Genomic DNA, 576,716 nt, shown 5'->3' with positions numbered 1-576,716 from the left:
GCCTTCCTCGAAATCAACAAATCACTCGACTCCTCACAGTCGGGCTTCCGAGCCAAACACAGCACCGAGACCGCCCTCATCGCAGCAACAGACGACATTCGAACACTACTGGACAACAGAGACACTGTCGCCCTCATCCTCCTTGACCTCTCTGCAGCCTTCGACACAGTATGCCATAGCACCCTGATACAACGCCTCAGAAACATCGGAATCCAAGGAAAAGCATTGGACTGGATCATCTCGTTCCTCGCTGGAAGAACTCAGAGAGTCCGCCTCCCCCCTTTTAAGTCAGAGGCCTCCGAAGTCATCTGCGGCGTCCCACAAGGATCATCACTCAGCCCCACCCTGTTCAACGTCTACATGAGCCCCCTCGCAACCATCGCACGTCAACACAACCTCAACATCATCTCCTACGCTGATGACACTCAGCTGATCCTCTCACTCACCAAAGACCCAATCACCGCCAAAACCAACGTACATGAAGGGATGAAAGAAGTAGCCGAGTGGATGAAGCACAGCCGTCTGAAACTGAACTCGGACAAAACGGAAGTCCTCATTTTAGGTGCATCCCCTTCCGCTTGGGACGACTCTTGGTGGCCAACGGCCCTAGGAAAAGCCCCCATACCGACGGACCACGCACGGAACCTGGGCATCATCCTGGACTCCTCACTCTCGATGACCAGACAAGTCAACGCCGTCTCATCATCATGCTTCAACATCCTACGCATGCTCAAAAAAACATTTCGCTGGATCCCCACCGAAACAAGAAAAACGGTCACCCACGCACTGATTACTAGCCGTCTGGACTACCGAAACACCCTTTACGCCGGTATCACCGCAAAACTACAGAAAAAACTCCAACGCATCCAAAATGCTTCAGCCAGACTCATACTAGACATCCCTCGCAAAGACCACATCTCCGGTCACCTGAAAGACCTGCACTGGCTCCCCATCAACAAAAGGATAACGTTCCGTCTCCTCACCCACGCACACAAAGCCCTCTACGAACTTGGTCCGGATTGTCTCAACACGCGCCTTTCCTTTTACACCCCCACCCGCCAGCTGCGTTCGTCCAACCAAGCCCTCGCCGCCATCCCGCACATCCACAAAGCCACCATGGGGGGAAGATCCTTCTCCTACTTAGCGGCCAAAACCTGGAATTCCCTTCCCATCCACCTCCGCCTCACTCAAAACCACCTAGCCTTCAGAAAACAGCTTAAAACCTGGATTTTCGATATGTAAACCTCCCCCTTCCTAAGCGCCTTGAGACCCTCTGGGTATGTAGTGCGCTATACAAATTCTGACTTGACTTGACTTGACTATGTCTTATCCTCTTTAGCAATTTTATTAAATTTCTTCGTTCGTGAGAAAAATTCAAGAACTGAGCCCTCACTAGTTAATTTATTTCCCTGTTTACCATTAATAATGGATTAAAATATGTTCTTCGTTTAACTGAAACTTGCGGAAATTTACAAGATTTGGCCACGGAACCTATATTGTGGGAGTATGCTTCACATAAATCCAATTGAAAAGAATCGCACTCGCTCATCATTAATTACCGCTGGTCACGTTATTAGAACCGTTAAGTCTGCTTTTAATGTAGTGGTCGCTTGAGTGTTTCAGTGAATTATACCATTAGACGCATTAAACCCTACTGTACTACCTTTGAGATTCCAGGGATCTACCTTAGCGCAAATAAATTCAAATTTAAAACAAATCAACATATGATCACTAAAAACATTTCCCATGATCTCCATATTTCTAAGTTGACAGAAAAAGTAAACTTAAGTAATTAGGGGCCAGAAGTAGGTAGCCAAATACCGGTCGGTAAAGGCCGAAAATACAGAATTTCGTCCGTTACCGACCGGTATTTGGATTTTGAGATGTAGGAGCCCAAAAAACTACCGATTCGGTAAATTTACCAAACTGGTAAATTTACCGAGTCAGTAAATTTACCAATTCGGTAAATTTACTGTTGTAACTTGTCCCTTGGTTCCTTCCATTTCTCCCTGTTTTCTCCCCTCCACTCTTTTCCCCCTTGGTATGGCCCGTGCTGTCACTTGAAGGCAGCTGTAGAACGTTGGCGAGTGACTATCCTGTCAAGCAGGGAGCACCCATGATGAATTGAACTTATTAAATGATATTTAATTCTACAGCGTGTGGACCTTGTTACTACATTTTATGGCGACGAAGGAAACGGAGCTGAGCCAGGGTCAGTGGGGTGCTCTCCCCTGGAATTGTATGAGCTTGGACAAGGAATTAGAAGATATGATGAAATAAATGGATGATTTACCTCGGGCGTTCGTGTGAGTTTGAGATTATAAAGAGAAGTAAGTCCCGAGTTTATGAGCTCAAGAAGAAGATAATATTCGGGAGTTGAGCAGCAGAAGCTTATGAGGAGAGCTGAGAGGAACGGGGGACGTGACATGAGGTGAAGAAATTAATTGATATTTCAGCTTGAGCGTTCCTGTGAAAATGAAATTCTGAGAGGAGTTGACCCAAGTTTATGGGCTTAAGAAAAGGCGGAAGTTCGTGAGGTGATCAGTTTCAGTTTGGTGAGGAGAGCTGACACCGTGATTTGAACTTTAAAAAATGGAGCCTTGGTGACTGAGTGGAAAAGTGAGCGAGGCAATGGTACGAAGTATTATGTGTTCCCGCAAGTGATTTTGAGGTGAATTGGCGCAATTTGAGTTCCAAATGTAACTCTCCCCAATACATCAGTTTGCTTATAAAGTTCTGTCATAATTTATAAAATTCTCCTCGAATCTACAGCGCAAACTCTATATCTATCGGGATAATGCACTGCCACCGTGTGGCCATTTGAGGAATTAAGGCGCGTGAAAATCTCCTGTAAGAACTGTTCAGCGCATGACAATTCAACGGTGTCACGGGAAAGTGAAGCACAATTTGATTGGAGGTTTCCCTCGTTGGTGTAATATGCCGGAAGGAAAGAAGTGTAACTCTCCTCAGCGCTATGAATAGGAGGTCACTACACCTTAGCAATAAAGCTGTATCAGAGAGTGTCGACTGAAGAGAATAAGAATACCCGGAGCTCATGCACACGAGTATCTACTAGAGGCTAACTGGTGAGTCATGGTGGCTGGGAGGAGGAGAAGCGATCTATTCTCTGAAACCGCATTTTGAATTCTTGTGAAGCACGGCTGAGCGCGAGGGGGAGCAACTCTATTGGAGAATTGAAAGACTCTGAGGCTGATTGGATTTAAATTTAAAAAAAAAAAATGAACTAAAGCAGCAGCAGCCAGGCGCCTAGGATAGCGTGTGGTGGCAAAGAGACTTTGAGTATTCGATATTTTAACACGCAGCTTGAGGTCAGTGTTCATGGTACAATTACATTAAAAGCGGTGCATTATTGGTATCTTAGCAGACGTTTTCCCTTTGAGATTTTTACTGAACCACAGCGAGAAGGTGCCTAATAAGAAAATAATAGAGGCTAATAACTAGATAACTAGTCTAAGTGGAGCAACAAAAGCAGAGACATTAAGGTTCAACATATGACACTAAGGGAAGGAAAGGTGGAAGGTGACACTTCAAGCGTTTCTATTGAGTTCCCCACTGATCTCCAGCGTTCAGTCAAGAGTAATACGTCATAACGTATTGGAGTCTAATGGCCATTTGGAGTGAGCTGAGTGAGGAAGACACCTAGAGGGTTTGCTAATTATACACGAGTACTATGTCCTTAAGGGAATCCCATCTCAAATTGCACCAATTGAGTGAATAAAGATTAAAAGGATATATAAGTTTGAGTAAAAGTGAACTGTAGTTTCTAGAGCAACTTAAGGTGTATGACAACTGTGCTCCAAAGCAATTACGCCATTGCGCTTGGTGGATTTATGAGAATTTAACTTCCTACACTTTTCAGTTCGTAGAGAAATTTACGGGTTGTGTAACATTATTCTGGGTTCATTGCAAAATTAACATGGATATGTACAAAAGGTATAACTCATCACCACTGGAAACATTTTTTGAAAGGGATGATATTGCTACAAATACTAAGGAAGAGTGGATGGAATATTTTCGCAATTTGGTAGCAAGAATAGAAAAGGAGGAATGTCCATTACATATAAATGAAAAGGTGGAAATATTGTTGATTAGATTAGATGCAGGTGGGAAAGAAGTCTACTTTAACATTGAAAAGAAGGACCAAGAAGGAGCTGAAAGGAATGTTTTTGAAGAAGTTTTGGAAAATACAGAGGATCATTACATGCAAAGGAGGTCTTGTGATGTACAAAGTTACGAATTTGTCAGGGATGACAAGAACCGAAAAGGGGGGATGAACATGAGTAAAGTTAACCCTTTTTGTACTATCAACTTTGGAGGAAGTGAGATTTATATAGTTGCTGATTCTGTGTTCCATTATTCTACGGTGAGCACGAGTTGGTGGAAAAGTGAGTTGGCTGAAGCTTTTGGATTTGAACTCAAAGAGACCAACATATCCCTTAAAAGGTACATAGGTGATGACAGTAACATAATAGGGGACAAAGAGTCGGTATTGAGATACAAGATAAGAAATACAAGAAAAAACTTTTACATCACAGATAATGAAACCCCTGATCTGGGAGGGGCGGAACTAAAGAAATTAAGAACGATGACATACCTAGAAAGCAATGTACACAGGTGTGATCTGATGAGAATCAACTGTACAAAAATATTTGGGTTTGAGCAGTTAAAAGAAACTAAACTACCAGATAAAGTTGAGATGGCATGGAAAGGATCTGCTTGGAGAAGGGAATGGAGGAAAAATGTGGTTAGGAACAAACTCAAAGTAATAAATGGTACATATAAAGGACTTGAAAGGAGAAAGAATATAAGCAAGGAATCTGTGAAGGGAAAATATGAAGAAGCTAGGGAAAAAGATAATGATTTTGTGAGAAAAGGAAAATGTAAGGTGACTCCAATGAAAGGAGCAAAGGAGGAAAAGTGTAATCCTATTCTACACAATTTTTGGAGAGAGTGGCATGAAATTATATGGAATGAACCCATGACCAATGGTTCAGGTACTGAGTATGGAAAGAGATCCGAAGTGAGAGGATGGTCCAGAACAGACAACGATGAAGAAAATTTGTATGAGGCCTGTGGCGTCACAAGGCGCAGACGCAGTGCGGTCTGGTCCAGGAAAATTCCCAAGGAAAAGATCTTAAAGTTATTAACACTCACCAGGATGGAGGTGATGATACGATGGAGAGAAGAATGGAGCACAATAGTAAAAGAGTTCCCAGGGTTCTGGAAAGTTTATGAGGAGACAGTGGAGGAGGGCAAAGAGGCTCACTATCAGGTGCAATGCCCACTCCTCGATGCAAACTCAGGTACTGATTGGTGGCTGACTGGCATAGTAGAAAAGCAGGCGATCTAGGAATCATTTACCCTGCAGCAACCGCCTGAGCAGTCCGTGTTTGAGTTCCCAGGGTTCTGGAAAGTTTATGAGGAGACAGTGGAGGAGGGCAAAGATGCTCACTATCAGGTGCAATGCCCACTCCACGATGCAAACTCAGGTACTGATTGGTGGCTGACTGGCATAGAAGAAAAGCAGGAGATCTAGGAATCAATTACCCTGCAGCAACCGCCTGGGCAGTCCGTGTTTCCTCGTTGGATTAATGCCAGGACTTTTGTTGGTCAACAATGCCCACTCCTCTATGCATTCTCAGGTTCTGACTGGTGGCTGACTGGCATAGTAGAACAGCAGGAGGTCTAGTAATGTTTTACCCTGCAGCAACTTCCTGGGCAGTCCGTGTTTCCTCGTTGGACTAAGTCCAGGACTTTTGTTGGTCATCTCAGAACCAATAACCTTTGTTGACTGTAATACCACATGTGAAATTTTAATGGATTACAACTATAAGCCTGAAGTGTTGGACCCTAGGGCTATTACTATGGGGCAGTGATTTTTACCAGTGTCTACTTTATTTCCTGAGGACAGACACTCGTATTACTAGTTGCATTATGTCTCACAGTCACTTGTTAAGAGTTTAGGGGCTTGGGGTGGACGGGTAATAGGGGTGTCCTTCTCACCTCCTATCCTTCCCTTTCAGTTAACCGGGTGATTAAGGGGATTCCCAGTCTCTGTACGGTTGATAGGAACGGAGGAGGGGTAAAAGTAGATGGAGTCTCTGCCTTCTCCTTCCGTTCTTGGATTTCTCCACCCCGTCCTCTCATAGGCTGTTTACCTTGTTTAGGTGGCCCTCTGCCAAAGCTTTGGTAGAGGCCATGGGATTATCCTTCTAGTTGTCCCAGGTTTTCACCGGGGCTAAGGTCCTTCTAGTAGGACCCCTTTCGAATGTTAGTGCATTGGTAGTTATCTCTCCCATCCTTGCTCCTGTGCCTCTCTCTCCCTTACTTTCTCTCTTTCTCTCTCTCTCTCTCCCTTTTCTCCCTAGGGAGGATGATGTGTTGTAACTTGTCCCTTGGTTCCTTCCATTTCTCCCTGTTTTCTCCCCTCCACTCTTTTCCCCCTTGGTATGGCCCGTGCTGTCACTTGAAGGCAGCTGTAGAACGTTGGCGAGTTACTATCCTGTCAAGCAGGGAGCACCAATGATGAATTGAACTTATTAAATGATATTTAATTCTACAGCGTGTGGACCTTGTTACTACATTTACCTAATTGGTAAATTTAATGAATCAGTGAAATTACCGAATGGGTAAATAAGAAATGGAAAAAAATGAATTTTGCGATGTAGATGACCTCTAAAATACCGAATTTGCATGAAATTCGGTATTTAAGAGTCGGTATTTACCATGGATTGAAATCAGGTGGTAACCAGGTGCAGGCCATAAAAAAGTGCCCAAAATGCAACAGTGTGACCAGAATGGCGGCATTCTATGTCATAGTGAGGCGGCTAAGGCTACAGGCAGCAGGAGAGAGGGTCTGGAGAAGGGAGGAGCAAGTGTACAGGCAGAGGATCACGCTATTTCAACTAACTGAGCCAGAGATCCTCCAAAGGTACAGGCTACACCCCAAACCATCCTGGACTTGATCAGGGACCTCCACCCACTTTTGGAGCACCCAACCCCAAGGGCGCACGCCATCCCACCTCATGTGTAGGTGCTGTATAGCCTACACCTGCTTGCCTCTGGGAGCTACCAGAGTGCGATTGTTGTGATAGGTGGGGTGTCACAGAACTGCCTGTCGCGTTTCTTTAGGAAGTTCCTAGAGGCCATGATGCTGAGAATGCATCATTACATCAGCTTCCCTGAAACTCACGCAGAACTGCTGAAGACCAAGACTGACTTTTATCAAATTGCACATTTCCCACATGTCATCGGCTGTATTGATGGCACCCACATCCCAATATGCCCACCTGCTGCCACAGAGAACATTTACAGGAATAGGAAGTCAACCCACACAATCAATGTACAGGTAATCTGTGATGCAAGGTACATAATCACAGACATAGTGGCCAAGTTCCCAGGAAGTACCCATAACTCCTAAATCTTTCAGAACAGTGGGATCTACACACGCCTGATAGCAGGGGAATTTGAAGAAGGATACCTGCTAGATAAAACACTGTGTGACACTCCTTTGATACATATTGCAGATGTATGTGTATGTGTGCATGTGAGTAATGTCATTTTCATTTTCAAATAGGGGATAGTGCATATGCCGTCCGCTTTTTCATCCTGACACCCTTCCTCAACCCTTCAACCCCCAGCCAGAGGAGATACAACAGGGCACACAAATCTACTAGGAACATTGTGGAGCGCACCTTTGGGCTGTTAAAAAGCAGGTTCCGCTGCCTACACAAAAGTGGAGGGGCAGGCCAGTATACACCAATCACCTGCTGTAAGATGATTGCAACTTGTGCAATGTTACACAACCTTGCCACTAAGAAGGGCACTGAGGTGGATTTGAGCGACTATGAGGACCATGATGATGAACATGCACTGCCTGTACCCAACACAGCAGGAGTTGCAACACCAACAGATGGCAGACACAGACGAGCAGAGATCACACACAACTATTTTTAAGTAAGTAAAGGAACACAGACAGGTGGAGTTTGCACCCAACGTAGTTTAATATTTGGCACTACGCAGTTATTCAAAAGCACAAATGTGCAACACAAATGTCATCCATTTAAAAATGGTAGTCCTGGGTCACTTCCCCATTAACTGAACAAGTCATTTCCGCCCATGCCTACCAGTGCCAGATGTAAGTGGCTGGCTCTCTTCACTGTGTGTTTGGCCTGTTGGCTCACCATGGCGCCTGCTGCTCCTACGTGTCTCCACAACAAGGGGGCTTGTCATGCTGCTCCTACTGGTGCTTTCCTCACTTTCTGGTACATCCAGAGCAGCTGTTCGTGCTGTTTGTGAATTTATCAGCACCACTACAGCACTGGTCATCCTAGCAATGCCCCTAGACACCTCATTGCTGTTGTGTGTGAGTCCCTCTTGCATGTTAATGCATCACCTGCATAGCAGGGAAGTGGCTGTGGCCAGGCAATTTATTGCTTTACTTTGCTGCTGCGCACGATGTCTCTCCTTGCGCCTTGCTAACAAGTCCTGGTCCAGTTTGCTGCACAGAAGCTGCACCGATTGTGTCATGACCCGCATCTTTGCAGCCATCTCCTTGTTGACATCTACCAGTTCTCTGATGCCCTTCCCTATATGTCCTATATTTGTGTTTAGGTTACCCATCTAGCGTTGCTCAGACTGGATGGCCTTCCCTTGCATCCTTTGAATTTTCACTATGCTACCCTGAAGCCTACGGAAGACACTGGGATCCTCCACATGTGCTGATACAATGCTTTCTCTGTGCCTGCGGCGTCTGGTACCTGTATGGCCAACCTCTGCACTGGACTGCAGTGTGCCAGGGGTACCTTCCCCAGCCAAGGTTTGTGTGTCATGTTATGTTATGTTATGTTATGAGTTTGTTGAAGCGCGACAGCTGCCCCAGCAACGGGGCGTCCCGGCGCTGAAAACCATAGCATAACCTAGTGGGTAGAGGGGGGGGGGGCGGCTGAAGGCTTAAGGCAGTGGGAACAGATGGGTTTTTATAGCCTTGCGGAAAGCAAACAGATTGTCAAGGCAGCGGATGTTCGGGGGAAGGGAGTTCCAGAGTTTTGCTCCCAAAACTCTGAAAGAGCGACCCCCGACACGGCAGAGTTTCGTGCGGGGAACCACAACCAGGTGATGACCTAGGGAGCGCAGATTGCGCTGGAGGGTGTAGGGTAGTAGAAGCGGACACAAAAGTGCAGGGCCATCTGTTTTGAGGATCTTGAAGGCCGTGGTGAGGGCCTTAAATTGGATTCTAGCTTCCACTGGGAGCCAGTGGAGCCTTTGTATGGTGGCTCTAACAGAGCATCTTCTTGGAAGGCCGACAATAGCCCTGGCCGAAGAATTCTGGATTCGTTAAAGCCTTGTTGTCTCAGCTTTGTTAGCGCCTAACAGTAGGACGCTTCAGAAAAGGGGGTGGTGATGAACAGAGTGCCTGAATTAAGCAGACCACTCTTACCCAGTCCAAAGATCAGGGCTTGATCCATCACCGTTTTTTAGCTCACTGCACCATCCCAGCTCAGAACTTGGCTATATGCAAATTAGTCTGTTCCTGTCCCAGTGCATGATGGGAACAGGGCAAACCAAACTACCAAGCCAATTCTTGTACTGGGAAGGAAACAAGCTTCCGGGGACCGGTTTCTGCCATTTCAGGCGTCTTCGGCCCGGCTTGCTTGAATCCTGATGGTGCAATGAGCAAGGGACTCACATCTGAGTATACCCTTCCACGCCTATGGTGGACAAAATGATTCAGAAAAGGGGGTGGTTATGAACAGAGTGCCTGAATTAAGCAGACCACTCTTACCCAGTCCAAAGATCAGGGCTTGATCCATCACCGTTTTTTAGCTCACTGCACCATCCCAGCTCAGAACTTGGCTATATGCAAATTAGTCTGTTCCTGTCCCAGTGCATGATGGGAACAGGGCAAACCAAACTACCAAGCCAATTCTTGTACTGGGAAGGAAACAAGCTTCCGGGGACCGGTTTCTGCCATTTCAGGCGTCTTCGGCACGGCTTGCTTGAATCCTGATGGTGCAATGAGCAAGGGACTCACATCTGAGTATACCCTTCCACGCTTATGATGAACAAAATGATTCAGAAAAGGGGGTGGTGATGAACAGAGTGCCTGAATTAAGCAGACCACTCTTACCCAGTCCAAAGATCAGGGCTTCATCCATCACCGTTTTTTAGCTCACTGCACCATCCCAGCTCAGAACTTGGCTATATGCAAATTAGTCTGTTCCTGTCCCAGTGCATGATGGGAACAGGGCAAACCAAACTACCAAGCCAATTCTTGTACTGGGAAGAGAACAAGCTTCCGGGGACCGGTTTCTGCCATTTCAGGCGTCTTCGGCCCGGCTTGCTTGAATCCTGATGGTGCAATGAGCAAGGGACTCACATCTGAGTATACCCTTCCACGCTTATGGTGGACAAAATGATTCAGAAAAGGGGGTGGTGATGAACAGAGTGCCTGAATTAAGCAGACCACTCTTACCCAGTCCAAAGATCAGGGCTTGATCCATCACCGTTTTTTAGCTCACTGCACCATCCCAGCTCAGAACTTGGCTATATGCAAATTAGTCTGTTCCTGTCCCAGTGCATGATGGGAACAGGGCAAACCAAACTACCAAGCCAATTCTTGTACTGGGAAGGAAACAAGCTTCCGGGGACCGGTTTCTGCCATTTCAGGCGTCTTCGGCCCGGCTTGCTTGAATCCTGATGGTGCAATGAGCAAGGGACTCACATCTGAGTATACCCTTCCACGCTTATGGTGGACAAAATGATTCAGAAAAGGGGGTGGTGATGAACAGAGTGCCTGAATTAAGCAGACCACTCTTACCCAGTCCAAAGATCAGGGCTTGATCCATCACCGTTTTTTAGCTCACTGCACCATCCCAGCTCAGAACTTGGCTATATGCAAATTAGTCTGTTCCTGTCCCAGTGCATGATGGGAACAGGGCAAACCAAACTACCAAGCCAATTCTTGTACTGGGAAGGAAACAAGCTTCCGGGGACCGGTTTCTGCCATTTCAGGCCTCTTCGGCCCGGCTTGCTTGAATCCTGATGGTGCAATGAGCAAGGGACTCACATCTGAGTATACCCTTCCACGCTTATGGTGGACAAAATGATTCAGAAAAGGGGGTGGTGATGAACAGAGTGCCTGAATTAAGCAGACCACTCTTACCCAGTCCAAAGATCAGGGCTTGATCCATCACCGTTTTTTAGCTCACTGCACCATCCCAGCTCAGTACTTGGCTATATGCAAATTAGTCTGTTCCTGTCCCAGTGCATGATGGGAACAGGGCAAACCAAACTACCAAGCCAATTCTTGTACTGGGAAGGAAACAAGCTTCCGGGGACCGGTTTCTGCCATTTCAGGCGTCTTCGGCCCGGCTTGCTTGAATCCTGATGGTGCAATGAGCAAGGGACGCTAGCATAGTCCAACCGGGAGAGAATGATAGCTTGGACTATGAGCTGACGCGTTTTGGGATCGAAAAAGCCGAGAATAGGATTGAGGCTTCTCAGCAGGCCCACACACGTAGCTGCCACTCTTTTGGTGTGGGTTTGGTAGCTCAATGAGGAGTCCAGCCAAACTCCCAGGTTTTTTACCAAGGCTTTGGTGGGTGGGATGGGGCCCAGCAAGGAAGGCCACCAATGGTCACTCCAACAGCTGGGGTTCTTACCAAGGAGCAGCACCTCGGTTTTTCCTGCGTTCAGTTGTAAACTGTTACCCATCATCCAGTGGGCGACTGCGGCCAGTCCATCCCTGAATCTCGCGGCAGAGGTTGGGGGGGCCTCAGTGAGGGTAATCACCAGCTGTGTGTCATCTGCGTACGACACCAGCGTGAGGTCCCATTCTCTGGCCACTGCCGCGAGAGGCTGTACATACAGGTTAAAAAGGGATGGACTGAGTGCCGAACCCTGCGGGACTCCTTGGCCACTAGAGTGGGACCGGGAGGTGAACGGGGGTGCTGAGACTCGGAAGGATCTGCCCGTCAGGAACGAGCGGAACCATTCGAGGGCCAGGTCACTAATACCTATATTTTCCAGGCATTTCAGCAGGATGTCATGGGAAACCGTGTCAAAGGCTGCGCTGAGATCGAGCAATATCAGCGCAGCACTTTGACCGGCATCTAATACCTTCCTAAGATGTTCGGTGGTGACTCCGTACTATGACCTGGCCTGAACCCGTGGTGGGAAGGGTCCAGGATGTTATTTTGGGCCATGTGGTCTGCTAGTACGGTGTTAGCATGGGCTTCAGCTAGTTTGGATACCCAGGGGAGCAGGGAGATGGGCCTATAGTTCTCCGGCTTTGTTGGGTCTAGCGTCGGCTTTTTGATAATAGGGGTTACCCATGCTTGTTTCCAGCAGGTAGGAACAATTGCCGAGGAGAATGAGATGTTGAGAAGTATGGCCAGGGATGGAAGAAAGAAGTCCAGTGTTTCTATGAATTGAGCCGGTCTCATGGGATCTGAAGGGGCGCAGGATTTAACCTTTCTGCAAAGTTTGACTAAATCCCCATGGGAGATTTCAGGTATGCATGAAAGTCTGGTGCCTTTAAAGGGAGAGTTGGAAGAACTAGAATATTCAGAAGGGTTCTGTGGGAAGGTGTTATAGATTTTCCTTACCTTTTCAATGAAAAAGGTGGCAAGGTCCTCACACTGCTGTGTGGAAGAGATACATGAGGCAGGATTGCCTCGGTTTTGCAACTTTTGAACCAGTTTGAAGATGATTTTAGTGGGGTTCGAACTGGAGTCGATTTCTCTGGCGTAAAAGGATGCGCGGGCCGTTCGTATAGCTTTATGGTATGATTTTAATTTGGACAGGTAGAGAGCCTTGTCCGTGTCCATATAATCCTTTCTCCAGTTACGTTCTGCTACTTTGCATTCCTTTTTTAAAAGTTTCAGATTTTCATTATACCATGGGTTAGAGGGGGTGCAGCGTCCTCTAGTCCATTTGGCTGGTATAAGGGTGTCGAGCCCTTTAATGATCCAGTCCTGAATGGAGGCATAGGACGTATTAATGTTGTTAGTGGTTACAAGGTTGAGTTCTCCTAGGGTAGCAACGAGATCCTTAGTTTGAAGTTTGTGCCAGGGCCGCTTAAGACAGGAGGGAGGTGGATCAATATTGGGTTGGGTGTTGGTCGGAAGTACAAATTTAATGAGAAAGTGGTCGGTCCAACCCATAGGTTTGGGTGGATCGGCTATGGCCTCCGGGATATTGGTAAAGACAGGGTCCAGTAGGTGACCAGCAGCATGTGTAGTGGACTGGATAAGAGGGCTCAGCTGTAAGGCTGTTAGGTCCGCCAGGAGGTTTCTGATGTTGGGATCCGAGGTGGAGTCAAAGTGGAGATTAAGGTCTCCCAGAATAGTAAAGTTGGCGTAGGTCACCACCAGGGCATGGGCTGCCTCTAAAAGTTCCTCTATGAATTTAGAGGTGGGGCCCGGGGGTCGGTAGATGAAGAGGCCAGAAAGGGAGAAGTGAGGGCTAGTGGTGATTTTGAAGCGAGCGCACTCACATCCCGTGATGTCTTCCTTCAGAAAGGAGCAGGAGTATAGCGTTCTATAGATAACGGCTATGCCACCTCCCCTAGCGTCTCTATTGATGGATGTCATAGAGAATCCATCCGGCAGCGTGAGATTTGGAATGCTAGTTAGCTCATCCTTAAGCCAAGTTTCGCACAGGAATAGTACGCCTGGGTTCTCGTCGGTCAATAGAGTGTTGACCTCAGGGTGGTGTTTTACCAGGGACCTGACATTAAGCTGAAGAATCGTGAGTGGGGTGTATTTTGTCATACTGGCTTTGTGTCTAGACAGACAGGGCCTAAGTGTGACAAAATTACAGGACTTACAGTGTAAGTAGGTCTATCCAATGCAGCCTGCTAGCTTATCACAGCGTTTGCCCGGGTTTAGTGCAAGGAGACAGTTTTTGTCATAGTAATATGCCGTCCGAGTGGTTTGAGCAGGGGGACCGGCGAGAGGCGATGTCTTGGCGATGACGGGCGGGATCCCCCTCCATGTCACCTGCTGAGGTCTCCATTTGCACTAGATGGGCAACTACATGCCTCCTGCTCTTTTGTGATGCGGGTGTTGTTACAGGCAGAGATGCTGGCAGTTCGGGTGAGGACAGCAGCAGAGGGGATCCTGAATGTTCAGGGGACGCCTGCAGATGTGGAGACATTTCTGGGTCTTGGGATGGTGGCTGTGTCGTGGGTGCACCTGTGTCCTCTGTGTCAATCTCTGCACTTGGGCCTGGCTCCTGGCTGACATCCCTCTCTGGTGCCGGGCCTTACGTCTCCCTGGTACGCCTGCGAGATGTCTCACCTGTGGACATATAAGCAAACATTAGCTTGGTGCTACTGCCTCATAGCCACTACAATTAAATATTTCTCACTTAAACACTGTACAAGTTGCCTGCGCTTGATTATGTCTGAAATAATTTGCCTAACTTATTGGTTAATGTTCAGTATGACATGGTCTTTCATTTACACACTACATGTCCCATGATGCATTGCTCCCGTATAGTGCTACCTCTACTGCACTGGGGTTACAATTGCCACATAGGGAAAAGGGAAGGCTGATGGGGGGGGATTGCTGTGCATGCGTCTTACCTTGTTTGGTGGCAGCTCTGGCTGAGCTGTCTGCATCTCCCAGTCCACAGACGCTCTCTGGTTCAATGGTGGACCCCACCAGCTCCTCCAGGTCAGTCAGGGAGGGTGCACGGTTCTTCCCTCCTCCAGTTTTGTTTGCCTGTTTGTGTTGCTCAGCAATTATTTTCTTTGGGCAGGCTCCTGAGGTCATACCACCTCTTTTTCAGGTCATCTATGTCCCTTGGAGTCACTCCAACAGCATTCACCTTTAATTGAATGTCCAGCCAAATCTTCCTTTTGGCAGATTCAGCCACAGTCAGGAACAGCTTGCCAAACAATTTCTGGTGTTCCTTCACCACCTCCTCCACAAGGACCCACAGCTCCATGGTGCTAAATGTTACTTTCCTCTTCCTCTCTGGCTGTTCCTTTTCACTGCTGCTTGCCATTTTTCCAGTTTAAAAGTGCAAAACTCTTTCTGTGGCTCAGGGACTCAGTTCAGCTCCAACTGCCTCTACAGAAGCTTCTAATTGCTTACAGCTGGCTGTGTAGCCACTTCCTGGTAGGAAGGGGGAGGGTGGTAGCACCTGATTGGCTGCCTGATTCAGTTTAACTTTTTTTTGCTTTCCGATTCGGTATTTACCGAATCGATATTTACCGAATCGGTATTTACCGAATCGGTATTTCCCATTCATTCCTATGAGCCAAAAGGCCAATTTTTTACCTACATTGCATTTACCGATTCTAAAATATCGAATCGGTAAAATTCGGTATTTTAGAATCTGTAAAAATGAATTACCTACATCTAGCCTCAAATCATCTATAACAGATCTCCCAGTTGGCACCTTATGAGTATAATTTGCTGGAATATCCTTTTCTAGCCTCCCTTTAAAAATTATGAGATCTAAACTTCTCAAACCTTTAAAAGGCCCATAGGAATGAATGGGAAATACCGATTCGGTAAATACCGATTCGGTATTTACCGATTCGGTAAATTCCGAAATACAGATTCCGAATTTTACCGAATCGGTAAAAAATACCAATTTTTTACCTACATTGCATTTACCGATTCTAAAATATCCAATCGGTAAAATTCGGTATTTTAGAATCTGTAAAAATGAATTACCTACATCTAGCCCCAAATCATCTATAACAGATCTCCCAGTTGGCACCTTATGAGTATAATTTGCTGGAATATCCTTTTCTAGCCTCCCTTTAAAAATTATGAGATCTAAACTTCTCAAACCTTCAAGTAATTGGGTTCCTCTTTTGTCCGTCCTACTCTGGTTTGGAAATTGAGCCTTGAGGATATTTAGGGCCTCATTTTTTTCAGAATTTGCGAATACCTTTATACTATAAGATGAGACTTTAGCATTCAAATCTCCCACTAATATTAAGAACCAAGGGCCAGATGTAGGTAGGGTTTTACCGGTCGGTAACGGCCGAATTCGGCCGTTACCGACCGGTAAAAGGAATTTGAGATGTAGGGGGCAGAATCGGTAATTTTACCGTTCTGTAATTTACCGATCTGTAATTTTACAGAATCTGTAAATATACCGGTCGGTAAATTTACAGAACGGTAAAATTACAGATTCTGTAAAATCGATATGTAGGTGGGACTCTGATGAGTCCCACAAGGCCTAAGAAATCGGTATTTTACCATCAAATTCAATTTGATGGTGAAATACCGATTCAGGTGAGCATGCAAATGTGTGCATGCACACCTGTGCCATATGACAGGCAGACATGCCCTTAGGGCAGGTCTGCCTGCCATATGGCCCCCGAACCTTTTTTGGGGGTGCTAGAGGGTGTCAAAGTGACACCCCCTGCACCCTTGCCAAAAATCTGTATTTACCGATCGGTAAATACCGACCTGTAATGCCCCATTCATTCCTATGGGCTTCAAAGCCCATAGGAATGAATGGAGCATTACAGGTCGGTATTTACCGAATCGGTAAATACCGACTTTTAAAGAATCGGTAAATCCACATCTGGATTTACCTACATCTCGGTACATCTATTTTACCGACTCTTAAATACCGAATCGGTAAAATTCGGTATTTAAGTGTCGGTAAAATAGATTTACCTACATCTGGCCCCTACAGTCTTCACTTTCCAAAGTAGAGGAGAAAAAAACAAATAAATCATTCAGTAGATAAGAGTAAGATACATCAGGAGGCAAATATGCATTTATGATCAGCAGGGGATCCAAATTGTCTTGGTCTTCCTTGTGGTTAAGCTTAATCGCCTGAATTAAGTTGGAGACGTGAAGAATGTTTTTATATGACCAACTAAGGCTTGTACTTAACAGAATAGCAATACCTCCTTTAGCGTGACCTCTGTTCACTGGGACCGCAGACCTGCTTAGCACTATATAAAAGCATGGGCGAATTTTGCGAATTCGCGATCCGCGAATTCGCGGATTTGCGAACTCGCGATCCGCAAAATTCGTGAATTTGTGCGAATTTGCGGATTTTTTTATTTTTGCGTGTTTGTGGGGCTCTTGGCGTGTTCGCGGGGTGCTTTGGTTGTTCGCGAGGGGGCTTTTGTGCGAGACCGCGATGCGCCCTCTGGTTCATCACTGCCACCCTCTCGGTTTTTTTGTGCCCTTCTGCCACTTGCCCCACTGGTTTTTGTGCCATTCTGCCCTCTGCCCCACTCGTTTTTGTGCCCTTGTGCCCCTTGCCCTACTCGTTTTTGTGCCATTCTGCCTTCTGCCCCAATTGCTGTTGTACCCTTGTGCCCCTTGCCCCACTCGTTGTTGTGCCCTTGTGCCCCTTGCCCTACTCGCTTTTGTGCCATTCTGCCCTTTGCCCCACTCATTGTTGTGCCCTTGTGCCCCTTGCCCCACTCGTTTTTGTGCCATTCTGCCCTCTGCCCTACTCGTTTTTGTGCCATTCTGCCCTCTGCCCCAATCGCTGTTGTGCCCTTGTGCCCCTTGCCCCACTCGTTGTTGTGCCCTTGTGCCCCTTGCCCCACTCGTTTTTGTGCCATTCTGCCCTTTGCCCCACTCGTTGTTGTGCCCTTGTGCCCCTTGCCCCACTCGTTTTTGTGCCATTCTGCCCTCTGCCCTACTCGTTTTTGTGCCATTCTGCCCTCTGCCCCACTCGTTTTTGTGCCCTTGTGCCCCTTGCCCTACTCGTTTTTGTGCCATTCTGCCCTCTGCCCCAATCGCTGTTGTGCCCTTGTGCCCCTTGCCCCACTCGTTGTTGTGCCCTTGTGCCCCTTGCCCCACTCGTTTTTGTGCCATTCTGCCCTCTACCCTACTCGTTTTTGTGCCATTCTGCCCTCTGCCCCACTCATTTTTGTGCCCTTGTGCCCCTTGCCCTACTCGTTTTTGTGCCATTCTGCCCTCTGCCCCAATCGCTGTAGTGCCCTTGTGCCCCTTGCCCCACTCGTTGTTGTGCCCTTGTGCCCCTTGCCCCACTCGTTTTTGTGCCATTCTGCCCTTTGCCCCACTCGTTGTGCCCTTGTGCCCCTTGCCCAACTCGTTTTTGTGCCATTCTTCCCTCTGCCCTACTTGTTTTTGTGCCATTCTGCCCTCTGCCCCAATCGTTGTTGTGCCCTTGTGCCCCTTGCCCCACTCGTTGTTGTGCCCTTGTGCCCCTTGCCCCACTCGTTTTTGTGCCATTCTGCCCTTTGCCCCACTCGTTGTTGTGCCCTTGTGCCCCTTGCCCCACTCGTTTTTGTGCCATTCTGCTCTTTGCCCCACTCGTTGTTGTGCCCTTGTGCCCCTTGTCCCACTCGTTGTTGTGCCATTCTGCCCTCTGCCCCAATCGTTGTTGTGCCCTTGTGCCCCTTGCCCCACTCGCTTTTGTGCCATTCTGCCCTTTGCCCCACTCGTTGTTGTGCCCTTGTGCCCCTTGCCCCACTCGTTTTTGTGCCATTCTGCCCTCTGCCCTACTCGTTTTTGTGCCATTCTGCCCTCTGCCCCACTCATTTTTGCGCCCTTGTGCCCCTTGCCCTACTCGTTTTTGTGCCATTCTGCCCTCTGCCCCAATCGCTGTTGTGCCCTTGTGCCCCTTGCCCCACTCGTTGTTGTGCCCTTGTGCCCCTTGCCCCACTCGTTTTTGTGCCATTCTGCCCTTTGCCCCACTCGTTGTTGTGCCCTTGTGCCCCTTGCCCCACTCTTTTTTTTGTGCCATTCTGCCCTCTGCCCTACTCGTTTTTGTGCCATTCTGCCCTCTGCCCCACTCGTTTTTGTGCCCTTGTGCCCCTTGCCCTACTCGTTTTTGTGCCATTCTGCCCTCTGCCCCAATCGCTGTTGTGCCCTTGTGCCCCTTGCCCCACTCGTTGTTGTGCCCTTGTGCCCCTTGCCCCACTCGTTTTTGTGCCATTCTGCCCTCTGCCCCACTCATTTTTGTGCCCTTGTGCCCCTTGCCCTACTCGTTTTTGTGTCATTCTGCCCTCTGCCCCAATCGCTGTAGTGCCCTTGTGCCCCTTGCCCCACTCGTTGTTGTGCCCTTGTGCCCCTTGCCCCACTCGTTTTTGTGCCATTCTGCCCTTTGCCCCACTCGTTGTTGTGCCCTTGTGCCCCTTGCCCAACTCGTTTTTGTGCCATTCTTCCCTCTGCCCTACTCGTTTTTGTGCCATTCTGCCCTCTGCCCCAATCGTTGTTGTGCCCTTGTGCCCCTTGCCCCACTCGTTGTTGTGCCCTTGTGCCCCTTGCCCCACTCGTTTTTGTGCCATTCTGCCCTTTACCCCACTCGTTGTTGTGCCCTTGTGCCCCTTGCCCCACTCGTTTTTGTGCCATTCTGCTCTTTGCCCCACTCGTTGTTGTGCCCTTGTGCCCCTTGTCCCACTCGTTGTTGTGCCATTCTGCCCTCTGCCCCAATCGTTGTTGTGCCCTTGTGCCCCTTGCCCCACTCGTTGTTGTGCCCTTGTGCCCCTTGCCCCACTCGTTGTTGTGCCCTTGTGCCCCTTGCCCCACTCGTTTTTGTGCCATTCTGCCCTCTGCCCTACTCGTTTTTGTGCCATTCTGCCCTCTGCCCCACTCGTTTTTGTGCCCTTTTGCCCCTTGCCCTACTCGTTTTTGTGCCATTCTGCTCTTTGCCCCAATCGCTGTTGTGCCCTTGTGCCCCTTGCCCCACTCGTTGTTGTGCCCTTGTGCCCCTTGCCCCACTAATTTTTGTGCCATTCTGCCCTTTGCCCCACTCGTTTTTGTGCCATTCTGCCCTCTGCCCCAATCGTTGTTGTGCCCTTGTGCCCCTTGCCCCACTCATTGTTGTGCCCTTGTGCCCCTTGCCCCACTCGTTTTTGTGCCATTCTGCCCTTTGCCCCACTCGTTGTTGTGCCTTGTGCCCCTTGCCCCACTCGTTGTTGTGCCATTCTGCCCTCTGCCCCACTCGTTTTTGTGCCCTTGTGCCTCTTGTCCTACTCGTTTTTGTGCCATTCTGCCCTTTGCCCCACTCGTTTTTGTGCCATTCTGCCCTCTGCCCCAATCGTTGTTGTGCCCTTGTGCCTCTTGCCCCACTCGTTTTTGTGCCATTCTGCCCTTTGCCCCACTCGTAGTTGTGCCCTTGTGCCTCTTGCCCGACTCGTTTTTGTGCCATTCTGCCCTCTGCCCCAATCGTTGTTGTGCCCTTGTGCCCCTTGCCCCACTTGTTGTTAAGCCCTTGTGCCCCTTGCCCCACTCGTTTTTGTGCCATTCTGCCCTTTGCCCCACTCGTTGTTGTGCCCTTGTGCCCCTTGCCCCACTCGTTGTTGTGCTCCTGTGCCCCTTGCCCCACTCGTTGTTGTGCCCTTGTGCCCCTTGCCCCACTCGTTGCTGTGCCCTTCTGCCCTCTGCCACACTCTGTGACCTTCTGCCCTCTGCCAAACTCCTGTTTTATTTTAGAATGGTGTCGGCAAGCTGCCAGCGCCATTCTAGAATAGTTACTAAGTTAGCTTCATCAGGAATCACTAATTGATAAAATAAAGCAGGTGCTCGAGTACCTGCATTTTATCTATTAGTGCTTCCTGTTGAAGCTAACTTAGTAACTATTTTAGAATGGTGCTGGCAGCTTGCCGGCGCCGTTCTAAAATAGTTACAAGCTTGAAGCTTGAACTTTTGCCCCCCGGATCCGTTCCGCTCGCGGGTTCGCGGATTTTCGGCAAATTCGCGGGAATTCGCGGATCGGGAATTTGCCGAAAATCCGCAAAATTCGCGAGCGGAACGGATTTTGCGCCCATGCTTAACTATATAGTCTTCGGTGGACCAGCTCTTTGTGATCCAAGTCTCTTGAATGCATATAATATTGGCATTCTGCTCCTTTAAAAACAAGAGTTTATTTGTATTAGTGCTTAAGCTGGCAGCGTTCCAAGATAACACACTAATGTCCTTGCTAGGAAGAATTCCTATCTTTAAGGCCTAGGGATCTATTTGTGTTAAGTGTACCTGCAAGCCAGCTCCATTTGTTATCTTTCTCCTCTATGGGGAGCACATGCTGAATATTTTTCTCTATGTGTAGAGAGACCCTGCTAGCTTCTTTACCAAGAAAGACCTGTAATGTGCTGTCTCTCTCAAACGAAGGTTTGACCTGCGTTGAGGTTTCTAAATCAAAATTAGACAGCTTATCTTGGGCCACTGTTTTTTAAAGCTTGCTCCACATCTGGAATTAAAATATCAATGCCACAGCAACGTAATTTATCACTATGTACCATAATCAAGTGTGAAATAGCTTTGGATATGAATGTTACTCTTGCACCCCTGAAATTATTATATTTATGAGCCTCAAACAAGGCGATGTCATTGCTTTCAATCAATTGAAGGCCGGGAATTTCGGCAAAGCAGCCCAACAGAAAGGACCTATTCATATACGGTTCAAGGTCAAAAATGAATGAAAAATCCAGAATGTTAGGGGCAAGTTGTGAAGTATCAACAAAACTAGTCACCTCGGAAATATTTTCATGCGGGTTATAAATAACATTATTACCTAAGGAAGAGACAAATAGGGAAGAATTGGGATTCAAAGTATTCTGGACAGAATAGGAAACACTTAAGTCTGTTATCACTGCTTTTTGTGGGGGTTCATTTGGTACCCTTAAGATTGAAAGAGAGGAATAGTGGCCCGATAGATTGCCTTCAAATTGTCCATCTTCCTTCTTCAAAACATTTGAATCCAGTTTTGTGGGCTTTTTTTTAATAGAGTTGGGGTCAAAGCGTAACTGTTTTGTGCTTTTTTTGCTAATCCTTCGGCGTATTCCCCTTTTTTCCTTCTTTTTCTTACAGACGGTATTACTTGTATTCATAATGGCCATTTCTCGAACAGAAGAACATCCAACTTTTAAATCTTACTCTGTAGGTTGCTTGGAAGATTTTATGTCTGTTTTGAGAAAAATGAGGAACACCTTTCGAGATATACTTGTATTTTTTTTTTTTTACTTAACTTGCGGACAGGACAAGGGTACAGCCGTTGTATCTAATGGCTTGTAATCAAAAAGCTGCTGTCAAAATGATAGGTTTAAATTATCTACTGGATCCATGTTTTCTTTCCATTTGGTTTTATTTTTCCCTGCTAAAGAACGGCTTCCCAGCCTGAATGCCAATGTCCCACTTTTTATTAATTGCGGTAGAGTCAATTAAGATTGAATTTAACTTGTCTAAGTTATCCTCCAAAAGTAGAGGAGTAGATGATCCCTTCCCTATATTGGGCGTACAGGAGGGAAGTATGCAAGCTTTGACAGGTGAAGATTTTTGTTCAGAGGCTATAAAATTTGTCAAGGTCAAAACAGAGTCCAGAATGAAGTCAGAGTTACCTACTGATTTCTCCAATAAGGCTAGGATAGAGGACAGGACTCTTTCCAAAGTAGTGAATCTGACACCGGTATTTTTGTCTCTGGATTGTTAATTGAGGGAAGAAACTTCGGGGAAAAATCAGAGGTTAAAGATGAATCTATTGAGCCTGATCCGCCGGATGTACTGCGGAACAGATGCATTTTGACTGGACAATTCTTGGAAGAAAGTGAAGTAGCAGGAATAATTATCCTAGACGATTCCAGGTTAAAGAAGTGGGACAACTTAGGAGACTGATCTAGCTTAATATCAGGTAGCGTGAAGTCTTCCAAAATATGTTCACCCACATCTGGAACTGGGTGAAGTGCCCCTTCAGATTCGGCAATTCCACTTGCTAGAGAATGTATAGATAAATTTGCCAGCAAGGTGTCAGCCTCCCCAAATCCCGAGGGTTGGAGATCTATAGGTCGTGGATCCCTGTTTTCAGACAATGAATAAGAAGGAACTACTGGCAGTAGTTTTCTGATGGAATCTTTAGCCTCTACATGATCTACATGATCCTGTTGGGAAGATTTCTGCAAATCTGCTGATTTAAAACGTATTTCTTTTTTTTTTTTTAAAAGATGGGACGGTATTAAAACTCTTCAGAATATTTATTTGCAATGAATTGTTCCTTAGAGGATTAGCTCAGGTTGTTTACATGCCCTGGTATACACCGATCTACCAGAGTGCAATTCTTTTGCAGTCATAACTTATTTCTTGTAAAAGTAGACCATTGGCCAAGCCGACCAGCTAGAGAGGAACAATTCCAATGCGCCAGTCCACAGATGCACCGCTCATGCAACACCAAGGACCGGATGCAGGATTTCCACTCTCCAACTCACAGGTACACTTGGTGGGAAGGCACCACGCTTAACTCCAATAGGCAGAACTCTTGTCTCCAATAAACATAGATCAGAACAGGAATATAGGACTGGCACCCTCTATCTCCTGGATACCACCAACAACCTCCGACAATTATTTTCTTCCAAAATAAATGCAACCCCCCTCCGCCTCTTCTCCTCACCACTTCGCTTCTGCTCGATCTCCACATCCCTCATCATAAGGTACGTATAAAGTTCATCTGTCACAACTACTCAGATCGGGCCAGTTGATTTATAGTTGATTTATAGTAATCAGAGTGACGACTTTTCTGGCTACACGAGACCGCTTTGGACTGTGAGGACTGGGGGCACTGTTGGGAGCTGAAATGCGCTGAAAGGTGCTGGCCTGCCTCTTCGCCTCTGCTCTTGCAGGTACCGTCTCCACACTCTTTCTCCCGCTCCAATACGCTCTGAACTCAGTGACCTCAGTACCCCAAACTGTGCCCACTCTCCTGTATCTGTTGAGACAAGGAAGAGGCGCAGGCACTGCTAAGTGGGGAGAAACGGTGCTATGCGAGTGGGCAGTGAAGGTAGATTGGAAATTTAGAAGTAGTGGGGGCACACCATTAGCAGCCTCTCCCACCTCCCGGTGTCCGGCACCCGGCGCCTTGAGTTCAAAGGTGTTCAAAAGGCTCCAATGCGCCAAACCTCATGGGCTGACCTGGAAATCTGTCTGGCTGGACACTGGAAAAGACAGGCCACTGGAAAATGGATTTATTAACCACCCCGGTACCAGCACCCAAACCAGTGCCCTGGATTCCTCCTCACCAGGTTTTTACTGATCCGGTAGGCCTGCCTGCTGCGGTCCTTGGACTCTGTCAAGCACAAGGTTTTCTTACAGGGAGAAATCAGAGGGCTGGAGTGGGGACAACCAGCAACACAGAGGCACAACCAGGGCACAAGTCCTAAAAAAAGAAGTGGGGGGACGCTGACGTCACGACAGGAAGTGACGTCATGAAATGTGGCTTGCCCCATCAGACTCATTGCCTCCCCTCGTTCACCCCTTAGATGCGATTGCATCAGAGAAGCCAGCTCGTGAGTAGCATTCTGAATGAGCTCCGATTTTGCCCCAGAGAGAGGCCAAAGAGTGAAGGTGTGGCTCTATTTGTTCCAGTTAACAAGCTCCCGGTAAAATAAGTGGGGGGACGCCGTGCAGCCGCATGGTACCCCGACTCGAGCCCTAGGTGCCCAACAGCTATCTTGGCGGCCTCAGCAGGTCCACTCTGCTCTGTCCTTACGCACTACTCCGCTCTACTCCGCTCCCACACTCCTCAAACAGCGGGGGGACTAGAACAGACGCCACCGAGGGCACCCGCAACTCTCACACTCCACAATCCACACTCGCGGCTCACTGAAAATACGGAATGGATCTGCTCCTGTTAGGCATGGGGGGGCAGCTCTCCTCCTGTATACGTCTGCACAGACTCTCTGCCTCAAATCACACAAATTCCCTCAACGTTACTTCTCACCTGTCAGGTGGTAACTCCCCTTGCTGCACTGGAAGGCAAGGGTTTAATAAGTAAGATGACAGGTGGCAAGGCGTGATGCGGGCGCTGTCAATATGAGGCATGGGGCACTGGCAGAGTGAGGCTAAGTGGGCAAACTGGATGCGGCCCACCCATAGTGACCCGCACGCTGCACCAGTCTGATGCCGTCTCCGCGGCCGTCGCCGCAGGGTCAGGGTGGTGCCGCGGCTGTAGTCTCTGGCACACTCGTCCGCCACTGCCCCGTCTCACCGTCACCCAGGCTGGCGGTAGTGCAGTCAGGGCCAGACTGGCCATAGCTGGCACCGGGCAATCCCCCGGTGCGCCGCACGGGTGGGGGCCAGTTGTGGGCCCCTGGGGGCCGTTTTTGTTACCGGGGCGTTTTTGCAGCCCTCTACCAAAATCGGTCGAAATCTGGCCATGGTAAAAATCTCGGCGGCACCTCCAACCCCCCCCCCTTGAACCCCACCCAACCTCCACCTCCCCCCCAAGGGGGGGAGCTGGCCAAGCACTTTGCCAGGGACGGTTGTGGTTCCCAGTCCGGCCCTGAGTGTGGTAGATGCAGGGCGGAATGCTTGCACTCGCACTATGTGGCAGCAGCAGGGGCGTAACACAGGCCCCTGCAGCCCCCGTGGTGCGGGGGGCTCTCACCCTCCAGGGGGACCTCTCAGCACCGCACTTCTGCTGGGTAGCTCTAGATTGAGTCTGGAGGGGGCCCCTTCACGTACCCTGCAGGGGGGGCCCCTCAAGGTTCGTTACGCCACTGGGCAGCAGCCGCAGCTGTGATTACGGCTTGCGGTTTTCGACTTCGGCAATTGGGGTAGGTCCATCCATTAAGGCAGAAACATATTTGGTTATGACTCCTATACGGTGCCAGTGACTCTCTGAACCCTTTTGCACACAATTCGGGAAAGAGCACGGGCAAGTTGGATGACAGCAGTCCTACTTTAAGTTAACATTTCTGATAAAGTGACACCAATTAGAAGGTAAAGAGGGAAGACGTTAAATGAAGAGCTTTTACTCAAAGAGGAAATGCAGGAAGGCTGATGAAAAAGGGAATTAAGTAGTATGATGATGAAGTGAACTGAGGGAGAGTTCAAAGGAACTTTGAGAGACGTATCTAGAGACAAAAATGCCTTGCCTCTCAGTGGAGAAGCTGAAAATAATTCAGACTGTCTTCGTTACAATAATCAAAGAGTTTGCTTCCCAAATTGCAATATAGACCACACCATCTGTGTCAATCTCTGTGCCAGAAAAGCTTAACTTTTTTTGGAAGGCGTTTCGAGATCTATAGGGGGTGTTAAGGCTGATCCTACACCTTGCTTCCTCACCAGTCCATTAATCGTTACAGCTGGCCTCAGGCCTCAAATGCTGAGCAAAGTAGGAAGCTCATACTTTCCTTTGGAACCTTTTTTGACTGATACTAAAGTTAGTACCTAAGGGTTGGTTGCTGCAGTCGCAAATCATCAATGACTGCTTTGGGAAGTGACTGGTAGGTCGGTCACTGAAAGTAACAGTAGAGATTCCACTCATGAAGAAGGCAAGTTTCCCCCTGGATGATGCACCCATCTGCAACCACCCCCTCCTAGCCAAAGCGATGAAAGCTGCAGTCTCTTTTTCAGCTCCAAGCCACTTAGATTCCTCAGACGTCTTCGACTCCCATCAATCTGGGACCAACTATGCTCTTAGGATGAAGTCAGCTCACAACTGCTAGGAAAGACATTCTTTGGGCATGACACATATGGCTGCTGGTTGTTCTGATCTCATGGAACCTGTCTGCTTGAGACCATCACCTGTTAATGGAATTGCAGGCTTGAATAAGAAGTGGGTACTGGCGACTCCTTCTTAGTAGTGCATTTGGAAATGATCACAGCAAGGCTTCAGTGACATCTCTCCTCTATTTAGAGCTGGTTAGGCTGGAGCTGACTCGCACTGAAAGAGTTAAACTGTAGATGTTACTCATGGGGATTGCTCTGATAGTCTGACCCTCTGGGCACTGTACTGTAACCTCCTAAACCATATTAACTCAATTTGTGGCTGGGCGAGGATTTGCCAATGGATAGGCAAAAGGAAGGGTTCTCCCATTTTGGATTTTAAGAGTAAGGTCCACTGTGGGGTTGTTTCCTCTAGGGCAAACAGGACCTACTGAACAAGTGGTTAGCAAAACCCCAGGAAACACTTGCCCCATTGGTCAGGGAAGGGCATAGAGTCACCCCCACCCACTGGCTAGTGCACCCCATGAATGCAGCACCTCCAGGAACTCTGCTCCGAAAAGCTACTGGACCTGTGAAAGATCAGAAGATGACTGGAACCTGCAGCGGCTCAAAAGTTCCCAGGCTTGCCCCACTGAAGATTATGATCTCCATAAAAAGACTAAACCAGAATGTAAAATCTTTTATTAGTGTATCCTATGTTGTAAATTGACAGCAATGGGGTAGCATTTAGATGAAGCCATCCTGTATTTAGAAGTTATCTTATCCGCTTTGTGAAAGCCATTTTGTATTTCTGGCAGCCATTTTGTTTGACATGTGCTCTGTCCTACCGTTCTGTTAACTACTCTTGTAGTCTGCCTAGAGACAAACTATGTTTAGCATATTCCACCTTCGCACATGCCTAGAAAGGCCTAGCTAGTAGAATGCACCTGCCTCTCTGGGCTGAAGACGGCTGGAATGCCAGAAACCGGTCCTCGGAAGCTTGTTTCCGGTCCAGGGAAGGCATGGCTTGGCAGTTCGGGCTGAACTGTTCCCATGAGCCACAGGGTTAGACTGATTTGCATATAGCCATGTCTGAACTGGGGTGGCAGAGTGGGCTAAAGAACGGTGATGGATCAAACCCAGATCTTTTGACTGGGTGTGAGTGTTTGATTGGTTCAGATGCTCCGTCCATCACCACCCCCTTTTGTACTACTATGTAACCCTAAGCATATAAAAATCCCCAGTTTCCTGTACTCCTCAGACTGCCTCATTCAGTTGCTAAGGCTTCTGCGTGACATAGTCTCACCTCATTTGAGGTTAATAAATATGATCTTTTATATTTCAGCTTATGTGCCAATTTCTTCTTTGTTTGTTGAAAAGGACTACGTATCAGTGAGACCCCGGAGAAGGAGTATTTGATTTCTTCAGTTGGCGCTCCAACATGGACCTCATCATAAGTCGCTATCTGAGGTAGTGATCTTGTCAGGAGACAGAAATCTACTGAGGAGAACAGGACAGGACTCTACTAAGGAGGTACTCTGTGCTGGGGATTCTCTGTCTCTGCAGCACGGTATTTTTCTGGTCTTCCTGATTTTGATCCTCCACATGATGTCACCCGTGACTGAGAACCTTTTTGGTGTGAGTATTAAAAAAAAAAGACTGTTAGGTCATTCAGAACTTGGCAGTTAGAATTTGGACAACCATTTGTTTGGTAAGAGTTGTTCTGCGGCTCTTACTGTTGGTTTTGAAGCCTTGGAGTGGTAAGGTAGTTTTAGAAACACTTACTGTGGCATTTTTGATATGTATTGGCCAAATATTGAGTTAGTCCTATGAATATGAAAATGATGTATGTGTTGCAATACGTATAGGCAGGTAATGAGGAGATTTTTCTCTACTTCTAAGAATATTTGAACGGCTCAACGTACGAAGAGTACTTTAAGAGCTACTTTGATTATAATACTGCATATTTTGCACTATTTTTGGCATGCCTGTTTCAAGCACATATCGAAGAATGTGTTGCTTTTTGAAGGTACCATAGAGAGATGTGAATTAAATTAGCCGGCTCCCTTGAGGAAATATCTAAATAGGTTTAGGTATAAAAACATATTTCTTCCTTGGTGATTCTGTATCCCCAGGGAATTCAAATTTGACAAAATACAAACAAGGATCATTTTTCTGTGACATTTTATGAATGGAGAAATGCAGAGCAATTTTGTTTTGGGTGTTCTGCCAGCCAAAGCTAGTGAATTGAGTGTATTTTGGCTTCTTTGAAATAAAATAGTTTGTTGGGCTGTTTTTGCAGTCTTTTGGAATACTATTGAGAAGCGTTTCTTGTAAATATGACTTACAACTAGTATTTACAAATGGTTTGGTTTAAGTACAGTCTGTGGGCTGTTCTTTGTTTCTGTCCTAAGTGTTGATCTGTGGGTTAAATGTGTGTTTAAATGTCGATGTGGTTTGTGGTTTTACATTGCAACTTCTGTAAGTAAATAGTGATTGCGCTATTTATGAAATAATGGCTATTAAGCGCGCTGAATTATGTGTCCTGAGTGTTTGCCCCTTCTTTATATGTCTAAAATAAGCTCAATGCGTGTTTGTGTTTTTTCTTGTTGTCATCAGTCTATTATGCAAAATGTCATTTAATTAATATTAAATAAGAATTAAATAAAAATCCAAACTTGAACCATATGATATGCTAATATAGCTATATGTTGCTATTCATTTTATAGAGTAAGCAATTATGCACATGTACAAACTGTTAAATGCTTAAAAGATAAAATTAAAATTCACATCCACTAGGAATAAAAGGCCTCAAAAACAAAATTGTGTGTTTTGTAATAAATAAACAATTATAAAGCATTTTCCCTAGATACATTGTATTAGATATTAACAGGCAAACACATCATCTGAATAAATTGGATTTTGCTGAACTACACACACATTTTCTAAAAACTAGAAATGTCTCAGTTTTAAATAGACTGCCACAGTGCTCACGTTGCAACACTGAGAAAAGCTTTTACTGCCGCTAAGCAAACAGTTGTCGTTTTTGTAGGCCACGAATAGACAGGAATGTTCACTCAGCCAGGACTTCGTCAGTTAAACAAGGGTGAAACTTTGCATTTCAGAATGCTGTTTTAAAAAAGTTACAAAAATCAGGTTCATTATTTTAAATATGAGGAAAACGTTTAAGGTAGGGATTTCCATTCTTAAAAGTTTTTTTTATAAGCATATTCTTGGTTCTGTTGCTAAAAAAAATAACTGTCCTTTTAAAAAAAAAGTGGGGCAAAAATGTTTCATGTTTCAAGTTAGGCTTCTGTGCTTAGGCTTGTAAATGAATGCGTCTAAAATAATGGGCAAGGGATGCAGCTTGCTTTTCCTATGTGGAATTATCAAAATGGTTGGTTTTATTAAAAATAATTATTAATTATGGAAAAAATTATTTACAAAAATAAGTGCTTTTAAGTTCGTTTTTAAATATTTATAAAGCCTAATACTCACACTATGACCTCCTAGCATTAAAATGTAATTTAAGTTGTATTGTACCCCATAATGAGGACATATGCATGGGGGCGTGGCTAAGCACGCAATGGCGGAGGACGCACTAGGGTAGAGCTCCGTGCTAAGCTCCCCTTCCCTGAGCCGTTTCTCCGCCACATTTAACCCTAGCCGCCCGAAACTGCTGGCGGACCCTCCCGGTGCTCTCCTCGGCAATCTGGCCGACTTTTGTTTCGGGGCTCCGACGAGGCTGACCCCGACCTATCCTGCGGACCTCTTGCGGGACCCACTGACGCCTGGCCGGCGGGGCAACTACGAGGGACCGAGGCTTGGGCCCAGCTCACAGGCCCCAACTGGTAGGCCGCACCACACTGTCCGCGGCCCCCTGGCCGGCTGCTGCCGCGCTGTGGGCAACCTCCGGTGGCCCGGTGGTCGCCTTGATTTGCAGCAGGACTCCAGCGGAGGGCCCGGGCCAAGCGGAAAACGGGACCCCAGCCCCCACATCGCGGCCGCCGCGCGACTGCTACCAAGCGAGCTGGCGGGCTCCCTAGATTACCTGAAGACACGCCTGGGGCACCGGAGAGGCGCCGGTGTAGTGGCGGCCCCGACCAGCGGGGGCCCCTCTCCGAGATACTGTGCAACCATCGGTGCCACCCGGTGAGTCCCTACTGCGCCCACCAACATAGAGGAGCCCACACGGAGCGACAGCCCGGACATTGCGGCCCCAGGGCCCGCAGTAAGACAGCCCGCCCCTCCCCTCGCCTGGTTGCCACACCACTGCCGGAGACGGGCTGGCCGCCCCCCCCTGGGACGGAGACACGCGACGGTGTGCTACACGCCGGGCCCGCCTGCGGGGCCCCCCCACGAGGATCATCACTGCCTGAGGGTCGGCGAGGCACATGAGAGGCTGTGACCCGGGCCGGAACTGGTGACCGGCCCCGTCTGCGGCGCCTGGACCCCTCGAACTCACGCACAGTGCTGGCCCCCCCGGCCCCCACTTCAACTGGGGGCGGAGTGACAGGGCCGCACATACCAGCGCTCCGGAGGGCAGCCGGCGCGGCCGCGGACCGCCAGGGACGAGCGCGGGCGAGGGAGAGGACAGGACCCCCCCGCCTGCGCCGAGGCCCCCACACAAGGCCACCCGCAGGAGGGCCTCCCTCACTGGGAGACAACAACGACGGCCTAACCTGAGGGACCAACCAGCACTAGCGGGGCCACGACCCAGGAGCACAGCACCTTAGGGGGCACCGTCACTGGAGTAACGCCAGGGGCCGACCCTACAGGACAGGCGCCACCCGCACATGTCCGGGGGAGTGCGGACCCGCACTGGGACTGGAGGGGCCCAGCCGAAGGGGAAGACGGACAGACAGGTGCACAAAATGGCCGCCGAGCAACTGGCTGCGAGGCTTGACAGCGTGCTGGCAGCGGTGGAGCGGATGGAGCAGTCCCTCCAGCAAACTAGAACCTCCCTGGAGTCCAAAATCGACGGGGTCGCAGTAGACCTGACCCTCTTGCGCGATGACCATAGAAAATTGTCCGACCGAACCAAGACCCTGGAAGGCGCAGTGAAGGAGATCGAGCCCAAGGTCACCCAGACGGACAGACGCGTGCAGGACCTCCTGAACAGAGTGGAGTTCCTGGAGGACAGGGCCGAGGACGCGGAAGGGAGGGCGAGACGCAACAACATTCGCCTTGTGGGGGTTCCGGAGAAATGGGAAGGGGCCCGCCCGGCCGAACACGTGGAAGACTGGCTGCGGACGCTTTTGCCCGAAGGCTCGTTGTCACCACACTTCGTCGTGGAGCGCGCACACCGGGTGCCAACGAGGCCCTACACCACCGGCACCAACCCAAGGCCGTTGCTCTTCAGGATACTGAACTATAGGGACAGAGACACGGTGCTGCGAGAGGCACGGCGATTGGGCGAGGTGCGCATAGACAACGCGTCAATCATGTTCTTCCCCGACTACACCATCCAGGTGCAGCGCCAGAGACACGACTTTATGGCAGTGAAGGGGAGACTACGCACCGCGGGCCTCAAGTACTCCCTACTATTCCCTGCCAGGCTGAGAGTGGTGGCGGGAGACAACACTTACTTCTTCAACACACCCGGGGAGGCCGACGAGTGGCTGGACGGAGGCACGGACACGGCACCGAAGAACTCTCGCGGAGGCGAGACGAGGACCAGGCCGCGAGCACCGCGACGACGCCGAAGGCACAGGACCCAACAGTCTCGGCCCGCGGAGGAGGGGGCGGGACTCTCCCCCACGCTGGACCAGATGCTCCGTGAACAGCGCGACGCGCTACGGAAGGTCTCCCAAATAAGCGACTCATCCCCCCGTGAGGCGGCCCAGGAGGACGGCCAACAGCCGGTACCTAGCGACGACGACGAGGCCATATACGGGATCCCGAACTCACAGATCTCGATGGAACTGCCCATCGTCACGCCGCAAACCTCAGACCTGATCCACTGATCCTATGGGGGATGTCTGCACTGGCCTAGCCATGACGAGGGGAGGGTTGGCAGTGGCCGCCTGGACGATGGTGTGCGATCGGCGCTCGCCACTGCTGGGGCCGCGTCCCACCCCCCCTGCCAGCTGATCGAACTGTGGACACCTGGAACAGTGAGTAATGCCCTTATGGCGCTAGTGGTAGGCTGGGAGGGCACTGAAGGGGTGGCCTTTTAGCACGCATCTGCGCCTGATCGCACACAGGCTGGACAACTTGGAGCACTGGACCGCAGAGGGCGGCCACTATTGTCCTGTATTGTATGGCTCAGGGAAGCGGCTTGCTACCCCTAAACTGACTACATATCCATCCTGCCGAACTTGTGCTTAGCGCACATTGCCCCTTAAACGAAGTTGGAATGTTCCTCTCTCTTGAGAGTATGGACGGTGGCCCGTTCCGCCACTGCCCTTTTGGTATTTTCGTGGGGTTAGCCCGCTGTTGGTTGTTGTTTTTTACAGTTTTTTTTCCCTGTCCTTATGTTTTCCCAAGCTTTGTTGAGTGTAATGTGGGGGGTGGGAACGGAAGAGCTGGGGGAGCCACTGCTGGGGCCTTTAGTGATGCTGCTGCTATTGGGAGGGTCAGGGGGGAATGTGTACTGCTGAAATGTCTGCCATAAAAATATGCACGTGGAACATTAGAGGTATGCACACACCCGCGCGCAGGTACCAAATCTACTCCTACCTGAAGAGGCAGAACGTGCAGGTCGCGCTATTGCAGGAAACACACCTGAGTGGGGCGGAGGTGACAGCGCTGAGGCGGAGATGGAGGGGACAGCTGTACGCCACTGAATACTCCTCGTACGCCCGCGGGGCACTGCTATGGGTAAAACCGGGAACCCCCTTCGTAATGTCGGAAATACACATAGATGCGGAGGGGAGGTATGTCCTGGTGAAGGGGCGCATAGACGGGCAACCAGTGGTCCTGGCGTCCATTTACGCTCCAAACACGGATCAGGGCACCTTCCTGGCGCGTATCTCAGGGAAATTAGCGCCCTGGCACGGCGTCCCATGGATCCTGGGGGGCGATTATAACGCGGTACTAGACCCAGTGCTGGACCGTTCGGTCCCGCCGAGGCCAGAGGCGGCATCCCAGGGGGCCACGAAGACACTCACACAGTGGGCGGCGCAGTGGGGTCTGAAAGACGCATGGCGTGCGCACAATCCGAACACTAGGGTGTACTCATACTTCTCGGGAGCACATGCATTACATGTTCGCCTCGACAGATACATGGTGTCGGCGGACATGTTGCCCCATATCACTGGCTCACAATACCTGGGTAGGACACACTCCGACCACAACCCCCATACACTGCACATGGCCTGGGAGCGCCCGCGCCCGCCTATCCCCACGTGGCGACTGCAACCTGCATTACTGCTAGATGCCCCCTTCAGAGATTCCCTGCAGGCCAGCGTAGCGCAATACTTCGAAGACAATTCAGATACAGCATCCTCCCCGAGAGTAGAGTGGGACGCATTCAAGGTGGTGGTACGGGGACATTGCTTGAGCACTCAGGGGGGCATACGGTGGAAGTTGGAGGAGGACTTGCGCAGGGTGGAGGCGGACCTACTAGGCGGGGAGCAGGAGGCGGTGGGGGGTGCAGGTGACCGGCTGCAGGCGGCCCGGGCGGAGCACGAAACGCTGCTGGAACGGCTGCGGCACGTTAACTTCGCGGCCCATTCGGCGCGAGTGCACCAGCACGGTGACAAGCCCGGTAGGCTATTGGCCTGGTTAGTCAGGCAAGAGGATCGCACGGAGCCGGTCTCCGCCATCCGCACGGCTGAGGGAGAACTAGTGCACACCCAAAATAGGATACACCAGGCGTTTGTGGGACACTACCGGGCCCTATACAAGTCGCAACTGAGAGTAACTGCGGCCTACATAGCGGAATACCTGTCGGATATCCCGCTGCCCTCCCTCGTAGGCACACAGCAGGACGCCCTGGGGGCGCCACTCTCTGCGGACGAAATACGCGAGGCCATTTTCGCACTGTCCAACGGCAAATCACCTGGCCCGGATGGACTGCCCGCCGAATTTTTTAAGGCGTGCTCAGACACTCTGGTTCCGGAATTGCTCAAGTTGTACAATACAGCAATGGAAGAATCAGCACTCCCAGACTCGCTTAACGAGGCAAACTTGGTCTCGCTGCTGAAGCCGGGCAGGGATGGCGCACTCATGGGGTCCTATAGGCCGTTGGCCATGCTAAATACAGATTATAAAATTTTCACCTCGCTACTGGCCCGCCGCCTAGCCCTGGAGGCACCAGCTCTGGTACACGCCGATCAGAATGGCTTCATGCCGGCGCGGAGCACGTCTCGTAATCTACGCCGCCTCTTCCGGATTCAGGAAGCGGCTCTGACGCATTGGCCTAGATCGGGGTGCCTGGTCCTGGACCTGGAGAAGGCCTTTGATTCGGTAGAGTGGCCATACCTGGGAGCCGTGCTGGACAGATTTGAGGTGGGAGATGCATTTGCTGACATGGTCGGTCTGATCTATCAGAGCCCCAGTGTCCGTGTGAGGACGGGAAGGCTGCTGTCGGAGAAGATCGGGGTGCGCAGAGGCACCAGGCAGGGCTGCCCCCTGTCCCCCCTCCTCTTCTCCTTAGCCATTGAGCCACTAGCAGCTCTGCTGCGGGACAGAGGAGCGGAATGGGGGATCCCATTGGCTGACGGAACGCACATAGTCTCACTCTACGCAGACGACCTGCTGCTTTATGTGCGGGACCTCACCGCGGTGCCAGCCGAGCTGTCGGACATCTTCCGGACCTTCGCAGAGGTCTCGGGCCTCAGGGTCAACTGGGCCAAGTCCGGGGCATACTCGTTTAGCCGTGATCAGGAAGAATGTGATGTGCATCTTGGAGGGGCCAGACTCGCTTGGTACCCGACCACGTTTAAATACCTCGGACTGCGCATCTATAGAGACCCACAGGACTTACTGGAGGGCAACCTGGTGCGCGCCATTTCTTCTCTGCGAGCTCAGATGTCCTTCTGGAAAACCCTTCCGCTGAACGTGCCCAGCCGCATAGCTCTTATTAAAATGATAGCGCTCCCTAGGCTGCTATACTACTTCGCGAATATCCCCACGTATGTCCCCACGCGGATATTCCGCGATCTGGAATCAATGCTTCGTGACTTGATCTGGAACACGGGGCGACCTCGAGTGGCGCTGGCTAAACTGTACTCCCCGACCGCAGAGGGGGGATTGGCTGTCCCCAACATGGAGCTGTATTACCTGGCCGCACAGCTCCAATGGGTGACGTACTGGCTCAGCGATGCACATCTGGACGATACGGCCACAGCGGCCTACCAGTGGACGCATCCTCAGACCTGCGCCCTGTTTCACCCATTGACCAAGGGACCCCGCCCCCTGCCCATGCACGTAGCCGTGGCCCGCAAATGTTTTCTCCGCAGCCTGAAGCTGACGCAAAGCACCAGACCATATGCCCCTGCCCTCCCCCTGCTGGGCACCCCCAGGAGGAGCGGGACGGTTACGCAGCGCAATCTGGACCACTGGGTCACGGCTGGAGTAGAGACCATGGGTGACCTGTATGTTGACGGGGCCCTGCTCTCATTTGCGGAGTTATCTGACACCACGGGGCTCCCGGCCGGGCAGTTCCTACTCCATGCGACGGTAATACGGGCATACACTGACTCCTGGGGCGACATCCAGGATGAACCGCCGATGCACCACCTGGTCCAATATCTACATGTAATGGGCAGAGGCTCACACATCACGCATTGGTTAGCGCAGGCGCTTCTCATTCACACGCAAAAACCCACGCAGCAGATTAGGGCTAAATGGGCGGCGCATCGTGGGAGGGACTGGACAGACAGGGAGTGGAACCTAGTACTGGCTAGCCCCGTGAACATCCCCCGCAATTCCCGCTTCCGTGTCATCCAACTGTACATATTGCACCAGGCATACCTAACGCCAGATAGAATAAACAGATACTTCGCGATCGACACTGCCGTCTGTCCCAGGTGCGACCTGCTAGGCGCGGATATCCTACACATGCTTTGGCACTGCCCGACCCTGACCACGTACTGGGGGGAGGTGACCTCACTCCTGAACCACAGCACGGGCCCGGGACTGCCGGACACGTGGGAGGCGTGCATTCTCGGCCTCTATAAAAGAACTAAGCTGAACAAAACGCAGGCGCGGTTCTGGGATCTGGGCCTCGTTACGGCCAAACGGCTGATTACGCGCCACTGGAAACGGCGGGAACCGCCTACCCCAAAACACTGGTTCGCATCCTTTACAAACTGGGCAGGGGCGGAAAGCACGGCGCTCCACCGGGAAGAAACGGCGGGCCTGCGACAGTTCCCGATAGCTCAGCACTGGGATGGTATCCTGGGGTCCCTGAGGGGGGAGGGCACTGTCAGGGGGCTCACGTAGACTGGGTGAAGCCAGAGGTGGGTCACAGAGGCTAATGCTGTATCGCAGGAATCACCGCAAGCGGCGCCCCCCCCCCACCCCCCACCCCCCCTGACACAGACAAGACACAGCCAACGCGTAAACCTCAGACGCGACCCGACGCTCACGCAGGCGCCCATCAGTGGCCATTGCCCAGCAGCGCGCCCCAAACACAAAGTCGCTGACATCGCCCCCGCAAGCACACTCCAACCCCCCCCCCCCCCCACCCATCAACACATATATGTTTACCTGTTTACAGTATCGGACCCCTGCTCACGGACGGTGGCCTCTTTGACCCCTAGTGTTGACGTGGGCAGAAGCCACTGACGGCACTACAGACGGTGACTGCTGGCGTAGACGCTGATGGCCACACCGGCGGCGAGGCTCCTCCACCTGAATGCCACATGCTCCAATAACAAGGCCGGCGACCAATGACACACCTTGGCCCGCAGAGGCCGCCCCACTCCGGGTTCAGGCACACTTGCGCACGCACACCTCTGGCCTCTGGCTGCACTGCAGCAGCATCGGCAAACGACACACCGTTCAGGGGTGGCACCTACTAACGCCGTGCCAGTGGGACGGACCTCGAGTGGGGAAACCGCGATAGGAACATTGGGACATACCGATACGAACTGTTTTGTTTAGTTTGCCGTTTTTATGGCTCAGTTCTAGGAAAAAAATGGAAAATAAGGCGTCATTTATGGACTTTTACTTTCTTAACTTCAGAAAATGTGATTATCTTCTGTATGTCCTAGCACACCGGGGACACAAGGGACGTAACGACATGCCCCCTTTTTATGATGGCCCACACCCTCAAGATTCACCGTTCATTTGCAGCCGGCCCGCAGGGTTGTAGGCTTCGCTATGTGTACTGTACCTTTGAACATTAATAAACGTCTTTTAAAAAAAAAAAAAAAAAAAAAAAAAAAAAAATGAGGACATATGCATATGGAATTTCACTCTGCGCAGACGTAAAAAAACCAACTCATTTTTATGAAGGTATGTCTAATTATTTTCGATTTCTTACTCCTGGTCTATGTCATGAACATTCGATAATGAATATTATGCAAAGAAATTACAGGATATTAATTTTTAAGTGCCCCAATTATCAAAGTCGAAATTGGGTAAAATTTCACTATTTAAACAGTATTCTTGTCATTTAAAGCAGCTTTTAAACTGCCTTAGGCTTCAGTAAATGCATACTTTTAGGTATAATACAAACAGCTGACTTCTATATTGTTAGACATGTATATTGTACACTGATTATAATTGAAAATATATATCAAAAATTAGCAGAAGTTATTTTCTTAACTCTAAAACTGACACACGGGAATGAGGTTGCATTCGCACACGCACAGAATAGCAGCTGGGAAGAGTTAAATATCAGCTCTATATTCAGAACCATAGCATGGCTCCAAGAAAGGGTTTGCGTTGACATTTTATTGTTGGCAAAGCAAGTTTTTATGCCCTCTTATGAATATACTACGATACAATTGCATATGTAAGCTTTGCCATATTTCTACAGCACTAATGCTTACTAGGGCTTAGCCAATTAAGAGGTCCATTAGGATGGCGGACGGACAAAGTTCGTCTGCCATCTTGTCTGAGGACCGGACCGTGCGCCACAGGTGCGGAGGTCCCGTCCGTGGAATTAGGATGCACCCGCCTCAGTGGCGGGTGCGTCCCGCATTTTTAACATTGCGGCGGGCGATACTGAAAGCACCACCCGCCGCAGTGTTAAAAATGCATGTTGTGCGTTTCAAAGCACAACATGACAGGCACCGCGCGGTGCCTGCCATGTTGTATTTCGAAATGAAGGGGGGTACCATAGGCGGTACCATAGGTACCCCCCATGTGCACCCCCCACACCCCCCCTACACCCTGGGAGCCCGCAGCAGGCCCCCAGAGCAAGGACCATATGCCTTTTCAAAAGCATAGCCCCCAGCACATCCTAATATGGCTGGCGGTGTCTGATAGACACTGCCACCATATTGGAGCTTTTCCGCCGCGGTCGCAAGGCAAAGCGGCGGACGGTCTTCCCGTCCGCCACGGTCCCCCCGCCATTGTAATATGGCGGGGGGGGAAATAGGTGGCGGGCGGGCAAGGATGGCGGACGGATTGCCACCGCTTGCATGGCCGCCATCCTAATTGACCCCTTAATTTGAATTCATTCGCCCTCATGTTTTATTTGTACATTTGCGAAAAGGATTGGGAATTGGGTATTCATGTGTTTTTCTAGCTCTCTCCCAAGTGCTATGTACCTCCTATAACCTTGTTTATGCCAAGTTGCTACAAATAGGGGTTGATAGTGTTGACAGAAGTGAAACCTGTTTCAGGTTTCCTCATGTCAAAATGGGGGAAGGAGGCTAGCTCCTCTGCAAATTAAGGCTAGGTAATATGTATGTTGCTCTCTCCTTTTCTCAATTTATTTTTAGCCTGTCTAAACTGTCTGTGAAATAGCAATGAGACATTTAATTGGCTATTCAGTAATACTGTTTTAAACATTGTTAGCATTAATAAAATGAATAAATATATAGGTTTTATTACTGCCATCCTGTTTGATGAATTATGACAGGATCAGTAGATTGTTGTTCCCTTATTTTGATCTTTAAAGGGAATTAGATGTGGGTTGTTTTGTTCTAAAAGTCTTAGGTGATACAACCATTATTATTATTGTAGGTTTGCAAGTGCATTGCTAGTTCTTTATTAGCTAGCCCGTGTAAATAAACTGACAGTCCTTATTAAAAGCTGATGTTGCATAGTTTGGATCATGAAAAGTAGAACGTAGGGAAGAAGCCCATGTAATCCTTAGCAAAATGTTTTGAAGAAAATGTTGTTTTATAGATAAGAGCCCCTGTGAAATTAGCAGTTTAGGGGGCATATTACCAACAACTAGCGATAATTATCGCTGTGTTGGCTTAGCGGGAATATTTATATCGCCACCCTTCACCTGTTTTTATCGCTGAGATACCTTGCTATTAGCAAGGTTTATCTCAGGAGCGATAAAAAACAGGTGAAATGCGTGAATATCGCTGTCAATACAGCGATATTCAGGCATTACAGTGACAATGCTCTAAGCCATGTTGTCCACCTCTCATTGGATAACATGGCTAAGAACTGGTCAGGGCAGGCGTTAGCTTTTGGAGATATTCGCGCTTAGTGCGAATATTTTCAACACTACGCCTGTGTTGATCATAGGCGTTAGCGATTGCAGCGACTGTTTTCAGTCGGTGACATTTTGGCACGCCCACTTTGCATGTCATTAGCGATAATTATCGCTGACATGCAAAGCGGGCCCCAAAATGCCAGCTATCGCCTACAAGCTGTCGCTAACTGGTGTTAGCGACAGCTTGGTAATATGGCGATAAAATTATCGCCGCATTAGCGGGAATAAGTCCCGCTAAAGCGGCGATAATGGCCCTTGGTAATATGCCCCTTAGATTTTCCTGCTGCTCCTATAACATGAGAGCATGGTCCTAAAACGTACAATGTAGGTGCTTTTTATTAAGAAGAATCATTTTAGAAGTGCCTGCAGTCCCATTGTTAAATACAATGAATTGTTTTTGTACTATATTGAAGGAAACTAACAGCTGTGTCAGGTTTTTATATCACCAGGTTCTGCAGGATCTTCCAGAATAAAAGGAAGAGTCATAATAACCTGCCAAACAATGATGAAGATGAGTCCTAACTCCCATCAGTGACAGCTACAGATGAAGGGCAGACGTCTTTGACCTACAGTCCCAGCACCCAGAAAGTACCAAGGCTGGACAACGATCGCCAGTGCGCCATCAATGGCATCTCCAAAGCATCATGCTTGCTCCATCAGATGGCATTGGACATCAGACAAGAAGGAGGAGCTGATTCCCTGTTTGCCACAGAACCAGAGTTTCAGTGCAAAAGAGTGAAAGAGAAGAATCCCTGTTGTTGATGGCAGGGCTGGTTTGAGGCTTTAGTTTTCTACCTGTCATGTGCTGGTAACCTCTGACAGTGCGTGGTCCCTTGAGCCCCTTGGCCTGAGTTTTGGCCACCCCCCCCTCTTTTCTTTGCTCCAACGGAAGGGCAGTGCACCGGAGGATCCAAGATTGGCAAAAGGCACTACATTGTGGTACCCATGTTGAAAGGAAAAATAAAATGAAAGAGCAGCCCGAGCGTCCTCTGACACTGAATAATGAGTGTTGGAGCCTGAGAATGTAGTTGAAGATGAAATTGTATTGCTTTTTCTGTTTAAGAAGTACCTGGGTCTGCACGAGATGATCTGTGCCCACAACCAACTAAGAGCACAATATCTGTAGTGCCTGCCGCAGAGGAGAGACACTGGTGCAGTGCATTGAGACATTTAGACTTTCGAGTGAGCTGTGAGTGTTTGCCAGGAGGGCACTCCAACAAATACTGAGAAGCACTATTTTCATGGAAGGCCTGAATCAAGAAGCCCAATGTAGAAGAAGACAACAGAAGCAGATTTGATGGACGATAGAAGCCTACCAAGGAGGCTTAGAACGGACTTTGGCATAGCTGCACAAGTGTTTCCAGTGCCACTGTATAAAGTGGGTGTTGGATATGTTCCCATTTGACTGAATTGTCATGGAAGAGGAATAGCCTCTAGTGGCTCCGCACCTAGCATTCAAAATGGTCCACCAGAAGTGAATTTGTGTGACTGTTCTTACTGTTCTGCTGGCATCATTTTAAAGTAGTGTTCTGTCTCTACTCTGATAAAGGGTATTCCCATTTCACCTCAGAGCATTGATAAGGATCACCACTGTCCAGCTGAGTATATAATAGTCACTGAAATGCATAAGAGCCCTGAAGGTGTTTACTAGATGATTTTAGGATTTGCTTTTGCTTAGAAAAATGATAATTCGATTTGTAATAGTGTTCATTACTTTCTAGTGCTATCTGAATATTAATGATGACTAAATGCGCTGTCCCCCTTGTATTCCTGCTCATGCCAGCTTAATGAAATGTTTAGAATGGAAAATGCCCACCTAGCAATGAATTAGAAAATTGATAACATTTATGAAAAAATGAATGTGTAAATATTTTCTATGTTCCTACTGGATCAGAGGAATGTCTTCAGCTAATGCTAAAACGGGCGTCTGTCGTAAATTGACAGCAATGGGTTAGCATTTAGCTGAAGCCATCCTGTATTTAGAAGTTATCTTATCCGCTTTGTGAAAGCCATTTTGTATTTCTGGCAGCCATTTTGTTTGCCATGTGCTCTGTCCTACCTTTCTGTTAACTGCTCTTGTAGTCTGCCTAGAGACAAACTATGTTTAGCATCTTGCACCTTCGCACATGCCCAGAAGCGCCTAGCTAGTAGAATGCACCTGCCTCTCTGGTATAACTGTCAGGCTATTTTTGCTGCTGTATGGAGAAGTAACTCTCCTCCCACTTTGTTGAGCAAACAGATTCTGCATGCCCATCTTAGTCATTTGAGCATGCTTACATGAGCAAGGACTGCCCCTTGGTTTTATGCTTACTATGTAACCCTAAGCATATAAAAAGCCCCAGTTTTCTGTACTCCTCAGAATGCCTCATTCAGGTGCTAAGGCTTCTGTGTGATGTAGACTCACCTCATTTGAGGTTAATAAATATGATCTTTCATATTTCAGCTTCTGTGCCAATTTCTTCTTTGTTGGTTTAAAAGGACTCAGTATCAGTGAGACCCCGGAGAAGGAGTATTTGATTTCTTCACCTACCCACACTCTGTCCTAGTCAAACTTAAGTCTCGCTGAGTTACTGGTCTACCTTTGACTAACATTAGCACTTGGTGCTATTTTCACTTTTACGTTTTGAAAATGTACATCTCTGGTTCCCATTACTGTATATTTGTAATTTTGGTATTTACATTTTTATTAAAATGTACTTTCTAATTTGGTTTGAGATTTAATGTTTCATGTTTTTACTTCATTGCTGCTTTGGCACTGCATAAATACTTTATGCATTCCCTTGGTTAAGCCCGTCTGCTCTGTGCAAGCTACCAGTTTAGTGAATTGTGGAGTTCACCTTCATAATTTAGTGTTATTATTCCTTCAGGTGCGTGACCTCCACCCAAATAATCAACTTTGAAAAAAGCCCCATTGGTTTGTAAGTGGAAATCCCTGCTTTTAAGATGGCTGAGATGTCAATAAAAGGCATACCAGTTATCTGAAGTAAGGCAAATGCCATCACAATCTGTGTTTGCCAGGTGGACCCCTGTACGCCATCTGCTCCCTCTTCCATGTTTCCTGTTTCTGTTAAACATATAAACACATTTCAGAATTTGCCTTTGCATTGGAAATAATTGTTCACAATCATGCTTCATTCAAGTTTGCACTAGCAAACATATTTCTTTAATTGTATAGTTTTGAAAGTCTAGTGCAATGAGGATTTTTGTCTGGAGCATTTTTTGTGGCCGGAATGAAAACTTTCACTCTCCTGGCTTGAGAGAAATAGACTTTTTAGAAATAACACTCATTTAAACATCAAATACTCCTCTTTGCATTCCACTTTTTATATTACAGATCTCATTGAAAATCAATGCAGCTGTGCTATTCTCATCTGATTCCTATAATTGTACCTACCTGCAATTTAGAAAGAGTAGGATCTCAGTGTTTGTACCTGTGACCATAATTCTATAAAATGGTCAGAATGCACATGTAAGCACCTTCTGGTGGATACATCTAACTACTGATTCTTCATTTTAGAATATCAGACTGGATCTTCTTTTTTTCCATGGCAGTGCTCCAGTGTGCACTGAGCTGGTGCTGTGTGGCTCTGCGTTTCTCCATACTGCCCGGAAAGTGATGGAGCCGAGCTGAATAGAGTGGCACACCTGTGTGACTACATCTATTCCTTTCTCCCTGTGCCCTTTTTGTTCCGGAGCCCCGCCTCCAAAATTGTGCATTTTTGGACAGCTTCCACATTTCATACAGTGCACTAGGGAATCATGTCACCACCCAAAATTTGAGGATTCACGATTAGCCATGAGTTCAGGAAGCATATGTCTGTCATGGATCCTCACGGAGTGTGTTCTTGGTGCTTGGGCTCATGACACAACTCTAGGTGTGGCATTGTGCATCCAAAGATGATTCAAGAGCAGGAGATGGAGCTGTACATCACCTTGCACAAGAAGAAGTTGCAGGCTTTGCTGAGATCCTGGTGGTGACGAGCGCATTACTGGTTGGGGTGGGCACTTGGGGGAATTGGGGATCAGAGCACTCTGATCTGCAGTGGAGGGCCGACTCCACATCAGTCTTATGGAGTTGGGGGCTATATGTCTTGCTCAGAAGATCTTCCTGCCATCCATCAAGAAAAGGCTGGTGTAGGTTCTCACGGATAACAATACAGCCAAATGGTACTGCAATAAGAAGAGTTTGGTAGGGGGCCCCGGGTGGTGATGAGAAGTCGAACAGCCTTCTTACCTAACGTTGTGGCTCCCATCCATGTTGGGCAACTATCACTCTACCTGCAGTCATTGCTTGCCCTCACCTCTCGAAAGAGCAGGAGAAGCTCCATTGGTTGGACTTCAAACGGGCTCTCAGGCTTTACATAAGTCATACTGAGGGTCATCGAGTGGACGATAAGCTGTTTGTGATATTCTCCAGAGTAAAGAATGGGAAGGCTGCGGAGAAGATCCTGTGGAGGTGGGTAGTACTCTGCATTAAGAACGGCTACACACTGGCCAAGAAGCAGCCCCAGAAAATCTGAGAACGCATTCCACAAGGGTCAAGGTTGTTACCACTGCATTGTGTGAGCAGTGCCAGTCCTTGATATCTGCTAAGGTGCAACATGAGTATCTGCACACATACATTCACAAAGCTCTACTGCCTTGACAGTCAGGTCCGGTGAGAAGGACACTTTGCCTCCTTGGTTTTGCAAGACATTCTTGTCTAAGTCCACTCCACAGACCTGCCCCCTTGGGGAGCTACTGCTTTGAAATTTAAACTATGGAGATGAATCTGCAGTTAGAAGTATTCATTGGAAGAACAAGTTCCTTACCTTTTGTTATGCTTTTTCTGATGGATACTCTGTCTAACTGCCGATTCTCACTGTCCTCCCATGTTCCTGTTCGGTGGAGTGTCCTCTTTGTGATATCTAAGAAGTTCCCAAGTTAGTACTAAGCAGACCCTCCAGGGTTTCGCGGTTTGCAGTGAAATTGGCACTTTTGTAAAAATGCCGCAATTTTTACAAAAGTGCCTGGAGGGTCTGACATTTAGTGACATGCGTGCCTGTATATTGTGCCAGGGCTATTTCTATGTCTGAAGAAATAACTTGGAACTGCAGAACCTCTGTATCGTCACACCTCCCCCACGTAGGTAAAGGGCATTGTACTACTTTGTGAAATAATCACCCTCTCTTCATACTAATTTACATTAGCCCAGGCTTCATAATCTTAAAACAGGATGTTTTGTGTTACACTGTTGTGGATTCTCTTCAAGGTCACACTTTGGGGGTGGCAGTTGTCATATTCTATATTTTAGCCAATAATTGCCTTCTTTGTGTCAACGCTGGGTCTAGTGGCTCCTGATAAACTACTGTAGGGCATGAAAGTTAAATGGAATTTCTTGGCAGAAAATATACATTTGAATACTTTTGAAGTGTCAGTGTTTGGAGTTAGATTTCCCTGATCACATATTCTTCAATTTTGCAGGAGAAACATTCACGTCTAATTTCTGCATTCACATGTCAGTAGTCCTTTATCTTGATTTGCGACCATAGTACTCATGGTAGGAGCATAATGTCTCTTTTGCTTGAATTACATTTCTTTATGCACCGTGTCTCATGAGAAAATCAAATAATTAATAGTGCATGAACATTTCCCGGCGATCCTCCTTTCCCCTTTGTGAATTAGGCCCATCTGGTGAACACCAAATGCAAAATCTTTTTTGCTTTAAAGTCAGGGAGACGACAGCCACGCCCACCTCTTGTTGGCCACGCCCCCTCCGCAGACATAAATAGAGCGCGCTGCACTCAAATGCTGCTCCATTGCTGCTACTCCTGAGGCGAAAAGCCGGGAGGTGTTTGTATTCGTTTTTAAACCTGCTTTATGTATTGTATTGATTTTAAAAATACTTGCCTGACTTGCACAATTCCTGACTCCCATAACAGCTGAATTCTAGCTGCTGGGACTCAGAATCCACTCGTTTCTTGGCGCCATTCACCGCCGAAGGGAGACGACAGCCACGCCCACCTCTTGTTGGCCACGCCCCCTCCGCAGACATAAATAGAGCGCGCTGCACTCAAACGCTGCTCCATTGCTGCTACTCCTGAGGCGAAAAGCCGGGAGGTGTTTGTATTCGTTTTTAAACCTGCTTTGTGTATTGTATTGATTTTAAAAATACTTGCCTGACTTGCACAATTCCTGACTCCCATAACAGCTGAATTCTAGCTGCTGGGACTCAGAATCCACTCGTTTCTTGGCGCCATTCACCGCCGAAGGGAGACGACAGCCACGCCCACCTCTTGTTGGCCACACCCCCTCCTACGCTACCCGTCACTACTATAAACTATGTGTCAATATCGGAGCGCAGCGGGCACGCCGACTGCGCGCCGAAGGCGCGCTTAAGGCGAGCTCGTCTGCGCTCGTCCGCGCCGAGGACGCGCCTAGCGCCACAAACCCTGCCCGGCACAGCCCATCATCCCGCGGCTATACACGGGCTGCCTTGATCGATCTTCGAGGGTATGCGCTTGAAGGTAAGCTCACCTTCGAGGAAACTGCCTTCCCACTAACTGACTTCACACACAAGGACCTAATTGTAGGAGGCCTTTTGAATGTAAGATCCTTACCAAAACACGCCACCGAAATCAATCTTCTTATTGAGTCACACCATCTAGATGTACTTTTTCTAACTGAGACCTGGACACATGCAAACTGTGAGACCGACCTCGCAGCCGCCTGTCCGCTAAACTTTAACATTCTCCATCTCCCTAGACCCAAAGGCTGCGGTGGCGGAGTTGGCGTCATCTTCAAAGCCTCGTGGCAAACAAACACTTTAGACATAGACCCGACACCCGGAATCGAGCTCTTTGGTTTGTCTATAAACTGCCACCAAGGAGATACCTTTACGGTAATTATTTGTTACCGCCCACCTGGGGCCTTCTCTCTCTCGCAACAGCAAGCCCTTCTCACGACTATTACCAACATGGCAACTTCTCACAGTAAACTGGTACTTCTAGGAGACTTTAACCTTTGGCCAAACGGCAGCCTAGACACAGGTCTAGACAACCTTCGGCTGTCCTGTGATAGTGTGGGCCTCCAACAACTGATAAAGGACCCCACTCACTCCGCAGGCAACCGACTCGACTTTATCTTCTCGAGCCCAGGTCTAACCCAAGTAGGCGACATCCTGCCTATGAGCTGGACTGACCACTCGCTCATTAAACTCTACATCAATAATGCCACAACAAGCAAAGCCAAATCTCACCCGTCCCCGCAATTCTCGTACCGAAACTGGAAAGCGTTAGAAAAACTCAGCACCTCCTCCAGAATCTTCGAGGTGGAGGACAGTTTCGCCATTACCAATTCGGTGGAAGATAACGACAGATCCTTTAGCTCGAAAATCACCTCCCTTGCGGACTCTGCTGCCCCTCTTAAACTCTGTAAACCGAAAGGTAGAGCTCCGGCTCCCTGGTATAACGACTCTTTGAAAACCCTCAAGTCAGCCTGCAAACAAGCTGAAAGAAAGTGGAGACACGGACACTGTAACAACAACAAAATCCTCTGGAGGAAGGCACTCCGTGACTACAAGTCCGCTATTACAGAGAGTAAAGCGAACTACTACTGCTCCACTATTACCAATGCGGCCAACAGTTCAAAAAGTATATTTCAGATTCTGGACAATATCCTACACCCTGACTGTGTTAAAAACCCCATCCTTCCTTCTCAGCCTCTTTGTGACAGCCTCGCTCAGTTTTTTACTGACAAAATCGAGACTATCATTAATAATCTGGCATCATCCCCGTCATCCACTCCTCCCACCCTCCCCGAAATCAACCCCACTATTCCTGAATCTTTGAGGTCTGCCTGTCCTCCCACGAATAAACTACTGGTTTTCCCTCGTATCTCTCAAACAGAATTTGAAATAGTTGCACAGGGCATCACTTCTGGCTCCCCCCTTGACCCTCTGCCGCCGAAAATATGGAAATCCTGTGGGCACGAACTGTTTCACACTCTCCGGATGATTTGTAATCAATCCCTGAGCTGCGGCGTTGTTCCCCGCTCCTGGAAGCAAGCGCTTATAACCCCGCTGCTAAAGAAACCCACGCTAAACCCAGATTGTTTGTCCAATTTCCGCCCCATATCACTCCTGCCTTTTCCGGTGAAGGTGCTTGAACGCTGGGTCAGTAAATGCCTCTCAACCCATCTCGAGCAGCACCATTTTCTGGACGAATTCCAATTTGGGTTTCGCCCAGCCCATGGCACTGAAACCGCGGTACTCACAGCCATGGAGGAGCTTCGATTGCGTGCAGATAGGGGCCAAGCTGTGGCCCTGATTTTACTTGACTTATCTGCCGCATTCGATACTGTCAACCACAGGATCCTGCTCGAGCGGTTGAGAGAGGCAGGGATCGACGGCACGGCCCTGATTTGGTTCCACTCCTACCTCAGTGACAGAAAACAGGCTGTTTCCCTCCCCCCTTTCCAATCGGTCTTCTCCCCGGTCCCTCACGGTGTTCCCCAGGGTTCCTCTATCAGTCCGATTCTTTTTAATGTCTACTTAAAACCTCTGGTCACGTTAATTAAGTCACATAACATGACCACTGTAAACTACGCGGACGATACCCAGCTCCTCCTCTCGTGGGAAGGCGAAGATTCCATCTCCTTGCTAGCCTTCCATGATTGTCTACGAGACACGGCAAGCTGGTTGCACCGGAACTCACTTCAGTTCAACTCCGCGAAAACCGAGGTGATGTACTGCCCTGCGAGTCGCATACCCCGCCCTCTGCCCGTTGAATTTTGGCCCCCGGAGAACTCCAACAACCCTCCACCAGTCACCACCGTTCGCAACCTGGGCGTCATGCTAAACCATCAATTGAGCATGGAAACACAGGTCTCAAGAACAGTCGCCACTTGCTCTGGCCTTATGCGCTCACTGCGCAAAGTCTTTCCCCTACTTCCACCCTCCGCCAGAGCACTAGTAGTCAGGTGTACTATCCTTAGTCGCCTTGACTACTGCAACGCCCTGCTGCTCGAATCTCCTGCGACACTACTGGACAGACTCCAACGAGTCCAGTCGGCAGCAGCCAAATTGGCTCTCGGATGGACCAGGAGATCCTCGGCCACGGCCGCACTGGCCGAGTTGCATTGGCTGCCTTTGAGGCAACGCATTGCCTTCAAGGCCCTCTGCTTGGTCTTCAAGGCACTACATGGAATAGGACCCAGACCTCTTCAACGTCTGTTCACCTGGTACACCCCCACCAGAACACTTAGGTCCACAACTGCCTGCCTTGTGAGAGTGCCCAGATGCAAGAAGGCCAGGATGGGAGATAGATCGTTCAGAGTAGCTGCAGCCAAGCTATGGAACAGCCTACCTGTCGACATTCGCCATATCCCTCATCTCCTCCCTTTCAGGAAATGTATCAAAACATGGCTCTTTCCTCCACCCCTATAAAAATCGGCCAGCCTTTGTCCACCCTCGTCAATAAACCACAAGAGTAGCTACCAGCGCCAGGATACCTGCCAGGTGACAGTTTGCGCTTTATAAATATTTGAAATAAATAAAAATAAATAAATAAAGTAGGTAAAAGATTTTGAAATTTAAATTACAGTTAGATCTGATGACATCCAAAATGAGCTATATTGTTTTTAAGAAATAAGCTTTTGTTCCTAGCATCCAAGCAGTTCATATCTTCAAACGTATTTCTAAATCCCATTTCTCCCACTAAAATATCAGAATCTATGATAGAATGTTTTAATAAAATGTAATGTCTTTATCTAAAATCAAGTCTTTGAGTTAGCAGAGCTTAAAGCAGGTTGAAAAGAACACAAACTTCTCATGAGAGGATCTAAAATAATTTAGGATACCTTTTTTCAATACAATATCATTTATTTGAGGCATCAACGGATGATGTGTTGGGCCTAAACATTATGTTGTATTTGTATCCATCCTGTAGATGATGAATGGCGAGAAAAGGGTTAAGGATGTGCCAAACACTGGTCCTGCAATGTGTCAAAAGGTGTGATAATTGCTACCAACCTATACTAAAGCAAATGGGGAATTGCATTTCCAAGGGATAACAGCCTTCACCTGTCGGCTGCTTCCTCTGTTTCATATTCCAGGTTGCCTATTCAAAGTGGAATACTCTGCTAAAACGGTTTCCATTGATTCAAGGCTGAAAATCAATGATTATGAGTAAAATAAAGTGCCGCAAAAATGCCGCTAAATTTCCATATTTGTGCCGCTAAATTAGAGAATCCATGCCGCTATATCCTGGGGGGTCTGCAACAATTGTTCACACTCTGTGCCTGATGGAGCGGAAAGGTGAGAGATAATTAATGGATGTCACAGCACAGGGGTGGTTCTTTTATGCACTGCGCGGGATCACTGGTATCACAAATCTACAGATCCAGTCTGGCCTCTGGGAGATAGTCAAAGCTGTTGAATCAGTGGTTAGGATTATCCAACAAAAACACCATTATGAAAAGTTTGTAACGTTGTTGGAGTCCAGAGTAAAAATTGGGGGTGAACGTAAACACAATAAGAGGTAAACGTCAAAGCCCATGTAGTTATTACAAAATGACTAATTGGACAGCTCAGGCAACAAAAGTTAAATGCCTCATCATAAAACATTAATAGGTGGTATTGCTACAATAGAGGGCATAATATAAGCTTTTTGTTGTTTCTTTGGGCTGTGACTATTTGGTGCAGCTAATTATCAAAGGCTAAACTAGCCCTGCAGGTATTTGAGCATTATATCTGCTGTTCACTATCAAATTACATCCTAAAATAGTCTTATTCATTTAATCAAACTCATTTCATCCACATTGAAATGATGAAAGTCTGACTTGCTTCTTATGCTATGAAGTTTCAGTCTTTAACCTGAAGACTACACTTTGATCTCTATAGCATTGACAGTACATTAGCTAACATTAGAACTGTACCAGAGACTTCCCTCGCTTTAACTATGAACATTAAATAACAGGGTTATAACGGATTTTGCAAAAAACCTTTGCATAATGTCAAGATATGTCTGTTTTCAAAAGCTAAACTCTTATGTGTATTGTCTTCCCCTTCCCCAGCCCAGTGCATGCAGACGAATCACGCCACACAGGAGCTGTAGTTAAGCATTACCTTATTTTTCAGCATTGCCTCACGCACTGAGCATTACATCATACTTCTCAATTAACCACACCCCAACTACTCCCCGCATACTACAAATTTCCTCTTCAGAGTCTGCCAAGAACCTTGAGAGTCCTAGTGCGCGTAACATCAATATGCTACATTATGCATCAGTCGAGAAAAGTCTCAAAGGACATAAATGACCTGCATGTTCCACTAGTATCAGCATAGAGCTTGTAACTTGCAAAGCAATTTTGTCTGTGTATGACAAAACGGGACAAGCACAGCAAGATGTGTTGTGTGCAAGTAGCTTAGGTGCAACGACAGATTGGCTGTACCGGGCATCAGGGGTTTCCCCGGGAGGCTGGAAGGGTGGTGGGCTGGTTTTGTTAGTGGGGACCGGTTTTGTAGCAGTGCAGCAGTTTCAAAAGCACTGCAAAGTTCCTTGTATATTCAGCAGTTTTCAGGCAACAACAAAAGTGTTGTGTTAGCTCTGGTGATTAATGTACTTGCTGGAGAGAGATATGGGAGTTTTGTCTAGTGGCAGTTTTGACTGATCTAAGGTAGTGCAGGGTTAATATGCCTACGGCAAAGAACGTGTAATATAAGAACCATATTTTATGTTCGTAGCTCAGTAGGTTACTGCTTTTGTCAGAGATTCTTTTGTTACTGTGCAGATCATAAGTTACAATCATAATCTAGCTCAGTGAGCTGTGAACTGTCATCAAAGCGCTGCATGCAAGCAGGTTAGGAAGGTATGTGTTTTCCCAGTCTTTCATTATCCTGAAGTTACTAAAAAAGGTTTGTTTGGGTAGAAATAAATTCTTATTAATAAAGTCAACCCTAACCACTGTGTTATGTTCCGAATCCTGAGTTTGTGCTTTTCCAGACCTAGCACCTTTAAAAAGTGGCTATCAGTATGGATGGCATATGAATCCTGAACTATGGATAACTGAAGCCTTAGACAAGATAGCTCCCTGGACAGTCAAACCTCCAGCAAGACAATCCAAAACCGCTCCATGGTTTACGGAGAATCTTAGATTAGCAAAGGCTCAATGTAAATCTATGGAGCGGAGATGGAGAAAAAGCTACGCACCTGATATTAAAGCTAGCTATAAAATTGAACTAAAAAAGTATCAAAAGTTGGTTAGAACGGAGAAAAGTACTCATTATAAAAATAGAATAGAGATAGCAGACAATCCCACGAAAGAGCTGTTTAGTATCTACAAAGAACTCACAATCCCTTCACGATTAGACGCTCAAGACACATACTCTATGGAGATATGTGAACAAATTGCTGATTTCTTTGTAGAGAAGGTGGATAAAATACATGCCACTTTTGTAAGCAACACAACTCCCTTAAATACCAACTTGAATACAAGCCTTATCCAAACTCACAAATCCCTATTTACTGGTTTTCAAACACCGGGCAAACATGATTTGCTGGAAATCATAACTGGCATACAATCCGGCTCCCCCACCGACGCATGTCCACCCGACCGGTGCAAGGGAATCATGAAAAATACATTAATCGATCACATCAGTCAAATGATCACACTATCCTTTGAGGATTGCTATGTTCCGGAAGCATGGAAAACTGCTCAAGTCATGCCACTAAAGAAAAAGCCCAACATTCACATATCTCAATTCCAAAATCTTCGACCAATTTCCCTTCTCCCTTTCTGTGCTAAAATCATAGAAAAAATCGCCAATAAACAGCTTATGGAGCATTTGGAGAAAGAAGCTCTTCTCCATCCTTCTCAGTCAGGATTTAGATCAGGCTACTCGACTGAGTCAGCAGTTCTATACTTGACTGAATACATCCGGCAGATAGTGGACGAGGGCGAGACGGCGGCGTTAGTCCTATTGGACCTGAGTGCAGCATTTGACACCGTGCTGCACTCAACGCTGCTGTCTCGTCTCTCGGACATGGGAGTAAGGGGCCCAGCGCTGGCCTGGCTACGCTCCTTCCTGACCGACAGAAGCTTCCAGCTACCCTGCCCACCCTTTATATCATCTCCTCGGAAGATAAGCCATGGGGTTCCACAGGGCTCAAGTTTAAGCCCCACTTTATTTAACATCTATATGGAACCCCTGGCACGCATTGTAGAGGTTTTCGGGGTGGGCATTGTAAGCTACGCTGACGACACCCAGCTGGTGTTCAAGTTAATGCCAGATAACAGAGAATATGCCACCAATTTCTCAGAATGTATTTCAGCAGTAGCGGCCTGGATGAACAACAACTGCCTTCGTCTGAATGGCGATAAGACCGAACTACTGGTGGTCGGAAGAGATACGTCTGCGTGGTCTCATGCATGGTGGCCCAGTGAACTGGGGAATTTGCCCACCCCAGTAGAGGCAGTCAGAAATCTAGGTGTTATACTGGACTCAGATCTCTCTGGTAAGACCCAAGTCAACAAAGTAACGGGAAGATGCTTTGGCATTTTAAAAGTTCTCCGAAAGGTGTTGGATCTTCTTCCTACTGAAGCCAGGAAGACCTTAGTCCATGCACTGGTGACACCCCATTTAGACTACGGGAATGCCCTCTTGATCGGGCTCAGTCAGAAGGGCCTACATCAACTTCAATGCGTGCAGAATGCTGCCGCACGACTGGTGCTAGGACTCCCAAGAAGAACTTCTGCTAGAGCGGCCCTATCCAGACTCCACTGGCTTCCAGTTAAGGAGAGAATTAAATTCAAGACCCTTTGCTATGCCCATCGCATTGCTCAGGACAAAGGTCCCGAGTACTTAAAAAATCTCCTGACGATACATCGTCCGATCAGGAATCTAAGGTCATCTGGCATGATGCTTTTCAAACTTCCGCGCATCATTAGAGCTAAAATGGGAGGAAAGTCCTTCAGGTACTTAGCCTCGAAACACTGGAATGCACTCCCGCTCCAACTGCGGATGGAGCCTTCCGAACGGAGATTTAAGACAAAATTGAAAACCTATCTGTTCCCAAATATATAACCCTCTCTAAACCTCTATTACCACAGCTCCTCCTCTGGAAATCTGTATTGCACTAGCAGTCAGCGCGGGGACACACAGTTTTGTGCAGCCAGGCGCTCTATAAATGTCTTATTATTTTTTTTTATTATTACACCTTGTAGTCCCCTTTGCCTTATGTTACATTTTCTATACACTGATTTACACATGTATGATTCATTGTTCCTGTATGTGTGTGTCATGTAAAGTGCTCCAACACCCACACTGGTATGGTACTATAAAATAAATAAAATACATGTGCGAGAGGGGCTATGGAGAGATGAGAGGCACTTTTGGAGGGTGATAATGACGGAATCATTGAAGAGCCCTACAAAGATTGTGTATCCTGCTGCACAGTAAGAGCATCATGTAGAATGCTTTAAAAGCAAATACAATTTAATATATAATGACAAACGTGTTGTAAAATGCACCATTTCCCCCCAGATCTTCTTGGGGGGGAGAACCCACCCTTTTGTAGTCGTCAGGCTCGCTTGCTGCACTCACTCTGCACCATAGGGTGGCTGGTCTGATAATATTTGCCAGGGCTACTTTGGGTTCCCTGTCTGGCCATGCCTAGGTACTATTCAGAATACAACAGTTTGGGTGTGCACAATGCAGCTTAATCTGAACCATCCCAGACCAGCCCATGTGTTAGTAAAGTTTTCCAGCTCTTGTGTCTGATGCTGGAAGCCTGTAGATTGATTCTGTAGCACAGACATGGGAGATACTTTTAACGTCACAACGAATAAAAGATAGTGTTGATATGCACTATGTTCTGCAATGGGTCCTAACCCTTGATTCTTGGATGTGCCTCCAGAAAATGGGCAGCTTTGAGAGCATCAGGCAGTACTTGAATACTAACATGCACCACAATGGCCGTAATGGGGACGCGCACTGGCAATTGAGTCAGACAAGCAAGGGGGGCTGGGGGTGGCGTATGGAAAACACTGCAGCTGATTGAGTTACAGGGGGCCGATATTAAAAACGCCCCCCAGTAACAAAAAAAACGGCATCCCGAGGGGTCCAAATCCAGCCCCCACCCTGGCGGCCCACAGGGGAAACGCCTGGTGCCCGATATGGCCAGTCCGGCCCTGCATACCACAAACACACCATACACACATAAGCTATAAGGTAAACCAGGACTGTTTATTTGGTTTTGAAACGGACTACACAAGACTCCAAAGAGCTGTATCTAGAAAGAATTCTGTTGTAGTTGTTTTCAGCACGTTTGATGGTATAGGTGACTGCAAGTCACAAGCAGCTCCAAGTGAAAGCTACAACCCTAGCTAGAGATTTAAAATGAAAACTCGTAAACCAGTCTTAACCAACCACGAATTCTGAGATGCACTTGCTGGTGGTCCAGATAGCACACCAGCAATCTTTGTGGTTAGTAAAGTAGAATCCAGGAGTAAAGTGCTTTTATTTGCAGCTGCAACCGTGACCTCAACTGGAAGGAGCCCCAAAGCCACAGATCCAGATGAATGGTACAATATGTTGAACTCCGTATTTAAAAACCAAAAAATGACTTCAGAACTTTGAATTTTATTGGGTCGGGCATTAACAAGCCATTTAACCCAGGATTTATCTTTGCATTTTGGGGCTTTCAGTCTTGTTTATTCCATTATGCATTTTGGACTTCTACTACAAGAATGCAAAGTATATATTGGACCGGAATAGCTATTGGGCCTTGAAAGCTTGTGGGCTCTCTTATTTTTTAGTTTAAGAATGTTAACCAAAGAGGGTGTCCGCAAGAAAGCACCTTTTTCCATATCTTGTGGTAATGCCCAAGGATAGCTAGTTACTGGAGGGAGGTTACAGAGGTCCTGTCCAACGTCTCAGGTGTGCTGGTCCCTATGGATGCAAAATTGCTCCTCCTGATGATTAAATGTGACTTCGATTGGCCCCGGTACACAGGAATTTGGCTAGCCCTAGCAGCTGAAAAAGCCAAAAGGAACATTGCAAGGAGGTGGGGGTCGCCCTTGCCACCAACACTGGGAGAGTGGGAACGAGATCTGGATTGGTGCCAAAGGGCAGAAGAGACAGTCTATAGAGCAGAGGTCTTCAAACTTTTTGATGCCGAGACCCCCTTGTAAAACCTTTTTAGGCGTAAGGACCCCCTTACGACAAAAGATTCTAGAAACTGGTACTTCTCATCATCAACAACTATCGACAACCATAAATGCGCCTGTTAGACCTCATCACATCCATCCATCCATCCATCATTCATCCACCCACACTTTCACACATCCATCCATCCTTCATCCATCCACCCTTTCATCCTTCCATCCATACGTCCATCCTTTACCTATCCACCCATCTATTCATCCACCAACCTTTTCACACATCCATCCATCATTCATCCATGCAACCTTTTACCCATCCATCCATACATCCTTCCATCCATACATCCATCCACCATTTCACCTATCCATCCTTCATCCATCCACCCTTTCATTATTCCATCCATACATCCATCCACCCTTTCATCCATACATCCATCCTTCATCCACCCACCCTTTCATCCATCCATCCACCCATCATTCATCCCCCACCTTTTCAAACATCCATCCATGCATCCATCATTCATCCATGCAACCTTTTATCCACCCATACATCCATCCTTCATCCATCTACCTTTTTGTCCTTCCATCCATACATCCATCCTTCATCCATCCACCCTTTCATCCATCCATCCTTCATCCATCCACCTACCCTTTCATCCATCCATCCATCCATCATTCATCCCCCACCTTTTCACACATCCATCCATACATCCATCCTTCATCCAGCCACCCTTTCATCCATCCATTCACCCATCATTCATCCACCCACCTTTTCACACATCCATCATTCATCCATGCAACCTTTTTATCCATCCATACATCCATCCTTCATCCATCTACCTTTTTGTCCTTCCATCCATACATACATCCTTCATCCATCCACCCTTTCATCCATCCATCCTTCATCCATCCACCCACCCTTTCATCCATCCATCCATCATTCCTCCATGCAACCTTGTATCCATCCATACATCCATCCTTCATCCATCTACCCTTTTGTCCATCCATCCATCCATCCTTCATCCATCCACCCTTTTATCCATCCATCCACCCACCTTTTCACACATCCATCCATCCTTCATCCATCCATCCACCCTTTCATCTTTACATCCATCCACGCATCATTCATCCACCCACCTTTTCACACATCCATCCATTCATCCTTACATCCACCCATCCATCCTTCATCCTTCCATCCATCCATCCATCCACCCACCCTTCATCCTTCCATCCACCCACCTTTTCTGTGCCTCTCTCATGGGGGTGGGGTCAGTATCTCTCTGCTTCTTCTTCCTTCTTTTTCCTCTCTCATGGGAGGGCATCTCTGTGCTTCCCTGCTTGGGGGGGGGAGGGGGGGGAGCAGACAGGCTGTATAAACACCTCACCGTGAAGAACAGTCTCAGGCACATTTCTCCTGCACAGGCGCCAGGTATGAGGACTCGTGGGACTTGAACCAATGACTGTAATGTCCTTCTGCTGTTTACTATGTGTGTTTGTAAAGCGCTCTGATACCTACGGGTTAAGCTAGCGCTATATAAAACGTTAAAAATAAAAATAAACCCCACAGCTAAGTCCATTGATTGAACTCAAAGGGCTACAGCCTCCTCCCCCAGACACCCCCCCCCCACTCCCCAGCACGTGTAAGTGAGCCCGGCTGAAGCAGCTTCAGGGACACACACTAAGGCACACCCGAGTACTTCACAGGTCTTCAGAAGACCTTTACTTGTTAATGAGGCGTGAATTAGGCCTCCGCCGTGATCACCCAGCCTCAATCAGCCTGACGCCAGGAACTGCTGCACGCTCCAACAGAATCTACGACCCCCTTCCAAGGACTCCACGACCCCCCTGGGGGTCGCGCCCCACAGATTGAAGACCTCTGCTATAGAGGATGAGGATGCGCTAAAAAGTTGGAGGGAATATGGTCATTATGGCGACAGTATAGACTGGGCTTCGGAGATGAGGACCATCACCCATAAAGACATGGAAGTGCAGCTCTGTTTTTGTCGAATGGGTGACCTTGCCAATTGTATGTTTATACTAGTAGGAGTTGTACCTCTTGAAATGTATACTGTTGATGTTTTTATGTCCACCCGGAAGCATATGGTGGTAAGACTGAATGGTCATCTTGGTACGAATTACTGTAACTACTATCATTTATGGTCAATTGAGCAAACAGTTAATAAAAAGATGTTGAAAAAAACAATGTTAACCAAGCTTTCAAATGGTTTGAAGAGATCATGTGGGATTTTAGAAACTAGTCCTATCTCTCATGAAGTAGCACAAACCAAAAGTGAACAAGGAACGCACCCTGCATTCAGACAACTTGCTCCTAATTCTCTATATCCCTAGATCACGTCTCCTATCTCCCCAGTCACCCCACACAATCGACTATTCTTGCTACCTAATGCTCTCCTCCGCGCAATACCCTCTTCGCCACCGGTCTGTTCATCCCTGCCTGGAACATTGATGTATGACAAAATGTTGTTCCTAACAAAGACTCTATTTTCTTTTTTAGTTTTTTAGTTTTGAGTGAATTTACATTGAATGTATTACTACTTTTTTTCTACTGATCCTCATGCTGGAACTCTGTAAAGAGCTCTGATACCCGTAAGGGTCATGTTCGCACTATAAAAAACTTAACAAAAATAAAAATAAAAAAAGGAACCTTAAATCTGCAGCCCAGGAAGTGAGTCCTTGGGTTGGACAAGTCTCCTTCCCTCAAGCATGGCTTACATTTGCTCTGAATCTAATGACTCCAGTCCCAAGCCCAAGTTCCGGCTCCACACTTCCTTCAGGGAAGAGCCAGGCACATTCTGCCTGCCTCTGTAAATGATGCCAGAACAAGGCAAGATATCAATCTGCAAAACTCCTTCTTGGTCCTGAGTCCTTTCCTAATCCTGCAAGTCAGAAAGGTTAAGGCAATCAAGCATTACTACTGACAGCTGCTGAACTCAATAGGTGAACATTTCAAATCCTAGCACTGTCAATATATTCAGTCATCCTTCAGAAATCAAGAAATTCGTTGGCATCAAATTAAGTAATATTATCTCCCGAGGATCTCCCTGAAGTGGACAGAGATACTTTAACTAACAGTGGATGTTAAAAAAAAAAGCATTCAGCGAATGCAGTGATGGAGGTCAACTGTGCCTCTGAGGATTCTATCCATGCATTCGTAGCCAGTGAAAAAGCCCTAAAGGATGCATGCCTTACCACCAAGATCATGGTCAAAAGCCAGAATAGTAGTCTTCCTGAAAAAAAATAAACCTCCAGGTCAGATGGGCTCCTATCGCCCCATCACCTTAATCAATGTGGACTCTAAAAATGTATTCCAAATTAATAGCGAACCGTATTGCACCACTAATCCACAAACTTGTTTCAAAATCCCAGCACAGGTTCGTGCCCGGTAGAGGAACCACAGATCACATCCATAGAGTGATCAGCTTATTTGACAATACAGAGGCGACAGGAGACCCAATGGCGCTTATACTCCTAGACGCCGAAAAGGCCTTCGACAGGGTCTCCTGGTCATTTCTGTGGCTGTCAATGGGTCGACTAGGATTTAAACAGGGATTTATCCAGGCGGTACAAAAACTATACATCGAACCTAAAGCTGTAGTGATGGTAAATGGCAATCTCTCCAAAGAACTAACAATATGAAGGGGAACTCGACAGGGATGCCCATGCTCCCCATTGCTGTTTGCAATCTACATTGATTCCCTTATTCTCAGCTTGGAACCCAATTCTGGTATTATTCCCATCTTGACCCAAGGCTATATGACCAAAGCTCTCGCCTATGCCGACGACACTGCCATAGTTACACCTGATCCCGCATCAGCGTTACCTATTATTGAAACTGAGGCCAAAAACTTTGGCAATGTGGCCGGCTACGCTCTCAACCAGAGTAAAACTCAAGTGGTCCTAAATGATAAATGCACTATGATAGATCCTCGTGTGACTTCAAAAGCGACCTACCTGGGGGTGTGTATCACTTCCAAGTTCGATAAACTGGTTGATCTAAATATGAGGCCCCTGCTAGATAAAATGCAGAAATATCTCAGCCGCATGGATAACCTGCATCTATCCTTGATAGGTCGGGCAAATGCATTAAAAAAAATTTATTTCCCTAAACTACTAACGCACTTTTTCTAGTTTTATTTGGTCCTATTCACAACCCCGAAGACCTTACAAATTTCTGACCCTTCTCAAAGAAAAAGGAGGTTTAGCCCTCCCTAACCTTAAAATGTATTATTGGGCATCTATGCTATTATACAATCACAAACTATTTCTATTAGACAGTACGGAGACCGCCTCAGGTGAAGACCAACCCTCAACTCATCAGCTAGTCTTGGGTAACAAGAGCAAGGGCTATTTATGGCGATTTCTCTATGATAGTTACCACAAAAAAGTCCACCTAAAGACTCTGCTGGGGGGGGTTTAAAGCATAGAAAGCTGTGTGGAAACTGTTGGGTATGGGACGACTTTCATTCTATTCCCCTCTAGGCAGCAATCCGATCCTTCCTGAAATCTTTAGAGGAGCCTGTATTGACAGATGGATTACAGCTGGAATCATGCATCTCGGATGTCTTTTTTCAAATGAAGGGTTATACTCTTTTGAAACCTTAAGAGAGATATATCATTTAGAGTGGAGGGATTTTTTTAAATTTCTGCAAATCAGAGATTTTCTTTACAACAGATCAGGGCAAATACTGCATTTGATAAAATAATGGTAGCAGAAACATTAAAAAAATCCAAGAAATTCACCATTGTGGGATGTATTCTCTCTTATTATCCCTCTTTCTGGATATCCTCGAGAAGACAGGCCAGAAGTGGCAGGGAAAAATAGCCATCACTAGTGAAGAGTTTAACTATGCGTATGGTTTGCCCCGAACCATCCTTATGTCAACAAAACTGCAAACATAATTCTATAAAACCTGCTTTTTTTATGTATTATACCCCTGACAGAATCGCTAAATGGGGGAGTGGGAGGGGTACTTGTTGTTTTAGATGTATGACACCTAACGCTAATTGCATACACATATTTTCTTCTTGTTTAAACGTATCCTCCCTAAAACTTAGCATTGAACAGTTCTTAACGAGCGTGTTAAAAACTGAATTAACCCTTACTAATGAAGTGATTATGCTTGGGGCAACTAGTCGCGCTGACCCCCGCCCGGGTCAAGAACAAGTATTTATCGCCATGGCGGTCTTAAGAATTTGTATTGCCTCCGCCTGGCTAGATTCTAATCCCCCATCTTTCCAACAATGGTTCTCTAGATTGTTAGCCATATTTAACCTAGAAATGGCTATATATAAAAGAAAAGGCAGAAGGCGGAGGGCCAGAGGGCTGAAAATCTGGAATCCTTAATTGAATGGTCCCAACTCCAAGGTAATTCCCTGTAACATGATGTATTAATCAGCTTGATTTAAAAACTGTAAAATATCAACTTGTAACATTTGTAAATTAATGGTCGCTTATAGCTTATCAGATTATGTTTGTATCTTTCCAAATAGAAGGGAAATACTCTGATTGTTTAATTAATCAAGCCATTATTGTATGAACTATTATTCCAATTTCCCTAATTCCTATATGTTTGTATCCGATTTATTCTCTGCTCATCTCTCTTTTTCTTTAGTCTTTGTAAATATAAAATCTAATAAAGATGTTAAAAAAAAAGGATGCATGCCTTGTGAATATTAATGAAGCAGGCATTTTTGTGTGTGCGCAAATTGGCTCTTTGCGCTGCGGCGAATAAGTACATCATTTGCGGCACAACATGAAGCTATTGTTGTAAATCATCTCCTCCCTTATCCACCTTTCATATTTCTTCCTTTCAAGTTTTATTAGTATCGCAGATATTGCATCTAGTGGTATCTGTATTATGTTTTATGTGTTTTGAAATCTGAGAAGTTAACATTTCATAATAATTTATTGTGTGACCATAATTTGATGTATTGTTTAATTCTCTTATTTGATGTATTATTTACAGAGTGACATGCACTTCTCTAAAAAATATACAAACTATAACCTGGAATCTGTTGTAACAGGCATCTGATTGGCTCTGATCTGTGTTCCATCTTAACCATGACCCGTCTCTGTATGGGTACCATTGTGACCATGGAATGGAAAGGACATTGCTCACCACTGAGGAGGTTGCTGTGGTGACTGGCTGAGAAAGGCTGTGTTTAATCGTTTGGTGGAATACATATGCTTGAAAATCACATCTGTCTTGACTTGACTGGAGTCCACATTGGTGACGAAATACCTGTCGAGGGGCAGGTCATCCACCAACATCCCTCAAGAACCAAGTGTATCTGTAATGACTCAACAGACCTTTTTGAAAAAAACTTTAATGCATCTGCGGTCAGTTTATATTCAACATACACAGCATCATCCGAATGTGAAGGATTCTGCCTCTTGACCGCAGAGTCCTGGAGTATCTCCAAGGTACCATGTGTGCAGGATTAAGGGCCATATGTATGAAGTTAATTCGCATTCGCAAACGCCGAAATTCGCAGAAATTTGGCATTTGCGAATGCAAATTTGCAAAATGGTATGTATAAAGGAAAATCTGGTGCAAAATAAGGAATCGCAAAATTTGCGATTTCTTATTTTGCAATTGCATTTAAGGAATCACAAATTTTGCGATTCCTTAAATGCAATGTATGAAGAAAAAAAATTTGCAAATTGTCCCTAAGGAATCGCAAATTACCACCAACTTCAAGTTGATGGTAATTTGCGAATTCCTTGAAAAATGCCAATTTTTGCATTTTTCAAAGTGCCATGTGACGCACATACATGCCCTTAGGGCATGTATGTGCACCACATGTGCACCCATGCCTATTTCAGGGGTGCAACAGGGTGTCCTTTGGACACCCCTGCACCCTTGAAATTATTCTCAATTTGCGATTTTCAAATTGCGAATCGCAAAATTGAGAATACCTTCCCATTCATTCCTATGGGCCTCCTGGCCCAAAGAAATGAATGTGAAAGTATTCCTTAATTGTGATTCACAATTTGCTAATCGCAATTAAGGAATACTAAGAATTCGCAAAATAAATGTGAATTTGTACATACATACCAATTTGCGATTCCGAAATAGCGATTTCTCAAAAATCGCTATTTCAGAATCGCAAATGGGTACCTTGATACATATGGCCCTTAGCCACTTGACTATTGCATACTGGCAGCATAGATGTTGTAGCAGCGGTCTGTGAGGTCACGCTCCACGTCTCAAGGTCATGTGATCCACCTTGTTCCTCAGCAAATAGACCACAACTGTGCGTAGTGATCACCTTTGTCTCTAGCCCTACATGGCCGCATTGGTCGTGGAGTTGCCACGTGACGCTTTGTAGTCTCATAAATAAGAAACCATTAAATCAATGGGGTGTCGCCCACAAAATCAAAGGACCTGGGTGTGAATGATATAGAAAACAATGGTCCTAGACTATTAATTGGATAGATGTTATCAAGAAAACATTTTGAATAAAGAAGATGCGATTAAATCTGCATACTTAGAATCAAGCTATGTGGGAGAGAAAAGTTTTTGAAATGGTTGTTATACTCTATGTATTGCTTACTGAAACAGTACCCAACGGTGGACAATTGTGCTCTCAGGAACAGATGTAAGATAAACACAATATCCACATTTCAAATTTTATGTTATCAAAAATCAATTACATTTATTTACAAAATCAAAAAATGACAATTCTATTTGTACACGGCGCAAAGACTATAAGAGTTATAGTCGAAGAAAGGAAAGGGGTGCTCAAGTGAAGAGAAGGAGTAAAAGAACAATCATAAAATGCAATTTCAATATTTACAAAACACAACAAAGCGGTAATGCTTCCGCTGGTTGAACAAGCCTGTCCAAATTTTTTTCAAGGGCGAAGAATGGGGGGGAAGAAAGGGGCAAACTAGGGTACAGGCACTTAAGGTAAAGGGCGTCTTATAGTCTTTGCGCCGTGTACAAATAGAATTGTCATTTTTTGATTTTGTAAATAAATGTAATTGATTTTTGATAACATAAAATTTGAAATGTGGATATTGTGTTTATCTTTTGTAAATGTAAATGTAGATTGTGCTTATATAGCGCACGGCTACCCGCAGTGGGTGTCCCAGCGCTTGCTTAGGGAACCCTTCCTGATATTCCCCTGTGAGATAGCAGGGTATCCACAAGGTGAAAGTCAGGGATCCCGCCGCGAGGGGCCGTTGTGGAGATTAAGCAAGCTATTGCCCAGAGTCGCAGAGTGTGAACCCGTGAGTCGAGGAGGCACCGGGACGAGAATTATCGAGCCCGTAGAATTTTTGGCCCAAGACCCGCCGGGGCGGGGAATTGAACCTGGTTCAGGACCGATCTCAGCTTCCGGGTCTGCCGCCTCTAACCCCTGAGCCACACTTCTCCACTCTTATATCTGTTCCTGAGAGCACAATTGTCCACCGTTGGGTACTGTTTCAGTAAGCAATACATAGAGTATAACAACCATTTCAAAAACTTTTCTCTCCCACATAGCTTGATTCTAAGTATGCAGATTTAATCGCATCTTCTTTATTCAAAATGTTCTCAAAAATAAGAAGCCACTTGAAACGGTGTCTGTGTGCATTATAAGGATTGCCTAGATTTGCCCTGTTTCAAGGTTTCTGCTTATGATTTTGATACCATTGTTAAGAATTTCTCTGTCAGAGGATGGTTTCATTGATTTCAGCTGCTTTTAGGATCCTTAAGCACAGCTGATTTGCATTTTAGCACTAACTTTCAGGTAGTTAGATATTATTCCACGACAACCAAAATTTTAAGCCAGTATTTCAGATCTATTATTTTACTGGTTTTTAGGTCGAGCGTAGAGCTGCGCATGCGCTGTCTAGCTCAGGACCTATAGTTGTTAGTTTCGGGGGAATCTGAGACAGCATTCGGCCACGCGCCTCTGCTGTCTCAGATTTGTCCGCGTAAGCGCGCCTCGCGCTTCTGTATGTGGATGCCCGTCCCCTGGCTCCGAATCCCCACAAACACGCAGGCACGCCCACAGACACACACACGCAGGCAGGCACGCGCACGCACACACACACACACACACACACAGGCAGGCACAGGCACGCACACACGCACACACACACACACACACACTGCATACACACACGCCCCCCCCCTTTCCTCACCGGGCTCTTTTGTTGTTCGAATCCCTCCTTCTGCCCGGCTCCCAATGGATGGATGGGCGGGCGGGCGGGGGTGATGCGGCCAGGGGCTCCAGTGCTGCTACGGCGGGCGGGGCTGACGCGGCCAGGGGCTCCAGTGTCGTCCATTGCCTCTTGTACGCCATCAGCAAGCGGAGAAGCGGGCGAGGCCAAGAACACTCTGTGCCTGCGCGGAAGTGCGTGCGGCCGCCTGTCGTCACTTAGAGGCAGAACCTTACGGTAGGCAGTATCTTGTTTTTTGTTATACAATCGTGGCATAATGGCGTGCGCAGCCGGGACAATGGTGTCTTATTAAGCACAACCAGATCCTCCGTTTGCAGTCCTTCGGTGTCCGCAGTTGCTCTGTCATCACTGAACTGCATAGCTCGAATTAGTAATGTATCAACTCCAGTGTTGGACTTTGGCCCTTAGGGCAGGTTCACCCCTAGACTTTTTGCTTGAAATGGTGACCTGGAGATGGTGATTTTTGGATACTGCGCACTTTCACTGTGTCCCAGTGGAAAGTGCGTGCGCACTCTGAGTGCATGTGCTGAGCTAGGCCTGCCCGCCCATAGGAATGCATGGGGAATGTATGTGTCCCTGGTAGTTCCTGATGCGTGGGGTGTACAGGCTTGAGTCTGGTATGTGTGAACTCGTGAGAGTGAATGCTGCGAGATGGTGTATGCAGCATGTATGTGTCTAGTAGCGAAGCGCCATTTCTAGACATGGCTGTACGTGTGCTGTGAGGGTGCTGGCGTGTGATTGGCTGGAGCTGGCTGGGATGCCAGGCTCCAGGAAGTCTGTGTGGGTCTGCCCCGGTGGTGAGTGGGAGATTAGCATGAGTGATGTGTGGGAGGAGTGTACCTGTGTCCTGGATGGGCTGGGTTTTCCCCACACAATGCTGGCTCCGCCCCCCTGTGGTGTGACTGATGACCCAAGCCCTGCCAGTGAATAGAATGGGTGGTTGGGCCATCAAGAGTGCTCCAGAACCAGCTGCGACTGGTTCTGCCCCCACCCTGCACCTAAAGACAAAGGGAAAAGGTGTATAAAAGAGGGGCTGTGACCCCATGAAAAGGTTCTTGTTTGCTGCTTGAATCTGCCAGGGGCGTGCTGCTGCTTGGGCTCAGGGATGGCTTGCCTCCCTGAGCCCTGCCCAGCCCCTGGCTTGCTGATGGGCCCCTGAAGGACTTGCTGTTGCCCTAGCACCTGGGAGCGCTTTGGATTTCCCCTGTAGCGCTTGAGAGCGCTTTGTTGCCCCTCTAGCGCTGGGAGCGCTGAGATTGCCTGCCTAGCGCTTGGGAGCGCTTTTTGCTGCTGTTTAGCGCTTACGAGCGCTTATTTTTGCCTGCAGCGCTTGGGAGCGCTGTGGTCTGCAGAGGCCGGTGCCCACCCGGCCTCCGATCGCCCCGTGTGGTGGTTGGACGGCGCGGGTGCCACCCCGCTCATTGCCGTATTATTTTGCCCAAGTGCAGATTTGTTGGATTCACGAGGGAGCCCACTCCTCGGATCCTGGGAAGCCGCCTGCCTGCCGAAAACGGGCCGCCGCGCTGCCCGCGACGACCCGGAAGCACTGGGCCGGCTGGCCAATCAGAGTGCGGCCCCAGAAAGGCCGACCGGAAGTCCCGCCTCCCCCGCCGAGCCGCGAGAGAGCCTGCCGAGGCTCCCCGAGAGGAGAGGAGAGCCCCGGGACCAGCGGGAGAGACCCGCCGCCGCTGGAAAGCCCAGCGCCAGACCGGTAGGTGCCTGCAGAGGAGGGGGGGAGCGTCGGGACACCTTGCCGGTGTCCGCCCCGCCCCCTCTCTGTAGCGCGACCTCGCGCCTATGTGTTGTTGGAGCCTGAGGGCTCCGGGGGCATTTCTTTACTTCACGAGCCCTGAGAGGCTCTGAGCGCCCCACAATCACGTCGAGTCCCCAGAGGGGGGACTCCCAAAGAGAGGCGCCCGTGTGTTTCGAGCCTGAGGGCTCAGGGGGCATCTCCACGTTTTGGAGCCACGAGGTGCCCCGGGGGCACCAGTTGATTTAGAGCCCAGCGTGGCTCTTGGCGAACATCACTGCTTTGGGTCCCCAGAGCGAGGGACCCCACAGCCCAGCGAGGCTGCACCTTTTGTTGCTGGAGCCCTGAGAGGCTCAGCAGCCCCCTTGCTTGTGTAAGAGAGCCTGAGAGAGGCTCACCAGTGCCACAGTGGTGGTTCTTTGAGCCCAGAGAGGCTCCAACTTTGCGCTAACTTTCCCTGCTCCAGTTGCCCAGCACTTTGTGGGCAACTGCCACGTTTAGGCCCTGACATTGGGACACCGGGACAGTCACAGGTGGTGACTGGTGAGTTTGGGGAAATTGGTATTTGTTCTGCACCTCTGAATGTATTGATTATGCGTCATGTGCCTTTACACCTCTGAATGTTACGGCATCATGTGTTTTGCTTACACCTCTGAATGGGTAGATTATTCATCATGTGTTCTCTTTGTCCTTTTACACCTCTGAATGTTACGGCATCATGTGTTTTGCTTACACCTCTGAATGGGTAGATTATTCATCATGTGTTCTCTTTGTCCTTTTACACCTCTGAATGTTACGACATCATGTGTGTTGCTTTTGCACCCCTACAGGTAGTGTGACGTGTAGGTGGTTGTTTTCTCCCTAGTACAGGTGGTGCTAGTGAGGCCCTGTTACCAGTAATGACTGGTTGTATGCTATTACTGAAAGTATTGCTTTCTTACTGAAGGTATTGCTAAAGTGCTATTACTGAAGGTATTGCTTTATTTCTGAAAGTATTATTTCTGAAAGTGCTACTTCTGATTCCTGACAGTGGTCCAGGTGGCCCTGTCTTGTACATATCCCCTGTAAATTCTGCCCGTGCCTCTGGCACATTGTAAAGTGTGTGTTTTATCTAATGTGTTTTGGTGTAATACAAAGGCTATTATTTTTATATAACCTTGTGTGGAGTTTCCTTTGTGGTGGGCCTTTGGTTGTTGTTGCTGGGGTGCGTGCGCAAATACTTAGCCTACATCGCCTCCAAGTTTAGCCTTGCTGCTCGCGCCACGTTACCTAGAGGGTGAGTAGGGGTTATCTTGGCGTGTAACTCCCTTGCCCTGACTTGGGTGTGGTGGTCTCTGACTGACTTTGGCGAAAGCCCTGGCCAGCCGGGGATCCCATTTCCAACATTGGCGGCAAGCGGTGGGATAAGGATTTGTGTTTGCGTTGTATCACAGTAGCGGCTGGCTGCACCACAAAACTCTGCATTTTAGATAAAAACATTTTGGGGATTATTGTATGGAGTTTGCTGAAAATGTCATTTCTGCGGAAATGTGTTTCTTGTGCACTTTGAGTTAGGTGTCCCTAGCTCGGGAGGGTAGATCATCCCCCTAAGTGCAGTGTGTTTTCTGGATTCACCAGAAGGGTGGGATCCAGTGGTGGCAGCATAAGTGTGTCCAGTGCATGTGTCCCCCGTCCCTGCCCTGGAGTAATGGTACCTGTGTCAAGTGTGGTCAGGTTGAGAAGTCAGGGGTGGTAGAAACTGCCTTACCAGTCTGGGGAGGGGTGTGTGTGGATGAATGGTGTGTGGCACTGGATGTGTTTGTGAGTTCTCTGGATGGGGAGCTTGCTGAATGCTAGTTTTGTTCAGATACCTAAGTCCTGTGTGTTGAACTTTTCCCAAGAACGTCTGCAGATAGTGGAGCCTGCTTTTTGATTTCTGTGGTCTGTTGAGAGACAGAATTTTGGAGTTGGTAATGTTCTGGGAGGAGAGAGGCATAGGGGATGGAGTGATTCCAAAAGGAGTGTCTGAGGTGTCTTCCAGCCCAGCGTGGTGGAAGAGGTTCAGTGTAGCCCAGCTAGGTCTCGGTGTAGGGGCTCACGTCCTGTCTCAAGAGGAGAAGGAGTGGGTGGGACTGCATGTCTCCAGGTGCCCGAAACCCAGTGTCAGGGCCTGGAGTGTTTCTGAAGGGAACATCAGGTCGGGGGCCTAGGCTGTACCAATAGGTCATTTGAGGAGGATCTTCCAGAGTGTCTGGAGAACGTGGAACCTCTGTAACCAGGGTTCCAGTAGTTCTGGTGTCTGGCAGTACCGCTCCAGTTGGGAGGGTGCAGAAGTCCAGATGGAGGGGTGCGAGGGGGATAGGTTCCCCAGTGGAAGAACCAGTGGGTCAGGGGCCAACCAGAAGGGTTGTGTCGCCAGTGAGTGACCATGGTGATGCCACTTCTGTCCTGAGTGTCAGGCAGACTTGTACACGACACATTAGTTGTGTCACCCTCAAGGAAGTCCTGGTGCGCCAGGCATCTGACCAAAGAGGTACGTCCCTTGGTTGGGGAGCCAGTAGCCGGTGTTTCCGGATCTGGACGTAAGGGCAACTGTATGTAGTGTCCTGAAGTTACAAGAGGGAACTCCTGCCTGATGAGAAGGAACCGGGTAAGCTGTATGGGGTATTGACCTGCAGTGGTTGCCTTGCTGCTGAAGGAGGAGAGAAAGTCTTAGAGTTTTGTTTCCAACTTGTCGAAGTCCTGGTGCGCCAGGCATCTAACCAAAGGGTAGCGTCCCTAGGTTGGGGAGCCAGGGTCAGGTGTTGCCTGTCCTGGACGGCAGGGCGACTGTAGCCAGTGTCCTGGCCGGTTTGTCTTCTAGGGGTACCCCTGTGAACACAGGTGGGGCTCATCTTAAGTGAAGAGACCCTGTGCTTCCCAGAAGGGGTGGTACAGGCCTAGCAGGGATCTTTAGGGTTCTTGGCTGAGTGTTGTGGTACTACCGTGAGAGCAGGTGGGGCCTACCTTAAGTGGAGGGACCCTGTTCTACAGTGGGAGGGTGCAGAACTCTGGAAGGGGGTCAGAGGAAGTCTGACCCCTGTGCATCCGGTGAATTTGAATCCCAGGTGGTAAACCAGTTAAGGGAGCTGTGACTCAGTCATGACCACCCTGGTGTCCTGTAGGCACCGCACTGAGCAACGTCCCCCTCGAGCAACGCCGCCTCTGCGCTCACCGACGTCGTCTCGACGCCGTCAACGAGCCATAGGATGCACCGCAACTGGGGGGCACCGCGGCGTGCAACGCCTCGCTACACCGTTCTGGTGGTGGTCTGACTGTGGTCACTGCTGCTGAGGAAGACAGGTCCTAAACTGGTGGGAGAGTTGTGTTCTGGAGGGTGCTTCAGAAATAGAGGTAGGGTGGGGCATTCCTGCCCGTGACCTCTGGTCAGCCTGAGGGTGCGGACCCTAGGTTGAAGGATCAGTGGTAGTTTGGAACTAGACTGAGAAAGGGAGTGGAGAATGGCTATTGTAGGCCAGGGGTTACTACCCCCCACTCTGTGGATGGGCATGGACCAGTGGTATCTGGGTGGCCTAGGGCCTGGTCCTGGCCGTGGACAGCTTGGGAGTACCAGTGGGGTAGCCCAGTTGGTCCAGACAGTGTGTTTAGAAGGAATCCCATGGGTTCACCGTGGCGTAGAACAGGAGGGTGTCCCTGCAGTTGCGGGCCTGCGTCCGTGTTCTATCGCCCCAAGCAGGGAAGTCCATCACGGTGGTGATTGGTCTCCCCTGCGTTTTGGCTGGAAGGGGGTTATGTTGGACTTTGGCCCTTAGGGCAGGTTCACCCCTAGACTTTTTGCTTGAAATGGTGACCTGGAGATGGTGATTTTTGGATACTGCGCACTTTCACTGTGTCCCAGTGGAAAGTGCGTGCGCACTCTGAGTGCATGTGCTGAGCTAGGCCTGCCCGCCCATAGGAATGCATGGGGAATGTATGTGTCCCTGGTAGTTCCTGATGCGTGGGGTGTACAGGCTTGAGTCTGGTATGTGTGAACTCGTGAGAGTGAATGCTGCGAGATGGTGTATGCAGCATGTATGTGTCTAGTAGCGAAGCGCCATTTCTAGACATGGCTGTACGTGTGCTGTGAGGGTGCTGGCGTGTGATTGGCTGGAGCTGGCTGGGATGCCAGGCTCCAGGAAGTCTGTGTGGGTCTGCCCCGGTGGTGAGTGGGAGATTAGCATGAGTGATGTGTGGGAGGAGTGTACCTGTGTCCTGGATGGGCTGGGTTTTCCCCACACAATGCTGGCTCCGCCCCCCTGTGGTGTGACTGATGACCCAAGCCCTGCCAGTGAATAGAATGGGTGGTTGGGCCATCAAGAGTGCTCCAGAACCAGCTGCGACTGGTTCTGCCCCCACCCTGCACCTAAAGACAAAGGGAAAAGGTGTATAAAAGAGGGGCTGTGACCCCATGAAAAGGTTCTTGTTTGCTGCTTGAATCTGCCAGGGGCGTGCTGCTGCTTGGGCTCAGGGATGGCTTGCCTCCCTGAGCCCTGCCCAGCCCCTGGCTTGCTGATGGGCCCCTGAAGGACTTGCTGTTGCCCTAGCACCTGGGAGCGCTTTGGATTTCCCCTGTAGCGCTTGAGAGCGCTTTGTTGCCCCTCTAGCGCTGGGAGCGCTGAGATTGCCTGCCTAGCGCTTGGGAGCGCTTTTTGCTGCTGTTTAGCGCTTACGAGCGCTTATTTTTGCCTGCAGCGCTTGGGAGCGCTGTGGTCTGCAGAGGCCGGTGCCCACCCGGCCTCCGATCGCCCCGTGTGGTGGTTGGACGGCGCGGGTGCCACCCCGCTCATTGCCGTATTATTTTGCCCAAGTGCAGATTTGTTGGATTCACGAGGGAGCCCACTCCTCGGATCCTGGGAAGCCGCCTGCCTGCCGAAAACGGGCCGCCGCGCTGCCCGCGACGACCCGGAAGCACTGGGCCGGCTGGCCAATCAGAGTGCGGCCCCAGAAAGGCCGACCGGAAGTCCCGCCTCCCCCGCCGAGCCGCGAGAGAGCCTGCCGAGGCTCCCCGAGAGGAGAGGAGAGCCCCGGGACCAGCGGGAGAGACCCGCCGCCGCTGGAAAGCCCAGCGCCAGACCGGTAGGTGCCTGCAGAGGAGGGGGGGAGCGTCGGGACACCTTGCCGGTGTCCGCCCCGCCCCCTCTCTGTAGCGCGACCTCGCGCCTATGTGTTGTTGGAGCCTGAGGGCTCCGGGGGCATTTCTTTACTTCACGAGCCCTGAGAGGCTCTGAGCGCCCCACAATCACGTCGAGTCCCCAGAGGGGGGACTCCCAAAGAGAGGCGCCCGTGTGTTTCGAGCCTGAGGGCTCAGGGGGCATCTCCACGTTTTGGAGCCACGAGGTGCCCCGGGGGCACCAGTTGATTTAGAGCCCAGCGTGGCTCTTGGCGAACATCACTGCTTTGGGTCCCCAGAGCGAGGGACCCCACAGCCCAGCGAGGCTGCACCTTTTGTTGCTGGAGCCCTGAGAGGCTCAGCAGCCCCCTTGCTTGTGTAAGAGAGCCTGAGAGAGGCTCACCAGTGCCACAGTGGTGGTTCTTTGAGCCCAGAGAGGCTCCAACTTTGCGCTAACTTTCCCTGCTCCAGTTGCCCAGCACTTTGTGGGCAACTGCCACGTTTAGGCCCTGACATTGGGACACCGGGACAGTCACAGGTGGTGACTGGTGAGTTTGGGGAAATTGGTATTTGTTCTGCACCTCTGAATGTATTGATTATGCGTCATGTGCCTTTACACCTCTGAATGTTACGGCATCATGTGTTTTGCTTACACCTCTGAATGGGTAGATTATTCATCATGTGTTCTCTTTGTCCTTTTACACCTCTGAATGTTACGGCATCATGTGTTTTGCTTACACCTCTGAATGGGTAGATTATTCATCATGTGTTCTCTTTGTCCTTTTACACCTCTGAATGTTACGGCATCATGTGTTTTGCTTACACCTCTGAATGGGTAGATTATTCATCATGTGTTCTCTTTGTCCTTTTACACCTCTGAATGTTACGACATCATGTGTGTTGCTTTTGCACCCCTACAGGTAGTGTGACGTGTAGGTGGTTGTTTTCTCCCTAGTACAGGTGGTGCTAGTGAGGCCCTGTTACCAGTAATGACTGGTTGTATGCTATTACTGAAAGTATTGCTTTCTTACTGAAGGTATTGCTAAAGTGCTATTACTGAAGGTATTGCTTTATTTCTGAAAGTATTATTTCTGAAAGTGCTACTTCTGATTCCTGACAGTGGTCCAGGTGGCCCTGTCTTGTACATATCCCCTGTAAATTCTGCCCGTGCCTCTGGCACATTGTAAAGTGTGTGTTTTATCTAATGTGTTTTGGTGTAATACAAAGGCTATTATTTTTATATAACCTTGTGTGGAGTTTCCTTTGTGGTGGGCCTTTGGTTGTTGTTGCTGGGGTGCGTGCGCAAATACTTAGCCTACATCGCCTCCAAGTTTAGCCTTGCTGCTCGCGCCACGTTACCTAGAGGGTGAGTAGGGGTTATCTTGGCGTGTAACTCCCTTGCCCTGACTTGGGTGTGGTGGTCTCTGACTGACTTTGGCGAAAGCCCTGGCCAGCCGGGGATCCCATTTCCAACATCCAGTGTTAAATTTTAACTGTTGTAGCGGAATGAACGGCTGAGACACCCATGGCGACATTCCTGCCCGTGCTCTGCAAGTTGCATGCATGTCATAACAGCAAGTGCTCAACCCACTGTACTGTTCCACTAGCTGTCTATGCAAGCACATCCCAAGCATGCCCTGCTCTAGGACTCTCAGGGACTGAACTCGGCAGATAAGGCTTTCCCTACCGTCAACAAATACCCACATTGTCAAATCACTCTTTTTTTGGCGCTGCTCGATAAAAGAGAAACTGATAGGTTTGAGGAGCGGTGAATATTTACTGTACTTCTCTGCACTCGGACCGCCGTTTGCTTTTCCTTTTCGCTTGGTGGTGGTGGACTTTCAAAGCTTTACTCGTGAAAGGGCCAGTGTCATTTAATGAAAAACTATAAACAGGTCTGCTGGAATTATGCGCAGGGATGGCTCAAATTATGCAGCAGAGTTGACCAAATAATGTGGTGGGAAAAAGTAAATCACGTGCTGTAATTACCACCTGATTCGTTGATGTTAAAGGTAAGTTACAGCTTATCTTCTGTAATCACCCTTTTCTCGCAGCTCCAGTGATGTATAGACTTCTTCACAGGTTACAGCAGCAGTTACCATCAAATTAAGACGCAAACCTTCAGCACAGCACATTAAACAGAGCATGCCACACACATCTCGCTTCAGACACGCTTACCATCATCACATTTGCAAATCAATGCTATTTTTAAACTTGTAAAGACCCGCAATATAGGTATTTTGTAAGGAATGGTCGACTGCATGCATTTGTGTTTGCTGCAGACATTGTTCATTGTAATATTGGAGAAATTAACCTTAAAATCCAGCTCAACTGGTAATAAAACAGACCCACAAACTGCTTAAACTAGCCCCCGACTGATCTGTCTGACCAGTCCATCGGGCACTGCCTGATTGCACACACTCTCTCTCATACACACTCTCTCTCTCTCACACACACACTCGCTCTCACATACACACACTCTCTCACACACACACACACTCTCTCTCACACACACACACTCTCTCTCACACTCACACACTCTCTCTCTTACACACACTCTCTCTCTCTCTCTCACATACACTCTCTCTCACACACACACTCTCTTTCTCTCACACTCCCTCTCTCTCTCTCACACACACTCTCTCTCTCTCTCACACACACTCTCTCTCTCTCTCTCACACACTCTCTCTCACACACACTCTCTCTCTCTCACACACACACTCTTTCTCACACACACACACTCTTTCTCACACACACACACTCTCTCTCTCTCACACACATACATACACACTCTCTCTCACACACAGACACTCTCTCTCTCACACACAGTACAGCCTTCTACCGCTACCACTCTACCACTCTCTCCATCAACACTCTACCACTCTATGCGCCACCACTCTATGTGCCACAACCCTATCCACCACTCTAGCGCCCACACTCTCACACTCTAGCACCACCACTCTACCCGCCCACCACTTTACCCTCCAACTCCACCCTCAAAATCCACCATCCGAATCCACCATCCAAGCACTACTACACACTCCAAATACACCCTCCGACTACAATCTCTAACTCCACCATCCAACTACACCCTCCAACTCAACACTCCAAATCCACACTCCAACTCCTTCCTCCAACTACAAATCCACCCTCCTAAAACATCATCCAACTCCACCCTCTAACTCCAACATCCAAATCCACCCGCAAACTACAACTACGGACTGCAACTCCACCCTCCAACTCCACTCTCCAACTCCACCCTCCAACACAACCCCTCAACGCCACAGCACCACTCAATGCCACAGCACCACTCAATGCCACATCACCACTCAATGCCACAGCACCACTCAGCGCACAGCATCCCTCAGCACCACTCAACGCCACAGCACCACTCAACGCCACAGCACCACTCAGCGCCACAGAATAACTCAGCGCCACAGAATTACTCAGCACCACTAAATGCCACAGCACCCCACAATGCCACAGCACCCCTCAATACCACAGCACCCCTCAATGCCACAGCACCACTCAATGCCACAACACCACTCAATGCCACAGCACCACTCAGCATCCCTCAACGCCACAGCATCACTCAAAGTCACAGCATTACTCAATGTCACAGCATTACTCAACGCAACAGCATCACACAATGCCACAGCATCACTCAATGCCACAGCATCACTCAATGCCACAGTATCACTCAACGCCACAGCATCACTCAGCACCACTGAAGGCCACAGCATCACTCAGCACCACTGAACGCCACAGCATCACTCTGTGCAACCATTCAACAACAACTGGTTCTAATATGTTCTCTCAATGTTTCACGATTTATTACAAATGTCACAAAAAAGATGTTAATATTTCACTTCTGTTCTTGGATTTTCATCACAATAAAATACACTGAACATAATCTTCCCAAAAGTTATTGACAAAAGTTTAAGCTATTGCCATTATAAATTACAATAACTTTTATTTAAGTATTAATTATTAAAAAAAATAAAAGCCATTGTTATTTGTAATATTAATACATCTAAGTCATGTAAATACAACACATATTGCATAAGAAATGCTATAGGTGTCACATTTGTGAAAGTTAAATCTATTGGTATTGTAAATGACAAAGCTATTAATTTCGCTATTTTCAAAACCAACACATAAATTAAATATTTGTCATTTACAATACCTCAAACTTTCCTAATGCGAGGCCTATTGCATTGCAAATGCTTGTTATTCATTTTGTTTCTTATTTTAGCTCATTTTATGAGTCAATTTCTTTCGTTTGTTATTTTAGATCTATTATTACAAGTACACAGAAGAATGGCTGCTGCCAGTATGTTGAAACCCCCACAGTTTTTGTTTGAATCAGGTGAACACTTATAGTCCTAGAAAAAGTGGAAACGCCTCTTTGATTTGTACTATATTGCAATTGGTGTTAAGAAACTTTCTTTGGCAAGGAGTGTCCATCCACAATTTAGGCATAGAGGGGAGCAATATTTATGGAAGTTTGGACAGAATTTCTATTGGCAGCAGTGATGGTGAGCCTACATGTTTATATGGGATGTCAGTTTTAATGTTAGACAAACATTTTGGTTCATACATAAATGTTGTTATGGAAAGACATATATTATTCCCTAGAACCCAAAATAAGGTGGAAAAAGTAGAAAACTATGTAGCCTCTCTAAAAGCTTGGCCTGAACCTGTGGATTTGGGGATTTAACTGATTCTCTCATCCGGAACCAGTTGGTGTGATGCATTAATAATACCAAAGTGCAAGAAAAGCTATTAGCTGAAAATCCCACTCTGAAGAAAGCAGTGGGTATAGTAGAACGTATGTAACACGGGGTGGGTCAGAGAAATGCTTGGCAATGTGACATACTCTGTAGAAAGAGTATGGATAAGGACGTAAGTGATGGCAACAAGGGATTCGTCCAAAAATGATGTGTGATGGCGTGGCTAAAGTTAGTCCAATTTTCAGTTGTTTTAAATGTGACAGTCCTACTCATTTGATGAACAACCCAAGTAGTAATGCTCGTAATTCTATCTGTCGTAATTGTGGCAAACCATGAAAGTTGTGGCCTCCCGACTCCTAATGCCAGTTCTGATGTTTATGCCTGCGGATCGCAGAACTGGGATATTAGATTCCATGAATGCTACGACACATGGTTGGCACCACCTCCTGAAGCTGCAGGCGGGTGCCGTACTATACGCCCCGCTCACACCACTTGATTGGTGTGCCTGGCTGCCCCCTTGCTGGGAAAGGGGGGTTACGCGAGCACTTATTTCAATAGTGGTGCGGACAATCAGGAACTTGTTCGAGGGTGGCACGGCAAACAGCTGGGAGGAGCTGGAGACCGATGATACATTAGCAACCCCCCTAAATTTCAGTTCCATAGAACACGGCAAGTATTGTTGCATATCCTGGGTGGTGATTTGGCAGAGCCGCCGGAGCTGTCCTCCTTATCCTATGTTATCAAAACAGAAACGCCGTCCCGGATAGTGTCTACGGTATACAGGCTGTCCATGGCCTACAGTGAAAACCACTACACTAAAGCTCGCGTGGCATGGCAGAGAGATCTGGGCAGGGTTTTAGACAGTGCAATGTGAGCATATTGCTGTGACAGCACAAAGCGAATCTTTTTAAACGGCAGACCAAGACTGATTCTGGTCTGGTTGTTTGGCGTCTCTAGGAAGTACTTACAAGGGAGTGCAGAGCCAGGAGGTTTGAAGAACAAGTTACTTACCTTCGGTAACGATATATCTGTAAGAAACAGTAGTTAGTATTAGATTCCTTACCTTAGAATATCCCCAGGCGTCAGTCTGGATCCGGAAACTTTTGCGTAGCAGTACCCCTGCGCGTCGGTAGGCGTCGTCTGCAGGCGTCCCCTGCGGCTCCGCGTCGTCGGCGTCGTGCGCCGTGATGACGTCGCTGGAGTATATAGACGCCGCCTCCGCGCGCTGACGTCAGTTCTTTGCACACAGCTTTTCCGCGCCAGAACACGCAGAGCCATGTGAGAACTAACACTGGTGCCATTTGAAACTAGGGCCCTGAAAGGGATGTCCTTAACCCTAGGTATCAGTTCGCAGAACGGGGAGGACGGGTGGGGCGGTAAGGAATCTAATACTAACTACTGTTTCTTACAGATATATCGTTACCGAAGGTAAGTAACTTGTTCATCTGAAAGAAACAGGTTAGTATTAGATTCCTTACCTTAGAATAGATACCCCAGCAATACCAACCCCGGTGGTGGGTCTGCGAACCAATACAACCCTACACCAGAAAATCCTGGAGGACCGAACGGCCAAAGAAGCCGTCCCTCCGGACTTGACTGTCCAGGCAGTAATGCCTCGCAAAGGTGTGCAGCGAGGCCCACGTAGCTGCCTGGCAAATGTCCCGCAAAGGGACTCCCCGGCCCAGGGCAGTAGTAGCCGCCGTGGCCCGAGTGGAATGGGCCCTCAGCCCAACAGGAGGCTCCTTCCGAGCCAAAGAGTAGCATGCTTTGATGCACAGGACGACCCACCGAGAGATGGTTTGTTTCTGTACCGCCCTTCCCTTCTTCTCACCCACGTAGCCAACAAACAGCTGGTCATCCATATAAAATGAAAGCGCACGTTTTGGGTCCAGACGATGGAGCCGCTCTTCATCTTTTGAAGGATGCGGAGGCGGGAAGAAGGAGGGTAAGGTGATGGACTGCCCGATGTGAAAAGCAGAAACTACTTTGGGCAGGAAAGAAGGCCTAGTCCTAAGAACCACCTTGTCAGGATGGACGGACAAGAAAGGAGGTTTAACAGAAAGAGCCTGGAGCTCACTCACTCTCCTGGCAGAGGTGATGGCAACCAGGAAGGCCGTCTTTAAAGTGAGAAGACGGAGAGGACAGGAATGAAGCGGCTCAAAGGGAGCACACATCAAGAACGTCAGAACCAGGTTCAAGTCCCACTGAGGCATCACGAAAGGAACAGGTGGATACATGTGCGTGATGCCTTTCAAGAATCTCAGTACAATAGGGGACTTGAATAAAGATGGCTGATCAGGTAGCCTTAAGAAGGCGGAAAGGGCAGAAAGGTAGCCCTTGATAGTGCCCAGAGCAGAGCCCTGCTGGGCAAGAGAAAGAAGGAAGAGGAGAACCTCGGAAAGAGGGGCAGAAAGGGGATCCACAGCCTTTGCTGTGCACCATGCCACAAATCTGTTCCACCGGCAGGCGTATACCGACTTTGTGGAGGGACGCCTGGCTGCCAGAATCACATCACAGACTTCAGGAGGCAAGTCGAATGGCCTCAACTGTCGCCGCTCAATCTCCACGCATGGAGGTGGAGGCTGGACAGGTTCGGGTGGAGGACCGTCCCCTGCTGCTGCGACAGAAGGTCCTCCTAAAGGGGCAGGCGGATCGAGGGACCGACTGACATGCTGAGTAGCTCGGGATACCAGTATCTTCGAGCCCAGTCCGGAGCCACAAGGATAACTTGGGCCCGGTCGCGCCTGATCTTCTTCAGCACTCTGGGCAGAAGTGGTATAGGCGGAAAGGCGTACAACAGACCGCAACTCCACTCGCGCCGAAAGGCGTCGCCGAGCGAGTGCCGTCTTGGAAACTCCAACGCGCAGAACTGATGACATTGCGCGTTCTCTTCTGTGGCGAATAGATCTAACCAAGGCTCTCCCCATTGCTGAAAGAGGCCTCTCGCCACGTCCGAGTTCAGACGCCATTGGTGATCCACCGAGCACCGACGGCTGAGTTCGTCCGCCCTGGCGTTCAGAGAACCTGCCAGGTGTTGAACCGTCAGAGTCACGCCCTGACGTTCCAGCCATTGCCAGAGGCGCAGAGCCTCCTGGCAAAGGGTCCACGACCCCACACCGCCCTGTTTGTTGCAGTACCACATGGCGGTGGTGTTGTCCGTGAACACCTGCACTACACTCCCGTTGACAAAGGGGAGGAATGCCTTCAGTGCTAGACGAATCGCCCGCAGCTCCAACATGTTGATATGGAGCCGGGACTCCGCCGGAGACCAGATGCCTCTGATCTCCGCCTCTCCCCCAAGTGGCCTCCCCAGCCCTGGAGGGACGCGTCCGTCACAACTACGTGCTCCGGTTGGGGAAGGGAGAGGGATCTGCCTCTGACCCAATCGCGGTCCGTAAGCCACCACTGCAACTGTCTCACAGTGCCCTCCGAGATCAGGACATGGTCGGACAGGTTGCCCTGATGCTGGGCCCACTGAAACTTCAGGTCCCACTGCAGAGCCCGCATCCGCCATCTGGCGTGATGCACCAGAAGGATGCAGGAGGCCATCAGCCCCAGAAGCCGCAGCGTCAACCTGACCGAAACCCGGGACAACGGCTGAAAGATGGGAATCAGAGCCTGAATATCCCGGACCCGCCGTTCCGGAGGATAAACCCGAAACTGCGCCGAGTCGAGAACCGCTCCGATGAAAAGGAGCTTTTGAGAGGGACACAGGTGTGATTTCGGCACATTGATGGAAAACCCCAGCTCGTGCAGGAGGTCTGCCGTCATCTGAAGGTGGTGGACGACTGTCTGGGGCGAGCCCGCCTTCAACAACCAGTCGTCGAGGTAGGGGAAGACTGAAACCCCTAACCGGCGCAGATGAGCTGCGACCACCGCCATCACTTTCGTGAACACCCGTGGGGCGCTGGTAAGGCCGAATGGGAGCACGATAAACTGAAAGTGCTCGTGGCCTACCGTGAACCGCAGGTAACGCCGGTGGGCCGGCAGGACGGGGATGTGAAAATACGCATCCTGCAAGTCCAACGCTACCATCCAGTCTCGTGGGTCTAGAGCAGCCAAGACCTGAGCCAAAGTCAACATCTTGAACTTCTCCTTCCGGAGGAAGCCGTTGACGTTCCGTAGGTCCAAGATAGGACGTAGGCCCCCTTTGTCCTTCTTGGGTACCAGAAAGTAGTGGGAGTAGCAACCACACCCTACTTCTGGCCCAGGAACGCGCTCGATGGCCCCCTTGGCCAAGAGGGCCGTAACTTCCTCCTGCAGAAGTGTCAAGTGGTCCCCCGACACACGGTGGTTCTGCGGTGGCATGGCTGGAGGAGTGGACTCGAAGGGGAGGGAGTAGCCCCTTCGGACGAGCTGCAGCACCCACCTGTCCGACGTAATCGTGCGCCAGCGGGAGTGGTGATGGCGAACCCTGCCACCCAATGGCGTCACATGGGCCCGAAAGCTCGGACTAGGAAGATTTGGAGGCTGCTGCGGGGGGAGGTGTGGACTGACCTCGCCGCTGCCCTCTACCGCCACCCCGGCGGAATCCACGGCCGCCACCGCGCTGAGGAGCGTTCTGCGGCGCGTGGCTGGCAGCACGCGTGGGACCGCCCCTTCCTTGGCCACGAAAGGGGCGAAACGAACCCGTTTGCTGGCGCTGGGTCGAAAGACCCAAGGACTTGGCCGTGACCCTAGAGTCCTTGAAGCGCTCAAGCGCGTTGTCCGCCTTGTCACCAAACAGGCGACTGCCATCGAAAGGCATGTCCATGAGGGCATTTTGGACATCCGGCGAGAAGTTGGCGGATCTCAGCCAAGCATGGCGACGAATCGCCACCGTCGTGGACATAGCCCGTCCCAGCGAGTCGGTCGTGTCAAGACCACACCTTATTGAATACCTCGCCGCGTCCCGGCCTTCAACCAAGGCCTGGTTGAGCTTGTCCCGCACCTCCTGCGGGCATTGCGGCAGACACTCCGCGACCGTATCCCACAGAGAGTGGGTGTAGCGGCCCAAGAGGCATGCGGTATTGCAAGACCGCAGTCCAGCACTCAAAGACGAAAAGACCTTCTTGCCAAATTGGTCATATCGCTTAGATTCCCGATCGGGCGGGGCCGACGGGAATGCGGACTGGGAAGTGGAGGCTTGGATCACCAGACTCTCCGGGGAGGGATGGGTGGAGAGGAAGGCAGGGTCGTCCGAACACGGACGGTGACGCCTGGCAACGTTTCGGTCAACCGGTGCACCGGAAGCGGGCCTGGACCAGGTGCCCAAAAGGACATCCGTCAGGGCCTCATTAAACGGCAGCAGAGGCTCCTGTGGGCATGACTGCGGTTTAAATACTTCGGTGAGGATGTTAGGCTTCACCTTAGCGACGGGGAGCTCAAGGCTCAAGGCCTTGGCAGCCCTCATCAGTACCACCGAATAGGCAGCCCCAGCCTCCGACGCCACAGGGGAAGGCGAGACAAACCCAGGGTTGGGCGACTCGTCCAGACCACTGGCATCACCTAAGTCACCTACCCAGTCCACGTCATACTGGCAGGCTCGTGACAAAGGGTCCTCAGACCCCTCCCAACCCTCTCCATAATCGTCCTCATCGCCATAGTTCGAGTCGACGATATAGACCGGCTCCTCGGAGCCAATGGGCCCCAACGGCGCCGGACTCGGCGTCGGACGATGCCGGTCCGACTCCGCGTCAGGAGTCAGAGAGGGAACGGGGGTGGCGCCGCGCGGCGCCGGCGCCGGGGCCCCGACGCCGGCCGGAACCGACGGCGGAGTCACGGCGCCGCGCGGTGGCGACACCACGGGTTGCCCCAATGGAATCGGCGCCGGAGAGGCCGGGGGACCAGCCGGCGACGACCCTGAAGGACCCAGTGGAGCCGGGGCCGGAGCACCCGGCGGCGCCGGGGCCGGAGCACCCGGCGGCGTCGGAGCAGGTGCACCCGAACCGCTCGGGCCCCCAGACGGGACCGACGGGCCCGCAGGCGCCGTAGGCCCCGCCGGAGGAGACATCGCCCTCATGGCCATGAGGAACTCCTCAATCTCCTCGCGCGACGCCCCTTCCCCAGGGACCGACGGGTATGGGGCAGACGGCGTCGGCGACCCACGCGGGGCCGCGGGGGTGGGGCCACCCGAACCCCCGGCCGCATCATGCGGGCGTCGGGGGGAATCGGGGGTACGATGACGACGCCCCGACTTCTTGTGTCGCTTACCTGATGAACCGGAGGAATGGTGGCGACTCCCGGAGCGCTCATGGCGGCGCCGCGATCGCTCTCTCGACCGCTCCCTCGACCTCCGACCGGACCGGGACCGCTCTCGACGCGGGGCCGACACTCGGAGTTCGAGCAGCTTGCGGGACCGCTCCCGCCTAGCTTTACTTGTCAAGGCCCGGCAGTCGACGCAGGACTCCACGTCGTGGTCCGCGCCCAGACACAGGAGGCAGAGTCGATGGTGGTCGGTGACCGACATCAGGCGGTCGCACCCGTCGCAACTCTTAAAACCGGGCATCCTACCGGCACCTGAAGAAAGAGTTAGAGTTAACAAAAACTTGGTCAAAAGACCGGAGTACTGCTCTTCGGATCTGCGCTAACTGGCGCGGAAAAAAGAAGAACTGACGTCAGCGCGCGGAGGCGGCGTCTATATACTCCAGCGACGTCATCACGGCGCACGACGCCGACGACGCGGAGCCGCAGGGGACGCCTGCAGACGACGCCTACCGACGCGCAGGGGTACTGCTACGCAAAAGTTTCCGGATCCAGACTGGCGCCTGGGGATATTCTAAGGTAAGGAATCTAATACTAACCTGTTTCTTTCAGATATGTGGTGTTGGGGGGTGCGATCTGATTACAGAATGATTCCAGATATGACCTGACTGTAATGTTCAGAATCTTACTGTATGCTATTTGATTGATATGTATCACTGTAATTGCTATACCAAAGGAATTGGTCTCATGTTTGTTCTAAAGAAAAACTAATAAAAATAAAATAAAAAATTAAAAAATTAAAAAATGTGGCAAAAAAGGGTGTTTTTCTGGCATGTGTAAGAATGTCAAGATACATGGTTTGGCTGAAATGCCACAATTGAGTCAAAAAGCCATTTTACAGGTTGTTACCTCATCTGTGAGTGTGGAACAGAAGGATGGAGTAACTGATATGAGACATATCAATATGCCTGAATGTGAAATTGAGATTGGCGGGAAAACTATCAAGGTTTTGTCTGATTCAGGTTTCCCTTTTACCCTAGTAGGAATAAGAATTGGCAAAAGACGTATAGGTGTGAGAATATTACATTGTTACCGCCAGACATAAATCTAGAGTAATGGACATTCATTTCAGGGGGAAAGAGATTGTGAAAAAGATTTTGTTGCCAAATGTGGTGATAATCTTCTGAAATGGAGGCACCGGAGAGAATTATGGAATACCCTCAATCCCAATTCCACCTACCAAGTGATTGCAAACATTGGAGATGATGTTGACATAGTCAACGAATTTCATGATGTATTTAGAGGTTGACTTGGCCTTCTGAAGGACTTCAAACACAGAATTAATATAAAGAAGACCCTGAAGCTTATAGTTCATATGGTGAGGAGGGTACTCAGTCTTAGGCAGAACTAGATAATTTGCTACAAATAGGAGTTATTGAGGGGATTGAATACTCAGAGCAGTTGGCTCCTTTAGTTTTGGCTTCTAAGGACAATGGTACAAAAGCTGAGAATGTGTGTCAGTCTCAGGGACCTAAACCAGTGCATTTGGGTTGATTGTCAGCCTTTACCCGATATGACGGAGGCTTTGGATATGCTTAAGGATACTTATGTTTTCAGTGTGAAGAATCTTTCAGCTGCTTCCAAACAAGTTCGGTCACGTGAATAGTCAAGTTCTCTCAGATCGTTTGTCACTCCCCTGGGTGCTCTCAGATTTATGAGGCTGTTATTTACCTTGCTTTCGCAATTGCTTGTTTCCAGAGAATCATGAAGGAGGTGTTGAAGGGGACCGATTGATTGATGTTTTTTCAGGATGGCACCTTAGTATATGGGAAGGACAGGCAGAGCCATAATGCTACACTGAGGCAAGTTTTGACCAGACTTAGGGATAAAGGTCTTTTGCTCAAAAAGGAAAAATGCAAGCTTGGGGGTTGGCTAGTTTCATATTTAGAGCATACAAAATCAGGTGATGGACTAAGTCCCAAAGTCAATTTGGAGGTCTCCATCATTGAAGGACCTTCCCCAACTGACAAAGAGCAGGATAGGTAATTCTTGGGTTTGGCGGAGTATTGCTTCAAATTAGTTCCAAATGTTGCCAACGTGGTACAACCTATCAAACTCCAGAATTCAGCACACTTAAAAGAGGAAGCAACAAGGAGAAATAAGAGATATTTCACCTTGTTGCGCCTCTGGTGTGAAAGTGTATAATTTTAATGCATTCCCAGTTCTACTAGTGTTGGTAAATCCGGGAATGCGTCAGAATACATGGGTGGATGCATGGGAATGCCCACACTCCACCCAAGATTCAACCATGTAACACCCCCACCACTTAGCGTAACGCAAGGCAGCAACTTGTGTTGCCTTGCATTATTTCAGATTTACCAACCAGGCAGGGCCAGGTAAGGTGACCTTGTATGGCTTGGTAAATCTCTTCTAGGTTTTGCATCACCCTTGCATTACCTTAGGTGGCGCAAGGGTGACCCAAAACTTTGATAAAACTGGCAGTGAGTTTGGAATGCTCATTACTAAAGTCTCATTGGTGCTAGAGGCCACTTCCCACTCTATTTTCTAATTTCATAACTTGTGTATGGGCATTTCATCAACAACTATATTCATAAAATGTTATGACATTAGGAGTACTGCTGTCTGAGGAATGAGCATGTAATATTAGTATAATCTGTCATCTAAACTGTGAGATTACCGTAAGCGAAGTGGAATCTTCAGTGGTGGCTGCTACCAAACGGGAGTGGTGGGGTGGGGGAGAGGGGATGACGGAAAAAGAAAAAAAAGCACTTACTTGGGTACGGCCGGACACTGCCTCTCCACCGTCTTCTTCTCTTCTGGCTCCTGGCAGCAGGAAGAACCTGGGATCCCAGACTCCTCTAGCCAATCACGAAGCTGCTGTCACCAGCATGACAGAAGTATTCTGATTGGTCTGAGCACCCTAGCTTGGCGCTCAGACAGGGACTGGGAGCCTGAGCATGTTCTCCACCCAGGCTATATACAGCCTGAGTGGAGAACATGCTAACTGTGCATGACTGTTAGGCCGGCTCAAGATGGCTGGCCAAACTGTCATGCGCACTTAGAGAGTACCCACCACTCCTCCCCCCTGCTCTGGCAGCACAGCCCGCCCCGAATTTAACAAACCAACTGAGTCACTGCATTAACTGTGCGTTATTATCATTTTATTTTTCCTTTTTAAACTGCACCGAGAGCAGTGGGGCGGCGCTCCTCCACCTTAGCGAAGGAGCCACCGCTGGGTACCTCTGTAGAAAGAACATTTAAATTCTGCCTTACTTTCCTGTCTATGGTCTCCGATTGTGAATTCTGTGTAATAGTTTATTTTTCCACCATGGCTTTTCCAAGTAGAGTCTGTTGTAAAAACTCCAGACTTAAATTCTACTCGTGATAGAGGTAAGCTGAATAGATGAAAGGAAAATGATTTGTAGAAATAAAGAAAAAAGCTACATGCATTTTTTAAATATTACGCCATGTGAAATTGCACACACAGATTTTTTAACTACATCAAATAGCTTTTTAGCACATGTAGGGCAAAAAGCGTTGAACAATTCTTCACTTTTTGCGATTAATGTTTTTCGAAGTTGTGTTCGAGAAGGAAGACCTAAAACATCCCTGGAAGAAGGAGGCTTCTTCGCCACAGCATAAAAGGATTGCAGTATTTTAAGAGTGCCACATTAAAACCTATGGCATTAGAGCCATTTTAATTCAAAAGAAGGCTCGTAAATACACTAATTTGCTTCATTTTTATTAAGTTTTCTTAAAGAAGAGCGGCCACAAACCGCCTTACAGGAACTCTAGCTTGTTGTCTTGCTTAATGTAATGCAGGGCACTATTTGCACCAAACACCTTTCCAATTTCATCGACAGCCACTTATGTTCCACCACATTGAATGCTCAATAGTCATCAGTAACTATGGTGCCCACTTTTAAGCCGGTCGCCCTCCCTTGCACCTATGCCTGCTTCCGCCGCTTGTGATATATATCAGTTCAACAGTGATTGAAGACTTCTCTAGGAGATATATTCCAGCACCCCCGCCTTCACTTTTACTAATTGTCACTATGTACTCGCAAGTATGGAACCCCTTATGGTCTACAGTCAGCAAATGACTTAAAAAGCATCCTATTTTTACCTAATGACATGAAACAGGAGATCGGGTCTCTTTATCTGTTACCTCAGGTCAAGTTGACCTAAACTATTGGAACCCATATGTTAACCAATAGAGGAAAGCAGGGAATATACATTTCAATAGTGAACTTGTGGTGATGTGTATTATGCAACTTAGAACTGCGTTATGTCACTGAGAATGTTTCTCTGTGAGTGTTCTCCTGTAGGCAGTTATTATCCTTGCCTTCGCCTGTCTGCTGGGACGGCTCTCCTTTTCTCTGAATAAACTTCCTACAAAGGCTATCTTCCCTGTGTCCAGCAATCATCATTTCATTGGCGACGAGGATGGGATATGAACCCACGCGTGCAAAGCACAATGGATTCACTGTGAGTACATTTTCAATATTTTTATCAGAAATTCATTTGGAGAGCCGTGCCCATTCAACAGCAGATGTTTACACAAATTATTTCTGCCTGCCATCACTTCTTATGCTTTAAAGAAGAAGAAAAACAGGGATAGTCCTAAGAAATTCGATAATTTTCTTCATAGAATTCCCTGGTGTTTACTAACACACAAAGGAAAAAAAAGACTTTTTGAGTTTTATCTGCTGGTTACGATCTGTCTCCCACCTTATCACTCGATATTGAGGAGACCCTCCGCTGGCGCTACGTCCATACTAATGATGACGTGGTCAAACCGCAAATAGATGACGTAACCATCAGCTACGCATCATCAACCTATCACAATTCTTCTTCACGTCTTGACGCATTGACGTGCCTCTGTTCTGACAAGCCATTTTCTAATCTCTTTGCTTTGTTGATGTCTCCATAGCAACCGACATCAACGAAGCTACAGGACATCAACCGAAGCTGCTGTTTCAACTTCCCTAAAGCAGTCATTTCAAGCTGCCACTTCGAGGAAAGTGATGCCGAGTCTTGCAGCCATCACCAGTTGCCTGTAGTAAGTGACAGTTTTCCCGACAGCATAATTTACCGCGCTAGAGGCATGAGCGCGTTATTTCTCACCGTTTTGTAAAGCATACACTTGGCAACAATCCATTCCTTTTTAATTAGCACTTCACTGATACGCACAGTTACATTGCGTGTCATATTTCCAATTTATTTCATTTATTTTCGACATTATCTTCTGCTCAGATCAACGAATTTTCCTTCGTTGGATTTACCTTTCATCCACATTTTACAGTATCCTTTGCTGCCATCTAGTGGTCATTTTAAGTATATTTTTCATTATAACCAGCACAATTCATTACTTTATAAGAGAAAACAGAGAACTACATTACATCTGTATTTCATGTGTTTTTCTTCAGACTTGAATTTTTCATGACATTTTCTCCACAATTTTTTACTGTGTGTTTCTACTGTGATACACACACAAGATCTTCAAGCAAGTTTAACCATCATATCACTATCACATAAGACGTTTCTTGTTACAACATGCAAAGTGTCACTCCACCTGCACCATTTTTACAAGTACCTGGTGATCCTCCATTAGAGTGGAAATTATGGATTAGGTCTTTCATGGCGTACTTAGGTGCAATTGATGGCCAAAGGTATAGACCAGAAAGAAAAAAGAACCTTATGTATTATCATTTGGGGGTTGAAGGTCAAAATGTTTTTGACCATTTACCTCCAAATGATCCCCCTGAAGGTCAAGATCCTGATGATTTTGAGATAGCTATAGCAAAATTAAAAAAATATTTTACTAAAACAAAGATTTTAGTGGTGCATAGGTATAAGTTTTTCACAAGAATGCAAAAGAGTGATGAAAACATTGATACTTTTATAACTGCTTTAAAGATGTTAGCCGCAAATTGTGAGTTTGACAGTTTCACGTCACAACTCATTAGAGATCAGCTTGTTGCATGATGTTATTGCAAAGAAATTCAAAAGAAATTACTTACGTGCAAAGATCCCACTTTGGACAAAGCAATTGATATTGCTAAAAGCATAGAAACTTCCATGGAAGATGTAAAGTAACTAGAAACAGCTATATCTAACACCACAGTCTCTGGTGCTGTTTCTAGTACTTCTGCAACTAAAACTCCTTTTGTTCCACACAGTAATTTCAGAAGGCCTAATATATCTAGGGGTGGTAGGTTCTCTGCACAGAGCAGACAATTTGATTCTAGGATGTTCTGTTATAGATGTGGTTCATCTTTTCATGTTTCTTCTTTTAAGAACTGTCCTGCCATTAATCAACAATGTGGTCAGTGTGGTAAAATGGGACATTTTGCCAAAATTTGCATGAGAGGTAGAAGAGGAAATGTAAGAGGAAATGTTAGATGTGTTATTAATGACGATGGTATTAATGACGATGGTAACAATTTTTCTAATGAAGGTGACCTTTCACATGAGGACATCATGCATCAGGAATACGTTGTTGTTGTCAAAAATTCTTATGATAGAGGAGATTCTCAACATATTTCTGATCCTGAAGTTGATTGAGAAAGATCATGTTCAACTGCTAGTAGACACAGGTGCACGCATCACCATTGCATCACAAAATAAGTACACCAACTTTTGGCCTAGTAAAAATGTATTGCCTCCGGATGTCCTTACTGTAGCTTTTGAAGGAAGTAGGATTGATTTACTCGGATATTTCTGGGCTAACATTAATGTTTTAGGAGTGACCATCAAAGGGAAAGTGTATGTAGCCAGACGAGGAATTAATGTTCTTGGTCTTATCCACCAAGCTGAAATTGGCTTGACTATTAAGCCTGGATTAGCTAATCCGGTCTTCATTGACAAACAGTTTAAACAAGATATTTCTGTTACTTCGGTGACTGATTCTACATCCAATTTTAGAAGACCGTCTTGGAAAGATCACCAACTTTCAACATTCTATCAGAGGTAAAGACAATGTTGTTCCTACCAAACACAAGTTACGCAATGTTCCTTTAAGCATCAGAAGTGATCTTTCTAAGCATTTACAATCTCTGTGTGATCAAGGTATTATTGAAAAAGTTGAGTCCACCCTCTGGCTTTCCCCCATTGTTTTAGCCAAGAAGAGGTCAGGCGATTTGAGAATGTGTGTTGACTTACGCACTCTCAATGAAGCCATTTGGGTTGATGGGTTTCCTCTGCCGCGAATTGAGGACCTTATTGCCAAGGTGGGGTCCTCTTCGTGGTTTACGAAACTTGATCTTAAAGCTGCCTATCACCAGCTAGAATTACACCCTCAATCCAGACATCTCACTGCCTTTGTCACTCCCGATGGTGTTTTTCAATTTTGTCGTCTTCCTTTTGGACTAGCATCGGCTGCAGCAGTCTTTCAAAGGCTCATGTCGGAAATGTTTGCTCACAATCCTAACGTAGTTGTCTTTCAAGATGACATTCTCATTTTTACAAAAACAGAGAATGAACATAACCGGGCAATTAGTGAAGTTTTTAAAGTGCTCGAGGATAGAGGTTTAACACTGCAGAAGAGTAAATGTATTTTCAAAGCTAAAGAGATTGAATATCTTGGACATATCATTTCAGAAAAAGGTATTAAACCTAGACCAGGTTTAGTTAAAAGCATTATTGAAGCACCTGCTCCCCAAAATAGAGAGCAACTCGTGTCCTTCCTCGGTTTATGTGAGTTTTATGCTAAATTTATGAAAGATTTTGCAAATACCACTGAGTGTTTCAGGTCTTTGTTAAAAAAAGTAGCTGTTTTTGTTTGGTCAGAAGAATGTAAGAAAGGTTTTCAAATTATCAAAGAACATACTTTCAGCTCCGGCCTTACAAGCGTTTGTTGAAGGTAGACAAACTTTTGTCACGGTTGATGCTTGTGAGTACGGACTGGGTGCAGTTCTTTCTCAATATTTTGGAGGGAAGGAATACACAGTAGGGTTCGCCTCTCGCACTCTCCGTCCTGTTGAACGGAAATATTCCGTCATTGAAAAAGAACTCTTAGCTTGTACATGGAGTGTAGAGAAGTTCAAGTCATATTTGTGTGGTAGGTCATTTGTTCTCAAAACGGATCATCGACCATTAGTCGATATCTTAAATGGAAAAAATGTTAAACGTACGACAGCTCGTTTGGCAAGGTTGTCCACAAAGTTACTGGAATACACTTTTAGCGTGGAATACATACCAGGGAGAAGAAACAGCAGGGCAGACTGCCTTTCTAGACTTCCTATTTCTGATAATGATGAACAAGATTGGGAGACGGAAGTAGAGGAGTGTTTTGTGGCTAATGTCTGTCAAGAATCCATATCCTTTCTGGAAGATGATTGGATTAAAGAACTAGATGATGATGTTGTGCTTAAAGAGGTTTCCTCTCTTATAAGAAGAGGATGGCCGAAAGAGAAATGTCTTTCTCCTGATCTTCAAATGTTTTGGAAGATTAGTACTGAACTCTCAATGGAAAATGGTATAATTGTCCGAGGTGATAAACTAGTCCCCCCATCATGCTACAGAGAAAAAATCATTTTAGCTGCGCATTTGGGTCATCTTGGTGCCACCATTACCAAAAGAAAAGTGAGATCTGATTTTTGGTGGCCCAAAATGGATTCTCAGGTAGATGAAATTGTCAAACAATGTCCACGTTGTAATGCCAGCGACAAGGTACTAGTTTTAGAAGGCCTTGTGGAGTCTAAGGCATTTATTCCTGGTAGAGCTTGGCAAAAGTTGGGAATGGACTTTCTGGGACAGTTTCATGTTCTCCCTAATAACTCAAAATATTTTTTAGTTCTTATTGATCATTTGTCAAGATGGTTAGAAGTTGAACCTATTAGTATACCGAATTCTAAAAGTGTTATTGATTGCTTGAACAAAATATTTCTGAGAGAAGGTTATCCAGAAGAGATTTTGACCGATAATGGAGTTCAATTCATTTCACATGAAATGAATTCTTTTTTTGAAATCATGTGGTATCAAACACACTAGAACTCCCTTATATCATCCACAAAGCAATGGCAAAACAGAAAGATTTAACAGAGTTGTTGTAGAGTGTGTTCAAGCAGCTTTCAAGTCTAGGAATTGTGTATTTGAAGCAGTCAAGGATCTTGTGTGGTCATATCGCACTTCTCCTCATTCTGCTACTAACTACACACCATTTGAGCTCATAAGAGGGAGAAAAGCTTGTTCGCAGGTATATCCTTTCTGGATGGTAAAAATGTTTCAGCAAGGTGGCGATATGAGCAATATGTGGGATGCTGCTTACAAAAAATCTTCTGATGTTTGTTCTAAATATGTTAAACCTGGAAATAAAGTTTCTCACAATATTCAAATAGGAGATTGGATCAAAGTTAAGAATCCTGTTTCAGTTAGAAAAGGTTATTCAAAGTTTTTAGATTCCCAACAAGTAGTGGATACTCGTAGAAATGCTGTTAGATTGTCTAATGGCAATTGGTGGTGCACTTCTCAAATTGCCAAAGATCCTTCTGGATCTCCAAGAAATGTAATTTTCAACAAGGTTTCAGAGGGGAATGAGGTTAGGAAAAGTACCAGAGTGTTCAAGTTCAAGTTCAGTAATTTGTATAGCGCACTACTCACCCAGAGGGTCTCAAGGCACTTGGGGGACGGGGGTTCTTCATTTATCAAATAACCAAGTTTTTAGTTGCTTTCTGAAGGATAGGTGGTTCTGTGTAAGGTGTAGGTGGGTGGGGAGAAAGTTCCAGGTTTTGGCCGCTAAGTCGGAGAAGGATCTTCCCCCCATGGTGGATCTATGGAAGCGCGGAATTGCGGCGAGGGCTTGGTTGGACGAACGTAGTTGGCGGGTGGGGGTGTAGAAGGACAGGCGCGTGTTGAGGCATTCGGGTCCTAGATCGTAGAGGGCTTTGTGTGCGTGGGTGAGGAGACGGAACATTATTCTCTTGTTGATGGGAAGCCAGTGGAGGTCTTTCAGGTGGTCGGGAATGTGAGCTTGGCGGGGGATGTCTAGCATGAGTCTGGCTGAGGCGTTTTGGATGCGTTGGAGTTTTTTCTGTAGTTTGGTTGTAGTTCCGGCGTACAGGGTGTTTCCGTAATCCAGTCGGCTTGTGACCAGTGCGTGGGTGACCGTCTTTCTTGTTTCGGTGGGGATCCAGCGGACATTTTTTTTGAGCATGCGTAGGATATTGAAGCATGATGATGAGACGGCATTGACTTGTCTGGTTATCGACAGGGAGGAGTGCAGGATGAAACCCAGGTTACGTGCGTGGTCCGTCGGTGTGGGTGCGGTTCCCAGGGCCGGTGGCCACCATGAGTCGTCCTATGCAGAGGGGGATGATCCTAAAATGAGGACTTCCGTTTTGTCCGAGTTCAGTTATAAACGGCTGTTATTCATCCACTCGGCTACTTCTTTCATCCCTTCGTGTAGATTGGTCTTGGCGGTATTTGGGTCTTTGGTGAGGGAGAGGATCAGCTGGGTGTCGTCTGCGTAGGAGATGATGTTGAGGTTGTGTTGGCGGGCGATGGATGCGAGGGGGCTCATGTTATACGTTGAAGAGGGTGGGACTGAGTGATGATCCTTGTGGTACGCCGCAGATGACTTCGGTGGCCTCTGATCTGAAAGGGGGGAGGTGGACTCTCTGGGTTCTTCTGGCGAGGAACGAGATGATCCAGTCCAGTGCTTTTTCTTGTATTCCGACGTTGCTGAGGCGTTGTATAAGGGTGCTATGACAGACTGTGTCGAAGGCTGCGGAGAGTGTCAGTCAAACCTAGCAAATTACGAGATTATGTTTAACTCTTATGTATTCATTATTTGTCTCTCCCTAGTTATCATTTCTATTTGTTTATTTTGTTATTTATTGTTCTTCTCATTAAAAGGGGGGAGGTGTGGTGATGTGTATTATGCAACTTAGAACTGCGTTATGTCACTGAGAATGTTTCTCTGTGAGTGTTCTCCTGTAGGCAGTTATTATCCTTGCCTTCGCCTGTCTGCTGGGACGGCTCTCCTTTTCTCTGAAAAAACTTCCTACAAAGGATATCTTCCCTGTGTCCAGCAATCATCATTTCAGAACTTATATGTTATATAATGGTTCTTCCACGTTGACTATACCTGAAAGCCTTTTATTCTATACAAATGGCAAATTACACATACATTCGGAGTATCATGCTTCACTTTAATAAAACACTGCCCACCCCTGGAGTGGGTGTAAAGCATTATTTAACTCATAAACAGGTGACTGCATAATTTAGAAAGAGAGATTTTGCCTAACCTCAAGTCTTTATCATCCTATGAGGGTAATGGATTCATGTTTCGCACTATTGGGGTTTATGAATCATTGAAAAGTTATTGAGCTCCAGGTAAAAAAAAAAAGATTGAGTATGTTTAACAAAGGGACACCATCTTTGAATGCAATTCCCTTGTAGTGCAGTGTAAAAATCCTATTGTCACGTACAGTATTTTATTTAATAAATCATGATGACATTCTCTCATTCCAATATTTCATTGGGTCAAATTCATTCGAGGTGCAGTGAATACTGTCCTTGGACTGGACCTCCTACAAGGCTGTACATTTTCTGTGGATACTGTGCACTTTTACTGCTCTCTGTGAAAGGAAATACACTTCTGTCTGTTCCACCACCCTCCCACTCGTTCAGTTACTCTTCTCTTTCTCTGTCCTCCCTTCGGCCACATCAAGCAAACAAAACGGGAAACTCATTTGCCTTTGTTCTGCCATTAAATGGACCCTGAGTAAGTCCACTCCTCAAACTGCAGCACCGAAACTGTGGAAGAGAGGGCGGCGACTGAAACACTGTTCATGTTCTCGTCTCAGGTGCGATTCTAAGGGTAATCCTGGGACAGGTCCCTGGTAGTGCTCTACCTAAGAGCTGCCCTGCTCGACCTCTATGGGGGAGTCCTCAAGGTCATGTCGGAAATGGGGTGGCAGAGTGGGCTAAAGAATGGTGATGGATTAAACCCAGATCAGTTGACTGGGGGTGAGGGTTTGATTTGCTCAAACGCTCCATCCATCATCCCCTTTTGTATCGCTGAGTCCTCAAGGTCACCATCTAAAAAAACTCAGCTCCTGGCTTTCACTCCTACTCTCTCCAACTCCTAACTCCAGACTGACAAAGCTTTCTCCCTCAGTTCTGCACAGCTCCACATTCCACAGGGCAAGAGGCTTCAGCTCTGCTGGTGGTGAAGCAGAACAGAAAACTCACCTACATTTCATGCAGATAAAACAATCACAGAAACTGGTGAAATGTGCTCACACTCAATAAAAAGACAGACAAGCATCACTTTTAGCTCTGTTCAGGCTAACACACACTACCATCAGATCTGCTAAAGGATTCAAATGCAAGCGTGTTTATTATTAACTTCATGTAACCACTGCACCTTCCTGAAGCAAAGTGATTTGTCTTAGATCATGAAAGGTCAGTTAGGAAGAGGAAGATGAGGATCTCAGTGTGTGTATGTTTTTGGGTTTCATTGGAGTTTCAGTGATAAGAAGAGATGCAAGGTCATTTGAGCACATGTACAATGAACTCGTATGCCTGGGCACAGGTGTATGCTGTAATCCAGCAGAATTTACTAATAAAATGATTGATAACTAAAAGTTCTTATACATTCCTTCTTTATTGGTAATCCATAGATTATCACGACATTTCAATGTTGCTCCACATCAACTGTCTCCAACGATATTGTTCTTTACATCTTATTCATTTTAATATCCAAAACATGGCCTCCAATGGCCTCCCAATGCATTTCGGCGCAAGCCAGCGCCTTTATCAAGGGATCTGCAAGTTATAGATAATGATAGTTACCACCAACTCGTAAGCTACAAACAAAACTGCATGCAGTAAAAATACTGCCAATATGCATTTCCAAAATAACAAGCATGTCAAGTTATATACACGGTAGGTAAAATGGTGACTGACACGGGGCTGTTTACAAACGCGCTGCGCTTGGCTAAAGAAATCGCTCGATCGTACCTGGTGTAAGAATCAACTTAAGAAATATACTGCACACGCTAGTTGGAATAATATCCTGCTGCTCTAGTTAGCTAATCTATGGCTCGTTCATGTATCTCAATGCGCATTACGCGGCAAGGGGTGATTATGTTAACATCCTGGCGACAACCGCAATATCTGCTCGAAGGCTTAACTAAATATTTAAGGGGGAACTGCCCTATGCTGTCACTTCTGAGGCCGTTAAATGTGCTCGCGCTTACCGCAATAAGGCAGGACGCCGCTCCCGAAGGTCTACTAGACTCAGGTTCTTGCTTCGCAAAGTGGCGGGAACAGTTTAAGAAATGATAGGGGAGGAGTTAAGGTTATAGCCTAGCGCTATGGATTATGGTACTTGTAGGCATATGCGTCCACTAAAACCATGTACTACTACGTGTAGGTGCGGAACGAAGGTAGGGGAGTCCGCTGCGCTATGCATTCTGGAATATATATTCAAACATAAAATCAAAGCACCATCATGCAAGAATTATGGGGTACATCATGCAGTCATGTTAATTACAGTCATCATATTTACAAATAACATTGAAACTCCACCCTTTCGTTAAGGCCAAACGGCTTCAAAGTCCTGAGGCGATACATCTAGAAAATTGATAGATTCATCTTGAATGTCCCAAGTAAACTTGATGCGTTGTTTGGGAAGGTACCAAGGAAACTTTGTCATCAGAAATCTCCAAATTGAATCAGATAGATGAACGCATCAAGTTTACTTGGGATATTCAAGATGAATCTATCAATTTTCCCCTACCTTCGTTCCGCACCTACACGTAGTAGTACATGGTTTTAGTGGACGCATATGCCTACAAGTACCATAATCCATAGCGCTAGGCTATAACCTTAACTCCTCCCCTATCATTTCTTAAACTGTTCCCGCCACTTTGCGTAGCAAGAACCTGAGTCTAGTAGACCTTCGGGAGCGGCGTCCTGCCTTATTGCGGTAAGCGCGAGCACATTTAACGGCCTCAGAAGTGACAGCATAGGGCAGTTCCCCCTTAAATATTTAGTTAAGCCTTCGAGCAGATATTGCGGTTGTCGCCAGGATGTTAACATAATCACCCCTTGCCGCGTAATGCGCATTGAGATACATGAACGAGCCATAGATTAGCTAACTAGAGCAGCAGGATATTATTCCAACTAGCGTGTGCAGTATATTTCTTAAGTTGATTCTTACACCAGGTACGATCGAGCGATTTCTTTAGCCAAGCACAGCGCGTGTGTAAACAGCCCCGTGTCAGTCACCATTTTACCTACCGTGTATATAACTTGACATGCTTGTTATTTTGGAAATGTATATTGGCAGTATTTTTACTGCATGCAGTTTTGTTTGTAGCTTACGAGTTGGTGGTAACTATCATTATCTATAACTTGCAGATCCCTTGATAAAGGCACTGGCTTGCGCCGAAATGCATTGGGAGGCCATTGGAGGCCATGTTTTGGATATTAAAATGAATAAGATGTAAAGAACAATATCGTTGGAGACAGTTGATGTGGAGCAACATTGAAATGTCGTGATAATCTATGGATTACCAATAAAGAAGGAATGTATAAGAACTTTTAGTTATCAATCATTTTATTAGTAAATTCTGCTGGATTACAGCATACACTTGTGCCCAGGCATACGAGTTGATTGTGAACTTGTGAGTCCCTTTGATTATACGCCACACCCCGGAGTAGAGGGTGTTCCTGGAGCACAGTAAACCTTTGAACACTACTAAACAATCACAGCAGTGCTCGAATCACTAAATTTGTTTAACACATGTACAATGAAGCCATCTTTCATGGACAGTTAGGAGTTAAGGTCAATTAATAGATACAGTTTTCATTTGTCAGAGTTAAGTTTATTTATCGGACTGTTCACAATTATATACTATAGAAGAGAATGCTTATTGCCTTATATGTAAGAACCAATATTTTAGCTAGATTTTATTGAGTGAAAAACCATTCACTTTTTACCAACAAGAAACTCTTTCTTGTTGAGATCCGATCTTAGTAAAATAATGTAGCACTTGGGAATAAATATACACCCCAACAGTCCTGCAGTGGAGGCCAGGATGGCAAAGACCTCCACGGCCACCATGTATTTGCCCTTGGTGCTCAGGTAGGCTGGGATGAAGGCCACCCACACACTGCAGAAGACCATCATACTGAAGGTAATGAGCTGAGCCTCGTTAAAGGAGTCCGGCAACCTCCTGGCGAAGAACGCCAAAAGAAAACTTAAGAGAGCCAAAACTCCAATGTAGCCAATAACAAGGTATAGTGCAATAGCAGAGCCATCGTTGCATTGCAGGATCATCTTCCCCATTTGAGAGGTGTCCCCATCTGGGAAAGGTGGGGCGAGGATGATCCACGCGATACATATGATAACTTCTCCCAGAGATAAGACGATGACTAAAGAGCTTCCAAGTCTTGGTCCAACCCACTTCCTAAGCTGGCTGCCAGGCTTTGTGGCATTGAAGGCCATCACCACTGTGATGGTTTTTGCTAGAACCGAAGAAACAGCGATGGTAAAAACAATGGAAAAGCTTGTTTGTCGCAGTAGGCATGTTACTTTCACCGGTCGGCCAATGAATATTAAACAACAGAGGAAAGAAAGTATTAGAGAAATAAGGAGGACGTAGCTCAGGTCTCGGTTGTTGGCTCTTACAAGAGCTGTGTGATGGTTTTTTATAAAGATCCACAGAACCCCAGCTCCTACTACTGAAAGCAGGACCGAGGAACAGGCTAATGCGACACCCAGTGGATCCTCAAAGGATAAAAGCTCCAGGGTCCTTGGAATACACGAGTCCTTCCTCTCATTGGGCCACTGTTCTTTGGGGCACCTTATGCAGTTTTCCATGTCTAGGAGGAATAGAAAAAGAATGAAGGAGAGAATGTTATGCACAGTCCACAAAAAACAGAGAAAGCTGAAAAACACCTGGGGGCTTAATATTCATATGGCTCTCTTCAAACTATATTTTCCAAAACCAAAAGTTTTATGCTGAAACAAAAAAGTATTTTAAAAGGATTCTTTAAGTTCTGCAGTATTTGTTAGCTCCTTTCCCACGTTCTGCTCCTGGTCAAGCTCTAACTCACATGTCCACCCTGGATCAGATCCACCATGACTTGGCTGTACCCCCCTTCTCCACCCCACACAACCCCTTTAACATCATTCTTCAGTCAGCCTTTGACTCCCACTTTTTCCATTTGCTCTTTCACTCCTGCTGCACCACATACCCACATTTCAGTTAAAAAGTAAATTCAGAAAGTTATATGTAAATTGGCGGTGATCAAGAGATTCCAGAAAAAAGCCTGAACAGGCACCCCTCCCCACCCGTGCCTAGGGGAGGGGCGCCCTTAGTAGCGTCATAGGCCTGAGCCTCCTCCTGGGCCAAGAAGGGGGTGGAACTGAGGTGTCAGGTGATGTCATCGGGTGCGCAGTAGGAACCTGGTCGGACATTTAAGGCTTTGCCCAAGGGTTTCCAGCCGCTCTGTTCCCTTGGATCTCAGGCAAGCTGCAGGGGCGTGTCGTCGCCATTTTGAATATCTAAATGCACCATGCGTTACACAATTCATTCACAGGCATGGCTCACACACTGTGGAACTCTTTACAGAAAGATTAAGGATGTGGAAAAGAGTTGGACATTTCAGAAAAAAATATAAGAACATTTCTCTTTTAACAATATTTTAATGTATAGCTTGATTGCCTGACCATTATTGTGACCTTAACTTGATTCCACCGTCCGCCCTGTTCTAATTTCCCTCCCTGTTCTGACCTATTTACCAATTACTCTTGATTCTTTTTTTTAACTAGCTTTTTAGGTCGAGACCTGCGTAGGCTGGGCTTGCGCAGTCTCGCAGGTAAGATCTTATGTTTAGAGTGTGGGAGCTTGAACCCGCCCCTCTTCTCCATTGTCTGGCTTCCTAAACGGAGGCCAGCCATTGGAGGAGAGGGACATCACTCCGTTCAAGCCCGGATTCGGGGTGGTGTTTTTTCATTTCTTTCTCTTTTCTTTCTCTCCGCTTCCCATTGGCTGGAATTTTACCTTCCAGCCAATGGGAAGAGGAGAGAACGAAAAACACGCCCCCGAATCCCAAAATGACCGTGCGTTTCTCCGAGGCATTTCTGCCTCGCCTCGGAGAAACATGGTAGTGTCATGGCGGAGCTCGCTTGTTTGACTCGCTGCAACCCGACCCCAGCGCCTCTCCCCGAGTTTTTAAAGTCATTCCACCCTGTGTCTGTGTTATTTAAAATACACGGGTGCCTACACCGTGCTTTGCTGAGTTTTGCAACACGCTGTTCATCTTTATCCTCAAGGGAGCCTACCCCTCATTCTCCGCTGTTTGAAAATCACCGCCGCGACCGGGAAGTGTCCCTGCCCGGGGGCGGAGCTATGCGCCCTCCAAGCCGGCCATCGCCGCGAGAAAGGAAGTTGCCGGCGAGAGGGAGTACGGGAGCCTACCCCACCTCCCAGGACGTTCCGGTGCCGAAGGAGAGGTGCAGCTGCCAGCGAGGCCCGGTGAAGGAGAGCACTGCCCGCGGCACCTGTGAAGCTGCCGAGGCTCCCGCAAGAAGCCGAGAGCTCCGGCAAACTGAGGAGACAGCCAGTGTCCCCCGCTGCCTTCACGAAGCAGTCCAGTATGAGTGGAGCTGCCAGGGAGGAGGGGGACGTGAGAGCGAGGCACAGCGTCAGAGTCCCTTTCCAGAGCGGGACTCCCACGTGCATTGGGGGCATTTGTTTCTAGCCCACAGGGCCCCACCAACGACAGGGGCATTTTTGCTATTTCGCGTGCCCCGAGCGGGATTCCAACGATGGGGGCATTTGTGTAGTTAGCGCCCCGTGTCTGCTCAGGTATGGGTTTAAAGGTCCTGGCTGGTGAGATTCTCGATGGTCGTCTCCCCTGCTCCCATCCAGTGTAAGGGGTCCTCATCCCATGAGCAACGACAGTAGTCACAGAACAGTGGCCGCCTCAGGCGCTGCCTCGCAGGGCATCCTCCAGCCACCGAGAACGGCTGCTGCCGGACGCAGGCTGGAGTAGGTCCCTTCCTCAGCGAGCAGAAGGGGATGTTGACTGGCCTCCCTGCACATGGGCTTCTGCTGGCAGACTTCCTGCACGCGGACCCTGCTGCACATGCAGTTCCTTCAGAAAGACTCCTGCACCCGTCCCCTGTATCCCGGCACAACAGTCCCTGCACACGGCTGCTCCTTACCTGTGGATCCCCGGCCCACACTCCCCTGAGCCCCAAGCCTCTGCGGGATACCTTGCCGGGTCTGGCACTCAAGTATGGTGTTACGGTGAGTACTAACCACTTGCTTGTTTCAGAAACTTAAATGTGTCTACCAGAGCTGTGTGCTGGTGGCATGTAGTATTACACGTATGAACGGACTATGAACGTGTATGATGAATGTGTATGTTCCCTAGTTGTGCTTGCTTTCCTGCCCCTGTTCACTCATTGTGCTTGCTTTCCTGCCCCGTTCCCTCGTTGTGCTTGCTTTTCTGTTCCCTCGTTGGGCTTGCTTTCCTGCCCCCTGTTCCCTCGTTGGGCTTGCTTTCCTGCCCCCTGTTCCCTTGGTGGGCTTGCCTTTCTGCCCCCTGTTCCCTCGTTGGGCTTGCTTTCCTGCCCCCGGTTCCCTTGTTGGGCTTGCTTTCCTGCCCCCTGTTTCCTCGTTGTGTTTGCTTTCCTGCCCCTTGTTCCCTCGTTGTGCTTGTGTGTGGCTCTGTCTGTGTGTGTGGCTCGGTCTGTGTGTGTGTGTGTGTGTGTGTGTGTGTGGCTCTGTGTGTGTGGGGGGGGGGCTCTGTGTGTGTGTGTGTGTGTGTGTGGCTCTGTGTGTGTGGCTCTGTCTGTGTGTGTGTGGCTCTGTGTGTGTGTGTGGCTCTGTGTGTGTGTGTGGCTCTGTGTGTGTGTGGCTCTGTGTGTGTTTGTGTGGCTCTGTGTGTGTGAGGCTCTGTGTGTGTGTGTGTGGCTCTGTGTGTGTGTGGCTCTGTGTGTGTGTGTGTGTGGCTCTGTGTGTGTGTGTGGCTCTGTGTGTGTGCTCTCTGTGTTTAACTCTTGCTTTCCCCATTTGCTCTTGTTTCTTTGTTTTAATCTTCCTCCTCCTATATAATCGGAATAGAGCCCAATGCGGTGCTCCTGGAAGCAGAGAGCAGGCGATATGAGAGGAAGAGGCAGGGTAGGGTGGGCAAGTACTCTCCAGCAGAGCTAGGGGCAGGAATGAAGCCCTGGGATCCGAATAGGCAGCACCTGATGTGTAGATAGCGCCCACCACCACTTCCACCACCACATCCACCACCACCACCACCACATCCACTACCACCACATCCACCACATCCGCATCCACCACCACCACATCCCCCACCACCACATCCACCACATCCAGCACATCCACCACATCCAGTACATCCACCACCACATCCACCACCACCACCACCACATCCACCACCACATCCACCACCACATACACCAACACATCCACCACCACCACCACATCCACCACCACATCACCACATCTACCACCACATCATCTACCACCACAACATCCACCACATCCACCACCACCACATCCACCACCACCACATCCATCACCGCCACATCCACATCCACCACCACCACATCCTCCACCACCACATCCACCACCACCACATCCACCACACATCCACCACATCCACCACCACCACATCCACCTCATCCACCACCACCACATCCATGTGTTTGTGTGTGGCTCTGTGTGTGTGTGGCTCTGTGTGTGTGTGTGTGTGGCTCTGTGTGTGTGTGGCTCTGTGTGTGTGTGTGTGTGTGTGTGCGTGGGTGTGTGTGCGTGTGTGTGTGCGCGTGTGTGTGTGTGTGTGTGAGTGCAAATGCAATAGGTCTCGCATTTGCGAGAAATTAAGCTATTGTCATTGTAAATGACAATGCCATTTATTTATCTGTTTTCAAAATCAACACGTAAATAAAAAAAATTGTCATTTACAATGCCAATAGCTCTAACTTTTGCAAAGGCGAGACCATTGCATTGTAAATGCTTGTTCAAATAGGGGATCATTTACAAACCCCCACACCATCTTATCTTGCAGATAGGCTCACCATTTTGGAGCCGCAGCCAGGACTCCTTCAGACTGCAGAGTAAAAAGTGTAAAAAAGAAAATAAGCACAGTGAAGTGTGTTTTTTCCATATATGCTCCCAGGATCTGAAAGAGCATCCCCCTATCCATCAGGACTGGCGAATGGAGCTCCAATTTAGGAAAGATTTAAAGACTGACTCTTTAAAGAACATTACGTCACATTGCATTAATAGTGTGACCAACTGCCTCTCCTATCACTTATGGACTTTATACTTGTCCATGACCCACTACAGCGCTCCTCTGCCTTTTGACTAGGTTTGAGCTATAGAAATACCATATATATACATATAAACTAATATTTAGGAAAGTATAATGCTCTTTATAGGAAAGGTTACTTATCAAATGTGTTAAACTGAACACCTGTTAGCTCAATCAAAATTTCACCTACACTGTAAAGCGCTTTTGCACCCGATACAGGTAGCGCAGCACTATAGTAGAACCATAAATAAATAGAAATAAAATCACTGGGGTAAAATCAAGTAAGTTGTGGAACACTAAACTAAGATGTCTAGTCAGTTTAAAGAGTATGCACCAATTCCTGAAATGGTGAATACCGAAGACACACAGTGCTTTTTTGATTATGCATAGTGTCTTGGTCTGTACCCTATCTTTCACCAGGCATCTGTTTCTGGGTTCCTAGGATTGTGTGATGTGGTCTGTTTGTTGTAATCCTAGATGGAATGGCCTGCATTGTTCTTTGTTCCTTGCAATGTATGGACTCTTTGTACTCCCAGGGCCTGGCACCAGTCACACTGGTCAGCTCTGGGTGTGGTTTTCCATTTGTATGCAGCTCCCTTCTACTAGTGGAGGAAGTGATTCTGCAGAAGTTGACTTTGCAAGTCTGTGTTCTAATAAATACTAGGTTCTTTTACACTATACTCTACTCTTCCTTTAAAGGGCAGCTGTAATGGGAGAAATGTGCAATATCTGGGAACGCATTCTACAGATGTTGATTAAGTCTATAATACTGCATAGGTAATGTTGCAATTCCCTAAGGCAATTCAGGCATTATCTCTTCAATGCACAGCCCAGACTTCCATATGTGCACAGTCTCACTCAGTCCACGTGTTTATTCCTGTATACTGTCTCTCCACTAACATACTAAGACTAGGCCCACCCTGCTGTTTTCAGGGCGAGCCTCTTTCATCATAAAGTCACAGTCAAACTTAATCTTGATCACTGTCCTCTCATTATCAAGTGTAGACCCGGGCGAGGATGCGGGGAAGTTAATGGGGGGCGTGGTTACGAGGAACTTGGCGGCAGGTTAGCGGCCGCGGCACTCCGAAGCTCCGTGTCCCGAGCCCCCAGCAGAGAGAGTACGGAGGGATGATTAAATCAACGCGGCAATGAGCTTTGCAAAACCCGCTTTCACGATTGCCCCGTAAACGCGGTAAAACTCTCACCCCAGCCACGCCGATCCCACTTCACCGCGTTTTTTTTTTTTTTCTTCAGCTTGTCCTGCGGCATGCTTACCCTGATGTGCTACGTTCCCGGGGGCGTGGTGCAGACTAATCTACAGGCAGGTTCAGCAGCTTTCTACACCAGGGTCCCGATAGCTTCACAGAGAGAGGCGCCTGGAGGCATGTGGCTGGTGCTTCGAGCCGCCCTGGAGCTCCGACTTGGTAGGCGCCTGCGGAGCTTACGGAGAGACTTTCACCCTGGGGAATCTACCGCTCATTGCAGCGATATTGTGCCATTGGCAGAGGCTGCCGTGGAGAGAACAGGCGCAGAAGAAGCAGCAGTGGTAACGCTGGAGAGTGAAGTGAAGGGGACTGAGGAGGGGGGGGCAATTACTCCAAGTCTAGGAATCAGTCTTGACCTCCTCTGCTGTAGTAATCTCCGCATCTAAAGGAGTGCAGAGTAAGGGAGTCAGCAGAGTTAGTAGACCAAAAAATAACCGTAAAAAGAAGGGAGGGAAAGTTCAGTCAGTAACCCAATCCATAAAGCCTTTCTGTGAGCAGGAACAGGAGCAGAGGGATTTTGCACAGCGTGCTTCTATAACATCAGGGGGCCTAGCACTCAGTAAACCATCCTCATATCTAGTAACTGAGGTTAAGGCTAAGTGCACATACAGGGGGAGCAGGGCAGTCAAAACAGCACCCATTCCTAGTTCTAAGATCACGCCCTCGCAACGCTCCTTTTTTAAAGTAGTCCCCCAGGTGTTGGACTTAGTCCAGGATAATTTTCCACCTGAACCCGTCTTTACCCCTTCCGGCCCTTTTGAAACACCAAACAGTCACATTTTCTGGAAACTCTTAGTGCTGTATCTCCGCTGGCTTCCGTGCCAGCTCTTCAACCTGTGGACCCTTTGGCTTTTGAGCCAGCTTCCTTTCTACCATTAAATATGGAGGGTGCCTCGCAATCCCCCCAGTTCGTACAGAACATTGTAGCATCAGGCCATAATGAACAAGACAACCATACTATATCCTCTGCAGTTTTGACTGTGCAAAATGGAGAAATCGAGGAGGTCAGATAGCACAATGAATCCTCAGGGGAGGGGGGGGGGGTAGGTTGGGGCACTGGGGGGGCTAGGGGGTGGACATTAAACACAATATTTCCTCATCTACGTTTAGAATTTTGGCTATTTTTTTTACTCTAATATGTGGGTAGTGATTCTAAAAATAGCAGGAGTAAGAGTTGACTCTTGTGGCACTAAACCTAGAAGCTACGGTTATGATAGGGGCCTTGAGTTATGAGTAATCTCAGGATCCTCTCCTGGAATGTTAATGGCCTGCGCACCAAGCCAAGAGCAAATAGGATCATGCAATACTTGCGCGATATAGATGCGCAGGTCATTATACTCCAGGAGACACATTTAATCGAGGCTGAGATGCTCGAAGTGGTTAAGAAAAATAGGTGGATTGACAACTCAATATCCTCTTCCCAAACCTCGAACACAAGGGGGGTGACCATTCTTTTAAAAAAAAAACTTAAATGCAAGAATTATTTCACAGGAGGTTGATTCTGGTGGGAGATGGGCTATCGCGTCTATAGATATAGGGGGATTTCGTTTGACGCTTGCAGGTTATCACTGGCCTAACCGTGATGATTCCTCAGCTCTTGATTCACTATTTTTTCATCTTTTAAATTTTCCAGAGCCTATTATTATAGCAGGGGACTTTAGCATTGTATTGGATCCCATGCTTGATAAATCCCCAACCAGTAGGCAGTTAACTTTTTCAAAAACTAGAGCCTTTCTTCTGAACTGCATGAGTCAATACGGTCTCACGGATATATGGAGGGTGAGAGCAGGATTGGAACCAGGTTTTTCTTTTAGAAATTTCAAATATCGGCATCAATCCAGAATCGACTTTTTCTTAATTAGTCGTAACTTGGCTGATTCGGTAAAAAATGTACGTTATCTGCCCTCACATCTGTCTGACCACTCCTTAGTATCATTGACCCTACACGGAATAGCTACATCACCTTCTAGATCTTGGTCTTTTGATCGTTCACTCCTTACATCATCGGATGATATCTTATCTATAAAAACTGATACCCGAGAGTTTATGCAACTAAACATTGGTTCAGCGGACCATTCTATAGTTTGGGACGCATATAAAGCTTTTCTTCGAGGGGTAATTAAAAATAAGGTGGTGTTTCGTAAAAAGCAGTATACTCAAGAAATCGCATCTATTGAATCCGACCTCTTTAGAGTGTAAGCAGAAATAGAAGCCATTCATAGTGCCTCTAATCAGGATGCTACACCCCTACAGAACAACCTGTGCACCCTGAAAGAGAAAATGGCCACGGTCCTGAATCAATGTATCCTCCAAAGATGGGAGAGTTGCAAACTATCCCATTTTGAATATGGAGAGGGAGCGGGCAAATTATTGGCCTGGAAGACCAAAACAGACCAGGCTCGAAACATCATAGCCTCGGTAATTACGAACAACGGCACCCTCTCTTCGGACACAGAAATCAGAAAAGCTTTCAAGGACTTCTTTAAAAAGATATATCAGGAGGACAGGAACATCACTTTAGATAATGTAGATTTGTGGCTAGACGGTGTCTCCCTTCCATCATTCTCGTTAGAAGAGTGCTTTTTTGGATGGGGAGATTACAGAGTAAGAGGTTACATCAGCTTTCCAGGGAAGCAAGAGTAACAAAGGCAGCTGGCCCTGATGGCCTTTCAGGCGAAATTTATAAAAATCTGGTGGCTGAAATATCACCTTTCCTTGTTATACTCTTTAATTACATACTGCAGGACGGGCCCTTACCACCCACATCCTGGAATAGCGCGTCTTTCACGCTTATCTTGAAACCAGGTAAACCTGCTAACAACTGTGGCTCGTATCGCCCTATATCAATCCTGAACGCGGATTACAAAATCTTCGCATCTCTGTTAGCAAACAGGTTAGCCCATGTGGCCCCTGACATCTTACATCTTAATCAGAAGGGCTTTGTGAGGGGTCGTCAGTTACACGAACTTACGTACGATCTCATAGGTGCCATATACATAGCAATTAAGGATTCTATGCCTTTGTCTATCCTCACGTTGGACGCTACCAAGGCCTTCGACAGGGTTAATTGGACTTTCCTGTCGGGGGCCTTGAGAAAATTCAACGTGGGAGAGGGTTTTCGCAGAGCGGTGACATTGCTGTATAACTGTCCATCAGCCTCCGTGTTGGTTAATGGGGCTTTGTCTGAACCCTTTGCAGTAACTAGAGGCACACGGCAGGGCTTCCCTCTATCCCCCCTCCTATTTGATCTCTATATAGAGCCCTTTGCGCAGAGATTAAGAGAGGATAATACCATCAAATCCTTCTTATATGGAGATTGGGAAAAGAGGGTGGCCCTCTATGCGGACGATGTCATGATAATGACCTCGGATATCAGCACCGCATTTCCTGCAGCAATTAAAATGGCACTGGAATTCGGGAAAGTGTCTGGTTACGAGGTAAATGCCTCCAAAACCGAGGTAATGACTTGGAACGATGATGCGAGTGGCTTTAATCAACATCTTAGTGAAAACTTGCGTTATTTAGGGTTGAATATCGTTAAAGACATCACCCAGATTGCCCCCTTAAACTTTGCAGCAATAGCAAAAGAGTGTTGTAAGCTAATGAGATCTTGGCAACTCGTTAACTGGCCCCCGCACCGCCGTTTGGGCGGGTCTGGTCCTGGGGTAGGTGCTCTGTTCTGGTCGCCATCTTGGAGTGGGGCGAGTGGGTTGAGGCGCTTCTATCTGACAGCGCTTTAGTGCGCATGAGCCTGCATGGGAACACCTTATTTAAGGCGAGTCCCCTGGATACCTCCCCCCTGACAAGGTAGCTGATTGCTGCGATAGCGCTTCGCGCGCTGTGCTGTAAATTGCATTTTTTAAAAGCCTGTTTAATATTTGTGTTAATTTTGGTTATTCAACCCTGATTTTAATCGCCCTCTTACTTGCACGTTAACTGGCCCCCGCACCGCCATTTGGGCGGGTCTGGTCCTGGGGTAGGTGCCCTGTTCTGGTCGCCATCTTGGAGTGGGGTGAGTGGGTTGAGGCGCTTCTATCTGACAGCGCTTTAGTGCGCATGAGCCTGCATGGGAACACCTTATTTAAAGCTCCTCTCCCAGCGCAGCGGGATCGCGCAGCGGGCGTGTCCTCGCGTGGCCGGAGTCGTGCCAGAGTCCTGCCCGTCTGCGCCCGTCCACGCTGAGGACGCGCTGGATGCGGCAGGATTCTATCGTGCCGCAGGTATGATCCATCAGTACTCTAGTCAGGCTCTTCGCTTGATTAGATGTAGTCTGCCTTCTTGTCTGCACACGGCCCAGCATCCGCTATGCGGTCCTCATACTTGCCCGTGTGGTTGGTGGGAACTATCGGCACCGACGATGGCTCCCAGCCAGACACTGCAATATCGTAAGAAGGAACCTTCTCCTCCTTGTGCCATTAAACTCTGGCACCATAACGTCAGATCCCTGTCGAAACATCATCGAGATATTTTTGAACTTATCTCGCTAGAAGGCCCTGATGTCTTCTTCATGACGGAGACCTGGCTTGGCGATGAGGACCTGGCCATTATTAATCTGGCCCTCCCCCCGGGCTACGCAATCCATACACTGAACCGCAAAGGGAGAGGTGGAGGCATAGCTGTGGCGTTTAAATCCTGCTTTACCTGTACCTGGAAGCCCATGGATTTGGCTGGTGCAGAGTGTGCCCATTTTTTCATCAGCATTAGCCAGCATCAAACACTGTCAGGTCTTTTGATATACCGCCCTCCGGGGAGTGACAGTGCTTTCAGGAAAGCTCTTCCCGAGCTGGTAAGCTCTCTTTCTCTGTTCTCCTCCAATATTACCATCATCGGCGATCTTAACATACACTTTGATGCCATGGAGATGCCAGTGGTTAGAGGTCTGTTGGACGACCTTAAAGCAGTACAACTACTCCAACTGGTCCGTCATCCGACCCATGAGGGTGGTCACATTCTTGATCCGGTCTTTACAAACCTTCAATTGGCCGAGGTCTCACCCCCTAGACCCATGGGATGGAGTGATCATTACCTTATAGAGCTTGTTATCACAATGGTGATACAATCCACCGGGAAGCCCGATAAAACATCTTTTAGGCGACCCTGGAAAAAGCTCAAATTGGAGGATTTCCATCGTCTCCTGATCACTACGCCTCTGGCTCTTACGGATGACGTTGTAACCGGGTATAACATCTTTTGTGCTTGGATTGTTCATGCCCTTGATGTATTAATCCCGGCCAGATGGAGTAGGAATCGATGCTCTCAGCCCAATCCCTGGTACTCGGAGGCACTCAGGTGTATTAAAGCTGCCTGCCGACAAGCTGAAAGAGCATGGAGGAAGAACTATGATAAAGACCTGAAAGTATGTTATCTGGCTACGGTAAAGGCATACCATAGAGCTGTCTGCTGGGTCCGTGCTGACTACTACGCACGGGAGTTTGAGGCGAGCTCCAACCCATCCAAACTGGTTTTTAAAGTCCTGAAGGAGCTCACAGTGAACAGACTTCCCACCATGGAGATTTGCTCCCTTGTCCACTGTGAGTCGTTAGCCAGCTTCTTTGTGGAAAAAGTAAATGCCATAAATTGCTCTTTTCCCAAAGTTGACCCTGACAGTACGACTTTAGTATTGCGCACTCTTCAGTGCTTGGCCTCTCTTCCCATACCATCGGAACAGGAGTTTATTCTCCTAGCGGCCAAGGTCAAGTCTGGCTCACCGGATGACCCTTTGAGACCTGCCCAGTTTTTGGATTCAGCGTCCATCTGCCTTCCTCCTATTCGCCACCTGGTGGAGCTATCCCTTACCACCGGTTCAGTTCCACCTAGTTGGAAGGCTGCCTGTGTCATGCCCATCATAAAAAAGCCTGGATTGGATCCGTTGAAGCCGGAGAGTTATCGACCCATCTCCCTTCTTCCCTGGGTGGCAAAGATCACAGAGGCCCATGTGAACAACATCTTAACAAAACATCTGGCTTCTGCACACCTACTTGATCCCACACAGAATGGTTTCAGATCGGGACATAGTACAGAGACGGCACTCCTATATATGGTTGAACATCTCCGCTCTGTACTAGATGCAGGTCAAACGGCGGCACTGGTCCTTTTGGACCTTAGTGCTGCCTTTGACACTGTTTCTCACACCATTCTTATACGCAGGCTTGGTGAGGCAGGTATTTCAGGCAGGGCGCTGGATTGGCTCCAATCGTTCCTTTCGGAACGATCTTTTCAGGTTGTAGTGCCACCATTCAGATCTAAGCCTCATGCCATCACCCAAGGAGTCCCGCAGGGCTCGGCGTTGAGCCCCACTCTCTTCAACCTCTACGTTCAACCTTTGGCGGAGGTTGCGAAGAGTTGGGGTCTCACTATGGTATCATACGCCGATGATACCCAGCTGGCGGTGGCTCTTAATGGGGGCTCTGACCAGCTGGCATCGAACTTCGCGGATGGTTTGAGGGCTGTTGCTAGTTGGCTTACTGCCAACTGCTTACAACTCAACGCCCTCAAAACTGAGGTGATGGTATTGGGGAAACATCCTGATCTGTGGGGTGCTAGTTGGTGGCCTAAAGAGCTGGGACCTCCTCCTAAACCTGTTTCAGAACTTAAAAATCTTGGCGTATGGTTGGACTCCAAACTGACTTTTTCGTTCCATACCAAGAAGGTGGCATCCATGTGCTTTGGCATTCTGCGCGGTTTGAGGCCTATCCTCAAATTTTTTGATGCCCCCACCCGCCAGATGGTGATACAAGCTAGCGTATTATCACGGCTCGATTACGCGAGCTCACTGTTTGTGGGCGCCAACCAGGCGGAAGTCCTGCGACTTCAATGGGTTCAGAATGCGGCAGCCAGGGCCTTAGTGGGCCTCCCGCGCTTCTGCTCAGCCCGTAGTACAATCTACAAATTGCATTGGCTGCCTGTAATTAGACGCATAGAGTTTAAAACCCTGTGCTTTGCTTTTAAAATTCTTAAAACTGACTCCCCCACCATCCTCCAGCACCTTTTGACTTCATACACCCCTTCGCGCAGCCTTCGTTCTGCCGGCCAACATTTGGCACTTGTCCCTCGTTTCCAAAAATGTAGACTGGGTGGCCGATCGTTCACGGTTCTGGCCTCTAAACTGTGGAATGCACTTCCTCTCTACATCCGCTCTTTAGAAGACCTTTTGTCCTTCAGGAAAGCTGTTAAAACCTATTTTTTTTCTCTGTCTTATTAATTTTCCCCCACTTTTCTGCGCTGTTAGTTATGTTACTTTTGTCAGATATAGCGCCGGGACGCCCCTTTGCTGGGGCAGCTGTGCGCTCAAAAATTCAATTAACATAACATAACATAACCTCCCCTTGTCCTTGTAGGGAAGAGCGAATCTTGTAAAGATGTCAATCCCACCCAAGGTTTCTTTTTTGTTTAATACAATCCCACTTTTTTTTTTACCCTTCTTTGCTGGCTAAGTTACAGGGAGAAATTTCTTCCTTCCTATAGAAAAACAAAATTCCTAGGATAGCCTGGAAAAAGATCAGGCGCCGTAGGGAGAAGGGTGGACTGGCGGGCCCCGATATACAGATATATGCGTGGGCGTTTCAACTCTCGCACTCACGCATGCTTCTCAAAACACCAACAGAAGAGGGAGTAGGCAACATGTTCTCGGCTCTCCTACTCTGTGAAGGAGTTGGCCAATCAGGTTACCTCTTCAAGTTCGGAGATCCCAAGTTTAAAAAAAAAGTAAAATTGAAGGTGCTTTATGGCCTGGCAAGAACTTGGGCAAAGATCAGATCTACAATTAATTTGGGGTACTATCCAGTAGATCTCCAATTTGGGATCTACCCCTGGCTCCAAGCTGGGCGAGTGATGTACTAGCACTCCCATTAAGAGAAGCCGGAATATCTACCTGGGGAGATTTGTTTGGCGAAGGGACCCTGCTTCCTTATGATTATCTAGTAAATAAGGTGGGGCCCAACATGTCTAGATTTAAATATCTACAAATATCGAGTTGGGCTCAAGCTGCTACCACTCAATCTGCACGACGAACAAGTTTGCCACTAGGAGGAGGCTGTGAACTCGAAACTCTTCTGGTAGATAAACCACCAGCAAAGAAAGAGATCTCTGTGTGGTACAATTTAATATTAGAAGAGATCGATGGTAACTTCCCTCTCCCAGAGTTGCTGTGGGGAGAATTAATGCCAGGAGTACATGTGAAAGATATCTGGTCATTCTCCTGTAGGGTCCTTTGGGAGTTAGTTAAACCAGCTTGGCTGCGTAGAAACCATCTTTTTACCCTACATAGGGCGTATTATTCCCCACAGAGGTTGTCAAAGTTTTCTGTTGAAAGCCCTGTGGCTTGTCCAAGGTGTGGTTTAAAAGAGGCCACGGATACTCATATGTTCTTCGACTGCCCCCAGTTGACGATCTTTTGGGACTCAATAAGCAGCAAACTTTCATCCTCCTTGGGCTCAAATGTAGGGATTAGTCTCTGTATGGTCATCTTTGGAGTTGTGGATCAGATTCGTAGTCCAGCAAAGAACTTATTATTTTATTCCATTCTGGCAGCTCGAAGAGAAATCTGTAAACATTGGAAAGATGCTTCCCCCCTACGTTTAATGATTGGTGTAACTCTATTGTACAGATCTCGAAATTAGATCTGGCCAGGGCTGGGAAGAAAGAGAGAAGAGCCTTTTGGCATTTGTTGGACTGGTCAAATTGAACCTGGCGTTTTTTTGTTTTTTTCCCAGGTCCGATGATTACACTGCCATGGTTCAATCACTCTGCTATGCCCAACTAACTGTTGGCATCAGCCATGATAGCATCTGGCTTATTGGTGCCATCTGCCACTTGTGCAACAAAGTTGGTTTGTTGGGAATGAGTCAGATGTTGCTGAAGGGACATGTAATCACCATCTGTTTACCGTCCCAGCCAGTTTCGACTGAGTCAGCACGACTGCACTCTATGTGCCCCACTATCTACTTTTGGAGCTTGGCAGCTGGAAACCATGAATGTGGATGAGGATAAAAAAAAAAAACTGTCCTCTCACTATCATATATGCAGTCATGTCACATGTACACATATATTTAACTTCCTGTAACTGTTCAGTCACTACATATTGTCATTGTTAATGCCGTGTTTTTATGTGAGGCCCCAGACAAATGGCACCTAATGGAAAACCAACATACCCCTTCAGAACATGACTGTCACGGTAGTAAGGGCACGGCAGTCCAAGGCTCCTTCAGGGAGATGATGTAGGTTGGAAACTCAGAACTCAGTAACTCACCAATTTACACTCTGGTAGTTCAGGTGCAGTGAGTGTTATTACTGCTAAATCATTTTCTAAGTATATAGATTGCTCTCTTAGGCCTAGATTTACTAAGGCTTTGCCTCGCTTGAACAACACAGGGCAACACAAAGGCTCGTTTGGAATTTACAAAGCCATGCAAGGCCTGATTTATAGCCTTGTGTGGCTTTGTAAAGGAATGTAACACAATGCAGCCGATTGAGCTGACTTATGTTACATTTTCACTTTGTTGGCATACCATGGGTGGAACTAGCGCATTACCATGCATCTATCCATTGATTATTTATTGCACAGTCTCAGATTTACTAAAGCTGGTAAATCTGAAAATGCGTAGAAAAGCGGAAATGCTTCCTATCTTTGTAAATAAGGTGTATTTCTGCTCTCACCTTTTCATGCAACGCAGCGTAGCAACTTTGCTGGCTGCCCTGGGTTGTGTGAAAGATTAGTCAATATGCCCCTCTGTTTGTGTGTACATGTGCATACCTGTTTGGTTTGAAATTTCCCCTTCTGGACATGGGCTGCATGAGTAACAGCATACTTGTTTCTCTCGTTCAGGGACTTTTCTGTATCCGGGCAAGCAGCTTGGATTGCAAACCGAGATAGGAGTCTGTGGAGTGAAGGGTGAAGAAACATTTAAATAAAATTCAAAATTAAGGTGGTTTCATAACACGTCCTAGTGTCTCATATTTTCACAGAGTAAAAAAACAGTCTGACTTCTTTATTTATTTACTTTATTGAAAAATTGCAAACACACACAAATAAAAGAGGTACACACCAAGTCAGGTAGAATACATTCATCATGAGAAACTTAAACTATATCAATGTCAAGCAAAGGAATAACCAGCTCATTGATCTATGACAGCCAATAAAATGGATTAGAAAAACAAGAAGGAATGAGATGAAAGAAACAAGCCAAAAAGCATATTGTACTTAAAATTACAGTTCGTTTGGAGAACATAGTTCTGAATAGTCCTAACAAATATTGTCACACTATCATTGGACTTCTGTAAAAAAAAATTCCTCCAAAGACATAAGATGTCAATCTCCTGGGTTGTATAATGTAAACAACAAGGACCCCCTGATCGGAATTATCAGTTCCTATAACAGGGACATAAGCTGTGTGTAAATAATAGCACAATTCTAGCAAGCAAGAGGGAAGGCTATTTGCATAAAGAATATATTGCCGTTAGGGATATTATCCCTAACGGCCGTGGGACGCCAGCAGCCATCCTTTGCAGCGCCGTGGACCTGCTTGCTTGCAGCTTCTATCTTCTTTTACACGAAACCTGCCGCAGACACGAAGGTGTATTAAACAGAGGCGACTCGTGTCCGTAATTAAGGGAAAGCGGTTCTCGGCGATTTTAACTCGGGAACAAGGGAATGCGGTTCTCCTCGATATGAACAATCCTGGTTCAGTGGTCCGCTGTGAAGAAATGAATATTTACATTTAAATTGCAAAGAACAAGACGTAATACAGAATATGTCACGTGTTTAAGTTTACAACTAACCTGTCACGGACTCCTTCACGTTAATAATAGTCATTATAAGGCACATTCTCTTCATCTTTAGAGTTTGTATTGTTGAGGAAACATGATCCTTTTTCTAGCCATTGTGCTGAGATTCCGAATAATATAATCTGTGGCTCCTGAAGAAGGCGTTTTCTGAAACGCCGAAACGCGCGTCGAGAAAGTATTGTTTGCCACTCGTTGTTTCTTTTAAATATTATGTGATTATATTTTTTATGAAAATTGTATAATTTAGGTTTTTTCTTTAGTCCCTGTCATTGTTTATGTGATATTAATGTATGTAATATATGTGTTTTATATCAATACTTATTAAATGGAACAGTGTTTTTATATCTGAATAAATTTGCTAAAAAAATTTATGCAAATAGCCTTCCCTCATGCTTGCTAGAATTGTGCTATTATTTACACACAATCTCCTGGGTTGAACAGAGGATATTCAATGTAGTCTTTCTTTCCCAGTTTCACTACACTAATGCTCTCCCAAACTCTCAAAGCTTGCACAACTCAAAGCTTCTAATCTAGCAGTAGTTCCTTATCATGAGTGATATAATTAAAAACAACTGCTTTGTTGAAGAGTTAATGAGGACTACAAGAAACAAGGATAATACTGACAAAAACATCCTCGTGAACAGTTTTAGAACTCCAAAAGACGTTAACAAATGAAGAAGGGCTCTCTGGTCTTCTTCACACCTATGAATCCCTAAGCAGGAAATCAATTTTTCGCCAAGTTCTTCATATTTTCTGTTTTGTGTAGTATTTAAATCTCTGGTAAATTGGGGCCTGTTCTAGACTAGGGGCCAGATGTAGGTAGCCCAATACCGGTCGGTAACGGCAGAAAATACAGATTTTTGGCCGTTTCCGACCGGTATTGAGCATTTGGGATGTAGGAGAGTGAAAATCGTCAGATTATGTAAATTTACCGAATTGGTAACTTTACCGAATCGGTAAAGTTACCGAATCGGAAAATATTCCGAATCGGTAAATTTACCGAATCGCAACGGTTTGCGAATCGGTAAATTTACCGAATCGGTAACTGTACCGAATCGGTAAAATACCGAATCGGAAATTAAGAAGTGGTAAAATTTGAATTTTGAGATGTAGGGAAGCTCAGAAATACCGAATTTGCTTGAAATTCGGTATTTAAGAGTCGCTATTTACCATGGATTGAAACCAGGTGGTAACAAGGTACAGCCTATAAAAAAGGACCCAAAATGCATTATTTTTTTCAAAACGGCGGCATTCTATGTCATTGCGAGACGGCTACAGCTACAGGAGGACGGAGAGAGGGAATGGCAGAGACAGGAGAAGGTCTACAGACAGAGGATCACCTTGTTCATGCTCACAGAGGCAGAGATACTCCAGAGGTACAGGTTGGACCCAGACACCATTTTGGACCTCATCAGGGACCTCCAACCACTGTTGGAGCACACTGCCCCAAGGGCACACGCCATTCCACCCCACGTGCAGGTGCTGTGCAGCCTACACCTGCTTGCGTCTGGGAGCTACCAGAGTGTGGTTGCTGCGGTAGGTGGGGTGACCCAGAGCAGCCTGTCACGCTTTTTCCACAAATTCTTAGATGCCATGTTACAGAGGATGGACCATTATATATCATTCCCTGCAACCCATGCTGAACTGCTCCAAACAAAATCAGACTTTTATCAGATGGCGCATTTCCCCAACATCATTGGCTGCATTGATAGCACACACATTCCCATTTGTCCCCCTGCAGCCACAGAATACATATATAGGAATAGAAAGTCCACCCACACCATCAATGTGCAGGTGATTTGCAATGCCAAGTGCACCATCACTGACCTTGTGGCAAAATTTCCTGGCAGTACCCACGACTCCTACATTTTTCAAAACAGCGGTATATATGCACGGCTGACAGCAGGAGAATTTGGTGAAGGATACCTGCTAGGTAAGACACAGTGTACAACCCCATTCACACCTATTGCTGAAAGATGTACATGTATGCATGTGAGTAATGTACTTCCATTTCCTTTTAGGTGACAGTGCATATGCCCTACCTCACCCCCTCAACACCCAGTCAAAGGAGATATAACAGGGCCTACAAGAGCACTAGAAATATTGTGGAGCGTACCTTTGGTATATGGAAGAGCAGGTTCAGGTGCCTACGTAAGAGCGGAGGTGCACGGCAGTATACCCCCATCACCTGCTGTAAAATCATTGCTGCCTATGCCATGTTGCATAACCTTGCTGTGAAGGAGGTGGAGTTGTCAGACTATGAGGATAATGATGACGAGGTTGCTGTGCCTGAAACACAACCTGCTGGAGTGTCAACACCAAGTGATGGCAGATACAGACGTGAGGATATCACACGCAACTATTTCTGAGTAAGTAATGAGACTGAGACCTATGTTGAATGCACGAACATATGTTTAATTTTGTATATATCTCGGTATGTTAAAGAACAAAAGTGCACCAGTAAGCATTTCAATGCAATGCTCACAGTGAGTAAACACACACAGACAGGTGTTGAATGCACCCACCGTAGTTGTATACTGTCACTACGCAGGTTTCAAAGGCACAAATGTGCAACACAAACTTTAAAATGTCTAAATTGTATGTCCAATGGCAGTAGCCCATACTATTAACTGATCATTTACGTCCACGCTTCGCACTGCCAGATGTATGTGGCTCACTCTGTTCACTGGGCGTTTGGTCTGTAGCCTCACCTTGTCGGCTGCTGCTCCTCCTTGTATTTACAACAAGGGGGCTTGCCATGCTGCTCCTACTGGTGCTACCTTCACTCTCAGGCACTTCAATAGCAGCAGTTTGTGCTGTTTGAGCATTAATTAGAGCCTCTAGTGCACCGGTCATTCCGGCTATGCCCCTTGTCAGCTGATTGCTGTTTTGAGTCAAGACCTCCTGACTGTTCATGCTACGCCTGCATAGCAGGGATGTGGCTGTGGCCGGCGGTGAATTGCTTTGTCTGTTCTCTGTGCACGCTGCTTCTCCCTGCGCCTTGATGATATTTCTGGGTCCAGTTTTGTGCACAGTTGCTGCATGGATTGTGTCATGTCATGTATCCCTGTAGCCATGCTCTTGTTTACTTCCACCAGTTCCCTGATGCCCTTACCAATTTCCTTCATGTTGATATTGAGGTTGCGCATTTGTCATTGACAGGACATGATGCCCTTACCCTGCATCCTCTGAATCGTGACCATGGATCCCTCCAGGCCTTGGAAGACACTGGACCCCTCCCCACGTGCACCTACACTCCTTCCTTGTACTGTGCGGCGTCTTGTGGTACTAGGGACAGGCTCTGCGCTGGGCTGCAGTGTGGCAGAGATGTCAGCTCCAGGCAAAGTGTGTGGGTCTTCACCCACCATTTCACCAGCAGCTGTCTCCATTTCCATCAGTGGGGGAACGACATGCCTGCTGCTAGGTTGGTCTGCAGGTATTTCAATATCCAGTGATGCTGGCATTTCTGGTGACGACAATAATAGAGGTGATTGTGAAGGTTTGGGGGATGCCTGCATTTCTTTAGTGATGTCAGGTTCTTGGGAAGGTGGTTGCCCACTCGGTACACCTGTGTCCTGTGATGCACTGGGACCTGGCTCATGACTTTCATCCCTCTCGGGTGCCATGCCTTCTGCCTCCTGTGACTGCCTTCTGGATGTGTGACCTGTGGACATATGAGCGTATATCAGCTAGGCGCAAATGTCTCACAGCCACTACAATTAAAACTTCGAAAATGCACTTATTACATGCTGCCTGCCCTTCATTATGTCTGCAATCATTTGTCTAACTTGGTGGTTACTGGGCTGTATGACATGGTCTTTCATTAACTGACTACATGTACCATGATGCTTTGCTACTGTTTGACGCAGACACACTGGGACTGGGGTAACTTAGATTCAAGGGGTGAGGGAAGGATGAGGGTGTGAGGGGGATTGCTGTGCATGCATCTTACCTTTTCTACTTGCAGCTTTGGCCGAGCTGTCCACTTCTCCCAGTCCGCAGACGTTTTCCGGCTCCAAGGTTGTGGCCACCATCTCCTCCAGGTCAGTGAGGGGGGGTGCTGTGTTCTTTCCTCCACCTGTTTGCGAGGCCTGTTTGTGGTGGTCTGCTAATTCTTTTTTTTGTGAGGCTCCTCAGGTCATAAAACCTCTTTTTTAAATCTTCTGTGACTCTGGTGGTCACTCCCACAGCATTGACTTTGTCAAGGATATCAAGCCAAATCTTCCTTTTTGCAGATTCAGGCACAAGGAGGGACTGCCTTCCAAAAAGTTTGTGGTGCACCTTTACCACCTCCTCCACAAGGACCTGGAGCTCCATGCTGCTGAATTTGAGCTTTCTTTTTCTTTCTGTCTGCTCTGTGTCCTTGCTGCTTGCTATGTTTAAAGTTTTGAACTGCACAAACTCTGTCTGCTGCTGCTCCCAGTCTCTCTGCTCCAACTGCCTCTCCAGAACCTTCTAATTAGTTGCAGCTGCCTGGGTAGCCACTTCCTGGTAGGGAGGGGAAGATTGGTAACACCTGATTGGCTGTTTTCTTAAGTTTCACTTTTGCTTGCTTTCCGATTCGGAATTTACGATTCGGTATTTACCGAATCGGTATTTACCGATTCGGTATTTCCCATTCATTCCTATGGGCCTTTTGACCCATAGGAATGAATGGGAAATACCGATTCGGTAAATACCGATTCGGTAAATACCAATTCGGTAAATTCCGAATGTCCGATACCGAATTTTACCGATTCGGTAAATAATACCGATTTTTTCCCTACATCTCATTTACCGATTCTTGAATACCGAATCGGTAAAATTCGCTATTTAAGAATCGGTAAATGACATTTACCTACATCTGGCCCTAGATCACATCCTACTTTCACAACAGAACAAATGTCATCCATACCCCCCTTTCTCTTCCAAAATGAACTTCACAATAACAGGGGTCCCTCAAGGTTCTATCATCTCACCCATGCTTTTTGATATCTACATTAAGTCATTACTGGCACTGGTCAATCAATTTCACCTCACATGCTATAAACTAGGCATATGACATGCTTATACTCCTTCAACTGGAATACCCCAAAGACATTGGAAGCTCACCAATTTTCAGTTGTCTCAGAGCCGTGGACCAATTGATGACATGGAGCCATCTCAAATTGAATGCTTCCAAAATGGAAATACTCATGTGTGGCTATTGGAAAAATTATGACCCACTCACCGTCTGATGATCTGGGAACAACGCCTAAAGTATCAAAGGAACTAAGAAACCTCTGAATTAACTTGGACTTCAAGCTATCAATGACTGCTCAAGTGGACAAACTAGCAAGTTCAAGCTTTGTTACTATAAAAACTCTGCAACGCATCTTCCCCCATCTGCGATTTCCACACAAGGTGCAGGCTACCATCTCTCTTGTTCTGTCCAAACTGGATTCCGCCAATAGCCTTTACCACGGATCACCTTTAACAACTATGAAAACTCTACAAAGGATTCAGAACTCTGCTGCCAGACTATTCTAACATATAAAGCCACAAGCCCACATCTACCCTGCCTTGAAAGACTTGCATTGGTTACCAGTTGCCAGAAGATCCACTCTCATGATGCTTTGTATCACACACAGACCGATACATGGAACGGGACCGCTCTTCATCAGGAATACAATCACCAAATACAGTCAACTAAGAAAACTCTGCTTTAGAGTGGCACCTTTCCTCAAAATCACACCGTATAAGACAAAAAACATTGGTTACCATTTGCCAGAAGATCCACAATCAAGCTGCTTTGTATCACACACAAAGCGATACATGGAACAGGACCACTCTTCATCAGGAAAAAAATCAGCAAATACATTTAACTAAGAAAACTCTGCTCTAGAGTGGCACCTCGAATCAAAATCCCACCGTACAAGCCAAAAACCATGGGTGGCACATCTTCTCTGTTCACACAGGCAAACTAAGGAACTCTTTACTCCAAAACATAAGATCCACATATAACAATCTTATCTTCAGAAGACTGCTCAAGCATTGGCTATTCCCTGCATACCCACCATACGCAAACAAATATACAGCACATCCCTGTATATATAAGCATTTATTTGAACTATATATGTGTACCTACATATGTGTATTGCTTTGTATGAATGTGAATAATAGTTATATTTTTAAAAATATAGATATTCATTAGTTATGCCTAAATAAATTTACATATTACTTATAGTTACATTATTCTATGCTTTAAAATATATATAAATGACTACATAAATAAGTAAATCGTTGATCATTACTATTTATCTACAATTGCTTCACTATTGAATTACAAAACATAAAAACAAATAAATTAATTTAAAGTCCAAAACCACTTGAAAGCTGGAGTTTATTAAATGTAACTTTATTCTACATATATTTCCTTCCTTATGCATATACATCTATCTATCTATCTATCTATCTATCTATCTATCTATATATATATATATATATATATATATATATATATATATATATATATATATATATATATATATATATATATTACCTACTGGCGGTCGCCAGTAGGTATATATAGTTAGGATTTTTTCTCTATGGGATTTTTGAAAATTCTATGTCTAATAACTTTGGCGTTTGTGGACGGAATTGGCTGACATTTTCAGGAAAATGGAACATTTTGTTTCTGAGCAGCCACTGAAAATTTGGGGGGGGTTTGTCAAGGGGGGGCTGAGAAAAAAGGGGGGTCCCAAAACGTGTTTTTAACATTGAGTTTTTCATAGGGCGGTTGGCCTCACTTTTAGCCCGAACGGCTGAATGGATTTGCACGAAACTTGGCAAAATTGTAGGGACTGGTAGCCCGATGTGCCTTTGCTAGGTCTCAATATATGTGCTGCAGTGGATTTTGAGAAATTAACGTTCAAAAAAAGATATATATCTGTAACAGCGGACCGGGCAGCGCTCCAGTTCGCGTACTTTTCGCGTTACGGAGCTTTGTGAAGCGAAGCTGATTGGTTCTCCGGCGTCTGTATACATTCCAAACAGTCCGTAGCGGCCGCCATCTTGTCTCTCGGTAGGATCGAGAGACAAGAGGAGGCCAAAGCGAAGGGGCAAATGACCATAAGGGGGCATAGTAGATCCTCCCTGACCCCCTAGGTTTGATGTGGAGGTTTTAAAAGGGCCCCGCGGGGCAAAAAAAATAATAATAATAATAATCCAACGGCTGAATGGATTTGCACGAAACTTGGCAAAATATTAGGGACTGGTAGCCCGATGTGCCTTTGCTAGGTCTCAATATATGTGCTCCAGTGGATTTTGAGAAATTAACGTTCAAAAAAAGATATATATCTGTAACAGCGCTCCGCTTCGCGTACTTTTCGCGTTACGGAGCTTTGCGAAGCTGATTGGTTCTCCGGCGTCTGTAAACATTCCAAACAGTCCGTAGCGGCCGCCATCTTGTCTCTCGGTAGGATCGAGAGACAAGAGGAGGCCAAAGCGAAGGGGCAAATGACCATAAGGGGGCATAGTAGATCCTCCCTGACCTCTTAGGTTTGATGTACCATTTTGCCAAGTTTGGTGTAATTCCGTTCAGCCATTCAGGCTGTAGACGTATCTATATATCCTATGGAAAATTGCATGGGGAAAACACATTTGAAAGTGTTGAAATTTAGAACCAATTAAAATGTTACTTTGGTTTTGTATTTGTGTGTGATGAAAGTTAATTGGTTATGTATATATCTAAAATGAGAGGAAACCACAGCCATTTTGTGATACTACTGTCTGAGGTATATTTGTGAGGAATTTTTGGTGCTTAATTTCTGGTGTTTGATTTACACAGTACTAACACTTCTCCTACTTTTAAAAAGGTGAGTTGTTAATTTGTAAGGGGAACTATGTTGTACACTTTAAGATAATTTGAAAAATGTTTTCTGTTATTTATTTACAGTCCTTCTGTTATACTAAATACTTGATAAAGTTAGTTTTATATTATGTATTACTAAAAACGATAAATGAAAGTGATTATTTTTTTCTGCAATTTACAGCAAGCAATTTCAAAATAAAATGGCTCAAAATGTAGAGACCGTGGCAATTTCTTTTGAATTATCCACTACATTTATTGAAATTGACAGCACCAATAATGAAATATTCTCACAAGGAGGAGATGACTTGAATGATTTTTTTGATCAATCTCTTGATGGCGAATTTATCGAATGTTTGGAGACCATAGAGTTACAAGAATCATCATTGCAGACTTTTCATGAGGAGATTCCTGATGAGATGATTGAAGAGGAAATTCCTGATGAGGACATGTTACTAGTTCTTTCAAATTATGAAAATTCAGAAGATCTTTCCTGGGTGCCGCACTGATTTGGGTATCCGGCGTGGGGCGTCCCGGGGGGTGGGTTGTCAGTAGCGGTCCGTTGTGCGAATAGTTCCAAGGCAGCAGAACGCGCAGAAATCTGGATGGCACGAAGGTGATGTCTAGTAAGTTGCCGCCCAGCAAATAACGGCGTGGGGCGCCGCAGGGGGGGGGGGGGAGGCAGTCCAAAGTTCCGTTAAAAGGGCAAAGGAAAGGATCGGTGGTTTGAACCATCAGTCAAAAAGGGGAGGGGGTGCAACAATTTTTCCTACCGGGTCACACTGTGCTTTCACCGGAACTGAGGTCTGCAGGTTTCTAGTCATTCAAACTGAGGCTGGCGCCAGCATGGGAGCACCGACGTCCCGCGGCTACAGTTTCGTCACTCCACGGGCGATCATGGCAGTCATTCCCCATCGGGGGTGTCTGCGGGGGTCGGGGACTCCCGCGGCTCCTCTAGAATCTTCAAGGTCGTGGAGGACTACGGTGGTGGAGTCAACCAGTGACCGGGCCATTTCTTCATGCTGGGCCCGCTCTTGCCAGGTCGACCGCCATTTTGAGAGTTCGGTAGCTACTGGCGATCGCGGGGCCAAATGAGCGGACGGGCTCCACCCTGCTGGGCGAGACGTTGCAGCATCGCCACAGTGGAAGAACCCTTTTCCGGGCGCCTGGAGCGCTGAGGGTGCAGCTGGGAAGCCTCCACCTGGGGAGGCGGGAGAGGCCTGTTCGCACCGTCTCTCCCACCCAGTGCACCCCACGGCGTCTCGCTTGACATTTGTTATGGCTGGACCAGGCGATGAGGACGAGGGGGGGGAGGGGTCGGAGGCATGTGCAAGACATCCCCCCCCAGTGTTGTCGCAGCCATTATAAAAGAAAGAAGAAATGTCCCGTCCGTCTTTGGGCCGGACCTCCGGTGGATGGCGGCCGGACGCCCTTTGCTCTGGCCCCATGAACGGGTTCCTTGGCTCATCCGGTGGGGCAGGCCTTGGCGTGTGGTGCCTCTCCTGGGCCTTTCGTGCAGTGGCCTCTCCACTCCCAGGCCCTCCATGGATGCTGGCCCAGACTGGGAGAGAGAGGGTCTAACCTGCAATTCTCCAGGGTTACCGCCACCGCGGCCGGATCCCGTCGGCCTCGGCCTCTGGTTGATGGTGGCCAGACTGGGAGAGAGAGGGGAGGGTCGAGGACACGGACATTCCCCCCCCTGCAACTCTCCAGGGTGGTCGTAGCAATCCCCCTGGCCGGGTCCCGCTGGCCTCGGCCTCGGCCTCTCCTCCGGCTACACCCTACGTGATGATCTCCTGGCCGACGGTTGGCAGCAGGACCCGCCTTATATGTGTTGCTTCCGGCTGGGCGTAGCCGCAAACCTGTTTCTCAAACAAAGGATATTGAGGCAAATGTGGCGCATACTCTCTTCTTAACCTATTGTATTCCTTAACACAATCTAGATCCGCACAAATGTTTGTGACATCACACTCAATCAAGTACAATCCCGATAAAGTTTCCAGAATGGGGCGGATGTCTGCTGACTTGTATCTTTCCCAGTTTGCCGTTATTTGGGCGTGGCAGGCGGTGGGACAGACACGTTTTGGGGCAGTGAGGGGCGATGAAGCCTCGTTGCCTTGTGGCCGTTGCAATGTCACACTTGGTTTCTCTTACTGTTTTCAGGTTTCTTATTACGGGCTTACTTCTAACGTTTCTTGTTTCTAGGACAATAATAGGTTTTATCATTACGTATTGTTATCGTTTCTTTGTTTGTTATTTAATAAAAAGTTCATCAGTGGCCTACTGATTTTCGTTTTCCTATTCCTTTCTTTCCAGGTTGTTTCATGCTAAAGTTTCTGTTAACAGGATACAGTGATCGGGGCGTGGCTTGGGCGCCGATGGTGGAGGTCGCCTAGAAGCTCGGCTCTGCGGTCGAGCCTCTATTAATCCTGTACCCGGGGGTTTATTGGGGGCCCCGACCCCGCACAGACATCCCCTACACCCTGCGGACCTCCCTGCCCTGGCCGCGGGAATGTGGCTGCCGCTGGGTCGAAGCGGAGACGGGGTGCGGGAACCGAGCGGCGCGAGCCAAGATGGCGCCTGCTCCACTCTGACTGCGGCGAGAAACGGTCGGAGACCCAGAGGAGTCGGCGATCCCTCTTAAGAGAAGGGACATAGCTGGATTTTTTCCCCTACACACTCCGGAGGCGGACGTCGGCACCTGGAGACCACTGGGGTGAGCCCTGCGGCTCTGCTGCGAGACGCTGCGGAGACGTGCCGGAGGGGGAGGGGCGGATCGACCTGCCCGCAGCCGGGAGAAGAGCGGAGACGGGGAGCCGCGAGGCGGATTCTGCACCCGCACCGTCCTGAAACGCGGACCACACGGCAGCGCCGAGGGGGATCCGGAGGTCGCCCGAGCCGCTCCCTGCTGTGAAGGTACTGGGAGGAGCGGTGTAGTGCCGGTGGATGGCGCTTTAGCTGGCGGGGCTGAGAAGCCGGCGAGCAAATAGTGACGGACGGGGGGGGGGCAGACGCCTCAGGTCCACGCTCTGGGGACGCTGAGACTTGCCAAGGGCAGAGGTGGAAGAGGGGCTTTTTCCACGACGGTGGACGCTGAGACAGCCCTTGGCCACCGCTATCGCCCCGAAACCCAGAGTTGAGCACTGGAGCGGAGTGGCTGCTGGGACCTGCGGGGGGACTCCTTGCTCACGCATAACGAGCCCAGGCCGGGCGGAGCTGGATCTTCCAAACGGGCGCCCAGATCACGCGCTGGTACCTGGCACGGAGGAGGAACGCGCAGCTGCCCGAGCACTGTCGCCACCTCGGCGGGACGTTTCCTACCCCCCCCATAGATATCGCATCCACAAGTGGACATCCATTGACCTAGGTGAGCAGGGTCCTCACGCACCGGACGTGCCTGCCTGCGAGCACCCACCCTGACTACCTTGACCACCGCCTGGTAGCCCGCTAGCCTGGTGGCCGGTTGTTGTCCGCGTGGAGGGCGCTTTAATGAATTTTGGAGGGCGCGCCGTGCGGCCTTCGCTACCCCCCGTTACCGAGGAGCCCTCCGGTGGCCCCCCACGCGTCATGGGAAAGCCAAAGGGCCCTAAAGGGGGCGCCCAGGCCACCTCTGATACAGTTCCACCTGAAACGGAAGAGGGCCGACACCTGGAAGGGCCGAATACTCCGCAGATTCAAGAGCAGCTGGACCAAATCCTGCGGGCAATCACCGAGACTAGATCGGCCCTCCGAGAGGATATAGCCCAAGTGGCGACGGGCTTGGGCCTACTTAGAGCGGACCACGGTAAGCTCTCGGACAGGGTGAAGGAGGTGGAGGGCTCGGTGCGCCACCTGGAACCGGCGCAGAAAGAACTGAACGCCACGATGAAAGACGCCCTGTACAGAATCGAAGCCCTAGAGAAACGTGCGGAGGATGCGGAAGGACGCAACAGGAGAAATAACATTCAGATAGTGGGCCTTCCGGAGAAAATTGAGGGTGAGGACATGGTGGCGTTTCTGGAGGATTGGCTGCGAACGACGGTGGCGCCGGAAGGGCTGTCGCCCTTCTATACGTTGGAACGGGCACACAGGGTGCCGGCCAAGCCGCCGTTGCAGGGTGGCCCCCCCCGACCGGTGGTGGCGAGGTTGCTCCATTTCCGCGACAGAGACCTGCTGTTACAGGCGGCCAGGAGGGGGGGACCCTACCAGGTGGACAATAGCCGTGTGAACATTTTCCCGGATTACACCTACGAGACGCAGAGACGTCGATCCTCCTTCCTCGCGGTGAAACGTGAACTGCGTGCTGAAGGCATCCAATACTCCTTGCTCTTCCCGGCACGACTCCGCATCATCATAGATGAGACTACCAAGTTCTTCAACACCCCGGACGAAACATGCAGTTGGCTTGAATTGTACAGAGCCGGCAAGGATGGCTTTGGGGCCTCTTCTCAAGCAACAATGGGAGACAGTCTGCTGCGGCAACCTAAGAGGTTCAGGCACCGCAGGGGTAGAACCACTCGTCCCTCCACGGTGGAGACAGCGGCGGAGAGGCGTGGAGTGATAGAGATGGTCTCTTCCATATCTGGCCCTCATGGTGACCAGGAGAAAACGCAATCGGATCCTGATGAAAGCGGGGGCCGCTCGGACACGGAGGGCTCGGAAGTTGATAGTCTGAAACTCCCGGCTGTCACCCCGGAAACGGCGGAAGGTCTACTAGATGGACAATGACACTGATGGGTGAGCCAGTTCTGGTGGTGGGAACGGGGGTCGGGGGTTGTGGGGAGGCTGTTTGAGTGGGAGGATGGACCTCGCATGAGGAAATGTTTACTTACTGACTGTGTGAGGGGTTACGGGGCTCCCATACGTAACCCATAATTGCAAGGGGCTCGGCCGCGCGATGGCTTGCAGTGGGCGGCCCACATTGTTGCTCAACCCCCCACATTGCCCTTAAGGCATACCTACGGTGGCTACCGTCAGGTTAGTTGGGGAAAGGTTTATGGAGGGTACAGTTTGGATGGGGTCTAGATGGTACTGTTTGGAACCTGTTCTGGGGGGGAGGGTGTGGGATTCTTGTTTGATAGTTTCTTCATTGTTGTTGGAAAGGGAACTCGTCATTGGTAAGAGAGTGGCTGGGTATTTAACCGAGCCTGTACTGCACTTAGAGAGACTGGAACGCAAAATATGGGATTATGGCTGATATCTCAACTCTGAAATGTATCACCTGGAATGTGAGGGGCCTGCACACCATGACCAGGCGACATAAGGTTCATGCTTATCTAGTGCGCAGGGGGATACAGATAGCGCTCCTGCAGGAGACACATCTCACCAAATCAGAAGGGCTCGCGCTACAGCGCAGATGGAGAGGTCAAGTGTATAACACCACATACTCGGCTTATGCAAGGGGGGCGCTGATATGGATAAAGGCGGGAGTGCCCTTACAGGTACATAGTCACACAATAGATCCGGGAGGGAGATTTGTGGCAATTGCAGGGAGACTAGGGGGTCGAGAAGTGAACATCTGCTGCATTTATGCGCCTAATACAGACCAACTCGCCTTTCTGACTGAATTGTCGGGTTCATTGGCCCGCTACCTGTCGGGGCCCATCCTTCTGGGGGGCGATTTCAACTCGGTGACAGACGTCAATCTGGATAGGTCCCATCCTCCCCTTCCGGACTCCCCGACACATCGGGTGGCCAGAGGCAGAGTAGATTGGCAGGCTAAATGGGGTCTGGTGGATATCTGGCGAGCGCAACACCCGCACGCCCGGGACTACTCCCATTTCTCCGGCATGCACGAGTTGCATGTGAGGCTGGATGGCCTGCTGGGATCGAGAGAGGTGGTCTCGTCGGTCTTACGGTCTGAGTACTTGACGAGAACCATCTCAGACCACAATCCGCTACTGATTGATCTCCGTTGGCACCAGGGCGTCCCTTGTGTACCAACCTGGAAGTTACGACCGGAACTCCTGGAAGACCAGGTGTTCCGTAGTGACTTAGAAGCCAAGATAGCGGGATACTTTGAGCTGAACGAGAACACGACTGCAGAGAGGGCCACGGAATGGGACGCCTTTAAGGTGGTTGTTAGGGGTTACTGCATCACGCAGAAAGTTGGAGTACGCCGTATACTCCTGGAGGACCTAGCGAAAGCTGATAGGGCCCTCCGTGACCTAGAAGTCGCCCGCCCTGGCCACCTGGAGCTCCAACAACAAGTTTTAGCGGCTAAAGAAGCTGTGGCGGTTGAGGTTGAGCGTCTACGAAGCTATGACTATAAAACGTACCTGACTAGGTCACTGGCTGAGGGCGATAAATCGAGTACGCTACTGGCTTGGCTCGCCAATCCGGCTAGACGCACCTCGCCGATTATGGCCATGCAGACTGCGGAAGGCAGTGCGGTGTATACTCAACCCGAAATCCTTCACTGCTTTTGGAATTACTATAAACAGCTCTATAGTAGTCGGTTGGCCCCAGACGTTACCCCGACGGATGCCTTCCTGAGGGACCTCCCGATCCCTACTCTGGAACCGGAGCGGGCGAAAGACCTGGGGCGAGAAGTGGAGATCGGGGAGATCAGACATGCCATAAAAAACATGGCGCGGAATAAAACTCCGGGCCTCGATGGACTCCCGGTTGAGTTCTATGCTGTGTACATAGAGCTCCTGGCCCCCAAACTCCTACAGGTTTATAAGGAGGCGAAGACTTTAGGGAGACTACCGGGTACGATGCGGGAGGCCCTGGTGGTGCCTTTACTTAAACCTGACCGCGAGGGAGTGGAACCAGCGTCTTACAGGCCGCTCTCAATGCTCACGGTCGATTATAAGATCTTGAGCAGCATATTGGCCGCACGACTGCTAGGCCACATGAGCTCCTTGGTACATATGGACCAAGCGGGCTTCATCCCCGGACGAAATACCACGATGAACATCCGGCGCTTGTTTCGCCTGTTGGAGGGAGACCACGTCTATGCCTCGGATCCTGCGATTCTCTCGATAGATCTTGAGAAAGCCTTTGACAGTTTAGAATGGGTTTATTTACACAGGATCCTGGAGCGGTTTGGTTTGGGGGAGGGTTTCCTGGGATGGACCAAAGTGTTGTACTCCTCAGCGATGGCTAGGGTGAAATCGGGCCCGCTGATATCTCAACGCTACCCTGTGGAGAGAGGCACGAGGCAGGGCTGCTCCCTATCTCCATTGCTATTCGCCCTAGCAGTGGAACCGCTGGCAATTTCGATCCGCACTGGGGCCCACTACAGGGGGTTGCAATCTCCGCTGGGCCACCAGTATATATCCCTGTACGCGGATGACCTGTTGCTTTTCCTGGAGGACGTTGGACCGGCCCTGGCTGGAGCGGACTCAGTGCTCACGGCCTTTGGTGCGGTGTCCGGGCTCCAGGTAAACTGGGCTAAGACCTGCCTGTTCCCGATCCGACGCGACAGTCCCGTACCGGACATTCATAGGGAGATCCGCTGGGAGCCGGCTTGTTTAAGTACTTGGGGGTGCACGTTTACCATCGCCCTGCTGACACGCTTGAAGGTAACATCTCCAGGGGTATCCGAGCGCTCAAAGGCAGCATGACCTTTTGGTCCACCCTGCCCTTGTCAGTGGCGGGGAGAATTGCTCTGTTGAAGATGGTCGCACTGCCCCGTCTTTTATACTACTTCAGGACGTTGCCGATCTGGATCCCTAGATCTACGTTTCAGGGCCTGGAGTCCATGATAGTGACGTTCCTGTGGGGCGCGGGGCGCCGCAGGGTGGCGCTCAGAACCTTGCAAAGACCTAAGACGGAGGGGGGGCTGGCGGCGCCTGACTTTGAGAAGTACTATTTGGCTGCACAGCTACAGACCTATACCCAAGAGATGGCGCGCGAGTTTCGGGGTCCGGAAGAATCAAGGGGTACTGGCATACCCCGACATGTCCTGGCGTATATTGCATTACAGCAGAAATTAGATCTGAGGGACCTCACTCTGGAGGAACGCACCATACGCTCGTGTTGGAACAGAACACACCGTAAAATAGGAGATACAAGACCTTATGCCCCGGAGATCCCGCTGGGAGTGCTCACTGCACTACCCCACGGTGGAGACTGGTCACGGCTGGGTGAATGGGAGGAAATGGGTATGCAGATCGTGGGTGACCTCTACGAAGACGGGACGTTGTTGCCCTTCCGGGCGCTTCTGGACCGCTATGATGTCCCTAGAGGCGATTTTTTGCTCCACGCGGCGGTCATAAGGGCACTCCAGGCACATTGGAAGATGGGCCAGGAGGAACCGCAGGTGTCGAAGGCGTGCCAATACGTCATGATGTCGGCGGGGACAGTGAAAGCAGTCTCCTGTCTATACTCCAGAATGGTGGAGGATAGACTGACCCCCTTGACGACCCTTAAGGCCAGATGGGGAATGGACATAGGAAAATAAATCCCGGAGACCGCATGGGCCCAGCTGGTCCAGCGGCCCTGGAAGGGCACACGGAATGCCCGATTCCAATTAGTGACACCGGAGAAACTCCAGAAATACTTCGACCTAGAAACGGCGGCCTGCCCTAGATGCAGGATGGACGGAGCGGACCTGCTACATATGTTGTGGTCCTGCCCAATGCTGACTTCCTACTGGCTGTTTGTGGGAGAAACACTGACTGAAGTGACAGGCAGATCGTTACAGATAGATGCAGCTGTAGGGATCCTCCATTGGTTTCCGCATACCCCCAAAAACAAGATTACTAATAAGTTTATAGACTTAGGGCTGCTTCTGGCAAAACGAGAAATCACCAGACACTGGAAGGCGCGAGCTGGTCCTACAGGCGATAGGTGGCGTAATGAACTTCTCAAGTGGGCGGGGAGTGAAAGCACATTGCGATACCAGCAGGCGAGGAAGCGGCGAGATGAGAGAGCCCTAGAGTTGGCGCAGGCATGGGAGACACTGGTGCAGGCCCTACGTGATCATAATACACACACTGACTCTGATAGCACGGAAGGAGAGCGGCCTAGATCCCGATAACAGCTCACTAGTGGGTTGGCCCTCCGAAGACGAACTAAGTCTCTTATAACACTCTGATAGACCGCACGATACTCTACCAATGACGGGAGGGGAAGGGGAGGGGGAAAGAGGAGGGTTGCGCTAACGGCTTCCGTATACACTAGCATAAAGTACCGAAGCGACTGACGAATTGCTCCTCTGAGGGGAATGGGAAGTTTGGGGAGGGGAAAAGGGATGTTTTCGTTGGGTTGTTTAGAAAAGCAGACGTGTTTCATTTCTCCACCTACTGAACACTGCTGGAACGGAGAGATGTTACCCGTGACCTACTGGCACACGCCGCCCGACCCCCGGGTTGTGGGCTGAATGGCCGTGTATACAATCGTTGATTTCAATATTCTAATGACTCGTGTTCTCTATTAGGTGCCAATAATGTGCTCACATTTCTTTCCTGCAATAAAAATATATTTGACACAAAAAAAAAGGATACAGTGATCACTTCGTTATTATTGCATATGTCCTTTTCACTCGGGGTGCTCTCTGGTCGGGCCAGATGACCTATCTCTAGTAAATGGTCCGGGTGAAACAGGTGCATCAATCAGTGGGGAGTAGATAGGCATGACAGATTACAACGGGGGACAAAGGTCCGCATTACCTACCCTTTCACTACTTGCAAAGATTTTCCTACGTTTATTTGCAAACAGGGAATACCTCCAAAAAGAACCAATTCCCAAACAGTCAATGTTCGGGCAAACAATCAATCAATGAGGAACGAAATAGGCACGACGTGTTAAAGGTTTGCGTTACCTACCTTTCACTATCTGCAAAGGGAGAGAGAATATTCCTATTCTTCCTCGTTTGCAGGCAGAGAAGATCCTTAAGAGAACCAACTTCGAACAATTCAATGCTCGATTCAAACAATCAACAAGGGGTACTGTGAACACAAATGAACGCCGCTTATGTACATACACATTGCTATTTTCAACAGGTTGTTCCTAATGTTTCTATTTTAGCCAGGTCAAAAAGAGATCCCATTAGTGGCCTACTGATTTTGCTCGATTCCTTTTGTTTTTTTACACGATTTTTCGCTATCTGCAAAGACTAAACAGAGTATTGCGACTCTGTGCTTGTTTGTAAATAGAGAATGAACCAAAGAGAACAATCAATGAAATGGAGAGAGAAGCAGGCACGACGGATTACAACGGGGGCAAAGGCCTGCGTTAACTACCCTTCACTATCTGCAAAGAGAGAGTACTCCTAATAGAAATGAGGGGGGGGGCAGCATTCAAAGCAGATCAGTGTGCATAAACACGAAAATGTTTTTACTTACCACGTACTTGACATTCGACAGCTTATGATATTTGCTATTAAAAAACCATTGAAATTCACTGAAAAAACCATAGGTTATAGACCATATATAGTTAGGAATTAGCATTTACAAAACCTTGAAAATTCACTGAAAAAACCATAGGTTATAGACCATATATAGTTAGGAATTAGCATTTAAAAAAACCTTATTTTACTCACACAAAACCATTGAAATTCCATATATAGTTAGTTGTACTAACTATATATCGCGCACCCGCAATCCACTGCTGATCATGTCACATATTACATCATTCATGACATGGTCAGTGACATCACTGATGACATCACTGATGACATCTCAAATGACATCACTGATGACATCTCAAATGACATCACTGATGACATCACTGATGACATCTCAAATGACATCACTGATGACATCACTGATGACATCTCAAATGACATCACTGATGACATCACTGATGACATCTCATTTGACATTACTGATCACATCACTGATGACATCATTCATGTGATAATACGATGAACCTCTTCAGACTCTAATATAACCTTAGATACACTCAGTGTAAACACAGACTCACAGATTGTCATTCATCCATGAAGTTACACACACACCTAGTCAGTCATGCAAACAATCAATCACACCTCCATTTTCCCAACTATACAGTTATACACACCTTACTTATTCAAACATATACTAAAACATATTTACTCTCTTATACAATCCTGGATACAAGTTCACAATGATGCATACAGCCACTCACACATTCACTGGCTCTTATGCACAGTTATTTATATATGTCAAGTCTCACATGTACTGTGTGTTACATATGTACTTACTTTGACATGTAGCACTGAGATATCCATTCACTCACCAATACACTGATGCACACAGTCAACCGCCCATACAGCTGTTTCCACATGCACTTTTGAACCCATACATCTAGTGAATCAACTGCTCACACATCTATGCACAGAGTCATACACCTCCCAGCCACCCACACACACACTCAGTCTCCCATACAAATACTTGGGCAACCAATCAATAACCCATATAGTTACTCATATAGCTACTGAACAACACATGCAGCAGTTTTCAGAACAACAGACATAATGATGCACAAATTAAGACAGTTTAGTCACTAACCCATGCACTCAGTGAGACACATTTAATCACTCACTCATACAGTCAGTCATGCACCTACTAAATCCTTCATCCAGACACTTATACATCCACTCAAGACATATTTTAACTTTACAGAAAAATACAGTCACTGGATGTTGTCATCAGTGATGTCATCAGTGATGTCATTTGAGATGTCATCAGTGATGTCATCAGTGATGTCATTTGAGATGTCATCAGTGATGTCATCAGTGATGTCATTTGAGATGTCATCAGTGATGTCATCAGTGATGTCACTGACCATGTCATGAATGATGTAATATGTGACATGATCAGCAGTGGATTGCGGGTGCGCGATATATAGTTAGTACAACTAACTATATATGGAATTTCAATGGTTTTGTGTGAGTAAAATAAGGTTTTTTAAATGCTAATTCCTAACTATATATGGTCTATAACCTATGTTTTTTTCAGTGAATTTTCAAGGTTTTGTAAATGCTAATTCCTAACTATATATGGTCTATAACCTATGGTTTTTTCAGTGAATATATATATATACATATATATATATATATATATATATATATATACTCATTACCTACTGGCGGTCGCCAGTAGGTATATATAGTTAGGATTTTTTCTCTATGGGATTTTTGAAAATTCTATGTCTAATAACTTTGGCGTTTGTGGACGGAATTGGCTGAAATTGTCAGGAAAATGGAACATTTTGTTTCTGAGCAGCCCCTGAAAATTTGGGGGGGTTTCGTCAAGGGGGGGCCGAGAAAAAAGGGGGGTCCCAAAACGTGTTTTTAACATTGAGTTTCCCATAGGGCGGTTGGCCTCACTTTTAGCCCGAACGGCTGAATGGATTTGCACGAAACTTGGCAAAATTGTAGGGACTGGTAGCCCGATGTGCCTTTGCTAGGTCTCAATATATGTGCTTCAGTGGATTTTGAGAAATTAACGTTCAAAAAAAGATATATATCTGTAACAGCGGACCGGGCAGCGCTCCGGTTCGCGGACTTTTCGCGGTACGGAGCTTTGTGAAGCGAAGCTGATTGGTTCTCCGGCGTCTGTGAACATTCCAAACAGTCCATAGCGGCCGCCATCTTGTCTCTAGGTAGGATCGAGAGACAAGAGGAGGCCAAAGCAAAGGGGCAAATGACCATAAGGGGGCATAGTAGATCCTCGCTGACCCCCTAGGTTTGATGTGGAGGTTTTAAAAGGGCCCCGCGGGGCAAAAAAAAAAAATAATAATAATAATCGAACGGCTGAATGGATTTGCACGAAACTTGGCAAAATATTAGGGACTGGTAGCCCGATGTGCCTTTGCTAGGTCTCAATATATGTGCTCCAGTGGATTTTGAGAAATTAACGTTCAAAAAAAGATATATATCTGTAACAGCGCTCCGCTTCGCGTACTTTTCGCGTTACGGAGCTTTGCGAAGCTGATTGGTTCTCCGGCGTCTGTAAACATTCCAAACAGTCCGTAGCGGCCGCCATCTTGTCTCTCGGTAGGATCGAGAGACAAGAGGAGGCCAAAGCGAAGGGGCAAATGACCATAAGGGGGCATAGTAGATCCTTCCTGACCTCTTAGGTTTGATGTACCATTTTGCCAAGTTTGGTGTAATTCCGTTCAGCCATTCAGGCTGTAGACGTATGTAAATGTCCTATGGAAAATTGCATGGGGAAAACACATTTGAAAGTGTTGAAATTTAGAACCAATTAAAATGTTACTTTGGTTTTGTATTTGTGTGTGATGAAAGTTAATTGGTTATGTATATATCTCAAATGAGAGGAAACCACAGCCATTTTGTGATACTACTGTCTGAGGTACATTTGTGAGGAATTTTTGGTGGTGAATTTCTGGTGTTTGATTTACACAGTACTAACACTTCTCCTACTTTTAAAAAGGTGAGTTGTTAATTTGTAAGGGGAACTATGTTGTACACTTGAAGATAATTTGAAAAATGTTTTCTGTTATTTATTTGCAGTCCTTCTGTTATACTAAATACTTGATAAAGTTAGTTTTATATTATGTATTACTAAAAACGATAAATGAAAGTGATTATTTTTTTCTGCAATTTACAGCAAGCAATTTCAAAATAAAATGGCTCACAATGAAGAGACCGTGGCAATTTCTTTTGAATTGTCCACTACATTGATTGAAATTGACAGCACCAATAATGAAATATTGTCACAAGGAGGAGATGACTTGAATGATTCCACTACATTGATTGAAATTGACAGCACCAATAATGAAATATTGTCACAAGGAGGAGATGACTTGAATGATTTTTTGGATCAATCTGTTGATGGCGAATTTATCGAATGTTTGGAGACCATAGAGTTACAAGAATCATCATTGCAGACTTTTAATGAGGAGATTCCAGATGAGATGTTTGAAGAGGAAATTACTGATGAGGACATGTTACTAGTTCTTTCAAATTTAGAAAATTCAGAAGAATAAATTTATATTTAGAAATCAAAAATTGTTTGAGACATTATTCATTTTTATTTTTAATTTATGAGGTTGTAGCGAAGTGATTGTAGTATAAAATGAGACTTATAGTATAGAGTGCAACATTTTTATGTTACATGGTAAGTTTACTCATATTTACTTCCTTCTCCCACTATATTATCTCCAATGTGTATTTGACATCTCTTCTTCATCTCCGGCCTCCTTTCTCTCACTGTGTGTCTCTGATGCATCTTATCGCTGCTATTTTGTGTAATTACAGAAGAGAGTAAAATAAAATAGTTTGGAACGTGAAAAGGGGGCAAAGTAGAGTACCCCTCACCCCCTAGGCCTTCTCAGGCGGTCCCAAAAGGATCAGTTTCTGCTTTCCTGAGAGATTATGGTATGAGTTCCATATACCACAATAATTTGCATTACAACATGCAAGATATATATCTCCTATTACCAACTTTTGGAGATATTCGCGCTAAGCGCGAATATCTCCAAAAACTAACACCTGCCCTGAGCAATTCTTAGCCATGTTATCCAATGGGAGGTGGATAACATGGCTAAGAGCATTAGCTCGGTAATGCATGAATATCGCTGAGTTTTCAGCGATATTAATGCATTGCGGTCGTTTTTTATCGCATTTGCGATAAACCTTGATAATAGCAAGGTTTATCTTCGATAATTTCTGACGATGCTTAGCGGTAAAAAATTCGTTGGTAAGCATCGTTAGCGATAAATATCGCTTAACTTTGGTAATATGCACCAACGTCTGTTAACGTTCGATTCGAAGGAAATGAGGAAGTGTTGAAAAACATTGTTTGCGCCATCTTGCCTTTTTTGAAATTGCACACTTTTGTCGTGCACGGCAGCCATTTTAGATGCCTTGACCAGACCCACTCTCTGCACGCTGTCGATTCGTAGCATGGCTCCCCACCCTCGCAAGCATCTTCCCCAGGCACTGGTCACCCCCGCTCTCTGTGTTATGCATGGGCAATAAACCTCTCCCCATCTGCGCTGCTCTTCCCTGAGAATCACACTCTGTGCCCGCCCGACACCTCCCTTTCGCCCTATTCACTACCGCACCCTCTGACACTCCTCTTCCTCTGTGTCCGATTGTCCAGGCTATCAGCTAGCCCTGCAGATGTAGTTTATGGCCCCAGCTGTAAAGAATCACCCCTCTTCAAAGGAGTTATAGTAGATCAAGGCTCACACCCGATGAGATCCGTCACACCACACGTGTTCCTACTATCTGAAAACCATCCTGTATTGTGATTGGGGAGGGGACCGAGCCTGAAGCGGAAGATTCCAGGGATGACTCTTTGTACATCAAACTTTTTACATTTATGTGTCACATTAAAAATATATAGCACTCCAACAAAGTAGTAGGATTATAAAACTTTAATAACTTATAAATATATACAACAAAACAAAAACAGTAAAAACATTTAAACAACGAAGAGACCGTGGCAATTTCTTTTGAATTATCCAATACATTTATTGAAATTGACAGCACCAATAATGAAATTTTCTCACAAGGAGGAGATGACTTGAATGATTTTTTTGATCAATCTCTTGATGGCGAATTTATCGAATGTTTGGAGACCATAGAGTTACAAGAATCATCATTGCAGACTTTTCATGAGGAAATTCCTGATGAGGACATGTTACTAGTTCTTTCAAATTATGAAAGTTCAGAAGATGTTGCCTGGGGGTGGGTCGCCAGTAGCAGTCTGTTGTGCTAATAGTTCCAAGGCAGCAGAACGCGCTGAAATCTAGATGGCACAAAGGTGATGTCTAGTAAGTTGCCGCCCAGCAAATAACGGCGTGGGGCGCCGCGGGGGTGAGTGAGTCCAGTAGGCACCACAGGTATTCTTACCGGCATTGCAGAATTACTGCTGGGGACAATGCCTGTGCTGTAGCAGGGTCACAGCAGAAACAAAAAGGATTCTGTTGAAGATGTTGTTGGTTTTCAATTTGAAAACAGTTCTGGTGTCAACTGCTATGCTAATGTAGTGGTTAATGTTTTGTTTTCTCTAGAAAATGTAAAAGAGGGGGAGGCAGTCCAAAGTTCTGGTAAAAGGGCAAAGGAAAGGATCGGTGGTTTCAACTATCAGTCAAAAAGGGGAGGGGGTGCAACAATTTTTCCTACCGGGTCACAGTGTGCTTTCACCGGAACTGAGGTTTGCAGGATTCTAGTAATTCAAAGTGAGGCTGGCGCCAGCATGGGAGCGCCGACGTCCCGCGGATACAGTTTCGTCACTCCACGGGCGATCATGGCAGTCATTCCCCATCGGGGGTGTCTGCGGGGGTCGGAGACTCCCGCGGCTCCTCTAGAATCTTCAAGGTCGTGGAGGACTACTGTGGTGGAGTCAACCAGTGACCGGGCCATTTCTTTATGCTGGGCCCGCTCTTGCCACGTCGATCGCCATTTTGAGAGTTCGGTAGCTACTGGCGATCGCGGGGTCAAATGAGCGGACGGGCTCCACCCTGCCGGGCGAGATGTTGCAGCATCGCCACAGTGGAAGAACCCTTTTCCGGGCGCCTGGAGCGCTGAGGGTGCAGGTGGGAAGCCTCCACTGGGGAGGCGGGAGAGGCCTGTTCGCACCGTCTCTCCCTCCCAGTGCACCCCACGGCGTCTCGCTTGAGATTTGTTATGGCCGGACCAGGCGATGAGGACGAGGGGGGGGGGGTCGGAGGCATGTGCAAGACATCCCCCCCAGTGTTGTCAAAGCCATTATTCAAGAAAGAAGAAGTGTCCCGTTCGTCTTCGGGCTGGGCTTCCGGTGGATGTCGGCCGGACGGCCCTTGCTCTGGCCCCATGAACGGGTTCCTTGGTTTATCGGCTGCAGCCGGATCCCATCGGCCCCGGCCGTTGGTGGCCGGACTGGTAGAGAATGTGGCGGGACTACCTGAAACTCTCAAGGGCCACCGCGGCCGGACTGGGAGAGAGAGGGGAGGGTCGAGGACACGGACATTCCCCCCCCTGCAACTCTCCAGCATTGTCAATCCCCCTGGCCGGGTCCCGCTGGCCTCGGCCTCGGCCTCTCCTCCGGCTACACCCTACGTGATGATCTCCGAGGCGTGGCAGCAGGACCCGCCTTATATGTGTTGCTTCCGGCTGGGCGTAGCCGAAAACTTGTTGCCCTTTGGTAGTTTCTAGAATGGGGCGGATGTCTGCTGACTTCTATCTTTCCCAGTTTGCCGTTATTTGGCCGTGGCAGGCGGTGGGACAGACACGTTTTGGGGCAGTGAGGGGCGATGTTTTCAGGTTTCTTATTACGGGCTTACTTCTAACGTTTCTTGTTTCTAGGACAATAATAGGTTTTATCATTACGTATTGTTATCGTTTCTTTGTTTGTTATTTAATAAAAAGTTCATCAGTGGCCTACTGATTTTCGTTTTCCTATTCTTTTCTTTCCAGGTTGTTTCATGCTAAAGTTTCTGTTAACAGGATACAGTGATCACTTCGTTATTATTGCATATGTCCTTTTCACTAGGGGTGCTCTCTTGTTGGGCCAGATATCTCTAGTAAATGGTCCGGGTGAAACAGGTGCATCAATCAGTGGGGAGTAGATAGGCATGACAGATTACAACGGGGGAGAAAGGTCCGCATTACCAACCCTTTCACTACTTGCAAAGATTTTCCTACGTTTATTTGCAAACAGGGAATACCTCCAAAAAGAACTAATTCCCAAACAGTCAATGTTCGGACAATCAATCAATCAATGAGGAATGAAATAGGTACGACGTGTTAAAGGCTTGCGTTACCTACCCTTCACTATCTGCAAAGGGAGAGAGAATATTCCTATTCTTCCTTGTTTGCAGGCAGAGAAGATCCTTAAGAGAACCAACTTCGAACAATTCAATGCTCGATTCAAACAATCAACAAGGGGTACTGTGAACACAAATGAACGCCGCTTATGTACATACACATTGCTATTTTCAACAGGTTGTTCCTAATGTTTCTATTTTAGCGAGGTCAAAAAGAGATCCCATTAGTGGCCTACTGATTTTGCTCGATTCCTTTTGTTTTTTTACACGATTTTTCGCTATCTGCAAAGACTAAACAGAGTATTGCGACTCTGTGCTTGTTTGTAAATAGAGAATGAACCAAAGAGAACAATCAATCAAATGGAGAGAGAAGCAGGCACGACGGATTACAACGGGGGCAAAGGCCTGCGTTAACTACCCTTCACTATCTGCAAAGAGAGAGTACTCCTAATAGAAATGAGGGGTGGGGGGCAGCATTCAAAGCAGATCAGTGTGCATAAACACGAAAATGTTTTTACTTACCACGTACTTGACATTCGACAGCTTATGATATTTGCTATTAAAAAACCATTGAAATTCTCTGAAAAAACCATAGGTTATAGACCATATATAGTTAGGAATTAGCATTTACAAAACCTTGAAAATTAACTGAAAAAACCATAGGTTATAGACCCTATATAGTTAGGACTTAGCATTTACAAAACCTTGAAAATTCACTGAAAAAACCATAGGTTAGAGACCATATATAGTTAGCTGGACATTTTATTGACATAAAACCAATGAAATTCCATATATAGTTAGTTGCACTAACTATATATCGCGCACCCGCAATCCACTGCTGATGATGTCACATATTACATCATTCATGACATGGTCAGTGACATCACTGATGACATCACTGATGACATCTCAAATGACATCACTGATGACATCACTGATGACATCTCATTTGACATCAATGACCACATCACTGATGATATCATTTATTTATTTATTTTATTTGATGGTTTTTGTAGAGCGCGTAGTAACTCCGAAGAGCATCCCAGCGCTAAACTGCTACTCCAGGGGTTTTGGCCAGCTAGTAGGGATTATATTTGCGGGAAGAGGAAGGTCTTTAAGGTCTTTCTGAACTGAAGATAGTTCGATTCTGTCCTAAGTTTTCGGGGTAGCTGGTTCCATCGTTTCGCCGTGTGAACCGAGAAGCGACGGCCACCGGTCTTGGCTTTTCTCACTCTAGGGACAGAAATGAGGTTTTCTGCATTGGACCGGAGATCCCTCTCTGCTTTGTATGGGATTAGAAGTTCTTTCAGGAGAGGGGGACCGTTGTTGTTGAGTGTTTTATGGGCCAGACAGAGGGCTTTAAACAAGACCCTTTCTCTGACTGGGAGCCAGTGGAGAGATTTAAGGGCCGGCCTGGCGGAGGATCTTCCAGGTGTGCCCGTGAGTAGACGGGCTTCAGCATTTTGGACTTTCTGCAGTGAGTTCAAGGTGGCTTCAGGGGCTCCCAAGTATATAGCGTTACAGTAGTCTAATCTTGCCAGGATTAGACCCTGGATGAGGAGCCTCCTTGCAGTCTCTGGGAGCAGGGGAAAGATCTTCCTGCAGGCTCTGAGTAGTCCAAAGCATGTCCCTGCGGTTCTCTTTGCCTGGATTTTAAAACTCATGTCTTTCTCAATCCACACACCCAGGCTCTTGACCTCTTCCTTGGGTGCGGGAGGGTCCCCTAGGCACCTGGGCCAAAGGTGAGATGGTAAGGAGGGCCCATTGTGGCCCATCAGGAGGATCTCGGTCTTGGACCCATTCAATTTTAAGGAGGAGAGATTCATCCATCGGTGGACTTCGGAAAGGCAGCTGTGGAGGTCGGAAGAGGCGTGGTGGGGATGGGAGAGGGTGACGACCAGCTGAGTGTCGTCGGCGTAGTTGATGACTGACACGCCGAACGAGCTAACCCTCTTCTCCAGTGGGGCCGTATACACGTTGAAAAGTGTGGGGCTCAGAGATGAGCCCTGTGGCACTCCACACCGGAGGGGGATGATGGATGAACAGCTGTCGTTTTCCCGCACCTGGAAGGAGCGTCCAGTCAAAAAGGATTCTAGCCATTTCAGGGCCAGGCCTTTTAATCCGATCTCTCCCAGTCGGTGGATTAAGGTGGAATGGTCTACAGTGTTGAAGGCCGCACTGAGGTCTAGGAGGATCACTGCCACTGATCCTCCTGTGTCCAGAATGATTCTGGCCTTCTCCACTGCTGTCAGGAGGGCGATGTCAGTGCCCTGCCCTGGACGAAATCCTGTCTGGGAGGCCGCAAGAAGGTTGTTGCTTTCTAGGTAAAGTGAAAGTTGTTTATTTACCAGCTTCTCTGCGATCTTGCTGTTTCCAGGGAGAAGGGATATGGGCCTGTAGTTGGCAAAATCCTCCGGGTCTAAAGAGGGTTTTTTCAGCAGACCTTTGACTGCTGCCGCTTTCCAGCTGGGAGGGACGATGCCCTCTGAGAAAGAGGAATTAATCAGGGCCGTGAGGGGGGGGATGATGGTGTTTGACACTTTTTTTAGAAAGCGAAGGGGGGCAGGATCAAGGGGAGAGCCGCTTTTAATTGCAGCCATCGTGGTTCCTACTTCTTCCGTTGTTACGGGACCGAAGATGTCCAGGGAGGGTCGGAGGGCTGGCGGCGGTTGAGAATTGGCGATGGTGATGATAGGATCCGGCTGTGTGGGGTCCTGTTTGGAGGGGGGTATAGTTAGAAGAATGTTTTTAATCTTCTCGTCGAAAAAAGTGGCTAGTTTTTGGCATTTGATTTCAGCTGCTTTGGGATCAAGGGGTTTGAGTGGGGGATCGGGGGCGTGGAGTAGTTCTTTTAGAACTATATAGGTTTCGTGAGCTGAGCAGGCCGCGTTTTTAATTCTATCCTCGTAGAAACTAGTTTTAATGCTACGGAGCTCTTTTTTGTAGGATTTTACTGCAGCGCGGAATGCTTCTTTCCGTTCCTCGGTTTTTTCCTTCCTCCAGATTCGTTCGTTTTGTTTGCAAGCCTTACGTAGCAGATTGAGTTCCGGCGTGTACCAGGGTGAGGGATTTACTCTCTTGATGTGTCTAAGAGAGTGAGTTTTAGGCAGGATGGCATCAAGCGATTGGGTAATCCAGGTACTGAAATTTTTGTCCCCTACTACGGTGTTATTGGGGGGATGAGGAACATTTTCTCGGAGTTTGACTGCCCAGACATCTGGGTCCAATTTCTGCCATTGTCTGGAGTGCATTCTGATTTTTGGGGGTGGCGGGGGTACAGTAATAATGTCCCATACTAAGGGAACCAGAAAGTGGTCCGTCCAGGGAAGGGGGATGTGGTCAAGGGATCTGAGGTTGGGGATATTGGAAAGAATGGGATCAAGCAGTTGCCCTTTTTCGTGGGTGGCCTGTGGGTTTTTAAGGTCTAGGCCCATTGAGGTGAGATCCTGGAGTAGTTCATTGGCCGGTTTATCGTCTGGATCCAGAAAATGTACGTTCAAGTCTCCTAATAATAGGTAGTTAGTGGTGGACGTGCATTTGACAGAGGTCTGGTCAGCAATTTTGGTCGAAAAGTCCCCTAAATTGCCTGGTGGGCGGTATATCAACGTTCCTGATATCGAGGTGACAGGGGAGATTGTAATAGTATAGTGGCAGCTTTCATAGCCCTTGATGTTGCCATCAGACGTTCTGCAGGTGAAGGTGTCTTTGAAGATTATTGCGAGTCCACCTCCCCTACCTTCTGGTCTGTTCTGTGGGCACATAACGTACCCGGGGGGGAGTGCTAAAACGATGTCTGGGCCACTGCTGGAGGTAAGCCAGGTTTCTGTTAAAAACAGAATATCTATGGCATTGTTGGTAATTAGGAGGTTCACTTCTTGTGCATGTTTCACAAGAGACCTGCAGTTGAGTAGGCCTAAGTACAAACCCTTAGATGCCACGGTCTGACTGCCCGGGATACAGCGGTCACAGGAGGAGAATTGCGTGTCTTTCATTCATGTGACAATACAATGCATCTCCTCACATTTTAATATAACCTCTGTTTCACCCAGTGTTAAATACAGAGTATAATTTTTGAAACCATTGACACACCAATACTAGTTACTACGTACGCACTCACTGATTGCTACGTCTACACACACCTTCACTCATTCACCCATACAATCATTCATACATACAATCACTGATCTTTACAACACTATCATATGCACTCATACACCTATACAGACACTCACAGTCTGCCACTCATCCATGGAGTTACTCACACACCTAGTCAGTCCTGTAAAGAATCAATGACACTTCCATGTTCTTGTCTATACAGTTAAACATAGAGCACCTTACATTTTCAAACATATACTAACACATACTTACCTTCTTATACAATCATTGATACAAGTACACATTGATCTGCACAGAGTCACACACCTCCCAGCTAGCCACACACACACTCAGTCTCCCATACAAATACTTGGGCAATCAATCAATAACCCATATAGTTACTCATATAGCTACTGATCAACACATGCAGCAGTTTACAGAACAACAGACATAATGATGCACAAATTAAGACAGTTTAGTCACTAACCCATGCACTCAGTGAGACACATTTAATCACTCACTCATACAGTCAGTCATGCACCTACTAAATCCTTCGTCCAGACACTTACACATCCACTCATTCTTCAATATGTAAGACATATTTAAACTTTACAGAAACAATAAAACACTGGATGTTGTTATCAGTGATGTCATCAGTGATGTCATTTGAGATGTCATCAGTGATGTCATCAGTGATGTCACTGACCATGTCATGAATGATGTAATATGTGACATCATCAGCAGTGGATTGCGGGTGCGCGATATATAGTTAGTGCAACTAACTATATATGGAATTTCATTGGTTTTATGTCAATAAAATGTCCAGCTAACTATATATGGTCTCTAACCTATGGTTTTTTCAGTGAATTTTCAAGGTTTTGTAAATGCTAAGTCCTAACTATATATGGTCTATAACCTATGGTTTTTTCAGTGAATATATATATATATATTCCATCCATGTACTTATGTATCTGTGTATTTATTACTTTGCTTCTAATTCAGCATATATAATGCACTGCCCTATTTCTCACCATATATCGCTCTCAATATATCCTCTAACTCAACTCTCTGACTCATGTCAAACCTCATACTAGTACTCTTTCTAATTCACTAGCCTATTTCTCGCGCTATACCTTTATCAATAGATCATCTACTTCCACTATCTCATTCATACCAAAACTCCATACCTCTACTATGATCCCCTAAATAACCCTTTCTAGACTCTTCCCTCCTCTACCCCTTCTTGCATCATCTCATACCTCTTTTACTAATCATATCTCTCAAACAAGCCTTTCTAAATCCTTTCTTCTGACTTCTCCCCCTCCACCTCTCCTTTACTCATCCCAAACCCCCTCCTACCGCTATGAACTCCTAATTTTAAAAAAAGAAAACTCAAGACCCTTCACTCTTCCTTTTCAATCCAAATAACAGACTGACATGTCCATCACTCACATTAATTTCATATTTCCCTATGCTAATTCCCCACTAATCCTGATTGGGTTCCAGAGTAGGGTCCTACTGAACAAAAAGCATGTCAACACCTCATCAGGGGTAACAAGCGCTATATGCAAGCTTTTTCCCTCTTCTATCCCTCCACTATCCTTCTCAATTCAAATAACAGACTAACATATCTACCAGTCAAAATACTTTCATTTTTCACTATACTAATTCAGCCCTAATCCTTTATGGGTTCCAGAGTAGCGTGGTACTCGCCATAAAAGCACTTCAACACCTCATCAGTGGTAGCAAGCGCTATATAAATGCAAACCTTCTCCCTCTTCTAGACCTCCACTATCCTTCTCATTCCAAATAACAGACTAACATTCCCCCACTCAAATCACTTAAATATTTCACTATACTAATTCACCACTAATCCTTTATGGGTTCTGGAGGAGCGTGCTACTCGCAGAAGGAGGGCTTTGACGCCTCGTCAAGGGTAGTAAGCGCTATATAAATGCAATTTCTGTACAAGACAATAAGCAACTTATGACTGCATGAGCACTTCTGCAAAAAATACAAAATTGCCATATTTGATCCTTTAGCTAGTAAATCGTAAATTGTGCACAACACAAATGTCACATTTAGTAACAAAGACTGCAGGAAACGTTTCCTTAATTTACACTTGAAACAGAACTACATCATGGGCATACAAACGGCCATGGGCAGCCAAGGTAGAACTACTAGATAAACAAAAAGGCAAGCTCCTTTTCCTATCAAAGGACCAGATTTAACACTTCTGTAAGTGTGCATTCAAATGTTACCACAGCTTAGTCTCTGAATCTGAAAAGTAAGACATTTTCCATGATTCTGGCTCGGATGAGAGCTCCAAATGATATATCTGACTTTCCCAATTCACCGCCTATTCCAACAAAAGTGCAGGATAATAATAACTTTGTTAGGAACTTGAGGAAAAATAAGGAAGAGAACAAGGCAGGGGTTCTGAATGATGTCAACAACAGGTAGTGGTCGTCTCAGAACCACTACTCGGTAACCTTAATAGAACACAGAAACAAAAAATAATTATTAGAATCTTGCGAACAAACAACTATTAACATGCATAACAAGCTCACCTAGTTGGAAGGTTACTGCCTCTTAAGAATGAGTATTGCTAAGCTGGAAAAGGCAGCATGCTGACAACAATTCCTTGAGAGCAATGTGGGATGCAGATATGGGTCAATACATCTGATCAGGCACTGAGCAACAGAGGTGGCAAGTGTGATCTCTGAAAGTGGTAGTAATTCTAGTATGCGAGCAAACAAAGCAAGCCTGGCTTTATCCACGAGGATTACAGGGGGCTCTTCCTAAATAAAATTATGTTTTAAAAAAAGCAGGACAAATAGTGCATTTTAAAGCATAATTTTAACATAAATTTGCTAAAAAGCCATTTGCTTTAAAAGGGCACTTGTCATTGGTGGCTTGTCCCAGTGGCATTTGGTCAACACCTTGTCACTTGTGAGCCACTACCTAATTCCCCTAAACGATTACCCACTGCTTTTTATTTCATTTTCCAGTGTTCATTAAAACATAACATTTGTGCTTCCATGTACACTGACTGTGTGCAGGCTTTCTGTGATCCTGATGACAGGTAGAGGACGCTTACCATGGACTCTCTCCATTTTTCTCAAAATTTACCTTGAGCGCTGCAATATGTTAAACATTGCCTCCAGTGTGCCAATGCTAACATTTTATTATGGCTACCCCTTTATGTGAAGAGTTAAATACAATATCACAGTACCATAATTTTGCCATTGATACTGCCCTTACACCATGGATGACCCCGCATGTAAGAAATTACTTCGACTATTTCAGAGCCATAATTTTCCCATGGTTTGTTTCCCACAAACCTACCCCATCCCAAAATGCAATAGTTGCCAAGAATTACCTGCAATATGCCAGCAACAGCATGTTACCTTGGGTGTCTCCATAAGGCAAGGATTATCGTGAGTATGCCAAGGTCAGCAGCAGACTCTCAAGCACAAAATATGCTAACAAACATACTCTTACTCTCTCACTTAATTCATTCCCTCTCTCCTCTCAATCACTGTCTCTCCCCTCACTGTAACTCACTCTCCCTCACTCACACATACTCACTCTGACTCATACTCACTACCACATACACATAAACAAAGTCACACTCACTGATTTTCACTTTCACTCACAACCACAATTACACACATTCACACTCATTGGCTATCACTCACAGCTTCTAGGATACTGGGGATGATGCTTTCAACTCTTGGTGTACAGGTACTCTGCTTCAATAAGTGTGGTTCAGTAGGTCCCTCCAGCCTCTGGCCCTGGTGCAACTACATCTGCTACACCAGTTCTAGTTGTGCCTCTGAATCGCTCCCGCTCCCTCTTACAATCTCCACCTTATTCATTCTAACTCACGATCCACCACTCACTCCCTCATTTATTCATAAACACTCTCACACTGATTTTCACTCACTTTCACTCTCATTAACACTCTCACTCATAAACACACTCACAAGCAAACACTCACTTCCACATTCCTACAGAAACAACAGTGGAGTCTTTTTTTTCTTCCTTTGCTGACAACTCCTCCACGAAAGCAGGAGAAGGGCAGGAATCCAGCACTGGCCATTGGAACCAGCAAGGCATGATTCTCAATGAGGAGCCAGAAAGAGCAACATGACCACGATTAAGGTGGAGACCGACCACAAACCATCTACCAGTTTCTTGATAGGACTGGAAGTACAGCCCCGCAAGCTGGGACAGTGCTTAGGATCCTGCCACTGCTGCTCTTCTTCAATCCTCATTGGCCTCAGGGATGCACTGATAATGGCTCTGACTGTCCGATTTAGCAGATATGCTGTGCTGCCTGAGGAATGTGCAGTATGCCTGATACATAAAATGGATTGTGCTTGAGTGAAGCTACCGTAGTTCAGTTGCACCCCCTAGTCTTGCGCGATCCAGGCATCCACCTACAGAGTGCCATGTTTTAAGCATCACTCTGCAGATGTATTGTGCCTCCGCCCCACAACCCCATTTTCCTTTACCTTCTATCATCAGGAGACAGGAGAGCTTGAGAGGGCTGACTTTTGGGACTGAGAGTGTTCTTGCAGGCACAAAAGTAGTGTTTTTATGAGCGCTGTTAAATGTAATAATTGGCACTGTGAGCACAGACAAGGGGCATTATGTGGTGGCTGTCAGGTGGCAGGACTGTGTCCTGATGCTCCTGTTGATGAGCTGCCACTGAGAAGCGAGGCAAGAGAGCTAAGGGAAGAAAGGACAGGTGTGCCAGCGAACAATGTGAACCTATAGGGAAAACACAAGGAGATTCATGGCTAAGTGATGAACTAAAATAAGAAATATGAAAAGGGTCAAGGGAGATATGTTTAAAGACCTGTCATCTCATCTCCCAAAGCAACAGAACATATCACAAAAAAGAGAATGATCAGTCTAAGATGTGTGGCTGCACGAATGACTGTGAGAACAGGCTAAAGCAAATGATGGAGTGACAGTAGGCTGAGATATTCCCATCAGACCACCCTATCTAGGCGGAGTCTCATCATATGGGATATTTGTTAGAACATCCAAAAAACCGCCCAAACCGTGCAGAGCCCTGAGAGCAGCAGTTTGGCTAGAGTGTACATTTCACATCCTTTTCCGCACCATCAGCCGATGGTTTGGGCGGTTTTTTGGATGTTCTAACAAATATCCCATATGATGAGACTCCGCCTAGATAGGGTGGTCTGATGGGAATATCTCAGCCTACTGTCACTCCATCATTTGCTTTAGCCTGTTCTCACAGTCATTCGTGCAGCCACACATCTTAGACTGATCATTCTCTTTTTTGTGATATGGTAAGTGATGAACTAGCCATAAACAAAGTCAGAAGAAACAACTGGGATCTGTTGCCAGGCACCTTCACAGAACATATGTGGGACTTATAGTGCAGTTCTACCCTATCACTCAGACATCCTGCCCCTAACCCTGAAGCTAGGACAACTCAGACATCCTGCCCCGATTCCTGAACAACTTAGTTCTCGTCCTAGTTTCTATGTCCCCTATCTTCCATATTGGCTATGCCTGACTTCTACTTATCTTAAATGAAGGTCATTGGCCTGGATAGTAGACTGTACATACTACAGACTCTTGCTCTTTCTTCCTATTCCGGGCAGATGTTTTCTTATTTGCATCCACAAAGTTACCATGGGCTGCATTATGTATATGTTACTTTTAAAGTAAAAGCAGTGCTTTAAGTGGGATGAAAAAACTGGAGGGTCTCCCAAAGGGGCATGGCCAATTTAATTAAGGGAGTGCCTTAAAAACACATAGGCTAAAAGTCTGTGCTTAGCATAGTGTGCCGCCCGACTTGTATTGTGCTGTTTCTGCCATTGCATCCAGATATATGATACAACAAGTAACATCATACCTACAACAAGTCGGGACTATCGGCTTTGTCAATGTTTGTTAGTTGCATAAGATTAAAAAAAGCAGCAACTATGGCTTGTATATAATGTTGAAAAAGCTTCCACTTAAAGCCCTGGTGACACCACAACAATGTTGCTGCTCCTGAGTTTCAAAAAGAGAAGGGAAATCCAGAGAGAAAATTACTCTCTCTAAAGGATTTCCCTTCCCCTACAACGCTCCCCTGGCATGATGTCATTCTGTAATTTCTCCATTAGTGTGAAGTGAGCAGTGTTAGCAAACGCACATCCATGTGCCTGCTGTCACTGCAGTCCGGAAAAAAAACGGACCACCTGTGCCAGGGCACAAAACAGAGCCCGATAGAGACCCGTTTCGAGGCCCCCTTTAAAAAACTGCAGGTGCTTAGCACCGGTGGGACCCAGCCCACTTAAAGTCCTGAGTAACAGATTTAAGTAAAACATCTATTCATTGATTTAATTGATTTTCGTTTTGCAACAACAATCCCTTCTCTTACATTGCATACCAATATGCAATGCTTGTGCTTCATCTAGTAACTCCAGGGAGGAGCGCTGGGGGGCAGTAGGTCGGTAAAGTCCATGCTCGGCAATTGGTCTTCTCATGATGTTTGGGCTCCCCTCCCCAACAGGGGTGCATCTCATCTCAGTGTCTGCAAGGGGCCAATCACCTCCCATTTAGATCCGCTCCTTAGAGCATGGTTTATTGCATGTGATACAAGTAGGTGTACAATACACTGGGTGCAACTAGAACCCTAAACTTTCCAGTAAGCCAGGCACTTACTTACTGTGAGATATACTCAGTTGGCTTCACTGTCTAGTTCCGTGCTTAATTTGTAAAAGAATAAGTGCCAGGGCCCTAGTCAGGAGGACACTGCAGCTTGCACCATCCATTGCCCCTGCCAGCTCTGCCAGTGGCAGTACCAACACAGCAACTAACCGTCACATTCCTACAAGTGTGACAATTCATAATATTCCAGGCCCCCAAGGCTATAACAATGGATTGGGTGACAGGTGGCAGTCATTGAATTAATAAACAGCTGTTGGTGTGCTCCTACCTAAATTAGAAAGACAGTGCCACCATGTGGCAGACTGTCATAAGCACCGGTGCTGACAATTAAGTGCGGGTGCCAAGCACCGGTGAAGACCCTCTCAAATTAAGCACTGGTCTGGTTGAAGGGTAAGACGATGCCCAGCTAATGCCACGCGGAGCTCCGGGAGGTCTCAGGAAGTGTCTTGGTGTTACTTGTCAGAGTCTGTGTGAATGTCAGGTTGGCATCTGCTTACTTGTCCACTAAGTCTACAAAACTGGACAGCACTTCCGCCCATTGTTCTGCTGGTGAAGGCTTAAGAACCCTCCTCCACTCCTCATCCCAAAGGGCCACCCCTTCTACTCTCGCCCAGGTCTCAATCACAGTCCTCCACCTACCATGGGGCGAGCCAGTCGGGGACTTCAGTGGCATGCAATGTCTCTGTGGGCAACGCCTAGGGCAAGGTCCATGAACCTATTGCCCACCTTCTTCTCCGACTGTCTTTCGTACAGGCCCAGGAGGCATGTCTCTGCCCTAGGTGCTTGTTTTCTATAGGGTGACCAACTAGTATAGGTGCAAATTCAGGACATGAGTATACAAATTCAGGACAAAAACTCAGGGCAGAAGGTCAAAATTCAGGACAAACGTTCGGGACAAAAGGTAGGTTTTACAGACACATCTGAGGAGGTCGCGCAATAGTACATAAGTAAGTAAATAGACAACCAAAATAAGTAGACGTCAAAATAGGTTTATATTAGGTTGAGACAATCGTGCACTTCACTTCCTGTCACTGCTTTTGGCTACTTTTGCACCCTTTAGCCCCCTCCCTACAGCTGCATCATAGTGATTATTCTGCTGTGTTTATTTGTTATTCTGTCTTATGCTGAGCTGAGAGCCACAGATCAAAGTCAGGAAGGGTCAAGGCACACTTTTGCCTGACCCCATGACAGCTCCACTTAAGCAGATTTAGCGGGTGCTTCACTACCCCTTTGGCCCATTGTCATTCTTTATGTGATAATCATCCATACTCAGAATGACAATGGGCCTGTCCACAGACTGAGTGAGGTCAGGGCGGGGCTGCTGCAGCCTCTAATGTTCAAAGAGAAGTGTGAGCTGCCTGTGATTGTGGCAGGTGAACAGCAAGCTTGCTGCCATCCCCAAAATTACGGACAAAAGGCGCCTGTGAAAGAACTTCTTACGGATAAGAGGCCCAAATAACCGGCAATCCGTGAAATTTACGGACGGTTGGTCACCCTAGCTGTCTACCTAGGGTGTGCTCTATGTCATTCATCATCTGGGTCCAGAAGTGCATGATTGCTGGTCACTCCCACACCTTGTGGATTAAGTCAGCATCAACTAGAGAGCAACGGGGGCAACAGGCATTCATACTGTGTAGCATCATGTTTGTCTTGTGGGGTATAAGATAGGTGCAGTGCAAGTAGTTGAACTGTGTGTATTTCAAACTTTTATTGTGGGCTGATGTGTATGCACATGCTAGAGCTTTAGCCCAGTCTATTCCCACGAATTTCCTTCCATCAGACACGAAGGGTCAGTAAAGCCTGCCTTCCCCACGTCATTCTGTAGAGCCACCAGATCAAATGGCTACCCTGCACAAACTTTACCAGCATCTGCAGGAGGTCATGCATGGGTGGCTTTGAGTCTGGGGTGCCGTACAGCCCCACAGTGCCTGCACCACCGCCCGTACACCAAGAACTGGCCATCTCCAAAGCTGTCTCCGGCTATCAGTTTCTCCAGTGTACACAGGGTTCCCTCCTTGAGCGCCTTGAGACCCTCACGGGTAAGTAGTGCGCTCTACAAATGCTTTGATTGATCGATTGACTGATAGCAGTCGCCCAATTTAAGCAAGTTAGCTTTCGTCCAGGTTTCCATTAGTTGTGCTGTTGTGCAGCCATCTCTTGTCATCGGGAGTCCAACAAGTGGCAGTGCTGGGGTATACGGGGCGACTGACCTATGCTGTCAAGTGCTCCTCTCCAGCAGCGGAGTGCCAGGCGAAGAAGTCTGGCCCTCGGGCCGGTGCCAGTTTCACTCACAAAAAACAGTGCTATCAGTGTGCCCTCCCTACTCACTCCACCAAACTCACCCACCTCTGCCAAGCCTATTCCTGCTAGCCACCGGGTCAGCCACTGTAGCCGTGCTGCAAAGTAGTGTATTTCGAAGCTGAGAACACCTAGCCCAGTATATCAGTTGCTTTCTGAAGTGTGCAAAGCAACACCCGACAGCACTGGCCATCCCAGATTAGGTCTCTCAGCAGAGCATTCAACATCCGAAACCACCACTTCGGGAGCTAGGTTGGTATGTTTGTAAAATAGAACAGTACTCTAGGCAGCATGACCATTTTGGTCATAGCTATCCTGGCCATAATAGAGAAACAGAGCATGCGCCAAAATGCCTCACAGCCTCTCAATCCGCGTATTGCCACACCTTGGTTGCCCTGAATGATGTCCCAGTCCGCATGGTATATTTTAATGGCAAGGTATTTAAAGACCCTGGGCGCCCATTGGATCCCCAGCAATCATATTGGGAATAGGTGATCACCGTAGTCAGGGGATTACGGAAAAGTGAAGGTCTTCAACCAGTTAGTGCAAAGAACAGAGACCCTCCCAAAAACCTCTAACTGATCCATGCACCAGGGTACACCGGTCTGAACGTCTCGCAGATAGAAGAGGAGCATGTCTGGGTACAGCAAAATCACAGTCTCTCTGTCAGACAATGTCACTCCTCTATTGTGCCCCTCGATGCGCAGTATGCTCATAAAAGTTTCAATGGCCAAAGCAAATAACAGGGGTGAGAGAGGGAAGCCCTGTCTAGTGTCCCAGAACACCCCAAAAGGGTCCAAGATGCAGCGCCCGATATGGGCCTGTGCATCCTCATATAACACTATAACCCATTTCCCCCAGTGCTCTCCCTGGGACAGTATGACCATGACAGCGTGCATGTACTACCAGCATAGTGTGGCGAAGGCCTTTTGGATGTCTAAGGAGAGAACCATTCCCTCGACCCAAAAGGCTGTGGGAGTCTCGGCCAGTATACAGTACAGGTGGCGGTGATTATGTGAGATGCTTCATTTAGGATGAAGCCTTTTGGTCCTCATGTAATAGGGCAGGAAGATGAGGCAGGACCTGGTTGGACAGCACTTTACTTAGAATCTTGTAGTCAAGACTGAGTATTGAGAGGGGGCAGTAAGCAGACACATCAGTGGATTCTCCCGACATCTTGGACATGGATAAACTAGGGCTTCCTTAGTGATCTCAGGTAGCGTTCCAATGTCCGTGCAAACATCTCTGCCTGCCACAGGAGCAATTGCACTGCATAGGTCTGATAAAAGTTGGCCAGTAGGCCGTCAGTCACGAAGGTCTTTCTTCGGGCTAGGGCCTTAATGGCAGCTTAATCTCGAGTTCCGTGATTGGGGCCCCTCAATGTCTTACCGTTTTCCGCAGACAGTTGGGGTAGTTGTGCCACGGCTCGGAATGCATCAACTGCAGTTTCTTGGACCTGCTCAGACATCTTGTTGAGCGCATGTAGTGGTCGGGGAACACTGTGTTGATCTCTTCCTCCATGTATACTGGGTTTCCTCCAGGCCATAATCTGAGTAATGTGGCGCCCTTTATCCTCGGGACAGACCAGCCACTCCAGCAGTCTACCCACCTGCCTACCCTCTGCATGCACTGTGGTCCGGTATTTGCGCCACTTCAGGGCCCCCAGTTTCTCCATCAGTGCGGTGTGCCTTGTTATTTCTTCCCGCAGTGCCAAATTAACAGTGGGATGGTCCAGGAGCATTCTCTCAAGCCTGTGTATGTCACCCTGTAGAGTAGTCAGCTCATTCCGAAGCGCACGTTCCACAACCACCAAGACAGTAGCCATAGACAGCTGCTTTGAAAACATCCCACTCAACATTAGCATGGGAGTCAGTGTGTGTTTTCATTCTAAAGTAATCTGAGATTTGCTCCCCCAAACAGTCGGAGAAAGTGGGCTCATGTAGGTAACCAAGGTAGAGGAGCCAGGTGTAATAGAGTTGCGTACCGCCTCCATTACAACATGGCCAATAGGGGGTTATAATCTGATATTGTGCGGCATGTGAAGATCCCAGGAGCACAATATTTTCTCCAAACGCACATACAAGTCATGCCCTGGAGTTTAAAAGGACTACTCTAATGTCCCTCATTCTGGGACCTCCACAAGTTGAGTAAGTGTCAGTGTTCCATCCAATCCCTAAAATTCTGTCTGTGCAGCCCACATTGTCGGCCACTCTTGAAGCAGTGGAAGGATCTGTACATGTTGATGTCCACTACACAATTGTAGTCACCTCCCAGTGGCAGTGGCACACCAGCGGTCATAAGAAAGGTCATGGGTGAGAGCACCAAAGTATGGGGCCTTTCCAAACTCAGGGCGTAGACATTACCTAGCACAATCCAGTAACAATGAGTCTTCCAAGCAGGAGGGCGTAATGGCCTTCCTGGTCGATGTGTGTCCTCTTGACCTCAAGGGAGACCCCAGCTCACACCCAGAGTAGCACCCCCTAGAAAAATGCAGAATATCCGGTGCCATAGCTACCCCATCTCCATCGCTTTTGCAGTTTAGGTATCTTAGCTCCAGTTCGGTGTGTCTCCTGGAAGAGCACCACATCCACCCCTCTGCATTGGAAGAAGGACAGTACTCTTCATCTTTTAGCAATGGATCCCATCTTTCCGACATTCCAGGAAGTAAATGTGCATGGTGTCGCTAGTCCCAGCATTCCACATAGGTAACACATTCTTCAAACTTCTTCACCCCCCCGGCCCTACAACCAGTGATCCCTCATCCCGCCCACCCAGCAAGCATCCACATGTTTGATTCTTTATATGATGTGTCTGAACCAAGACTGGCTATGAACACAGCAAAATTCCCCAACTGCCTCTCTTCTGGTTAGAGATACAACATCCTCCAGCCAAAAAAAAGAATTGCTTATACCAAACCCCTGATATCATAGTGGCGGGACAGGGGTTCTGTGTGGGGTTGTCCAATTGTGACATATGTTCAAGACCTCTTGCTAAAATCAACATATTTTTAGTTTTTTAACGGTTTGTCTTTGCTCACATATTCCAAAGACTACTTGTTCCAAAGGTTTTTTTCTTTTTGGGACCACTTTGTTACTTAGGGCCCGATTCACAAAACTAACTTAAGACAAAATCCTAAACTTACTACTTTTGGTATTCACAGAAGTTAGGATTTTGTGTTAAGTTTGTCTTAAGACAAACTTAAGACAGACTTAAGACAGACTTAAGTTAGGATTTTGTCTTAAGTCTGTCTTAAGTTTGTCTTAAAACAAACTTAAGACAAAATCCTAACTTCTGTGAATACCAAAAGTAGTAAGTTTAGGATTTTGTCTTAAGTTAGTTCTGTGAATCGGCCCCCAAGAGTCTCTCTCTCTCTCTCTCTCACACGCCCTGCACAAACTTAACGGCCCCGGGACCGAGTGAATCACTGATGCTTGGGTGTTGCATTTTTATTAATTTTTGGGATACTCAAAACGCTTAGATTCTGAGCAACTAATTACATACAATACTGATGTTTCCCGTTTGTATCCCTAGGTCTGACGGTGTGACAGTACTTTTTGGCTATACTCCGGGCATTGACCAACAAGGTTGTATAAACCACACTCTTGAGCTTTCCTCAAGGGCACTTATCAAGTATATGAGCACTTTTTTGGTCCTGAAGAATTGCCCCGTGTGGGCATGAAACATGTTGACCATGTTGGAGGGTTGAAATGAGGCCATACTAATGGTTACCCTGGGCCTCAATACCCCTCTTTTCACTTTTTAACAAAGTGGCTAGCCACACCAATAAAGTTTTCTTAGTGGACTACCCGACTTTTTTTATAACTCACATTCTGCTCACTACTTCACCTGTTTTTTGTACCTCACACACCAGAATATCACGGCAAGGAACAAAAGAACTCCGACAGAGAGTAACACACGTTGTTACCCGTCAAGCATTGCAGCGCCGGCTTGACGCAGGAGCAGGAAGCCGATGATGCAAACAACATCCAAAAGGGCTGAATGAGACATGTCATCCAGTCCTGTAGTTGTATGAGGTTTCTTAGTTCCGAAAAGGGACCCTTTGGCTTCCCATACTTCCTTCTCCTTCACTACCCTCACTGAGAGCGAGACTCCTATATAGACTTTTAACTAGGGGAACTTTGTACAATCCCTTTTGTTATATGTTCAAGACGCCCATCCCACATCCGACTGTGTCCGATCATATCAACATAGGATTCCGACAGTGGCAGCCAGCTCGCAAATAAGCAGCCCAGGTGCCCAATTCCAGCATGAGGCATCCAAGGCATGCCCCCATCGGCATGCATGTTCCAGTGGAGTCCCTCACAGAGGCCGCAAAGCCATCAGAGGTCATCTGCTAGCCTGTGACATTGGGTCCGCACAGGAGACCCTCTGGGGTTTCCTTGAGTTAATGCTCTCCAAAGATGCACTTGTTAGCCCACGCAAGGTTTGCAGTGAGGCCATCCATCAATCGTGACAGGTTGTTCATGTTCAGATTGGTCTCTGGTCATGCGTTTGTACTTGGTGTCCACTTGCCACTGTTTCTGGCTTTGTTTTGGCCGGGGGGGGGGGGCATTTCTCCTTCTGCTATCCTGCTATCTGTTTCGGCCTTGCATTTCTCAAGCCAGTCCCAGGTATCAGAAGGATTGCTGAAAAACAGGGCTCGGTCGCCCACCTGGACCTTGAGCCACGCAGGCAAGAGCAACATATAACGGAGACCAACACCTTGTAGCTCCCTCTTCACTGCTGTGAAATAAACTCTTTGACTTCGGGATGCCATGGTGTAGTCCGGGATGATTAAGATAGAGGTATCATCCAGGCTGGAGCGTCCAACCTTTCGGGCTCGCTGCAGGAGACACTGTTTGTCTATATAATGGAGTAGACATACCACCACAGGGAGGGGAGGCATACCGGGGCGGAGGTCTTTTAGCTACTCTATGCACCTATTACAGGACAAAGAAGAGCAGAGCTCCGCAGGGCCACCTCCCTGGTCAAGCAGTCCTCCAAGAAAATGACCTTGTCTGCACACTCCTTATTTTCGGGGACTCCAACAATCCTGATGTTGTTACAATACCTGTGCGCTTCTTCATTCTTTGCCCATCATTCTAAGAACCCCAATGTCTGTGTCAGATCAGAAATTCTGGCTTGCAGTTCCTGCAGATTGGGAAGTAGATCCTCCAAAGACGTCTCATTGTTCTTCACCACATCTGCTAACTTGCGGTGATCATCATGGAGTAGTCTCAGGTCCATTGAGACCCTGTCTATTTTACCCTCCAACACCCACCTGGAGGAGTTGACCGTGGCAAGAATCAAGTCTAACTCATCTGAGGAGGTTTGGGGCTTTGAGCAGCGCATCTGCAGGAAAGATCCTGAGAGACCCCAAACTCCAATGCTCGCCGGGCAGTGCAATGTGTTTCCCATTTCTCCCCACCAGATCCTGCACTGCCTTCTCACGTCCCATGCTATCCACAACATGTAGGTGTCTGGGGTAGTCCAATATAGGACGATGTTCACAGCATCACAGTCCAGCATCCTTGCCCCCCCGAGCCCCCCCCTCAAGCTTGTCTCCAGGAGTCCCCACTCCCTCCACAGAGCATTCCAACTGCCAGCACCTACTCAGGGGCAGTAGTCAGGCGGCAGCCCAATAGCTGCACCACTGACAGGGTCTCAACAGGGTCCAAGCTGCTCCTTCAATGTGCACCGGAACCAGTCGTGCACCCCTACTCTAGGCTTGTTAGTCCCCACAGAGGTTGCCGCTTCGCCTGGCTTCCTGGATGCATAGGGGCTGGAGGCTGCTTGTTGTTGCTAGTTCATCGGGGTGAGTGGCGCCGATATTTCCACCAGTGCGCCCATGCCCCTGTGTCACTGCACTTCCAGGATAAGGTCTGCATCCGGCCCCACAGGTATCCGTACTCCGCTGCGGCATCAAGGTCCCATCCGCTGCCGCCGACTCAGGGGCCTCCAGGCTTTGCCACTGCGCATATGTCAGAGGTCGAGCTGGGATTGGTTCTAGTTTGCGGCCATATTGGTGTGCAGCTTGCACGCCACGCCAGGACCACCAATAATACCATCACTAGTTCTGCTTCTACCATCAGCACAACCACTAATGCAATACATGCATCAAACTCAGGGCCACCAATACCACACCATCAGTACCACTAGCAATCACAACCAAAACCATTGTATTGCATGGATTAATAATTTCTGCATGCATGTTTTTCACAGTAAACCAAGACCTCCTAGCTTTTCCAGGCCTTGTTTTAACACATGCTTCTGATGCGGTCAATAGGCAGAAATGTGCCAAAATAATTCAGAACTTTTAAAAAAGTAAAAAATATAATTTGAGCGATGAATTTTAGTTTGACAGTAACACTGGACAAATAAAATCACTTTGCAATCATATTCTTGAAGTCTCTAAAGGTACCTGCGTGAAGTGAGGGCTCCAGGAGATTTTGCTTTCGTTCAGGAAGATATCTTGAAACCCATTGGCCGAGAAAGAATATCCAACTTTATTATAACTGAATATTTCATGTTGTGTACCAACAAAGTTCAAAATATCAAACTGGCTTGGAAGGCTGCCGGTTTCATCAAAGTAAATGTCATCTCCGCCAGTAGAGTTGAAGCGAACGGTTTGCAGATATTTGTTCAGCTAAGGAAAAATGCACATACTCAACAAAAAAGTGGTATTTTCAATGTGGATTATTTTAGCCAACAAAATAGTACATTCACCTATGAAAATTATCACTTTATTTGTTTTAGTAAAGTCACAAAATAAATCAAATGAGAACGAGAATTAGTTAGCTCATTGGACATGGAAATTGTCTTCACGAGCTCTTACCAATACATCGAACACTATCACATTTTACTTCAGTGCTATGGCATTGGTGAAAAACATTATGCCTATTGAGAACCAGACCCATCATAGAATATCTAGTGCTTTACAAATGTATCAGTGTAAACACTTTACAGGCTAAAAGTAACAAATACAAATAAAATTGCTTAACAATGTAAAATACCCATCTGAGAAAGTCAGTTGCCAGACAGTGGAAGAGGCATGAAAAAATTGAGGTTAATTTGTACTAGCAAATTTGCTTGTGAACCAAAAAAAATGTCATCTGGTGAAAAAAATCATTTGCATGAATCTCGATATATTTAAAAAAAACATGGGCCATATAAATTGGTACATGCTTGTGCTACCACTCTCTTGTCTTTATCGATTACTGTATGTCATGAAAATTGAACATAATTACAATACGTTATTCATGGATTCTCTTGTTTTTAAAACGCAAATAAAGCTTTGGACACAAAAAATATGGGAATGTAAAACAACAACAAATGAAATAGTGGAAAGACTTTCTGACAGTACATTGGGCACCTTTGATCCAATCAAAGATTCGACAAGCACTAGTATCTTAAAGTAGTCTGGTTCCTATATTCTCAATAGGCTCTGCGCATTGGAATAACATATACTATAGTTTAGACGTAGGACTGAGGTCGACGAGGTCTCTATCGTATATATTAGACTTAATTGTGAGTGCCAGCTAGCTCAGAGGTCACTAGAAACGTTCTCGAATTCACAAGAAGGGTTTAGTTTCTGATAACCGCATAAACATGACAACTTTGTTTCCCAAGAATAAGAAATCAATCTCTAGAGTTGCGGAAACAATAGATAACTATTTTACTCAGTCAATCGTGCATGCTTCGTTTCACCAGAGGTGCTGAGAAAATAGAGAGACGGGCGTTTTCAATAAAAGGTATTTATTGAACAGTCTTCTTTCTCAAGCATAAGAAATGTACTGCTACAATCGTAATACTGGTAATAAAGTACAGGGTATATAATACGAACAGTATTATAAAGTAGTACTGTAAAAGCATGATATGGTTTCTAAGCCATAAGTTGCCTAAAACATATAAAATACATACAGTGATAAAATGATGGCTAAAAGTACTCAACTGGTGCTTCTAAAATACGCCTACCCCGGTGTACCTGATCTATGCCTAGCACAAGGGAAGAAGTAAGTGAGGAGTAGTTTAAGTTTAGTATTTTTACCAAGAATCTAATCAAGAATTCTCTAAGGGTCTAATCAGCTCCGTACCTTGGTTTAGAATGAAGGAGGTCTTGTATCTCTCTCTCAGGACTCGATTTCCCAGCAACCCGCAAGGGTAGCCTGGAAACACTGGAGCTGGATTTCTCGGCAGGAGAAAAGACAGAGTCTCTCAGTGCGTCAGCTGGAGGGTCGGCTTCCTTCGGCACTTGCTGCTGCAGGGCGTCTGGCAAGTAGTTAGTCGATCTGCTCCAAACCACTGTGTGTTTGTTTGGGCACATCTAGGCATATTTATACTTTGAAGGTGCAGAGTTTGACGTGTGATTGGACTTAATAACGTCATCAAAGACCCAGTTCTTCGAAAATTCCATGATTTCCTAGATAAATTAGTATTCAGGCAAGGGGATGTCCCTAGCTGCTGAAGGCGGGTTTTTATAAGAAATCGTTGTTGATTCTTGGAATTTTGTGGAAGTAGCCATGCCGTATTTGGGCTGCATAGACTCAGTCTAAATATGGTAATGATTTCTATGCCTATATAAGGATAGGATAATCTATACCTATATAAGGGCATGAATCGGGAAAATTTACACTAGGGTCCTAGATTCATCTACAACAGTAACAAATAATAATAAAATTGCTTAACAATGTAAAAGAGTCATGATAAAATTGAGGTTAATTTGTACTAGCAAATTTGCTTGTGAACCAAAAAAATGTCATCTGGTGAAAAAGAATTATGGGCCATAAGAACTGGTACATGCTTGTGCTACCACTCTCTTTTTTTTTTTGGTCCTCATACGCCAAAAGATATTCTCAGAGTACAATGTCCATACCATCCACTGCGCAGCAGATGAGCCCCAAATTATTTAGTTGTAAACTCTGAAGATCTTGGTGGACGCACTTTCTGCAGATACCCTCAAGGTAAAAGAAGTAGTCAATTCAGTTCATCTAACTTGCCAACCACGGAACTGATCCTGGAGTATTTTATTCTGCAAAGAAGCATAATCATTGGACAAGATTTCCCTTTTTTTCCTCCATTTTTAAATCATTTTTAAATCATTGCTACAACTTCTCCAGCCAGTTAATGCAGGGAATCCAAAAGTATTTATTTCTCTTCCAATCTACCCTATCTAAATTCAGTGTATATTTGATTGCATTTATCCAGTCTAAATAAGTAGGTGCAGTATCTTTTAACCAGGATTTACAGATTTCTCTACGTGCGAGTATAATTAAATATAACGACAACTTGTTGACGTCTCGAGGAAGTGATTCATAATTAAAAAAGATACTAAAAAAAATAAGTGTTACACACACCTGTATATCAAAATTAAACAATATTTTTCATACCTTCAGATACTATAAACCAGAAATTATGCAAGACAGGGCAGGTTAAAAACATGTGAACATCATCGGCTTTTTCCTGCTTACACTTTGGGCAGCAAGGAATTGTATCTTTCGAAAATTTAGAAAGCCTAGCAGGAGACCATTATACTCTGTGAAGAGAAAACAAATGGTTGCGTTTTAAATTGGCGGGAGAGACTGTGGTGTGTAGTAAGTCAAAATTAACTTGCCATTACTCCTCCAGCTCTGCATCCGGAAAGTAGTCAGCCCATAGGTGGACTGGCAAGGTAAAGTCACCATCATCTGCTTCCAAGATAGTCCAATAGAAGATTGCTATCTTAATCTTCCAGCAGGCCGGAGAACATGGTGGCTAGCAGCAGCAGCTAGTCAGGAGGCTCCGAGATACCCGGATGACTTGCTGAAGGGAATCGTCGTTTGAAGCAGTTTTTACGTAGCGGGGCAGATGTGGCATGAAAGTGAGACGGAGTACTGAGTCTGAAATTTCCATGGAGCTTTGCGTGGGGTTAGTAGCGGGCGTGCTTGAGCAGCCTCATCAGCTCAGAAGCAGTGCACCCGTGGGTATCCTGTTAAGTTGTGGCAGTTTTGATATACGTTTCGGCCGGAGGTGTTTCTATCTAGTTCGGTGTTTTTTGGGGCCGAAGACCTGGAAGGATATCTCGGCAACGACGCGGCGGGGGCCGCCATTAGTCATGAGGAGCTCACTGACTGCACGGAGGAGGTGAGGAGGCAAAAAGATAACAGGGCTGAAGGGGGGGTAGCGCAGTGGGCTAGAGCAGCATGTGAGGTGAGAAGGGGGCGCAGGGCATCATCAAGAATACCACACGGGCAGAGGCTGTGGGCATACGACTCGGTATGGACTATCTCCCCCAGAATGCATCAGGGAAGGTGGCCAAAACAGTGTTGAAAACTCTCCGTTTAGTGGATTCAATACTGTAGGGGGTGATCCCTCGCCCATTTCTAGGAATGATTTTCAGAAGGCTCCAGTGTCTAGATACACCCTAAGAAGTAAAGCAAGGAAACAAGAGTTAGCACTGGCAGATCTTCCATCACCTGCAAACATAAAAAAAAGAGACTGGAGTCTTTCACCAGAACAAATTATCAGTATCAGCAGCAAAAATCCCTGTAGTATCTAAAATCAAGCTTAAATCAAAGAAGAAGAAAAGTGGCCCAAATAATCCGATCTCCCAAGAAGCTATATATAGGGCCAAGCCTACACCTTCACTTAAACACTATTTTAAGGTTATTCCCCCTATTCTGGAACTAAAACCTTCGGTTGGAGGCCCTATTTCTATTGTTTCTACTGTTTCCGAATTTCCGGAGGGCCTCCTAAGCCCTAACAGATACCAGCTATTGGAGGTTCAAGATCAAGCTGATTTTGCAGTTATGCAAAGCCCAGGGTTGTGTGATAACATACCCAGCTCACAAAATGGATTGACATTGTTGAATAATGATGACCTAGAATCCAAAGAAATAAAGGATCTCTCATTGACTAAGGAGCAGGCTAAGACCTCGGGGCTGCATCTTCAAGGAGCAGTATGTCGATAGAGGGGGAGGACAAAGATGCGGTGGCACTCCCTAGTGATCGATCTGTCCTGTTAATTCTCCAGTCATTAAGTCATGAGATGAAAAATGGGTTTGAGGTCTCGCAGAAGAACCAACAAGAAATAAAATCATTTTGTGAAAAGTTAGAGGAAAAATTTGATTAATTAGCTGTTAGAACTATGGCGTTAGAATCTACAGTCACTGACTTAAAAACCCTGGCCCTTCAACATACAAAGAAAATCGATGACTTAAGACAGCGTGAGCAGGGATATCAGGAAAAACTAGAATCCATTAAAAACGCACAAAGGAGAAATAACCTCCGTCTTTTGAAAGTTCCAGAAGGGACGGGAGGAAGTAATATCACTGAATTTGTAGTTAAGCTTATTAAGCAAGCTATTGCAGTGGAAGCTTCAGAACAAGATCTCATTAAAGATATTCAGAGAGTCCACAGAGACCCATTTAGATTAAACCCAAACAAAACCAGACCAAGAAAGATATTAATTCATTTCTTGCCATACACTTTAAAGGATTACATTCTTAATAAGGCCCTAAAAAGCAGCTCTTTATCAGCAGAAGGGATTACCTTTCAGATCAGGTCGGACGTATCTTCAATTACGGCATCTAGACAGTGGGAGCTAGGGAAACTATTAGACCCCCTTAGGCAATTGGACGCAACTGCACAATTGAAATTTCCCGCATCCTTAAAGGTTATGTACAAGAATAAAATTAGGGTCTTTAAAAGAGTAGACGAAGCAGAAGATTTTCTTCAATTGATCTCAGAAGATGTTCAGAAGTTAGAGGTGAGGTAATTTCTCTTATGTCTCTGTTTATAATCTGTCAAGCCCCCTGTATACAGACACATAAATCTCTTTTCTTTTTGTTTTTACCATCTTGGCCTTTCTTGATTCTTAGTAGAAATATGTCATCTGGATATCAGGGGAGGGAGCCCCAAGGCCAGAGTAGGGCCAAGAAGAAGAAGGGGGGGTTCTCCAGGGGAGCACTAGGGGGGCTGAGGAAGGGGAGGGACAGAGGTAGGGTGGGAGATAGGCACATGGTGGGGAGCATGTGGGTAAAAAACAAAAAAAGTGTCAGATTCGCCAATTTAGGTTATTCAATAAACTACACCATCTATTAAGGAAGCTATGTCACAGGCTAGGGTAGCCCAGGATTTATATATGACATGGAATTTAAATGGCCTAAGGGTAAAGCATAGAAGGGAGAGAATATTTCAGTACTTGAAAGACGCGCATGACCAGATTTTTATTCTCCAAGAGACTCATTCCACAGAACAAGAGTTAAGGGAGGTTTGCAAAAGAAAAAAATGGATTCAGCATGTTATATGCACCTCTCAGCAGGTACCTATAAGAGGGGTTGCTATCCTGGTTAAAACTAATCCAGCTTTTGTAGTGGAAGAGTCAAAAGTCGATAAAAAGGGGAGATGGGCCAAAGCAAGGATAAAATATCACTCTTATAAATTTACAGTTGCTGGATACTATGGTCCAAACTTAGACGATCCCCTCCCGCTCAGAGATTTTCTGGAAGAACTCCTTGATTTTAATGATCCTCTAATTTTAGCGGGAGACTTTAATCTAGTTTTGGACCCTCAAATGGATAAAACATATAAAACGTATTAGGATAAGTCCACACACAACTCTAAACAGGATCTCTCCTGATGAATGCTATGCACCAGTTGGGTTGGAAGGATATTTAGACGAGAAAATGGGGTACAAAAAAGGAATTCACCTTCCATAACAAAAAGCTAGGACACAAATCTAGACTAGATTTTTTTTGATTGCAGATGAGTTATGCGGTGTCGTCAAGGAAATAAACCATCTAGGAGGGCATCTCTCAGACCACTCGGCAGTTTCTCTAGACTTGAGGCTCCCGGGGCAGCTGAGTACTAAAAGATGGACCATGGATCGAAGTATTCTGTTTGAGGAGGAGGTGGTAAAAAACTGATAGAGGACTCAGAGAGGTTTTTTGAGGTAAATCTAGGAACTGCCCCACTCGAAATCGTATGGGACTCCTATGAAGCTTATTTGAGGGGGATGATCTTTGCCATTCAATCTACAAGGCAAAAAAAGTTTAGGGCAATGATTTCTGGGATCGAGACAAAAATCGCCAAGTTAGAAAGTGAACTTTTTGCCCTGAACCTATCTTCTGAACGAAATACCCGGCGGGAGCTTTTGGCTTGTAAATTACAATTAGAAGAGGTCCTTGATATCAGACTTAGGAAGCGTTGGCAGGACAGTTCCCTTGCTCACTTTGAATATGGGGAAGCCAGCGGGAAGCTCTTAGCCTGGAAAACAAAAAGAGAACAAAGCAGGAATAGGATTAAAGGAGTCTTGACCGGTACTACGGGTGAGATCTCAGAAATCGCCTCTGACATTGAGGAAACCTTTTTTAACCACTTCGATCAGGTGTATAAAGAAGACTTATCTCCGCAGGACAGCTTAATCCAAGCATGGCCTGCGCAATATGCAGTGCTGAGAATTGAGGATGAGGCATCTAACAACTTAAATGGATGTATTAGTTTGAAGGAAGTGGTTGATAGAATAGACTCGGCCAAGACCGGTAAAGCTCAACGCCCGGACGGGTTGCCGGCTGAACTATATAAGATTCTAGCTTCAGTCATTGCTCCTGTGCTTCATAGGCTTTTTTCATCTATTTTTGAGGAAGGAGGAAAAATTCCCCCCTCATGGAATGAGGCAACGTAGTTCTCATTCTCAAGCCCTTTAAACCAGCGTCGCAATGTGATTCTTACAGGCCAATCTCTCTGCCGAATCTTGACTATAAGTTTCTTGCTAAGATCTTAGCAGAGAGATTAAATGGGGTAGCTGGCAACCTATTACACTGTTGATCAAAAGGGGTTTGTGAAGGGACGCACCATCCAAGATTTTACTCAAGCATTAGTGGGGCCAATTGAAGTGGCATCTCTGTATAAACTACCAATGGCGATTATTACACGCAACGCCACTAAGGCGTTTGACCGCGTAAATTGGGCATACTTGGTCAGAGTACTAGAGAGATGCAATTTGGGTATGAATTTTTGTAGAGCCATTTCCTCTTTTTACCAGCATCCCATAGCCAGAGTGTTGGTCAATGGCAGCCTCTCGGCACCTATAAATATTAAAGGAGGGACAAGACAGGGGTGCCCCCTCTCTCCTCTGCTCTTTAACTTATATATCGAGCCGTTGGTAGAGAAAATCAGGCAGGATAATAATATTGCACCTTTTAAATACCAGAACTGGGAAAAAAAGTCTCTCTTTATGCTGATGATATGATGATTTACACTTCAGATCCAACACAAGCAATTCCACTAATTTACAGTGCAGATACTCAGTTTGGTCAAATATCGGGTTATCGGATTAATCAGTCCAAGTCTGAATGCATGGTTTGGAATATAGAAACCTCTGCTCCAATTTTGAAACAAGAGATACCTGGGGATTCAAATTACACAGGATATAGAACGACTAACGGACAGAAACCTTGCTAAAATTGATAAAGAAATCACGGATTCTTTAAAGAGCTGGTCGCTTCTCCCCTTACCTTAATTGGAAGAGTAAACATTGTGAAAATGATGCTGCTGCCCAAATTAATATTTTTATTTCAGAATATTCCTTTAGCTTTTAAGGAAGATAAGTTGAGGAAAATACAAGCAAAATGGAATAACTAATAACTACCAGGAATCAGTAACAAAAGTTACGTGGGTTTATTACAAGTTAATAATCATTCCAGTAAGTACACAAATCAAGAATATGTTATGAAAGTGAATAATTATAACGAGCAAATTAAGGTATCCTTCTCTAAACTCAGACCGTTGTGTGGAAAGTAGCACCAGTAGAGTCTTCTCTGTTGGTTTCCACCTATGCAAATAGCAAAACAAAGTTCAATAATTTGCAATGAAACTATTTACGAGGTCTTCGTGAGTCTTCCTTAATCCTACTCTGTGCTCTTCTAAAGAACACCCTTCCACTCCTTCAGCAGCCTCAGGCCTACTTACTCTTCTTGATACTTTCAACAAAGTCTATTTAAATGTCTTTAGTGAAGGTACAGTTTGCAGTTTAGTGAAATCAGGTCAATTATACTGCGAGCCGGTCTACTCAGTGACAAAGTAAGTTCAAAACGCGTTCAACCACAGTATTTAGTTCAATGATGCTTAGTCGGCCCTGTTATCCTCAAAACTCTCTGTCATCAGTAGCATGGTATGTCCAATCAGGGGATGAGTAACTTCGACAGGGTACTCTAGCTCCTTTTGTTCTTTTGAGTGCAAGCCCTTCCCTGTCATTCAGGCCAGAATCCTCAGTATTCTCTGAATGGTGTGGGGCACACGTCCGCCGGCAGACTTGGTCTCTCTTTCTCTTGCCTTCTTGGCCAACGTTCTCCAGCTCCCATTTGCATTACCACAGCACTAGGCCTTTTGTAAGGGTCTGAATGTGGCTCAGTCAACACCACAGGATGAGACTCTCCTGCCTCAGCTTCAACTGTTGACTCATCAAGACCTCCCCCAGGCCAAACATGTGCTGTCACAGACTCTCGAAGATCCCTTACATCTTGCCTAACCTGCTCCCGTTGTCTATCGATTACAGTTGGCCCTTCTGGGAGAGGTGCTGTCACAATATAAAGGGGACACTCAACTATGCAAGTGTGTACAGCGTGGATCCAGTTGAGTAGACCTCCATATTTGACAGTAGTGGTCGTCACTAGATTCACCTAGTAAGGGTCATGACATCGAGGTTCCAAGCACGTCTTTCTTCTGGGCATGTTTCTTCACCAGAACCTAGTCGCTGGGACTGTGGTCATGGCCCTGGTGTTGGGGGGGAGAGGTGGCTCCAACCTGCTGAGACACAGAATACACCACATCAGCCAGTCCTCTGCAGTAGTCAAGAATCATGTCATTCGTAAAGTTCACAGGTGCTTTTACAGGTACAGTTGGCAGTCTCTTTGCTCTGTCCATTATTATTTTGTGGGTGGACAGTCCTCTGATTGGGAACACTGTGAAGATTCATCTACACAAGAGGCAAAACACCGGGCCACTTCAAAGACGTTGAAGCACATACTTTAGTTAGCCTAGATTTCAGTGTGCCATCCCTTTTTCCACTATTTCTGAAGCCTCATGTCGGTAACTGCAATGTAGTCTTTGCTTCACTTGTAATGCTGCACCCAACAATTTCAGGATCTCATTATTGAAATGATTCCCTCTGTCTGATTCTAACTAAGGGGCACATTAGGGTGCCATCCCGTCGTACAGAGGGACCGCCCACCATAAGGGTGGGGGTCCCGTGCCTGCCATTAGGAAGCGCCCGCCACAGTGGCGGGCGCATCCTGCATCCCTAACATTGTGGCGGGCGGTGCACTCAGCATCGCCTGCCACAATGTTAGGGAGGCATGTTGTGCATGGAACTGCAGGGGGGTACCATAGGTACCCCCTATGTGCACCCCCCCACCCCCCGGAGTACTTGTGGGCCCGCAACGGGCCCCCCTAGCAGACTCTGCATGCCTTTCTGTGGCGGAAAAGGCATTCCTACACGCACATTGTTATATGGCTGGCGGTGTCTGAAAGACACCACCACTATATTGCAGCCTTTTCTGCCCCGGTCGAAATGCAGCGGACAGTCTTGCCGTCCGCCGTGGACCCCCCAGCCATAATAATATGACGGGAGGTCTTTTCAACACGGATGGCGGGCAGCTTGCCCCTGCCGGGCCGGCGGTGACCACCGCCGGCCCGGCGGGGGCAATCCGCCCGCCATCCTAATGGGAAACCAACCCTAGGGATCTGTTTCCTCAGCAGCAGCTTAGCTTCTGTGAGACTGTCATTCCTTCTTGTCCAGTAGGCTTTGACCCAACATGAGAAGATGCACACAGCCACCAGGACATATCTCAACCCATTGCACACAGGTATCTCAATAAAGTTCAACTACATACTGTTAAATGGCCCCCTTGATCTCCCTACATTACACACGGTCAATACAGTTCATTTTCTTGCGTTCATTTGTTGACACACAACACATCTGTGACACAATCCTTCAGCCATCTACCTGAACTGGGGAATAAACCAGGTTTGTCGAAACAGTCTCACCATGGCATCCCTCCCTACATTTGCCGGGCCATGATAATGTCTAATAATTGGGGGCAACAGACTATCTGGCAGCTCAGGTCTTCCCTCTCCTGAAACCCAAATCTCATCTCTTTTGACACAGCCTGCTCTGACCCATCTTTGCTGTTCTGTCTCTGACACTTCTTCCTTTAACCTCTTAACTTCCTTCCACATTTCAGCTGTTGTTAACAAAAGGTTGTCATTGGTCTCATCTTCAGTTTCATTAGAATATTCACCATTACATGTGCAAGTCCCATGGGCACACGATTGTGTGACTTCGTTACCAACTGTCACATAAACATCTCCACTGCGGTGTGCAGAACATTTCACAACTGCAATCTGGCTAGGCAACTGTAATGCTTCAAGCAGTCTCATCACATTCTCACCGTTGCGGATGGGTGTACCTGAAGACATCATAAATCCTCTTTGTGACCAAAACTGTCCAAAATCATGAACAACACCAGTGAAAATCGCCACTTTCAGCTGTCCGGAAACACAGTAGGACCTAGTAAGATTGATCAATTCAGCCACTTGTGCTGGAATTACTCCTTGGTGCCAGGAAACGTCAACTACAGCTGAGACTGCAAACTTCATATGCAACTCTCAGCTTTCTTTCATTGTCTCATAGATCGGACCCACTGACAAACAGTACAAAATTGACTCAGGCAGTGGCTCATCTTGAATATCTGGTCTTGGCTTGGTGCACAGTTCAGTGACATTGAGGCAGTCATACTCCACCTCCCCTTCCTCACCCACGACTTCAGGTAGGGGCAAAAGCGTAGCAGGGTTTAAGTTAGCACACTCTGCATATTCACATTCTCCGTGGCCAGTATGAGTTGCTCATATCTGTTCAGGCGGCTATTACTCAAGTGCTGGGTGCAGGTCAACAATATTTCAACTGAATGGGGCACAAATGCAGTAAGGTGATGAGCCATCACAGTTCTTTCACACTGATCTATGCAGACACCTACTGCTGTCACAGCTTTAAGGCCTCCAGGCAGCACTGCAGCTACGGGATCAAGGGTAGCAGAAAAATAGGCCACTGGCCTTTGGGCACTTCCATGCAATTGTATAAGCACTGACAAAACTGCAAAAAATAGCTACATCTTTGTTTTAATCAGGTATTCCTAGTGCCGGGGCACAACAGAGACTTTCTCTCAGCCCTAGGAAGGCAATCAAGTAATCATTATCCCCGGGTACCAGATCAAGCACATCCTTGTGTGTCAGCCTATGTAAAGACCTGGCCACTAGTGAAAAGTTGGGTATCCATTGGCGACAATAGCCTACCATTCCACAAAACATCCTGACTTTTCTCTGAGTGGTTGGCGGATTCATTTTCAGAATTGCCTAGATTATTTCTTGTGACACCTTCCTCGTTCCCTTCTCAATGTGATGTCTGATATATATGACTTCTTTTTATCAATATTGTAACTTACTTGGGGACACTTTATGTCCATTCTCAGACAAGTGGTACAACAGGGCAATAGTGTCTTGCATGCAAGCTTCCTGTACAACCGACGCAACCAGTAGGTTGTCTATGTACCGCAATAAAACTGGGTTACAGGGCATAATCAAGGACTCAAGAATCTTTTCAAGAATCTGGTTTTAGATCACTGTATATCCTTGTGGGACTTGGCATAATGCCAAAATATGGTTCTGGAACTGAGAGCTGAAGAGGAAACGGCGAAGAAGGCCTTACACAAATTGATGACAGTGAATCAACCAATCTATCATTCAGAGTTGTTGAAGCATAACTACTCAACTGTGAGTATCTCAAGGCACTGGGGGGAGGTGGCGCCGTTGAGTGAAGGGGATGTCCGAAGAGCCAGGTCTTGAGGTCCTTCCTGAATTGGGACAGTGTGGGTGCTTGTCGAAGGTGGAGGGTAAGGTCATTCCAGGCCTTGGCAGCGAGGTAGGAGAAGGACTTTCTTCCTGTTCTGGTCCTGTGGATGCGAGGGATGGCCGCCAGTGAGAGGTTGGCTGATCGGAGGTTTCTTTTCGGTGTATGGAAGGAGAGGCGGCTGTTCAGGTATGTTGGTCTGGTGATGTGCAGGGCCTCGTATGGGTAGGTGAGGAGTTTGAAGGGTAATCTTCTTTTGACTGGGAGCCAGTGGACATCTTGGAGGTTGATGTGACTGTGGCGGTGGATGTAGACAGGGGCGTAGCTAGAGCTTGTGGCGCCCGGGGCTATCCCTCAGATTGCCGCTCATGGCATCCGCAGCCCTGTGATTGTTTGAACTTAAGTCTCGGACTCGAATTTTGAATCTCACCTCACTGTCATATTTCGGGCACAAATATTTCTCACATGTATCATTGAAATGCTAGTTTTACATTGGACTATTAACTAGTTAGTGCAAGTAAGTGTTAACTATCTGAACTCACAGTTGTAGAGGGCTGCGCACAGCACCCCAGGCCACTCCCTTAATTATACTGGTGAGATTTTTAAAAATACTTTTAAACGTATTTGTCAGCCTGCCTGACTGTGATTGGTATGTGTGTCTCACAGGCTCTCCCAAGGCTTGCCCAGGAATCATGCTATCACGCACATGTTCACCGTGGCGGGACCGGAATCTGTGAGTCAGCTGACTCTAATGACTTTATGGTATAGGCCTGAGGCAATTGAGATTTGTGTTAGCGCCTCTCACATTCTGTTAAAGTCTGGCGCATAAATAAATTAAACAGCAATCCCAAAAACACACAGCATTGCCCTGACGCTGAACAGTACATTAGCAGATGGCCGAGTTAGGTGTAAAAAAATACTGTAATCCTAAAATACCTGCACTGCCCTCATGTTTAGGCAGCAACACTGAAAACGACGTGCAAATATTAATTGTGCTGTCCTAATGTATCAAGCAACAGTGGGGCAGTGCCATCTGGGGGCCTTAAACTCTCTGTGTACCATAAGACAAACTTCCCTCTTTAACAATTCACTACCTCAAAACCATATAACCATTGACTTACGGTTGCCCATTCCACTCAAGTGCTGCCTTCGCCAAACCTAAATGGCTGAAGTGTCATCTGGTGGCCAAGATATCTCCGGAATGGATGTGAATTAGCGCCGGAGTACCCTTCCTTGTGCTTCCTCTAGATGCCCTGTAACAAAATAAGCTTCCCTCACACAATACAGAATGTGAAATATCCTCGACTTCAATGAGCAGCAAGAAACCCCGCTGCTGGTCAGCGCTGGTCGAGCCTGCGGTCTGCCAATCAGTGCCAATCAGCTATCCTCTCGCCCCCTGCACGGCACGGCCATGGGAACACCCAGAGCGTGTGGGTGCTGCAAGTAAATAGGTGCACATTGCTCCGATAATAAAATAGAAATTTCGTTTTAAATAAAACAGACACGAAGCCATATACATTTTGTAAATGCAATAAGTAAATAAGTGAGAACAAGCACATCGCGTTGACTTGCCTGCACCATGGGATAAAAAAAAAGTGAAAATGTGGGCCATCTGAAACACTGGTTTTGCATCTTTAAATACCGAACCTATTGGACAATACATAAACTCTTGTGATAATAAACTGCCCCAAGCCATAATAACCATTTTGTTTGTTTTAACCATTACCACCAAGTGCTGCAACCAACCACCCAAACATGAACATCACGTGGGAGGCGGGCGGCCTCGATTTTCGCTGCCTGGCCATTTTGGGTCGATCCAGGGCCGGACAGCGTTGCCACGGTGATACCGACTATGTAAACTATCATCGATAGCATACCTGGCCTGTATGGGCATCGACCTTTGAACCATGCTGATCGTAGTACCACGCTGTACGTGATGGGCCACAAAATCCCCACACATCGCAGTGAAAAAGAAAATTACATCTGTTCCATATCCAGCAGCATTTGAGAACAAGCATTACTACCTGATTGCTACCAAAGCGCAATAATCGACCTTGTTGACCCGGTCGGTGCTTAGGCAGCTGGCCACTGTGCTTGCATTAACTTGTAAGAAACCAAAGCCCCTGATGCGCTGCTGAAGGCCCCATCAGCCATCTGGTTACATTCTGTGTAGTGAAGCCGGAAACCAGCGAAGTATATCCCAGAGTCCAACCATAGACAAAAACGCCCAGAAATTTGAGTGTGTATCGGGAGAACAGCTTAAGACAAACATCTTCGTCGAACAGCCTTCACCAGCTGCGCCGCCGAAACACATCCAGTTACATACTGTGCATAAGTAGCCTGTAAACCAGCAAAGTATAAATCCCCAGCACAAGTGCACAACCATATACAAACACGCCCTGGGGTTTTGAGTGTGTATCGGAAGAGCAACTTAAGACAACATTGTCTTTAACAAACGGTAGGCCCCCGCTGCGCCACCGATGGCCATCCGGTTACAAAACCAGCTAAGTATACATCCCTGGCACAACCACTTACCAAAAACGCCTAGAGATTTGAGGGTGCATCAATCCATGTGCTGCATATGCCGGAAATGAGGCGAGCGAGTGACGCGTCACTGCTGCGCTTCTTTTCTGCGCAAGGGCTGGCCAAAAATAATGCCCAGGGCCGTCATTGGTAGCGCTTTCACGCGCTACAAGATTGACGGCCCTTGGACGGGAGCCACAACACGAACCACAAACGGGGTATGTAGCGCATGCGGCATGCTGCACTGCAGGCAGCATTTAAAAGCAGGTGCGTTTGCTCTTCATACGTGGCCCACCGCCCACGCGGGCGGCCGCCTTTATAAATTATTTGGGGACACAGACACTGCCATCAGTGCAGCGCGACCGCCGCCCCCCAAATAGTGCCGCCTGGGGCGAACCGCCCCCCCCCCCCGCACCACCTTAGCTACTCCGGTGGATGTAGAGGATCAGTCTGGCTGCGGCGTTCTGGACAATCTTGCAAAGAAATTTGGAAAGAAAATTATTATTGAGTTTGGCGTAGAGATTGTCGCTGTAGTCTAGTCTGCTACTGATGAGTGCATGTGTGATGTTTTTCTGGATTCAGGAGGGAACCATCTGAAAGTCTTTCGAAGCATGCAGAGAGTGGGGAAGCAGGTCGAGGTTATGGCGTTGATCTGGTAGTTTATTGTGAGCGATGAGTCCAGTTTTATGTCGAGGTTTTGTTCATGGCCTGTCGGGATGGGGGGATTTCCTACGGCGGGGAACCACCCGGAGTCGTCCCATGCGGAGGGGGTGGAGCCCAGGATGAGGACCTCTGTTTTCTCCTAGTTGAGTTTCAAGCAGCTGTTGTTCATCCAGGTGGCGGTGGCTTTCATCCCTTCTTGGAAGTTGTGTTAGGAGATGTTGAGTTCGTTGGTGAAGGAGTGGATGAGCTTGGTGTCGTCGGCATAGGTGACTATGTTGAACCCATGTTTTCCGACGATGGTTGCAAGGGGTGCCATGTAGATGTTGAAGAGAGTGAACCTGAGGGAGGAGCCCTGGAACACTCCACAGTTGGTGTCTGTCGGTTCCGAGAGGTAGGTTGGGAGTCTGACTCGCTGAGTTCTGCCGGTGAGGAATGAGCATATCCAGTTGAGGGCCTTGTTGCGGATGCCGGCGCCTTGGAGTCTGGTGGCTAGTGTGCGGTATGAGACGGTGTTGAAAGCAGCCAAGAGGTCCAAGAGGATGAGGACTGCCGTTTCGACCCGGTCGAGGAGGGAGAAGATGTCTTGTGGGACACCCCCGCGCCGCACGGCCACCAGCTGCTGCGTGTGCCCCTTTGCTGTGCCTAACTGCCTCGCCGCCGGCCTCGCGGCCGCCTTGCTTCTCCCCTTGTGTTTTTCTCCTCTGTTTTCCCCGTCATTTGTGCTTGTATTTTATTTGGTATTTTTGTGCTGTGCTAACGTTTCTTCCTCCTGTTATCTCGATTTGTTTCCCCCCCCCATCTGTGCCTGTTGTACTGTAATTGATTGTATGTCCGGTTCCTTCCTGTTTGCCCGCCTACCTCACCGCTCTCCCTCCCCGCTTCCCGCCACCGCCATTTGCCCCGCCCCTTTCTCTTCTGTACCCTCCCCGCTCCCGCCTCCCAGCTGCTCCACCCACCCGCGCACTTGGCCTTATATGGCGACCGTGCGACGCAGGTGAGTGTGACCCACTTGTGGGACACCCCCGCGCCGCACGGCCACCAGCTGCTGCGTGTGCCCCTTTGCTGTGCCTAACTGCCTCGCCGCCGGCCTCGCGGCCGCCTTGCTTCCCCCCTTGTGTTTTTCTCCTCTGTTTTCCCCGTCATTTGTGCTTGTATTTTATTTGGTATTTTTGTGCTGTGCTAACGTTTCTTCCTCCTGTTATCTCGATTTGTTTCCCCCCCCATCTGTGCCTGTTGTACTGTAATTGATTGTATACCCGGTTCCTTCCTGTTTGCCCGCCTACCTCGCCGCTCTCCCTCCCCGCTTCCCGCCACCGCCATTTGCCCCGCCCCTTTCTCTTCTGTACCCTCCCCGCTCCCGCCTCCCAGCTGCTCCGCCCACCCGCGCACTTCGCCTTATATGGCGACCGTGCGAACGCGCAGCGGTCACGCGCAGCGGGAGCGCCGATTGTGCGCCGAAGGCGCGCCAAAGGTAAGCCCGTCTGCACCCGTCCGCGCCTGGACCGCGCCCAGCGCCAGGACCCCTGGCCCACGAAGACCCCGATCGACCCGCCTGACGTACTCCGCCGCCACCCTCATCGCACTCAACACCGGCCGACTCCCAGATTGCCACCAAGCCACACCACGACGCACCCACGGACCTTTCTGTTGCCACGCCTGCAAATTCACCTGCATCCGGACCTGCCTCGCACCAGCACCCGCCAAGTCGACCTCCAGCAGCACCCACCTCAAGTGCATCCTGCTCAACACCCGCTCCGTCCACAGGCACGCGTCGAACTCTGGAACCTCCTAGACGCCACAGCACCTGACGTTGCCTTCCTCACGGAGACCTGGATGAACGCCTCTTCAGCGCCCGACATCGCCATCGCCATCCCAGAGGGCTACAAGATCGTCCGCAGGGACCGCAACGCCAACCAGATGGGATGAGGCATCGCCATCATCCACAGGAACACCATCCTTCTCATGACCAGCACCGACAACACCCTGACCACCGCCGAACACCTGCATTTCCAGATCCACACCGACCCGAACACCACCCTCAGAGGCACCCTGATCTACCGACCCCCGGGACCACGCACACAATTCAGCAAGGACATCGCCGACTTTGTCAGCCCGCGTGCCCTCCCCTCCGCCGACTACATCCTCCTGGGGGACCTCAACTTCCACCTGGAGAACAACAACGACCGCAACACCAGCACCCTGCTCGACAACCTCGCCAATCTTGGACTCAAACAGCTGGTGTCCACCCCCACCCACCTCGCCGGACACACACTCGACGCAGTCTTCTCCTCCAGCACAGACATCGACTTCAGCCACGCCACAGAGCTGCAATGGACGGACCACAGCTGCGTCCACTTCACCTTCAAGAGAACGACGACCCACCACCACCAGCAACAGGCCGCCCGCAGAAGCTGGAACAAGATCACAGCAGACCAGCTCGCCACCTCCCTGAGCCAGCACCCTCCTGCCAGCTCAGCACACCCCAGCCAGGCCGCCGACAACCTCACGAAGTGGATCAGCATCTGCGCGGACGAGCTCGCCCCGATGAGGACCCCGCCCAGCAGACCCGGCAGCAAGAAAGCCCCGTGGTTCACCGACGAACTCAAGAGCTCCAACAAGAACTGCCGAGCCCTCGAGAAAGTCTGGAGAAGGGATCCTACACCGGACAACAGGACCACCTTCAAGATGGCCACCCGGAAGCACCACCAGCTGATCCGCGCCGCCAAGAAAATTGCATTCAAGGACCGGCTGGACAACAACGCACACAACTGCAAGGAACTCTTCAACATCGTGAAAGAGCTATCCAACCCCAGCGCAGGAAACAACGACATCACCCCATCGCAAGACCTCTGCAACTCCCTCGCTTCATACTTCCACAACAAGATCACGGACATACACAACAGCTTCAACAACCAACCAACGCACACCAAGACCGAACAACCACCCCCCACCACCACCCTCCACGCCTGGACCCCGATCAGCACCGAAGACACCATCCGCACGATGAACTCCATCCACTCCGGATCACCGACCGACCCCTGCCCTCACCACGTCTTCAACAAGGCCGACGCCGTCATCGCACCCCACCTGCGAGACATCATCAACACATCCTTCGACACCGCCACCTTCCCTGAGAGCTGGAAGCACGCCGAACTCAGCGCTCTACTCAAGAAACCCACAGCGGACCCCACCGAACTCAAGAATTACCGCCCCATCTCGCTCCTCCCGTTTCCCGCCAAAGTCATCGAGAAGACCGTCAACAAGCAGATGGCCGCCTTCCTCGAGACGAATGGATCCCTCGACCCCTCACAGTCCGGCTTCCGAGCCAACCACAGCACCGAGACCGCCCTCATCGCTGCCACCGATGACATCCGAGCCCTGATGGACAACGGAGAAACAGCGGCCCTCATCCTCTTAGACCTCTCCGCGGCATTCGACACTGTCTGCCACCGCACCCTAGTACAGCGCCTCAGCAACGTCGGAATCCAGGACAAGGCGCTGGAATGGATCATCTCCTTCCTCGACGGCAGAACACAGAGAGTCCGCCTACCACCGTACAAGTCAGAGGCCTCCGAAGTCATCTGCGGCGTCCCTCAAGGATCCTCGCTGAGCCCCACCCTCTTCAACGTCTACATGAGCCCCCTCGCGGCCATCGCACGCCAACACAACCTCAGCATAATCTCCTACGCCGACGACACCCAGCTGATCCTCTCCCTGACCAACGACCCCGCCGCCGCCAGAGCCAACCTGCACGAAGGGATGAAAGAAGTAGCCGAGTGGATGACGACCAGCCGCCTGAAACTGAACTCTGACAAGACGGAGGTCCTCATCCTGGGCTCTTCACCCTCCGCCTGAGACGACTCCTGGTGGCCTCCCGCCCTGGGCACCGCACCCAAACCGACAGACCATGCACGCAACCTGGGCTTCATCCTGGACTCCTCCCTCTCCATGACCAGACAAGTCAACGCCGTCTCCTCGTCATGCTTCAACATCCTGCGCATGCTACGGAAGATCTTCTGGTGGATCCCCACCGAGACCAGGAAGACCGTCACCCAGGCCCTCGTCACCAGCCGACTGGACTACGGCAACGCCCTCTACGCCGGTACCACCGCCAAGCTCCAGAAGAGACTCCAGCGGATCCAGAACGCCTCAGCCAGACTCATCCTCGACATCCCACGAACCAGCCACATCTCCGGACATCTGAGAGACCTTCACTGGCTCACCGTCAACAAAAGAATCACCTTCCGCCTCCTCGCCCACGCACACAAAGCCCTACACGACCAAGGCCCGAGCTACCTCAACAGCCGGATCAACTTCTACGCTCCCAAACGCCACCTCCGATCAGCCAACCACGCCCTCGCCGCCGTCCCCCGCATCCGAAGAGCGACTACAGGAGGAAGGTCCTTCTCCTACCTGGCCGCCAAGACCTGGAACTCCCTCCCGACCGACCTGCGCCTGACCCGAGACCACCTCTCCTTCAGGAAGAAGCTGAAGACCTGGCTGTTCGAGCAGTAGCGGCACCCCCCCTCCCCCAGCGCCTTGAGACCCTACGGGTATGTAGCGCGCTATATAAATGTCATTGATTGATTGATTGATTGATTGATTGATGTCATCGGTGGCGGATAGTAGGACGGTCTCGGTACTGTGGTTGCTGCCGAATCCTGATTGGGAGATGTCCACGACATTGTTCATCTCGATGAAATTTGCTAGCTGGGTGTTGACGGCCTTTTCGATGGCCTTGGCTGTGAAGGGAAGCAGGGAGATGGGTCTGAAGTTTTTGAGGTCTGTAGGGTCGGCGGAGGGTTTCTTCAGGAAGGGGTTGACCTCTGCATATTTCCAGTCATCGGGGAAGATAGCGGTCTCAAGGGAGCAGTTGATCATCCAGCGTAGTTTATGCGAGATGGCTGAGGCGGCCCTGTGAAAGGTGTGGGGTAGGCAGGGGGTCTGAGGGTGCCCCCGAGTACAGCCTCTCATGGAATTTAAAATAAAATTATTGCTGAATTTTGCACCATGATACAACAAGGAACAACTATTATGTTTATCTTTCTCAAATCTTGGATTATGCGGTACTTACCGCTAGGTTTCTCTAAGCCCATAATGAGTGGATTACATGGACTTCCCATTATCTCCTTCAAAATGCCTCATTGAGTCAATCACTGGAGTGATCCCAAAAGTTGTTTCAGGAGTCAAATTATATTGAGGTGTTCTTGGGTTTTATATTAATGAGGGCAGACTCAACTCCTTTGATTAAGCCTATGTCCTTTCCTGAAAACTCCCAGACTTCTGGATTCACAGTATCTTTAAGATCGGGTGGTAAATCATAATTTGTCATCAAGGAGTGCAATCCAATATTTAGACCATGTCCTGCTACTTTGAAGGTAGCATCTTAGCCATGAGTCTGGAACTCTATGCCCTTTGGGGCACAGTAAATGGTGCAGTTCAATTTGCACAACAGGTCACTCCCATTACCTTTACAGGGCTCAAATCACATCACAAACCGGTGATTCTCATCCAAGGACCCTATTTTAAAAGGTACTTCTTCTATCACTCGGCTTGTCATTTGCTAATTTGCGACTCCTAGAACTTGGATTATTTTTCAAGTGAGGGGTAGCTTTGGAACTTCCCCTGTGCTAACAGTAGAGTGGGTAGCACCAGCATCAATCAGGAATGATATGGGGTGGCCATTCACCTCACCTTCTACGAATGGACAACTCTTATCTCCCTCTAGGACTGCACCAAGTACGCAATCGTCCTCCCTCCACAGGCACTGTCATAATGACTGATCAGACCCATAATCCTTAACGCTTCAAACATAAGAAACTGTCAAAACGCAGGCTGATTTAGGAAAGCATTCTGATTCAAATTCGGGACTTGATTTAAATTAAATCTGGGACCATTTGCATCTTGCTGCGGCATCAGTCCTTGTGGAACCTGCACCACTGGAGCTAGGGACACATGAAAATTATACATTATTGACCGCTGTACATTTTGTGTCGGTACAGAGTATTAACTTGAGGCTGACTAAACCCTGAATTCTGAACCTGATTCTCATTCATAATTCAACTGGCATTACAACGACATTCCCGCTTACAATGCCCCACCTTATTGCAATAATGATAAGGATTCATTCTCTTCAACGTTGCCACATCAATCCCAGTACTTGAGTCAATTGAAACACCATGATCTCTTGTGGGGACCCATTCTCATCCTCCATCACAGGAGTTCCCTACTGATACACTCATTGTGTAGTCCCAACATTCCCTACAAAAGGTTGACTCTGATTTCCCCTCTGCCAGACTCTCACCTTTGCCATCATCAATTTCTCGTTAAATCTCTTATGCTTCATCCCCAACTAATCACAGTAATATTTCGCATATCTCAAAATGTCATCAACCGAGTAATTCTGCCAACAAATCAAATGCTGTTGAATCATAAAACTAATCTCAGGCCTCAATCGCATCACAAAACGGGACACAAAATTCCCGATGTCTTTAGATTCAAGAGTCTCCATTCCACTTGCTGTTTAAACACCAGCCAGAACCTCTTGTAATAGGTGTTAACTGAATCGTTGGGCTCTTGGGTCATCCTGCCAATCTTAACCTAATCAATATCTTTAGCTGGAATCCTCCATTTCAGAAAGGTCATCACCGGATGACACTTTTTCATTACCAATGGTGACGGAGCATTTGATACTGGACTTGTTTGAGACTCTTTTCTTACCATTCTATAGCCACCTTGCATTCTACCCACAAATCACTCAGAACCACAATATTGAACAAAGTATTCAAATCCATCAACAAAATCTGTGCAATCTCTACAAATCGACCAACCTGTGTATACCATTCCACTGGTTTTTCTCTCAATTTGGCGGAACTTATTTGTGAATGACGCAAGATCACTTCTACTCCAAGGCACATGGACATAACCTCCACCAGGCACTTCCTTTAATGGAAAAGTTGAAGCACCGTCTCCCTTCACAGTGAAAGGAGGTGGTTCTCCCCTGTGTTTCTTTTGTGATTTCTTTTTCACTAATCTACTTTCCCTTTTATTTAGCTCACTCCATTTCCAGATGTTACTAATTAATTCCTTATTCTGCATTTCATCCCTAATGTCCTCATGCTGGTTATGTCATTTTCATTAAAGCGTACACGGTAGCCTTTCTGCAAAGACTTGGTCCTATTCAGATGTATCTCATACTTCTGAGCTGATTCCTACAGTTTTTCATGGACTTGTTGTGAGAAGTTGGCCTGATAGGTGATGTTTCCAATTCTGGAACCACCTATTATCAGACCAAACAATCCCTTATGGTGTCAGGTTGTAAGTCAACCTTGTTAGACAAGCTATCCTAGGGGTAGCATGGACTAAGCAGCCTAAAGGCTTAACTTAAGAGGTCGTGTTAAGCGAGCTGTTTTACCACATACAATCCTGTAATATCAAATGAAAGGACACCACACAAGTATATATTATAAAAATATATGTGTTTATTACTAAAAACAATCCCCAGTATTCTTTATGAATAAAGGGGCACAAGCGTTAAATCAAAAGCACAGTTTAAACATACAAAGTTGCACAATTATGGATGAGGGCGGGGGGCCACTCAAACCATATACTAAACAAGTGGTATAAGAGATACCAATCAAACAGTGGTTAGGCCTAGGGCCTAGGGAATCGCTGGGAGCAGTCGGGACAAGCAGTGCTGAAGTCGGGAGAGGCCCACGGGATTCGGGAGCAGTGCGGAAAGCGCACGCATGCACCAATGTTAACCAATGGTGCGTAAAAGTTGTAAAGTTAAAGTTTAAGGACACTTCCGCTGAACCTAGAGGAACAAAACTTAAGACACAGACCCTAGAGATGTGTACCAGTGTGGGAACACCGGCGGACCAAAGTTACCTCACCCACAGGAAGTGGGTGCACAGGGTCGAAGTTGAGTCGGGTTTCATCACGCAGGCTCTTGGTGCTTGAAGCTGAAAGGGCTGCAGGCGGGGTGAAAGAGAAGTGTCCGGTGGAGTCCAAGGGTGGACTTGAGTCGAAAAGTACCTGAAAGCAGAGGGGACAGAGTCTGGGTCACTCAGCAGTGACCAGGGTGGAACCAGGACGGAACCAGGCAATGTCGGGCGCAATCAGGTTGCTGTCGAGGAGCTTCTCTCCGCTGTCACGTGGGCTCTGGGGCATCTACAACGTCCAGGAGCAGGTCACAATCTGTCCCACGTAGGCTCTCGCCGTCGGCGCTGTCGGCTTCAAGATTGGAGCAAACAACACTTGGCAAAAGCAATCCACGCGAAACCGGGAGATTGCTTCTCACTCGAACCAGGAGGGTCAGAGTGGGGGCTCCTTTTCAGGGGAGCTGGTGCAGATCTGGAGCAACCAGATTCGCAGGTCGATTTTCAAGTTTCGTCGGCACAGGGGCCACTAGCCGGCTGGCAAGTGACCGGGCCAACGCGTTGAGCCAAAAGAAGCAGAAGGGCCCCACGCAGCACTCGTCAAGTGTGGAGGGCTGAACCTCGGTGCAAGTGTGGCTCAGGGTTGGGGCTTCTCAAACCCCGGTGTACAGCTTCGAGGGTCACTCGTGGGCTGCACGGTCAGCGTCTCGTGGTCAATTCAAGATGGCGTGCCCCACGCTTCCGGTCGCCTCCAGGGGTCTCAGCTCTGCAGGGACTGTGGATCGGGCTGTTGGAAGGCAGGCAAGCTTAATCTCGTCGATCTCTGTCACTCGAGTTCCGGCGGGAACTGCAACAAAGCAGACGTCGATGGCTGGATGGTGCCTGTTTGCACAGGGTGGTCACTCCTTGACCACAAGGGAGATTCTTCGGGCTTCTACGTCGAGTAGGATGTCGAAGGGTCCAGAATTTCGTTTCTTATGTTTCTTCAGGATAATCTGAAGTGCATTGGCACTGCTCCCAGTCTTATACTAATTTTGGGGGCTGGATTACCTGCTAGGTCCCCCCCTATGGGTGGGACCCAGGAAGGGGGTGGATACACCCCTTTCCTTTGATCCAGGCTGCCCTAGCACGAGGGCTGGAGTGCCCCAGAACCGGTTTGGCCGGATTATGCAAGGGGCAGCCTTGTGCACCCCAGGCAGTGTCTGGTTTCTTTCAAACCTCCCTGCTACAATCCACTATCTCCTGTCTGGAGGGTGGTAACACCCCCCTGCGACAGGAAACCCTTTGTCCAGGCCCCCTTGGCTGAGTTTCGGTCAGCTTCAGGGGGTCAGACTTGTGTCTGTGGCAGAAGCATCCATTTTGTGGATCCAAGGTCCTTTTAGAAATTAACCGCATTTAAGTAAAGTAACATGTCTTACCCCTCTAGAGGGGTGGAGGGGATAGTATTCCAAATCGTATGACACCTTACACGACATGTTTTGATAAAGCCAAACCAGAGTTGCTATATAACCGCGAGGATTATAATGCACTTAAGAGTATATGGTATGGAATTATCCTGAAACAGCTTAGGGAGTTGTTCCTGACAGCTGCAGACAGGCTCAGCTCATGCTAGAGCTCCATCTCACATTAAACCACGCACTCTGCCTCCAGGATTGATGAGGCCTTCCATAGGAGTGGCTCACAGGTTTATATGTGTCCAGATATAGGTTTAGATATAGGTATACTATATCTAAGTAAGGGGTGATTACACCACCTTACCCCAGCTGAGTGATCAGCCAGTTGTGTCAATTTAAGAACCAGCCAGGGGTGGGAAAAGATATGCTGCAGCCCCTGGTAGGCCTTGGTGGCCCCTATGCCCTGGGCACATATAGTGCATTATACAGGGGCTGACAAGGAGTCCATTTCCAATTGTGGTATGTACCTAGGGTACATGGAATCCATTTTACAGAGAGAGCAGATGGCCTGGGGCCCTGATTAGCAGGGAACCAGGTCAACTAAGTCAAAAAACCAGCTAAACACAGGCAAAAAATCTGGGGTAACCATAGTCAGGTAGCCACCTTCCTACACAACCCCCCCCCCAAACGAAAGGAGATAAGGCTATCCTTGGCCAGGTAAGCCTATATTGCCTGAGTGGCCATATAAGGAAGTACCTGCACTAGCATGGGTACCCCCTGTCTCATGGTCCACTAAGCAGTCCCTCACCCTTGGGGTATTAGAGGGTCTCCACCATAGGGAATCACTACCTTGGGTGTGTTTATGCAAAGTTAAAGGCTGGTTTGGATATGGAGTATTGAAGTGAGGCTCTACTAATTTAGGGCTTAGGTTCCTCCAATTATCTTCCACCATGTGTGCCTTTCTTTCTTTAACTGAGTTGCACTGTGCTCTCAGGGTCAGCCTCTGGCTACCTAAAGCTGGAGGCTGGGTCCCTCTGTTTGGCTTGCTGGAGGGACAGTTCAGGTTTGGGCCCTTTGGGTCCCAGGTTTGGCTGTGCCCAACAGAATCCATCTGGGGGAGGTCCCTAACTGTTTTTAAGGGGGCTCCCTCTGGAGTTTTTAAAGTTTTCACCTCACTAGGGCTACTAGTTTTGGTGCCCCTAATCTGTTGATGGGGGTGCTTTATTTGACAGGGGGCCCTCTGGGTCTCACTGTCCTTCTTGTCCTCTGCAGCCCTGGGCTGGCTAAGGCAAGGTAGAGAGGGGCAGGTTACCTGCTCCAGACTGGGTCCCACCTGAGAAGGGTCCACTGACATCAGAGGCTCTGTCAGGCTAGGCCCAACCACCTCTGGGGCAGTTTCTTCTGAGTTTCCGTGACGATTTTAACCCGTGTTTGTAACATTGTCGCAAATGCATAATTTTGGTATCAGTGAACCGCAAATGATCCATTTAGTATATCCTGATGTTTTCGCTATGCTACGAGCAAGAGCACTCCTGTTACAAACACATTTCTGTTCTACCCGTGGCATCCATTTTAGAACAAAGAAGCCATTTTGTATTCCTTGCCCTCACATAGTCAATGGACACGCAATGACCTCTTTTCATTTAAGGACACGTAGGCTTTAGCCGGCAATTCACCTTGCTAGTGACACGTGCACCTTAGGCCAGCAACGCTGTGGCAGCATGACTCGGCAAGAGCTGCCTCCCCAGCCTGAGGCCAGTCCTGCTATACTGGTTCTCGTGTTCGTTGGTCTGATCATGATTAGGCGGCCGAAGCTGGTAACCGTGCCCATTTACGACCCACAAACATCTCTTATCCTACTTTTCTATCTTCTGCACCTGGCTCTGCTCCTTTCCTTCTGGGCCTTTATTAGGGGGAGGTAACGAAATTTACGATGAGGCGGTCCGGGTCTTGAATGGAAAATTGACATGGGATTATGATGGAATAGTGGGAACCCCTCGTTCGTAATGTTTTGACATCAGATATTGTTGACGATTCCTGTGCAACGCCAAATATTTAGTGTTTAAGATACAAAGGTTTTGGAATGTGCTAACATGTAAAGAAATTTGCCTGAAGCCCAATATTCAGTATATAAGGAGCAACCCTCTTTGTACAAATTGAACAGGCTCCTAGATACTGCCCATGTGTAGTTTCTGTGACTTCTGTGTCCCTGCAGTAATAAACCTTTGGTCTTTGACGCCACCATCGAGAAGCCCGTGTTTCTGTTTGTTTGTGCACCGAGGCAGGTTGAACTCCGGGGTCTTCGGGTGTTATCCCTGACACCTCTGGACGGAACCAAAAAGTCCAGAACTCCAATTGGCGCCCAACGTGGGGCGACGTCATTCGGTACCGGTCCAAAAGCCTGAAGAGTTCGAGAAGCTTTCGTGTGAAGATTTCAGAGGGAGGCGCCCCACTTCATCGATCCCGGCATATCGCAAAAGTGGCCCGACGTTCTCTTCCACGAGGGTTCCCGTTCAGACGGCTGCAGTGGTTCGTTGCCTTGACCGTCGCCCTGTCTTGGACCCGAGGTGCAGTCCTTAGTAGAGGACCCTGAAAAGGATCCCCTGTTGTCTTACTTGTTACGATCACCCCCACCGTATGCACAGGGTGCTACGGCTCCACCTATACCGAATGTTCAAGTACCGGTTGCTGGACAACCTGGTGTTCCCGCTCCTCTGAATCAAGTTCCTGTACCTCCTGTGGTCACTATTAATGTTCCTTCGGCACCCCCTCTTTCAGGGTTGCCGGCTTCTTTACCTATATCTGTATCGCTCACACCTGCTAGTTCACAAGCTGTTTTGCCCGCTACTCCTACTGTTCCTGATCTATCTGTCCCAACTGCTACTCTATTTACTGCTTCTGCTAATATTATGACTCCACTTTCTGTTCGTCGAAGAATCACTGATTCTGTCTCTAACATTCTATCTCCCTTCTATAAAACTCTGATTAAGACTCCTACCTCTGACTCTGTGCAGAGACGTAGTCAGCTTCTCAGTACTGAAGAAAGAGGGATATTAGATTCCACTGCTCTTAGATGGATTTCGAAAGTTGGAGGATATAATGTACAAGATGTATTAGATACATTTATGCAATGGAACGAACCGACACAACGATATGTGTTTGATGAAATGTGCTTCCTTCTACGTGAGGAATTGGAAGAGGATGACCCTGAATCAAATCTAGAAGAATTAATTAATGTTCAGAAAGAGTTTGCTGCAGGTATGATAGTTGGACAAAATATAAAAGAAGCGATGGAACTGGTTTTAAGTTATAGGAATGACCCATCCCTTCGTTCTCCGAGGGAGTCAGAGAAACGTAGTACGAAACAAAATCGTCAATATCCAATGAGAGAGGTTCCACCAATTTGGCGTGAAGCTGTGCAAGCTAATGTAAACCTTGGTATTGCAGCCGCTCCGGCCCAATTCCAGAGAGTATGGATACATATTCCATGGAAGCGAGCTGAAGTATTAGCAGTGAAACAGGCCTTGCCAGATCCGCGTAAAAATCCTGCAGGGTACTACAAAGAGTTGGCTCAGACAGTTGACGCTTGTATATTAAATCTAGCTGACATAGATCTGCTATTTGGTAATGTAGTACCGCAACCAATTTGGGCTAAAATTCGTAAAGAGAATCATCCAGTTGCCCTAGGTGGTGATTGGGCAGCTATAATTGCAGCGGATGGTCAACAAATAGGTGGTTCTAAACCTGAACCCTTAATTGCTAATTTGCCTGGTAGAATAATCGATTTAATGAAAACCCTAATGCCAGCATTACGCGTTAACTGGGACAAATTGTCCGCGTGCAAACAGAAGAAAGACGAAAGCGTCTCCGACTTTTTCACAAGATTCGAGGAGACTTTTGTGGATCATAGTGGTCAGGATATGAGCACAGAAGGAGGCCAGAGATTATTTGTTGATAAATTTGTGCACAATCTGTTGCCAGAACTTAGTGGTAAATTAAAAAATTCTGAAAGTGCGTGGGCTGTCTCTACGACTGCGCAAATACTTGCTACTGCCCAGTACTATGAAAATAGGGACAAAGAGGAGAAAGAAAAATCAGATAAAAAGACGAAAGAGTTAAAAACTAAAGTTCTTTTACAGCAAGCATATCCGCCTCGCACCAATCAGACCAATACACAGCAAGGGTCATATCAAAGAACGGAGTATAATTCTCAGAGGCCACAGTACCAATGGAATCAGTGTGCTTATTGCAAAATGGAAGGCCATTATAAGACTGAGTGTCCGGTACGGGCACAAAATAATACTGCGGCAGCTCAGAGAGGTCGTGGTGGTTATATGCAGAATTCTAGAGGTCGAGGAAGAGGTGCTATGCCTCCACAGACAAGTGATCGCCCTTCTAATTATTTCGACCAACGAAATGGACAATCTGCCCAACAGAATAGGTCTCAACAATATCATGTTGAAGATTACTATGAAGCTAGTGAGGAAGTTCAGCCAAGGGAGTACTAGGACAGCCATGGACAAAGAGAGGGAGTAGTATCAGTTCCAGTAGATCAGAGTGGGCCTTATGTCGCAGTAGCAACATCAGGTATAGTCGAACCGTTTCTGTTGGATACTGGTGCAGCAAAAAGTTCTATCATACATGCGAAACTCCCTGGCGCACCTTTGTCTGGCTCAACAAACGTTTCAGTAGGTTTTTCAGGCGCCCCTGTTCACAACCCTGTTTCTGGTCCTTTGTCTATTTCTGTTGGACCCCGACAATTGAAAGCACCCCTGATTTTGACGACAGGTTGTAATGAAAATCTGCTTGGTTTAGACTTATTAAAACGCCTATATGCGACATTGTACTGTTCTCCAGAAGGAGTACAGCTTACGTTGGGTAAAAGAATCATCTCTCCAATGTACTTGTCGATGGATGCACTCCCACCAGAGCTGCGTTCACTCCCTGATACTCTTTGGGCGACTGGTCCTAATGATGTAGGTCTTTTAGAAATTCCACCATATGTAGTAACTTTGAAAGCGAATGTAAAATTTCCACGAATTCCACAATACAGAATTTCTACTGAAGGTGAGCGTGCGCTCCTACTGATAGTACAAGATCTGATCAAGAAAGGCGTTATAGAAGAAACTAGAGGTAATGTCTGTAATAGTCCTGTACTGCCCATTCTGAAACGAACTGACCCAACAAAACCTCCAGTATATAGATTTGTAATTGATCTTAGAGAGGTTAATAAAATTGTGATTCCACAGTTTCCTGTGGTTCCAGACATTACTGCATTGTTAACGTTAATTCCTGCTACAGCGGCATGGTTTTCAGTTATCGACTTGAAAAATGCCTTTTTCAGCATTCCGATAGCCGAGGAAAGCAGAGATATCTTCGGTTTCTCTCTAGGAGGACGAAGCTTTAGGTTTAAACGCGCTCCACAAGGTTATTGTGAAAGCCCATCCATTTACAGTCAAGCATTAAAAAGCCAGTTAGACTCATTTGTACTTCCTCCTGATTCTGCTTTAATACAATATGTCGATGATCTTCTAGTGGCTGCCGATGACAAGGAAACTTGCAAAACAGCTACAATTTCTTTATTGCATCATTTGTCAAATTTGAATCACAAGGTGTCACCTTCAAAAATGCAATACTGTTGCCAAGAAGTGACCTACCTAGGTCATCTCTTGTCAAAGGAGGGAAGGAAGTTGACCCCAGAGAGAATAAAAGCAATTACACAGATGAATGTTCCTAGCACGCAGAGAGAAGTACGTGCCTTTTTAGGTATTACCTCATATTGTAGGCAATGGATCCCAAATTTTTCTCTTTTGGCAAAACCGTTGGTAGCTTTGACTGGGAAAAATGTTCCGAGTCCAGTGCCATGGTCTGCCGAATGTCAGGAGAGTTTTTCTGAGTTACGAAATGCACTGTGTTCAGCTCCTGTATTGGGTACACCCGATTACAGTAAACCATTCACGCTCTATGTCCATGAGAGAGAAGGTTGTGCGTTGAGTGTTTTGACACAGAAATTTGGTGATAAACAACGCCCTTGTGCGTATTTTTCATCAACATTAGATCCAGTAGCTAGAGCGTTGCCTAGTTGCTTGAGAGCTACAGCCGCAGCTGCAGCCTCCATTCGACAATCTGCTGGTTTGGTAATGAACAACATGCTAGTAGTTATGGTTCCTCATGCTGTGGATACACTCATGAACCGAACCAAGACGCAGCACCTTACCAGTGCTAGATTATCAGGTTACGAACTGACATTGCTAGCAAGTCATATTCAGATCAAAAGATGCAATGTATTGAATCCAGCAACATTGTTGCCGACTAGCCAAGAGTCGAGTGATTCCGAACCACACGACTGTTGTTTCAGAACTGAGGAAGAAACAAAAGGACGAATTGATTTAAAAGATACTCCATTATCAGATCCAGATGGCACGTTGTATGTTGACGGGTCTTGCTTCAAATTGGAGAATGGTGATGTGACTGCTGCCTATGCAGTAACGACTTTGAGTACGATTGTGGAGACTGCGAGAGTGAGTCAGAATTCTGCCCAGGCTGCAGAATTGATCGCGCTGACAAGAGCGTGCGTTTTAGCTAAGGGAAAGAGAGTGAATGTGTTCACAGATAGTCAGTACGCGTTCGGCGTGGCCCATAGTTTTGGCCGTTTGTGGAAAGAGAGAGGTTTCATTACGTCCCATGGGACTAAGATTCAACATGGCCAGCTAGTTAATGACTTGTTGGAATCTCTAACCTTGCCGACTGAAGTTGCGATTGTGAAATGCAGTGCTCATAAAGCAATCACGGATGATGTTGGTCGTGGGAATGCTTTTGCTGATGAGACTGCAAAACAGACAGCTAGAAATATGATGAGTAGAATGTATGTTGCAACGTCTGCAAGATGGATTTCTGAGTCTGGAATGTGTGAGGACACAGTGGAAAGCGTGAAAGAAATTCAGAAAGAGGCGACTGAGGAGGAAAAGCGTGCATGGAAAGAGAGCACGGGTAAATTGGACTCGAGTGGGTGTTGGATTGACTTGTCGGAACAACAGCGTTGGATGTTGCCTGATGCGTATGTGCTTGCAGTAGTAACGATGGCACATGGAGCAGCGCACATCAGTTCTAAAGGGATTTGTAAGATGTTGGCTCCAGTTTGGAAGAATGATGGGATTAGTAAGTGTGCAGAGAGAGTGGTGAGAAATTGTATGGTATGCTTGATGCATAATCCTGGCAAGGGAATCCCCACACCTGCAGGTCACTTCGCTCCTCCTTCCTGCCCCTTTGAAGTGATCCAGCTAGACTTCATTCACATGGATCGTTGTAATAATCTAAAGTACGTCCTAGTGGTAGTTTGTGCGTTCTCCAGATGGATCGAAGCATACCCACTGAAGGACAATACTGCTTTGTCCACTGCCAAGATCCTTCTTAAAGAATACTTCCCCAGATTCGGAATGCCACGGATTGTATGGTCAGATAACGGAAGTGAGTTCGTAGGGAAAGTTATGCAGAGTGTGTGTGCCGGACTAGGGATTAGACAAAAGTTTCACAGTGCGAATCATCCCCAGTCCGCGGGTTTAGTTGAGGGTTACAATGGCACCCTTAAACTGAAACTTGCTAAGATACAAGCATCCACGGGTTTGCCCTGGCCAGATGCACTGCCTTTGGCTTTGTTATCAACAAGAGCAACTGTACATTCTAGAGTAGGGCTTAGTCCATATGAAATAATTTTTGGTCGTCCTGCAAATGTTTGGGGGGTACCTAGACCGAAAGAATTTAAGCAGCTGGAATACCCAATGTTAATTGATTATCTTTTCGACTTGACTGCTAAATTGAGCCTTATTCACCAACAGGTTTTCGATGCATTGCCAAAGCCACCGGAGAGTCCAGGTCATCAGCTGAAACCTGGGGATCAAGTAGTCATTAGAAATTTTGCAAGAACGAAAAATCTTCAGCCCAGATTCGTTGGCCCTTTCCAAATCCTATTGGCGACGAGAACTGCTATTCGAGTGGCCGGACGGAAGAACTGGATCCACACGACACATGTCAAACGTGTGCCTCTGCCACTCCCTTACAACAACTGGGTAAAGAAAGGAATCAATGCCTCTGAAGCAGAACAAATACCCAGGTTCATCCCTTTCAGTGATGCAGAACTGATCACTGATACATCAAACTCTGACTCTCCTCCTGAAACTGCTCTTTTGAACCCTGAACATTTGCCATCTGCACCAAAAGAACATTTGTCATCTGCAAACGCGAACATTGCAGCGTCGGCTGAAAATATATTGTTTCCAGATCAGACAGCTCCTGCAAAACTGAGATACAACTTGCGACCTTGCAATATGGACAAATAAAGCAGGAAACTGCCTATTTTCAGATTTGAATTTTCTATACATTGCCTCCAGCCAGGAAGTTTGCTATTATTTTGTTGTTTTAAATTTTGCCTTGCCGTCTGGGTAGCCGTAGGGTCGTGGCTGTGTGCCTAGTTGAATCTGCGGGGGTCAGACATAAGGTCGATCTTTCTGTTAGTTCTGGGAACTCCCAGGGCTGATAGAGGCATTTTCATCTACGTACACATCATCAGTGGTCACGAGCGGATTGTAGAAGATGGAGCTTCCTGAGCTGCAACGAAAGAATGTAATTTATGTTCGCAGAAATAGACTGTACCGAATACTTCACAGCAAATGCTTTCTAATGCAATGTGCAGTTACATTTTTAATTGTTTTGATAACGTTGGTGGGTGGAATCATCTTTGGTGTGCATTTGATTTTTATGCCGGTAACTACAGTACCTCCCCTTGATCCTACTACTTCTACGGTTTCTTCTATGCATTCTTTTCACTCGTTTCCTGAACACGAACAAGCTCGACGCTCTGAATTTATTAACAATACATTTGTACAGCTCTTGCATCAACACCAACTGGTAGTTAATACTACAGACTGCTGGGTGTGTGGCTTGATACCTCACACTATGGATAAAGGCATTCCCTATCTAGTCTTGCCTTTTAGCTATAATGGATCATTTCAGGCCTTTCAGACCATTTTTTCCTATGCCCTTGAGACCTATCCTCCGCGTCCACCACGGTCCACTAAATACAACTCAGCCAACAAAGCTTTAGTCCAGGGAATAATTGACATGATTAAAGACGTCAATAATACTCCATCTTACCCTAGAGATGAATTACGGGTGTATTTGAGTTGGAACTCTACCGAGTATCGCCTTAGTTTGGGAGAAAGCAAGCGTAAAAGCTCCACTTCAGTATGGGTCGTGCCTCACCGAGGTCAGGTCTGTTTGCAAGGAAATGGGAGAAATCTGAGAGCTCAGCTAGGGAGGAGTGAGTGCGTTGAGACTTACGTATTTCCGTCTAACTCCTCCCCTGCCTTCCTTACTGCTAGGGGTACTTACTTCATCTGTCAAGACAGAGCGTATACATGGCTGCCTGCTGACTTCTCAGGTTCATGTTATATTGCTCGATTGTTACCTCCGACATACACTGCTTCTTCAGATTATCACAAGACCAGAGTAGCAAGAGGTGTCTTCAGCAAGGAAGATACCGCTGGTCAGGAAGCTGGAGACTTCTTCAAAGGTTTCCTTCCGTTTTGGGGGCCTATGGCCAATAGTAGAAATCTACGTCAACTAACACGGGTAGTTGAATCTACTATTACAGAAACTGCTGGTGCCCTTAGTAACTTAACAGCTGAGCTTCAGGCGGATCGTCTCATGACGTTGCAGAACCGTATGGTTCTAGACGTAATACTTGCAGATCGAGGTGGGGTATGCAGAATGATCCAATCGAGCTGCTGTGTTTTTATTCCCAATAATGCTCCAACCGTCTATGAAGCGATCTCTAAGCTACACAAGATTTCCGACTCTATACACGTAGACAAGGGAAACTGGTCCTTCATGGAGTGGTTTTGGACTCTGGTATCAGCGTGGGGATGGAAGGTTCTGATGGTCATTGGTGTCATCCTAGTATTTCTGTTCTCATGCTGCCTTATTATCCAATGTGGTCCCGCTTTGTGTAGCCTCTGTGCTGCAACCTGTTTCAGAAAACCACCTGCATTAGGAGAAAAGACACGAGACAGAATGATGATGCAACAACATGTCACTGACCTAATGAGCATAGAGTTAGATTCAGACATAGACTGAGTAATTGCCTATGTAAGGGCAAAAGGAGGGTCTGAGGTTCCGTGACGATTTTAACCCGTGTTTGTAACATTGTCGCAAATGCATAATTTTGGTATCAGTGAACCGCAAATGATCCATTTAGTATATCCTGATGTTTTCGCTATGCTACGAGCAAGAGCACTCCTGTTACAAACACATTTCTGTTCTACCCGTGGCATCCATTTTAGAACAAAGAAGCCATTTTGTATTCCTTGCCCTCACATAGTCAATGGACACGCAATTACCTCTTTTCATTTAAGGACACGTAGGCTTTAGCCGGCAATTCACCTTGCTAGTGACACGTGCACCTTAGGCCAGCAACGCTGTGGCAGCATGACTCGGCAAGAGCTGCCTCCCCAGCCTGAGGCCAGTCCTGCTATACTGGTTCTCGTGTTCGTTGGTCTGATCATGATTAGGCGGCCGAAGCTGGTAACCGTGCCCATTTACGACCCACAAACATCTCTTATCCTACTTTTCTATCTTCTGCACCTGGCTCTGCTCCTTTCCTTCTGGGCCTTTATTAGGGGGAGGTAACGAAATTTACGATGAGGCGGTCCGGGTCTTGAATGGAAAATTGACATGGGATTATGATGGAATAGTGGGAACCCCTCGTTCGTAATGTTTTGACATCAGATATTGTTGACGATTCCTGTGCAACGCCAAATATTTAGTGTTTAAGATACAAAGGTTTTGGAATGTGCTAACATGTAAAGAAATTTGCCTGAAGCCCAATATTCAGTATATAAGGAGCAACCCTCTTTGTACAAATTGAACAGGCTCCTAGATACTGCCCATGTGTAGTTTCTGTGACTTCTGTGTCCCTGCAGTAATAAACCTTTGGTCTTTGACGCCACCATCGAGAAGCCCGTGTTTCTGTTTGTTTGTGCACCGAGGCAGGTTGAACTCCGGGGTCTTCGGGTGTTATCCCTGACACCTCTGGACGGAACCAAAAAGTCCAGAACTCCACTTCATCAGGGGTAAGATCAGTTCCCTGAGGAGGCTGATCCTGTCCTAAAGTCTGGTGAGGGGGAGATTTCTCTTCCTCCTCCATGCTCTCAGTTGGTGTGGAGTTATCCATCATTTCAGGTTTCACAACACACATATCAGTTTGAGTTTGGGCTGTGGCCATCACAGCCCCACCAACCTTTTCAGGAGGAGACTCAGTTTGGATTTCTGCTGTTATCATAACAGCTTTGCTATTCTGTTCAGGAAGAGCTTTTGCTAAAGATGGGGCAGAGAGTTTCTCAGCCCTACCAACCTTTTCAGGAAGGACATCTTGAATTGGGGCTGTAGCCATTACAGCCCCACTAACCTTTCCACTGGAATTCACCATTCTAGAATGGGTTTCCTGTTCAACCTCAGCCCAGGCTGAGATTTCTAAATCATTACCCAGTAGACAGTCCACAGGCAAGTTTGATGACACTGCCACTCTCTTTGGGCCAATGACACCTCCCCAGCTGAGACTTACTACTGCCATGGGATGATTTGTTTGGATGCCATCAATGTTTGTTACCTGGTATGTGGCACCAGGTAAAAGTTGCTTAGAGGGGACTATACAGTCAGCCACCATGGTGATGCTAGCCCCTGTGTCTCTAAAAGCTTCAACTTTCAAACCATTGATGATGGGCTCTTGTCTATACTTGCTCAAGGTATTTGGGCAATCAGAGAAGTTGGCAAACCCCATGCCAGTCTCATAAACAAGATCATTGGGTGATGGGGACCTGGATAGGCCAGGATCCACCTGAGCTCCAAAAGTAAACCCACCCAGATTCCTGGGTGTGCTCCCACTTCCTGGGGGATTACTGCTGACAGTAACAGGAGGTGTTGGAGCTGGCTTTGGAGGTATATTTTCTTTATTGCCATTCTTGGGACAACAGTTGTCTGTTTTGTAATGCCCAACCTGTTTACAGACATGACAATAAGGCTTTTTCTCTGTTGAAGAAGTGTCTTGGGACCCACCCCCATTCTTGGAGTTTTGGGGCCCTGGGGAAGTCTTTTCTTTATTTTTATCCCCACCCTTATCTTGAGGCTTGGTAGACTCCTTCTTCTGGTTACTGTCCTGATTCTTAGGCCTAATCCTGGTTCTGACCCACTTGTCTGTCTTCTTTCCCAATTCTTGGGGAGAGGTCAGATCAGAGTCCACCAGGTGCTGGTGTAAGAGCTGGTTCTGACAATTACTTAGGATCTGCTCCCTCATAATCAAATTATACAATCCTGTAAAGTCATGTACTTTGCTGCCATGTAGCCAACCCTCCAGAGCCTTAGTTGCACAATCAACAAAATCAGTCCAGTCCTGAGTCTGTGTCTTCTGGGTGTCTCTGAACTTCAACCTGTACTGTTCAGTGGTTAAGCCAAACCCATCTATCAGAACACTCTTCAGGACTTTGTAATTGTTTGCATCCTCATGTCTAACAGTGAGGAGCTTATCTCTCCCTTTCTCTGAAAAGGAGTACCATAAGATTGCTGCCCACTGTTCCTCAGGAACCTGCTGTACCATGCAGGCTCTCTCAAGAGCAGTTATCCACTTGTGGATGTCATCCCCTTCCTTGTAGGGGGGCACAATCTTTGTCAGGTTTCTACTATCATAGGACCTGGGTTTCTCTTTAGGAATATTGCTGCCACCAGTGGCATCTAAGCCACACAATTTTTTCTCTCTTGCCAAGGCAAGTCTAGCTTGAGCCAAGGCTACCTCCTCCCTCTCTATTTGGAGTTTGACAGCCCTCATTCTGGCCCTATGCTCTAGCTTTTGAGAAGCAGTCATGCCTCTCTGAGATTCTCTTGAGGCACTAGAAATATGAGAGTCCCCTGAGGGAGATCTCACTCTTCTGTTGCCTGGGAGAATGACATGGTTGGATCTGGGGAGGTGCTGGCCCTCTCCATTTCCCAGTAGGTCTAAGTTGGCCTGGTTAAGCCTGGCAACTTGGACCTGGCTACCCCTCTGATCCTTATTCTCTGGGTCCTCTACATCTGAGTCCTCCTCCTCCTCCTCTTCTTCTTCTTCTTCTTCCTCCTCTGGAGTGGTATCAGTTACAGGGGGGTTCACTCCTTCTCCTGATTCTAAGGGAGCTTCATTTCCCTTCTCTAAGTCATCCTGCTCTAGAATGGCTATCAGGATAGGACAGGTGGGACTTCTGCCCCTTTTTAACCCTCTTGATATGCACAAGGCAATCACGTCCTTTCGGGTTAATTTGTCATAGCTGGAAGTTGCCTTGGTAAGGTCAACTGTCACAGGAGCAGACCCTGAGGCTTTTCCTGTGTCAGACATGACTCTAGTGTGGTGTAAGTGATGCACCTACCTACACTAAGAGTTTCCCTACTGTACCTTGCTAGTGAGTTGTAGTCAGGGTGTGCTAATCCCTTTAATCTACAACTACTAAGTTCAGTAGAACTTAAGTATGCTAAGCTTTTGATTTTATATGTACCTAGAGGTACTTGATGTGATCTTTCAATTTGATAAAAGATTGCAATGGTAAAACAACAGCAAGCTCAAATCCGCACCGCTGCTCACCAATGTGAGAAGTTGGCCTGATAGGTGATGTTTCCAATTCTGGAACCACCTATTATCAGACCAAACAATCCCTTATGGTGTCAGGTTGTAAGTCAACCTTGTTAGACAAGCTATCCTAGGGGTAGCATGGACTAAGCAGCCTAAAGGCTTAACTTAAGAGGTCGTGTTAAGCGAGCTGTTTTACCACATACAATCCTGTAATATCAAATGAAAGGACACCACACAAGTATATATTATAAAAATATATGTGTTTATTACTAAAAACAATCCCCAGTATTCTTTATGAATAAAGGGGCACAAGCGTTAAATCAAAAGCACAGTTTAAACATACAAAGTTGCACAATTATGGATGAGGGCGGGGGGCCACTCAAACCATATACTAAACAAGTGGTATAAGAGATACCAATCGCACAGTGGTTAGGCCTAGGGCCTAGGGAATCGCTGGGAGCAGTCGGGACAAGCAGTGCTGAAGTCGGGAGAGGCCCACGGGATTCGGGAGCAGTGCGGAAAGCGCACGCATGCACCAATGTTAACCAATGGTGCGTAAAAGTTGTAAAGTTAAAGTTTAAGGACACTTCCGCTGAACCTAGAGGAACAAAACTTAAGACACAGACCCTAGAGATGTGTACCAGTGTGGGAACACCGGCGGAGCAAAGTTACCTCACCCACAGGAAGTGGGTGCACAGGGTCGAAGTTGAGTCGGGTTTCGTCACGCAGGCTCTTGGTGCTTGAAGCTGAAAGGGCTGCAGGCGGGGTGAAAGAGAAGTGTCCGGTGGAGTCCAAGGGTGGACTCGAGTCGAAAAGTACCTGAAAGCAGAGGGGACAGAGTCTGGGTCACTCAGCAGTGACCAGGGTGGAACCAGGACGGAACCAGGCAATGTCGGGCGCAATCAGGTCGCTGTCGAGGAGCTTCTCTCCGCTGTCACGTGGGCTCTGGGGCATCTACGACGTCCAGGAGCAGGTCACGATCTGTCCCACATAGGTTCTCGCCATCGGCGCTGTCGGCTTCAAGATTGGAGCAAACAACACTTGGCAAAAGCAATCCACGCGAAACCGGGAGATTGCTTCTCACTCGAACCAGGAGGGTCAGAGTGGGGGCTCCTTTTCAGGGGAGCTGGTGCAGATCTGGAGCAACCAGATTCGCAGGTCGATTTTCAAGTTTCGTCGGCACAGGGGCCACTAGCCGGCTGGCAAGTGACCGGGCCAACGCATTGAGCCAAAAGAAGCAGAAGGGCCCCACGCAGAACTCGTCGAGTGTGGAGGGCTGAACTTCGGTGCATGTATGGCTCAGGGTTGGGGCTTCTCAAACCCCGGTGTACAGCTTCGAGGGTCACTCGTGGGCTGCACGGTCAGCATCTCGTGGTCAATTCAAGATGGCGTGCCCCACGCTTCCGGTCGCCTCCACGGGTCTCAGCTCTGCAGGGTCTGTGGATCGGGCTGTTGGAAGGCAGGCAAGCTTGATCTCGTCGATCTCTGTCGCTCGAGTTCCGGCGGGAACTGCAACAAAGCAGACGTCGATGGCTGGATGGTGCCTGTTTGCACAGGGTGGTCACTCCTTGACCACAAGGGAGATTCTTCGGGCTTCTACGTCGAGTAGGATGTCGAAGGGTCCAGAATTTCGTTTCTTATGTTTCTTCAGGATAATCTGAAGTGCATTGGCACTGCTCCCAGTCTTATACTAATTTTGGGGGCTGGATTACCTGCTAGGTCCCCCCCTATGGGTGGGACCCAGGAAGGGGGTGGATATACCCCTTTCCTTTGATCCAGGCCGCCCTGGCACGAGGGCTGGAGTGCCCCAGAACCGGTTTGGCCGGATTATGCAAGGGGCAGCCTTGTGCGCCCCAGGCAGTGTCTGGTTTCTTTCAAACCTCCCTGCTACAATCCACTATCTCCTGTCTGGAGGGTGGTAACACCCCCCTGCGACAGGAAACCCTTTGTCCAGGCCCCCTTGGCTGAGTTTCGGTCAGCTTCAGGGGGTCAGACTTGTGTCTGTGGCAGAAGCATCCATTTTGTGGATCCAAGGTCCTTTTAGAAATTAACCGCATTTAAGTAAAGTAACATGTCTTACCCCTCTAGAGGGGTGGAATGCTATCCCCGTCGCCAGAACTGGCGAGGGGATAGTATTCCAAATCGTATGACACCTTACACGACATGTTTTGATAAAGCCAAACCAGAGTTGCTATATAACCGCGAGGATTATAATGCACTTAAGAGTATATGGTATGGCATTATCCTGAAACAGCTTAGGGAGTTGTTCCTGACAGCTGCAGACAGGCTCAGCTCATGCTAGAGCTCCATCTCACATTAAACCACGCACTCTGCCTCCAGGATTGATGAGGCCTTCCATAGGAGTGGCTCACAGGTTTGTATGTGTCCAGATATAGGTTTAGATATAGGTATACTATATCTAAGTAAGGGGTGATTACACCACCTTACCCCAGCTGAGTGATCAGCCAGTTGTGTCAATTTAAGAACCAGCCAGGGGTGGCAAAAGATATGCTGCAGCCCCTGGTAGGCCTTGGTGGCCCCTATGCCCTGGGTACCTATAGTGCATTATACAGGGGCTGACAAGGAGTCCATTTCCAATTGTGGTATGTACCTAGGGTACATGGAATCCATTTTACAGAGAGAGCAGATGGCCTGGGGCCCTGATTAGCAGGGAACCAGGTCAACTAAGTCAAAAAACCAGCTAAACACAGGCAAAAAATCTGGGGTAACTATAGTCAGGTAGCCACCTTCCTACACTTGTCCTGCCCCTTCGGTAACATGTTTAGACATGATAAGTTCACTCTCTTGGTAGCCATCTAATTGGGAAATATCAAGGTTTCCTTGTATCATCTCATCCAGGTCTAACTTTAATTTAATCACATCCACTGCATTATCTCTCACTGGAGACTGAATTATTTTTTAGCCCTATCCTGAACTTTCATCTTCGATTGGGGTCCCGTTTATAAACATAAGCCAATTATCTAGGTCCTTGGCACTAAGGCTATTCTGTACTGCAGGGGTATTAGACACTATATCTTCCCGGGAAGTTCTGTGATTAACACTTGAAGGTGTGTTTCAAATAGACAACTCAAATTTGGGCAATCTTTGGGCAAACCTTCTTTTAGGGGTAAATGGCATCAAATTAATTGTTGGATCAGCACTTGCAGCACAAGGGGCATTCAATTGAGGCGGGACCAGAGGAACTCTTCCTATTCCTGGACCCATAGGTACGCTAGCTGTCATACATAATCCAGTAGGGACTGCCAAAGTATCATTTGGGTTTTCTGTCAATTCAGGTTTATACGAAGGAACCACTGGACCAATAGTGACCGGGACAGTGAGTGGATTTGGAGCATTAAAAACAGTAGGATTAATAAGGGTACTAATCCTACTGTCTCGCAACAGTTTAGAATTTGCATTCACTAGTGCAGTAGCTACTCCAGAGTTTCCACTGGCTTTTGTACCATTCATCCAAAATACTATCACTAGAATCACTATTACTGGCTTTACCCTCACTCTCTACGTTTTCTGTCTTTTCCCCCTTCTTCTTCTCCTCTTCCTTACCTTTCTCTGTATCTCCAGCTGTCAATACGGGGTGTAGTCTAGCTCCCTCTATCATGTCAGTTCTACACTTCTTTTGTTCTGCTTCCCACCTAGCATCTGCATAAGTATGCACTGCCTTTCAGGCTCTTCCATGATACATTTCCTTTTTTCTTAACATGAGCTACACACTCCCAAGCATAAAGAGCTTTGTACTTTGCTAGTGTAGGAGGTGGTTTCATTTCGTACAGTACTCTTCTCACATTCTCAATTATTGTCAAATTAAATATGCCATAGTGTGGAAACATCAATGCGCCTTCTTTCTCTATGATCATATGCCATTGATTCAGCCAAATACATGTATGAAGGCCCATGTTTATGGTCAGAAAATGAACTGGCACATCTTCAGGTGGTGCCTCTTCTCACTCTCAAAAGGTATTTTCACACGTCCCCTAATCAGATCTCATGTAGCCTTAAAGACTTTCATTTTTTAATAAAAATAATGTCGACAATCATAAACAGACTTTTCGTTTTCAATCGGGAAATCATTTTCTACCTTCAATTGTGGTTCCTCGTCAATAACAGCATGGCATTCTATGAAGTTGTCAACCAATAATAGTGCAGTTCAACCCTAACCGAACAATATCAGTGTGACACACTGACGTAGTTTTCACTGCTCGCAGCAATTCACCTTCCTTTACAATTTTCACAAACAAGCTCTTCTCTCACCACCAGGGGCGGCTCCTCCATGTGGGCAGAGGAGTGTCGCCCCACTGCTTTCTCGCAGTGCGAGAAGCAGTAACATAACATGGCATAAATACCATTTCATGTTACTGCTTCTCGTACTGCGAGAAAGCAGAGGGGTTTGGTTGGGGGTGAATGGGTGGGCGGTCCTGCAACAGGCAGGGGAGGACTGGCTAGCCCAATGCTGCAGGCCCTGACTGTTTGGTCGGCTCTCTGATGCCAACTAAACCGGTCAAGCGCACTCTGCCATTTTCCCCATGTAGGCTGCATGCAGCCTACATGGAGAAAATGGCCTCCCCATAGGTGCTTGGCTGGGCGCTTTACCCACCCATCACAATGCAGCCATTGCAGCATTGTGATTGGCTTAGGGGAGGAGAGGGAGGCTGCCTGCTTCCTGCTAGGAGCAGAGAAGCAGAGACGACACGGGACCGGATCGGACTGGCTAAGGTAAGTTATACGTATATTTTTTATTTAAAATGAGCCCACCAATGCCAACCCCTCCCTGCGCAACCCTCCCTGCCCCCCCACCCGCGAGTCATGTCGGCCACGACTGCTCAACATTAAGCATGCAAAACAAGGGCTCGCTTGTCTGCTCCACTAAAGAAATCAAAGTATTCAATCACACAGGAAATGGTTCGGAGTTAGGCTTTCCGAGCTACTCAGACACACACTCAAGTGAACCTCGACCAGTGGGAATCACCCAGATCAGTGCAGCATCTCCCTAGTGCAACAGGATCCACAACACTTACCACACCTTACTCTCACACAAAGTATATGTCCTTATCTCAATTGTGCAGTCGACAACATCTCACAACTAGCAGCACAAAACAAAACAGACAATTATAAACCAGTGTTTTCTACACCATTAGTTCATTACTCTCCTGGGATCTTAGGCTACGCCATACTCACACAACAACTTAAAACATTACCACAAAACACCACAAGCTAAACAAAAGCAACTGTAACGGGTGACCCTATTTATACTCACTCCTCTCCTTCTCTGATGCAAGAACTAACCTTTAGGGTCTCGGGCTGGGTTTGGACAGGTCTAGAATATGATGCACTAACTCCCTTTGCTTCAGTAACCATTCATCCGACATGCTACCATCTGGGAGTGCGCAGGAAAGCAGCTACCATTTTTCATCTGACTAATCCTTTTGGTTGACCGAGAAGCAAAAGTGAGTCGACATTTAATAAAACAATTTAAAATGTATGCAACCCATTTTGTCACACAAGAAGGACCAGGAATCGGTAACTAAAGTTAAGTGGGTTTAATAAAAGTTAATAATCATTCCTGTAAGTATGCAAATCAAGAACATACTATGAAAGTAAAGAACTATAACAAGCAAATTAAGGCGTCAAAGCAGATTCTGACGCAATAACATAATCCATATAATAAATGCAGTCAGAACAATACAGATACTAAAAAGCAGGAATTGGTGTTTCTTTGAGTAACTCTGCTCCTCTTTCTTTTGCTTCATTTTGAACTTAACCAGAAAAATCACAAAGGGATGACATGCACAAAAATAAGCTGGCAATGTACTGATGTGCAGGCTTATGCTGGTCCTTTATGTCCATCTAAACAACACATCAATAGTCTTTGTTCACCCAAAATCCATGGAATGTTTTTAAACCAGCGCTAATATTCTTGTGTTCTTTCAGATGTAAGCACACCATTGCAACCTTGTTGTGCATTACCTGCAATTTTTCAATTTTGATTTTGGAAAGGCCCTTGTACACAAATTTGCAATGTTCCGATTGCAAGATAATCAGTGGTCTTGCCTGTTTTGCTCAGTGACTGAAATTCACTGACTGTGGTACCAATCCTGGCAAGTTTAGTTTATGGTTTACACTTCTGATAATTGACTTTACCTGAGGTGTGAAGTAAGGATTTTTTTCAAACAAAATACTCACATTCCTTACCTTTACCAATGGGTGGGGTGCTACTGAGCATTCATTGCCAGCAAATTTAAGTTGTTTTGTTTTTGCTGCACTTAAAGCAGTGCAATTTTGGCTCGACCCTTACACATCACATAAGCTCAAAATTCTCTGCACTTGACACCAATTACTTTTTGCGCCTAACTAACGTGAAACATTTAAACGTACTACTGAAGTGCATTCACTGTAGAAACTAGATATTCATACGTGTGTGTATGTAAATGTTTATCTTAAGCATGGATACATGTAGACTCAATTTAAATGTATGCTTATGTTTCAAGTTATATTGCATGTATTTGAAATCATGTTGCATATATTACCATGAATTCATCTATTCATGTTTGGTGCTTGTTTTTAAAGTTATTCGTGCATCTATAATCATGTATTTGAAGTGCACATTGAAATGCTTGACTAAAGTTAGCTTGACTAAAGGCCATCATCTTGAAATGCATTTTACTTGCTTTGCTTGTTCTTTCTTCTGAAGTTGTGTTCTCATGATCTCATTACTAGAGAAAGGAATTTTGTTGTATTATTGATAGTGAGGCCTAAGAGAGAAAATCTTGGCAGGGACGTGAAGAGCTAGTGAGCTAAAGAAGCCTACTAAACCCATCACGTATACCCGAGACAGGGCTTGGTCCAGACTCCCTATCAAGGACTGGGCCAATGCTCTAGAATCATCAATTCCCAATCCTACCGGGAACCCGGTTATAGCTGACAGTAACTTTAGGAAGTGGATCTCCGACTCACTTGATCCTATCATCCCCATGAAAACCCGCGTAGATAAAAACGGAAAGCTAGGTTCAGCCCCCTGGTTCAACTTAGAACTTAGAGCTCTCCGCAAAGATTGTAAAAAAGCTGAGCGATTATGGAGGAAGGACTGGCTTCATTCCAATAAAGATGCATACCGGAGGACGGTCAGAACATACAAAGCTGCCCTGAAAACCTCTAAAGCCTCCTACTATGATGACAGAATAAAAAATGCCACCAATTCCGCGAGAGAATCTTATCTCATAGTAAAAGAACTCCTAAAGATCCCTGAACCTCCATCACTGTCCAGTATATCCCCAGACAGGAGTAAAGAACTAGTTAAATTCTTTGACTCCAAAATCACCACCATCCTGGACTCTCTTCCACAGCCTAGTCAGCTAACGTGCTGGGACATGATCACACCTGTCACCAGCTCAGTAAGCACCCCTGGCCCGTCTCTTAATGCCTTTAGAGCAGTTACATTGGATGAAGTCGGAAAGACCCTGGCCAAAATGAAAAGTGGCTCCCCCCTAGATCCCGCACCCATGAGATTTCTCAAAGCAGTCGCCCCAGTGATCGTTCCCCCAGTTACGGAGCTGATCAATGCCTCTCTGTCTCAAGGCATTATCCCTCCCAGCTGGAAGGGAGCGGTAGTCAAAGCCCTGCTAAAAAAAAAACAACTAGACCCTTCCGACTTAGCCAATTACAGACCAATTTCGCTCCTTCCTGGCATCAGCAAAATTGCCGAAAAACTGATCAACGCACAGCTGTCCCAGTTTCTAAAATCAAACAATCTGCTGCGTCAGTCCCAAACGGGGTTTCGCCCTGGCCAGGGCACGGACACCGCCCTCCTCGCTGTCATCGAGGAGGCAAGGTGCATTTTGGATTCGGGGGGATCAGTGGCAGTGATGCTCCTGGACCTTAGCGCAGCCTTTGATACGGTGGACCACCGTGTCCTGCTCCATCGGCTGGCTAGGGCGGGACTCGGGGGCACAGCGCTGGCCTGGTTAGAGTCTTTTCTCTCGGGCCGCTCTTTTCAGGTCTGGGATGGCTGCTCCCGGTCTGACTCTCTTCCCTTGATAAATGGGGTTCCCCAGGGCTCTTCATTGAGCCCTACCCTTTTTAATGCCTATATGGCCCCTTTAGAAGATGTAGTTGCCCCCTTTGAAATTAAGATTGTGAGCTACGCGGACGACACGCAATTGGTCGTCTCACTGTCACAGTTAGACCAGCGCCCAGACAATCTTCTGCACTGCCTCCAAAAGATCCATCACTGGATGTGCGAATCTTCGCTCAAGCTCAATGGGTCCAAAACAGAGGTCATGCTGATGGGCAAGAAATGGACAACTATCCCACCATCTGTTTGGCCCGACTCCTTGGGTGAGGTGCCCACCCCCAGGAAAGAACTTAAGAGTCTGGGGGTCTGGCTTGAACCAGACCTAACCATGAAAACCCAGGCTACTAAAACAGCCGGTACCTGCTTTGGACTCATGCGGTCAGTCCGCAAGATTCTTCCCCTACTCCCCCCACTTTCCAGGAAATTACTGATTCAAGGACTAGTTCTGGCCCGACTGGATTACAGTAATCCTGTCTATCTAGGAGCCCCTGAATCTACCCTGGGTAAGCTGCAACGAACCCAAAATGCAGCCGCTCGGATGTTGCTTGGTCTCCCTTCCAGATCTTCCGCAAGACCGGCCCTTAAAGCACTCCATTGGTTGCCAGTACGAGAGAGGATCGAGTTCAAGGCCATGTGCATTGCTCACAGGCTCCTAAATGGACAAGGCCCTTCCATCCTGGGAGAAATGGTTACCCCGTACAAGGCCTTGAGGTCCCTTCGATCGGACAGTGAACGACTGGCGAATGTTCCTAAGTTTAGGAGGGCACGTACCGGAGGCCGTCGCTTCTCTGTACAGGCAGCCTCTCGTTGGAACTTGCTTCCCCGCAGCCTGCGATTGGAACCCTGCTACCTTCGCTTTCGCAAACAACTTAAAACGCTGCTTTTCCCCAAATAAAGAGTTCCGCTCCTCCTCTCTCCCCTCTTAGCCAACTTACAGCTTTATAGCGCGGGGATGCCCTCGGGTCACCAGGCGCTCTATAAATCCTTAAATAAATAAATAATAAATAAAACATTCATTGCGTCAATAAACGTTATGGGGGAACCCAGTAACCCTCAGAACCTGGTTAATTTAACTAAAGAAGAACAATGGTTCTGTCGGAAAACACATTTACATTGAAGATATAATGTATATATAAACTTGTAGAAAGACGAATTCTAAGAAAAGAACGAATTCTAAGGAAAAATAGTGAAAATAGACACCTGACCACAAAAGAAGATAAAGGCAAATTTTGTATTTTAGCGTTATTCACGGTGTGAATCTTTTGAAGCTCTCCAGGACAAACAATAAATCAACAAAATGTACACTTGGAAACTGAGTCGTGACTAGTGACTAGGTGCTTAACGGAAAATTAGACAGTAAACATAATCATAAACATACATATATATATAACATTTAAATCACGTGTGTCCACTATTAGTTAGACTTGTTTCAAAACGAATACATTATTTTTTTGGTTCGTTGAAACTTTGTGTGGCCCTATACATAGACAGATCGTCGACGTTATGACCCTAAAGTTGTCTGCATCTAAAGGCGGGTCTTCCTCAGGACTGCAAAAGGTTGGACAGCCTATGAATGTAAATTATACAAGGTGAGGGCCTAATGTGTGTCAGGGTTTAAAATACGTTCAGTTGGAATGCCGGAATCGGCTTACCTTATGAAAGGAGGTTGTATCAACAGAAAAGTTCAACTGTAGGGCAGAGGATGTCGGCCGACAAACTCCAGCTCATTTAGGGTATAAATTCCTATGAAAACAATTAAGCACGTGAAACTATTAGGGTTTTTCCCCGCAGTGGTAAATCATATCGTATGGGTAATGTGGTAGGAGCTATGCATACCTTCTTTAATTTGTAATTAGTCTTCAACACCAGCCGGTGGGAAGACCCTTGTGTTTCTGTGCCGCCGTGGCGATCACCTGGAAGGATACAGTGCCAGTTTCAATCCTCAGCAGTAATGTACGTACCAAGATGTTAAAGGTGACTGCGGTGAACTTAAAACGGCCCGTGGTGACTATGGGTGACCAAATCTAACCTGAATGTACTCATCGATGAGACTTAAGTTCACTGATTGATTGATTGATTGATTGATTGATTGATTGACTGACTGGGGTACCAATCCTGGCAAGCTTAGTTTATAGTTTACACTTCTGATGATTGACTTTACCTGAGGTGTGAAGTAAGGATTTTTTTCAAACAAAATACTCAAATTCCTTACCTTTACCAATGGGTGGGGTGCTACTGAGCATTCATTGCCAGCAAATTTAAGTTGTTATGTTTTTGCTGCACTTAAAGCAGTGCAAATTTGGCTCGACCCTTACACATCACATAAGCTCAATATTTACGAGCACTAAACACCAATTACTTTTTGCGCCTAACTAACATGAAACATTTAAACATACTACTGAAGTGCATACACTGTAGAAACTAGATATTCAAACGTTTGTGTATGTAAATGTTTATCTTAAGCATGGATACATGTAGATTCAATTTAAATTTACGCTTATGTTTCAAGTTATATTGCATTTATTTGAAAGCATGTTGCATATATAACCATGAATTCATCTATTCAAGTTTGGTGCTTGTTTTTAAAGTTATACGTGCATCTATAATCATGTATTTGAAGTACACATTGAAATGCTTGACTAAAGTTAGCTTGACTAAATGCATTTTAGTTGCTTTGTTTGTTCTTTCTTCTGAAAGTGTGTTCTCATGATCTCATTGCTAGAGAAAGGAGTTGTGTTGTATTATTGATAGTGAGGCCTGAGAGAGAAAATCTTGGCAGGGACGTGAAGAGCTAGTGAGCAAAAGAAGCCTCACATTCATTGCGTTTCAGGAAAAATTAGACACTGTGGGCCATGTTATCAAGCAAGGGCGATACATTATCGCCGCTTTTATCGGCAGGAAACTGCGGCTAAAGCGGAGATAAAGGGCTTGATAATATGCCCTTGTGAATTCCCATAGAAGCCAAGGTCTATTGGAATTCACAAGGGCATATTATCAAGCCCATTATCGCCGCTTTAGCGGCAGTTTCCTGCTGATAAAAGCAGCGATAATGTATTGCCCTTGCTTGATAACATGGCCCTCAATTTTGCAGTGACTGTCCAAGTGAGGGATGGGAAATTTGATCGATGTTGCCGAGACCTACAGTGGGAAGGGAAGAATAATTGAGTTTCTGATGACGTGGGAAAGAGCTGATCGTTCTTGAAACTTTGTTTTAATTGGTGTTCATGCTGTTAGAGTTTAGGTCAGATCTCTTTGGATTTTGAGAGGTGCAAACTTCACTGCTTTCCTTCTTTCAAGTGTGTGGCTATATGCTGAACACTTGTTCCCTTTAGAAGATGTCTACTGAAATCTTCACTGTGCTGAATCCTTCCCACTTTCTGAATTTCTTTGAGACATTTCCTATGACCCAATCAGAATTTAGATTCCATAGAGGATGGACCTCAAGTGTATACACAAATTGTGGTACAAACCAAACTTGTCTCTGATAACCCAACAGAATCATCAGTTCTAGAAATACCTACATTTATGTTCTAATAATCCTTCTCTTGGCAGCAGGCCATAGCAACAGTCACTTGACAGAGGCAAACAGCTCCACCTTTTGCAAAGAGTGATGCAGGTATAATATTCAGGATGATGTTCTGATGGACATCCTTGCAGATGCACCCTTTAACTCTGGGTGTGAGTATTACAGGTGCCAAGTGGCTCTACTACTGATTTATACACTGACTATAGTCATAAGGACGCCTTTTGAGATGGAAAAACGATCCAACTAAATAAATAAATATATGAATAGGTTGTTTTTTTGCCTGGTAGACTGCAGCCTAAAGTTGGATATTGTTATGTTGTTTTTCTGTAGATTGCTTTTTTCAGGTTTGCCTTGATACCTTTAGCTGTTTACTAGATGTCCTGAAAATAATACACAGAGTGGGCTTTGGGTTATTCCCTTTCAGCCATTATCTTGGTTGGATCAGCGTTCTATTGGGAGTATTATTCTGTCTCCTTAGGAGAGAGGATGTGGTGTTACTACCCAGAGACGTTTTAAGGCATGGGCAAAGTGGGCTCTGGCCCAGGGTCCCAGCCTTTCAGGGGGGGGGCCTGAGAGCCAGCTCTGTTCTGCAGTGAGTCTTACCCTGGTGACCATGAATAATTCTTAAACAGATTGTTTTAAATACTGTTTTGTTCCTTTAATTTATTTTTAATATGGATGATGTGTGAGAGTCTATTACAGACATTTTGCAGAGAAATGTTGTGCTTCTGATTCACACACCATCCATTAAAAAAAGTTTCTTTTTGGTCAAAACAGGACCCACATATAAGAAATGGGAGGGTGTGACAGAGATTATCTGTAGTAATATTAGTGAGCTGCTGCTGTGTTACAAGTGTGAAACACACATCACTATCCCTGAATATTAGATTGAAACACATTTAAAATTTGGACTAGGGTGCCTGTGCACTGTAAGTGACGCTTCCAAAGAGGGCATGAAAGATCTGATATTGGATCATAAATTCAAAACTGTTCCAAACAGGGGCCCCCAAAATACATTTGGCCCCAGGCCCCCAACATTTTGAAGATGTCCCTGTTACTCCCATAAATGCTGACTTTGGAACAGGGGAACTGGGTTTTAGCACAGGCATCGGCTCAACCTTCCCTGTTTCTGGGCAAATCACTTAACCTCCCCCCATTCCTCAAAAATAAAAAAAGGAATTTGACCTTGTGTAATGTAACTTGTCCTCATGTAAAGTTCTCCAATGCCCTTAGATCAAGTTTGTGCTGTATAAGCCAACAAAAAAAGCTATAAAGTCCCTTTAGTGCAATGTATGAAATGCATTGTTTTCAGGAGCAGCATGGATTTTTTGCAAACGTTTGCATTTGGCAGTGGTTCTTGTTCTCATGCTGAGCAGCCTTGGTGCACCACCTGCCACCCATGGGATGAGCATTATCTTGTCCCAGTACCAGGGGTGCGTGCCGCCTTCTTGTGGCATATCAGACATAGAGGGGCGTGTTCTCTTGTGACTCTATCAAGGGTGGATGTCCAGGCTGGAGGTGCCTGGTTTCTTTAGTCACTGTATCACTCCTCCATCTCTTATCTTAAGTCCCTGGTTCCTACCCTCATCTCACATTTTCTCAGAACTATTTAGGGGTTCAGGGCACATGTGGTCCAACTGTGCAAATGAATGTACAAGGACTAAATTATAGCACCAAGACTTCTGTTGGTGATAAGAAGCCGTATGATTATGCCTATGGGTATATGAAGTCTTGAGGAGTGAGACAGCTTTGTGCATCTTCTTTACACCCTGTGCCCAGGGATCTTCATGTGCATTTCCTACTTCTGGGACCATAAACTGGTCGTTAGGCACCTTAAACGGGTCATGTTTTCACTTTCGTGTGTTGTATGTACAGTGGAAAGGGAGATTGTAGCTGTTGTAGAGCAGGGGTTGCCAACTTTTATTGCAATGAGAACAACGTCTGCAGTTATATGGCAATATCAACTGCAACAATATCGAGCTACACTAATATTGGTTCAAAATATGATTACAAAAATATTGCCAGCCTAGACTTAAAGAAGAAAAACACAATTAATGTCTACAAAAATATCGCTGCTCCAAATATCTATATTAATAATAATAATACTGCCCACAACAATATCATGTAATTTAAAAAAAATAATATATTATGAATTAAAACCAATAAATAACTACTTTAAAAATCCAGAAATTAACGAAACACAATTTAAAATATATAAATGACTTTATTAACTATATATACTAAAAATAAAATAACAATTATCTTAAAATTAATATCTACTCACAATGAAACTCAAATAAATATACATTGTAAACACATTTAATATAAAAAAATATATGTTATGTTATATGTTATGCTATAGGATTTATAGAGCACCTGGCTGACCCAACAATGGGGCTTCCCATTGCTAGGCCTATAAAACACACAGCTGCAAATGCCAACACCCCAAGGATTGGGTGAAGGAGCCATATTTTGCGAGATTCTCTGAAAAGTAGATGATTTTGAGTGTTTCTGATGGAGAGTGGAAGTGCATTCCAGAGAGAAGGGGCCAGGGCACGAAATAGCACCTTCCACTCAGACTATTCTGACTTGCGGAACAACGGGCAAGGTTGAGGTTGGCGGAATGCAGAGAATGTTCGGGCCGGTAAGATGAAATAAGCTGCCTCAAGATTGGGGCCCCTTGGGAGTAAAGAATCTTATGGGCGATGCAGAGTCTTAAATTGAATACACTTGTCCACAAGGAGTTAGTGTAACCTGTGTAGCAGACCAGAGGAAGGACAGAACTTAGGAGGGGAGAAAAGCAACCTAGTAGCTGCATTTTGGGCTAGCTGGAATCTGTTCATAACAGATGTATTGGCTCCTAAGTATAAAATGTAACAGTAGTCCAGACCAGGGCCAGACTGGCCATAGCAGGCACCGGACATTTCTACGGTGGGCTGCCAGGGTGGGGGCCAGTTTTGGGCCCCTAGGGGGCCGTTTTCTAACAGGGCGGCTTCTGCAGCATAGCTGCAATATCAGCCTCTGTAACAAAATCGGCCGAAACCGGCCCTGGTCCAGGCGGGACAAGATGGTCGCCTGAATGATGGTTTGACGAGTAGGAGGGTCCAGGTGCGGCTGACACAGGTAAGAGTGGTGGGGCTGGGCAGGGTGGGGTGGGGGGAAGTGGACAGGCAATGGTATAGGTAAAAACACAGAAAACAATGAATAAACCCACTTATCTTGTGTTCGCCGCATCGTCGAGTAAGCGATGCAGCTAGTGCAAGTTAAGTGTTTTTTTTAAATTTAACTTTATCTAACCCATCACCTGTAGACTTCCCCCCCATGCCCTAGGAGGGTCAAAGAGGCCCAGGATTGGGTAAAGGCTTCTCAAGATTCCAAAACAGGTGCCAACAACCGAAGTCGGTTGGACTTCGAAGGCCAACCTGTTATCCATCCGCACTCCTAGGTTTTTGATGGAGGACTTGGGTTTGGGGGAGGCACAAGCGAAGAAGGCACCAGTGGTCATCAAAAGAAAGAGCTTCTTGTGGCATATCAGACAAAGAGGGGCGTGTTCTCTTGTGACACTATCAGGGGTGGATGTCCAGGCTGGATGTACATGTTTAATAACGTTGGGGCTTAAAGACGAGAACTGAGAGACGCCGTACTGTAACTTGGGGGGTTGAGAGCTATAAGGGGGAAAAATGACCTGAAAATGGCACTCAGAAAGGAAGGAAGCAAGCCAGGAGAGAGTGACACCTCCTTAGCCAATGTCCTGAAAGCGCTTGACCAGTCTTTGATGTGACACTGTGTCAAAGGCTGCGCTCAAGTCGAGCAAGATCACAGCTGAGAATCTGCCTTCATCCAAGGCACTGTGAAGATGTTTAGAAACAGCAAGGAGAGCAGATTTTGTGTTGTGTGTAGGCCGGAAGCGATTTTGTGATATGTCCAGGATGCAGTTGGCTTTTAGAAATCTAGTTAGAATGCCATTGACATATCACTCTGTAACTTTTGCAAGCAAGGGTAGGATGGAGTTGGGCCGGACATTTTTGAGCTTAGAGGCATCCAGAGTCGGTTTTTGACAAGGGGAATGACTTTAGCTTGCTTCCATGGGCCATCATTAAACAACATATAAAAAATGAATAACTATTTTGCAATAAATCATTACATTCAGTTATATGAAAATATAAAAACAGTACTACATAACTATACATATACATAACATTAAACAATAAACTATAATTAGTGTCCACCAAATAAGGACTATGCTGACAAAAAACTTCTAACACCACACAAACCAGCCAATAATATGTAAGTAAAAAAATACAAATACTTTTAGAATTAAATTACCACTATAAAAGGAGCACAAAACCAGCTTTTCTAAGCAACAAAAACACAAAATCTACAAGAAGTGACAATCTGCCAGATTTGGACAGCCTGTTAGAGTTGGAGCTCCAAATAGATGGCCTGATGAAAAAGTTAAATTCTCCTCCCATACAACACTTCTGGCTCTGCACTGCCTGAAGACAGCAACATTATCTTCAAAGACTGCAAAAAAATCCAAATTGACAGCATAAATATTATTTAAAGTGATAGGCTGATAATGTAGCAACCCAGCGACAGATAGTACCCCCTACACCCTTAAGGTGAAAGCGTGACTTGTGAACTAATATACCAGGTTCTAACAAAAAGAGGGTTCCTTCTCCTGGGAGTAAGTAATGCTTCAGATCCCAACTGGGGGATGATTTGCAATAAAGGAATGGGTTGCAGTGTTACGCTGATTACCAAATTTACAAGTCAATATGTATGGACCATCAAGATATCATTAAAACCATGAGGCATACTTGTTAATTAAAACATTTTCATACATTTATTAGAATAAGTAATCTTAGGTAGTAGTATGTACAAATCATATACACAATTTTATTCACACATTTAAAAAAGGTTTTCCAAGGAATGATTAAAAAACATTTCAAACTTCACTAATTTGGTACTTAAACATAAACATTACATAATCATATTCATAAAACAAAAAATTGTTACAAGAACGAAATTGTCGACGCGGCGTTTCGGTGCTTTTTTTCTATTCTGCACCTTCTTCAAGGACTCGTTCCCAGCGTAATATTTTCTAGAAAACATATCATAATACATATCGTTAGGTCCAGATTTTTTCACAGTTGCACTTAGATTTATATCGCATGTTTAAACTGTTTTCCCTCTATTTGGTAACCCCGAACACTTAGCAACCCCAGATCGTACGTTACTATATTCTCATATCTTTAGCGAGAGTATAGTGGATTCTTGTCATCAGTAGTCTAGTATCCATGTCTTGGTTTTATTTTCTTGACATGAATAGGCAAACGATTAGCTTTTCGTGCCACAAAGAATTTTTATATATTATTGTTATTATTCTAGGCCATTATATTCAGTATTATTCTTTACAGCCCATCGTTGTCTTTAACTTACCCAGGTTTAGTCTTTCCTGGTTTCGTTGTTATAGGTATTTCTGAGCACGTATCCCTCTGCTCATGTTGCTTTCATTCTTTACTACTATAGGAAAGATATGTCTAGTTTTAAATTAGCTCTATTTATTCAGGGAGTGTTGTATTTACGAGGAGCAGTCATGTGTAACTCTACCTTGTTTCTGTGATGTGTTGAAAAACTTTCCTCGGGTTTTGAAGAAAATGGACCAACTTCAATCCTATTGCAAGGATACATCTATATTATAAAGGTGGTCTCTTTGTTAGTAAATTACACACATTCTGATTTGTCAGAGATTTATTATTTTTATTTATCTAACATTCTCTCCATCGTTAATCGGTTTTGCTACGTCAAATTAGCCAGGTTAAAAATCATCACAGTTAAGTTATAATTTCTCTAAGGTGAAGATTCACTTTTGTGTTGCATGTGATTGTCCCTCACCCGCATCTCTGGTTTTTCAAAGAGTTATTTAAAAATTATTAAAAAATATTAAAAAAGATATCTTATGCTCAAGCTTACCGATCTTATTTCCTTGATCGTTGTAGTAGTAGGGGGGACACCTCTGGGAGCTACCTTATGCTATTCCATCCACCACTTTCACTGCAGGGCAAATGATATTGCTGGTTGGTTTCTAATTTATATATGATTTATTTTTACTAGCCTCACTCTAAGGGCTGATATTAAGTCATGGTTTTCTTACCTCTGTGTAGACAGGAATCTTTTAAGCGGTTAACTCTTGCATGTATTCATCATGGAATCAAGGGTCACTTTCTTTAAGCTTTTTTTAAATTTAGCTTTTCACTCTAGAGAAAATAATAGAGTATAGAATTCACTACTTATTCTATATTAGAGCTAGTTTCTATCTATAGTTGCTGCTAAAGTTTTTGGTGGAGACACCCTTCTCTTACTTACTTATAGCTGGTAGCTGATCTGCGTGGCGTCCTCCTCCTCCCAAGGTTGGTTTCGAATGACTAGCTCTTAATCTGTGTTTGGTATTTATACTCTCCTTAATTGGTAGATTTTTAACACCTGTTTGGTGTTGTTGATGATTAGAGTGTGCTTAGGGATGGATATAGCAAACCCGTCGCCATCTTGTAGTGTGTTTTTATTCATGTACTTCACACCCTCAAGTCGTTTGTTGCAGACTTATGGGTTCCTGTACTGTTTTTTGTCTATTTCTTAGTGATCCTGTAGAAATGTGTTTTCTAAAGACCTGCTCTTATTATCCGTGTTCGTTATGCCGTAAAAATAACTAAAATTAATTAGGAAGCCTGCTATCATTTCTCATTATCTGTATTTGGACAATTTTTTGTTTATTTTATTAAGCGCCACTGTTTTAGTAAGCCAGGTTTAGCATCAGTTAATTCTTTACCTGAACACGATGTATTTCGGCCGATTCTAAAAGCGGCCACCATCTTGAAACGGGGAATAAGTAACAAAAAACATTTATCGTATTCTCATCCCTACTCTACAGTGGCTGTTTCTTAGCTACCATTCCCAATGTTTGTATGGCCCATATAGACCTATTCGAATTGGGTAATTTTGTATACACATGTTTTAGTTATATATAGTTAAATGTGTAAACAATCGCCGTCTATTTTCGGCCGCCATTTTGAAGTGGGAACGAAGGACGAGGGTCAGTCCTTATGTTATCCTACATCCTTAGTGGGGGTTTTTAATATTTATATTACTATTCAGAACCCCACAAGACGATCGAGTTGTATTCTGAAATTTTTATTAAACCCCGATTATGCCTTCAAATATGTGTCATATTATTGAAATTTATACTCAAAAATTTGTTTTATATATATCTTTACCCCAAATGTCCGATATCTTTAGTTAGTATAAGAAGGGGGTAATACTTAGTGTGGAACCTTAATCTTATTCAAAGCCTATTTAATTATGCCTTCTATGCCCTCAATTTAGAGTGGAGAAGGCTAGTTATCGAGTAAAACTAATTTTAATCTACTATTCCGTTTAGCCACCCCCCCTGGTTGGTTCAATGAGAATGAGAAAATTCATGGATATCTTCTATTGTGACCTTAACAGAGTTTGTAAAAACCGAAAAGTTCATAGAGACCTGGACCTTCATAGTAAATAGGGGCAGTAGAGATTGGCTCCTACTAATCATAGAGACAGCACAAGCCACTCTCCTTATAGAGAAAGCTGAACTGGACAATATGGAAAAGAAACTTAGGGACAATACCTCAGTAGAGGATGCCAAACAAAAACTGGAGGAAATCCAAAGAGACCTTGATGGATATAAGGATTACCTAATAAATAAAAAAAGCAACAAATTCAGGAAAGACCTTAATTATTATAAACAAGAGGTAGTCTACCCTTACTTGCAAAAAGATTATTTTGACAGACCAAGGGAAGATTGGTCAGCTAAGAACAACAGGCAACCCAATAAATATCAAAACGCCAGAAAAGGAGTAACTTTTTCTGACACTTCATACACCAGTAGTGAGTCAGAGAACGAGTCTACATCAACAAACCACACAGAAAAGGACAGAGAGGTCCAACAAAAACAAAATAGAGACACCCTGAATTTTTTAGACAGGCGCAAGGGGAACCAAAGCCAAAATCCAAACTCGAACCCACGGGGACGAGGCAGAGGGAGAGGATTTTATCAGACCAATCAAGGCCAACAACGTCCTTACATGAAGACCAGGAGTCAGAAAACCTGGGACTAAATACGGACACTAAAGCGCCAATAATTAACTTATCAAATAGGACCATGGAAAAGGAAGAAATCAGTCTGTTAGAAAAAGGGTTGGGTTTTGCGATAGCAGGACCTCCGGATAGATTCGCAGTAGAGAGGGACCTACAAAATTTCATCCGAAAAGTCAGACTCCACAAATATTTTGAGGGCAAAGATAAAATGCCATCAGATAACAAATCAGGTCTACGCCTCAAATCTGTTTGGACACCCTTGAGCTCAATGGTGAACAAAAATGTAGAGATCTTTGAAAGAGTAATTACAAGGGGTTTAGAGGAGATATTAGATCAAAAAATTTGGGTAAAGAACAATTTGACAGTGGGAGAAAAAAAGGCCCTTAAAAATCTGGAAGATGATGATACAATCACCATCAAGCAAGGAGATAAAGGTGGGAGTATAGTCGTATTAGAAACATCTGACTATGAGAGGAGAATGAACCTTCTTCTTGATAACCCCAACCATTATGTAAAATCAAACATGCAAGAATGGCAAGATCTAGGGAAACTCATTAAAAACCTACTCCTCTTCGCCAAGGAGGATGGAGTAATCAACCGAGAAGAATTTGACTTTCTAAATAACGAAACACCCACCATCCCAGCAATTTACGGTTTGCCAAAGGTTCATAAAGATATCAATGATCCACCTATGCGACCGATAGTTTCTAGCCTTAACTCATTGACTGAACCCCTTAGCAAATATGTGGGTAAGTTCATCCAACCACTAGTCACTGAACAACCGGCGTATATAAAAGATACCACCGACATGATAAGTAAAGTGGAGGGCACTGAGTTTAATCCCCTAACACAGTGGTTGGTCACGCTTGACATCGAAGCACTATATACAAACATCCCTCAAAATGACACAATCAAAGTGATTAAAAAGATGTTAAGAAAGGAAGGGGAAGACGTGACGGAACACTCCACATTTATGATAGATTGCCTGGAACTGATCCTTAAAAACAATATCTTTCTTTTCAAAGAAACCATGTACAGACAAACAAAAGGGACCAGCATGGGAGCCACCTGTGCCCCAAGCCTGGCATGCTTGTACGTGGCAGATTTTGAACAGAAGCATATATTCAACACACTAGCACCTTTCTATGAGAATATATCAAAATGGTCCCGATTTATAGATGATATTTTTTTCATCTGGCAAGGCAATGAAGAAGATCTAATTGAATTCATCACTTGGCTTAACCTAGGGGATGAAAATTTGAAATTTACTTCCTCGTACAGCAATGAGGAATGTGACTTCCTGGACATTAAAATCAAAAACGTAGAGGGTGTTTTGGCAGTGGAGTTATACACCAAACCTTCTGATCGTAACACCATGCTCCATTTCAATAGCCACCACCCAGCGGCCCAAAAAAATAATATACCTTTTGGCCAATTCTTAAGAGTACGTAGGAACTGTACCTCAAAAAAAGAGTATGACAAACATGCAGACAACCTGCTCAAAAAATTTCTAGAGAGAGGGTATCCAAAAACCATGGTTAAAAAGGCCTACAAACGGGCGAAATATTATAACAGAGACAGTCTCTTTGAACCTAAAATCAGACAGGAAAATGAGGTAAAACCCATTGTGTTTGTGACCAACTTCTCATGCATAACAAACAAACTGAAAAATTGCATCAACAGTAATTGGAAACTGTTGAATGAGCCAGGAGAAATACCCATGTCCAAACCTATTTTTGCCTTCAGAAGGAATAGAACAGTAAGAAATAGTTTGGTCCAAACCTATCCAAGTAAAAACAACAGGAACTTGATCAGAACTATAGATGGATCAACACCCACGGGCAATTTTGCCTGCGGTAATTGCTCAAACTGTGCTTTAATATCACCAGGGCCTAATATAATTTATGACAATATAACACACAGTCACAAAGCTCTCTTTAACTGCAGAACTCAAAATGTCATATACATGATCAAATGCCCATGTGAGAAGGCATATATAGGTGAGACACAAAGAGAGGTGAGAGTCAGAATTAACGAACACAAGTCAGCGATCCGTACCAGGAGGACAACAGCACCATTGGTAACACACTGGTTGGAAAAGAGCCACAAATTCGAAGATCTGAGATGGTGTGTTTTAGAAGCTATCAATATTAACAAAAGAGGAGGAGATCTAACTAGGAAACGCAAATTGAGGGAACAGTACTATATGTCCAAATTTCACACTTACAAAACGGGACTGAATAATAGAGAAGAGTGGGAGAGAATCCTTTAATAATAAACACTGAATAAGAAGTGAGATTACGAGTCATTTAGCAAATACAGGAAATAGGTGTAGAAAAAGGTTTATGAGCAGTAATATATAATATGTATGAGTGCCCGTCAACTCTGTTAAGGTCACAATAGAAGATATCCATGAATATTCTCATTCTCATTGAACCAACCAGGGGGGGTGGCTAAACGGAATAGTAGATTCAAATTAGTTTTACTCGATAACTTGCCTTCTCCACTCTAAATTGAGGGCATGGAAGGCATAATTAAATAGGCTTTGAATAAGATTAAGGTTCCACGCTAAGTATTACCCCCTTCTTATACTAACTAAAGATATCGGACATTTGGGGTAAAGATATATATAAAACAAAATTTTGAGTATAAATTTCAATAATTTGACACATACTTGAAGGCATAATCGGGGTTTAATAAAAATTTCAGAATACAACTTGATCGTCTTGTGGGGTTCTGAATAGTAATATAAATATTAAAAACCCCCACTAAGGATGTAGGATAACATAAGGACTGACCCTCGTCCTTCGTTCCCACTTCAAAATGGCGGCCGAAAATAGACGGCGATTGTTTACACATTTAACTATATATAACTAAAACATGTGTATACAAAATAACCCAATTCGAATAGGTCTATATGGGCCATACAAACATTGGGAATGGTAGCTAAGAAACAGCCACTGTAGAGTAAGGATGAGAATACGATAAATGTTTTTTGTTACTTATTCCCCGTTTCAAGATGGTGGCCGGTTTTAGAATCGGCCGAAATACATCGTGTTCAGGTAAAGAATTAACTGATGCTAAACCTGGCTTACTAAAACAGTGGCGCTTAATAAAATAAACAAAAAATTGTCCAAATACAGATAATGAGAAATGATAGCAGGCTTCCTAATTAATTTTAGTTATTTTTACGGCATAACGAACACGGATAATAAGAGCAGGTCTTTAGAAAACACATTTCTACAGGATCACTAAGAAATAGACAAAAAACAGTACAGGAACCCATAAGTCTGCAACAAACGACTTGAGGGTGTGAAGTACATGAATAAAAACACACTACAAGATGGCGACGGGTTTGCTATATCCATCCCTAAGCACACTCTAATCATCAACAACACCAAACAGGTGTTAAAAATCTACCAATTAAGGAGAGTATAAATACCAAACACAGATTAAGAGCTAGTCATTCGAAACCAACCTTGGGAGGAGGAGGACGCCACGCAGATCAGCTACCAGCTATAAGTAAGTAAGAGAAGGGTGTCTCCACCAAAAACTTTAGCAGCAACTATAGATAGAAACTAGCTCTAATATAGAATAAGTAGTGAATTCTATACTCTATTATTTTCTCTAGAGTGAAAAGCTAAATTTAAAAAAAGCTTAAAGAAAGTGACCCTTGATTCCATGATGAATACATGCAAGAGTTAACCGCTTAAAAGATTCCTGTCTACACAGAGGTAAGAAAACCATGACTTAATATCAGCCCTTAGAGTGAGGCTAGTAAAAATAAATCATATATAAATTAGAAACCAACCAGCAATATCATTTGCCCTGCAGTGAAAGTGGTGGATGGAATAGCATAAGGTAGCTCCCAGAGGTGTCCCCCCTACTACTACAACGATCAAGGAAATAAGATCGGTAAGCTTGAGCATAAGATATCTTTTTAAATATTTTTTAATAATTTTTAAATAACTCTTTGAAAAACCAGAGATGCGGGTGAGGGACAATCACATGCAACACAAAAGTGAATCTTCACCTTAGAGAAATTATAACTTAACTGTGATGATTTTTAACCTGGCTAATTTGACGTAGCAAAACCGATTAACGATGGAGAGAATGTTAGATAAATAAAAATAATAAATCTCTGACAAATCAGAATGTGTGTAATTTACTAACAAAGAGACCACCTTTATAATATAGATGTATCCTTGCAATAGGATTGAAGTTGGTCCATTTTCTTCAAAACCCGAGGAAAGTTTTTCAACACATCACAGAAACAAGGTAGAGTTACACATGACTGCTCCTCGTAAATACAACACTCCCTGAATAAATAGAGCTAATTTAAAACTAGACATATCTTTCCTATAGTAGTAAAGAATGAAAGCAACATGAGCAGAGGGATACGTGCTCAGAAATACCTATAACAACGAAACCAGGAAAGACTAAACCTGGGTAAGTTAAAGACAACGATGGGCTGTAAAGAATAATACTGAATATAATGGCCTAGAATAATAACAATAATATATAAAAATTCTTTGTGGCACGAAAAGCTAATCGTTTGCCTATTCATGTCAAGAAAATAAAACCAAGACATGGATACTAGACTACTGATGACAAGAATCCACTATACTCTCGCTAAAGATATGAGAATATAGTAACGTACGATCTGGGGTTGCTAAGTGTTCGGGGTTACCAAATAGAGGGAAAACAGTTTAAACATGCGATATAAATCTAAGTGCAACTGTGAAAAAATCTGGACCTAACGATATGTATTATGATATGTTTTCTAGAAAATATTAAGCTGGGAACGAGTCCTTGAAGAAGGTGCAGAATAGAAAAAAAGCACCGAAACGCCGCGTCGACAATTTCGTTCTTGTAACAATTTTTTGTTTTATGAATATGATTATGTAATGTTTATGTTTAAGTACCAAATTAGTGAAGTTTGAAATGTTTTTTAATCATTCCTTGGAAAACCTTTTTTAAATGTGTGAATAAAATTGTGTATATGATTTGTACATACTACTACCTAAGATTACTTATTCTAATAAATGTATGAAAATGTTTTAACTAACAAGTATGCCTCATGGTTTTAATGATATCTTTATGGTCCATACATATTGAGTTGTAAATTTGGTAATCAGCGTAACACTGCAACCCATTCCTTTATTGCAAATCATCCCCCAGTTGGGATCTTAAGCATTATTTACTCCCAGGAGAAGGAACCCTCTTTTTGTTAGATTGTTGACCCAATCCTTTTCCTGCCAGAAAGGGTAACTCCCTATACACATTGTTGAATCTAATATACCAGGTGGCAGCAAATGATAAACGGAATGCTGAATAAATCAAAAATTCACTCCCAGTCAAGAGATCTGGGTTAAACCCATCTTCCTTTTGCTCACTAGCCCACCCCAGTTTGCACCTAGCCATATGTAAATCAATCTTGACCCTGCTCCTCATGGGAACAGTCCAGCCTGAACTACCAAGCTGGGTCCTTCCTGGACCAGAAACAAGCATACTGGGACCTTTTTCAGGGTATCACCACTCATCAGCCAGGCTGGCTTAAATCCAGTGGCATAGCGAGCAAGGGACCCATGTCTGGGCATACCCATCCCGCTTATGCAAAAAAATGCTGCAGCAACAAATAATGGACGGAATGCTAAATAAATCAAACATTCACCCCCAGTCAATAGATCTGGGTTAAATCCATCATTCTTTTGCTCACTACGCCCCCCCTAGTTGGACCCATCCATAATCATATGAGTCTTGATCCTGTCCCTAATGGGAACAGTCCAGCTTGAACGGCCAAGCCGGATCCTCCCTGGACCAGAAACAAGCATTCTGGGACTGGTTTCGGGGTATATCCCCTCATCAGCCAGGCTAGCTTGAATCCAGTGATACAGCGAGAAGGCAATGCTTGTTTCTGGTCCAGAGAGAACCATGCCTATCAGTTTGGACTGAAATGTCCCCATGAGGAGCAGGCTCAAGACTGATTTGCATATGGCTGGGTCCAAACTGGGGTGGCATAGTTAACAAAAGAACAATGGATCAAACTAAGATCTCTTGATTGGGATGTGTGGTTGAAAAGATTCAGTACCCTGTCCATCATCTTGTGTTTGCTATGTTCGTCCTAAGCGGCCATGTGTATGCCAAGAAGTGGGTTGCTTGCTCGCAACACCACTAGATTCAAGCTAGCCTGGTCATATGGGGGTGATACCCCAAAACTGGCCTCAGGATGCTTTTTTCTGTTCCAGGGAGGGCCTGACCTGGCACTACAGTACAGGCTGGACTGTTCCCATGAAGAGCAGGGCAAAGACTTATTTGCATATGCTGGGTCTAAACGAGAATGACATAGTAAGCAAAAGAATGAAGAATTACACCCAGACCTCTTGACTGGGGGTAAGTGGTTGAAAAGTTTCAGCACTCCGCCCATCATCTTGTTGCATTTGCTAAATTCACCCTAAGTGGCCAGGGGTATGCCAAGATGTGGGTCGCTTGCTCGCTGTGCCACTGGATTGAAGCTAGCCTGGCTGATGAGGGGTGATACCCTGAAACCGGTCCAGGATGATTGTTTCCAGTCCAGGGAGGGCCTGACCTGGCAGTTCGGACAGGACTGTTCCCATGAGGTGCAGGGTCAAGACTGATTTGGATATGGCTGTATCCAAACTGTTGTGGCATAGTGAGCAAACGAATGAAGGGTTAAACCCAGATCTCTTGACTGGGGGTGAGTGGTTGAGAAGTTTCAGTACTCTGTCCATCATCTTATTGTGTTTGCTGTGAACTAATATAGCCACCCCACAAGAGAATGAGCTTTAAGAAAAAAAGGGGCTCATTTAACAAGCCCCTTGCTCCACCTCTAGATCACTTTTTCCCATATTAAAAGTGACACACCGGTGGCACAATGGGCTTGTAAATAAGCCCCAAAGTATTTGAACTGCCCCTACTTATCTGCAAATGTGTGTGCCCTGTTAGTGTCTACGTGTGTTTCCTTAATGAAGGCAACTGTTATCCAAAATCTACTAAGGCAAGCTCTGACCAACCCCTTCATGTTAGGGCTGTTTAGACAATATAAAAGACTAAAATACTAGGTAATCATTTTTGATATACCTATGTTAGAGCGAAAAAGTAATTCATTGAGAAGGCATTGCTGTGAACTGAGATGTGTAAGCCTTCAGTATTGAGTTAGTATTATTCAGTTGACAGGTATTGCTAATTATCTAGGGCTGACGCAAACCCACTTTAAAACCCTGAATACACTCCGAAATCCCTAACATTTAGTGAATAGATCTCAAATACACCCTGGAGTTCAGCAATAACAGTAGATTTCAACACTTTTTACACTACGATGTGTTCCAGTACTACCCACCATCAACCTCTGATATAAATACTTGAATTACTTTTTTGCCTTATTATGAGTAAAATGATTACATCAGGGGATTTACAACCCTTTAGGGCTCGACTGAGATTAAAGAGTTTAATAACTATAGGAGAAAAGCTATGAGCATACATTGGCACATGGATAAGAGGCAAATGTTGAGAAGAAGAGGCACCAAAACGTTACCAAGTAGTGGCAATGACATTAGGGCTAATTGCTGAGCCACATTTATCCAATGTCTAAGAAATATTGTTGCTAATGATTGTCACTCAGCTGTCCAGTGGCCTCTGTCTCTACATCACCCGGAGAGCAGAGGGCATTTTGATGATTGTTATTCTGTCTTTTTAGTTTGGTCTCCTTGGGGCAGATTAAAAACACTGTGCATCTATTGTACTACAGCCTAGGTTCAGTCAGGTAAAGCATGGAGCACCTGACAATGAAGATCTCAATGTGTTTTCCACCTCAGTGAAGGCCAGCTGGCCTTACTGGACAGCTAAAGTAAAGTCAGAACTGAGTGAGATGTGGGATCTTTTACATTCCAGTGTCCCATTCTCTCTAGTGAGCTTTAGGGCTGCACCATGGTAGTAAGTGAGGAATAAATAGAATGATTGGCCTAGGGGGTGCTGGAAGAAGGCCTGGGCCAAGTGCCTGATGCCCTCCTACCACAAAATCTTGACACAGTCCAAATGTCTCAGAACTAAACTTAGGTTCTTCTCATTAATTGATGGCTTATGCAGTGGTGGCCGCCACCTATCTAGGGTGGAAAGGTGGACTGGGGGATGGGGGAGGAGGCTTGGGGTTGGGTAATAATATAAAATTAAAGAAGAATTATTTGCCGCTCCACTCCTGCTGATGCTTCCAGCCGCCTCCTTGCTCCTCTCATCCGTCCCGGATGTGGATGGACCCCAGGGCACAGGCTCCCCTCCCAATCCAAATGCTGCTGTCATAGAATGAGAGCAGCACCAGGATTGGTCTGAGCAGCCTCATTTGCCACTCAGACAGTGCCGTGGAGCCTGTGGCTTTTCTCCAACCCAGTGGTGCAACACAGCTGTGTTGGAGGAACATAAGTGTGCATGTCTGTTTGACAGGCCCAAGACGGCCGGCCAAACAGACAAGCACACTTATAAGTGTACACTATTCTGCCTCCCTGCCATGCCCGGACCTCCCCGCCCCATCCCTACTGCATGGCTCAGACAGAAATAAATAAAATGATAATAACATTGTGTTATGATCATTTTATGTATCATCTTCTGGCTATGGGCATTGGGGGAAGCCTCCTCCGCCATTATGGAGGTTTTACTCTACATAAGCCCTAGGTTTACTCGAGGCCCAGAGTAGCCCTGCAAAAACTATATGCACCAATTGGCGAGGGCGGCCTTGCAGTACCGAACCTAGAACTTTACTATCTAGCAGCGCAACTGCAGTGGGTAACCGCTTGGCTCGCGGGAAACCGCCTGGAAGACACGGCCATGACAACAACTGTTCTGTCCCCCACGCAGATACATACCTTGTTCCACCCCCTGACACACCCGAGGAGAACGTCACAACTACATGTGGATGTGGCGGTGCAATGCTACGTCAGGAGCTTACGGCTCACGAAACACATCAAACCATATGCCCCGGCATTTCTGCTCCTAGGCACCCCCAAGACCGTCACTATTGTCACGGAAACAGAACTGGAACATTGGTCGCGCACTGGAGTGGACACCATGGCGGACCTGTACGATGACGGTGCCCTGATACCTTTTGCGACACTGGCTACTAACACGGGTCTCCCAGCGGGTCAGTTCTTGCAACATACCTCCATAATACTGGCATATACACAAAGGTGGGGCTCAATCGCCGAGGAACTACCGACACATCAATTAATACAGATCCTACATGTCATGGGAAACGGCACACATGTGGTACACTGGCTGAATCAGGCACTATTGACACACACGCAACACACGCTACAGCCGCTGCGCGACAAATGGGCAACTGACAGAGGGAGGGACTGGACAGATAAGGAATGGCAGATGATACTGCTGGGTCCCAGGCACATCCCCCGCAATGCTCGCTTCAAGCTAATCCAGTTCTATATACTGCATAGAGCGTACCTCTCACCCGACAAAATTAACCAGTACTTCCCAGATGCTGCGACCTGCTGCCCGAGGTGCGCACTGGAGGGAGCGGACCTGCTACACATGCTGTGGCGGTGCCCACAGCTTCAGATGTACTGGCAAACTGTACTAACAACACTAGATAAATGCACAGCTGTGTCGATACCGCACACGTGGGAGGCATGCGTGCTAGGCCTATACAAACGAACCAAATTGAATAGAGTCCCCTCTCGCTTCTGGGACCTTGACCTCCTCACAGCCAAACGGCTGATCACGAAACACTGGAAGCGAGTTACCCCACCCCTGACGGCACACTGGCACGTGTCCCTAGACAACTGGGCAGGAGCAGAAAGCGCCATACTCCATAGCGAGGAAACAGCAGGGCTACGACAGTTCCCAATAGCAGCACTATGGGATGAAATACTAAGCTCCTTACGATGGGAATGTCAACAGGCACGAAATCCCACACATGACGGCCACCCAGACAATGCCACCGATGCGCCCCTTACTGGCGCTCCGTGCGGACAGACAGGGTGATACTCAGCCCAACACTCCCCTCATATCGACTGCCTTCCACGGCAGACCCATTGTCCTCCCCAACGCCACACTCATGCCGTTTGTCCCTATCCAATAGCGCCCGTGCGCCCCCACTACGTTGATGAGCCCTCAACTTCACACACACGCCACACTTCCAAATCAGATGACCACGAACCCCTTTACATTTTTCTCCCTTTCCTTTGTTTTCCTTCATTGTTTATCTCAGAATGTTATTTCCTTTATCGCGCCGACATGGCAGAAACATTTGTGATGAACCAATGCCATGATGTATGAAGAATAGACCTGCTGCATTGTGTGACATGCCCCGCACTCATGACAGACATCTATGAGATGTAGAGATATGTATGTTGTAGCATTCATGTTTTCATTCCTCCTGTGACATCAATAAAGGATATTCAAACAAAAAATAAGCCCTAGGTTTACTCCACTGTTGCTCTTCTTTACGGGAAACAACCTTTACAACACAACTTTTACAACGCTCTACCATTACAACGAAACTTTTACAATGCAACATCCATTACATCGCATGCCATTACACCGCAACCATTACAACGCATGACACAATGCATGTCATTACAACGCATACCATTATAACGCATAAAATTACAACGCATAGTACCCTTACACTATCCAACACTTACCCTACTGTTGCACCCCCTGGAGTTAGAATAGTAATTTTTACCCCTTCACTATCCAACACTTACCCTACTGTTGCACTCCCCTGGAGTTAGAATAGTAATTTTTACCCCTACACTATCCAATACTTACCATACATGATGATGCAATGTAATGTTATGCGTTGTAATTTTATGCGTTGTAAAGGTAGTATGCGTTGTAATGGAATGCGTTGTAAAGGTAGTTTTTAAAAATTCGTTGTAATGGCATGCGTTGTAATGGAATGCGTTGTTATGGATGTTGCGTTGTAAAGGTATGCGTTGTAAAAGTATGTGCTGTAACGTCATACATCCCTTCTTTACTGCCTTCTACTGGTTTGTGCAGCCGAAATTAAATTTCCGTTCAAGGCTGAGGAGCACCAGTCAAGTACAGTTTTCTTACCCTTGCAGTGTTTATCTATTGTTTGGAGGAACTCCTTTTTTAAGTTTGTTGTCCCTCTTCCATAGCCATATCATGTCCAAGTCGTTTTCCACTTAGCAATGTAATCATTTGCTACACCATAGAAATGTGCATGTTTGGATCCGCGATGTGAATATGTGTTTTCTTTTGGACATTGCTGTAATATACAGGGCAATAGATGGGCAATGAGAACATGTTAATCTTATTCTCTTTCTGTGAGCCTGCATCACGGAATCTATTTTGCAGTGAAGGACGATTACTGGGGACAAGTTGGCTAATGCTAGGGAGATTGCTTGGGCATGCTGCATGTTTGTATTTAATGTATTTATTGTCTCATTCTATGAGCCTGCATTGCGTGACTTGTCTAACGTAGTATCTTAACCATGTGCATGCCTACTGGTATTCCTATAACCATGCCAAACACAAGTAGTGCTTATGGGTTCGTTTTTTAAACACGTCCCAGAGATACAAACAGCAACTATGGGTTTGGTGTTATCTCCCTGTCCAGGGTGTTTTCTAATTTGTATGTTGTTGCTATCTCCTTTGCCCCCCATCTACATAAATAAAGTGCGGGATGTTTTTGTTTTTGTACACTTGTACATTGTTGGTATCTTCTTCGGTCCCCGGTTTCAAAAATAAGTATGGGTTAAAAAAAAAACAGTGTTTAGTGGTTGTGGTTATGCATGGCTAATAAGTCTCACATTTGTCCTTTTAAAAAACAAAAAATATAAATTAAAGGGTCATACTGACAATCAGTTGTATAACTTTTTCCTATTATGGTGCAGGAACTAGGTGCACATGTTATGTAGGAATGCATTGTAAAACGTATCTTTTAAACATTTCCATCTAGCATAATTATTCTACTTATTTATAAACGGATAGACTGTTGTTTCCTTATTGACATTGTGACTTCAGCAAAGGGTGAGGAAAAAGTTTGCTGACGTGTTAATTCACTAGCTATGTCATTTTGAACAAGGGCATTTCGGCCATATTACTTAACTCCTTCCGTGCTCGTGACGGAACCATTCCGTCATGAGTCATGGTTGGGCTGTGCTGATGACCGAAAGGTTCTGTCACGACCACGCCCGCAATTGGAATGTCCAGCACAGGGCTGGAATTCCTGCCGCACGCAAGTGGTTAATGCATGGTAAAATGTCAACATTTTTGCATTTTTTTCTTTTTTTAATTAACACCCACAGACTCACCTCTGGAGCTTAGCTCCTACCTATTTGGCATTTTTTTGACACAGAAAGGGCAAAGCTATCCACACAGTTCCATGGCACACAATTCAACTTCACACATTCCAAGCTACACCACATAATTCGACACCAAACCACATAATTCAGCAACACAATTACACAGCACAGCACATACATCCTGTCCTCACAACATGCCACAACCTTCAACAGCACACCACATAATTAAAACCCACTACATGCCACTCCTCAAAATACCATTTCACATAATTACACTCCATCCAACACCACATAATTGAAGTACAATCAATACCACATATTTATTATCCACATAATTCAACTGTGCACTATGCCACATAATTCCACTACACAAATCCACTTCACACCACACAATACCACAACTAGCAATTCCAATCCAACCCACATAAGTCCACTACACATCACATACATACACTCCATAACTCATGGGTAAAAGACATTGCCATTTACAAGGCCAATAGCTCTAATGCACTCAAATACGAGTCCTATTGCATTTCCAATGGTTGTTCCTTGTGTCATTCGACAGCCTCGGGCCAACATTTCCTTTAGCCCCCATATGGGTAGCATCTTCAACATCTAGGTCATAATGAGCTCTAAATTGCTCAAGATTTTCCCACATTTTTGAGGACATCCTCTACTTTTGGCAACAACTTTCCCTGCCCCCATGCACATATCAATACTTGCCAAGAACTCCAGTTTCATGGGTGATTGCCCGATTAGCTAGCAGTACACCTTTTCGCTATCATAAGCCACTGTGAATAAACAAACAAGCTTACATTTGTACAGGCCAATATTATTAGGATTCTCAGAATCACATATTTGAGAGTGAGGGGTAAATCGGATTTTGCTATTAACTATCGTAAAGAAGTTCAGCAGTCACAATTTTTTTGAATGACTTTATATTCTCATATTAGGTGCAGGAAAGTACCAGCTTCAAATTTACAATATATGCATGCCACTATTTGGTCAAACCTATTCTATACTTCCTACTCCTATTGAAATAATCTCTGTGTAATATCTTCAGTTGGACAGGGCACAACCTTGCTTTTATAGCTATCTTCCTTGGGTTTATCAGTTCTGACAGAGTGCTGCCTATGCCTTTCAGGTGGTGGTGTTCGTTTTCCCAAGCCAATTTTAATTTACCTACCCATTCCGGCAAAATATTTGCTAGGGTTTTGTATGTGAATGAGGCTGCTCCTCTATTAAATTCTCTCAAGGACGATCACAGGTCCCATAAACGCTGTGCCACCCGAAACAAGCTATACCCGACTGATGAGCCCTAAGAAGGACAAAAACGGTCTTTGTTTGCATGTGTTTCTCTTCAGGGAGGTCCTGGCATAGCAGTCTGTACTGAACTGCTCCTATTGAAGCATTGTCAAGACTAGTGCCTATGGCTGGGTCCTACTGACGCAGCATGTTGTGCAAAATAACAATGGTCTAGGATACGGCGCAAGCAAATACCAGTGGCGGAAATTTACTCAACGATTCCAACCACCACTTTTTTTGTATACTTCTGTTTTCCAATGGTACAGATCATGTTATTAGGGCACAACAGAGTTGTATTTATGTATTTAAGAATTTACACTGCATCAGTTTGTATTTGTCTTGTAGTTGTGTTAATGTTTTAGTTCCACCATGTCTATTATGTCTCATCCGTTGAATATTCCACGTAGATCCTGTTTACGAAAGCTCCTCAGTCTAGTTACTTTGTTCAGCAGGATTCCCTCTCATAATGGAGTTCTGCTGTGTGTCAGTGTTGAACCAAACAACTCAGTGCTTATCTCAGTTGAACAGACAGTCTGGACCGGTCAGCATGTGTAATTGACAAAGCAACACAATTTCAAAGAATGGCAGACTATTGTCTGACATAAATACTGAGTCCTTAATATTGTCTGCAGAAATATTACTACTTTGAAATTAATAGAAAATCTACACCCAGTGTGACAATATTTTTAAGCTAAAATTAGGACACAGTATTTATGTTAAATGATATTTCTGTATACAGCATTCTGGGCAACCAATGTCACTTGAACAAAAGCAAAGGGCTGAAAGCGCATCCCTACCTCCTGGAGTCAGCTCTTTCAGAGGAGAAGACAACACAAGTTTATGATTGTCTGGAGAATTTTCAGACTGATATAAACAAAGGTATTATGAGATGCCTTCTATTCTCTTCCTATCAGAGAAACAGAATAATCTGGGATGCTACTTGTCATGGGACTGAAGTGCACATGAAGCAAGATGAACTAAACTCAATTGAAACCCACAAGAGTCATAAACTGCAACTGCTCCGAGAGGCTGGATGGTCTGACCCCAACTCCTTCTGTTTGTGAACGTGTACTTCAGTACAGAGACCACCTTAGTGGAGGTTACTTACACTATCAAGTTGGCGGTCGACCAAGCGAAACAAGTTGCACTGACACTCCTGGATTTATCCACAGCCTTTGATACAGTGTCTCACTCCATCCTCTTGCACCGTCTGGAAAACATAGGCGTGAGTAGATCCACGCTGGCTTGGATTAGCTCTTTTTTGTCTGATGGAAGCCAGTCGGTTTTGGATGGCTCCATTTGCTTCTCATCTCAAGCCACTAAAGTTTGGTGTCCCCCAGGGCTCTGCCCTAAGTCCAATGCTGTTTGACATATATATGACTCCCTTGGTCATATTGGTGGAGTCGTTTGTCGACGAGATTGTATCTTATGTGGGTGACACCCTGTTCCTTCTTACTCTTGACAGGAACACACTCAATGCCTTCAGCAGTTTTAAGACCAGTCTGACCTCCCGTTTTCCATTAGATGCAGCTCAGTAACCTACATTGTAATACCAATAAAACAGAGATCCTTTTATTTAGCCCTCCCCCCCCCCAGGGATGGTGAATACTGGCCAAGTCATGTCCCGCCCCAGCTAACCCAGGACACTACAGTGCACAATTTGGGGGTAAAGTTTGATAATCATGCTGCCTTTGGCCTCCAGGTGGCGGGTGTGGTGGACTCCTGCTTTGGACTTTTAAAATCTATAAAGAAATTCCAGTATCTACTTCCGCTTGAGACCAAGAAGTTGGTAATACATGCCCTCATCACCTCCTGGCTGGACTATGTCAACTCTCTTTACTGGGGTCTTCAGGCATACCAGCTGAAGAGACTTCAGCTGGTACAGTGCTGCTGTACGGCTTTTATTGAAAGTCCTCGTTGGTGAACATATTCGCTATTACCTTAAGGAGCTTCACTGGCTGCTGATCAAACAGTGGATACAGTTTAAAGGCCTCATTTTGCCCCATAGAGCCTTTCATCAGAGTGGACTTTTGTTTTTGATCAAAAGGCTCACTCTGTTCATCCTGCTAGACCCCTTTGCTCGTCTGGCCCTGAACTTGCTGTGGTTTCACGACTCAAGAGGAAGAGATGGGTTGTGTGAGAAGTTCGCCTGGTATATGATGTTCACTATTCTAGTGAGCACCTTGCACCAGTCCAAACAACCCTTATGGTGATGGTTGTAAAGTCAACCTTATAGACCAGCTATCCTAGTGGTAGCATGGACAAAGCAGTCTTAGGCTAAACTCAAGAGGGCATGTGAAGCCAGCTGTTTTACCATATGCAATCCCTTTAATACCAAGTGAAAGGACACCACACAGGTTGTATATCAAAATATATATGTATTTATTTCTAACACAATCCTCTGAACTCTTTATGAGGTCAGAGGCACCAGCACATAACAAGATACTTAATTAAAATACAATAAGTTGCACAAAATACAGTAATGCCCTAGGGGCACTTCGAACCATATACTAAAATAGTGGTATAAGAACCACGTCACGAACAAAGGAAAGGCCTAGGGCCTGGAGAATCGCTGGGGCTACACTGTACTACCAAAGGATAGGAAGCAGGAGGCCCACGGGATGCGCGTGCAGTGTCTTTACACACACGCGAGTTACCATAGAGTTAGAATGGGAAGGAAAGAAATGGAAACTAGTTCTTTTAGGACACTTCCGGATGGACTAGGGAAAAGCTACTTTAAACTAGGACACTAGGATAGTCAATACCCACAGGAGTACCGAAATACTCGCGTTACCTCACCCACAGGAAGCGGGTGCATAGGTGTGAAAGTGTGTTGGGTTTCGTCGCTGATTCCCATGGAGCCTTGGAGAAAGATGCTGCAGACGACCAGGAGAGAAGTGTCCGGTTGGATCCAAGGCCGGATCGAGGATGAAGAGTACCTGAAAGCAGAGGGGACAGAGACTGGGTCACTAGCCAGTGACCAGGAAGGAACCAGGAAGGAACCAGGCGATGTCACGAAGCAATCAGGTGATGTTGTGAAGCTTGTCTCTGCAGCCACGTGGACCAGGAGGTGTCGACGATGACCAGGAGCTGGGCACGGACTGATGGACAAAGGATCTCGCTGTCGGCAGTGTCGGCTTCCGGATTGGATTCAACAAGCCTTGGCAAAGGCAACCCAATCAGAAAAGGAAGTTGGCTTCTTAATCAGACCCGCAAGGTCTGATGGGCTGCTCCTTTTCAGGGGAGCAAGGGCCAGTCTGGAGCAACCAGACCAGCATCGCAAATTGAAGGTTTCATCGTCACAGAGGCCACTAGCCAACGGGCAAGTGACCGGACAGACGCGTCGAGCAGGAAAATGCAGAAAAGCCCCACGCAGAACTCGTGGAGTGTGGAGGGCTGATCTTTTCAGTGCAGTTGGTGCTCGGGCTGGGGCTTCTCAATCCCCAATGTACAACTTCAAGGGTGCCTCAGAAGTTGCACGGAAAGCAATTCGTTGGCTTTCCAAGATGGCCGGTCCCACGTCTCTCGTTGGCTCCACGAGTCTCAGCTCTGCTGTGACTGTGGATCAGGCTGTTGGAAGTCTGGAAGTCCGGGTCTTGTCAGTCTCTGTGCTCGGGCTCTGGCAGGAGCGTCGACAAAGCAAACCGTTGATCGCTTGATGGTGCCTGCTTATGCAGGGTGGTCACTCCTTGACCACAAGGGAGATTCTTCAGTCATCTTCTTGCAAAGTAGATCATCAAAGGTCCAGAGTTTTGTATCAGAGTTTCAGTCAGGATAAATCTAAAGTCTTGGTACTCAGCTCCTACCTATATACCAAATTTAGGGCCTGGATTACCTGCTTGGTCCCTCCTATGGGTGGGACCCTGGAAGGGGGTGGTTACACCCCTTTCCCTTTGTCCAGTTTCGCGCCAGAGCTGGGGCTGGATTGCCCCAGCACTGGTTTGAACTGGACTATGCATGGGACACCTTGTGTGCCCCAGGCAGTGTCTCATTTCATTCAGCCCTCCCTGCCCCAATACACTATAGCCTGTCTGGGGTGGTGCTAGTACCTCCCAAGACAGGAAACCTATTGTCCAAGCCTCCATCGCTGGAAGGACTCCCAGCAGCAGGAGGTCAGACTTGTGTCTGTGGCAGCAGCATCCATTTTGTGATGCTGAGGCTTTGGTTAACTTTAACCGGGATTAGTGGAAGTAACATGTCTTCTCCCTCTAGAAGGGTGGAATGCTACCCCCGTCGCCAGAACTGGCGAGGGGGTAGTATTCCAAAGCGTATGACACCTTACACGACATGTTTTGATAGAGCCAAACCAAAGTTAGCATGTAACCGCAAGGTTTATAATGCACTTAAGAGTATATGGTATGGCAATTTCCTAGAACAGCTATAAGGACATGGTTCCGAAAGCTGCAGACAGGCTCAGCTCATGCTAGAGCACCATCTCACATAAAACCAAGCACTCTGCCTCCAGGATTGTTAAGGCCTGCCATAGGAGTGACTTATAGGTGTATATGTGTCTAGATATAAGGGGAGATATAGGAATACTATACCTAAGCAAGGGGTGATTACACAACCTTACCCCAGCTGAGTGATCAGCCAGCTGTGTCAGTTTGGATGGCCAGCCAGGGGTGGCAAAAGATATGCTGCAGCCCCTGGTAGGCCTTGGATGCACCTATGCCCTGGGTACCTATAGTACACTATACAGGGGCTCATAAGGTGACCCAATATCCAATTAGGTATGTACCTAAAGTACATGGAGTCCATTTTCCAGGGAGAGCAGATAGCCTGGGGCCCTGATTAGCAGGATCCCAGGCCAACTAAGTTGAAAACCAGCTAACCACAAGGCAAAAAAATCTGGGGTAACCATAGTCAGGTATCCACCTTCCTACAGGTTGTACTTCTTTCTCCTACCTTGCTGCCATTTGCTTGCAATACCCTTCCCTCAAACCTATGGTCTATCAAAGAAGAGCACTGTTTTAAACTTATTCTGAAATCTTAGTTGTTTCACTCAGCATATCAGTAGACTGGTCTTTGCTGTGATGGGTCATTTAGTCTGCTTAGCACCTGACACTCTTTGAGAAGCCATGGGCTCTAGAAATCATTAATATTATTATTATTTACTGACTTTGTCAGCCAGGTAAAAGTTCATATTTTGACTTGGCTGAGGTTGGTGCACCCCTAAAGGGGAATGAATAAGACTAGGGGCAAGAAGGCATTCAGTAACCCCAATAGACATGAGGTAGGAAAGTGTCCTGTTGTTTAAATCTGAGGAAAGGAAGGTACACAGGCTGTGGAGCTCAAAACCTACCTGCACTCCTTCAAAGAACTGCTTGACTGAGTTTTTGTTAAGTACTTCTGGCTGGAGAGAGTGTCCTCCACAAGACTGAGAGCAAATGGCACTGCCCAGTGTGACAGTGACATCCACTTTGTAATGTGGATCATCTTTGCCTTGCCCTCTACAAGATTTCTTGTGAGAGAGAGAGGAACTCCACCCCTCACCTTGCCCACATTGTTATTTGCATATTGAGAAAAAAAGAGAGCTGAAAAAGTCTGTGGGCCCCGTAGGTAAATATTGGAAGATCTACAGGAGGAGTTTTTTTTTCTCTGTCATCACAACGCCATACATTTGTCACAAATGTAGACTATGCCACTGAAGACATCCTGACCAAGATTTTCTTGTACTTTTAAGTCTGCGTTGTGTCACCTTTTTGACACAGCCCCAATGCAAAATATAAATCTGGATTTACTCAGCCACGGAAAGCCCGATTTGCATTGCTTTGTAGAAACAAAAGTAACACAACACAGCGTGTAGCGCTGCCTTGCGTTACTTCGCATCAACAAGGAGTTTAATGGGTTATACAGAGGCATTCCCGAGCATCCACACATGGATTTTGATGCAAACCCAGATTTACTTAGAGTCTGTAAACTGCGATGGGAGCCAAAATGGTATGCCTACCTGCCCTGGCATAACAAGTAGAAACAGCTTTGTGTTGTAAAGGAAGATGCAGTCCAGTTGTATAAGTAGATAATCCTTTATTGTAGCTTGGTTCCAGGATAGGTAAGTAGGAGATGATAGAAAGTATGATAAAGCCCCACCAGGAGCAAGCTCCCAACAGCTCAGCCTGAGTTGACCAACTCACACTATCAGCACGGAGAGACACCCAGGCATTCCATGATGTCATGGTACATTCTATTCAATGGAGAACAGTAGAGAAGTAATTTACTACACTTTGTTTCTCTTTGTTACTTCCTCTTAGCATGTGTGCAGTATTCTGCACACAAAAAGGAATACATGCACTAGCTCAAGGCATAATTGCACCAGATCTCTGCAAATATGGTACATTTATGCTCTCCCCCTTTTCATACAACACAGAGAAGTTCCCTTGCTTTGTTGCATTGCGTGAAAGTTTAGCAAATCCGGGACCCTGTGCTCCTCACCTCAGTGGCAGCCAGTAGCGGCTGGCACTAAACGAAAGTGGAGAGGCGCGTGGAGGTCGCACAAGGTGGGGGCAGCATTACAAAATGAACAAAAAATGTACCTACATTTGCACCGAGTCCGCAGCTGCCTCTCCTCCATTGTGTCGTCCCTCCGGTACCAGGAAGCTCCCAGGCTCCCTCCCCTGTCCAATCACAACACTGCAATGCAGGGTTGTGATTGGTCTGAGTGCCGTAGTTCCACGCTCAGACTGGACCTGGGAGGGTTTGTATGTTTCTCAGCAGGCTATGTAATGCAGCCTGGTGAGGAATGTGCAAAGTGTGTGCATGACTGCTTGGGGTGGCCCGAGGGGGGCATCTAAGCAGTAATGAGCAATTTGGAGTGTGCAGCAACCACTCCTCCTCCTGGACATCACGGGAGACCAGCCCCACCCAACCTGGGAGGGAAAAAAATTATAATAACGGAAATAACTTGTGTTATTATAATTGTATTTTTTGACACTGCTCCGTGAGCAGTGGGGCGATGCTCCTCCACCTTAGCGGAGAAGCCGCCCCTGCACTGGAAGCCTGGTAGTCAGTAATCCTGAAGGATCAATTGTAAAAAGTAATCTTAGACTTTTAGCTTTCTTGTTACTAATAAAAAGACTACATGACCAAGTGAATGGCTAATCAACTTTGAGCAAAATATAATGGGCCTTATTTATGAGGCCATGCAAGAGTTTTGCGCTTTCGTTGCGTCACTTTCTGTGACGCATCGGAGGCGTAAAACATGCCTCCTGTTACACCCTATTTACAAAGTGATGCATCTAAGATGCGTCACTTTGTAAACCCCTGCGCTACATTATACCTGTGTTAGATATAATGTAGGCAGGGTTGGCATTCTCACCTAAGTAAGCCTTGTAGAAGTGACGCAGTGAAATCTACCAGATTTCACTGTGCCACTTCTAGGATGCAAATGCGTCAATATCTTACGCCTGCCTCACAGCAGGCGTAATACTGACGCAAGCCCTTTCACATGGGGCTTCCCATGTGAAAGGACACATTGCTGCAGTTGCGTCACTTTTGTGACACACTCCAGCAATGTGTCACTTTTGCGCCCTACAGATACGTCAGAAATACTGACATATCTGTAACTCCTTGCGACATGATGCGTCATACAGTAAATATGACGCATCAATCATGTTGCAAGGAGGGCGCACTGGGAAGTGACGCATCGCTGCTTTCACGCAGCGATGCGTCACTTCTCATAAATGAGGTCCAATATTTGTACTAGAGGCCGAGCTTATCAACGTGTGTGCAGATGAAAGGCAACTCACACAAAAGTGGCGGTGGTCTAAGCAATGTGCGAGAGAAACGAACGTTCCACTTCAAAGTTGATTCTGGATGGTATAATAATCATAATAATAATCCACATTTGTAAAGCGCGAACACGGGAAGATTAAGCAAGCTATTGCCCAGAATCACATGGTGCTGGGCTAACCTGCCCCCAGAGCCGGGATCTAACCGTGATCCCCAGATTCCAGCGTCAGTCACCCTGGCCGCGGGGCGACACCTCTCCCTGATGGTAAAACATTCTCGAATTTTACCTGCCACGGTGAAAACGTTTTCTTGAGATTGTTTGGAGATTTTCCTGGTTCCAAGTCAGAGAAGTAGAGATTGTGCAAAGCTTGTGCCACAGCATGCACCGCGGCATACACACTGAAGGTAAGCCGGAAGTTGTCCACGTCATAGATTGTGGGCCCCACCGTCCTCAGGCTTATGTCCTCTTCACAAATGTTACGAATGTTTTTTTTTGTGCCATTTGGGTAGCATGAAAATGTGAAATACCAGAGGCGATTAAGAAAAGGATTGTTTGGTGTATTTACAGGACTGGCATTAGAAAGGTATTCCTTTAAACCTGGTATCTCCCTTCTTGGTACAGATACAATCAGCGAGCCATTTAAACGTTTTAGGTATGGTTCAGGTAGGTCTTCTGCAGTAAAGGCTAGTGAAGCAGGTAAGATGAGAACTTTGTCAGGAACAGAAGTCATTTCCAAGGCAATTAGTATATAATAGAATAACTCTGTGTTGGAGTAGGTGATAATGACATTTGCAGTGGAGTTCCTCACAATTTGCATTGGCGTTGCTAAGTCCATTTTGTGAATCAATCTTATTGAGAAGGCAACACATATGCCATTGCTTGCCATCTTGGTCCTCAGCTGCTCACTTGCTCCCTGACTGATCTCATCATCAGTTACAATCATCCCGACCCAGGTCCAGCCAAAGTGCTTCAGTAACTTGATGATTACTTCTTGTTGCATGAACTCACTTGGGACAGTCCGGTAAAATGCAGGGAACAACACGCGGTTGTTGAACATGGTGTCCATTGCGCCATAGCTAACCTGCGGAGAAACACAAGACAGGTGAGCACATCAGTTCATGTATGTCTATCGTTTATGGTAAAGACAAAGGCTTTTGTTGGCAGTCCAACTCAATTCTAATAGACGCAGTTTAGACTAAAGGGACCATAAGAAGGGAAATGTTTATGGTTTGTCGATACAGTGCTTAATTAGAGGCTACATTAATTCCTTAAGCTGCCACATTTTCAACTTGCTCCTACAGAAAGATTGTTACACACTTCTGAACTATACTACTACTGTTGTGCGTGTGTGTGTGTGTGTATTTATGAAGATATGTGGAGGGTGAAATGCTATTTATTACCATTGTCAAGGGAGGGGAGGAGGGTCACTGTTCCGTCGGTGGCGTTGCAAAAACAGTCACCCCCTCACCAGCAAGAGAAGTAAAAAAGAAGTACAGGGATAGGCAAGGGGGTAAACCTAGGTCTAGAACCCACTTTGCAGGGGGAAGGACAAGTCTTGTCTCATGTTGCCCTCACACACCCCGAAGGATGTCATGCTTCATCACCGGGTGTTTCCTCCTCGTCGGGCCGGCGCTGCAATGCCCTATGGGTCCCCTGAAAGGTCAATTTAGCAGAGATCTTTTTGAGAGCAGCAGTTAGATGAGTGCAGGTGTGTGGGGTGGGTCCTATGTGCACGGTGAAAGTGTATGTGAAGGGTAAAAATGGCTAAGGGATACCAGAGAAGGGTTCTCTTTATTGGCGCTGTACCCTTGTCACACTAAACAAGCATTTACAATGCAACGGTCTCCCCTTTGCAAAAGTTAGAGCTATTGGCATTGTTATTTATGTGTTGGTTTTGAAAGCAAATAAATAAATGGCATTGTCATTTACAATGCCAATAGCTTAATCTCTCGCAAATGCGAGACCTATTGCATTTGCACCCACACACACACAGAGCCACACACACACAGAGAGCCACACACACAGAGCCACACACACACACACACAGCCCCACACACACACACACATACAGAGCCACACGCACACACACACAGAGCCACAGAGACACACACAGAGCCACACACACAGCCACACACAGCCACACACGTACAGAGCCACACACACAGAGCCACGCACACACACACACACACACACACAGACACACAGAGCCACACACACACAGAGCCACACACACACAGAGCCACACACACAGAGAGCCATACTCACACACAGAGCACCCCCACACACAAACACACACAGAGTGCCACACACACACAAAGAGGGCCACACACACACAGAGCCCCAAACACACACAGAGCGTCACACACAGAGCGCCACACACACAGAGCGCCACACACACAGACAGAGCCACACACACAGACAGAGCCACACACACATACACAGAGCCACACACACATACACAGAGCCCCAGAGCATTATTCCAAGAGTCAGCAAAGGCTTGAAGCATAGGAACCAGGTTACACAGTATTCCCTTTTCATGGCTGCCTGCCCCCTCCTTCCTCCTGCCCCCTCCCTCCTCTCAGCAGTATGTTCTGCTCTCTGAATCAATGATCAGTGAGATTTCCAAAGCAGGTCAGTCAGCATTAGGGCAGTCATTCCCCAGTTTAGGCCGATCACCTACTTACCTACTCATTGCCCAAGTTGTCTAACCTCGTTCCCACAGCTGCCCCGCCTCTGCAAATCTACTGAATAACACAGCAGCACTGCACATTCCATAACAGCTGCTCTAACACCCCATGGGTCGCCAGAAATGTACAATAGCTGCTTAAGAGGCATCTGCAATTACATTCCCTGGGTGTGTAACAGTCTTTAATGACGTTTCCACAATCGTAAAGAGTCTAGAATTATGCGGTTAGGCTTCCTTGTAACCTTTGACATTGGTAGTCACACTGCACTAACAGGATATATACAGCTACATACTACAGGGACATTTACACACCTAAGCTACGTTTCCTGGCTGTGGAGGTTCCATTATCTAGTAATTCCAGTGTGTACACATGTATGGTTACATTCCACAGTCATTCCCTTGTATTAAGACGTCTGGGACGATACTTTCAGGGCATCTAGGCATCTACAGCAACAATGCTTTGGAAGGCAGTCATCTAGGTTTGCATTCCCTTTGTAGGCAGGCACTAGTTACATTCCCTTCACAGACAGGCCTCTTCGCACCCTGTGAGGACAGACGTCTAAGGTTACACCCCCTTGGTAGGGAGCATCACTGGTTACATTCGCCAGGTATCCCGGCATCCTCCACTACCCTCCTGGGGTATTGTGGTCCCTACACTGAAGGACACCCTGAGCCCTTCATAAGTCTGGGGCTGAGACCCCACAGGGTCACCTTGGAAGGGACAAGGTGTCGACCACCTTCTGCATATTTGCGACTCTGTGAATAGCGATCACGTTGCTGTTTTGGGGGGGTGAAGACTTGGAACATATGAGAGTGGGGGTGGGGTGTCAAAGGAAGAGCACACGCTTCAGTGGGAGAAAGCCTTGTGGCAGATTAGGAAGTGGGCATGACCGGGTCACTGGCGAGAGGTGTCCACTGCAGGGTAAGAGGGGGCTGTACTCCCTTTAGCAGTGAGAGGGGGGCACAAATTAGTCAGTACATGTGAAGGCAAAGGTATAAATTAGGAACATCAGACTTTGGATCAATCCGCGTCTGACAACGGGAGGGGTTGCTATCTGGGACATATGTCTGGATGGAGAGAGATAATCCTCGAGATGGCGGGACGGCGAACAGTGAAGGCACGCCATACAGCGCCCTCTACAGCCCTGTAGAATGGACCAGCCACAGCGCCTAGATGCGAGGGTGAGTGAGGGTGAGAGGGTGGGAGGGTGTGTGAGGGTGAGGGGGTGTGAGGGTGAGGGTGTGTGAGGGTGAGGGGTGAGAGGGTGGGTGAGGGTGAGAGGGTGAGTGAGGGTGTGAGAGGGTGTGTGAGGGTGTGCAAGGGTGAGAGGGTGAGTGAGGGTGTGTGAGGGTGAGAGGGTGTGTGAGGGTGTGTGGGTGAGGGGGTGTGAGGGGGTGAGAGGGTGAGGGGGTGTGAGGGTGAGGGTGTGAGGGTGTGTGAGGGTGTGTGAGGGTGTGAGGGTGAGGGTGTGAGGGCGAGTGAGGGTGAGAGGGTGTGTGAGGGTGAGTGAGGGTGTGTGAGGGTGTGTGAGTGTGAGAGGCTGTGAGAGAGGGAGGGGGAGGGTGTGAGGGTGAGTGAGGGTGTGTGAGGGTGAAGAGGCGTGAGGATGTGAGGGTGAGTGAGGATGTGTGAGGGTGGGTGAGGGTGAGGGAGTGTGAGGGAGGGTGAGGGGATATGAGGGTGAGGGTGCAGGGGTGTGAGGGTGAGGGTGAGCGGGTGTAAGGGTGTGTGAGGGTGTATGAGGGTGAGGGAGGATAAGGGTGAGGGTGTAGGTGAGTGAGGGTATGTGAGGGTGAGGGTGAGGGGGTGTGAGGGTGAAGGGGTGTGAGGGTGAAGGGGTGTGAGGGTGTGTGAGGGTGAGGGTGTTTGAGGGTGTGATGGTGAGGGGGTGTGAGGGTGAGGGGTGTGAGGGTGAGATGGTGAGGGTGTGTGAGGGTGTGTGAGGGTGTGAGGGTGAGGGGGTGTGAGGGTGAGGGGGTGTGAGGGTGAAGGGGTGTGAGGGTGACGGGGTGTGAGGGTGTGTGAGGGTGTGAGGGTGAGGGGACGTGAAGGTGAGGGGGTGTGAAGGTGAGGGGTGAGGGTATGTGAGGGTGTGAGGGTGATGGGGTGTGAGGGTGAGGGGGTGAGGGGGTGTGTGAGGGTGAGGGGGTGTGTGAGGGTGAGGGGGTGTGAGGGTGAGGGGGTGTGAGGGTTTGAGGGTTTGTGAGGGTGATGGTGTGGGGGTGTGAGGGTGAGGGTGTGAGGGGGTGAGGGTGAGGGGATGTTTGAGGGGGTGTGTGGGTGTGAGGGTGAGGGGGTGTGAGGATGTGAGCGTGTGTGAGGGTGTGAGGGGGTGTAATGGTGAGGGGGTGTGAGGTTGAGGGTGTGTGAGGGGGTGAAGGTGAGGGAGAGTGAGGGAGAGGAAGGTGAGGGGGTGAGGGTGAGGGGGGTGAGGGTGAGGGTGTGTGAGGGTGAGGTGGTGTGAGGGTGTGTTGGACACGGCCTCATGGCGTGGTCCGACCCCTTCCGCATGGCGGGCCCCGGACGACATCGGGCCTCCGTCGACCTGCTGTCGACCCCCCTAACACGAACATTCACGAACCCTCGGCGAGAGCAGCCTCCCCGGCAACCTACGGCTCTCCCCCTTCCTGGTACCCCGGCGGTCCCCGCTCAACAACGCTGCCGGACGGTCGCCCATGCCAGGCCACCATGCCCGGCCCGACGCCATCTTGGGGCCATCACGTCCCGAGCACGTGGCCGCAGCCTTCCCTGGGCCCGGCCCAGCAAGCCCTGACATCGAGGCACCAAGATCCTCCCAGGTGGTTGAGTGGCCACTTGGCGGATCCCGGAGAAGGGGAGTTTCGATGGACCTCCAGCCGTCCCCGGACGCCTGGTATCAATCGCCCTCCAGCCTCCCTGGGCGCTGGCTCCACCCCCCTGCTGGGTGTCTGGACACCTTCATCCCGGCCCCTCTGAACCCCAGGCGCGAGGGTCCGGACATCAAAGGACTCCAGTCCTATATCTGGGCCAGCCCTGGATTAGGACTTCAGTTGTATCTTGGAGTCGAAGCCCTGCTGACCTCGTCGCGGCTGATCCTGATCCGAACTCTTGCACCTGGAACCTTCGAGGCCCTGCTGACGCTGTCGCGGCCTGACCAAGCTGAACTACCTTCGAGGCCCTGCTGACGCTGTCGCGACCTGACCAAGCTGAACTACCTTCGAGGCCCTGCTGACGCTGTCGCGGCCTGACCAAGCTGAACTACCTTCGAGGCCCTGCTGACGCTGTCGCGGCCTGACCAAGCTGAACTACCTTCGAGGCCCTGCGGACGCTGTTGCGGCCTGACCAAGCTGAACTACCTTCAAGGCCCTGCTGACGCTGTCGTGGCCTGACCAAGCTGAACTATCATCGAGGCCCAGCTGACGCTGTCGCGGCCTGACCCCTCGAACTATCCACGCACCCGTTGGTGCCGAGACTGTCCCGCTACCCCCTATCCCCGAAGCCAAGACTTTACGGATCCCTCGATCCCTGCTGGCCATCCTGCCAAGAACGTGCCTTAATTACTTATATAAAGATTCTTGTGAATATTCCTCCTGTGTGGTGTCCATCTTTAGGTAGTGTGTTTGCTCTGCTGTTACGATTGTAGGAGAGGAGCCTCGCCAAGGAGGCCTCCCTACGGCGCTCGGCCTATTCTGTACAGAGAGGTGGGTCTCGGGGCGGGCAGTCAGACACCTTCTGTCTCCCCTGGGATCGCCTTTCCAACATTGGTGGCATGCGACGGGATCCGAGCCCGCGCAAATCGTACAGCGAGTAACACGTCACTACTAACAGAGACCCACCACCACGATGACTACTAAGGAAGCCGGAACGACCACAGAGTTCCAGAAGGAACGATTAGAGGAGTACACCCATAAAGAACTTAAACAATTTTGCAAAGACTTGGGTATCGCTACCACCGGACTAAGCACGAAAGACGATCTCAAAGAAGCGCTGCAAACTTGGGTAGAGACCGGAGCGGCGACCCCCCAAACGAACAATGACATTGTCCTAGAAATACCTGTGAGTACCGTCATCGCCCCCGTAGAAGCAAGAACCGACAACCGAGAACCGGGCCTCTCCCACGAGGACGCCCGGGAGCGAGAGCGGAGTCGGATCCATGAACTAGAGCTCGCCCGACTCCGGCTGGACAGAGAACTCCAATTAGCAGAGAAAAAATGGCCCTTGAGCAACGACGATTAGAGGGAGATCTGGAAGAAAGACGAAGGCAAAGGGAATTGGAAGAAAAGAAGCTCACGTATGAACACGAGCGTGGCCTCAAAGAACTAGAGATCAAAGCCAAGATAGAAGAAGCTGGTGCCGCAATAGCCCGTAACCCCCCACCTCCTCTCGACCCGAAGGTCCACATCCCGAAGGATATCGTCAAGGAGTACTACAAAAATGACGATATCCAGCAATGGTTCAAAGCGTACGAAGTTGCCATGACCGCGCACCGCATCCCGCGAAAAGACTGTGGTGCCGGCTTATGGGGGAGATTCGTCAGCGAAGGAAGAGACACCCTGCTAGATCTGGCCGAGGACGTGATGTCCTCCTATGACCACATGAAGGACGCCCTGATCGTCCGGTATGGCCTCACCCCTGAGATGTACCGGCAGAGATTCAGAGACTGCACAAAAATCCCCGGTACAACGTGGGTGGAGTACGTGAACTTTTATAGCAGGGCCCTGGAAGGATGGATAAAGGGCAGCAAAGTGTCCACCTACGAGCAGCTGTTCGACCTCATCGTTTGGGAGCACCTCTCCAACAACTGCTTCGTCGAGCTCAGACAGCATCTACTCGACAGCAAGCTGACCGAGCCCCAAAAACTCGCCGTTGAGGCTGATCGATGGGTGAGCACCCGGGTCCCCCGGACCCCGATAGGAGAAACAGGACCGAACGGCCGGGGGCACCCCCGCCAGCGAGGCGGCGGAGGAGGCCAGAACCGGAGCCGAGACTTTCCACCGGCCTCGGGCCGGAGTCCACCTCGGGGGTCCCCCCAGAATAACCCTTCACCGTCCCTGATCAGAAGAGGGACCCCCCCAGCACGGCCAGGGCCCCGCCCGAACATTACTTGCCACAGGTGCCAGCGGCCAGGTCACTATGCCAGTGACCCCCTCTGCCCCATGAACCAGCGTCCCGGCACCACTGGGCCTCCAACCCGCCAGTTCGCTGCTGCAGCCCTAGGAGAAGGGGGGGAAGAAGACGAAGAGATCTACGAAGAAGATCAGATAGAATATGAGCCGGCCGCCCTAGCCTGCCTGGGCCAAAGAGACATGGTCCCCCAGGCCCCGCTACCGAGCAACACTCGAAAGTACCGTCAATGGGTCCACATCAATGGACGACGGACCGAAGCCCTCCGAGACACGGGAGCCAGTGTGACGGCCGTCCGCTGCCACCTGGTGACCCCCGAACAGATCATACCAAACGTACGATGCCCCGTGAGGGCCGCCGACAACTCCGAAACTCTATGCCAGATGGCCCGAATCCCCTTCGAGTGGGGGGGAGTGTCGGGCACCCTCAAGGTGACCGTCCGGGACGACGCCCCCGTAGACTGCCTCCTTGGAAACGACCTCGAGAGCTCGCCCTGGGCCCAAGTCGAGCGGAGAGAGCACCTCGGGGTGATGGGACTACCAGAGTGGGTCTGCGCGACGACCCGATCTATGGCGGCCCGAGCCCCGGCGGCCACCGAGGCCGCCCCAACCGAAGAGCCGGCCAACCGTGGCCCGAGCCACCACCCCCCGCAGACCGCGAAGAATCCGACTCCGAGCCCCGACCATCGGAGCCCGACCGCGGAACCAAGCTCAGCGACATACCTGAACTAGCCCAATGGCGCGAAGAGGGTGGTCCCACCCAAGAACAATTCCGACAGGAACAGAAGACTTGCCCTTCCCTCGAGGGGACCCGCCAGCAAGCCACTGCCCAAGCTACCGGGGACACCTCGGGGTCCCACTGGGTCTACTGGGACAACGGCCTCCTATACAGTGAACAGAAAATTGCCGAGCTGGGGGCCAGCCGAGTGTTAGTGGTCCCCCTACAATTGAGAGACTTCCTTTTGAACCTGGCACACGATGTGCCCCTCGCCGGGCACCTGGGGCAGGACAAAACCTACAGTCGCCTGGTGACCCACTTCTATTGGCCCAAAATGCGCAACGATGTGCACAACCACTGCCGCACCTGCCCGACCAGCCAAGCCAGCGGAAAGAGCGGGGGAAGGTGAAGGCCCCGCTCCAACCCTTTCCAGTAGTGACCACCCCCTTCGAGCGAGTGGAGATTGACATTGTGGGGCCTCTGGACCCCCAAACCTCGCAGGGGCATCGCTTCATCCTTGTCCTGGTGGACCATGCCACCCGCTATCCCGAAGCTATCCCCCTCCGAACAATCACGGCTCCCGTGGTGGGCCGAGCCCTGATGGGGATCTTCTCCCGAGTGGGGTTCCCCCGAGAGGTCGTGAGCGATCGGGGCACGAACTTTATCTCGAAATATATGCGGTCCCTGTGGCAACAGTGCGGGGTCGCATACAAGTTCACCACCCCGTATCACCCCCAAGGAAATGGGCTTGTGGAGCGGTTTAACCGGACACTCAAGGGGATGATCCAGGGCCTAGAAGAGCCCCTCCGCCGCAAATGGGATGTTCTGCTGCCGTGCCTCTTGTTTGCCTATCGGGAGGTACCGCAGAAGTCCCTGGGGTTCAGCCCCTTTGAGCTCTTATACGGCCACCCTGTTCGAGGTCCTCTCAGCCTGGTCAAGGAAGGCTGGGAAACTACAGTCCAAGACGCGCCGCCGGACGTCTACCGGTACCTCCTGACCCTCCGAAACCAGACTCGGAAGTTCCGGGCCCTTGCCGAGGCCAACCTAGAGGCCAGCCAGGAGGACATGAAGCGCTGGTATGATCAGAACTCTTCATCCATCGAGTTCGAGCCGGGCCAGCAGGTCTGGGTCATGTCCCCGGTCGAACCTTGTGCCCTCCAGGACAAATGGTCGGGCCCCTTCAAAGTGATCGAGCGCAAGAGCCCCGTCACCTACCTCGTGGACCTGGAGTCTCCCCGGAACCCCCTCCGGGTTCTGCACGCCAACCGGCTCCAGCCTCACCTCGCCCGCACCGAACTAAGCCTACTGCTAGCAACCGACGATGGGGCCGAAGACGACTCCGAGCCCTTGCCCGACCTCCTAACGTGCGCTGAGAAGGACGGTTCCGTCGAGGGGATATCTCTCTCCCCCGACCTGACCCCCGCGCAACGCAGAGACTGCCAAGAACTGTTGGGGCAATTCACGGACCTGTTCTCCCTCACCCCCGGGGTTACCCAGTGGTGTGTCCACAATGTCGACACCGGGGACAGCCAACCAGTGCGACACCGGGCCTACCGACTCCCCGACCGAGTTCGGACTTGCATCCAAACAGAAGTTACCAAGATGCTGGCCCTGGGGGCCTCCGACAGTCCATGGGCCAGCCCGGTTGTCCTGGTCCCCAAGGCGGCCGCCCCTGGCAACCCGCCAGAACTCAGGTTCTGTGTCGACTACCGGGGACTGAACGCTGTTACCAAAACCGACGCACATCCCCTCCCCCGGGCCGACGAACTAATCGACCGCCTGGGAGCCGCCAAGTACCTCAGTACCTTCGACCTCACAGCCGGGTACTGGCAGATCGGCCTCACCCCTGGCGCCCAGGAGCGTTCAGCCTTCTCCACCCCCGATGGTCACTTTCAGTTCAAGGTGATGCCCTTCGGCATGAAAAACGCCCCGGCCACCTTCCAGAGACTAGTAAACAAGGTGCTGGCGGGGTTGGAAGGATTCAGTGCCGCCTACCTAGACGACATTGCCGTGTACAGCCTCCACTGGGCCGAGCACCTGAAGCACCTCTGGGAGGTCCTGACGGCCATCCAACGGGCCGGACTAACTGTGAAAGCCAGCAAGTGCCAGATAGGCCAAGGGTCCGTGACCTATCTGGGACACCAAGTGGGGAGCGGCCAAGTGGCTCCACTCCGGCCTAAGATTGACGCCATCATAGCCTGGGAGCCCCCAGTCACCCAGACCGCCGTCCGAGCCTTCCTGGGGCTCACTGGATATTATCGGCGCTTCATCAAAAACTATGGGAGCATTGTGGGGCCCCTCACAGAACTGACTTCGAAGAACCGGCCACAGAAAGTACAATGGACACCCGCGTGTCAGGTGGCCTTCGAGACTCTAAAGACGGCCATGTGCACCGCCCCTGTGCTCCAGGCCCCCGACTACAGCCGAGAGTTTGTAGTCCAGACCGACGCCTCGGAGCACGGCATCGGGGCCGTCCTCTCCCAGATTGACCCCGAGGGGGTTGACCATCCTGTGGCCTTCATCAGCCAGCGGCTGCTGGCCAGAGAACAACGATGGAGCACCATCGAGAGAGAGGCCTTCGCCGTCGTGTGGGCCCTCAAGAAACTCAGGCCCTACCTCTTCGGCATCCACTTCCGGGTGCAGATCGACCACCGGCCCCTACGGTGGCTGATGCACATGCGGGGCGAAAACCCGAAGCTGTTGCGATGGTCCATCTCCCTCCAAGGGATGGATTTCACTGTGGAGCATTCAGCTGGGGGGGACGTGTGTTGGACACGGCCTCATGGCGTGGTCCGACCCCTTCCGCATGGCGGGCCCCGGACGACATCGGGCCTCCGTTGACCTGCTGTCGACCCCCCTAACTCGAACATTCACGAACCCTCGGCGAGAGCAGCCTCCCCGGCAACCTACGGCTCTCCCCCTTCCTGGTACCCCGGCGGTCCCCGCTCAACAACGCTGCCGGACGGTCGCCCATGCCAGGCCACCATGCCCGGCCCGACGCCATCTTGGGGCCATCACGTCCCGAGCACGTGGCCGCAGCCTTCCCTGGGCCCGGCCCAGCAAGCCCCGACATCGAGGCACCAAGATCCTCCCAGGTGGTTGAGTGGCCACTTGGCGGATCCCGGAGAAGGGGAGTTTCGATGGGCCTCCAGCCGTCCCCGGACGCCTGGTATCAATCGCCCTCCAGCCTCCCTGGGCGCTGGCTCCACCCCCCTGCTGGGTGTCTGGACACCTTCATCCCGGTCCCTCTGAACCCCAGGCGCGAGGGTACGGACATCAAAGGACTCCAGTCCTATATCTGGGCCAGCCCTGGATTAGGACTTCAGTTGTATCTTGAAGTCGAAGCCCTGCTGACCTCGTCGCGGCTGATCCTGATCCGAACTCTTGCACCTGGAACCTTCGAGGCCCTGCTGACGCTGTCGCGGCCTGACCAAGCTGAACTACCTTCGAGGCCCTGCTGACGCTGTCGCGGCCTGACCAAGCTGAACTACCTTCGAGGCCCTGCTGACGCTTTCGCGGCCTGACCAAGCTGAACTACCTTCGAGGCCCTGCTGACGCTGTCGCGGCCTGACCAAGCTGAACTACCTTCGAGGCCCTGCGGACGCTGTCGCGGCCTGACCAAGCTGAACTACCTTCAAGGCCCTGCTGACGCTGTTGCGGCCTGACCAAGCTGAACTATCATCGAGGCCCTGCTGACGCTGTCGCGGCCTGACCCCTCGAACTATCCACGCACCCGTTGGTGCCGAGACTGTCCCGCTACCCCCTATCCCCGAAGCCAAGACTTTACGGATCCCTCGATCCCTGCTTGCCATCCTGCCAAGAACGTGCCTTAATTACTTATATAAAGATTCTTGTGAATATTCCTCCAGTGTGGTGTCCATCTGTAGGTAGTGTGTTTGCTCTGCTGTTATGATTGTAGGAGAGGAGCCTCGCCAAGGAGGCCTCCCTACGGCGCTCGGACTATTCTGTACAGAGAGGTGGGTCTCGGGGCGGGCAGTCAGACACCTTCTGTCTCCCCTGGGATCGCCTTTCCAACAGGGTGTGTGAGGGTGAGGGGGTGTGAGGGTGAGGGGGTGTGTGAGGGTGAGGGGGTGAGGGGGTGTGAGGGTGAGGGGTGTGACGGTGAGGGGGTGTGAGGGTGAGGGGGTGAGGGTGAGAGGGTGAGTGAGGGTGTGTGGGGGTGAGTGAGGGTGTGTGAGGGTGAGAGGGTGTGTGAGGGTGAGGGTGAGAGGGTGTCTGAGGGTGAGGGTGAGTGAGGGTGTGTGATGGGGTGTGCGGGTGTGAGGGAGAGTGACAGTGTGTGAGGGTGTGTGAGAGTAAGGGTGTGTGATGGTGAGGGGGTGTGAGGGTGAGCGGGTGTGATTGAGGGTGTGGGGGTGAGTGAGGGTGTGTGAGAATGTGAGGGTGTGTGAGAGTGAGGGGGTGTGAGGGTGTGTGAGGGTGAGTGAGGGTGAGGGGGTGTGAGGGTGAGTGAGGGTGAGGGTGTGTGAGGGTGAGGGTGTGTGAGAGTGAGGGGGTAAGGATGAGGGGTGATGGTGAGGGTGAGGGGGTGAGGGTGACAGTGTGTGTGGGTGAGTGAGGGTGAGTGGGTGTGAGGGTGAGATGGTGAGGGTGTGTGAGGGTGTGTGAGGGTGAGGGGGCGAGGGGGGTGTGAGGGTGAGGGGGTGTGAGGTTGAGTGAGGGTGTGTGAGGGTGAGGGGGTAAGGGGGTGTGAGGATGGGTGGGGTGAGGGAGAGGGGGTGTGAGGGTGAGTGATGGTGTGAGAGGTTGTGTGAGGCTGTGGGAGGGTGTGTGAGGGTGTGTGAGGGTGGGTGAGGGTGTGTGAGGGTGCGAGGGGGTGTGAGGGTGAGGGTAGGGGGTGTGTGGATGAGGGTGTGAGGGTGAGTAAGGGTGTGTGAGGGTGAGAGGGTTGTGAGGGTGTGTGAGCGTGAGGGTGAGTGAGGGGGTGTGAGGGTGTGTGAGGGTGACTGGGTGAAGGTGTGTGAGGGTGAGAGGGTGTGAGGGTGAGGGTGTGAGGGGGTGTGAGGGTGAGGGTGTGTGAGGGTGTGTGAGGGTGAGGGTGTGAGAGTGAGGGGGTGAGAGGGTGAGGGGGTGTGAGGGTGAGATGGTGTGAGGGTGTGAGGGTGAGGGGTGTGAGGCTGAAGGGGTGTGTGAGGGTGAGGGGGTGAGGGTGAGGGTGAGGGAGTTTGAGGGTGAGGGGGTGAGGGTGAGGGGGGGTGAGGATGAGGGGGTTTGAGGGTGAGGGGGTGTGAGGGTGGGGGGTGTGAGGGTGAGGGGGTGTGAGGGTGAGGGGTTGAGGGTGGGGGGGTGTGAGGGTGAGGGGGGTGTCAGGGGGTGTCAGGGTGAGGGGGTGTGAGGGTGTGTCAGGGTGAGTGTGTGAGGGTGAGGGGTGTGAGGGTGAGGGGTGTGTGAGGGTGAGGGGGAGGTGTGAGAGTGAGGGGGTGTGAGGGTGAGCGTGTGTGAGGGTGAGTGGGTGTGAGGGTGTGTGAGGGTGAGGGTGTGGGTGTTTGAGGGTGAGGGTGTCAGGGTGAGGGTGAGGGTGAGGGGGGTGTGAGGGTGAGGGGGTGTGAGGGTGAGGGTGTGCGAGGGTGAGATTGTGTGATGGTGTGTGAGGGTGTGAGAGGGTGAGGGGGTGTGAGGGTGAGGGTGTGTGAGAGTGAGGGGGTAAGGATGAGGGGTGATGGTGAGGGTGAGGGGGTGAGGGTGACAGTGTCTGTGGGTGAGTGAGGGTGAGTGGGTGTGAGGGTGAGATGGTGAGGGTGTGTGAGGGTGTGTGAGGGTGAGGGGGCGAGGGGGGTGTGAGGGTGAGGGGGTGTGAGGTTGAGTGAGGGTGTGTGAGGGTGAGGGTGAGGGGGTAAGGGGGTGTGAGGATGGGTGGGGTGAGGGAGAGGGTGTGTGAGGGTGAGTGATGGTGTGAGAGGTTGTGTGAGGCTGTGGGAGGGTGTGTGAGGGTGTGTGAGGGTGGGTGAGGGTGTGTGAGGGTGCGAGGGGGTGTGAGGGTGAGGGTAGGGGGTGTGTGGATGAGGGTGTGAGGGTGAGTAAGGGTGTGTGAGGGTGAGAGGGTTGTGAGGGTGTGTGAGCATGAGGGTGAGTGAGGGGGGGTGAGGGTGTGTGAGGGTGACTGGGTGAAGGTGTGTGAGGGTGAGAGGGTGTGAGGGTGAGGGTGTGAGGGGGTGTGAGGGTGAGGGTGTGTGAGGGTGTGTGAGGGTGAGGGTGTGAGAGTGAGGGGGTGAGAGGGTGAGGGGGTGTGAGGGTGAGATGGTGTGAGGGAGTGTGAGGGTGTGAGGGTGAGGGGTGTGAGGCTGAAGGGGTGTGTGAGGGTGAGGGGGTGAGGGTGAGGGTGAGGGAGTTTGAGGGTGAGGGGGTGAGGGTGAGGGGGGGGTGAGGGTGAGGGGGTTTGAGGGTGAGGGGGTGTGAGGGTGGGGGGTGTGAGGGTGAGGGGGTGTGAGGGTGAGGGGTTGAGGGTGGGGGGTGTGAGGGTGAGGGGGGTGTCAGGGGGTGTCAGGGTGAGGGGGTGTGAGGGTGTGTCAGGGTGAGTGTGTGAGGGTGAGGGGTGTGAGGGTGAGGGGTGTGTGAGGGTAAGGGGGAGGTGTGAGAGTGAGGGGGGTGTGAGGGTGAGGGGGTGTGAGGGTGAGTGGGTGTGAGGCTGTGTGAGGGTGAGGTTGTGGGTGTTTGAGGGTGAGGGTGTCAGGGTGAGGGTGAGGGTGAGGGGGGTGTGAGGGTGAGGGGGTGTGAGGGTGAGGGTGTGCGAGGGTGAGATTGTGTGATGGTGTGTGAGGGTGTGAGAGGGTGAGGGTGTGTGAGGTTGTGAGGGGGGTGTGAGGGTGAGGGGGTGAGGGGTGTGAGGGTGAGGGGGTGTGTGTGTGTGAGGGTGAGGGGGAGGGGGGTAAGGAGGTGTGAGTGTGGTTGGGATGAGAGAGAGGGGGTGTGAGGGTGAGGGGCTGTGAGGGTGAGGGTGTGAGTGAGGGTGAGTGAGGGTGTCTGAGGGTGAGAGGGTGTGTGAGGGTGAGTGATGGTGTGAGAGGTTGTGTGAGGGTGTGAGAGGGTGTGTGAGGGTGTGTGAGGGTGAGTGAGGGGGTGTGAGGGTGAGAGGGGGTGTGAGGGTGAGGGTGGGGAGTGTGTGGGTGTGAGGGTGATTGAGGGTGTGTGAGGGTGAGAGGGTTGTGAGGGTGAGGGGGTGTGAGGGGGAGGGGGAGTAAGGGGGTGTAAGGGTGTGTGAGGGTGAGGGGGGTGAGGGTGTGTGAGGGTGAGGGTGTGTGAGCGTGAGGTTGAGGGTGTGAGAGTGAGAGGGTGAGAGAGTGAGGGAGTGTGAGGGTGAGATGGTGAGGGGGTGTGAGGGTGTGAGGGTGTGTGAGGGTGTGAGGGTGAGGTGATGTGAGGGTGAGGGCTGTGTGATTGTAAGGGGGTGTGAGGGGGTGTGTGAGGAAGAGGGGTTTTGAAGGTGAGGGGGTGTGAGGGTGAGGGGGTGTGAGGGTGAGGGGGTGTGAGGGTGAGGGTATGAGGGTGAGGGGGTGTGAGGGTGAGGGTGTGTGTGAGAGGGTGTGAGGGTGAGGGGGTGGGAGGGTGAGGGTGTGTGAGGGTGAGGGTGTGTGAGGGAAAGTGTGTGAGGGGGAGGGGGTGTGAGGGGGAGGGTGTGAGGGGGTGCGAGGGTGAGGGTGTGTGTGAGGGTGAGGGGGTGTGTAAGGGTGAGGGGGTGTGAGGGTGAGGGGGTGTGTGGGTGAGGGGTGTGTGAGGGTGAGGGGGTGTGTAAGGGTGAGGGGGTGTGAGGGTGAGGGGGTTTGAGGGTGAGGGTGTGAGGGTGAGGGGGTGTGAGGGTGAGGGGGTGTGTGAGGGTAAGGGGGTGTGAGGGTGAGGGTGAGGGGGTGTGAGGGTGAGGGGTGTGAGGGTGCGGGTGTGTGATGGTGTGTGAGAGTGTGAGAGGGTGGGGGTATGTGAGGTTGTGAGGGTGTGTGAGGGTGAGGGGCTGAGGGGTGTAAGGGTGAAGGGGGTGTGAGGGTAAGGGGGTGTGAGGGTGATGGTGTGTGAGGCTAAGGGTGTGGGGGTGTGAGGGTGAGGGGGTGGGTGAGGGTGATGGAGGGTGAGGGGGTGTGAGGGTGAAGGGGTGTGAGGGTGAGGGGGTGTGAGGGTGAGGGTGAGTGAGGGTGAAGGTGTGAGGGGAAGTGAGGGGAGGTGAGGATGAGGGGGGTGAGGGTTGTGGGTGAGAGGGTGAGGGGGCTGAGTGTGGGTGAGGGGGTGTGAGGGTGAGGGTGTGATGGTGAGGGGTATGAGGGTGAGGGGGTGTGAGGGTGAGGGGGTGAGGGTGTGATGGTGTGAAGGTCAGGAGGTGTGAGGGTGAAGGTGTGAGGGTGTGTGGGTGAGAGGGTGTGTGAGGGTGATGGTGTGAGGGTGAGAGGGTGTGAGGGTGAGGGGATGAGGGTGTGTGAGGGTGAGAGTGTGAGGGGGTGTGAGGGTGTATGAGGGGGTGTGATGGTGAGAGGGTGTGTGAGGGTGTGACTGGGTCTGTTAGTGTTTCTGTGTTTGTTCTCTGCAGACTCGCACCTTCTTTTTTAAGCTAAAAAGATTCTTGGACTGACCGCTGTAGCAGTTGATGGCACTGAAGCTGAGGAGAAAGGGTTTGAGAGAGCGACCTTCGTGAATGGGAGGCGGGGTCACGGTGGGATGGGGGAGGGGCTTCAGTGATCATATCTAGCCTTGGTGAGACCGGCGCTGGCAGGGAGGGGAGAGAAGCGGTGTGTGAAAGAGGGGTGGCGGAAAAGGGTGTGCGTGAGCTGTTAAGCCCCAATTGGCCACGAAGGGGATGGTTCATTTGGAAAGAAAGGGGAGGGGGTCGCTGCAGTATGGGTTGGGTAGGGAGAGCCTAGACGAGCCCAGGAAAATGTGCTGCTTCAGTCCAGTTTGGTCTGATCTGGTGCAGTTGACTTGTCATAACATGTTACTTGTGCAACTGTGAACACATGCAAAGGCAAGGACTTTGGCCCTCCTAAGCCTCACGAATTCAACCCACAGGAGTTTTCTTGGGAGGAGGCCACAGTGGAGGTTGACAAAACCTAGGTATTGGGGGTCGGATCACTAACAAGCATTGGCGGCCCCAAAATTAAATTAAAACAAGCGCTCGCCATTTGTCTCTAAGCCCCCTGTTTTTCAGACTGGGCACCTGGACTTCCTGCTGGGGTAAAACGTTCCTTATCTTCTTTATGGGGCCATCTGGACCCATAAAAAAGATAAGAAACCTTTTACGCCAGCAGTATGTCGGGGAAGTCAATCTGAAAAAGATGGGGCTTAAAGAGAAAGAAGAACGTCACTAGGACCTCTTGTCCAATGGCTGGCCACCGTTTAGGAGGCCAGCCAATGGAGAATAGGGGCGAGGCTTAACCTCGCTAGTGATGTTCTCTCTGTCTCATTAAGTCTCCCCAGCCAGACTGTGTTAGAAATGGGATTTCTGGTTGGCTGAGGCTTGCGCCAAAGTCAGGCAGAAACCCCCACTCTAGTCAGGGCAAGGGAGTTACACGCCAAAGATAACCCCTGCTCACCCTCTAGGTAACGTGACACGAGCAGTAAGGCTTATCCAGGAGGAAATGTAGGTTAAGTGTTTGCGCGCGCACCCAGCAACAACACCCAAGGCCAACCAAAAAGGAAACTCCACACAAGGTTATATATAAAAATAGCCTTTGTATTATAGCAAACACCTTAGATAAAAACATATACTTTACAATGTGCCAACAGGCACGGGCAGAATTTACAGGGGGATTATGTACAGGGGACAGGGCCACATGGACCAGGGAAACATCCTTTACGACGCAACTTTTACCACGCAGTGCCTTTACAACGCAGGTTTTTCAACGCAAGTCATTACAACAAATTGCACTGGGGGCGCTCTAGGATAGGTAATAGTTTAATTTACTATCCAACACCTTCCCTACTATCCCTGGGGACTGGAGTTGGAATAGTAAAATAAACTATTCACTATCCAGCACCCCCCAACGCATGTCGTTGTAACGACTTGCGTTGAAAAACCTGCGTTGTAAAAGCATGCGTGGTAAAAGCATGCGTTGTAACAACGTACATCCCATGGACCACTGCCAGGAATATGCACTTTTAGACTTAGAATACTTGTTAGCAATAGCACTTTGTAGAACATAGAATGATAATCACTGTAGCACAAAAATAGAAAATAGAGCACACAACCAGTAATCACTGGTAACAGGTAAGTACCACCTACGCAACCCTAACCACCTTAGGAAAATATCACGCAGGGAACTCGGACCTCACTAGCAACACCTGTACTAGGAAGAACAACCACCTAAGTATCACTATACGGTTAGGGGTATAGGCATAAGAACATTACACATGATGCATCACAACATTCAGAGGTGTAGGAAAAAAAAACACATGATGCATAAAAACACATTCAGAGGTGCCGCAAAGAACAATTGCGTGGAAATCACCTAGGCCACAACCTGTGACTGTCCCCAGGCCAACTGGCCTCTCTGGGGCTGCAACGCCCTGTGTCCCAATGTCAGGGGGCCTAAACGGAGCAGCTGTCCACTAAGTGCTGGGCAGCTGTAGAGATGATGGGACCAACAGGGTGGAGCCTCGCAGGCTCTGGCCACCAAGACACTCGTGGCCCCGTGAGCCTTACTGGGCTCAAGAACAAACTGTGGGGCAAGGTGGGAGCGGCCCGCTGCCTGCCGGGGCCGCTCTACCACGAAGGAAAATGCTGCCCCCGAAAGACGTTGGAGCCTCTCAGGGCTCGAGAACAAATGCGGCACTCAAGAGCATCTCAGGGCTCGTAAGACAAATATGCCGCCATGAGCCTCTCGGGGCTCGTCAACAAATATGCCCCCTTGAGCCTTGGGGGCTCAGGAAAAATGCCGCCAAGAACGTAGGAGCCCCGCTAGGGGGGGAGGGCTTAAATTCACAGTAAGGCCCCACGGGCTCCAAACACCAAGGCCCTCGCACTGGAGGAAGGGGGGCGGGCACCGAGAATGTGCCCCGACGCCCCCCTCTCCTCATGAAGGCACTCACCGGGTCTTGCGGCGGCAGGAGAGCTTCTGCTCCTCGGGGCTTTCTCACTCTGCGCTCCCCCTTCGCTCTCCGGGGCTCTCCCTCGGTCTTGGGAGCCCCGGGGGGGGGGAAGAAGCCAGCTTTCCTTTCTCCGGTGCAGGAGCACGGGGTAGGTTCCCGTCTGATTCCTGCGTAGGGGCCAATCGCAGCGCGAGTCGCCCGGCTAGCCTCCCGCAGCCTCCACCAATGGCAGCGCGGCTCCCGGGTGATGTCAGCGGCTGCTCCCTTGGCTTCCTCTCGGCCCGTGTGCTGCAGCGGTGATCTCGGGGGCCAAAACGAGGGGTGGGCTCCCTCGATAAATTATTAATAAATGACGGCAGGGCCCCTGGCGGGGTGGGCACCCGTCAGGGGTCAAATAAGAGGCAAGAACACAGCAATAAGCAGTGTGGGCAGCCACCAAAGTGAAAATAAAGCGCCCGGAGCGCTAGGGGCAGATCCAGCGCTCCCAGGCACGGTAGGGCTTCAGCAAGTTTAAAAGTAAAGCGCTTCTCATGCACTAATGCCCCCAAAGTCCAGCAACCAGTCCTTCAGGGGGTGGGGGGCAAGGCTGGGCCCAGAGGCCAGCTCACAGGGTCCTCCTAGGCAGGGAGGCAATCCCCAGTGGCGGTCCTCCTGGCGCCCAGCAGCAGCAGCAGCCCCCCTCAGATTGGATCAGGAAGAACATTTTGTAAGGGGACACAGACCCTTTTTATACAGTAAATCTCTTTGTTGTGCAAGGTGCAGGCAAGGGGCGAACCAGATACAACTGGTTCCTGAGCACCTTGTTTTGATCAGCCCCTCTGCCTATTCACAAGGTGGGTCAGGCACATCAGACACACCACAGGGGCCGGAGCCAGCATTGCAAGTTAAGTGGCGCCCTGGAGCACCTTGATGTGCTCAGCCCCTCTCACTATTCAGAGGACAGGCTAGGGTCATCAGTCGCACCACAGGGGGCGGAGCCAGCATTGTGTGGGGAACGCCCAGCCCTATTCAGGTCCCAGGTGCACCCCTCCCTCACATCAGCATGCTAATCTCTCCACTCACCACCGGGGCAGACCCATCCTGACTCCTGGAGCCAGGATCACCAGCCAGCTCCAGCCAATCACAAGCCAGCACCTTCACTGCATAAGCACAACACCGTCTAGAAGTGGTACTTCCACACTAGACACAATCACGCCGCATACATCCTTGCGCAGCATTTAATCACACGAGTCAGCATATACCAAACTCGCGTCTGCACACCCCACGCATCAGGAACTACCAGGGACACATATATTCCCCATGCATTCCTATGGGAGGGCAGGCCAATCTCACCACACGCACTCAGAGTGCGCACTCACTTTCCACTGGGACACAGTGAAAGTGCTCAGAAGCCACAAAAACACTAACACCAGGTCATATATTAAAAGCACAAAGTTTAGGGGTGAACCCGCCAGAAGGGCCGTCCAATAGACTGCACAAGCGCAGCCATCGCAGGCTGAGACCTAAAAACCCAAAGGTTATATGTTACTCCTGTGGGCAGTGATGTGCCCTCTGTAACTAAAAGGTCAGGTCGGCATGTTTCGCGCCTAGATGGTCATAAGGATCCATGGCGCTTCCTCAGGACCAAGAATAAATAGTGATTGAAAAGTGCAAGGGAGTGGAGGGATTCTAATCCTCAGTGCAGCCAGTCAGTCAGCGCTGGCTAGTGCTGTGAAAAACTACAGCTCAGCTACAACTAAATAGTTGATCCGCTCCTTATGTGACCTAAAGTCATGTGGAGGATTACTCCTTGGGCTAGGGCGTAAGTAAATCCGCACTTTAACTGTTTCAGTGTGTGTGCCGCCTCTCAGCACCTACCCGTTCTGACGCCAGCCCGCATATTATGACACAGCAACAGTCCCCAGTATCCTGCCAGTGTCAGAGAGTGGCACAAGTATTCCTATGCAGTTGGGTACATTTACCTCCAGATTTCCCCACACTCTACATTCTGCATCACTTGTCCTAATGACTCCACCATAGCCAGCTTCCTGGAGTACTTTGGGGGCAGCCTATCCAGCTCCACGCCCAGCACACAGTTGAAGTCCCCAACCTGTAGCACCCTGGTGGGAGGGATATTAATAAAAAATGCTTGTATCTTGATGTAGTCTTTGTCAACATTATTAGGGGTGTACACATTTAGCAGACAGAGTGCCATGCCATCAAGCATACCCTGGACTAGGACATATCTACCAACAGGACCCGCCTCAGAGTACTGTACTTTAAACGACACTACAGAAAACACCCGCACAGACAACCCACAGGCATAAGGTGAATGTCGATGAGTACAGCTGTTCCCTCCATCTCTTCTTAAATTGACGACCCTCCTCATCTACCAAATGCGTTTCCTGAGGCATGCTATGTGTATCTCCTTAGGTAGTACAGCACTCTATGCCACTTTACAGACCCACCAAGTCCCTGGCATTCCAAGTGACTACCTTATATGTGGGTACCATATCCTAGTGCACTTTGTGTCTCTGGGGAACCCCTGCACAGCACCCTGTCCCCTTCTCCACCACCCTCACCTGCCTAGTTGTAGGTGCCCAGTCTTGTGCCTTTTTCTGGCCCCAGTATGCAACCATCAACTCATAATCATTGAAACACATTACAACAAAACTAACACAACAATGCCCCCACCTTCCTCTCACCCCTCCTCAGGAAACCGCTACAGAACAACATAACTGTGAGCTTACCCAACCTGTTTGCTCAGGACTCGTGTCCAGGCCAAACCCTCCCAGACCCCTAAACCAATTCTCAAACTAGGCCAAGAAAACGGCCACTCAAACCTCTATATACTGTCTAAGTAAGAAAATATGCAGGAGTAAGATAGCACCCAGCAGGTCTCCAATCCAACATGGACAAGACACTACCAGGGACCACACTCCAGCTGCCCAAAATGTCCCTATCTAAATATGCCAGTGGGACATACCCAAGTCTCCAGGAATCACATCCATTGCCAACAAAGAATATTTTCACATTTATACACCCCCCCCCCCCATCACCACTGTTAGACCTGGCATCATTTTTTTTTTTTTTTTATTTCTCAGTTTTAAGAAACAGATACAAAAAACAACCAAGCATCATACAGTTGTTATGAGCATTCCCATTCCTCTCCAGTACAGTACAGCAGACATGTATTAAGATTTAAGTACACTGATCATTGGTCACAGTATGTCCATAAGAAACATCCAGCAGGGCTTACAATACATTATGCTTGAAGGTAATTCCAATCACAATGTCCAGGACCACTCTTCGGATATATAGCGGTTACCTCATCTAGGTATATACAGGAGCATGTGGCGAAAAGGTTATCAGCGGATGTGCAACACATTGAGAACATACCATATCTAAAGGACACATTTAGTCGTCATCCGAGTGTGTAAGCATGTACTCTGTATATGGTCCCCATACATCCCTTGGGCGAGACCTAACCGGTAGACTTTCTGCATAGCAAACCAGCTGATCACGGCAGTATGCCATATCTAGTAACCATTGTTTGAGTTTAGGCATAGGTCTGCCATCCCAGCACATGGCCACCCTGCGCTTAGCCAACTGTAGAGAGAGCACCACTAGCTTACGGACTCCAGCCGGAACTTTGGAGACAACACCCAACAGGCATATCCGTATCTCACACGCAATCTGTACACCAGTCATACTCGTCAAGGCCGTCGTCACTTCATCCCAGAATACAAGAATTATCGGGCACCCCCACGCCAGGTGTATAAAGTCAGCTTCATCTGCACCACAGCACTTACAACAGTGAGAAGCTCTCAAACCATATTTATGTAATTTTCCCGGGTTAGTACATCTGATGCAGGAACTTATAGTGAATAAGTTTAAAATGACCGTTAATTGCAAAGCTCCCAGTCATGCAACAGCCTTCCTCCCACTCCTCATCTGTCAGCGGCTGCGGCAAGCACCCATCCCACTTGGCCCTGGAATTGTTCAGTGGGGCACCCTCCTCCATTTGCGAGACATGGTATAAGCGAGATACCAATTTAGTTGTGGTGGTTGCTGTATAAACAAGCTGTAGCGCCCCCAGCATAGCCGGCTCATCAGGAAAACTCGGATAGAGGCTGCGCACCGCTGCCCGCAGCCTAGCATATATAAATGTTGGCATAGTCTCTTTGGCTTCAGCTCCCAAAAAGGTGGGCAATGTGAGGAACTTTCCACCCGGAAAGATATCTCCCATGGTATGCACCCCCGCGGCAATCAGGACCTTTAGTGCCCCAGTCTCGCCCGTTACAGAGAGATTGGCATGATGCAACAATGGCATAGCAGAAGCATACAAAGGTAGTCGCCGTGCTCTATTCCCAAGCTCCGCCCAGGTCTTCGTCGTGCACTGCACCGCATCCACCTCACCCCGTTCATACACCATATGTGGGTTCACAATCATCGCCTTGAGCGGAATAGGGTGCACCGCGCCCGCCTCAACAGCTACATGCGGTGTGTAGGGAGGAGCGTTCTGCCAGTAATGGGCAAACTGCGCCTGCGTGCAAAGGTAGTATAAGTTCATGTCCGGTACAGAGAAGCCACCTAGTGCATAGGGCTTCGTCAGGGTCTCCCACCCAACGCGTGATTTCTTTCCCCCCCCAAGCCAGTGTGATCAGTAAGGAGCGCACCATCGTAAATAAATGTTGTGTCAAAGGGATAGGGACATTAACAAACAAATATAAGAATTTTGGTAGTACCACCATTTTAATTAAGTCAATCCTGTCTGCAAATGTCAGCGGCAGCCGTATTCAACGAGCCACCTCATCCTCGAGTTTAGTCACTGCCACCCCATATTTAGCCCTGATAACTTCTTGCGAGTCCTTGTGCATCCAAATACCGAGATATCGCACAGGTTCAGAGGCCCATTTCAAGGGGTAACTCAGCACAAACTGTACCATGCACCGCGTGAGGGGGAGAATCACAGATTTACCCCAATTGATGGACAGGCCTGAATACCATTCAAATCCAATGTATTCTCGTATGACTTGTTCGAGGCGCTGCTCTGGTTCCCTGATATACAAGACCATATCAGCCGCATATATTGATACGGACAACGGTCTTTGATAAAACCGCAAGGCTGATTCTGCATGTCTCTGTCGTAGTACACACGCAAGGGGCTCTAGCACAAGTGCAAATAGCAGGGGTGAAAGTGGGCACCCCTGCCGAGTGCCCCTACAAATTGGAAAGCACTCCGAGACATGCCCATTGACCCGCACGCGGGCCATCGGGTCTGCTTATAGCAGTCGTATCCAGCTGGTAAAAAAAATAGGCACCCCCATACGGTGCAGGACAGCGAACATATATGTCCATGCAATCGAAGCAAACGCCTTTGCGGCATCTAATAAAACTGCCACCACTGGTAGGTCAGGCTTCAGAAGATGTAACACCGCAAATAATGCCCTCAAATTGTGTGTTGTGGAGCGTGTAGGAATAAAACCCGACTGGTCCGGAAGGACCATGACAGTAAGCAGTAGACGCAGTCGCGTTGCAAGCACTTTCGCGAGTTTTTTAACATCAGTATTCATTAACGATAACGGCCTATATGACTCGCATTTATCCAGTGGCTTGCCTGGTTTCAGTAATGCAACCAGCAGCGCCTCCCGGAGTGTATCAGGCAGCTGTTGCTGTTCAAAGGTCTCTGTGTACATAGCTGCTAAGTGCGGTAATAACAAATCCGTGTACTCCTTATAAAATTCAGACGGCAGGCCGTCTGTTCCTGCAGCCTTTCCATCTGGCAGCGCCACTATGGCCTCTCTAATTTCCTCCGCAGTAATGTGGTGCATCAGAAACTCTTGTTGCGCTTTTGATAATCAGACCAAGGCCACATCATCTAGGTATTGTGCAATCTCGTCTTCACCAGCCGTTGCCCTACTCCCATACATTGTCTTATAATATTGAACAAAGTGCTCCAGTATATCAGCAGCACCTGTTATAGACCTGTCATTTTCTGTAAGTACTTGCACCTCGCAGTACCTAGCCCATGGTTCTTTGATCCGCTCAGCCAGTGCCCGCCCTGGTCTACCACCCTCTCCATAGTACCTAGCTTTGCCGTACTTCCTGCTCAGCCAATTCATTATATTCATTCACTTGCAGCCGTATGGTAGCCAAAGTGGCCGCCGCAGGCGCTTCTTCGTATTGCTGCTCAAGCCGAGACAGCTCGCGTTCCAATCGTCAATAGAGTCCCGCAGCGACTTAAGTACCCCCGCTTACAGACCTATGGAGGCCCCTCTTATGGTCACTTTAAACGCCTCCCAGACGACCCCTGCGCTTTGCACAGACCCAGCATTTTCGTCAAAGTAGTGCTCTATAGCCTCCCTAACACCTTCCTTAAACACCGGATTCAACAGAGCCGAGGATTGCAAACGCAATCGAAAGGTGGGCCGGAGCATAGGTGGGAATGTGTATGTACACCTGGCATCCTTGTTGTGGTTTCCCATTCGTTACTTTTTTCCTTTTTCCTCATTTTTTTTACTGTTTTTGGTGACTTCATTTCTGCTGGCTTTAGGTATCTGGGCACTTTACCACTGCTAACCAGTGCTAAAGTGTATATGCTCTTTACTTAAAACGTGGTAACATTGGTTTATCCACAACTAGCATATTTGATTTACTTATACGTCCCTAGAAAAGTGCACTACATGTGCCAAGGGCAGGTAAAGTAAATGCTACCAGTGGGGTTGCAGCACTGATTGTGCCACTCACTTAAGAAGCCATTTTAAACATCTCAGGCCTGCCACTGCAGAGCCTGTGTGTGTAGTTTTAAACTGCCATTTTGACCTGGCAAGTAGGTTAACTTGCCAGGCCAAACGTTCCTATTTGTTACATATAGGTCACCATATGGTAGGCCCTGGACAACCCATGGGCAGGGTCCAGTGTATCTAAAAGGTAGGACATGTACTTTAAAGTTTTACATATCCTGGTAATAAAATACTCTCAAATTCGTGCTTCACTGCTGCAATAAGTGTAGTTTCCAATTGGGATAAGATGTGACCCAAATTTGGTGTCTCTGGAATCACAATTTAAAACCACAACTTATGGTGAAGTTCTCTTTTAATGTGCAATTCTGAAAACTGCACTTTTAGAAAGTTGGCATTTTCTTACTGTAACCACTTAATGCCTACTGCCTGCCTTTGGAATAAAAGTCTGGGGTGGGTGACAGCTGATTTCACACACCGGAGAGGTAGGTTTGACTGAGTAGCCATCTGCATGCTGATGGGTCAACCTGCGCAGGACTGGAGTTATGCGCTGACTCTTTCACCTGAAAGAGCTGTGGCCTGTCCCCACAAAAAGGGTTGCATACCCCCCTGTAGTGAGCCTAGACCCACGGCAGGAAAGAAAGGGACTATGTGCACTTCAAAAGCATCTCTTTGAAGTGTCCCCCAATTCATCAGCCCAATTGGGTCAAAGTACTGGATCTCTGACACCACCAAATTAGAACACTTCTGAAACTGAGGACATTCTACCAGGAAGAAAGACTGCTGTGCTGTGTTGCCCTGCTGCCTGCTGCTTCTTGCCTGGGAGTGAGAAATACTGGATCTGCATCTCTACATCCCAAAACCAAAGTATCTCGAATGGTTTGTTGGCTTGCCTCCTGTTCTCTGAAGTCTAAGGGATATCAAAGACTTATTTCTTTAACCTGCAACCAGCACCTGGACTGTGACTACTGTAAGTCCTGCTCTGCCAAGTGGTGCCAATCCAGTCCTGGGCCCTTGGAAGTAAGTATGAAGAGCTGCAATCTACGAAAATCCACGCATTGACGATGTTGCGCTGATCTGAACTGGTTCATTCCCTCGACACCGATGCATCACTACTGCTGCTCGGACTGCAGACACCGCATCGCTGACTGAGTAACACATCGTCTTCTGTTTACGACGCATCTCTGACTTTGCGGGGCTCTGCGGCAATGCATCACTTTGTGCTGCTCACATCGCCTACAGTCCAGTGCTTAGATGACTATGCATTGCCCTGATGTTCATCACATCTTGACTCTCAATGCATCTTCGACTTTGCACAGCTCGGAACCAACGCATTGCCTACATCTGTGGGACCGACAATGATGCATCGCCTCCTTTGCTCCTAGCATTGCCCTCAATATCGATGCATCCAAAGTACTGTTCAGTGGTCTCTGTATCTGACCTGCGCTCCATCGTGGTCGGCCTGAACTTTTGGATTTGCCTGGTCAAGTAGGACCAGATAGCCCCGGTGGGTGCTATCTATTTTTAAGCATTACAAAAACATTTATTCTTTAAAAATTCATATCTTCTACTAATTGGATTTTTGACATTTTGGTCTTGTTTTCTTGAAAAAGTGGAAGCTGACCCTTTAAACTGGTGTGGACTCTTTTTGTGTTACTGTTTGAAATGCTGCACAAATCCTTTACACATTGCCTCCAAAGTTAAGCCTAACTGCTTTGTGCCAAGCTACCAGAGGGTGAGCATAGCTTAATTTAAAGGTTTTACTGACTTACCCGGACTAGAATTGTGGTTCATTCTTGGATAGGGTGCATACCTCTGCCAATCAAAAACCCAATTTCTAACAACCACTATTCTTTGTTCATCTTCAGTGTACATATACAGAGCGCCTGGCATACTGTCTCTTACCAAACTCAGCTCCCCCTCTCCATCAATCTCATGTTCTCTGTTCAATGAACCATCCGGCTGTACCAGTACCCTTGGTGTGAGTCGGGTTCCCAAATTATCATTTCCAAGTCGCAACCTCTGCGGTCTGTCTCATTATCAGCTATAGGCTTTCCTCTCTCTGGACCAGGGACCCGATCCCACAGCTCCAACCATGCCCACACCTTCTTCAGTTTCTCAAAGAAATGTGCCTTCCCATTGGCAGAGTGGGCTAAAGAACGGTGATGGATTAAACCCAGATCTGTTGACTGGGTGTGAGTGTTTGATTGGTTCAGATGCTCCGTTCATCACCACCCCCTTTTGTACCGCTTTGTTCGCCATAAGTTGGCAGGGTATGCTCAGACGTTGAGTCCCTTGCTCACTTTGCCACTGGATTCAAGCAAGCCTGGCTGAAGACGGCTGGAATGACAGAAACCGGTTCTAGGAAGCTTGATTCCGGTCCAGGGAAGCCATTGCTTGGCAGTTCGGGCTGGACTGTTCCCATGAGGCACACGGTCAGACTGATTTGCATATGGCCATGTCTGAACTGGGGTGGCAGAGTGGGCTAAAGAACGGTGATCGATTAAACCCAGATCTGTTGACTGGGTGAGAGTGTTTGATTGGTTCAGATGCTCCGTCCATCACCACCCCCTTTTGTACCTCTTTGTTTGCCATAAGTTGGCAGGGTATGCTCAGACGTTGAGTCCCTTGCTCACTTTGCCACTGGATTCAAGCAAGCCTGGCTGAAGACGGCTGGAATGCCAGAAACCGGTTCTAGGAAGCTTGATTCCGGTCCAGGGAAGACATGGCTTGGCAGTTCGGGCTGGACTGTTCCCATGAGGCACAGGGTTAGACTGATTTGCATATGGCCATGTCTGAACTGGGGTGGCAGAGTGGGCTAAAGAACAGTGATGGATTAAACCCAGATCTGTTGACTGGGTGTGAGTGTTTGATTGGTTCAGATGCACCGTCCATCACCACCCCCTTTTTTACCGCTCTGTTCGCCATAAGTTGTCAGGGTATGCTCAGACATAGAGTCCCTTGCTCATTTTGCCACTGGATTCAAGCAAGCCTGGCTGAAGACGGCTGGAATGCCAGAAACCGGTTCTAGGAAGCTTGATTCCGGTCCAGGGAAGGCATGGCTTGGCAGTTCGGGCTGGACTGTTCCAATGAGGCACAAGGTCAGACTGATTTGCATATGGCCATGTCTGAACTGGGGTGGCAGAGTGGGCTAAAGAACGGTGATGGATTAAACCCAGATCTGTTGACTGGGTGTGAGTGTTTGATTGGTTCAGATGCTCCGTCCATCACCACCTCCTTTTGTACCGCTTTGTTCGCCATAAGTTGGCAGGGTATGCTCAGACGTTGAGTCCCTTGATCACTTTGCCACTGGAATCAAGCATGCCTGGCTGATGGCGGCTGGAATGCCAGAAAGCGGTTCTAGGAAGCTTGATTCCGGTCCAGGGAAGGCATGGCTTGGCAGTTCGGGCTGGACTGTTCCCAAGAGGCACAGGGTCAGACTGATTTGCATATGGCCATGTCTGAACTGGGGTGGCAGAGTGGACTACAGAACGGTGATGGATTAAACCCAGATCTGTTGACTGGGTGTGAGTGTTTGATTGGTTCAGATGCTCCGTCCATCACCACCCCCTTTTGTACCCATCGCTGACTTCGTCAGCATGCACACCCCGCCTCCACGGACTACATCCTCCTAGGAGACCTGAACTTCCACCTCGAAAACAACAACAACACCAACTCCACCACCCTGATCGACAACCTCGACAACCTCGGACTCAGACAGTTTGTGACAACGCCCACCCACTCCATTGGTCACAAGCTGGATCTCATCTGCTCCGCAAGCTCCCACATCTCCTTCAACCACACCTCCGAACTCCACTAGACCAACCACCGCTGCATCCACTTCACCTTCCGGAAACCCACCACGCACCACCACACCCAACAGATCCCCCGCCGCTGCTGGAGCAGAGTCACCAAAGACCAGCTAACCACCAACCTCGCCCGGAGCCCACCTGCCAACCCCACTGACCCTGACACTGCCGCCAGCAATCTCAGACACTGGATCGACGACTGCACCAACACCCTCGCCCCGGTCAAGAAACCCTCCAACATACGCACCAACAGGAACACCAGCTGGTTCACCGCAGACCTCCAAACAAAACTGCCGAAAACTGGAAAAGAAAGGGCGCTATGAACAGACATCGGAGAACCAAGCAGCCCACAAGAACGCCATGCACCAACATCATCACCTCATCAGATCCGCCAAAAAGACTTCCTTCAAGTACCGCCTCCAAAACAACGCACACAACAGCAAAGATTTCTTCAACATTGTGAAGGAACTCTCCAAAGCCAGCTCCAACACCAACAACATCCCACCATCGCAAGACTTGTGCACCTCCCTTGCTTCCTTCTTCCACCGCAAGATTGCAGACATCCACAAAAGCTTCGACAACCAGATCACCACGTCAGCCAATGACACCTTAGACCCAACGGTCACTACCCACAGCGACCTTCTGGCGGCAGATCGTTCTCCTACCTCGCCGCCAAGTCCTGGAACGCCCTCCCCATCCTCCTATGGCAGACCGAAGACCTTCTGACCTTCAGGAGGCTACTCAAGACCTAGCTGTTCGAGCAGTAGCAGCACCCCTCCCCCACAGCGCCTTGAGACCCTTACGGGTAAATAGTGCGCTCTACAAATGCCTGATTGATTGATTGATTGGGCCCCAGTCCACCAACAGTCAAGTTACGGGCCCGGCACCAGGCACAGCACCCTCTCCCCCACTCCAGCAGCCACGCCCAACAGGACAGAGTGGTAGTCCTCCGCAGCCGTTAACAGTTACGATACTTGTTTTGGGGGCGTACCACTGTCATCTTGTCTGCACGGGGGCGAGCCCTATGCTCTCCCTGCTTACGTGATTCTGAATGGTTTTTCCCGCGTACCGTGGGTCCCAGTTAATGAAAGGGTGTGCTTGTGCGTCTGGCATCACAGCCAAGACACACGAGCACCTGCTACCATTACGCTCTATGTGTCCGTGTTTTCATTGCGGCCTAATACACGCAGCCAGCGCGCAACGCCCGACGTTACCGGAGCCAGTGTACATAGGCTCCCTGGATGCTCATACCTTGCAGACAACATTACATTGGCTACGAGGTTGACTCGTGGCAATGGGGAAATAGCAACGACTGCATACTGGTTTTAGAGAGTGCGCATGCTGCTGAAGAGCCCAAACCACGTACTTCCTTGGTGAGTGAAGAACGCGGCTACCAGGCGCCTGAGGGGAACAGCTTGAAAGAGGGCTGGTGAAGTCCCCGGCTGAGGCTGTGACTGGCCAGGAAGGTCGATGCTATACCTATACGCTACCAACTGTGAGTAACCACCCGGCTGTACAACACACTTTGCTGTTGACTGCGAGGGAATCAGTTTCACCGGGGAGGACCAGTGGTATTAGCAAAGACAGTTATCATGGCACAAATGCCGGCCATTGAGCCGTTTGTAGTGGAGGGGGCGCCATCTGCCCAGACCCCGAGATGGAGGGAGTGCTTGGAACGTGCGCTTCTATTCTTTGAAGCAACAAAAGTGGAGGATGAGCAGAAAAGGGCCATGGTGTTACACCTTGGAGGGAAGGATGTTTATAAAATAGCCAAGACGGTGGTGGAGCAGCGCAAAAGACTCACACTCATAGCTGCGCTCAATGCTCATTTTGAGCCCATGGCAAATTGTGATTACGAGAGGTTTGTGTTTCGGGAAGCGAGGTGACTGCCAGACGAGTCGCTAGACACTTTTCATACGAGGCTAAAAGAGTTGGCCAGTACCTGTCAGTTTCAGGATGAGACTGAGGAGATCTGAGGCCAGGTGATTCAGGGATGCGCGTCTGGGAAGCTGAGAGAGCGCATTCTAGAGGAGTCAGGGAAGTCACTTGCGGAGATACTTACCATGGAGCGTACCAAGGAGTTATCAAAGGCCAGGGCGGATCAAACGGAAGCCTTGTTACAAGCTCCCATTAAGACAGAGATGGTAAATGCAGTTGTTCCCAACACCGCGACAGGGCAGACAAGGATATAAGGGGACACGAGAACCCGATACTGTGGATTCTGCGGGGAACCGTCACATTGCTCAGCCGAGAGTACAGTGAGGGGCAAGAAGTGCATGGCCTGCGGGAAAATGAATCATTTTATGAAGGTGTAGCGATCGAACAAGGGGCGGCAGGCGAAGTCACAAGTAAACATGATCCCGGAGTCGCAGGATCAAGGAAGTGATATGGATGATGACCAAGAAAAACACACGGTAGACTCAGTGTTCACCGTGGGATCTGCGTCCAACACTCAAAGGAGGTTGCCACAATACCAGGTCCTGGTTGGGGAATTGCCCTAGACGGAGATAGTCGATACTGGCGCAACCATCAACATCACGCCTGCCACAGCTTATCAAAACATGGCATCGGCTCCTCCGCTGACACCGACTAAGATCAAAGTTTTTGCATATGGACAATCCAGACCACTGGTCATCCAAGGGAAGTTCTGAACCAATATATCCTATGAGCACCAGAAGGTAGAGGCACTGGTATATGTCACAGAGGAGGGACATGGAATGCTACTAGGATGTAAATCTGCGGAGGCCCTGGGTATAGTCACGTTTGCTTTTGGGATCCACCGATAGGGAGTGAATCACATCGTGGAAGAATTCACAAAGTTATTCGAGGGCATCGGGTGTTTAAAAGGCAAACAGGTACACCTACACATCGACACCTCTGTACAGCCAGTGGCTTTGCGAAACTAGCGAGTCGGATTACATCTGCGGCCACTTGGGGTAGCCAGAAAACCCAAGCAACCCTGGGAAGTCAGAATCTGTATGGTCATGAGAATTCCAAACAAGGCAATAAAAAGAGATTGGCACCTGACTCCAACCATTGATGACTTGATAGGGGAGCTAAGTGGAGCGAGCTGGTTTTCAAAACTTGAATTGAGGGCTGGATATTATCAGCTAGTCCTAGATGAACCATCCAGGTACATTACAACATTCTCAACGCATGCAGGACTGTGGAGCTATAAAAGGTTGCGTTTCGGCATATCAAGTGCAGCGGAGGTATTCCAAGATACTATTAGAGAACTGCTGCTTGACCTCAAAGGCACAATGAATGTGAGTGATGACCTTCTAAGTCAATACAGGAACACAATAGCCGACTGCGACAAGTACTATAGAGGATACAGGAGGCTGGTCCCATGCCGCACAAAGAGAAGTGTGAGTTTCTGAAACAGAGGCTGCAGTTTTTTGGATATATCTTTTCGGCGGACGGGGTAGCCCCTGGCCCGGCAAAAGTGAGAGACATCAAGGAGGCTCCTGCCCTACCAACGTGACAGAAATGCGCAGCTTCCTGTGGATGGTCAATTACTGTGGAGGATTCTCAAAAGACCTATCCTCATTGACCACCCCGCTGAGAGAACTGACAAAAGCTGCTGTTCCATGGTCATGGGGTGTCGAGCAAGAGACCGCGTTCCAGCTGACCAAAGACGCTCTGTCGAGCAACAGGCATCTACAGGCACAGGTTGTGGTAGATGCAGGGCCCAAAGGGTTGGAGGCTGTTCTTCTGCAAAGGTTAAGGATGAAGATGAGTGGGCCCCAGTGGCTTTTACAGGCAGATCCCTGACCGAGACGGAGCAAAGGTACTCCCAAATACAAAAGGAAGCAATAGCAGTACATTGGGGGTGCCAGCACTTCCATTTATACGTATATGGAAAACAGTTCCTGGTTACCACCAACCACAAGCTGTTGGTTCCTCTGTTAACTGGCACAGCATCCAAACCACCTCCCCACATCAAGAAATGGATGCTCCTGATTCAGGAGTATAATTTCAGAATTGAATATCACCCTGAACTCACAATCCGGCTGATTACCTATCTCGCCATCCCAGAGAAGCCACCCGGCAGGAAATAGAAGAAGCTGAAGAAACTGAAGCATATGTTCAGTATGTGGTGAACCAGTCCAGTCCGTTGCCCATTTCCATGGCTGAACTATGTGGCGCTACTCGGCAGAACGCATGTCTGCAATGGGCATTAGAAGCGGTACACACCAAGAAGACAATGGAAAGCCTTTACCAAGTGAGAAATGAGTTAAGTGCTGACCCCAATGGGTGCTTGCTTCGAGGCCACCGGCTGGTAATTCTGTCAACCTTGGTAGACAGGGTAATCAGTCTTGCTCACACAGGACACGAGGGAATGGTAAAAACTAAAGGGTGGCTCCGAACAAAGGTCTGGTTCCCGCTGATGGATGAGAAAGTCAAGGAGGTGGTCAGGTCATGTCCATGGTGCCAAGCGACCAGTGATCCAAAACCACCCGCCCCGGTGATGACCAAAAAATGGCCGGAAGGACTGTGGCTGAGTGTGAGCATAGATTTTGGGAGTCTACTGGATGGAAGACATTCCATGGTGGTAATAGACGACCCAGAGGTAGATATCCTGTCTTCCCTGAACGCCGGAGAGGTGATTCCGAAGCTTGAAAAAGTCATGGCTACTCATGTCTGATCAAAGAGATCAAAACGGACAATGGTCCGCCGTTTCAAGGGCAGGAATTCACTGCATACCTTATATCTCTTGGAATTGCACACCGGAAAATAACCACGAAGTGGACTCAAGCCAATGGGTAGGCAGAACGTTTTATGAGAACATTAAACAAAGTGATTCAAATTGCAGTGGCGAATGGGGACTCGGTAGAACAGTCCATATACTTTTTTCTCTGCGATTATCGGCAGACACCTCATTCGACTACTGGGTGTGCTCCTGGACATCTATTCATGGGACGGGTTGTGAGTGATTCGATTCCCTATCATCCCCACTGGGTCCCCACTAACGTTGATGAGAAAGCGGTTCAAGCTAGACGAAAGAAGTCCAATGATCATGCAAGCACTCGGCACAGAGCGGAGCATTCTATACTTCAAGAAGGGGACTTAGTATTGGTGCAGGACAAACATCCTGGCAGCAAATTTCGACTGCCGTTTGAGAGGCATCCTTGGCAAGTGGTCAAAATTCGTGGCATTTAAGTCACTGTGAGAAGAGGTCCAGAGGTGCTCACGAGAAACGTGTTGGCCTTTAAGAAATATGTTGAAGGACCCCCCAGGAGGTGGGGAAAATTTAGGTATTAGACAAGAAAATCGCCATTGTATAGTCCTAAGAGTAATGGGCAGGTGGAAAGAATGAACGGGTTCTTAAAGGAAGGCCTTCAGTTAGCGGTTGCATCTAATTTGCCCGCTAAAGAATACCTAAGAGAAAAGGTTAGCAGCTATAACAGCACCACAAATGATACTACCAAACATACACCTTTCTATTTGATGAAGGGGAGAGTATGTAATAATGGACTCACACCAAAATACAATGAATGGTATGAAAATTACACAGGTACTGAAACCATAAATGACGAAGTAAGCAAAGTCAAGGAAAAGATAGTTGCCAAGCAGAAGATAAAAAAAAGGTATACAGACATAACAAATATGGCTAAGGAGAAGGCAATAGTAAAAGGAGATTGGGTTATAGTGAAAAAAACGTACAAAGTAGCAAAGGGAGAGTCCGTTTTTACCAATTCTGTTTGTGTAAAAGAGGTTTCTAAAGGAGCTGTTTTCCTGGGAGAAAGGGGAAGGCAAAGCAAAGATGATGTAGTAAAGTTAAAAGCTGGTCAGGAAAAATTCATAATGAAAGGAAGGTCGAGACAAAGGGAAAGTAGTAATGACAGCATATCAGAATTTGAGGAAACTTTGTCCGGTAACCAAAGTTTTTAAGACATGACTAAAAGCCTACATTTGTCAGCTATTGTGACAGATAATACTGTCAACAATAGTTCAGACAATACTTTTACTGAGGATATAAATAGTACTCGTGATCAGAGCAGATCGTACGATATGGATGTGCATAGTGATCTGCAAGGTGAAAATCTCAAGATTACAGGTGCAAAAATCACACAACCTGAACCCTGTTATACGACGCAGACACAGACTATGTCTGGAAGAGAAGTTAGAGTTCCAAAACGTTTTGATGACTATGTGTTTTTTAATCCATCTTTCTGTTTTATTTTTGGGGTAAAAGGAGATGTTGTGTATATACTCACATGTTAATTCTTGTGATAATCCATATCGTCGTAATCTTTAGCAAACTGTTTTAGTCTTTCCTCTATTGTTGTCCTGTGCTGTCGTCACTATGAGTCACCTCAGAATGTTCGGTGACTATAAGTGTGACGTCACTCGAACTGTCAGGTCATACGCCGCTACCCTTTTGACCTGGTCAGTCCGTTCCCTGGTTGTCCCCTGTGAGCCTTTACTTTTCTGTTATTTACAATAAATTTCCATCCACTATAATCATCCGACTCCTCTTTCCTTCCGCAACAATCCTGAAAAGGACTATTCCCCCGGACCAGAGTGAGAAGTTTGGTCTGACAGTGCTTCCGAGCTGCGGGGGGCTGAAGGTGGAGAAGTATCCCCTCGTCCTCCAGAAATCATTCCCGAGACCCCAGAGGTTCCTGTGATTCTGGAGAGCTCTAGTCAAGGGCGAGCCAAGTGCTCTATATACACCCTGAGGCCCAATCCCAAACAGTCTAGTAGATCAAAGGATTATTATTGCTGAAGAGCTGCTGCTTGGCGCTGATAAATCTGTGCATCACACTGGACTGGTTTGTGAATGTTGTAACTGCAGTTATGTTTTGTTTGAACTTTAATTTTTGGGAGGAATGTAGTATCGTCTCTCGCAATACTTGTTTTAGGGGTGTACTAGTGTCTTCTTGTCTATGCGGGGGCGAGCCCTATGCTCTCCCCACTTACGTAATTCTGATTGGTTTTACCCGCGTACCACGGATCCCAGTTAATAAAAGGGTGTGCGCGTGCGTCTAGCATCAGAGCAGAGACACACTAGCACCCGCTACCATTGCGCTCTATGGGCTATATTACCAAGATGTGCGTTAAAAAAACGCACATCGCACATTTCCCTATCGCCGGATTTTATTGCCGTTTTAGTGCGTCATTATCAACGCGCAACACGTAGGCGATATTAAATCGGCGATAGCTGGCGATAGGGAACATTAGCGCGTGAAAACAAGCGTTGTCACGCGCTAATGTGTGCCTTGATAATATGGGGGGGGTGGATTCAGCTTTATGATCCACACTGTAGTATTGTAATAAAATGAATACAGTTCAATGTAGAATCATTCAGCACAATATTACACTGAACTTTCTCTGTAATGCCATATGAAGCATTATTTACGTCAGAGTCATAATCAGAAGAATCAGTATCATTGACGCAAGTCACTTTAGGTCGTTGTGAAGACTTTCTGTTGCACACCTTGGCATAGTGTCCCAAAACTCCACAATTAGAACACTTAACAGATCTTGCGGGGCACTTGTCAAAACCTGCGTTGTGATTCTTGTCTCCACAATGAAAACAAGCAAAGGAAGAAAATTCATTTTTGTTAAAAGACGTCTGTAGAACGGCTTTTGATTAAACGCCCTTTTCTGAAATTTTTTATTTGTTTGAAGATCATTGTTGTTCTTTTTTTTAAACACATTTTTACTGCTTTTACTAACAGAATTTTTATTGACAGTGGGAGTAGTAGTAGCAGTAGTAGTGGATTTCGATTGTTCTGATATGGCTTTAGAACTTCTGTCTGAAAGCTCAGCTTTTTTCAAGAAAGTGATTACATCTTTCAAACTAGATTCTCCTTCAATCCAGAGCTTGTCTTGAATGTTTTTATTCCTAGAACAAACAACCACTTGATCACGAATGAGTTCATCATGTAAAGATCCGAATTTGCAATGCATTGCCAATAGTTACAACTGAGAAACATACTCCTCTACAGACTCATTCTCAAACTGTTTCCTTTTGAAAAACGCACGTCTGGTGACACCAATACACACAGTGGGTGAGTAGTGCTCAGTCAAATCTGAAATTGCCATTTTAAAAATGTCAAAGTCGCCAGATCTTTCTGGTTTTTGCATTTGGTTGTAAACCCTCAATCCTTCAGGACCAAGACTATGTAAAAGCATTCTCATTTTACGTTCTGGTGATAAAGTTCCAACATTATATTCCAGAGTGGCGATATAATTGAGGAAATACTCTTTCCATTCAGGCCATTTAATTATAGGATCACCAGGAGAAGTTAAAAATTCTTTAGGAGTACTGATATTTATATTGATGCATGAAGAAGACATTGAATTGCTCAAGGAAGCAGAAGCAGAATTATCATTTGTATTTTCATTGCTCATTTTGCTTGAAAGTAAGAATTTAAGAAAATGAAAGTAAAAAAAAATACTTAATTAACTTACACTGCTGGTCGCTGCGTAAATATGTTAAACAATTGAAGAAACTAGAAGTGCTGACGAAAACGCTGCGTGAGTAGTGCAATAACTGAAGAAAAATGAAGTTCCGACATGAAAAGCTGCTTGAAAACGTCTTGAAATGACTTCACAGAAATTCAAAATGGCGGCACGTACACAGCGCTACTTTTCGCTACGTGACCCCTGGCGTATGAGTTCTCGTGTTATAATTGGTGTCCTTAGTTGCTAGGAAACGCTACAGTGTGTGGATGCCAGCGCGCGATAAGCGTAATTGGTTGCTAAGCAACATCCAAGTAAACGAGCGTCAAGTTCGTGCGTGCAATCCGTTATTAAAAAAAAATGCAATCCTTCGAGAAAACGAGTATCAACTTAACGTCAATTAGAAGACAAATAAATTATGAGGTTACTCTTGAATTCATCTACTCACGGTTAGAAGCAAAATATCACATAGCGATTTCACCAGCAATGTAATTTAAAAAAAAAAAAATGTAAAACGAATGAAAAATGTCGGTTCAAACATCCCGATCGTCGCCAATTTTGTAGTATTGTAATAAAATGAATACAGTTCAATGTAGAATCCAATATATCCAAGTATTTATTCCAAGGAAAGAAACACGTCTGATACTTCAGTTGTCAGGAAGAAGAATACTTCAACAGACACAAGGACGAGTACATCATGGAATATAGAACACATGAACACTTCAAATAAATGCAAGATAACTTAAAGGGATTAGAACAAAACAGATCATGAATACATTAAAGAGATGTGATGTCACAATACTACACACACCCCCATGTTATCAATCCCTAACACCTGATCAGAGCAGGCGTTGGGAGACCTGCGATAAACAAGTTTATCGCAGGTCTCCTTCTCCCAACGCCTGCCTTAGTAATAGGGTGTTACCACCTCCAACCACATTTTACATGTGGTTGGACGTGGGAACGCCCACTTTGCATGTCATTAGCGATGTTTCTCGCTGACATGCAAAGTGGGCTTGAGGCAGGCATTAGCATGCCCTTGTTAATAGGGCGCTAGAAGTATCGCCGCTTTCTCGGCACAATTCGCCGAAAAAGCGGCGATACTTCACCTTGGTAATATGGCCCTATGTGTCCGTATTTTCATTTCGGCCTAATAAATGCGGCCAGCGCTCAATGCCCGGATCTACCGGAGCCAGTCAGAGGCGCAACTAGAGCTAAATTTCGGTGGGGGGCTAACTAAAAATTTCGGGGGCGGGGGGGCTGAATCTTTAAGCAATAGGCAGAGTGGAGCCGCAGGGGCTCTTAGAAGGGGCGAAACAACAGCAAGGCTTCATCAACATGCAAATGGTCTTTTATAGACCTGTGAAGTGCTCGGGTGCGGCTGTGTGTGTGCTCAGAAAGCTGTCTCATCCCGGGCTGCCACACACGATGGGAGTGGGGGGGAGGGGGGTGAAGCCCTTTGAGTCCAATGGGTTTTGCGCGCCTGGAGCCAGTGTACATAGGATCCATGGATGCTCATACCTCGCAGACAACATTACCAACAGGTGCTTCGCTAGCCGTCCTCTATCCAGGGTAGGGGGCACCAAACAGTCCGTCACACCCCTCATCACAGGCCCCATCATGATCGCCTCATTGGTCCCAGATCGCTCCTCTCCAGACCTTGGTTGGGTCACACAAGCCAGGCCCAGTAGGTTGCGGCCTCCCCCAGTGCAGCAATCAGCAGGTAGGCTGCTCCGTTCTCTCTCGGCCCCCAGACTTCCTTACACTGCAAAACCGGTCACTTTTGGGGGAATACTAGTCAGGAGGGCGATACAGATCATATTGCCGTAAGGTGTGGCTCAACGCTGCAGAATTCAGCAGGGTATTAAGTTGGAGCAACGGAGCTCTTGGTCCGTGTCCGCTCTACTATCGTGCCAAGCAATGCCCCCGCCTTAACCAGTGTCATCTTAGGTATCTGGGGGCCCCCGGGTAAGACATACTTTAGGGGTGCGTGTCCAGAACAACTTTGCATTTTAACACCCATTTTCTGCTACTTCAAGGCCAATGATACTAAATAATATTGAATAATACATTAAAGGTTGGGCTTCAGAAATAGAGAGATGTGAGGTAGAAAGAAAGTTGACTTTTCTAGGGGGTCCCTTGGAAGGTGTGGGCCGTGGGTAATTGCCCACTTTGCTCATGCCTTGAAATGTCTCTGCCATTAACCAGAATAAAGTTTGCTGTAATCTTCCTGCATGAACAGAAATTGCGTTTGCGATTTTTCTACACTTTATTTCATTCCTTCATGTCCATTCCAGGTATTAATGAGTATTTGACTGTGTGACCCCCCGAAGATGCGCGTCCACCCCAAAAATCACCGGACTATTAAAGAATACTACCGTACACACAGATGATTAAACATTGTTTGGATGATTATAGAAATGTTTCGAGAAAAAAAGGGAGTGGGGTTACAGAAAAGGAATACATTTGTTACATCATAGCAAGAAGGGAACTTTTGTAGCTGTGCAAAGAGAGACACAGATCATTGTTTGACCTGTGCTTCCCGGATGTACGACATTACAACGCATGCTTTTACCACGCATGCTTTTACATCGCGGTTTTTACAACGCATACCATTACAACGCATAGCGCTTTGGGGTGCTGGATAGTGAATAGTTTAATTTACTATTCCAACTCCAGTCCCCGTGGACACTAGGGAAGGTTATTGGATAGTAAATTAACCTATTCCGTATCCTAGAGCGCCCCCCAGCGCATGCGTTGTAATGGTATGCGTTGTAAAAGCTGCGATGTAAAAGCATTGCGTGGTAAAAGTTGCGTTGTAAGTGATGTTTCCCGTGCTTCACACTCCCTGTCCACAATTAACTCTACCAGGATATCTCTTTACAACATAAATCAAGCTATTTAACTACTAATGGCCTGATTACGGGTGGGTTGGTGTATTCCGACCCATGTGTAAACCCCTGTGTGTGCACGGGTCGATTCTGAGTTGGGAGGTTTTTATCGCATCTGATAATTACCAGATGCGTTAAATATATCAGCCTTCAGTAAGTTCAGTGGAAATGTGTATGGTATTTACCGTACCATGCAGATTTTGATGCGCTAAACACTAAACTGCATGTCATTCTCTGAAAGCACATAATACATGTTATTTATCACACCCAATATAAAACATACCTTGGAGTATTGTTATTTATGAAGAGCAAAAAATATCACCTTGTTTCCCGACCCAATTGTAAATCTGTCCCAAAGAAATCCAGTTAGCCCTTAGAATCCCCCTCTATTCTGTGTAGCATCAAGCAATTATATCTCAGTACTAAGACATCCATAAGACTCACATGATGCACCACCCTCTACAATGGTACAAAAGGGGGTGGTGATGGACGGAGCATCTGAATCAATCAAACACTCACACCCAGTCAAAAGACCTGGCTTTAATCCATCACCGTTCTTTAGCCCACTCTGCCAACCCAGTTCAGACATGGCTATATGCAAATCAGTCTGACAATGTGCCTCATGGGAACAGTCCAGCCCGAACTGCCATTTCAAGGGTGTCTGCACCCCTAAAATTGACATGTGTGCGCATATGGCGTACATACATGGCCTAAGGGCATGTATGAGCATCACATGCCACCTTTACAAATTGCAAAAAGTGCATTTGTGAAAGAATTCGCAAATTACCACCAACTACAAGTTGGTGGTAATTTGCGATTTCTTAGAGTGAAATCGCAAAACTATCTTCTTTCTTACATACCATTCAGGAATCGCTTTTTGCGATTCCATAAATGGTAGCGCAAAATTAAGGAATCGCAAATTTTGCGATTCCTTAATTTTGCAATGCGATTTTTTTAATACATCGCATTTCCCGTTTTTTTGTCGCAAACGCTGCTAATTTGCGATTCGCAGCGTTTGCGACAAAAAAAAAAACGCTTGATACATCTGCCCCCAGGTCTCAGCCTTCAAAATGCACAGGCACAGGGGGTATAGAATTCCAACCACCCGTGGATGTATTGTTTGGGTCAAGGATAACAAGTCTTCAAGTTTATCCACTGCACAAATAGTCCCAACTCCCTTCAGCACAAACCCTTTGACTTCCGGTTTCCAGTACCATTGCATGGATCACTGAAAGATAATGGCCTGGCATTGAAGGCAAGATTTGAATCCATGTGTATACTTTATTCAAGCGTGTATATATGATTAACTAATACTAACGTTTTTACTGTTAGTCTGATCACTCTAAGGAAATGCAGTGAATTGTGAGCTCACCGTGCATCACTGACAGAGGTTTCAGTATAAAACATGCACACATTTGTAAAATGTACCAATTTGAGGATACTTACAATGCTCCTAGATGGCTCCCTTGTTACACACAAACGCATGCAGAAGCATGAAAGCAAGATTAATAATTGTCTGTTTCAAAATATAATGTACAGAAACAAATCAACTTGGAAAAAACATTTTGCAAAACGCTGTGCGACTTTAGATACCATTTATCAGAGACTAAAACATGTTTGATGGATTTCAATATTTTTTTTAAAGGAATGAAAGAAAATTCTTGTAAAACACTAATGAAAAGCATTAAAAACAAGCATTTGCAATGTAATAGGTCTCGCATTTAGTAGAGTTTGAGCTAATCTAATTTCAAAACCGGTAAATAAAAGGCATTGTCATTAACAATGCCAATAGCTTGAACTCTCGTAAATGTGAGACCTATTGAATTGCAAATGCATTAGGAGAGAGCACGTCTTGCCTTTTCCTGCCGGCAAGAACAGGCAGGACAGAGCTATTTGAGAAAAAAGTGCTCAGAGGCTGTAATTAAAGCCTACCAAGCAACAACACACGTAACGGGATGTCCTCATGTGAGGTTACAAAATGGGAAAAGCAGGTACCAAGGAGGGACTACTAAGCCTATTTACTAATGAAAAGCCACAATTTACAATGGACAATGACACAAGCCAATGAAAAAACTGGGCGGAGCTTCACGTCCCTACCCTAATACAGCATGCCTTGCAGAGCAGCGCATGCACTGCCCAGGCACGACCTAAAAACACTTGTAAATAACATAGGGATGACTGTGATGAAGTGTGGAGAAACTACAACTATTGAGAAAAAACATAGCATGACTGTGAAGGGAGAGGCAAACAAGTCCCCAATACAGCATAGTTTGTGGCTAATTCCCAAACAGAAACCCAAGTTAAGACACAACACATCAGGAAGTTATCACACCATGCTTTATATGATATGTGAATCAACAGTTATCCAGCTCAATGTACCAACTCAGCTGAGGTCAAGCAGGAGCTTGAACATCATGTATCTTCCAACAAAAGACATAGCATCATCCATACAACAAACTCACTGCTACAGGATCAAAATAAGATTACTATGATATCAAAGAGGCCTGCTTCCATTTAATTTTGCTGGATAGCTACTCAGGACAGGAAAACTGTCACAAATATTGATGCTACATAAAGTGCTCATGACTGGTTATTAAGTAGTGAAACCTGGGCAGAGTGAGACAAGGTCTTGGAGAAAGATAAAAATTTAGAACACACAAGTGTCTATTGAAAAAATTAAAGTACACCGTTGTGGTGTAAACCAGCTTTCCATAAGTAGGCACATTTCCAGTAATTTCCTGAATCCCAAATAGTATACTTTGAAGAAAAGTAGAAGATGAAACAAGTTTCAGAGTGACGGGCCTTTTATCAGTCGTTTTCGTTGCAAAATGGTTTATATTTCACCAGGTAAAACAAAAAGTGTTTTGGTTGCACGGTGTACCCTAGTGTAACAGCCGTCTCATCCCACAGGGCAGTTTGACAGTGTAGAAACACAAGAATATTGTTTAGTTCCCAATGTTCCTATGGCATATCTCATAGAAAAGTACTCTGCAACATGTGGGTTTATTGCTGTAAAACATGGTCAGGCGCGACAAAGAGATGCTTGTTGAGGTAAGCAGTGATCACCATAACCACTGCCCCCTGTCCAAAGCCTCAACGTGTCTCAAACATCAGTGCTTACTCTGCAAAATAAAATTAATAAATAAAAAAAAATGCAGCTGGCGCTGCTGAACCCATTAGGATGCCTAATCTTGTTTCCATCTCATGCTTCTTTCTTCCACTACCCTAGATTGCCTGCCTTTTATTTCGCTTTATTCGCAAATTATTTTTCACCACCTTGTTCCCTCCTTTGTCACTGTTATCCTATTTTTCTCTTCCTCCTTTCTCTCTTTTCTGCCTTTCCCTTTCTTATTCTGGGCCAAAGTCCTATGTTACAAATCAAGTCGTGCTTGCCAAGAATGGTTGTCGGAATCCACCACCAGCACAAATTAAGCACTAGTTTTGAACATGACAAAACACCTGGCATAGCCACGCAAAAGTAGCTGAAAAAAACCCAAAGATGACAGGGGAAAAGACAATCCCTTTGGGCAAATGCATTTAATAATTCTGCTTCCAACGCTGTGTCAACATAGTGCAATTATTTTAAGCATTAGTGAAGTATTTATGGAGCTGGTCATTAACTATCATCCGCCACCAAATATGTTAATCATTCCTCATTGTGCTATGGCACTGCAGTCCCTAGCCAGTCATGGCCTTCGAGAAGCTAGGTTTGCACATTCCTGAAGAAACAGACAAGTGTTTTTAATATCAGTAATAATCAGTCTGCCAGTCAGTACCATGTTATGTTAAAACTCATGCACATTTTAAACATTATTTATAAGGCAGTACCAGAAACAGTTCTTAAAATGTTACTGCTAACACAGACGGACATAACTCACTCTGGGGCATATTCTCAAGCCCCTATCGCCACGGGCAAATCACTTTTTCTGACGTTCCCGCGGCGATAGGGTCAGCACCTTATTCTCAAGGCAGCGTTAACCCACTTAAAGTGGCTTAACGCTGCCTTAAGAATATGCCCACTTCACGCTAAATTTAGTGTGAAAGGGGTGTGCAGTGGGTGTTGCGGTGGGCGTTCCACTGCAACACCCATTGTGATCGACACTGCCACCTATTATTGAGGGCGGCGATAATAGGTGGCAGCGCCGATTTTAAGACTAGGAAAATCCTGGTCTTAAGTTGGCGAAATGAGGAGAAATGCTTTTTTCTCCATGTTTTTGCTTTTTCCATGTGTGCTGCACAAGGAAAAAGCAAAATGCCATGGTTTGTTCATGTACAGGAAGGTGTCCCTTCCTGTACATGAACAAACCCTTTCAATAATGCCATTTTGTAACTTTGATGTGTGCTGCACAAGCAGCACACATGAAAGTTACAAAATGGTATTTAGGATTGTTTATGTGCAGGAAGGGACACGTTCCTGTACATAAACAACCCTCCCCTGCACACAGACACCCTTGCACTCTGGTGCAAGGATGTCTGCGTTGTCGCTAAGTCGTGAAACTTAGCGCCATCACAGGGGGAAACGCCAGGCTGCACCACAGGTGCAGCCTCACGTTTCCAAAGTGGTGGTGAGTGGTGGTGAGAGGCGTTAAGCCAAGGAGGCTAACACCTCTCTCCGCCACTTCTTTGAGAATATCCCCCTCTGACATTTATTGCTAAGTTATGGATCCTATTTTTCCAGGCAGTATAAAACACATTTTATTTCTGTCCATCGCTGATGACCCAAGCCTGTGTTTGCTAACAAAATAAGAAGTGTTCCTTCGTCCGTACCATTAATCATCATGAAGAACAGCGGGAACTCACACTTGATGCCGTCAAACAGCTGAAACAAATTAGAATATAAAGCTTGGCACCTTGCAACCTAACGTGTATTTCGGCCATGAAATTGGCTCCACGGTTAATACAAAAAAAAGTTTGTCAGCTATCCAAGGGTGCAGGAGGGTCCGAGGTCGCAGAAAGATTTAAAAAAACAAAAACATGAAACCGAGAGACGCGTAGCCAGCACAGCGCCAGAGCTGTTGGAAATTGCTCTTTTTGCAGGGTTATCCCCAAACTTTTTGCTTCATCCTCCTTTATTTTTCCTGACCTGTGGTTGTTGGCAAAAAGACTGTGGGCACTTTACCACTGCTAATCAGTGCTAAAGTGCATATGCTCTCTGTGTAAATTGTTATTGTTATTGTAATTGGTTATCCATGATTGGCATATTTGTTTTACCAGTAGGTCCCTAATAAAGTGCGCTGAGTGTGCCAGGGCTGGTGATTCAAATGCTACTAGTGGGCCTGCAGCATTGATTGTGCCACCCACATGAGTAGCCCTAAAATGGTGTCTCAGGCCTGCCACTGCAGGGCCTGTGCACAGTTTGTTAACTGCCATGTTGTCCTGGCCAGTGTACACAGTTGCCAATCCTGACCCTTCCCTTTTCTTACACATTGGATACCCCTATGGTAGGCCCAAGGTACCCACTTGGGCAGGGTGCTGTGTATGTGAAAGGTAGGACATGTACTAGTGTGGGTAACATGTCCTGAGAGTGAGATACTGCCAATTTCGTTTTTCACGATTGAAAGGCTATTTATCCCCTGAGGGACTGTCTCCTGCACTACCCGAGACCTTGAAAGGGGCTTAAATCACTGCCGCCGGCCTGTGATCAGAGTGAAGTACTGAGGGCCGGTATTGTGTCATCAGCTGCCCCCGGTCCCCAAAAGTGTTGCCTGCATACTTAAAATTCACTGCATACTGCCCGAGGCTGGGTTTGCTGGAAAGTTGCAGCAGAGCCTGAGCAACCAAGAAGCATTCCCGAGGCTGTGCTGTCATGGGAGGAACCGCCCAGCCGGGCGTCACCACCGCGCTGAGTTAGGAAGTGAGAGGCGCCACCAAACAACTCGACTCCGCCACGGGAGAAGAGCTCTTGGTGACAAGGCCGGTCTGAAGACATGCAGAAGGAGGAGCAGAAGTGACGAGGCAACCCCCCAGGTAACCGCTCGGGCTCCGGTCCAGCGCAGCTGTGTGCAAGTACCTGGAAGGGGGTGGGGAAGAGGCAGTGTCTAGGCCGGTGGAGCCTCCACGCCCGGTCCTTCCCGACGGCGCGTCCCAGCACAGCAGACGTGCTGCGGTACTTGGGCCCGCACTCAGGAGCCAGACGCTTTGCCCCGAAATTGATTAAAGCCTTGTGATTAGAGCAAGCAGGAAAGCGTCCTGTTGGTGATACATAATACAGCGGGGCAATATTCAGAGACAGTGTCCTTTTTGTGACTGGCGCGCGCCCGCGCTTTTGAAAAGGGTGATTTTCCAAAAGTGGAAGTGAGCAAACGAGGGTAGCACATTCCGTACTACAGCAGGGGCATTTTGTTGTTAAGGGCACCGTTTTTACAGTGATACTCCCTACGCCAGGTGCGTCATTGTTGAGGAGCACCCTATTTGCATTTTTTAAGTAACTTCCACACGCTAGCAACAAGGGCTCCCAGCCATACTGAGCCTACAAGTGTTTTTATTATTACCAGTATGTTTTACAAGGAGAACATTGCTAAAGTGAACTTTTTCTACAAAACAACATTTCTAAGGAAAGATTAATTGTGTATGTGATTTTTATGTCGTTTTGATCTGCCTACTCTATATAAAATGATTTACATTTGATAAACAACTTGTGTAGCGTACATTTGTGGTGTTTCACTGTAGTACTGTGAGTGTTGGTACAAATACTTTACACATTGCCTTGGGGATAAGCCTGTCTGCTCATGCCAAGCTACCAAGGGGGTGAGCAGGGGTTATCAACAGTGTGTTTCCCCCTTACCCCGACTAGAAGCAACGGTCCCTATTTGGTCAAAGGTACCTCCTTCTGCCTACTGGAGACCCCCATATCTAACACGTGCGTCGCACTAGTCAGCGCAGTGCCGGAACAAATTTTTTTTTTAAATGATGAAAGTGGGCGCCTTGGTAGAATATAAAGCACAGCGCCCGTGCAATTTAACATGTGTATGGCGGCCGGTAAAACTACGCCATGGTTATAAAATAAAAAAAACACATTTACTGGGAGATTCAAGGGTGCAGGAACGTCTAAGGTTGCTAATGGCGCACAAGCACAGTAATTTCAGAAAATATTTGCAATGCAGTAAGCAAAACAAGTTGTGCCTGCAGTAAGAGAAACTCAATAAAGAAAATAGTGCTTACAAACTTAAGAACATGTACAACGCAACACCGAAGTAAAAGGGCCTGTCACCATGGGAGCTTACAAATGAAGACAAGACGGTACTAAGCAGGGACTAACAAGTCTCTTTACAAATCAGATGCCAGCATTTACGAAGGACACTGACACAAGCCAATGACAAATATGGGCGGAGAGTGGGCAGGGCTTCTATTACATACTCTACTACAACAGGTCTTGCAGAGCAGCACATGACGCTGACTCTAGGCTCGACCCAAAAATTAGGGGCTAAATTCTTAAAGAAAGCTTCAAAAGTGTACCTGTAGGTTTGTGTAATTGCAATGGTGCAGATTTATCAACTTTGGGAATACACAAGTCTCCCGAAATTTGCCTGAAAATTTACTTCTGACAACATTTTGTGATTTCCATTTTCACCTGCAAAAAGAAAGGTTGATGGACGGAATGCTAAACAAATCAAACATTCACCCCCAGTCACAGATCTGAATTAAATCCATTGTTTTGTTGCTCACAACACCATTTAGACCCAGCCATATGCAAATCAGTCTTGACCCCGCTCCCAATGGGAACAGTATAGCCCGAACTGCCAGGCCAGGTCCTCCCTGAACCAGAAACAAGAATCCTGTGACCTGTTTAGGGGTATCACCCTTCATCAGCCAGGCTAGCTCGAATCTGGTGGCATAGCGAGCTCAGGTCCTATGGCTGGGCACACCCTTCCCACTTAGGGTGACAAAGGCAAAAAGAACAGATGATGGATGGAATGCCGAGCAAATCAAACATTCACCCCGAGTAACTCTTCGCACTATTCGTTCTATCTCTCGCTTCTTCTCCTTTCCGGCACTCAAGTTAATTATGTCCGCACTGGTCCTGTCCCGCCTGGACTACGGGAACATTCTGTATAATGGTATCCCTCAGTACAGCCTCCGTAAATTGCAATTAGTGCAAAACCAGGCTGCTCGCCTTGCCTTTGGTCTCCCTAAATTCCATCACTCCTCCCCCCTCCTAAGAACTCTTCACTGGCTCCCGGTGCGGGAACGTGCCTTGTTTAAACTAGGCTGCATGGTGTTCCAGGCCAGGACTGGCCTGGCCCCCCTGTTCATATCATCGGCCATCAAGGCTTATGTCCCTGGCAGAGACCTCCGTTCCTCAACCCAACTTCTCCTAGCGGTGCCCCGCTACCGGAGAAAGAAACAGGGTGGTTCTAAATTTTCCACTCTTGCCCCCTTGTTTTGGAACTCGCTCCCTTTTTACCTTAGGTCCCTCACTGATTATTCCGCCTTCCGTAAAGCTTTGAAGACCTTTTTATTTCCTCAGGCTCTTCCTTAGGTTATTGTTTAGCTTCCAGCCATTGCTTCAGTGACTGTCCCCGCTCAGTGGGTTGTTCCCCTACTCTAGCGCCAAGAAACCGTCTAGGTGTATGTCGCGCTCAATAAATATTTTAAACTTAAACTTAAACTTAAACAGATCTGGGTTAAATCCATCGTTTTTTTGCTCACCAATTTATTTTCACCTGAGCATATCTGCATACAGTTTGCTAATGCGAACATTTTGGAAGCAGTTGAACATTTTCTTTTCCTAAATTCCTATTGTCTGACTCTGGAAAACATTTGAATCCTACCCTTGTCAGGAGTAAAGTTCCAACCTTACCCTGTGTGACAATAGAGTGGAAAGAGGTTGGTGAACCCACCTATTTAGTTTGGGGGTGTGCACATACTCCCACGCAGCCCAACACTGGAGTTACCACCTCCTGCCTGCTTGGAGCCCCTGTATGTAGATTTGTGGAAAGATGGTAAAATCAAAGCTTTGCTAGATTCTAATCCATGATATAATATGAGCCCTCACAGAAGCCATTCTCAGAGCTAAAATATAAAGAGAGAAATACCAACATTTGCCACCTCACCACATGGCACCAAATGAGATTATTGGATCGTTTTTACGGGACAAGTGGATTTCTGCAGCATTCACTCCTTTGGGCCAGTAGCTATTTTATAAAATTCCAAAATCCCTGACAGCTACCCCAATCTTGACATATACAAGAAACTCTCACAGAGGAATTCACTTCTGAATTCTGGCATTTCTGAACCCAGACAACCTAATTTCAGTGGTAAGTTTAAGCAAGTTCACAAGGTATCTCCCACTTTAATGCATGTATTATATTACATGACAAAGGTTGGATTAAATCAATTTCCAAGATGGCAAGGTCAATGAAATTTACGTCGACGGAACATACCTAGAAGTTCTGGGCTGAGGATGAGGTTTCTTCACTAAGAAAATATATTCCCCTTGGAGAAATATAGTGTGAAATTGCACAAAGGCACTGCCAACTGACAGTTTGCAATCATACCATGTGTACAATTCTACATGTTCAAATGACAGTGCTTAGGCATGAAACTGTCTTCACATTTGAAGGAGCACTGTCAGGCAGCCTTCACTGGTACAGCTTTAAAGGTTTGTGTTTCTTAGATGGTTTTGGCAGAACTGGTTACCGAGGCACTTGGACATCAATACTTGAATTATAGTCCAAGTGCAAACCTAGATACAACACAGCATTAACCTATTTGGGACTGCACCCCTTTGACCGGGGCCAGTTTACAGTAGTCAAAATAGGGAGATGTTGGCCAAGAAGACTCAATCTTTCCTGCATGGGAAACAACCATTACAACGCAACCATTACATCGCACTACATTTGCAATGCAGTCATTACATCGCAACATCCTTTACATTGCATGTCACTATAACGCATCCATTACATTGCATGTCTCTACAAACCATGTGACTACATTGAACGTCACTTCAACGCAGACATTACATTGCATGTTATTACAACACATACCATTACAATGCATAGTACCCCTAGACTAAGGCAAAAACAACAGGTGATGGACAGAATGCAGAACATTGTCATACATTCACCCCAGTACAGAGATCTCGGCCTAAATCTATCATTTTTTGCACTCCACACCACCCCAGGTTAGACATGGCCATTTGCAAATCAGCCTTGACCCTGTGCCTCATGGAAACAGTCCAGCCCGAACTGCCAAGCCATGTCTTTCCTGGACCGGAATCAAGCATCCAAGGACCGGTTTCTGGCTATCAGCCGTCATCAGCCTGGATAGCTTGACTCCAGTGGTGTGGAGAGCATGGGACTCACGTCTGAGCATACCCATCCCACTCGGGGCGACAAAGGCAAAAACAACAGGTGATGGACAGAATGCAGAACATTGTCATACATTCACCCCAGTACAGAGATCTGGGCCTAAATCCATCGTTTTTAAGCACTCCACACCACCCCAGGTTAGACATGGCCATATGCAAATCAGCCTTGACCCTGTGCCTCATGGGAACAGTCCAGCCGGAACTGCCAAGCCATGTCTTTCCTGGACCGGAATCAAGCATCCAAGCCGGGCTGAAGAAGGCTGCAATGCCAGAAACCGGTCCTCGGAAGCTTGTTTCTGGTCCAGGGAAGACATGGCTTGGCAGTTCAGGCTGGACTGTTCCCATGAGGCACAGGGACAGACTGATATGCATATAGCCATGTCTGAACTGGGGTGGCAGAGTGGGCTACAGAACGGTGATGGATTAAACCCAGATATTTTGACTGGGTGTGAGTGTTTGATTGATTCAGATGCTCCGTCCATCACCACCCCCTTTTGTATCGCTTTTGGCCGCCATAAGTATGGCAGGGTATGCTCAGACGTGAGTCCCTTGCTCACTTTGCCACTGGATTCAAGCAAGCCGGGCTGAAGAAGGCTGCAATGCCAGAAACCGGTCCTCGGAAGCTTGTTTCCGGTCCAGGGAAGGCATGGCTTGGCAGTTCGGGCTGGACTGTTCCCATGAGGCACAGGGTCAGACTGATTTGCATATAGCCATGTCTGAACTGGGGTGGCATAGTGGGCTAAAGAACGGTGATGGATTAAACCCAGATCTTTTGACTGGGTGTGAGTGTTTGATTGGTTCAGATGCTCCGTCCATCACCACCCCCTTTTTTTACCGCTTTTGGCCGCCATAAGTGTGGCAGGGTATGCTCAGACGTGAGTCCCTTGCTCACTTTGCCACTGGATTCGAGCAAGCCAGGCTGAAGAAGGCTGCAATGACAGAAACCAGTCCTCGGAAGCTTGTTTCCGGTCCAGGGAAGGCATGGCTTGGCAGTTCGGGCTGGACTGTTCCCATGAGGCACAGGGTCAGACTGATTTGCATATAGCCATGTCTGAACTGGGGTGGCAGAGTGGGCTAAAGAACGGTGATGGATTAAACCCAGATCTTTTGACTGGGTGTGAGTGTTTGATTGGTTCAGATGCTCCGTCCATCACCACCCCCTTTTGTACCGCTTTTGGCCGCCATAAGTGTGGCAGAGTATGCTCAGACGTGAGACCCTTGCTCACTTTGCCACTGGATTCAAGCAGGCCGGGCTGAAGAAGGCTGCAATGCCAGAAACCGGTCCTCGGAAGCTTGTTTCTGGTCCAGGGAAGGCATGGCTTGGCAGTTCGGGCTGGACTGTTCCCATGAGGCACAGGGTCAGACTGATATGCATATAGCCATGTCTGAACTGGGGTGGCAGAGTTGGCTACAGAACGGTGATGGATTAAACCCAGATCTTTTGACTGGGTGTGAGTGTTTGATTGATTCAGATGCTCCGTCCATCACCACCCCCTTTTGTATCGCGTTTGGCCGCCATAAGTATGGCAGGGTATGCTCAGACGTGAGTCCCTTACTCACTTTGCCACTGGATTCAAGCAAGCCGGGCTGAAGAAGGCTGCAATGCCAGAAACCGGTGCTCGGAAGCTTGTTTCCGGTCCAGGGAAGGCATGGCTTGGCAGTTCGGGCTGGACTGTTCCCATGAGGCACAGGGTCAGACTGATTTGCATATAGCCATGTCTGAACTGGGGTGGCAGAGTGGGCTAAAGAACGGTGATGGATTAAACCCAGATCTTTTGACTGGGTGTGAGTGTTTCATTGGTACAGATGCTCCGTCCATCACCACCCCCTTTTGTACCGCTTTTGGCCACCATAAGTGTGGCAGGGTATGCTCAGAGGTGAGTCCCTTGCTCACTTTGCCATTGGATTCAAGCAAGCCGGGCTGAAGAAGGCTGCAATGCCAGAAACCGGTCCTCGGAAGCTTGTTTCCGGTCCAGGGAAGGCATGGCTTGGCAGTTGGGGCTGGACTGTTCCCATGATGCACAGGGTCAGACTGATTTGCATATAGCCATGTCTGAACTGGGGTGGCAGAGTGGGCTAAAGAACGGAGATGGATTAAACCCAGTTTTTTTGACTGGGTGTGAGTGTTTGATTGGTTCAGATGCTCCGTCCATCACCACCCCCTTTTGTACCGCTTTTGGCCGCCATAAGTGTGGTAGGGTATGCTCAGACGTGAAACCCTTGCTCACTTTGCCACTGGATTCGAGCAAGCCGGGCTGAAGAAGGCTGCAATGCCAGAAACCGGTCCTCGGAAGCTTGTTTCCAGTCCAGGGAAGAATTGGCTTGGTAGTTGGGGCTGGACTGTTCCCATGAGGCACAGGGTCAGACTGATTTGCATATAGCCATGTCTGAACTGGGGTGGCAGAGTGGGCTAAAGAACGGTGATGGGTTAAACCCAGATCTTTTGACTGGGTGTGAGTGTTTGATTGGTTCAGATGCTCCGTCCATCACCACCCCCTTTTGTACCGCTTTTGGCCGCCATAAGTGTGGTAGGGTATGCTCAGACGTGAGACCCTTGCTTACTTTGCCACTGGATTCAAGCAAGCCGGGCTGAAGAAGGCTGCAATGCCAGAAACCGGTCCTCGGAAGCTTGTTTCCGGTCCAGGGAAGGCATGGCTTGGCAGTTCGGGCTGGACTGTTCCCATGAGGCACAGGGTCAGACTGATTTGCATATAGCCATGTCTGAACTGGGGTGGCAGAGTGGGCTAAAGAACGGTGATGGGTTAATTCCAGATCTTTTGACTGGGTGTGAGTGTTTGATTGGTTCAGATGCTCCGTCCACCTTCACCCCCTTTTGTACCACTTTTGGCCACCATATGTGTGGCAGGGTATGCTCAGATGTGAGTCCCTTGCTCACTTTGCCACTGGATTCAAGCAAGCCGGCTGAAGAAGGCTGCAATGCCAGAAACCGGTCCTCGGAAGCTTGTTTCCAGTCCAGGGAAGGCATGGCTTGGCAGTTCGGGCTGGACTGTTCCCACGAGGCACAGGGTCAGACTGATTTGCATATAGCCATGTCTGAACTGCGGTGGCAGAGTGGGCTAAAGAACGGTGATGGATTAAACCCAGATCTTTTGACTGGATGTGAGTGTTTGATTGGTTCAGATGCTCCGTCCATCACCACCCGTACTTTTGTACCGCTTTTGGCCACCATAAGTGTGGCAGGGTATGTTCAGAGGTGAGTCCCTTGCTCACTTTGCCATTGGATTCAAGCAAGCCGGGCTGAAGAAGGCTGCAATGCCAGAAACCGGTCCTCGGAAGCTTGTTTCCGGTCCAGGGAAGGCATGGCTTGGCAGTTGGGGCTGGACTGTTCCCATGAGGCACAGGGTCAGACTGATTTGCATATAGCCATTTCTGAACTGGGGTGGCAGAGTGGGCTAAAGAACGGTGATGTATTAAACCCAGATCTTTTGACTGGGTGTGAGTGTTTGATTGGTTCAGATGCTCCGTCCATCACCACCCCCTTTTGTACCGCTTTTGGCTGCCATAAGTGTGGCAGGGTATGCTCAGACGTGAGTCCCTTGCTCACTTTGCCACTGGATTCAAGCAAGCCGGGCTGAAGAAGGCTGCAATGCCAGAAACCGGTCCTCTGAAGCTTGTTTCCGGTCCAGGGAAGGCATGGCTTGGCAGTTGGGGCTGGACTCTTCCCATGAGGCACAGGGTCAGACTGATTTGCATATAGCCATGTCTGAACTGGGGTGGCAGAGTGGGCTAAAGAACGGTGATGGGTTAAACCCAGATCTTTTGACTGGGTGTGAGTGTTTGATTGGTTCAGATGCTCCGTCCATCACCACCCCCTTTTGTACCGCTTTTGCCCGCCATAAGTGTGGTAGGGTATGCTCAGACGTGAGACCCTTGCTCACTTTGCCACCGGATTCGAGCAAGCCGGGCTGAAGAAGGCTGCAATGCCAGAAACCGGTCCTCTGAAGCTTGTTTCCGGTCCAGGGAAGGCATGGCTTGGCAGTTCGGGCTGGACTGTTCCCATGAGGCACAGGGTCAGACTGATTTGCATATAGCCATGTCTGAACTGGGGTGGCAGAGTGGGCTAAAGAACGATGTTGGATTAAACCCAGATCTTTTGACTGGGTATGAGTGTTTGATTGGTTCAGATGCTCCGTCCATCACCCCCCCCCTTTTGTACCGCTTTTGGCCGCCAGAAGTATGGCAGGGTATGCTCAGACGTGAGTCCCTTGCTCACTTTGCCCCTGGATTCGAGCAAGCCAGGCTGAAGAAGGCTGCAATGCCAGAAACCGGTCCTCGGAAGCTTGTTTCCGGTCCAGGGAAGGCGTGGCTTGGCAGTTCGGGCTGGACTGTTCCCATGAGGCACAGGGTCAGACTGATTTGCATATAGCCATGTCTGAACTGGGATGGCAGAGTGGGCTAAAGAATGGTGATGGATTAAACCCAGATCTTTTGACTGGGTGTTAGTGTTTGATTGGTTCAGATGCTCCGTCCATCACCACCCCCTTTTGTACCGCTTTTGGCCGCCATAAGTGTGGCAGGGTATGCTAAGACGTGAGTCCCTTGCTCACTTTGCCACTGGATTCGAGCAAGCCGGGCTGAAGAAGGTTGCAATGCCGAAACCGGTCCTCGGAAGCTTGTTTCCGGTCCAGGGAAGGCATGGCTTGGCAGTTCGGGCTGGACTGTTCCCATGAGGCACAGGGTCAGACTGATTTGCATATAGCCATGTCTGAACTGGGGTGGCAGAGTGGGCTAAAGAACTGTGATGGATTGAACCCAGATCTTTTGACTGGGTGTGAGTGTTTGATTGGTTCAGATGCTCCGTACAACACCACCCCCTTTTGTACCACTTTTGGCCGCCATAAGTGTGGCAGAGTATGCTCAGACGTGAGACCCTTGCTCACTTTGCCACTGGATTCAAGCAAGCCGGGCTGAAGAAGGCTGCATTGCCAGAAATCGGTCCTCGGAAGCTTGTTTCTGGTCCAGGGAAGGCATCGCTTGGCAGTTCGGGCTGGACTGTTCCCATGAGGCACAGGGTCAGACTGATATGCATATAGCCATGTCTGAACATGGGTGGCAGAGTGGGCTACAGAACGGTGATGGATTAAACCCAGATCTTTTGACTGGGTGTGAGTGTTTGATTGATTCAGATGCTCCGTCCATCACCCCCCCCTTTTGTATCGCTTTTGGCCACCATAAGTATGGCAGGGTATGCTCAGACGTGAGTCCCTTGCTCACTTTGCCACTGGATTCAAGCAAGCCGGGCTGAAGAAGGCTGCAATGCCAGAAACCGGTCCTCGGAAGCTTGTTTCGGGTCCAGGGAAGGCATGGCTTGGCAGTTCGGGCTGGACTGTTCCCATGAGGCACGGGGTCAGAATGATTTGCATATAGCCATGTCTGAACTTAGGTGGCAGAGTGGGCTAAAGAACGGTGATGGATTAATTCCAGATCTTTTGACTGGGTGTGAGTGTTTGATTGGTTCAGATGCTCCGCCCATCATCACCCCCTTTTGTACCGCTTTTGGCCACCATAAGTGTGGCAGGGTATGCTCAGACGTGAGTCCCTTGCTCACTTTGCCACTGGATTCAAGCAAGCCGGGCTGAAGAAGGCTGCAATGCCAGAAACCGGTCCTCGGAAGCTTGTTTCTGGTCCAGGGAAGGCATGGCTTGGCAGTTGGGGCTGGACTGTTCCCATGAGGCACAGGGTCAGACTGATTTGCATATAGCCATGTCTGAACTGGGGTGGCAGAGTGGGCTAAAGAACGGTGATGGATTAAACCCAGATTTTTTGACTGGGTTTGAGTGTTTGATTGGTTCGGATGCTCCGTCCATCACCACCCCCTTTTGTACCGCTTTTGGCCACCATAAGTGTGGCAGGGTATGCTCAGAGGTGAGTCCCTTGCTCACTTTGCCATTGGATGCAAGCAAGCCAGTCTGAAGAAGGCTGCAATGCCAGAAACCGGTCCTCGGAAGCTTGTTTCCGGTCCAGGGAAGGCATGGCTTGGCAGTTGGGGCTGGACTGTTCCCATGATGCACAGGGTCAGACTGATTTGCAGATAGCCATGTCTGAACTGGGGTGGCAGAGTGGGCTAAAGAACGGAGATGAATTAAACCCAGATCTTTTGACTGGGTGTGAGTGTTTGATTGTTTCAGATGCTCCGTCCATCACCACCCCCTTTTGTACCGCTTTTGGCCGCCATAAGTGTGGTAGGGTATGCTCAGACGTGAGACCCTTGCTCACTTTGCCACTGGATTCGAGCAAGCGGGGCTGAAGAAGGCTGCAATGCCAGAAACCGGTCCTCTGAAGCTTGTTTCCGTTCCAGGGAAGGCATGGCTAGGCAATTCGGGCTGGACTGTTCCCATGAGGCACAGGGTCAGACTGATTTGCATATAGCCATGTCTGAACTGGGGTGGCAGAGTGGGCTAAAGAACGGTGATGGGTTAAACCCAGATCTTTTGACTGGGTGTGAGTGTTTGATTGGTTCAGATGCTCCGTCCATCACCACCACCTTTTGTACCGCTTTTGGCCGCCATAAGTGTGGTAGGGTATGCTCAGACGTGAGACCCTTGCTCACTTTGACACTGGATTCAAGCAAGCCGGGCTGAAGAAGGCTGCAATGCCAGAAACCGGTCCTCGGAAGCTTGTTTCCAGTCCAGGGAAGGCTTGGCTTGGCAGTTCGGGCTGGACTGTTCCCATGAGGCACAGGGTCAGACTGATTTGCATATAGCCATGTCTGAACTGGGGTGGCAGAGTGGGCTAAAGAACGATGTTGGATTAAACCCAGATCTTTTGACTGGGTGTGAGTGTTTGATTGGTGCAGATGCTCTGTCCATCACCACCCCCTTTTGTACCGCTTTTGGCCGCCAGAAGTGTGGCAGGGTATGCTCAGACGTGAGTCTCTTGCTCACTTTGCCACTGGATTCGAGCAAGCCGGGCCGAAGAAGGCTGCAATGCCAGAAACCGGTCCTCGGAAGCTTGTTTCCGGTCCAGGGAAGGCATGCCTTGGCAGTTCGGGCTGGACTGTTCCCATGAGGCACAGGGTCAGACTGATTTGCATATAGCCATGTCTGAACTGGGGTGGCAGAGTGGGCTAAAGAACGGTGATGGATTAAACCCAGATCTTTTGACTGGGTGTGAGTGTGTGATTGGTTCGATGCTCCGTCCAACACCACCCCCTTTTGTACCGCTTTTGGCCGCCATAAGTGTGGCAGAGTATGCTCAGACGTGAGACCCTTGCTCACTTTGCCACTGGATTCAAGCAAGCCGGGCTGAAGAAGGCTGCAATGCCAGAAATCGGTCCTCGGAATCTTGTTTCTGGTCCAGGGAAGGCATGGCTTGGCAGTTCGGGCTGGACTGTTCCCATGAGGCACAGGGTCAGACTGATATGCATATAGCCATGTCTGAACATGGGTGGCAGAGTGGGCTACAGAACGGTGATGGAATAAACCCAGATCATTTGACTAGGTGTGAGGGTTTGATTGATTCAGATGCTCGTCCATCACCACCCACTTTTGTATCGCTTTTGGCCACCATAAGTATGGCAGGGTATGCTCAGACGTGAGTCCCTTGCTCACTTTGCCACTGGATTCAAGGAAGCCGGGCTGAAGAAGGCTGCAATGCCAGAAACCGGTTCTCGGAAGCTTGTTTCCGGTCCAGGGAAGGCATGGCTTGGCAGTTCGGGCTGGACTGTTCCCATGAGGAACAGGGTCAGACTGATTTGCATATAGCCATGTCTGAACTTAGGTGGCAGTGTGGGCTAAAGAACGGTGATGGATTAATTCCAGATCTTTTGACTGGGTGTGAGTGTTTGATTGGTTCAGATGCTCCGTCCATCATCACCCCCTTTTGTACCGCTTTTGGCCACCATAAGTGTGGCAGAGTATGCTCAGACGGGAGACCCTTGCTCACTTTGCCACTGGATTCAAGCAAGCCGGGCTGAAGAAGGCTGCAATGCCAGAAATCGGTCCTCGGAAGCTTGTTTCTGGTCCAGGGAAGGCATGGCTTGGCAGTTCGGGCTGGACTGTTCCCATGAGGCACAGGGTCAGACTGATATGCATATAGCCATGTCTGAACATGGGTGGCAAAGTGGGCTACAGAACGGTGATGGATTAAACCCAGATATTTTGACTGGGTGTGAGTGTTTGATTGATTCAGATGCTCCGTCCATCACCACCCCCTTTTGTATCGCTTTTGGCCACCATAAGTATGGCAGGGTATGCTCAGACGTGAGTCCTTCGCTCACTTTGCCACTGGATTCAAGCAAGCCGGGCTGAAGAAGGCTGCAATGCCAGAAACCGGTCCTCGGAAGCTTGTTTCCGGTCCAGGGAAGGCATGGCTTGGCAGTTCGGGCTGGACTGTTCCCATGAGGCACAGGGTCAGACTGATTTGCATATAGCCATGTCTGAACTTAGGTGGCAGAGTGGGCTAAAGAACGGTGATGGATTAATTCCAGATCTTTTGACTGGGTGTGAGTGTTTGATTGGTTCAGATGCTCCGTCCATCATCACCCCCTTTTGTACCGCTTTTGGCCACCATAAGTGTGGCAGGGTATGCTCAGACGTGAGTCCCTTGCTCACTTTGCCACTGGATTCAAGCAAGCCGGGCCGAAGAAGGCTGCAATGCCAGAAACCGGTCCTCGGAAGCTTGTTTCCGGTCCAGGGAAGGCATGGCTTGGCAGTTGGGGCTGGACTGTTCCCATAAGGCACAGGGTCAGACTGATTTGCATATAGCCACGTCTGAACTGGTGTGGCAGAGTGGGCTAAAGAACGGTGATGGATTAAACCCAGATCTTTTGACTGGGTGTGAGTGTTTGATTGGTTCAGATGCTCAGTCCATCACCACCCCCTTTTGTACCACTTTTGGCCGCCATAAGTGTGGCAGGGTATGCTCAGACGTGAGTCCCTTGCTCACTTTGCCACTGGATTCAAGCAAGCCGGGCTGAAGAAGGCTGAAATACCAGAAACCGGTCCTCGGAAGCTTGTTTCCGGTCCAGGGAAGGCATGGCTTGGCAGTTCGGGCTGGACTGTTCCCATGAGGCACAGGGTCAGACTGATTTGCATATAGCCATGTCTGAACTGGGGTGGCAGAGTGGGCTAAAGAACGGTGATGGGTTAAACCCAGATCTTTTGACTGGGTGTGAGTGTTTGATTGGTTCAGATGCTCCGTCCATCACCACCCCCTTTTGTACCGCTTTTGACCGCCATAAGTGTGGTAGGGTATGCTATGACGTGAGACCCTTGCTCACTTTGCCACTGGATTCAAGCAAGCTGGGCTGAAGAAGGCTGCAATGCCAGAAACCGGTCCTCGGAAGCTTGTTTCCGGTCCAGGGAAGGCATGGCTTGGCAGTTCGGGCTGGACTGTTCCCATGAGGCACAGGGTCAGACTGATATGCATATAGCCATGTCTGAACATGGGTGGCAGAGTGGGCTACAGAACGGTAATGGAATAAACCCAGATCTTTTGACTGGGTGTGAGTGTTTGATTGGTTCAGATGCTCCGTCCATCACCACCCCCTTTTGTACCGCTTTTGCCCGCCATAAGTGTGGTAGGGTATGCTCAGACGTGAGACCCTTGCTCACTTTGCCACCGGATTCGAGCAAGCCGGGCTGAAGAAGGCTGCAATGCCAGAAACCGGTCCTCTGAAGCTTGTTTCCGGTCCAGGGAAGGCATGGCTTGGCAGTTCGGGCTGGACTGTTCCCATGAGGCACAGGGTCAGACTGATTTGCATATAGCCATGTCTGAACTGGGGTGGCAGAGTGGGCTAAAGAACGATGTTGGATTAAACCCAGATCTTTTGACTGGGTGTGAGTGTTTGATTGGTTCAGATGCTCCGTCCATCACCCCCCCCCCTTTTGTACCGCTTTTGGCCGCCAGAAGTGTGGCAGGGTATGCTCAGACGTGAGTCCCTTGCTCACTTTGCCCCTGGATTCGAGCAAGCCAGGCCGAAGAAGGCTGCAATGCCAGAAACCGGTCCTCGGAAGCTTGTTTCCGGTCCAGGGAAGGCGTGGCTTGGCAGTTCGGGCTGGACTGTTCCCATGAGGCACAGGGTCAGACTGATTTGCACATAGCCATGTCTGAACTGGGGTGGCAGAGTGGGCTAAAGAATGGTGATGGATTAAACCCAGATCTTTTGACTGGGTGTGAGTGTTTGATTGATTCAGATGCTCCGTCCATCACCACCCCCTTTTGTATCGCTTTTGGCCACCATAAGTATGGCAGGGTATGCTCAGACGTGAGTCCCTTGCTCACTTTGCCACTGGATTCAAGTAAGCCGGGCTGAAGAAGGCTGCAATGCCAGAAACCGGTCCTCAGAAGCTTGTTTCCGGTCCAGGGAAGGCATGGCTTGGCAGTTCGGGCTGGACTGTTCCCATGAGGCACGGGGTCAGAATGATTTGCATATAGCCATGTCTGAACTTAGGTGGCAGAGTGGGCTAAAGAACGGTGATGGATTAATTCCAGATCTTTTGACTGGGTGTGAGTGTTTGATTGGTTCAGATGCTCCGCCCATCATCACCCCCTTTTGTACCGCTTTTGGCCACCATAAGTGTGGCAGGGTATGCTCAGACGTGAGTCCCTTGCTCACTTTGCCACTGGATCCAAGCAAGCCGGGCTGAAGAAGGCTGCAATGCCAGAAACCGGTCCTCGGAAGCTTGTTTCTGGTCCAGGGAAGGCATGGCTTGGCAGTTGGGGCTGGACTGTTCCCATGAGGCACATGGTCAGACTGATTTGCATATAGCCATGTCTGAACTGGGGTGGCAGAGCGGGCTAAAGAACGGTGATGGATTAAACCCAGATTTTTTGACTGGGTGTGAGTGTTTGATTGGTTCAGATGCTCCGTCCATCACCACCCCCTTTTGTACCGCTTTTGGCCACCATAAGTGTGGCAGGGTATGCTCAGACGTGAGACCCTTGCTCACTTTGCCACTGGATTCGAGCAAGCGGGGCTGAAGAAGGCTGCAATGCCAGAAACCGGTCCTCTGAAGCTTGTTTCCGTTCCAGGGAAGGCATGGCTAGGCAATTCGGGCTGGACTGTTCCCATGAGGCACAGGGTCAGACTGATTTGCATATAGCCATGTCTGAACTGGGGTGGCAGAGTGGGCTAAAGAACGGTGATGGGTTAAACCCAGATCTTTTGACTGGGTGTGAGTGTTTGATTGGTTCAGATGCTCCGTCCATCACCACCCCCTTTTGTACCGCTTTTGGCCGCCAGAAGTGTGACAGGGTATGCTCAGACGTGAGTCCCTTGCTCACTTTGCCCCTGGATTCGAGCAAGACGGGCTGAAGAAGGCTGCAATGCCAGAAACCGGTCCTCGGAAGCTTGTTTCCGGTCCAGGGAAGGCATGGCTTGGCAGTTCGGGCTGGACTGTTCCCATGAGGCACAGGGTCAGACTGATTTGCATATAGCCATGTCTGAACTGGGGTGGCAGAGTGGGCTAAAGAATGGTGATGGATTAAACCCAGATCTTTTGACTGGGTGTTAGTGTTTGATTGGTTCAGATGCTCCGTCCATCACCACCCCCTTTTGTACCGCTTTTGGCCGCCATAAGTGTGGCAGGGTATGTTCAGACGTGAGTCCCTTGCTCACTTTGCCACTGGATTCGAGCAAGCCGGGCCGAAGAAGGCTGCAATGCCAGAAACCGGTCCTCGGAAGCTTGTTTCCGGTCCAGGGAAGGCATGGCTTGGCAGTTCGGGCTGGACTGTTCCCATGAGGCACAGGGTCAGACTGATTTGCATATAGCCATGTCTGAACTGGGGTGGCAGAGTGGGCTAAAGAACGGTGATGGATTAAACCCAGATCTTTTGACTGGGTGTGAGTGTTTGATTGGTTCAGATGCTCCGTCCAACACCACCCCCTTTTGTACCGCTTTTGGCTGCCATAAGTGTGGCAGAGTATGCTCAGACGTGAGACCCTTGCTCACTTTGCCACTGGATTCAAGCAAGCCGGGCTGAAGAAGGCTGCAATGCCAGAAATCGGTCCTCGGAAGCTTGTTTCTGGTCCAGGGAAGGCATGGCTTGGCAGTTCGGGCTGGACTGTTCCCATGAGGCACAGGGTCAGACTGATATGCATATAGCCATGTCTGAACATGGGTGGCAGAGTGGGCTACAGAACGGTGATGGAATAAACCCAGATCATTTGACTAGGTGTGAGTGTTTGATTGATTCAGATGCTCGTCCATCACCACCCACTTTTGTATCGCTTTTGGCCACCATAAGTATGGCAGGGTATGCTCAGACGTGAGTCCCTTGCTCACTTTGCCACTGGATTCAAGCAAGCCGAGCTGAAGAAGGCTGCAATGCCAGAAACCGGTTCTCGGAAGCTTGTTTCCGGTCCAGGGAAGGCATGGCTTGGCAGTTCGGGCTGGACTGTTCCCATGAGGAACAGGGTCAGACTCATTTGCATATAGCCATGTCTGAACTTAGGTGGCAGTGTGGGCTAAAGAACGGTGATGGATTAATTCCAGATCTTTTGACTGGGTGTGAGTGTTTGATTGGTTCAGATGCTCTGTCCATCATCACCCCCTTTTGTACCGCTTTTGGCCACCATAAGTGTGGCAGGGTATGCTCACACGTGAGTCCCTTGCTCACTTTGCCACTGGATTCAAGCAACCTGGGCTGAAGAAGGCTGCAATGCCAGAAACCGGTCCTCGGAAGCTTGTTTCCGGTCCAGGGAAGGCATGGCTTGGCAGTTGGGGCTGGACTGTTCCCATGAGGCACAGGGTCAGACTGATTTGCATATAGCCATGTCTGAACTGGGGTGGCAGAGTGGGCAAAAAGAACGGTGATGGATTAAACCCAGATCTTTTGACTGGGTGTGAGTGTTTGATTGGTTCAGATGCTCCGTCCAACACCACCCCCTTTTGTACCGCTTTTGGCCGCCATAAGTGTGGCAGAGTATGCTCAGACGTGAGACCCTTGCTCACTTTGCCACTGGATTCAAGCAAGCCGGGCTGAAGAAGGCTGCAATGCCAGAAATCGGTCCTCGGAAGCTTGTTTCTGGTCCAGGGAAGGCATGGCTTGGCAGTTCGGGCTGGACTGTTCCCATGAGGCACAGGGTCAGACTGACATGCATATAGCCATGTCTGAACATGGGTGGCAAAGTGGGCTACAGAACGGTGATGGATTAAACCCAGATCTTTTGACTGGGTGTGAGTGTTTGATTGATTCAGATGCTCCGTCCATCACCACCCCCTTTTGTATCGCTTTTGGCCACCATAAGTATGGCAGGGTATGCTCAGACGTGAGTCCCTTGCTCACTTTGCCACTGGATTCAAGCAAGCCGGGCTGAAGAAGGCTGCAATGCCAGAAACCGGTCCTCGGAAGCTTGTTTCCGGTCCAGGGAAGGCATGGCTTGGCAGTTCGGGCTGGACTGTTCCCATGAGGCACAGGGTCAGACTGATTTGCATATAGCCATGTCTGAACTTAGGTGGCAGAGTGGGCTAAAGAACGGTGATGGATTAATTCCAGATCTTTTGACTGGGTGTGAGTGTTTGATTGGTTCAGATGCTCCGTCCATCATCACCCCCTTTTGTACCGCTTTTGGCCACCATAAGTGTGGCAGGGTATGCTCAGACGTGAGTCCCTTGCTCACTTTGCCACTGGATTCAAGCAAGCCGGGCTGAAGAAGGCTGCAATGCCAGAAACCGGTCCTCGGAAGCTTGTTTCCGGTCCAGGGAAGGCATGGCTTGGCAGTTGGGGCTGGACTGTTCCCATGAGGCACAGGGTCAGACTGATTTGCATAAAGCCATGTCTGAACTGGGGTGGCAGAGTGGGCTAAAGAACGGTGATGGATTAAACCCAGATCTTTTGACTGGGTGTGAGTGTTTGATTGGTTCAGATGCTCCGTCCATCACCACCCCCTTTTGTACCACTTTTGGCCGCCATAAGTGTGGCAGGGTATGCTCAGACGTGAGTCCCTTGCTCACTTTGCCACTGGATTCAAACAAGCCGGGCTGAAGAAGGCTGCAATGCCAGAAACCGGTCCTCGGAAGCTTGTTTCCGGTCCAGGGAAGGCATGGCTTGGCAGTTCGGGCTGGACTGTTCCCATGAGGCACAGGGTCAGACTGATTTGCATATAGCCATGTCTGAACTGGGGTGGCAGAGTGGGCTAAAGAACGGTGATGGGTTAAACCCAGATCTTTTGACTGGGTGTGAGTGTTTGATTGGTTCAGATGCTCCGTCCATCACCACCCCCTTTTGTACCGCTTTTGACCGCCATAAGTGTGGTAGGGTATGCTCAGACGTGAGACCCTTGCTCACTTTGCCACTGGATTCAAGCAAGCTGGGCTGAAGAAGGCTTCAATGCCAGAAACCGGTCCTCGGAAGCTTGTTTCCGGTCCAGGGAAGGCATGGCTTGGCAGTTCGGGCTGGACTGTTCCCATGAGGCACAGGGTCAGACTGATTTGCATATAGCCATGTCTGAACTGGGGTGGCAGAGTGGGCTAAAGAACGGTGATGGATTAATTCCAGATCTTTTGACTAGGTGTGAGTGTTTGATTGGTTCAGATGCTCCGTCCATCTTCACCCCCTTTTGTACCACTTTTGGCCACCATAAGTGTGGCAGGGTATGCTCAGACATGAGTCCCTTGCTCACTTTGCCACTGGATTCAAGCAAGCCGGGCTGAAGAAGGCTGCAATGCCAGAAACCGGTCCTCGGAAGCTTGTTTCCGGTCCAGGGAAGGCAAGGCTTGGCAGTTCGGGCTGGACTGTTCCCATGAGGCACAGGGTCAGACTGATTTGCATATAGCCATGTCTGAACTGGGGTGGCAGAGTGGGCTACAGAACGGTGATGGATTAAACCCAGATCTTTTGACTGGGTGTGAGTGTTTGATTGGTTCAGATGCTCCGTCCATCACCACCCCCTTTTGTACCGCTTTTGGCCACCATAAGTGTGGCAGGGTATGCTCAGACGTGAGTCCCTTGCTCACTTTGCATTTGGATTCAAGCAAGCCGGGCTGAAGAAGGCTGCAATGCCAGAAACCGGTCCTCGGAAGCTTGTTTCCGGTCCAGGGATGGCATAGTTTGGCAGTTGGGGCTGGACTGTTCCCATGAGGCACAGGGTCAGACTGATTTGCATATAGCCATGTCTGAACTGGGGTGGCAGAGTGGGCTAAAGAACGGTGATGGGTTAAACCCAGATCTTTTGACTGGGTGTGAGTGTTTGATTAGTTCAGATGCTCCGTCCATCATCACCCCCTTTTGTACCGGTTTTGGCCGCCATAAGTGTGGTAGGGTATGCTCAGACATGAGACCCTTGCTCACTTTGCCACTGGATTCAAGCAAGCCGGGCTGAAGAAGGCTGCAATGCCAGAAACCGGTCCTCGGAAGCTCGTTTCCGGTCCAGGGAAGGCTTGGCTTGGCAGTTCGGGCTGGACTGTTCCCATGAGGCACAGGGTCAGACTGATTTGCATATAGCCATGTCTGAACTGGGGTGGCAGAGTGGGCTAAAGAACGATGATGGATTAAACCCAGATCTTTTGACTGGGTGTGAGTGTTTGATTGGTTCAGATGCTCCGTCCATCACCACCCCCTTTTGTACCGCTTTTGGCCACCAGAAGTGTGGCAGGGTCTGCTCAGACGTGAGTCCCTTGCTCACTTTGCCCCTGGATTCAAGCAAGTCGGGCTGAAGAAGGCTGCAATGCCAGAAACCGGTCCTCGGAAGCTTGCTTCCGGTCCAGGGAAGGCATGGCTTGGCAGTTCGGGCTGGACTGTTCCCATGAGGCACAGGGTCAGACTGATTTGCATATAGCCATATCTGAACTGGGGTGGCAGAGTGGGCTAAAGAATGGTGATGGATTAAACCCAGATCTTTTGACTGGGTGTGAGTGTTTGATTGGTTCAGATGCTCCGTCCATCACCACCCCCTTTTGTACCGCTAGTACCCCTAGACTATCCAACACTTACCCTACTGTTGCACGCCCTAGAGTTAGAATAGTAATTTCTACCCCTAGACTATCCCACACTTACCCTACTGTTACACCCCCTGGAGTTAGAATAGTAACTTTTACCCCTACACTATCCAACACTTACCTTAAATGCAATGTAATGGTATGCGTTGTAATGGTATGTGTTGTAAAGGTATAATTCGATGTAATGGAATGAATTGTAAGTGTAGTTTTAAAACAATCGTTGTAGTGGTATGCGATGTAAATGTATGCATTGTAAAGGATGTTGTGATGTAAAAACTGCTTTGTAACGTCATACATTCCTGGTCTGTTGATTTGGAAGGGAACACTGTCTTGCCAACCTGTGCACATGTCCAATCAAAGTGGACATATAAAGGCTGCATTCTAACTCTCGAGATAAAGGAAGAAAAGCAGTTCAGGTCACCATATGAGTCCTGTCTGAAGAAAAGGTATGTCTGCCTGTCCAGGACTTTGCTAGTAGAACTGCCCAGTCATGAGGCTGCTACTGCCCTTACCTGACTTGAAGCTTCCAGTGAGATCAAGAGTCCAGAGGCAAGAGTACCGTGCCTAGAAGCCCTCTCTACCTCTCACTGCAGACTGGAGGAGAAATGCTCCGGAAACTAGCTACTATAAGTTTAGGCAAGCTGAGTGGTTACTATTTTGTGAAACAGACCCTATAACGGAGGTTGGTAAGGTACTGAATACCATCAACTGGTGTCAGCAAGAGAAAACACTCTGGGACAGATTTACACTTTTGCGCCACCGTTGCGTCACTTCTGTGACGCAGTGGTGGCGTAAAGCTAGCGCCATGCTACGGGGGATTTACAACGTGACGCATCTAGGTAGATGCATCATGTTATAAAGCCCTGCACCACATGAAACCTGTGTCATGTTTCATGTGGGCGTACCGGCGCAGGGTGGGCGTTCCAACTCAGGTACGCCTCGTTAAAGTGCCTGAGTGAAATCTACAAGATTTCACTCAGTCACTTTTCCGACCACGCTGCGTCAAAACCTTGCACCTGCTTGAAACAGGCGTAAGGTGTGATGCACCATGTGGAAGATAGGCCGGGTTGGTACAGTGCTGGAGTTGTGTCGCGCCCGCGACACAACTCCAGCACTGCGCCAACCTTACGCATGCAGATGCGACACACATCTGCCTATCTTTGTGCCATGGCACGCCGTATTGTAAATGTGGCACATCCGTGGTGGCACAACAATAGCATTGTGTGTCGCACATTGCTTGGCGCATCCCTGCTGATTTGCAGGGATGTGCCAGGTAACGCGTGTCTGCCCCTCTACCTCCCAAGCAAACTGTATGAGTGAAACAAAGGTGAGCAAGAGCTAAAGTGGAAAATCTAATGCAAATGGGAATGTGTCATTTAAACTTTGCGGAGAAAAATCCAGTTGCGTGCAAATAAACTGTTTTGGGAATTATGGTAAGCAATTTAAACTGCAGTCTCTTGTGATAAAGTAGCTAGTGTAAGTGAGATACAGTTTGATGTGTTCTGGTCTACTTGGAATGGCGCCGCTGCATTCTGGATCAGCTCAAGGATTGGTCCATGAGAACAAATGGACTTGAATGTGGTAGTTGGGAAAAAGAAGAATAAGTGTTGCTTAAGACTCTTTGACAGTTGAAGTAGGAATTGGTTTATGAAGCAGTTTGGACTTCATGACGTATCTTATGGTCCGGGTAGCAATCTCGGGGTCAAATGTACAAGGATCTGGGCAAAAAAATCAGGTTGCAGTTTGCGACCAGTAAATAATTTTTCAAAGAAACTTATGTGCTAATAGGCCAGTTTGTAAAGTTTTGAATCACAGTGGCTTGCAACTCAATATAGCTTATAAATATTAATGAGGTATGTCACAAAATTATGAGTCACTCCGATTGGTGGCTTTCACCGGGAAAGTGATCTGCTAGGGTCAGCAGAATACCGTGGCTGTAATTACTTTTCAATAAAGAATGCATAGGTTTTTTTTTAATGCAGCCCGTTTTCCCTAAAAAAAGTACTGCGTTTAAAGAGTACACATTTTAGTAACATTTTGTTAGCAGTGGTCTCTTGGACCACTACCTACTTCCCGACAAAGTTATTTAAGTATTCGCAAAGGAACACTTTTTAGTACGGTTTCCACTCCAACTTTGTGGTCATTAACTTTTCAATGCTTGGCCAACGGATTATGACTGCAAAACATCAATACACTGCATACGGAATTAGCATTTGGAAGAGATGCCTTCAAAATGCCCTTTCCAAATAGCGATTCAGGTAGGGGTTGGTATCCCATTTAAGGAGTTAGTAAGAGTTTCATAGATTTGTGATTGTAAACCCTGAATAGGATCATTTGCGGCCATAATATGTTGTGTATATCTGGCCCTAGATTACATACAGCTTTAACTGGAGTGGGACAGGATCATATAAGATGTTGGCAACTTATATATGCTCAAAGAGTGAGATGTCAGTAAGACTTTAGCTTTTGGGGATTGAGCCTTAAAACATAGTTTAATCAAAAGGAAGGAGTAGAGAATCTATTGGTTGATTCAGCTTCCCAATAACAACATAATAAAAGATAGATTCAACCCCCTAGTATTTTACTCTGATAGCTCCTGAAATCTGCCTAAAAAGGGGATATTATTTGCTTTTATAAAAGACCTCTCACCCACTGATCAAAACAGTGGAATGCTTCATCATAGAGTTCTCCCCGATACAGAGGGGCCAATTTTGATTCGAGATAAAAAACCGTCTTGCGATTCGTATTCGGAGCCGTTTCCGTACGAATCATAAAAATTTGTCCGAATTGCGTAGTACGATCCGTTTACAAATAGTCCGTACGAATGTGTACGAATCGTACGAAAAACAAGCGAAGATCCGTACGACACGGACCCGTCTATTGAACCGTTCGATTTGTAAACATTCCGTACGACCCGCCAAGTACAATCCGGACACGGGACCCCGAACACTGTCCGTATGGGAAAAAGCCATTGCGTACAAACTGCTGGATACGCGAGCCACACATCAAAAGAAAAAGCAAAGCCCCCTCAATGACCCGCTTGCATACACCCACAATACGTCATGTATGATCGAGCCACATATTAAACGTCGATGAAGAACCCCCAACGACCCACATGCGTACCCCCACAATACGTCACGTATAACAGAGCCACAGATTATGCCTCGACGACGAACACCACCCCAACGACCCACACGCGTACACCCACAACACGTCACGTATGATCGAGCCACATATTAAACCTTGACAACGAACCCCCCAACGACCCACATGCGTACCCCCACAGTACGTCGTGTATGACAGAGCCACAGATCATACCTCGATGATGAACACCACCCCAACGACCCACACACGTACACCCACAATACGTCGCGTATGATCGAGTCACATATTAAACCTTGATGACGAACCCCCCAACGACCCACACGCGTACCCACAATACGTCGCGTATGACAGAGCCGCAGATCATACCTCGACGACGAACACCCCAATGACCCACACGTGTACCCCCACAATACGTCACGTATGACATAGCCACAGATTATACCGCGATGACAAACACCCCACCAACGACCCACACGCGTACAGCCACAATATGTCGCGTATGATCGAGCCACATATTAAACCTCGACGACGAACCCCCCAACGACCCACACGCGTACACCCACAATACGTCGCGTATGAGACACACACACACCAATAAAGTTCCAAATCATACACCCCCACAATGAAGCGCAGGCGTACCCCATCAAAACGTCAAACTTCACTGTATGAGAGAGCCACGCACCAAAGTACGCAACTATCCCCCCACAAACAAATCACGCGTACCCCGAATACAGCACAGGGAGTGTGCAAATGAGTCGCACAACACCACAAAACATATCTCCTGTGTACAAACCATAGCTAAACAATGTCCTGGCCACAACCAAACTGACAAACAGAGGGCCATACTTAGATCCACCCCTTATGACACATCCACCCTAAATTCAAACTAAGCCACACCCACCAATGGACCAATACAAAGGGCCCACACACACAAACCAGCATCCTTTGCAACATACACCTCAACCTACAGACTGACAACACACAAACAACTGCACACATCTACCTTCACACATACCCCAATCACATTCAGACCCACACCCCCTCTTCACATTCAGAAGCACAACCCCATCCATACACACCCCCACACCCCCAAACACATTCACCCACAACATGTCTGGCCCAAAGAAATCAAAGTTCACAAACCCGGAGATGGAGATCCTTGTAGATAAGGGCATCAGAGTTGAGCCCCAGCTGTTTTGCGCATTGGTCAGACAGACCAGCATACAAGAGAAAACACGCATGTGGGAGAGGATCGTCAATAAGGTCAATGCTGTTGCACCCATCAGGTGCACCAGGACGGTTTGCCAGGCCAGGTGGTACGATCTGCAGAAGATGGTCAAGCGCAAGATGGACGAGGACTACGCCAACGCTCATTACACCGGAGGTGGTGGTCCCCGCAGACCAGTACAGTAGCATCCCTGGGAGGAGAAGGTCATGGCCCTGCTACCACCGGTGGGAGTACATGGAATTGAAGGAGTCGTGGAGGATGGTGAGTATACAAACAACTCATTTGACATGGGGGCACTCCCAGCAGTGCCCAGACATAGGAGGGGTGGGTGGATGTGACTCCCAGCGGTGCCCAGACATAGGAGGGGTGGGTGGATGTGACTCCCAGCAGTGCCCAGACATAGGAGGGTTGGGTGGATGTGACTCCCAGCGGTGCCCAGACATGACACGGGTGGGTGGATGTGACTCCCAGCAGTGCCCAGACATGACACGAGTGGGTGGATGTGACTCCCAGCAGGGCACACACATAGGAGGGGTGGGTGGATCTAACTCCCAGCAGTGCCCAGACAAAAGAGGGATGGGTGGATGTGACTCCCAGCGGTGCCCAGACAATGACACGGGTGGGTGGATGTGACTCCCAGCAGTGCCCAGACATAGGAGGGGTGGGTGGATCTAACTCCCAGCAGTGCCCAGACACAGGAGGGGTGGGTGGATGTGACTCCCAGCGGTGCCCAGACATGACACGGGTGGGTAGATGTGACTTCCAGCAGTGCCCAGACATGACACAGGTGGGTGGATGTGACTCCCAGCAGTGCCCAGACATAGGAGGGGTGGGTGGATCTAACTCCCAGCAGTGCCCAGACATAGGAGGGGTGGGTGGATGTGACTCCCAGCAGTACCCAGACAAGACACGGGTGGGTGGATGTGACTCCCAGCAGTGCCCAGGCATGACACGGGTGGGTGGATGTGACTCCCAGCCGTGCCCAGACATAGGAGGAGTGGGTTGATCTAACTCCCAGCAGTGCCCAGACATAGGAGGGGTGGGTGGATCTGACTCCCAGCAGTGCCCAGACATGACACGGGTGGGTGGATGTGACTCCCAGCGGTGCCCAACACTATGGGGGTGGGTGCAAGGCATGAGTTCCAGAAGGCTGCATGGGGAATGTCAGGAGGGTGCAAGGGGGAAGGTGAATATGGCAAAACTTTGGCCATCCCAGTTGCCAATAATGTGTATGCACAGGCCCAATAGCACCCATCCCATATGGCCCAGGTACAGACACGGACCATGCTCATTGTACGGGGAATGTGAATGTACTGACAACATAGCTGATACTTTGCCTGTGTATGCAGCACAAGGCCCTCATGTGACCAGTGCAAACACTAACATAAGGACAAAACATAAGGACAACAAGGTCAGATATCTTGCACAGTAACTCACAACCACGGTCATGGCAGCATGCGCCATGGGGGGACAGCCACAACATGAGTGAGGCACAGTTGCAACTCACACTCCAAATACCAGCCAAGCCTGTCACACACACCCCTTACCTAAACATAGCAAACTGGCCTAGGTAATGTAGTGGCCCACTGTCACAAGCGTCATGGTACACAACAAATTCCAATTGCATGAAGCAGTCAAGCAGGAAATGCAGCGGGCGGAGTCTCAAGTCCCTTGCACTCATATCACGACGCTGTACCTACACCTTACTGAGACAGCAGACCTACATCACTTCTTGCAATGGTGCTGGATATTGACAAGGTGATGCACCTGGGAGATGTACAACACTCTAAAGCACTGTGCCAGCAGTAGGTGTACTGGTAGTGGTGTGTGTGTGGTGTGGTGGGCACTGTCTGCCCGTTACGGCACTGCAACACCTCCTAAAATTGGTCAATTGAAATCTTTACCATTTTTCTCTGCCACTGGTATGCACATGCTGCCTCAAAACCTGGGGCATGACTGAAGCAGACGTAAGGAATGACACAGCATTGCTTGATCTGCGTCGTACCAGCAACACAACTCCGAAATCTGCCAATACTATGGCACAGATGCAGGATGCTGCTGTGTGGTATTTCCAGAGCATGGTAACCCGCAGTGTAAATGTCTTGCATCCCTGCTGCCATAGCTGTGGTGCACAATGGCAGGCAAATATCTGTTGATATGTCCAGCTGTGCCATGCATTGTAAATCGACTCTCACACAGAAAAAGAAACATGAACACAGATCAATGTGACTGCAGAAGTGAACAGTGAGCAACATCAGACACAGGTGTAACAGTGATAAGGTCAATGTACATTAAAAATACAAATACCATGAAATGCCATTAACATTGTCTGTCTCTCACACCCACAGTGCAACGTGCACAACCGAACCCCAACCAGGGGGAAGAAGAAGGTTCACAGTCCCAGCCTACACAGGACCCTGACCCCACCGACAGCGATGCCTCTCACCACTCCATGGATGACCCCAACCAACCTGGCCCCTCTGGATCCCAAACCCGTGCAGCAGCTGGATCAGGGGCATCTGCGCCAACCACCACACCCATTCCCGCCACATCCCAGAAGACAGCTCGGAGCCCTGCACACAATCCACAACTGAGCCAGTCTGAAAATGAGGGACACGGCTTGCCGGGCACCCGGGAGGTGGCAGACAACACCATCACTGTCAACCCTCATGGGTCCCGGCGTCCTGATGTGCCCTCAACAGCAGGCCCGGCTCGTGTGAACAGCGGTTGTGGGAGTGGATCAAGGCGGAGACGAGAACCTGACCAGGAAGCTGCAGGGCCCGGTATGTCTGAACTCAGAAACATCATGTTGGACTACCGGCGGGACACCAAGGAGTTCAGCCAGGGAGTGGGGGCCCTCATCGCTTTAAAAAACCAGCAGGCCGAGCAACACGCCAGTCAAAAACGACAACTTGGATGGATGGAGGCAACACTGGCTGAGCTCTTGGCGGTGCATAGGGACATTAGCCACTCACTCTGTTGGATTACTGACAACATGCAGCACCCTCCCTGTGTCACCAGGCCAGAAACATATAGCAAAGACTGCTAAGAGGCACAGGGAGGGAGGAGGAGGCAGAATCATGTGACGGAGAGTCCCAGGCATCGTCAAGGCCTGCACATGAGGGTCCCCCAAGGAAGGTGGGTCGTCCACACAAAAGACAGTGAGAGGCAGAGGGCCATGCGCATCTCCCAGCATCACCTTATTGACTGTATGATTCTCCCTCATGGACTTGCTGGTCGGAGTGTCACCAATGATGCCAAACACTGTGGTCTTGACTCTGGTGACTAAAACTGCAAGGCATCACATCTCCCCCTGTGAACTTTGGATTTCTCACTTTTCTGTACAGCACCTAACCCCTTCTCACAATTCACTCACAAGATGGAGAATTAAACCTATCGAACACATTACGTATTGATGGAGAGTCCTTTTTGACGTGAGTCAACAACATATGTGAAGGTATATGTGAAAGTATGCAAGAGTGCAGATCAAACTCAACCCATCCATACAGTGGGAACTGAGTCTGGTTGTGGAGACACATATGTATGTATTGCGGTTTATATAGCGCACGTATCACCCGAAGGCATCAAGGCGCTTGCCTTGGGAACCCGTCCTGGTATTCCCCTGTGAGATAACCCCAGCAGGGTATCCACAAGGTGAAAGCCAGGCATCCCGCCGCGAGGGGCCGTAGTGGAGATTAAGCAAGCTATTGCCCAGAGTCGCAGAGTGTGAACCCGTGAGTCGAGTAGGCACCGGAACGAGAATTATCGAGTCCGTGGAATTTTTGAGCCCAAGACCCGCCGAGCTCACCATGTATGATCAACTACATCCATGGAGGGAAATACCCACGCATGAATGTTACTACCTGCTGAGGGGGGGTGGGCTGGCTTGCCATACTGCTCTGACAGACAGTTACTGAAGTCACATGAAGGTCTACCGGTCATGGTTAATGTGTCTGTCTCCAGTGAGGGTCTACCAGGTCTCTTAGTTGATGTGTTAGTAATTTTCTATGCATGCATTTGGACTGTGGAGGCGATGAAAGTTGCACAGTGCAAGGCAGGCTGGATGTACCTCAGGCAATGTGGTGTGGGATGGGAGATGTCCATAAATTGTGTCTGTTGGCCAGAGGATGTGGAGTGACTACTGGCAGTGGGTGAGGAGTATGAAGGTGATCCTGCAGATGATATTGGGACTCCCAATCAATCTTGATATTTGTAAAGTATGCTACATACCTGTGGCCGTTCCAAGGGGCTGGGGGGAGGGGAGGGGACTGCTACTGATCGAAGAGTCAGGTCATGAGGAGTTCTCTGAAGGCCAACATGTCCTGGGTCAGATGGTAGTTGTGATGGAGAGTGTTCCAGGTATTTGCGGCAAGGTGGGAGAGGGATCTACCACTGGTGCTGGTGTTCTGGATGCATGGAACTGTTGCGAGGGCAAGGTTAGCAGAGTGTAGGCTGTGGGTGGGGGTGTAGCAGCTGAGTTGGCTGATTAGGAATGCTGGGCCGGCGTTGGGTATGGCTTTGTGTGCGTGGATGATGAGTCCAAAGGTGATCCTCATGTTGTGGAGCCAATGCAGGCCTCTCAGGTGTGGTGTGATGTGACAGTATCAGGGGGCGTCCATGATGAGTTGTGCCTAGGGTTCCTGGATGTGTTGCAGCCGTCTCAGGAGCTTCTTTGATGTTCATGCATACAGGGTGTGGCTGCAGTCCAGTCTGCTGGTGACGAGGGGCTGGTTGATGCTCATTCCTGTGTTGGAGGGGATCTGTTAGAAGATCCTGCAGAGTATCCGGAGGGTGTTGAAGCATGAAGTACAGACAGCTTACACTTGATGGGTCATGGCAAGGGGATAGTTGAGGTGTCTGTCATAGCCTGCCAGTCTGCTAATTCTGCCTGAACCTACCTGGGGCTGTGTGAGGCTGCCACCGGACTCTGCTTGTTTCCCTCCCGCCGCCGCTTGAGTTTCCCTCGCGGCCGCCCAGCGGAGGGGAACTACGATACCCACACTGCTTAGCGACCCGACCCGGAAAAGATCACGGGGGTCACCGCGCCCGGAGGCGCTTCAAATTCCCGGCGCCCTCGGTGGAGCGGGGTGTCTGTCATAGCCTGCCAGTCTGCCAATTCTGCCTGAACCTACCTGGGGCTGTGTGAGGCTGCCACCGGACTCTGCTTGTTTCCCTCCCGCCGCCGCTTGAGTTTCCCTCGCGGCCGCCCAGCGGAGGGGAACTACGATACCCACACTGCTTAGCGACCCGACCCGGAAAAGATCACGGGGGTCACCGCGCCCGGAGGCGCTTCAAATTCCCGGCGCCCTCGGTGGAGCGGGGTGTCTGTCATAGCCTGCCAGTCTGCCAATTCTGCCTGAACCTACCTGGGGCTGTGTGAGGCTGCCACCGGACTCTGCTTGTTTCCCTCCCGCCGCCGCTTGAGTTTCCCTCGCGGCCGCCCAGCGGAGGGGAACTACGATACCCACACTGCTTAGCGACCCGACCCGGAAAAGATCACGGGGGTCACCGCGCCCGGAGGCGCTTCAAATTCCCGGCGCCCTCGGTGGAGCGGGGTGTCTGTCATAGCCTGCCAGTCTGCCAATTCTGCCTGAACCTACCTGGGGCTGTGTGAGGCTGCCACCGGACTCTGCTTGTTTCCCTCCCGCCGCCGCTTGAGTTTCCCTCGCGGCCGCCCAGCGGAGGGGAACTACGATACCCACACTGCTTAGCGACCCGACCCGGAAAAGATCACGGGGGTCACCGCGCCCGGAGGCGCTTCAAATTCCCGGCGCCCTCGGTGGAGCGGGGTGTCTGTCATAGCCTGCCAGTCTGCCAATTCTAATACAAGGCTACCCCTGTTGAGAGGTAGACCCCCTGGTGCACAGCGTAGAAAAGACACACAGGTCTAATGATTTGAAGCAGAATTCACACAAGTTCAATCCATATGATTTACTGGTTCATCAAAATTCAGTGTGTGTACATTAAATTCATGTATCAAACATCATGATCCAAATCCAAAAGAAGTTTGTCATCAACAGAAAGAAGATCAGCAATTTATGAATCCCAATGCATTTCGGGCTAAACCAAAAGCCCTTCCTCAGGGGATCACTCTACAAACAAAAAGAAATAGCCATCATCAAATCCAATTCAAATGTCATCAATGACCTGCATGCGCAACCATATATCATCTCACAAACATATCAAAATAGAAAACAAAATGTGCTCGATAGAACAGCCAGATTTCCCAAGAAGCATGCGATCACAGTAAATGGTGAAACCACGAGTGTGAAAACGGACCACCACGTGAACTCAAAGAATGAAAAATCTAAAAAGGCTCAAACCAGCTACGTGACAACAGAAGGTCGAACCCAGTGAATCACAGTACGAAAACGGAGCGGTGATAAATCAAGTTAAGGGAACGTGAAGAAAAATTACCAAGATCCCGCTAACCAGAGCGTTAAACACCAGAATAGCCACACAGTATCACGCGCGGTCGAGAAGACCGTCAAAGTTGTATCATTACAAATAAATGAGTCCCCCAGACAGAGGTACTTACAGTGAATGTTAGGAAAACGCAAACCCTGTTGACGGTGCCGGATCACGAAGCGAACGTGCCGGAAGGGTGCAGCTAAAGTATGAAAGACTGCGTGTAAACATGGAAGATGGACAACGGTGTGACAAAGTATAAGCGCCATCTTGGAGTGGTGAAACCAGACTCAACAAATAAACAGCAGGAAAAAAGACCCACGGTAATCAGTAAGGTGTACCAAGATGTACACAAAAGTGAAAAGTGAACAAGAGATCAAGGAAAAGTACATACAAGAGTAAACAAAAAATAAAAACGCACGATATTCATGAGAATACAGAACAAATATAGTGCAACACGAACATAAAAATCACAAATAACACAAAAATTCCATGCGGTCATTGAGCCCGTGCGGCTGCATGGTCGCCATGTAACGAATCCAAAAGTTTTCTCTCTTCAATAAAGTTTTTTTGTTCTCATGTGTCACTGGAACTTGCTCAAGGATGAGATATTTCAATTGAGCGATAGAGTGGTTTTGTTCCAAAAAGTGAGTAGCAACAGTAGATCTCATGTTCCCAGTCCTGATATTGCTCTTGTGTTCTAACAAGCGTGTCCTAATTTTCCGTTCAGTGTGTCCCACATAACACTTGCCACAAGGACACTTCAAGAGGTAGATGACATTCATGGAATTGCACGTGGCATTCACCTGTAGTTTTATGGGGTACCCTTTCATGGGGTGATTGACAATGTTACCCTGGATGCAATTGTGGCAGTTGCTGCAATTATGACAAGGGCGCAAACCCTTGTAGACAACAGGTTGACTGTCGGATTTGGGTTTGGATAGCATTTCCTTTAAGTTCCTGCCCCTTGTGTAGGCGAACATAGGTTTTTGTGCAAAGGCTCCCTGGAAATCTGGTTCCAGACTCAATACTTCCCAGTGTTTGGAAATGATGTTTCTGAACTGTTGGCTGAGAACTGTGTACTTAGATACCACTACCATTCTAGAAGTAACAGGTTTAGTGCGAACCTGTAGGAGTTCGTGTCGAGTCATGTTCCCACACCGGGTAAGTGCCTGTTGTAAAGTTTGTGGCGGATAGCCACGAGCCTTAAACCTCTCAACCATATTGTTCATTTCCACCAAACAGGTTGCTTCCGAAGTAACGATGCGTTTGACACGCATCAGTTGAGACAGAGGGAGGTTCTGTTTCAGCCCCACTCGATGAAAGCTTTGGTAGTGTAACATGGAGTTCCGATCCGTGGGTTTACGGAAAATGGTGGTTGTTACTTGACCTGCTTGTCTTTCGACCTTGACATCAAGGAAATGAATGCTTGTCCTGTCAAAGTTCCAGGTGAATTGTATGCGCTCGCTGATGGTATTCCATGTATTCAAAAACTCCACAAGCGCTTGTTCAGTGCCTGACCATAACATAAAAATGTCATCAATGAATCTCAGGTAGAGTTTCCCACTGTCACTCCAAGCTGTTTGGTTCAGTATATGGGTTTCCTCAAAAGACTTCATAAAGGTGTTGGCGTACGACGGCGCCGTACAATTGCCCATCGCCGTCCCGCAGAGCTGATGGAACCATTTGTCAGATACTGAGAAGTAACTATGGTATAAAGTGAAGACCAATAGTTCCATCAACAGTACCTGCAGGTCAGAATCAAGGTTGGAATGGGAAACCCACGGATCGGAACTCCATGTTACACTACCAAAGCTTTCATCGAGTGGGGCTGAAACAGAACCTCCCTCTGTCTCAACTGATGCGTGTCAAACGCATCGTTACTTCGGAAGCAACCTGTTTGGTGGAAATGAACAATATGGTTGAGAGGTTTAAGGCTCGTGGCTATCCGCCACAAACTTTACAACAGGCACTTACCCGGTGTGGGAACATGACTCGACACGAACTCCTACAGGTTCGCACTAAACCTGTTACTTCTAGAATGGTAGTGGTGTCTAAGTACACAGTTCTCAGCCAACAGTTCAGAAACATCATTTCCAAACACTGGGAAGTATTGAGTCTGGAACCAGATTTCCAGGGAGCCTTTGCACAAAAACCTATGTTCGCCTACACAAGGGGCAGGAACTTAAAGGAAATGCTATCCAAACCCAAATCCGACAGTCAACCTGTTGTCTACAAGGGTTTGCGCCCTTGTCATAATTGCAGCAACTGCCACAATTGCATCCAGGGTAACATTGTCAATCACCCCATGAAAGGGTACCCCATAAAACTACAGGTGAATGCCACGTGCAATTCCATGAATGTCATCTACCTCTTGAAGTGTCCTTGTGGCAAGTGTTATGTGGGACACACTGAACGGAAAATTAGGACACGCTTGTTAGAACACAAGAGCAATATCAGGACTGGGAACATGAGATCTACTGTTGCTACTCACTTTTTGGAACAAAACCACTCTATCGCTCAATTGAAATATCTCATCCTTGAGCAAGTTCCAGTGACACATGAGAACAAAAAAACTTTATTGAAGAGAGAAAACTTTTGGATTCGTTACATGGCGACCATGCAGCCGCACGGGCTCAATGACCGCATGGAATTTTTGTGTTATTTGTGATTTTTATGTTCGTGTTGCACTATATTTGTTCTGTATTCTCATGAATATCGTGCGTTTTTATTTTTTGTTTACTCTTGTATGTACTTTTCCTTGATCTCTTGTTCACTTTTCACTTTTGTGTACATCTTGGTACACCTTACTGATTACCGTGGGTCTTTTTTCCTGCTGTTTATTTGTTGAGTCTGGTTTCACCACTCCAAGATGGCGCTTATACTTTGTCACACCGTTGTCCATCTTCCATGTTTACACGCAGTCTTTCATACTTTAGCTGCACCCTTCCGGCACGTTCGCTTCGTGATCCGGCACCGTCAACAGGGTTTGCGTTTTCCTAACATTCACTGTAAGTACCTCTGTCTGGGGGACTCATTTATTTGTAATGATACAACTTTGACGGTCTTCTCGACCGCGCGTGATACTGTGTGGCTATTCTGGTGTTTAACGCTCTGGTTAGCGGGATCTTGGTAATTTTTCTTCACGTTCCCTTAACTTGATTTATCACCGCTCCGTTTTCGTACTGTGATTCACTGGGTTCGACCTTCTGTTGTCACGTAGCTGGTTTGAGCCTTTTTAGATTTTTCATTCTTTGAGTTCACGTGGTGGTCCGTTTTCACACTCGTGGTTTCACCATTTACTGTGATCGCATGCTTCTTGGGAAATCTGGCTGTTCTATCGAGCACATTTTGTTTTCTATTTTGATATGTTTGTGAGATGATATATGGTTGCGCATGCAGGTCATTGATGACATTTGAATTGGATTTGATGATGGCTATTTCTTTTTGTTTGTAGAGTGATCCCCTGAGGAAGGGCTTTTGGTTTAGCCCGAAATGCATTGGGATTCATAAATTGCTGATCTTCTTTCTGTTGATGACAAACTTCTTTTGGATTTGGATCATGATGTTTGATACATGAATTTAATGTACACACACTGAATTTTGATGAACCAGTAAATCATATGGATTGAACTTGTGTGAATTCTGCTTCAAATCATTAGACCTGTGTGTCTTTTCTACGCTGTGCACCAGGGGGTCTACCTCTCAACAGGGGTAGCCTTGTATTAGTCCTTAATCTTACGCTGACCGGTCCAGACAGCGTCCACCCCTGGTTGCACGCTTTACTGCTCAAACTTTATTGGATATCTGATTACCAACAGCTGTGCGAATACCCATCCTTCATACTTTGTGAGCCCACTACTGTTCTGTACCGGGGTTTCTGCACGCTACTTCAACTTCCATCATGAATTACGATGCGGTATCGAACATGACCGATCTCAAGGCTGACACCTTCGCCTTTACGGCGGGGGACGCCGACAAAATCTATGACATGATTCAGGAGGACATTGCCACTGCCACCAGCTCCAGGAGCGCAGAAAGTAATCTCAAGCAATTGCTTTACCTACTCAAAAAGGAAACCAATCAAAAACTACACGCAAGCACTCTCGTGCGGTATCACCGCGCCCAACGGATCCCCAGGGGCCTACGGGTCCCCCTCAAACCCTTACTATGCAAAAACAACACGAGATTTGTTGAGAGGTGGTATGCCATTCTCAACAAATGCTCGTTGGACTTAATCCTACTCATAGTGGAAGAATTATCCAAAACACTAGAAGACCTGGCTCAAGAGATTAAGGCCGTACGTACCGAGCTCGACAATGCCATCGATCCAGCGGAGCTGACCAAAATGCTGGAGGACGTGAATGCCCAACTGGACAAGCACACACGTGAGACACAGGAACGAAAATTTCGGAAATATAAGAGAGACACCATAGATTATAAGCTCGGCGAGGTGTACACTTGGGCAGAAGTGTACGCCCGCCGACGCCCTAATCGCCCTTATAATCCGTATTCTGCTACCGAAACTTCGTCATCTGATGGTGACTCAACTACACGCAAAACGACCAGGCCAACCACTGAGGAAACAACACAACAACCTGGCACCTCAAGCTCTGCGGTTCATTTTTTAGAACTGGATCAGGATCAAATCACCGACCCCGGCGGGGCAAAACCCGCAGAGGCCGAAAAAGAGCAGACCAAACCAAAGAAAGTCAACAGACGCAGATAAACGAGCATGACAATTTGGTGATTAACATTTCATCGACCCAGCTTGATAAGGAAGAAATTCGTGTGCTTCAAAAAGGCCAGTCATTTGTTCCCACCACAAAGACCAACACTTTGGAACTCGAAGTGAGCACCTTCAAACTTCTACGCAATGTACGTTTGAGACATTATTTTCAAAATGTTGTCACTACCCCTTCACGTGATGATGACATGCTAAGAGGACTACGTCCCCACAGTACCTTTATGGCTCCCGTGAGCCACAAAATAATAGATACATTTGAAAATCTTGTCAAAAGTGACATAGCCAAATTACCTTTTCAATCCAAGGTGAAACGTGAGAACTTGACCAGAGCAGAAAAAAATGTGATATTGAAAATTGCCAACAATTCTTCCATTGTTTGCCAAACTGCTGACAAGGGCGGCGCTCTTGTGATCATGGATGCTACATATTACTCCGAACAGATTGAGATACACACATCTGATCTCAATACTTATGCTCCTTTACCTGCCGATCCTACCAATGAGTTTTTGGGTACACTTATGAAAATCATCAACCAAGCTTTTGACAATGGCACCATCAATGACCGAGCACGTCGGTATCTCACACCCATCAACCCCAAACCTCCCGTGTTGTACATGTTACCGAAGGTGCACAAGCACCCCTCTAAACCACCCATGAGACCGATCGTCTCTACCAGAGGCAGCATTCATGAGAACACTGGAAAGTTTTTAGACAAATATCTACAGCCATTTGTATTGAACACAAGATCGTACGTCAGGGATACCACTGACTTTCTGATTAAACTGCAACAAGCCACCAGCTGTCTTATAGATCAAGATCTGATACTTTGTACCGTGGACGTGTGTTCGTTATACACGTCCATACCCCATGACCTGGGTTTAATGGCGGTCGAACATGAACTTTCCCATTCCAACCTTGATTCTGACCTGCAGGTACTGTTGATGGAACTATTGGTCTTCACTTTATACCATAGTTACTTCTCAGTATCTGACAAATGGTTCCATCAGCTCTGCGGGACGGCGATGGGCAATTGTACGGCGCCGTCGTACGCCAACACCTTTATGAAGTCTTTTGAGGAAACCCATATACTGAACCAAACAGCTTGGAGTGACAGTGGGAAACTCTACCTGAGATTCATTGATGACATTTTTATGTTATGGTCAGGCACTGAACAAGCGCTTGTGGAGTTTTTGAATACATGGAATACCATCAGCGAGCGCATACAATTCACCTGGAACTTTGACAGGACAAGCATTCATTTCCTTGATGTCAAGGTCGAAAGACAAGCAGGTCAAGTAACAACCACCATTTTCCGTAAACCCACGGATCGGAACTCCATGTTACACTACCAAAGCTTTCATCGAGTGGGGCTGAAACAGAACCTCCCTCTGTCTCAACTGATGCGTGTCAAACGCATCGTTACTTCGGAAGCAACCTGTTTGGTGGAAATGAACAATATGGTTGAGAGGTTTAAGGCTCGTGGCTATCCGCCACAAACTTTACAACAGGCACTTACCCGGTGTGGGAACATGACTCGACACGAACTCCTACAGGTTCGCACTAAACCTGTTACTTCTAGAATGGTAGTGGTATCTAAGTACACAGTTCTCAGCCACTACTGTTCTGTACCGGGGTTTCTGCACGCTACTTCAACTTCCATCATGAATTACGATGCGGTATCGAACATGACCGATCTCAAGGCTGACACCTTCGCCTTTACGGCGGGGGACGCCGACAAAATCTATGACATGATTCAGGAGGACATTGCCACTGCCACCAGCTCCAGGAGCGCAGAAAGTAATCTCAAGCAATTGCTTTACCTACTCAAAAAGGAAACCAATCAAAAACTACACGCAAGCACTCTCGTGCGGTATCACCGCGCCCAACGGATCCCCAGGGGCCTACGGGTCCCCCTCAAACCCTTACTATGCAAAAACAACACGAGATTTGTTGAGAGGTGGTATGCCATTCTCAACAAATGCTCGTTGGACTTAATCCTACTCATAGCCCGAAATGCATTGGGATTCATAAATTGCTGATCCTCTTTCTGTTGATGACAAACTTCTTTTGGATTTGGATCATGATGTTTGATACATGAATTTAATGTACACACACTGAATTTTGATGAACCAGTAAATCATATGGATTGAACTTGTGTGAATTCTGCTTCAAATCATTAGACCTGTGTGTCTTTTCTACGCTGTGCACCAGGGGGTCTACCTCTCAACAGGGGTAGCCTTGTATTAGTCCTTAATCTTACGCTGACCGGTCCAGACAGCGTCCACCCCTGGTTGCACGCTTTACTGCTCAAACTTTATTGGATATCTGATTACCAACAGCTGTGCGAATACCCATCCTTCATACTTTGTGAGCCCACTACTAGTCTGCCAATTCTGCCTGAACCTACCTGGGGCTGTGTGAGGCTGCCACCGGACTCTGCTTGTTTCCCTCCCGCCGCCGCTTGAGTTTCCCTCGCGGCCGCCCAGCGGAGGGGAACTACGATACCCACACTGCTTAGCGACCCGACCCGGAAAAGATCACGGGGGTCACCGCGCCCGGAGGCGCTTCAAATTCCCGGCGCCCTCCGCGTCGCGGGACGCCGGACTAAGCCCGGACAAAGGGCGGACAGTCTAAGACAGTCCAAGACTGGCCACGACTGGACTGGACTCGGTTAGTAACATCTCCTGTACTGTGAGTCCTGCGTTTACTCTCTTGGCCACCGATTCATTTGCATTTGTTTGCTGCTCGTATTGCATTAATTGAGCTGAATTATGTCTAAACAAAAAACACCCAATACACCTGCTAATACAATGGATAATTATTTAGTACACAGGGTGTCAAAAATCATTAGCGAACGTAGGTCGTCTTTGGGGCTGAGTGAGTCTTCATTTTGCTCCCAAAGTGGAAGCCAAGATTTAATTGACTTGGATTTAGAAGCTGAAAATGTTACTGTTATTGAAAATGTTGTAAGTAATGATTGTTCAGTACTGAACTCGTCTGCTAATGTTTTGCACCATGATACAAATGTGGATCTACTAACGGGGGAGGAGCTATGTAAGTCATGTGTTGACTTAGAGGTGATTGAAGAGAGCATTTCCTCGCCAACGCCAGTTCCGGCCCCTAGAGTGGTGAAAAGACCTACTAAAATTCCACCAAAAAGGTTAGGGCTACGGTCTAACAGTAAAAAACCTGCTACACCCCCTAAAATTAAACACAAACATGCCACTGTTGACATAAGGGAGGAAAGGAGTAACTCAATAAATTTTGAAGAGCTGCTGTCAGATAAGTTCCTGGCCACGCTAGAAGCCAAGATATCTTGCATAATTAAACCGCTCATATCTAAAATAGATCATTTGTCCGACAAAGTCCATAAGTTGGAGTCGCTTTTGAAAATCACGAATGACAATGTGGGCGAATTTTCAAATGAAATTATGAACAAGATAGACGGGAAACAGTTAAATATGACTGAGAGTTTACATCCTATACCCCCCCCTAATCAGACAAGTCTGCCCAGTGATAGGAATGACGTTGGTCATGTTGTTGGTAATCCAGTAGATGCAGTGCCACCGGTAACCCAAGGGGATGCTCTAACACCCAATTTCGATCTAGAACTAAATCCCGTGGAATTAATTGTGGAAGCCTCTCCACTGGTTTTAGTACTGGCAAATGTCCCACCGCTTGAAAAAGATCAGACTGAGTCCTCTGATTCCCTTCTAAACAAATCCTTGCAGTGGTTAGGTAACAACATGCAAATATCCCCATGGGGTAGAGAAAAGTTGTCTGAAGATCTCCTAACAGCAAGAAGAGTAAAGTGGATAGGGACAAAACCAAAAAAATTCTCTGGGGATTGTGTGGTGCTGAACCTTAAGGGCCCGGAAGTATTGTCAGATATTCTGCTTAACATTTTTCCACCCCAACGTAGAAGGGCAGAAATAATTCCACTGACGTTGGACTTTTTCTATAGCAGAAGAGGGTTAGTGTCAAAGCCAACTATTTTAAGGACAAAGTGGTCAGCAGTTGGAGCAAGAAGGGTTAGGAATGATCAACAAAGTTGTGACTGGGGGATAAATTTGGAAAACCGCTACTTGGCTTTATCCAACTTGAACGAGTGTGATTGACTCGCGGGTTGTGCAAGGCCAATGTCGCATAGGTATGTAAGTAAAGGAAATATGACATGCACCGACTTGATGAATCAGAATATGCACAAGGATAGACCAATCAACACGGTGCAGGGAAATCTTGTCCTTGAAGTCCAAATACCAGATGTTGAGGGTATCGCTTGCATTGCAGAGGCTAGAATACCCGAAATAATACCAACGGAGGGCCAATCATCAAGTGTTGAAAGTAGATCAAAAACCAGGAATTTAAAAACAGGGGAGTTATTGTCCCATTATGAATCGACCTTGTTGTCCCTTCTATCCTGGAATATAGCAGGCATAGCAAGCAAGATACCCACATTGGAATGGGGTGATTACATCGACCAGCATGATATAATCATGTTGCAAGAAACATGGTCACTAACCCCAACATTTAGAAAGGGTTTTCTAAATTTTTATATCCCAGCCACCAGAAACCAGATGGGACGCCCCTCTGGAGGGTTGTTAATCTGGATACGGCAGTCCCTGAATTGCACCATAAAACAGTTGTCCATACCTTCCAATGACATTATGGCTCTTCGCATTAAATGGGTAAATGGCCAAGAGCTTACCTTGTATAATGTTTACGCTAGAGGAGTGTCTAGTGGCAAATCTTCTGACACTATAACGGTTCTAGAGCAGCACATAGACACGTTATCGACTACAAATCAAATAGTCGTGGGTGGGGATTTTAATGTCACCTTTGAGCCACTGGGAGAAGAGGATAGGACATTGTCCGAAGAGGAGGACGATAAGTGGGGTATCCCGCAGTTTGAATTGCCAGCCATTAAAAAATGGAGTAATGCAGCGATCCAACTAAAAAGTCTCTGCTTAGCTAGAGGCTTGAGAGCGGCTAATGGTCGTTTGTCTTCCGACCAAAAAGGGTGTAATACGTTTGACAATGCCCGATCCACCAGCAGAATTGATTACATACTCCTAGATGTAAGGTTCTGGAGTAAAATGCTAGACATGGTTGTAGAAAATAGACCAGAAAGCGACCACAACCCTCTGCTACTGACATTCTACTCTTGCCATGAGCCTATAGCACAAAGTAACATTATCGGGATGACAACGCAGGATGTAGTCTGCTCGAATAATTTGCGTAATCTCAAATGGAAAAACCTTCTAGAAGATGTGGCAAAACTAGAGGCACTTAAGAAATTGGTAGTAGACGAGGTAAATATTATCAAGTCGCACTGCGGGACAACCAATTTTCAAGATTACGTGATGAAGGCTCATGGTAATCTGTTTCCCAAAATACAAAGCTTTTTTTTCAAAAAAGTAGATACCTGCAAAAAGGGGAAAAATGGTATAGTACAAGGCTGGTATGATAAAAGCTGTAGGTTGGCACGGCAAAATCTAAGTCTGGAACTGAAATCTGGCAATGTAATATCAATCAAGAGGGCGAGAGATGTATATAGACAATCCCAAAAACTGGCTAAGAAACGTTGGGATGAAGAAGGTTGGCAGGATATGAAGGAGGCCTGTGCAGCTAAGGATTCTAGACGCTTTTGGGCTATAGTAAAATGGGATAGGGGAGGATTAGCCGCCCAGCCCCAAAATCATGTCCCCATAAATCAATGGATAGAGTTTTTTAAACCACAGTATGCTCGTAACCCTGCATACATTGATGATCTTCCCCCCCATTTACCTTCTTTAAAACTCAAATATTTAATGAGAAGGATGTCAGTCTAGCGATGGATGGCATAGCGGGGGGGAAAGCACCGGGTATGGACGGTATTCCAGCCGATGTATTTCTATCGGACCGGACTGCCTGGGGAACTTATTTCACAATGTTGGCAAATGCTGTGGCGATGGGAGGGGCTGTCCCCCCGTCATGGAAGGGGGCAGAAATAATTCCCATATATAAAAAAGGAGACAAAACACTAGCCCAAAATTATAGACCCATCAGTCTAATAGATACAGCACAAAAACTGATGGGGCGCTTAGTCCAGAACAAACTGCAACAATGGATTGATGAGAAGAATATATTATCTCCCTACCAGGCAGGGTTCCGGCCATTGACTAGTAGTGTAGACCAAGTTCTCTATTTTATGACTATTTATTGGAGAAATGTCACACTCAAAAAGGGCACGCTGTATGCAGTCTTTGTAGACCTAAAAGCAGCCTTCGATCTAGTGCCTAGAGAAAAATTGTGGCAGACTCTGGCTGAAGTAGGTTTAAGCCAAGAACTTCTTACTCTCTTAGTTCGCCTCCATGATAATAACTTTGCCAAAATTAGATGGGGCAAGCAAGGCGAAGTCACAGACTCTTTTCCAATAGAACGAGGAGTAAGGCAAGGGTGTGTCCTTGCCCCCACGCTATTTTCAATTTATATAAACGGTATTGTGGCCCACTTAATGAAATCCCCATGCGACGCTCCAATTATAGCTGGCTCCCACGTCCCTGTTTTAATGTTTGCGGACGACACGCTTTTACTTTCACGCACCCCGAGTGGTCTTCAAAAAGTGGTGGATGCCTTTGGTGAATTCTGTGATAGTAGGGGCCTTGAATTGAATACCACCAAAACAAAATTCATGTGCCTAAACTACCAGTCTTCATTCAAAGGCGAAATTAAATACAAAGGAACCCCCCTTGAGAAAGTGGATGCCTTTACCTATCTAGGCATCACCCTCCAGGGAAATATGAAGTGGAAGTCCCACATTAATAAGACCCTATTGAAGTTTAACCAGCTTTCTGGTGCAGTAGCTTTAAAACATCGTAAATCGCTAACAAAGCCGGTTAACTGTGTATTGGAAATATACAACATGAAAGTACTAGGTGCCTGCTTATATGGTTCAGAATTATGGGGGTTTTCCAACTTGGGAGAGTTAGGATGTGCGGAAAACAGATTTCTTCGAGGGATTGTCATGGCCCCCCAAAGTACACCTGTAATCCCGCTAAAACTAGACCTGGGCAGGAAAAATATCGAGGACATAGCAAGACTGCGGCCACTCCTCTACTGGAGGCGCCTGATGGTCACTCCAGAGCTGAAGCATTATGCTACAGCCCTTGAAGATGTTGTTGAGTTTGATCGTTTCCATTGTATTGAATGGTTGAAGGAACTTCGGGGGTTGCTCGTACTGCTAAAATTGGAATATCTCTGGGGCAACCATGATGTGGCTAGTTTTCCAACTAAAGCGAAATTGAAAGACCTATATTGGGAGATGGTCTATGTAAGAATGTTCTGTAAAGGTTCCAAATCAAAATTGACAAATCGTTTCTGTGAAATTAAAATGTATCCAACATGCGAAACATTCTGGGACATAATAGAACGACCATATGATAGGAAACTTTACTTCCAATTTCGTATAGGTACTTTACCAGTGAATGCATTTAAAAAACACTGGTCGCCAATGTGGGATGAACATTGCCACTATTGTAAAGACCAAATAGAGCACATCTCGCATTTGTTGTTCTGTTGTCCCTTATATGTTAGACCCAGACGTAAATGGTTAAAGCCAGTATGCCTAAACATCGGCTCTCGCAGTCACTTGACAGCCCTTAGAATATTAGAATCTGATTGTTCTACACCAATGGTTGTCGCCGTAGCTAAGTTTCTTGCCTGGGCATGGACAATCCGCACTCGCAGTCTCAAGTCAATGTAAATGAAATAGTGTTACATAAATGGAATTAGTCTATTGTATGAATTGTTCTTAAAATATTTTTATAATCAATTGATTCTTAATGTGTAATATTCGACGGTCAATGTTTAATACGTGTTTTAGAATTATTTTTAAAAATATAGTATTTATTGTATTAGGGTTATTCAGGATGCTTTTATGACAAATGTCGAATAAAGCTTTGAAATTTGATTTGAATTTGAGGATAACCCCCAGGTTGTGTGCATGGTGGTTGGGTGCTGGTGCAGTTCACAGTGAAGTTTCCCACCAGGAGTTGTCTCTGGATGATGTGGTGCGGTTGAGGATGCGGACCTCCAAATTCTCTGTCTTCAGCTTCAGCCTGCTGACCTTCATCCATTATGCAAGGGCATTCATTCCCCTGTGGAGTTTGGCTTTGGTGGTGTGGGGGGCAGTGGTGAGGGATACGACCAGTTGGGTGTCGTTTGTGAAGGAGACAATGTTGAGGCTGTGTTGTTGAGCAACGTGGGTGAGGGGTGGCATGTAGATATGGAACTGCGTTGGGCTGAGGGATGATCCCTGTGGGAGGCGGCAGAGGATCTCGGTGGTCTTGGAGCAGAAGGGTGTGTGGCGGACGCTCTGAGTTCAGCGGGAGAGGAAGGATGTGGTCCAGGCCAGGGCCTACTCTTCGATGCTAGCAATGTGGTGGCGTGCTGTTAGGGTGCAGTGGCACACCGTGTTGAAGGATGCTGATAGGTCCAGAAGGATGAGTGCCGCTGTTCCTTCTTTGTCCCTCAGGATCCAGATGTCTTTGTTGGTGGCAATGCGGGCAATTTTGGTGCTGTGGTTGCAGCAATTGCCGGACAGGGATGTCTCCAGGATGTATTTTGCCCTTGAGGTAGGTGGTCAGCTGTGCGGTGACACTTTCCACCGTGACTGTTGATGGGAATGGAACAAGGAGATGAAGCTATTGAGGTCATTGGGGTCCATCTTGGGTTGCTGCAGTAGGGCGTTGTTCTCGGTGTGCTTCATGCTCTCCGGAAAGGTTGCAGTCTTGAAGGAGAATCTGAATGTCAATCGGAGATGGGGTGCCATGGCTGTGCTTGCTATGTTCAAACGTGCTGAGGGCATGGGTCAGATGGTGACCTGGAGTGGATGGAGATCATGGTCTTCATGGTGTTCACTATGCTTATGTTGGAGCAGGCAGTCGAGTTGATGGTGCGGGTGGGAGTCGCAGGGGTGGTGCTCTTTGCAGAGGATGAGGGGGTTTCGGTGTTGAAGCTGTTGGGGATGTCAGTGATCTTGCAAGGAAAGAAGGTGGTCAGTGATTCACACAGGTCTTGGGATGGTCAAATGTTGTTGGTGTAGGAGCTGGGGTTGGGGAGGTCATTCATGATGTAGAAGAACCATTTGGTGTTGTGGGTGTTGTTGTGTAGGCGGTCCCTGAAGGCGATCCCCATGTCACTCCTAATGAGTTGGTGGTGTTTGTGGGTGGTGTGCTTGTGGGCTGTGCAGCTGTCTGGTGTACGGGTGCGGAACCAGTCCTCATACACTTTCCGACAGGTGTGTATTGGGGCCAGGTGGACCTTGGTGATCCAAGGGCCTTCCCTGTAGGTGTGATGGACAGCAGTCATTGAGTGCGTAAAGGGTGTCAGCCCAGTTGTACATTCACTGTTTCAGTTTGATGGGGGTGGTGTTGGTGGGGTCGGTGGTTGGTCCGTGGCCGAGGGTGGTGGTCTGTTGGTCCTAGGTGGATCTGAGCCAGCAGAGGTGAGGCAACTGTTGGGTGCAGTGTTGTCTGGTCGCCCTCCTTAATGTGAAGTGGATGCATCTGTGGTCAGTCCAGTAATGTTTGGTTGTGTTGTCGAATGAGACGTGGTGATTTGCAGAGAACATGGGGTCCAGTGTGTATCCAGCAGCGTGGGTGGTTGTGGTCACGAGCTGTGTGAGTCTGAGTATCCACAGGTTGTCAATCAGGACAGTGGAGTTGGCGATGTCGTTGTCTGAAGTTCATGCCCCCAAGGAGGATGTGGTCTGTGGAGGTGAGGCCGTGGCTGCTGATGACGTGACTGATGGTGTTGCTGGACAGTGTGCTGGGGTCTGGGTGGTCTGTAGACGACAGTTACTCTGACGGTTGTTTTGGGGTTAGTGTTGAGTGGAAGTTTAGATGCCTGGCGGTGGTGAGGGTGTTGTTGGTGTTGTTCGTGACCCCGAGGGAGTCCTTGTGTATGAGCGTGAATCCCACACCCACTCTCTTGGTGCTGTCTCAGCGGGAGACATTGTACCCCTCTTGGATGTCAAGGGCGATGTCTGGTGTGGCGGTGACGTTCAGCCAGGTCTCTGTCAGGAAGGCAACGTGGGGGGGGTTGAGGCTAGGAGGTCCCAGAGTTTGATGGCGTGTTAGCAAATGGAGTGGGTGTAGAGGGGGATGCAGCCGAGGTGGTGGGTCCTGTGGTCTATGTATTTGTGGTCCAGTTGCTGCAGAAGCTGCAGTTGCAGCAGGTCAAGTGCCCTTGGGTGTGTTGCGTGGTAGACTGGTAGCAGGAGGAATTGTGTCCGTGGTTGAGTGCTTGGAGGGTGCTGGATTCATCGTGCAGTCTGATGAAGTGGCCATTTTGGGTTGCAGGAGTTCGGGCGCAGTTTGCCGTCCTGGTGCAGACTGTCCAGCCTTTGCCATGGAGGTGGTGCAACGGAGGCACGAACAAGCTGCGTCCAGCTAAAACAAAGGATGGATGGACGGAAGATTTTGGAGGCGTGTGTGTGTGGCACAATCTGGGGACTGGGGGTTGCAGGGTCACTGGGGATGCAGCATCAGGAATGGGTGAACACATGATGGCAGAAGGTGTGACACATCCTGGAAAAGTGTCACACATACACAAGGATAGTTGCTCAGCAACATGTGAGATGTAAATAGAAAGGCTGGAGTGTCTGGTCACTCATGGTGCAATTCTAGTAAATGGGTGATGCATCACCAAATATGGCGGTCACAGGCTCATGCACCAATAAGCCAAACGGGGCACAGGACAGACAGCGTCAGCATGTGTTGCATTACTGTTGTGGGTAGCAAACCAATATAAGTACATACACAACCATGTATGCCAAATTCATAATGGACCTTGAGCCATCACAAACACCATGCATGTTGACACTGGACAAATACCCACATATGCACTAACATCATGTAGTATGCCATAGATGACGTATGCAGACTGTCAAGACCTCTGCGGTAACAGTAATTGGGCACAATGGACACTCAGAAATACATTAACAACATAAATGTTTCAAGTCAGGTCTGTGGTCATGCTGCTGTAGCCAATGTACATGGCCAGTGGCATAGCTCACACAAAAAATAACTGTCATGCAATCTGGGTACCTGTAATGATGCTCCAACAATCTCCAACTGACTGCCCGGGACTGCTGGTATGTTCGACCCTCAGATGTCTGCGATGCTGAAAGGGGTCCATCTCCAGATAGCCCATTGGTCTGAGTTTGATCAACAGACTCAATCGGGTGATCAGGCGAGGGAAGGAGAGGGTGGGAACAGCAGGGAGGGAGATCTGAAATGAAAGGTAAACAGGCATCACAAATCAAACATTCTTGCCAATGCATCACATCAGACCGCTTGACGGATACTGTAACAGTAACACATGTGTACTGTAACCACAGCCACTGTAGCCTATTGGTGAGCACAGGTCTTACAATCATACACCAGCTGAGGTATTAACTGGGACACATAAAAGGTAGCCAAGTCTGTCACCTAACTGAAGGGGGTTTGACTCTCTCCAGGCTGCTTCAATGCAATTAGAACCATGCGATCATCAAGTCAGTCACAGCCTATGATTGAGGCCATAAGAAATAAGTGGATTCCATGTGTAGCACAGCTACTTACACATAGGCAATACACGTTTGTCTGTCCTAGAAATCTGTGAGAGTCATGAATATGACATACACATCGCCCACAAGAGGCCTACTTAGCTCAAGCAACAAGGAAGGGGAACATTGGAAAACAAGGAAGCCTAGCAAAAGCCAATCTTTGGCTATGGCAACTGAGCATTACGATGCAAAACATGAGAAGCTGGTGAGACCAAACTCTACAGAGAGTAATAAACCTCAAATGTAATACACCACCCCTACCGTGACTAGGATATGCAGCTGGGCACAAGATATTGCTGGGATTAACGACAACCGACTGGTGGCACAGAACTGTAAACATTTTCAACAGCACTACGTGGGTACGTCATCAGTGAAACAATCCTGGGATAATGGATAATTAAAAATTACATTAAGTTACCAAGAAGTCTAGCAAATCTGTGTTCCTCACCGCCACTGATGTTGTGACGTGACAGTGACATCACATAGTGGCACAAGGGGCAATGCATCCATACGAATAGACTCAGTGCACAGTTGTCAGACCATGTGAGCCATACACTGGCCAACACCTTCACAACATTCCATCAGGAAAACCAAACTGTACTGGCCCACAATATAAACGTGATGAGGCACACACATTCTGATGCACACAGTCACAGTGCAATTCCACACAGATCCTGTGGTTATGATGTCACATGCAATGTTAACCGGTGAGTACCGCAATGTGTCTGTGCCAAGGTATACCCACATTGATGCATTCACAAGAGTCAACACTCAACAACAGATGACTGACAAGAAGGGTGACTGTCCAGTAATGGGAGTGTTGCAACATGCATCTAGCTCCATGTTCATGACACATGTGTTTATGCAACCACAACCTGCACATGAACAGTTCCCACACATTCCCAAAACATACCAGCACAAAATAGCCTGTTCCGATGTCTTACCCAAAATGACATTCCCTCATGTCTTTGCATGGTACGCTGATTCGACACACGTTGCAATCATCAGGATGACTAGCAGGAGTACCAAGATGACCCGGACAGACATGGTGACTAATCCCAATGTAGTACACATGTACATCCTGAACACACACATTGCACATATGCGGGTGTCCTGACATCATCACTTGTGTGATACATCACATCAAACTTCTAAGTTAGTTTGCATAAAGTCAGCCGGCAACACATGCCACTCTATGGCAGTAGTTTGCACACAAATGCTAAGTGACACACCATTAGGAGAAGAAGTTCCGTATGAGCCGACTCCGGATGTCATCCTCCTCCTCCTCAACGCTTTCATCGTGTCCCAGTCCGGCATCCTCAACAGGTGGATGATCCAGCTCGTCAGGATCCAGGTAGAGTGGTACGGCCTCCTCAACTGCCATGTTGTGTAGCATGCAGCACTCGATGAAGATGTTACACACCTTGGCCGGGACGTAGGGGAGGGATCCGCCGGTCTTATCAAGGCAACGGAATCGGCTCTTCAGGAGTCCAAAGGTACGCTCTATGACTCGCCTGGTCTGTCCGTGTGCATTGTTGTACTGCTAGTCTGCAGCTGTCCTTGGGTTGCGGAGTGGTGTCATGAGCCACGGCATGTTGGGATATTCCGCATCTCCTACAAATATACACTGTGTCACAATTAGAGTTATGCCATTCGGTCGGAGCTAACAAAAAATGAAGATACAGGACCAACAGAGTATACCCACCAACAAGACATGCCTGTTCGTTGTGCAGCTGCAACATCATCTGTGGTACCCTGCTACGCCTCATGATGAATGCATCATGGCACGATCCTGGGAAATGTGCACAAACGTGGGAAATGATCTTGTTAGATAGATACATCACCAAGGCATTGATTGAGTGGTAATGTTTCCTATTGCAGTAGGCTTGCTCCTGAGCCTGTGGTGGCACAAAAGCCACAGGTGTACCATCAATGGCCCCAATCACATGTGGCATCCCTCCCAGGGCATAGAAATCACCCTTTACATCTGTCAACTCTTCGGGTCTAGGAAATTTGATGAATTCATCAATATGCTGTAACATGGCAGCTAACACATCACGTAGCACACGGCTGAACATTGTCTGGGACATACCCCCCACATCTGCAATGGTAAATTGGAACGTACCTGTGGCAAAGAAATGTAGGGCTGCCATCGCCTTTAGCTGTGATGTCAGCGCAGTAGGATACCTGTGTCGTGGTTGTAGATGTGGTTCCAGCCTGCCCGTCAAGTTCTGAATCAACGCACGACTGAATCTGTACCGTCTGATGCAATCACGTTCCCTCATGGTCTCCAAGTCGGGAAAAGGCATTGAACTATTACACTGTACATGGCAGAAGCTACAATGCTACTACACATCAAGTTACTATGGGCTCTGCCATATGCAATACATCCGGGACACATATGCAAGTTTCCTGACACTCCTAACAGAAGCCACACCCATCTGTTGATTGCGATCCTATATTTACATAAACACCAAGGAGCTGCTGGCCTGCTCTTAGTGAGCATAGCAAGATGTTAGAGGAGTGACATACGTCAACAGACATGCATTAGGAGGATGAGATCCCATACAGACAGCTGACTGCAAGGCACAGAGCCAGGTTACGGGGAATATACATTGGATATATCCTAGGACATGATAATAACGGTGTGTATGTGACAGTGCAACACCACAGCAATTGTCACAATGCAGTCAGGTACCCATGGTGATCAATAATGTATGGTGCCATTAGACACAGAAGCCATTGGCAATGCACATGTTGCATGTTGTGTGTACCTGCAACACCATTCCCGTCACGACACAGACACATATTCGGAACACCAACAGCAGATGCATTTCACAGTCACCAAATAGCATTTCTATCTTTACCATGGCACACCCATTAGATTGTGACATTGGGAACATGATGTGCGTCAATTAGTCCAGGGCAAAAGTGCCATGGTCCCTGGCATAATGAGACAGGTGCCCTTAGTGCTGACTGTGCCATCCCAGTGTTGATGTGCATGACAACATGTGCATGAAGATACCAATGGGGGGACAGGAAAGGTGATGTTTAACACATAATGCACCATCACACATCACATGTGTCAAAAGGTCCTCACACATCGATTGTGCAACGTGACCTGATATCCTGTGCTATATCAGTGCCTGGCACACCCAGGGCAGTGTCATGTAAGTATTCAATGACAAAAACTAGATAGACATCCTCGTGTTAACCGTACAGCAACATCCCTGCCATGTGTGCGTGACGTTTCACCATTGTAATGGTGCCACACGCGAACGGGCCATACCCCCACAGTGCGTACGTGTGCGCGGTACATTTCACAATTGTAATGGTGCCACACGCGAACGGCTCGTACCCCCACAGTGCGTACGTGTGTGCGGTACGTTTCACTATTGCAATGGTGCCACACGCGAACGGCTCGTACCCCGACAGTGCGTTCGTGTGTGCGTGACGTTTCACCATTGTAATGGTGCCACACGCGAATGGCCCGTACCCCCACAGTGCGTACGTGTGTGCGGCACATTTCACCATTGCAATGGTGCCACACGCGAATGGCCCGTACCCCGACAGTGCGTTCGTGTGAGCGTGACGTTTCACCATTGTAATGGTGCCACACGCGAACGGCCCGTACCTCCACAGTGCGTACGTGTGTGCGGTACGTTTCACCATTGCAATGGTGCCACACGCGAACGGCCCATACCCCGACAGTGCGTTCTTGTGTGCGTGACGTTTCACCATTGTAATGGTGCCACACGCGAACGGCCCGTACCCCCACAGTGCGTACGTGTGTGCACGACGTTTCACCATAGCAATGGTGCCACACGCGAATGGCCCGTACCCCGACAGTGCGTTCGTGTGTGCGTGACGTTTCACCATTGTAATGGTGCCACCCGCGAAGGGCCCGTATCCCCACAGTGCGTACGTGTGTGCGCGACGTTTCACCATTGCAATGGTGACTTACGCTATGTGAAATGCACTGTACACATGAGGGGTTCACCAAAAATACTCTGGGAACACCAAGGGGACAAGTGGTAGGCCCTGAATGCAGGCTGGTTGTCATGGATACTGAGATTTGGATGTTTGCTACAGGTGTCCTGCAAAAGTCAGTTGGTCAGAAAAATACAATGTTGCAAATTGGTTGTGGAGCTGTAGCTCAAATTTGAAGAACAGCAAAAGTGTGTCAGAGCCTTAAGTTTAAAGGGATTGGATGGGAGGTAGGATGCAAAGTGAACTGGGCTATCACACTGTACTCCTGAGACTGAAAGCCCCTCAGCAGCACAGATTTAAGGCTGCATGTGGCTGTGAGAGTGCACTTGCCTGCACAATATTGGAGTGGACCACACTGCTGCTGTCTCTGCATTCCCTGGACCATCATGTCGCGTACAGTGGAGAGGGCACCTGCATTCTCTGATGAGGAAAACCAGGCCCTGCTGGATGCCCTCCTCCCACAGTACAGCAAGCTGTACGGGAGGCCAGGGGAACAGGTGAGTGCTGAATGCAGTGGCTTTGACTGTGCACCTGTTGTGTGTGTGTCACAACAGGCATTGTGTATTGGTGGGATAGACATGCTATGTGGTTTTGAGGGAGTCACAGGGGGTGTACATAGTGGTGTCTCTCATGCAGAGCATGATGTAGTTCATGTGTGTTGACTTCTCACTTGCATTGTGCTTACTGGGACATTCAATGCATTGTGAAAGACACATTCCGGCGTGCAATACCTTGGTGGCTTTACTCACAAATGTCCTGAGGTGTAACAGTGTTCCCCCAGGCTGACAGCTGAAGGGACTCACAGAAGTGCTTGAGTTGTGGGGACCCGATGTGATATTTGGGAAATGATGTTTCTGACCTGAAGGACATAGAAGTATGTGATTGTTCCTTGTCATCCGGGCGAGTGTGTATGTGATGTGTTTCACCGCAGATGCATGGCGTATGCATCAGCTATGCACATCTGATGTGACACGTGGGAATTCCTGTGTGCCTGCCTAGCAAAGTTAGCATGTGACCTGTGTCTCCATTATGTGAGGTGGAACATGTGCCAAGTGATGGTTGTACCTACTGTGGTCAGTGACGGTCAAATGATTTGTGCCTGGGTGTATTTGTCAGGTCCGCTGATGGTTGGTAAGTGGATGTGGAAATGTGACTGCTTGCCACGTGCTATCCCACACCCTATAGTTGCAGGTGTTGTACAGTGTGTGCCATGATCAGTGAGTGTGTTTCCCCCTTATGCCATCTGTTGTCTTTCATAGGCTTGTCGTACATTGGGGGTATGCCCACAGGCCAAATTCACATGTACAATGATGCAAGTCCTATCAGCATCCTATGGCCTGTTCTCTTCAAGAATGTAGTGCATGTGTGTCTTTCAGACATGGTGCAGGTGTAGTGATGTTGTTTCACTTTGTCTTCCTGACAGGTATCTGCCTACGAGAAGGGGGAGATCTGGTTGGACATTGCCAGGGCTGTCAGGTGTGCGGGGGAATTCACCGGCGGGTAACTAACATCAGGAAGAGGTGGCGAGATATCCGGTGCTGGACCCAGCGTATCGCCTGGGTGCAGCTGAAGCTGGAAGCTCCACGTCGGCATGGTGGAAGACGTCGCCTAACCCCCCACATGCTCCGAGTCCTGGAAGTGGTCTTTCCCAACCTCCATAGGCAGTTGCAGGAACGACAGCAGCAAGAAGGGGGTATGTACATGGCTGTTTGTACTGTTGTGTGCCCGCTGCTACTTGGGGTGCTCTGACGCCTGGATTTACTCCCAGAGTTGGGTTGTCTGGTCAGACAGGCACTTTGTGCACTGTTGCTTCAATTCCACATATTCAGATGGTGTCCGGTTTCATCTCTCACCCCCTTCCTCCACATGTTTCCCCGTCTGTGCTTTTTGGTCATTTTAACAAGTTCTACTAGGGTGCCATTTATTTGGACTGCTCATTGATTTGCAAATCATGTGGGAGTGAGGTCTGTGACATGTGTTGTTACCTTGCATGTGCCATGACCTGTGCCCTTGGTTTGTACTTTGTATTTGTTTGCCCTGATGATGCGTCTCAACATAGTAGTGTGTTGTGTGAAATGCACACCCTTGCAGCATCCATGACCCATGTTGTGTTGTCAGACCTGATGTACATCATTTGTAAGTTATGCATAGTGCCATGACGGTTATTGATGGTACAGTCAGCGCATTCCATGTGCACAGATCAGTGGGCCCACTACAGTCACCAGATACACCCTGGGCTCCTATTCATTTGTGTCATGCAACACAGTGGCCATTCAATGTGTGTTCATCAAGACTCTGCCTCAGTGGCATTGGAGCCTGCCATAGATTAAATGTAACCGGTGGCTGCTACATGTGCCCACTGGACATTGATACTACATTTGGCTTCTGCATGGTTACACTGGGCAGTGCCTGTGTGCTTATTCACATCATTCACTGGTTGTTTGTTTGTGACTGATATGTAGTGCCATCCCCACGAGGTGAACTTGAGTTACTTTTGGACTACTTGCATCACAGTTTTGTGTCCCCTGAATCCAATCTTGCACTTCTTGACCTGTATAAATGACATTGCCTGACGAATGTGGGTGTTGTGCAGGGGATGTCTAATGTGCCTGCCTGATTTTGACTTGGAAGGTGTGACCTGTGTGTGGGCATAGGATGGCTGATGGTGCACCATGCACTTCCCCTGTGATGGTGGGCAGTGTTTTCATTGTATGCCTGACAGACTATGTGAATTTATATTAAACCTGATTGTGCCTCATTCTTGAGTCCAACATGTATGTGGTGGTGGTGGAAGGCTGTTTTGTGTTATTGGGGACACTGGGGTTGTACTTTATCCTGGGGATGAGGGTGTGTGCACCATGCAGGTATAATTTTGCTGTAACACATTTGCAGGCCCATTTGCATGAGCATTGTGTAGATTTTGGACTTGTGGCCCACTTCACATGACAGGCAGTAGGTCTTATGTGCAATCAAATGCATGATCAGGTACCAGATGCCCCTGCGAGGACAGACATGTTGCAAGTTGACTCACATTAAATATTGTACCCTGGCACTCACATAATCTAGTCATTATTGTGTTTGGGTTTCTAATGTGTACATATGGTGATTTGTGTACGTGGCACCTATGTGCTTGCACGATATTTGTCTAACAAGGTAGTGCACACAAAGCAACTTTTGCAAATTTTGTCTTACAAGCTGGTACCTTATAAATGTGCCCAGTGTAAGTGAATGAGGTTGTATGTTGTTCTCCAGATACATGTCCACACAGTTATTCTGGGCTCTTGCAACTCCTTTGAACACAATTGTACAGAGTAATGTGTGTCATGCCATCAAGACCTCCATTGGGCCATGTTTAATGGCTAAACTGCAACGCCATTTATTCCTACCAGTCTTTCATCAGACCAGGTGCCAGCTGTTTCTGGAATCAGTCCAGATTTATTGGGTGTTGTTCTTTGTGAGTGTCCTTTCGTGCAGGCACATACGTGTTCTCTTCAGAAGTGTGAAAATGTACACATTCCTAACATTTAGAATGTGTGAAGTACTGTGAGTCACAGGATGTTCAATATTTTTCACATTTTGGATCACCCAAATGTAATTACAGGGCTCTGAGTGTGGTGTCACCTTGAGGAGCGAGGTGTTCTTTTGTGCCCTGATGGCCACCACTAAAGCTTTTATGATACTGAACTTTGAGTGCCATCACTTCAGTGTATGGGTCTGCTATCAAGTTAAACAACAGATTCTTCTAAGTGTAACTCTGATAGGAGTTGGGGGCGATGTGTTCATGGTATCCTTGTGTTCAAATTCAATTGTGTCATTACCAACTGGTCAGTACTAGTCTCAAATATGTGCAGAGCTATCGGGCTGTTACTCATGATGCATGGCATCATTTGCTATGTGACCAACTGTTTTTGGACACTTGTGTCATATGTGTACAGGTGACTGATGCATTTTTGTTTCTTCTCCTTGCCCACAGCATCATCAACCGAGACAGAAGGAGGGGACATGAGCACGGACCAGGAGGGGGGACCCAGCTGCAGTGCTACCAGTGCTGAAGATTTGGAGGGTGCTAGTGGCATGGAGGGTGAGGGGAGTGAACCGTCTGTACTTTTGGAAGCCCACACCTTGTACCATGCGGATGGTTCGTCATCTGACTCCCAGGAGGAGGGGGAATATGCGGTGACAGCTTCGTCCATCTGTCCCTGCCTCCTCCAGACCCATCTCCACCCTCCCAGTTGCTAGTGTCCCTTCGGTCCGTGCTGCCCCCCATGTCTCCTTCGTCCCCGGCACCGCAGCCCCTGACCCTGTGTCCCCTTCTGCCCTCAGTGCCAAAGCTGTGGACCTACTCCGGCACATACTTGTTGGTCAGACATCCATGCTGACTGTCCTCCATGGCCAAACTGCAATCTTGATGCAGTTGTTGTCATTCATGGAGGGCATGTCAGCTAACATGTCTGACCAACGTCGGAGTCTTTCGGCCATAGAGTCAGCACTGACGGCAGCAGTTGCCCTCCAGCAGCGGCCCATCCCCTCCACTCCTTCTGAACCATCCACATCCCCCTCACCCATACCTGTCCAAAGCAAACGCAAATGCACAGGGACACGCACACCAACAGGGACACCCAGCACACCACCACGGAAGTGTCAGCGCAGTACTCCAGGCACACACTCTCACTGGGATGTAGGCACACCCACAGGGACTGGGGAAAGACGGCAGACACGCAGCCAGAGACACGCTACGCATCACTCACTACCCTCTACCTCCACTCCCATTGTGTCCCCGGGGTCAGATGGTAGCTTGTCTGAGCTGGCAGCAGTGTGCAGTGCAGAATATGTGGCAACCTTTGGAGATGCACCAGCCACTGTGGAGGTATCCTCCCCACCTGCACTCACTACACCTACCCTTCAGTCTCCTGTCCCTGCGGTGCCGGTCAGTGACAATGATGATGCCCCCCATGGGTCCACAGACCTGTGAGTCCATCCATGTGCAGGCAAGTTTATGGGTGACAACCTCCACGTCACCACTGTGATGGACAGTTTATTGGACTGGCCAATGGCCTTCTTTGAGCCTGGACTCTTTTATTTGCTACATTTAATTTTCAAGCTGAATAAAGCATTTTTTTTTCTATATGAACTATTGCATTTCAGGTACTTGCAGTAGGTGCTGTGTGCCCAGGAGTTGGTGTCATGTTGATGTTTTCTGATTGTGAAAGGTGTCCACCTTCAGATGGTAATGATGTTCAACATGGTATTTAAGCGCCATCCCAATGTTGCTGCACAGTGTCTGGATTTGTGTGTGTGCAGTTTGTATACAGACATTGTCCGTAAGAGTGTCCCTTCCTCAGTGACACATGAGATCTACACTACAGACAGGTACACTAATGTTGTAGTGAAATTAGTACAGGCCTTCCATATTTGAGGACATTACCTTCTGCAATGGCCATGCCTGCTCACGGATGAGTTGTGCTCATTGGTCTGTGCCATCCATGCTACTCACTGTGTTTGTGTTCATAGTATGTATGTATGCCAGCATGGATAACATCAGCCTTCTTCACACTATACAGATATGTGTGGTCACAGCCTTACCCTTATGTTCGGATTTATAATGCAGGCAATTACAGCCCATTACTCAAAATTAATTGATTTTGATCTAAGGTGTTTCTACCCAGTTCCCTCCATGACACAGCACTTGTTTGTCCACATGTACATTCATATCAGGGCCATGAGATACATGACAGCGTGTTTACCCTTTATGCTCTATTTGTTTTGCGGCCTGTTACATGACTTCAGTCCACTGAGTGATGATGGTAGGGTATGTAGATTTACTGCAACCTCCATGGGTGGATCAGCATGTGTGAACTGAACTCACACCCACATGTGGTGTGTCACACAGTGGTTTACAGGTATGAGTCCTCCATGGAGTGGGACACTGCTGTGCGTGATGTTTTGCTATGGCATCATCAGGACTGTCAGAGGTTATGGCTGTACTCATACAGAAGTAGGATTTATGTGATGCTGATGCCCCCAAACCTTCACAAAGCACTGCTGGGAGTCAGATCCACCCACCTGTGTCATCTCTCGGCACTGCTGGGAGTCAGATTCACCCACCCCTCCTATGTCTGAGCACTGCTGGGATTCACATCCACCCAGCCCTCCTATGTCTGGGCACTGCTGGGCGTCACATCCACCCACCCCTCCTATGTCTGGGCACTGCTGGGAGTCAGGTCCACCCACCCCTCCAATGTCTGGGCAATGCTGGGAGTCAGATCCACCCACCCCTCCTATGTCTGGGCACTGCTGGGAGTCAGAACCACCCACCCCTCCTATGTCTGGGCACTGCTGGGAGTCAGATCCAACCACCCGAGTCATGTGTGGGCACTGCTGGGAGTCACATCCACCCACCCCTCCTATGTTTGGGCACTGCTGGGAGTCATATCCACCCATCCCTCCTATGTCTGGGCACTGCTGGGAGTCATATCCACCCACCCCTCCTATGTCTGGGCACTGCTGGGAGTCGCATCCACTCAGCCCTCCTATGTCTGGGTACTGCTGGGAGTCAGGTCCACCCACCCCTCCTATGTCTGGGCATTGCTGGGAGTCAGATCCACCCACCCCTCCTATGTCTGGGCACTGCTGGGAGTCAGATCCACCCACCCCTCCTATGTCTGGGCACTGCTGGGAGTCACATCCACCCACCTGTGCCATGTGTGGGCACAGCTGGGAGTCACATCCACCCAGCCCTCCTATGTCTGGGCCCTTCTGGGAGTCACATCCACCCACCCCTCCTATGTCTGGGCACTGCTGGGAGTCAGTTCCGCCGACCCCTCCTATGTCTGGGCAATGCTGGGAGTCAGATCTACCCACCCCTCCTATGTCTGGGCACTGCTGGGAGTCAGATCCACACACCCCTCCTATGTCTGGGCACTGCTGGGAGTCAGATCCACCCACCCCTCCTATGTCTGGGCACTGCTGGGAGTCACATCCACCCACCCGTGTCATGTCTGGGCAATGCTGGGAGTCAGATCCACCCACCCCTCCTATGTCTGGGCACTGCTGGGAGTCACATCCACTCAGCCCTCCTATGTCTGGGCACTGCTGGGAGTCACATCCACCCACCCCTCCTATGTCTGGGCACTGCTGGGAGTCAGGTCCACCCACTCCTCCTATGTCTGGGCACTGCTGGGACTCATATCCACCCACCTGTGTCATGTGTGGGCACTGCTGGGAGTCACATCCACCCACCCCTCCTATGTCTGGGCACTGCTGGGAGTAAGATCCACCCACCCCTCCTATGTCTGGGCACTGCTGGGAGTCAGATCCACCCGCCCGTGTCATGTGTTGGCACTGCTGGGAGTCACATCCACCCAGCCCTCCTATGTCTGAGCACTGCTGGGAGTTAGATCCACCCATACCTCCTATGTCTGGGCACTGCTGGGAGTCAGATCCACCCACCCCTCCTATGTCTGGGCACTGTTGGGAGTTAGATCCACCCACCCCTCCTATGTCTGGGCACTGCTGGGTGTCAGATCCACCCACCCGTGTCATGTCTGGGCACTTCAGGGAGTCACATCCACCCACCCGTGTCATGTCTGGGCTCCGCTGGGAGTCACATCCACCCAGCCCTCCTATGTCTGGGCACTGCTGGGAGTTAGATCCACCCACCCCTCCTATGTCTGGGCACTGCTGGGAGTCACATCCACCCACCCGTGTCATGTCTGGGCACTGCAGGGAGACACATCCACCCACCCGTGTCATGTCTGGGCACCGCTGGGAGTCACATCCACCCAGCCCTCCTATGTCTGGGCACTGCTGGGATTTAGATCCACCCACCCCTCCTATGTCTGGGCACTGCTGGGAGTCAGATCCACCGACCCCTCCTATGTCTGGGCACTGCTGGGAGTCAGGTCCACCCACCCCTCCTATGTCTGGGCACTGCTGGGAGTCAGATCCACCCATCCCTCCTATATCTGGGCACTGCTGGGAGTCAGGTCCACCCACCCCTCCTATGTCTGGGCATTGCTGGGAGTCAGATCCACCCACCCCTCCTATGTCTGGGCAGTGCTGGGAGTCAGATCCACCCACCCGTGTCATGTGTGGGCACTGCTGGGAGTCACATCCACCCACCCCTCCTATGTCTGGGCACTGCTGGGAGTCAGGTCCACCCACCCCTCCTATGTCTGGGCACTGCTGGGTGTCAGATCCACCCTCCCCTCCTATGTCTGGGCACTGCTGGGAGTCACATCCATCCACCTGTGCCATGTGTGGGCACAGCTGGGAGTCACATCCACCCAGCCCTCCTTTGTCTGGGCCCTTCTGGGAGTCACATCCACCCACCCCTCCTAGGTCTGGGCACTGCTGGGAGTCAGTTCCACCGACCCCTCCTATGTCTGGGCAATGCTGGGAGTCAGATCTACCCACCCCTCCTATGTCTGGGCACTGCTGGGAGTCAGATCCACACACCCCTCCTATGTCTGGGCACTGCTGGGAGTCAGATCCACCCACCCCTCCTATGTCTGGGCACTGCTGGGAGTCACATCCACCCACCCGTGTCATGTCTGGGCACTGCTGGGAGTCAGATCCACCAACCCCTCCTATGTCTGGGCACTGCTGGGAGTCACATCCACCCAGCCCTCCTATGTCTGGGCACTGCTGGGAGTCACATCCACCCACCCCTCCTATGTATGGGCACTGCTGGGAGTCAGGTCCACCCACTCCTCCTATGTCTGGGCACTCCTGGGACTCATATCTACCCACCTGTGTCATGTGTGGGCACTGCTGGGAGTCACATCCACCCACCCCTCCTATGTCTGGGCACTGCTGGGAGTAAGATCCACCCACCCCTCCTATGTCTGGGCACTGCTGGGAGTCAGATCCACCCGCCCGTGTCATGTGTTGGCACTGCTGGGAGTCACATCTACCCAGCCCTCCTATGTCTGGGCACTGCTGGGAGTTAGATCCACCCACCCCTCCTATGTCTGGGCACTGCTGGGAGTCAGATCCACCCACCCCTCCTATGTCTGGGCACTGTTGGGAGTCAGATCCACCCACCCCTCCTATGTCTGGGCACTGCTGGGAGTCAGATCCACCCACCCCTGTCATGTCTGGGCACTGCAGGGAGTCACATCCACCCACCCGTGTCATGTCTGGGCACCGCTGGGAGTCACATCCACCCAGCCCTCCTATGTCTGGGCACTGCTGGGAGTTAGATCCACCCACCCCTCCTATGTCTGGGCACTGCTGGGAGTCACATCCACCCACCTGTGTCATGTCTGGGCACTGCAGGGAGTCACATCCACCCACCCGTGTCATGTCTGGGCACAGCTGGGGTCACATCCACCCAGCCCTCCTATGTCTGGGCACTGCTGGGAGTTAGATCCACCCACCCCTCCTATGTCTGGGCACTGCTGGGAGTCAGATCCACCGACCCCTCCTATGTCTGGGCACTGCTGGGAGTCAGGTCCACCCACCCCTCCTATGTCTGGGCACTGCTGGGAGTCAGATCCACCCACCCCTCCTATGTCTGGGCACTGCTGGGAGTCAGGTCCACCCATCCCTCCTATGTCTGGGCACTGCTGGGAGTCACATCCACACCCCCTTCAGATGTGTGCACCATACCCCAACATAAAAAGCGTGTGTGCGTGTCGAACCACTATAGCAATTGTGAAGTTGGCGAGCGTGTACACCAACATTGATGGCGGATGTGAGACTCGTTTTAAGATTGATATGGTGGTATAGGCAAAATTGTTACGCACCGTACCTCGACATTCACGGCATGTGTGCGGGACGTTTCACCATTGCAATGGTGCCACACGCGGACGGGCCGTACCCCCCACAGTGCGTTCGTGTGTGCGGGACGTTTCACCATTGCAATGGTGCCACACGCGAACGGGCCGTACCCCGACAGTGCGTACGTGTGTGCGCGACGTTTCACCATTGCAATGGTGCCACACGCGAACGGGCCGTACCCCGGCAGTGCGTACGTGTGTGCGTGACGTTTCACCATTGCAATGGTGCCACACGCGAACAGGCCGTACCCCCACAGTGCGTTCGTGTGTGCGGGATGTTTCACCATTGCAATGGTGATATACTTGAGCGTGTGATGCACCATACATGTATATTTCCATTTTGGGTACGTGGTACTCACCGTCTGCGCCGTCGTCGGTTTCTGTGTACAAGGTCGTAGGCGTACAGGACAGGGAAGACACGGTTGATGGGGTTCATGGCGTGTCAGTGGCGTACCGGGGTGCGGTTCAGACCGGACTCTGCTTTTACGGTAGTTTTCAGCTCCCGTAGCATTAGGGTCGTACGGAGTGTCGCTGGAACGGATCGTACTTGGTCGGTTGGAAAATGCTTCCTGTTTACGTACGGACGGTGCGTACAGCGTGACCCGGATATGTCTGGTATGTAGTATTTGTTTGTATGGTATTTGGTACGATTTGTATGGGGTTTTGCTTGCGGTTAGGATCGTACTTCCTTGTACGCACGGGGACGTTGAAGGTGTACGATTCGTACGGGAAAAACGCTCCGTACGGCTATATGGAGCGGTTTTTCCAGAATCGGAGTCGACCCCAGAGTGTGTTGGGCGAACTTACAACATCGACCCTCGAGAAAGCACTAAGGGGCATATTCTCAAGGAGCTATTCCCAATGTTAATGGCACTTTATCACAGCCAAAGTCACGATAAAGTTATCACCCCTTTCACAAGCTGGTGCTAACAGCTCATAGCACCAGTTTACCTGCGATAGCAACCGCAAAAAAACATCCCCAAAGACGGCCCCGGCAACTATCGCTTATGAGATGCAGAGTAGGTGTTCCTGAGCAAAAAGGCGCAACAATACCACTTCGCAACATTCTCAATGGCCAGCCAGATCGGCGATAAGACCAGAAAATATGCGATAAGGCACGTTAGCAGCAGGAAACTAACACCTGCTCTGACAGGGTGCAAAGTCGGACCACAGCCTGCACCACAAAAGGGAGCCTAGCCCAAAACAACACCTGAAGGGCAACAGATGCCATAGAGCCAACGATCATGCAGCTCGGAGCACCAACAGGACCACAACACCCACCGCCACCACCCCCAGGACCCCCCCAGCACCCCCCTTCCCCCTGGCAAAGTCATGCCACATCAACTAAATGGAATCATGTACCAAATATTCCGCCTGATGTTGCACAATCACATCTGGTGACATGCATGTGTCGTCACAAAAATGAGCACCACACCTTCACCTTCAAATCAATAAATGAAACTTAATTCAAAGAAATACAGAACAGAAAATAGGACAAAGGGCGGCTCCCCCGTGACAATAAGTAGGACACAGCCTGCAAGACAAAAATCGTGATGAGAAGGTGTGTCCTACGCACATCTAGGGACACAGAGAGAGTGAGAGAGCGAAGGAGAGGGAGAAACAGAGAGAGAGAGAAAGAGAGAGAGAGAGTGCTAGACAGACGGAGAGGGGGAGAGGGTGATAGATGGACAAAGAGGGAGAGAGAGTGATAGACGGACAGAGAGGGGGAGAGTGTTAGACAGACAGAAAGGGGGAGAGAGTGATAGATGGACGCAGAGACAGGGGGAGAGAGTTTTAGACGGACAGAGAGGGGGAGAGAGTGATAGGCGGATAGAGAGGGGAGAGAGTGACAGACAGACAGAGAGGGAGAGAGTGATAGATGAGCAGAGAGGGGGAGAGAGTGATAGACGGACAGAGAGGGGGAGAGTGTGATAAACGGAAAGAGAGGGAGAGAGAGAGGAAGACAGAAAGAGTGGGAGAGAGACACAGAGAAAAGAAGAGAGGGACATGGTGAGAGAGTGGCGACTCTGCGCGCCCAGGCCACACTGCTCACCTGCTACCACTGATGTGTCTCCAACCACGTGCCTGTATGTAGTGCAGTTCACCAGGTCCCACATCTGAAACATCCGTCAACTGAAATAGAGTCCAGATACAAGAATGGCAAAGTACATACAATTGCACAGGACATATTTGCTTGTCCACCCGTGCGCACCCAGGCACCTGCACCCCAGCCCCTCCCGCTGGCCACCGGTGCATGCCCGCCCCTGCGCACCCAGGCCTCACTGCTTACCTTCCTCACCTGTGTGTCGCAATGAGGGCCCACCACGTGCCGGTGCAAGCCCCAAGCCCGGGGCCCACGGACATAGCACCCTCTGCATCATGCAGCCCAGCTCCACAGGCTCCCAGGTCTCACATTTGGTGCTGGATCTTGATTACGCTATGGCAGAAGACATACCAGTGCACAGGGCATCATCGTAGGCTGCACACCCGCTCAGTCCTTGAGGTGCCACTAACTCTGTGACCAGCGAGGCCACGCCACGTAGCGTAGGCCCATGCTGCCCGCTGGCTCAGGCCTACACTGCGGTCCAGCAGGGCACACAAAACCTGAGCTGTCCGGAACGCCGCGAAGGGGTAACATCTCAGGCTGCACACCCGCTCAGCACTTACGGTGCCCCTACCTCAGTGCACCGAAAGTCACTGTCCGGTGGCGGTGTGCCTGTGTCGTCCGCAGTGCATCAGGTGCCACCAAGTCTGTGCCCCAAATGTCATGGACCCTCTATGATTGGGTATCGCTGTGCGTATGTGTTGGACCTGGCCTCGTGGCGTGGTTCCCCCCGACCAGCAGCGCCCCGACAGTTACCCCTGCGCAGCGGAACCCCCCGGGTCGTCCTGTCCTCTGTCCGCCCGCAGCCCCCGTGACACCCGTAAGGACGACCAACCCCGTATCCCGACAGCTATCTCCCCGGTACCGGACGCCTCGGCCCCTGTCAACCCAGAAGGCCTCCGGTAGCCATTACCCTTCCCGAAGATCCCTGACTCCATAACCCCTGTGTGACCCCGGGCCCCGGAGAAATCTAGGCACCAGACGCGCCATGCCCGGCTGGGGGGTAAGGGCTTCCTTCAAGTGAGATAGGATGGAGCAGTTTCGATCGCACCTATGGCCTCTCCTTGAGGGCAGGTTTCGATCACCCCTCCGGCCTCCCCGAGAGCTGGCCCCACTCCCTGCTGGGTGTCTGGTTTCCCCCAGGCCCATCTTCAAAGGATCAAAGAGCCGGATGGCAGGAAACCCCGACAATCAGCCCTCGGGCACGAGATAGCTGCCTGTGAGGGCCCGGACTTCAAAGGGAAACTGGGCTATAACAAGGCCCGCTCTAGAACTAGCGGGCAGTTGAATCCTGGAGAAGAGAGCCCTGCTGACGTGGTCGCGGCTCAGCCATCTTAGAAGAAGATCGCCATCTGAACTTTGAAACCTGTGCGAGCCCTGCTGACTTCGTCGCGGCTCATCCTTGCAAAGAAGGACATTCGTTGGAACATCGGAGCCTGCTGACCTCGTCGTGACTCATCCTTGCAGAGAAGGACATTCGTTGGAACATCTTGAGCCCTGCTGACGTGGTCGCGGCTCCCCAAGAACTAACAGACACTCCGTTCACTCCGGCTCGAGCCCTGCTGACCTAGTTGCGGCTCGAGGAGTACTCTTGTCCGGCTGGACCATCGACGCTACCCATACGACCTGGCTCGAGAAGAAGTGAGTGGAGCAGCCAGTACGACCTCCATCTACCATATCCCCCGGCTCGAGGATTGAGAGCTATGCGCAGGGTACGCTTCATACTATTCCCAGTACTGTGACTGTACCTCTTCCATACTCCCCGCAACCAAGACTTTACGATCCCTAGATCGACTTGTAAATATGTACTCGTTTGACCTCATATCTACTGCTTGATAAAGAACCTTGTATTCTGAACTCAGCTGTGTGGCGTCCGTTTATAAGCGGGGTGAAAGCTCAGTGTGTACAATCCTAAATACCAAGCCCTCCCCTGTGAGGGCCTCACGCCAGTGCTCGGCAGCATTCCTAGGAGAGGTGGGTCACGGGGTGGTCAGGAGAGCGTACTCTGTCCCCCCTGGGATCGCCTGTTCTAACATTGGTGGCAAGCAAGGGGATACGAGCCGACATTTAGAGATCGTACAGTGAGCGGCTGACACACTACCTTAACGAAGACCCAAAAACAGTAGAAGAAAAAGAACAACCATGAGTCCCACTGGAACGAGCGAGAAACCCACGTTCCAAGAGGACCGTTTAGAGGAATACACCCACAGAGAACTAAAACAATTCTGTAAGGCCTTTCACATCGCTACCACTGGTTTGAGCACCAAAGAAGACTTCCAGAAAGCCCTGAAGGCCTGGGTGGAGTCCGGGGCCCCCCTCCCCCAAACAGAAGGACACGGCAGAGGAGGGGCAGCAGAACGAACCCAGGTCCCGAGAGGAAGAGAGAACCGACTCCCTAGCACAGAGTAACATCACAGAGAGGGTCTGTCCCCAGAGGAGCTGACGGACCGAGAAAGAAGCTGAATTCATGAGCTAGAGCTAGCTAGACTCAAGATCGAAGGAGAACTCAAGTTGGCCGAAAAGAAATTGGCCGTATGTGAGAAGTTGGCCTGATATATGATGTCCACAATTCTGTGGGCACCTTTCATCAGTCCAAACAATCCCTTATGGTGGTGGTTGTAAGTCAACCTTATAGATAAGCTATCCTAGAGGTAGCATGGACTAAGCAGCCTTCAGGCTAAACTCAAGAGGGCATGTGAAACCAGCTGTTTTCCCATATGCAATCCTGTAATATCAAATGAAAGGACACCACACAAGTTATATATTATACAAATATATGTATTTATTACTAGAATAATCCTCTGTACTCTTTATGAGTACAGAGGCACAAGCGTTTAAACAAAAGCACAATTAAACATTCAAAAGTTGCACGTTTATGGATAGGGCCGGTGGCCACTCAAACCATATATTAAAAAAGTGGTATAAGTATCACTTTACGAACACTGGTAAGGCCTGGGGCCTTGGGAATCGCTCGGACTACACTGGAATAACAGCAGTTAGGACGGGAGTAGCCCACGGGATTCGGGTGCAGCGCTAAAAGCACACGCATGCACCAATGCAAAGTCAATGGTGCGTAAAAGTTATCGAGTTACAGTTTTAGGAGTCTTCCGACTGGAATAGAATTCCCACACTTTAAACTTAGACACTAGAGGTGTAAACCACTACAGGAGCACCGGTGGTAGATCGTTACCTCACCCACAGGAAGCAGGTGCATAGGTGCCAAAGTGTGTCGGGTTTCGTCGTGTAGATCTATGGAGCCTGGAGATGAAGATGCTGCAGGCGGCTGGAAGAGAAGAGTCCGGTTGGATCCAAGGGTGGATCGAAGATATAGCGTACCTGAAAGCAGAGGGGACAGAGTCTGGGTCACTCAGCAGTGACCAGGATGGAACCAGGAAGGAACCAGGCAATGTCGGGCGCAATCAGCCGATTGTTGAGAAGCTTGTCTCCGCTGCCAAGTGGACTCTGGGGCACCGAGGGTGTCCAGGAGTGGATCACGAGCTGTACCACAAAGGCTCTCGCTGTCGGCGGTGTCGGCTTCCGGATCGGAGTCAACAGGCCTTGGCAAAGGCAACCCATGCAGGATTCGAAGATCGCTTCTTGTTCGGACCAGCAAGGTCAGATAGATTGCTTCTTTTCAAGGGAGCGAGGGCCAGTTGGAAGCAACCAGACAAGCAGTGTAAATTCAAAGGTTCGTCGGTATTGGGGTCACAAGCCAATGGGCAAGTGACCGGACCAACGCCTTGAGCAGAAAAATGCAAAAGGGCCCCACGCAGCACTCAGTAAGTGTGGAGGGGAGAGCTTCGGTGCAAAAGCTGCTCAGGGCTGGGGCTTCTCAAACCCCAATGCACAGTTTCGAGGGAGCTGCACGGTCAGCACTTCATAGTTTTTTCAAGATGGCTGGCTCCACACTTCACGTCGCATCCACGGGTCTCAGATTCGCTGGGACGGTGGATCTGGTTGTTGCAAGTCGGGGAAGCTGGGTCTTGTTGATCTCTGTTGCTCGAGTTCCGGCGGGAACTGCAACAAAGCAAACCGTTGGGCGCTGGATGGTGCCTGTTTGCACAGGGTGGTCACTCCTTGACCACAAGGGAGATTCTTCAGTCTTCCACGTCGAGTGGGATGTCGAAGGGTCCAGAGTTATGTTTCAAAGTTTCAGTCAGGATAATCTGATGTGCGTTGGCACAGCTCCTACCTTTATTCCAAATCAAGGGGCTGGATTACCTGCTAGGTCCCTCCTATGGGTGGGACCCAGGAAGGGGGTGGTTACACCTCTTTCCCTTTGTCCAGTTTCGCGCCAGGACTGGGGCTGGAGTGCCCCAGAACCGGTTTGACTGGATTTTGCATGGGACACCTTGTGTGCCCCAGGCAGTGTCTAGTTTCATTCAAACCTCCCTGCTACAATCCACTATCTCCTGTCTGGGGAGGTTTAGCACCTCCCTGTGACAGGAAACTCTTTGTCCAGGCCTCCCCTGCCAGGTTTCGGTCAGCAGCAGGAGGCCAGACTTGTGTCTGTGGCAGCAGCATTCATTTTGTGATGCTGAGGCTCTGGTTAGGATTAACCGCGTTTAAGTAAAGTAACATGTCTTCTCCCTCTAGAAGGGTGGAATGCTACCCCCGTTGCCAGAACTGGCAAGGGGGTAGTATTCCAAAGTGTATGACACCTTACACGACATGTTTTGATAAAGCCACACCAAAGTTAGCAATAACCGTGAGGATTATAATGCACTTAAGAGTATATGGTATGGCAATACCCTGGAACAGCTCTAAGGAAATGGTTCCGAAGGCTGCAGACAGGCTCAGCTCGTGCTAGAGCATCTTTGGGCATCTTCTTGGATGTCAGATCATTCAATGGTGTCACAATGGACCCATAGTTCTTTACAAATTTCCTGTAATACCCAGTCAGGCCCAAGAAGGCTCTGACTTGTGTCTGGGTAGTTGGAGGAGCCCAGTCCTGTATGGCCTGGATCTTGCTCTCCAATGGTTGAACCTGACTCCCACCTACTAGGTGGCCCAGGTACACAACCTTGCTCTGCCCTATCTGGCACTTGGTAGCCTTGATAGTCAGGCCTGCCTTTTGCAGGGCCTCCAGAACTTTCTTCAGGTGGATCAGGTGATCCTCCCAGGTGGAGCTGAAGACAGCAATATCATCTAGATATGCTGCACAAACGTCATCCAACCGAGCAAGGACTTGATTCACCAACCTTTGGAAAGTGGCAGGTGCATTCTTCAAACCAAAGGGCATCACCACAAACTGATAATGTCCACTGGGGGTTGAGAATGCTGTTTTGGCCTTAGACTCCTCAGCTAACCTGATTTGCCAATAGCCAGCTGTCAAGTCAAATGTGCTCAGAAATTTGGCAGAGCCAATTTATCTATGAGCTCTTCTGCCCTTGGAATAGGATGAGCATCTGTCCTAGTGACAGCATTGAGACCTCTATAGTCCACACAAAATCTCATTTCTCTCTTTCCATCTTGGGTATGAGGTTTTGGCACAAGGACTACTGGGCTGGCCCAGGGGCTCTCTGATGGCTCAATTACTCCAAGTTCAAGCATTTTCTGCACCTCAGCCTTTAGACAATCCCTGACATGACCATCCTTTCTATCAGTCAGGAGTAGGAGGGGCGTGTTACAGGACGATTGACTGCAGTGCGAGCTGTGCAGGCAACGCGGCAGGAGGCCGGCAGCAGGAGCCGTCGATTAAAATCCAAAATCCAAAACTAGCCGTGGGAGCCGCCGAGAATCGAAACGCGGCAGGAGCCGCTGAAAATCCGCTGAAACCCAAACGCGGCAGGAGCCGCCAACGATAAAACACCAAAGCGGCTGTTGCCGCTTGCAAAGCGAACGCGGCAGGGGGAGGGGCCGCCATCGCTTAAACTTCAAGGCAGTTTCCACCTGTAAAAACTAACGCGGTAGGAGCCGCCAACGGCCGTTACCGCCTGTAAAACGATAAACATCAAAGCGGCCGTTTGCAAAAACGAAGCTTGTGAAATTTGCAAAACGAAGCCTGGAGTCCGGCGCCAAGCACCCAGCACCCAGCACAAAGCACTGAGCACCAAGCGGTGAGCGGCGAGCGGTAAGCGGGGGTAAACGGGGGAAAGACTGGATTGGGCACCTGGCCAGCGATTTGCCTTATCAGCAGCCTTATCGGCAGCCACCCCTAAGCCCTCAGCCCTAAGCCCTAAGTAAGGGTGGGCGTAAAATCCGTTTCGCGGGCGAATTTGCGGATTTTCCGCAATTTCGCGATCTGCGAATCTCGCGAAATCGCAGTAAAATCCACGAATCAGCAGGGGCGAATTTTCAGCCAAGCAAGGGGTACAGCAGCAGGTGCAAAAGTTTAACCTAATTTCTTTGTAACCTTTTACAAAAGGGTTACAAAGAAATTACCTTCAACTTGGGCACCTGCTGCTAAGTGCTTCCTGGCGCCTCGTTGCCTACTTGCAACTATTCTCTGAGCCTGCTCTGACCCTTGAAGCAGGGTCAGAAAATAGTTACAAGTAGGCAACAAGGCACCTGTCCCAGGAATTAAACCTCATCAGGAAGCACTTACAGATATAAAAAAAGAGGAAGAAGGGAGAGGATGGCAAATACACCCATTTTGAGTTGTCAGGAGGGGTTAAACTAAAAGAGACCTTTACAGCACAATTTTCATATGCATTTTGCTAAAAATAAAAGCTGTATGTTCTGTAGGGGCAACTCAGGAATCTGGCCCTTCAGAGATCCGGCCTCTCTTTCTTTCTCTCGTTCTCTCTCTCCCTCTCTTTCTCTCTATCTATCTCTCTCTTCCTCTCCTTTCTTGCTCTATTTATCTCTTTCTCTCTCTCTCTTTCAAGTTCTTCCTCTTTCTCTGCTTATCTCTTTCTTTCTCTGTTGTTCTCTCTCTCTTTCTCTCTATCTCCCTCTCTTTCTTTCTCTCTCTCACATCCTCTCTTTCTCGCTCTCTCTTTCTTTCTCTTTCTTTCTCTCTCACTCTCCCTCTTTCTCTCTCTCTTTCTCTTTCTCTCTCTCATCCTCTCTCTCTCCCTCTCTGTGTGTCTTTCTCTCTTTCTCTCTCTCCTTCCATGTCTCTCTCTCTCTTTCTCTCTCTCTTTTACTTGCTTGCTCTTTCTCTGTCTCTTTCTTTCTTTCTTTCTCTCTCGTTCTCTCTTTCTTTCTCTCTCCCTCTCTCCTCTTCTCTCTTCCTCTCTTTCTCTCCCTTTCTCTCTCTCACATCCTCTCTTTCTCGCTCTCTCTTTCTCTCTCTTTCTTTCTCTCTCACTCTCCCTCTTTCTCTCTCTCTTTCTCTTTCTCTCTCTCATCCTCTCTCTCTCTCTCTCCCTCTCTGTGTGTCTTTCTCTCTTTCTCTCTCTCTTTCCATGTCTCTCTCTCTCTTTCTCTCTCTCTTTCACTTTCTTGCTCTTTCGCTGTCTCTTTCTTTCTCTCTCATTCTCTCTCTCCCTGTTTCTTTCTTTCTTTCTTTCTTTCTTTCTTTCTTTCTTTCTTTCTTTCTGTCTTTCTTTCTTTCTCTCCCCTCTCTCTCTCTTACTCTCTCTTTCTCTTTCTCTCCCTCTCTTTCCCACTCTCCCTTTCACTTTCACTTTCTTGCTCTTTCTCTGCCTGTCTCTCTCTTTCTTTCTTTCTCTCTCTCTTTTATTTCTTTTTTCTTTCTTTCTTTCGTTCTTTCTTTCTTTCTTTCACTCTCACTCGCTCCCTCTCTCTCTCTATCTCTCTCTCTTTCTCTTTTTTGAAACATTGCAAAGATCTCGTAGATGACAAAGTACAAACAAGCATTTGCAATGCAATAAGTCTCGCATTTTTTGTATTTACGTGACTTAGCTGTATTGATATTACAAATTACAAGGGCTTTTAATTTTTAAATAATTAATACTTAAATAAAAGTGATTTTAATTTATAATGGCAATAGCTTAAACTTTTGTAAATAACTTTTGTGAAGATTATGTTCAGTGTATTTTATTGTGACGAAAATCCAAGAACAGAAGTGAAATATTAACATCTTTTTGTGACATTTGTAATAAAGTTTGAAACATTGAGAGAACATATTTGAACCAGTTGTTGTTGAATGGTTGCGCAGATTGATGCTGGGGTGGTGCTGAGTGGTGCTGTGGTGGTGCTGAGTGGTGCTGTGGTGATGCTGAGTGGTGCTGTGGTGGTGCTGAGTGATACTGGGTTGGTGCTGAGTGATGCTGGGGTGGTGCTGAGTGGTGCTGTGGTGGTGTTGAGTGATGCTGTGGTGGTGCTGAGTGATGCTGTGGTGGTGCTCAGCAGTGCTGTGGTGGTGCTGAGTGATAATGTGGTAGTGCTGAGTGATGCTGTGGTGGTGCTGAGTGATGCTGTGGTGGCACTGAGTGGTGCTGTGGTGGTGATGATTGGTGCTGTGGTGGTGCTGAGTGATGCTGTGGTATTGCTGAGTGATGCTGTGGTGGTGCTGAGTGGTGCTGTGGTGGTGCTGAGTGATAATGTGGTGGCGCTTAGTGATGCTGTGGTGGCGCTGAGTGGTACTGTGGTGGTGCTGAGTGATGCTGTGGTGGTGCTGAGTGATGCTGTGGTGGTGCTGAGTGGTGCTGTGGCGGTGCTGAGTGATGCTGTGGTGGTGCTGAGTGATGCTGTGGTGGGGCTGAGTGATGATGTGGTGGTGCTGAGTGATGCTGTGGTGGTGCTGAGTGGTGCTGAGTGGTGCTGTGGTGGTGCTGAGGGATGCTGTGGTGGTGCTGAGTGATGCTGTGGTGGTGCTCAGTGGTGCTGTGGTGGTGCTGAGTGTTAATGTGGTGGTGCTGAGTGATAATGTGGTGGAGCTGAGTGATGCTGGGGTAGCGCTGAGTGATGATGTGGTGATGCAGAGGGCAGAAAGGCACAAAAAGCAGTCTAACAAAGGGCAGAAGGACAGAAAAACAAGTGAAAAACGAGTCTAACAGAGGGCAGAAGGGCACAAAAAACCAGTCTAACAGAGGACAGAAGGGTAGAAAAACAAGGGAAAAACGAGTCTAACAGAGGGCAGAAGGGCACAAAAAACGAGTCTAATGGGGCAGAAAGGCACAAAAACGAGTCTAACAGAGGGCAGAAGGGCACAAAATACGAGTCTAACAGAGGGCAGAAGGGTACAAAAACAAGGGAATAACAGAGGGCAGAAGGGCACAAAAAAACGAGTCTAACAGGGGGCAGAATAAATCCCGCCCTGCATGTTTGTCCACGAAGATGCCACCTTTTTGTGCAATACCTCTACTCAACTGGAGTACTTTCTACTGTCTAATCAGTAAGTGCTCCCTCGTTGGCTAAATGTATAGGGGCAGATTTACAATAACTGGCGCATCCCCAGGGATGCGCCAGTTATTGTGCGCTGCATTTACAATACGGCGCACCATGTGGCAAAAACGGCACAGATGCGTCACGCATCTGTGCCGTAAAAGCAGCGCATTGCTGGAGCTGCGTCGCGCTTGTGACGCAGCTCCAGCAATGCTCTGGGGGTGCCCTATCTCCCCAATGCTGCATCAAGCCTTGCGCCTGCTTCAAGCAGGCGAAGGGTTTTGACGCAGCATTGGCCTAAAAGTGACTGAGTGAAATCTTGTAGATTTCACTCAGCCACTTTGAGGAGGCTGAGTCGGAACGCCTCCTGATGGCGCAGGGCTTTACAATGTGACGCATCTCACAGAGAGATGCGTCACGTTGTTAATACCCAGCACCATGGCGCATCTTTTGGTCTGCCGCTGCGTCACAAAAGGTCTCAGTAGAGGGTGGCAGTGGTGAACAGGAGGGTGGCAGTGATGAACCAGAGGGTGACAGTGATGAACCCGAGGGTGGCAGGGGGGAACCAGAGGGTGGCAGGGGTGAACCAGAGGGTGGCAGTGATGAACCAAATGGTGGCAGGGGTGAACCAGAGGGTGTCAATGGGGAACCAGAGGGTGGCATGGGTGAACCAGAGGGTGGCAGTGGTGAACCAGAGAGTGGCAGTGGTGAACCAGAGGGTGGCAGTGCTGAACCAGAGGGTGACAGTGGTTAACCAGAGTGTGGCAGTGGTGAACCAGAGGTGCTGTGATGAACCAGAGGGTGGCAGTTGTGAACCAGAGGGTGGCAGTGGTGAACCAGAGGGTGGCAGTTGTGAACCAGAGGGTGGCAGTGGTGAACCAGAGGGTGACAGTGCTGAACCAGAGGGTGGCAGGGGTGAACCAGAGGGTGCTGTGATGAACCAGAGGGTGGCAGTGGTGAACCAGAGGGTGGCAGGGGTGAACCAGAGGGTGGCAGGGGTGAACCAGAGGGTGGCAGTGGGGAACCAGAGGGTGGCATGGGTGAACCAGAGGGTGACAGTGGTGAACCAGAGAATGGCAGTGGTGAACCAGAGGGTGGCAGTGCTGAACCAGAGGGTGACAGTGGTGAACCAGAGGGTGGCAGTGCTGAACCAGCGGGTGGCAGTCGTGAACCAGAGGGTGGCAGTGGTGAACCAGAGGGTGGCAGGGGTGAACCAGAGGGTGCTGTGATGAACCAGAGGGTGGCTGTGGTGAACCAGAATATGGCAGGGGTGAATCAGAGGGTGGCAGTGGTGAACCAGAGGGTGGCAGTGCTGAACCAGAGGGTGACAGTGGTTAACCAGAGGGTGGCAGTGGTGAACCAGATGTGCTGTGATGAACCAGAGGGTGGCAGTCGTGAACCAGAGGGTGGCACTGGTGAACCAGAGGGTGGCAGGGGTGAACCAGAGAGTGGCAGTGCTGAACCAGAGGGTGGCAGTGGTGAACCAGAGGGTGGCAGGGGTGAACCAGAGGGTGTCAGGGGTGAATCAGAGGGTGGCAGTGGTGAACCAGAGGGTGGCAGTGCTGAACCAGAGGGTGGCAGTGGTGAACCAGGGGGTGGCAGGGGTGAACCAGAGGGTGGCAGGGGTGAACCAGAGGGTGGCAGTGGGGAACCAGAGGGTGGCATGGGTGAACCAGAGGGTGGCAGTGGTGAACCAGAGAATGGCAGTGGTGAACCAGAGGGTGGCAGTGCTGAACCAGAGGGTGACAGTGGTGAACCAGAGGGTGGCAGTGCTGAACCAGAGGGTGACAGTGGTTAACCAGAGGGTGGCAGTGGTGAACCAGAGGTGCTGTGATGAACCAGAGGGTGGCAGTCGTGAACCAGAGGGTGGCAGTGGTGAACTAGAGGGTGACAGTGCTGAACCAGAGGGTGGCAGGGGTGAACCAGAGGGTGCTGTAATGAACCAGGGGGTGGCTGGGGTGAACCAGAGGATGGCAGGGGTGAATCAGAGGGTGGCAGTGGTGAACCAGAGGGTGGCAGTGCTGAACCAGAGGGTGACAGTGGTTAACCAGAGGGTGGCAGTGGTGAACCAGAGGTGCTGTGATGAACCAGAGGGTGGCAGTCGTGAACCAGAGGGTGGCAGTGGTGAACCAGAGGGTGACAGTGCTGAACCAGAGGGTGGCAGAGGTGAACCAGAGAGTGGCAGTGCTGAATCAGAGGGTGGCAGTCATGAACCAGAGGGTGACAGGGGTGAACCAGAGGGTGGCAGGGGTGAATCAGAGGGTGGCAGTGGTGAACCAGAGGGTGGCAGTGCTGAACCAGAGGGTGGCAGTGGTGAACCCAAGGGTGGCAGGGGTGAACCAGAGGGTGGCAGGGGTGAACCAGAGGGTGGCAGTGGGGAACCAGAGGGTGGCATGGGTGAACCAGAGTGTGGCAGTGGTGAACCAGAGAATGGCAGTGGTAAACCAGAGGATGGCAGTGCTGAAATAGAGGGCGACAGTGGTTAACCAGAGGGTGGCAGTGGTGAACCAGAGGTGCTGTGATGAACCAGAGGGTGGCAGTTGTGAACCAGAGGGTGGCAGTGGTGAACCAGAGGGTGACAGTGCTGAACCAGAGGGTGCTGTGATGAACCAGAGGGTGGCAGCGGTGAACAAGAGGGTGGCAGGGGTGAACCAGAGGGTGGCAGTGGTAACCAGAGGGTGGCAGTGCTGACCCTTAGGGTGACAGTGGTTAACCAGAGGGTGGCAGTGGTGAACCAGAGGGTGGCAGTCGTGAACCAGAGGGTGGCAGTGGTGAACCAGAGGGTGACAGTGTTGAACCAGAGGGTGGCAGGGTTGAACCAGAGAGTGGCAGTGCTGAACCAGAGGGTGGCAGTGGTGAACCAGAGGGTGGCAGTGGTGAACCTGAGGGTGGTAGGGGTGAACCAGAGGGTGGCAGGGGTGAACCAGAGGGTGGTAGTGGTGAACCAGAGGGTGGCAGTGATGAACCAGAGGGTAGCAGTGGTGAACCAGAGGGTGCTGTGCCCATACACGACTGCATGGGTAGCTTCGCAATGCAAGCGGCCCGCAAACACGCAAATAGCCCCGCGAACACGCAAAAAAACCCGCGAACACGCAAAAAAACCTGCGAACGCGCAAAAAAAACAAAATCCGCAAATTCGCAAGAATTCGCGGATTTTGCGGATTGCGAATTCGTTTTCGCACCATTTCGCGGAACGCGAATTCACAAATTTCGCCCATACCTAGCCCTAAGGCACAGGGTTAGTTAGTGCAGGGCTGCACTTACCGAAGCACAGCCGCTAAAGAGATCGACAGGTGTTAGTGCTAGAGGAAGTTAAGGAAGTGCACTTTGGTCGTCAGCACCCGGGGGTGTGCAAAGAAACACAGCGCCGGGATTCTGCACAGATGCGATCTGGTACAATCAGCCAGGAGGCTATAGCAAGATCATGAAGGAAACAAGGAAATAAAAACAAAAAACAAAACTAAAATAACAAGAGGAGGTCTCACAAACTAACATCGGGGAAAACGGAGTGGGTTACAGGGACAGGCTGGTCTCAGTCCCAACTCCACCAACAAAGTCAATTTCCAAACTGACTCACCAAACAATGATACAAAAGTTTTTCTTCCTAAAAGACCCTTTGGCGTCTATGTACGCCCCCCAAAGGGAATCTGCGCTACTGCCAACCCCAATGCAGCCGGCCCAAACACAACCTTCCCCTAGAGCTACTACGGCTATGTTAGACAGTGCACCATCACAAGAACAACTCCCAGAGACTCGGCTGGCACATACAGACGACAGAAAACTGGTACCAGGCAGAAATTGAAAGGACGGGACTAACTCCTATAACTAAACCGGGTGACGCAATTGAAGTACAAAAAGAAACCACAGTAAAACCAAATAAAATTAATACCGGAGACACCACGGAATCCTCAGATCTAGAGGTCCTAGAGGTCCTAGAGGCTCTCATGGGGACAAGTAGAGAGTGTGAAAAATCCCACTCCCTTTCTGAAGGTCAAATACAGGAACAAAATGACCCCTCACTTATGTTAAATCGAAACGTCGGTGAAATTCCCCAAGGAAACAAGGAACAGTGGCAAGTTAACACAAAATGGTCAAAGGAGGAAAAAATAAACCTAATAAAATCAGCAGCAAGTCTAGCAACAAAGGAACTGCGGATCAGCAAATCGATTTCCAATATAAGCGAGGCGAACCTAATCGAAGTCTTGGAGTCTCTAGAAGGGATGGGATTGGACAGGGAGCAACTCACCCCGAGTTCAAAGATTACAATCACGCAAAGAAGAGCCACTTTGGTCTCATCAACTCCCCTGAATCCTCAAAGAATTCAGGAAGTCAACATAACAGAACCACAGGAGGATGGCCATAGACCTATAACAAAGAAACAACAAATCCTGTCTTCAACAATAACAATCTCTTCCGGAAATGGGTCAAGCCCCAGCTTGTCAGCTCTGACACAACACAACGATGACCGCCACAATACGAAATGGGCTGACAATTTGATTCAAACCTTGGAACAATCCATAAAGGTATTGAATTTCCAATCTGATAAAATGGACGTCCAAATTGACCTAATAAATTTGATGGCCAGTCACATCGCCGGAATAAATAAAAAACTGGACGCATTAACAGTGTTACTAATAAAAAAACAAACTCTAGACAGGCAGAGCGACACAAATAATCAACAAGCCACTTGTCATTGTAGCCCGATAATAGAGAAACTGGCTACATTACCGGAAATCTTAAAAGATGTTTTAGGGGCAGCTAAACAGTCATTAAAACACCACTGCCAAGGAACATTTCAAACACCAACTGTGCAAGAGCAAACCTCCCACCTATCCAATGTCAACGATGAGGAAGCAAAAAATAAAAATGACGCTAAAATAAATTTGGATCTTGAGATAAATCCAATCCAACATGAAGATCAAACAGCGTCACCACAGCCAACAACAAAGGCAGAAGTTAAAATTACAAAACGGGAAAGAAAGCGTGCAAGGAAGGCCAGGCAAAAATACAACAAGCAACAAAACCCAGTTCTGGTTAAATTATTCCCACTCTTTACAGCAAAACCAAATATGGAAACGAAAATAATACCTCGATCCCTACCTGAGGCAGGAAGCGTAGAAAGGAATCAAGCACGCTCTTTACAGTCCTCCTTCGCAGACAGTCAAGACCTTAGGCACACGGCAAAATCTTTTTCTGAGTCTCAAAACAAAAAAGGAGTCAGAAGCCCATTCCGCGAGGAAAAAGCGATTGGCAAAGATATCCGGGTTGTGCAGCAAGAGAAGAAAAGAAAACTACTTGAAAACGAATTGGAAGAAGTAGCACACATGGAAAACCACCAACTGCCGGGACAAAGCAGTCCAAGGGGTGACGAAGCACAAAATAGTCAACAATTAGCATGGCAAGAACTAGAGACGCAAGAGGGGTTCAACCTTGCAGAACTTAAGCAAAAAAGACAAGAGGGAACTTTGTCAACTATGCCTCAAATCCCCCTGAAGCCAAATGCTGTAACACTAAGGGGGAAGGATCGTCACTGCAAGATCTCAGTCCAGGAGCAAGCGGACCCACAAATAAAGACGTCGACCCAAAAACATTTGGGCGCTCCAACAGCTAGGCCAGAGGTAAAAATTAAAAATTCGGCAGAGTACGAACAAGGAGGCAGCGAAGAACCCCTGCAAACTATCAAAGGGCCAGGGGGAAGAAATGGTAGCGCTCCACAGTCTTCTGAAAAGCAAGAAGTAAAAGACCTGTGTGAACTGAAGCTGTCTTTTATCCCGAAATACTCATCAAAAGGCACCCAGGATACGCTCAATAGGGGAAACCACTTGAGACTTTTCCATGAAATCCCCGAACTAAAAGGAATCTGTTCACGTGACTTAATTTCAGTGGAATTCATGGAAACATCCCGAAGGGGGATGGAGGAGTCCCTGACAACATGGGCATCCAAGGACGTGGTGGACAACATTGTAGCTATGAGCGTAAGATTTGAGACATGGGGAATCAGGCTTCAGGCAGTGTAACGCCCAAGGTACCCGTATCCCTTCTTAAACAATCTAAATGAAGAGCAAAGCCCACGAAGACATCAGCAGACATGTTTACACGGAGCACGTTCCAATTCACCAATGACATCCGTGCGAAACAATAGGCCCCCAAAAAAAGCGACAGCTCGTGTACTACTGGGGGACGCCCCCAGGACCTTAAGGACTGGGCCTGGATCGCAAAAACTCTGAATGAAAACATCGGAACCGGCAAGGGAAAACAAGGACAAAGCAACATCTCGCTCTGTTCATGGAATGTGCATGGCTTTAGGGACATGGGCCAAGACCAAGATACTGTAACCTTTTTAAATCAACAACAAATAATTATGCTTCAGGAAACATGGAACACGGGGGCAACCTCAATACCAGGTTTCATTGAACATCATTGCCTGGCAGAAAAACACTCAAATTATGGCCATCCAAAAGGGGGCTTATCAACCTTCATAACTCAAAAACTGAATTGGGAAACTGAAGAAATAGACACAGGGGCAAACTGGATCCAAGTGACCAAGGTAACTGGCAAGGAACAAACCATAAATCTCCTCCTAATAAATGTTTATATCCACCCAGAGAGAAAGAAGCAAAATGGTAAATACATAAACCTCATAAAACTGCTAAAAGTACTGCAGAAAAGCCACACAAATGCCCAACTGGTGATCGCCGGCGATTTTAACACTAATCTTTTAGCGACTAATCGGGGAAGAAACCGTAAAGTATCGAATCGCGTTGGACTTTGTCCGCAAACTAGCAGCACTTACGCCATTACGCAGCACTCAGAAACGTTCAACCTGCGTAAAGTAAAATGGCGAGGAGAGGCCCCTGAACTTATTGAGAACAAAGTAAAGGCTATATCGAAATCCAAGGCCCAGTACAAGAACGTGCGTATGTAAGCCATTGGGAGCAAATGGTTGAGTTTTTACTTCAAACCTTCCCAGTTACCAAGCCACTGAGGTCCTTAAATACAGCCAAAAGGGACCCATGGTTCAATCACGATCTCAAAATGCGCAAAAGAGAGATCGCAAGAGAAGTCCGACGTTTGTCCCGAGAGGGAGAAAAGGACCTAAAACAAGAAAAAATAAAGTTGCAGACACTAAGGAGTGCTTACAGAAAGCAGTTGGGGAAAGTAAAATCAGAGTATAAAGAATCAATCTGGCAGCAACTACTAATAGCTGGCAAAAAATCCAACAGCAGCGATTTCTGGGAGATTATTAATATGTTAACAACAGGTCCAACACTCCAGCAACAGGCAGGAATCTGTGCAGAAATCTGGACAGACCACGCAAAGACTTTGTTCAATCAATCCACGAGGGATCCAGAACAACAACCCCAGGGGCAATACTATGACCAAAAGGAGGCACAAGCCGGACCGAGCTTCGCAACACCAACAGCTAACTTAGCCCATTTAAACTCCTCTTTCGAAGAGCAAACTCCTCTGACAAATGAGAAAGAACTAAAAATCCTCATAAAGATATTAAAGCCCGAGGGAGCGGCCAGGCCAAACGGAATTCCAAACGCAATCTTCAGGAAAAACCCAGAGCTATGGTCTGAAATCCTAACACCAGTCTTCAATGAGATTTATGTAAACTCTAATATCCCAGCTTCCTGGAGGGGGACTGTCTTTCACCCCATCTATAAAAAGGGAGATCACGGTAAGCCAGGGAATTATAGATTAATCTCCTTGATTGACGTGGAAGCCAAACTATATGCCTCGTGCCTATTGAACCATCTGCAATGTTGGATGGAGGAACAAAACATCATCCCCAACTTCCAAACTGGATTCAGGCAAGGCATGGACACTCAATCGAACCTTGCAACCCTAGCTCTCTTGACGGAACAGGCGCAAAGAAGGAAAGTCCGTCTCCTAGCCTGTTTCGTGGACATCAAATCAGCATTTGACAGAGTGAGTAGGAATCATTTATGGAGCAAACTTAAAAGATTGGGCATACCAAAAGCACTCCTCACCGCCATTGTAACCTTGCACACTGACACCTGGACAAGAGTCAAGCTGGGAAACGGGTCGAGCACCACCGGAAGGATCTCTACACAAAGTGGTCTGAAGCAAGGCTGTGTCTTGGCCCTAAGCCTTTTTAATCTGTATTTATCGGACATTGCCCGACACTTTGAAAACCAAGACTGCCACCCCCCGAAACTGGCTAATAAGCCAGTCGCAATCCTCCAATATGCAGACGATATAGTCTTGTTAAGCCAAACCCCAGTGGGACTACAAAGATCAATAATTAACCTGGCATCCTATCTGGACTCAGAACAGCTAGAGATAAACAAAGACAAAACAAAAATCTTTCGTCTGGTCGATAGTAGGAAATTAAAGTTCAAATGGAGGGTCAAGGGGGCCCATGTGGAAGAAAAAAGTTCATACAAATACTTGGGCGTAATAATCGGGCAGGGCACAAGTCACAAAGAACACAAAATGTCCCTTAAAGCAAAGACCCAGTCCCTGATCTACGCCTACAGATCCTTGCGCAGAAAATTGGATTGCCCTAACCATTTGCATTTGTTAAAAATCATGGCTGCACAAATCCAACCAAGTTTGTCATACGGTCTTGTTCCCTGGTGTGGTAAAGATTCGCATTTCCAGAACGAATTGCAGTTAAAAATCTATAAAGTAGTTTTTGATTTGCCAAAATGTGCCTTGCCTGCCCAGGTAAGACTGGAATTTGGGTTTCAGGACCTTAAATACAGGGCAATGAGCAACTTCATTAAATTCTGCCACTCCCTCCGGTTATCCGAAGTGGACACTCTAAACAGACTTGTTAGACCTGGCATCATTGGCATGAGTCTCTCCTCCATTTTTTCTGTTTGCCTCTTCTGTTTACGATGTTTTTGCTGGTATATGCTTTGGGCACTGTGCCACTGCTGATCAGTGCCACAGTGCAAGTGCTCCCTAGGTGAAATTGCTGTATTGATTTACTTCCATGTTTGGCTTATTTGGTTTACTATCAGTCCCTAGTAGAGTGCACCAGGAGTGCCAGGGCTTGTAAATACAAATGCTGCTAGTGGGCCTGCAGCACATGTTGTGCCACCCACAAGAGCGGCCTAGTAAAAGTATGTCTGAAGGTCTGCCATTGCCAGACCACGTGCAGTCTGACTGTCACGAGGACTGCGCAAGTACACCTACTTGCCAGTCCCTAAACCTTCCCTTAACTTCATGTTAGTCACCCCTATGGTAGGCCCACGGGCAGGGTGCATTGTAAGCATAAGGTAGGACAAGCCTGACAAGGTTGGCATGTCCTAATAGTGAATTACATCCATAGTCGTTTTTCACTATTGTAAGGTAGCCTGCTCTCCATCAGTTAGAATGGGCTGCCAGGATTATTAAGGTTATAATCCTAGCGGGCTCGGGGAGCATGGTGCAATGTCGAGTTTGGTATCCCTGAACTCAGGGTTTAATAACGCATCCGTTTGTGTGGATGGTTTTTGGACTCTGTGTTTGAAAATAGCACTTTTAGAAAGTAGCTATTTTCTTGTCTAACTGTCTACCGGTCTCTGCTGGTTCTGGTGTGCGTGTGACAGGAGCTGGGTGGCTCCAGAGAGTCTGAATGAGTCAGTGTGGGATGAGTGGGGCATTTGCATTGAGAGTAGGGGAGAGTAGCTCTTGATAGCCTGCCCTGCCTGATACAATGTTGGCTCCGCCCCCCTGCCAGGCGACTGATGACTCTGTGCTTGCCTGGGACTTTCCTGGCCCGCCTCCTGCCGGGCAGCTGATGGCCCTGCCCCTGCCAGTAACAATGCTGGCTCCGCTCCTGCTGAGCGGCTGAGGACTCTGCCCTGCCCAGTGAATAGGCCAGGTGCTCTGGCCTGGCAACACCCACAACAAACCCAGGAGGGGGGGAAATTCCCCTGCGTGGACAAAGGGATCAAAGCCAAAAAGGGGTATAAGAGAAGGACCCCTGAACCAAGAATTCAGATCACTTCTGACAAGGAAACCTGAACCAAGGACAAGAAGCCTGCTGATCTAAGGACTGCCTACCCCTTCTGCCAGAGTGCTGTTTGTTGGGGGAATCCTGCATTGCTTCTTTATTTTTGCCAAGGAACCAGGAGAGAGGAACTTTGTGTGTACTCTCACTCTTTGCTAAAGAAAATCTCCAAGGGCTGGAAGAGTGCCAGTCTCCTGCTGAAGTCACAGGGCTAAAGGACTTCATCTGCTTAAAGTGCTATTTGCTGGAGTTTGTGAATCCAGCACCTCTGAAAGGATCCAGCAATCTCGACGCCGACGGACGCCGCCGAATCCAGCTCGACATCGTGAGTAACGGCTCCAGTGTCCCGCTTCCTCGACGCCGGCCGCCGGGCCCGATCGACGCCAGCAGCAACGCAAGTGAGTAGTGAGTTCGGCTCCAGCTCCAAGTGACCCCGTGTCTGCACCGCTGCTGATCGCATCGACTTCGAGCCCTCTCGACGCCGTGAGCGCTGCTCACTCTTGCAACATCGACATCGACGACGTCGTATCCTGCTTCATCCCGTGAGCGCTGCTCCCGCCTGACTTCGGTCGACGCCGCTGCAGATCGCCCCGACTCCGAGGCTCGATCGACGCCGAAGACGCGACGCCGGACATCTCGACGCCGCTGATCATCGAGTGCTTCACTTTTTCCAAGGTACTGTGTTGTTGGGGTCTGTGCGACTCCGGGCTCGACGTAGCGCTCCTCGCGGTCGACGCCGAACCTTTGGATTAACTTTGCCTCGGCGTCGTGTGACTCCCGTGTGGGTTACATTGTTGCCAAGAACTGTGTTTTAGAGAAGAAGAGTTGCTTTTGATACTAAAGACTTTTGTGCTAAGAAGAAACCGTGCTTGAACTATTATTTTTCCTTCCAAGAGTATTTATTAAGACTGTGGTATATTTTTGTCGTTATTTGGTCTTGTGCTAAACCTTATATAAAAATCCATATTTTTATAATACTACTGTGTCGTGTCCATTTGTAGTGTATTCACTTTATTACTGTATGTGGTCATAAATGCTTAACGCACTGCCTCTGAGATAAGCCTGTCTGCTTTGCCAAGCTACCAAGGGGGTGAGCAGGGGTTATCTAAGTGTGTGATCTCCTTGCCCTGACTAGAAAAGGTGTGTCCCTATTTGTCAGAAGTGTATACCTCTGCCAACTAGAGACAGCCGCTTCTAACATTGGTGGGTCAGCGGTGGGATTTTGAACTTTGCATTTATGACCCATGTGCAGTGATTAGTGTGCGCTACATAGTGAAAGCAGACCATAGCGCAGCCACAATCTGTTTTGGTTGGATATTCTATTTTTGTTCTCCGCTTTTCCTGAAGCTTGATTTTTGGAACTGCCAGTTTTGACCATGAGTAATGCTGGAAGCACTACACCTGTTGTTGAGGAGGAGTTTGATAGGAGTAAGATAAACGACTATCCAGTAAGGAAGCTGAAATCCTTTTGCAAGCAGTTGAAAGTTCCTACCACAGGCATTTCCAAGAGAGCAGATTATCTCAAAGCATTGGAGGCCTGGTTAGAGGCCAGAGACCCCTCTGCCCCGGTGGTGGTACCGACAGAGGAAGGGGAGGAGGAAGTGCCCGTGACTGGGCCTGTATCCCCTCCTGGCAGCAGTGTTTCCTCCAAAGGTCTTTCCCCTGAAGAAAGAGAAGAAAGGGCGAAGGAGCGAGCCTACAACGTGGAAATGGCAAAACTTAAGATAAATGGGCAGTTGGAGATAGAGAATGCAAGAGGCAGGAGAGAAGCTGATTTGGAGATCAAAAGATTAGAGTTTGAAAGAGAGAAATTAGCTTTTGAGCGTGAGAGAATGGTGAGGGACATGGAGCTCAAAGCTAAGGAGTTAGAATTGAATCCCTCTGGTGGCAGCGTCCCATCTGTGCCTGCAGAAAGTAGGTTTTATTTTCCCAAAGAGGTGATCAAAGATTTTCAGAAGAATGAGGATATTGGTCAGTGGTTTAAAGCATATGAGTTAGCATTGTTGGCCCACCGGGTCCCTGAGAAGGATTGGGGAGCGGGGTTGTGGGGTCGCTTTGTGAATGAGGGAAGAGATACCCTGTTAGACATGCCTGTTGAGAATAGGACGTCTTATGCTCATATGAAAGATGCTTTAATGTTAAGGTATGGCCTCACCCCAGAAAAGTACAGACAGGCCTTTAGAGAATGTAAGAAGTTGCCTGGTACCACGTGGGTGGAGTATGTGTCATATTTTTGCAGAGCCATGGATGGTTGGGTAAAGGGCAGCAAAGTGGAAAGTTATGATGCTCTTTATGATTTGTTTGCTTGGGAGCACTTGTCTAATAACTGTTTTCCAGAGCTGCGCCAGCACCTTATTGATAGCAAGATATCTAACCCTAGAAAACTTGCTGAAGAGGCGGACCGCTGGGTCAGTACCAGGGTCCACAAGGGTCCAGTGGGAGACTCAGCCAAAGGTGGGCAGGGTCCCCAGCAGAAGAGTGGGGGGGACAGGGGTAAACAGAAGGAGTCCCAGAAAGGGCCCCAAAGTAATCCCCAAGGGAACCAAGGGAAAGGTTCCCAGCCTCCCCCTGTGAAGAAATCAGAGGCCCCGCCAGGTAAACCTGGTCATAGGGGCCCACTGACCTGCTTCGTTTGTAAGCAGGTAGGACACCGTTTTTATGACCCTCAGTGTCCCTTGAAGAAGTCTGGTGCACTACCCAGTGCACCACCCCGTCAGTTGGCTAGTGTAGCTCTGGGAGGGGAGGAGATGGTTGCCCATGGTGGGGAGGGTCCCGCGGAGATGTCCCTGGTCTCTCTAGGAGACATGGAATTGGTCCCTCCACCCCCTCTGCCTAGTAACACTAAGAAATATAGGCAGTGGGTGACCATTAATGGCCATAGAGTGGAAGCTCTCAGAGACACCGGAGCGAGTGTGACAGCTGTCAAGTGTCACTTGGTGTCCAGAGAGCAGGTTGTTCCCCACGCATTCTACCCTGTGATAGCTGCTGACAACTCCCAGAAAGAGTGTGAGGTAGCTCAAGTTTCCTTTGAATGGGGGGGAGTTTCGGGTACTCTTCAGGTTGCTGTGAGGCCCGCCATGCCTGTTGATTGTCTCCTGGGCAACGATTTGGAAGACTCCCCTTGGGCTAAGGTGGAGAGGGAGACACATTTGAAAATGTTGGGTGTGCCAGAGTGGGTGTGTGCAACCACTCGATCCATGACAGCAAGTAAGGGTGTTGATGGGGTTCTGGAGCCTGAAAGTATGGCCCAGGACCCAGCTGTGAAGAGAAGAGGCAGGGGGCGCGGGAAACCGTCCCCCGTAGTTCCCGTGGTCCAGGAGGAGGCAGACCTCGAGGGGGATGCCCTGGAACCCACAGGTGAACAAGTTGCCGAACTGGGAGACCTGCCCGAGCTGACCCATTGGCAGCAGGATGGTGGTCCCTCCAGGGAGGAATTCTGTGCAGAACAGAAAGTGTGCCCTTCTCTTGTGGGTATGAGGCAGCAGGCCTCAGCCCAAACCTCAGGTGATCAGTCAGGGTCACATTTTGTGTACTGGGAGAACGACCTCCTGTATAGCGAGCCTAAGGCTGCTGAGCCTGGGTCAGCCCGTGTGCTGGTGGTACCCCAGCGCTTCAGAGCCTTCCTACTGGGTTTGGCTCATGACGTTCCTTTAGCTGGACATCTGGGGCAGGACAAGACCTATGACAGGCTTGTCACCCATTTCTATTGGCCTCAGATGCGAAGGGATGTAGACATCCAGTGCAAGACCTGTCAGACTTGCCAGGCAAGTGGGAAAAGCGGGCGGAAGCAGAAGGCTCCCCTCCAACCTTTTCCCGTGGTCAGTACCCCCTTTGACCGGGTGGGGATTGACATTGTTGGGCCCCTGGACCCCAAGACAGCCCTGGGCAACAGGTTCATCCTGGTCTTGGTGGACCATGCCACACGGTACCCGGAAGCCATCCCTCTCAGAACAGTGACTGCCCCCGTGGTGGGACGGGCACTGATGGGTGTTTTCTCCCGAATGGGGTTCCCCAGAGAGGTGGTGTCAGACCGGGGCACCAACTTCATTTCCAACTATATGAAGTCTCTGTGGAAGGAGTGTGGGGTAACTTATAAGTTCACCACTCCTTACCACCCTCAAGGTAATGGGTTGGTTGAAAGATTCAACCGTACCCTTAAAGGCATGATCATGGGTCTTGAAGAACCAATGAGGCGTAAATGGGACGTCCTCTTGCCATGCCTGTTGTTTGCTTACCGTGAGGTGCCACAGAAGTCTCTAGGGTTCAGCCCCTTTGAGCTTTTGTATGGTCACCCGGTAAGAGGACCTTTAAGTCTGGTCAAAGAAGGCTGGGAGCAATCTCCCAGGAAACCTCCCCAGGATGTATACAGTTACATGCTGGCCTTTAGGAACCAGACTAGGCGCTTCAGGGATCTTGCTCAGGCAAATCTGGAGGCCAGCCAGGAGGAGATGAAGCGGTGGTACGACCAGAGGGCCACTCTGGTAGAGCTTCAGCCTGGACAGAAAGTTTGGGTCATGTCCCCTGTGGAACCTTGTGCGCTCAAGGACAGGTGGACTGGACCATTCGAGGTTGTGGAGAAGAAGAGCGATGTCACCTACCTGGTGGATTTAAAGTCTCCCAGGAACCCCTTGCGGGTCCTGCATGTCAACCGTTTGAAGCCCCACTTAGAAAGGTCCGAAGTGGGCATGCTCCTAGCTACAGATGCTGGAATGGAGGAGGAGAGTGAGCCTCTTCCTGACCTCCTGTATGCAAAAGAGCAAGATGGGTCAGTGGATGGTGTTGTCCTCTCTGACACACTGACCCCTGAACAGCAGCAGGATTGTCGCCATTTGTTGGGGCAATTCCCTGATCTGTTCTCCTTGATTCCTGGTGTTACTCAGTGGTGTGTCCATGATGTAGACACCGGGGACAGCACTCCTGTCAAGCACAAGGCTTACAGAGTGACTGACAAGGTCAGGGCATACATCAAAGAGGAGGTCTCCAAGATGTTTGCCCTAGGGGTGGTTGAGTCCTCTAGCAGTCCTTGGGCCAGCCCCGTGGTCTTGGTTCCAAAGGCTGCAGCGCCTGGTGCTTCACCGGAACTTCGGTTCTGTGTGGATTACCGAGGACTCAATTCAGTCACCAAGACTGACGCGCACCCCATCCCCAGAGCTGATGAGCTCATCGATCGGTTAGGGGCTGCCCGGTACCTTAGTACGTTTGATCTAACGTCTGGGTACTGGCAGATCGCCTTAACTGATGGGGCAAAAGAGAGGTCAGCATTCTCCACACCAGATGGGCACTACCAGTTCCGGGTTATGCCCTTTGGGATGAAGAATGCCCCTGCCACCTTCCAGAGGTTGGTCAACCAGGTCTTGGCTGGACTGGAGGATTTCAGTGCCGCCTACCTGGACGACATCGCAGTGTTCAGCTCCAGCTGGGAGGAACACTTGTGCCACCTCCAGGAAGTGTTGTTGGCCCTGCGCAGAGCAGGCCTCACAATCAAAGCCAGTAAGTGCCAGATTGGGCAGGGTTCAGTGGTGTACTTGGGGCACCAAGTAGGGAGCGGCAAGGTGGCCCCCCTGCAACCCAAGATTGATACCATCCTGGCATGGGCACCGCCCAAAACCCAGACTCAGGTGAGAGCCTTCCTGGGTCTCACGGGTTACTACAGGAGGTTTGTCAAGGATTATGGTAACATTGTGCACCCCTTGACTTCGCTGACTTCCAGGAAGCAGCCACGACTTGTGAACTGGACTGACGCCTGTCAGACGGCCTTTGACACCCTGAAAACTGCAATGTGCACAGCACCCATACTCCAGGCACCCGACTTTTCGAAAGAATTTGTTGTCCAGACGGACGCTTCAGAGCATGGCGTGGGGGCTGTTCTAGCTCAGGTGAATGAAGAGGGCCGAGACTTACCTGTAGCCTTCATCAGCAGGAGGTTACTTCCCAGGGAACAGAGGTGGAGTGCGATAGAGAGAGAAGCATTTGCTGTGGTCTGGGCGCTGAAAAAGCTGAGACCCTACCTGTTTGGGACTCACTTCCGGGTGCAGACAGACCACAGGCCCCTCAGATGGTTGATGCAGATGAGAGGTGAGAATCCAAAGCTGTTGAGGTGGTCCATTTCCCTACAGGGGATGGACTTCACGGTGGAACACCGCCCTGGCACAGATCACGCCAATGCTGATGGTCTGTCCAGATTTTTCCGCCTTAGTGATGAGGACTCCCTAGGGTAAGGGTAGTTCTCCCCACATTTCAGCTGGAGGGGACACGTGTTAGACCTGGCATCATTGGCATGAGTCTCTCCTCCATTTTTTCTGTTTGCCTCTTCTGTTTACGATGTTTTTGCTGGTATATGCTTTGGGCACTGTGCCACTGCTGATCAGTGCCACAGTGCAAGTGCTCCCTAGGTGAAATTGCTGTATTGATTTACTTCCATGTTTGGCTTATTTGGTTTACTATCAGTCCCTAGTAGAGTGCACCAGGAGTGCCAGGGCTTGTAAATACAAATGCTGCTAGTGGGCCTGCAGCACATGTTGTGCCACCCACAAGAGCGGCCTAGTAAAAGTATGTCTGAAGGTCTGCCATTGCCAGACCACGTGCAGTCTGACTGTCACGAGGACTGCGCAAGTACACCTACTTGCCAGTCCCTAAACCTTCCCTTAACTTCATGTTAGTCACCCCTATGGTAGGCCCACGGGCAGGGTGCATTGTAAGCATAAGGTAGGACAAGCCTGACAAGGTTGGCATGTCCTAATAGTGAATTACATCCATAGTCGTTTTTCACTATTGTAAGGTAGCCTGCTCTCCATCAGTTAGAATGGGCTGCCAGGATTATTAAGGTTATAATCCTAGCGGGCTCGGGGAGCATGGTGCAATGTCGAGTTTGGTATCCCTGAACTCAGGGTTTAATAACGCATCCGTTTGTGTGGATGGTTTTTGGACTCTGTGTTTGAAAATAGCACTTTTAGAAAGTAGCTATTTTCTTGTCTAACTGTCTACCGGTCTCTGCTGGTTCTGGTGTGCGTGTGACAGGAGCTGGGTGGCTCCAGAGAGTCTGAATGAGTCAGTGTGGGATGAGTGGGGCATTTGCATTGAGAGTAGGGGAGAGTAGCTCTTGATAGCCTGCCCTGCCTGATACAATGTTGGCTCCGCCCCCCTGCCAGGCGACTGATGACTCTGTGCTTGCCTGGGACTTTCCTGGCCCGCCTCCTGCCGGGCAGCTGATGGCCCTGCCCCTGCCAGTAACAATGCTGGCTCCGCTCCTGCTGAGCGGCTGAGGACTCTGCCCTGCCCAGTGAATAGGCCAGGTGCTCTGGCCTGGCAACACCCACAACAAACCCAGGAGGGGGGGAAATTCCCCTGCGTGGACAAAGGGATCAAAGCCAAAAAGGGGTATAAGAGAAGGACCCCTGAACCAAGAATTCAGATCACTTCTGACAAGGAAACCTGAACCAAGGACAAGAAGCCTGCTGATCTAAGGACTGCCTACCCCTTCTGCCAGAGTGCTGTTTGTTGGGGGAATCCTGCATTGCTTCTTTATTTTTGCCAAGGAACCAGGAGAGAGGAACTTTGTGTGTACTCTCACTCTTTGCTAAAGAAAATCTCCAAGGGCTGGAAGAGTGCCAGTCTCCTGCTGAAGTCACAGGGCTAAAGGACTTCATCTGCTTAAAGTGCTATTTGCTGGAGTTTGTGAATCCAGCACCTCTGAAAGGATCCAGCAATCTCGACGCCGACGGACGCCGCCGAATCCAGCTCGACATCGTGAGTAACGGCTCCAGTGTCCCGCTTCCTCGACGCCGGCCGCCGGGCCCGATCGACGCCAGCAGCAACGCAAGTGAGTAGTGAGTTCGGCTCCAGCTCCAAGTGACCCCGTGTCTGCACCGCTGCTGATCGCATCGACTTCGAGCCCTCTCGACGCCGTGAGCGCTGCTCACTCTTGCAACATCGACATCGACGACGTCGTATCCTGCTTCATCCCGTGAGCGCTGCTCCCGCCTGACTTCGGTCGACGCCGCTGCAGATCGCCCCGACTCCGAGGCTCGATCGACGCCGAAGACGCGACGCCGGACATCTCGACGCCGCTGATCATCGAGTGCTTCACTTTTTCCAAGGTACTGTGTTGTTGGGGTCTGTGCGACTCCGGGCTCGACGTAGCGCTCCTCGCGGTCGACGCCGAACCTTTGGATTAACTTTGCCTCGGCGTCGTGTGACTCCCGTGTGGGTTACATTGTTGCCAAGAACTGTGTTTTAGAGAAGAAGAGTTGCTTTTGATACTAAAGACTTTTGTGCTAAGAAGAAACCGTGCTTGAACTATTATTTTTCCTTCCAAGAGTATTTATTAAGACTGTGGTATATTTTTGTCGTTATTTGGTCTTGTGCTAAACCTTATATAAAAATCCATATTTTTATAATACTACTGTGTCGTGTCCATTTGTAGTGTATTCACTTTATTACTGTATGTGGTCATAAATGCTTAACGCACTGCCTCTGAGATAAGCCTGTCTGCTTTGCCAAGCTACCAAGGGGGTGAGCAGGGGTTATCTAAGTGTGTGATCTCCTTGCCCTGACTAGAAAAGGTGTGTCCCTATTTGTCAGAAGTGTATACCTCTGCCAACTAGAGACAGCCGCTTCTAACAAGACTCTGCTGGGACGAAGTTAGGTCACAGAACGAGCAAGAAGCCCCAAACTCTTGGGGGAGCTACCTGAGTACATCTTTGGCCACTTTGGAACTCCAACCAGCATGGGACAACAAGATGGATCGAGACTTCCTTTAACAAAATTGTGAATGTCGCAAGTAAAGAGAAATCTTTATTGGAAGATAAATTTGAGCTCACAAAGAGACGGCATGCATGGACAGTCATGAACTCATACAGGTCTTCAAAGCCACAAGCCTACTTATCTGCCCATTTTAGTTCTTATTTGAAGATGTGCCTCCTGAAGTTCAGGATGGGGGTGCACGTCTCCTAGGATTTATCTCCTTCTTGGCTGACAGTTTTTAACTCAGAACGTTGTCACTTATGCGGATTCCAAAAGAAAACCTTGGCCCACTTGCTGTGCGCATGTCCAGCCATGCTAACTCAAAGGAGACAATACCTAAAGGCGACTTTTATTAACCTGAACATTCGCTCTAGCAGACAAGCAGTGATAAGCTGGCTGGAGGGTTCGTCATGCATCTTGTCTTGCCGAGGAGTTAAGTTTATGAGATTAGTCAACAGCTGCTTATTGCAAGCGGATGATCATTAATCATAATTGTATGTAACATATTCCATACTTTTAATTTGGTTGGTACTTAATTTTAACTTTTTTCTGTAACTTGATCTAAACATAGATTTAGAATGATTTTATAATAACAGAATTTTACACATTTGAAATGCATGGGAGATAGAGCACAGATGTACATTTGTATACATTACATTTCTATTTGGTTGAGTAGATGAAATTCACTCATCTTATGAAGGGGGGTATTGTGATGATTTTAATTAATCAAGCAATAAACATTAAACTTGAAACTTGAAACAATCCCTGACATGGTCAGGTTGCCTGTAGATTTTATTCTTCACAGGCAGACTGTCACCAGTGTCCACCTCATGGGTGCACCAGTTAGTTTGACTGGGTGTAAGAGAAAACATATGTCTATGAGCCTGCAACACTTGCCTGCAGTCCCATTGCTGCTGGTCAGAGAGGCTGCCTGCCAAGGCTACTCCATCCACTGAACCATCATCAGGGTTTTGGGATAACAGGTCTGGGAGAGCGTCACTCTCTTCCTCCTGGTCCCCATCTGTAGCCATGAGTAAACCCATGTCTGCCCTGTCCACATATGCCTTCAATCTGTTTACATGGAGCACCCTGTGGGGGCTCCTAGGGGTGCCAAGGTCCACCAAGTAGGTGACCTCTCCCTTTTTCTCAAGTATGGTGTGGGGTCCAGACCATTTGTCTTGGAGAGCTGCTGGGGCCACTGGCTCCAACACCCACACCTTCTGCCCTGGCTGGTACTCAGTCAGAACAGCCTTTTGGTCATGCCAAGCTTTCTGTAATTCTTGGCTGGCCTCCAGGTTTTTGGTTGCTCTCTCAATGTACTCAGCCATCCTGGAGCGGAGACCAAGTACATAGTCCACAATATCAAGTTTGGGCTTTTTGAGAGGTAACTCCCATCCTCCCCTCACAAGACACAATGGACCACTCACAGGGTGGCCAAACAAAAGTTCAAAAGGGCTGTAGCCAACCCCCTTCTGTGGGACCTCTCTGTAAGCAAAGAGCAGGCAAGGTAAAAGGATGTCCCATCTTCGCCTAAGCTTTTCAGGTAACCCTTTTATCATTCCCTTTAGGGTCTTGTTGAACCTTTCAACAAGCCCATTGCACTGTGGATGGTAGGGTGTGGTAAACTTATAGTTTACTCCACACGCTTTCCACATTGCTTTTAAATATCCAGACATGAAGTTGGTACCTCTGTCTGAAAGGACCTCCTTTGGAAAGCCCACTCTGGAGAAAACTCCAAGTAGGGCCCTTGCCACAACAGGAGCTGTTGTGGTCCTCAGGGGAATTGCCTCTGGGTACCTGGTGGCATGATCCACTACCACCAGGATAAATCTGTGCCCAGATGCTGTTTGGGGATCCATTGGTCCAACAATGTCTATCCCAACTCTCTCAAAGGGCACCCCCACCACAGGTAGAGGTATAAGGGGGGCCTTTGTGGTGCCACCTGATTTGCCACTGGCTTGGCAGGTGTCACAGTAGCGACAAAACTCCTTGGTATTCTCTGACATGTGAGGCCAGTGAAAGTGTGGGACAAGTCTTTCACAAGTCTTGTTCTGGCCTAAGTGTCCTGCTAAAGGAATATCATGGGCCAAGGTGAGAAGGAAGCCCCTAAATTGCAGAGGTATAACCAACCTCCTGTTAGCACCAGATTTGGGGTCTCTAGCCTCTGAATAAAGGAGCCCATCATCCCAATACACTCTATGGGTACCTTGAGCATTCCCAGCAGCCTCAGCAGCAGCTTGCTGTCTGAGGGGTTCAAGAGAAGGGCAAGTTAACTGAGCCTGCCCCAGATCTGCCCTTGAGGGTCCCCCTGTCCCTAGAAACTCAACCTGATCAGGTTCAAGCTCTTCTAGGACAGTCTCCTCTTGGATCACAAAATCATCCTCCTGAGAGGGCTGATCCTCAACCTGGGGCAAGTGGGAAGGCACTGCCTTAACCATCTTGCTCTTTCTCTTGGATTGTGGTTGGTCTATAGTTTCAAGATCCACCACAAGTTCAGGTAGGCACTTCTTGGCCTGGGACCTGGTTACAGCAAGGACATGTGCTGAAATACCTAGCATCTCTGCATGAGTCCTATACTCCATTTCTGACCATGAGGAATTCTCCAGATCATTGCCCAAAAGACAGTCAACTGGGAGGTCTGCACTCACAACAACTTTCTTGAGGCCAGTTACCCCTCCCCAGGAGAAGTTTACAACAGCCACACTATGTGTAGTAGTGGCCTTGCTAGCATTGGTCACTAGGTAGTTATCACCTAGTACAAGTTGTCCAGGGTCAACAAAGTTAGGTGTCACCATAGTGACACTGGCACATGTGTCCCTGTAGGCACGAGCCAGTTTCTCATTGATCAAAGGCGTGTGCCTATACTTGCCCAAAGTATTGGGACTCATAGTAGTGGACATAGCCATGTCCACATCATAGAGCAGAACTGCCTGAGTACTGATTCTGACTAGGCCAGACTCAATCTCAGTACCCAGGATTAACCCCACCATAGCCTTGGGTTGTGTACCACCACTGCAGACTGTACTAGGGGGTGCAAGTGCCTTAGGGGCTGCAGTGGTAGGGACTGGATTTTTCTTAGTGCACTCACTACCCCAGTGAGAAACTGATTTACAGTTATAGCACCAAGGTTTCTTTGGGCCATCATTCTTCTTCTTCTTGTTTCCATTCTGGGAACCACCCTCCTTATTAGAATTATTTTGGGGGCCTGAAGAAGACTTTGGGTCTTTTTCTTTTTTATCTCCACCCTTCTGGTCTGCCTTCTTTTGATCACCTCCTTGGTTCTGGGGTTTCTGCTTAACCCTTGTTCTGACCCATTTGTCTGCCTTCTTTCCCAATTCTTGGGGAGAGGTCAGATCTGAGTCAATAAGGTGTTGATTCAACTGCTGTTTCTGACAATTATTAAGGATCTGTTCTCTCATTATTAGATTGTACAATCCTGTATAGTCTGAGACTTTACTTCCCAGCAACCAACCCTCCAGAGCCTTAGTGGCACAATCAACAAAATCAGTCCAGTCCTGAGTCTGAGCTTTTTGGGTATCTCTGAACAACAACCTGTATTGCTCAGTGGTTAGGCCAAACCCATCAATAAGAGCACTCTTCAGGACAGAGTAGTTTTTAGCATCCTCTGGTCTAACAGTGAGGAGCTTGTCTCTCCCTTTCTCAGAAAAGGAGTACCATAAGATTGCTGCCCACTGATCTTGAGAAACCTGCTGTACCATGCAGGCTCTCTCCAGAGCAGTTATCCATTTGTGGATGTCATCCCCTTCCCTATAGGGGGGCACAATCTTTGTCAGGTTTCTAGTATCATAGGACCTGTCTTTCTCTTTGGGAATTATGCTGCCACCAGTGGGTTCTATCCCACTCAATTTTTGTTGCCTTGCTAAAGCAAGTTTAGCTTGGGCCAGGGCTATCTCTTCCCTCTCTATCTGAAGTTTGACAGCTCTCATCCTGGCCGTATGCTCTTTTCTCTGAGGGGAAGTCATTCCCCTTTGAGAGTTCCTTGAGGCATTAGAAAGGTTAGAGTCCCTGGAAAGGGATCTATCTCTTCTATTGCCTGGGAGTAGTGTGTTATTGGGTCTGGGGAAGTGGTTCCCTTCTCCATTCCTATGTAGGACCAAGTTAGCTTGGTTAAGCTCACCAACTGGTACCTGGTTATCCCTCTGATCATCATCTTCGTCATCACCCTCTCCTACCTCCTCATCTATTACTATGGGAGTGATGGGTTCATTCTCTGGGGGATTTACCTCATCTCCTGGGTTCCCTGTGGGACCTGCAATAGCTTTCTCAACATCATCTTTTTCTAAGATTGCTATCAGGAGGGAGATTGTAGGGTTGTGACCCTTTTTCAGCCCCCTTAATTGGCACAAGCCACTCAAGTCCTTGAAGCTGAGATTTGCATATCTGGAAGGTTCCCTGGCTGGGTCACCTCTCACAGGTAGAGAGCTGGAAGCTTCACCTGTGCCAGACATGCTTCTAGTGAGGTGTAAGTGATGCACTTACCTACACAAAGTGTTTTCCTACTGGAACCTTGCTAGTGAGTTGTAGTCAGGGTGTGCTACTCCCTTTTATCTACAACTACTAAGTTCAGTAGAACTTAAGTATGCTAAGCTTTTGTTTATATGTACCTATAGTACTTAATGTGATCTTTCAATTTGATATAAAGATTGCAATGGTAAAACAACAGCAAGCTCAAATCCCAACCGCTGCACACTGATGTGAGAAGTTGGCCTGATGTATGATGTCCACAATTCTGTGGGTACCTTGTATCAGTCCAAACAATCCCTTATGGTGGTGGTTGTAAGTCAATCTTATAGACAAGCTATCCTAGAGGTAGCATGGACTAAGCAGCCTTCCGGCTAAACTCAAGAGGGCATGTGAAGCCAGCTGTTTTACCATATGCAATCCTGTAATATCAAATGAAAGGACACCACACAAGTTATATATTATAAAAAATATATGTGTTTATTACTAGAATAATCCTCTGTACTCTTTATGAGTGCAGAGGCACAAGCGTTTAAACAAAAGCACAATTAAACATTCAAAAGTTGCACGTTTATGGATAGGGCCGGTGGCCACTCAAACCATATATTAAAAAAGTGGTATAAGTATCACTTTACGAACAGTGGTAAGGCCTGGGGCCTTGGGAATTGCTGGGACTACACTGGACTAACAGCAGTTAGGACGGGAGTAGCCCGCGGGATTCGGGTGCAGCGCTAAAAGCACACGCATGCACCAATGCAAAGTCAATGGTGCATAAAAGTTATCGAGTTACAGATTTAGGAGTCTTCCGACTAGAATAGAATTACCACACTTTAAACTTAGACACTAGAGGTGAAAACCACTACAGGAGCACCGGTGTTAGATCGTTACCTCACCCACAGGAAGCATGTGCATAGGTGCCAAAGTGTGTCGGGTTTCGTCGTGTAGATCTATGGAGCCTGGAAATGAAGATGCTGCAGGCGGCCAGAAGAGAAGAGTCCGGTTGGATCCAAGGGTGGATCGAAGATGTAGAGTACCTGAAAGCAGAGGGGACAGAGTCTGGGTCACTCAGCAGTGACCAGGATGGAACCAGGAAGGAACCAGGCAATGTCGGGCGCAATCAGGCGGTTGTTGAGAAGCTTGTCTCCGCTGCCACGTGGACTCTGGGGCACCGAGGATGTCCAAGAGTGGATCACGAGCTGTTCCATAAAGGTTCTCGCTGTCGGCGGTGTCGGCATCCGGATCGGAGTCAACAGGCCTTGGCAAAGGCAACCCATGCAGGATTCAAAGATTGCTTCTTGTTCGGACCAGCAAGGTCAGATAGATTGCTTCTTTTCAGGGGAGCGAGGGCCAGTCTGGAGCAACCAGACCAGCAGTGTAAATTCAAAGGTTCGTCGGTATTGGGGTCACTAGCCAACGGGCAAATGACTGGACCAACGCATTGAGCAGAAAAATGCATCAGGGCCCCACGCAGCACTCGGTGAGTGTGGAGGGGAGAGCTTCGGTGCAAAAGCTGCTCAGGGCTGGGGCTTCTCAAACCCCAAAGAACAGCTTCGAGCAATCCTCAGGAGCTGCACGGTCAGCACTTCATAGTTTTTCCAAGATGCCCGGCTCCACGCTTCACGTCGCCTCCACGGGTCTCAGATTCGCAGAGACTGTGGATCGGGCTGCTGGAAGTCAGGAAAGCTGGTTCTTGTTGATCTTTGTTGCTCGAGTTCCGGCAGGAACTGCAACAAAGCAAACCATTAGCCGCTGGATGGTGCCTGTTTGCACAGGGTGGTCACTCCTTGACCACAAGGGATATTCTTCAGTCTTCCACGTCGAGTGGGATGTCGAAGGGTGCAGAGTTATGTTTCAAAGTTTCAGTCAGGATAATCTCATGTGCATTGGCGCAGCTCCTACCTTTATTCCAAATCAAGGGGCTGGATTACTTGCTAGGTCCCTCCTATGGGTGGGACCCAGGAAGGGGGTGGTTACACCCCTTTCCCTTTGTCCAGTTTCTTGCCAGGACTGGGGCTGGAGTGCCCCAGAACCGGTTTGAGTGGATTTTGCATGGGACACCTTGTGTGCCCCAGGCAGTGTCTAGTTTCATTCAAACCTCCCTGCTACAAACCACTATCTCCTGTCTGGGGAGGTGTAGCACCTCCCTGTGACAGGAAACTCTTTGTCCAGGCCTCCCCTGCCAGGTTTCGGTCAGCAGCAGGAGGCCAGACTTGTGCCTGTGGCAGCAGCATCCATTTTGTGATGCTGAGGCTCTGGTTAGGATTAACCGCGTTTTAAGTAAAGTAACATGTCTTCTCCCTCTAGAATGGTGGAATTCTACCCCCGTCGCCAGAACTGGCGAGGGGGTAGTATTCCAAAGTGTATGACACCTTACACGACATGTTTTGATAAAGCCAAACCAAAGTTAGCAGTAACCGCGAGGATTATAATGCACTTAAGAGTATATGGTATGGCAATACCCTGTAACAGCTATAAGGAAATGGTTCCGAAAGCTGCAGACAGGCTCAGCTCGTGCTAGAGCACCATCTCACATAAAACCAAGCACTCTGCCTCCAGGATTGTTAAGGCCTGCCATAGGAGTGACTTATAGGTATATATGTGTCCAGATATAGGTTTGGATATAGGTATACTATATCTAAGCAAGGGGTGATTACACCACCTTGCCCCAGCTGAGTGATCAGCCAGTTGTGTCGATTTAAATGGCCAGCCAGGGGTGACAAAAGATATGCTGCAGCCCCTGGTAGTCATTGGATGCACCTATGCCCTGGGTACCTATAGTACACTGTACAGGGCCTGATAAGGTGTCCAGTACCAAATTGGTGATGTACCTAAAGTACATGTATGTGAATTTATAGAGAGAACAGCAGACTGTGGGTCTGATTAGCAGGCCCACAGCCACATTAAGTCGAAAACCAGTGAAGCAAAAAGCAAAAATTGGGGTGACCATAGGAAAGCAGACCCTACTCTCCTACATAACCCCCCCCTAACGCAGGGACATTAAACTTAACCTTGACCAGATAAGTCTTCATATTCTAAGTGGAAATACATGGAGAGACCATCTGCATTGCCATGGTCAGGCCCTGGTCTGTGCTCCACTGTAAAGTCCATCCCCTGTAGGGAAATGGACCACCTGAGCAGTTTGGGATTTTCACCCTTCATCTGATTGAGCCACAAGAAGGGCTTATGGTCTGTCTGAATTAGGAAGTAATTGCCAAACAAGTATGGTCTCAACTTCTTCAGGGCCCAAACCACAGCAAAGGCCTCCCTCTCAATGGCTGACCAACGTTTCTCTCTAGGGGTCAGCCTCCTGCTAATAAAAGGAATGGGCTGGTCTTGACCATCTAAATTAAGTTGTGAAAGCACAGCTCCCAGCTCCAACTCAGAAGCATCTGTTTGGACAATGAACTCTTTGGAGTAGTCAGGACTCTTCAGGATAGGTGCAGAGCACATGGCCTTCTTCAGGTCATCAAATGCCTTTTGACAGCTAACTGTCCACTGAACCTTTTTAGGCATCTTCTTGGATGTCGGATCATTCAATGGTGGCACAATGGACCCATAGTTCTTTACAAATTTCCTGTAATACCCAGTCAGGCTCAAGAAGGCTCTGACTTGTGTCTGGGTAGTTGGAGGAGCCCAGCCCTGTATGGCCTGGATCTTGCTCTCCAATGGTTGAACCTGACCCCCACCTACTAGGTGGCCCAGGTACACAACCTTGCTCTGCCCTATCTGGCACTTGGTAGCCTTGATAGTAAGGCCTGCCTTTTGCAGTGCCTCCAGAACTTTCTTCAGGTGGATCCGGTGATCCACCCAGGTGGAGCTGAAGACAGCAATATCATCTAGATATGCTGCACAAAAGTCATCCAACCCAGCAAGGACTTGATTCACCAACCTTTGGAAAGTGGCAGGTGTATTCTTCAAACCAAAGGGCATCACCACAAACTGATAATGTCCACTGGGGGTTGAGAATGCTGTTTTGGCCTTAGACTCCTCAGCTAACCTGATTTGCCAATAGCCAGCTGTCAAGTCAAATGTGCTCAGAAATTTGGCAGAAGCCAATTTATCTATGAGCTCATCTGCCCTTGGAATAGGATGCGCATCTGTCCTAGTGACAGCTTTGAGACCTCTATAGTCCACACAAAATCTCATTTCTCTCTTTCCATCTTGGGTATGAGGTTTTGGCACAAGGACTACTGGGCTGGCCCAGGGGCTCTCTGATGGCTCAATTACTCCAAGTTCAAGCATTTTCTGCACCTCAGCCTTTATACAATCCCTGACATGACCGTCCTTTCTATCAGTCAGGAGTAGGAGACGCGTGTTACAAGACGATTGACTGCAGTGCGAGCTGTGCAGGCAACGCGGCAGGAGGCCGGCAGCAGGAGCCGTTGATTAAAATCCAAAATCCAAAGCTAGCCGTGGGAGCCGCCGAGAATCGAAATGCGGCAGGAGCCGCTGAAAATCCGCTGAAACCCAAACGCGGCAGGAGCCGCCAACGATAAAACACCAAAGCAGCTGTTGCCGCTTGCAAAGCGAACGCGGCAGGGGCAGGGGCCGCCATCGCTTAAACTTCAAGGCAGTTTCCGCCTGTAAAAACGAATGCGGTAGTACCGCCAGCGGCCGTTACCGCCTGTAAAACGAACGCGGCAGGAGCCGCCAGCGATAAACATCAAAGCGGCCGTTTGCAAAAACGAAGCTTGTGAAATTTGCAAAACGAACGCGGCAGGAGCCGCATAAAAGACAAATTCCCTCGAGGTCCTTGCTGTGCTGTGCATTGTGGGACTTGCAGTGTTGGAGCCCAGTCGAGTGTAGCAGCGAGCAAGACCCTGTGACCAGTGAGCAGTGACCCACGAGCAGACGAGGAGACAAGGAGACGCGGTGGCAAGGAGGTGGTGAAACCGGCGAAACCAGCGTGCAGCTCCGACCAGGCGGAAGGCGGGACTTGGCAGCCTCAGCCTGGAGTCCGGCGCCAAGCACCCAGCACCCAGCACTGAGCACCAAGCGGTGAGCGGCGAGCGGTAAGCGGGGGTAAACGGGGGAAAGACTGGATTGGGCCCCATGCCAGCGATTTGCCTTATCAGCAGCCTTATCAGCAGCCACCCCTAAGCCCTAAGCCCTAAGCCACGGGGTTAGTTAGTGCAGGGCTGCACTTACCGAAGCACAGCCGCTAAAGAGAGTGACAGGTGTTAGTGCTAGAGGAAGTTAAGGAAGTGCACTTTGGTCGTCAGCACCCGGGGGTGTGGAAAGAAACACAGCGCCGGGATTCTGCACAGATGCAATCTGGTACAATCCGCCAGGAGGCTATAGCAAGACCACGAAGGAAACAAGGAAATAAAAACAAAAAAACAAAGCTAAAAGAACAAGAGGAGGAGGTCTCACAAACTAACATCGGGGAAAACGGAGTGGGTTACAGGGACAGGCTGGTCTCAGTCCCAACTCCACCAACAAAGTCAATTTCCAAACCGACTCCCCAAACAGTGATACAAAAGTTTTTCTTCCTAAATGACCCTTTGGCGTCTATGTACGCCCCCCAAAGGGAATCTGCGCTACTGTCAACCCCAATGCAGCCGGCCAAAACACAACCTTCCCCTAGAGCTACTACGGCTATGTTAGACAGTGTACCATCACAAGAACAACTCCCAGAGACTCGGCTGGCACATACAGACGACAGAAAACTGATACCAGTAAAACCCCAGGTGCACCAGGCAGAAATTGAAAGGACGGGACTAACTCCTATAACTAAACCGGGTGACGCAATTGAAGTACAAAAAGAAACCACAGTAGAACCAAATAAAATTAATACCTGAGACACCGCGGAATCCTCTGATCTAGAGGTCCTAGAGGTCCTAGAGGCTCTCATGGGGACAAGTAGAGAGTGTGAAAAATCCCACTCCCTTTCTGAAGGTCAAATACAGGAACAAAATGACCCCTCACTTATGTTAAATCAAAACGTCGGTAAAATTCCCCAAGGAAACAAGGAACAGTGCCGCTTTAACACAAAATGGTCAAAGGAGGAAAAAATAAACCTAATAAAAATCAGCAGCAAGTCTAGCAACAAAGGAACTGCGGATCAGCAAATCGATTTCCAATATAAGCGAGGCGAACCTAATCGAAGTCTTGGAGTCTCTAGAAGGGATGGGATTGGACAGGGAGCAACTCACCCCGAGCCCAAAGATTACAATCACGCAAAGAAGAGCCACTTTGGTCTCATCAACTCCCCTGAATCCTCAAAGAATTCAGGAAGTCAACATAACAGAACCACAGGAGGATGGCCATAGCCCTATAACAAAGAAACAACAAATCCTGTCTTCACCAATAACAATCTCTTCCGGAACTGGGTCAAGCCCCAGCTTGTCAGCTCTGACACAACACAACGATGACCGCCACAATACGAAATGGGCTGACAATTTGATTCAAACCTTGGAACAATCCATAAAGGTATTGAATTTCCAATCTGATAAAATGGACGTCCAAATTGACCTAATAAATTGGATGGCCAGTCACATCGCCTGAATAAATAAAAAAACTGGACGCATTAACAGTGTTACTAATAAAAAAAAAAAACTCTAGACAGGCAGAGCGACACAAATAATCAACAAGCCACCTGTCATTGTAGCCCGATAATAGAGAAACTGGCTACATTACCGGAAATCTTAAAAGATGTTTTAGGGGCAGCTAAACAGTCATTAAAGCACCACTGCCAAGGAACATTTCAAACACCAACTGTGCAAGAGCAAACCTCACACCTATCCAACGATGAGGAAGCAAAAAATAAAAATGACGCTAAAATAAATTTGGATCTTGAGATAAATCCAATCCAACATGAAGATCAAACTGCGTCACCACAGCCAACAACAAAGGCAGAAGTTAAAATTTCAAAACGGGAAAGAAAGCGTGCAAGGAAGGCCAGGCTAAAATACAACAAGCAACAAAACCCAGTTCTGGTAAAATTATTCCCACTCTTTACAGCAAAACCAAATATGGAAACGAAAATAATACCTCGACCCCTACCTGAGGCAGGAAGCGTAGAAAGGAATCAAGCACGCTCTTTACAGTCCTTCTTCGCAGACAGTCAAGACCTTAGGCACACGGCAAAATCTTTTTCTGAGTCTCAAAACAAAAAAGGAGTCAGAAGCCCATTCCGCGAGGATAAAGCGATTGGCAAAGTTATCCGGGTGGTGCAGCAAGAGAAGAAAAGAAAACTACGTGAAAACGAAGTGGAAGAAGTAGCACACATGGAAAACCACCAACTGCCGGGAAAAAGCAGTCCGAGGGGTGACGAAGCACAAAATAGTCAACAATTAGCATGGCAAGAACCAGAGACGCAAGAGGGGTTCAACCTTGCAGAACTTAAGCAAAAAAGACAAGAGGGAACTTTGTCAACTATGCCTCAAATCCCCCTGAAACCAATTCCTGTAACACTAAGGGGGAATGTTCGTCACTGCCAGATCTCAGTCCAGGAGCAAGCGGACCCACAAATAAAGACGTCGACCCAAAAACATTCGGGCCCTCCAACAGCTAGGCCAGAGGTAAAAATAAAAAATCCGGCAGAGTACGAATGGGGAGGCAGCGAAGAACCCCTGCAAACTATCAAAGGGTCAGGGGGAAGAAATGGTAGCGCTCCACAGCCTTCTGAAAAGCAAGAAGTAAAAGACCCGTGTGAACTGAAGCTGTCTTTTATCCCGGAATACTCATCAAAAGGCACTCAGGATACGCTCAATAGGGGAAACCTCTTGAGACTTTTCCATGAAATCCCCAAACTAAAAGGAATGTGTTCACGTGACTTAATTTCAGTGGAATTCATGGAAACATCCCGAAGGGGGGTGGAGGAGTCCCTGACAACATGGGCGTCCAAGGACCTGGTGGACAACATTGTAGCTATGAGCGGAAGATTTGAGACGTAGGGAATCAGGCTTCAGGCAGTGCAACGCCCAAGGTACGAGTATCCCTTCTTAAACAATCTAAATGAAGAGCAAAGCCCACGAAGACATCAGCACACATGTTTACGCAGAGCACGTTCCAATTCACCAATGACATCCGTGCGAAACAATAGGCCCCCCAAAAGCGACAGCTCGGGTACTACTGGGGGACGCCCCCAGGACCTTAAGGACTGGGCCTGGATCACAAAAACTCTGAATGAAAAGTATTCCTAACAAAGGAATAGAAACATCGGAAACGGCAAGGGAAAACAAGGAACCAACCAACATTTCGCTCTGTTCATGGAATGTGCATGGCTTTAGGGACATGGGTCAAGACCAAGATACTGTAACCTTTTTAAATCAACAACAAATAATTATGCTTCAGGAAACATGGAACACGGGGGTAATCTCAATACCAGGTTTCATTGAACATCATTGCCTGGCAGAAAAACACTCAAATTATGGCCATCCAAAAGGGAGCTTATCAACCTTCATAACTCAAAAACTGAATTGGGAAACTGAAGAAATAGACACAGGGGCAAACTGGATCCAAGTGACCAAGGTAACCGGCAAGGAACAAACCATAAATCTCCTCCTAATAAATGTTTATATCCACCCAGAGAGAAAGAAGCAAAATGGTAAATACATAACCCTTATAAAACTGCTAAAAGTACTGCAGAAAAGCCACCCAAATGCGATTTTAACACCAATCTTTTAGCAACCGATCGGGGAAGAAACCGTAAAGTATCGAATGGTGCGTTGGACTTTGTCCGCAAACTAGCAGCACTCGACTTAATAATTATGAACGGTAAATCCCCGTGGAACTCGCCTCCAGTGGCAACTTACCTGAGTGGAAAAGTCGTTTCTACAATAGATTTTATTATTACGAGTATTAAGCAGCTCTCAGAAATAAACAGCTTTAGAATAATTACACGAGCTGAAAGTGATCATCTGCCGTTAATACTGAATCTGAAGAACAGAACAAACCCTGCTCAGAAGAATAACGCCATTACGCAGCACTCAGAAACGTTCAACCTGCGTAAAGTAAAATGGCGAGGAGAGGCTCCTGAACTTATTGAGAACAATGTAAAGGCCTATATCGAAACCCAAGGCCCAGTACAAGAACGTGCATATGTAAGCCATTGGGAGCAAATGGTTGAGTTTTTACTTCAAACCTTCCCGGTTACCAAGCCACTGAGGTCCTTAAATACAGCCAAAAGGGACCCATGGTTCAATCCCGATCTCAAAATGCGCAAAAGAGAGATCGCGAGAGAAGTCCGACGTTTGTCCCGAGATGGAGAAAAGGACCTAAAACAAGAAAAAATACAGTCGCAGACACTAAGGAGTACTTACAGAAAGCAGTTGGGGGAAGTCAAATCAGAGTATAAAGAATCAATCTGGCAGCAACTACTAATAGCTGGCAAAAAATCCAACAGCAGCGATTTCTGGGGGATTATTAATATGTTAACAACAGGTCCAACACTCCAGCAACAGGCAGGAATCGGTGCAGAAATCTGGACAGACCACGCAAAGACTTTGTTCAATCAATCCATGAGGGATCCAGAACAACAACCCCAGGGGCAATACCATGACCAAAAGGAGGCACAAGCCGGACCGAGCCACGCAACACCAACAGCTAACTTAGCCCATTTAAACTCCTCTTTCGAAGAGCAAACTCCTCTGACAAATGAGAAAGAACTAAAAATCCTCAAAGAAATTAAAGCCCGAGGGAGCGGCCGGGCCAAACAGCATTCCAAACGCAATCTTCAGGAATAACCCAGAGCTATGGTCTGAAATCCTAACACCAGTCTTCAACGAGATTTATGTAAACTCTAATATCCCAGCTTCCTGGAGGGGGACTGTCATTCACCCCATCTGTAAAAAGGGAGATCACGGTAAGCCAGGGAATTATAGATTAATCTCCTTGATTGACGTGGAAGCCAAACTATATGCCTCATGCCTAGTGAACCATCTGCAATGTTGGATGGAGGAACAAAACATCATCCCCAACTTCCAAACTGGATTCAGGCAAGGCATGGGCACTCAATCGAACCTTGCAACCCTAGCTCTCTTGACGGAACAGGCGCAAAGAAGGAAAGTCCATCTCCTAGCCTATTTCGTGGACATCAAATCAGCATTTGACAGAGTGAGTAGGAATCATTTATGGAGCAAACTTAAAAGATGGGGCATACCAAAAGCACTCGTCACCGCCATTGTAACCTTGCACACTGACACCTGGACAAGAGTCAAGCTGGGAAACGGGTCGAGCACCACCGGAAGTATCTCTACACAAAGTGGTCTGAAGCAAGGCTGTGTCTTGGCCCCAAGCCTTTTTAATCTGTATTTATCGGCCATTGCCCGACACTTTGAAAACCCAGACTGCCACCCCCCGAAACTGGCTAATAAGCCAGTCGCAATCCTCCAATATGCAGACGCTATAGTCTTGTTAAGCCAAACCCTAGTGGGACTACCAAGAACAATAAATAACCTGGCATCCTATCTGAACTCAGAACAGCTAGAGATAAACAAAGACAAAACAAAAATCGTTCGTCTGGTCGATAGTAGGAAATTAAAGTTCAAATGGAGGGTCAAGGGGGCCCATGTGGAAGAAAAAAGTTCATACAAATACTTGGGCGTAATAATCGGGCAGGGCACAAGTCACAAAGAACACAAAATGTCCCTCAAAGCAAAGACCCAGTCCCTGATCTACGCCTACAGCTCCTTGCGCAGAAAATTGGATTGCCCTAACCATTTGCATTTGTTAAAAGTCATGGCTGCACAAATCCAACCAAGTTTGTCATACGGTCTTGTTCCCTGGTGTGGTAAAGATTCGCATTTCCAGAACGAATTGCAGTTAAAAATCTATAAAGCAGTTTTTGATTTGCCAAAATGTGCCTCGCCCGCCCAGGTAAGACTGGAATTTGGGCTTCAGGACCTTAAATACAGGGCAATGAGCAACTTCATTAAATTCTGCCACTCCCTCCGGTTATTCGAAGTGGACACTCTAAACAGACTCTGCTGGGACGAAGTTAGGTCACAGAATGAGCAAGAAACCCCAAACTCTTGGGGGAGCTACCTGAGTACATCTTTGGCCACTTTGGAACTCCAACCAGCATGGGACAACAAGATGGATCGAGCATCCTTTAACAAAATTGTGAATGTCGCAAGTAAAAAGAAATCTTTATTGGAAGATAAATTTGCGCTCACAAAGAGACGGCATGCATGGACAGTCATGAACTCATACAGGTCTTCAAAGCCACAAGCCTACTTATCTGCCAATTTTAGTTCTTATTTGAAGATGTTCCTCCTGAAGTTCAGGATGGGGGTGCACGTCTCCAAGGATTTATCTCCTTCTTGGCTGACAGTTTTTAACTCAGAACGTTGTCGCTTATGCGGATTCCAAAAGGAAGGGAAACATCCTTTACAACAAAACTTTTACAACACAGTGCTTTTACAACGCAGGTTTTACAACGAAACCCATTACAACGCATTGCGCTTGGGTGCGCTCTAGGATAGGGAATAGATTTAATTTACTATCCAACACCTTCCCTAGTGTCCACGGGGACTGGAGTTGGAATAGTATATTAAAATATTCACTATCCAGCACCCCAAAGCGATATGCGTTGTAAAGGTTTGCGTTGTAAAAACTGCGTTGTAACAGCATGCGTGGTAAAAGCATGCGTTGTAACGTCATACATCCCAAAAGGAAACCTTGGCCCACTTGCTGTGCGCATGTCCAACCATGCTAACCCAAAGGAGACAATACCTAAAGGCGACTTTTATTAACCTGAATATTCGCTCTAGCAGACAAGCAGAGATAAGCTGGCTGGAGTGTTCGTCATGCATCTTGTCTTGCCGAGGAGTTAAGTTTGTGAGATTAGTCAACAGCTGCTTATTGCAAGCGAATGATCATTAATCATAATTGTATGTAACATATTCCATACTTTTAATTTGGTTGGTACTTAATTTTAACTTTTTTCTGTAACTTGATCTAAACATAGATTTAGAATGATTTTATAATTACAGAATTTTACACATTTGAAATGCATGGGAGATAGAGCACAGATGTACATTTGTATACATGACATTTCTATTTGGTTGAGTAGATGAAATTCACTCATCTTATGAAGGAGGGGTATTGTGATGATTTTAATTAATCAAGCAATAAACATTAAACTTGAAACTTGAAACAATCCCTGACATGGTCAGGTTGCCTGTAGATTTTATTCTTCACAGGCAGACTGTCACCAGTGTCCACCTCATGGGTGCACCAGTTAATTTGACTGGGTGTAAGAGAAAACATATGTCTATGAGCCTGCACTTGTCTGCAGTCCCACAGTAACGCCGACCTGCTTTACTATCTAGATACCTTTAGTATCCTCCCACGTACCGAAAGTGACCACAGGCCCCAGGTTATCTCTCTCAACATAAGGCCAGGGACTCATAAATCAGCACTCCCAACCTGTCAGGGAATATACACCGAAAATCTAAAGCGCTTGAAGTGGAGCGATGATACCAGCCCTAAAATTCTGCAAGTGTGCATGGATTTCATAAAAGGCGGTAACAATCTAGATGCCTCACCGATTGCTACATGGACAATGCTCTGCTCCCACCTGACCAGCAGTTTTCCAGCTAAAACGCAGGCTCATAGCCGAACCCAGTCTCGCAAGTTTGTAGCATCCTTAAAAACAATATCGCTTAAAAAGGCAAGAAACAATGCGCTACGGCTGCTCGTTAAATTCCCTGGGAACAGTGAAATCTTAAACACATATCACAGAACCCAAAAGGCTTTTAGGCTGGCGATTACCAAGGACAAGCAGACACATGAAAATCAATTCTGGTGCAAACTGGTGTGGGAGAGTAAGAGCAAAAACTCAAGGAAATTCTGGGCCCTAATCAATCATTCAAACTCGAGTTTTTCAAGCTTTGGAACTGCAAATATACAAGAAGCAGAATGGGTTAATTACCTCATGGACCACTTTAAGTCACAAGTTCACCCAGATTCTGCAGGACATGGATTGCAAGGAGAAACGAGCACCGGTCTCGGCATTAAAGTGTGTACCCCCATTGACTCAACACACCTGTCTGACGAGGCTTACCAGGTGCCTGAAGATAGGGTCATCATCGCAGTGACAAAGGCTAGACACGACGGAGCTCCCGGGCCCAACGGCCTCCCACAAAACCTGTTTAAATCAGACATAATATTTTGGTCTGGATTGTTAACAAATCTTTTTAACTATGCATTGAGAACTGCAACAATCCCAGACTCGTGGCGGGGTGCAATAATTCACCCTATTTATAAATCAGGTTCGCGTGCTGTCCCCAATAATTACAGACTCATAGCCCTTTCGGATATTGAGGCGAAACATTACGCAGGGCTCCTTTTGGAGGACCTGAGGCATTGGGCAAACGACTACAACCGGGTGCCAATGAACCAAACCGTGTTCACTGCCAACTCGGGGACCATGACCAACTTATTAGTGGTGTAATCCATTGTCGACAAAGCCCTCTTTACATCTAGGTTTGTGTTTTGTTGCTTTGTCGACTTCAAAGCCGCCTTCGATAGGGTCCCTATGGAGGCCCTATGGGAAAAGCTGAGGAAGTGGGGAATCCCAGACAAATTATTGAATGCAATTATTCAACTGCACTCACGTTCCTGGCTTCGAGTGAAGTTAGGGTCAGGCACGCATGTCTCGCGAAAAATTTCAACAGCGAGAGGCGTTAAGCAGGGATGCGTGCTGGCCCCTCTCCTCTTCAACCTGTTCATAGCTGACTTGCTGACTTATCTAGTACCCTGGATGAGGTTAATAGCCACCCGCCAAAGGTAGGAGGTACGGCATTAAGTAATCTCCTATATGCCGACGATCTGGCGCTGTTCAGACGCACAAGGGTGGGGTTACAAAGGCTTCTTGACACACTGCTGCAATATACGATTAAGAACCAATTAGAAGTCAACATGAAGAAAACCCAGGTGGTTCCGTTTGGGTAGAAGCGATACGCCGTTGACGGATGGTCATTTAATAACAATAGCCTCGCCACAGGCAAGTCGTATAAATATCTGGGGGTCCACCTAGACTACAGGGGTAACCTCACAAAGCAGCGTGATGAGATCGCGGTCAAAGCAACGATGCTTGCGGTGTCATTGACTAAACTTTCGAAAAACCTGTCAGGTCCCACTTTGTCACCCCTTCTGGAAGTTCTGAAAGCGAAAATTGGCCCTACCCTGTCGTATGGTATAGGGATATTCAAGGGCAAACTGAACACTGTTTTAAATCAGCATACGATTAAAATTTATAAAAAGGTTCTTCAGTTGCCATATTCTGCATCCCCTCCACAGATTAGATTAGAGATGGGGTTATTGAATTATGATGTTTCCAGCATTGGGGTATTTCTTAATCTTTGCCACAATTTAAGACAATCCAACCTAGGCACACTAGAGTCCCTAGTCTGGCAAGAAATAACTGAGAAAAACCCAGAAGGAACATTCGGCCGTCTTTTTAAGGATTATATCCAACAAATGTCAGCAGACGGCCTCTGGGCCCTTAACCCCAGTCAGCCAGCATTTAAGCTCGCAATCAAAAAATGTGTAAGAACGCGATCACTCATTAGTGACAAAGCACTGTTTTCAAAACAAAGTCATTCATGGGCAGTTATTAATTCCTATAATCGGCTAATCCCTGTCTCTTACCTCTCCAGCCCTTATTCACTATATTTAAAACGTAGTGTCATAACTATTAGAATGGGTGACTGGCGATTTTTGCAAAATTTACCCCCCTGGCGTCGTACGGAGGAGGATACAACATGCAGAGGATGCGGCGAAGTAGCAGAAACGCTACTGCATGTGGTTTGCATTTGCCCCGCCTTCGACCTCCAACGTAGGGTTAAGCTGAGGGGCGAATGGAATCGGCTGGGTGTTCGGACCTGTAGGCAAGCCATTATTGTGGCATTGAGCCCAGACAACACAGATCTAAATATAAAACTGACAAACTTGATCCAGCATGCATATCGCAATTTTAAACAAAAGAGGCCTGCTACAGCTTCTCCCCTACCTTTTTTAAATTAAATAACGCTTTTTATAAGTCTCAAACCAGTAGGCAATTAGCGACAAGAATAGTTTAAATAGCTCCTTGTGATGATGGTTTGATTTATGTATGTAATCACAGCTTAGGGGTGCAGTTTTAATATTTCTTATAACTAGGAGACCGAGGAGATGATCATTTAGATTTTCGCTATGCATTTGACTGTTTGTACTGTTTTTAGTATTTGTAAATAATATGAACCGGAAATGCTCTTTTGAAGATATTTGTTTTATATCTAAATAAAGATTTTGTTTGATTAGTCAGTCCCATTGCTGCTGGTCAGAGAGGCTGCCTGCCAAGGCTACTCCATCCACTGAACCATCATCAGGGTTTCGGGATAACAGGTCTGGGAGAGGGTCACTCTCTTCCTCCTGGTCCCCATCTGTAGCCATGAGTAAACCCATGTCTGCCCTGTCCACATATGCCTTCAATCTGTTTACATGGAGCACCCTGTGGGGGCTCCTAGGGGTGCCAAGGTCCACCAAGTAGGTGACCTCTCCCTTTTTCTCAAGTATGGTGTAGGGTCCAGACCATTTGTCTTGGAGAGCTGCTGGGGCCACTGGATCCAACACCCACATCTTTTGCCCTGGCTGGTACTCAGTCAGAAAAGCCTTTTGGTCATGCCAAGCTTTCTGTAATTCTTGGCTGGCCTACATGTTTTTGGTTGCTCTCTCCATGTACTCAGCCATCCTGGAGCGGAGACCAAGTACATAGTCCACAATATCAAGTTTGGGCTTTTTGAGAGGTAACTCCCATCCTTCCCTCACAAGACACAATGGACCCCTCACAGGGTGGCCAAACAAATGTTCAAAAGGGCTGTAGCCAACCCCCTTCCGTGGGACCTCTCTGTAAGCAAAGAGCAGGCAGGGTAAAAGGATGTCCCATCTTCTCCTAAGCTTTTTAGGTAACCCTTTTATCATTCCCTTTAGGGTCTTGTTGAACCTTTCAACAAGCCCATTGCACTGTGGATGGTAGGGTGTGGTAAACTTATAGTTTACTCCACACTCTTTCCACATTGCTTTTAAATATCCAGACATGAAGTTGGTACCTCTGTCTGAAAGGACCTCCTTTGGAAAGCCCACTCTGGAGAAAACTCCAAGTAGGGCCCTTGCCACAACAGGAGCTGTTGTGGTCCTCGGGGGAATTGCCTCTGGGTACCTGGTGGCATGATCCACTACCACCAGGATAAATCTGTGCCCAGATGCTGTTTGGGGATCCATTGGTCCAACAATGTCTATCCCAACTCTCTCAAAGGGCACCCCCACCACAGGTAGAGGTATAAGGGGGGCCTTTGTGGTGCCACCTGATTTGCCACTGGCTTGGCAGGTGTCACAGGAGCGACAAAACTCCTTGGTATTCTCTGACATGTGAGGCCAGTGAAAGTGTGGGACAAGTCTTTCCCAAGTCTTGTTCTGGCCTAAGTGCCTGCTAAAGGAATATCATGGGCCAAGGTGAGAAGGAAGCCCCTAAATTGCAGAGGTAAAACCAACCTCCTGGTAGCACCAGGCTTGGGGTCTCTAGCCTCTGAATAAAGGAGCCCATCATCCCAATACACTCTATGGGTACCTTGAGCATTCCCAGCAGCCTCAGCAGCAGCGTGCTGTCTGAGGGGTTCAAGAGAAGGGCAAGTTAACTGAGCCTGCCCCAGATCTGCCCTTGAGGGTCCCTCTGTCCCCCCAGAAACTCAACCTGATCAGGTTCAAGCTCTTCTAGGACAGTCTCCTTTTGGATCACAGAATCATCCTCCTGAGAGGGCTGATCCTCAACCTGGGGCAAGTGCAAAGGCACTGCCTTAACCCTCTTGCTCTTTCTCTTGGATTGTGGTTGGTCTATAGTTTCAAGATCCACCACAGGTTCAGGTAGGCACTTCTTGGCCTGGGACCTGGTTACAGCAAGGACATGTGCTGAAATACCTAGCATCTCTGCATGAGTCCTATACTCCACTTCTGACCATGAGGAATTCTCTAGATCATTGCCCAAAAGACAGTCAACTGGGGGGTCTGCACTCACAACAACTTTCTTGAGGCCAGTTACCCCTCCCCAGGAGAAGTTAACAACAGCCACACTATGTGTAGTAGTGGCATTGCTAGCATTGGTCACTAGGTAGTTTTCACCTAGTACAATTTGTCCAGGGTCCACAAAGTTAGGTGTCACCATAGTGACACTGGCACATGCGTCCCTGTAGGCCTGAGCCAGGTTCTCATTGATCAAAGGTGCCTGCCTATACTTGCCCAAAGTATTGGGACTCATAGTAGTGGACATAGCCATGTCCACATCATAGAGCAGAACTGCCTGAGTAGGGATTCTGACTAGGCCAGACTCCATCTCAATACCCAGGGTTAACCCCACTATAGCCTTGGGTTGTGTACCACCACTGCTGACTGTACTAGGGGGTGCAGGTGCCTTAGGGGCTGCAGTGGTAGGGACTGGATTTTTCTTAGTGCACTCACTACCCCAGTGAGAAACTGATTTACAGTTATTGCACCAAGGTTTCTTTGGGCCATCATTCTTCTTCTTCTTCTTGTTTTCATTCTGGGAACCACCCTCCTTATTAGAATTATTTTGGGGGCCTGAAGAAGACTTCTGGTCTTTTTCTTTCTTATCTCCACCCTTCTGGTCTGCCTTCTTTTGATCCCCTCCTTGGTTCTGGGGTTTCTGCTTAACCCTTGTTCTGACCCATTTGTCTGCCTTCTTTCCCTATTCTTGGGGAGAGGTCAGATCTGAGTCAATAAGGTGTTGATGCAACTGCTGGTTCTGACAATTATTAAGGATCTGTTCTCTCATTATTAGATTATACAATCCTGTATAGTCTGAGACTTTACTTCCCAGCAACCAACCCTCCAGAGCCTTAGTGTCACAATCAACAAAATCAGTCCAGTCCTGAGTCTGAGCTTTTTGGGTATCTCTGAACAACAACCTGTATTGCTCAGTGGTTAGGCCAAACCCATCAATAAGAGCACTCTTCCGGACAGAGTAGTTTTTAGCATCCTCAGGTCTAACAGTGAGGAGCTTGTCTCTCCCTTTCTCAGAAAAGGAGTACCATAAGATTGCTGCCCACTGATCTTGAGGAACCTGCTGTACCATGCAGGCTCTCTCCAGAGCAGTTATCCATTTGTGGATGTCATCCCCTTCCCTATAGGGGGGCCCAATCTTTGTCAGGTTTCTAGTATCATAGGACCTGTCTTTCTCTTTGGGAATTATGCTGCCACCAGTGGGTTCTACCCCACTCAATTTTTGTTCCCTTGCTAAAGCAAGTTTAGCTTGGGCCAGGGCTATCCCTTCCCTCTCTATCTGGAGTTTGACAGCTCTCATCCTGGCCTTATGCTCTTTTCTCTGGGGGGAAGTCATTCCCCTTTGAGAGTTCCTTGAGGCATTAGAAAGTTTAGAGTCCCTGGAAAGGGATCTATCTCTTCTATTGCCTGGGAGTATTCTGTTATTGGGTCTGGGGAAGTGGTTCCCTTCGCCATTCCCATGTAGGACCAAGTTAGCTTGGTTAAACTCACCAACTGGTACCTGGTTATCCCTCTGATCATCATCTGAGTCATCACCCTCTCCTACCTCCCCATCTATTACTATGGGAGTGATGGGTTCAGTCTCTGGGGGACGTACCTCATCTCCTGGGTTCCCTGTGGGACCTGCAATAGCTTTCTCAACATCATCTTTTTCTAAGATTGCTATCAGGAGGGAGATTGTAGGGGTGTGACCCTTTTTCAGCCCCCTTGATTGGCACAAGCCACTCAAGTCCTTGAAGCTGAGATTTGCATATCTGGAAGGTTCCCTGGCAGGGTCACCTCTCACAGGTAGAGAGCTGGAAGCTTCACCTGTGCCAGACATGCTTCTAGTGAGGTGTAAGTGATGCACTTACCTACACTAAGTGTTTTCCTACTGGAACCTTGCTAGTGAGTTGTAGTCAGGGTGTGCTACTCCCTTTTATCTACAACTACTAAGTTCAGTAGAACTTAAGTATGCTAAGCTTTTGTTTATATGTACCTATAGTACTTAATGTGATCTTTCAATTTGATATAAAGATTGCAATGGTAAAACAACAGCAAGCTCAAATCCCAACCGCTGCACACCAATGTGAGAAGTTGGCCTGATGTCTGATGTCCACAATTCTGTGGGCACCTTGTATCAGTCCAAACAATCCCTTATGGTGGTGGTTGTAAGTCAACCTTATAGACAAGCTATCCTAGAGGTAGCATGGACTAAGCAGCCTTCAGGCTAAACACAAGAGGGCATTTGAAGCCAGCTGTTTTACCATATGCAATCCTGTAATATCAAAGGAAAGGACACCACACAAGTTATATATTATAAAAATATATGTATTTATTACTAGAATAATCCTCCGTACTCTTTATGAGTGCAGAGGCACAAGCGTTTAAACAAAAGCACAATTAAACATGCAAAAGTTGCACGTTTATGGATAGGGCCGGTGGCCACTCAAACCATATATTAAAAAAGTGGTATAAGTATCACTTTAGGAACAGTGGTAAGGCCTGGGGCCTTGGGAATCGCTGGGACTACACTGGACTAACAGCAGTTAGGACGGGAGTAGCCCGCGGGATTCGGGTGCAGCGCTAAAAGCACACGCATGCACCAATGCAAAGTCAATGGTGCGTAAAAGTTATCGAGTTACAGTTTTAGGAGTCGTCCGACTGGAATAGGATTACCACACTTTAAACTTAGACACTAGAGGTGTAAACCACTACAGGAGCACCGGTGTTAGATCGTTACCTCACCCACAGGAAGTGGGTGCATAGGTGCCAAAGTGTGTCGGGTTTCGTCGTGTAGATCTATGGAGCCTGGAGATGAAGATGCTGCAGGCGGCCAGAAGAGAAGAGTCTGGTTGGATACAAGGGTGGATCGAAGATGCAGAGTACCTGAAAGCAGAGGGGACAGAGTCTGGGTCACTCAGCAGTGACCAGGATGGAACCAGGAAGGAACCAGGCAATGTCGGGCGCAATCAGGCGGTTGTCGAGAAGCTTGTCTCTGCTGCCACGTGGACTCTGGGGCACCGAGGATATCCAGGAGTAAATCACGAGCTGTCTCACAAAAGGTTCTCGCTGTCGGCGGTGTCGGCTTCCGGATCGGCGTCAACAGGCCTTGGCAAAGGCAACCCACGCAGGATTCAAAGATCGCTTCTTGTTCGGACCAGCAAGGTCAGATAGATTGCTTCTTTTCAGGGGAGCGAGGGCCATTCTGGAGCAACCAGACCAGCAGTGTAAATTCGAAGGTTCGTCGGTATTGGGGTCACTAGTCAACGGGCAATTGACCGGACCAACGCGTTGAGCAGAAAAATGCAAAAGTGCCCCACGCAGCATTCGGTGAGGGTGGAAGGGAGAGCTTAGGTGCAAAAGCTGCTCAGGGCTGGGTCTTCTCAAACCCCAAAGCACAGCTTCGAGGGAGCCTCGGGAGCTGCACGGTCAGCACTTCGTAGTTTTTCCAAGATGGGCGGCTCCATGCTTCACGTCACCTCCACGGGTCTCAGATTCGCTGGGACTGTGGATCGGGCTGCTGGAAGTCAGGGAAGCTGGGTCTTGTTGATTTCTGTCGCTCGAGGTCTGGCGGGAACTGCAACAAAGCAAACCATTGGGCGCTGGATGGTGCCTGTTTGCACAGTGTGGTCACTCCTTGACCACAATGGAGATTCTTCAGTCTTCCTCGTCGAGTGGGATGTCGAAGGGTTCAGAGTTATGTTTCAAAGTTTCAGTCAGGATAACTTTTTTTTTTTTTTTTTTTTTTTTAAACCTTTATTGTACAAAGAAAGCTCACAAATACGGGCCTACAACCCCACGGGCTGGCCACCACACGGTAAAAAACGTAGCAAAGGAGAATAAGTTCTTCACAGGATATGACACCAGGAGCACAGGAGAAACCACAAAGGCCATCGAGCAATCAGCAAAAACAGGATAACAAAAGGTTAATTTTCTAATACGGGGCGGGGGAACAGAAGAATAACGGGCCGTGAAAGAAACAACAGGGGAGGGGCCGCGGCAAGCCGCCATTTTATGAACACAGGAGAGACAAAAAGCCATACAAACATAGCTACCAAAGAATATACACATAATCGGATTACAAAGAAGCTACAATGGCATCAGTCAAACCGCGCTCACCCTTCACCGCCCCCACCCAAATTGAGGAGACAGAACCAAAAAGGCCCCCATTGCAAAATACAATACGATACGCACCCCAACGAAAATAAAGAGACCCCCATAAAGGAGGAAGGGAAAGAGGGAAAAAGGGGACGAAAGAAGGGACTCCCACCAAATCACGCCCCCCCAGGACACAAGGCAGGACAACATGATCCGGCAAGTGATATACCAAAAAGTCAATACCAAAATAACCAGCGGGCCACAATCAGACACACACCGGAATACGAACGCCACAGAAATTCCCTAGGGGGACACATGAGGAGACAGAGTCCCGAAAAGGTGAATACACAAGAGCCATAGAACAAAAAAAGAAGAAATAAGGGGGGAAAAGGACCCCCCAATAGAGACAGACCCCCCCCATCCACCCCTAAAGCCCACCCTGCACCCCTGCAGAAGGCTACGGCCTACCCCCCCGCAGCGTGTCTGTCGCCCTAATTAGAACCCGAAATATAGCAGAGCAAAGTTGAGTCGGAAACAAAAGACAAAAACAGGAAGGGCAAGGGAAGGGAACACGGGACGGGAGACACATACATACACATACACGGGGGAGGGCCGGGAGACAGGAGGAAACGCACCCGGCCACCCGCCTGAGTCGAAGGTCCAAGAACCCGGGAAGCCAAAGATTATCAGGTTACAGTCCAGGAGCACCAAACAGTCACACATAACCATACCAGGACACGTTGACCATCCAAGCCAGTACAAGACTACCGCATGCCGATGTCAGTGCACATCAGCCCTGTCCCTGTTTGTCCAAAGTGGGAACGGTCCAATCCAGCGAGGACCAGGTCACGAAGAACAGAAGGCAGACAGCAGGAAAATCCAACGGCAGTCCAGAAAATACCCGTGAAGTACAACACGGAAGAACCAGGAAAGTCACGAAGTGTAGTAAACGATGCAGGCACAGGTCCAAGGATATGTCCAAAGCAACCGACCCATCTGGGCCAGCACAGTAGAGATCGCCGGGCAGTGGCGGCGAAAAGGAAACGGGCGAGTCATGAAGGCCAGGCCAAGCAAAATCCAGCTCCCGGGCCCGAGGCAAAGGAGACAAAGCCGGAGGAGGAGGCGCCATCAAGTTCCGCACACCCACGGACGCGGACGTAGCCGGGGCCAATTCTGCCAGGATAATTCCAGCCGCACCCCGCACCGGCAAAGCCACATCCGGCCGTGGGGGCCCGGGAGGCCCGCAGCGAGGAACCACCTCCGAAGTCATGACAGGCGCGGCCACCAAGAGTCGCCAGGAGAGCAGGGCATCCAGGACCTCCTTAAGTGTAGGAAAACCTTTACAGTATCCGGCACCCGGGCCATGCGGCGAGCCCCCAGCGCTCGTCCAGGCCCGGCCAAGACAATCGGGGTCGGCCGCCATTTGAGAGCCCAACAAGGCCGCGCGGCCGCCAACCTCCGCCGGGGCGACGGCAAGGCAAGTGTAGTTGCGCCGACCAGCGGCAGAGCACCCCGGGCAGGAAGGGGGGCCACCAGAAGAAAGGGACCTCACCGGCCACCCAACGCCACCGGACCCGTTCTCCGAGTCCGGGCGGTAAATTCAAAATGGCCGGACCGGAGAACAAAGGGGGAGCAAGCCGGATACACGAGGAGCTCCGGCAACGAAAGGCAGCGCCTCCACCAAAGGCCTCCTCCCCACGGGAATCAGCCAGGAAGGACCTCCGGCCCACACGAACAACGGCCGTCCGACCACCTTCACCGCGCCCCGAAGGGCAGCACCGCAGGCTCCGTCCGGCCCGGGAGCCGGCAAGAAGATCCAGGCCAGTCCGCTTCCGACTCCCCAAAACGATCGGGGGCACCGCACCGGATCCACAGCAGCCAGGACAACCGGAACAAGAGGTAAGTGCCTGCAGGGCGTCGTAGCACTACCACACAGCAAAGAGGGCTTCCCGGGGCAGGATAACAGCAGGATAAATGTGAAAATACAGGCGGGCGAACGGAGCCGAGCTAAAGCGCGGCCATCTCGGTCGCGAGCTAGCCAGTCAGGATAACTTGATGTGCATTGGCACACCTCCTACCTTTATTCCAAATCAAGGGGCTGGATTACATGCTAGGTCCCTCCTATGGGTGGGACCCAGGAAGAGGGTTGATAGACCCCTTTCCCTTTGTCCAATTTCGCGCCAGGACTGGGGCTGGAGTGCCCCAGAACCGGTTTGACTGGATTTTGCATGGGACACCTTGTGTGCCCCAGGCAGTGTCTAGTTTCATTCAAACCTCCCTGCTACAATCCACTATCTCCTGTCTGGGGAGGTGTAGCACCTCCCTGTGACAGGAAACTCTTTGTCCAGGCCTCCCCTGCCAGGTTTCGGTCAGCAGCAGGAGGCCAGACTTGTGTCTGTGGCAGCAGCATCCATTTTGTGATGCTGAGGCTCTGGTTAGGATTAACCGCGTTTTAAGTAAAGTAACATGTCTTCTCCCTCTTGAAGGGTGGAATGCTACCCCCGTCGCCAGAACTGGCGAGGGGGTAGTATTCCAAAGTGTATGACACCTTACACAACATGTTTTGATAAAGCCAAACCAAAGTTAACAATAACCGCGAGGATTATAATGCACTTAAGAGTATATGGTATGGCAATACCCTGGAACAGCTATAAGGAAATGGTTCCGAAAGCTGGAGACAGGCTCAGCTCATGCTAGAGCACCATCTCACATAAAACCAAGCACTCTGCCTCCAGGATTGTTAAGGCCTGCCATAGGAGTTACTTATAGGTATATATGTGTCCAGATATAGGTTTAGATATAGGTATACTATATCTAAGCAAGGGGTGATTACACCACATTGCCCCAGGTGAGTGATCAGCCAGTTGTGTCGATTTAAATGGCCAGCCAGGGGTGGCAAAAGATATGCTGCAGCCCCTGGTAGGCCTTGGATGCACCTATGCCCTGGGTACCTATAGTACACTGTACAGGGGCTGATAAGGTGATGTAAAGAAAGTACTTGTATGTGAATTTAGAGAGATAATAGCAGGCTGTGGGTCTGATTAGCAGGCCCACAGCCACATTAAGTCGAAAACCAGTGAAGCAAAAGGCAAAAATTGCGGTGACCATAGAAAAGCAGACCCTACTCTCCTACATAACCCCCCCCCCCCCCCAAACGCAGGGACATTAAACTTAACCTTGACCTGTTAAGTCTTCATGTTCTAAGTGGAAATACCTGGAGAGACCATCTGCATTGCCATGGTCAGTCCCTGGTCTGTGCTCCACTGTAAAGTCCATCCCCTGTAGGGAAATGGACCACCTGAGCAGTTTGGGATTTTCACCCTTCATCTGATTGAGCCACAAGAGGGGCTCATGGTCTGTCTCAATTGGGAAGTGAGTGCCAAACAAGTATGGTCTCAACTTCTTCAGGGCCCAAACCACAGCAAAGGCCTCCCTCTCAATGATTGACCAACGTTTCTCTCTAGGGGTCAGCCTCCTGCTAATAAAAACAATGGGCTGGTCTTGACCATCTACATTAAGCTGTGAAAGCACAGCTCCCACCCACAACTAAGAAGCATCTGTTTGGACAATGAACTCTTTGGAGTAGTCAGGACTCTTCAGGATAGGTGCAGAGCACATGGCCTTCTTCAGGTCATCAAATGCCTTTTGACAGCTAACTGTCCACTGAACCTTTTTGGGCATCTTCTTGGATGTCAGAACATTCAATGGTGTCACAATGGACCCATAGTTCTTTACAAATTTCCTGTAATACCCAGTCAGGCCCAAGAAGGCTCTGACTTGTGTCTGGGTAGTTGGAGGAGCCCAGTCCTGTATGGCCTGGATTTTGCTCTCCAATGGTTGAACCTGACCCCCACCTACTAGGTGGCCCAGGTACACAACCTTGCTCTGCCCTATCTGGCACTTGGTAGCCTTGATAGTCAGGCCTGCCTTTTGCAGGGCCTCCAGAACTTTCTTCAGGTGGATCAGGTGATCCTCCCAGGTGGAGCTGAAGACAGCAATATAATCTAGATATGCTGCACAAAAGTCATCCAACCCAGCAAGGACTTGATTCATCAACCTTTGGAAAGTGGCAGGTGCATTCTTCAAACCAAAGGGCATCACCACAAACTGATAATGTCCACTGGGGGTTGAGAATGCTGTTTTGGCCTTAGACTCCTCAGCTAACCTGATTTGCCAATAGCCAGCTGTCAAGTCAAATGTGCTCAGAAATTTGGCAGAAGCCAATTTATCTATGAGCTCATCTGCCCTTGGAATAGGATGAGCATCTGTCCTAGTGACAGCATTTAGAACTCTATAGTTCACACAAAATCGCATTTCTCTCTTTCCATCTTGGGTATGAGGTTTTGGCACAAGGACTACTGGGCTGGCCCAGGGGCTCTCTGATGGCTCAATGACTCCAGGTTCAAGAATTTTCTGCACCTCAGCCTTTATACAATCCCTGACATGGTCAGGTTGCCTGTAGATTTTATTCTTCACAGGCAGACTGTCACCAGTGTCCACCTCATGGGTGCACCAGTTAGTTTGACTGGGTGTAAGAGAAAACATATGTCTATGAGCCTGCAACACTTGTCTGCAGTCCTATTGCTGCTGGTCAGAGAGGCTGCCTGCCAAGGCTACTCCATCCACTGAACCATCATCAGTGTTTTGGGATAACAGGTCTGGGAGAGGGTCACTCTCTTCCTCCTGGTCCCCATCTGTAGCCATGAGTAAACCCATGTCTGCCCTGTCCACATATGCCTTCAATCTGTTTACATGGAACACCCTGGGCTCCTAGGGGTGCCAAGGTCCACCAAGTAGGTGACCTCTCCCTTTTTCTCAAGTATGGTGTGGGGTCCAGACCATTTGTCTTGGAGAGCTGCTGAGGGCACTGGCTCCAACACCCACACCTTCTACCCTGGCTGGTACTCAGTCAGAACAGCCTTTTGGTCATGCCAAGCTTTCTGTAATTCTTGGCTGGCCTCCAGGTTTTTTGTTGCTCTCTCCATGTACTCAGCCATCCTGGAGCGGAGACCAAGTACATAGTCCACAATATCAAGTTTGGGCTTTTTGAGAGGTAACTCCCAGCCTTCCCTCACAAGACACAATGGACCCCTCACAGGGGGGCCAAACAAAAGTTCAAAAGGGCTGTAGCCAACCCCCTTCTGTGGGACCTCTCTGTAAGCAAAGAGCAGGCAGGGTAAAAGGATGTCCCATCTTCGCCTAAGCTTTTCAGGTAACCCTTTTATCATTCCCTTTAGGGTCTTGTTGAACCTTGCTTTCAACAAGCCGATTGCACTGTGGATGGTAGGGTGTGGTAAACTTATAGTTTACTCCACACTCTTTCCACATTGCTTTTAAATATCCAGACATGAAGTTGGTGCCTCTGTCTGAAAGGACCTCCTTTGGAAAGCCCACTCTGGAGAAAACTCCAAGTAGGACTGTTATAGCTTGGTACGCCCCTCCTCTCACCCTGCTCCCCCTTTCCCCCTGTTGGTTTCACCTACCTTAGAATGTTGGAGTGAAGCTTGCCTTGGGATGTTGGTGAGCTCACTCTAGTGGTTGGCACTGAAGGATCTTGTTCGCATTAAACTCCTTCTCACCTCACACCGTGTGGAGTCCTTTCTTAACAATTTGACGACGACTACCGTGCTGGGGACGGTTGGATCCTTTCCCCTGTGATATCTGCCAACTACGAAAGTCACGAATTCTGGAGAAAGGCGAAGCTGTGTACTCCGAACATCTTTCACACGGCATTAGCAACCTGTGCGGAAATTTCTTGTGACTTCATCAGCTGTTCGCGGCATTATAAGGAAGCGGAAGAAGCTGAGGTGACACGAACGCATTTTCATCTTAATGAGCTGTCCCGTCCTTTTCAATCTGGAAACCGAGTCAGTGTTGTGAAGGAGTTTCCTAGGCAACGGGACGCTAATCTCTGTTCCGCCTGGTTGTTGCTGTGCGAAGTCTACGTCGGAGAACATGCTCCGCCCTCTTTGTTTCCGATCACGTCAGTTCCTCAGAGACGGTCTGCTCCAGTGTGATGCGTGACGAAAACGCTACCTTCAGCTCCGTCTAATTGCGGGGAAGTGCCTGCTCTGCCCAATTCAATTTCATTTTCGTCAGTCCTTTTGTCGAATCGCAATTTGGGTGAATCGAGACGAGGTAGGTGCGGGTGCCTGCCTTTCTCGTTTTGTTTCGCATGACCAGCGGTGCCTGCAGGAAATCTTGGCCTGTTCACATCCTCAAAGAAACATTGTAGGACGGACGGTTGGATGGGCGAGAGAAAGGTAGGAAACTCCGTGTGATTGAAAGCCCTCTCATTTAACTTTAAGGGTTGTGGGGCCATCCTGTCGTCGAGGGAGTTAGCGCATGCTGCAAATTCATCTATTCTTCTGTCATGGGAACTGTGAACTGGTTCTGAACCAAGCGTTCAACATTTTTGGTGTGTTTCCAAGTTGCCGGCGAGGGAGTCAGTGACTGACCTTTCCTGCAATAAGTTTGTCATTTTCTAGTTTGTCATATTCTGCAAGGATTCTTCACTCCTCAGCAATCAGCCTTCTAGCAGAGTGTAATTCACATGTACTCTTTCAGTCTCAAATGTACTTTTGAAGTAATTTCTACAGAGTATTGAGTGGTATTTATAGCTGTTAGTGCGGTTTCCATTATATCTCCTTGGTTAGCACATTTTTTTGGGCAACATTTTAAATTAGCGCTAATTGTATTCTATTGGCATCACAATTAATAAGTATTTAGCTTTAAATGATTTCTCTTTAGGAGCCATCAAGCGTTGTCTCCGCTGATTGGCACAGCCCTGGATTTCAAACTTTTTTTTTTTTACCAGTTCAACTGGAAAAAATTACTTGGTGGATTGTTCTAGATTTAAAAAAGGAACTGTGTGAGAAGTTGGCCTGATAGGTGATGTTTCCAATTCTGGAACCACCGATTATCAGACCAAGCAATCCCTTATGGTGTCTGGTTGTAAGTCAACCTTATTAGACAAGCTATCCTAGGGGTAGCATGGACTAAGCAGCCTAAAGGCTTAACTTAAGAGGTCGTGTTAAGCGAGCTGTTTTACCACATACAATCCTGTAATATCAAATGAAAGGACACCACACAAGTATATATTATAAAAATATATGTGTTTATTACTAAAAACAATCCCCAGTATTCTTTATGAATAAAGGGGCACAAGCGTTAAATCAAAAGCACTGTTTAAACATACAAAGTTGCACGATTATGGATGAGGGCGGGGGCCACTCAAACCATATACTAAACAAGTGGTATAAGAGATACCAATCGAACAGTGGTTAGGCCTAGGGCCTAGGGAATCGCTGGGAGCAGTCGGGACAAGCAATGCTGAAGTCGGGAATGGCCCACGGGATTCGGGTGCAGTGCGGAAAGCGCACGCGTGCACCAATGTTAACCAATGGTGCGTAAAAGTTGTAAAGTTAAAGTTTAAGGACACTTCCGCTGAACCTAGAGGAACAAAACTTAAGACACAGACCCTAGAGATGTGTACCAGTGTGGGAACACCGGCGGAGCAAAGTTACCTCACCCACAGGAAGCGGGTGCACAGGGTCGAAGTTGAGTCGGGTTTCGTCATGCAGGCTCTTGGTGCTTGAAGCTGAAAGGGCTGCAGGCGGGGTGAAAGAGAAGTGTCCGGTGGAGTCCAAGGGTGGACTCGAGTTGAAAAGTACCTGAAAGCAGAGGGGACAGAGTCTGGGTCACTCAGCAGTGACCAGGGTGGAACCAGGACGGAACCAGGCAATGTCGGGCGCAATCAGGTGGTCGTCGAGGAGCTTCTCTCCGCTATCACGTGGGCTCTGGGGCATCTGCGACGTCCAGGAGCAGGTCACGATCTGTCCCACGCAGGCTCTCGCCGTCGGCGCTGTCGGCTTCAAGATTGGAGCAAACAACACTTGGCAAAAGCAATCCACGCGGAACCGGGAGATTGCTTCTCACTCGAACCAGGAAGGTCAGAGTGGGGGCTCCTTTTCAGGGGAGCTGGTGTGGATCTGGAGCAACCAGATTCACAATTCGTATTTGTAGTTTCGTCGGCACAGGGACCACTAGCCGGCTGGCAAGTGACCGGGCCAACGCGTTGAGCCAAATGGAGCAGAAGGGCCCCACGCAGCACTCGTCAAGTGTGGAGGGCTGAACTTCGTTGCAAGAGTGGCTCAGGGTTGGGGCTTCTCAAACCCCGGTGTACAGCTTCGAGGGTCACTCGTGGGCTGCACGGTCAGCGTCTCGTGGTCAATTCAAGATGGCGTGCCCCACGCTTCCGGTCGCCTCCACGGGTCTCAGCTCTGCAGGGACTGTGGATCGGGCTGTAGGAAGGCAGGCAAGCTTGATCTCGTTGATCTCAGTCGCTCGAGTTCGGGCGGGAACTGTGACAAAGTAGACGTCGAGGGCTGGATGGTGCCTGTTTACACAGGGTGGTCACTCCTTGACCACAAGGGAGATTCTTCGGGCTTCCACGTTGAGTAGGAGGTCCAAGGGTCCAGAGTTTCGTTTCTTATGTTTCGTCAGGAAATCTAAAGTGCATTGGCACTGCTCCCACTCTTATTCGAATCTGGGGGGCGTGATTACCTGCTAGGTCCCCTCCTATGGGTGGGACCCAGGAAGGGGGTGGATACACCCCTTTCCTTTGATCCAGGCCGCCCTGGCACGAGGGCTGGAGTGCCCCAGAACCGGTTTGGCCGGATTATGCAAGGGGCAGCCTTGTGCGCCCCAAGCAGTGTCTGGTTTCTTTCAGACCTCCCTGCTACAATCCACTATCTCCTGTCTGGAGGGTGGTAAAACCCCCCTGTGACAGGAAACCCTTTGTCCAGGCCCCATTTGGCGGAGTTTCGGTCCGCTGCAGGGGTCCAGACCCGTGTCTGTGGCAGAGGCATCCATTTTGTGGATCTAAGGCCCTTTTTGAAATTAACCGCATTTAAGTAAAGTAACATGTCTTACCCCTCTAGAGGGGTGGAATGCTATCCCCGTCGCCAGAACTGGCGAGGGGATAGTATTCCAAATCGTATGACACCTTACACGACATGTTTTGATAAAGCCAAACCAAAGATGCTATATAACCGCGAGGATTATAAGGCACTTAAGAGTATATGGTATGGCGTTATCCTGAAACAGCTTAGGGAGTTGTTCCCGACAGCTGCAGACAGGCTCAGCTCATGCTAGAGCTCCATTGCACATGAAACCACGCACTCTGCCTCCAGGATTGAAGAGGCCTTCCATAGGAGTGGCTCACAGGTTAATATGTGTCCAGATATAGGTTTAGATATAGGTGTACTATATCTAAGCAAGGGGCGATTACACCACCTTACCCCAGCTGAGTGATCAGCCAGTTGTGTCAATTTAAGAACCAGCCAGGGGTGGCAAAAGATATGCTGCAGCCCCTGGTAGGCCTTGGTGGCCCCTATGCCCTGGGCAACTATAGTGCATTATACAGGGGCTGACAAGGAGTCCATTTCCAATTGTGGTATGTACCTAGGGTACATGGAATCCATTTTACAGAGAGAGCAGATGGCCTGGGGCCCTGATTAGCAGGGAACCAGGTCAACTAAGTCAAAAAACCAGCTAAACACAGGCAAAAAATCTGGGGTAACCATAGTCAGGTAGCCACCTTCCTACATAACCCCCCCAAACGAAAGGAGATAAGGCTATCCTTGGCCAGGTAAGCCTATATTGCCTGAGTGGCCATATAAGGAAGTACCTGCACTAGCATGGGTACCCCCTGTCTCATGGTCCACTAAGCAGTCCCTCACCCTTGGGGTATTAGAGGGTCTCCACCATAGGGAATCACTACCTTGGGTGTGTTTATGCAAAGTTAAAGGCTGGTTTGGATATGGAGTATTGAAGTGAGGCTCTACTAAGTTTGGGCTTGGCTTCCTCCAATTATCTTCCGCCATGTGTGCCTTTCTTTCTTTAACTGAGTTGCACTGTGCTCTCAGGGTCAACCTCTGGCTACCTAAAGCTGGAGGCTGGGTCCCTCTGTTTGGCTTGCTGGAGGGACAGTTCAGGTTTGGGCCCTTTGGGTCCCAGGTTTGGCTTGGGCCCTTTGGGTCCCAGGTTTGGCTGTGCCCAACAGAATCCCTCTGTGGGAGGTCCCTAACTGTTTTTAAGGGGGCTCCCTCAGGAGTTTTCACCTCACTAGGGCTACTAGTTTTGGTGCCCCTAATCTGTTGATGGGGGTGTTTTATTTGACAGGGGGCCCTCTGGGTCTCACTGTCCTTCTTGTCCTCTGCAGCCCTGTGCTGGCTAAGGCAAGGTAGAGAGGGGCAGGTTACCTGCTCCAGACTGGGTCCCACCTGAGAAGGGTCCACTGACATCAGAGGTTCTGTCAGGCTAGGCCCAACCACCTCTGGGGCAGTTCCTTCATCAGGGGTAAGATCAGTTCCCTGAGGAGGCTGATCCTGTCCTAAAGTCTGGTGAGGGGGAGATTCCTCTTCCTCCTCCATGCTCTCAGTTTGTGTGGAGTTATCCATCATTTCAGGCTTCACAACACACATATCAGTTTGAGTTCGGGCTGTGGCCATCACAGCCCCACCAACCTTTTCAGGAGGAGACTCAGTTTGGGTTTCTGCTGTTATCATAACAGCTTTGCTATTCTGTTCAGGAAGAGCTTTTGCTAAAGATGGGGCAGAGAGTATCTCAGCCCTACCAACCTTTTCAGGAAGGACATCTTGTATTGGGGCTGTAGCCATTACAGCCCCACTAACCTTTCCATTGGAATTTACCATTCTAGAATGGGTTTCCTGTTCAACCTCAGCCCAGGCTGAGATCTCCAAATCATTACCAAGTAGGCAGTCTACAGGCAAGTTGGGTGACACTGCCACTCTCTTTGGGCCAATGACACCCCCCCAGCTGAGACTTACTACTGCCATGGGATGATTTGTTTGGATTCCATCAATGTTTGTAACCTGGTATGTGGCACCAGGTAAAAGTTGCTTAGAGGGGACTATACCATCAGCCACCATGGTGATGCTAGCCCCTGTGTCTCTAAAAGCTTCAACTTTCAAACCATTGATGATGGGTTCTTGTCTATATTTGCTCAAAGTATTTGGGCAATCAGAGAAGTTGGCAAACCCCATGCCAGTCTCATAAACAAGATTATTTGGGGAGGGGGACCTGATAGGCCAGGGTCCTCCTGGGCTCCAACAGTAAACCCACCCAGATTCCTGGGTGTGCTCCCACTTCCTGGGGGATTACTGCTGACAGTAACAGGAGGTGTTGGAGCTGGCTTTGGAGGTATATTCTCTTTATTGTTATTCTTGGGACAACAGTTGTCTGTTTTGTAATGCCCAACCTGTTTACAGGCATAACAATAAGGCTTTTTCTCAGTTGAAGAAGTGTCTTGGGACCCACCCCCATTCTTGGAGTTTTGGGGCCCTGGGGAAGTCTTTTCTTTATTTTTTATCCCCACCCTTATCTTGAGGCTTGGTATACTCCTTCTTCTGGTTACTGTCCTGATTCTTAGGCCTAATCCTGGTTCTGACCCATTTGTCTGCCTTCTTTCCCAATTCTTGGGGAGAGGTCAGATCAGAGTCCGCCAGGTGCTGGTGTAAGAGCTGGTTCTGACAATTACTTAGGATCTGCTCCCTCATAATCAAATTATACAATCCTGTAAAGTCATGTACTTTGCTGCCATGTAGCCAACCCTCCAGATCCTTAGTAGCACAATCTACAAAATTAGTCCAGTCCTGAGTCTGTGTCTTCTGGGTATCTCTGAACTTCAACCTGTACTGTTCAGTGGTTAAGCCAAACCCATCTATTAGGACACTCTTCAGGACTTTGTAATTGTTTGCATCCTCATGTCTGACAGTGAGGAGCTTATCTCTCCCTTTCTCTGAAAAGGAGTACCATAAGATTGCTGCCCACTGTTCCTCAGGAACCTGCTGTACCATGCAGGCTCTCTCAAGAGCAGTTATCCACTTGTGGATGTCATCCCCTTCCTTGTAGGGGGGCACAATCTTTGTCAGGTTTCTACTATCATAGGACCTGGGTTTCTCTTTAGGAATATTGCTGCCACCAGTGGCATCTAAGCCACACAATTTTTGCTCTCTTGCCAAGGTAAGTCTAGCTTGAGCCAAGGTAAGTCTGGCTTGAGCCAGGGCTACCTCCTCCCTCTCTATTTGGAGTTTGACAGCCCTCATTCTGGCCCTATGCTCAGTCTTCTGAGAGGCAGTCATACCTCTCTCAGATTCTCTTGAGGCACTAGAAATATGAGAGTCCCTTGAGGGAGATCTCACTCTTCTGTTGCCTGGGAGAATGTCATAGGGTCTGGGGAGGTGCTGGCCCTCTCCATTCCCCAGTAGGTCTAAGTTGGCCTGGTTAAGCCTGGCAACTTGGACCTGGCTACCTCTCTGATCCTGATCCTCGAGGTCCTCTACATCTGAGTCCTCCTCCCCCTCCTCTCCTTCTTCCTCCTGAGGGGCATCAGTTACAGGGGGGTTCTCTCCATCTCCTGACTCTAAGGTAATTTCATTCACCTTCTCTAAGTCATCCTGTTCTAGAATGGCTATCAGGATAGGACAGGTGGGACTTCTGCCCCTTTTTAACCCTCTTGAAATGCACAAGGCAATCAAGTCCTTTCGGGTTAATTTGTCATAGCTGGAAGTTGCCTTGGTAAGGTCAACTGTCACAGGGGTAGACCCTGAGGCCACTCCTGTGTCAGACATGACTCTAGTGAGGTGTAAGTGGTGCACTTACCTACACTAAGTGTTTTCCTACTGTACCTTGCTAGTGAGTTGTAGTCAGGGTGTGCTAATCCCTTTAACCTACAACTACTAAGTTCAGTAGAACTTAATATGCTAAGCTTTTGATTTATATGTACCTAGAGGTACTTGATGTGATCTTTCAATTTGATAAAAAGATTGCAATGGTAAAACAACAGCAAGCTCAAATCCGCACCGCTGCTCACCAATGTGAGAAGTTGGCCTGATAGGTGATGTTTCCAATTCTGGAACCACCGATTATCAGACCAAGCAATCCCTTATGGTGTCTGGTTGTAAGTCAACCTTATTAGACAAGCTATCCTAGGGGTAGCATGGACTAAGCAGCCTACAGGCTTAACTTAAGAGGTCGTGTTAAGCGAGCTGTTTTACCACATACAATCCTGTAATATCAAATGAAAGGACACCACACAAGTATATATTATAAAAATATATGTGTTTATTACTAAAAACAATCCCCAGTATTCTTTATGAATAAAGGGGCACAAGCGTTAAATCAAAAGCACTGTTTAAACATACAAAGTTGCACGATTATGGATGAGGGCGGGGGCCACTCAAACCATATACTAAACAAGTGGTATAAGAGATACCAATCGAACAGTGGTTAGGCCTAGGGCCTAGGGAATCGCTGGGAGCAGTCGGGACAAGCAATGCTGAAGTCGGGAATGGCCTACGGGATTCGGGTGCAGTGCGGAAAGCGCACGCGTGCACCAATGTTAACCAATGGTGCGTAAAAGTTGTAAAGTTAAAGTTTAAGGACACTTCCGCTGAACCTAGAGGAACAAAACTTAAGACACAGACCCTAGAGATGTGTACCAGTGTGGGAACACCGGCGGAGCAAAGTTACCTCACCCACAGGAAGCGGGTGCACAGGGTCGAAGTTGAGTCGGGTTTCGTCACGCAGGCTCTTGGTGCTTGAAGCTGAAAGGGCTGCAGGCGGGGTGAAAGAGAAGTGTCCGGTGGAGTCCAAGGGTGGACTCGAGTCGAAAAGTACCTGAAAGCAGAGGGGACAGAGTCTGGGTCACTCAGCAGTGACCAGGGTGGAACCAGGATGGAACCAGGCAATGTCGGGCGCAATCAGGTGGTCGTCGAGGAGCTTCTCTCCACTGTCACGTGTGCTCTGGGGCATCTGCGACGTCCAGGAGCAGGTCACGATCTGTCCCACGCAGGCTCTCGCCGTCGGCGCTGTCGGCTTCAAGATTGGAGCAAACAACACTTGGCAAAAGCAATCCACGCGGAACCGGGAGATTGCTTCTCACTCAAACCAGGAAGGTCAGAGTGGGGGCTCCTTTTCAGGGGAGCTGGTGTGGATCTGGAGCAACCAGATTCACAAGTCGTATTTGTAGTTTCGTCGGCACAGGGACCACTAGCCGGCTGGCAAGTGACCGGGCCAACGCGTTGAGCCAAATGGAGCAGAAGGGCCCCACGCAGCACTCGTCGAGTGTGGAGGGCTGAACTTCGTTGCAAGAGTGGCTCAGGGTTGGGGCTTCTCAAACCCCGGTGTACAGCTTCGAGGGTCACTCGTGGGCTGCACGGTCAGCGTCTTGTGGTCAATTCAAGATGGCGTGCCCCACGCTTCCGGTCGCCTCCACGGGTCTCAGCTCTGCAGGGACTGTGGATCGGGCTGTAGGAAGGCAGACAAGCTTGATCTCGTTGATCTCAGTCGCTCGAGTTCGGGCGGGAACTGCGACAAAGTAGATGTCGAGGGCTGGATGGTGCCTGTTTACACAGGGTGGTCACTCCTTGACCACAAGGGAGATTCTTCGGGCTTCCACGTTGAGTAGGAGGTCCAAGGGTCCAGAGTTTCGTTTCTTATGTTTCGTCAGGAAATCTAAAGTTCATTGGCACTGCTCCCACTCTTATTCGAATCTGGGGGGCGTGATTACCTGCTAGGTCCCCTCCTATGGGTGGGGCCCAGGAAGGGGGTGGATACACCCCTTTCCTTTGATCCAGGCCGCCCTGGCACGAGGGCTGGAGTGCCCCAGAACCGGTTTGGCCGGATTATGCAAGGGGCAGCCTTGTGCGCCCCAAGCAGTGTCTGGTTTCTTTCAGACCTCCCTGCTACAATCCACTATCTCCTGTCTGGAGGGTGGTAAAACCCCCCTGCGACAGGAAACCCTTTGTCCAGGCCCCATTTGGCGGAGTTTCGGTCCGCTGCAGGGGTCCAGACCCGTGTCTGTGGCAGAGGCATCCATTTTGTGGATCTAAGGCCCTTTTTGAAATTAACCGCATTTAAGTAAAGTAACATGTCTTACCCCTCTAGAGAGGTGGAATGCTATCCCCGTCGCCAGAACTGGCGAGGGGATAGTATTCCAAATCGTATGACACCTTACACGACATGTTTTGATAAAGCCAAACCAAAGATGCTATATAACCGCGAGGATTATAAGGCACTTAAGAGTATATGGTATGGCGTTATCCTGAAACAGCTTAGGGAGTTGTTCCCGACAGCTGCAGACAGGCTCAGCTCATGCTAGAGCTCCATCTCACATGAAACCACGCACTCTGCCTCCAGGATTGATGAGGCCTTCCATAGGAGTGGCTCACAGGTTAATATGTGTCCAGATATAGGTTTAGATATAGGTGTACTATATCTAAGCAAGGGGTGATTACACCACCTTACCCCAGCTGAGTGATCAGCCAGTTGTGTCAATTTAAGAACCAGCCAGGGGTGGCAAAAGATATGCTGCAGCCCCTGGTAGGCCTTGGTGGCCCCTATGCCCTGGGCACCTATAGTGCATTATACAGGGGCTGACAAGGAGTCCATTTCCAATTGTGGTATGTACCTAGGGTACATGGAATCCATTTTACAGAGAGAGCAGATGGCCTGGGGCCCTGATTAGCAGGGAACCAGGTCAACTAAGTCAAAAAACCAGCTAAACACAGGCAAAAAATCTGGGGTAACCATAGTCAGGTAGCCACATTCCTACAAACTGTTATAGCCTACTTCTTCCACTTTTGTTCTCTACTCCCCTCTTTGTGTTTCCTTCCACTTTCTTCTGGTTTCCCCACTCATTTTCTACTTTCCTTATTCCTTCTATCTTTTAACATGACGGCTTTAAATATGTCTCAGCCACCGCCATTTTTGGATGAAGCTGGTGATCCTATTATTCCCTGGAAAAAATGGTTTCATTTGTTTGAGTCATATTTGATTGCTATTGGTGGAAACAGATTTTCATCTTTAAGAAATCAACACATTTTACTGCATAATTTGGGGAAATATGGAAGGGATGTGTTTGAAGATTTGCCTGAGGTTGCTGCTGATGGAGCTAACATCAATGTAGGGGGAGATGGAGTAGTTCAACCTGATGTTTATGAGGCTACTGTAAAAAAATTGGCAGAGCAGTTTGGGGACAGAATTAATATAGTCCTTGAGCGTCATAAATTTTTCTTACGGGTTCAAGGTAAAAATGAGAAAGTAAAGAATTACATTGCTGTGTTGAGGGGGTTGGCAGCCACGTGTGATTTTGGTCTGCTCACAGAGTCCTTAATCAGGGACCAATTAGTTAGGTGCACATGCGAAAAGAAAATTCAGGAGAGATTTTTAGCAGAAGCCCCTGATTTACAAAGAGCTATTGATATTGCTATCAGCATAGAGCGCACAAGCTACTGCATGAATGAAATGAAGGAAGCTAATGATTTAAAACAGGTTAATGACAATTGTGTGCACAAAGTAGTTCAAAAAGACACTAAATTTAAGGCTACCCAACCTGAGGTGAAGAAACATAGTGCACAGTCTAACAAGCCAAAATGCTATAGATGTGGTAACCCAAATCATTTGACTAACGATGTAAAGTGTCCAGCAAGGGGTGTCACTTGTAGTAATTGCAAAAAAAGGGGGCATTTTTCGAGAGTATGCCACGAAAAGAAAAGTACCACTCACATGGTGGTCCAGGAGTTTGAACAACCATTGCAAGGGGACATTATTTTCCATGTGTTGAACATAGGAGAACAGAGTGTAAATTCCTATCCTGAATGTGAAATATTCCTGGACAGTGTTGCATATGAAGTCTTTGCGGATTCATGTTCACCTTACACATTGATAAATGAGACTTCATTTAAAGAAAATCCAGGCCACAAAGAGTATAGTCTTTTACCTCCTGATATTAGACCGGGTGGATACAATTATGATCCCATTCCCCTGGTTGGTATGTTGTTAATGCAGATTAACTTTAAAGATAGGTCAACATTGGGAAAAGTGTATATCACGAATAATGGATCAAATTTGTTAGGGTGGAAACACCAAAAGGACCTGGGTATCAAATTAGACCCAAATGCTCCTGAACCTGTGTTGCTTATTGATAGGCCTTCTGTGGGAAAGGAGGTTTGTGGAAAATTTCCAGAGGTATTTACAGATAAGTTAGGGCAGCTTAAGGGATTCCTCCACAAAATCAAACTTAAGTCTAATGCAAAGCCAGTAATACACAAAGCTAGGTCTATCCCTTTGCTGCTAAGAGAACCCCTACAAGAAGAATTGAACAGACTGGAAGAAAACAGGATAATAGAGCGTATTGAAAGCTCTGAGTGGTTGGCCCCCATTGTGGTTGCGGCAAAAGGGGGTGGGGGGGTGAGGGCATCCGCCTCTGTGTTGACCTCAGGGATTTGAATGCCAACATCTGGGTGGATAGACACCCTCTCCCCAACATTAACGAAATGTTGATGGGCATTCAAGGTGCTAAGTATTTCACAGTTCTAGATCTGTCTTTGGCCTACCACCAGGTTGTTCTTCACCCAGAATCAAAGCACCTCACGTCTTTTATAACCCCTTCGGTGCGTATCAATTCTCAAGATTACCTTTTGGGCTCGCTTCAGCGGCCGCTGTTTTCCAGCGAATTATGCAGATCATCCTGCAAGGCCTTGGAAAAGTAGTCTGCTTCCAGGACGATATCTTACTCTATGGAGCATCTGAAAGTAAGCGCAACAAAATCTTGGAGGAAGTTCTGACTAAACTCAGCAAAGCTGGAGTTACGACCCAGAAAGAAAAATGTAAGATTGGGGTGGAGTCGGTGGTGTATCTGGGGCACACTATCTCTAGTGAAGGCATCAAACCCAAGGCCAGTTTGGTGGACGCAGTTAAACTCGCACCTGCTCCTGTAAATAAAGACGAATTGAAGTCCTTTTTGGGCCTGGTTGAGTTTACGTCGAAATTTGTAAAGAACTTTGCTGACCAAGTTCAACCACTCCGAGAACTACTCAAACTGGGAACCAAATTTGAATGGAGCACTGAGCACCAACAAGCATTTCAACACATCAAAGAAGCTATTTCGGATGCTCCAATCTTGCACACTTTTGATCCTAATGCTAAGACCACACTTTCAACTGATGCAAGTAATAAAGGCTTGGGTGCTTCTTTGACTCAAATGGTAAGTGGCGAAGAAAGAGTGATAGCCGTCGCTTCCAGAACCTTGAAGACTGCGGAAGTTAATTATTCCACAATCGAAAAAGAAGCACTTGCGTGTTACTGGGCTATTCACCATTTCAAGTACTTCTTGTGGGGAATTCCATTCTGCTTAAAGACGGATCACAAACCTTTGATTCCATTATTTGCTACCAAGCTTTTAAAAAATACCACTCCACGCATCTCCAAGTAGGTTTTAGGACTGCAAGGGTTTAACTATTCCATAGTGCATGTCCCTTGCTCAAAAAATTCTTTGGCGGACTGTCTTTCACGTATGCCGTTGTTGGAAAATGAACCAGAAGAAACCCAAGTAGAGGAAACCATCCTTGCTGTCGATATTCCGGCCATAAAAAAAGATGAGTGGGACAAGTCACTTCTGGAAGATGATGTGTTGCGCAAATTGAAAGAAACTATTTCTAAGGGCTGGCCAGAAAAAAAAGAGGAAGTGGCAGTGGATCTCCAGGAGTTTTGGAGCGTGAAGGATGAATTATCCATAATCGAAGACCTGGTCTGGAGAGGTAACAAGATAGTTCCTCCGTCTGGAATGAGAGATCGCATCATACAAATTGGGCACGAAGGTCACCCTGGACGAAGTTTGACTAAAAGCAAAATTCGACAAAGCTATTGGTTTCCTAAAATGGACACTCTAATTGAAGAGCTAGTAAACAATTGCATTGAATGTGGAGCTAGCGACAAGTCTAAGAATGTCCGCAAGGCTCCCCTGATTCCGGTCACCGTTCCCACCAAACCTTGGGATAAACTAGGGATGGACATTATTGGCCCTTTGAATCTATTAAGTCAGTCTCAAAAATTCATGTTCGTACTGATTCATTATCATTCCCATTGGATAAGAACTAAGTTCGTCTCTTCCATCTCTACAGCTTTTCTCATCGAATTTCTTAAAGAGACTTTTTCAAAAGAGGGCATTCCCAGTGAGTTGATAACGGACAATTCACTTCAGATGAGATGAGGGAGTTCCTGAACTGTTTATCTATTATTCACATCAAATCTCCATTGTACTCTCCGAAATCCAATGGGTTAGTGGAAAGGGCAAATAGAATGCTAAAGGACACCATTCAACTGGCTTTGTCAACCAAAGAATCAGTGGTAGACAGTTTGAGGAAAATGTTGTGGTCGTATCACATCACTCCAAATTCAGTGTCAGGAGTCTCCCCGTTTACCTCTCTTAAAGAAACCCAGGTTCAAAGCTCACCCCCAATTGGTTAAATGGAGGGTCCCCTGTGTGGGTAGACAGGAACACTGTTTCAGAGAAAGTGAAAGAAAATCAAGTCAAATATAAAAACAGTTATGACGCAAAATGGGGCACAACTGACAGAGAGTGGATGGTTGGGGATTGGGTGGTAGTCAAAAAACCCACACTAATAAAGTCCAAATCTTCCGCTTTTTCTAGACCCCTTAGAATTAGAAAGGTACACAATAATTCTGTTTTGTTAGAAGATGGCAATTAATGGAGCATGGACAGATTGGCTCGTTGCACTAATGTTCATGTCTCCAAATCTCCTAGCAACGATGACTCGGGAGAAGTGGTGGGTGATCCAAGCATGGAAAGAGTTGCACGTCAACGTAGGTGTCCGGCATGGCAAGCTGACTACAGTATGTAAAGTCTAAATTTTATCAGTTGCTTTGCTCCTCTGCTTTCTCCTACATGCATCTTGTGCCTGCTGATTTCTGTATGCAATTTTATCTTGTATGTATCTGTCGTAATGAAGACATAAATCAATTAGTGTTGGTTCTGGTTTATTAAGTCTTCAGCTGTTAACCCAAGCAGAGACACAGGAAGATCTCCCATCAGATCGTGAGATCACAGGCCAACTGTCATTAGTGGAACGTTTACAGCATAACTAAACCATTGAACACTAGGAGTCTAGAACACCAGGCAGTGACCTAATGACAAGCATAGATAAATGCAACTAAGAATACTACATATGTTTTCCTTTTGGAAAAGAAGTTCTAAGACGTAGGGAAACAAGAAACAAAGAATGAAACAGAGATAGTGAGAGTAAGATAAACAAAATAAGAAGAAATATAGAAAAGGAAAAGAAAGGAAAAGAAAAGAAAAGACAGCAGAGAGAAGCACATCAAACTCTAAATCTATAAGGAATTACTTTTACACGTGAACTGCATCTCAGGACTGATTGTCCCGTACAATCTTGACTGCCTTCACTAATTGAACTGTTGCCTAGATTGACAGGCGGAGAACTCTTCACCAGACGATTCTTGTTCCACCAATGACCATTAACAAGTTTAACAGAGTTCCCTCTAACATCACTTACTTCAACCGGAGAACTGAATTTAGAGAGACCTTTTTTGACATGAATTGGTTTCTTGATAGAAACATAATCTCCAGGATGTAAGTCAAAATCTTTTACATTTTTAATTTTGTCAAAGTATGCTTTTTGTTTACTCTGTACAACCTCAACCTTGGATCTAACTTCATCATCACTCCACTGTCTTCCTTTTATCCATTTACTCATCCATCCTGGACAAGACAAAGTGGAAGCTCTTCGGCCATGCAACAGTTCAAAAGGTGATACACCCGTGGTGGAATGGGGCGTAGTTCTATAGAACCAAAGCATGCTCCTAACAGAACTGCTGACAACACATCTGTTCTTAAGAGCCATTGAATACATTCCCCTAAAACCTTGTTCATCCTCTCCACAAGACCATTCGTTTGTGGATGATATAAGGAACTTTTCAAATGTTTAATATTGCACTTGTTCAGATAATCCTCAACCTCAGAGGAAACAAACTGTGTACCGTTGTCAGTGACTAAAAACTCAGGAAACCCTTCCTTTAAAAACACATCGCATAGAAAATCAACAACAGTTTTGGAAGTAACCTCCCTAACAAACTTTATTTCTGGCCATTTAGAATAATACTCCATAAGGACCAAGGCAAATTTAGAAGAAGCATCCAGCGCATGAAAAGGCCCAACAATATCCAATCCTAGCTTAATCCACGGTGCAGACGGCAATTCTATAGGTGACAAAGGTGGGGTACGCACCTTCACAATTTTATCACAACTAGAGCAGATAACACAATCCTTAACAAAATCATCAATCTCCTTGTCCATATTAGGCCACCAAAAGGTGAGGCACACCCTTTTTTTAGTTAAAGTCGTTCCTAAATGGCCTTCATGCGCACATTTAATTAACCTCTCTCTTAAGGCAAGTGGGGGAACCAATTTATCACTTCTTAAAACCAATCCACTTTCAATCGTAAGCTCATCCGCTACCTGCAGAAAAATCTTAAATTCGAAGTTAAGATTTCTTTCCTTAGGCCACCCATTCTTTATGAAAGAAATAACTTTCTGCAAGGACACATCATCAAGTAAGGACTGCCTCCATTCGTTTTCAGACACTGCACATTACTGGGGAAGATCTATGGCAGCTACGAGATATTCATCCTTATCTTCTTCATCCATATCAGTACTCTTATCGATCATATCTGAAGAACGAGAGAGAAAGTCAGCACACCCATTTTTGCTGCCAGGAATGTATTCAGGAAGAAAATCAAATTGAAGCAACTTTGAAGACAAACGTGCAATTCTGGGCGTGAACCCCCTCACATTTTTCCCACTAAGGATAAATACCAACGGCTTGTGATCAGTTTTGAGACAAAATTTCCTCCCCCAAAGAAAATTCCTAAACTTCATTATAGCCCACCAGCAAGCCAGCAGTTCCTTTTCGATGACTGAATATTTCATCTCAGTAGGTGACAGGACTCTTGAAGCAAAACCTATTGTATTTAACTCTCCTTCTTTGTTTTGGGAAAGGACAGCCCCCAACCCCACATTACTAGCGTCTACTGTACGCGTGCACATTAACGATGGGTCAAAATGCTTTAATACAGATGGTGAACTGAGTTGCTGTTTCACCCACACAAAGACACTTTGACACTCCTTGTCCCACTCAAATGCAATACCTCTCATCAACATACGTGTTAGAGGTCTGAGTCTGGTTGCAAAATCACGTATGAACCTCGAATAAAATTCGCATAATCCTAAAAATGATTTAAAACTGCTTTTATCTGAGGGAGCTTTAGCTTTGACAATAGATTCGACCAAACTTGCTTTAGGAAGGATTCCTTTTTGATTGACCAGATGCCCTAAATAGTCAACTTCATTCGTAGCAAAGACACACGTATCTCTGCGTAACACCACCCCAATCTTTTGAAACCTGTGTAGGACTTCTTTCAGTATGACATCATGAGTACTTCTGTCTGGGGCATGAATAAGTACATCATCTTGAAAGACGGAAAGACCATCAATACCCTTCAACAAATCTGTCATTACTCGTTGTAACACGGATGCCGCAGAGGCGAGCCCAAACGGCATGCGCACATACTGGAATGTACCAAAAGGAGACACAAACGCAGTGAGGGGTCTGGATTCAGGTGTTAACTCGATTTGGTGATATGCAGATGCCAAATCTAATTTTGAAAAAAACTTGGCGTCTTTCAAACTGGACAACAATTCATTTATGTTGGGAAGGGGAAATGAATCGACCCATATCTCTTTATTGAGACAGCGAAGATCCACACAGACCCTGAGTTCACCGTTCTGTTTTCTTGCGACAACCAATGGAGACAACCACAAGGATGACTCCACTGGTTCAATGATGCCCTTGACACGCAACATTTCCAGTTCTTTTTCCAGATCTTGCCTAATGCTAAAGGGGACGTTTCTGAGTTTGTGCTTCACAGGACAAGCATCATCTTTTAAAATAATTTTATGTTGGAAATTATTTATTTTCCCCAACTCACCAGAGAAAACATGTGGGTAATCATTGATTAATTCCTCTATCTCAAAACTGTCCCTAACTGCAACTACTTGGTTTTTTGTGCCAGGTCTGAGTACCATTCCGAATAATCCTTGGTGAAACCAACCTAAGATGTTCAACCCTTTGTGTGCCACATAAATCTTTCCAAATATTTTCCTGCCCTTAAATTCTAGGATTTCTTCTATATATCCCGAAATATCTATTTCACGTCCCTCATATGAGACTGCTTTGCGATCAGGTGGAAGGAGAACCCTATTAGGCCATGTGGCATGATAGAGTTCCAGAGTGATCATGGAAATACGTGCACCAGAATCCACCAACAGATTAAGTACACGATCCCCAACTTGTATATTGACATAAGGATCAACACACAAATCAGGATCACCAGTAATAACGCCATCATCTTGAACAACTACAACCATATTGCTCAGATCTTTAGTCACACATTCCTCCTCACCCCGTAATGTATCCTCATCAATTACACATTTTACAGGCATAGACTTTTGGATCAATCTGTTCTTACCAGTTTGGCATACCTTGGCAAAGTGCCCTACCTTGTTACAATTCTTGCATGTTACAAATTTAGCTGGACATTTCCCATTTTGACCATGTGGTCTGTAACCACATCTAAAACAAATGTTTGTCCTTGAAAAAAACGAGTTTTGTTTGTCATATAACTGTTGTCCTTCCAATGTTTTGTTGAATGGACCTTTAGTTTCTTTATTTTTTACTGCTGCAATAAATTCATTTTTTTTTCTTCCAATTCTTTTACAGAGATCTGTGAAGTTTCTATACTTTTTGCCACTCTAATCGTTTCCTCAAGTGTAGGGTTCCCCAGCGTCAAAAGCTTTTGTTTAATGGACTTATCCGTGCATTTAGCTATGAACTGGTCACGGACAAGCTGGTCTGTAAAGTTTTCAAACTGACATTCTGAGGCAAGACTTCTCAATGCTGTTATAAAATTGTCTACATCTTCTCCAGTGTTTTGTGAACGTAAGAAAAACTTATGTCGAAGTACCACTAGACTGGGTTGAACATCAAATCTTGTTTGAAGTTTTTTTATTGTCTCCTGATATTCATCAAGAACTTTGCCTTGAGTTAACACTGGATCAGGAAGATGTTTAAATATTTCTCTCCCCTCAAACCCTAATGAGTGTAACAAAATGTACTTCTTCCTTTCAGCACGAAATCTCATTGCTCCAATTGCTCCAATGTAGGTTTCAAAGCCATCAAACCACTTGCGCCATTTAATTGGAGGGCCTCCCGGCGTTTCTAAAAATGGTGCAGGCGGTGAGACTACTTGCAATGACATAGTGAATTGAAGATAAACCAATTAGAAGTGTTGAGAATAAGTAAGGTAAATAGGGGTCTTGTTAATCTATTGAAACTAATAGACAAGGTAATTCAGAGAATGTCCACTAGAGGACAGGATCTCTATACACATGCAGGCTGAAAAACAATACAGAAAGAAAACAGTTTTTATAATTGCATGGAATCAATGTACCCTTATGACCTCACAGTATAGTCTTTTTACTCCTTAAAGATTGAAAACTCTTTGTGCAAGAAAATGCTTTTGTGACGTTTTACCCATTCCAAATATTCTCTCCGTGTAGAAGTAAATCTCCCAGAAAAAACAAAGCCTTTGTGACGTTTTTTTTTTTTTAAAGGAATGTTCCCTTCGTGAGGAAATAAGTCTTTATGATCTCATTTGAATTCTTTTTTATGCGTTTCAGAGCTGGAACGCAAACGTGCTTAAGCAACAGTAATTGGAATTTCCTTCATGCATTCCACAGCCACAGCAACGTCATACGCACGCTTATGCCCGTTTTTCCTTCAGTTGCTGGAACGCAAGTTTGTGGTATGCGTTCCAATGCCGTTTTAACTTGCGCCGATGCCTTAAAGTGTGCTAGTTCCTTGCGCTCTGCTCATGGCGTTTCAAAAATGCAGGTATTTAACTTTAAAGCACAACAGCATGCGCAGCTTACCGCTATTGATGTAAAGTTGAGAGAATTCAAACCGGATTGACACAGCGTTATTGTTCACTCGACGAACAGCAAATGCAGATAGACTTTCTGATCTCCGCGTTGTTGTTCACGCGAAAGCTGGAAAAATTGTGTCCACGTTGTTGTGGTTTTTGATTGCCGTCATCCGCTGCCATCCGCTTTTCTGAAACTCTGGAAAAGTAGCCTTCAGTGGATTTTTTAATTCGTGGGTTCTTGTGGGTTAAACAGCCTCCGTCGCCAAAAAAAGATGTCGTAATGAAAACATAAATCAATTAGTGTTGGTTCTGGTTTATTAAGTCTTCAGCTGTTAACCCAAGCAGAGACACAGGAAGATCTCCCATCAGATCGTGAGATCACAGGCCAACTGTCATTAGTGGAACGTTTACAGCATAACTAAACCATTGAACACTAGGAGTCTAGAACACCAGGCAGTGACCTAATGACAAGCATAGATAAATGCAACTAAGAATACTACAGTATCCTGTTGTATTTATAGGATCCACCACTCCGCTGGTATTTCAATAGGTATTTAGATTCAACGTAGGTGTCCGGCATGGCAAGCTGACTACAGTATGTAAAGTCTAAATTTTATCAGTTGCTTTGCTCCTCTGCCTTCTCCTACATGCATCTTGTGCCTGCTGATTTCTGTATGCAATTTTATCTTGTATGTATCCTGTTGTATTTATAGGATCCACCACCTCGCTGGTATTTCAATGGGTATTCAGATTAGGTTGTTTTCTCAACTTCCCTTCTTCACTTTTTGGCCGCCTCTTTGCACATGTTATGTTATGTTATGTTATGTTATAGTGGCTTTTGTAGAGCGCACGGCTACTCAAAAAGAGTGTCCCGGCGCTTTTAATTAACGAGGCTGCAGTAAAACTAACATAACACATTAAAAGAAGAGAGTTTCAGATACAAAATAACAAAACAAGACACAGGGGGCCTACTGGGAGAATAACCACGTTTTAAGGTCCTTTCTGAAGGCTAATAAACTAGAAGCTCCCCGAAGTGACAGGGGCAAAGAGTTCCACAGTTGGGGCGCCAGCAAACCAAAGGAGCGGCCTCCCAGGCGTGCTCGCTTCACTCGTGGAACGGTCGCCAGAAGTAAAGATTCTGACCTCAGGGAGCGCGCCGGTTGGTAAAAGGTGAGTCTCCTCTGGAGATACTTAGCCCCCGTCACATGAAGCGCCTTATAAGTCAGAGTCAAGGTCTTAAAGGCGATCCGCTTACGGATTGGCAACCAGTGCAAGGTCTGAAGCAGAGCCGAGGCACTGGCACGTCTATTCAATCCGTAGATTGCTCGCGCCGCAGCGTTCTGCACAACTTGCAGCCGCTGTAACAGGTACTCTGGCAGGCCCAGGTATAGAACGTTAGAATAATCCAACCTGGAGCCTATCAGGGCCTGCACAGTCAGCCTCCTGTGCTCCTCCGATAGTAGGGGAAGAAACCTCCGTAGCATCTTCAGGAGGCCGAAACACATACCCGACACTCCGAGGATCTGGGCCTTCATTGTTAACCCCGTGTCCACCTTCACACCCAAGTTCTTGGCCAGTTGGGATGAACACACATACCCTATGTGTTGTGTTACATAGGGAGGTGTGTTATAACTTGGTACGCCCCTCCTCTCACCCTGCTCCCCCCTTCCACCTGTTGGTTTCACCTACCTTAGAATGTTGGAGTGAAGCTCGCCTTGGAATGTTGGTGAGCTCACTCTAGTGGTTGGCACTGAAGGTTCTTGTTCGCATTAAACTCCTTCTCACCTCACACCATGTGGAGTCCTTTCTTAACAAGGGCACTTGCCACAACAGGAGCTGTTGTGGTCCTCAGGGGAATTGCCTCTGAGTACCTGGTGGCATGATCCACTACCACCAGGATAAATCTGTGCCCAGATGCTGTTTGGGGATCCATTGGTCCAACAATGTCTATCCCAACTCTCTCAAAGGGTACCCCCACCACAGGTAGAGGTATAAGGGGGGCCTTTGTGGTGCCACCTGATTTGCCACTGGCTTTGAAGGTGTCACAGGAGCGACAAAACTCCTTGGTATTCTCTGACATGTGAGGCCAGTGGAAGTGTGGGACAAGTCTTTCTCAAGTCTTGTTCTGGCCTAAGTGTCCTGCTAAAGCAATATCATGGGCCAAGGTGAGAAGGAAGCCCCTAAATTGCAGAAGTATAACCAACCTCCTGGTAACACCATGCTTGGGGTCTCTAGCCTCTGAATAAAGGAGCCCATCATTCCAATATACTCTATGGGTACCTTGAGCATTCCCAGCAGCCTCAGCAGCAGCTTGCTGTCTGAGGGGTTCAAGAGAAGGGCAAGTTAACTGAGCCTGTCCCAGATCTGCCCTTGAGGGTCCCCCTGTCCCCAGAAACTCAACCTGATCAGGTTCAAGCTCTTCTAGGACAGTCTCCTCTTGGATCACAGAATCATCCTCCTGAGAGGGCTGATCCTCTACCTGGGGCAAGTGGGAAGGCACTGCCTTAACCCTCTTGCTCTTTCTCTTGAATTGTGGTTGGTCTATAGTTCCAAGATCCACCACTGGTTCAGGTAGGCACTTCTTGGCCTGGGACCTGGTTACAGCAAGGACATGTGCTGAAATACCTAGCATCTCTGCATGAGTCCTATACTCCACTTCTGACCATGAGGAATTCTCTAGATCATTGCCTAAAAGACAGTCAACTGGGAGGTCTGCACTCACATCAACTTTCTTGAGGCCAGTTACCCCTCCCCAGGAGAAGTTAACAACAGCCACACTATGTGTAGTAGTGGCATTGCTAGCATTGGTCACTAGGTAGTTCTCACCTAGTACAATTTGTCCAGGGTCCACAAAGTTAGGTGTCACCATAGTAACACTGGCACATGTGTCCCTGTAGGCCTGAGCCAGTTTCTCATTGATCACAGGCGTCTGCCTATACTTGCCCAAAGTATTGGGACTCATAGTAGTGGACATAGCCATGTCCACATCATAGAGCAGAACTGCCTGAGTAGGGATTCTGACTAGGCCAGACTCCATCTCAGTACCCAGGGTTAACCCCACTATAGCCTTGGGTTGTGTACCACCACTGCTCACTGTACTAGGGGGTGCAGGTGCCTTAGGGCTGCAGTGGTAGGGACTGGATTTTTCTTAGCGCACTCACTATCCCAGTGAGAAACTTATTTACAGTTATTGCACCAAGGTTTCTTTGGGCCATCATTCTTCTTTTTGTTTCCATTCTGGGAACCACCCTCCTTATTAGAATTATTTTGGGGGCCTGAAGAAGACTTATGGTCTTTTTCTTTCTTATCTCCACCCTTCAGGTCTGCCTTCTTTTGATCACCTCCTAGGTTCTGGGGTTTCTGCTTAACCCTTGTTCTGACCCATTTGTCTGCCTTCTTTCCCAATTCTTAGATAGAGGTCAGATCTGAGTCAATAAGGTGTTGATGCAACTGCTGGTGCTGACAATTATTAAGGATCTGTTCTCTCATTATTAGATTGTACAATCCTGTATAGTCTGAGACTTTACTTCCCAGCAACCAACCCTCCAGAGCCTTAGTGGCACAATCAACAAAATCAGTCCAGTCCTGAGTCTGCGCTTTTTGGCTATCTCTGAACAACAACCTGTATTGCTCAGTGGTTAGGCCAAACCCATCAATAAGAGCACTCTTCAGGACAGAGTAGTTTTTAGCATCCTCAGGTCTAACAGTGAGGAGCTTGTCTCTCCCTTTCTCGGAAAAGGAGTACCATAAGATTGCTACCCACTGATCTTGAGGAACCTGCTGCACCATGCAGGCTCTCTCCAGAGCAGTTATCCATTGGTGGATGTCATCCCTTCCCTATAAGGGGGCACAATCGTTGTCAGGTTTCTAGTATCATAGGACCTGTCTTTCTCTTTGGGAGTTATACTGCCACCAGTGGGTTCTACCCCACTCAATTTTTGTTCCCTTGCTAAAGCAAGTTTAGCTTGGGCCAGGGCTATCTCTTCCCTCTCTATCTGGAGTTTGAAAGCTCTCATCCTGGCCTTATGCTCTTTTCTCTGGGGGGAAGCCATTCCCCTTTGAGAGTTCCTTGAGGCATTAGAAAGGTTAGAGTCCCTGGAAAGGGATCTATCTCTTCTATTGCCTGGGAGTATTCTGTTATTGGGTCTGGGGAAGTGGTTCCCTTCTCCATTCCCATGTAGGACCAAGTTAGCTTGGATAAGCTCACTAACTGGTACCTGGTTATCCCTCTGATCATCATCTGAGTCATCACCCTCTCCTACCTCCTCATCTATTACTATGGGAGTGATGGGTTCAGTGTCTGGGGGATTTACCTCATCTGGGTTCCCTGTGGGACCTACAATAGCTTTCTCAACATCATCTTTTTCTAAGATTGCTATCAGGAGGGAGATTGTAGGGTTGTGACCCTTTTTCAGCCCCCTTGATTGGCACAAGCCACTCAAGTCCTTGAAGCTGAGATTTGCATATCTGGAAGGTTCCCTGGCTGGGTAACCTCTCACAGGTAGAGAGCTGGAAGCTTCACCTGTGCCAGACATGCTTCTAGTGAGGTGTAAGTGATGCACTTACCTACACTAAGTGTTTTCCTACTGGAACCTTGCTAGTGAGTTGTAGTCAGGGTGTGCTACTCCCTTTTATCTACAACTACTAATTTCAGTAGAACTTAAGTATGCTAAGCTTTTGTTTATATATACCTTTAGTACTTAATGTGATCTTTCAATTTGATATAAAGATTGCAATGGTAAAACAACAGCAAGCTCAAATCCCAACCGCTGCACACCAATGTGAGAAGTTGGCCTGATGTACGATGTCCACAATTTTGTGGGCACCTTGTATCAGTCCAAACAATCCCTTATGGTGGTGGTTGTAAGTCAACACCATGGACTAAGCAGCCTTCAGGCTAAACTCAAGAGGGCATGTGAAGCGTGCTGTTTTACCATATGCAATCCTGTAATATCAAATGAAAGGACACCACACAAGTTATATATTATAAAAATATATGCATTTATTACTAGAATAATCCTCTGTACTCTTTATGAGTGCAGAGGCACAAGCGTTTAAACAAAAGCACAATTAAACATTCAAAAGTTGCACGTTTATGGATAGGGCCGGTGGCCACTCAAACCATATATTAAAAAAGTGGTATAAGTATCACTTTACGAACAGTGGTAAGGCCTGGGGCCTTGGGAATCGCTGGGACTACACTGGACTAACAGCAGTTAGGACGGGAGTAGCCCGCGGCATTCCGGTATAGCGCTAAAAGCACACGCATGCACCAATGCAAAGGCAATGGTGCATAAAAGTTATTGAGTTACAGTTTTAGGAGTTTTCCGACTGGAATAGAATTACCACACTTTAAAATTAGACACTAGAGGTGTAAACCACTACAGGTGCACCGGTGTTAGATCGTTACCTCACCCACAGGAAGCGGGTGCATAGGTACCAAAGTGTGTCGGGTTTCGTCGTGTAGATCTATGGAGCCTGGAGATGAAGATGCTGCAGGCGGCCAGAAGAGAAGAGTCCGATTGGATCCAAGGGTGGATCAAAGATGTAGAGTACCTGAAAGCAGAGGGGACAGAGCCTGGGTCACTCAGCATTGACCAGGATGGAACCAGGAAGGAACCAGGCAATGTCGGGCGCAATCAGGCGGTCGTTGAGAAGCTTGTCTCCACTGCCACGTTGACTCTAGGGCACCGAGGATGTCCAGGAGTGGATCACAAGCTGTCCCACGATGGCACTCGCTGTCGGCGGTGTCGGATTCCGGATCGGCGTCAACAGGCCTTGGCAAAGGCAACCCACGCAGGATTCAAAGATTGCTTTCTTGTTCAGGCCAGCAAGGTCAGATAGATTGCTTCTTTTCAGGGGAGTGAGGGCCAGTCTAGAGCAACCAGACCAGCAGTGTAAATTCAAAGGTTCGTTGGTATTGGGGTCACTAGCCAACAGGCAAGTGACCGGACCAACGCATTGAGCAGAAAAATGCAAAAGGGCCCCACGCAGCACTCGGTGAGTGTGGAGGGGAGAGCTTCAGTGCAAAAGCTGCTCAGGGCTGGGGCTTCTCAAACTCCAATGCACAGCTTCGAGGGAGCCTCGGGAGCTGCACGGTCAGCACTCTGTAGTTTTTCCAAGATGGCCGGCTCCACGCTTCACGTCGCGTCCACGGATCTCAGATTCGCTGGGACTGTGCATCGGGCTGCTGGAAGTCAGGGAAGCTGGGTCTTGTCGATCTCTGTTGCTCGAGTTCCGGCGGGAACTGCAACAAAGCAAACAGTTGGGCGCTGGATGGTGCCTGTTTGCACAGGGTGGTAACTCCTTGACCACAAGGGAGATTCTTCAGTCTTCCACATCGAGTGGTGGAGTTCTGGACTTTTTGGTTCCGTCCAGAGGTGTCAGGGAAAACACCCGAAGACCCCGGAGTTCAACCTGTCTCGGTGCACAAACAAACAGAAACACGGGCTTCTCGATGGTGGCGTCAAAGACCAAAGGTTTATTACTGCAAACACCCGAAGACCCCGGAGTTCAACCTGTCTCAGTGCACAAACAAACAGAAACACGGGCTTCTCGATGGTGGCGTCAAAGACCAAAGGTTTATTACTGCAGGGACACAGAAGTCACAGAAACTACACATGGGCAGTATCTAGGAGCCTGTTCAATTTGTACAAAGAGGGTTGTTCCTTATATACGAAATATTCTGCTCGGGGCAAATTCTTTACATGTTACCACAGTTCTAAACATTCGTGTCTTAAACAATAAATATTTGGCGTTGTACAGGAATCGTCAACAGTATCTGATGTCAAAACATTATGAATGAGGGGTTCCCACTTTTCCATCATAATCCCATGTCAATTCCTCATTCAAGACCCGGACCGCCTCATCGTAAATTTCGTTACCTCCCCCTAATAAAGGCCCAGAAGGAAAGGAGCAGAGCCAGGTGCAGAAGATAGAAAGACAGGATAAGAGATTTTTGCGGGTCGTAAATGGGCACGGTTACCAGCTTCGGCCGCCTAATCATGATCAGGCCAACGGACACAAGAACCAGTATAGCAGGACTGGCCTCAGGCTGGGGAGGCAGCTCTTGCCGAGTCATGCTGCCACAGCGTTGCTGGCCTAATGTGCACGTGTCACTCGCAAGGTGAATCGCCGGCTAAAGCCTACGTGTCATTTAATGAAGAGAGATCATTGCGTGTCCATTGACTATGTGAGGGCAAGGAATACAAAATGGCTTCCGTGTTCTAAGATGGATGCCATGGGTAGAACAGAAATGTGTTTGTAACTGGAGTGCTCTTGCTCGTAGCATAGCGAAAACACCAGGATATACTAAATGGATCATTTGCGGTTCACTGATACCAAAATTATGTATTTACGACAATGTTTACAAACACGAGTAAAATCATCACGGAACCTCAGACCCTCCTTTTGCCCTTACATAGGCAATTACTCAGTCTATGTCAGAGTCAGAGTCTAATTCTATGCTCATTAGGTCAGTGACATGTTGTTGTATCATCATCCTGTCTCGTGCCTTTTCTCCTAATGCAGGTGGTTTTCTGAGACAGGTTGCAGCACAGAGACTACACAGAGCGGGACCACATTGGATAATAAGACAGCACGAAAACAGAAATACTAGGATGACACCAATGACCATCAGAACCTTCCATCCCCACGCTGATACCAGAGTCCAAAACCACTCCATGAAGGACCAGTTTCCCTTATCTACGTGTATAGAGTCGGAAATCTTGTGTAGCTTAGAGATCGCTTCATAGACTGTTGGAGCATTATTTGGAATAAAGACACAGCAGCTCGATTGGATCATTCTGCATACCCCACCTCGATCTGCAAGTATTACGTCTAGAACCATTCGGTTCTGCAACGTCATGAGACGATCCGCCTGAAGCTCAGCTGTTAAGTTACTAAGGGCACCAGCAGTTTCTGTAATAGTAGATTCAACTACCCGTGTTAGTTGACGTAGATTTCTACTATTGGCCATAGGCCCCCAAAACGGAAGGAAACCTTTGAAAAAGTCTCCAGCTTCTTGACCAGCGGTATCTTCCTTGCTGAAGACACCTCTTGCTACTCTGGTCTTGTGATAATCTGAAGAAGCAGTGTATGTCGGAGGTAACAATCGAGCAATATAACATGAACCTGAAAAGTCAGCAGGCAGCCATGTATATGCTCTGTCCTGACAGATGAAGTAGGTACCCCTAGCAGTCAGAAAGGCAGGGGAGGAGTTAGACGGAAATACGTAAGTCTCAACGCACTCACTCCTCCCTAGCTGAGCTCTCGGATTTCTCCCATTTCCTTGCAAACAGACTTGACCTCGGTGAGGCACAACCCAAACTGAAGTGGAGCTTTTACGCTTGCTTTCTCCCAAACTAAGGCGATACTCGGTAGAGTTCCAACTCAAATACACCCGTAATTCATCTCTAGGGTAAGATGGAGTATTATTGACGTCTTTAATCATGTCAATAATTCCCTGGACTAAAGCTTTGTTGGCTGAGTTGTATTTAGTGGACCGTGGTGGGCGCGGAGGATAGGTCTCAAGGGCATATGAAAAAATGGTCTGAAAGGCCTGAAATGATCCATTGTAGCTAAAAGGCAAGACTAGATAGGGAATGCCTTTATCCATAGTGTGAGGTATCAAGCCACACACCCAGCAGTCTGTAGTATTAACTACCAGTTGGTGTTGATGCAAGAGCTGTACAAATGTATTGTTAATAAATTCTGAGCGTCGAGCTTGTTCGTGTTCAGGAAATGAGTGAAAAGAATGCATAGAAGAAACCGTAGAAGTAGTAGGATCAAGGGGAGGTACTGTAGTTACTGGCATAAAAATCAAATGTACACCAAAGACGATTCCACCCACCAACGTTATCAAAACAATTAAAAATGTAACTGCACATTGCATTAGAAAGCATTTGCTGTGAAGTATTCTGTACAGTCTATTTCTGCGAACATAAATTACATTTTCTCGTTGCAGCTCAGGAAGCTCCATCTTCTACGACCGTTCGCGACCACTGATGATGTGTACGTAGATGAAAATGCCTCTATCAGCCCTGGGAGTTCCCAGAACTAACAGAAAGATCGACCTTGTGTCTGACCCCCGCAGATTCAACTAGGCACACAGCCACGACCCTACGGCTACCCAGACGGCAAGGCAATTTTAAAACAAAAAGAAACAATACAAAGTATTAGCAAACTTCCTGGCTGGAGGCAATGTATAGAAAATTCAAATCTGAAAATAGGCAGTTTCCTGCTTTATTTGTCCATATTGCGAGGTCGCAAGTTGTATCTCAGTTTTGCAGGAGCTGTCTGATCTGGAAACAATGTATTTTCAACTGACGTTGCAATGTTCACGTTCGCAGATGGCAAATGTTCAGCGTTCAAAAGAGCAGTTTCAGGAGGAGAGTCAGAACTTGGTGAATCCGTGATCAGTTCTGCATCGCTGAAAGGTATGAACCTGGGGACTTGTTCCGTTTCAGAGGCACCGATTCCTTTCTTTACCCAGTTGTCGTAAGGAAGTGGCAGAGGCACACGTTTGACATGTGTCGTATGGATCCAGTTTTTCCTTCCGGCCACACGAATAGCAGTTCTCGTTGCTAGTAGGACTTGGAAAGGGCCAATGAATCTGGGCTGAAGATTTTTCGTTCTTGCAAAATTTCTAATGACCACCTGGTCACCTGGTTTCAGCTGATGGCCTGGACTCTCCGGTGGCTTTGGCAATGCATCGAAAACCTGTTGGTGAATAAGACTCAATTTAGCAGTCAAGTCGAAAAGGTAATCAATTAACATTGGGTATTCCAGCTGCTTGAATTCTTTTGGTCTAGGTACCCCCCAAACATTTGCAGGACGACCAAAAACTATTTCATAAGGACTAAGCCCTACTCTAGAATGTACGGTTGCTCTTGTTGATAGCAAAGCCAAAGGCAATGCGTCTGGCCAGGACAAACCCGTGGATGCTTGTATCTTAGCAAGTTTCAGTTTAAGGGTGCCATTGTAACCCTCGACTAAACCCGCGGACTGGGGATGATTCGCACTATGAAACTTCTGTCTAATCCCTAGGCCGGCACACACACTCTGCATAACTTTCCCTACGAACTCACTTCCGTTATCTGACCATACAATCCGTGGCATTCCGTATCTGGGGAAGTATTCTTTAAGAAGAATTTTGGCAGTGGATAAGGCAGTATTGTCCTTTAACGGGTATGCTTCGATCCATCTGGAGAAAGCACAAACTACCACTAGGACGTATTTCAGGTTATTACAACGATCCATGTGAATGAAGTCTAGCTGGATCACTTCAAAGGGGCAGGAAGGAGGAGCGAAGTGACCTGCAGGTGTGGGGATTCCCTTGCCAGGATTATGCATCAAGCATACCATACAATTTCTCACCACTCTCTCTGCACACTTACTAATCCCATCATTCTTCCAGACCGGAGCCAACATCTTACAAATCCCTTTTGAACTGATGTGCGCTGTTCCATGTGCCATCGTCACTACTGCAAGCACATACGCATCAGGCAACATCCAACACTGTTGTTCCGACAAGTCAATCCAACACCCACTCGAGTCCAATTTACCCGTGCTCTCTCTCCATGCGAGTTTTTCCTCCTCAGTCGCCTCTTTCTGAATTTCCTTCACGCTTTCCACTGTGTCTTCACACATTCCAGACTCAGAAATCCATCTTGCAGACGTTGAAACATACATTCTACTCATCATGTTTCTAGCTGTCTGTTTTGCAGTCTCATCGGCAAAAGCATTCCCACGACCAACATCATCCGTGATTGCTTTATGAGCACTGCATTTCACAATCGCAACTTCAGTCGGCAAGGTTAGAGATTCCAACAAGTCATTAACTAGCTGACCATGTTGAATCTTAGTCCCATGGGACGTAATGAAACCTCTCTCTTTCCACAAACGGCCAAAACTATGGGCCACGCCGAACGCGTACTGACTATCTGTGAACACATTCACTCTTTTTCCCTTAGCTAAAACGCACGCTCTTGTTAGCGCGATCAATTCTGCAGCCTGGGCAGAATTCTGACTCACTCTCGCAGTCTCCACAATCGTACTCAAAGTCGTTACTGCATAAGCAGCAGTCACATCACCATTCTCCAATTTGAAGCAAGACCCATCAACATACAGCGTGCCATCTGGATCTGATAACGGAGTGTTTTTTAGATCAATTCGTCCTTTGGTTTCTTCCTCAGTTTTGAAACAACAGTCGTGTGGTTCGGAATCACTCGACTCTTGGCTAGTCGGCAACAATGTTGCTGGATTCAATACATTGCATCTTTTGATCTGAATATGACTAGCTAACAGTGTCAGTTCATAACCTGATAATCTAGCACTGGTAAGGTGTTGCGTCTTGGTTCGGTTCATGAGTGTATCCACCGCATGAGGAACCATAACCACTAGCATGTTGTTCATTACTAAACCAGCAGATTGTCGAATGGAAGCTGCAGCTGCGGCTGTAGCTCTCAAGCAACTAGGCAATGCTCTGGCTACCGGATCTAACGTTGATGAAAAATACCCACAAGGGCGTTGTTTATCACCAAATTTCTGCGTCAAAACACTCAATGCACAACCTTCTCTCTCGTGGACATAGAGCGTGAATGGCTTACTGTAGTCGGGTGTACCCAATACAGGTGCTGAACACAGTGCATTTCGCAATTCAGAAAAACTCTGCTGACATTCTGCAGACCATGGTACCGGACTCGGAACACCTTTCCCAGTCAAGGCTACCAATGGTTTTGCTAAAAGAGAAAAATTTGGGATCCATTGCCTACAATATGAGGTAATACCTAAAAAGGCACGTACTTCTCTCTGCGTGCTAGGAACATTCATCTGTGTAATTGCTTTTATTCTCTCTGGGGTCAACTTCCTTCCCTCCTTTGACAAGAGATGACCTAGGTAGGTCACTTCTTGGCAGCAGTATTGCATTTTTGAAGGTGACACCTTGTGATTCAAATCTGACAAGTGATGCAATAAAGAAATCGTAGCTGTTTTGCAAGTTTCCTTGTCATCAGCAGCCACTAGAAGATCATCGACATATTGTACTAAAGCAGAACCAAGAGGAAGTACGAAGGAATCTAACTGGCTTTTTAATGCTTGACTGTAAATGGATGGGCTTTCACAATAGCCTTGTGGAGCGCGTTTAAACCTAAAGCTTCGTCCTCCTAGAGAGAAACCGAAGATATCTCTGCTTTCTTCGGCTATCGGAATGCTGAAAAAGGCATTTTTCAAGTCGACAACCGAAAACCATGCTGCTGTAGCAGGAATCAACGTTAACAATGCAGTAATGTCTGGAACCACAGGAAACTGTGGAATCACAATTTTATTAACCTCTCTGAGATCAATTACAAACCTATATATTGGAGGTTTTGTAGGGTCAGTTCGTTTCAAAATAGGCAGTACAGGACTATTACAGACATTACCTCTAGTTTCTTCTATAACATCTTTCTCAATCAGATCATGCACTATCAGTAGGAGCGCACGCTCACCTTCGCTAGAGATTCTGTATTGTGGAATTCGTGGAAGTTTGACATTTGCTTTCAAAGTTACTACATAGGGTGGAATTTCCAATAGACCTACATCATTAGGACCAGTCGCCCACAGAGTATCAGGGAGTGAACGCAGCTCTGGTGGGAGCGCATCCATCGACAAGTACATCGGAGAGATTATTCTTTTACCCAACGTAAGCTGTACTCCTTCTGGAGAACAGTACAATGTCGCGTACAGGCGTTTTAACAAGTCTAAACCAAGCAGATTTTCGTTACAACCTGTCGTCAAAATCAGGGGTGCTTTCAATTGACAGGGTCCAACAGAAATCGACAAAGGACCAGAAACAGGGTTGTGAACAGGGGCGCCCGAAAAACCTACTGAAACGTTTGTTGAGCCAGACAAAGGTGCGCCAGGGAGTTTCGCATGTATGATAGAACTTTTTGCTGCACCAGTATCCAACAGAAACGGTTCGACTATACCTGATGTTGCTACTGCGACATAAGGCCCACTTTGATCTACTGGAACTGATACTACTCCCTCTCTTTGTCCATGGCTGTCCTAGTACTCACTTTGCTGACCTTCCTCACTAGCTTCATAATAGTCTTCAACATGATACTGTGGAGACCTATTCTGTTGGGCAGATTGTCCATTTCGCTGGTCGAAATAATTAGAAGGGCGATCACTCGTCTGCGGAGGCATAGCACCTCGTCCTCGACCTCTAGAGTTTTGCATAGAACTACCACGACCTCTCTGAGCTGCCGCAGCATTATTTTGTGCCCGAACTGGACACTCATTTTTGTAATGACCTTCCACTTTGCAATAAGCACATTGATTCCATTGGTATTGTGGCCTTTGAAAATTATAATCCGTTCTTTGATATGACCCTTGCTGCATATTAGTCTGATTCGTGCGAGGCTGATAAGCTTGCTGTAAAAGTACTTTAGTTTTTAAATCTTTCGTCTTTTTATCTGATTTTTCCTTCTCTTCTTTATCCCTATTTTCATAGTACTGGGCAGTCGCAAGTATTTGCGCAGTCGTAGAGACAGCCCACGCACTTTCAGAATTCTTTAATTTACCACTAAGTTCTGGCAACAGATTGTGCACAAATTTATCAACAAATAATCTCTGGCCTCCTTCTGTGCTCATATCCTGACCACTATGATCCACGAAAGTCTCCTCGAATCTTGTGAAAAAGTCTGAGACGCTTTCGTCTTTCTTCTGTTTGCACGCGGACAATTTGTCCCAGTTAACGCGCAATGCTGGCATCAAGGTTTTCATTAAATCGATTATTCTACCAGGCAAATTAGCAATTAGGGGTTCTGGTTTGGAACCACCTATTTGTTGACCATCCGCTGCAATTATAGCTGCCCAGTCACCACCTAGGGCCACTGGATGATTCTCTTTACGAATTTTAGCCCAAATTGGTTGTGGTACTACATTACCAAATAGCAGATCTATGTCAGCAAGATTCAATACACAAGCGTCAACCGTTTGAGCCAACTCTTTGTAGTACCCTGCAGGATTTTTACGCGGATCTGGCAAGGCCTGTTTCACTGCTAATACTTCAGCTCGCTTCCATGGAATATGTATCCATACTCTCTGGAATTGTGCCGGAGCGGCCGCAATACCAAGCGGTGCATTAGCTTGCACAGCTTCACGCCAAATTGGTGGAACCTCTCTCATTGGATATTGACGATTTTGTTTCGTACTACGTTTCCCTAACTCTCTTGGTGAACGAAGGGATGAGTCGGTTCTATAACTTAGAACCAGTTCCATCGCTTCTTTTATATTTTGTCCAACTATCATACCTGCAGCAAACTCTTTCTGAACATTAATTAATTCTTCTAGATTTGATTCAGGGTCATCCTCTTCCAATTCCTCACGTAGAAGGAAACACATTTCATCGAACACATATCGTTGTGTCGGTTCATTCCATTGCATAAATGTATCTAATACATCTTGTACATTATATCTTCCAACTTTTGAAACCCATCTAAGAGCAGTGGAATCTAATATTCCTCTTTCTTCAGTACTGGGAAGCTGGCTACGCCTCTGCACAGAGTCAGAGGTAGGAGTCTTAATCAGAGTTTTATAGAAGGGAGATAGAATATTAGAGACAGAATCAGTGATTCTCCGACGAACAGAAAGCGGAGTCATAATATTAGCAGAGGCAGTAAATAGAGTAGCAGTTGGAACAGATAGATTAGGAACAGTAGGAGTAGCAGGAAAAATAGCTTGTGAACTAGCAGGTGTGAGCGACACAGGCATAGGTAAAGAAGCCGGCAACCCTGGAAGAGGGGTTGTCGATGGAACATTAATATTGACCACGGGAGGTACAGGAACTTGATTCAGGGGAGCGGGAACAGGTACACCAGGTTGTCCAGCAACCGGTAATTGAACATTCGGTATAGGTGGAGCCGTAGCACCCTGTGCATACGGTGGGGGTGATCGTAACAAGTAAGACAACAGGGGATCCTTTTCAGGGTCCTCTACTATCTTAGCCGTACTCGATGGCAAAGCAGGATAGCACTTGTCTATCGCTAAATTACGCTCTCTATCGGCCACCTCCATCGCTTTTTCAGATTCGTTGAATTGCAGCTGCCTAGCAGACTGTTCTAAAGTCAACTCTTGCTCTTTCTGTTCTTTCTTCAACTTTTTAATTTCTCTCTGTTTAGATTCTTTTCGCCAATAACGGAAAGAATCAAACATTGCCGGCCGGGCTTTCTTCTTAAACAACCTTCTTTCTAGATTATCGAGAACTTCAGGTTCAAAACTACCATGTAGTGGCCAACTAAGGACACCATCTTTCTCTGTGAAGCGGATCCATACCTCGTTATAAGAGATAGGGCCCACACCAAATTTGCAATATAGATCATAAAGGGGAGTTCCAATCGGAGGAACCAAACACGAGTCCTCCAACTGGGAATCACTGTTGCAACTGAAACAAGACAACATACAATTTTTCCGACTTACCATTTTATAATCCGGAACACAAAACAAACAAAACACAAACAGAAAAGATGCGCACTCGAACCAAGAACTTAGGCCTACCAGAACTGACAAATGTATCGATACCTGAACTGAACAGAATGATTATCGTAACCAGAATAACCAGTGATAATCTTACAGAACTGAACTGAACTGAGAACTAAAAGGATTATTCAAACAGGAGCAACCCTCACAAAATACTTAACTGAGGCACTGAAGACGTCACCAAGGAGAAACCCGTCACGTCTCGCCGTACTGAGGACTGCACCTCGGGTCCAAGACAGGGCGACGGTCAAGGCAACGGACCACTGCAGCCGTTTGCACGGGAAACCTCGTGGAAGAGAACGTCGGGGCCACTTTTGCAATATGCCGGGATCGATGAAGTGGGGCGCCTCCCTCTGAAATCTTCACACGAAGCTCCTCGAACTCTTCAGGCTTTTGGACCGGTACCGAATGACGTAGCCCGACGTTGGGCGCCAATTGGAGTTCTGGACTTTTTGGTTCCGTCCAGAGGTGTCAGGGAAAACACCCGAAGACCCCGGAGTTCAACCTGTCTCGGTGCACAAACAAACAGAAACACGGGCTTCTCGATGGTGGCGTCAAAGACCAAAGGTTTATTACTGCAGGGACACAGAAGTCACAGAAACTACACATGGGCAGTATCTAGGAGCCTGTTCAATTTGTACAAAGAGGGTTGTTCCTTATATACTAAATATTCTGCTCGGGGCAAATTCTTTACATGTTACCACAGTTCTAAACATTCGTGTCTTAAACAATAAATATTTGGCGTTGTACAGGAATCGTCAACAGTATCTGATGTCAAAACATTATGAATGAGGGGTTCCCACTTTTCCATCATAATCCCATGTCAATTCCTCATTCAAGACCCGGACCGCCTCATCGTAAATTTCGTTACCTCCCCCTAATAAAGGCCCAGAAGGAAAGGAGCAGAGCCAGGTGCAGAAGATAGAAAGACAGGATAAGAGATTTTTGCGGGTCGTAAATGGGCACGGTTACCAGCTTCGGCCGCCTAATCATGATCAGGCCAACGGACACAAGAACCAGTATAGCAGGACTGGCCTCAGGCTGGGGAGGCAGCTCTTGCCGAGTCATGCTGCCACAGCGTTGCTGGCCTAATGTGCACGTGTCACTCGCAAGGTGAATCGCCGGCTAAAGCCTACGTGTCATTTAATGAAGAGAGATCATTGCGTGTCCATTGACTATGTGAGGGCAAGGAATACAAAATGGCTTCCGTGTTCTAAGATGGATGCCATGGGTAGAACAGAAATGTGTTTGTAACTGGAGTGCTCTTGCTCGTAGCATAGCGAAAACACCAGGATATACTAAATGGATCATTTGCGGTTCACTGATACCAAAATTATGTATTTACGACAATGTTTACAAACACGAGTAAAATCGTCACGGAACCTCAGTGGGATGTCGAAGGGTCCAGAGTTATGTTTCAAAGTTTCAGTCAGGATAATCTGATGTGCATTGGCACAGCTCCTACCTTTATTCCAAATCAAGGGGCTGGATTACCTGCTAGGTCCCTCCTATGGGTGGGACCCAGGAAGGGGGTGGTTACACCCCTTTCCCTTTGTCCAGTTTTGCACCAGGACTGGGGCTGGAGTGCCCCAGAACCGGTTTGACTGGATTTTGCATGGGACACCTTGTGTGCCTCAGGCAGTGTCTAGTTTCATTCAAACCTCCCTGCTACAATCCACTATCTCCTTTCTGGGGAGGTGTAGCACCTCCCTGTAACGGGAAACTCTTTGTCCAGGCCTCCCCTGCCAGGTTTCGGTCAGCAGCAGGAGGCCAGACTTGTGTCTGTGGCAGCAGCATCCATTTTGTGATGCTGAGGCTCTGGTTAGGATTAACCGCGTTTTAAGTAAAGTAACATGTCTTCTCCCTCTTGAAGGGCGGAATGCTACCCCCGTCGCCAGAACTGGCGAGGAGGTAGTATTCCAAAGTGTATGACACCTTACACGATATGTTTTGATAAAGACAAACCAAAGTTAGCAATAACCGCGAGGATTATAATGCACTTAAGAGTATATGGTATGGCAATACCCTGGAACAGCTATAAGGAAATGGTTCCAAAAGCTGCAGACAGGCTCAGCTCGTGCTAGAGCACCATCTCACATAAAACCAAGCACTCTGCCTCCAGGATTGTTAAGGCCTGCCATAGGAGTGACTTATAGGTATATATGTGTCCAGATATAGGATTAGATATAGGTATACTATATCTAAGCAAGGGGTGATTACACCTCCTTGCCCCAGCTGAGTGATCAGCTAGTTGTGTCGATTTAAACGGCCAGCCAGGGGTGGCAAAAGATATGCTGCAGCCCCTGGTAGGCCTTGGATGCACCTATGCCCTGGGTACCTATAGTACACTGTACAGGGGCTGATACGGTGTCCAGTACCAAATTGGTGATGTACCTAAAGTACATGTATGTGAATTTAGAGAGAGAACAGCAGGCTGTGGGTCTGATTAGCAGGCCCACAGCCACATTAAGTTGAAAACCAGTAAAGCAAAAAGCAAAAATTGGGGTGACCATAGGAAAGCAGACCCTACTCTCCTACGTAACCCCCCCCCCCCCAATGCGGGGACATTAAACTTAACCTTGACCAGATAAGTCTTCATGTTCTAAGTGGAAATACCTGGAGAGACCATCTGCATTGCCATGGTCAGTCCCTGGTCTGTGGTCCACTGTAAAGTCCATCCCCTGTAGGGAAATGGACCACCTGAGCAGTTTGGGATTTTCACCCGTCATCTGATTGAGCCACAAGAGGGGCTTATGGTCTGTCTGAATTAGGAAGTGAGTGCCAAACAAGTATGGTCTCAACTTCTTCAGGGCCCAAACCACAGCAATGGCCTCCCTCTCAATGGCTGACCAACGTTTCTCTCTAGGGGTCAGCCTTCTGCTAATAAAAGCAATGGACTGGTCTTGATTTTGAATTGACCATCTACATTAAGTTGTGAAAGCACAGCCCCCACCCCCAACTCAGAAGCATCTGTTTGGACAATGAACTCTTTGGAGTAGTCAGGACTCTTCAGGATTGGTGCAGAGCACAAGGCCTTCTTCAGATCATCAAATGCCTTTTGACAGCTAACTGTCCACTGAACCTTTTTGGGCATATTCTTGGATGTCAGATCATTCAATGGTGTCACAGTGGACCCATAGTTCTTTACAAATTTCCTGTAATACCCAGTCAGGCCCAAGAAGGCTCTGACTTGTGTCTGGGTAGTTGGAGGAGCCCAGTCCTGTATGGCCTGGATTTTGCTCTCCAATGGTTGAACCTGACCCCCACCTACTAGGTGGCCCAGGTACACAACCTTGCTCTGCCCTATCTGGCACTTGGTAGCCTTGATAGTCAGGCCTGCCTTTTGCAGGGCCTCCAGAACTTCCTTCAGGTGGATCAGGTGATCCTCCCAGGTGGAGCTGAAGACAGCAATATCATCTAGATATGCTGCACAAAAGTCATCCAACCCAGCAAGGACTTGATTCACCAACCTTTGGAAAGTGGCAGGTGCATTCTTCAAACCAAAGGGCATCACCACAAACTGATAATGTCCACTGGGGGTTGAGAATGCTGTTTTGGCCTTAGACTCCTCAGCTAACCTGATTTGCTAATACCCAGCTATCAAGTCAAATGTGCTCAGAAATTTGGCAGAAGCCAATTTATCTACGAGCTCATCTGCCCTTGGAATAGGATAAACATCAGTCCTAGTGACAGCATTGAGACCTCTATAGTCCACACAAAATCTCATTTCTCTCTTTCCATCTTGGGTATGAGGTGTTGGCACAAGGACTACTGGGCTGGCCCAGGGGCTCTCTGATGGCTCAATTACTCCAATTTCAAGCATTTTCTGCACCTCAGCCTTTATACAATCCCTGACATGGTCAGGTTGCCTGTAGATTTTATTCTTCACAGGCAGACTGTCACCAGTGTCCACCTCATGGGTGCACCAGTTAGTTTGACTGGGTGTAAGAGAACGGTACAAAAGAGGGTGGTGATGGACGGAGCATCTGAACCAATCAAACACTCAGACCCAGTCAACAGATCTGGGTTTAATCCATCACCGTTCTTTGGCCCACTCTGCCACCCCAGTTCAGACATGGCCATATGCAAATCAGTCTGACCCTGTCCCTCGTGGTGACAGTCCCGCCCGAACTGCCAAGCCATGCCTTTCCTAGACCGGAAACAAGATTCCTAGGACCGATTTCTGTTTACATGGAGCACCCTGTGGGGGATCCTAGGGGTGCCAAGGTCCACCAAGTAGGTGACCTCTCCCTTTTTCTCAAGTATGGTGTGGGGTCCAGACCATTTGTCTTGGAGAGCTGCTGGGGCCACTGGCTCCAACACCCACACCTTCTGCCCTGGCTGGTACTCAGTCAGAACAGCCTTTTGGTCATGCCAAGCTTTCTGTAATTCTTGGCTGGCCTTCAGGTTTTTGGTTGCTCTCTCCATGTACTCAGCCACCCTGGAGAGGAGACCAAGTACATAGTCCACAATATCAAGTTTGTGTTTTTTGAGAGGTAACTCCCATCCTTCCCTCACAAGACACAATGGACCCCTCACAGGGTGGCCAAACAAAAGTTCAAAAGGGCTGTAGTCAACCCCCTTCTGTGGGACCTCTCTGTAAGCAAAGAGCAGGCAGGGTAAAAGGATGTCCCATCTTCGCCTAAGCTTTTCAGGTAACCCTTTTATCATTCCCTTTAGGGTCTTGTTGAACCTTTCAACAAGCCCATTGCACTGTGGATGGTAGGGTGTGGTAAACTTATAGTTTACTCCACACTCTTTCCACATTGCTTTTAAATACCCAGACATGAAGTTGGTACCTCTTTCTGAAAGGACCTCCTTTGGAAAGCCCACTCTGGAGAAAACTCCAAGTAGGGCCCTTGCCACAACAGGAGCTGTTGTGGTCCTCAAAGGAATTGCCTCTGGGTACCTGGTGGCATGATCCTCTACCACCAGGATAAATCTGTGCCCAGATGCTGTTTGGGGATCCATTGGTCCAACAATGTCTATCCCAACTCTCTCAAAGGGCACCCCCACCCCAGGTAGAGGTATAAGGGGGGCCTTTTTAGTGCCACCTGATTTTCCACTGGCTTGGCAGGTGTCACAGGAGCGACAAAACTCCTTGGTATTCTCTGACATGTGAGGCCAGTGAAAGTGTGGGACAAGTCTTTCCCAAGTCTTGTTCTGGCCTAAGTGTCCTGCTAAAGGAATATCATGGGCCAAGGTGAGAAGGAAGCCCCTAAATTGCAGAGGTATAACCAACCTCCTGGTAGCACCAGGCTTGGGGTCTCTAGCCTCTGAATAAAGGTGCCCATCATCCCAATACACTCTATGGGTACCTTGAGTATTCCCAGCAGCCTCAGCAGCAGCTTGCTGACTGAGGGGTTCAAGAGAAGGGCAAGTTAACTGAGCCTGCCCCAGATCTGCCCTTGAGGGTCCCCCTTTCCCCAGAGACTCAACCTGATCAGGTTCAAGCTCTTCTAGGACAGTCTCCTCTTGGATCACAGAATCATCCTCCTGAGAGGGCTGATCCTCAACCTGGGGCAAGTGGGAAGGCACTGCCTTAACCCTCTTGCTCTTTCTCTTGGATTGTGGTTGATCTATAGTTTCAAGAACCACCACAGGTTCAGGTAGGCACTTCTTGGCCTGGGACCTGGTTACAGCAAGGACATGTGCTGAAATACCTAGCATCTCTGCATGAGTCCTATACTCCACTTCTGACCATGAGGAATTCTCTAGATCATTGCCCAAAAGACAGTCAACTGGGAGGTCTGCACTCACAACAACTTTCTTGAGGCCAGTTACCCCTCGACCTGGTCCTTTTCAATATAGGCAATAATTTTGTCATCAGCTGTGATAGTCACTACTATAGACTCAATATAATCTATTGGTGATAATATTTCTATCAACAGAGTGTGCCTCTTTCATATCTTCTACAAAACCCCTCTAAGTGTCTGTGTGCATCTGCTTAAATATCGCGCTGACACTCTACTAAATATGTTGAAGAAAAGATTTAGAAAAAAGGTGTGGAAGGGAGGAAGGAACCTCACTGGAGCAACCATCAGGGAACTACTGACTGGTACTCGTCAGTGTGTTCCTCTTATCATCATCGGCTCCTTCCGACCCAAAGAATAAGAAAAGTTGCAAAGAATGATGTAGAAAGGAAAACAATAATGAACAACTCAAATAGTGGTGATACCTATACTACATATATGTGCACTTCAACCCCCAAGGGAGTGAGAGCCGCTATCCGGCACTCTACTACTACTAAAAACTGGGTCAGGTATCCCTAGCTGTCTGATAATTTTATTCTGCGCTGGGTACCTACTCCTATTAAAACCTACACTCTACAGTTGTGCTTTGTTTTAATATATAAGAAGCCAACATGTTTCGTTGCCTGTCACTCTTGGTCGGCAACTTCTTCAGGGCTGGGGGTTACCTTTGCCACACATTTCTGGATTCTTCCAGTATTTAAATCTAAAGACACATAGAGACACACCAAAAAAATAAAAACATAGAGTGACACTGTTAGATGTATAGCCCTTGTTGTCAACAGTTTATGATATACCAACTGTACATTGAGACATGCTGTGTTTACCTTGATCGGGGTACGCGATGGCATACCTATGGTTTATTCCTGTACACGCATTTCACTGTATCGGCCCCCTTTAAATGAGGCGGTCGCCTTATGTCAACCTAAAAATATCATCATAAAAAACGAGCGATTAGATGGTTTGTAAGGGAGCCCCCGCATTCACTCGCTTCCCTGTGTTCAGCTTCATAGTCGTTTACCACGCTGCACCCTCTATACATAAACCGCCGTGGCTGCACTGCCTAGCATTGTAGGATAGGACTGCGGCCAGGCGTTAACAATGTCTAACAAAAACACTCTCATCTGTCAAACACTGTTACCCATCTGTTACTTGCGCCGCCCGGTAATGAGAAGTAGAGCAGGCGCTAGGCGCTAAAGGTGTCTATCAAGCGGACTCACTGGTATCAGACCCTCGTGCTCCTATGCTGTTAGCGTGCTTACCCCCATAGAGTGTAACAATGGTCCCGCACCCCTTACCGTCACTTGTTGCCAGTATTGGCTCGTCTCGGGCTCCCGTTCCCGGTCAACATGGCTGTGTTTCTCTCGGGTGAATATATTCGAGATCGTCGACGTGTGACGTCACGGGACCCGTTTCCACTTGGCGGCCATCTTGGAGTGGTGAAATACTAATACAAATAACCCCAAGCTGAATGTACCATGGATTTCTATCCTGATATACCCCTGTTCCATCTCAATGATTCTAAAGGTTACTCGAAGTATTAACTCGAGGATGCCATGAGTGTATAATCAAGTACCTATTACTAGTTAACCCTAGATTCATTATGTTCGATGTGCAGGCAGGGTAGAGATCTAGGGCCAGATGTAGGTGGCCATTTACCGGCCGTTAACGGCCAATTTCGGCCGTTACCGACCGGTAAATGGGGTTTTAGGATGTAGGGGGCCAATTTTACCGATTCGGTAAATTTGCCGAATCGGTAGAATACCGATTCGGTATTTTTACCGATTCGGTAACTTCTAGATGTAGGTGGGACTTTTTTGAGTCCCAAAGGCCTTTCAGATTCGGTATTTTACCACCCAATCCAATTGGGTGTAAAATACCGAATCCAGGTGTGCTTGCACATGCGTGCATGCACACCTATGCCATGTGGCAGACAGACATGCCCTTAGGGCATGTCTGTGTGCCACATGGCACACATGCCTGTATTTGGGGTGCTAGAGGGTGTCAAAGTGACACCCCCTGCACCCTTGCTGGAATCGGTATTTACCGATTCTGTAAATACCGATTCAGTAATGCCCATTGAGTCCTATGGGCTTCAATGCCCATAGGAATCAATGGGCATTACCGAATCGGTATTTACAGAATCGGTAAATACCGAATCTTAACGATTCGGTATTTACCGAATCTGTAATACCTACATCCCCCCCCTCTATTTTACCACTTCTTAAATACCGAATCGGTTCAATTCGGTATTTAAGAAGTGGTAAAATAAAATTACCTACATCTAGGCCCTAATGTTCTATCGATAGACTAAAATATGACAGGTATACAGTTTTAAGGGGGATACAGTGGTAATCTGTCTGATTCTACCCCTATATGTATATTTTGTTCTGGGGACTATCTGGGTGACAGTCACATATGTCAGGGAGCACTGATTAGGGCACTGCTAATCATCAAAAAGAAAACTACTTATGAGAGCCCTCCTGTTAAGACAGTATCATTGTGTGATGACCTTATTCCATTCGATAAGGTCATTAAGACCTTTTCTGTCCACTTGTTCCTGATAAATCTAGCGGGCTTCCTTAGTTATTAGCCGGGTTTCGATGTTTGTAGGATCCCCCTGGATTTTTTCTAGAACTACCCAGCAGATCTCTCTGGGTTGATGTTTCAACTCTTTGTAGTGTTCGACCAGTCTTGTTGTTAATCGGCGTGCTTTAATCGTGCTTAAGTGTTCTTGAATGCGGACCTTCACTTTTCTCGTGGTTAGACATATATAGTGAAGACTGCACGGACACGTCAAGCGATAAATTACGTTGGCCGTGTTGCAATTCGTTAGAGTATTCAAGTACCAGGTCTTTCCACTAGTAAGCTGGACACTTTTGGTCTTTCCAGTGAGCCCGCATACAGAGCAACCGCCACATGGGTAATGTCCGGTTAGGCTATCTCCTGTTGTTGCCGTCTGTCTGATGCGAGAATGCACCAATCTGTCTTTCAAATTTTGCGATCTCTTAAATGCGAACCGAGGGGGTGGCATTTTGAAATTGGTAGTACTAAGAAGGTGCCAGTGTTTTCTCAGAATCTGACGGATTTTCGTTGATAACGGGTCAAACGTGGTGACCACTGGTACACATTCTCCTTTTTCCCTTGAAGTTCTCTCTAAAAGAGCTGCTCTAGGTGTGTTGAGAGCCCTTTTCCATGCTGTCTTGACCACTTTTTTGGGATAGGCTCGTTTTTCCAATTTCTCTACCAGATCACTGGCTGATTGCACGTATATCTCTGTGGTGCTACAAATTCTCCGGTAACGGAGAAATTGTCCCACCGGTAAGTTGTCCCGGAGTGCACGAGGATGAAATGAACCATAGTGCAACAATGAGTTTTTATCTGTGGGTTTCTTATGGACTTGTGTAGTAAGCCGGTCATCAAGGGCCACAATGTCCAGGTCCAGATAGACTGCAGTTTCTTTGTTGTAGTGCCAGGTAAATTTGAGACATTGGTCCAAGTTATTTAACCACCTGAAGAATGTTAGTAGCTCAGTTTCGGTGCCTTCCCATATACATAACACATCATCAATAAACCTTTTCCAGAGACAGATGTTCTCCTGGTAAGGATTTGAAGGATGGTCAATGTAATGTTTTTCAAATTGTCCAACATAGATGCAGGCAAGTCTGGGGGCAAATGTAGCCCCCATCGATGTCCCGGATATCTGTAGGTACAACTACAGTTTAATACAGTGTGAGTGGAGGGCAACCTAGGTCCTGCATTTATCCCTCTCAGCTCCCCTTGTTTGAGGCCAGTTACCCCTCCCCAGGAGAAGTTAACAACAGCCACACTATGTGTAGTAGTGGCATTGCTAGCATTGGTCACTAGGTAGTTCTCACCTAGTACAATTTGTCCAGGGTCCACAAAGTTAGGTGTCACCATAGTGACACTGGCACATGTGTCCCTGTAGGCCTGAGCCAGTTTCTCATTGATCAAAGGCATCTGCCTATACTTGCCCAAAGTATTGGGACTCATAGTAGTGGACATAGCCATGTCCACATCATAGAGCAGAACTGCCTGAGTAGGGATTCTGACTAGACCAGACTCCATCTCAATACCCAGGGTTAACCCCACTATAGCCTTGGGTTGTGTACCACCACTGCTGACTGTACTAGGGGGTGCAGGTGCCTTAGGGGCTGCAGTGGTAGGGACTGGATTTTTCATAGTGCACTCACTACCCCAGTGGGAAACTGATTTACAGTTATTGCACCAAGGTTTCTTTGGGCCATCATTCTTCTTCTTCTTGTTTCCATTCTGGGAACCACCCTCCTTATTAGAAATATTTTGGGGGCCTGAAGTAGACTTCTGGTCTTTTTCTTTCGCATCTCCACCCTTCTGGTCTGCCTTCTTTTGATCACCTCCTTGGTTCTGGGGTTTCTGCTTAACGACTATTCTGACCCATTTGTCTGCCTTCTTTCCCAATTCTTGGGGAGAGGTCAGATCTGAGTCAATAAGGTGTTGATGCAACTGCTGGCTCTGACAAGTATTAAGGATCTGTTCTCTCATTATTAGATTGTACAATCCTGTATAGTCTGAGACTTTACTTCCCAGCAACCAACCCTCCAGAGCCTTAGTGGCACAATCAACAAAATCAGTCCAGTCCTGAGTCTGTGCTTTTTGGGTATCTCTGAACAACAACAACCTGTATTGCTCAGTGGTTAGGCCAAACCCATCAATAAGAGCACTCTTCAGGACAGAGTAGTTTTTAGCATCCTCAGGTCAAACTGTGAGGACCTTGTCTCTCCCTTTCTCAGAAAAGGAGTACCATGAGATTGCTGCCCACTGATCTTGAGGAACCTGCTGTACCATGCAGGCTCTCTCCAGAGCAGTTATCCATTTGGGGATGTCATCCCCTTCCCTATAGGGGGGGCACAATCTTTGTCAGGTTTCTAGTATCATAGGACCTGTCTTTCTCTTTGGGAATTATGCTGCCACCAGTGGGTTCTACCTCACTCAATTTTTGTTCCCTTGCTAAAGCAAGTTTAGCTTGGGCCAGGGCTATCTCTTCCCTCTCTATCTGGAGTTTGACAGCTCTCATCCTGGCCTTATGCTCTTTTCTCTGGGGGGAAGTCATTCCCCTTTGAGAGTTCCTTGAGGCATTAGAAAGGTTAGAGTCCCTGGAAAGGGATCTATCTCTTCTATTGCCTGGGAGTATTCTGTTATTGGGTCTGGGGAAGTGGTTCCCTTCTCCATTCCCATGTAGGATCAAGTTAGCTTGGTTAAGCTCACCAACTGGTACCTGGTTATCCCTCTGATCATCATCTGAGTCATCACCCTCTCCTACCTCCTCATCTATTACTATGGGAGTGATGGGTTCAGTCTCTGGGGGATTTATCTCATCTCCTGGGTTCCCTGTGGGACCTGCAATAGCTTTCTCAACATCATCTTTTTCTAAGATTGCTATCAGGAGAGAGATTGTAGGGTTGTGACCATTTTTCCGCCCCCTTGATTGGCACTAGCCACTCAAGTCCTTGAAGCTGAGATTTGCATATCTGGAAGGTTCCCTGGCTGGGTTACCTCTCGCAGGTAGAGAGCTGGAAGCTTCACCTGTGCCAGACATGCTTCTAGTGAGGTGTAAGTGATGCACTGGGGTCCATTAGGATGTCGGGCGGATAGCCCCCGCCAGACTGGCGGTGGCTACCGCCATCCTGGCGGGGGCAATCCACCTGACATCCTTCCCTGAATTCCCCCCCGCCATATTACAATGGCGGGGGGACCGCAGTGGACCAAAACACCGCCCGCCACTTTTCCGCCCCGGTCGCCTTGCGGCCGGGGTGGAAAATGTTTAATATGGTGGCGGTGTCTATTAGACACCGCCAGCCATATTACAATGGGCATTGTTAGATGCCTTTCCGCGGTGACGCTGCCGCCACGGAAAGGCACGCGGTCTTCACTCTGGGGGCCCCTGCGGGCCCCCAGAGTGAAATACAGGTGGGGGGGTGCACATGGGGTGTACCTGTGGTACCCCCCTACATTGTCATTTGCAAAGCGGCAGGCACCGCGCGGTGCCTGCCGCTTTGCAAATGACAATGTGAAAGTGCATTTTCAGCATTGTGGCGGGCGGTGCAGGGAGCACCGCCCGCCACAATGCTGAAAATACAGGATGTGCCCGCCACATCGCAATGGCCCCCCCAGGACCCCTGCCCTTATGGCGGGCCGTCCCGATTTACGATAGGATGACGGGCGGGCAAAGTCCGCCCGTCATCCTAATGGACCCCTAAGTGTTTTCCTACTGGAACCTTGCTAGTGAGTTGTAGTCAGGGTGTGCTACTCCCTTTTATCTACAACTACTAAGTTCAGTAGAACTTAAGTATGCTAAGCTTTTGTTTATATGTACCTATAGTACTTAATGTGATCTTTCAATTTGATATAAAGATTGCAATGGTAAAAAAACAGCAAGCTCAAATCCCAACCGCTGCACACCAATGTGAGAAGTTTGCCTGATGTATGATGTCCACAATTCTGTGGGCTCCTTGTATCAGTCCAAACAATCCCTTATGGTGGTGGTTGTAAGTCAACCTTATAGACAAGCTATCCTAGAGGTAGCATGGACTAAGCAGCCTTCAGGCTAAACTCAAGAGGGTATGTGAAGACAGCTGTTTTACCATATGCAATCCTGTAATATCAAATGAAAGGACACCACACAAGTTATATATTATAAAAATATATGTATTTATTACTAGAATAATCCTCTGTACTCTTTATGAGTGCAGAGGCACAAGCGTTTAAACAAAAGCACAATTAAACATTCAAAGGTTGCACGTTTATGGATAGGGCTGGTGGCCACTCAAACCATATAATAAAAAAGTGGTATAAGTATCACTTTACGAACAGTGGTAAGGCCTGGGGCCTTAAGAATCGCTGGGACTACACTGGACTAACAGCAGTTAGGACGGGAGTAGCCCCCGAGATTCGGGTGCAGCGCTAAAAGCACACGCATGCACCAATGCAAAGTCAATGGTGCGTAAAAGTTATCGAGTTACAATTTTAGGAGTCTTCCGACTGGAATAGAATTACCACACTTTAAACTTAGACACTAAGGGCCAGATGTAGGTAATTTTAATTTACCACCTCTTAAATACCGATTCATACCGAATCGGTATTTAAGAGGTGGTAAAATAGAGGGGGGGGATGTAGGTATTTCAGATTCGGTAAATACCGAATCGTTAAGATTCGGTATTTACCGATTCTGTAAATACCGATTCGGTATTGCCCATTGATTCCTATGGGCCTTGCAGCCCATAGGAATCAATGGGCAATACCGAATCTGTAATTACAGATTCGGTAAATACCGATTTTAGCAAGGGTGCAGGGGGTGTCACTTTGACACCCTCTAGCACCCCAAAAATAGGCATGTGCGCCATGTGGCACACAGACATGCCCTAAGGGCATGTCTGTGTGTCACATGGCACAGGTGTGCATGCACACATGTGCATGCACACCTGGATTCGGTATTTTACCACCCAATTGGATTGGGTGGTAAAATACCGATTCTTAAAGCCCTGTGGCACTCTGACACGTGCCAGCTACATCTGCATTTACAGAATCGGTATTTTACCGAGTCTGTATTTACCGATTCGGTAATTTTGCCGAATCAGTAAATACAGAATCGGTAAAATACCGATTCTGTAAATGCATGCCCTACATCTCAAAATCCAATAACCGGTCGGTAACGGCCGAATTCGGCCGTTACCGACCGGTAATTGGCCACCTACATCTGGCCCTAGAGGTGTAAACCACTACAGGAGCACCGGTGTTAGATCGTTACCTCACCCACAGGAAGCGGGTGCATAGGTGCCAAAGTGTGTCGGGTTTCGTCGTGTAGATCTATGGAGCCTGGAGATGAAGATGCTGCAGGCGGCCAGAAGAGAAGAGTCCGGTTGGATCCAAGGATGGATCGAAGATGTAGAGTACCTGAAAGCAGAGGGGACAGAGTCTGGGTCACTCAGCAGTGACCAGGATGGAACCAGGAAGGAACCAGGCAATGTTGGGCGCAATCAGGCGGTTGTCGAGAAGCTTGTCTCCGCTGCCACGTGGACTCTGGGGCACCGAGGATGTCCAGGAGTGGATCACGAGCTGTCCCACAAAGGCTCTCGCTGTCGGCGGTATCGGCTTCTGGATCGGAGTCAACAGGCCTTGGCAAAGGCAACCCACGCAGGATTCGAAGATCGCTTCTTGTTTGGACCAGCAAGGTCAGATAGATTGCTTCTTTTCAGGGGAGCGAGGGCCAGTCTGGAGCAACCAGATCAGCAGTGTAAATTCAAAAGTTCATCAGTATTGGAGTCACTAGCCAACGGGCAAGTGACCGGACCAACGCGTTGAGCAGAAAAATGCAAAAGGGCCCCACGCAGTACTCGGTGAGTGTGGAGGGGAGAGCTTCGGTGCAAAAGCTGCTTAGGGCTGGAGCTTCTCAAACCCCAATGCACAGCTTCGAGGGAGCCTTAGGAGCTGCACGGTCAGCACTTCATAGTTTTTCCAATATGGCCAGCTCCACGCTTCACGTCACCTCCATGGGTCTCAGATTCGCTGGGACTGTGGATCGGGCTGCTGGAAGTGAGGAAAGCTGGGTTTTGTTGATCTCTGTCGCTCGAGTTCTGGCGGAAACTGCAACAAAGCAAACCAATGGGCGCTGGATGGCGCCTGTTTGCACAGGGTGGTCACTCCTTGACCACAAGGGAGATTCTTCAGTCTTCCACGTTGAGTGGGATGTTGAAGGGTCCAGAGTTATGATTCAAAGTTTCAGTCAGGATAATCTAATGTGCATTGGCACAGCTCCTACCTTTATTGCAAATCAAGGGGCTGGATTACCTGCTAGGTCCCTCCTATGGGTGGGACCCAGGAAGGGGGTGGTTACACCCCTTTCCCTTTGTCCAGTTTCACGCCAGGACTGGGGTTGGAGTGCCCCAGAACCGGTTTGACTGGATTTTGCATGGGACACCTCGTGTGCCCCAGGCAGTGTCTAGTTTCATTCAAACCTCCCTGCTACAATCCACTATCTCCTGTCTGGGGAGGTGTAGCACCTCCCTGTGACAGGAAACTCTTTGTCCAGGCCTCCCCTGCCAGGTTTCGGTCAGCAGCAGGAGGCCAGACTTGTGTCTGTGGCAGCAGCATCCATTGTGTGATGCTGAGGCTCTGGTTAGGATTAACCACGTTTTAAGTAAAGTAACATGTCTTCTCCCTCTCGAAGGGTGGAATGCTACCCCCGTCGCCAGAACTGGCGAGGGGGTAGTATTCCAAAGTGTATGACACCTTACACAACATTATTTGATAAAGCCAAACCAAAGTTAGCAATAATCGCGAGGATTATAACGTACTTAAGAGTATATGGTAAGGCAATACCCTGGAACAGCTATAAGGAAATGGTTCCGAAAGCTGCAGACAGGCTCAGCTCGTGCTAGAGCACCATCTCACATAACACCAAGCACTCTGCCTCCAGGATTGTTAAGGCCTGCCATAGGAGTGACTTATAGGTATATATGTGTCCAGATATAGGTTTAGATATAGGTATACTATATCTAAGCAAGGGGTGATTACACCACCTTGCCCCAGCTGAGTGATCAGCCAGTTGTGTCGATTTAATGGCCAGCCAGGGGTAGCAAAAGATATGCTGCAGCCCCTGGTAGGCCTTGGATGCACCTATGCCCTGGGTACCTATAGTACACTGTACAGGGGCTGATAAGGTGTCCAGTACCAAATTGGTGATGTACCTAAAGTACATGTATGTGAATTTAGAGAGAGAACAACAGGCTGTGGGTCTGATTAGCAGGCCCACAGCCACATTAAGTCGAAAACCAGTTAAGCAAAAAGCAAAAATTGGGGTGACCATAGGAAAGCAGACCCTACTCTCCTACACCGTAGAACAATTGCGGGTACAAGGAGAATTGGAGGAAAAGAAGTTACAGAGGGAACATGAAGGAAAGAAACTTCAACTGGAGCATGAACGCAGCCTGAAAGAGATCGAGCTCAAAGCAAGGAGCGAAGAGGCCGAGCCCCCGGGGAACCGAGGGACCCCTCCTCCTGTGGAGGCTAAAGTCCACATCCCCAAGAATGTGGTGAAAGAGTACTACAAAGGAGACGACATTCAGCAATGGTTCAAAGCCTACGAAATAGCCATGACATCCCACAGGGTTCCAAAGAAAGATTGGGGGGCCGGATTGTGGGGACGGTTCTTGAGTGAGGGGAGAGACACCATGCTGGACCTGCCCTCCGCCGTACTGAACTCGTACGAACACATGAAAGAGGCCCTGTTAGCCAGATATGGGCTCACCCCCGAGATGTACCGGCAGCGGTTCCGAGACTGCAAAAAGATCCCCGGCACCACGTGGGTGGAGTACGTTAATTTCTACAGCCGGGCCTTGGAAGGATGGATCAAGGGCAGCAAGGTCACCACCTTTGAAGAACTGTTTGACTCGATAGCCTGGGAACACCTGTCCACAAACTGCTTTGAAGAGCTACGCCAGCATCCCCTAGACAGCAAACTGACAGACCCTCGGAAGCTCGCTGTCGAGGCAGATCGCTGGGTGAACAAGCAGGTCCCCCGGGGCCCCATGGGAGAGTATGGCCGAAATGGGCAGGGACCTTCCCGGCAGAGAGGGGGGGAGGCCAAGGTAGACAACGGGAATTCCAGTCAGGGCCACAGCGTAGCCCCCCAAGGAACCAGCCCCAAAACTTCCCATCTCCCTCCATGTCCAGCGCAGGGCCCCCTCAGGTAGGCAGGGACCCCGATCCAACATAGCTTGCTACAAATGCCAACAACCCGGCCACTATGCCAGTGACCCCCAGTGTCCCCTGAACAGAAGTCCCGTTGCTGCGGGCCCCCCCACACGTCAGATAGCCACGGTTGCCCTAGAGGAGGAGGTAGAGGACACAGAGGAGTGGGAGCCAGCAGCCATGTCCTTGGTCTCCCTAGGGGATAGAGAAATGATCCCGGGAGCCCCGCTACCAGACAACACCAAGAAATACCGACAGCAGGTGACGGTCAATGGGTGCCGCATAGGGGCCCTTCGCGACACAGGGGCGAGCGTTACCGCGGTACGCTGTCACCTGGTCACCGAAGACCAGATTATCCCGCATGCCTTCTGCCGGGTTGTTTCCGCCGACAATTCCATCCGCATTTGCAAAATGGCTCAGGTCCCTTTTGAGTGGGAGGGAGTCTCTGGTGACTTGCGGGTAGCTGTCCGCACCGACATGCCGGTGGACTGTCTACTGGGCAACGACCTGGAGAGCTCCCCGTGGAAGCAGGTGGAGCGGAAGACTCACCTAGAGATGGTGGGCCTGCCCGAATGGGCGTGCATGAATACGCGATCCATGACCGCCAGAATGTCTACCCCCGGGGCAGTGGAGCGGGAGACCATCAGCCAGGCCGCTGATGGAGCGAGGTTCAGAATAAAATTTTGTTCTGACTCGCAAAGTTAATTTCCAATAATAAAATAATTATACTAATGAGTTTGTTATGAAATGTACTAATCAACTTAGTTTAAAATGCATACACGACACAGGGGATTAACATATGTGCTCTATGTTGCAACTGCAAGTTTGTGAAAAATATTAAATTAACCTTGTCTATTGTCTTCGTCAGTATTAAATGCGGCTGCTTAATTAATGGCATGTGCTTATTTGTGTGTGCTTATGTTATGTCTTTTCGTCTTTATGTGGCATAAGTTTGTGAAGAATTCTGCGACCTAAATGAAGAAGGTTAATATGAAATGCAGCTTTGTGTGCTTTGGCTAGGTAACATTATTTAACGGGTTAATATTTAGCAAAGGGGGTGGGTAACGGAATAAGTTTCAATTCTTTAATTAATTAATGTCTTGTGTTTGTTTAAATACTAGTTATCATGAGAGAGGCCTAAGGCCTGAGGCCTGTGAAAATGGGTGTTCGGAATACTGTCGTGAAGTGCTGAGCACAGAGAAATGCATCAGAAAAATAAATAAAATAGATTCCGTAAGACGTGCTCTGAAAGTGACAAATCCAAGGACAGGATGCGGCAAATCAGCCAAGCTAAGGAAGCAACGAACTGTTACTCAATAAAATGTTGCGTTTCCGAGGAAGCTAAAGTCGCATGACTGAGAGGACAATGGTGTTTTATGAAAGCTCAACTTTGGATTGAAAAAGAGGTGATGATCTCACATGGACTGACATCTGTCAGCCAATCGGAACTTTGGATGGCAGGAAAAAGAATACTTTTAGCGGAGATTAGCTAGTCAGAAAAGGTATAAAACTTGACTCCTTTGACAAAAGGGTGCTGCTCGCTTACCGATTCCTGAAGGGCGTGTCGTGCTGACGGACTTTTGGCGCACGTAAGGATTATAGGCCTAAATGATTTTTCCCTTACAGGTGGAGCTAAGATTAGTTAGGGAAATAGCTTGAGGGATTGGAAACTGTTATTTTGCCTTAATACATGCTTACTGAATTTACTTTGAAATGTCAATCTAATTGATCATTCCTCATTAAATGCTGCTTATTTGCTAATAAAATAATGACTTATTAAAAAGGTGCTTTTTCTTTGAAGAATAAAATTAATAAATTGGATTTTGAAACGACAAGCTGGTCTTGTTTATTCATGGTCTAGTTACCATTAGTTGATCCATTTACCTAGTGACGTAATTAAAATGTTATTTGCATAAAAACCATGGTAAGAGATGATAAACTGCAGATGTATATAAATGTGTATATAGTTTGAAAATGGGTTCTGATTAATTAGGTCACATGATTCAGTTGCCCAAAATTTGTCTCGTTAGTTTATGGGCCTTGTGAGTGACTTATGATTAATGGTGAGTATCTAGTTTTGAGTACCGTTTGTTGGGAGAGATTTTCTATAGGGGCACTGCATCAATTTCTTGGTAGCAGAGTTACGGTTACTATGGTAACGGACATGCTACATGGTAGTTACATAGGATCGATGTTTTAACATATGTTAAGTTTGTCCAGTTGTTATATGTAGTCGAAAGGTTTTTTCCAGCAGCGTGAAAATTCCTAGTTGTGCCGGCATATGAGTAGTGTGACAAGTGAAGTTACACAGTGCATTTGTTCTGTTTCAAAATAGTGGTATCATCGTATATCACATGTGTTGTGGACGTACAGCACAGGTTTAGGGACTCTAGGTGTGCTTGGTAAAATGTATAGTGAGAGTTGTCTATGAAATCGTAGCTTTCGAGTATAGGGACTTGGAGCCTGTTTTAAAACTCATTGTGAAAAGAGTAGTAGAATTTATCCAAACTTGAGTGAAGGGTAGAGTAGCGTGGTCTATTCCTACTGGCGAGTGAGGATTTCTATGGTTGGTTAAAGTCCTACCTAGATTCATGTATGCTTGTTTAGGGTTTTCTTTGTTTGAATGTGCGTAAATGATTTTGTAATTACGTTCGAGTGAAACTTTGAATTGTTACTTTATGTGCATTCAGAGGGGAATGAGTTTGTTATTACCTGTTAGAAGGGTAGAGTAGCATTACTTTATCAACGATTGAATATTCTGTGAGAATAGCGTCATCTATTTCACGTAAAAGAATACTTGAGTGACTGTAAAAGCTATCAATTTATTTTAGTGAAACAGACAAATGGTTTGTTAGGTCTCGGCTAGCCGCGCGAAGCGCGTCTCCGCCGAGAACCTTATGTTGGCGTGTGAGCTTCCCAGGAGACAATCCCGGCCGCGCGCATCGCCTTGGAGGCGATTCCAAACTGACACGTGCACGTGAACGAGCGCTGCGGCCAGGCGCTGTCTCCTAGGAAGCTCAAAACACCACACACACGCATGCACATACACACACAGACACACACGCCGTCGCACACATCATACACACACACACAAGTGCACCGAGCCCCCCCCCCTCTTTTCAACTTACCAGTTCAATGTAGAGGGACTCCGCTCTCCTTCTGCCGTCCCGAGACGCTTTCACTCCGCCTGCCTTCTTTTCCGGTGCAGACGCAGCCCCGCCCCCGTCACAGGCGACTTTGCCTGACTTCCGGACACATCGCGGAAGGAGTTTGTATAGCTGTGTTTAAAAACATTTTTTTATATTTAATAACTGTGACGGTGATTTTCAGAAGCAGAAAAATCCCCACCACAGAAGCATCCCTAGGTTGCATTTCCCTTAGTTCTGCTGCAGCCCGCTCGTTTTTCGGATTTTTTTTTTTCCTTTTCTCCTGAGCCCTCTTTTCTCTCACTCCATTTATGTCACGGGAGGAAGGGCAGACGAGGGAAGCGAGCTGCCCAGGTACCCAGTGGAAAGCTAGGACGGGCAGAGAGGTGAGCGCGAGCCAGGCGGCCACCCTTGAAGACACACACGCAGTCTCCCTCCGGCACCTCGGGCGTCCAGCTGCCGCCGCCATGGTGAGATGATCCCGGCGCCCACAATGACAGGCCGCGTCCCCCGCCCGTCTCCTCGCAGGTAAGGCTCGGCGGGCGTACCCCGCCTCGGCAGAAGTTTTCCAAGTAGGGCGCCGCACGAAGGGGTGTCAATATCGTAGTGCGAGTGTATATGTTTTGACATCTCCCACTGTATTATACATGTATCCTAGCGCTATGAAGCTGCTTCCATGTGTCACGTTGGCGCTATACGAAGCAAAAGAATACATGACGAATATCTAAATAACGCTTTAAAGGCGCTATGTCCTATTGATGGATATTTCTTGGCACCCCTCCGCCGCCCTCCGAAGTAATCCCAATTTTCCACATTTCCGGGTTAATACTGGGCAAAACTCCTTGTAAGCAAACGTTCCCATTGTGTGAGTGAACAATGAACCACCCACTTGCGAGCGTCTGAAAAAGCACTTTCCGGTGACCCCCGGCCCAATGTGATGGGAGCCTGATTTAAGAAAAATGGTATAGAAGTGGATCGAAATTGCAATTTGTCGAACTTAACGAAACACAGCAACGAAAATATCTGCATTGTGAGGTATTTGTATGTTATTGCAGTGTTGATTCTCTACAACACCCACGCAACCCTTTGAACACGCCAAAGCGCCATGTAGGGTAAGACGTCAAGGCGCTAGGGTCCAGGCAAGGAAGGCTACAGTGAATTTTTAGAAGCAGGATGCGGGCGAAATGTGTGTCAAAAATGCAAGTACGTATGTGTGAATATTTTGCATTATTTTAGAAATAGAGTACTTTTCGGTACAAACATTAATACAGGTAACTGTTAATCGGCTCACGTGAGGGAATCCTTCATAGCTGTTTTAGATTCCCATGTTAAAGATAGTCTGCATACGTGATGGTGTACATTTGTTTATGCGTGGTGTGACATGCCACCAGGGTACGCCACGCGGGTACGCATACAGATATGTTCGTAGTGAATGGTCTGATTACTTATAATTGCCCCTGTGTACGGGTGCACGTTATTTGCATGTGCAACTATATAGATGCATTAGGACGAGCTGGGAACATTGGTGGAAAATTGCGTTATTGGCCTTAATAACCAATTAACTCAAAAAACGAAGGAAGAAGAGAAAACATGAAGTGTGACTGATCGGGGCCAGTCTGATCTGGGAGGCTTTTCTAGTTTCTTCGAAATTGCAAAGGCAGAGACGAGGAAAAAAGGCAGAGTTTACCATCATAAAAAAATCTCCCGAAGGCACATCTAAGATTGTTGTCATGGCAACCGCAGGGAAGCAGGGGTGCCTGGGAAAAAAAGGGCCACGACTTAAATATACACTGGGTGGGATTTATTAGCTTCAGTTATATTCATGGAGAGAAAGTCTCTGTGTTGGAGCTTCACGTAGAGACGTTTTTCAATAGAAGGTGTGTGCTCAGCTGAGAGGGGCTGGGATATACGTCCCATCTTTACATTGGCGTAACACAGCATCACCGGCGCTTCTCGAGGCTAAGTTCGAGATTTGCGGTCCTATAGAGCCTGATCGCCAGCTCACAGTGTCAAGAGTGATATAATGCGATGTCATATTATGTCACGTTACGATATGTCGCATTAATTATGTTAGTTTAGGGTATGTCTTGTTATGATGTTATTTTTAGGTCTCGGCTAGCCGCGCGAAGCGCGTCTCCGCCGAGAACCTTATGTTGGCGTGTGAGCTTCCCAGGAGACAATCCTGGCCGCGCGCATCGCCTTGGAGGCGATTCCAAACTGACACGCGCACGTGAATGAGCGCTGCGGCCAGGCGCTGTCTCCTAGGAAGCTCAAAACACCACACACACGCATGCACATACACACACAGACACACACGCCGTCGCACACATCATACACACACACACGAGTGCACCGAGCCCCCCCCCCTCTTTTCAACTTACCAGTTCAATGTAGAGGGACTCCGCTCTCCTTCTGGTGTCCCGAGACGCTTTCACTCCGCCTGCCTTCTTTTCCGGTGCAGACGCAGCCCCGCCCCCGTCACAGGCGACTTTGCCTGACTTCCGGACACATCGCGGAAGGAGTTTGTATAGCTGTGTTTAAAAACATTTTATAGCACCGCTCCTCCACAGTTTCTAATCACATTTTTTTTATTACAGATGGAGTCAGCAGAGTAGCGCTTTTAGGGCTGGGGCGCAGTGAGACTACTATTTTCTCTGCACCCCTCCCATTCCCCCAGCCCTGCTCCCTGCTTTGTCAAGACCCCCCCTGCCCACGGGTTCCGTGTTAAACATGAGTGCCCTTGCATGCTATTTGTTATTTGGCGCTTGGAGCCGAGGCAGATCTCAGAGCACCTTTCTGGCGCAGGCACATTATCTATACAAGCTATCTTATGCCCTTACATTTCTGAGAAGCTTTTCTTCTTTATAAATAGAAACTTGTTTCCGTGCCCTGCTGATGGCTAAAAGTGGGTGGGCATCTTCTGCGGGGGGATTAAGAAGCGGCAGAGTGGCCAGGTGGGGAGATGGAGTCAGCAGAGTAGCGCTTGTAGGGCTGGGGCGCAGTCAGTCATACTGGTTTCTCTGCCTCCCCAGCCGTGCTCCCTGCTTTATCGAGACCCCTCCTGCCCTCGAGTTCTGTGAGCTCAGGACCCTTGGCTCAGGCGCCCGTTGCTATAATCCTGCTCAGATAAAATCAGGCCTTAAGCAGCCGCTACGGTGACCTGCGGTGCTCAGACTGGAATGCTTTTCACAGCTTTGCTGTGTTCTGTTTTTAAGCTTTTACTTCCAGCCCTTTAATAGCCTTTAATTGCCCCATTCCATCTCCTTGGGGCGGAGGAAAGGCATTCAGAGAGGCCACAGGGCAGTGGCTTAAACCACAATGGCCGCGCTACATGAGCTCATAAAAGTGCACTGTGCACTAAATAGCCTCAAGGCGCTATGCTAGCAGCACGCTGTTATATGAAGCCGCTCACAGCACATGATACATTCTGCTTTACACCCCCATTTGTTGCAGTACTGATGGCACCTTTATAGATTCTTTGTGTTTTTACCCAGTGCTTGTGGCAGTAAGAAGCATTTCGCCTGCTGGACATGCTCGCCTTTTATTTATTTACATGTAGCAGTGTTATATAGCGCAGACAAGAGGGTGTCGCATATTAGTCCGCGTTTTCCATCAAATGAACCAACGCTGTCTGCATCGCTGTCTTACATGCAGGAGCAGGTCCATTATTGGATCCCTGTGTCTGCCAACCCCGTTCAGCCCACAGTTTGCTAGTTTTAAGTGCGAACATAAAACAGCAAAGAGTCCTCTCATGCCTCTGCAAATGATACCCGGCTTAAATGAATTGACAATACTCCTCAAATACTTGTGCCCTGACGTTACGGTACGTGGCTCGTCTAAAGAAAGTGGCGTAGCTGACATTAACGTGTAAGTTCAGCATGGGGGCCTTTTCCAAAACCTGCATTTTAAATGCAATCGGTCCCGCATTTGCGAGAGTTTAAGCTACTAGCAATATCATTTCCAATGCCAATAGCTCAAACTCTCATAAATGCGAGACCTATTGCATTGTAAATGCTTGTCTTACTGAAACAGACAAATGGTTTGTTTTTCTGTAGTTACTAATTAAAATTCATTGAAAAAGTTTTCTTAAAATGGCACTGTGAAAATATTTTGTAAAGGAGGGGTGAGCTTTAGGAGCGAGAAACGAGAAGCTGCAGCGGCAGTGTACGTCACAGGGTTCGCGCTGTGATTGGCTAACATACGTCACAGCAAGTCCGCTGATTGGTTCACATGACTAAGACGAGCTGACAGCTGATTGGCTTATCCTGAAAGCAGTGTTTCTATTGGTTGAGCAAGGTGGTGACGTAGCTTAACTTGATTTGCTTGTTAGTGAGTTTCGAGCACGGATTGGCTGGTGCAGCGGAATACCAATTTCCTTGTTATGATCTTTACTGAAGTAAAGGAAACAGATTTTAAATCATGGATTATTATTATATTAAACAAAAAAAGAAGCTTTCATGGTTTCAGAAATTGAAATTGAAATCTGACAAGAAAATTGAAACGCGAGGTGGAAAGTTACTTCATAAGTACAAGACACCTGCAGCTTATATGGAAGGTGAATATGGTTATCATACTTGCCTTTGGTTTGAAAATTGGATGGATTTTACCAAGAAAGATGGTGTTTTAGCATGGCCGGAAGATGGTTCCTTTAATATTAAGGTCATGAAAAATTTGAGAGACAAAATGATGACTCTTGAACCAAAGCCTAGACCTACTCAATTTGAGGCTTTAGCTGAATGGGAGGATGAGATGTTTCAATTGGAACGGGAGAATAAAGGTATACCTAGAGGTACTAGATTAGGCATTGATCGAGAAACTCATGAGGATACAATGTGTCGATGGAGACGTAGCGCATGTGATGGTCTTTATCCAGCAAGATTTGGTGAGGTAACTGCTAAAAATAATGCCCAAAAGAAAAATAATAATGCTGAAGAAAGTGATTTAGAAGATCCAGTTTTAGAAGAAATATATATTACAAACCAGAAGCAGACTCCTTATAAACCAGCTTGTACTTGGTCTTCCCCGATGGTTCCTCCAGGAACTACTCCAAGTGCTCCTCCAAGAGAAATTATTGATGAGGTATCACCCAGATTATACCCGAATAATGCAAAAACTCCTGAAAGAGTAGAAACCAGAACTAATTCCAGTATATCTGGTGAAAACAGAAATTATGCTGAATCCTCAGTTCGCAGAAATGAAACCCCAAGAAATGTAATGAGAACAGAAGAATGTGGGGAAATGCCAAATACTTCAGAATATATTCGAGCAAAAGAGGAATTAATACAGCAGTTAACTAAAAGCATGGAAGCAGTAACGGTTCCAGTAAGGATTGGTCCTGTTCAACCAGTATTTGATCAAAGAGAAGTTAGACATTCAGCTTTAACTATTCCATTAAATGCAGAAATTCAGAAAGTGGCTGAAAAATTTTACTCAGATTTGTCAGAGATTCACCGAGAAAAAACAATGATGCCTAATTTAACTTTTAATCAAAGTCCAACATGAGGAACACCAACTGGTGCAGAATCTGATGCTGATACTCCAGAAAAGAACATGAATAAAATAGATTTAACGCATACTCCGCAAACCCCAAAGACTCCAGAAACTAAATTACTAGATGTTGCAAAGCTAAAAGCAGATTTGGAGGAATTGATTATTGGCACAATTGGACCTGACAATTTAAAGCATTATCAGGATGAAGAATTATTGTTTATTTGTAAAAGCATACAATGGAAAACTAAAAATAAGTATGAACAGTTAGAAGAATCGGCTATTGAACTAGAAGTTGATTTGAAAAGACAGAAGAATTTGGGAAAGCATTACAGAATAGAGTTTACTGAAAGGGATATTGAAAACATGAATTCTAATGGAAGAATATTACATATAAAGGATTTAATTGTGTATCTAAAGAGATTAGGAGATCTAAGTAAATGGAGAGTAAAATGGACAAAGAAAAGAGAGGAAGAAAGGAGAGAAAGAGGAGAAGTAGCTAATCAGTTTCCGATGAGAGAAATAGCAGGAGGTGGGTATGTGCATGTTCCTTGGACAAGACAGGACATCTTATTGTTAACAAATGATTTCCCTCGGCTAAGAGAAAAGCCTGTGGAATGGTATCGACAAGTAGATAGATTTATCAAAGTCTCAAAAGTTCTGTGGATTGATCTTGATGGATTCTTTGACATTGTTGTTCCATCGGATCTTTGGACAGAATGTAAAATTTCTTTAAGTTGGCCAAAAGAAGAACCTGCTCGAGATAGTATAACAGGTGCACCATCATCAGAAGTTATGGATCTGTATGATAAAGTAATTTACTGGTTTAAAAACAAGATTGCCCCGAAAGAAGTTGATTGGGTTAAAATTGACAGAACAAACCAAGAGCCAAAAGAATCAGTACATTCATTTTATGAAAGATTACTGCGGGTATTTAAACAATACAGTGGCTATGAAAAATTAAGTGAAAAGGACATGAGCCACTTCATATATAGGTTTGTTTATGGCTTAAGACCTGAAATTGGTGAAATGATTAGAAACGGAATCGTTGGTTGGCAATCACTTTCAGTTGATGATATTTTAAGAAAAGCAAAATACTGTAGTGATGAAATAGACGCAAAACAGAAAAAGCTAAAAGAAAAAGCCATGTGGGCACAAGTAAAAGTGGCTGAATAACAAATTGCAAATTCGGAAAATAAAAATGTTAACCAGAATCAAGGTAAATTTAAGGGTAATTATAATAAGCCAAAATTTAATGTGAATATTGAAGAACTAAAGCAAAAGCTCCCATGTTTTAATTGCGGCGAAATTGGACACTGGAAGCGCAAATGTAAAAATCCGCCCAGAAATTTTAAAAATGCATCATTAAATCCACAGATGCAGAATGAGATAAATCTGCAGCAACAGCTACAGCGACAGGTAGTGAATCAGCAGAGTCAGATTCCACAGCCACCACTTCCAAACTGTGTAAATGTGCAGAGGTACAATACAGAGACGGGATTCTGCGGAGGTGATCAGGTAAACAGACCGCAAAGAGTGAATGTGCCAAATGTTTCTCAACAATATAGGATGAAAGAAAACGGAGGGAGTGATTCTGAGGATTATTTATGACGGTGCCTGAGAGAGGAGGAAGAGTGTGTGCTTGGAGCCACTCTTGAGGTAGACCAATCAGGTCCATTTGTAAGTGAATGATGTAGAAATCACTTTTCTTGTGGACACAGGTGCTACCTGTTCTACTGTTAGATCAGGGGAAATAGAAAACCTGCCTCTCTCTGGGGATTCCATCCAAGTAGTTGGTGTAGCTAATCAACAAATTAAAACAGATTTAACAGAACCAGTTAAAGTTGGAATTGGCAAATTTAAAGACAAGCATAGATTTGTAGTTTGTAACAGCAGTCCTGTAAACCTGTAGGGAGGGACATTTTATGTAAGATGAATTGCAAAATATATTGCTCACCGGATGGTATAGAGCTTCAAACACTTGAAGAAGATGGGTTGTACAAATTAACAATGTTAATGGTTGAAGCAGAGGAAAGTAAATTATTTCCTGCATTTGATAAAGACAATCTCCCAGAAGAATTGAAAGAAACAGTTAATGCTAAAATTTGGGATTTGACAGGAAGTGAAATGGGTTTGATGAAAAATGTAGACCCAGTTAAAATTACAGTGAAACAAGGAGTAGATTTTCCAAACATTCCTCAGTATAAAATGAAAGCAGAAACTATTGAAGGTGTCATTCATGTAATTGACAAATGCATAAAACAGGGTGTTCTAAAAGAAATCGAAAGCAGTCCATGTAATTCACCGATTATGGGGATTAAAAAGCCAAACGTAACTTTCAGGATTGTTCAAGACCTGAGAAAAATTAATCAAATAGTTGTTCCATGTTGCCCAGTTGTTCCTAACCCAGCGGTAATTCTTTATCAGATTCCGCATGATGCAGAATGGTATACAGTTATAGACCTTTGCAATGCATTCTTTACTGTTCCATTGCATCCAGATAGCCAGCACATTTTTGCGTTCAGGTTCCAGGATCGTATCCTAGCATGGTGTTGTATCCCTCAAGTGTATACAGAGAGTCCATCTATCTTTAATCAGTTGCTAAAGAAATCCTTGGAGAATTTAGATTTACCTGGAAAATCAACATTAGTTCAATACATAGATGACCTCCTTGTGGCTGCAAAAACACGAGATAACTGTGTGACAGATACCATTACTCTTTTGAATCATCTGGCTGATGAGGGACATAAAGTGTCTCCTGCAAAATTACAGTTTTGCAAACAAGAAGTAAAATATCTTGGACACAGAATTGCAAAAGGAATCAGGCAAGTGACAATTGAGAGAATTAAAATGATTCAGGGAATGCAACCTCCAAAGACACAGAGACAGGTTAGAATGTTTCTAGGAATGGTTGGTTATTGTCGCCAATGGATTAGTGGATTTTCAGTAATTGCAAAACCACTGCAGAGACTAACAAAAGCAGATATAAAAGACCCAATTACTCTAACAGAAACTGAATTGGAAGCTTTTGAAAAGCTAAAAAGAAGTCTGTGTGAAGCTCCAGCTCCGGGTATGCCAGACTATGAGATGAAGTTTGAGCTGTACTGCAGTGAAAGAGAAGGTTGTGCATTATCAGTTCTAATTCAAAGACATGGAAAACTGAGAAAGCCAATTGCATATTTCTCCACAGTTCTTGATCCTGTTGCAAAAGCATTACCAGGCTGCTTAAAAGCAGTAGCTGCAACAAGTGTAAGCCTTGAACAGAGTAAGGGAATCATAATGGGGTTTCCTGTAAAAGTATATGTACCCCATTCTGTTGAAATTCTTCTGACCAGAAGCAAAACACAGCATTTGACAAGTAACAGGTTAACTAAATATGAAAAAACTATTTTGGGATCAGATAATATCTCAATAGCAAGGTGTGTGAATGTAAATCCTTCCACATTGTTGCCTGACGGTACTGTAACAGAAATCAGGAATGAGAATGACATTGGGGGAAAACATGGCGGCCGGCTAGCTAGCAGGTCGCGGATGTCAGGAGCGGCGACGGTGCCCGTTTAGAGGTGATTTTGGTAGCGGATGATATTGCGCGCAGATTAAAAGAAAGCGCTTACTTCTGTGACGATATGGGCTGTGGCTGGAAGTGTGTGTCGTAAGTACGCTAGGACTCCGAGGCTTTCTTGTTTACCGGCAGTTCTTAGCGTATGGCGGCGGCTTGGCTGGAGACCTCAGTGCAGCTGTGGGCAGAGAACGAGGAGGTGTCGCGTCTGCCGGCAGGTCCGCGGAGCGGGTGCTGGGGGAGGGCGGCTGTGGAAATCGGCAGAGGACGCCAAATGATTGCCAGAACTGTTACGCGAACAAGTGGAGGTCGGGGGAGAGGAGAGGAGCCTTTGGCTAAGTCTGTGGAGGTAATAGGCGGTGAGGAGTTGGTGGGAGACACTCAGACATTATCTCCAGCTGACATTAGCCTGGAACAGGTGAGGAGTGAGGGAGGAACTAAAAAAGTGGCGCACGGCGCCCAAAGTATTTACTAAGAAGCACTAAAGCAGATGTTAATGAACCTGCGCTGGGTAAACTAAAAAAGCTACAAAAGAATCACAAGAAGTGCTTTACTAAGCTGACGACCTACTGCTTTTCCTCGAAGATGCTAGAATGGCCCTAGCAGGAGCGGACTCGGTGCTCACGACTTTCGGTGGGATATCGGGACTCCAGGTGAATTGGGCTAAGACCTGCCTATTTCCGGTACGCCCAGATAGCCCCCAACCGGACATTCACAGAGACATAAGATGGGAACCGGCTTGCTTCAAGTACCTGGGGGTGTATGTTTACCATCGCCCGGCCGACATTCTCGAGGGTAATATCTCCAGGGGCATCCGGGCACTCAAGGGTAGCATGTCCTTTTGGTCTACCCTACCCCTATCTGTGGCAGGACGTATAGCGCTGTTAAAGATGGTGGCACTACCCCGACTGCTATACTACTTCCGGACACTCCCGATATGGATCCCCAGATCTATTTTTCAGGGCCTAGACTCCATGATAGTGTCATTCCTGTGGGGCTCGGGCCGCCGCAGAGTGGCGCTCCGGACCTTGCAGAGACCGAGAGAGGAGGGGGGGTTGGCGGCGCCGACTTTGAGATATATTATTTGGCAGCCCAGTTACAGTTCTACACCCAGGAGGTAGCGCGTGAGTTTCGAGGCCCAGAGGAATTAAGGGGCACTGGCATACCCAGACATGTTTTATCGTATATTGCGCTGCAACAGAGACTGGAGTTGAAACACCTCACTCAGGAGGAACGCACCGTACGTTCATGCTGGAACCGTGTACATCGCAAACTGGGCAGACCGCGACCCTATGCCCCGGAGATCCCGCTGGGAATGCTTACGGCATTGCCTCATGGCGGAGACTGGTCTCGACTTAGTGTTTGGGAAGACATAGGGGTACAGACAGTAGGTGACCTCTACGAGGATGGAGCATTACTGCCCTTCCAGGCACTTTTGGACCGCTACGACGTCCCAAGAGGTGACTTTTTGATCCACGCGGCGGTCACAAGAGCGCTCCAAGCTTACTGGAGAACTGGTCACGAAGAACCACAGCTATCAGCGGCATGTCAATATGTCATGATGTCCGCGGGGACAGTCAAAGCAGTGTCGTGCCTATACTCCAGAATGGTGGATGAGAGGTTGACCCCCCTAACAGGCCTCAAAGTCAGATGGGAGGCTGATATAGGGAAAGAAATTCCAGAATCCACATGGTCCCAGCTGCTGCTGAGGGTCTGGAAGGGAACGAGGAATGCACGATTCCAGTTGGTCCACTTCTATGTATTGCATAGAGCCTATCTGACCCCGGAGAAACTACAGCAATACTTTGGCCTGGAGACGGCAAACTGTCCTAGATGTAGGTCAACCAGGGCGGACCTTCTTCACATGCTGTGGTCCTGCTCTATGCTGACCTCCTATTGGTCGATTGTAGGAGACACACTGTCCGAAGTGACTGGAAGGTCGTTACAGATGGAAGCGGCTGTAGGGATACTACACTGGTTTCCGCATACCCCTAAAAATAAAATTACCAGTAAATTTATCGATTTAGGATTACTACTAGCCAAACGAGAAATCACCAGACACTGGAAGGCGCGGGTTGGTCCATCGGGCACTAAATGGCGCAATGAACTACTTAAGTGGGCGGGGAGTGAGAGCACGCTGAGATTCCAGCAGGCGAGGCGAAGACCGGAAGAACGGGCACTAGAGACGGCGCAAGCTTGGGAAACGATAGTGCAGGCCCTGCGCGACCATAATGCACATACTGACTCAGACAGTACAGACGAGGGACAGCCTGGATCCTAATAACGCGCCATTACGGAACGGCGTCAACTATGGAACACTACGGCGAATATATCACATGATAATCGACCACAAGATAATCTACCGATGACGAGAGGGGTGGAGGGTGGGGGATAGAGGAAGTGGGGCGGCATTCGCTTCCATCAAGAGCTAGAATAATGCACTATTATGAACAACACTTTATTCCTCTGGGGGGTGGGACAAGTGGAGGGAGGGAGGGAGGGTACTTTGTTTGGGGTGTTTTGACAATGCAGAAGAGATTTATTCTACCACCTGTGATATGCTACGAGAAAGGAGGGATGCACACTGCAAAAGTATGGCACACGCCGCCCGACCCCCGGGTTGTGGGCTGAATGGCTGTGTATAGAGGTTGTGTAGATACCACCTACACTGGGTTGACATAGGATACAGGTGCCAACGCTGTAATTGTATTTACTTACTGCAATAAAAATATATTTAAAAAAAAAAAAAAAAAAAAAAGAAGTTCTTTACTAAGAGACCAAAAATATCAAGATAGGAGAGCACTCTATAAAAAAAGATATAAAGAAAGGGAATCAAAAGGGACTTGAATACAAGGTAGTTACTACCCCATCACTTAATACATATTTCAAGCCCGTCCCTAAAGTTCTTGTTTTGAAACCTCACCACACAATGTCAGTTCAGGATACCGTCCCTGATAAAGCTGCAGAATCAGCACAGTGTATATCTAACGTCCCTGAGGTACAAGATTGGTCCGCGCATGAAACTCAAAATCCCTTCCAGGTTTTGGCAACTGAGACAGAAGAAGAAGAGGGAGTAGTTAAGCAAAGGCCTGCAGAAATGACTGATGCTGAGTCTCTACAACAGTCGAATATAAAATCAGTACTTGATGATGGAGTAGGGGCAGGAGGAGGAGTAAGTGATGAGGAGCTGGAAAGAGGGAAAGTGCTGACATCCCCAGTTAGCTTGGAAAAGATGCAGATAGCCCTCCAGCAGAACATTTCAGATAACTCAGACCCCTCAGATATGTCTGTGCTGGCATTGTTAAGGAAGTTGGAGAGGGATATCCATCTGGGCTTCGAAGCCTCAAAGAAAAATCAGGAGTGTATAAGTGCCACATGTAGCCTGTTAGAAGATAAACTGGATAAACTGAGTACTCGTACAGTTGTGCTGGAGTCAGAGATGAAAGTGATGCAGGGGAGACTTTTGGATAATCGTAAAGAAATAGAAATTATAAAATTTAAAGAGCGAGAGAATGATGAGAGAGTTGAGAGATTAGAAAACATGCAAAGACGCAATAACTTGAAGATCTTAAAATTACCAGAAGGAAAGGAGGGGTCAGATATAAAAAGCTATGTAGTACAACTACTAAAAAAGGAGTTACAGCTAGAAGAGACAGAAGAAATGTTATTACGAGATATTCAGAGGATCCATCGTGATCCCTTCCGACTGAATCCAAGTTGCTCTAAACCTAGAAAGATACTAATTAATTTCTTAACGTATAATTTAAAAGAGAAGATTCTGACAGCAGCCCTCAAGAGAAAGAACATAATTGTGGACGGAACCACTGTAGATATCAGATCAGATTTATCACCTGCTACAGCAAGTAGACAGTGGGAATTAGGAAAGCGAATGGCTCCACTTAGAGCATTGGGGGCAACGGTCCAACTGAAATTCCCTGCTTTTCTAAAAGTAATGTGGCAAAATAAAATGTATACGTTCCGTGTAGTGGAAGAGGTAGATGCCTTTTTGGACCAATGCCAAGGAGAATAGTACTCAGCTTAGGTAGAGAGCGGGAAAAAAAAATTGTTAACGTACCGTTTAACACCTATGAATTATTGAATAGTGTGTATAGGAAAGGAGAGGCAGCGCTACTGCGGCATCCACTGGCCTAGATTTAGGCCGTGGGAGTTTTGGTTGGGTTTTCCAGGGAGGGAAAAGGGGGGGGGCGGAGGTGGGGGAGCATGGGGTTCTTGGGGTAGGGTGGGAGGGGTGAGGGGAGTGGGAATAACAAAAAAAATCCTCAGGAGCATTCTGGCCATCATAAAAAGGGAAATGTGGGCTAGTTTTTATGAGTGGGGCTAAGACTAGGGAACTAAGGTTCCTCACATGGAATGTTAATGGTTTACGGGTAAAGTCTAGGAGGCAATTAATATTGAAATATCTAGAAGATTCTCTCGCCCATGTGATAATCTTACAAGAAACGCATCTGACTGAAAGGGAAAGCAAGGAGATTTTCTCTGCTCAGAAATGGATAGCTAGTGTGGTCTTCACACCCCAGGAGATAGTCACGAAAGGGGTAGCAATTTTGATTAGGAAAGGGGCGGATATTGTCATGGAAGACAAGATAGCAGATAAGAGAGGAAGATGGGCGATTGTTAAAATAAGATTGACAGGGGAAGCATTGGTAGTAGCTGGCTATTATGGTCCGAATGCGGACGATCCCTCAATTTTAGATAACTTAGCGGCAGAACTTCTGAACTTTTCGGGAAAAATAATTATGGCTGGAGATTTCAATACAGTCTTAGATTCTAAATTAGATAGGACAGGAAATAGTAGAGCTGTGGTAAATGGCAAGATGTCTTCTAGGCGAAGGTTGATTATGGCACAGCAAGGGTTATGTGATATTTGGAGACTGAAAGCAGGCCAGCAGCTAGGATTTACTTTTCACAATAAAAAATATAATCATAGCTCACGAATAGATTTCTATTTAATTGATATTAGGCTGAAAGATCGGGTAACTAAAGTGATACATTTAGGAGCTCATATGTCTGATCATTCAGCTGTAGGATTAGACCTGGAACTAGGAACAGAAGGCCTGAATTCAATCTGGAGGCTGGATCGTACAATCCTTCTAGATGAAGACTATTTAGGACTCTTAAGAGATGAGGTACAAGCCTTCCTAGATAATAATGTAGGATCAGCTAAACAAGATATAGTTTGGGACACATGTAAGGCATTCCTGAGAGGGAGACTGGGAGCCCAAGGTGCTAAAAAGAGGAGACTTTATTATATTAAGGTCTCAGATTTGGAGAAGGATATACGATCTTGGGAGGCTAGAGGAATTAGACTGGGGGGGAATTTAATGGATGAGGAAGTTAAAAATAAGCTCCTGGATCAAAAAATAGAACTTTCTGCAGTTTTATCACAAAGAGTCAAACAAAGATGGGAAACTAGTCAGCTGGCTCACTTTTCATATGGAGAAGGATGTGGTAAGTTGTTAGCGTGCAAATCCAAAAAAGACTTAATACGGAATCAAATTAAAGAAATTAAAAATATGGGTTCAGGAGAAGTTATAACAGACAGCAAAGGAATTGCAGATGCCTTTCATGATTACTTTGTAAAAGTCTACACGAAAGATCTCTGTCCAAGACAGACCGAAATGGACACTTGGTTACAATTTTTTAAACCTCTCCCTGGGGAGCTGATGGGAGAACTAAATAAAGAAATTTCGCAAGCTGAAGTGGTCAAGGTGATTAAAGACAGTAACAGAGGGAAAGCAACTGTCCCGGATGGTCTTCCGGCTGAACTATATAAAACTTTAGTGGATTTGATAGCTCCCACAATGTGCCAATTGTTTAATCAAATCTTCAGAGGGGAGGTATCGATATCTAGCTCTTGGAATGAGGCAACAATCTCTCTAATACCAAAATTAGGAAAACCACTTAGCAGTCTAGACGCATATAGACCTATATTACTTCTGAATTGTGATTATAAATGTTTTTCAAAAATCATAGCAGATAGACTCAGTGAGATCATTCATAAACTGATACATGAGGACCAAAAAGGCTTTATTAGAGGGAGATACCTGAAAGATCTAACTTTTACTCTGATTGGTATAATAGACATGGCTTCAGCGTACGAGCTTCCCTTGGCGGTGATTGCCCTAGACACCGTCAAGGCTTTTGATCGAGTTAACTTTGCTTATTTAAAAACACTCTTGCAATACCTTAACCTAGGAAAGAATTTTACTGAATTCCTTTTTAGGTTTTGCCTTAGCGATGCGTACGAAGTACGCATACGCTAGCAAAACCTCTTGATTTCTATGTGGGGTGATGACCCGCCTCTGCCTATCATTGGCTAGCTCCATAAATGGAGGCTAGCCATTGGGAGGCAGAGGCTGTCAATCGCGCTTTCTCTCGAAAACGCGATTCGGGGGCGTTTCTGGTGCTTTTTTTAAGCCCCGCCCCTTTGTCCCGGGCCGCGCTGCGATTGGCTGCCGGCCCGGGACACCCCCGTGACGTCATTCCCGGGCCGCGCTGTGATTGGCTGGCCGGCCCGGGACCTGACTTGTTACATTGGTTTTTACCTCATTTTCCCTTGTGAGTTGGCAGGTATGCCTCCGTGTACTCACCTTTCTACTTAGGCTATCCACGGGTGCTATGTAACGCGGAGCATTAAGAGCTCCATTGAAGAACATTTTTTTAAATGAAAAAACTCCAGTGATCTCTGGAGCTTCTCCTCAGCCCCATGTCTACTAGCATAAAGTACAGGCTGTCAGAACGGCAGCCACTCTTAGACTGAACTGCCCAATGAAAGTACTGTTTCACCTGCGACGAATGACTGCAGAGAAACCGTGGGCCAATCAGAGCCTGCAATGCTGCCCCGACGGAAAGCGAAGGTTAAAAACGAAAGACTAACGTTGAGGTCCCCGTACATCAAAGGGCGGTAAGTGGGCGTGCTCAAGGGCAATCGGAATCGGCGTTGATCGATTATTTATGCGTTTTTATATAGCGCGGACTTTACCCGAAGCTTGTCCAACGTGCAGTCATAGTTCATATGTTCGGAACCGTACACGTTTCGCACGTACAGGTTTATGAGCTCCGTAGTTAGCCACCTGCATTCTTCAATACTGAAGCGTCTGCAATAGTCTTCTTCAGACACACCCGCGTTCCTGGTGGAGCTCTGGGCATATGTAAAGCTAGGACGAGTGGGGTACAGCACTCAGCAACAGAAGTTCCATTGTCGTAACCACGCTGTAAAGGACGTAGATTTGTTTCTGTGGCGCGGTCTAGTTGTCGAATTGGTTGGTCTTAACTACATTCCATTGGATGCTACGGGAGGTTCGTGCATAGGGTGTGACCAACAACACACTAGGGCGTACCGTACCTTCGGAAGGGAGAAACAGTGTTTTTTTGTTCTGGACCGGTTTCGCTTTTAAAGTATAGTCACCTTGTAAAGTTCTCAGGAAGCGGACAGTTAGTATAATATAATCGTAATAAGAACATAAAGCAACAGGCGTCGCGTCCTTCCTGCTGTCTTTGGCTTCCTGCTGCGTGGGAGAGGTGTGGCGCCGCGGCCAGGGCGACTGACTCCGGAATCTGGGGATCACGGTTCGATCCCCGGCTCCGGCGGCAGGTTAGCCCAGCACCATGTGACGCTGGGCAATAGCTCGCTTAATCTTCCCGACGGCCCCCAGCGCCTAGAGACCCTTACGGGTGATTGTGCGCTTTACAAATGTGGACTTTACTTTTTTTGCAATTGTCGTTGAATTTGGGGTCTAAGATCCTATGGAGAGAGGGGCAGACGGCTACAATTTACCCATCCAAAAGGATCGACAGGTGGTGCGCCTAAAAAGCAGGAATCGGATAAAGAAGAGTGAAACAAGAGAGCAATGTCAAGCGGTTGGAAATGATAACGTGCGTTCATCTTTTATATGTTGGTGACTCGTTGACTAGACCCTAAACCTACACAGACATCCCGTCACTCGGGGATACATTAGCTTTTTTTATTCTGTAGATCTTCATTTTTTATGTGGAGGGGTTTGGAGAACATAACCGAAATGCACAGTTTATTCATTTCTAAATCCTAGACTTTTCTGGCAAAATATAAAAGTGGGTGTTGCATCGGGTCATTAAACATACTTTGTTGAAGCAGTTACACAAAGTGTGGTTTAACATCAGTACCTCACAATAAATGTATTCCAGGGTTTTTCAGGGTGCCACTTCAATAAACTCCTTTACCAAAGCAAGAGTTTTTTCACAGTAAGCATCTTTGAAACTGCCAAGCGAGCGATGATCTGCCCTGTCATGCTGTTTAGAGGTATTTTTCAAGAAGGTTGGATTTTAGGAGGCGCATAAAATGGCTGGAGGAGTTAGATAGCCTCATGTACAGGTAAAGAGTACCTCAAATGAGACGTGAGGAGAGGATCCTTTCTTGGTGTCTTGGATTGGGAGGCGATAATATTATTTCCCAATCAGGCGGGAACCCATGGAAAAGCACTGTATTTTAAAGTTATTTATTTAGACGTGGTGCCTTATAAGTTATATATGCAATTTTATAACTGCCCCCCCCCCCTTTAGTCGGGACCCACTTTGCAGAACACAGAACATAATTGATGTGGGCATATTTGCATTATAGTGGGATTAAACTTGTAGCTGCATGTAGAACACCTTTAAGAGGTGCTAGGTTCTTTATAGTAGTGTGTAAAGGGCCTTGCCGAAATCTAAATGTGATACTATGAGTTCTTGCACTGTTATTTTACATCTTCAGGTTATAAAAATGTTTGCATCTACAAAGTAGTTAATGCTGGTAAAATTCCACCTTTTGCCAGATTTGTAATATAAGCGTAATTTTTTTTGTCTGCTGCCAATCTTTGAGACTTGCTAATTATTGGATTGTGTGTGCACAGTTCTCATTCATGTATTAGGTTAGGGTTCTTGAGAAAAGTAGACTCTCAGCTTTAAAATCATTGCGTTTTAAATGTCTAGCCATTCTTGATTTTGGTTAGAGAAAAAGACCACACTGAGTGGTCATAATTTCATGTTCAACTAGGTTCAATCCACATTAAAAGAATATGTAGTTCTGTTAGTAGAGGTCCAAGGGGCTCAACAAATATATTAAATAGTAATGTAGCTAATATTAAACCTTAGGGGATTTCACATGTTACAGGAGCCGGTTTAGCGAGAGCCTCATCAATTTTTACACGTTGGAACCAGTTTGAATGGTAGAATTCCAGCCGACTTAATACAGCATCACTGGTTTCTAGCCCTTCTATGACTATGTCTAGGGTGATTTTGTGATCCATCATATTAGTGGTACAAAAGGGGGTGGTGATGGACGGAGCATCTGAACCAATCAAACACTCACACCCAGTCAACATATATGGGTTTAATCCATCACTGTTCTTTAACCCACTCTGCCACCCCAGTTCAGACATGGCCATATGCAAATCAGTCTGACCCTGTGCCTCATGGGAACAGTCCAGCCCGAACTGCCAAGACATGCCTTCCCTGGACCGGATTCAAGCTTCCTAGGACCGGTTTCTGGCATTACAGCCGTCTTCAGCCAGGCTTGCTTGAATCCAGTGGCAAAGTGAGCATGGGACTCATGTCAAAGTCAAAAAGGTTTATTTCATAATTATTTAAAATTATTACAAATTTCACATGATAAAATAACAGTACAAAAATTAATTTAAAAAATTCTGGTCTTGTTGCTACTCAGCGTCTAGGAAATGGTATAAAATACGATATTTAAAAACTTTCGTCCGGGGCAGCTCCAGCCGTCTCAGGGTCTCAGTCAGTTTTTACTGTTTATAATTTCCATGAGAGACCCTGGAATTAGGGTGGCCCTAGTGGCCCACCTCCTCAGTATTCCCCCTGCTCGACTTGACCTAAGCATTTTCTCACCTCTGCCAGGAATTTGACTCCCCGGCATGCCAGAATTATGGAGGAACCTCCCATCCAACTTGTTACTGCGTGTCTGCAGGATCGGATGTTTAGCTCATTTAAAATGGGTTTCAAATATCGTCGCCTCTGAGCCATGAGTGCTGGACATACACAGAGAAAATGGGCTAGGGTTTCGGTTTTATAACCACAGAGATGACATTGCTCCGTCTGTTGAGAGCGTTTCCAGGACGGTAATAAATCTTTCGAGACATGCAGACCCATCCGGTAATCTGTAAATGCTCTTTTTAAATACCCGCTAAAGTGAGATGAGAGATATGCTTGAGGTTTTAGTGCTGTAAAGGAGTTAATGATGGTCCAACCATGCCGATGTTTTGCAAGTGTGTTTTTATCCTCCAGAAAGGATTTCCTTTTTGCTGCCACGTTGGCTGATCTGCTTAAGCATGCTTTGTCCGTCCCAGTTTTCCATGCTGATTCCAGCTCCAGCTCTTTCAGACAGGTTTTCAAACTCTTTCACCAGGTGCTCGGGGTTTCGCTGTCCGCCTGTTTTTTGATTTCTTCCCAGCTCAGCCAGTCCATTGTATCTGGGTCTGCAGAGCGAAGTTTGTGACAGAGCTTCACAAAGCCGCTCATGCTCCGGAATTTCTGATTTTGCAGTCCAAATTCAAGCCTGACTTGTGATGCTGAGGCGGATTTTGGGAGGTGGAAGACAGCTTTGTAGGTTTTGATCTGTAGGTCATTTAATAGATCGGCCTCCTTGCCACACCAAGTAACTAGACCGTAGGATAGGGTGGGCATGATTTGGGCTGCCATAACTTTTAATAGGTGCTTGTAATTAGGGCAGTCCATTTTTTTTAAGCGAAGATTAAAGATTGGGCTTTGGCTTGTATTGCTGCTTTGTGCTCCTTGTGTTTCGCTCCTTGTGATATTATTGTTCCGAGGTACTTGTATGACCCTTGTTCTTCCACCGTTACCCCATTCGCCATCCATTTATACTTGAGCTTTTGTGGATCTACTAGACAGACCACTTTTGTTTTTTTGGGTTTCGCCTGCTGAAGGCTGCGCTCTGCGCAGCTTTTCGGCGCAGGCGAAATCCTTTGTTTACAATAAGGACTTCGGGAACGTCCCCCGGCTCCCATTGGCTAGCTCCATTGGGTGCCGGATCTGTCCGTCAAGGCCGGACCAGATTCGGGGGCGTTCCCGAGAATTTTTCTCTTTTGGCCACGTCATGCGGCGGTGGGCGGGGCTTTTTTTTTTTGGCTCGTCGAGGTTGTTTGGGCCATTTGGCGGCCGACCGCCGGCCGAGAAAGTCCAGGTGAGTGGTTCCTTTCCTGTCCCCCCTCCCGCTGTCCGTTCCTTTCCCGCCCCCCCCTCCCTCCCGTCCGTATGCCCGTTCCATTTTGTAAATGCTTGTTTCATCCTTCTTAAAGCCCTGCTCACTGATTAGATGCAACTTGTCTTGAATACGAGAAACAACAACCTCGACAGACTTCAGTAATCATTTCGCATCGCGCCCCAGAGACGCTTTCGACAGTTTATAACAAAGGCATTTTACGCTAGGAGAAGAGGAACCTGGGTAGTGTAGTTCACAGAGATTAACCCGCCATAAGTTATTAAAGAATAGACCAATACGCGCCGCCCGGGCATTTTGACTCCGTTTCTTAATATTATGTTCCTTGCATCCCAGGGGCTGTCTAACTAGCTCTATCTACACCAGCAGCTATGAAGAACGGGCTCTGTGTCGGCTTTGGCATTTCACGTGGCGGATTTCACTCCACCGCAGCTTCTGTCTCCATGTCCATGGCAATAACTGACAGTCGAGTGACCTCACAATAAGCGCTACTCTGATTGGACGAGACTCTTGCAAAGTCGGCGTCTGATTAGAGGGAGTGTATCGAGTACCGAACAGGCATAGGTGGTGGAACTAATAAAGCAACCAGCAGGGTAAGTACTTTCTCTTCCTTTTTGGGGGAGAACTCTAAAAACGTACTCCTCAGTTAGATTACAGTGGACAGCCGGTGTCTACATTGTTTGTATTTGAATACCCAGAGAGAAGCCACAGCGCATATGTTTTCGTGCAGGCCAGGCCGCACAGCAGAGCGCCAGATGTCCAGCCACAAGCTTCAAAACAAACGTTCGACCAGGTCAGGCAGGCAGGCAGGCGCCTGGACTGTTCTCCAGCTAAGGCAGCTTCCAGCCCCCCTTACGAAGATACGCTTGCTAGAGTATGAGTTCCTGAAGCTGACTCGTTATAATGTACATAAACGTATCGAGAGCCATTTTCCTTATTACTATTAACTTTCGCTGTTTGATTATCTAAAAATACTTGAGACAGCCCATTTTGCAATTCATTTTGGAAGTCAAAGGCGGTCTGTACAGTAACCAGTTAAATGCATTGTGTACTTTTAGGGGCTTACCCGCTTTAACTCCAAGTGTATAATGCATTGGCTGCAGTAAGAATCTTGCGCGGTCTCGGGTTGAACCATTCTTTTTTCAGTGAGTGACTCCACCAATGATACAATACATTTGGATAGCAACGTGGATTTTATGCCACTCCTAGCTATGTGATTGATTACTGTAATAAATAACCCTATCAAGGATTTTGTGGTTAAGATTCATCCTCCACGCAAATTCAATATATTGTATTGTATCGCAACATTTATATAGCGCTTACTGCCCCTATGTGGGACGCTGAAGCACTTGCCTACATGGGTAGCACTGTGTAGGGTGTGTGTGGAAGTGTGTTTTCTTTGCCTTGATTCTATGAGTGAAGTGTTTCCGTGTCATGGATGATGACCATTGAGGAGCGGTTATGTCATAGGACAGAGCACTTAGCAGAATGATGAATGAAGAGGTGTGAGTTATGGTTTTCAGTTATGCTTTTAGTAGCTTACCAGTTCCATTCATAGTATTTCTTATTATACTTAGCTGGTTGCTTCACTAGGCTGTCCATTCTGGGATATTTTCTCTCCTGTTCTGGCCAGCCAATCAAGCACTGGACCTTCACTCCTGCAGTAGCTAGAGGGCCCAAGGGAAAAAAAAACACCCTCTAGGCCATGGGTACTCACAAACTTGCTCTCGGGGTGCCAAATTTACAGTGTGGTTTGCGGCCGAGGGCCGCACCGGTGGGGGCGGGGTCGGAGGGGGCGGGGCAAATCAAAAACAAATTTTGACCATGAGGTTAAACACAGGTCCCTGCAGCAGACACCTTCGTCCACTGAGCCACCAGACCCAGCATACACACATCTTACTCTCTCTCTCCCTGTCTCCCTCCCTCTCTCCGTCTCCTTCCCTCTCTCTCCCTCCATCTCCCTCCCTCCCTCTGCATCTCCCTCCCTCTGCATCTCCCTCCCTCTGCATCTCCCTCCCTCTGCATCTCCCACCCTCTGCATCTCCCTCCCTCTGCATCTCCCTCCCTCTGCGTCTCCTTCCCTCTGCGTCTCCCTCCCACTGTGTCTCCCTCCCACTGTGTCTCCCTCCCACTGTGTCTCCCTCCCACTGTGTCTCCCTCCCACTGTGTCTCCCTCCCACTGTGTCTCCCTCCCACTGTGTCTCCCTGCCTCTGTGTCTCCCTGCCTCTGGGTCTCCCTCCCTCCCTCTGTGTCTCCCTCCCTCTGTATCTCCCTCCCTCTGTGTCTCCGTCCCTCCCTCTGTGTCTCCCTCCCTTTCTCCCACTTTCCCTCTGTGTCTCACTCCCTGTCTCCCTCCTTGTCTCCCACTCTCCCTCTGTGTCTCCCTCCCTGTCAGCCACTCTCTGTTTCCCTCCCTCCCTCTGTGTCTCCCTCCCTCCCACTGCAGAGATTAAGCTAATGGCAATGTAAATGACAATGCCATTTATTTATCTGTTTTCAAAACCAACACATAAATACACATTTTGTCATTTTACAATGCCAATAGCTCTAACTTTTCCAAAGGCGAAACCATTGCATTGTAAATGCTTGTTTCTCTTTATTGTTCTCCGACATCACGTGTCTTAGTTAATGGGATACTTACTCAGTCTAATAAAGTAATGCGTGGAACTAGACAAGGGTGTCCTTTATCACCCTTGTTGTTTAATTTATATATTGAGCCTCTAGCCTGCAGAATTAGAGCCTCAGAGGAGATACCCCCCTTTATAGTCGGTGACTGGTCTAAAAAACTGGGCCTATATGCGGATGATATTATTATTTATTCATCTAATTTACATAATTCTTTAGAACAGTTGGTGAAAATAACGGAAGAATTTGGAATCGTTTCAGGCTATCAGATAAATCAAGACAAGACTGAGATAATGGCTTGGAATCTAAACACTGAAAGGATAATCAGTAAATCTGAAATGAGGTATTTGGGAGTTAGGATAACTCAAAATGTTGGAGATCTGGCTAAAGTGAATTTTTTTAAGATTAAAAAAGAGGTTGCGGCCATTTTAAAAGGGTGGATGAATCTTCCTTTGTCACTATATGGCCGGACTAATCTTGTGAAGATGGTGATTGTGCCAAAAGTTACGTTTTTATTTGAGACTATCCCCCTTGGATTTAGAAAAGAGTGGATAGCTAAATTACAGAGCGAGATAGCATCATTTATTTGGGCCTCAAAAGGATCACGATTATCGTGGAAAAAGTTAAGGAGGAGAATTAACAAAGGTGGTCTGGCGGCTCCAGATTTACAAATCTACGCTTGGGCTTTCTGTTTAAAGAATTGCAGGATGTTGCTCGGCACCCTAATTAACTCAACGAGTGGAGAAATATTTGGTGTGATGTTGAAAAGTTGTGGATATAATGATTTCGGTTTTTTATATAAGTTTGCAGACCCTAAATTTTTCAAAAAGGTGAGATTAAAGGTCTTACGAGATTTAGCGGAGATTTGGTATAAGATAAGAAGAAAATTGAAATTGCCTTATTTCAGTTATATGGCCCCAAAATGGGATTCTCCTGGAGCGCCACTTTGGACAAAAGATGCTTTGGCTGTTCAGTTAAAAAAAGAGGATGATATGCAGAGATGGAAAGACTTGTTCCAAGAAGGTGAATTAGTCCCATGGGGCCTTTGTCAACAATTGTGGGGCCAGGTATTCTCTAGATATAAGTATGTACAGATTCAGAGTTGGGCAAATGATCCTAAAAATGTAATTGGGACCCAGAATGACTTTGAGATGAAGTTGGGCTCAGGGACCTTTAAGAAGGAAGTGGCTGCATGGTACTGGTCGATGTTGGAAATGGAAGACGGACCTTTTCTACTTCCGGAGGTGCTGTGGAAAGAGTGCTTGCCGAAGATCGCGACAGAGAACCAATGGCAAGTAACAATGTCTATGCTGTACAGTATTGTTAAACCCGCAAATTTAAGGCGAAACCTTCTGTTTACTATTCATAGGGCATATTGGTCCCCTCGCAGATTATCCAAATTCAAAAATGGCGGAGTTGTGGGGTGTCCGAAATGCAAAACTCTAAATGTGGATGATCTTCACATGTTCCTCTCTTGCCCAAATATAAGACAATTCTGGTTGGACGTAAGTAATTGCCTATCTGAAGTTCTGACTCTGCAAATAGAGGTAAGCCCCGAATTAATAATAACAGGAAGATTTGATTTAGAAAGTAAATGCATGAATGATAATGTAAGACTCCGGAATCAGACTCGGAAGTTCAGAGACCTTGCCGAGGCGAACCTCGAGGCAAGCCAGGAAGAGATGAAGTGCTGGTACGACCAGAATGCCACTCTGGTCGAGTTTCAACCTGGTCAACAGGTATGGGTGATGGCCCCGGTGGAACCGTGCGCCCTCCAAGATAAGTGGACCGGGCCTTTCAAAGTGGTGGAGCACAAGAGCCAAGTCACCTACTTAGTAGATGTGCAGTCCCCCCGGAACCCGCTACGGGTCCTTCATGTGAACCGCCTCAAACCCCACTTTGTGCGATCCGAGTTGAGTTTGCTCCTAGCCACCGACGACGGAGCGGAAGAGGACACAGAGCCTCTCCCTGATCTCCTGTGTGCTAAGGAAAAAGATGGCTCCGTAGAGGGAGTGAGTCTCTCCTCCTCCCTCACCCCTGAGCAAAGCGAGGACTGTCGCCAGTTATTGGGACCGTTCTCAGACCTTTTCTCCCTTGTCCCCAGTTTCACCGATTGGTGCGTCCACGATGTGGACACTGGGGACAGCCCTCCGGTACGGCACAGAGCCTACCGCGTCCCCGACCGAGTTCGGACCTGCATCAAGGCTGAAGTTTTGAAAATGTTAGCCCTGGGGGTGGTTGAGTCCTCTGACAGCCCGTGGGCCAGCCCCGTGGTTCTGGTTCCGAAGGCGGCCGGCACTGCCCCCGAGCTGAGGTTCTGTGTAGACTACCGCGGGCTCAATGCTGTCACCCGAACCGACGCACACCCTATTCCCCGCGCGGATGAGCTCATTGACCGCCTAGGATCTGCCCATTACCTCATCAAGTTTCGACCTGACCTGCGGGTACTGGCAAATTGCGCTCACGGAAGGGGCCAAGGAGAGATCCGCCTTTTCCACCCCGGATGGGCACTATCGCTTCAGAGTGATGCCCTTCGGAATGAAGAATTCCCCTGCCACCTTCCAGAGATTGGTCAACCGGGTACTGGCCGGGCTGGAAGAATTCAGCGCCGCCTACCTGGACTATATCGCGGTGTTCAGCTCCCACTGGACCGAACACCTGCGACACCTCTGGGAGGTGTTAATGGCCCTGCGTCGAGCGGGCCTTACCATTAAAGCCAGTAAGTGCCAGATTGGGCAGGGGTCCGTGGTCTACCTAGGGCACCAGGTCAGGAGCGGTCTGGTAGCCCCCTCCAACCCAAGATCGACGCCATCCCCCCACGACCCAGATAGAAGTGCGGGCCTTCCTAGGGCTCACCGGTTACTACCGGAGATTCATAAAAGGATATGGCCGCCTAGTAGGCCCCCTCACGGAGTTAACCTCCAAGAAACAGCCAAAGAAGGTGCGCTGGACACCCTCCTGCCAAGAAGCGTTCGAAACTCTGAAGCTAGCCATGTGTAACGCCCCAGTACTCCAAGCCCCTGACTACTCTTAGGAGTTTGTGGTCCAGACAGATGCCTCCGAGCATGGCATCGGAGCAGTCCTATCCCAGCTCAACGAGAAAGGCCTAGACCAGCCCGTAGCCTTCATTAGCCGGAGGCTACTACCCCGAGAGCAAAGGTGGAGCACCATTGAGCGGGAGGCTTTCGCAGTGGTTTGGGCCCTGAAGAAGTTTCGGCCCTTCCTGTTCGGAACTAACTTCAGGGTCCAAACCGACCATCGGCCCCTCCGGTGGCTAATGCAGATGTGAGGAGAGAACCCCAAGCTGCTGCGGTGGTCTATTTCCCTCCAGGGGATGAACTTCACTGTAGAACACCGCCCTGGTACTGACCACGCCAACGCTGACGGCCTGTCCAGGTTTTTCCACCTTAGTGATGAGAACCCCCAAGGGGATGGGAAGTTCTCCCTGCCTTTCGGCTGGGGGGGACGCCTGTTGGACCTGGCCTCGTGGCGTGGTTCCCCCCGACCAGCAGCACCTCGACAGTTACCCCTGCGTAGCGAAAACCCTCGGTCGTCCTGTCCTCTGTCCTCCCGCACCCCCGTGACACCCGTAAGGAGGACCAACCCCGTATCCCGCCAACTATCCCCCCGGTACCGGACGCCTCGACCCCCGTCAACCCAGAAGGCCTCCAGTAGCCATTACCCTTCCCAAAGATCCCTGACTCCATAACCCCTGTGTGACCCCGGGCCCCGGAGAAATCTAGGCACCAGATGCACCATGCCCGGCTGGGGGGTAAGGGCTTCCTTCAAGTGAGATAGGGTGGAGCAGTTTCGATCGCACCTACGGCCTCCCCCTGAGGGCAGGTTTCGATCACCCCTCCGGCCTCCCCGAGAGCTGGCCCCACTCCCTGCTGGGTGTCTGGTTTCCCCCAGACCCATCTTCAAAGGATCAAAGAGCCGGATGGCAGGAAACCCTGACAATCAGCCCTCGGGCACGAGATAGCCGCCTGCGAGGGCCCGGACTGCAAAGGGAAACTGGGCTATAACAAGGCATGCTCTAGAACTAGCGGGCAGTTGAATCCTGGAGAAGAGAGCCCTGCTGACGTTGTCGCGGCTCAGCCATCTTAGAAGAAGATCGCAATCTGAACTTTGAAACCTGTGCGAGCCCTGCTGACTTCGTCGCGGCTCATCCTTGCAGAGAAGGACATTCGTTGGAACATCGGAGCCTGCTGACCTCGTCGCGACTCATCCTTGCAGAGAAGGACATTCGTTGGAACATCTTGAGCCCTGCTGACATGGTCGCGGCTCCCCAAGAACTAACTGATACTCCGTTCACTCCGGCTAAAGCCCTGCTGACCTAGTCGCGGCTCGAGGAGTACTCTTGTCCGGCTGGACCATCGACGCTACCCATACGACCTGGCTCGAGAAGAAGTGAGTGGAGCAGCCAGTACGACCTCCATCTACCGTATCCCCCGGCTCGAGGATTGAGAGCTGTGCGCAGGGTACGCTTCATACTGTTCCCAGTACTGTGACTGTCCTGCTTCCATACTCCCCGCAACCAAGACTTTACGATCCCTAGATCGACTTGTAAATACGTACTCGTTTGACCTCATATCTACTGCTTGATAAAGAACCTTGTATTTTGAACTCAGCTGTGTGGTGTCCATTTATAAGTGGGGTGGAAGCTCAGTGTGTACGATCCTAAATACCAAGCCCGCCCCTGTGAGGGCCTCACGCCAGTGCTCGGCAGCATTCCTGGGAGAGGTGGGTCACGGGGTGGTCAGGAGAGCGTACTCTGTCCCCCCTGGGATTGCCCCTTCTAACAGTATGCCATCATCATGTCACCTCCGGGTCGGCGGAATGTTATGTCGCATACCCCTGGGCCCCCATGCCCACATGCACACCACACAGATACACTCTGAGAGAGGTCAGAAATGGCATCGTGCACGTGCGCCCGGCCCTTTTTATTGCCCAGATCACATGTCCTGTGAGGCGTGTGCTGGATGGGTGTGGTGTGAGTGTACACCAGCCATGAGGGAGTGGCTGTGGCATGCTGATAACTAGACCTGTGACCAAAAGATCACTACAGGCAAGTCCTGGCACATGTAGGGTTGTCGTCGTCCCCATGTGAGCTTAAGCATAGGGGGCTGGCCTGGCGTATGCCAATCCAGCGTAAGGGTTTGTACAAAGACCCCGGGGCTCTGAGCGTGGTTCCGTACGGGGCTGGACATGGAAGTAACAAATGCATGTGTCTCTGTTGTGCCGTCGGCGCCACCCGGACAACATTTGGCAATGTGTCACCCTGTGACCCAATGCCAACGACATGAGCACATTGACATAAGAGGAATTTACTGACCCTTCATTCATTCATACTACCACACCTGACAGACCATGGACACGACACATCTGTGTGATTCAGAATGTTTAATGCACATTCAGTGGAGTGTTGCATCTGGAGCAGTACAGGGGCATGCATACCCCACTTTACATTGTTGGCCCATGGAGGGCCAGCCAGAGTCCTTCAGGGAATGAGAAGTCCAAAGGAAGAGGAAGTGTACAGTCCGCAGTCAGAGTGCTGTGTCATTGACGATCAAACAGATTATGGCAGTCCATGTCGAGGTGCAAGATGAGTGTTGCAGGGTCCATCGGGGGACAGTGGAAGGTGATGATGCAGAGGGCAGTATCAAGCTGAAACCGGTCATATTGCGGAGATGAATGTACTGCGTCCTTCTTACCACAAAGGAGGTCTCATCCGCATCTTTGTCCTCTGCTGTTCCATGTGCCTCACGTGTGGGCGGTGGTGTTCTGTCTCCAGCACTCTGTGGCAATCACAACGCAGGGGCCGGAGGTGGAATGTCTGCCGCACTGTGTGGCACTGACACTTCAGGGGGCGGAGATGTGGATGTGCATCAGTGCCAGGCCCTGTGGCAGCAATGCCATGGGAATGGTCTTGATGTCCTTGTAGAACCCAGCTACCACTCGCTTGTGTGCAGCCATGGCAGCCGCTGTTTCCGCATTGGTATGTTCCATGGTCTCTATTAACCTCTGCATGTGTCCCAACTCACGGGTGATATCGCTTGAGCCACTCTGACTGGACAGTTGTTCTAGTCTCTGAGTCAGGGCTCCATCAATGTCAGCCATGGTCCGTTGGAGAGCATGGAGCGAACTGTAGGTGTCCTTTAGGGACTCTGAGTGGTCACTGATGGGATTTAGACACCCACACATGGCATCTAGTTTGTCTGCTATGCGTTTGAAGCCCACCCGCACCTGTTCAGCCAGCTTCTCCTGGCACCCCAACACACGGCGTTGAAAGGCTATGTCTTCTTCGTGGGGGTCTTGGGAGGCAGCCGTGGTGGTAGGTGCTGCATGCTGTGTGGTCTGTGCAGGGGGTGGGCTGTCCTCGTTGCAGCTGTGCTTCCCTACAACTGGAGGTGTGTTGCAGAGGCTGTCAATGAACTGCTGGAGGGCATCGGGGTCGAAGCTGTGGTTGTCCTCTTCGTCATCAGAGAAGAGAGGGTCGGGCTGCTCTGCAGGAGGTGTTGAATCTTCCTCTGCAATGTTAAGGGGAGATGCAGTTCAACATTGTGTCCACATGTATGTTGTCGCATTGTCCAGGTTTACGTAAAGACTGCATGACTGTGTACATCGTTGCTGTTTGGAAGGACCTGCCTATTTGATGGTGGACAGTAGACATTTTGACAACAGACGTGTGTGTGTGTTTGTACTTGTTCATTCCAAACTCACATTTACCTGCAATGCCACTTGTGATTGGCCAGTGTCTACACCCAGTCGGCACCAGTTGTGTCCTGTGTTCTGTTGTGGACGTGTTGCGGTTTGTGCCACATTGTTATCAGTATTGATGTGCTATGCTTGTTATGTCTGGGTGCTGCATTTTGGGAGAGTGGCCCCTACACCTCTGTTTGTACTGACCCTTCTCTATTTCATGTGATGTGCCTTTGACTTCTGTGCTTATGCAGTGCTGAGATGTTACATACTTGGGTACATTGGTGTCTTGGTGGGAGTTGGGCATCTGGGGCATGGTTTGTCCGCAGATGTGCTCTACTTGATTGTGCAGGTGTGGTATTGTGCCCATCCCCCCAGTCCCTGGTAGTCACTTACCCTGATGCTGTTGTGTCCGGTCCTGTTGAGCAGTGTCCGGTCCCCTGAATCCTGCCTCCGTAACCCCACTGATGACTGTGGACACCATTTCCTTCATATCGTCCAGCTCCTCCTGTGGCGCAGGTCTGCCACCTCCAGTCTGCATTGCTGCTTTCCGGTTGTTGGAGAGCTTCAGCTTGGTTTTGCGCTTGACGTCATTCCAGCACCTCTTGACCTCTTCCATTGTCCTCTTCAGCGCTCCTACTGCATTCCTTGCCATAATGGACTGCCATATTCCATTATTTGTTGCCAATGACACAGTGGAGGTGATGAACAGTTGTTGATGGTGTTCGACCACTTCCGTTATCAGGATCCTGTTTTCCTGCGGACTGAAGCGCTTCTTCCTACTCTTCTTCTCCTTGGCCTTCCCTGACCCCGAGGTCCCAGGCAGGTCCTCCGTGCGGCTTGTGGGGTTCTGGTTCTCCTCCTACTTGCTCCGGCACCATCCATTGTGCTTCGCTGTTGTTTGGTATTTGTTTGTCTGTTTTATTTCTACTTTTATGGTGGTTTTTCCCGCCTGACGCTTGTGAATTGCAGGCCTGTACCTGGTTTTTGCTGATTTTTGTATCGTGATTGGCATCTTTTGCATTCATGTTTCGCATTTTTGTGGCGGGGCGTTGGTTTTAACGCGGGCATTTGACACGTTATCTGGTGACTATCGCATGGTGCCGCCGTGTTGAGAATACTTCGTTAACACAGTGTCATTTTCCCACAATAGACTGCGATGTTGGGAGTTGCGTTAAGTTACTTTTGTGATGGTTATCACACGTTCTTGAGGAAATGCCCCTAAGTGTATTGGGTGGGACCTTTTTTTTCTTTTCTTTTTTTATTGGCATTTGAAAAGTATGACAAACATTGCAATAGACACATCTCATAAACAACAGAGCAGTATACAGAGAGAAGAAGAGAAGCGTAAAACATAATAATAAAGGGAAGTGAAGGAGGGAAGAGAGATAGGGGTTGCTGTCATTTACATCATTTGTAGTATAAAGAGCATTACAGGCGTCTATTTAATAGAGCATCATAAGCCAGCATCAGCACATGTTCATCACATATATCATCTTGAGATATAACGGGGCGGGTATGAATATCGTGGTCGATTCAGACCTGTTCTAAAGGACCTGCCCCAAGCAGCGTCACTCTGTAATGGACTCTCGTAGACCCTGTCTCCAGAAGTAGATGTGAGAGTATAGAGGTATGTTTGTACATGTAGTGAACTAGGGGGATGTGGTAATCTGCCATTGTAAGTGAGAAAGAAGCGGTTCCCAAATGTCTTTTGGGCGACTTTTCATGGGCATCAGTTCCCAATATTGGGCTAATTGTTCCTGACAGTATGTTGCATCCTTTAGCCATGAGGTGACCTTGGGAATCCTCTTCTTCCCCCAGTGCTTGTCGAAGTGGCGTTTGGCTAGCAGTAATGGCATAGCTATTAAACGATGGGAAGATGCAGGCACATCTTTGACATATCCTAAGAGACTGATTAACGGGGTGAAAGTGAATTCATGCCCCATTATTTGCTGAATTCTAGAAGGTATCTCTTGCCAGTAATCCACTACCTTCGGGCAGTGCCAAGCCAGATGTAGGAATGTTGCCATGGGCATCGAGCATCTTTCACAGCGTGCCTCTCATGTGTTTCAGCTGCAGGGGGGTGCGGTATACTCTATGCAGTAATTTAAAATGTATGAGGCGCAATCGGTAATTTGGAGACCATGCCTCCAGTTGCGCACAACAGTAGGCCCATTGGTAAATAGTGATGGGGGGTCCGTGGCTTGTTGCCACTGTGTGAGCGCTTTGTGGGTGCAAATTGGCATTTTCTCCTGTGTCACCGGGTATAGTCTAGTGACAAGCTTACAGTGAGAGGTGTGTGTGAGTATGTGCTCCAGAGCATGTTACATTGGTGGGGAGCCGGTAAGGTGTTGTGGTTTGCGCAACACGTGGCTCGTATCTGAGTATATAGAAGCATATCCATTATTGTGGGTGTCGGAGTATCAGTCAGCGTGGGTGCAGCTAGGAACTGAGTGCTCGGATATAAATCAGCATATGTATAGAGGCCTCTTTTATAGGCGCGAGTTTGCATGCCCTTATCAAGCAACGCTGGTATAGTAGGGTTGCGTGTGATGGGGATGGAAGGGGCATACTAACAGTTCAAAGATGCTCGTCTTCGCAATCCATCCCAGGCCCACCTCACACAATCCATAGTGTCCGCAGGTGACCTGGATCATTTGTAAGGCTGAAACAAAGCAGTAGATAGTGGTGTTGGGAAGGTTAAGTCTGCCTCAACAGCGGTATGTGGCTGGAATTTAATCGGGTACTGTCAAAAGTGTAAGTAGTGAGCCTGGGCGCACAGTGCAAACAGCATCAGATCTGCGGCACCTAGGCTGCCTTGGCGGAAAGGTAGTGTGAGGACTTCCCATGCTATCCTGAGCTGTTTGCCCGCCTAGGTGAAGGAGACCAGCTTAGATTTTAAGAGCACAAACAAGTGTTGGGTGAGTATAATTAGAAGATTGATAAAAAGGTCGTGGAATTTAGGCAAAAGTACCATCTTGGCGATTGTCAGTCGACCAGTGAGCGAGAGGGGAGTCGGCTCCAGATCTGGATCCTTCCCTCCAACCACGCAATAACTCTACCATAGTTGGCCTGCCCTAGCCTGCCAGTGTTCTGACTTAGCCATATGCCCAGATACCGAACTGGATCCAGCCTATTGCAGTTCAAAGTCCGATGGGAACTGTTCTGTACTATAAGTTAGGGGAAAGAGGACTGACTTTGTCCAGTTTATTGTATTTCCCGAAAGGCCACCAAATTGGACCACCTCTCTGATGACACAATCTAAATTATCTTGAGGCTGCCTGATATACAACGCCACATCATCTGCATACATGAAGACTCAAATTACGGTTCAGTGATAGAATATCAATGACAAAAATATTGATGTTCAAAATATCGAAAAAAATATATAGACTACAAAAATATCGACTCCCATACCTACATAGGTAAGTACAAAAATATAGAATCAATAATATCGATGTAAAAATATAGATGTAAAAAATATAGATTTAAATATAGATATAAGATAAAGTAATATATATTAAATATTAATTTTAACAACATAAATTACATTTAATATATATTTTAACAAAATATAACAAATAAACTTACTTTAAAAAAAGATAAACAAACAATAATGAATACATAAATATATATTTATTTGTAAATAATGTTAAAAGTATTATCTTTAATTTATTTTAAAACTTTGAAATTATAGAAAAATAAAATATATATATTGATAATTTAAAATAGAAAAAAACATGATAAAATAAATTAAAACATTAAACTATTAAAAAATATTTAAACTTACATTTCCCAATACAATCAGTGCAACAGTAGGGAAAGTGTTGGATAGCGGAGAGGTAAAAATTACTATTCCCACTCCAGTGAGTGCAGCAATAGAGAAAGTGTTGGATAGCGGAGGGGAAAAAAATTACTATTCGAACTCCAAAGACTGCAACAGTAGGGAAAGTGTTGGATAGCAAAGGGGTAAGAATTACTATTCCCACTCCAGTGAGAGCAACAATAGGGAAAGTGTTGGATAGCGGAGGGGAATACATAACTATTCCCACTCCAAAGAGTCCAACAGTAGGAAAAGTGTTGGATAGCGGAAGGGTAAAAATTACTATTCCCACTCCAGTGAGAGCAACTGTAGGGAAGTGTTGGATAGTGGAGGGAAAACGATTACTATTCCCACTCCAAAGAGTGCAACAGTAGGAAAAGTGTTGGATAGCGGAGGGGTACAAATTACTATTCCCACTCCACTGTATGCAATAGTAGAACAACTATTGAATAGCGGAGGGTTACATTTTTTTATTTCCACTCCATTGTATGCAACAGTAGGGACATTTTTTGATAGCGGAGAGGTAAAAATTACCATTCCCACTCCAGTGAGTGCAACAGTAGAGAAAGTGTTGGATAGCAGAGGGGGGGAATTACTATTGGATAGCGGAGGGGTATATTTTTTTATTCCCACTCCAGTGTATGCAACAGTAGTAAAACTGTTGGATTCCGGAGGGGTAAAACGTACTATTCCCACTCCACTAAATGCAACAGTAGAATAACTATTGGATAGCGGAGGGGGAACATTTGTATTCCTATTCCAGTGAATGCAACATTAGGGAAAGTTTTGATTAGCGGAAGGGTACAATTTACTACTCCCACTCCAGTGAGTGCAACAGTAGGGGAGGTGTTGGATAGAGGAGGGGTAAAAATTCCTACTCCCACTCCAGTGAGTGCAACATTAGGGAAAGTATTGGATAGCGAAGAGACAAAAATTACTAATCAAACTCACACAGTTAAAACAAAAATAAAAAATATAAAAAATCATAAAAATAAATAAACAATATTTAGAAATAAAAAAATCAAATATATAAAAAGAAAATATTACATTTTAGTTACATATAAAAAACCTACAAATATTATATCATCTAAAATATTAAATACATTTATTGAAAAAACTCTTTTAAACTAGAAAATATATACAAATAAATGAATTAATACATAAATGTATTTATTGTATTTCCTACCCTATAACACCAAACCAATAACAAAACACTTCAACATGTTTAATTACATTTTTTTCAAAAATTAACATAATTAAAAATCTATTAAAACATATTAATTAAAAAAACGAATAAACATTGACTACACACACTTTAACACTATGATATCCACAACACACACCTAAATTAAACTCCAAAACAATAAAACACAATTCAAACTTATTTATAAATTAAAAACTTTTACTATTAACAACTAATAATAAAATAACTAAAATGTATTTAATACCCACTCTTTACCCCTTTAAATTAAAAACAGACACAAAGATAAACAATTACCCAAAATACATATCAAATAATGAACATTAATTAACAACTAAATATTAACTAACTAAATACAAATTACTTTCCACACTTTACTCCTATAAACACCAAAACACACACCTAAAATGAATTACACAATGACCATAATTAATTACCAATTAATTAATTAAAATGATTTAACATCCAAATAATAATTAATCAATTAAAAATAAAATACTTCCACCCCTTAAAACATATAAACACCACAACACACACCTAAATTTAATTACACAATTACCATCATTAGCTACCAATTAATTAATTTAAATTAATTAACAGCCAATTATTAATTCATCAATTAAAAATAAATTACTTCCCACCCGTAACACCTATAAACACCACAACACACACCTAAAATGATTACACAATTATCATAATTAATTACCAAGTAATTAATTTAAATTAATTGACAGCCAATTACTAATTCATCAATTAAAAATAAATTACTTCCCACCCTCAACACCTATAAACATCACAATACACACCTAAAATTGATTGCACAATTACCATAATTAATAACCAATGAATCAATTTAAATTAATTAACTACCAATTATTAATTAATTAATAATAAATTACTTTACACATATAACACTATAACATCTCAACCAAATATTATTAAATAATCAATAAATGTAATATAATTAAATTACTTTCCAACCTATTCCCCTATAAACACACAACCTGCTACGGAACTAAAAACACTAAATTCAAATATTAAAAAATTAATAACTACTAAAAATTTAACACATATAATAAAAATACAAACAATTCTTATACAAAAAACATACACCTCATACGTATAAAATATATACTAAAACACATAACATTAATAAACAACTATATTTTTGCAAACAATATTAAGCACTCCAATATTTTTCAAATCGATATTACTTACCTTAAGTCGATAGTCTTGGCCACAATATTCTTGCTGTCGATATTTCTGACCCACAATATTTGCAACTCAGTATTTGTGCAGCTCGATATTTTTAATTCGATATTCTGTCTCTGCACCTAAATTAACTCTTTCATGGAATTGGATTCCCCGGTGAGCATGATATTGACGCAGTTTAGCTGCAAGGGTCTCCATGGATATGGCGAAGAGGATTGGCGACAAGGGGCATCCTTGCCTCGTTCATCGCGTAACTGGAAATGGATCTGATAGCTTGGCCATTCATGATATGATATGATAAAGTTATTTATTGAGCGCACGTTCACCAGCGGTTTCTTGGCGCTTAGTAGGAAATGCGTGGACATGTGCAGCGAACAATTGTTAATTAAAAGCCAGGGATAAGAGCCACGTCTTGAGAGATTTCCTGAACAGGGTGTAGGAATGGATTTGGCTTAGTTCGGGAGGAAGAGTGTTCCAGAACTGGGGTGCCAAGAATGCAAACCGTAGTCCACCATGTTTTTTCGTTTGAATGAGGGCGGGGTCAGGAGGTTGGAGCTCGCAGAGCGTAGGGCACGAGGGGGACATACCGCTGAATTCCATTGGCAATAAAAGCAGGTCCGTGGGATGACAGGGCTCTATGGATCAGGCAGCCCAATTAGAAGAGACAGCACTGGGCGACTGGGAGCCAATGAAGGCTCTTAAGCAAGGGTTTCACCTGGTGTGATTTAGGTTGTCTGTACACAAATCTCGCTGCTTGATTCTGATCCAGTTGAAGCGGATGTAATTGATATGCAGAGATTCCGGCGTAGAGTGAATTAGCATAATCGATACGCGACATGACTAAGGCCAGGGTGACTTGAATGAGGCCTCAAAAGAGAGAAATCTGGTAATTTTTTTAATCTTGCGTAGATGGAAGAAACAGACAGAGACTACCAAATTAATCTGGGTCTTCAAAGTGAGGTCGCTGCTGATTGCCACACCAAGACTTTTGACCGAGCTAACAGGAGAAGGGTGGAGACCCATGGAAGGGGGCCAGAAGTTAGAGTTCCAGGGGTTGGCCGAGCTCTGTCTTGTCCGGATGGAGTTTTAACTGGTTTAGGTTCATCCAGTTTCTAATGAAGGTCATGGTGGACTGAAAAGTCTCCATTGCGGGAAGTGACGAATCAATAGTAAAAAGAAGCTGGAGGTCATCAGCGTAGTTAAAAATGGCTACTTCTCTCTTCCGTAGATCTAAAATCAGTGGCAAAATGTACAGATTAAAAAGAAGCGGTGAGAGGGAAGAGCCCTGGGGAACCCCAGAAGTGAGTCTCTTTTTCTCCTACAAGAAATTGGAGCGGCGGACAGCTTGATAGCGATTGTTAAGGAAGGAGGTGATTGGCCGGAAGTTGCTGAGTACAAGGGGGTCTGCGCCTACTTTTTTAAAAATGGGTGTAACTTCCGTGGTCTGGAAGAGATTGGGGACAATGCCCGGGGCAAGGGAGTTGTTGAGGAGCAATAAGGGGGGTTCAGGAAGTTGGAAAAAGACCTCCCGGGCGATGTGAGGGGTCAACTATCCCGTCGGGGAGCCTGAACGGACCCTTTTGAGAAGGGAGAAGAAGACCTCCTGAGTGATTGATGGAAAGAGGTCGAGAAGAAGAGGATTACAGTGCACGTGGGCAGGGTCTGGTGGGGAGCTCATCTTGGGGATGCTAGCTTTGATACAGGTGACTTTGGCATAGATGCATCAAGCGATATTGCGATTGTAATCGCTGCGAAACAGCGATTGCGATTGCAATTCCCACTTCCGCGATGCATCAAGTACAATAACAGCAAATAGCGAATACGCAAACCAAAGAATGGCAAAACCATTTGGAAACCCCCATTGCGATTCCTTAACTGCGATTACCCATAAATTTAGCAAAATCAATAGCGAATTCGCAATCAAATTGCGAATTCGCTAATAAATCTCTAATCCCATTCATCATAAATCGCAAATTGCGAAAATACCATAAATCGCTAAATACGAGTCGCCATTTAAGGAGAAGCCAAACCAGGTGGTAACCATGAAGTCCAATTGGTGAAAAAAAAAAATTCTAACAAGAAACAGGTGTTGGGTAAATCAAACACACTTAAGGAGACTCAGTAGGAGCATGAGGAAAGTCACAATGCCAGGTCTCTACATCGTGGCAAGGCGGCTGAGGCTCCAGGCTGCAGCCCAGAACCGACGCAGGATCCCGGAGCGCATCTTCCGGCTGCGGATTACACTCCTGGGACAGACTGAAGAGGAGATCTACTCCAAATACAGGCTCAATGGGGCAATGATTAAGAAGCTCATCAGACACCTTGACCCCCTGATGTAGCACTCTACACGGAGGACCAATGCCGTGCCCACCCATGTACAGGTCCTGTGCTGCCTGCACCACCTGGCCTCTGGCAGCTTCCAGGGGATAGTTGCATATGCAGGGGGTATATCACAGAGTACACTGTCACGCTGCCTACAGAGTTTCCTGGACGCCACGCTGAGCCGGATACACCACTACATCACCTTCCCAACAACCCAACAGGACTTAATGCAAACAAAACTGGACTTCTATCACACCGCACAATTCCCCCATGTAATTGGCTGCATCAACTGCACCCACATTCACATCTGTCCACCCGCAGAGACCGAATACATGTACCGGAACCGCAAGTCATACCACTCTCTCAACATCCAGATGGTCTGCAATGCGAAGACTATAATCACAGACATTGTGGCACAATACCCGTGGAGCACGCATAATTCGTTCTTCTTCCGGCACAGCGGCATACACACCCGCTTGGCCAGGGGTGAATTTGGCGAGGGACATCTCCTAGGTAAGTACACATGCCCACATACAGTATGTTTAGACCATGTTGCTGCGCATAACAGGCACTGACCCTCTGCTCCTCCCTTCAGGTGACAGCGCCTACAGCCTCCGTGAATACCTCCTCACCTCATACCTCAACCCGGCAACACCACAGGAACGGCGGTACAATGCTGCGCATATACACACCAGAAATGTGATAGAGCGGACATTTGGCATTTTAAAGAGTCGATTCCGCATCCTCCACAAGACTGGCGACGCCCTCAAATACCGGCCTGAGATCTGCTGCCGCATCGTGGCCGTGTGCGCCATACTCCACAATATTGCCACCAAGCGGAGGATACCTGTTGAGGTGTCTGGTAGTGAGTCGGAGGGGGACAACCTGCCACCTACACATGTGCATCATGCACATGGGGAGAACCCTGCTGAAGGTCACAGGCGCCGTGCCAACATCACACAGAACTATTTCTAGGGCACCCATACCCCTCACTCTACACTGCACTCATGCAAGCTATATGAATGATTGACACGAGGAAGATTTGTGTTAAAAATAAAGCTTTTGTTTAATTCACAAGCTCTCGATGTGCTTTAATCAGCAAACAATAGTGCAACTGTATTCAGACATACAGGCTCATGTAACCTGAGCAGGCGTGCGTGGTTACCTCACCACGGCACTGCCGGAAATGTCTAGTAACTAGCGCCTCCTGCCGGACGCACCCTGTCACCTCTCACCCTCCATGTTGGGATTGTTTTGGCGTGATGCAGTGTTGGGCTGGGAACTGCAGCGCCTTTCTGATTGCACTGGCACAGACAGGCTGCTGAGGCTAGATGTCCCTTCACTGGCATCACCCCCCTTGCATTGCCATGGTCGGCCACCTGATGGTTCTCCACAGCGGTGGTGACCAGCTCCAGGGCCTTTGCAACATCCGCACAGCATTGGACCATCTGGATCTTCATGGCCAATGATCTGCGCGAGAGCTGGGAAGTGGCGTTCCCGATCAGGTGGTTTGATCGTGTGTAGGCTGATAGCCGTGTGAGCAGCTGTCTGTGGCATCTGCGGGTGATGTCCTGCTGCGCCACCATCAGTTGGTTGCTCTCCTTGACCGCTGTGGTCAGCTCCTGCACACTCTCAGTGAGTAGACTAATGTTGCGTGCAGTTTTATATAGCTGCTGCTGCATTGCAGCCATGTGCTGCGCCTGTTTAAGGTGCACAGCAAGCATTCGAGCCTCAATGCCCAGGCCCAAGTTGTGTGCCTGTTGCTCCATGTCTGCTGTGGTGGGCACAGAGCCTTCTGCCTCAACCTGCTGCTTGCGTGGTACCGCACACTTGCTGGGCGTCGTGTCTGCCTCCTTGGTGGGGGTGGGATCTACTCCACTGCCATGCATGCCGAGTGGTGAGGTTGTGCTCTGCCTGTAGCTGCAGGGGTGGCCCTGTGTCTCGGTGCAGGTACTGGTCCAGGTGCTGGTGCTGGCTGGCTCTCGCCCTCCGTCTCATTAGGTGTCTCCGCAATGTGGGGTATCTCACTGTCAGACGTGTCAGCATCTGCAGCACCTGTGATGTGGATGAGTGCATGATTAATGATATGATTCAGGCACCTGGGATGTAGCAACTTGCATGTAGGCTTGCATTCCCTGACTGGCTTTAGGGGTCTGTTTCACTTGAGTATTCTGACTGTGTGTGACTATCAGGACACATTGACAGGCTACAAGTCCCACAATGCATTTGGGCGTTTGGGAGGAGCAGGAACTGGATTACTGGGGTTACAAATATGGCTTTCTCTCGGGGCACGGGCATTGTTAGTGTATGGGGTCACTATAGCATGGCTCTTACCTTGAGATTGGTGTGTGGCGCGGGAGGTGTCCAGTTGAGTGACGCCTACGCAGGCTGCAGGGTTGATGGTGTCCTCCACTAGGTCCTGCATGGGTGTGTTCTCAGGGACTGTGGAGTGTCCTCCTCCCGTTGCCAGTCTCTCCCCCAGTCTCTCCGCAATGCGCTCCTTGGCAAGGTCCCTGAGGTCGTACCACCTCTTTTTTAGGTCATTGATGGACCGGTGTGTGACTCCCACCGCGTTCACCTTAGCCTTGATGCGCACCCAGATGCGCCTCTTGGTAGCCTCGGGCACCTTCCGGGACAGCTTCCCAAACAGTCAGTCATGGTCCTTGCTGACTCCTTCTATCAGTTACTCCAGTTCTTTTTCTGACCAAGGAGGGACGGCAGTTCTCATCCTGTTGGATCGATCGGCCGCATTTGACACGGTCGATCATAACATCCTGATCGACCGTGCCACCACAATGGGCATCCAGGACAAAGCCAGAGACTTGCTGCTCTCCTTTCTCTCCAACCGTACTCAGACGGTCATGTTGGGCAACTTCCACTCTGCCCAAATGACATTACCGTGCGTTGTCCCTCGGGGCTCATCCCTAAGTCCGACGCTTTTCAATATCTATGTATCGGACTTAGCCAGAGTCATCAAGTCGCATGGGATGGGCCTAACATCATACGCAGATGACACCCAGCTGGTACTGGCGATAAAAAACAACGGAGAAAGGATAGCAGCCAACTTCCAGCACGGCATGTTGGCCATCAGTAATTGGCCAATAACTGCCTTAAACTTAACTCCGATAAAACGGAGGTAATGATCTTTGGGAAGCTCTCCCCGACTTGGTCAAACTCTTGGTGGTCCTCAGATCTCGACCCTCCACCCAATCCTGTCACCAAGGTGACATTCGCTTCTCATGCGAATACAATCGTCTCCGCTTCTTTCTACAAACTCAAAACCATCAATAAAATTCTCCCGTATCTCCCCCCCCAATTCAGGAAGAACGCTGGTCACTGCTTTTGTGATGTCTTCTCTGGATATTGCAATGGGCTCTTTATTAATGCTCAACAAAAAGTCATTCGAAAACTGCAATCCGTGTAGAACTCCGCTGCCAGAATGCTGTCAGGAACCCCAAAATTTAAACCTATTGCTCATGTAATCAAAGGCTACCACTGGCTTGCGGTGAAGAACCGAATAAAGTTTAAGGCACTGTGTATTGCCTACAAAGCCTCTCGGAATCTAGGACCACATTTTCTACTAAACTCTTTAGCCTTTCATGCCCCCAACAGACCACTATGCTCTTCTAATGCATATCTGCTGTCGGTGCCAAGGACCAAAACCGCCTCCTGGGGCGATCAACGTTTTGTTGTATCCACAGTAAAGCTATAGAACTCCCTCAATCTGGAGATCAGATCCTGCCAAACACTGGTGGCTTTCAGAGGAAAAATAAAAACCTGGTTGTTCAATCAATAACTTCCCCTTTCACTGTCACGTCCGCAGTGCCGAGACGCCCCTGGGCATTTGCGCGCTTTATAAGTTTCATTAATAAATAAATACATTTGATTTTGCGCTGCCTGGGTTTTTCACTTTGTCCTGCAGCTTCCTGGGACATTGTGGTATTTATTTGAATCCTGTATTGGGACTGCAGGGTGTGTCTCTTGGAGCTCAGTGCTCTGCCTCCTCCTGTATCCAGCTCTGTGATCCAAATGATGCATGGAGCAGGCTACTTCCTGGTAGTGATGTCATCATTGTGCTCAAAATGCGACTTCAAGTTTTTGCGATCTCGCAATCTGCGGGATCGCTAATTGCGATTCCGGTAATTGCGAAATTGCAATTTGGGTGTAGGAAACAGCCGAATCTGCGAATTTATAGCGATTTTAGCGAATTCGCATTTGGCGATTGCAGCCGGTTGCGATTCGCTGAAATGTACCGATTTTGGTGATGCATCCCAGTCTGCGATTTCTAAATAGCGATTCGGTATTTTTCGCTATTTAGGATTCGCAGAGTGGGTGCTTGATGCATCTGGGGGTTTGTCAATAAAGTAGGTATTGAGGGAATCACAGAGGGATTATGAGGGGATGGGTTTGGGAGTGATGCGTCAGGTTTGACAAGTTCATCCACGATGGAGAAAATGTCTTTGGCTTGGTTAGTGGATTCAAGGACTTTCAGTGAAAAATAGTCTGATTTGACTTTGAGAATGGCACTTTTATAGTCTTTAAGAGCCGACGTAAAGATGGATTTTTTCATAGGGCAATAGTCCTGTCTCCACTTATGCTCAGTTTGGTGCAGGACCAGTTTCATTTCCTTGATGTTGTTAGTAAACCAACGCTGAGCGTCATGTGGCCTCTTACACTTGATCTTTCTAAGGGGAGCCAGTCTGTCTCTAGCCACAGCCAGCCAGGCATTGATGTTTTCTGCCTGGACGTGAGGAGAAACCGGATGGTCGTTGGGCAGGGAGGTAGGAGGCATAGAGGTGGCTAAAAAGGAGCAGAGTTTAATGAAAACCAACAAAAGAGCGATATATACTTAAGTGTAAAGCCAAAAGCAGTAAAGTAATTCCTACCACCTAAGAAAAAGGAAGAATAAGTAGAGAACGAAAAAAAGTTACGTTGTGCAGTTAAAGAGTGATAAAAAAGAACCCTCAGGCACCAAATCAGAGTCGGATGCCAGTTGTCTTCATTGGGTTCTTACAAAGAAAAAGTGATATGGTAACCACAAGTGCTGGAAAAAGTGAGTCTAAAAGGAGTGTGGACTACTCCCAGGATCAGAAGATTATTTTAATAGAGGGGTAGTTCTAACTCCATTAAAAACATTGGTGGAAGCGGACATACATTTGGTCATGTTAATTCAAACCAAGAAGTCCTATACATATAAAAAACAACAATGGTGGACATGACATGTTTCTGCTATAAAAAGCTATAAGCTCAGCTTTCATCAGGACCAAACAAGAAAAAAGAAGAAAAAGACTCGCTTGGTGGTTGGTGCACACTAAGGCACCAAAACCAACTACAGCGAGACAACACACATACAAACTTGTATGTGGTCACGGCACAGGGACTTCCTCGTGCGTCCTCCCCAAATCGTGAGAGATGTAATTTCTGAAATATATCAATAGATATAGAAAAGAAAAACAAAGAATGAACTGCAAAACATTTTCACTTTCTGGATTCAAAGTAGCAAAACGCAAATTATACGAATGTGATAATGATGTTAATAGTGCCCAACTGCGACATTTCATCACTGTTTTGTTTAGTATCATTATCGTTAGCCCTTAAGGGATCATTAACTCCACTGTAATCAAAGATTTTTTTTTTCAAAGATACGGCCAAAATAGCTACATTATTGGCAAAGAAAATGCCTGAAGTACAAAGCCTCTTATAAGCTAACGTGATCCCTTTTGGTACACGAAGCAAGAGGAAATTGTCTAAATCAGACAAATAAAAGTTTAAACAAGTGTGCGTTTTGAAATAAATATATTTACAAGATTTACAACATTATTACACCTTCATACAGGAAAGAGGTTGGGCCAAAGACTCACTTGTTTTATTTAGAAGTCGAGCCTCATGGGCGCGTGGTAGGAGGCAATTCTTCACGCCCGGGTCATCTGCGAAGCAAAGATCGGGCAAGAGAACCACCGTTAGTAAACTGTGCCGCCTACTGAGAAGCGTGTGATTTGAAAGTTTAATTAACTTGACTGTCGGCACCCGTATGCTTGTAAGCCGAAAAAGAAGGCGAAAAACACCAAGGTGAACTTACATTTTCCCTGGCGGCTCCCCTCTCAGGAACCTAAAACGGCCAAAGCCATGGCCCGGAAAAAAACAGAGATCGGAAAAGACGTTGTTTAAATGGGGCGTAGTGTACGTCGATTCCGATCACGTGGTTGTCTGATTACCCAGTTGTTTAAAGGGACCGAGTAAGTTATTGAACCTGTCTGTTTGTTATATAAATAAAGCAGCTCGTTCAAACTAAAGATGCTTTATCTATACTTCCATTATGTCACAAGTGTGACCACCAAGATACAGCAAGTATATCCCTGAGCCGGTAGCAATGAAATTAAAAAGTTACTCGGCTAAGGCTTTCCATGATATGGCAAACCACCGATAACTCTGCTATTCTTGCCAAAGGACGGACTACAGGTAGTAGCCGATTATGCTGCAGCAAGAAGAACGATCCGACCCCGCTATATTATTAGGATTAACATCATAGGCTAAGATTTAGGCGCTAAGGATCCAAATTGTTAGATGTAGGCACCAAAGTGAAATACATACACATTTTTGTTTATACTTGGAATGAATGCGAGTATGGCTCAAGGGACCAAAAACGGGATAAAAGATATCGACCTGTGTATATGTATCCACAAATCCTCAATCTAAATTATATGATTTCGTTACCTAACATTGAGCATAAAAATCAGGAGACAGAGCTCAGTTCTAGTGATGTCAGGTTTAGTCAAAAGGTTTTAGAATACTACCACGTTGTACAAGGGAAAAATAGTTAACTATGGTCACATGAGTGTAAAGGTTTTAATCCACTTATTTGGGGCAGATAGAAGCAACCATGTTAATTTATCACCCGTACTTAAAAAATAGGTAGTTGTCTCACAAGGTAGGTGGATTACCGCCGCATCACTGTACTCCATGGTATTTCATCATTTAATCCACGTGTATGCGTTGAAAGGCGGTAAATCCATCTCTGTTCCTTTTCAAAAATGGAATGTTCACTGGTTAGATTCAGTTGCTCTATTATTGTCCACCTTATATCGTTTGGACAATGGCCTTGTTCCAAAAAATGAGCAGTTAGTTTGGTAGTGCTCTTCCGGCACCTGACATTACTACGGTGTTCTCCAATGCGTACTTTAATTTTTCTAGTGGTCATACCCACATATTGTAAACTACAGGGGCAAGTCACAAGATAAATAACATTGCTGGAGTTGCAATTAGTGTGTCCTCTAAGGTGTCAGAGCTTGCCATCTGGCAGGTCAAGTGTCTTGGTTGCTGTGGTGAGATGGCAAACACTACACCCTCCACAAGGGAAATGACCATTCACGGGTGGTAAACCCCATTTGGTAAGTATGTTGTTCTCCACAATGGTACAATCAGTTTTTGGACGGGTATGGACCAGTGCATCTTGTAAATTCCTTACTTGTTTGTAAGAGAAGAGTGGTCTCTGCCAGTTCCACCCAGTGCTGTTTAAAATACGCCAGTGTTTATTTATGCAACGGCTCACAGCATTGGATATATTGTTGAATGTCGTTACACACGTCAGAGGTGGCTCAGCTTCCTTGTCCTTCGTATAGTCCTCAAGAAGGGCTTCCCTGTTTTGATTTTTTGCCCTTTTACGACCTTTTTGGAGAATTTTTTCAGGGTAACCGCGATTTCTTAACTTGTTGGTAAGGTCTGCTGCTTGTGTGTTAAAATCACTCAGGCTGCTACAGTTTCTACGGATGCGTAGATATTGCCCGAAGGGTAAATTTTCCCGTAAGGGCCGCGGATGAAAGCTCGAATAGTGGAGCAAGTTTTTTTAAAAAGAAGCAGAGCACGGTGGTGTCTACCCGGCCCAGTTTCTGGCCATACCGAAATGTGTGGGGGGGGGGCTTTAGTGGTAGGAGTATCTGGAATGGAAAATGAGATAAAATGGTGGTCCGACCATGTGCAGGGAGTGACCTGTATGTCCGTGATCTCCAAATTGGATGTCCAGACCTGATCCAGAATATGCCCTTTAATATGAGTGGCTACTTTGATGTGCTGGGTAAAGTTCATCCTGTTCAACAGCTCGGTGAATTCTGCCGAGCAGGGACTTTCATGTGCGTCATGCGGCCAGTAATTAAAATTGCCAATAATCAATGCCCTTGCATGATTTATGGCTAGTTCAGCGATAGCGTTTCCAAAAGTTTGCGGGAAATTAGGCATGTGGCTGGGAGTTCTGTAGAATAAAGCACAGGCAAAGGAGAAAGAGATTGAGTCAAACATAAAAAGAAGGCAGTCAACAGAGGGGATTTTTAAAGTGGAGAGGGAGATAAATTAGTGTGACTGTGATATTATGGCCGCGACCCCTCCCCCTGCCTTGGTCTCTGGTCTATTGGCCTTGAGGACATAGTAGTTATCGGGGATGGCTGCCAGGATATCTGGAGTAGATTTGGCTGTAAGCCAGGTTTCTGATAAAAGTAAGATGTCAGGCTTGATAGTATCTAGGAGGTAAAAGATCTCTAATTGGTGCTTGACCATCGAACGGGTGTTAAGGTACCAGATGGACAGGCTGTCTTGGGTTGAACTAGTTAGGGGGGTGGGAGATGAGGGGGGAGTATCCCTCAAACCAGAGAGTGGTGGATCATCAGAGAGGGTGGGGTTAACATTCCCAGCCGTGTTCTTAAGGGACAGCAGTCCAAGTCAATCAATCAATCAATTGATCTTTATTTCGGCACTACATGGCCATAAAAGATTTGCACAGCAAACACATTTCATAAATGAAATACATGTCAAACACCATTTTTAAAACAACTGACGATTATGGCTAATAAAATTAATACGGTTTTAAAAAAGACAAGTATGAAACATAGTAGCATGCCTGGCTAATGAACATTTGGACATGGGGCTGAAAAAGTTACCATAAAAATACATAAAATCAAGCCACTAAACAAGTAAAACCAAGTGAACAAGTGGTATACAATTTTGTCCTTATAGCTTTAGGCCTTTTTTCCTGCGCTCAAAGTGGATAGAAAGCAAAAATCTGCTGACACTAAATACTATTGTTTGAGTTGTATCAGATTTGATCATTCTTAGTGCCATCTTACATGACCCTATTCCCAAAAGATTACATAAAGGTTTGATCCACTTTCTTCTGGCCGACACATAGGCTGGGCAGAAGAAAAGGATGTGCTGGTCATCCTCCTTGAAATTACCCTCGCACATAGTACATGTTTCGCTGGTCGTTGGGTCATCAACAACATTGCCTCTTCTAGACCAGCGTGCCAGGATTCAGTTGGTCAAAAGGTTACCATATCTTAGTTTCGTCATGCTCCAGTATATGAGACCACTTTAGGGCTCGTCTGTTGTTACTAACGAAAATCTCGTCACGTGAATCGCTATGTGGATCAGTTATCTTTGCAGTCCTAGCCCCCTGTACCAAGCATGCTTCTAGCTGTAAGTCCAAGGGATGGTGATCACTCTCTATCCTGTCCTTCACCTCTAAGTCGATCATATACTGTCAGATAGTCAAGGAAACGATTACAAAATCTAAATTGCTTTTGCAATTGTTCCTAAAGAATGTTGGCTTTTTGGACGTATCTGACGGGAGACGACCATTGCAAGCCCTAAGACCATGTTCCGCGGACAACTTCACTAGTTGAACTGCCAGAACTGAGCAATGTACAGGATCGTTATTGTCCAACAAGGGAATGTTGTTTGCCTGATCTTCTTCATCAAAAACGTCGCTCAGCCCTAGGATTGGTTCATAGTTACAATTTAGGTCACCAGCTATAATAACAGCTTCTTTGTCAGCTATTCTACTTAAAAAGGAGTCCAGCTTTACCAAAGTTAATGATTCCTTGGATACTGGAGCAGGTCTATTATAGACATTAATTAAGTAGAGTGTTTTCCCTTTGCTAGTTGTAATTTTTAGTGCCAGTATGTCCAACGAGCTTGTGTCTAAAACTTCTACCTTAATCCTCAAAGTTACTTTGACCCGGGTGATTAAACCGCCTGATGGCCTACCCCTTACAGAGGGGATGGCACCAATTCCAAAGGACTTATAGCCTACCCTATGAGGCGTATCGAGTGCCCATGATTCTTGAAGAAGGCACAAATCACCAGAATCAATATACTTTGCCCAATCGGGATCCCTCAAGTTCTTTGTAACACCAGCTATATTCCATGATATTAATTTCAGTATCTTATCATTACTGCTACTCGTGGGTAGTAGCTCCAAGTTTGGGGACCTGATATTTAAAGCGATAGCTCCCATAGATAACTCTCCCATGGAGTTCTGTCCTTCCAGGAGTTCAGTTCGCTCTCCCTGTATGGTGACACTATTTATATGCCCTGGTTTATGTGTAGATGGGTCCTGTGGTCCATCCCCCTGGGCACAAGCTGCCACAACTACTCCTTTGCTGCTAGTAATACTAGGGACTTCTGTATGTCCTTTCCCATGGTCTTGATTGAGCATAGGACTCAGCTAACATGATCTGTCTTTGGTGCTAGATGTACAACCCACAATTGGCTTCAGTCAATCTACTGCTTCTAAGCAGCTAAATCTATTGAAAGTTGGTGCCCCTACCCATTGGTTTGGATTGCCCATGCCCCTATCACGGATCCCACTCCGAGCATGATAATTGGCCCTAGTCCATCTTCCGCCACCTTCAGGACGCGTCCTGGGTGGATAAAAAACCGAAAGAGGTCTGGTTTCGATTGTGGAGTTCCCTCCTTGAAAGTTCCACGAACATATGTGATACACAGTTCGTGGATCTTCATAGTTAACTACCACACAATCACCAGTGGTTGATTTTCTTGAGGGGCCTATCCAAGGGACCCTTTGAACCATTTAGATTTTACTCTTTATGTGAGTGGGTAAGGGCCTATTTTCATTTAGCCAATAAGATACTTTATTTTTGAGTGTCCAGAAGGATTCTTCTTGTTGGTTGCCTAGCTCAGGGACCCCTGTCAGGACAATTACATAGGGGCTTACATCTGGTGGTAAATTGATATAACCTCCCCTCGGTTTTCTCTCTGTTTGATACCCTTTCTGATCCTGCTGTTTGGACTTAATAACATCAGTGCCCTGTACTGGGGTTTCCTTAACTGTTGCAACAGAACTTACTGGATTTACCATGGTTGCATATTTATTGTTCTCATCTCGTTCCCTGGGTCAAGGGCTGGGGTATGTTCGTATCTAGTGCTGGTGCCATTAAGGCAGCACCCCCGGTTGGTTTGGAAGGTAATCCAACTATACTGAGGCTTGCCAGTGTTATAATACTTTTTTCAACCTCTAATAGCTGGTTTTCTATACGTGTCAGTCTGGTTTCCAGTGGGGTTAGAAGTTTTTTTTAGAATTTCCCCCATATTCTTTAGCAGGATTGCAGTCCCCTCATCAGCCATCCCTGCTCTACCGTTTCCCACCTCGTCTCTAACTAAAGAATCCTGTGATTCCTCTGGTATATCTAGATTAACATCGATTTGAGCATCATCCTCATCCCGCCCATTCTGTACTGCTTGTGGAGCAAACCCTATTTCCTCCCCCTCTTTGTTCACTGTGTCCCTAGTCCCCTGTGCTTTTGTGACTTTTACTTTTTTCCTAGCATGAGCAGGAGCGATCGGGCGTTTCCGTTTCGATATGGAACCCTCCCGTCTCCCACGTAGTTGTCTTGTATGAGCCTCATCTTCCTGGACCTCTAGCTCTATGGATTCGTTTATAATATCGTCCACTGCAACTGGCCCTGTATGTGAGCTAGGAGTGTGGTGCACGTCTGCTTGTAACACAATAAGAGTAGGACAGTCAATGTGTTCTGGGGTTCTGGCAGATGCTATGTGACCCAAGGACGATCTTTTGGCCATTACAGGGTCCTGTGACATTCTTCTGGCCACTGCTAGATCCAGTGACACTCTTTGCTCCATTAAACATATGCCCTGATCTATTACCGAGTTAGCTCTGGTAATAAAGTTGTCAAGGGTACCTGTTAGCTGTCCCCCCCTTTTGCTGCCTTGCTCCTACTTTCACGAGTGGCCATCCTGAAAAACGCTTGATCTATAGTAGTACACAGGCACTCGTAGTCAATAGTTTAATGTAGAGTACATACAGTTTTTGGTCCCACAAGGGTATACACACAAGAGGGGTGGCCAGGTCCGGTCTTGATCGGTCTGGAACGGGCCCGCCCTTGGCCCGCGCGTGTCCCGCGGTGCGTGGATGTGGGTGGAGCTAAGTAGAAGGAGGTGGGGGCGGGAAGAGGCTCCAGCTGCGGCGAGTGTCAAGCCACTGAGGGTGCTGGACCTCCCAGTCCCGCACCCGTCCTGATTCACCAAAACTGCTTGCCAAATGCTCCAAAGGCGTCCCGAGGCTGAGGGAGTCAGAAGGTGGGTTTCTCCTTGTCATGTTGCGGCTAGCGAGCGGCTCCCGCGGAGCGGTTGCCGCGAGCCGTGAAGTACTGCTGGGAGGCGGGGCGGGAAGAGGCTCCAGCTGCGGCGAGTGTCAAGCCGCGGAGGGTGCTGGACCTCACAGTCCCGCGCCCGTCCTGATTCACCAAAACTGCTTGCCAAATGCTCCAAAGGCGTCCCGAGGCTGAGGGAGTCAGAAGGTGGGTTTCTCCTTGTCACGTTGCGGCTAGCGAGCGGCTCCCGCGGAGCGGGAGCCTCGAGCCGTGAAGTACTGCTGGGAGGCGGGGCGGGAAGAGGCTCCAGCTGCGGCGAGTGTCAAGCCACTGAGGGTGCTGGACCTCGCAGTCCCGCGCCTGTCCTGATTCACCAAAACTGCTTGCCAAATGCTCCAAAGGCGTCCCGAGGCTGAGGGAGTCAGAAGGTGGGTTTCTCCTTGTCACGTTGCGGCTAGCGAGCGGCACCCCAAGTACATCTAAGGTTCTGCTAATTTCAGGATTTATGGCCCAGTCCCCCTGAAGGGAGTTTAATTCAGCTGAGGAGTAGCAAAGGGGAAAACGGGCAGGGTGCATGGCCCCTGGCCCTGGCCGGCCGCGGACGGGCGTGGACGGGCTTGCCTTTGGCGCGCCCGCTGCGTGTGTCCGCTGCGCAACGGGTAGCACATTGGGAGATATAGGCTGCAAGCGCGGCGCTAGTCGCGGTGCTCTGCCCCCAACTGCCATGGAGGAAATACTGTGTGCCTTTGTCAGCCTGCACCCTCCACAACAATTGGGATAACCCGTGGGGTACCGGGGTGGAGGCGGCAGGACAAGGTAGAAAGTGCATGTAAGCAGAATACTTTTTTTAAAATCCAAAAGCAATGTGCAGATAGGCAAACAAGTATTTAGAAACAAGTATTTAAAATGTTAAGGAGGCAAGCGGTCTGTAAAATTAAGGCTTGGCAGAAGGTATCATCGAGACTAACATAATTAAGTCAGTGCTGCTGCAGTCTGTAAACGCGCGTCCGCTGCGCGAGTGAAAAGCTCCAGCAGATATAGGCTGCAAGCACGGCGCTAGTTGCGGTGCTCCGCCCCCAACTGCCACGGAGGAAATACTGTGTGCCTGTGTCAGCCTGCACCCTCCACAACAATCGGGATAACCCGTGGTGGACCGGGGTGCAAGCGGCAGGACAAGGCAGAAAGTACAAGTAAGCGGAATACGTTTTTTAAAATTCAAAAGCAATGTGCAAATGGGCAAACAAGTATTTAAAATCTTCAGGACGCAAGCGGTCTATAAAATTAAGGCTTGGCAGAAGGTCTCCCGAGACTAACATAAGTAAGTCAGTGCCGCTGCAGTCTGCAAACACGCGTCCCCATCCTCCCCATACCTGCGAGCTTTGGCCTCTCATCCTAGATAATGTATTTCTCGCTCTGCCTCCTCATTATATTCTGATGAGGTTTCTCGTATACGCTCTAGGGTACTCTGATCGTTAGATTGGAAAAAAAATCTTGTTCCAAAGTTCGCAGCTCAGCGTCAAGCCATGTTAGCCTAGTTCGTATGGCCTCTAAAATTGCAGAGTCATTCGCATTGCAGACCCCTCTTATGACAACCTTGAATACTCCCCACAGCACCATTGGTGAGTCTACCCAGCCCTCATTCATTGAGAAGTACTCTACAATAGCGGTATGTTGTACCTCAGTTCGGAACACTTGATCATGCAGTGCTCCAGGCAGCAGTCGTCAGGTGAAAGTGTGTGGGGGGACTGGGGCATTGTTAATTCAAACAGTACCGGGGCATTATCCAATAATGTCCAGAGTAGCAGTGTAGTGTTTGTTGTCCACGTCAGCGTGTCTTTGGTGTTGAGCCAGTAATCTATTCGGGACCAGGCTCCAGATGCCGAGGTCGTATATGTGCCCTCTTTGTGTGAGAAGCACCAAGCATCTATCAATCCATGGTTGCATATTATTGTGTCCAGTTGTGATGCACCTTGGGGGTGCGGGAGACGAGTAGTGCTGGATATATCCATGTCTGGGTCAAGTATTACATTGCAGTCACCCCACCAGGTGACCGTACCTGGTCCAAGTGTGGCAATGTGTCTCCATACTTCACTAAAGAACTCAGGACTATCAGTATTTGGTTCATATATGCAGGCTAGTATTATGGGGTGATGATGCAGGATACCAGCTGTGAGGGCAAATCGACCATCTGGGTCAAGCTTCACATGTGTGAGCTTCCATGGGGTGTTTCTGCGTATTAGTATCTCTGTGCCACGTGCGTATTTAGAGTAGTAGGATGCATGGGTTTCTACCCACAATCGGGCTTTGAGACGGGTTGCAGTGGAAGAGGTGAGGTGTAGTTCCTGCAGGAAGTATATGTCTATGGGGTGTCTGGAAAGGTAAGTGTGAAGTAAGCGGGCCTTTTGAGCATTGTTAAGCCCGCTGATGTTCCATGTTAAGAATCTTTGTAGTCATGGTGTTGTGCCAAAGCAGTGGGCTGATGTTGTTAAGTAATCGGCAGTGGTGTATAGTCCGGATGTCTCTGTCCAATATTGATGCGTTAGTGTTCTAATATCTAAAGATTGAAGATACATGCTCTGTGCTCCTGCTAATTTAGCAACTAAAAATGGTCTAACATGTGAGTGCATCCTAGAAAAAAAAACAATAACATAAAACAATCCCAAAATCCACCTCTTCCCACTCAACCCTCAAACTTGGTTGAGTATCTCCAGCCCGCCCTCCTCCCTCACCCACATTAAAAACCTGTATTGTCCATCATCTGGGACTCATCCGGGAGGGCGGAGGTGAGACAGCGTACACCCCAGCCTGGAAATGGCTGTGTGGCTAAAGCAGCAGATGTCGCCCAAGTCTTCTGGTCAGCCAGTCTTAGTTCAGTATAACAAGTTCTAGAACTGTGCCGCTGCTGTGCTTGGGGGCACAGAGAGGCATCCATCTGCCTCTAAACCTCAAGGACCCCCATGTTATTGTGGAAGTTCGAGCGGGAGTGATCCTAGTCATATTCATCCATCTCCGACCCTCCAGTTGCTCCTGAGGGTCTCTTCCGGGCCTCCGCCACAACACTCTTGGTGAATTTGAGTGCAGGCTTTGCAGTTGTGAAGGAATGAGTTTTGCCATTGTGGGTCACTCGCAGCCTCGCCTGGTACAGGAGGGTATAGGTGGCATTAACTTACTGTATGGGCTTTTTTACTAGTTGAAAGTCTTTTCAGGCCATCTGGACTGAAATGGGTAAAAGGATACTAAATTGCCTCCATATTGCACCTCACCTCTTTTCCTCACCCAGCGCAGCACTGCATCTCAATCTTTATAACTAAGCAGGAACGCAATTATTGGTCAGGCAGGAGTGCCTGACGGCAGTCTGGGTGCCAGAGATCTATGTGCCGATTCAACTATGAATACTTGGGACAGATGTTCATCAAATAGGTCTTTAAGTACGTTGGTGATACAGTTCTCCATATTGTCGATGACTGTGGATTCTGGAGCACCTAAGATATGAAGATTATTCCGCCTTGAGCGGGTTTCTAGGTCCTCATTCTTTGCCTTGATGGCGGTGAGGACCCTGTCCATTTTCAGTATTTGCTCTTTGGTCAAGGCTTGATTATCATCAATGTCTGAAACTCGGGTTTCAAGACGATCTAAACGATCTCATGCTTGTTGACCCTCTTGTTAATTTTGTAGAGGCGGTTTGCCATTTGGTCCAGTTGTGTGTCTATTGTCTTGAGGCTTGATTTGACATCTGTGAGGATAGATTTGAGGTCTTTCTCTTGAATTTGATCTTCCATGAGCGGGTCCGTAGTTTGGCCCTGTGGTTATTCTGCTTCCGTTTGACGAGTAAGTTTACTTTCAAAAGAGAATGTGGACTGACACGTATTGTGCTTGCTTATTATGTCCCAGTGGTACTGCACAGTGCTGCACAGTTATGGCCAAGGCGCTCCTTAATGCTTCCAGTACCAGGTATATGTAGCAATGGCATTGGATCTGTGGGTCTAAGCTGTGGCAAAGTCAGGCTCCTGCGCAAAGTGGGCCTGCAGCATCCAAATCCTGATGCTTTTCCTCTGTTCCATGTCGCAAATCTTGCTGTGCTTATTTGGTGTCTGTAAGTCAAGGGGTCGGAGCTCCTTATTGTTTTGTTTTTTAGCAGTAGAGTCTTGCAGCCTGTGATATGCTATTTGTAGCGGGGGGATTCTACATGGTCCAACCATTACCCCCGATGTCTTCACTAGTTATGTTCTACAGGTGCCTACAGCCGTGCTTGATTTGCTTGGCTCTCCAGTTCACTCAATATGGCTATTGCAGTGAGTCTCGCCACACTCGCATGTAGAGCACATTGGTTTCACTATTGCTGCTGTTTCAGGTGGAGACCAGCGCATTCTCTCTATTCAGTGCATTTAGGGCAGGAGGTACAACCTAGCAGCCTGCCAGGGGGAGCGCAGGTTCAAGGCAGAGGCCTGTCCCCTGTATCTTCGGCCCGACCTCAGCTCGCCATGGCCGGGCCCAGTAGGGATACCCATCACTGCGGTGTCCAACGCCCTTCGTCTCCCCCTCAGCGATCGGAGCAGTCACCGCAGCGAGCTCTCGTGGTACAGTCCACAGGTAGGCTCAATGTAGTTCCGCACACCCCCACCAGAAACTTACTTGTTGTGGCCCCCAGAGGGTGGGTCCATGTGTCTGCACTTTTACTGATGTGATAAGGGGGTCATGACTGAGTCCTTCGCCTGCAGCGCAAACGGAGCGGAGGTCGAAAGGAGGTCTGTTCTTGTATCCTAGGCCCCTGCCTCAACTCTTTTGGGGAAGGGGCCAGCAAGGCACCTGCAGCCCGACCCTCTCCTCCTCTGCATCAATCTATTCAGCCGTTTATAGCACAGCTTCCTGGATCCACCAGCGCCCGCAGGTAAGGCCCAACTTATCCCTCTCCACTTCGCGTACGTCTTGCTTGTGTGGTCCCCCAGCGGGGGGCCATCGATCCATGTTTCTGTGTTTAAGGCAGAGGGGTGGTCCACCACATGGAGGGATTGGAGGTCCAAGGCAGAGGCCTGTCTTAATGTCTTCAGCTCTGCCTTGGTGCACCGCAGCCAGGCCCATCAGCGCCCGCCGCACCAGTGTGCCGCGAGGGTCCACCACCTGTTGTGGTGTCGCAAATCAGCACCACCCCAGGGCTGTCTGGACAGGGTCTCGAGTTCTTGACAGTCCAGCAAGGAACAATGGATTTGGAGGCGGCAACAAGGCAGTTGGAAGGTAGCAGGTCATTAAAGTGGTTATTTGGGTTTATGGTAGAGAGGATTTTGGAGATGGAGTCTTCGTTATAGTATGCGAAGTCAGTCCAGCGGGTTTGTTTTTTAGGTGAGGCCAGAGGGGGTGGTGCTGAAAAAGGGGGCAGGTCAGGAAGGGGTCGAGAGTAGGTGGCGGTACTGAGTTCAATTCCTAATGCCGTGATTTTATCAGCAAAGAAAGAGGAGAATTCATCTGACGATATTAGAGATTTGGGGGATTCTTTCTGTGTTTTAGCCAGTTTATTAGATTGGAGTTTGACCAGTTCAAAGAGATTGCGGGGTCTATTCTTGGTGTTCCCCAATTCCGATCTGAAATGTACTTTTTTGGAATAGAGGATGTGCTTGTTGTAGGCATTTCTCACCTGCCGGAGAAGTTTTAGATGCTTAGCAGAGGGGTGTTGTCTCCAGAATCTTTCAGATTGCCGTAGGGATCTCCTCTCCATGTTGAGGGCACCAGTGAACCAGGGGTTTCTGTCTTTGATTTGTGTTCTTTTTAGTTTTAGAGGGGCAAGGTCATCCAGAATGTTTGAAGTGGATGACAAGTAATGTTCATTGAGGTTGCTGATAGGGGTGGGCGGAATTTGCACAGTTGCCTTTCGCAAATTTCCGCGAAACGGCTAGAAATCTCTGCGAAACCACGAGATTTCGCATGCTCGTGGAGATTTTGCTGCGCCCGTCGATCGTATAGCCTGTAAAAAGGCGCTACTGTGTCTGCGTGACAGGTGCTGTTGGTAGGGGTTTGATATTCGTCCCTCCCTATGTAGCTGCCTACAGTTCTAATGCCAGAGCATCCGTGCTCCCCTTTCCTTGCACTTCGGGGCTGTGATCAGACGGGCTGCCTGCACTGGCGCTGTGCCTCCATCACTTAATAGACTGCACTCTCAGGCTCCGCCTAATCCCCAAAAGCCGGCAAATAGGCAGGAAGAGAGAACTATTCAGTATATTGATTAAGACTGGTGCCACAGAAGAGACTGACAAACTATCTCCCGTGACACCAGAACTCGGGCGAGCTTCGGGGAAACAGCCTGGCCAACTCGTGAAGAATGCAAGGAAGGCAGGTGATGAGATCAATGCTTTTAATTTGACCGAGACCTCTTTTGTTCTCGGGTGCTCAGGTAGGCAACCTTGTAGTGTATTAAAAGGAACGATCCTGCTGGCTAATACCGTTCAGGCTCTGGGTCTATATAACGAAGTTGTTGGAGCCTTGTTCGACGTTTTACAGACCTTGCTGCTTGGCGATGCTTTGCTGGCTTCCTGCATGTGTTAGGCAGTGGTTTGTTGAATTAAACGTTCGTATTTAAAATGTTCCTCAGTATGAGCTAAAAGGTTTGGTATTAACGATAGCTGGAATGTACGTTGTAATGGAGTAAGACTATGTTGATTATTGAAAATAAGGAATGCACTACTATTTTGATCAACCAAACGAAGAAAGATGCATGCCCTCTGCCCACAAATGTACAAGGCTCGAGTGCAGTTTGCACTCATTAAAAGGACCTGCGATCATTAAGTTCTGGACGTCCTAAAATCGCGTTTCCTTCCAGTGATTTATTTCAACTAAAGGTTCCCCTGGCGAAGGCACAAGCATTTGGCAATAGTAGTGAGGGAGGGGAGGGGGACGGGGGGGCTGCAAAATAATACTGAGCTCCACCTCTTCTGTGCATGAGTGAGCTCAGTGCATCTTGATGGGAGATCCTGTTTTGTGCAAGTATACGAGGGCCCATCTAGATTTAATATTCGTTTCTATCGCACCCCTTATTTTTGGGGTGATGGGGTACATACATTTCAAGTTGCCAGGAGTATACAGCAAAACCCGAAAGGCTGCAACTGCGCAGTGCTACTATTATGCAAGTATTTGTTTTAAGTGAAGGAGCTCTAAGAAAGTGTGATAAATGGGCTTACTCCCATACCTGCTTGGCCACCTGTGATTCCACAGTTGAAGTGAGTGTGGATCCTCAGTCCTGCCGCATTAGATGTTTTGTATCCACGGATTGCATCGTCGCCTGCAGCCAACGCTGTTTTGCTGTTTGTTGCAGAAACGAAAAGGCGTTTTCGTTAGGGGTGGGTGGCAAATTTCATCCCGCCGCGGATCGCAGAAGTTTTGACATTTTCGCGTTCCGCTTGGAACGTGAAATTGTGACATTTTCGCAATTTCCGTAAGCGGAACGGAATTTTCCGCCCACCCCTAATCGCTGACCGTGGTTATGTGCGAGAGGGGGGAGGTCAGATTTGCAGCGAACCTCTAGTTTCATACGGTCGAGGTTCTTAGTGTCTCTGGTCCAGCGTTTGGGAATCACCGATTGCGGCGTCTTCATCTTGCGGGTCCCGTGTAAAATGAAAGAGATGAAGTGATGGTCAGACCAGTCACATAGTAAAGTAAAGTCCACATTTGTAAAGCGCACAATAACCCGTAAGGGTCTCTAGGCGCTGGGGGCCGTCGGGAAGATTAAGCGAGCTATTGCCCAGAGTCACATGGTGCTGGGCTAACCTGCCGCCGGAGCCGGGGATCGAACCGTGGTCCCCAGATTGCAGCATCAGTCGCCCTGGCCGCGGCGCCACACCTCTCCCACATGGGTCTATTGAGATAAGCTTGACTGAGGATTCCTTAGAAATGATCCAGTCAAGGAGGCCTCCTTTTGAGTGGGTTGGCAGAGAGGAGGCTTGAGTCAGGGCTTGCTCGGTTAGGAGGTCTTTGATGGCGTTGACGTAGGGATCTTTAGTGTCATTCCAGTGCAGGTTGAAATCACCCAGGAAAATCTCTTTGGCATTGGAGGAAATCTTAGTTGTGATGATTTCCAAGAGGTGATCAGTGAAAGAGTCGTTAGAATCTGGAGGGTGGTAAAAAATGTGCAAGTTACTAAGGTGTAATGAGTTGCTGCAGATGGAGAATGTGAGGTATTTGCAGGAGTCGGTGGAGTCTGCCAAGAGTTCTGCGACAAGCAGGGAGGCACGGTAGATGCAGGCAATGCCTCCTCCTTTCTTGTTGGAATTTCAAGGTAGTAAGAATGGAAGGTAGCGATCACTACCTGTTGATGATAACATTATATGCAAAATGGGGTAATCCGAGAGAGACGGTTCTCCAAGTACATGTGGACTATCCAAAGCGTATTTCTGAAGAGCATGTTAGTAAATTAAGTGCGGTCCAGCAGACTCTTTCATTAGAGAAATCCACATTTGAGGAAGACAATGCCTGGTATGAAAACACAATAAGGCAACTGGTAGCATGTCTAAGGGTAAAAATTAAATGTGGTAAACCCAGGGCAACCAGCAAAAATATATCTCATAATAAAACAAACCTGGGTTCGATGAAGGATGTCGCAAAGCAAAAGCTTGTATTAAGCAAAAGGAATGAAGACTTAGAGTAAGGTATAACGATGAACTGTTATCTACCCTCCAGAAACTAAGGATAAAATATAAAACGATCATTAGGAATAAAAAGTGAACCTATAAAGACAGTTGTTGGGTAAGTATGCTAGCAGTAATAGAAGCCAAAGATGTGAAAGGCTTCTGGAAGATGGGACAACAAAGCACAGGTAAAGCATTAGGGTCTCTGCACTGTTCGGTCTTCAAAGATGATTGGGTGGATTATCTGGGCAAAATTTATGGGAAGTGGGCAATGTTAGATAAAACAAATATAATAGCATGGCCAGGAGTGAGGGATGAGATAAAAGAACACTTTGCCTTCAGCCATATTAGGAAAATATTAGCTCGTCTAAATCTAACCCGTGTGGCAGACCCAGATAATTTGCCGGCAGTTATTATAAGCCTGATTGGTGGTCAGAGTTTTTTGCGAAAATATTTCAGGGGATCCTTAATACAGGGATTGTGCCAGATAACTGGAAAGGAGCTATTGTAAGGCTACTCCATAAAAATGGAGATGTAAATGCCCCCAAAAATTATAGATTAAAAAATCTTTTAGATATACACGAAAAAGTTTTCGCCAAAGTAATATTGAGATTGCTCAAGGACTGGGTGGAAGAAAATCGAATTGTGCCCCCAGAACAGGGAGGGTTTAAAGAGGGACACTCAATGGTAGACCAACGTTTTGCACTTTGGTCCACTGCACGGAAGTCAATCAAGCAGAGGGCAAGTCTGTTCTGCTGCTTCATGGACTTCCGTGCAGCATTTGATCTGGTGGACCGGGATCAGCTGTGGGAGGCCTTCATTGGGTACATTATCCCAAGGTATTTATTAGGCCTTATTGAAGTACAGCATCCCGAAAATTGGGCCCAGATAATCCTAGATGTAGATGGGAGATTATAAAAAAAATAATCAGATCGGTAATGGGCTGAGGCATGGGTGTCAACTGGCCCCTGTAGGAACGTGGATACCTGACTATGGTTACCCCAGATTTTTTGCCTTGTGTTTAGCTGGTTTTCGACTTAGTTGGCCTGGGATCCTGTTAATCAGGGCCCCAGGCTATCTGCTCTCTCTGTAAAATGGACTCCATGTACCCTAGGTACATAACTAATTGGATATTGAGTCACCTTATCAGCCCCTGTATAGTGTACTATAGGTACCCAGGGCATAGGTGCACCCAAGGCCTACCAGGGGCTGCAGCATATCTTTTGCCACCCCTGGCTGGCCATCCAAACTGACACAACTGGCTGATCACTCAGCTGGGGCAAGGTCGTGTAATCACCCCTTGCTCAGATATAGTATACCTATGTCTAACCTTATATCTGGACACATATACACCTATAAGTCACTCCTATGGCAGGCCTTAACAATCCTGAAGGCAGAGTGCTTGATTTTATGTGAGATGGTGCTCTAGCATGAGCAGAGCCTGTCTGCAGCTTTCGGAACCATGTCCTTATAGCTGTTCCAGGATATTGCCATACCATATACTCTTAAGTGCATTATGAACCTCGCGGTTAAATGCTATCTTTGGTTTGGCCTAATCAAAACATGTCGTGTAATGTGTCATACGCTTTGGAATACTACCCCCTCGCCAGTTCTGGCGACGGGGGTAGCATTCCACCCTTCTTGAGGGAGAAGACATGTTACTTTCCTTAAACCCGGTTAAAGTTAACCAGAGCCTCAGCATCACAAAATGGATGCTGCTGCCACAGACACAAGTCTGACCTCCTGCTGCTGGGAGCCCTTCCAGCGAGGGAGGCTTGGACAATAGGTTTCCTGTCACAGGGAGGTACTAGCACCACCCCAGACAGGAGATAGTGGATTGGGGCAGGGAGGGCAGAATGAAACGAGACACTGCCTGGGGCACACAAGGTGTCCCATGCATTGTCCAGTTCAAACCGGTGCTGGGGCACTCCAGCCCCAGCTCTGGCACGAATCTGGACAAAGGGAAAGGGGTGTAACCACCCCCTTCCTGGGTCCCACCCATGGGAGGGACCTAGCAGGTAATCCAGCCCCTTGATTTGGAATAAAAGTAGGAGCTGTGTCCCAAGACTTTAGATAATCCTGACTGAAACTCTGATACAAAACTCTGGACCCTTCGACATCCTACTCGACGTAGAAGACTGAAGAAACTCCCTTGTGGTCAAGGAGTGACCACCCTGTGCAAGCAGGCACCATCAAGCGCTCAATGGTTTGCTTTGTTGTTGCTCCCGCCGGAGCTCAAATGACAGAGACTGACAAGAACCAGACTTCCTGACATCCAATAGCCCGATCCATAGCCACAGCAAAGCTGAGACCCGTGGAGGCAACGTGAGATGTGGGACCGGCCATCTTGGAAAGCCAGCAAAGTGCTTTCTGTGCAGCTCCTGAGGCACCCTCGAAGCTGTGCATTGGGAATTGAAAAGCCCCTGCCCCGAGCATCCTTTGTACCCAAAATCACCTCTCCACACACACCGAGTGCTGCGTGGGGCCCTTTTGCATTTTCTTGCTTAACGTGTCTGTCCGGTCACTTGCCCATTGGCTAGTGGCCTCTTTGACGACGAACCTATGAATTTTCAATGCTGGTCTGGTTGCTCTAGGCTGGCCCTTGCTCCCCTGAAAAGGAGCAGCCCATCAAATCTTGCTGGTCTGATCCAGAAGCCATCTTAGATTCCTGCGTGGGTTGCATTTGCCAAGGCCTGTTGACTCCGAATCAAGATCCAACACCGCCGACAGCGAGAGCCTTTGCGGGACAGTCCCTGCCCAGCTTCTGGTTGTCATCGACACCTCCTGGTCCACATGGTAGCGGAGACAAGCTTCATGACATCATCTGATCGCAACCCGACATCGCCTGGTTCCTTCCTGGTTCCTTCCTGGTCACTGGCTAGAGACCCAGACTCTGTCCCCTCTGCTTTCAGGTACTCTACATCTTCGATCCTCCCTTGGATCCAACCGGACTCTTCTCTCCTGGTCGCCTGCAGCATCTTTTCTCCAAGGCTCCATAGAACTCCACGACGAAACCTGACACACTTTGACACCTATGCACCCGCTTCCTGTGGGTGAGGTAACGTGAGTACTGTGGTGCTCCTGTAGAGATTTACATCCCTAGTGCCCTAGTTTTAAGTGGTTAAGTTCTAGTCCAGTCGGAAGACTTCCAAATCTGCAACTTTCTAACTTTACACACCCATTGACTTCTATGTGTGCACGCGTGTGCATTTAGACACTGCACCCGCATCCCGTGGGCCTCCTACTTCCTAACTGCTGTTAGTCCAGTGTAGCCCCAGCGATTCCCAATGCCCTAGGCCTTACCATTGTTCGTGACGTGGTTCTTATACCACTATTTTAGTATATGGTTTAACGGGCCACGAGGGCCTATCCATATTTGTGCAACTTTTGTGTTATATTAAGTTACTTGTTATACGCTTGTGCTCCTGTGCTCATAAAGAGTTAAGGGGATCTATTTAGAAATAAATATATATATATTTTGAATATATAACCTGTGTGGTGTACTTTCATTTGGTACTAAAAGGTTTGCATATGGTAAAACAGCTGGCTTCACATGCCCTCTTGAGTTTAGCCTAAGACTGCTTTTGTCCATGCTACCACTAGGATAGCTGGTCTATAAGGTTGACTTTACAACCATCACCATAAGGGTTGTTTGGACTGGTGCAAGGTGCTCACTAGAATAGTGAACATCATATACCAGGCCAACTTCTCATAGCCCCCCATGCTTTTTTATTTATTTATTGCAGACTTGCCCTCAACCCTAAATGTAGTGCTTATATAGCGCACGTATCACCCCCGAAGGGGTCTCAAGGTGCTGTACACATACCGCTGTGGAACCCTTCCTGGCCTTTCCCTGTGGAGTGCCCACTCCTGGGCACCCCCAAGGTGAAGCCAGGCATCCTAGCGCTGTTGGGGCCGTTGTGGAGATTAAGCAAGCTATTGCCCAGAGTTGCAGAGTGGGACCCATGATTAGAATAGGCACCGAGGCGAGAATTATCAGGTCCGGGAAAATTGAGCCCAAGACCCGCCGAGGCGGGAATTGAACCCTGGTCCGGGCCAGACCTCTGCATCAGGGTCTGCCGCTCTAACCATTGAGCCACACTTCTCCACCCTATGTAAGGCAAGAGGGGCAATCCCGAAGCAAGACGGGGAACATATCTCATGTCTACTCTATGCGGATGACCTGGTAATTATGGACCAGACTGAGATTGGCTTACAAGGAAAGTTAAACTGGTTCATTGAATACTGTCAAGTTAAAAAACTTACTGTCAACATGGATAAGACAAAGATCTTATGTTTTGGTAGAAGGAAATCAGAGTTTTCTTGGTCTCTGGGTACCGAGATGTTGGAAAAGGTAACAGAATATAGATACCTGGCGATGTGGTTCGAGAGAAGTCTGCATTGGTATATCCATCTTGGCACACTAAAACTGAGGGCATCGGCTTCAGTGACAGGATTAAAAAGATTTAATAGTGTGTATGGCAAAATGTCCGATAGACCAGTCTTTAATGCATACTTAGCAATGGTACCACCCTAATTTTTATATGGTGCAGAGGTGCTTTATTTGAGTGGCAAAAACAGATGGGACGTGGAGGAGGGAAACACTTTGAAAAATCTATTCTCTTTGCCTAAATCGTCAATGGTCCAGGCAGTGAGACTAGAACTGGGATTCACCTCATGAAGTATTACAGCTTGCATGGCTCTTCTACGTTTCTAGCAACGTTTGGGATCGGGAGATGATTATAAAATCTCACAATGGTGCACAAACAAGATTGTAAAGAGTGAGCTAAGTTGGGCAAAAGGGACTAGAGCCATTATCAATAACGCGTGTCGTATGATAAGGCTTACGCTGTGCCCCCAGTCCCTTAAAATTAAGATCGATAAAATTGAACTCAGGAATGTAGGAAAATAAATTTCTCAAGCACAGGACCAAGACTACCTTTCGAGGAACAGCTCAGTTCTCATATGGCCTTAGCGTGGCAAAACAAACAACATTTCCCTTGTATTGACAGGCTTCCTAGTTGTCTGTTAAGGTGAGAAGTGCTAAGGCTAAGAATTGGGGTAAACCCATATTATGTGAATAACGGGGTAAAAATAGCTATGATAAATAGTAAGGGAAAATGCACCTGCATTATAGGGACAACATGTGACATCCTACATATATTACTGGATTGCCAGAAGGTTTTAGAGATTTGAAGAGAGTTTTTAATGTCCGATTTTTTTAAAGTATGATATTAAAAACAGGGGGCAAGCAGTATACCTTTTAATAGAAATGAATAATCTAGATATAGCTTGTGCCATGGGGAAGTACATACAAAAAGTTAAAGAGTTCCTCAAATGTGATGAGATCTGAGTTGCTTATTGTTAGAGCTCTACGTAGCGAAGGAGCTACGAATGGTTAAAAGTAACGTCAAGGGTAATATATGAATTTTTATGAGATTAAAAATGAATTGTCCTTTTTAGAAGTCTTTAAGATCAATTTTAAAAGGTTTTGGGATCTATGGGCCCAATTAAATTTGTATTGATTGTGGAAATATTACCTACTGCATAGTATACAATCTGCACTTTGCTGAACCCATTGAATTGGATAGGTGACAAATATGAACTACAGGGTTGGATGTTATTTTATTATTTTTATCTACTTATTTTAATGAATGGTATGTTATCTATCTTGTATACTTTTATGGTTGTAAAAGACCGAATAAAGTTTTTCTGAACCTGAATCACTGAATAGCTTCCAAACACTTACACACACTTGTAAACTCTACAAATTTGGTGATCCGTGTAATAGCCGGTCAATCCGGATACACCTACCTCACCTTCAATGAAGGTGAAACTGTACCCACTGCATACAAATCTCATTTGTACTCAAAGACTGAAATGCGGTTTGCATCAACTGAAAAAATACTGATGGCAGTACAGACTGCGGTACTGAGAGAAAGAGAACTAGCTCAGGGGGAACAAATTATTGTCGTAACTCCAGTACCAAACTTAGAGGCTGTTACAAAGGCAAGCGTTCCAAACACATCAGCAATGGTTACAATGAGCTAATTCTCTCACTGCAAAAGATGTAGATTACAAATTCGATTCTACATTGAAAACACAAGCATTTCTGCAGTACGAACAAGACTATCCTCTCCCCAATTAAATAATGCCTATAGATCAGTATAAATACATCATTTACACTGACGGATCTGCTCAACCTGTCGTAGGAAGTAAACAGCAATACAGCGCTGCATGTGCGAACGTAAAGGGATGTATGTTGGATGGCAAGTTCTGTCCTAGCAATACTCAGACGCAGTCTCTAGGAGATTGCACAGCACAACTGGCAGAACTAAAAGCCCTGATACTGGCACTAAAAAGTACGGATCGGGATTTCCCTATGCTAATTGTGTACGATTCATTTTACTGTGTCCAATCATACAATGAATATCTTCACTATTGGGGCAAGAATGGTTTTAGGATTCTAAAGGTTGCATAATAAAACACAAGTTGCTTTGGGAACAAGTGGCAGAGCTGAAAAAGGCTTGCCACGGACTCATGTAATTCACACATTGAGTCAACAGCATGTTGGCGTACCCATTGAAGGGACTTCACTGGCTGATTAAACCGCCAAGGCGACAGTGAGAACTGCTGCCATTGCTACAATCACTCATTCTAGCAAGAGGATAGACGGACAGATAATGGTAGCTGTCAATGCATAATAACAGCTCAGCCTTGCCAAAAGGTTTTCAACTCAAGTACTCTTACAAGTAGATGTGCAAAACATATTGTATACTCAAATTCCAAGAGTGTGGGATAGAGTAATACCAAATATGGATCGCAGATAAGGTTTAATTCTAGCTGCACAAGAGGATCTGGGTTCAGCACACGCAGGTTTTACTGCAACAGTTTCACTACTGAAACACCGATATTGGTGGCCATGGCTCACTAAACAGATCAAAGACTTTGTTTTTAAGTTCGACATCTGTTAGCAGATGACAGGTTCCACCGCAGCATGGCCATCACAAACACCACTACTCATCTCAGACAGACCTCTCGCATGTATCTATTTGGACCACTGTGTTCCCTTACAATCTGATGGGGATTACAAGTACATCTTGGTGGCAGTAGATTCATGCTCTAGATTCCTGTGGGTTTGGCCCCAGCCCTGAGCTGACACTCAAACTGTTATAAAGGATTTGCAAGTCTAATAGAGGGACATACGCAATTGGCACATTACAGTCTACTCTTCAAACTGAAGGAGTTGCCAACAATGGAATGGAACTTGTGCCTGTTGAAATTGAAAAACAACAAAATCCAAATGGTGCACAAATTTCAATTCGACCTAATACCAACATCTATGTGAAGATGTCTCATAATGAGTCATATGCCAGATCTACAAAACATGCTGAGCTACCAAAGATAGATCAAACAGTGTCTAGCTACTTCATTGATTTTGACAACTTTTCTCTGGATCGGAGTGAACCCGAGTCATAGTCAGCTACTGTTTCCCACAAACAAAAATACATGATCTCTACCTCTGGCTGAAAAAGTCTTACTTTGTTTCTCCCTGGCTACAGCTGTGGATTGCAATTGGGCTACTCTTCCTAGTCCTTTGGATAGGTGTTGTGACTGTCTTTTTCCTGCTCCTAGATGGACACTATCTCCCAGAATGCTCTACAGTACAACATGTGAACTTGGTCCTGAAACCGCATACGTCACCTCTTCGTGAACATGAAACCTGTCCTTAGTGAACATTATAGCAGTTCCTGTTCCAGAAGGAATAGTTTGGGATAGGGTTTCATATGATGTAGATCGTCCAACTGAAATTTTGAAAATACCACACTTGTTTAAAATCTCTTTAAGTTATATCATCACCTCCAGTACTTTCTCCGATGATTAGAACTTTGAAACTGTAACTAATATGCTGTCTGATTTAGAACAATCTGTTGCATTTTCCAGTACCGAATTGTATGATGATACATCTGATTTTGACACTATGAATTGTTACTAACATTATGATCACCATTTCTTGCCTAAAGCAGGTATTCCACATAATGCTTTCACTTACCATCAACGGGAACATGGTCCAACACCACCGAAAAGTAGTTCACCAACATTTGCACATAAGTTTGCTTATTTTTCTGGGTTTAACACTTCAGGCCCAACCTCTTATTATTATAAGATTGCACCTACACTTTCAAATAATAATATGCTAACCAATACAAAACAGATATATTTTTCTTCATTAATTTCCCAGCTGTCTTTACAAGGCTTCAACTTTTGGAGGGACACAATAGACACAAAATCTGTCTGGGGAATAAAGATTGGAAAGTTCAGGGAACTGAGGCCTTATTTAGAGCATGCCTCATATCTCAGCAAATCATCTTTCTAAACAACATTGTGCAACAGACTTCCTTTCTTGGGTTAGCTAAGGTAAAGTATTTGAACACACCTTGGATTTTCTCACTTATACACTTTGAGGGTTGGCAGAATTGCACACAACATACTGAGGATACACTAGATGACATTCTACATAATGGATCGTACAATTCGTCAGACCCCAATTGGAAGGGATGGTTGGTTTGGCCTATCAACACAAATAGGTGTCAGTCAAAATTCAGGATTCCCACGAAGGTTTTAGTATCCATAGGTCTGACCAGCACTACGTACAACGAGAACATTCGTGGATGTTGAAATCTTACAGTTTAGGGAAGTTATGCCTAGAGTGGATAAAAACCTCAACACTGTATCAGGTGAAACAACACTTGTCCTTACTGTCAGATGACATGGATCTTCTGGATTTTTTGTTAGGTCCCCAGAAACCACGTCAGAAATGCTTCTTATAGGCTATTTACAATGAAGTATGGAAAATCTCGCAACCGGGGGCTGCTGAGAGATTGCGTGAGATCGACAGGGTTAACCTAGAAAAGGCTTTGGCAGTGGTCCACATTAGCATGACCACGCTAACATACAGGATTTATTCACTGGGCAACATTGTGTCTTCTGTTATAGATATAAGAGAACAGTCGTCAATATGGGCAATCCCAATTGTGATCCAGTCTATTACTGAGCTGGATGCTACAATCATTGCGCTCTGATGACATGCCTTGGTGGTATATCAACAGTACGTCTCTGTTTTCTGCATACAATCTAACAGAAATACAGATGACAATGGAATGAAGAGATGCAGAATATACATGGCTGCACATTGAAAAAGTGGTCCAATTACCAGAATGACATTCCAATTTAAATACTGTCTACAGTATTACCAAGTGTTCAAATATGAAGCGTTGGGTAAAGAATATATACATGAATTTAGGGAGTTACAGAACAGATTTAAATGCAGGAATGGGGACACTGAAGTTTTTCTCAGCAGTTCAGACTGTGAGAATTCTTTGAGTGGGTCTCAAATTTGTCAGGATATTATGCTTCATGGAACGTGTAATGCTTCAGTTGCAAACCTTACATGCCATTTGAAGAGATCCCCAGCTGCTGTGATTCATCCGCTGTTCCAACTGCTCTTGAATGGGAGTGGTTTGATGTTGTTGTGGGATGCTGCCAGGCATCGCATATCTGGTCAAAATAAGTTCCAGGGTTACTTGTTGTATGCAAGTGTTGTTTCCACAGACCCACACAGTCAGGGAGGCGCCGCTACGGCCTTTGTTGAATGTTTCCCTTATACGGTTTGATTCTCTGAGCAGACTGAAAGCCATTCTTTTACAGAAGGATGTGGCCTTAACCTCAGACAGAGAAACTTTTGATCTCTAGGTTGCAAGGTCTTGAGCTGAGATACAGGCACTAGTCCGAACTAACTTCCCGCTCCATTTCGGGGAAATGGTGCACCGTATCTTTAACATATCTGATACGAGTGGGATAGTACACCTATTTAAGAGCATGATTTCTGGACTATTGAGCATCTTTCAGATGGTCTTCAGAGTAATTCCATCATTTATACACTCCGTTTTAGGAAGTGTTTTTGGAGGGCTTCCGCTGATCCTACTACTTGTAGTGGATATCCTAGTTTTAATTTTCCTGCTACGCAATGGACATCCGAGCCTCCAAAGAGATGGAAAAAGCACTCTTGGTGCAACGCTGCCGTGAACGCATAGTACTCCTTCTGGGCACCCCTCGGCTTAGGGAACTAAGCGAGCATTGGTTTCTATTGTTCAGATCAATCTGGGTTGACTGCGTCTTGCCTGTGCTCCGCTGCCTGTTCTGCGGATATGAATGCGTGTTGGACATCTGTCTAACACTTCTATCGGTTGCGTCTCCGGACGTAGACATACTACTCGACCCCTTAAAGGCCCATGTGTTACAGTTTCCACAGCGTATTCCCATGTTGATGTTGGCATTCTTAGAGCCACCATGGGATGCTTCAACTCATGTCGGAATGGACACCGGCTCTGCAACAGGCTCACAGGTGTCGAGTACTTCCTCAGTGGCTACTGTGGGAACCGGAGAAGATCACCTTTGCTCCATTGACCTAACCCAAGAGGTGTTACAGGGACCATGATCTGCGAAGGTAAGCAGCAGTGATGTTGTGTCCCCCACACAGGACACATAAACATTTGGCTCTCCGTGTGATGGAAACACTTTGACCTTCTTCCAAAACAACCTAAATTGGAATTTGAAAACATCATTTTTGTTTTATTTTTATCTTTTGCTCTCACTTGACACCATGGCTTTCCATGTGCTCTGCTGATCTAAACAGCAAATTGACTCTTTTTTTTTAAACATATTATTATTTGCATTTGTAATTTGAGGCATTTATATACACATATTTCTCAATTATTCACTTTACATTGCTTAATCCTTATTATCCTGTAGGCATTTCCGTACACATTTCAGCCTGATAACCCACCTAAAAACCACTTCTCATTTCCCTATATTTATCTGCACTCTTTCTAAATCTTATCTACCATTCAATGATTCATTGTGCCCATCTTTCCCCCGGACAATGCCTGCAACTACTCGGTCCCATCCCAGTGTCCTGACTCCAGCTGCAGACCAGGGCTCAATACTGTCCTCATCAAATCAAACTCAGAATTTACATTATAAACAATGAACCCAACATCGTGCAGAGGGAGGGTCACAGGGTACCAAGCTCTAGAGATATGTTATCATTCTTAGCTACTAAGGGTTAACAGCCAACTGCTACGCCAGTCAGTCAGTCAAAACTCTTTATTTCAATTAGTCAGTCAGTCAAAACTCTTTATTTCGATTATTTAAAATCCTAAAAGAACAATAAAAACACATACATCCTAGAAACAATCTAAAATGTCTAAAAATGAATAAATATGCGTTTGATATTTACAGTTCATGAATATACTATTTACAGTACAAAAATTCATCATAGGCTATGTCAAAATAGTTGAATAAACCATTTTCCCACTGTGCGTCCAACTGGGTGGTTACATACAAACTATCTTCTTGTTCTTAATTCGGGCCGCAGCCACCAAGAAGCAAGCAACGCTATAGATGACACGCGTACTGCTAAGCATTTGCAAATAGAGAAGGGCAGACCTCACTTGTACGAATCCAGCCTCACATAATATAGGGTTTAAAAAAATTTCCTCACCTCTGTGTAATACTCACAGAACATGACAAAATGTAGAGTATCTTGGGTAGAGAACATGTCACAAGGACAAGGTGCAGCATTTTCCGGTTTTCCCCACTTTGGAAAAATACCCAGAGTAAAATGAATTAGATTGAACCGGAATCTAACCAACAAAAAGCGATGGAAAGGCTTGGTTACAATTTTTAAATACGGTTCAATAAGTGGAGAAGAAACTAACATATAGTTACATCTAACACCTGGTTTCCTTAGCTTCTGCTCCTCGCGTTCCAACTGCAACCTATTCAAAAAATTACATTTAATCCAACCTATATCCTCTTTTTTAGGCCCTCGGGTGATGTGTATAGTTCCGGGCGACCGAGCCTGAGGCATGCCGCTCTAACATACCTCAGCCAGGGAACCCTGTTTGACTTATCCAGAGCTAAACAATCTTTTAGAATCAAATCGTTTAATGTAGTTTCTTCATTTAACCACGTTTTCAGCCAGAAGATCAATGGGGCCATTTTTAGGTGGTCTGTAATATAACCCAAACCTAATTCTGTAAGTAGGGTATAGGTTGGCGTCGACTGTGGAAGTGACAGGAGGGATCTTAGAAACCTATTTTCTACAACTTGTATTTGATTCAGAGATGTATACCCCCATAAGGCTGCCCCATACGAGGCAATCGCTAAGCACTTAGATTTGTAAATCTTTAGCATTGCCTCCATGGGTCTTGCTCCTAACCTCTTCGAAAAGCCCAGGAGTGCTGATGTAGATCTGGCAACATCAGGGATCTGCAGCTGACTCCCCACAGGCTCTTAAGCCGCTACCATCATTCACGCTGTTGATTCTTGAGCGCAGAGACAAGCAGGAGACTACGCTTTCTCGAGCGCTGGTAACTACCGCATTTGCACACGATTTTAAATGTGAAATAATGTGATTTTAAACTTGTAAGCACTCACTTGATTATTTGTAAAGCGCACTTGTTCCCCGATCCACCGCCAAAAGTTTGGTTTGAGTGGAGGGACGGCGCCACGCCCACCACGGAGGAAGTGATTGCTACTTCCTGTGCCCAACCAATCAGCGATCTGCAGCTGACTCCCCACAGGCTCTTAAGCCGCTACCATCATTCACGCTGTTGATTCTTGAGCGCAGAGACAAGCAGGAGACTACGCTATCTCGAGCGCTGGTAACTACCGCATTTGCACACGATTTTAAATGTGAAATAATGTGATTTTAAACTTGTAAGCACTCACTTGATTATTTGTAAAGCGCACTTGTTCCCCGGTCCACCGCCAAAAGTTTGGTTTGAGTGGAGGGACGGCGCCACGCCCACCACGGAGGAAGTGATTGCTACTTCCTGTGCCCAACCAATCAGCGATCTGCAGCTGACTCCGCCCCTGCCCATTTAACACATGTGTCCTCGGCCGCGCAGCGGACGCGCGCAGCGGGCGCGCCGATGTTGCGCCGAAGTCAAGCCAAAGTCCTGCCCGTCTGCGCCCGTCCGCGACCAAACGCGGCCAGGGGCCCCTATCCTTAGCTCATCCAACTACACCCCCATTACCTACTCCAAAGAGGCTCTTATGGCATGTATTCCTCCTACTTGCTCTAAAGGCAATCCCATTAATTGCATAGATACCCATTTCACATGCCCTGACTGCAACCTCTGTCTTCATTCCCTACCCTCTGAAACTGATCTGGAAACTGACGACTTTCCACCGGCACGGCATATAATAACTCCTACTCCACCCTTAATGGACCTCTCTTTCATTAGTCTAAATTGCAGGTCACTACCTAAACATAAAAGGGACATTTTTGATTTACTCATGTCGTCACAACCAGCTGCACTCTTCCTCACGGAGACCTGGCTGACTAATAGCTCGGGTCCAGACATAGCAGCTGCGCTGCCCGCTAACTACAGCTACATTAGCAAAAATAGAACCCATAAAGAAGGAGGTGGAATCGCTATCATTTTTCAAAACATATATACATGTCAATGGATAGATCTGGACATCCCTAACTGTGAAGCCGGATCTTTTAAGCTCTTGCTATCTCCAAACTTCACGTTATCTGGTGCTTTAATATATCGTGCTCCTGGCACAGCCAGCACCTGGGCAGCCTCTTTCCCGGAGCTCATTGCACCTTATCTGTTAGATGCAAATAACTTTCTGATAGTCGGTGACTTAAACATCCATCTAAATGACACCTCCAGTCATACCAGTATTAATTTTATTGCGGATCTATCTGCCCTAAACCTCACTCTCCATAATGCAGGTCCTACCCATAAGGCGGGAAATCTTCTTGATCCAATATTCTTCAACCAAGATAACATTGTTTGTAAAACATCGACTCCTATCCCCTGGTCTGATCACTACGTAGTGGAATTTACAATAGTAGTGCCGCGACCGGCCATTTCTCATAAGGCCCCTTCCGGACCTAGGACACTAAGGAACTGGAAAAAGCTGGACACTACCAAGTTGAATACTCATCTTAACGACACCAGGCCTGTAACTAATATAACAAACATAGAGGAAGCTTCCACCATTCACAACTGGCTCAGCTCTGCCATCAACGTATGCCTCCCACAGAAAAATAAAAAACAAACCCCACTGCATCCCCCAGCCCCCTGGTATACAGATGCACTTAAATTAGAAAAAACGGCCTGTAAAAATCTAGAGCGAAGATGGCCGGTCCACTATGACCCGGCACAAAAATCATTATATAAAACAGCCCTTTGGAAATATCATGCTAACTGTGCATCAGCTAGAGCTGAATTTGTCAAAACAACCATTGAGAATGCTCAAAATCGGCCCAAAGCACTTTTTAAAATAGTCCAGGAACTCTCGGGTGCATCTTGCCAACCGAAAGCCCCCTCCCTGGACGCTGTACAATGCAATGCTCTGGCTGAATTCTTCATAAACAAAATTGACAAAATATATGAAGAGTTCAAAGATTCAACCTCTTCCCCATCAGTCCCAAATTCCCCTGTAAGCATGTCCAACTGTGAAAATGCTAGTACACACCCTCCCTCAGGTGTCCCCCCTCTGCATCTAGCCAACTGGGACCCACTCAACCTGACATCATTGCATGAAATCATAAAATCTATCAAATCTGGCTCCCCCCTTGACCCTTTTCCCCCTCAAATCCTCCTTTCACTCGACACCCCCTCCCATACGCTTATCTTAGAGCTCCTGAACTCTTCTTTATTAGAGGCCAAAGTCCCTAAAGCATGGAAACATGCCATGGTCTCACCTCTACTGAAGAAAGCCACTGCTGATCCAAACGACCCCTCTAATTTCCGTCCAATTTCATTGCTACCCCTATTCTCCAAAATCTTGGAGAAACATATTGTAACCCAACTTACTCACTTCACAGAAACTAATCACCTCCTCCACCCATCCCAGTCGGGATTTAGGGCAGGTTTCTCAACGGAATCTACCCTACTGGGGGTTTCCGAAACGATACGCCGACAAGTTGATGAGGGGGAGACCGTGGCACTCATCTTACTCGACCTAAGTGCCGCATTTGACACGGTCTCCCACGCCATCCTCCTTAACACCTTGCAAACTTGTGGCATTACTGGACCTGCCCTGGCATGGCTAAAAAGTTTCCTCTTCGATAGAACCTTTCAAGTCTTCTCTTCCACATCCTCTTCCAAACTTCAGAATTCAGCATTTGGGGTTCCCCAGGGTTCGACACTCAGCCCCATACTATTTAACTTATACATCAGTCCCCTTGCCACCTTAGCTGAAAAATCTGGGTTGACGATCTACTCATACGCTGACGACACCCAGATTGTCTACTCACTTTCGGAGAATGCACATTCCAACCCGTCCTCCCTCCATTCGGGCCTTAATAAAATTGCCAAATGGATGTTTGAGAACAAACTAAAACTCAATGGAGGAAAGACTGAACTACTCCTGTTTGGGAAACATACTACCCTATGGGACCCACAACATTGGCCTTCTCAGATGGGACCTACACCCACCCCCTCCAAAACCGCTCGCAACTTGGGCATCATCTTTGATGAACACCTGTCCATGAAACAACAGGCGATCAGAGTGGCAGCCACTTGTTTCACCATACTCAAGTGGCTCAAGAAAATCACGTGGATGCTCCCCCAGAACACACTAAAAACCGTAGTCCAAGCTCTAATTACATCTAGACTGGACTACGGCAACATCTTATATCTGGGGGCTTGCAAAGAAGTCACTAAGAAACTTCAAACAGTGCAAAACGAAGCAGTGAGGCTGATATGCATGATACCAAAAAAAGCACCAACTTCATCTGGTCTTCGGAGTCTCCATTGGCTCCGTATCGAACAACGAGCAAAATTTAAAGCTCTATGTTTCATGCATAGAATCAAGTCTGGCAAGGCCCCAGCCTATCTCAGCTCTCTTGTCCATCAATATGTCCCTCCAAGAACCCTCCGTTCCTCAACCCAACACAAGTTCCAGATACCCAGGATCAATCGAGTTAGACAGGGTGGTCGCTCTTTTTCCTATCTGGCCCCCTCCCTATGGAACTCCCTTCCAATTCAGCTCCGCACGACCGATTGTTACCTTCAATTTCGTAAAAAACCTAAAAACATGGTTGTTCAACCAATAATCCCGTTATCAACAGCTCACTAGTCCCCTTTTTGTTTATTCGCTCATTTTGTCCTCAGCGCCGGGAGACCTTAGGGTAGCTGTGCGCTCTACAAAAATAAATATAATAATAATAATATAATTATTGCTCTTAAGCTTCTGTTGTGGGGCTCAATTTCCCTTCTCATCAAAAAGTATCCCCAGATAGTTAAAGAAGACCGGAACCTTCAGTAATTCCATACCATTGCACATAAAGGTTTTTGCCTTTATGTTCTGTCTTCCTCATCTGGCCACCATTACATGAGATTTTTTAATGTTCACTCTTAGATCTAGTGACTCCATGAAGCTACCGAAATGGTCCAGCAGCCTCTGTAGGCCCAGACCTGTAGGTGCCAATAATACTGCATCATCCGCTTACAGGAGAACCGGAATACCCGATCCCCCTGCACGCGGAATATCCAAGGTAGCCACTCCCAAGGACTCCTCTAGGGCATTAATGTAGATGGTAAAAAGTAGAAGAGCCAGAATGCAACCTTGTCTGACACCCCTCCTTGAGCTAAAACGGCCAGTGCACCGCCCCTCCCTAGTGACCCTAACTGAAGCAGAGAGGTCCTGGTGCAATTCACTTAAAAAATCAACCAGTGCGGAATCTATACCTATTTCCCGGAGGATTAGCCATAATTTTGAACGATTCACTAAATCGAACGCCGATGAAAGGTCCATGAAACCCATGTACAACAGCCCTTCCTAGCCACTGTATACTTACTTATAAGAAGGTGTAAGTTTAAACATTGGTCCATGGTACTCCTATGTTCTCTAAAACCATACTGGAGGTTAGAGAGCATTCCCCTGTCCTTTAGCCAATCCCCAAGTTTCTGTACAATCACTCTGCCCAAGACTTTTACTGCAGAGTCTAACAAGGAGATTGGCCTATAACAAGCGGGGTCCCCTCTATCCCCCTTTTTAAAAATTGGGACTATGACTGCTGTGGCCCATGAAGGTGGGACGCCTATCGCTGACGAGGCATTAAAAACATTAGTCAAAATCTTGGCCCAAAACTTAGGATAAAGACTACATAAGTCCGCAGGTACCCCATCGGGGCCTGGGGCTTTATGTTTTGACATTTCTCTAATAGCCTTCTCCACCTCAGTCAAATCGAATTTAACGGGGTGTACATAGCGAGAAGCAGTGGTATCAACTTCCGGTAACTCAGGGAACCCCTCGTCATAAATGTTCCTAAAGTGTTGAAGCCAACTCTCATCAGGGATTACACAGTCCATCTCTAAGTTATCCTGATCCGAGAAGAACGGATGATTTATGGTTGCCCAGAACTTCCTACTATCCCTGAGCACATCAATGGATTGGAGCTTATCCCACGCCTCCTCTTTAATTTGGCGTTTGCGTACAGCAATGGCTATTTTATAGTTCTTACACAGGGATGCAACTAGAGCTCTATCTCTAGGCCTTTTTTTAAGTGCCTGGAGTAGAGCTCCATGAGCCCATGAGCAATTACTATCAAACCATTTTTGTGCCTTCCTAGGTTTGGCTCTACTTTCTACCTCTAAATTTTTGGAAATCAGGTTACATATAGCCATACAGGCACCTAAAATCTCAACGCCCGAGGCCGCGCCATCGAGGCAGGTAGCAAAGTTTGCCTCAGCCTTAGTTGTGAGTTCCTCAAATAAAGCTTCTGGGACCACCCTATCCCATTTGATCCTTCTCCCTTGATCTTTTGTGGATAAACTCCTGTAGTCCCCCTCCCCCTGGTTTCCTTAGGGCCACTAAGATCCCCTAGATCCACCTCCAGCAATACCGGATTGTGGTCACTAAAGGTTGAAATCACCACTCTATAGGATAAGGACTTAGCCAGAACTGCGGAGGATAGAAAAATATAATCAATGACTGAGTTTAATCTCCGCCCTATAAAAGTGGGTGCCCTCTCCCCTCTTTCTTCAATATTAGGTTCGAATAGGTTCATATTCGAGAGAAGGTCCTCAAGAGCCTCTCCCTGCCTACTATGCTTAAAGTGCGGAACCCCACCACTTAGAGCCCCAAAGGGTTCACCTAGATAACAGTCCCATTTACATGGATGTATGTTAAAATCGCCCAAAAGGATCACTTCTGGTAAAAAATTCTGTTTGAGTTTAAAGTCTGACAAAAACTGGTCCAAAGCACATAGGTTCTCATTGTGCTGTGAACCATCATTAGAATTATAAAAATGTATAATGAAATATTTTTGCAGATCATGTCCGCTCCATTCCACTATCAAAATATTACTGGAGTCTGCCTCAAGTTTTTTAAAAACGCCTGTCAGGTTAAGCGAAAAGAGGAAGAGTAGACCTCCCTTAGGTCTCCCCACAGTCCCTGCCACGGCTGGAATAACAAAGCTTAAGTACCCATCCAAACTAAAACTACTTGCTGCGTCCCAAGTTTCCTGCATGGCAATGATATCATACTGTCTGACAAAGTCCACCCAGATGGCATCTGTTCTTTTAGATCTAATGCCTGACACATTCCAACTTAAAATCTTACATGAAGCTGTCTGGTTAGGCCCTTCGACTGTGACACCATGCCCTTGCATGCTAGCGGATTGTCAATTGTTAGACTCCATGTGTGACAAAGGGGAGAAACGATTTGAAAGACCTAACTCCGCATTAAACTGATGCCGTGGGGGGGAAACAGAAATTAGCAATGTGAGAACCCTTTCAGCCCTCTGTGGCAACCCCCCAACTGGTCTAGACTGTGTGGTTTCATGACTTAGATGTGGGGTCATAGGCAGGCTGCATCGGTTGGCCGTGCCCGCGTTAAGATCAGATACTGTACAAGAGGGAACGCTGGGGGATAGAAGTAACCCAGAGGGAGTGGTCTAATACTCTTATTATCTACCTCTGAGGCATCCCAGAATAACCTTTCCGCACATATTCGACTGTTGGAATTAACCACCACACAATCCCCCAAGATACTTTTTGGACAACGTCCAACCCAACTGACCCTCCATGCCATGATAATAGACTCTGTAATATCGGCGCCTCCACTACTGTGTTGTGCACACCAGAGACTGGCTTGCTTCATGAGGTCATGGGTTGATTCATTTGTGCCGTACCTTAATGGGGGAACCCCTGTGAAGACGGCCACCAAAGGAGCAGCCTCCGGTGGTAACTCCAAGGTCAAGCCCTGCTGAATATTCTGCCTATCTCTCTCTAGAGCAGGTCTCCTAGTGTTGCTTCCTCCAGGAATGGAACTCCTCAGCCCCTCCTTAATAGTAACAGGCAACAAACTTCCAGTTAACTTTGCCGGGCTTTTCTCCCTTAGAACCTGAGTCACCTTGTTCACGTCATTGATCCTAGCCCTATTAACAATGATATCTTGAGGCTGAGAGAAGCACCCCCCTTGTCCTGTGTGCTGTTTAATGAACAGTTCAATTGTCTCACATTTACTTAGCAGACCTGCTACACAGGTATTGAGGGTATCCACAATGTCTTTGACGATTGCCACTAGCGTAGGTTCCAAACCCGCTATGAACAGGTCCTCCACCAATTTCCCAAGGTAATCCCTGGAGCTAGGGCCCGCACAATGGGTCGCAACTACAGGTTTTTGCCTCCTCATAGTTTTTTTCACAGCCCTGTGCTTGAAGGGTGGCTGTCTTAAGGGAACATCACAGCTTTTGTCCTCCTGTGCCTCCTGAACCTCCGTCACCACCAAAGTATCTGACAAACCTGAGGGGGGCTCAACCACCACCGGGGCCTTTAAAATCACAATGTTCAGCTCCAATGGTATGGTGGGGGTCTGATTGTGTGCTAAAACAGGTGCTAGATTAGCGGTGCCCAAGCCCATTTCTTTCTCAGCGTTTGCGATTTCTTTAGATAGAACCCCCACCGCAGATGTCAAGTATGTAATGATGGATTCTGATTTCCTAGCAACCTTAGCTTGATTCCCCTCATGCACCCCAGGGCAAAGCTTCTTTCTCTTAGCCATTGCTGCTAGCCGATGTCAGAGGGGTAGCCCGGCCCAGCCTCTCCCGGCCCCGGACGGCCACAGACGGCCCGCCCTTTGCCCGGGCTTAGCCCGGCGTTGCCCGCGGGTGTCCCGCGACGCGGAGGGAGCGACTCTCCTATGAACGCATCTTCCTAGGGGGGCCTTCTCACTTTCTGCTGCCTACCATATCTGAACGTATGGCTTTGTCTTTGTTTAGAGGCGTCTATAATCTTTGCACTGCTGTCTACCTGCCCACACCCTGAGGAGGGACCGCATGGCTTTACCCAAGTTCCCTTCCTTCAGGTCTTCCATGGTGTGAAAGACTTGTATACCTAGGTATTTAAATGAATGTGGGGCCCAGTTAATGTCTGCCGGGAGCCTCTCTGGTCTAGGCGTCGGTCCCACCAATGGGAAGAGGTAGGTTTTCTTCTTCTTGACCCTTAAACCTGATAGGGTTTCAAAGTGCTCCAAGAGTGTAAGGGCCGCTGTAGTACCTGCCACATCTGACTTAAAATAAACCAACAGATCATCAGCATATAGGGAGATAGTATGTAATCATCCATCCAGCCTAAGTCCCATGTCTTCCCTACCCTCTCGGAACAGTTCAACCAGGGGTTCGATCACCAGGGCAAATAGAATAGCAGAGAGGGGGCACCCTTGTCGGGTTCCTCGCAGTATGGAGCATTGGGAGAACACTGTCTTCCCCGTCCGAACCTTTGCCGTCGGGGATGAATAAAGAAGTTGTACCCATTTCACCCAACCTTCTCCTAAGTCCAGCCGTATCATTACCTCAAAAAGGTAGTCCTAGCTAACCATATCAAAGGTTTTCTCTAGGTCGACCGAGAGTACAGCTGCAGTGGGCGTGTAGTACCTCTCACCATGGAGGAGAACAGAGAACAGCCTGCGTAAATTAAAAGAGGTATTGCGAGAGGGAATTAACCCATTTTGGTCCGCATGTATCATGGATTGCATATGCGGGAGCAATCTGAGTGCCAGTATTTTGCTAGGAATCTTAAAGTCTAAATTGAGGATAGACAGAGGTTTATACTCTGTGACTGGTGCTCCGATCTCCTTAGTCTTGGGAAGAGGGATCACCAGTGCAATCTGGGTAGATTCAGGGAGCCCCCCAAGACGCAGGGATTCTGCATACACAGCGGGTCAGACTCCCCCTTTCCTCTCTGACCCTACACCTACCACCTGCGGAGTCCCCCAGGGAACAAGGACTTTCCTTGCATTGCTGGATCGTGGAGCACGAGAAGGAGAGTACCACTTAAAGATATATTGCAGGAAATGAGGGCCATCCTGATACAGGGCCTTCTACACCCAATACAAAGCCTTAAACTTTATTCGTGCCCTGATGGGATGCTAATGCAGATCTCTGATGGCTCGAGTGGCTGAGCAACACTTTGGAAGATTCAACAATAGTCAAGCTGCCACATTTTGAAATGTCTGCAATTTGTTAAGACGATGAGAATAAGAGCTTACATATAATGCATTGCAGTAGTCTATTTTAGAGATAATCAATACTAGAACTACTGTTTTTCTTAACTCTAGCAGGATGAAGAGAATTTCTTTTTAATTATTAACATCAGAAAGCAGGAAGATGTTAATTGCTTTGAGTGCTCTATGAAAGCTACCTTGGTATCAAAAAGTACCCCCAAGTTTCTTGCCTTGTGTACTAGGAGTGGAAGAGGCCCAAGACTGGGAGACAACCGGGAGCTGTTCCAAAAGGGGGTATTGTTACCAAATAGTAATACTTTCGTTTTTTCTGGGTTAAGCTTTAAGCAGTTACTCTGCATCCAGTTAGCTATGCTGTCCATACAAGTATTGAAATGCAAGGCCACTTTTCCAGGGTCTGATGAGACAGATACCACTAGTTGGGTATCATCGGCATATGAGAATACAGAGTACCTACAAGATCGGATAAGATGCATTAATGGGGTGATGTAGGTATTAAACAGTGTTGGACTTAATGAAGATCTCTGTGGGACAGCGCAGGCAAGCATAAAGAGAGCGGAGGTATAGTCTTCCAATGCCACTACTTGCTCTCTGTCAAGAATGACCTAATCTGTTTGAGAGCTGTGCCTTTAATACCTATCCTTTCCAGACGGCTGACCAAGATAGAATGGTCAACAGTGTCAAATGCGGCTGACAGATCCAGCAGGATCAAGGTCCCATTGTCACCTCTATCGGCAATGGCTCTGATCTGTTCAGTGGCCGCCAATGAGGTGGATTAAGTACAATGTTTAGGTCTAAACGCATGCTGTGCAGGGTCAAGACAATTGGAGGGTTCGAAGAAGGTAGCAAGCTCCTGATTTGTGGCCTTTTCTGAGATGTTATGGTACAATATTTCAATAACCTTTGTTTCATTTAAAAATAAATGCAACTTTACTTCTTTTTTACATGTAACTTTAAATTCATTTAAGATAATTCTATTAATAGATTTTTGTTGAACAGTTTAAACATAATAAATAAATACAAATATTTTTATTTTAGGTGCGATTTCTTTAATAAATCTTCAAAAATACTGTTAATTTAATATACTTACATTAATTAAATATTTAATTAAACATTAATTTAACAGTGCTGCAGCATTTTGTGTTCGACATATAAAAAAATATATAAAATTAATTTACATTAATATTTAACATAAAAATATATTAATTTTTTTTAAAGTTTAATAAAGTTTTAAAAGGTTCCCTTTCCTTTACCATAGGCTGGGTCTGGTGGCTTAGTGGACTAATGTGGCCACTGTAGGGGTCTGTGTTTGACCTCATGGTCACAGGTTCAAATCCCGAACATCCACTCAGTCTTTCATCCTTTTGAGGTCGATAAAATGAGTACCATTGAGTTAGGTAATAAAAAAATCTGTTATTCAGTGCCAAGTGGCCTATGGGTGAATGTGTTCTTTACAAATACATGTTATGTTATAGGGTGGTCTCCACTCGTGTGGCAGAGATATCCACATGGTAAAGTGCAGACAAAAGTAAAAAAGTTGATTTAACTTAAACAAAAATAGTAAAAATAATGTTAAATATTAATGTAAATTAATTGTATGTATTTATTCTAGGTATTCAGCAGTATAAATGTAATTTAAAATGTAAATATTTTGAATACATTAAGGGGCCATTCCGATTCGGTAAAATCCCTTACAAATAGCCGTACGGAGCATATTTCCCGTACGAATCGTACCCTTAAATGTCCCCTTACTTACGATGAAGTACGATTCGGACCCAAAGCAGATCTCCGTACGAATCGTATGGAAGACCATACTACTTAAAAATCCGTACAAATCGCATTCGGAACAAGCAGTACGCGACGTCTGTACGGATCAAAGCAGCATTTTCCGACCCAGCAAGTACGATTCGTCTCGTCAACACTCCGTACGACTCTTTTTCTACGGGAACACAAAACGTCCGTAAAAGCAGATTTCGACTCGAACCGTATACGAAACGGCCCCACCCCCCCCGGGTACGGTGCGAACACCCCATGATTGCAGGGTTACGGTGCGTAGGGGTACGGTGCGTACACCCCATGATTGCAGGGGTACGGTGCATACACCCCATGATTGCAGGGGTACGGTGCGTATGTGATTGTGTGGCTCTCCGTACGAATCGCTCATATGCGACGTTTTCTGTACGAATCGCGTTCTCATTCCCCGGTCCGGATTGTACTTGTCGGGTCGTACAGCATGTTTACGATTCGTACGGTTCACTGTGAGGGTCCGTGTCGTACGGATTTTCCCTTGCTTTTCGTACGGTACGCAACAATTTGGTCGTATATTTTTCAAACGAATCGTACTATGCGATTCGGACGGAATTGTACGAGTCGTACGGAAAGGGCTACAGATTCGATTCGGTCGTACGATTGGTTTACCAAATCGGAATCGGACCCCAAATGTAATCAAAATTATTTTGCTGTAGTTTATATTTAAAATATCCCAATCTTAATTATATTTGTATTACCTATTAATAATTGTTACAATTGATGTATAGAATGAAAAGTAATTTAAATATATTGTAACACAAAGTAATGCTACATTAATTTTTAAGTTAAATTAAAAAGGTTATTAAAATAATTTTTGGAAAATGAAAATATATTTATTTATATTTTAACAAGTTTAAACATTTTTGATTTAACATTACTTCGTTGGTGTTTTATTCTAAGTTCCTATACCATTATTTTCTGTGGGAGTGTGTTGCACTGCCAGTGGCTGAGCTGGAGTATATTTACTACTGCTTTGGGTCTTTTTTGGTTGTAGTAACTTTAGAAGTGCAGTTTGTGAATAACAATGGGTTTATTAATTTGTGGGTTGGTGCATGTCCCTTCCTAATCCCCACCGAAACCCCTCCTAACTCCTCCTTAAACCCCTCACATTTAGTAGCAACAATTCCCTTTTTTCTAACCAATCCCCATGGTCCCGCCAATGTTTACTGTAAACCTACATGTGTGAGGGCCTCCCCATAAAAAAAAAATAGGAGAGGTGGAGATTCACACTTGTGGCTTTGTGAATTGCATTTTGTAGTAAGCAGTACTATTGTAGTACAACTTCACATACATCAAAATGTAGTTTGTGAATCAGGCCCATGACATTTAAGTCACAGAGTAAATCTCCAATAAAATAGCTTGAGAGGTTGTGTGTCTCCTATATGGAAACATAAGTACAGGTTCCACAGCCAGCAAAATGGCTTAGCGTGTTAATGCATTTGCTGCACAGACCTGTGGGTGCTGTGTTCCAGTACCATCAAGTTTTTTACATTTTATGTCAAGTATTTTCTTTGTTAAATACTTCACTCATAGAGATGAGTTTTGGAAAGAACATTTATATGTCAGCAGCATTATCCCAAACTAGTGCTGTTCACAGATCAGCGCCAGGTATGAGGGTTCCACTGAAACCAGAATACAAACCCCAGCATATGATAGGGGGCTGTGAGCAGCAACATATAAATGTGACAGCATACTGGATAGCATAGTGTACAGTTAGGTTTACATCACATATACTGCTTCCACTATACAGGTTTAGGAATTGAGAAAGGGGAGATATAGTGATGTGTCCACGAATACATGTAATGTGATCACATGAAGAACCTGGGATAAAACAATGCTCTGCAGGTTATTCGTCATAGTGAAATAGGAAGTAGAAATCTATCAGTAACAATATGCTACATGAATATTCTAAATCCTGTGTGAAGAACTCTGGAGATAAGTCCATCTTTCATAGAACCTTAAATAAAAAATATGTAGCAGTTGGAGAGCAGAAGCCAATCAGGGAAGAATGATGTTTTGAAGGTGATTGAAAGATAATAGGGTGTCTCATGAGCGTAGCCTCTTTCAGTAGGTGTGGTACTACAATATCTGTTGGTTTATGGACCTAGAGGTACATCCATATCATTATATCAGCTCTCCAACTATCATAACAGATGAGTTAATAATAACAAATCCACACTTACCTTCATCATATTTTGGAGCTGATATTAACATTATGCTATATATGTAGGCAGGGCGCTGGTGGCGCTCAGTGCGACTATGTTTGTTGGTGCCCCCCAATGACCATGTCCACCAAGGATTCCCTCACTAACACCCTTTAACTGTGCCCCTGAAGTCTCCATAACCACTTTCTCTCAGATGTGTTTACTTAGTTTCTTAGCGCTGCCGCCACTCATACCAGTGTAGGGTGACAGAGCACTTTTTTTTGTTTTTTGTTTTTTTCTTTATGGCCTCATTTGCCTTGCCCTCCTTTCAGAATCACCAACCACCTTGCGTGTCGCCTGCCAGAAGACTTCAGATCTTTGCCTTCTCCCGTTTCAAGACACAAATTAATATTACTGGCGGAAGGAGCATCACAAAAGTATAGAGGGAGGAGGATAGGATGCAAGCATGCTATAACTCCAACTCCATCTCAGTGTTTTTCAACCTGCTGGACCAACAGTATTTCGAAGGGGGCCCTTGTCCTAGGTCCATGGAGTCAAACTAAGCATAATCATTGGACCCGGGGAGAAAAAAAAAAAACACAAAAAAAACCCCCGGGGCCTTCATCTCCACTGAACCAACAAGTCCCAAAAGGCCAAATTTCTTTTATTACCAGGTCTGGCGAGATCCACTTTGGATGTTTCGTATAACGATGTTAACCAACCCGAGTGTAAGGGGGCCATATTCTCCATCCACACTTTACAAATTTGCCTCCTGGCCAGGAGAATCGCATAGAACAAAAAAGACCTAGCCTGGCCAGTTATGCCTGCCTCAAAGCCAAAGATGATTAAAGGCAACGTGAGAGACAGCGAGATGTTTAAGATGGAGTTTAGAGACCTTATTACTTCATCCCAGAACCTGGCGATGTGGGGACAGTCCATGAACATATGAACATCGGATGCTTCACTGTAGTTACATTTGTTACATTTCTTTCCTGGGATGAATTTCGACAGTCTCAGGGGCGAAAGATAGGCCCGGTGCAGCGTGAACAGATGATTTCACCTGAGCCAGGCAGGCTTCACGATTTTATAAAGGAGGGTAAAAGGTTTTAACCATATCTCCTCACAAGGGAACCCCATCTCTTCCTTCCACAGTTCATCAGGGAGAGCAAGGTCCCCATTAGCCTCCTCCAACATACTCCAATACCATAGGGCCACCTCCTTGCCCCCCCCGACCGCTCTACCAGCTGCTGTTCCAGACTGGATATCTTTCCCAAAGGAACCCCCTTCCTAGTCAACACCTTGGCCCAGCTTTCTAACTGTAGATATTTAAATCTAGAGAAGCCAGGGCCTACCAACTCCCGTAAATCCTCCCAGGCCCTCAACCCCCCTTCAGCCACAAGCTCCCCCCATCTTACCACCCCGGCGTCTCTCACCGGAATGGACAATCTATCTTGTAAGCATAATGGTAACCCAGGGGAGTCCCATACCGGTGCATAGTTGGAATAATAGGACAGTCCTATTCTCTTCCTAATCTGAGACCAGGCTGTCCCCAACGATGCAAATATTTTTCATTTGACCTTTTTAAAAAATCTCTGGTCCCCAAATTTAAATATGAACGCGTCCATTGACAGGTCTGCTCCAGTCAGCATGGCTTTAAACATTGTCCCAGAAGATGTACCCAGTGGTGTTTTTAAGAGCATTCTTGTGTGGGACAACTGAAAAGCCCATGCATAGTACTGCAGGTCCGGTAAGGCGAGCCCCCCTTTCTCCCTCCTCCTCCTCAACTTTTTCCACGCTAGCCGGGTGGACCTATAATTCCATACAAAAGAGTTGATTTCTCACTGACATTTATCCAGTAATTTAACATCAAAGGCCAATGGGATGGTATTAAAAATGAAAGTAAATTTAGGCAGGATAGACATCTTGATTAGGTTAATCCTACCCAAGATTGTTAGTGGGAGGTGAGTCCATGATCTCATTAGCTTCTTACACTCGTTGTGTATCCGCTCCAAATTGACTCGGGCAATATCCCCTATCTCTTGTACCACCCATATACCGAGGTACCTCATTGATGTTTTCACCCCAAGATGTAAGTTGGGGATGTTCCACGCCATGATCTCAGTTTTGCTGGCGTTGATCTCGTACCCCGATATATGCCCAAACTCCTCCGCCCGCTTGATTACCACGGGAAATGCTTTAACTGGATCTGACGTAAAAACTAAAATGTCGTCCGCATAAAGTGCGACCTGCCTCTCCCACTCTCCAAATTTAAACGGTGGGATATTTTCAGCCCCCCGCAAGGTCTGAACAAATGGCTCGATGTACAAATCGAAGAGAAGGGGAGAAAGCGGGCAGCCCTGCCTCGTTCCCCTCGAGATTTTAAAGGGTTCTATCAGGACTCCATTTATCATAAGCCTAGCCGATGGAGCACTATACATCAGAGAGATGACACGACAAAAACCCTCGCCAAAGCCAAACTTTTTCAATACTGCCTCCAGATAAAGACAATTGACCCTGTCAAAGGCCTTTGTCGCGTCTAAGGTGAGAGTGGCCAGAGGGAGAGAAAAGGTTGAGGCGATGTCAATTGACCCTACCAAGTCATATGTTAGGTCAGATAGCTGCCTCCCTTTAATGAACCCCTTCTGATCTTGTTGTACAATTTCTCCAATTATGGCCCCCAATCTCGCGGACATGATGGACGCAAAGATCTTGTAATCACTATTTAAGAGCGAGATTGGTCTATAAGATCCGCAGTCAGTTAAATCCTTCCCTGGCTTGGGGATTAAGACAATAGTCGCCTCCCCCCAAGATTTTGGGGGGGCTTCCCCCTTCCTTAATATTCCATTAAAGAGGGTCGTCAAGATAGGAACTACTGCGGTGCCCAGGACTCGATATAACTCTCCTGGCAGGCCATCCGGGCCGGCCGCCTTCCCTTGCTTTAATTGCCCTATGGCCCTGCTGACTTCAGACTCCGAAATGGTCATCTCCAAACAGTTCCTCTGTACTATTAAAAGAGTAGGCCGTGAGATGTTACCAAGTCATATTTTGGAGCTGATATTAACATTATGCTATATATGTAGGCAGGGCCGGCTTTAGCGCTGGTGGCGCTCAGTGCGATAATGTTTGTTGGTGCCCCCCAATGACCATGTCCACCAAGGATTCCCTCACTACCACCCTTTAACTGTGCCCCTGAAGTCTCCATAACCACTCTCTCTCAGATGTGTTTACTCAGTTTCATAGCGCTGCCACCACTCATACCAGTGTAGGGTGACAGAGCACTTTACATCACACACTCTACACAGAGACGATCAATCATAGGTGTGTAAATGAGTGTATAGGAAATGTTACATAAGACAGAGGACTACAAGGTGTAGGAGTCATATGCCATTCATATAGGTAGAAAGCATAGTTTAAGAGTGCCTGGTCTGGAGCAGCACAACCTCAGAATTTTAAACATAATACCATGATTGCGGGTTCTCTTTAATAATCAGATTTGGTTTCTGTTCAAATGAACCCCATTTGCAACATTAGGATGATGAAAGAATGGGGAAATAATCTCTATACCTTGCAGATTGCGTGTAGATCTTTGGTGACAGTTTATAGCTCACTGTTCTATATTAGGATTACAATATATAAACTGCAAGTAACTGATGGAGCAGGGGTGAGACAAACATTTTTGTATACCCCTTGTGAAGTCATACTCGCATAACTATAATCAATCTAAACATTTGACGTATTGATAATTAATCAGCAATAGAGCAATAGAGCATTTAGATATCAACATTACACGTGGGTACTAACTGCCATTTGCAAAATAACTAATTTATTAACAATTGTGAACGAGTCATACTAATATAGTGCTATAATACGAAAACCTCATGTGTATTTTGCTTTTGTAAACGTGTGTGTTATATCATGGCTAAAAGAAAATAAACACATTTGGTAAGTATATAAAGCTATGTTTGTGTGCGCTTCGGCTAGGTAATTTACTAATGGGAATATTAGAAAAATGGGTGGTTAACAGTGAAAATAATAATTCTATATTTTAACATTCTATTGTGTTTGTTTTCGCACTAGTTCTCATTGAGGCCTACATGGCCTGGGCACTATAAATGGCCGCTGGCTGCAACCTTGACAGTGGCTTGAAAGAAAGAGTCTTACGCATGCGCACGAAAGAAATGGTTGGATCAATGATGTGCCTGGTACACTGAGCAAAGGATGTCAAGGCCAGTCTGACCCAAGAGTGTAAGAGGGTGCCAAGAATTGCTGTGCATCTGAAACCCTGGGAACAGAAGGACAATGATACAACTGAATTGAATGACAAAATGAAATACGGAGATGACATCTCAGAGAAAAAGTGAGATGATTTTGCATTTTGAAAAACTGGTTCTGTCAAGGATGGATGAGCGGATCGTTGTCACCGCATTGCTGGACCAATCAGAATGAACTATGGACCCTAAAAGTTTCAATTTTAGTTATATAGTTAGTGAAAAAGGGTATAAAAGATTGTGTTTGGAAAAGGGTAATAAAGCTTGCTTCTGATTTTATTTTGCACCACAACATGCTGTCGGTTTGAACTATTTTTTTTAGGTGCTAGAGACTTTAAAAAATGTGGGACTTTAACTTTGGAGTAATGAAGATGATCGCATGCAGAGATTTTGTTTTGAGGCATTAAGTAAAATAGAGAGGCAGATTGAGACTTGTGCAACTCAGTAAGGTAATATAATTTCCTATTTAAGTTTTTTTCCTTTTTAACATGTACTAAATAGATGGCTATATCTTTGTTTATGCCATGATAATAGACTCTGTAATATCGGCGCCTCCACTACTGTGTTGTGCACACCAGAGACTGGCTTGCTTCATGAGGTCATGGTTGATTCATTTGTGCCGTACCTTAATGGGGGAACCCCTGTGAAGACGGCCACCAAAGGAGCAGCCTCCGGTGGTAACTCCAAGGTCAAGCCCTGCTGAATATTCTGCCTATCTCTCTCTAGAGCAGGTCTCCTAGTGTTGCTTCCTCCAGGAATGGAACTCCCCAGCCCCTCCTTAATAGTAACAGGCAACAAACTTCCAGTTAACTTTGCCGGGCTTTTCTCCCTTAGAACCTGAGTCACCCTGTTCACGTCATTGATCCTAGCCCTATTAACAATGGTATCTTGAGGCTGAGAGAAGCACCCCCCTTGTCCTGTTTGCTGTTTAATGAACAGTTCAATTGTCTCACATTTACTTAGCAGACCTGCTACACAGGTATTGAGGGTATCCACAATGTCTTTGACGATTGCCACTAGCGCAGGTTCCAAACCCGCTATGAACAGGTCCTCCACCAATTTCCCAAGGTAATCCCTGGAGCTAGGGCCCGCACAATGGGTCGCAACTACAGGTTTTTGCCTCCTCATAGTTTTTTTCACAGCCCTGTGCTTGAAGGGTGGCTGTCTTAAGGGAACATCACAGCTTTTGTCCTCCTGTGCCTCCTGAACCTCCGTCACCACCAAAGTATCTGACAAACCCGAGGGGGGCTCAACCACCACCGGGGCCTTTAAAATCACAATGTTCAGCTCCAATGGTATGGTGGGGGTCTGATTGTGTGCTAAAACAGGTGCTAGATTAGCGGTGCCCAAGCCCATTTCTTTCTCAGCGTTTGCGATTTCTTTAGATAGAACCCCCACCGCAGATGTCAAGTATGTAATGATGGATTCTGATTTCCTAGCAACCTTAGCTTGATTCCCCTCATGCACCCCAGGGCAAAGCTTCTTTCTCTTAGCCATTGCTGCTATCCGATGTCAGAGGGGTAGCCCGGCCCGGCCTCTCCCGGCCCCGGACGGCCACAGACGGCCCGCCCTTTGCCCGGGCTTAGCCCGGCGTTGCCCTCGGGTGTCCCGCGACGCGGAGGGAGCGACTCTCCTATGAACGCATCTTCCTAGGGGGGCCTTCTCACTTTCTGCTGCCTACCATATCTGAACGTATGGCTTTGTCTTTGTTTAGAGGCGTCTATAATCTTTGCACTGCTGTCTACCTGCCCACACCCTGAGGAGGGACCGCATGGCTTTACCCAAGTTCCCTTCCTTCAGGTCTTCCATGGTGTGAAAGACTTGTATACCTAGGTATTTAAATGAATGTGGGGCCCAGTTAATGTCTTCCGGGAGCCTCTCTGGTCTAGGCGTCGGTCCCACCAATGGGAAGAGGTAGGTTTTCTTCTTCTTGACCCTTAAACCTGATAGGGTTTCAAAGTGCTCCAAGAGTGTAAGGGCCGCTGTAGTACCTGCCACATCTGACTTAAAATAAACCAACAGATCATCAGCATATAGGGAGATAGTATGTAGCCATCCATCCAGCCTAAGTCCCATGTCTTCCCTACCCTCTCGGAACAGTTCAACCAGGGGTTCGATCACCAGGGCAAATAGAATAGCAGAGAGGGGGCACCCTTGTCGGGTTCCTCGCAGTATGGAGCATTGGGAGAACACTGTCTTCCCCGCCGAACCTTTGCCGTCGGGGATGAATAAAGAAGTTGTACCCATTTCACCCAACCTTCTCCTAAGTCCAGCCGTATCATTACCTCAAAAAGGTAGTCCTAGCTAACCATATCAAAGGTTTTCTCTAGGTCGACCGAAAGTACAGCTGCAGTGGGCGTGGAGTACCTCTCACCATGGAGGAGAACAGAGAACAGCCTGCGTAAATTAAAAGAGGTATTGCGAGAGGGAATTAACCCATTTTGGTCCGCATGTATCATGGATTGCATATGCGGGAGCAATCTGAGTGCCAGTATTTTGCTAGGAATCTTAAAGTCTAAATTGAGGATAGACAGAGGTTTATACTCTGTGACTGGTGCTCCGATCTCCTTAGTCTTGGGGAGAGGGATCACCAGTGCAATCTGGGTAGATTCAGGGAGCCCCCCAAGACGCAGGGATTCTGCATACACGGCGGGTCAGACTCCCCCTTTCCTCTCTGACCCTACACCTACCACCTGCGGAGTCCCCCAGGGAACAAGGACTTTCCTTGCATTGCTGGATCGTGGAGCACGAGAAGGAGAGTACCACTTAAAGATATATTGCAGGAAATGAGGGCCATCCTGATACAGGGCCTTCTAGACCCAATACAAAGCCTTAAACTTTATTCGTGCCCTGATGGGATGCTAATGCAGATCTCTGATGGCTCGAGTGGCTGAGCAACATTTTGGAAGATTCAACAATAGTCTAGCTGCCACATTTTGAAGTGTCTGCAATTTGTTAAGACGATGAGAATAAGAGCTTACATATAATGCATTGCAGTAGTCTATTTTAGAGATAATCAATACTAGAACTACTGTTTTTCTTAACTCTAGCAGGATGAAGAGAATTTCTTTTTAGTTATTAACATCAGAAAGCAGGAAGAGGTTAATTGCTTTGAGTGCTCTATGAAAGCTACCTTGGTATCAAAAAGTACCCCCAAGTTTCTTGCCTTGTGTACTAGGAGTGGAAGAGGCCCAAGACTGGGAGACAACCGGGAGCTGTTCCAAAAGGGGGTATTGTTACCAAATAGTAATACTTTCGTTTTTTCTGGGTTAAGCTTTAAGCAGTTACTCTGCATCCAGTTAGCTATGCTGTCCATACAAGTATTGAAATGCAAGGCCACTTTTCCAGGGTCTGATGAGACAGATACCACTAGTTGGGTATCATCGGCATATGAGAATACAGAGAACCTACAAGATCGGATAAGATGAATTAATGGGGTGATGTAGGCATTAAACAGTGTTGGACTTAATGAAGATCTCTGTGGGACAGCGCAGGCAAGCATAAAGAGAGCGGAGGTATAGTCTTCCAATGCCACTACTTGCTCTCTGTCAAGAATGACCTAATCTGTTTGAGAGCTGTGCCTTTAATACCTATCCTTTCCAGACGGTTGACCAAGATAGAATGGTCAACAGTGTCAAATGCGGCTGACAGATCCAGCAGGATCAAGGTCCCATTGTCACCTCTATCGGCAATGGCTCTGATCTGTTCAGTGGCCGCCAATGAGGTGGATTAAGTACAATGTTTAGGTCTAAACGCATGCTGTGCAGGGTCAAGACAATTGGAGGATTCGAAGAAGGTAGCAAGCTCCTGATTTGTGGCCTTTTCTGAGATGTTATGGTACAATATTTCAATAACCTTTGTTTCGTTTAAAAATAAATGCAACTTTACTTCTTTTATAAATGTAACTTTAAATTCATTTAAGATAATTCTATTAATAGATTTTTGTTGAACAGTTTAAACATAATAAATAAATACACATATTTTTATTTTAGGTGCGATTTCTTTAATAAATCTTCAAAAATACTGTTAATTTAATATACTTACATTAATTAAATATTTAATTAAACATTAATTTAACAGTGCTGCAGCATTTTTTGTTCGACATATAAAAAAATATATAAAATTAATTTACATTAATATTTAACAGAAAAATATATTAATTTTTTTTTAAGTTTAATAAAGTTTTAAAAGGTTCCCTTTCCTTTACCATAGGCTGGGTCTGGTGGCTTAGTGCACTAATGTGTCCACAGTAGGGGTCTGTGTTTGACCTCATGGTCACAGGTTCAAATCCCGAACATCCACTCAGTCTTTCATCCTTTTGAGGTCGATAAAATGAGTACCTTTGAGTTAGGTAACCAAAAAAAATCTGTTATTCAGTGCCAAGTGGCCTATGGGTGAATGTGTTCTTTACAAATACATGTTATGTTATAGGGTGGTCTCCACTCGTGTGGCAGAGATATCCACATGGTAAAGTGCAGACAAAAGTAAAAAATAGTAAAAATAATGTTAAATATTAATGTAAATTAATTGTATGTATTTATTCTAGGTATTCAGCAGTATAAATGTAATTTAAAATGTAAATATTTTGAATACATTAAGGGGCCATTCCGATTCGGTAAAATCCCTTACAAATAGCCGTACGGAGCATATTTCCCGTACGAATCGTACCCTTAAATGTCCCCTTACTTACGATGAAGTACGATTCGGACCCAAAGCAGATCTCCGTACGAATCGTATGGAAGACCATACTACTTAAAAATCCGTACGAATCGCATTCGGAACAAGCAGTACGCGACGTCCGTACGGATCGAAGCAGCATTTTCCGACCCAGCAAGTACGATTCGTCTCGTCAACACTCCGTACGACTCTTTTTCTACGGGAACACAAAACGTCCGTAAAAGCAGATTTCGACTCGAACCGTATACGAAACGGCCCCACCCTCCGGGTACGGTGCGAACACCCCATGATTGCAGGGTTACGGTGCGTAGGGGTACGGTGCGTACACCCCATGATTGCAGGGGTACGGTGCATACACCCCATGATTGCAGGGGTACGGTGCGTATGTGATTGTGTGGCTCTCCGTACGAATCGCTCATATGCGACGTTTTCCGTACGAATCGCGTTCTCATTCCCCGGTCCGGATTGTACTTGTCGGGTCGTACAGCATGTTTACGATTCGTACGGTTCACTGTGAGGGTCCGTGTCGTACGGATTTTCCCTTGCTTTTCGTACGGTACGCAACGATTTGGTCGTATATTTTTCAAACGAATCGTACTACGCGATTCGGACGGAATTGTACGAGTCGTACGGAAAGGGCTACAGATTCGATTCGGTCGTACGATTGGTTTACCAAATCGGAATCGGACCCCAAATGTAATCAAAAATTATTTTGCTGTAGTTTATATTTAAAATATCCCAATCTTAATTATATTTGTATTACCTATTAATAATTGTTACAATTGATGTATAGAATGAAAAGTAATTTAAATATATTGTAACACAAAGTAATGCTACATTAATTGTTAAGTTAAATTAAAAAGGTTATTAAAGTAATTTTTGGAAAATGAAAATATATTTATTTATATTTTAACTAGTTTAAACATTTTTGATTTAACATTACTTCTGTGGTGTTTTATTCTAAGTTCCTATACCATTATTTTCTGTGGGAGTGTGTTGCACTGCCAGTGGCTGAGCTGGAGTATATTTACTACTGCTTTGGGTCTTTTTTGGTTGTAGTAACTTTAGAAGTGCAGTTTGTGAATAACAATGGGTTTATTAATTTGTGGGTTGGTGCATGTCCCTTCCTAATCCCCACCGAAACCCCTCCTAACTCCTCCTTAAACCCCTCACATTTAGTAGCAACAATTCCCTTTTTTCTAACCAATCCCCATGGTCCCGCCAATGTTTACTGTAAACCTACATGTGTGAGGACCTCCCCATAAAAAAAAAAATAGGAGAGGTGGAGATTCACACTTGTGGCTTTGTGAATTGCATTTTGTAGTAAGCAGTACTATTGTAGTACAACTTCACGTACATCAAAATGTAGTTTGTGAATCAGGCCCATGACATTTAAGTCACAGAGTTAATCTCCAATAAAATAGCTTTAGAGGTTGTGTGTCTCCTATATGGAAACATAAGTACAGGTTCCACTGCCAGCAAAATGGCTTAGCGTGTTAATGCATTTGCTGCACAGACCTGTGGGTGCTGTGTTCCAGTACCATCAAGTTTTTTACATTTTATGTCAAGTATTTTCTTTGTTAAATACTTCACTCATAGAGATGAGTTTTGGAAAGAACATTTATATGTCAGCAGCATTATCCCAAACTAGTGCTGTTCACAGATCAGCGCCAGGTATGAGGGTTCCACTGAAACCAGAATACAAACCCCAGCATATGATAGGGGGCTGTGAGCAGCAACATATAAATGTGACAGCATACTGGATAGCATAGTGTACAGTTAGGTTTACATCACATATACTGCTTCCACTATACAGGTTTAGGAATTGAGAAAGGGGAGATATAGTGATGTGTCCACGAATACATGTAATGTGATCACATGAAGAACCTGGGATAAAACAATGCTCTGCAGGTTATTCGTCATAGTGAAATAGGAAGTAGAAATCTATCAGTAACAATATGCTACATGAATATTCTAAATCCTGTGTGAAGCACTCTGGAGATAAGTCCATCTTTCATAGAACCTTAAATAAAAAAATATGTAGCAGTTGGAGAGCAGAAGCCAATCAGGGAAGAATGATGTTTTGAAGGTGATTGAAAGATAATAGGGTGTCTCATGAGCGTAGCCTCTTTCAGTAGGTGTGGTACTACAATATCTGTTGGTTTATGGACCTAGAGGTACATCCATATCATTATATCAGCTCTCCAACTATCATAACAGATGAGTTAATAATAACAAATCCACACTTACCTTCATCATATTTTGGAGCTGATATTAACATTATGCTATATATGTAGGCAGGGCGCTGGTGGCGCTCAGTGCGACTATGTTTGTTGGTGCCCCCCAATGACCATGTCCACCAAGGATTCCCTCACTACCACCCTTTAACTGTGCCCCTGAAGTCTCCATAACCACTTTCTCTCAGATGTGTTTACTTAGTTTCATAGCGCTGCCGCCACTCATACCAGTGTAGGGTGACAGAGCACTTTTTTTTTGTTTTTTGTTTTTTTCTTTATGGCCTCATTTGCCTTGCCCTCCTTTCAGAATCACCAACCACCTTGCGTGTTGCCTGCCAGAAGACTTCAGATCTTTGCCTTCTCCCGTTTCAAGACACAAATTAATATTACTGGCGGAAGGAGCATCACAAAAGTATAGAGGGAGGAGGATAGGATGCAAGCATGCTATAACTCCAACTCCATCTCAGTGTTTTTCAACCTGCTGGACCAACAGTATTTCGAAGGGGGCCCTTGTCCTAGGTCCATGGATTCAAACTAAGCATAATCATTGGACCCGGGGAGAAAAAAAAAACCACAAAAAAAAACCCCGGGGCCTTCATCTCCACTGAACCAACAAGTCCCAAAAGGACAAATTTCTTTTATTACCAGGTCTGGCGAGATCCACTTTGGATGTTTCGTATAACGATGTTAACCCACCCGAGTGCAAGGGGGCCATATTCTCCATCCACACTTTACAAATTTGCCTCCTGGCCAGGAGAATCGCATAGAACAAAAAAGACCTAGCCTGGCCAGTTATGCCTGCCTCAAAGCCAAAGATGATTAAAGGCAATGTGAGAGACAGCGAGATGTTTAAGATGGAGTTTAGAGACCTTATTACTTCATCCCAGAACCTGGCGATTTGGGGACAGTCCATGAACATATGAACATCGGATGCTTCACTGTAGTTACATTTGTTACATTTCTTTCCTGGGATGAATTTCGACAGTCTCAGGGGCGAAAGATAGGCCCGGTGCAGCGTGAACAGATGATTTCACCTGAGCCAGGCAGGCTTCACGATTTTATAAAGGAGGGTAAAAGGTTTTAACCATATCTCCTCACAAGGGAACCCCATCTCTTCCTTCCACAGTTCATCAGGGAGAGCAAGGTCCCCATTAGCCTCCTCCAACATACTCCAATACCATAGGGCCACCTCCTTGCCCCCCCCGACCGCTCTACCAGCTGTTGTTCCAGACTGGATATCTTTCCCAAAGGAACCCCCTTCCTAGTCAACACCTTGGCCCAGCTTTCTAACTGTAGATATTTAAATCTAGAGAAGCCAGGGCCTACCAACTCCCGTAAATCCTCCCAGGCCCTCAACCCCCCTTCAGCCACAAGCTCCCCCCATCTTACCACCCCGGCGTCTCTCACCGGAATGGACAATCTATCTTGTAAGCATAATGGTAACCCAGGGGAGTCCCATACCGGTGCATAGTTGGAATAATAGGACAGTCCTATTCTCTTCCTAATCTGAGACCAGGCTGTCCCCAACGATGCAAATATTTTTAATTTGACCTTTTTAAAAAATCTCTGGTCCCCAAATTTAAATATGAACGCGTCCATTGACAGGTCTGCTCCAGTCAGCATGGCTTTAAACATTGTCCCAGAAGATGTACCCAGTGGTGTTTTTAAGAGCATTCTTGTGTGGGACAACTGAAAAGCCCATGCATAGTACTGCAGGTCCGGTAAGGCGAGCCCCCCTTTCTCCCTCCTCCTCCTCAACTTTTTCCACGCTAGCCGGGTGGACCTATAACTCCATACAAAGGAGTTGATTTCTCACTGACATTTATCCAGTAATTTAACATCAAAGGCCAATGGGATGGTATTAAAAATGAAAGTAAATTTAGGCAGGATAGACATCTTGATTAGGTTAATCCTACCCAAGATTGTTAGTGGGAGGTGAGTCCATGATCTCATCAGCTTCTTACACTTGTTGTGTATCCGCTCCAAATTGACTCGGGCAATATCCCCTATCTCTTGTACCACCCATATACCGAGGTACCTCATTGATGTTTTCACCCCAAGATGTAAGTTGGGGATGTTCCACGCCATGATCTCAGTTTTGCTGCCGTTGATCTCGTACCCCGATATATGCCCAAACTCCTCCGCCCGCTTGATTACCACGGGAAATGCTTTAACTGGATCTGACGTAAAAACTAAAATGTCGTCCGCATAAAGTGCGACCCGCCTCTCCCACTCTCCAAATTTAAACGGTGGGATATTTTCAGCCCCCCGCAAGGTCTGAACAAATGGCTCGATGTACAAATCGAAGAGAAGGGGAGAAAGCGGGCAGCCCTGCCTCGTTCCCCTCGAGATTTTAAAGGGTTCTGTCAGGACTCCATTTATCATAAGCCTAGCCGATGGAGCACTATACATCAGAGAGATGACACGACAAAAACCCTCGCCAAAGCCAAACTTTTTCAACACTGCCTCCAGATAAAGACAATTGACCCTGTCAAAGGCCTTTGTCGCGTCTAAGGTGAGAGTGGCCAGAGGGAGAGAAAAGGTTGAGGCGATGTCAATTGACCCTACCAAGTCATATGTTAGGTCAGATAGCTGCCTCCCTTTAATGAACCCCTTCTGATCTTGTTGTACAATTTCTCCAATTATGGCCCCCAATCTCGCGGACATGATGGACGCAAAGATCTTGTAATCACTATTTAAGAGCGAGATTGGTCTATAAGATCCGCAGTCAGTTAAATCCTTCCCTGGCTTGGGGATTAAGACAATAGTCGCCTCCCCCCAAGATTTTGGGGGGGCTTCCTCCTTCCTTAATATTCCATTAAAGAGGGTCGTCAAGATAGGAACTACTGCGGTGCCCAGGACTCGATATAACTCTCCTGGCAGGCCATCCGGGCCGGCCGCCTTCCCTTGCTTTAATTGCCCTATGGCCCTGCTGACTTCAGACTCCGAAATGGTCATCTCCAAACAGTTCCTCTGTACTATTAAAAGAGTAGGCCGTGAGATGTTACCAAGTCATATTTTGGAGCTGATATTAACATTATGCTATATATGTAGGCAGGGCCGGCTTTAGCGCTGGTGGCACTCAGTGCGACAATGTTTGTTGGTGCCCCCCAATGACCATGTCCACCAAGGATTCCCTCACTACCACCCTTCAACTGTGCCCCTGAAGTCTCCATAACCACTCTCTCTCAGATGTGTTTACTCAGTTTCATAGCGCTGCCGCCACTCATACCAGTGTAGGGTGACAGAGCACTTTACATCACACACTCTACACAGAGACGATCAATCATAGGTGTGTAAATGAGTGTATAGGAAATGTTACATAAGACAGAGGACTACAAGGTGTAGGAGTCATATGCCATTCATATAGGTAGAAAGTATAGTTTAAGAGTGCCTGGTCTGGAGCAGCACAACCTCAGAATTTTAAACATAATACCATGATTGCGGGTTCTCTTTAATAATCAGATTTGGTTTCTGTTCAAATGAACCCCATTTGCAACATTAGGATGATGAAAGAATGGGGAAATAATCTCTATACCTTGCAGATTGCGTGTAGATCTTTGGTGACAGTTTATAGCTCACTGTTCTATATTAGGATTACAATATATAAACTGCAAGTAACTGATGGAGCAGGGGTGAGACAAACATTTTTGTATACCCCTTGTGAAGTCATACTCGCATAACTATAATCAATCTAAACATTTGAAGCATTGATAATTAATCAGCAATAGAGCATTTAGATATCAACATTACACGTGGGTACTAACTGCCATTTGCAAAATAACTAATTTATTAACAATTGTGAACGAGTCATACTAATATAGTGCTATAATACGAAAACCGCATGTGTATTTTGCTTTTGTAAACGTGTGTGTTATATCATGGCTAAAAGAAAATAAACACATTTGGTAAGTATATAAAGCTATGTTTGTGTGCGCTTCGGCTAGGTAATTTACTAATGGGAATATTAGAAAAATGGGTGGTTAACAGTGAAAATAATAATTCTATATTTTAACATTCTATTGTGTTTGTTTTCGCACTAGTTCTCATTGAGGCCTACATGGCCTGGGCACTATAAATGGCCGCTGGCTGCAATCTTGACAGTGGCTTGAAAGAAAGAGTCTTACGCATGCGCACAAAAGAAATGGTTGGATCAATGATGTGCCTGGTACACTGAGCAAAGGATGTCAAGCCCAGTCTGACCCAAGAGTGTAAGAGGGTGCCAAGAATTGCTGTGCATCTGAAACCCTGGGAACAGAAGGACAATGATACAACTGAATTGAATGACAAAATGAAATACGGAGATGACATCTCAGAGAAAAAGTGAGATGATTTTGCATTTTGAAAAACTGGTTCTGTCAAGGATGGATGAGCGGATCGTTGTCACCGCATTGCTGGACCAATCAGAATGAACTATGGACCCTAAAAGTTTCAATTTTAGTTATATAGTTAGTGAAAAAGGGTATAAAAGATTGTGTTTGGAAAAGGGTAATAAAGCTTGCTTCTGATTTTATTTTGCACCACAACAAGCTGTCAGTTTGAACTATTTTTTTTAGGTGCTAGAGACTTTCAAAAATTTGGGACTTTAACTTTGGAGTAATGAAGATGATCGCATGCAGAGATTTTGTTTTGAGGCATTAAGTAAAATAGAGAGGCAGATTGAGACTTGTGCAACTCAGTAAGGTAATATAATTTCCTATTTAAGTTTTTTTCCTTTTTAACATGTACTAAATAGATGGCTATATCTTTGTTTATCTGAATAAACTAAACTTCCGTTTCTTTAATGAATAGATAAAATTTCTTTTAAGACTTTATTTCGAGTTGTGTTTCATTTAAATAAAGTCATGACAAGATAAATGTTAATGTTTTATTTAGATTACTACGATTATGCTGGTCTTGATCTCCATCAACTAACTTCTACTAGATGATCTATTGACCAAATAGTGGAGTGCCTTGGTGTAGTGTTTTCCAGGTAATATGTTGGCATATAATAAATAGAAGCTAATGTATATAATGTATAAAATGTAAACCTAGGTACCCCGCTAGCCAGCAGCTCTACCTCGTTGTCACTGATTCAGATGCAATGAGTATGTGTGTGAGTGTGTGTAACTTGCGGTGTTATGGGCCCCGCCGATGAGTAGATAGTGGTTGCATCTGAGTTGGGTGGAATAAGTATTAAAGGTTGTTAGAGAGCCGCGCTGGATCATAACAAAAGGATCTCTCAGACAAAAGCAGTAACCAACAGACCTAGTGACATTACATGCACTTTGCAATCAGCATGGTACATGCACTTTGCAATCAGCATGGTACATGCTCTCTGCAGCAGGCTTGTTAACCCTCTGTGCTACTGTACCATGAGTCACAACTTCCAGCAGACAAACCTCTGGTCTCCCTTTAAGACGAATAATAATCACTGGAGTTATCTTGACATTTATATTGTTGCCTTAACATTTCTGGAGGCCAGAAGCATGGCAGCAGGTATTTTTCAAACCATAATACACGTAGAAACAGGACACCCCACCTGAAGTCAGCGCCCTGTGCGGTTGCACCGCCCTAGAGCCGGCCCTGTAAATAGGCTGATATTTCAGTTTCTATTTTGTGACATACGGCAGACTCAGTACTGGTTTAAGAGGAGCCAGGAGGAATCATTCATAAGTGAACTGATTTGTTTTCCTTAACCCTGGCAACAATGGTTTCCACTTACCTGAGTGTACTTATAGATCCCTGTTAAAGTAGTGAGCGCAAAAGAAGTCGGTGATGACAAGTGCCCAACAAATGCAACCAATTGTTCCTTTTGTCCACAGTTGTAATTTGGGACATTTACACTTTTCCCAGATAAAACCTGCAGTCCAGACTGTATCACAGAAACGTGGCATGGACAAGCGTCACATATATCAAATCCAAGGGTAAGATTTGGTAAAATGTTATTGTTTTTGTTGATCTCTTCAACTGCAAATCCAAATGCCAGGAGGTGTCTTAGGAATCGAAAATTGTAGCTGCAGAAAAAGGGTTCAATACTGGTCACAGCTCTATTATTGTCACAAGTACTGATATTTTACCAAATAAAGTGTCAGTGAGACTTTTCAGAAAGTGTTTATTTTCTTCCAAGATCAAAAATGAAAAGCAGTGACTGCACCATACAGTGAATCTCAGTCATTCTTCAGCTGAAAATAAGCAGTTCATCTGTTCATATTAACTGCGTGTGTGTCAATCACATTTATAGGTCTGGCTGTAGGTAGCTTTTAGCTGTTCTAAGACCCTCTAGTTACCAATTCTTTAGAATGTATAAACAGTGTGCTTTGGATACAACCGGAGTAGTATTTTTCTCTTGCCTCATGATTTTAGCAGTTTAAGTATCTCATTCTACCTCTAAAAAGTGTTTGCATTGTATGCTTAAAGGACTGTTTTACTTCTAAAATGTACATTTATGCATCACATATTTTGCCGCTATCAATTGCTTATTTCATACATACAACATCCCTAACATGACAGATACCACCACCAATACCACCACCATCAATGGCACCACCTATGCTATCACACCATCAAAACTAATACCACCAATGACACCACCCATACCACCACCAGCAGCACAACCCTAACAATGCCACTAATACTACACCACAATCAAGACCATCAATACCATACCATACCACCTGCAAAATCACTACAAATATTATCACAGCCACCAATGGATTGTCAAAACGACCAATTCAAAAACTAATAGCAAATCCACCACCACTGTCATCAACCCCACTATCAATATTACCAATTCCACCACCATAATGCCAATACCACCACCAATTCCACACCAACACCAATACCATTACAACCAATACCACCAACAATACCACTAAAATCAACAATCCCACCACCAAAATCACAAGACCACTCCATGCCGCAAGGCCAATAGGTCTGGCTTTAATGTTCTATCTCATGGAAATAACATTTCTATATGCTATGTTTGCATATTTTGTCATTAAGGGTTTTAAAAGCTGTTTTGTTTATGTTCTGTTGTTTTCACCCCTTGCCCTTTCCCACTACCTTAGTAACAAACATGTTGTTTTAGGTTGTTGGAAAGTGGATTTTTAGTAGTGGTAAATATTTATCTACCACAGGCAATAAGGCATCTAACACACTATAGGGCTCAAAATAAGTCTTAGAAACGTATTCCCATGCTCAAACCTTGGTAGCTCGGCTGTGACCAGACAGGGTTAACTTAACAGACAAGTATGTAAAGCATTAAAAAAACAATTCAGTAAATAATTAAGACACAACACACAATAAAACTCCAACAACAATTTAGAAGCAAAGGAATTCTTTTTATCTTTAAAATGACACCAAGATGAACACAATCCAATGTAGGGAACCAGAGATATGCATTTTTAAAATTTAGCACTTTCTAGTGCTTAGAAGCCAGTAGTGCCACTTCTGGATATTTGGTCACCTCTGACGGGACAAAGTCAAAGTTTGAGGCCGACTGTGATGGAGCCCTGGTTGGATACACTAAGCGTGAGACCCCGGTCAAGAATTTACCTTCACACTTAGAAACGTTTCTGGAGGACTTCTAACTAGTTGTCATGCAGCCTCCTCCGGCAGGCCGGATACAGTGAGGGTTCACCGGATTACCTTTCTGTGGGAGCCCGGTCACCCTCTGGAGCGTACCCAAGTTTCTGGAACTTCTTTTTGAAGTACCTCTTGAGGGTCCAAAGTGTCCAAAACACAATCCAAGGGTCTGGAATCTCAAAGAAGGTCCTTGAAAGGTTGGGACCACTTGTCAGGAATGACTTAGTAATTGCCACCGACCAAGAGCCTAAAATCAGTAAGTGGTATAAAGTCAGGAAATATCCACGCTGGAGAAAGTAATTACCTTTTACCCGATTTCTCTTGAATCATCTCCTGAAGCTATTTGGCTGCCGGAGGTTCGCGAAATTTCAAAATGGCTACCGAATCAAAGACTAACTCGGTTAACGCTCCACGCTTCTGCTCTTTCTGGCTTTTCCAGGTTTGTTCTAGGGGTGGGCGAAATTTGCGTAATTGCGTTACGCAAATCTCCGCAAAACAGTGAAAAATCTTCATGGACACGCAGAAATTCCACGAACACGCTGAATTGCTTGTTCGTGATGCTTCTTTCCTGTTCGCAATTGCTGTTTGCGTGCTCGGGGGGAAATATCTCGCGAACACGCATTTTGAGAACACAAACAAGCAAAAAATTTCACGAAGTTGCGGAACGCAGAATTTTGGGCAATTTCGCGTTCTCCGCGGAACGCGAAATTACCCAAATTCCGCAAAGTCCACCAGCGGAACGGAATTTGCTGCCCAGGCCTAGTTTGTTCGCTCCGGCGCGAGCCTCACTCTACGCACTTCAACTGTAGTTCTTCAGAGTTAAGCAGTGTCTCATTAATGCGCCTGTCTCTTGACAGGAATTCTTGAAAATAACTACTCATCTTTTTTGGGTTACGCCTACTTTTCATAAACTGGTGTGCACACCGAGGGGTTTATCTCCTGTTTGAAATTTTGCCAGTGAAGTCCATTCATTGAAGAAGATCGTTCCCTTCTGTGAGAATACAAACGGTCATCTTTTGTGACCAACTCTATCTTCGTAGCTGTTTTCAAGTATTCTCACCTATATTCACCATTTGACACGGTGCTTAAATAAGAAAGAAACATTTTTAGGAATTCTCTTCTACTCATCTACAAGAGAGAGTTTCTTTCCAGAGCACTTGAAATGATTCTTGTCTACCAGCATCATACGATAGGAAAGCTATTGTCGTATATCTTTATTTGGATATAAAATATCCATAAAAGAACACATCAAAAAATGCTAGCAACAATACAGATTATTATAAAAGAAGCAAAACATAAAAACAGTGAATAGATGAGAACTTCCAAATTGCATTAGGGGACTTCAATAGCATACATATGTTAACCCCTTGGACGCTCATGACGAGCTCAGCTCGTCATGAAGTACACCTCTTGTACGCTGATGACGAGCTGAGCTCGTCATGAACCGCGGGGTTTTAAAATCTTTAGCGCACCGCGGGAAAATGAGCCGCAGCGATGCGGTTAAAAAAGGCATGATGTGCAAAACAACAATGTCGACAATGGCATTAAAACGTAGAGAGTTTGTGGCCCTGACGAATAGCAATATTGTGCTAATAGATACAATCAAGTGTTCAGCAAAATAGCAGCAGGTTATGATAAAGTGCAATTGGATGAAAACAGTTTTAGCAGCATAAAATAAAGTGCGATTTGGTATAGACTGTTTCTTTTAAAAAAGCATTGACAGACCCTTCCGGTTACTGAGTGAAATTACGGTATGCGTAGCGTATAAAAATTGTGAGGCCTATATTTAAAACGGTATTTTCAGGGTCAGGGCTGCGATAATTGCCTGTCTACGGGTCCGGATTCCCAGCCTGTTCCACTCCATTTTCAGTTTTCATCGGCGCTGTGGCATAAGAGCGGGGCAAAGAGATACTACATGCTCCAAAGTTTTAGCCGTCTTGCCGCACCCTCTGCACAGTAAGTCCTCTGACGAGCGACGCCAAGAGGGTAAATCTTTAAAAAATTGCCAGTCACCCAATCTAAGAGCCATAAAACTAAGTTTTAAGTACAAGGGATGAGTGCAAGACGGGTAAGAAGGAGGAGAGGCCAGCCCATAAGAATTTTATATTGCCCATGCGTGACTACATTTAGCTAAATGAGCTTTATCAGTGATTAGGGACCTCATTCGAATACGTTTCTTATTGCTGATTTTAAAAGCTGCCTTGCTGGGGTTAAGAACCTATAGGTCGCCCGCAGACATTTGCTGGACGGAGTCCTTAAAGAATCGGCCATAAGAGCCACCTGGGTTTTTCTGAGAGATGTCTAACCAAAGTAATGACTCCAATGATCCTGGATCTGCCTGCCTAAGTTTGTGGCACAGATTCAAATACGTACCAGTGTTTGAAATTTCATAATTTAGTAAGCCCAATTCTAATCTGATCTGTGCGGCAGAGGCAGTTTTTGGCATGTGGAGCACTTTTTTGTAAATTTTGGTCACATGTTGGTTTAAATTGGCGTTTAGTTTTCCCCTAAAAATTTCAATGCCATATGACAGAGTAGCCCGATTTTTGCTCTCATGACTTCCAATAGTGGTGATAGACTCGGACCAGACAGTTTTTTTGAGAGCTTGGAAAAATTTACCTGAACGTTCATGGCTTTTATTGATATTTCACTGCGTTGTTTGGTGAAGGTTCCCCTAGCGTCAAAGTTGACCCCCAAGTATGTGTATGTTTTTCCTATTGTGATGCTCATTTTATTGTATAGCCATCCACCACCGAGGTTTCTTTTTCTGCCGAAAATGACCACTTGGGTTTTCTTTAGATTAACCTCTAAAGTATTCATGGTGGTATAGCTATGTAGTTTGTTTAGTAGCCTTTGCAGCCCTACCCGGGTAAGACTAAAAAGGACCAAGTCGTCAGTGTATGAAATGTTACTTATTGACACACCTCCAATCTTGGGTGGGTGGCTGTTTGTTTCTTCTAGGGTGGCTGGTAGGTCTGCTATAAACAAATTAAAAAGTAATGGGGCCAGCACACATCCCTGTTTGACACCTCCTGTTGTCATGATTTTCCGAGAGAGATGTGTGCCAGTCCCCAACTTCACTTGTATCCATGTGCCTGAGTGCAATTGGATAATCGCCTCCAAAAGTTTAGCTGGGATCCCCAATTTTTTTAGCTTTACCCATAGAGCAGCCCCTGGGACCCGGTCAAAGGCGGCTTTAAAATCTACAAAGCAGCAAAAAACAGCCCTAGATGTAGTAAGTGCATTATCCACAATTATAGACAATGTCAATAAGTTAGTCATGGTGCCAGAGTTTGCAGTGAAGACGGTTTGGTTCCTTGGGATCAAATTGTTCTGCTCTGCCCAGGTTCTCAGCTCCTCCAGTAGAATACCAGCATAATGCTTTGCCTCAATGTCTAAAAGGGCGATTAGTCTGTAATTATTTGGAGACGCATGAGAACCTGACTTGTAAATAGGATGGATTATTGTGCCTCGCAAAGAGTCCGGTATGGTTGAACTTCTTAATGCAAAGTTGAAAAGATTAGTTAAGTATCCCGACCAAAGGTTTATATTTGTTTTAAACAAAATCTGTGGTAGGCCATTTGGGCCAGGCGCTCCATCTGATTTTGCTTTTGACAAAACTTTGGTGACCATGTCTTGGATGATGTGCAGATCTTCACTTGGGGATTCTAAAGATTCAGTGGGGCAGCTCCAGCTCTTACTCGGGCTAATTTTTGTCAGGTTGAGAGCACATATGTCTGTAGAAACTGATCCCTCTATGGCCCTAAAGTGGTCAGTCAAGAAGGCGGACCAGTCGGCTTCAGCAATATTTGCGCTCCCAAAGGTGGATGATCTAGAGTTTTGAAGGTGGATTAAAGCCCAAAATGTTCTTGGATTGCGATTTTTGCTCTCCCATAGTAATTTACACCAGAATTGGCCTAGGCAAAGTCGTTTGTCTTTTGTTGAGCCTGCCTAAATGTTTTTTGGGCGGTTTTGTACGCATTCAGGAGCTCACTGTTCCCTGGAGATTTCTTAAAGGTATGCAAAGCATTATTTCTAGATTTCTTCAGTGCCATAATTTGGCGTGAAATTGAAAACTGGGGACTGGGAGAAGCCTTTTGGGAATGCTGTTTAGATGGAAAACGGCTTATCAAATGGGAACAGAAGATGGACCAGTAAACAGTGGGGGAGGCAGTCAAATCAATGCCTCCTGTTGTAAAGGCCAAACATTCCTTCATAACGTTCTTCGCTCCATCCTAGTCGTTTAAGGTTTTCGGTGTAAGTTCCTATGCATGTTGTTGTAGCAAGTTTATGATACACTGGCTTAGCCCATAGATTTGTAGCCACCTGTGTTGTACCTAAAGCATTTTTTAAGATTGAATATGGCTTGTTTTTGACTCCAATCCTAGGGCATTGCGCACTTGTTGGGGTTGCTGACGGCTTTTGTAGCACTGTGGGATAGCCTGGGGTGGAATAAGAATGGATTTTGATTCCCCATTGCTGAAAAATATCCTTTTGGGCTAAGAATGCTCGTGCCCAAATAACAGATCTAAATGTCACCAGGGTTACCTCAGAGGGTTGTGGGCCTCTTGGTGGAAGAAATTCAATGGACTCAATTTCCTCAGATATCAGAGCCTCAAAACCCGGGGCACCATTCACTAGTTTGATTATGTTTGATCTATTGAGGATATCGTGCCCACCTTTTGATTTATATTCAGGAACGAGAAGTATTTTGGAATGCTGTAGGTTGCTTTTGGCACTCTGAGTGCTAGTGCTTAGGTTAGGCAGAGTGGATTTATCAGTTAAGAAGCCTAAGTCTGATCCCAGATGGAATTGAGGGGGATCTTGTGAGCCTTGTCTAGATGTCTGAGTGTCTGTGAGTGGAATTAGTGTGTTATTAAAAACTACTTTTGAGGGATTGGATCCTGTGTTTAATTTTTCCGGGTGAGATGGACTTGAAGGAGAAACTGGTTGAGGCTGAGTTATCGTGGTTGTCGTCTTCCTTGTGGTTGATACGTTAGATTTACCCCTTGTTATTTCAGTGCCAGGCTGTGGCTCTAGTGCCACTATTTCCGCGGGAGAAGCATTTTGATTGTGACGACACGCAGAAATCTGTTGACTGGCATTTGAGGCTGAGTCGGCCGTGGGGGGGCTTTGACAGAGACTTATTGATGTTGGTGGTAGTTGTGAGACACTTAAGGCTTTTTTATTTGCAGCGGTTGAAAACAGTGGGAATAATTTAGGAAGATCGACTGTTGGATTTGGTCTTAGTTTTTTTCTTTGTTTGCGCTGACGTTTACGCTCTCTCTTGCTACAGGCTGGCAAGGGAGCAGAAAGTATTTCAGGGTTGGTTGCTGCAACAGCGTCTGGTTTAACAGAGGACCCTATCACGTTGTTGCCGGTGGTATGAGTTTGCCCACTCACTGTCTGAGGGCTTAAGGCCGATGGTGTAGTAAATACCACTGAGGATAGAGGGCCTTGGTCCTGATGGGGATCTTGAGGGTGGTCAATCTGTTTCTAGGAAGATTTTGGTTCCCCACTCACCAGAGTCCCAGTTGCGGGTGAGATCGGGGAGTTAACCGATTCTGAATTGTGTGTCGGGGTTTTTTGAGGTAACTGGTCTAGAGATTCAGTTACTCGGCCTACCTTCAACAGCTTAACTTCGTTTATGACACTGGTTAAAAAAGCTGGAAGTGAGGAAAGAGAATCAATGATGGGCGAGCAGCAGCAGACTGACTGTACTAATTTTGAGGACGATTGCGCTCCTATTATTAGATTGTTCAGTTTTTCCAGCTTATTATCGATCCCTGCTGTAAACAGAGCTAAGGTATTCAGTAGATCAACCTGGGTGTCCAGTTTGTCAGAGTGATAGTTTAAGGCAGTGACAGTCAATTGGAAAGTTTGGAGTAATTGGGGCCAGATACTCGTTATTGTGGAGTCATCGGGGTGTGACTCCGATTTTAATCTAAAGTTGGGTGAGTTTTGAGAGTTTTTGAGAAAGAAGGACAGGTCCGCTAGTAGTTGATCATTTGGATTGTTTTTTTGTGGGAGCTTTGAAAAAACTGTTACTGCTGCTGGAGGTGAGTATGGTCGTTGTTGGAGCTTGGTTGACTCTGAACTCCCCTCATGGGAGCTTGAGCCCTGTAATGAGCCAGGACTAAATATGTCAGAGTTGGGCACTAAATCTTTTTGTGAATGAATTTGTGGAAAAATTAAAAGAGAATTTTGTGGTAGCATAGTTGAAAAATTCTCTGTTTGCAATGATTGCGGTGCTTGGGGACTAGAGTTGTGGATGGGACTGGTGGGGGATGGTTAGTTGGAACAGGCCTCTTGCTTGCAGGTATCATGAAAGGGCAGAGGCTGACTTGGTGGAGGTTGGTGGCTTGGTGAAGAGTTTTGAGTGACCCTCTTAAAGCACTCCGAAGCGATGTTCTGATCATGAACTATTGATCCAAAGATGAAAACATCCGGTACTAAAACAGGCTTGTTGGTTGATGTTGGAGAGGGTTGAAGCAAATGCACACTTGGCTCAGTAGGTTGATGAGGATCACAAAACTTGGTTGCCTCGGGTCTTGAGGGGAGGAAAAGTGCTTGACTCCACCAGGTGCTTTTTTGAAGTAATCCAAAAGGGAAAAAGATTTTGAAGCGTTCGGGGATAGTGCGTGAGAAGGATGCATATTGCTGTTATTTTGCGGTCCGTTGGATAGAGAGTTAAGAACCTTCAATGCGACCGTAGAGGTCGGTGGATTCGTGGGGTTGACTGGGGCACCCTCCACGTCTGTGACCAGCCGTTTTGATTTCTTTCGTTTTAGTGCGGAGGGTGCTTTTCTTATTTTCCCGGATCTCATCACTTCAGTTGTTGTACATAGGTATTCGAAGCCTGTGAGTGGAAAACTAGTTCAGGTGGACCCTCTGCCGTCCGGTCTCTTGTTGCCAACCGTACCAAGATGTGGTCCCGAAAGTCAGGGGGTTCGTGAGGAACCAGCTTGGCCCTAAGTCCAGGAATGCTAAATCTTAACGTATCCTGGGCGACACGAGCAGTTGGCGATGACCGCTGTGCGCAGGCACCCCCCCGCTCTCTTTGTCCCGACACAACCCCTCTCCGTTCACTGCCTGCAACCACCTATCCGCTGCACCTGAGGCTACTCCGAGGCCTGACGCCTAGGCCAGGCTCCTAGGCCCCCAATCCCAAGTGCGGCATCCACAGCTAGCAGGCCAAGCCAAAGCCAGGTGGAGACGCAGTGTAGGGGGGGTGCCGAGTGAGCCACCACGGGCCAGCTCCCGTCTGTGCAGTAGGACCGGCAGTGATGGCAAATGGGCAGGTGGGGGCAAGGGGGAGCAGAACCGGAGCTGACTGGGCCGGGTGAGCGCGTACCCGAGAGCGGCAGCCCGGCAGGGGGGAGCTGAGAGGGGGACAGAGGAGAGACTAGAGGCAACTGGGGCTGAGGCAGAGGGCAGTTGGGAGAGGCTGGCTGGGAGAGGCGCTGAATGACGGCCCAGGCAGATGGTGTTGCGCTGGGCCGGGCCGGGCAGCTGGGCGAGAAACCAAGCCGGATCAGAGACAATCGGGGGCAAGCGGGGGCACGACAGGGGTCAGGGTTAGCTGGGAACACAGTGGGAGCACAATGCGCCGAGTGGAGGAGCGATGTCTAACTCAATGTCGACTCGATACCGACTGTCATTGAACCAGGTGCAGCGCAGCACAACTGCACTGGGAATCCACGGTCCTAATCAACTCGGGACTCACCTTGGCTCGCTGAACTGTGACAGCCGGACCTCGGCTACTCAGCTACCACTCGGTCGGCTTACTCGTCCCCACCGTCACCCCTATGCCTTCACTGCCTCTTCCGCCCTCACCTGCCGCCACCACCTCCGCAGCCTGCAGCCGCCTCTGCTCCACTCTGCTCCGCTCCGCCCACAACCCGCGTCCTCGCCACTGCCCGCGTGCACGCTCAGCAACCCGTCCTGACACTCGTAGTTCACGGCCAAACGCAACCACAACAGATTGTCATATAGTTTCTAGGTATTAGCGAAACATATGATGTTTCAAGTAATATATTAATGAATAATATGAGAAAAAGGTGTTGTGTTTATGTATGTTATCTTTTCTAGATACCAGTCATCAGTGGCATCACGAAACGTGAGGGGGCCCCCCGCAGGGTAAGTAGAGGGGTCCCGTCTGGCTCATTCTGGAGCTCTCTTGCTAAACTGTGGAGCAGAGGGTCCCCCAAGGGGTTGGGGGCACTCCACATCGTGGGGGCTTCGGGGGACTGTGTTACGCCCCTGCCAGTCATCAGTACAATTTCCAATACAGAAAGAAGATATTCTAAAGACATAAAGGACGTAGTTGAAGACTGTGCAAGGAACCAAGGCAGTCTCTCTCTTTCTCCTCCCATTTCCTCTTCCCCCTGTTGTTTGCTGGCAGGCGTGAATTCTTCCTGTCAGTAGACTTCAGAGGGCATCGGAGAAATACTCTTCTGCTCCTGTGGAACTGGTTGGCATAAGGTCAGTCTGACAGATTGAAGTGCTGTAACTCATTGCACCCGAGCAGAATGGCTGAGGGTTTAGATTTAAAGGGATTAGCTACAGTATTAGAGACAATGCAAAGGCAATTAAATCAAATTAAATCAAATAGAGGAAAATAAGAGTCTACGGGCAAAAGTAGATGAGCTCTCAGCCGGTCACTTAGAGTTTTCTAAAGAAGAAAATCTGGTATCTCATGCACACCTACCCCAGAATTATCCACAGAGATTATCCCATAGTTCCATTAGCCCCACCAGAACGCTTCTGTGGAGATCCCAAAAAGACACAGATATTTTTTGACCCAATGCTCATTACATTTTTTATGTAGGCCCAATATTTTTACAGAAAATCAATCAAAGGTGGCTTTCGTACTGTCTTTTCTGAGCGTTGATGCCGCCGCATGGTCTATGCCTTTGGTTAATCGGAATGATCCTATCTTTCACAATTTTGAAAGATTCATGTCTGAGATCTTTTGAAGTTTTGATAGAGGAGCAGTCACTCAAGCCTCTGATAACAAATTTCTAGAGCTACGTCAAGGGAACAGAGATTTGATCTCATATCTGGCTCAGTTCAACAAATTTGTGGTAGAAA

General features: G+C 47.3%; 1 protein-coding gene across 3 annotated transcripts; it reads right to left on the bottom strand.

Annotated features, from left to right (window-relative positions):
• Nucleotides 1-97,971: 97,971 nt before the first annotated feature.
• LOC144786191 (vomeronasal type-2 receptor 26-like) lies at nt 97,972-508,535 on the bottom strand. Of its 3 annotated transcripts, XM_078665190.1 has the most exons (6): nt 508,437-508,535; nt 508,219-508,284; nt 240,375-241,169; nt 160,447-160,671; nt 114,441-114,564; nt 97,972-98,966 (listed from the first exon to the last, which is right to left on the bottom strand). In XM_078665190.1, exons 3-6 carry the CDS (start codon nt 241,152-241,154, stop codon nt 98,071-98,073), a joined length of 2,025 nt encoding a protein of 674 aa, XP_078521316.1. In that variant the 5' UTR covers nt 241,155-241,169; nt 508,219-508,284; nt 508,437-508,535; the 3' UTR covers nt 97,972-98,070. The 3 variants fall into 3 exon arrangements, with proteins under 3 accessions (XP_078521316.1, XP_078521315.1, XP_078521317.1); XM_078665189.1 differs by lacking the exons at nt 508,219-508,284; nt 508,437-508,535 and adding an exon at nt 429,033-429,472; XM_078665191.1 differs by lacking the exons at nt 160,447-160,671; nt 508,219-508,284; nt 508,437-508,535 and adding an exon at nt 429,033-429,472.
• Between the last annotated feature and the right edge of the window lie 68,181 nt (nt 508,536-576,716).

Source organism: Lissotriton helveticus, chromosome 10, assembly GCF_964261635.1.
Source record: "Lissotriton helveticus chromosome 10, aLisHel1.1, whole genome shotgun sequence".
Classification (NCBI taxonomy): Eukaryota; Metazoa; Chordata; class Amphibia; order Caudata; family Salamandridae; genus Lissotriton; species Lissotriton helveticus.
This window is presented reverse-complemented; position numbering and strand designations above follow the sequence as displayed.

What these genes read in the sequence shown, in the direction of transcription:
- LOC144786191 (XM_078665190.1), bottom strand. Translation starts at nt 241,154, where the DNA reads ATGGACACCATGTTCAACAACCGCGTGTTGTTCCCTGCATTTTACCGG. An exon ending in GGAGCCCTCACTTCACGCAG is followed by an intron (nt 114,565 to 160,446) that starts GTACCTTTAGAG and finishes TTCACTCCACAG; the next exon opens with ACTCCTATCTCGGTTTGCAA. An exon ending in GGAAATTTCAAACCAAACAG is followed by an intron (nt 98,967 to 114,440) that starts GTATGCACATGT and finishes TATTCCTCCTAG; the next exon opens with ACATGGAAAACTGCATAAGG.